The sequence below is a fragment of the Trichosurus vulpecula genome, chromosome 1, assembly GCF_011100635.1.
Source record: "Trichosurus vulpecula isolate mTriVul1 chromosome 1, mTriVul1.pri, whole genome shotgun sequence".
NCBI lineage: Eukaryota > Metazoa > Chordata > Mammalia > Diprotodontia > Phalangeridae > Trichosurus > Trichosurus vulpecula.
The window spans coordinates 229,390,139-229,966,854 of NC_050573.1; the positions used below are offsets into that span (position 1 = coordinate 229,390,139).

A 576,716-nucleotide genomic window follows, 5' to 3' on the forward strand; every position below is an offset into this window, starting at 1 on the left:
GAGTTCCAAATTCTCTCCCCTCTTCCCTTCCCACCCACCCTCCCTAAGAAGTCGAGCAATTCAACCTAGGCCACATGTGTATCATTATGTATAACCCTTCCATAATACTCATGTTGTGAAAGACTAACTACATTTTGCTCCTTCCCAACCCATCCCGCTTTATTGAATTTTCTCCCTTGACCCTGTCCCCTTTCCAAAGTGTTTGTTTTTGATTACCTTCACCCCCATCTGCCCTCCCCTCCATCATCCCCCCCTTTTATTTTTTTTTTCTTCCTCCCTCTTCTTTCCTGTGGGGTAGGATACACAACTGAGTATGTATGGTATTCCCTCCTCAGGCCAAATCTGATGAGCGCAAGGTTCACTCATTCCCCCCTCACCTGCCCTCTCCCCTCCTCCCACAGAACTGCTTCCTCTTGCCACCTTTATGTGAGATACTCCACCCCATTCTATCTCTCCCTATCTCCCTCTCTCAGTATGATGCTCTCTCATCCCTTAATTTCATTTTATTTCTTTTAGATATCTTCCCTTCATCTTCAACTCACCCTGTGTCACACATATATATACACATAGATATATACATACATGCACATTCACTTATATATATACATAAACATATATATACATATGCATATTCCCTTCAGCTACCCTAATACTGAGGTCTCATGAATCATCCATGTCCTCTTTCCATGTAGGAATGTAAACAAAACAGTTCAACTTTAATAAGTCCCTTGCAATTTCTGTTTCTTGATTACCTTTTCGTGCTTCTCTTGATTCTTATGTTTGAAAGTCAAATTTTCTATTCAGTTCTGGTCTTTTCACTGAGAAAGCTTGAAAGTCCTCTATTTTATTGAAAATCCATATTTTGCCTTGGAGCATGATACTCAGTTTTGCTGGGTAGGTGATTCTAGGTTTTAATCCTAGCTCCATTGACCTCCGGAATATCGCATTCCAAGCCCTTCGATCTCTTAATGTAGAAGCTGCCAGATCCTGGGTTATTCTGATTGGGTTTCCACAATACTCAAATTGTTTCTTTCTGGCTGCTTGCAGTATTTTCTCCTTGATATGGGAGCTCTGGAATTTGGTGACAATATTCCTAGGAGATTTCTTTTTTGGATCTATTTGAGGAGGCGATCGATGGATTCTTTCAATTTCTATTTTGCCCCGTGGCTCTAGAATATCAGGGCAGTTCTCCTTGATAATTTCTTGAAAGATGATATCTAGGCTCTTTTTTTGATCATGGCTTTCAGGTAGTCCAATTATTTTTAAATTATCTCTCCTGGATCTATTTTCCAGGTCAGTGGTTTTTCCAAGGAGATATTTCACATTGTCTTCCATTTTTTCATTCCTTTGGTTCTGTTTTATAATGTCCTGGTTTCTCATAAAGTCACTAGCTTCCACTTGCTCCAATCTAATTTTTAAAGTAGTATTTTCTTCAGTGGTCTTTTGGACCTCCTTTTCCATTTGGGTAATTCTGCCTTTCAAGGCATTCTTCTCCTCATTGGCTTTTTGGAGCTCTTTTGCCATTTGAGTTAATCTGTTTTTTAAGGTGTTGTTTTCTTCAGTGTATTTTTCAGTATTTTTTTGGGTCTCCTTTAGCAAGTCATTGACCTGTTTTTCATGGTTTTCTCGCATCCTTCTCATTTCTCTTCCCAATTTTTCCTCTACTTCTCTAACTTGCTTTTCCAAATCCTTTTTGAGCTCTTCCATGGCCTGGGACCAGTTCCTGTTTTTCTTGGAGGTTTCTGTTGTAGGCTCTTTGACTTTATTAATTTCTTCTGTCTGTATGTTTTGGTCTTCTTTGTCAGCAAAGAAAGAATGCAGAGTCTGAGACTGAATCTCGGTGCGTTTTCGCTGCCTGGCCATAATCCCAGCCAACTAACTTGACCTTTGAGTTTTTCAGTGGGGTATGACTGCTTGTAGACTACAGAGTTCTATGTTCCACGTTTGGGGGGGAGGTGCCAGCTCTGCCGCACCAGCACTGCTCTTTCCCCAAGGACCCCCAACCCGAACTGGGCTCAGATCTTCGGCAGGCTGTGCACCCCTGCTCTGATCCGCCACTTAATTCCTCCCACCAGGTGGGCCTGGAGCCGGAAGCAGCAGCAGCCGTAGCTGCCCCACCTCCGCTGCCCCCGGGGCTGGAAGCCGAACCGCGAACTCCTTCCACTCCCGCAGCTTTTCCCACTAACCTTCTCCGCAGTCTTTGGTGTTTGTGGGTTGAGAAGTCTCGTAACTGCCGCAGCTTGCTGAATCAGGGCGCTAGGGCCTGCTCCACCCGGCTTCTGGTCTGGATAGTCCAAGTCGCTCAGGCTGGGCTCTGCTCCACTCCGTTCCCAGCTCCCAGCTCCGTGCGGGATAGACCTCACCCAGAGACCATCCAGGCTGTCCTGGGCTGGAGCCCTGCTTCCCTCTGCTGTTCTGTGGGTTCTGCCGTTCTAGAATTGGTTCAGAGCCATTTTTTATAGGTTTTTGGAGGGGCTCGGCAGGGAGCTCAGGCTGGTCCCTGCTTTCCAGCCGCCATCTTGGCTCCGCCCCCTGAAGAAGTTTATTTTATCCTAGAGTCAGGTGGGAACTAAAGATTTTAAAGTAGAGCAATGACGTTGTTAGATCTTTGTTTTAGGAAGATTATTTTAGCAGTTGTATGGAAGATGGATTGGAGGGGGATTCATGGGAAGCACAGAGACCACCTCAGAGGCTACTGTAATAAAACAAAGAGAGAGTTGATGAAGGCCTGAACTAGGGTGATGGCCATGCAAGTGGAAAGAAATAGACAGAAGTGAGATACATTGTAGAGTAGAGGTATCAATTTCCAGATTAAATCAGATCAATATAAAAATCAGATTAAACCAGATTAAAGTGTAATTAGGAAATATTTAACAAAATAAAAATGCCATAGAACATAGATAAGCCAGTGCTTAACATGGTGCCTGGCACGTAGTAGGTACTTAATAAATGTTTATTGATTGATTTTTAATATCAATATGTGGTCTTATAAATCAGTATGTCCCCAGGGATCCTTATGTACAGTTTAGCAGGCCTAATTTCTGTTTGAGTATGACACCACTGTTCTACACCACAGACCCTTCCCTGGAATTTAGATGGGGTGGGATGTGATTAATTGCCAAAAATGGGAAGCTAGGTGGCATAGTAGATAGAGTACTAGGCCTGGAGTCCAGAAGACTCATCTTCCTGAATTCAAATCTACCTTCAAATACTTACTAGCTGTGTGACCCTGGGCAAGTTGCTTAACCCTGTTTGCCTCAATTTCCTCATCTATAAAATGAGCCAGAGAAGGAAATGGCAAACTACTGCAGTATCTTTGCCAAGAAAATCCCAAATAGTGTCACAAAGAGTCAGATATGACTGAAAATGACTGAAGAACAACAGAGACTCAGAAGTAGTTTCTCTGCTCTATTAAAATATCCCTAGGCAAAGTGAACCAAGTAATTATTTCAGATCTAGTAGTTTCACCTAATTGTCTTAGCCTAAGTTCAATTGACTAGACATGATCTCAACAGCCTTAATAATAAGTATCTCCTTTTATTAAATCCATTGCCTCTTTTTCAAATGGGCATAGGTTTAATTGGGAAAATGACCTATAAAAGAGGGGGAATGTGATTTCCTACCCAGCTCTGTTGATGTAGTCACAGAATGTTATCACACATAATGGTATTTTAACGTGTAAATGAAATGCATTTAAATTCTGATCCCTTTGTCAGGTATATACACCTCTCAGACTGAGTCGAGAAGGAACAACTCCATTGCCTTGAAAAAATAAATTAGCCATGTTTCTGGAGGCTTTAAATAGGTGGAGTCTGGGAGCTTAGTCATAGAGTGAAATCACTGGGAGTAGAAGGAGAAGAGGGAATTTCTGTCTCCTCCCTTTAGTTTGTCTTGGTTTCTAGCAGTGGAGCATGAGGCATCTCGTTCTATAATTGGAGGGTCATTAGTCAGAAAGTTCAAGGCAAAATTGAGTTAGCAGAGATACACTGTCCAGACAGATACAGACAGATAGCCATCTAAAGATGGAAGCAGCTTTTATGTGTGTAACCTCTGGCAATGGAGAATCGAGTTGTGGAGAGGAGCAGAACTTAGGAACTGAGCATGAATACTCTATAAAGAGAGAAAGGACTTCCAGGTATTGTAGTACCAGTAGTTGTGATTTGCCTTTGCTCCATGTATATCCTACACATTTGCTTTTCTACCATTTGCACTCTAAGGGAGAGCCCACTCTTCCCATAGCCATTGCATATATTTGTCCTACTCAGGTATATGGGTGGGGGGAGGAGTGGAGAGTGTTTTGTAATTTCTGTTCATTTAAGGAAATACCTTTGCTAGGAATTAGTTGAGTCTAATTGTTAATGGGGAGCACACTAGTGAAAGCTCATGAGCTAGTATGGTAGGAGTTGTTCATTCTTCATTTTTGAAGAGGATTAATGACAGCATGATGTTGGGATCAGGGTATTATATGTTTGGCTGTGATTGATCAGTCCAGTATGAGTTCAGAAGGCTCTACCAAGGTTAGGCATGTCAACCAGACCAGGACAGATCTCTAACCTGTGGGGAGCTGGAGTTGAACAAAGCAGGCCAGAGACAGGAGAGTCAGGAATCAAACAGAAGTTTAACTAATTTTAAGGTTCCTTACAGCTCTAAATCTATTATCCTTATGATCTTATAAATCTTTAAAATTGTTTTTCCCCCACTGGTAGCTGAAGCAAATGAAACCAGAATTGGTAGCAATTAAAAGCTGTTAGACAAGAGTATGAAAGAGACACCTGCTTGGCTCTTTGCTCATGCCTTAACATTGACACTGTTGTCTTATAAAAGTTAACAAAGAAGGATATTCCATCCCACCCTTGTGAAAAATAATTTACTAGTTAATATTTTGTTATAGTTTGGTTGAAAATTTTGGAAAACAAAGGGCCAAAACTGTCTTATTTATAGGTTTCTGGCTATTGATCAAGGAGGAAAAAAATTCTCAGGGAATATTCATTGATATTATTATTAAGTATTAACATTTGGGGAAAAGAATCCTTTTATATCAGAAGATAGATACCTTAAACATATTTACAACTGGAAATGCTTTTCTTAGCAAAATACAAAAGCATCTAATGTGATGGTGTTAAGGTACTAAGAAGAATTTGAAGTCTGATTGCTGACAGAAAGAGAAAGAGAGAGAGAGACAGAGAGAGGAGAGAGGGAAAGAGATTGAAGGAAGGAGAGAGACAAAGACAGAGAAAAAGAGAAACAGAGACAGAGAGTTACAGAGAGAAACCCAGAGAGAGACACACACAGAAAGATAGGGAAGAGTTGGAGAGGGAGAGGGAGAGGAAGAAGAAGGCCTTTAAATCATATGAACTTCTCTGGGCTTCATTTTCTCCGTCTGTAAAATGAGATATTTGGACTGGATGGACTCTAAGTTCCCTTCTGGCTCAAAACACACACAGAACTTGTTATCTGATTAAAATATTTGAAAAAGACACTTGAAAATTGAATAATCTAATGTTCCAGGACCTTTAAAGATGTGAAAAATCATAAAATGTTAGAGCCTAAAGAGATCAGCAAGGATATCTAGTCCACTTCATGCCAGTAGACTAACAGAACATTAAATTCAAGAAAGATTTTGTTTAACCCAATAAATCAAGTCAAGAAGCAATTTATGAAGCACTTATGCTACAGTCCAGGAGCTGGGTATATGAAGAAGGTAAAAACAGTCCCTGCCTTCAAGAAGCTCCCATTCCAGTGGAGGTAGGGGTGGGGAGTGGTGAAACAACATACAAACAACCATGTCTAAGTCTACAATCAAGCAAAGTTTCCCCTCTGGCTGGCCTTATCTCTCCGGGGACTCTATAGTGGCTCTAGACTTAATTGCTTTTGGTTTGATGATCTCCCCATGTGGGAAGCGAACCTGGGCTTGCCTTGGGGTCAAATAAACCACCCCCTGGCATTTAAGAACCTACACAATTGGCTTCCACTTTTCTAGGCTTGTTTTATATCCTTTACTCACTTAGTTCCTCCACCAGGGTTGTTAGCTTTCTCTGTATGCTACATTCCATTTCCCTCCTTCATGACTTTTCATAAGTGGTCCCTCATATCTGTAATGCAGCCACTTACTTCTCCCCTCTCCTTTGTAGAATCTCTAGCTCCCTTCAAAGCAGGACTCAGGTGCCGCCTTTTAAACAGGGTCTTTTATGATCTGTTTAGTTATTAGCATTCATTCTTATAACTATGGATGGATAGGTAGGTTTTGTTTTCATATCCCCTCCACTTCCCAATACTTCCCTCCCCTTCATTCACCTGTAACATCATTACTTATAACAAAAAAAAAATTGAAGAGAAAAATTAAACAGTACAACAAAACTAGCCAGTAGATAACATCAAGTCTAGCAATATATGCAGTGGTCCGCATGCAGAGGCCTCTACCTCTTCTTTGGTGCTAAACTTGGTCACGATACTCACACAACATTCAGTTTCTGTTTTGTGATTACTGTTCTTTCCTTTTCAATCAATCAATCAGTTTGACAGCTGGGTGGAGAATGGATTTAGTAGGGGAGAGACTGGATGCGAGGATACTAATATGGAATTATAACAGGAATACTTGGAATAGTTGAAATTTGGAATTGGAATTGTAACAGTCCAAGCAAGAGACAATACAGGTAACTGAATTAGGGCAGAAACTGCATGAATTGAAAGGGAAGGAAGCAAATAAATAAATGAAGAAGCATCTGTCAAGCGCTTGCTGTACGCCAGAAAATGTGCTAATTTCTGGGGATACAAATACAAAAATAGAGAGTCCTTGTTCTCAAGGAGCTAGCATTCAAACAGGGGAAGATAACATATGAAAAGGAATGGTAGTCAGGGAAGGGAGTATCTAGGAAGACTCAGTTATGGTAAGTTGATCGTCAGGGTTGCCCAATGACATGCTCTTTCCAGAAACAATGAGGCGGAGAAAGCAAGCAGACCACAAGATTTGTATAGCACTTACTATATGCCAAGACACTGCGCTAAGTCCGTTACAACTATCTCATTTGATCCTTACAACAACCCTAGGAGGCAGGTGCTATTAACTGAGGCAAAGAGAGGTGAAGTGATATGTCCAAGGTCACACAGCTAGTAAATGGAGATGGCAAAATGGCCTCAGGGGTGAGGAACCTGTGGCCTCGAGGCCACACAGGGACTTCTAGGTCCTTGGGTGAGGCCTTTTGACTGAGTCCAAATTTTACAGAAGAAACCCTTTTATTAAGGAGATTTGTTCTGTGAAGCTTGGATTCAGTCAAAGGGCTGCACTTGAGGACCTAGAGGACTGCATGCGGCCTCGAGGCCGAAGGTTCCCCACCCCCTGGCCTTGGAAAATACTTGGGACTGGATGGGAATGGTGGATTAAGCGGGTATCTCTACATCCACCTGTCACCAGGGAAGATGGGAAATGTGGCCTGTCGTGGGAGGAACAGCAAGGAGAGTGTAGGGCTGGATCCCAGACTCCCTGGGGTGGGTAATGTGAAACAAGCTTAAAGAAATAGGAAATAGCCAGGTCGTGAAAACCTTTAAATGTCGGAGGACTTGATAACTGATCCTAGAGCGAAGAGGAAATAACTGGAGTTTAGTTATCAGGGAGGTAAGGGGGTTCGATTTGTGTTTTACATTTTAATAACAATGTAGGGGACAGATCAGAGCTAGGACTATAGGCAGAGAGGCCAAATAGGAGGCTTATTGTAGTCATCTAAGCATGAGTAAAAAGGGAAAATAGCCTGATGGACATAGATAGTACCAGTGCTACACCGGTGCTCCTGAGATGTTAAAAGGGGAAGGAAGGCATCTAGTGAAGGGTAGGTTTTCAGTGGAGGACTTATGGAAAGGCACAGATAAGACTTTCATAGGAGGAGAAAGTGTGGAGGGATTACGATTAAGTCCCCACTCTGATAAAACCACAGGTCCATTAAAGTCGAATCATGCTGTGGATGGTAAAATTCTCCCCATTTTACAGATGACAAAATTGTAGCTCAATTTGACTTGCCAAGATCATGTAGTTAAGCTAGTAAGGGCGAAGGCTGGGATTCAGATTCAGGTCTTCTGAGGTTCACATTGCCTCTGATCATCCCAAATGTTCAAACATTACACTTCTAGCATTCAAATATCTTCTAACGTAAAGAGCTTATTTTGTTATTTATAGAATAAGTATTTTAGAAATGACTCAAAACAATCATGCCAGCTGTTTCCCCTAGAAATTCTGAGTAAACATTTGGAGCATATCCAGAATATAATGCTTATTTCCTTTTCTTTTCTATACTCCATGGAATTTTGAGTTAAAAGGACAATCTATTTAAAGTGCACAATCCTTCTTCGACACTTCAAGGATCTGTAATTTCCTCAGCATAGATATTACTTCCACTGAAATAAATACCAAACCACCAATAACATAGCAGTTAATAGTTTGTGAATTGCTGTGGTTGAAAAATGTGTCACTCTGAGGGCAACCTGATGATGAGCCAAGCTGGAGCTAGCATCAGACAGAGATGGCTCTGCCTCAAGCACCAACATGGGATGGGGTATATTTCTTCCCTTCACCCCCACTCCCAGAGATGGAAAACCAGCCACTTGTCCAACTCACTCCCTTGCCTGATCCCCAGGCCATCACCTACCTAAGGGTCCCAAAGCCTTCACACCCTTCTTATTGAGCCCTTCTTACCATCGCCATGTCCTGTCTTTGATTGTGCTGCCTGGTCTAGGGATCCAAACCATTTTGGTATGTCAAAGATCAGAATGGGACATCAGCAGCAAAATGACACATTCTTGATACCAGTGGTACCCTTTCCCCAAATGTAAACTCAACCCTAGTCCTCCTTAGTCCGGATCCTCTTTTACCTTCTCTTTCCGCTTTGCCCTCTATAGCCTTCCTCTATTGTTAACAAATGCTCCTTCATCCTAGACCTCTTCTTCTAACATTTCTTCTATCTTCTGGTATTTACTGAAACCTAGTTTCCTCCTAGATACACCAACATCTCTTTTCACTGTCTCCAAAGATGACAATTATTTTCATGTGCCCTGATACACAGAGCAAGGAGGAGGAATTCAGAGGATCATATATTTAGGGCTAGAATAGACCTTAGAGATCATCAGGCCCAATCCCCTCATTTTACAGATGAAGAAACTGAGGTACAGAGAAATTAACTGTCTTGTCTAGAGTCTCACTATAAGTGCTGGAGGTGGAATTTGAACCGAGGTTTTGCTGACTCCAAGTCCAGTGTTCTATGATGTGATCATCATGCTGTTGGCAGATGACTTGCTTCTCACTTCCACATATAGACCCTTCCTCTCTCACCATCACTGAGTAGTAGCTATGTCTCCTGCTTTAAAGTATACTCCATTCTAACTAGTTCTTTTTTGTTGTCATCTATAGACCCCCAGGTCACTCTCTTCTCTAGTAAGTTTGGTAATAGGTTCACAATCTTCTCTATCCCAAACCCTAACCCATGCAGTGGGTTCTGCATCTTCACTTCTCTTGATAGGTCTCCAAGTTACCTCAACTGTGCATAGGAAAGGATGTACTTTAAGACATACCTTCCACTCACATGTCCAGATGACAGAATTCCTAGTTATGGCTCTGCTACTGAGCCTTTTTTTTTTTTTTGCAGGGGGAAAGGCAGGGCAATTGGGGTTAAGTGACTTGCCCAAGGTCACACAGCTAGTAAGTGTGTCAAGTATCAGAGGTCGCATTTGAAGTCAGGTCCTCCTGACTCCAGACTTAGTGCTCTACTCACTGCACCACCTAGCTGCCCCTACTGAGCCTTTTCAAACAAACCTTGGCTGGTCCTCAGATCTTTTTGAGACAAACTGCTGTCTAACTCACCTCCCCCTTGTCAAGTGGGTTTTTTTGTATAACAAAATGTAAGCCTTTACATTTATAATTACTGACTTCCGTCTTAGGTTTAGCCTGATGTTCTAGCCTTTCAAGATATTTTTTTGGATGCTGACTGTTATTCAGTGTATTAGCTTCATTGTTACAGACGAGGATACTACCTTACTACACAGGTCGACTCCCAAACTTGTGCTTGTTCCACTATTCTATGCTGCCTTTTATGAAGGAACTCCACAATGGTAAGCAGTACAAGTGTGTAGAGGCATTTTGTATAGAGATTTGCAATTCAGACAGATCTTGGGCAAAGACATCAATGGTCAAAGATGGCCATAATGACTAGAGGAAGTTAAGTATCCATGAGTTATTTAAAGGGTAATGCAAAAGAATTTTATTATCAAGTAGGTACCAGTATCTCTATCTCATTCTTTAAAAGAAAAAGAAAGTCCATTTATTTCAAAACCAAGTCAGAACCCTGTTAGAACCCTGTGCTGGGCCAATTAACTCTGCAATTTATTTAGCCTTGTTACTAGCTGGCTTGGATGAAAAACTTTTCCCAGTTTTCTTAGACACTTTAGAGGTGCCAGGCTTCTTTCCCTTGATTTGGGTTGATCCTTGACCATTTCTGACTCCCTAGACATCCTAGATTGGGAGGTAGAAGGCTTGATGCCCACATCTAACTTGCCATTGTTCTGAGAAACTGGCTTTGGTTCATCACTGATCTCCTTAGCTACCCTAGCCCCTCTAGGTTTATTATTTTTTATTTCAAATAATATTTTTTCCAGTTTAACAATTTTAACATTTAAAAAATTTTTGAATTGCAAATTCTCTAGCTCCTTCCAACCTCCTCTCCTTATTTCTTGAGATGGCAAGCAATTTGATATAGGTTATAGATGTGTAATCATGCAGAACATATTTCCGTATTAGTCATATTGTGAAAGAAAACACAGATCAAAATAATTCTTGAAAAAAGATAAAAGAAAAATAGTATGCTTCAATCGGCATTCAGAATCCATCAGTTCTTTCTCCAGAGGTGGATAGCATTTTTCATTAGTCCATTGAAATCATCATGGATCATTGCATTGCTGAGAATAACTAAATTATTCATAGTTGATCATTGTACCATATTGCTGTTACTGTGCACAGTGTTCTCCTGGTTCTGCTCACTTTGCATTAGTTCATGTAAGTCTTTCCAGGTTTTTCTGAAAGCATCCTGCTTGTCATTTCTTATGGCACAACAGTATACCATTACAGTCATATACCACAACTTGTTCAGCCATTCTCCAGTTGATGGGCACCTCCTCAATTTTCAATTCTTTGCCACTACAAAAACAGTTGCTATAAATATATTTTTAAAAAATAGGTTCAATTCCTTTTTTTAAAAGAAATCTTTTTGGGATACAGACCTAGTAGTGATATCACTGATCAAAGGATATGCAGAGATACATAGCCCTTTGGACATAGTTCCAAATTGCTCTCCAGAATGGTTGGATCAGTTCACAACTCCACCAATAGTGCATTAGGATCCCAATTTTCCCATACTTTCTCCAACATTTATCATTTTCCTTTTCTGTTATATTAGCCAATCTGATAGGTGTGAGATAGTACCTCAGATTTGTTTTAATTTGCATTTAGAGCATTTTCATATGACTATAGATAGCTTTGATTTCTTTGTCAGAAAACTACCTGTTTATGTCCTTTGACCATTTATCAACTATGTAATGACTTGTATTCTTGTAAAATTGACTCAGCTCTCCATATACTTGAGAAATGAGGCCTTTATCAGAGACACTTTAAAATTGTTTCCTAGCTTTCTGCTTTCCTTCAAATTTGGCTGCATTGGTGTAATGATAAGCAAAGTGGAACTTTTTGCTGTTTTTTCTTTTGGAGTGCTTCTCAGCACTAAGGCAAGCGCCTTTGAATGAGTCTTTGACTGAATCAAGAGTCTTTGATGACCTGCTTAAGTCACAAGAAAGCCTAAGTCACATGAGTTTGAGTCACATGGTTGTGATGCCCTCTGTAGGCTGACCCTGAAGAAGTGTATATATGTGTATATATATATGTATATATATATATATATGTGTGTGTATATATATATACATACATATATATATATATATATACATACTCTGAGATTAGCATTTTGCTAGGGGGGCTCACTCATTGGAAGAGTGTTCATGTGATTTGGCCAGATAAGATTCTGGGTAGCCATTAAGGAGCACCCCACTGCTTTGAAAACCCAGATGTTGGTGCTTCTGTCTCTGGTAACTATGTTGGTATTGCTATAGACAGTTAGAAACCCTGTCTGCTGATTTGTGTTATTTACTCTGTTTATATAATTTCTGCTTGTATTTTTTCTGAAGTTCAGGGGGCTGACTTTTCCCCCAAACTAAGTGAATGATATATGTATGTTTAATTAAAATGAGATTATAAACCCCTTAAAGTTGCTCTCCCATGTGCTGGTGTTGTTGGCGTTACACCTCCACAGCATCTGCTAGTAACATTGCTGTTATAATTGGTTTTGTTCGTGTAAAAGCTTTTTAGCTTAATATAATCAAAATTATCCATTTTGCATTTCATAATGCTCTCTATATCTTATTTGGCCATAAATTCTTTCCCGATCCATAGATTTGACAGGTGAATTATTCCATGCTGCCCTAATTTGCTCATGTCATCATTCTTTATGTCTAAATCATGTACATATTTTGACCTTATCTTGGTATACTGTGTGAGATGTTGGTTTATACTTAGTTGATGCCAAACTGTTTTCCAGTTTTCCTAGCAGTTTTTTTAAAATAGAGTTCTTGTCCCAAAAGCTTGGATTTTGGAGTTTATCAAACACTAGATTACTATGATCAATTACTACTGAGTCTTGTTTACCTAATCTATTCCATTAACCCACCACTCTTTTTCTTAGCCAGTACCAGAAAGTTTTGATGATTACAACTTTATAATGCAGTTTGAGATCTGGTAAGGCTAAGCCACATTCCTTCACATTTGTTTTCATTAATTCTATTGATATTCTTGATCTTTTGTTCTTCCAGAAGAATTTGTTATTATTTTTTCTAGTACAGTAAATAATTGTATGGTAGTTTGATTGGTATGGCACTGAATAAGTAAATTAATTTAGGTAAAATTGTTATCTTTTTTGTATTGATTCAGCCTATCCATGAGCAACTAATATTTTTCTAGTTGTTTAGATCTGACTTTATTTGTGTGAAAAGTATTTTGTAGTTGTGTTCATATAATTCCTGAGTTTGTCTTGGCAGGTTAGACTCCCAAATATTTTGCATTGTTTACAGTTATTTTATTTTTTTTAAATTTTATCATTTTTATTTAATATTTTAGTTTTCAACATTGATTTCCACAAGATTTTGAGTTACAAATTTTCTCCCCATTTCTACCCTCCCCCCCCATTCCAAGATGGCATACATTCTGATTGCCTTGTGCCCCAGTCAGCCCTCCCTTCTTTCACCCCACTCTCCCCCATCCCCTTTCCCCTTACTTTCTTGTAGGGCAGGATAGATTTCTATGCCCCATTCCCTGTATATCTTGTTTCCCAGCTGTATGCAAAAAACAACTTTTTTTTAATCATCTGCTTTTAAAACTTTGAGTTCCTAATTCTCTCTGTTCTTCCCTCCCCACCCACCCTCCCTAAGAAGGCAAGCAATTCAACATAGATCACACATGTATCATTATGTAAAACACTTCCACAATGCTCATGTTGTGAAAGGCTAACTATATTTCCTTCCATACTATCCTGTCCCCCTTTATTCAGTTTTCTCCCTTGACCCTGTCTCTTTTCAAAAGTGTTTGCTTTTAATTACCTCCTCCCCTATCTGCCCTCCCTTCTATCATTCCCCCCTCTCTTGTCCTCTTCCCCTCTACTTTCCTGTGGGGTAAGATACCCAATTGAGTGTGTATGTTATTCCCTCCTCAAGTTGAATCCAATCAGAGTAAGATTCACTCTTTCCCCCTCACCTGCCCTCTCTTCCCTTCCTACAGAACTGCTTTTTCTTGCCACTTTTATATGAGATAATTGACCCCATTCTATCTCTCCCTTTCTCCTTCTTGCAATATATTTTTCTCTCACCCCTTAAATTTATTTCATTTTTTTAGATATCATCCCTTTATTTTCAACTCATCCTGTGTGCTCTGTCTATATTCCCTTCAAATTCCCTAATACTGAGAAAGGTCTCATGAATTACACACATCATCTTTCCATGTAGGAATGTAAACATAACAGTTCGACTTTAGTAAGTACCTTATGAATTCTCTTTCTTGCTTACCTTTTCATGCTTCTCTTGATTCTTGTACTTGAAAGTCAAATTTTCTATTCAACTCTGGTCTTTTCACTGAGAAAGCTTGAAAGTCCTCTATTTTATTGAAAATCCATATTTTGCCTTGGAGCATGATACTCAGTTTTGCTGGGTAGGTGATTCTTGGTTTTAATTCTAACTCCTTTGACCACCAGAATATCATAGTCCAAGCCCTCAAATCCCTTAATGTAGAAGTTGCTATACATTGTGTTATTCTGATTGTGTTTCAACAATATTCAAATTGTTTCTTTCTGGCTGCTTGCAGTATTTTCTCCTTGACCTGGAAACTCTGGAATTTGGTGACAATATTTCTAGTTTTCTTTTTGGGATCTATTTGAGGAGGTGATCAGTGGATTCTTTCAATTTCTATTTTCCCTCTGGCTCTAGAATATCAGGGCAGTTCTCCTTGATAATTTCTTGAAAAATGATGTCTAGGCTCTTTTTTTGATCATGGCTTTCAGATAATCCAATAATTTTTAAATTATCTCTCCTGGATCTATTCTCCAGGTCAGTGGTTTTTCCAATGAGATATTTCACATTGTCTTCCATTTTTCCATTCCTTTGGTCCTGTTTTATAATATCTTGATTTCTCATCAAGTCACTAGCTTCCACTTGCTCCAATCTAATTTTTAAGGTAGTATTTTCTTCAGTGGTCTTTTGGACCTCCTTTTCCATTTGGGTAATTCTGCCTTTCAAGGCATTCTTCTCCTCATTGGCTTTTTGGAGCTCTTTTGACATTTGGGTTAGTCTGTTCTTTAAGGTGTTATTTTCTTCAGTATTTTTGGGGGGTCTCCTTTAGCAAGTCATTGACTTGTTTTCCATGATTTTCTTTCATCACTCTCATTTCTTTTCCCAGTTTTTCATCTACTTCTCTAACTTGCTTTTCCAAATCCTTTTTGAGCTCTTCCATGGCCTGAGACCAATTCATATTTTTCTTGGAGGCTTTTGATGTAGGCTCTTTGACTTTGTTGACTTCTTCTGGCTGTATGTTTTGGTCTTCTTTGTCACCAAAGAAAGATTCTAGAGTCTGAGTCTGAGTCCTTTTTTGCTGCCTGTTCATGTTCCCAGCCAACTACTTGACCCTTGAGCTTTTTGTCAGGATATGACTGCTTGTAGAGTAGAGAGTATTTTGTCTCAGGCTTTAGGGTCCAAGCCCTGCTGTTTCCAGAGCTATTTCTATTCCACCATCACTGCAAGCTCTGCCACAGCAGTGCTCCTCCTCCTCCAAGAACAGCCAACCAGGATTGCAATACAGATCTAAGCAGGGCACAGCCAGAGAATGTGCCTTTGTGCCCACAAAGTGCTCCTTGCACTCCTATTCTGATCCACTACTAGAATCCTCCCACTGTGTGAGCCAGGGGCTTGGAAAGCAGCTGATGCTGTAGCTCTGGAAGCAGCCTCAGGAGTTTCCTGCTGCTGCCACACCATCACTGCACCACCTCTGCCACACCCAGGGCTGGTGATCTGACTGCTCTGAACTCGATTCCAAAGTTTCCCCCTAACCTGCTCTTTGGCGTTTGTGGTTTGAGAAGTCTGGCAACTGCCACAGCTCACTGTTTCATGGCCCCAAGGCCTGTTCCAGCTGGCTGATTCCAGGTCTGCTCTGTCTCATCATGGCCCATTCCAGGCTGCCCCCTGCTCTCAGCACCATGCGATAGACCCTTCCCGGAGACCATCCAGGCTGTCCTGGGCTGGAGACCTGTTTCCCTCTGCTACTTTGTGTCTTCTGCAGCTCTAGAATTTGTTCATAGCCATTTTTTACAGGTGTTTGGAGGGATTTGGGGGAGAGCTTAAGCAAGTCCCTGCTTTCTAGCAGCCATTTTGGCTCTGCCCCCATCTACAGTTATTTTAAAAGGAATTTCTCTTTCTATCTCTTGTTGCTGGACCTTGTTGATAATACATAGACATACTGGTGATTTATATGGGTTTATTTTCTATCTTGCAACTTGGATGAAATTGTTAATTATTTCAAGTAGTTTTTAAGTTGATTCTCTAGGATTCTCTAAGTATGCCCATCATATCATCTGCAATGGTGATAGTTTTGTTTTCTCATTGTCTATTCTAATTCCTTTAATTCCTTTTTCTTCCCTTATTGCTATGGCCAACATTTCTAGTACAATATTAAATAATAGTAATGATAATGGGCATCCTTGCTTTACTGCTGATCTTCTGGGGAAGGTTTTATTCTCATTATACATAATGCTTACTGATGATTTTAGATAGATATTACTTATCATTTTAAGGAAAGCTCCATTTATTCCTATGCTTTCTAAGTTTTTAATAGGAATGGGTGCTGTATTTTGTCAAAAGTTTTTTCTGCATTGATTGATTTAATCGTACGATTTCTGTTGGTTTTGTCATTGATATACCAACAGTTTTACTAATATTGAACCAGTCATGCATTCCTGGTGTAAATCTCACCTGATCATACTTTATGATTCTTGTCATATATTGCTGTAATCTCCTCACTAGTATTTTATTTAAAAGTATTGCATCAATATTCATTAGGGAAATTGGTCTGTAGTTTTCTTTCTTTATTTTGGCTCTTCTTGGTTTAGGTATCAACATCATATTTGTGTCATAACAGGAATTTGGTAGAACTCCTTCTTCAACTATTTTCCCAAATAGTTTATATAGTATTAGAATTAATTTTTCTTTAAATGTTTGGTAGAATTCACTTGTGAATCCATCTGGTTCTGGGACTTGTTCTTAGGGAGTAATTGATGGCTTTTTCATTTTCTTTTTCTAAGATAGGGATATTTAAGTATTCTATTTCCTCTTCTGTTAATCTGGGATATATATATATATATATATATATATATATATATATATAGATAGATAGATATAGATATAGATATATATTCATTCATTTCACTTAGATTGTTAGATTTCTTGGCACACAATTGGGCAAAATAGCACAACAACTGCTTTAATTTCATCTTCATTTCATTCATCATTAGGTGGTGAATTCACCCTTTTAATTTTTGACATTGGCAATTTGTTTTTCTTCTTTTTAAAAAGTCAAATTAACCAATGTTAATTTATTTTGTTGATTTTTTACAAGCCCCACTCCTAGTTTTATTTATTAGTTCAATGGTTTTCTTACTTTTAGTTGTGTTAATCTCTCCTTTGATTTTCAGAATTTAAAATTTGGTGTTGAACTTTTAATTTGTTCTTTTTCTAATTTTTTAGTTGCATGCTCAATTCTTTGATCTACTCTTTCTCTATTTTATTGATGTAAGTATTTAGAGATATAAAATTTTCCTTAACTACTGCTTTACCTGCATCCCATAAGTTTTGGTATTTTGTCTGTTATTCTCTTTAATGAAATTATTGATTGTTTCTATGATTTGTTCCTTGATTCACTCATTCTTTAGGATTAGATTATTTAGTTTCTAATCAATTTTTAATCTATGCTTCCAAGAACCTTTATTGAATGTAACTTTTATTTCATTATTATCTGAAAAGGATGCATTTAATATTTCTGCTTTTCCACATTTGATTGTGAGGTTTTTCATACCCTAATATATAATCAATTTTTGTGTAGATGCCACGTACCACTGAGAAAAAGGTATATCCCTTTCTCTTCCCATTTAATTTTCTCCAGAGGTGCATCATGTCTAACTTTTCCAAAATTGTACTGTTTTCTTTAACTTCCTTCTTGTTAATTTTTTTGGTTAGATTTATCTATTTCTGAAAGGGGCAAGTTGAAGTCATCCAACACAATGGTTTTACTATCTACTTCCTTTCGTAACTCATTTAATTTTTCCTTTAAGAATTTGCATACCATACCCATTTGGTGCATATATGTTTAGCATTGATATTATTTCATTGTCTATGGTATATTTTAGCAAAATGTTGTTTCCTGGTTTATCTCTTTTAGTTAAATCTATTTTTGCTTTTGCTTCACTTGAGATCTTTGTTGCCATTTTTACTTCAGCTGAACCTCAATAGATTCTGCTCCAACCCTTTATCTTTGTGTGTGTCTCTGTGCTTCATATATGTGTCTTGTAAACAACATATTGTAGGATTCTGGGTGAGTTCATCTTATTCACATTCACAGTTATGATTACTGTTTATTTCCTTCCATAGTGTTTCCCCTAATGCTTATCCTTCTCTCTCTCTCATTTCCCCCTGTCCCTTCTTAAAGGTGATTTGCTTCTGACCCCCCCATCCTCCCTTCTTTTGTCAGCCCCTCCCCCCTTTCTCTTGCTCCTCTCCCATTCTACTTCCTTGTTCAGTAAGATATTCCCTCTTTGAACCAATTCTGATGAGAGTAAGGTTCAAACACTGCCAGCCATCGCCATCCCCTATCTTTTCCTCTACTGAACCTCTTTTATGTGAGATAATTTACCCCATTCTACCTCTTCCTCCCCCCTTCTCCCAGTGCATCTCTTTTTCTCACCTCTTAATTTTATTGCTTTGGATATCATCCTATCATAGTCAGTTCACACCCACATCCTCTGTGTATGTACACTCTAACTGACCTAATAAAGAAAAATTCTTCAGAGTTACAAGTATCATATTCCCCTGTAGGATGTAAACAGTTTAACCTTCTTGAATCCCTTATGATTTCTCCTTCCTATTTACCTTTTTATGTTTCTCTTGAGTCTTGTATTTGAAAGTCAGATTTTCTATTAAGCTCTGGTCCATTCATCAGGAATACTTGAAAGTCCTCTATTTCATTAACTATCCATCTCCCTCCTGAAGGATTACACTCAGTTTTTGCTGGGTAAGTGCTTCTTGGTTGTAATCATAGCTCCTTTGTTCTCTGGAATATCACATTCCAAGCCCTCTGATCCTTTAATATAGAAGCTGCTAAATCTTGTGTTATCCTGACTATAGCTCCGTGGTTTTTAAATTGTTTCTTTCTAACTGCTTACAGCATTTTCTCCTTGACCTTTGAGCTCTAGAATTTAGCTAGGAGTTCACTCTGGGATCTCTTTCAGGAGGTAATTGGTGGATTCTTTCCATTTTTATTTAACCCTGTGGTTCTAGCATATTAGGGCAGTTTTCCTTGATAACCTCTTGAAATATGCTTAAGCTGTTTTCTTGATCATGGCTTTCAGGTAGTCCAATACTTAAATTATTCCTCCTTGATTTGTTTTCGGGTCAGTTGTTTCTTTTCCTCCAATGAGATATTTCACATTTTCTTCTATTTTTTCATTATTTTTATTTTATTTTATTGTTTCTTGATGTCTCATGGAGTCATTAGCTTCCATTTGCTCAATTCCAATTTTTAAGAAATTATTCTCTTCAGTGAGTGTTTGTACCTCTTTTTCAATTTGGCTAATTCTGCTTTTTAAGGAGTTCTTTTCTTCAGTGGATTTTTGTACATGTTTTTCCATTTGGCCAATTCTGTTTTTTAAGTAATTCTCTTCAGTGGATTTTTGTGTCTCTTTTAACATTTGGTCTATTACATTTTTAAGTGTTATTTTCTTTAGTATTTTTTGTGCCTCCTTTTCCAAATACTCTTTCTTACATCACTTTCATTTCTTTTCCCCATTTCTCCTCTGCCTCTCTTACTTGATTTTTAAAATCCAGGGCTTGAGACCAATTCACATTTTTCTTTGAGGCTTTGCATGTGGCTGCTTTGATCTCATTGTCTTCATCTGAGTTTGTGTTTTAATCTTCCTTGTCACTATAGCAACTTTCTATGGTCAGGTTCTTTGCTCATTTTACCAGCACTTTTCTTGACTTTTAACTTTATGATATAGTTGCACTCTGCTTCAGGGGTTGAAGGGGCACTGTCTGAAGCTTCAGATTTTTTTTGTGATGCTGTGTTCTGAACAAATTCTGGGGGTCTACAAGTTTCTATTCTTCTAAGGTGGCATGATCGGAGGATAGGTGTGGTCAATGCCTTCCTGGCTTGTACTCTGTTCTATGAACAGCCACAAGTACTATTTTCTACCATGAAACTGTGACCAGGGTCCCTGCTCCTGCCAGTCCTTCTCCTTATGCTGGGACTGTGACCAGAACTGTTCATGGGCAATGCAACAGAGTCCTGCACTCAGTACCAGCAAAGGGTCTTCTATTATCTCTTGATCAGTTTTCCAACCCACCTCACCTTCTATGGGCTGAGATCTCTGGAAGATGCTGCTGCTTCAGTTGTCCTCAAAGCCCACTGCTGGTTTGCTAGGGCAGGGCCTGTGCTGGTGCAGCTTGTACTGGGCTGAACTCCACTCTCACCTCAGTGAGACAGACTTTTCTTGCCAACCTTTTAAGTTGTCTTCTGCTGGAAAGTTGCTTCATCCCATCCTTTTGGGTTCTGCTGCTCTAAAATTCATTTTAAAATTTTATTTGTTTTTAGTTTCCAACATTTCCTTCTTTAAGACTTTGAGTTCTAAATTTTCTCCCCCTCTCTCTAATCCCCCTTCTCTAAGATGTCATGCAATCTGATATGGGCTATACGTGTACAATCATATTAAACATATTTCCACATTAGTCACATTGTAAAGAAGAATTAGAACCAAAGGGAAAAACCACAAAAAAGAAGAGACCAAAAAAAAGAGAAAATAGTAAGCTTTGATCTGCATTCAGACTCCATAGTTCTTTCTCTGAGTGTGGATAGCATTTTCCATCATGAGTTTTTGGAATTGTCTTAGCTCCTTGTACTGCTGAGAAGAGTTAAGTCTATCAAAATTGGTCATCATATAATGTTACTGTTACTGTGTACAATGTTCTCCTGGTTCTACTCACTTCACTCAGCATCAGTTCATATAAGTCTTTCCAGGTTTGTCTGAAATCAGCCTGCTCATCATTTCTTTGGAACAATAGTATTCCATTTCACTCACATACCACAACTTGTTCAGCCATTCCCCAATTGATGGGCATCCCCTCAATTTCCAATTCTTGCCACCACAAAAAGAGCTGGTATAAATATTTTTGTAGATGTGCATCTTTTCCACATTTTTATGATCTCTTTGGTATACAGACCTAGTAGTGGTATTTCTTGGTCAAAGAGCATGCGCAGTTCTGTAGCCTTTTGGGCATAGTTCCAAATTGCTTTCCAGAATGGTTGGATCAGTTCACACCTCCACCAATAGTGCATTAGTGTTCCAGTTTTCCCATATCTTCTCCAACATTTATCATTTTCCTATTTTGTCATGTTAGCCAATCTGATAGGTGTGATGTGGTATCTCAGAATGTTTTAATTTGCATTTCTCTAATCAACAGTGATTTGGAGCATTTTTAAAAATTTTTTGAGATATTTATTTTTAGTTTATAATACTCGGTTCTACATAGTTTTGAGTTCCAGGTTTTCTTCTCCCCGCCCCCAACGCGGCATGGAATCTGATATATCTTCTATGTATAACATACTAGTCAATTTGTGAAGAAGAATTATGACCAATGGAATGAATCATGAGAAAAAAAACCCAAAACAAAAACAAAAGAGAAAAAAAGGGAAAAAAAAGGCAAGCATAAAGTGTGCCTCAATCTGTATTCAGACTCCATAGTTCTTTCTCTGGATGTAGATAGCATTCTCCATCGTGAGTCCTTTGGAGTTGTCTTTGCACCTTGTGTTGCTGAGAAGAGCAAAGTCTATCAGGGTTAGTCATCACAGAATTCATATATCTGTGGTTGTGTATAATGTTCTCCTGGTTCTACTCCGCTCACTCAGCATTATATCACATAGGTTTTTACAGGTTGTTATGAAGTCTGTATCATTCCCATTTCTTACAGCACAATAGTATTCCATTACTTTCATATACCACAACTTGTTCAGCCATTCCTCAATTGATGGGCATCCCCTTGATTTCCAATTCTTTGCTACTACAAAAAGAGCCACTGTAAATATTTTTGTACATATGAGTCCTTTTCCCACTTGTGTGATCTCTTTGGGATACAACAATAGAAGTGGTATTACTGGGTCAAAGGGTAAGAACATTTTTATAGCCCTTTGGGAATAGTTCCAAATTGCTCTCCAGAATGGCTAGATCAGTTCACAACTCCACCAGCAATGTAACAATGTTCCAATTTTCCCACATCCTCTCCAGCATTTATCATTTTCCTATTTTGTCATTTTAGCCAACGTGACAGGAAAGATGTGGTACCTAAGAGTTGTTTTGATTTGCATTTCTCTAATCAGTAGTGATTTCGAGAATTTTGTCATATGCCTATAGATATCTTTAATTTCTTCCTCTGAAAACTGCCTATTCATATCCTTTGACCATTTCTCAGTTGGGGGATGACTTGTATTCCTATAAATTTGGCTCAGTTCCCTGTATTTTTCAGAGATGAGGTCTTTATCAGAGACACTGGTTGTAAAGATTTTCTCCGAATTTTCTGCTTCCCTCCTAATCTTTGTTGCATTGGCTTTTTTTGTACAAAAACCTTTCAATTTAACATAATCAAAATTATCCATTTTGCATTTTGTAATGCTCTCTATCTCTTGTTGTGTCACGAATTCTTTTCTTTTCCATAAATCTGACAGGTAAACTATTCCCTGCTCTCCCAAATTGTTTATAGTGTCAGCCTTTATTCCTAAATCATGAACCCATTTTGACTTTATGTCAGGATACATTGTAAGATATTGGTCTATGCCCAGTTTCTGCCCTACCATTTTCCAATTTTCCCAGCAATTTTTGTGAAATAGTGAATTCTTAGCCCAGAAGCTGGATTCTTTGGGTTTATCAAAGAGTAGATTGCTGTAGTTACTCTAGAACTCTTGTTTTTCCAAATGAATTTTGTTATTATTTTGTCCAGCTCTGTAAAATAATTTTTTGGTAGTTCAATTGGTATCGCACTGAATAGATAGATTAATTTAGGTAAAATTGTCATTTTTATTATATTAGCTTGGCCTAACCATGAGCAACTGATATTTTTCCATTTATTTAGGTTTGACTTTATTCGTGTGAAAAGTGTTTCATAATTATGTTCATATAGGCCCTGGGTTTGTCTTGGCAGATAGACTTCCAAATATTTTATAGTGTCTACAGTAACTTTGAATGGAATTTCTCTTTCTATCTCTTGCTGTTGGGCTTTGTTAGTAATGTATAGGAATGCTGAGGATTTATGTGGGTTTATTTTATATCCTGAAACTTTGCTAAAGTTGTTTATTATTTCAAGTAGTTTTTTTACTTGATTCTCTAGGATTCCCTAAGTAAATCATCATATCATCTGCAAAAAGTGATAATTTAGTTTCTTCCTTGCATATTCTAATTCCTTCAATTTCTTTTTCTTCTCTTATTACTACAGCTAACGTTTCTAGTACCAAATTGAATAGTAGGGGTAATAATGGACATCCTTGTTTCACCCCTGATCTTTCTGGGAATGCATCTAGTTTATCCCCATTACAAATAATGCTTGGTGATGGTTTTAGGTAGATGCTGTTTATAATTTTAAGGAAGGCTCCATTTATTAATAAGAATGGGTGTTGTATTTTGTCAAAGGCTTTTTCTGCATCTATTGAGATGATAATATGGTTTCTGCTAGTTTTGTTGTTGATGTGATTAAATATACTGATAGATTTCCTAATATTGAACCAGCCTTGCATTCCTGGAATAAATCTTACCTCATCATAGTGTATTATTCTCATGATAAGTTGCTGCAATCTTTTTGCTAATATTTTATTTAAAATTTTTGCATCAATATTCATTAGGGAAATTGGTGTATAATTTTCTTTCTCTGTTTTCACTCTTCCTAGTTTGGGTATTAGTACCATATTTGTGTCACAAAAAGAATTTAGTAGGACTCCTTCTTCACCTGTTTTCCCAAATAGTTTATAAAGTATAGGAATTAATTGTTCTTTAAATGTTTTATAAAATTCACATGCAAAACCATCTGGCCCTGGAGACTTTTTCCTAGGGAGTTCATTGATGGCTTGCTCAATTTCTTTTTCTGAGATGGGGTTATTTTGAAATTTTACTTACTCTTCTGTTAACGTGGGCAATTTATGTTTTTGTAGATATTTATCCATATTCCTAAGGTTGTCAAATTTATGGGCATACAATTGGGCAAATTAATTGCTAATTATTGTTTTGATTTCCTCTTCATTAGAGGTGAATTCACCCTTTTCTTTTTTGATAGTGGTAATTTGATTTTCTTCTTTCTTTTTTTAAATCAAATTGACCAAAGGTTTATCAAATTTATTGGTTTTCTCATAAAACCAGCTCTTTGTTTTATTTATTAATTCAATAGTTTTCTTGGTTTCAATTTTATTGATTTCTCCTTTGATTTTCAGTATTTCTAATTTGATATTTAATTGGGGATTTTCAATTTGTTCTTTTTCTAGCTTTTTCAGTTGCTTGCCCAATTCATTGATCTCCTTTTTCTCTATTTTATTCATGTAAGCATTTAGAGATATAAAACTTCCCCTAATAACTGCTTTTGCTACATCCCATAAGTTTTGGTATGTTGTCTCATTATTGTCATTCTTTTGAATGAAGTTACTAATTGTTTCTCTGATTTGTTCTTTGGCCCACTCACTCTTTAGAATTAGATTATTTATTTTCCAATTAATTTTTAGCTTATTTTTCCATGGTTCTCTATTAGAAATAATTTTTATTGCATCATGATCTGAAAAGGATGCTTTGACTACTTCTGCCTTTCTGCTCTGGATTGTGAGGTTTTTATGCAGCACATGGTCAATTTTTCAGTATGTACCATGTACCACTGAGAAAAAAGTATATTCCTTTTTATCCCCATTCAGTTTTCTGCAGAGATCTATCATATCTGCCTTTTCTAAAATTCTGTTCACCTCCTTAACTTCTTTCTTATTTATTTTGAGGTTGGAGTTATCAAGTTCAGAGAGGGGGAGGTTGAGGTCTCCATTATTATGGTTTGGCTGTCTATTTCTTCCTGTAACTCCCTTAACCTCCTCTAAGAATTTGCATGCCATACCACTTGGTGCATATATGTTAAACAATGATGTTACTTCATTGTTTATGGTGCCTTTTAGCAGGATGTAGTGTCCTTCCTTAGCTCTTTTAATTAGATCTATCTTTGCTTTTGCTTTGTCTAAGATTGGGATTGCTACACCTGCTTTTTTTACTTTAGCTGAAGTGCAATATATTTTATTCCAGTCTTTTACCTTTACCCTGTGTGTATCCCCCTATTTCAAATGTGTTTCTAGGATTATGGCTTTTAATCCATTTTGCTATCTGCTTCTGTTTTATGGGAGAGTTCATCCCATTTACATTCACAGTTATGATTTCTGTCTGTGTCTTTTTCTGCATCCTATTTCCCCACCATTTATGCTTTTATTTCTTCCTTTTCCCTTCCACTCCTCAACAAAGTTTTGCTTTTGACTGCTGCTTTCCTCAGTTTACCCTCCCTCTTGATTCCCCTCCCTTATCTTACCATTTTCCACTTGCTACTTCTTCTCTCCCTTCTGACCAACCCCCTCCTTTTCCCCCCTTTTCCTTCCTACTGCCTGTAGGACAAGTTAGATTTCTTTACTTATCAGGGTATGTTATTCCCTTCTTGAACCAGATCCAATGACAGTAAAGCTCAAATACTGCTCTTCTCCCTTCCTTCTTTCCATCTAGTATAATGTGTTTTTGTGCCTCTTCATTTGATGTAATTTACCCTTTTCTACTACCTCCTTACCTCTTCTCCCATAACCCTCCCTTTACATCTCTTAATTATGTTTTTTATCCTTATATCAGTTATTTTATACAGACATCCACAGTCTATGTGTATTCCTTTCAATTGTCATAATAGCTGTACTATTCTCAAGATTGACATATATATATATATCAATCATATGTAAGATGATATAATCCTATACAAAGATGTAAATAATTTGCCCTTCTTGATTAATAAGGCTTGTGGGGAGTTTTCTCCCTGTTTACCTTTTTGTGTCTCTCTTGAGTTTTATTTTTGGAGATCAAATTTTCCATTGAGTCTGGCCTTTTCATCAGGAAAGCCTGGAATTCCCTTATTTTGTTGAATATCAATCTCCTTGCCTGAAAAATTATGCTTTTTTTTTTTGCTTGGTAGTTGATCCTTGTTTATAGTCCCAGCTCCTTTGCCCTTTGGAATATCATATTCCAATTTCTCCTGTTATTTAATGTAGAAGCTGAAAGATCTTGCGTGATCCTTACTATAGCTCCATGATATTTGAATTGTTTCCTTTTGGCTGCTTGCAGTATTTTCTCTTTGACTTTATAATTCTGAAATTTGGCTGTAATATTTCTTGATGTTTCCAATTTGGGATCTCTTTTGGGTGTGATTGGTGGGTTCTTTCAACGACTATTTTACCCTCTGGTTCTAGGACCTCTAGGTACTTGTCTTTGATAATTTCCTCAAAGATACTGTCAAGGCTCTTTTTTTCCTCGTGAATTTCCGGTAGACAAATAATTCTTAGATTGTCTTTCCTGGATCTATTTTCCAGGTCAGTTGTTCTTCCCATCAGATATTTCACATTTTTTTTCTATTTTTTCATTCTTTACATTTTGTTTTACTACTTCTTGATGCCTCATAGAGTCATTAGCTTCCACTTGCTCAATTCTAATTTTTAATGAGTTGCTGTCTTCATTTTCCTTTTGAGTCTCCTTTTCCAATTGGTTGATTTTACCTCTCAGGGTGTCATTTTCTCTATTTAGATTCTGAATCTCTATAGCCATTTTGCCAATCTTATTCTTTAAGGACTTGATTTCGTAAGTGCTTTTTTTTTCCCATTTTTTCTTTTACTCCCTAATTTGGTTTTTAAAATCCTCCTTTAGCTCTTCCAGTAATGCTTTTTGGGCTTGAGACTAGTTCTCATTCCCTTTTGAGGCATCAGTTGTGGCTATAGTGTCATTGCTATCCTCTTCCAAATTGGTATTTTGATCATGCCTGTCTCCATGAAAAGAAACAATGGTCCTTGGTTTTTTTGTGTTCTTCTTCATGTTGTTTAGCTTTTTCCTGGCTTTCCAGTGAATTTCTGCTTTTGAGGCTCAGGGCTCTCTGTCCCAGGTTTCTTGTTCTGGAATTGTGAGTCTAGTTACTGGCTTTGTGTATTATAACCTTCAGTTTTCTGAGGTGTGGGAGAGGGGTCTGGCTGCCTGAAGTCTCCTCTTCCCCTGGGGCTTCTCTCCAGCACTGTTGCTCTTCAGCAATGGTCTCAGCCATTTGTTGTTTGTGCTGATGTCTGCCACTTCCTCTGGGGGTGCAAGGGAACGTCTGGGCTGCTGGTGTTGTCCCCTGCTGGCTCTGCCCCTCTGGGACTCAGGAACTCCCACTGCTTGGCCACTGAAGCCCCACTTCTGTCTCCTCTATTCCAGCATTTTTTCCCAAGGAATTCTCTGGGTCGAGGCAGGGGGGCGGGCAGGGAGGGAGGAGGGATTAGAGCCATTTACCTGGCCATTATGTCTCCCAGAAGTTCAAAAATATGCCTTTCATACCTTTGGGCTGCAAGCCTCAGGAGTTGATGTCTCATGGGCCTGTGGCACTGCGCTTCTACCTCTCCTTGCTTCCACAGACTCCCGCTGGGGGGCCTGGTGATCTCCTGCAGGTTTGGGGCACCCAGCTTTCTCCCAGCCTGTCTTGCTGGTTGGTTTCAGCATCTGCTTCTGCTTTGGTGCTGTCTGGAGCAGCTCCACACGCCAAGCACTCTCCCAGCCTACAGATTTGTTCTGTTGGCCTTTTGGACTCTCCTGGCTTGGCTGGAGCATTTTTTTATATGACTATAGATAGCTTTAATTTCTTCATCTGAAAACTGCCTGTTCATATCCATTTGACCATCTATCCATTGACCCTGACTTGTATTCCTATAAATTTGACTCAGTTCTCTATATATTTTAGAATTGAGGCCTTCATCAGAGATACTGGCTGGAAAAATTGTTTCCCAGCTTTCTTTTTCCCTTCTAATCTTGGTTGCATTGGTTTTGTTTGTGCAAAAACTTTTTAATTTAATGTAATCAAAATTATCCATTTTGTGTTTCATAATGTTCTCTATCTCTTGTTTGGTCATAAAGTCTTCCATTTTCCATAGATCTGGCAGGTAAACTATTCCTTACTCTCCTAATTTATTTATAGTCTCATCCTTTCTGTCTAAATCATGTATCCATTTTGACCTTATCTTGGCATACAGTATAAGATTTTGTTCAATGCCTAGTTTCTGCCATACTATTTTCCAGTTTTCCCAACAGTTTTTGTTAAATGATGAGTTCTTATCCCATAATCTGGAGTTTTTGGGTTTGTCAAACAGTAGATTATTATAGGCATTGACTACTGTGTCTTGTGTAGCTAATCTATTCCCCTGATCCACCACTCTTTTTCTTAGCCAGTACCATGTAGTTTTGATGATTGCTGCTTTACAAAACAGTTTTAGATCTGGTAATGGCTAGGCCACCTTCCCTTGCATTTCTAAAGTTCATTTTGAAACATCATTTGAAGGTTGCTTGGAAAAGAATTTGGGAGAGCTCAAGTGAGTCTTTACTCTGCCATCTTGGCTCCACCTCCACCCCTTTAGCTTTAGATGTGGCAATTGCCCCTTTGGGTTTTGCTTAGATGCCAGGTGGTCCTTTTGCTTTATGGCTTTGGGAGGTTCTTCAGGGCTGCCTGAAGTTTGGTTTTTCTCTGCTTTATGTTTACTTTCTTAGGTGAAATGGGGGCTTTTTTCTTGCCTTTGGGAATTTTGGCCTTTGGTTTCAATCCTGTGGCTTTGGCTCTCACCTCTTCTACACCTTTTTTGGCTCTAATACCTTTTGATTTTGAGTCCCCCTTAGTCATCCCCATTTTGTTAGCTTTCCTAGCATGCTCAGTAAGTTTCCTCTTTGGTTGAAGCCTCCACAGGAATCTTCTTAGTTGCAGGAACTTTCCAGAGCAAACAGTGTTACAAATGCCAAGCGCTGGGACATAGTGCTCACGTAGAGGGGGAAAAGGCAGAAAGAAGAGGTTCTGGAATACATCTTGCTAGACTCTTTGCTAGATTCCTAGGTTGTCATATCAGAGGCTTGAATCATCTTTGATCATGAGCCAAGGTAGTGGGGGAGTTTGGAAAGAACATCAGGTTCATATAAAATCGACTCCAGAGCAGATGTTTGAGGTCACATAAAACCTAGTTAAGCGTGAAACTCCAGCAAAACTCCCAGCTCTCTGAGCCTTGTTGGGAAGTCAAGTGCTAAGAGCTCAGCATTGGGGAAGGTCCAAGAGAAGCTCTTGGGAAGAGTAAGGAGTTTCATACATCTTGGATAGTTGGTCGTAATGGCAGGAAATAGATTTTCCAGCACAAGAGCAGCAAATAGAGTCATAACATTTTAGAATTGGAAGTAACCTTTTGTGAGAGTATTTTTTCTTTTTTTTCTTTTTCTTTTCTTTTTTTTGTATTTTATTTCTTTTTTTGTATTTTATTTTTTATTTAATTTATTTAATATATTTAATTTTCAGCATTGATTTTCACAAGAGTTTGAATTATGAATTTTCTCCCCATTTCTCCCCTCCCCACCACTCCAAGATGGCATATATTCTGGTTGCCCCAATCCCCAGTCAGCCCTCCCTTCTGTCACCCCACTCCCCTCCCATCCCCTTTTCCCTTCCTTTCTTGTAAGGCAAGATAAATTTCTACGCCCCATTGCCTGTGTATCTTATTTTCTAGTTGCATGCAAAAAAAATTTTATTTTGTTTTTGAACATTTGTTTTTAAAACTTTGAGTTCCAAATTCTCTCCCCTCTTCCCTTCCAACCACCCTCCCTAAGAAGGCAAGCAACTCAACGTAGGCCACATGCGTATCATTATGTAAAACCCTTCCACAATACTTATGTTGTGAAAGACTAACTATATTTTGCTCCTTCCTAACCTATTCCCCTTTATTGAATTTTCTCCCTTGGCCCTGTCCCTTTTCAAAAGTGTTTGTTTTTGATTACCTCCTCCCCCATCCACCCTCCCTTCTATCATCCCCCCTTTTTATCTTCTTCCTCCTTCTTTCCTGTGGGGTAAGATACCCAATTGAGTGTGTATGTTATTCCCTCCTCAAGTCAAATCTGATGAGAGCAAGATTCACTCATTCCCCCTCTCCTGCCTCTTCTTCCCTTTCTACAGAACTGCTTTTTCTTGCCACTTTTATGTGAGATCATTTACCCCATTCTATCTCTCCCTTTCTCACTCTCTCAATATATTCCTCTCTCATCCCTTAATTTGATTTTTTTTTAGATATCATCCCTTCATATTCAACTCACCCTGTGCCCTCTGTCTACATATATATACACACACATATATACATACATACACTCACATACACACATATATGTATATATATGTATATGTATGTGTATATATAAATATATATACATATATATGTATGTATGTATATATATGCATATTCCCTTCAGCTACCCTAATACTGAGGTCTCATGAATCATACACATCATCTTTCCATGTAGGAATGTAAACAAAACAGTTCAACTTTAGTAAGTCCCTTGCAATTTCTTTTTCTTGTTCTTTTTCTTGATTACCTTTTCATGCTTCTCTTGATTCTTGTGTTTGAAAGTCAAACTTTCTATTCAGCTCTGGTCTTTTCACTGAGAAAGCTTGAAAGTCCTCTATTTTATTGAAAGTCCATATTTTGCCTTGGATCATGATACTCAGTTTTGCTGGGTAGGTGATTCTTGGTTTTAATCCTAGCTCCACTGACCTCTGGAATATCGCATTCCAAGCCCTTCGATCTCTTAATGTAGAAGCTGCCAGATCTTGGGTTATTCTGATTGGGTTTCCACAATACTCAAATTGTTTCTTTCTGGCTACTTGCAGTATTTTCTCCTTAATCTGGGAGCTCTGGAATTTGGCGACAATATTCCTGGGAGATTTCTTTTTGGGATCTACTTGAGGAGGCGATCGATGGATTCTTTCAATTTCTATTTTGCCCTGTGGCTCTAGAATATCAGGGCAGTTCTCCTTGATAATTTCTTGAAAGATGATATCTAGGCTCTTTTTTTGATCATGGCTTTCAGGTAGTCCAATAATTTTTAAATTATCTCTCCTGGACCTCCTTTTCCATTTGGCTAATTCTGCCTTTCAAGGCATTCTTCTCCTCATTGGCTTTTTGGAGCTCTTTTGACATTTGAGTTAGTCTATTTTTTAAGGTGTTGTTTTCTTCAGTGTATTTTTCAGTATTTTTTTGGGTCTCCTTTAGCAAGTCATTGACTTGTTTTTCATGGTTTTCTCTCATCCTTCTCATTTCTCTTCCCAATTTTTCCTCTACTTCTCTAACTTGCTTTTCCAACTCCTTTTTGAGCTCTTCCATGGCCTGGGACCAGTTCATGTTTTTCTTGGAGGCTTTTGGTGTAGGCTCTTGCACTTTGTTGACTTCTTTAGGCTGTATGTTTTGGTCGTCTTTGTCACCAAAGAAAGAATCCAAAGTCTGAGACTGAATCTGGGTGTGTTTTCGCTGCCTGGCCATATTCCCAACCAACTAACTTGACCCTTGAGTTTTTCAGTGGGGTATGACTGCTTGTAGACTAAAGAGTTCTATGTTCCACGTTTTGGGGGGATGTTCCAGCTCTGCCACACCAGCACTGCTCCTTCCCCAAGAACCCCCAACCCAGACTGGGCTTAGATCTTCAGCAGGCTGTGCACTCCTGCTCTGATCCACCACTTAATTCCTCCCACCAGGTGGGCCTGGGGCCAGAAGCAACAACAGCTGTAGCTGCCCCACCTCCGCTGCCCCTGGGGCTGGTAGCTGAACTGCGAACTCCTTCCACTCCCGCAGCTTTTCCCACTAACCTTCTCCGCTGTCTTTGGTGTTTGTGGGTTGAGAAGTCTGGTAACTGCCGCAGCTCACCAATTCAGGGCGCTAGGGCACTTTCCACCCAGCTTCTGGTCTGGTTGGTCCGCGCAGCTTACTCTGGGCTCGGCTGGGCTCGGCTCCCTACTGCTCCCCTCTGCTCCCAGCTCTGTGTGGGATAGACCTTACCCAGAGACCATCAAGGCTGTCCTGGGCCGGAGCCCTACTTCCCTCTGCTGTTTTGTGGGTTCTGCCTTTCTAGAATTGGTTCAGAGCCATTTTTTATAGGTTTTTGGAGGGACTCGGCAGGGAGCTCACGCTAGTCCCTGCTTTCCAGCTGCCATCTTGGCTCTGCCCCCATTTGTTTGGTTTTTTAAAAAATATTTATTCATTTTAAAAATGAATAGCATCTTATTTTTCTCCAATTACATGTAAAGACAATTTTCAACATTCATTTAAAAAAAAAAGATTCGAGTTCTAAATTTTTCTCCTTCCCTCTCCTTCCTCCTCCCCAAGATGGCAAGCAATCTTATATAGGTCATACATGTGCAATAATGTAAAACATATTTTCACATTAGTCATGTTGTGAAAGAAGAAACAGAAGAAAAGGAAAAAAAACATGGAAGAAAATCCCAAAAAGTGAAAATAGTATGCTTTGATCTACATTCAGACGCCATTGGTTCTTTAAATGTGGATAGCATTTCCATCATGAGTCTTTTGGAGTTGTCTTGGATCATTGTATCGCTGAGGAGAGCTAAGTCAATCACAGTTGATCACCACACAGTGTTACTATGTACAGTGTTCTCCTGGTTCTGCTCACTTCACTTACTGTTATTTCCCCACGTATAAGACGCACCCTTTTCCGAAAAATTTGGGGACTAAAAACTAGGTGCATCTTATACAGTGGTTGTAGATTTTTTTACTTCATTTCCCATTTTTTTGCATTTGTTACTGGTATAATTAGGTTACGTTTTGCCACGGTTCTGCCCAGAAATGGCTTAGAAAAGATTTTCCTACAGTACTGAATTCAAGTTAAAAGTGATCCAGTTTGCAAAAGTGAATGGAAATCGTGCTCATGCACGTAAGTTTGGTCCTCATCCAACTGAGAAAACAATCTGAGACTGGCTATGGGAAGAAGAAACCCTACTGAAAAAGCCATGGCAAAAGGCCATGAGAGGCAAGTCAGCAAAATGGCCTGATTTAGAGAGGGAATTGAAGATATGGATTGATGAGCAAAGGGCAGTTGGAATTCCTGTGTCCACAAAGACAGTTCAGCATGAGGCAAGAAGAACCGCTGACGAAAAAGAAGTTACTGATTTCAAAGGACACAACCAGTACTTCAGGTTCATGGAATGGAATGGACTAAGGAATGTGTACACACACCAGACTTGCCTAAAAGATGCCTGAAAGCTATGAGCAGAAGGTCCTTGAATTTCATCATATTATTGTATGAATTTTATGATGTATAAAACTTGAATTCAATAACTTTATGTAATACATTTTTTTTTCAAATTTCGGGCCCCAAAATTAAGGTGCACCTTATACATGGGGAAATACGGTAGCATCAGTTCATGTAAGTCTTTCCTGGTTTTTCTGAAATCAGCCTGCTCATCATTTCTTATAGCACAACAGTATTCCATTACATTCACATACTGCAACTTGTTCATTCATTCACTAATAGATGATCATCCCTTCAATTTCCAGGTCTTTGCTACCCCAAGAACAGCTGCTACAAATATTTTTGTACATGTGGGTCTTTTTCTCTTTTTAATGATCTCTTTGGGATACAGACCTGGTAGCGGTATTGCTGGATCAAAGGGTATGAGCAGTTTATAGCCCTTTGGGCATAGTTCCAAATTGCTTTCCAGAATGGTTGGGTCAATTCACAATTCCACTGACAATTCATTGGTGTCCCAATTTCCCCACATCTTCTCCAACATTTATCATTTCCCTATTCTGTCATATTATCCAGTCTGATAGGTGTGAGGTGTCATCTCAGAGTTGTTTTGATTTGCATTTCTCTAATCAATAGTGATTTAGAGAATTTTTTCATATGTTTATACATAGCTTTGATTTCCTCATCTGAAAACTGCCTATTCATAACCTTTGTCCATTTATCAATTGGAGAATGACTTGTATTCTTATAAATTTGACCCAGTTCTCTATATATTTGAGAAATGAATCCTTTATCAGAGATATTTGCTGTAAAAATTTACCCTCAGCTTTCTGCTTTCCTTCTTCTAATCTTGGTTGCATTGGTTTTGTTTATGCAAAAGCTTTTTAATTTAATTAATTTTAATTTAATTTAATTTATCCATTTTGCGTTTCACAATGCTCTCTTTCTCTTGGTTGTTCATAAATTCTTCCCTTCACCATAAATCTGACAGGTAAACTAATCCTTGCTCTTTTAATTTGCTTATTGTATTATGACTAAATGGTATTATGGTATTCTGTTATCCACCTATTAGAAGTAGTACAGATATGTGGGGGTATAAGTCTTTGAAAAGAAGAGTCTTTTAAAATGTCATTTGGTAGAATATTACAAAATTGTATTATCATGAAAGAATTTGGAGTCCAATCTACAGTGAATCAGTACATCAGAATGGATTAGGTCTATTTACTACAAAGTGCCCCCCCTTTTAAAAAAATACCTGGCATATTCCCTTGGCACTTGTAGAGGGGTGGCATTATTTGTAGTTCTAGAGTCTATTTTTACTTCGACCTGTGTTTGGTCTAAATGAAGCCCTAACATAAAAAACAAACAAACATTAATCCCATTTTATTCATCCGATCCATTCCATTCCTTCTCACTTTCAATACGTTCTATTCTATCTCTCCACCCATCCATCATCCCACACATTCTATCCCATCCATCCATCCCTTCCTATTCACTTCATTCACCCAACCATCTTGTCCTACCCTATATGTGCTTGCTGAATGTCCAATTGGTCTATTCTTTGGATCTGGTTCCTTGTAGAAATCACTGATATTAGTTTCAGATTTTCAAAAGTTACACATACATTCTAGATATTAGAGCTCTTCTCTTTCACTCCTTTTAGTTGGATTTTCTTTTATTTTCTTCCCTAGGAAACCACAGAAAAGGGAAAAAGAAAAAAAAGTCAGTTACTTTGTCTATGTATGGTTGTGAGGTGTTTAGTGTTGACTAAGAAAAAAACGCTATTGGCCATCACAGAAAGCTTCACTAACCGCACCTTTACTTTTCCTCCCATGCAAGTTAGTTGCTGTTCCTTTTTAAAATGTGGACTTCTGTGCATATTAAACACCTGCACCTCTTGAGTTTTGTTTAAGATTCCTAATCAGCAAAGGGAATTTGTTTCTAGTGCTCAGATTCATTTCTGGAGCCTCAGAGCCTAATCCTTCAGGGATTTGGCCACATTAATACTGTCTGGCTGCCTGCCATCTGCTTGGCGTATTTGCTTCAGAGGCTGTGCTCCCCAGGAAATACAGAATAGGTCTTTGTACAGCTTTCTATGTCAGTGTGAAAAGGTCCCTTCAAAGGGATCTGTGGGTGCCTATTCAGAGCAACACACAAAGGGAGGAGTTGTAAACATCCTGATATATAATGTTTGTCTTATTAACAAATCAACAATTATCTTTAAAAATGATTGCATTCTGGTGCATCCTTCTCCCTGACCCTCGAGAGGGTTCTAATATTGCCAAATGTACAAAAGTATCTAAATACTTTCGGCACAGTAACACAACAGACAGCATCTGGGGAATTGCAGGTCAAGAATGAAATGGGAGTGATTTTATCTGGGACAAGAGGAAGCAACAGAGCAATAGAAGCAATGAGGTTTCCCAAACTTTAAATGGAGCCTGGCTGCCAGGCTCTAGCCGTTTTGCCTGCCTTCCTTTCTTTTATTCTCTAGATGAAAATGAGAGATAATCTTTAGGGGTGTGTGTGTGTGTGTGTGTGTGTGTGTGTGTGTGTGTGTCCTTTTTTCAACCCTTCTGAGATTTTTAAGACCAAAATGGAACATACAAGAGGAAGTCCACCCTATTTCGTGGCTACTTCTGACAGACTTAATAAACTGGACATCCACAAAGGCAGCACCTTAGGTGAGTATCAATTATGTTGTACCCTGTGAATTCCTCCACAAAGGCAACATGCAGAAAGGAATCATTGGGTGGTAGGAATGACAGATTCACATTTCTCAATATTTTAGATCATCTATATTTATCTCACAGGGCTAGCATGAGAAAAGCACCTTGTAAATATTTTTTTTGGGAGGGAGAAAGGCAGGGCAATTGGGGTTAAGTGACAGTGTAAGTGTGTCAAGTGTCTGAGGCCGGATTTGAACTCAGGTCCTCCTGACTCCAGGGCCAGTGCTCTACTCACTGTGCCATCTAAGTTCCCCTGTAAATAATTTTTAAGACATTTTATATCGATTATTGTTGTTCATCCTTTGTTTTCAAAGAGGACCAAGGGCATCATGGGGTGATGTCTTGACTTGCAGGTAAATTGGATTTAAGTGAGGCAGAGTTGTACAAAGTCATCAACCTCACTCTCTCTTCCAGAGACAAAAGTCAAGATGACTGGCCATGGCTTGGGATGCAGTGGATGACCTTGGATGACTGACCAAGCTCCAAGCATTCCCTAGCACCTGCTTCAGCCACTTTCCTGGCTGTTGGAACTCTATATTAATAGGCAAGGGTGGATAGGAAGCCTTGGAGTAAGAAAGACCAGGGTTCAGGTCTTGCCTCTGATCTATATTAGATTCTGGGCAAGTCTTGGGTTCTCAGTGCCCCCAGGCAACTCTCTAAGGCTCTGAGATGCAGACAGAACTACAGTTCTAGCCATTCCCCTACACTGCAAAGGACTATATTAATGACTGACCTCACAAGTCCAGGTATTGGGGTATAGTGGTTATAGAGGGCCTGCCTCAGGGTCAGAAAGACCCAGTTCAAGTTCTGGCTGTATGACCTTGGTTGTTTAACCTTTCTGTGGCCTCAGACAGCTCTCTTAGACTACAGACCAGAGGAGCAGCTAATCTGTATCTGTGGAGGGAGTTTCCTCACCAGGAGTTCCCTATGACGATAAAATCATAGGCTCAGCCTAGGTGGCAAAATTATTATAAATCATGGACAATGTGTATTGCACCTGAAAACTTGTAACCTCATTCCCCCAAAAGGTGAACAGTGATCTTTGAAGTTATATCAACAATAAATTAATTTATTAAGTGCCTACTATGTGCCAGGCTCTTTACTAAATGTAAATTTTCCATTGGATATAGTGTTTTCACATAGTCATTGATTTTAACATCTTTATTAACTACAGTTATCCCTAATTGAAATTATTTTACATTTTCTTGCTATGAATTTTAGAAGACTTGAGTCTAAGACTAAGTCTTAAAGACTTAGTCTTAAGACTAAGTCTAAAACAAGCAACAAAAGTTTTTAATCTGCCATATTAGTTTGCAGCTAAACCTTGGTTTGCAGTTTATTTTGTTTGATTTGATTTGCAGAATATTTTTAAAGAAATATTATTAGTTTCAAATGATGGTATCAATGAGCAATTCTGTTTTCCTGGTTTAATGAAGAGAAAACAATAATCTATAATTATCAAATGTTTTAAAAACTGTTTTTCAAATAGTTTAAACATTCTACTGAAATCTTGAACACAATGAATGAGAAGTCAATGTTTTTCCTTGTAATGAAAAGGAAATTTTAGGCTAGTCTGGGTTGGGCTGAATTACTGTCAATTTCAAAGTTAATAGACTTCATTAATAATGCTTTCTTATAGGGCAGCTAGGTGGCACAGTGGATAGAATAACTGGCCCTAGAGTCAGGAGGACCTGAGTTAAAATCTCAACACAGACACTTACTAGCCGCATGATCCTAAGAGTCACTTAACCTAATTGCCTCTCTCTCTCTCTCTCTCTCTCTCTCTCTCTCTCTCTCTCTCTCTCTCTCTCTATATATATATATATATATATATATATACATATATATATACATATATATATGTATATATATATATATATATATATATATATACATCATGCTTTCTTATGTTTAAAATAAAATGATCATTGGGGTATTCATAAAGCCTTTGTTCTTGCCCTATGAAGACATAGAAAAGTTCTTCCACAGTTACATATGTTAACCAAGGATTCTTCTCAGAAGCCTCTCAAGTTCCCCAAAGTGATTAGGTGGTTATAAGAACAAGTAGGTAGTGATCATCTTATTCATGTTCGTATCTCCTCTTGTGCCTAACCCAGTGACATATATAATAGGAACTCAATAAACACCTATTGGAAGCAAGGTAGAGATGGAGGACATGAGGAAAGAAGGATACAGGAAGAGAAGGAAGAAGGGAGAGAGAAAGGAAAGAAGAGAAGAGGAAGAAATGAAGGAAGAGGGGAAGGAAAGAAGAAAAAAAGCAAGGGAGGGAGGAAGAAAAGGAAAGGAGGAAGAGAGAGAGAGAGGAAGAAACAAAGCAACGGATGAAGAGAAAAAGGAAGTATAACATTGATTACCATGGCCCTTATCCCAGCCTATGGGGTGCGTTGGTAACTAAGGTGGGACCTTTTTACTGTTTTAGAATGCTAAATTAATTGTCTTTGAGCCTTACTAGGTGCAAAGCCCCAGGCCCAAACCTCTATCTACTAGGTGCTATGTCTACGTGGGCATGAAGCCCTCAGGGCCCTAAGGGGAGTTGCTAAGACCAGAGCCAATAGTAGGCACCTAAGTTCTGGTCACTCAGATGACAGTTTGATGACGTCCACAGACTGAATAAAAAGAGAGAACAGAGCTATTTGCTAGAGGCTTTCACTCCTGGAGGGGTGTTGGCGTGGTACTCTGGGCAGCTACTCTAAGAGCCTCCTGGTTCACCCAGATGTTGATGGTTTCTTGGTAACTATGAATTGTATTTGGTCTGTTTATAATGCATGTTTGTAATTTGTTTGTATTTGCTCTGAAGGTCAAGCTGCTGGCTTTTCCCCCTGAACTAAATGAATGATATTTGTATGTTTGATTAAATTGAGATTGTTAACCCCTTAACGTTGCTTTCCTTAGTAAAGCAGATCAAAAGAAACTGGGCTTGCAGCGTTCTTATTGTTGGGCTTGTGTTGGTCTTTCACCCCCACAGCAGCTGCTAGCTGAATTGTTGCGACAGGAGGCCACTTTGGTGAGATTTCACTCTTCCCCCTCTCTAAGTTCTCTTATGCCCTTAAGGGGGTTGGAGATGTCTAGGCTCTCTGCAAATGGCACCAGGCTCCACAAATTGTGTTCCCTCCCAAGTGCAGGGGGTGGTCCCTGCATTCTATTTCCATTTAGCCACTAATAGTCAGATTCACTTTACAAAGGAATACTTACTTCAGAAGATATGATCACACATATAAAAACTTACTCCCTCATCTTGTGGGAGACATAATCCCCTTCTTCCAATATCACTTCAGTCTTTGGGGAGGAGAAGGGGATTAGGTTCATAGTTCAGCTCAATTCCTATACGACACACTGCCTCAGTTCCAAGTTCAATTCTCCCTTGGGCTCGTGTCCCAGGCACCCTGGCTTCTAAGAGCTTCCATGCTGAGCTGGCTAGCTATACCACCTTACCTGCAGTCCTGGCTCCAAGGTTGCCCTGTCTCACGTTCTAGTGCACATCACCTCCATTGACTGAGGAGCACAAATGATGCAGAACAGAAACAAATACCCCTGGGCCCATTTCTGTGAAGGGGGTTGGTAAAAGAGAGAGGAAGCAAGGGAAGGGAAGTCTTTCCCTTCTCACTGGTCGAGTCTGTGGTGCTCATACTATGGGTGAATTGTGATCTTCCGTGTCTGGATGCAGCTGCTGAGAGTTGCCAAGCAGAAAGTGCTCAGCCTTGCCAATTTAAAAGACTCAGGCAGCCAATCAAATGAAGCTATCTGTGTGGCAGGGGACATAGAGGCCTTCATGGCAGGTAATCCGGACGCATCCCAAAGGCCCAGACATGCCCATATTTAAGTAAGGAAAGAATAAAGGGAAGGAGCAAAGGAGGGGGAGGAGGAAGAGAGGGAAGGAAAGAGAGGGGTAAGAAGGAACACCCTCATCCCTGAAGGCCCAAAGCTTTGCAGAGGATCCCTGAAGATCAAGTCATGGCACCAACTACAGGGCTAGAAATGCCCTCCCCATAAAATTACCTTCTATTTTCATGAGTGATAATTTATTCTTCATTCTGAAATTAATATAAGGAACTAGTTAAAAAGGACTAAAAACCAATATCTCAAGAGAATTTTTTGGAGGGTGGAAGAATCCAGACACAATCATCAACCTAAGGAGCAAAACTCCACATTGAATTTCAGTAGAAAAAGTCACCTAAATGAGAAACAAGCCATGCGAAAATATGGAACATGTCCTTGGACTTCCTCCAAAAGTGAAGAATAAATGGTAAGATCCTCATTAAATAGAAGGAACAATAAGCACAATTGCCTAGACTTTGAACAGAGGGAACTACAAATAAATACACTTCCCTTTTGGGTTCCCCAGTGATGAATTATATTGGATCTGAATATTTTCACCCTCTTTTGGCTGCCAAAAAGTGTCATGGAAAGAAGGAAGGAAAGAAATCTATTAAAAATAATTACTAAATTTCTAAAGTGAAGAAGAGTTTCAAGTAATATATAATTACTATAAGATAAAAAATGTAGAAATAATAAGTAATTATTTGTGTAAAAGACTTATTTGAGCATCTGGAAGGAGCTATATGAGGACATAATGGTAACATTCTAATAATAAATCTCTTGCAAAAATACTCTTTACTAACCATTACTGTTGTTGTTATTATTATTAACCTTTTATTAAAACTCTAAAAAAATTTCCCTTCAGAAATTTTAACATACACTTGCGATTTAAACCACTCTCCAAAACAGATGAGAAATATTACCTGAGTACTTACTCAATTAATATTTGTAGAAATATTAAGTACATAGAAAAAATAATTGAAATTCACTGTGTAGGCCTCCAACTGAAGTACAGGTGCAAAAAACCCATTTAACAAGTAGACAGACAATAAAGGATTATGAAGGGCATAAAGAACTTGATACAAAGCATCTACGAATTCATATGTAGAGTGAGTACCCCCTACAATGTGTAGTGAAGCACCACATGTTTTGATGTAGGATGTGGGTGTCATTGTATGGCTTGAAGGGCCGAATAGACATCCCTAAAAGATTTCAGAAAAACCTGGAAAGATTTACATGAATTGATGCTGAGTGAAGTGGGCAGAACCAGGAGAACATTGTACACAGTAACAGCAACTTTGTGTGATGATCAACTATGAAAGATTTAGTTCTTCTCAGCAATACAATTCCAAAAGATTCAAGATGGAAAATGCTATCCACATCCAGAGAAAGAACTATGGGTCTGAATGCAGATCAAAGCATACTATTTTTTTCCTTGTGGTTTTGTTTTAATTGTTTTGTTTTAATTCTTCTTTTACAACATGACTAATGTGGAAATATGTTTAGTATGATTGTACACATATGGCCTATATCAGATTGCATGCTGTCTTGGAAAGAGGGGTAAAAATTTAGAACTCAAAATCTTATAAAAGTGAATATTGAAAACAAAAAACTAATCAATGACAAAAAAATAGACATCTCCAGCTTCTTCTTCCCTGACTCTTCTCCAAAGGAGATAATTCCTGTCAGGAGGGGAAGCAAGAAGTTGGGGCTGGAGGTTATCACTGCTCTCCAAAGAGAGAGAGGTGGTACCAGCCTAGATATCTATCTGGTCTCTTAAATATTATTAGTTTAGGGGATATGATTGGGTTCAAGTTAAGTTCTGATTGCTTTGTAATTATTATTGTGGGATAGGGGACCCCAAACTCTATATCCAAGACTTGATCCCTTTCCCAGCTAATACCAGTTCCACAATGAATACACATAGTGAGTAGCAATGAAACCCCTTTATCCAAATCATAGCAAAACAGAAATTAAAGAAGGTATACACAGGAGAACATATGCCAGACAATATAGAGTGCAGGAAATCTCTCCCATTGGGAATAAGATAACTCTGCTCAACCAAGAGTTTCTAGATCTCTTCCAGAGGGAAGTTCCCTGAAGTTTCTAGAGTAGCAAGTTAGGATAGGAACATAATGGAGACTGCCAGTCCAGCAATCTGAATTGGAGTTGGACTCTTCCATCCCTCCCAGAACTGGAATCCAGTAGTGCCAGAAGTGACTGTGCTTGAAGAGTCCCCAAGAACACTGAGGAAGGCTGGAGCTCTCCTCCTGTCCCCAGTTTGGTCCTGCCTCTCAAGCATGGCAGGACATTCATCTCCACCAATAGAGAGTCCCATACCAGTAAGTTTTGGGATAGGGGTTGCACTGATGTTAGAATAAATTGTTCTCCTGGTTCTGCTCAGTTCATTTTGCATCAGTTCACATAAGTTTTCCCAGATAATTCTGCAACTGTCTCATTTCTTAGAGCACAATAGGATTCTATTTATTCACAGCCATGCACAGCTAAGAAATAGTTTTCTATTCCCATTCAATATTCTCCAGAAGGCTATCATATCTAACTTTTCTAAAATTCTATCCATCTCCTTAATTTCTTTATTGTTCATTTTATGGTTAGATTTATGTATGTCTGAGAGGGATAAATTGAGGTCTCCCACTCTTATAGTTTTGTGATTTCCTCCTGTAACTCATTTAATTTTTCCTTCAAGAATTTAGATACTATTTGGAGCACATAGATTCACTATCAATATTAATTCATGGTCTATGGTACCTTTTAGCAAAATGTAATTTCCATGATTATCTTTTTTAATTAGGTCAACTTTTGCTTTTGCTTTGCCTGAGATAATAATTGCTACCCCTGCCTTTTTTTTAACTTCAGTTAAAGCATTATGGATTCTGCTTCAGCCCCTTATTTTAACTGTATGTGTCTTTGCGTTTCAAGTGTGTCTCTTGTAAACAACATACTGCTAGAGTCCATTCTATTTTATGGGCGAGTTCATCCCATTCACATTCACAGTTATGATTGCTAACTGTGAATTTTCCTACAACTGATCATCTCCTACTTATGCTTTTCTTTTAACTTGCCCCCTCCTCAGATGTCTATTTTGCTTCTGATCACTGCCTCCTTTAATCTACCCTTCCTATTATCACCTCCCCTCCTCTTTTTTAAGCCTTTTTCCTTCCTTTCCTGTTGGGTAAGATGAATTTCTATTGCCAGTACTGTGTGTGTGTGTGTGTGTGTGTGTGTGTGTGTGTATGTATGTATGTATGTGTGTATGCGCGTATTCTTCCTTCCTTGCACCAGTTCAGATGAGAGTGGGGTTCAAGCGTTGCCCTCCCCCTATCCTATTTTCCCCTCCATTGTTAAAAAAACAAACCATGGGTAGATGCCATAAAGTAGGTGGCAATGCCCCAAATGACCTCTTCCCTCCTTATCAAGGGGAATGCTAACCTTGCCTTTCATACAACACAAAAAGACACCTTTCAAACATTGTGCTTTGTAGCTGAAAGAAGAGAATCCAGTGTGGATCAGACCCTTTCTCCAATGGAGCTGCTATAGTCCTCTCTGTCCTCTGCAGAAGAGGATACTGGCTGCCCCAGATAGAGCCTGGCTGTTTTCCGCTCCATTAAACATCTTCTGTCTTGTTTCTTGATCACAAAGGCCAAGATCAGATACACTGCCTTCTGGCTGGACTGCTTTTCCCAAATTTCCTGCAGCTATCCTCTCCCATTCTCTCTTGGCAACCTCAATAAAAGGAGCCTCTCCCTCAGAGAGTTAATTCCTCAATAAAAGCTTATAGTTGGAACTATTTTTACATTTTACAGATGAGGAAACTGAGTCTCAGAGAGGTTAACTTGCTCACAGTCACACAAGTAATAAGTGGTTTAACAAAGCTTAGGAGGTTCTCTGTCTCATTCTGGATGCATGCTCATGGTAAACAGCTTATCCATATCTATTTTTTATGTAAAGACAACAAATAGCACCCTTAGTAACCTTCAACAAGGCATCATCAATGACCAGTACTGAATGACCTTTCTCTCTTTTTCCTCCCTTCCTCCCCCCACCCTCCTCCTCAAGAGAGTTTAGATCTTCTACAGTAAGGATCTTAAACATATGTAGTGTTATCTCTATCTTCTAGTGATTTCCTCACACTGCTCTTTGCTGGATGTCATATAATGTATTACATCTACGCTCTGCTTCGGGTATTGTACTGTTTCTTTATTGTATGGCCAAGGGCTTTGAGCCACCATATCCAAGTAGGCAACCAACAGAAGCCTAAAGAGTACCCCTGGCTAAGATTGGGTCTATTAAAAAATTGGTTTTCGAGGGGGGCGGAGCCAAGATGGCAGCTGGAAAGCAGGGATTTGCAGGAGCTCACCCCCAGGTCCCTCCAAACACCTATAAAAAATGGCTCTGAACAAATTCTAGAACTGCAGAACCCACGAAATAGCAGAGGGAAGCAAGGCTCCAGCCCAGGGCAGCTTGGATGGTCACTGGGTAACATCTGTCCCACGGAACTGGGAGCAGAGTGGAGCAGAGCCCAGCATGGGCTATGCCCGGACCAACCAGACTGGGAGCCAGGTGGGACAGGCCCTAGAGCCCTGAATCAGTGAGCTGTGGCAGTTGCCAGACTTCTCAACCCACAAACACCAAAGACAACAGAGAAGTTTAGTGGGAAAAACTGTGGGGGACAGAGTGAAAGGAGTTCGCAGTTCAGCCACTGCTCCGGGGGCAGCAGAGGTGATGCAACTCTGAGGCTGCTTACAGAGCTACAGCTGCAGTTGCTTCTGGCCCCAGGCCCATCTAATGGGAGGAATTAAGTGGCAGATCTGAGCAGGAGTGCAGAGCCAGCTTAGATCTGAGTCCAGTCCAGGTTGGCAGTTCTTGGGGGAGGAGTAGTGCTGGTGTGGCAGAGATTGCTGTGTAGAAATAGCTCTGAAAACAACAGCACAGCCCCTCAAGCTTGGGACAAAGTACTCTTTACTCTACAAGCAGTCATACCCCGATGAAAAACTCAAGGGTCAAGTAAGTTGGCTGGAAATATGGCCAGGCAGCAAAAATGGACTCAGATTCAGACTCAGACTTTGGAATCTTTCTTTGGTGACAAAGAAGACCAAAACATACAGCCAGAAGAAGTCAACAAAGTCAAAGAGCTTACATCAAAAGCCTCCAAGAAAAACATGAACTGGTCTCAGGCCATGGAAGAGCTCAAAAAGGATTTGGAAAAGCAAGTTAGAGAAGTAGAGGAAAAATTGGGAAGGGAAATGAGAGTGATGCAAGAAAACCATGAAAAAAAAGTCAATGACTTGCTAAAGGTGACCCAACAAAAGACTGAAGAAAACAACACCCTAAAAAATAGATTAACTCAAATGGCAAAAGAGCTCCAAAAAGCCAATGAGGAGAATGCCTTGAAAGGCAGAATTACCCAAATGGAAAAGGAGGTCCAAAAGACCACTAAAGAAAATACCACCTTAAAAATTAGATTGGAGCAAGTGGAAGCTAGTGACTTGATGAGAAATCAAGATATTATAAAACAGAACCAAAGGAATGAAAAAATGGAAGACAATGTGAAATATCTCATCGGAAAAACCAATGGCTTGGAAAATAGATCCAGGAGAGATAATTTAAAAATTATTGGACTACCTGAAAGCCATGATCAAAAAAAGAGCCTAGATATCATCTTTCAAGGAATTATCAAGGAGAACTGCCCTGATATTCTAGAGCCAGAGGGTAAAATAGAAATTGAAAGAATCCATAGATAGCCTCCTCAAAAAGATCCCCAAAAGAAAACTCCTTAGGGATATTGTCACCAAATTCCAGAGCTCCCAGATCAAGTAGAAAATACTGCAAGCAGCCAGAAAGAAACAATTTGAGTATTGTGGAAACCCAATCAGGATAACACAAGATCTAGCAGCTTCTATATTAAGGGATTTAAGGGCTTGGAATATGATATTCTGGAGGTCAATGAAGCTAGGATTAAAACTAAGAATCACCTACCCAGCAAAACTGAGTATCATGCTCCAAGGCAAAATATGGACTTTCAATAAAAAAGAGGACTTTCAAGCTTTCTCAGTGAAAAGACCAGAACTGAATAGAAAATCTGACTTTCAAACACAAGAATCAAGAGAAGCATGAAAAGGTAAACAGGATAGGGAAATCAAAAGGGACTTACTAAAGTTGAACTGTTTTGTTTACATTCCTACATGGAAAGACGATGTGTATGATTCATGAGACCTCAGTATTAGGGTAGCTGAAGGGAATACACACACACACACACACACACACACACACGTGTGTGTGTGTGTGTGTGTGTGTGTGTGTGTGTGTGTGTAGACAGAGGGAACAGGGTGAGTTGAATATGAAAGGATGATATCTAAAAAAATAAAATCAAATTAAGGGATCAGAGAGGAATATATTGAGAGTGGGAGAAAGGGAGAGATAGAATGGGGTAAATGATCTCACATAAAAGTGGCAAGAAAAAGCAATTCTGTAGGAAGGAAAGAGGGGGCAGGTGAGGGGGAATGAGTGAATCTTGCTGTCATTGGATTTGACCTGAGGAGGGAATAACATACACACTCAATTGGGTATCTTACCCTACAGGAAAAGAAGGAAGAAGGCGATAAAAAAGGGGGGACGATAGAAGGGAGGGCGGATGGGGGAGGAGGTAATCAAAAACAAACACTTTTGAAAAGAGACAGGGTCAAGGCAGAAAATTGAATAAAGGGGGATAGGATAGGAAGGAGCAAAATAGTTAGTCTTTCATAACATGAGTATTGTGGAAGGGATTTGCATGATGATACACATGCGGCCTATGTTGAATTGCTTGCCTTCTTTGGGAGGGTGGGTGGGAAGGGAAGAGGGGATAACTCAAAGTTTTAAAAACAGATGTTCAAAAAAAAGCTTTTGCATGCAACTAGGAAATGAGATATACAGGAAATGGGGCATAGAAATTTATCTTGCTCTACAAGAAAGGAAGGGAAAAGGGGGTGGGGGGGATTGGGGTGACAGAAGGGAGGGCTGACTGGGGAATGGGGCAACCAGAATATGTGCCATCTTGGAGTGGGGGAGAGGGTAGAAATGGGGAGAAAATTTGTAATTCAAACTCTTGTGAAAATGCTGAAAATTAAAAATATTAAATAAAGTAAAAAAATAAAAAAAAATTGGTTTTCACATCACTTACATTTCCTTGTCCTTGCAAGAGAGTCACTTCATATAAAACAAAATAAAGAGGGTAAAAAAATTCACTAAAACAAATGAATATATTGAAAAAGTCTGCTATTACATAATATTCTATATCCACAGTCCTCTACCCCTATAAAGAAGTGTGTATAGTATGGAAGAGGGGGGAAGAAATGCCTTCTTCTGTGTCTTTGGGTCCATATTTAGTAGATACAATCTTACAGCATTCAATTTCAATTTTCTGAAGTTACTTTTTCCACTTACATTGTTGTAATCATTGTATATATTGTTTTCCCAGTTATGCTCACTCCCCGTTGTATTAGTTCAAATACTTCTTTTCATGCTTCACTGTATTCATCATAACGTGCCAAAATTTTTTAGTGGTTCCCCAATCACTGGGCATCTGCTGTTTCCAGTTTTTTTTGCTACTACAACAGGTGCTGCAATACATATTTTGGTTTCTGTTCCCTTCATCATTGACTCTTGAGTATATTCTTTCAACTAACTTAATCCTTATGTACAATCAAGGTTCTTGTCCCAAGACAATAATTTGACTTGGGGCTAAACAGCTCTTTCTTCTGTTAAAAATCCTGTCAATCTCTGCCTCCAAAATTCATTTCTGGGACTAGGCCAGTGAAACCTCATAGGAGCTATGTGGAGATTGGGGAAGCAAGAAGGCCTCATTTCCATGATACTGACTGGCATGCAGATGACTAGGTTAGCAGGCAGAGTCATGGACCTACACTCTGTTCCACAGGTGTCTAGTAGTGACCTTCCCAAAGGGAGATACTCCATCCAGCAATTTAAGAGTTTGAAAAAAGCCTCATAGCCCTTCCCCTGCAAAGAAGAGGGAAGAAGGAAGAACAATTAGTTTGACAGAGTTTGAGACACAACTGAAGGAATGGAGAAACTCTCCAGACAGAAAGATACAGAAAGGCAGTCACTGAGGGGTGAAGTGGCTTTGAGGAATGGGACCCTTGGCTGCAGAAAAGAGAGCCAGCTATGGACTGCTGAGAAAATAGCCTTAGCTCTACAGTGCAGCCATGAAGAGCGAACTCTGGGAATCCAGATGCTCAATCTCCTGAGAAGAGACCCTGGATCCAAGGGAGCAGCAGGAGGACAGCATGATGAGAAAAAGGATTTCCAGCCCTTGTAGTACCGAAGTTGTCAGTTTGCCATCGCCACATGTATATTCTACAATAAGCCTCACTACCATCATACTCCCGAGTTAGAGTCCTGTGGACATTGTGTACATTTGTGGGTGAGTGTGCTCCAGATTTATATAGGGAATAATTTTATAGCTAGTATGTTTACTATATAAATACCTTTTCTTTTTTATGAATGACTTTTTAAAGAGCTAATTGTGTTTATTGGAACGTTGTTAATGGGAAGCACCCTCAGGACTGCAGCCCTACAAGTGTACCCCTAGAGCCGGAGACAGCAGCCACTCTTCATGCACACCCCTAAATGGAAATCTAAAAATGGTACATAGGCCAGAAGGGGTGTTATACCTATGCAATTGTTGCCTGGCATTGGTGGAAATACAAACAAAACATTCACTTCAAGTTACTGCAAGATTCTCTTTATTTGTTAGAAGATCCTCAGTTTTTTGTTCTCATGAATAACTCATGACAGTCTTCTATGACAAAGTACCTTTTGGTTATGGATGTAAGCTGTAGGCTAAGTTGAACCTGAGTGGCAGGGACCTGGGTGAAGCTTTAATTATAGCAGGTGTCCACAAGGTTAACATGCTTAGCTGTCTTAGATCTGGAATTATTATATTTCTCATAAATTCCTTATTCACACACAAAATTCCTTCAGTTATTTCTCTGTGGTCCTAAGTAGAAATCTAGCTTCTAGTCACTTTTCACTTCTTATTTTCTCTTTTCTTCCCTGATGATTAGATTTCAGACACTCACTTCTATCTTGGGGCTTTCCTGTGCTTTAGAGTTCATCTGATTCAATCCCTTCATTCCTCAGAAAAGGAAACTGGGCTTGTTTCCTCATCTGCAAAATGAAGTAGACTAGATACACTCTGAGATCTTTTCTGGTTCTAAACCTAAGATCCTATGAGGCCCAGAGAGGAAAAATTTCTTGCTCAAGGCAACATAGCTAGAAATAAGAAGAATTGGAATTTGCTACTGTAGAACCTGGCACATAGTAAGTACTTAATAAATGCCTGTTGACTAACTGTTGAAACAAAGATCTTTTGATTCCTTTACTCTTCAGTCTCTTCTCCTACCCCCATATATCTAGCCTATAACCAAGTGTTTACCTCTTCAATATCTCCCAAACCTACTTTCACTGACATGGTCACCACCTTAACCCAGGCTCTCACTATCTCTCACCAAGATTATACGTAATAACTTCGAACTGAGCATCTTTTCTTCCATTCTTCCACCCATTCACACATTGTTGCCAGAGTAAACCTTCTCATGTACTGCTTTGCTCAAATCACTCCTTCGCTCACCTTCAGTAACTCTCCATTGCCTTCTGAACTGCATACAAGCACTTCATCTTTGCATTCAAGATTCTTTCCGAATAGAGGACAAATTCCTTATCTCCTTTTTAAACTATAGTATCCAGAAATGAACACAATACTCTAGACGAAGTCTAATAGGGGCAGAATACAGAGGGGCTATCATTTCTTTAGTATTGGAAGCTATGCCCTGCCTTGATGAAGCCAGAGATCACATTAGCTTTTTTGTTTATTCATAAAATAATTAAATTAAATTAATAAAATTCATAAAAAAAGCAATCTCAGGATGTTTATTGGACAAAAGTGTTGGTTAATTTTATTTAGATTTTATACAAAAGTACATATTTTAATGTGTTTATGCTTCTATTTTGCAAAGATAGGACTCTGATTAACCATTCATACTCTGCGATGTGTTCATTTTTCAGTATATTACCACATCTAAAATAAATAATTTTGTATTATCTTAATCTTTAGGAACACAGATGATCTATATGTAAACTTGGGCAAACAGGGCAAAAGCCCGATTAAATTCGATTTCTCATAAATAAATGTTGACTATTGTGAAAAATAACAAAGGACTTTGACTTCCAGGAGAATTGAGTTGAATAAGTAAAAAAAGTTCTTGGGAAAAATTATGTTAGGGACATGTTAATTTTTAAAAGGATAATTTTTGAGAAAGTTAGATTTATCACATTAACACAAAAGTTAGAAAGGACCACAGAAGCCATCTTGTTATACCTGAATATGAAACAGAAACCTCTACAGCATACTGGATAAGTGGTCCTCCAGCTTCAGCTAAAAGACATCTAGTGATGGGGAACACACTACTTGCCCAGACAGTCCACTGCACTTTCAGTTCTGACAGGGAGTTTTTCTTCAAACTAAGCCTAACTCTGCTTCTCTGAAACTTGTGTCTGTTATATTAAGAAGAACAAGTTGAAACCCTCTGCTACATGTTAGCCTCCCAGATAGCTGAATAAAGCTTTTCTTACACTCCACCCAGTAATTCTTTTAGACTAAATGTCAAAACTGGGAGCCCTGTCACCATGCAATTTTTCCTCTTTTGGACACTCCAGTTTATGAATGTCCTTTCCAAATATGGCAGGAAAAACTGAACTTGATACTCTAGATGTAGTTTATCCAGAGTAGAATGTACTCTATCACATCCCTCTTTTCGAATATCATTCTTCTAATGTTGTGTAAGACCACATTTCCTTTCTTTTTTTTTACTATTATATCACACTGAATTTTCCATTTTGCTGAATCTTATCAAAAACTCCTCCAGAGATTTCAGTTACATTTATTTCTTTTCATTCCTTCATGGATTTTTTTTCCAGCTCCACTTCAAATCTCCTAATGTTACCAAAATTTTTTTGGGAGTGGTGGTGCAGGGGAGGACTTGCTTTTAGTTCTTAAAATTTCTTGACAGTATGGCCTAGTGACCAGAGAGCTCCCCTTGGAATCAATCAGAAAGACCTGGGTTCAAGTTCTGCCCCTGACATACTGTCTTTGGCAAGTCACTTCCCCTTTCATGTTCTAGGCAATTCTCTAAGACTCTCAGTTGCAGAGAAGGTGCAGCCCTCCATTGGTAGAGGGATTTTCTCATTGAAGAGCTCCCTATATCAGTGAAATCACAGGTCTTAAACCTACCCCTATTCCCAGATCTCTTTAGGACTTCTTGTACTTCTCCTGGGTTTCAGGTCTTCCTTTGCTTTTCTTACTCTCTAATAATGAAACTGCATACTGCAGACCTGACTCAAGAAGCACTGGGAAAATGTTTACCCTTTCCCCAGCCCATTCCCTCTAACACTGTTCTCTGCCACCCATTCCACTATGGTAGTCAATAGCTTTCCCTTAGGATAGGACATGTCCTACCTGAAAATGCCCCTGGATCAAGGGTACTGGCAGAGTAGGTCTCAAAGGTCTTCCATATTTGAATACCAGGTTGCCTATAGAAAATTATTTCAAAAAGTAAAATAGCCACTACCTCCTAAAAAAGAATGTCATTACACTTGACATACTTACTACCTGTGTGACCCTGGGCAAGTCACTTAACCCCAATTGCCCTGACTTGCACCCTCCAAAAAAAGGGGGTCAGCAGCAAAGCAAGTAATGAAAAGGAGGACAAAACTTGGAAATCCAGCTTACGCAGTTCCACCAACCCATTAATGTCCAAATAAAGTGAGTTTATTGAAGAACTTACCAAAAGATGAAGGAAAACTATTAGCCAAACAAAAATATCACAAAAAAAGTTTTGTTTGGTGTGCAATGTTAGGATTAACAAAAACCAGAACTCCAATATATTACAACATTTTAATTAAAATACATTTACAGGGATAAAAAAGGCAAAATACATACATTTTATGATGCTAATAGACTGCATGAATACATAATACACAGTTGGGAGAAGAGAATGAATTAAACTTCTTAAAAGCAAGAACTTTTTCATAGTCAATTCTATTAATGTCTGAATTCTTTCCTCTTCTTTTGCTTCCTTCTCACACTGATATTAGCTCTGCTCTTAAATAGCCATTAAATGAGTTATGATCCTAACATATGAGCTATTTTAGTTTCCTTAAACTTTAGAAGTCATAAATCTAAGTGATTTTATCTTTGATTCATGACATACCTTATAAACATGTACTGGAATTACTTTGGCTCCTTAAATGAAGACTATAGTTTCAATTAAAAGCACAGTGCTCGAATCAAGCAAATGAGAGAAAAAACTATCCTAAAAGAAAATGTATGGTAGTATGAAATCCCCTCATTTTAATAAAACTCACTTAAATCGACAGATTTTATTTCTAGATTATTTAGCTATCAAAAACTAGCAGCAAATAACAACATTTTTAAAATATAAAAAACAGAAACTGTGATCTATCAAAACTTCTTCACTAAACAAGAATTTGGTGCTCAAGATCATAGTAGTGTCCAAGTGTCAGAGAGGATAAGCAGTACCTTCAGAATTAATAACAGGCTTTATGTTATTTCTACCTATATTTTAAAGTCAAATTTAAAATACCTATTATCCAAAATCAGAAAATAAACCATGAGATAAACAGCAGACAGGTTTATATACTCATATTTATTCCACCCACCAAAATAAAATTTAAAAAAATTTATCACAAAAAAGAATAATTCAAAGAATAGCTGTTAATGGGCAAATAGAGGAAAAAAAGAATTCCATCAATTTAAATTGATTTATGGTGTAGGAAATCACCATCACAATGTAGAGAATTGAAAAAGAGCAATGTGGAATAAGTCAGAAAAATGAAAATAAAAAAGTTATTTACACACAAACATGTTTTATCAAGTATTTAAAATGAGGAATGTCAATTAAAGAACATATATGTGCTAAGGGAAATTAATGCTGATGACATTAAGCATATAGCCAACAAACAAAAAGGAATTTCTCCATATATATGTGTTTACTCTGAAGAAGAAAGAAGTTGAAAGACAGCAAATGGCCAAAAATTTCCTTAAATTTTTTCTTGTCTGCAGTAAAACAGACCCTCAGGCTGCAGGTATTAGTTGTGAATGGTGAAAACCTATTTAATTAAATTAGACCTTTTTTTCAATTATATCTTTTTAAAAGATGTTGATTCCTATCGTGTTTTACTCTTAAATATATTTAGGTCACAATTACAAGCTTCTATTGTTTTAACAAAAAGTCCAGATGAAATGATGAATACAAAATGAAGGGGAAGAGTTTTGCTACCTAAAAAATAAAAGTTCATGTCCTAAAATAAACTCTATAAAATAGAAAAGGTTATCTTAAATCACTGCTTATTTCAGAGTCCACTTGGATTGGATGATGTGTTTGGTGTCAGTAGAAAATACTATTTAAGGCATCAAGGTTTTTAATTTTGTGATACTTGATCAGAAAAATGCACACAAACTCAAGACAACTTAAGTTTAAGCAAATGACTATTGCAAAATCTAAGATGAATATGTCTATATGAGAAGATGTACAGAAGATATGTATTCCTGAATATCTAAATGTTAAATAAATAAAATCATATTTTAGATGCAATAAGGGAACTTCCTACCAAAGGGAAGCTGTGATTATACATTTTGAAAAGCTGAGAGTCTTGTTTGCCTTATGAATTATTTACCTTATTTATTTATTTTGAAGGTTCAGACTTCCTGTAAGTGTGGGTGGGCACTTTTTATGTAAATAATGTTCTGGCTTTTTATCAGAATATTACATAAAGAATAACAAAAAGACTCTGGAATGTACTTGGAGTTTTGGTTTGTTTCCTTCTGTGAGAATCCTTTTTAAAACTTTTATAAATTGTTGAGAAAAAAGACAGTCACAAAACCTCAAAGTTGGTGATTACGCTGTTATATTTACTGGTAACTGTTACACTCTGACAGTTAATCAAGTTTTTCACCCCCTAGATAACAATGCTTATTCAATAACAATATAAACTAGAATCAGATAAAAAAAGATTAAATAGAAGATTCTGAAGCAATGACATTATTTTAAGTAATCTGATCTCAACTTTCCTGTATCATATCCCTCAACCTTCTTTCCCAAACATGCTCAAGCCTAAATTCCCTTTTGATACAATTTTTTTGTTTTATCTTAAGCTCTATTCTTTCCATTACCCTGATTCTGCTCACTCACATTCCAAATGGGAACCATATATTCTACTATCCTGTTTGTGGTCTTGTTTCCATCTTCCAAGAAGCCTCCAACTTTTACCTGTTTACTTCCTCCCCAGACTCCATTCCCGGTTCAAATCTGGCCTTAGACATACACTAGCTGGGTGACCTCGGGCAAGTCATTTAACCTGTTTGCTTCAGTTTCTTTGACTGTAAAACAGGGATAAAAATAGCACCTACCTCCCTGGGTTGTTGTGAGGATCAAATGAGATTAATATTTGTAAAGCATACAGTGCTCAGCTTGTGGGAGGCATTATATAAATGCGTATTCCATTTTCCGTTCTCTTGACTCAAACTGTTCTTTTGCTATCTCAATTAGGTTACAACAGATTATATATCTCCTAGCCTGGCATTCACCCCCCAGCCCCAGTCCTAGGACCTCTTATACAAACTGGCCTCACAAGTCACATACAGGAACTGGGTTTTAATTAAGTGTTTATTGAAATCCACCAATGTTTTTCAGCATGTTCTCAATAATATTCTTACTTCATCTTATCTTTATATTATAAAAGGTTTATCAGTTTAGTTTTTATGCAAACCTTCATATAAATGTAAGTTTAAATAATTCCTGTGCTTCAAACAGACTACAAGTGAAAAATAAAGGGAAGAGATAGAATTTGTAATGCACATAAATATAAAAACTCAGCATTCTGTGAATGGTGCAATTCTAATGTTTTAAAAGAAAATTTTGAATATGGGAAGTAACTGTCAAAGTAAACCAACCTTACTCTAGGATCTGTCTGCTAACATTTTCAAAACAAAAGGTTAAGGGATACTGGCAGAAACAGGCATCCACCATCTTTGACATGAAGATGAGATGTCCCAGTGAATTTTTCAATTATATTTCTTCCATAAAATGACCAAGATTTTAGATACATTCTAAGGCAAAAATTCATTGACAATTAACAATAAGCCAATCAAGGTGGATGATTATGCTCAATGATTTCCTAAAATTAAAAAGAAGCTTAAAACATGATAGGAAAATCAATTATTACTCAATTTTTAAAGTGACAAATATTTAAAATTCTTTATATCTTCTTCCCAAATTACTTGCATTTTGATAAAACACGTATACTTCACCAGCTGATGTCTTTCCTTCCGTCTCTTTCTCTTTAATGAAGATGACTTTGGTCTGTATTTTATTATTATAGGACTCCTTTTCTTTCTTCAAAACATGCAGTTCATACATTTGACAGTTTTACTGCCATAGTCGATACATTCTGGTCCAATACATTCACAACAGGCGTTATGGAACCAGCGATATTTAGATGCTCCCATGGATTCACAAGAAATCTTACACTGATGTATTGACATACAGTCATCAAAATATACCACAGTACACATGTGTTCTGGAAACAAAAAAGATACAGGATATGAGAGGGAGAAAGAAAAATGAAAAAAAAGCAATGCTTTGTGTAATAGTTATATTTAACATTCATTTATCTTAATTCTTCCATTCAAGCTCCATGGATCTACTACAGGAGGAAGTCAAGTGTCTCCAATGCAGCACAAGTCTAAGAAGGCTTTCTTATTTACAACTTAATTCCAATCCCAGCCTTTGATCACTGAACGCTGGAAAAGGTAGAATTATTTTAACAGGCAAATAACACTTCATATTATTATGAAAATAGTTTTGATTTCACAGACCCTTTCAGGAGAAAAGGTCTTAGGGATCTCCCAGGGGTCTGTTGAGAACACTTCTGAGAACTGCAGGTATAGACAGAGGATCCAGTATGAACATTAACTGCCCAAGAGTCCTCACTGATCTAAAAGGTTCTCCTTTGGTAATGGAAACTATCTCTGATAAAGTTGGGAATGTATGTATAAATAAAATTAAATCTTCTAAAAAATGCTGCTTGAACCATTAATATTGACTTTCAATTCATTTTTTAAAAAATAATTTTTATTGATATTTCCTGTTCTTTTTTTACATTATCATTGTCGTCTCTTCTCCCATCCCAGCCCTTTCTGCTCCACCCCTGAGAGCCTTCCAACCTAACAAATAGTATTTTTTAGAGAGGAAAATAAATCAACTGATCAACACATTGAAAAAGTCCAAAAACACATGCAAGTTTTCATGCCTGTGGACTTCCCACCTCCATGAAGGGGTAGATTGAGGGTGAAAATTGACCTTCAATTCTACATTTTGAAATGTTACTTTTCCAAAGATACACTACTTGTCAAAGCTAAACATTAGGTAAGGGAAATATAACCCAATTAGTTGATGTCTCTATACCTTTAATATGTCTACTGTAATACTGCTTTGTGTCTTCAATAAACAAATATTTATTGAATTCCTACTATTCTTGATTGACTGAATAATTAATATTACTCTAGAATTCAGGCTCCCTGAGGACAATCCTATTTTGTTTTTATTTTGTATCCCAGCACATTTGCCTGTTTATATAAATATTGTTGAGCCCTACACATACGTTTTACTCTTTTAAAAATTTTTTGCTTCATTTTTAGAATTTTGAGTTCTCAAATCTCTTCCTCCCTCAAGTCCCTCTTCTACTCACTGAGAAGGCAAGCAAAACGAAACACATGAAATCATGTAAAACATATTTCCATATTAGCCATGTTGCCAAAAAAGGGAAGAAAAATAAAGTAAAAAATAATATGCTTTAATCTGCACTTAAAATCCATTAGTTCTCTCTCTGGAGGTGAATAGTATTTTTCATCATGAGTCCTTTGCAAATGTCTTGGATCACCGCATTAAGTCTTTCACAGTTGATCATCATTGTGGTATTCTGTGCACAATGTTCGGCTGACTTCACTTTGCATCAGTTCATATAAATCTTCTCAAGTTTTTCTGAAATCATTCCCATTGTCATTTCTTGTAGTAAAATAATATTCCAGACTTCCAGGAGCCAAGATGGCAGAGCAAGCAGTAAGTTGCTCTCACTCTTCCTTACTGACCTTGAAAAACCCAGAAAATACCACCCCAGAAAAAATCCTGGAACAGTGGAGCCAGCAGAAAAATGGGGTGCAGAAGTTTTTTAGCTTGTGAGGCTAGGGGGATTAGTGAGAAAGGTCCCTCTTGATGTGGCTGAAGGGGACCAGTACAGGATGGGAGGTATCCCAGCAAGCTAGCAGCAAGCTCACCTCAGCAAACCAGCAGGAGATCCTGAGTCTCAGGGTAGTGGAGCAGGCAAGCTCTGGCACCAGGTCCCCCATGTGACTTTGCACAGATGGGGGAACCAGCAGACACTTGCATGGGGAACCTGTATACACCAGTGCAGAGAACTTATGTGGTGGACGGGTGTCCACTAGTGGCTGAGCCTGCCTGTGCTCTAGTGCAGCCCCCAGCAAAGAGGTGATCTCTAGTGGCCTGACCACCCCCATCCCCATACTTCAACCCATGAGCTTCAGTGTAACCGGAGGAAACACAGTAAAACCCCATGTGGCATCTGCATACACCAGCCAACACCACCAACTCTAGCTCAGCACTAGGTAAGCTACAGCCTCTAGCTGCCAGAACCTCAGGCCCCAGCACCCAATGCCAATAACCAGGCCCTAGCCCCCAGCACAAGAAAGCAGAGATCAACATTAAAATCCAGGAAAAAGGCAAGCACAATGAGCAAGAAGCAACACAGAATGGGGCAGCTAAGTGGCGCAGTGAGTAGAGCACCAGCCCTGAACCCAAGTTCAAATTCAGCCTCAAACATTTGACACAATTACTAGCTGTGTGACCTTGGGCAAGTCACTTAACCCCAATTGCCCTGCCTTCCCCCCTTCAAAAAAAAAGCAGCACAGAAAATCAAAGACCATAGATTCTTATTATGGGGACAGGGAAATTCAAAACACAAACTCAGAAGAGGACAGCATTGTCACTATACACACATCTGAAACCTCAAAGGGGAATATAAATTGGTCTCAAGCCCAAAAAGTCTTCTTGGAAGAGCTCAAGAAGGATTTTAAAAGTCAAATTAGAGAAGCAGAAGAAAAACTGAACAACTCCTTTAAAAATACAATTGACAAAATGGAAAAAAAAGTATACTGAAGAAAACAACTCCTTAAAAAGTAAATTCGCCAAATGGAAAAGGAAGTACAAAAGCTAACTGAAGAAAACAATTTGTTAAATTAGCATTGGGCAAGTGGAAGCTAATGACTCTATGAGACATCAACAATCAGTCAAACAAAATTAAAAGAATGAAAAAATAGAAGAAAATGTAAAATACCTCATTGTAAAAACAAGTGAACTGGAAAACAAGTGCAGATTAAAACATCAACAATCAGTCAAAAAAATCAAAAGAATGAAAAAATAGAAGAAAATGTAAAATACCTCATTGTAAAAACAAGTGACCAGGAGAAATAATTTAAGAATTATTGGTCTACTTGAAAGCCATGATGGAAAAAAGAGCCTGGACAGCATTTTCCAAGAAATTATCAAGGAAAACTTCCCTGAGGTCCTAGAACCAGAGAGTAAAACAGTCATTGAAAGAATCCACTGATCACCACCTAAAAGAGACCCCAAATTGAAAATGCCAAGGAATATTATAGCCAAATTCCAGAATAATCAGGTCAAGGAGAAAATACTGTAAGCAGCCAGAAAGAAACAATTCAAATATTGTGAAACTACAGTCAGGAACACGCAGAAACTTGCAGCTTCCACATTAAAAAAATCAGAGGGTTTGGAATATGATATTTCATAACGCAAATGAGCTTGGATTATAACCAAAGATCAACTACCCAGCAAAAGTGAGCATAATGTTTCAGGCAAGGAGATGGACATTCAATGAAATAAGGGACTTCCAGACCTTCCTGATGGAAAGACCAGAGATCAATGGGAAATTTGATCATTAAATACAAGACTTAAGAGAGGCATAAAAAGGTAAACAGGAAAGGAAAAAAAACAACCATGTTATTCAATAAGGGCAAACTGTTTATATCCCTATATGGGAAGATGATACTTGTAAATCTTGAGAATTGTATCTTTATTATGCCATTTAAAAGAGATATACGTAGACAGAGGCTGTGGGTATAAATTAACTGATGTGATAAAAAACAAACCTAATTAAGGGGTGAAAAGGGATTGTAATGGGAGAAGAGGAAAGGAGGAGGCAGAAAAGGGTAAATTGTTATTGTTTTCCTCATTTTTCCAGCCCATTTCTTGACTTTGAACTTTACATTAAGAGTTGTACTCCTTATCTCTGGGGGCTAGGGAGTGAGGGTACCACTGTCCAAAGATCCAAGGTTTTTTGCCCTACTGTTTTGCAGCTAGTTCTAGAGGGTCTCTTAAATTTCTGGTGTTTCCAAGGTGGTATGATCTGGGAAGAGGTATGGTGACTGCTCTCCTAGTCTGTGCTCTGGTCTTCACCCAGAAAGGGCCCCTGCTCCTTTGCAAATCTAAATCCTAGTCTTCCTTTCTGCTCTAGAACTATGGCCCATGCTCACTCTTCATATCATGAAACTGTGACCAGGACTCCCACTTCCTTGCAACCACAAATACTACTCTCTGCCCTGGAATTGTGAGCCAGACCTCGATAATGGAGTTGCCTAATGGTATTCAGTCTTGCACCAAGTCCCTATTTAGGGGTACCCTGTAATCTCTTTCTGATCAGCTGTCCAATCCCTTTGCCATCTCTGGCCAGTAAGTGCTCCCAAAATTGCTGATGCCACTGTCCCTGAGACCCACATCTGGTATTTTTGCCCCTTGTGCCAGCGCCCAACACCAGTACCATAGATCTTTTCTCCCAACCTCCTATGTTTTTTGGGTTGGACAAACGTCTTATTCTGACTTTTAATTGGCTATGCTGCTCCAGAATTCATTATTACATGTTATTTTAAACTTTTTTGTAGAGGTATACTAGAAGAGTTTGGCTTGAATGCTTCCTCTATTCCTACAACTTGACTAAGATGGATAGAGTCTTAGATAAAACTCTTTAATGTCACATAAAAAAGGGTAGAAAAAAGCTGTTACAATGAAGGGGAAGAGAGGGGAAGTGAAAGGGAATGAGTCAACCTTACTCTCATTGGATTTGGCTTAAGGAGGGAATAACATACACACTCAATTGAGTATCTTACCCTACAGGAAAGTAGGGGGGAAGAAGAAGGGGAGTGATAGAAGGGAGGACAGATTGGGGGAGGGGTAGTCAGAAGCAAACACTTTTGAAAAGGGCCTCTAGGCCCAATGACAGATTATGTCATCTGACCAAGGACCAATGTGACAAAGTTCAAGCTCATTGCTTGCCTCAGCAAGATGAAATTTTTAGTCACGATTCTCAAGGACCATCTACCAAGCCAGAGCAGGATTGTAAACTGTATTGGTAGAAGGAATATCTACAATGGCAAAATCACAGATCTTTGAAGTTCTGAATTAAATCTACTTTGTGCCAGCATATTCACTATGGGAAATAACTGGGATATATAACACAATACCTCTCTGTGTATGAGGGTACAAGATTAATAAATAATACACTAAGATGAACTGTTAAGTGGTATGGTGACATACTATAACAACTCAAGTTGAGAAATCAATGAATGAATGAACAAAAAAAATGATTGAGCACTTACAAATAATACACTAAGATGAACTGTTAAGTGGTATGGTGACATACTATAACAACTCAAGTTGAGAAATCAATGAATGAATGAACAAAAAAAAGATTGAGCACTTACAAAGTGCTAGGGATAGCGAGAGCAAAGTTGAGATTGTTCCTCCTCTCAAGAAGTTCACATTTTAGTTGGAGCAGATAACACATAAAAAAGGAAGCTTAGCTGGATAGGGTACAGAAAGTCTCAGAAATCCTACAGGGCTGGCTCAGGGGTCTTTAGGTTGCATTTGTACATCAGATGACAGTGCCCAAGTGTATGAAGGATGAAGAGACAGGGCAAACAGTAAGGCTTAGAGGACCTTAAGACACAGTTGCAGGCAAGTTGGGAAGTCCTGGTGGTCCTCCATATCACTGGAAAGAAAAGACTGACGACTCCCATCTCATCCAAGAAAGGCACTGAGGGTCAGGAATGGCTAAATGCAAACTGGCTGGATTTTTGTTGAGCCCTGAAAAACTCAACTCTTACTTCATAAGGAAAATTACCTTTGCTGTGCAAAGGACAGAAGAAAAATGGTTAAAAAGGAACTGGTTCACCAGATGATTCAGGAGAAAAGATCACTTACCTGAGAGACAGAGACACACAGAGAGAAGTAAAGGGAAAAGACCAGACTACAGAGCCATAAAGTTAGTCAGGAATTTAGAATTTATGTATGTCACATGTATAGTCATTTTAGTTTTGTGATGACGAAGTGATGTGATTAAAGTAGTGTTTCTGGAAAATTATCTGAAAATTATATGTAGGATATACTGAAGCAAAGAGAGTAGAGGCAGAGAGACTACTTAGGAAGCTAGGGTAGCTCCCTGACAGTAAGGGCCAGGTCATATTTTATTTTTATATCTCCTCAATAGCCAGTACACTGCAAATATTTAATAGATAACTGCTGAATGAAGATGGCGGGAACCTGGACTAGAGAGGTAGTAGAATGAGAAAGAAGCTGAGGGACACTTAGAAAGAACTAGGAGCAGTTGGTGAGTGGGGGTGGAAGAGATGACTCAGATTTCTAGACAGGAAATTAGGATATTGATGGTACCATTAACAGATATGAGAAAATGTGCAGAAAAGTTGGCCTTCCAAAATAAACTGCTATAGTGTAAGGTCCACAGCAATTTACCGCACTTTATAAAGTACCATGCGTACAGAAACACCTGGTTAATGTTTAATGAAAGGAGAAGCCAGCTATGTATGGTCGTCATGTAGCCCTGATTTTCTCAGGTTTAGCATTTTCTTCATCAGCATTTCAGTACCAAGCACTACATCCAGGAAGATGGATATATGAATGTAGGCACTGTCTAAAGCCTCCTTTAGAGGTGCTTGTGGTAATTCTGTTTCCAAAAGCATAAATGACCTTGTAGTTGAGTTGGTAGATTTGATTTTCTACTTCTAACAAAGTCTTAACTTCTACCTAAAGTATGTATTCCTTTTTCTGGAAATGTTGCATAGGCTGAGGGCACGATGTACATAAGGTTTGAATATTACACTGACTTTCCAATATGTAAAGGAAAATGACATTTAATCATTGTTAGTATTACCACAGATAAAATGTTACTCATTGCAGTGGCAAGACAGGTTGCATATGCCAGGAGACTACTGTGGACCTGAGAATTCTCAGGGAAAAGAAATCCCATCTGATTAACGCATTTTTAAGGAAAAATATGTTACTTATTTGGAAAAGGGGAGATTTGTCTGATAAAGAAAATAAATGTACTATAACATTTTGATTCACCTATTTGAATTCCACTGAATGAGAAAGAAATTTTGCTAAAAGATCTAATAAATCTAGTAGTTCATATTGTTGTAAAGTAAAATGGATGTTAGTGAAGGGCAAAACATAGCTAAGGCTAGAAATGGAAAAATTATATTATTTATATATAATTTCACATTTTGAGAAATAATTATACTATTTTTCCATGAGGCTAACAGTGAATTGCACTCCAATGAGGAAATTAAATTCAAAATATTTATTTCTTCTTCATATATAATGATGAAACTATATTCTTTGCAAAGGACTCCTAGGTATGCTTTAAGGTCCCTGCCAGGTCTATAAATCTACTAAAGGTGGTGCCACTTTTTGAAGTGCTAGTTACATTAGTGGTAAAGTCAACTACACACTGACTAGGGGCAATTAGGTGGTGCAAGGGATGGAGTGCTGGGCTTGAAGACAAGATCTGAGTTCAAATGTGACCTCAGACATTTACTAGGTGTGTGACCCTGGGTAAATCACTTAACTGCAGTTTGCCTCAGTTTCCTCATCTGTAAAATGGGGATAATAATAGCATCTGCCTGCCAGAGTTGTGAGGATCAGAGGAGGTAATAATTGTAAAGTATTTAGCATAATGCCTAGCACATAATAAGTGCTACATAAATGTTTGCTATTATTATTATTATCTTAGTTCTTTGTTGACTAATCTATAGAGAGCGAGCTTGCTGGGATGAGGATTTATTCTTTGGTGAGGGAATTTAGAACAAAATACAGATCTCCTACCTTCTTATAAAGCACCTTTCATCACAATATTATGTTTTAACAAAGAGGTTGCTTCATCATGAAATAATCCTTTAAGTGTCCAAGGACCATGTTTACAGAAAACAAGCAATTATTCAAGAACTTTCAATTCTCAAAACAGAAGGATGAGTATTCAATCTCTCCCTCAACTTTATTCCTAATGGTAACCTGCATGCATGCTTTGTAAATGGGGTAAAAAGCAAGAGATTTAAGTAACCTTTTTAATTGTAAAGAAAACACTTAGCTCATTACCTTTGTCATTGGAATATGGTGTATGGACATTGTTGCTAGGAACAGACACGTTCTGGTGGTGTGGTTGGTTCACAGTTTCTAAAAATGAAACCAGATTCTCATGATGGGAAAGTTCTTCACCAACAGGGAATGAAACAATGTTCCAGTTCAGCTGGGTGCCTCCTTCTGTTAGAGCACGAAAGAGAGATGGGATTGGTTCATGAAGTTCTTCTACAGTGCTCTTTGAGGTGGGAGGTGTATCACTGTAATTTCGAGGATTGCACATACCTAAGAAGAAGAAAACAGTAAGTAATTTGTTGAACTTTTTTTAAACTATAGAATATCAAGAACTTTTAAAGTATCATATTTAATTTCCAAAGTTCAACATTTGAATATCTTTCAATGTTATACTTTACAAAGTTAAATGATACTTCATATTTCAACAATTGACTAGATTCCTTGCTTAATAGCTTCCTAAAATCTAGGCTCCTTGAGAGAGACTTTTACTACAAGGCTGAAACTGTCTCACTGACCAGTTCCTTGCACATAGTTAGGTGTCCAATAAATGTTCATTGAACTGAATAAGCTTCAGGGCAAATGTACTGCTCTTCATCAATTATCTAATTAAAACTACTAAAAGGTAAGACAAATTTGATTTACATATTTCCTACACTTAAAGGCATGATGGGGTTGTAAAAGGGTATTAGAGTGGGGGAGGAATGTAGTTTGAATTTTATAGACAGTTCATTAATTCAACATATTTTCATTGACCATCTATTATGTACATATCATCACTATGCAATGTACTGAAGCAAAAAGAAATGAAATTCAAGGTCTTCATAAAGTCTATGCACATTTAAAATTTAATACTCAGACTGAGTATGATAGAAAAGTATGTAAAGTACTTAAAGAAAACTTTAATAAGGTTTAGGCTACCTATGTTGCATAATGTAATGTTGTTTAATATTCTGTATCATGAAAAATGACTATTATATAATCAACTATAAACTTAAATTCCTTAATTGATTCTGTGACTATATTAGGAATTCTACAGCAACATATTATAGATGGGCAACCAGTGGAACTTCATTACAGCAGGGTCTTATGACTTTAAGGTTATGTTTGGCCGTAATCTATTAAGAATGCTGCTTGGGAGTGATCTTTTGTGAGGCATGCCTATTAACTTGTCTTATGGTCAGTAGAATTAAAGTTCACAACAGCCTTAAGAAGAAAATTTACTATTCATTCCAGAATGTTTGGTCACACAAAAGTTCAGTTTCTTATTAATTAAAAGAAAATGAGTTTGTGAATGACAAACTATACTCTGGAGACCCACAATATGGAGATTATGGCAATTTTGCAAGAAGTTAAAAGGTAGTTCAGAACAGAATTAAACACAAAATAGTCTTCTGACAAAAAGGAAGTTTGTTAATTTATAAAACGATGGGGCTGGACCAAATGATCCTCAAGATCCCTTCTGCAAGCCACATAAAATGAGCAAATATATATATATATATATATGCATATATATATACAGAATAAAAGTAGAGTTTATTTATATAATTATGTTTATTAATTACATTTAAAGGTTGATTTATTTTACAAAGAAAGCTACAAGTTGTTGCTTAACTTTAAGGAAGCTATGACTCTATTTTCTTTAATTAAGGCAAAAATCTGACAAGAAAAGAAGAAATTATTATCAGCCTTATGACAAAACAAAATTTTTATGATTTATGGAGTGACTATACCTTCATTGTGTCAAGGACATAGACATGGGACTAATTTTTAAAATCGATTTTTACTGACATCTTTTGTTTTTATATACCATAGATTTCCCCCTGTATCTTCCCTAAATTCCTCTCAAAGAACTCTTAGATCTCTTAGAACAAAGAATTTTTAATTTCATTTTTTTTTTAAGACTAGGTCTCCCTATTTTGTTAAGGCTAGAAGTTAAGGGGCCACTCACAAAACCAATCCCATTCTCAAAGGAACAGAAGCTTGCTGTTTCTGACCAAAGCTAGTTTGTTCCTCCTTGAGCAACCTGATGGCCTTCCCACTTCAGGGGGTGGAAGGGAGTGTGGAGGGCTCATTATATTAATATTGAACTTAGTGCAGGTACCATATCAGCTTAGCTCACTGCAGTTCAGAACTCCCAAATACTTTCACCTCTGGTAATGAGTGAAGGGAGGTGTCTTCTCATATCTCTTCTTTGGGATCAAGCTTGTTCAGTGGTTTTTTTATTTTTTTAAATTCTGCAACATTCCTTTTTGATTGTTTGTAGGTAGTTCTTACAGTTTACATTATTATAGTCATCATTTATGTTTTTTACCTGCCTCTGCTTATTTAGTTTGCCTCAATTCTTGAAAGTCTTTCCATGATTTTCTATATTTTTTACAGTACAGTAACATTCCATTACATTCATGCACCACAATTTTTTAGCCAGTCTCCAATCAATAAGTTTGTACTTTGTTTCTAGTTCTTTACTATCACACACACACAAATCCAACTATAAATATATTGGTGTATATGGAGCCTTTCTTTCTCTTAGTGAAATTCTTGGTTTATATATTTAACCTACTTCATAAAGATATTTAACTGAACTCATTATTTTTTCCCCTGAACTCTCATTCTTCCAAACTTTCCTATTAATGTCAAAGACTCCACCATCCTTTGACAAATTCGATCATTTCTACCTTCACATTTCTTGACTTTGACCTTGTCTCTCTACTTAAACGATTATCAGCTTAGTTCAGGACTACATCATCTCTAGCCTACCTAGATTATTTTAATGCTCTCCTAACTGGTTTCCCTGCCTCAAGTTTCTCATTACTCTTGTCCATCTTACCTACTGTTGCCAAAGTAATTTTCTTCAAGTGTATGTCTTTTCTACTCTAACAAATCTAATGACTTCCTATTACCTTTAGGATAAAATATAAACTCCTCTGTTTAGGTTTTAAAACCCAATAAAACTTGGCCCCAACTTATCTTTACAGTATCAATAGACATTATCTCCCTTTCATACTTTGCCATCCAGCCAAACTGGCCTTCTCTGTTCCTCACACACGATCCTCCATCTCCCATCTTTGTGTCTTTATACAGGCCTGGATTTCATCCCACCTGACTACTGCCTCCAAGGGTCCCTGTTTTTTTTTAACCTGCAGCTCAGGCACCTTCACCTACAATGAAACCTTTCTTGATCCCCCCAGCTGCAAGTAACCTCACTCCTAAACTACCTACCTTAATAATTTATACATATATGCATTTATTAACACAATATTTATGCCAAGCATTTATTTTTATATGTACTTGTTATCTCCTTACTTTGGATATAAGCTCATAGTAAGAAGGGATTATTTAATTTGTTGTATTTGTATCCCTAGTGACTAGCACAGTTCCTAGTACACGGTAGGCACTTAATAAACTTGTGTAGACTCAGTGATAATTCCAAATTGCTTTTACAAGTGGTTGGACTAATTCATAGCTCTATCAACAATGCACTGAAAGAGGCACTAATTTTCAGGAAAAGGTACAAGGGAAGAACAAAGGAGTTTATTTTCTGAGCCATAGCTTGTGGGCAGTTTCTTTTTCTTATGACACATTTCTAAAATCTTAATAGAGTTCTGAAAACCAAAGTTTTATCTGAATTAGGAAACCTTGCTATTATGTTTATGAGGGTATGCAAGTCTAACTGTACTCCTAGACCAAAAAATTATGATAATCTGTATTTTGCAATATTTGAAAATATATTGTTATAGGCTGCTCATTGTTATATGCTGTTCATTTCACACTGTGGTCAAATGGAATGCCATAATTAATGTCGCTTCTACCTCCACATTTTGCCTCTGAATCGAAGAGAATTGTGGTAGCAACAAAATGGCTAAGACAACAATTCTCCCTTCTTAATAGACTTTAATTTTTTTATTTGTAAATCACAATACACTATAAGAAATCTGAAATTTCCAATACTCAGTGAATTCTATCAGACGATATCCTAAATCATCATCGATATCCTAGGGAGTTTCTTAAGGCACAGAGTATAAGAGATCTTCCACAAAGGCTAAAGTTAATAGTTTCCCAAAATTGTCTTTTCTTTTTTTTTTTTTGAGGCAATTGGAGTTAAGTGACTTACCCAGGGTTACACAGCTAGTAAATGTATGAGGTTGAGTTTGAACTCAAGTTCTCCTGACTCCAGGGCCAGTGCTCTATCCATTATTCCACCTAGCTACCCCTATACTAAAAATTTTAAAAGGAGTTCATTTTACCTTGGCCATTTGGTAAGAAATGACTGATTCAGATCCAGGGACTGATAAAGAAACTGACAAAACTCTTCAGTTTTCTGTAACTGGATCCAGAAATCATCTTCATACTGTACAATGCTGCTCATACATCTGCATACCTCAAGATACTCCATTCTTATTCTTTCTGGAGTTTTTTCATTTTGGTAAATTAGGGCTGCCAGGAGTCTTGGTTTTCTGGACATGTTCCATGCAGCCTGTTTCTGTCTTTCCCAAAATGTGATGCCCAAAACTGAACACAGTACTTTCAGGGCAGAGTAAAGTGTATCTATTAAGCTCTTGTTATAGATTCTCTGCGTCTCTTAATGCAGCCAAGTTATAGCATTAACTTCTTTAGTTTCCACATCACATTGTTGACTTGTACTGATTCTTTAGGACTATAATTCAAAATCAGAACTTTTTCTAAATTAAAAAGAAATGCACTAAAAATTATTGAAAGAAAGTTTATCAGAGAGATGCTGCTGCTGCTCCTAATTACAAACAAAGGTCGTCATAAAACGTCTTCCAAGAGGCCACTAGACAAACAGATGTGGTTGTGGTTATGTCCCCAGAGGCAGCACATACCTGACTGAAGCACTTATCCTAAACAACTGAGAAGCAGCATAATAACAGTGAAGCTGACTCCCAATTCTCTATGTGATAAGAGACAGAGGATTTGGGTTCCTACTCTAGAGACTCTGTGGCTACCACTAAGGAGTAGAGTTAATATAAAACCTGAACTGATTTCACAGTAATCTTAATTTTTCAGTTTGGTGCTTTATAATCTCTCCCTTAAAACTGAGGGTTTGAAATTGTTAACAATGGATTTGGATTTCTTTTAGTTTTTACGAGTCTTCATAAGATAGTGTTATACTCAGTCCCTAATAACTCATGTCTTAAAATTATTATCATATATCCAGCTTGAGAATGATGGTTAAGAGAGATATTGAAATTACCTAGGGAGATTTTGATCTAATATAATTCTGCACTGAATCGTTGCAACCCTTGCACAGGACAATTACATTTATACAACAAACATCATAATATAGATAAACTTTAAAATAAATACTTAAACACTTCACTAATATATTTATCATAATATCTGTGGAATGGATGATAAAACAGAATTTCTCTCAACATCTGAAAAAAGCAGTCAGAGACAGATATAGGACAATGGGCTGGGTGTCCTCTCAAAGCCCTTGCCAATCTTTTAGTTCTATAAATTTATATTATCAAAGAAACAGATATCATCAATTAAAGCAGGCAATGAAGCTAAATTTTAAACATATAAATAACACTGTATATGTTATATATAATAATATAAATTTATAATATATTATAATAATAAAAATATAAATAAAATGAATCAAAGAAAGGCTCCTCTTTAGTTTACTGTAGCAAAACCAGATCATACTCAAATGGTTATACTGTGATTCCTAATCTGTTTCTGTGGTAACTAATCAGTGATTGCCTCTTGGAGTTTTGTAAAGTATTAAAAAAGTATAAAAGCAATTAACTATTTTTTTTAGTTACCTAGCAGCAATTTTTGGAGATAAGAAGGTATTACAAAATCAAACAAATGACAAACAAGGAGTGCAGAAGAATTACCATAACATTGTAAACAAATATTTTATTAAAGAAAGCATTACATTAAAGTTAAGGAACAACCATTCCAGTTTTTTTCTTTTTTTCTTTTGAGGGGAGAAGGGAAGGCAATTGGGGTTTAGTGACTTGCCCAAGGTCACATGGCTAGTAAGTGTGTCTAGTGTCTGGGGCTGGATTTGAACTCAGGTCCTCCTGACTCCAGGGCCAGTGCTCCATTCAATGCATCACTTAGCCGCTCCCAGTTTTTTTCTTTTAATAGCATAAAATTCAATAAACACAGCTTAGTTTGAAAGAAAAGTAACTGGCAAAAGTTATGTAATATTTTATATTTTTATTTCACAACTAGATTTTGATGATTCCATAGAACAATGGATTTTTAGCAGCTGCTCTTGATGAAAATATAAATCCTACAGGAAAAAAAGATTTTATTTCCATTATACAAAAAACTAATTACTCTTTGTCCCAGTAGTACAGCTCATCTTATTGCTTACCAGTCTTCCAAATTAAAGCATAAACATTTTAAAAAGGGCTCCAAATAAGCACATATGATTTGAATCTTCTATATCCTTAAGTGCATGTCAGACTCACAACTGCAAACATTTGGATTGACCATATGTCTTAAGCAAAACAGAATACAAAAAAACCCATAAAGAATTAAATACTGGCATACCAAATCTGACACATGTATTCAATCAAATGCAACTTTTATAGCAGGGGCACTGTAAAGGAAACCTGAAATAAATAAAATTGTAATATGCACAAATTTTCTTAAAGAAAGATAACTACAAAATATATGATACTTTATATAAAACTTAGAAGAATCAGCCTCTAAAAAATGGAAATGAATATTTCTAAATATTAAACATGAAAGAATGAGTATAGTGACTTTATATCCGAGTAATTATTGTTCAACTCAATATACATAAAACATATATATTTGTACACACACATACATAGACACAGATTTCTAGAGTACTTCATTCTTTTTTGGAGTGGGTCTTTTGAAAAATTAAATTTTATTTTATTATCATGAAGATCTACTTTTTCTCCTTTCCATATGCCCCATCCTCAGAGAAACAAAATTTCCTGTTACAAACAGGTATTGTTAAGCAAAATCAATTCTTACATTGGCCCATGTTAAAAAAAAAAAGTGCAATCTCCACTCGTGAGTCTGCCAACCCCCTCTATCAGGAAGTGGGTAGCATCATGAATCCTCTGGAATTGTGGTTGGTCATTCTGCTGATTAGAGTTCCTAAGTTTTTCAAAGTTGTTTATCTTTACAATATTGTTATTGATTATATAAATGGTTTTCCTGGTTCTGCTCACTTCACTCTGCATCAGTCCATAACAGGTTTCTCTGAAGCCATACCCTTAATCACTTCTTGGAGCAAAATAATATTCTAACACATTCATATGTCACAACTTGTTCGGCCATTCCTTAACTGATGGGCAAACTCTCAGTTTCCAATTCATTTCCACTACAAAAAGAGTTATTAAAAATAGTTTTGTTTTTTTCTTTTTTTAATTTAATTTAATTTTAGTTTATAACACTCAGTTCCACATGCTTTAGACTTTTAAATTTTCTCCCCCTCTTTCCCCTTTCCCTTCCCCAAGATGGCTTGCAATTTGATATAGGCTCTACATACACATTCATATTAAACATATTTTCTCTTTATTCATGTTGTAAAGAAGAATAAAAATAGTTTTCTACATACAAGTCTTTTTCTTTTGATTTGGTTTGTGGTATGGACCTAGTAGTGATATCACTAGTTTTTTGGGCATAGTTCCAAAGTGCTTTTCAGAATGACCAGACCAATTCATATTTCTACCAACAGTGCATTAATGTACTTGTTTTCCTAGAGCTCTTCCAGTATTTATCATTTTCCTTTTTTGGTCAACTTTGCCCATCTGGTGGGTGAGAGGTGTTACCTCAGAGTTGTCTTAATTTGTATTTCTTTTAATTATTAGTGATCTAGAGCAATTTTTTCTTATGGCTATTTGATAGTTTGTATTTGCTATTCTGAAAGCTGCCCATTCATATTCTTCAAGCATTAATCAATGGGGGAATGGTTCTTATTCTTATACATTTGACTTAGTTTCTTATATATCATAGAAAGAGACCTTTATCAGAGACACCTGCTACAAAGATTCCCCCCCAATCCCCTCCATTTTCTTGCTTTTCTTCTCCTTTCAGCTTCACTGGGTTGGATATGTAAGAACTTAATTTTACATAATCAAAACTGTTCCTTTTACTTTTTGTGAATCTTTCTACCTTTTGTTTGGTTATGAACTCTTTTCCTGTCCATAGATCTGACTGCTAATTTCTTACCTGTTCCTTTAGTTTATGATGTCCCCCTTTATGAATAAGTCATGTGCCTATTTGGATCTTGTCTTGGTATAAGGTGTGAGATGTTGGTCTATACCTATCTTCTGCCAGACTACTTTTTAGTTTTCCCAACAGTTTTTGTTGAATAGTGAGTTCTTGCCCCAATAGCTAGGATATTTGGGTTTATTAAACACTAGGCTACTATGCTCATTTGCTGCAATATATGGTATACTTAATTTGTTCCACTAATCAACCTTTTTTATATTAATTAATTTTTAGTTTTCAACATTCACTTCCACAAGATTCTGGGTTTCAAATTTCCTGCCCTCCCTCTTCTCCAAGACAGCATGCAACATGATATAGGCTCTACTTATGCATTTGTATTAAACGTATTTTCACATTAGTCATGATGTAAAGAAGAATTAGAACTAATGGGAGGAACAAAAAGAAAGAAGAAACAAAACAACAAAAGAAGAGCAAATATTATGCTTCCATCTGCATTCAGACTCCAAAGTTCTTTCTCTGGATGTGGATAGCATTTTCCATCATGAGACTTTTAGGGTTGTCTTAGATCTTTGCATTGCTGAGAAGAGCTAAGTCTATCAAAGTCAGTCACCACACAATGTGGTTGTTATTGTGTACAATGTTCTTCTGGTTCTGCTCACTTCATTCAGCATCAGTTCATATAAATCTTTCCAAGTTTTTCTGAAGTCTGCTTGCTTATCATTTCTTATAGCACAATAGTATTCCATTATATTCATATACCACAACTTGTTCAGCCATTCCCCAATTGATGGACATCCCCTCAATTTCCAGTTCTTTGCCATCACCGAAAGAGCTGCTCTAAATATTTTTGTACATGGGGGTCCTTTTCCTGTTTTTATGATCTCTTTGGAATACAGACCTAGAGATGGTACTGCTGGGCCAAAGGGTATGCACAGTTTTACAGCCCTTTGGGTAGAACTCCAAATTGCTCTCCAGAATGGTTAGATCAGTTTACAACTCCACCAAAAATGCATTAATGTTCTAATTTTCCCACATCTTCTCCAGCATTTATCATTTTCCTATTTTATCATGTTAGCCAATCTGATAGGAGTGATATGATACCTCAGAGTTGTTTTGAGTTGCATTTCTCTAATCAATAGTGATTTAGAGCATTTTTTTTCATATGACTATAGATAGCTTTAATTTTCTTCATCTGAAAACTACCTGTTCAGACCCTGTGACCATTTATCAATTGGGGAATGACTTGTATTCTTTTTTAAAAAATTATTTTTATTTTTAGTTTACAACATTCAGTTCCTCAAGTTTTTGAGGTTCAAATTTTCTCCCCCTTGCTCTCATCCCTTATCCCCACCCAAGATGGCATGCAATCTGATATAGGTTCTATGTATACCTTCACACTAAACATATTTTCACAATAGTCAACTTACAAAGAACTATAACCAATGGAATGAGAAAAAAAGAAACAAAACAGAAGCAAAAAGAAAAACAAGGAAAAAAAAAGAGAGAGCAAATAGTTTGCTTCAATCTGCATTCATTCTGTAATTCTTTCTCAGGATGTGAATCGCTTTTTCCATCATGAGTCTTATGGAGCAATCTTTCTATTTCTTATCCAGATTATCACCTTGCAGCATAGCCTGAGATCTGGTAAAAAGTAGGCATACTTTCTTCCCACTTTTTCCCCGTTTAATCCTTTGATATTCTTGACCTTTTGTTCCTCCTGATGAATTCTGTTACTATTTTTTTAAAATTTTATAAAGTAATTCTTTGGTAGTTTGATGGGTATGGAATTGTATAAATAAATTAATTTAAGCAGCATTGTAATTTTTGTTATGTTGGCTTGGCCTATTCTTGAGGAATTAATACTGCTCCTGTTATTTAGATATGTCTTTATTTGTGCAAAGAGCGTTCTATAATTGTGTTCATATAGTTCCTATGTGTCTTAGTAGGTCGATTGCCAAGAATTTCATACTGACTGTAGTTATTTCAAATGGAATTTCTCTTTCTATCTTTTCCTATGGCATTTTGTTGGTAATGCACAGGAACACTGATGATTAATCTGAGTTTATTTTATATCCTGCAACTCTGCTGAAGTTTTTGAATAATCATTGGTTGATTCTCTGGAATTCTCTAAGTAAATTATACCATTTGCAATAAGTGATAATTTTATTTCCTCTTTTCAATGTTTGAATAAACATTGGAATCTTCAATGTCAGTTTCTTGTCTTATTGTAATAGACTTTCTAGCCCTTTATGGAATAGTAAGGGTGATAACTGATACACTTGCTTTGCTTCTGGTCTTATTGGAAAGATATCTAGTTTACTATCATTTACAAATAATGATGGCTCTTGGTTTTAGATATTATTTTTCATAATATGGAAAGTTCCATTGATTACAATGCTTTCTAATATTTTTAACAAATCTTATCAAAAGTCTTTTCTGCTTTTGTTGATATAATCATATGATTTTTGTTGTTCTTGTTATTAAGCTTGTCAATTTTTTCTTCTTTTTTTAGTTTTCCTGGTATTGAACCAGCCCTGCATTCCTGGTATAAATCCAGTCTGTTGATAGAATATAATCTATAGGATATGCTGCTGTATTCTCCTCACTAATATTTTGTTTACAAATTTTCCACCAATATTCACTATGGATGTTGGCCTATAGTTTTCTTCCTATTTTGACACTCTGGTTTAGGTATCAAGACCATATATGTATCATAGAAGAAATTTTGCAGGTACTCTATTTTTAAAAAAAAACAATTTATATAAGAACTATTTTAAAAATATTTGATAGAAATTGCTTACAAATCCATTTTGTCTTGTTTTTTTTTAATTTGGGAGTTCATTATGGCTTATTCAATTTCTTTTTCTCAGACTGTGTTAACTGGTTCTATTAATCTGAGCATTTTATATTTTTGTAAATGTTCATTCAATTAGATCTTACGTTTTACAGAAGACCTAAGATCATAAAATTGGGCAAAAGTTCCTAATAACTTCTTTTATTCAATCATTGGTTATGACTTTACCTTTTTCATTTTTATACTGGGTATGTTTTTTCCTTTATTAATCAAGTAAACTAATGGTTTATTTATTTATTTAAAACCCAGCTCCTAGTATTGTTTATTAATTCAATGCAGTTTTTGCTTTCAATTTTGTTAATCTCTTCTTTTATTACCAGGATTTCTATTTTTGGGTTTAATTGGGGTTCTAATTTGTTCATTTTCTAGGGTTTAAAAAATTGCCGCATGCCTATTTCATTAATCTACTCTTCCTCTTCTATTGACTAACATGTTTAAGAATATAAAATATCCCCTAAGTACTATTTAGGTTGCATCCCCAAAATTTTGGTATTTTGTCTCATTATTGTTGTTGTTCAGTAGTTTCAGCTGTGTCCAAGTATTCATGACCGCATTTGAGGTTTTCTTGGCAAAGATATTGGAGTGGTTTGCCATTTCCTTCTCCAGCTCATTTTACAGATGAAGAAATGAGGCAAACAGAGTGAAGTGACTTGCCCCGGGTCACATAGCTAATACGTATCAGAGGCCAGATTTGAACTCAGGAAGATGAATCTTCCTAATTCCAGGCCCCCTACTCTATCCACTGCACAACCTAGCTGCCCCATTGTTGTCATTACCTCTAATGAAACAATTGATTATTTTTATCCCATTCAATAATCTCTAGAGGTCTATCATATCTAAGTTTTCTAAGAGTCTATTCAAGTCCTTTATTTTTTTTTAATTTAATTTTTTGTTATATTTATCTAGGTCTGAGTGGGATGAACTAAGGTCCTCTACTCATACCCTTACTGTCTATTTCTCCACTATATATTATTTAGCTTTTCATGTAAGAATTTAGATACCATATTATTTAATGTATAGTAGCTAGGTTGCTCAGTGGATAAGAGTACTGGACCTGGAGTCAGAAAGACTCCGCTTCCTGAGTTCAAATCTGGCCTCAGACACTTACTAGCTGTGTGACCCTGGGAAAGTCACTTAATCTTGTTTACCTAAGTTTCTTTACCTGCAAAATGAGCTGGAGAAGGAAACAGCAAACTACTCCAGTATCTTTGCCAAGAAAACCCCAAATGGGGTCATGAAGAGTCAGGCACAATTGAACAATAACAACAACAGTTATTTGGTGTAAATATGTTTTGTGGTATTAATTATCTATTGAATTAATCCACTGTCCATTAATTCACTGGTACCTTTCAGCAAATGTAGTTTTGTTGTTTGTCTCATTTGATTGAGTTTATTCTTGTCATTGATTTATCTGAAACCATGACTGCCTTTTTTTATTTCAGCTGAAGCGTAATAGATTTTATTTCAGATTGTTATTTTAACTCTATGTGCATCTTTCTGTTTCAAGTGTATTTCTTGTAAACAATGTATTGTTGGAGTCTGATCTCTAATCCACTCTGATATTCTCTTCTGTTTTATGGGTAAGTTCATCCCATTCACATTCAGTTATGAATGTGTACTTCCCTCCATCTTATTCTCTTACACTTTTCCTTCTCTGTTTCCTCTCCCCTCTTTATGAGTTTGTTTTGCTTATGACTAATACCACCCTTCACCTACCCCCCCCCCCATTTTCTTCTTTTCTTTTTCTTCTTTCCCTGTTGGTTCTGTTGAGGAAAATGTATTTCTATGCCTTTCTCTCTGTGTATTCTTCCCTTCTCTGACCAGTTTTGAGGAGACTGAGGTTTGTGTTGCCCATTTAACTCCCACTCCTTTTTCCTTGTTTGTATAGATTTCTATTTGTGCACCCTAATTATGTAACATATATTTCACCTATCCTTCCTCAAGGGCCCTCTCCCCCACTCTAGTTCTCTTCCCTTCCCTTTCCATTCTGTTAAGATTAAAACATAGCAGACCCATTTCCAGGCACCTTGTCTAATTAGACTCTATAGTCCCTGGTGATGATAGATCATCTCTCTATATTTGAATGTAAGCAGTTTATCCTTTTAAAAAATTCTAACGATTGGTTGCTCATATTTACCTTTTATACTTCTGATTCTTTTGTTTATATTTCAAAGTTTCTACTCAACTTTGATCTTTTCATTAGGAATGCTTGAAGTCCTCTAATTCATTGAAGAGAGATTTTTTTTTCTCCTATAGGATTATACTCAATTTTTCTGAGTAAATTATTCTTGGCTATAAGGCTATATCTTTTGTCTTCAGCAATATCACATTACAAGCTTTCTACTTCTTCATAATGGTCACTGCTAAATTCTTGGTGATCCTGATTGTGGCTCCTTGGTTTTTTAATTCTTTCTTCTGATTGCTTGAAGTATGCATTTTTTCTTTGACCTGTACACTCTGAGGCAGCTAGGTGATAGGCTGATAGAGAACCAGGCCTGGAGTCAGGAAGACTTGAGTTCAAATCCAGCCTCAAGCACTTACTAGCTATGCGACCTTGGGCAGGTCATTTAACCCTATTTACATCAGTTTCCTCATTAGTAAAATATGCCAAACCACTCCAGTATCTTTGCCAAGAAAATACCAAACAGGGTCACAAAGAGCTGGACATGACTGAAAATGACTGAACAACAACAAAAATTCTTGGGAGTTTTAATTTGGTGTTTCTTTCAGGAAGTGACCTATGGATTCTACTTCTACTTTGTTCTCCACTACTAATAGATCTGAGCATTTTTGTTTTGGGGTTTTTTTGGATAATTTCTTGAAATTCAAGGCTTCTTTTTTGTGGGGGAGGTCATGGCCTTCAGTTCAATGAATGATTCTTAAATTCTCGTCTCTCTGCTTTCTAGGTTAAAATTTTTTGTTTTTGCTGAGATGTCTTATATTTTTTTCTTGAAGTGTTTCAACTATATTATTTCTTATCACATGGAATCATTAGCTTCTATTTTTTATTCTAATTTTGAAGGATTTTTCCCCTTGGGTAAGATTTTGTACCTTTTTGTTCCAAACTGTTAATTTTCTTTCAAATTCTCCAATTTTTTCCTCTAATGCTGTTTTTTTGGTTTTTAAAATAATTTTCAGGTCTTTTTTAAAAAACTTGCTTCATTTCTTTCAAGACTTCTGGTTGAACTTGTGTTTAAGTTGTGTTTTTCTTTGAATTGTAGATGTTTTGGAGTCATCCTTAGCGTCTCTATCACCAAATAGTTTTTAAGGTAGGATTAATTCATCGTTTGTTTGCTTATTCTTCCAGCTTGTTTCCTGACTGGATTTTACATTAGGGTTAGGCTCTGCATATTTCTGGAGGGAATGTGTAAGTGGAGCTTTTGCTCTCTTGGTCCTGCTGCTGCTCTTTTGGAGTACTGTTATTCTAGGATTTCAGAGATAACTCAGGCTATGGATCTGTAAGTTTTCAGTGCTTCCAAAATGGTCTGACCCAGGATAAGGTATGTTTCCTGACCTCCTGGTCTGAACTTGGCAAATTCCTGACCCAGGTTTGGGGACCGCATACCATTCCTGTGGGCTTGTCTCTGGTTGAACTTTCTAATACATCATTGATGGACTTAGCCAGTTATCAGCCAGCTGGCAAGCTCTGCAGGTTCAGATTGACAGAACTGCAGTCTCCCCTTTCAACTGGGATTCCTGCCTTGGTTATTCTGCTAAAGGCTTTAGATTGAGCTGAAAGCTGTAATTGGGATCCCGCTTAGCTCCTGGGGAAAGAGCCACACAGTTGCTGTTTGGTTTTTAATGTGTTCTTTGTTCTGTACATAGCTAAAGGCTATTGACCTCTTCTGGAATACTCCTGCTAGGTGCAGGTCCTCTCCTTAGTCTGCCCTGGATCTGTGACCCAGACCTAGATAATGACTGACAAAACTGCCATCTGGCATTGGTTCCCATATCCTGCACAAGGTTAGGGCCCTTCTGTCAGTCTGAGACCTCTTCTTGACTGATGAACAGCTTTGGTCCTTCTTCAGTTACCACACAATGGAATGCTCCATGTGGCGTGCTGGTCAGATGCCACCCAGTTTCCAAAGACCTGTCTGTTTTCCAAAGCAGATCTGGATTGGAAACATAACTCACTGTGATTTTTTCCTTTAAATTTCATAATCAGGGTATGGTCCAGTATACTTTCTAGATCTTTGTGGAGAGGTTGTGCTGAGGAGGTAAGCTGTACTTCCTTCTATTCTGCCATCTTGGCTCCACCTTTCTCAATGTTTTACTTTTAATAACATTATGAGATAGGTACTATATTGTCCCCATTTTACAGATGAGGTGAGAGTCTCAGAATAGTTATATAGGAATACAGATTCAGAACTGTAAGGAACTCTGATACCAACTAGTCCAGTTATATTTTACAGACGATACCAAAGTCTACAGAAGTTAAGTGACTTGCCCAAGGTCATACAGGTAGCAAACAACAAACAGAAGGTTCAAACCCAGATCCTTTGATTCCAAAGCCGGTGCTTTTTCCCCTGTACTACACAATCTCAAGGTTAAATCTATCTGGAGTCATCTAACTAGTAGTATATATTAGAGCTCAGGACCTTAAAATAATTCTCTTGATTGTAAGTCCTATATATTCTTCCACACTACCATTCCTTCTCTGATTTCAAATATATGCCAAATGATTTGATAGGCTAAAAGAGATGTCCACACGATTAAAACCTGACATTTTACTTCAAATTTCAAAAGATGTGTGATTTCATTGATTTGAGCACTTCTGCTAATGGTACAGATGGAAACCCATTCCTGTGCTATGTTTGTTCATGTCCTATTGCAAATCCTATAGTGGAGATCTACCCCATGCACTAAAAGCATCTTGGTCTCTTGGCATTAAGTGGGTACCATTGTTATCTCTAGACCTAACTACATGACCAGTCCATATTTTATCTCTTGACCTAACTATACGACTAGTCCACACCCTTTTCTAGTCTCTCTATCTCTCTAATGATAGCTCTTACATCACTTTTTGCATATAATTTGTAATTGGTAATACTTTGACCGTGTTTATGCCACCTGTATCTCTCCATTACCCTCTGGTTGATGGCATCTTGAAGATCATGAAATTCTATGATTCATAGCCATGTACCAGTTGCCATGGACATAGTAGTTTATTTCCTTTAATTCTCAAAACAACCCCGAAAGGTAAAGGCTATTATTATCCCCATTTTATAGATACGGGAACTGTGCCTTCAAGATTAAGTAACTTGCTGAGGGTCACAGAGAATGTCTAAGGCTGTGAACCTAGGTCTTCTTGACTCCAAGTCTAGTACTCTATGCCACTCTAGCTCCACACAGCAGCACTGCAGGAGTGATGATACAAAGATGAGGTCTAGTGGAAGTGCACATTAAGAGTGCTGCACCATTTTCCAAATGCAATAAAAATACCTCTCTTCCATACCCTTCACTGTTCATTACTGTTGCCTGTGCAAGATATAGCTACCAACGGACTAATTCAATGAGCTTTTCACTCAATTGTATTTCATGATTTGGTCAATATGCATTCCTCACTGACCTGGGTTTTCCTGTGTATTTATTTTGAATCACCACAGGTTTTATTGAGGATCTTGATGTAATCAGTACGTATCATTAACAAAGAGGACCATCTAGAGAATCTGTCTACAGGGAGTCATTTTGGACTTTGTTGAATCTTCTAACATGTATAGGTGGAAATATTAGCCCTTTTTAACTGTTCAGAAAACTGAGATACAGAGTAAGTAATGTGCCTGGGGTCACATGGCTAGCAGTGGTAGGGCTACATGAACCTATGTCTTATGATTAAATCTAGTTCTTACTGCAATCATCTTTTTTTAAAATTATATTATGTAATGGAAATGCTTGTTTTATTCTATAAAATAAAATAAAAAAATTTTTAAAAATAACATCTAGCATTTATACGGTGCTTGAAGGTTTGCAATGTGCTTAACAAATATCTCATTTTATCTTCACAGCAACCCTGGGAGGGAGGTGCAATTGTTAGCTGTATTTTACAGATAAAAACACTGAGATAGAGAATGTTTAAATGATTTGCCCAAGATCACATAGCTAGTAAATATCTGAGACCAGATTCGAACTCAGGTCTTCCTGACTCCAAGTCCATCTCTCCATTAACCTGTAGTACCTAGTTGCCTCTATTACATTTTTATCTCATACTATTATTTATCCCAACAATCCTACTCATTTGATAGCAGAAGCATATTGGGAGACACAAATGAGAAGTACAGTGGGGGTAAAAGCATTTTGTAGGAGGCAGGTACACGAACACCAATTAGGCGTGTCCACTGATAGCCTGACAGTAAGAGAGGAGCCAGGAAACAAAAAATAAAAACAACCATGAAGAGTAGCCACAAATACTAAGAAATCATAGAAGTCTATGATCTTTTGCTACAAATATATAATTAATCACTTTGTAGACTCAAATAGTACTGTAACAGATGCTAGTAATGACCTCAAGTCATCAAGAACAAGCTGAACGAAACTGATTAAGCTTTGTTTAAAAAGGCAAGGAAATTTCTACATTTTAAAAAAGATTTATTGTGCATAACAAACCTAATCCTCCTTACACAAGTTCAATATTTAAAGAAAGAAATTCTGGATTCTTTGAGTGTTCAATTCTCCAAGCCATATGACCCTAGTTCTTTGATCCACTGATCCTTAGAAGGTATGGTTTTAAGTTCCCTTGCCATTCTGGTGTTCACACTTTCAATATACCCCAGCTTGTCAAGATTTTTCCAAAAATAAGGTATCCAGAATCTTTTAAAATTAAATGTTTCAATTATCAAGCACATATTTTTAATCCTTTTTACTTCCCTTAAAAAAAAACAAACACCCCTCTGACAAATGAGTATGGTCAAGCAAAACAAATGACCACATTGACCATGGCTAAAAATGTGTCTCTCATTTTGCATATTAATTTTTCACCTCTCTATCAGGAAGTGGGCAGCATTCCTCATCAATGCTCCTCCGGAATCTAGGTTGACCTTTCCCCCCCCCCCATATTCAACTGTCTTAATGGTCTCAAAATTCTGTGACAAATTTTTGGGCAAGTTGCTTCCATTTAGAATTACTGATTTTAAAAATTAATAAATTAAAGCTGCCACAAAACAAATGATCTACAAAAACATTTCTTTCCTCTTGAAGCTTTACAATGGATTGTAATCATTAACTAGTCTTTTACTATTAAATTTAAATGGTCAATTAAGAAAACATTTCAGTGATCATTCTTCCACCACTGATTAAGACTGGGGTGGCAGGTGTTGTACAGAATATTCATTTAGCCTTCTGGGCAGATTTTGTGAACCTGCCAGCTCCAGCAGCATTCCTGTCAATTGCCTTGATGACACCAATTGCAATGGTCTGTTTCTTCATATCACCAACAGCAAAATGACCCTGAGAAGGATAACTAGAGAAGCCCTCCATACACGTGGGCTTGCCTGGAACCATGTCAACCATGGCAGCATCACTAGATTTCAGGAATTTAGGCCCACACTTCTTCAGGCTCAGAGAGTGTCACAACCACGTGACTCAAACTCATGTAGCTTAAACTTTCTTGTGACTTAAGCAGGTCATCAAAGACTCTTGATCGAAATGAAGGCAAGACTCAAAGGCACTCAGCCTTAGTGCTGAGAAGTACTCCAAAACAAAAGACAACAAAAAGTCCCACTTGGTTTGCCATTACACTCTTGAATACTGACTTTACCGGTAGAAAATGATCACCCTAGATTTCTGCCTTTCACAGTCCTCTCTTCCGCTTCTCAAAGAAACCTGGTTTTTATCTGAGGTATTTCATTTCTTGCCACCTTCTCCTAAGTTGACTATTCCTTGCCTTATATGCCCCCAAATATACAGGATTAAGGAGGATCAATCAACATATTCTTTGCTTTCCATTGCTATAAGGCTCTCTATAACCATTATGCCACCAACACTCAGCACCTTCTTCTTTTTTTTCTTTTATTTTTCTTTTTGGCAATCTATTACTAACCTCTCCTTTCTCCCTCTTAAAAACAACAACAACAACAAATCGAGTTTTTTCCTTTGTATTTGTTTTGCTTGACCAAGCTTATTTGTTGGAGGGTTTTTTTTTAAATGGAAGTAAGAAGAATTCAAAATAAATGCTCAATAATTTAAACAATTAAATTTTTCAAAGTGCATCTGTTAGACATCTATCTCTACCACAAATAAAGTAAAAAAAGTTGCAGCATGAAAGTTTTGTGTTAAGTTTTATGGAATAACTTTTATGTATTACTGAATACTAGAAAATATTGTTGAGTGAGATTGTAGACTCTCAACTCAGGAAGCCTTTTAGTTTTATCTATAAAGCAAAGAATATGAACTAAATAATCTTGTAATTGTCTTCCAAGACAAAATATTGTGATATAGACAGTATTAATAAGACAACCAAATGTCAACTTACCAACACAATCACAGCATTCATCCCAAAGAGTCCCCAGACAAAGCATACACTCCTTACAACATGAACAATTTCCTTCACCAGGTCGACACTGACAAAGTTCCTAGTAATAGAACACAGAAGTTAGATTTTTTGAATGTTTAATATTTAAATTACTATATCTTAGACAATAATCTTTTAAGTGAACTAAATAAATCTTCTTTGATATTCTTTAAAAGTGGAAATAGAGTGTTACTTAATTTCATTAAGTAGATAGAGAAACATAAGTATTTCCAATGCCATGTAATAACTACATGTTAGTTTAAAAAATTCTCTTTCCTCAACATCAAGTTTACTTAAGAGGAGACTAAGATGTTTGCATCTGGACTAAAAAATCTTAAGAAGAAATATTTCCGTGTTATATTTCTACTATGAGAAACAGGATTTCATTATCTTACCCATTCCAAAATAATAATAGCACAAAACCAAAATAGAGCCTTCAATTTCCAAAAACCAGTAGTTTGTCTAGAGTTTCACCTTATACCCATTAGATAGGTAAAAGTGACAAAAAGGGAAAATGACATATGTTGGAGGAGCTGTAGGAAAATAGGTACATCCTTGGTGGAGCTGTGAAATGGTCCAGTCATTCTGTAAAGCACTTTGGAACTATGCCCCAAAACTTACTAAACAGTAAGTCTATAAACATTTATTAAGCAACACTAGCATACTATGTGCCAAGCACTGTGCTAAGTACTGGGAATATAAAGAAAGGCATCCCTATTCCCAAGGAGCTCACAGGCTAATGGGTGAGACTATATGCAAACAACTATGTACAAACAAGATATCTAGTCACCATAAATTAGCAATAATGGATAGAGAGAAGGCATTAGCACAAAGAAAGACAGGGAAAGGTTTTTTGTAGACAATGGGATTTGGGGTGGAACTTGAAGGAAGCCAAGGAGACCAAGAGGTGGAGGGTGAGGTGGAACAGAATTCCCAGTATAGAGGATAGCCCATGAAAATGCAGTCAGGTGATACATGAAACATCAAATAGATGATTTAATCCTGGAAGTGAAAAGTAGCTACTAGAGTTTATTGAATGGGAACAGACAGTAGGAGGTGACATGGTCCGATCTAAACTTTAAGATCAATCTGATGACTGAGTGAAGGATGTAGTGGAATAGGGAAGAGAACTGATGCAAGGAGACCAATTAGAAGGCTGTTGCAATAGTCTAGGCCTGAGGTGATGAAGGCTGTGTGCAGCAAAGTAGTGGCAATATCAGAGGACAGACTTTAGGACTTAGAATTGATAGGACTTGGCAATAGACTGGATATGGAGGATGGGAGTGAGAAGTTCAAGAGGATACCTAAGTTGTGAGCCCAGGTAACTGGGAAGATGGCAGTGCCTACTTGACATTAATAGAGAAGTTCAGAAGAGGGGAGAGCTTGAGGGGGAAGACAAAGAGTTTAGTTTTGAACATTCTGAGTTCAAGACATCTATTGGACACTGGGATCCTTATGTTTAAATAGGCAGCTAGAAATGCAAGGCTGGAGGTTAAGAGAGAAATTAGGGATGGACATGTAAGAATCATCACACAGATGATAACTGAATCCATGGGAGCTGATGAGATTACCAAATGAAACAGTATAGAAAATAAAGAGAAAAGGGCCCAGAACAGAGTTTTAGGGAACATCAATGGTTATCAGGCATAAACTGGATGAAGATTCAGCAAAGAAGGCTGAGGAGTGGTCAGAAAGGTAGAAGAACCAAGAGAGTAGTATCACAAAAACCTCGAGAGAGCAAGCGTCAGGGAGGAGAGAGTGGCTGACAGAATCAAGAGCTGCAGAGAGGTCAAGAAGGATGAGAACTGAGAAAAGGTCACGGAGATCTCACAGTTCAGAGATCAAGAGTAACTCTGCAGAGAATAATTTCAGTTGAATGATGGAGTCAGAAACTAGATTGAAGAGAATTAAGAAGAAAGTCAAGAGGAAGAAAGTGGAGGCACTGATTATAGTCTTTTCAAGGAGTTTAGACACACAAATGAGATGAGATAGGCAGTGAGTTCAAGAAGATGCTAGGAGTGGGAAAAGAAAAAGTTTAAGATAAAAGCAAGTTTGTTACCTATGGAACAGATATTCCAAAGAGCACAATGGAAGGGTTGGGTAGCATACTCACCTTTGACATAGCAATACCACTACTAGACCCATAACCAAGAGGTCAACGAAAAAAGAAAAGGAACCTTATGCACAAAAATATTCACAGTAGCTTTTTCTGTAGTGACAAAGAACTGGAAAATGGGTGAACAAGTTACAGTATAAGTAACTGTAATAATGTACAATAGTATATTGGACATAATAAAAAACAGTTTCAGAGAAATCTGGGAAGACTTATATTTATCAATACAATATGAAGTGAACAGAATCAAAATAATTTATACAACATTAAAATTTTTTAAATTAACAAGCATTTATCTTCTCTCCTTTCCACCTCTCCCCAACAGAAAAAAAACCCATAACAAACATGTATAATCAAGCAAAACAAGTTCTCATATTGATCGTGTTAAAACATGTCTCATTCTACATATTTAGTCTTATCACTTCATGTCAGGAGGAAAGTACCTTTCTTCATCACAGATCCTCTGGAATCATGGTTGATCATTCTGTTAATCATTGTTCTTATCTTTCAAAATTGCTCATTTTTACAATGTTATTACATTATAACTTGTTCTCCTGGATTTACTCATATCATTTTGTATCAGTTCATATAGGTATATACAGGTTTTTCTTGAAACTGTCCCCTTCATTTTTTCCTAAGGCACAAGATTATTTGATTACATTCACATACATAATTTGTTCAGCCATTTCCTCAAAGAGAAGCACCTCCTTAGTTTTCAACTATTTGTTTCCAAAGGTAAGAATTGCTATAAATATGCTTGTAACATATATAACCTTTTCTTTCTTTTTTTTTAATAATTTATTTATTTAACATATTTGGTTTTCAGCATTGATTTTCACAACAGTTTGAATTACAAATTTTCTCCCCATTTCTACCCTCCCCCCAACTCCAAGATGGCATATATTCTGGTTGCCCTGTTCCCCAGTCAGCCCTCCCCTCTATCACCCCCCTCCCCTCTCATCCCCTTTTCCCTTCCTTTCTTGTAGGGCAAGATAAATTTCTACGCCCCATTGCCTGTGTATCTTATTTTTTAGTTGCATGCAAAAACTTTTTTTTGTTTTTGAACATGTTTTTAAAACTTTGAGTTCCAATTTCTCTCCCCTCTTCCTTTCCCACCCACCCTCCCTAAGAAGTCGAGCACTTGAACCTAGGCCACGCATGTATCATTCTGTATAACCCTTCCACAATACTCATGTTGTGAAAGGCTAACTACATTTTGCTCCTTCCCAACCCATTCCGCTTTATTGAATTTTCTCCCTTGACCCTGTCCCCTTTCCAAAGTGTTTGTTTTGATTACCTCCACCCCCATCTGCCCTCCCCTCCATCATCCCCCCCCTTTTATTTTTTTTTATCTTCCTCCCTCTTCTTTCCTGTGGGGTAAGATACCCAACTGAGTATGTATGGTATTCCCTCCTCAGGCCGAATCTGATGAGAGCAAGGTTCACTCATTTCCCCCTCACCTGCCCTCTCCCCTCCTCCCACAGAACTGCTTCCTCTTGCCACCTTTATGCGAGATAATCCACCCCATTCTATCTCTCCCTATCTCCCTCTCTCAGTATGTTGCTCTCTCATCCCTTAATTTCATTTTATTTCTTTTACATATCTTCCCTTCATCTTCAACTCACCCTGTGTCTGTTCTCTCTCTTTTACATATATATATGTATATACATATATAAAAGCACACATGTATATACCTACATACACATGCATACATATACACATAGATACACACATACACATTCACTTATATATATACATAAACATATATATATGCATATTCCCTTCAACTACCCTAATACTGAGGTCTCATGAATCATACACATCATCTTTCCATGTAGGAATGTAAACAAAACAGTTCAACTTTAGTAAGTCCCTTGCAATTTCCGTTTCTTGATCACCTTTTCATGCTTCTCTTGATTCTTGTGTTCAAAAGTCAAATTTTCTATTCAGTTCTGGTCTTTTCACTGACAAAGCTTGAAAGTCCTCTATTTTATTGAAAATCCATATTTTGCCTTGGAACATGATACTCAGTTTTGCTGGGTAGGTGATTCTAGGTTTTAATCCTAGCTCCATTGACCTCCGGAATATCGCATTCCAAGCCCTTCGATCTCTCAATGTAGAAGCTGCCAGATCTTGGGTTATTCTGATTGGGTTTCCACAATACTCAAATTGTTTCTTTCTGGCTGCTTGCAGGATTTTCTCCTTGATCTGGGAGCTCTGGAATTTGGCAACAATATTCCTAGGAGATTTCTTTTTGGGATCTATTTGAGGAGGCGATCGATGGATTCTTTCAATTTCTATTTTGCCCTGTGGCTCTAGAATATCAGGGCAGTTCTCCTTGATAATTTCTTGAAAGATGGTATCTAGGCTCTTTTTTTGATCATGGCTTTCAGGTAGTCCAATAATTTTTAAATTATCTCTCCTGGATCTATTTTCTAGGTCAGTGGTTTTTCCAAGGAGATATTTCACATTGTCTTCCATTTTTTCATTCCTTTGGTTCTGTTTTATAATATCCTGATTTCTCATAAAGTCACTAGCTTCCACTTGCTCCAATCTAATTTTTAAAGTAGTATTTTCTTCAGTGGTCTTTTGGACCTCCTTTTCCATTTGGCTAATTCTGCCTTTCAAGGCATTCTTTTCCTCATTGGCTTTTTGGAGCTCTTTTGCCATTTGAGTTAGTCTGTTTTTTAAGGTGTTGTTTTCTTCAGTGTATTTTTCAGTATTTTTTTGGGTCTCCTTTAGCAAGTCATTGACTTGTTTTTCATGGTTTTCTCGCATCCTTCTCATTTCTCTTCCCAATTTTTCCTCTACTTCTCTAACTTGCTTTTCCAACTCCTTTTTGAGTTCTTCCATGGCCTGGGACCAGTTCCTGTTTTTCTTGGAGGTTTCTGTTGTAGGCTCTTTGACTTTATTAACTTCTTCTGTCTGTATGTTTTGGTCTTCTTTGTCAGCAAAGAAAGAATGCAAAGTCTGAGACTGAATCTCGGTGCGTTTTCGCTGCCTGGCCATATTCCCAGCCAACTAACTTGACCCTTGAGTTTTTCAGTGGGGTACGACTGCTTGTAGATTACAGAGTTCTATGTTCCACGTTTGGGGGGGAGGTGCCAGCTCTGCCACCCCAGCACTGCTCCTTCCCCAGCCCCCAACCCGAACTGGGCTTAGATCTTCGGCAGGCTGTGCACCCCTGCTCTGATCCGCCACTTAATTCCTCCCACCAGGTGGGCCTGGAGCCGGAAGTAACAACAGCTGTAGCTGCCCCACCTCTGCTGCCCCCGGGGCTGGAAGCCTAACCGTGAACTCCTTCTACTCCCGCAGCTTTTCCCACTAACCTTCTCTGCAGTCTTTGGTGTTTGTGGGTTGAGAAGTCTCGTAACTGCCGCAGCTCACTGAATCAGGGCGCTAGAGCCCCCTCCGCCCGGCTTCTGGTCTGGATGGTCCACGCTGCTCAGGCTGGGCTCTGCTCCACTCCGTTCCCAGCTCCCAGCTCCCAGCTCCGAGCTCCATGTGGGATAGACCTCACCCAGAGACCATCCAGGCTGTCCTGAGCTGGAGCCCTACTTCCCTCTGCTGTTTTGTGGGTTCAGCCATTCTATAATTGGTTCAGAGCCATTTTTTATAAGTTTTTGGAGGGTCTCCGTACGGAGCTCACATTATTCCCTGCTTACCAGCCGCCATCTTGGCTCCGCCTAACCTTTTCTTTTTTTATTTTTTTTGGGGGGCATAGGCCTAGTAGTGGTATCACTGAGTCAAAGATATGCGCAATTTAGTAACTTTTGGTACATGGTTCTAAATTGCTTTCCAGAATCAAATTCACAGTTCCTCCAACAGTGAATCAACACAGCTATATTGTAAAGACAAACAACTGTGTTCATAGCCATGACCAACCATGATTCCAGAGTAATCATGATGAAGCATGCTTCTCACTGCTTAACAGAAAAATGATCAACTCAAGATGTACAATGAGATATATTTTTATATATGGGCAATTTAAGACTTTGTTTTGCCTGATTATTCATATTAGTTCCAAAGATTTTCTTTATCTTTTTTTTTTCTGTGAGAGAAGCAGAAGAGAATATAAATGTTTATTTTTTTAAATTAAGGAAAAAATTAAAGAAAAAATAATTCAATAAGATATAACATAAAGCTAAAATTCTACTGAACTTTCCTCATTTTAAAAGGAATATGTATTTCATATAAAGGGATATACACATTTCATATTTGAAGAACAAAATGTTAATCTTTTACATTTTGATAGAAGTAATTCTCTTATGACCAAATGCTTTAAATTAATCTCTCACCATCTTCCTTAAATCTCCTGAGTTATACAACTTTTAAGGATTCATAGATATGCTGCTGCTAAAATATTTCATCAATCCTATTTTAGTAAGTAGGCCATAACATATTAGCATATTTAACCCTACTATTATCAAGAAACAAGCTTTCATATTTTAACTTATAGACACAGAAATATGCACTTTCTAATTTCTATGTTTAAAACATTTTAGTTGAGAGGCAGCTCAACTATATAGTAGCTAGAGAGCAAGTCTTGGAACCAGGAAGACCTGATTTCAAGACTCAACTCTGATACATACTGTGTAACGTCATTTCACTTCTCAGTACTCTACAAAACTCTAAGACTCTGAATTGATGAAGGGAGCTTAAATATCAATGATAACTCTATACCAATAAAAATCCAATCCCTACCCTCAGTTATCTCCTTATCCCTATTCCCTAGTTAACTGGGGAGTGGGGGTGGGGAATCATTGAAGTAAGTTTCCCTAATAAAGTTCTGATATTTAAGACATGTAATGAACTGATTCAATATTCAAGGATGGTAGCCATTTTCCAATGTGTGGTTGTGGTTTTGTCCTTCATTCTCAAAGAGGACCATGACATCAGGGAGATGATGACACAACCTGCAATTGACTTTGATTTGAGGGAGGGAGGGAAGGAGGGCTATGTAAGGTCATCAGTGTCACTTTCTCCTCCACAGCCACCTGGATCCAGTGGCCTGATATTGATCAGGACTGAAGATGGCCCAGGATGCAGTGGGAGACTTGGGCCCTTTTCAGCAAAACCCATTCAGTGAAAAGGCCTCTTTTAAGAAGTGAGTCAAGGGATGGCCCCTTTAAATTTAAAAAAAAAATCTAACTGGGAGTAGAAGACCCTCAGTTGCTGGCCAAAAGAGAAATAGTTACTATTTACATTCACTCTGAGCCAGGCCATTTTCCAATAGAGAAATGGCCAAAGCATTGAATGGGCAATTCTTTTTCAAACTCAGTCTCCTATCTTTTTGATTTGTTTTCCACATCAGTTGTCTGTGCTATGAGATACTTTACACTGACTTTTTAAAAAAATAATTCTTGTTGCTTCACTAAATTATTGGCTTCTCTTTGGTCCATTCTAATTTTCAGGCAGTTTTTTGGGGGGGTGGCATGGTTTTGTACTTCTTGTGTCAAACAATTAATTCCTGTTCCATTTCTTTCTTCCACAGCTCAGTCATTCTCATTATGTTTATGAAAAATATTTTAAAGTTCTTTTTCAAATGCTTGCTTTATCTCTTCCATGAATTCTTAAGAGTATAGAGTATTGTGTTATTCCAAGATCTCAGGGGCAAGCTAGGGATCTGCAAGCTTTTAGTGTTTCAAAGCGGTCTGATGCAAGGCAAAGTCTGTTTACTACTGCAGCCCCCCACTCCCCTGCCCACCTTCCATCAGAGCTCTGAAAGTTCTTGGGTCTGTGTAGGAGTACTTCTAGAGTTCTTCTGAACTCTATCCCTATCAATCGAATGGAAAGTTCTGCTGGTTCAGAGTGGCAGAATTGTAGATTTCCCTTTAGTGTGGGATTCCTCCCTCAGTTATTCCTTTGCAGCCTGAGCTGGATGCTTTAATTGAGACACAGTTGTTTGTCTGCAGTCTAAGATACACCACTACTGTTGCTGCTAGCTTCTGAACATCTTCCTACTCAGCCTCCTTACCCCAGAATGCCACACCTATGCGCAGATCCTCTTCTTACTCTGCCCTGGATCTGTGACCCAGAACAGGGTAGCAAGCAACAAACGTGCCAGTTGGCACCTGTCTCTGTCATGATGGTCCAGTATATGTCTGCTGATCTCCTCTGGCACTGGTGCACAGCCTCTCCCTGGGTTTTGCAGACCATATTCCCTGTTCCCAGTGTCTACAAACCTCCTTGTTTCCTATGGTGACCTGGGTTGGATAAATGACTCACTGTGACTTTATCTGGATATCCCCATCAGGTTTGGGTCTGGTGCATTTTCTAGATCTGTGTGTAGGAGTTTATGGAGGGGAACCCATTACAATGCTTCCTATCACTCTGCCACTCTGGCAATCACAAACTACAGAGGCCATTGATGGCATGATCTCAATGCTGATCAGTCCAGGTTGCTCACCATACAATGGAGCTAAATTTAATATGAACACCGTATTGGCTTAAGCCACTGCAAATCAGAACTACAAAGCTCAGCTTCAGCTTCCCTAGTAGCAGGGGTTACAGATGTGCACTATTGGACCTGGTCCAAGTAATTCATAAAGGAAAAAATTCAAGGGACAGCAGCCTATGAAAAAAATGCTAAAATCACTGAAAGTGGAAAAATACAAATTAACACAATGCTGAGGTTTTACCTTACTTCTATCAGATTGGCAATAAATAAAAATGCAATTGTTGGAGAGGCTTCAAGAATACAGAACCTATGAATTGGTTTAGCCATTCTGGAAATAAACTTGTACCTATATCCCCAAAGTTACAAAACTGTGAATTATCTTTTATTCAGTGATATCACTCCTAGGTCTATACCCCAAAGAAATGAAAGAAAGAGGAAAATGAGGTGCTTCACAGGCATCCAATTTGAAATGTCCAGTTGGCAAGTAGACAGTGTCACCACCTTTTGCTTTAGAACCAGTTTCTTTCTTTCCCTGGCCCACTGTGGAAGAAAGCTGTGTTCCACAAAGCTCATGCTCTCCAATGGGATTTTCATAGGAGTGTGACTCACAATGACACAAAAGGCAAAGTGGGGGAAAAAAAAAACAACCTCATTCTTATGCCTACTCCTTTTCATTTCTCATTTAGAACCTGAAGGAAAAGGAAAAGTCTGATATAGGTGCTGAATGTAGGCATCTATAAAAAGAGTAAGATTTATTTATATTTCAAAGGAAATCCAGACACACAATTCTATGCATTTCCTCTCAGTAACTTGGGGATGGGAGTGTGGGTGAGAGATAATGCAGAATGAGCAGGGACAATTTTGGGAACAGTGTCCTCAAACTTAGGGTTAGGACTCAGGGATCAGAAGCAAGCTGTACTGATGGAATCAACTGAGAGAACCTGGAGGAGAGAAAACTTGGTGAAGGGGGAAAGTAGCAGGGGGAGTGGTATGGAAGATGAAAGAAACAGACAGGGCCTAAGTATGTGAAGAGCTGTCATAAAGAAGAGGGTTTAGATTTGTTTTGCTTGGCCCCAAAAGGCAGAAATTGGGCAAACAGGGTAAAAGTTGGAAAGAAGTAAATTTAGGCTAGATGTCAGGAAAAACTTGCTAACAATTAGAGTTATCCTTAAGTGAAATAGGCAACCATGAGAAGCAGTGGGTTGTTGGAAGTTTTCAAACAAAGGCTGGACTGCCATTTGCCAATTATATTAAAGAATAAGTACATGCTCAGGTAAAGATTAAACTAGGTCCTTGACAAATTTGAAATTCCATGATTCTGAACTTGGTGGTGGTGGCAAAGGAAGAGTGGCTATATGGCCTTATAATCTCTCTTCACCATTTTGTAGGGGAAATAGCATTGCATTTATACAGTCAGAAACCTTGGGTTCAAATCCTAGTGTGGCTACTTACTGTGTACTCTTAGGAGTGACTTAACTTTTCTGGATATCAGTATCTTTATATATAAAATGATGGTAATGGACAAGGGCAGCTAAGTGGAGTAGTGGATAGAGTGCGAGACCTGGAGTCAGGAAGACTTAAGTTCAAATTCAGCCTCAGATATCCTGGTCAAGTCCTTAACCTCTATCTGCCTCAATTTCCTAATACGTAAAATGGGTATGATAATAACACCTACCTCCCAGGTTTGTTTTGAGGATTAAATAAGGTAATATTTGTAAAGCATTTTGCAAATCTTAAAGTGATATATAAATGGAAGCTAGCATTATTAGCTATTAGATGATCTCTACAATCAGTTCCAGCTCTAAATCTATGAAGTTCTAAACAAAGAAGTTAAGGACTTGAAAAGTCTTAGTAAGGCTAACTATAATAGATCTCTGGTGAGTATTGAAAGGTAAAAGAAAGGAATATACATACTTCTCAGCTTTATAAAGCCTCTTTACAAAAACTGACCATATTTTAGTGCACAAAACCTCACAAACACAGAAAAGCAGAAATATTAAACACAATCTTTACTGACCACAATGTAATAAAAATATATTAAATAAGAACATTTGAAAGGATTAAACTGGTGTGTTGGTAAGCAAAAATGGGCTCCTTAGCACTTAGTCAACAATCAAGTTTAACTAATTACTTTGAGTTCTTTAACTCTGAGATTTTAATTCTTGAGTGGTAGTTCAAATTTTAAAAATGTGTACAAATTGAACATAGACAGGATCTGTGCATATTATACCAGTCTGAATTTGTGAGGCTGTATATGACATCTTTTACCAGAAGAGTTCCAAGTTTCTTTCCCTTTACCTCCCTGACTCTTCCTCAACAATAAGCATAAGATTCCTCATTCAATATTCTAAATAACACAAAACTAACGAAAACTTAATAACTTTTATTATAAAATCTGATACTTTAAAGTAGTCACAGTTCATTTTACTGCCATGTATCTGTGTCCTGCTCTAAATTTTAATCAAAGGGTGTGCAATAGAACAAGATTCATGCTAACATAAGTTTAAGAGAAACAGCCAATTTGAGAGCTGTCTGAACATGTCTTGATGGTCTAACGTTGAAGGGGATACCTGTACACCCTCTTAATGGATGTGCTGTGCTTTGACATTTCAGTGGGAGTGGAATGATATGTTATGGTAATATGCTTAATGATTTACAATTTAGCGATTATCTACCAAAGTGAAAGGTATCAAGAACAAAGAGGAAATAAGAAACTGATAGCTAATTTATAATATCTTCAGTGTCACATTAGTGAAGACAAAGATGGGAGTTTTAGATGGTAAAAATTACTGCTGAAGACTGCTTGGCTGCCAGGCAACAAAGATAATGTTCCTACTTCTCTTTCCTTACACTTTGCTACACTTAAGCAGGAAGACTTTTTCACCAGAAAACAGAAATTTAGTTACAAAAAGAAAATGTTTCAGTAATTAAATTTAATTATTTCTCATTGCTGTGAGTACCCTTTTCACACCTTCTAATGAAGTATATTTTTCGGTTTTTGACTGGATCTGAGAAGAGCTTCTTGTGGCTCCAAAACTTAGTTTTAAGGGAGGTGTTCAATGGGCTCTGAGAGATTCAGTGATTTGCCTAGGGCCACAGAACCAATATATGTCAGTGGCAGGACTTGAACCCAGTCAATAAACAACCATGGATTCCCTCCAGGATAAAACGTAAAATATTCTGTTTGGCTTTTAAAGCTCATCACCACCCGGCCCCTTCCTGCCTTTCCAATCTTTTTACACTTTATCCTATTCACATACTCCATAATCCAGTGACATTGGCATTCTGCCTGTTATTCACACTTCACAGTCTACCTCCTGGATTCCGTGCCTTTTCATCGCCTGTCCCTCTCCGCCTCCTCACTTCCTTTGAGTCTCAGTTCAAACTTTACCTTCTGCCAGAGATAATTTCCCAAGCCTCCTCAATTCTAATGCTTTTCCTCTGAGATTACCTCCAATTTAGCTTGTACATGTATTGTTTGTACATAGTGTTTGTACACAGCAAGCGGTCTTTTGTGTTAAAACGGGAGCTCCATGAGGGCACAGTGCTTGGGACATAGTAGGTCCTTATTAAATGCTACTTGACTTACTGAGTCTTATGGAATACTCTGTTCAATTCTGGGCATATTGTGAATGGAGAATGACCAGAGGATGGGAACCACGATGTTTAACTCTGAGATTTTGATTCTTGAGTGGTAGTTCACTCTATATCCATTTCACTGCAATACCTCTCATGAAGTAACATGTGAAAACTCATTTAAGAATTATAAGATTCTTTTAAGCCACTGCCCTGCCCTCTCTTCTAATTTATAACCACCAGTGTGAAAGGAAAGCTGCAGCTGCTTTGTATTTTTGTCCATTTCATAGGTCTTCATGGCCAAAAGAACTGGCTAATCTTCTTTCTAGGTAGCATAGTGGATAGTTGAATTCAAGTCCAGCTTCAGACACTTACTAGCTATGTTCCCTTGGGAACGTTCCACTTTAACCCTGTTTGCCTCAGTTGTTCATCTGTAAAACGAGCTAGAGAAAGAAATGGTAAGTCACTCCAATATCTTTGCCAAGGACGCTTCAAGTGGGATCACAAAGAGTTGGATACAACTGAAACCTTCTTTTGTTTAAGAGGAAGTAAGCTACCTAAAACACAGCTAATCCGGACTCTCTTCAATACCTGAGTTTTGCTTAAACAGTTTCCGCTTCAGTTTGAAGCGGGGCCCCCAAATCAAATCCTTTGATCATCACTCATGTCTAACCGATATTCTGAAATACAACTGCAATCATTTTTTTTAAAAGTAAACTTCTCACTAACACAAATGTAGAAATCTTCAAGAAAAATGGCTAAAACATAAAACAATTCTGTACAAAAATGGCAGGACAAAAGGACACGTACAGGCATAGGGAGTGCCTATCCAAAAAAGCCGGTATGAAGATGAAACAGTAGATTTCCATGTGTAATTATGAAGATTTAACATGCATAGCTTATCAAAGAATTCATGGCTAAGTACTCACTTTATATGTCATTGAAAGTAAACTGTCAAGTAAAGTTTGATCATAAACATATTTAGAAAATAAGCTGGGTTGTTTTTTTTTAAATTTTGTGGAGAAAGTAAAACAATAACTAACAGGGATGTCTCTATTAATACGGAAAATAAAAGTCTCCTCTTACTAAAATGCTGCAAATCAGTCAATCAAACATTTAAGCCCTTACTATGTGCAAAGCAAAGAGGGTATAAAGAAAGGCAAAAAGAGTTGTTTCCCTTGTGAAGCTTACATTCTAATGAGGAGACAAAAGGCAAATAACTATATAAGTTAGGTCACATACAAGAATAGACAGAATGTAATCTTAGATGAGAAGACACAAGCAATGAGGGGGTCTAGGAGGAAAGGGAAAGGCCTTTGGGATCTGAGATGAGTTTTGAAGGAAGCCAGGGAAACTAAGAGGCAGAGGGTGTTTTATCTGTAATGTTTGAAACTTGGAAAGAAATTATAAAAACCGGCTTCATTTTAAAAAAAACCCAGCATTTTTACTTCAAGATCAAAAAGAAGTCTTTAACTTTCCATTTTTGTAAAGCCTCAGTTTTCTCATTTATTAAATGAGGAGAGTAACACTTGCGCTACCTATATCAGAGCTGCTGTGGAAAAAAGTACTTTACAAACCATCGTAAGGTGCTATGCTAATGTGAGTTATTGCAAGAATATGAATTATAAGAACATACAGAGGAAAGAGCAGGGAGTAGAAGACAGAATATTGTACTTAAAGACCTAGTTCAAATACAGCCTTAGATACTTATGTGATATAAACCTTAGGCAAGTCTCTTAACTCTTCAGTAAGTCAGTAAGCACCTCCTAGGTGTCAGGCACTGTTTTAAGCCCTGGGAATACAAAGAAAGGTCAAAGACAGTCCCTGCCCTCAAGGAACCCACAATCTAATGAAAACAATTATGTACAAATAAGCTATACAAAGGATAAAAAGCAAATAATCAATGGAAAGAAGGCACTAGAATTAAGAGGTGACTAAAAAAGGCTTTCAGTAGAAGGTAGGATTTTAGCTGGGACCTGAAAGAATCCAGGAGGCAGAACATTCCAGGCAGGGGTTCAGCCAGCAAAAATTCCCAGAGCCAAGAAATGGAGTGTTTTGTCAATGGAATAGAAAGGAAGCTAGTATCACAGTATACATGGCTGGGATAAGGTATATACGAGTGAATAGGCAATGAAGGGCTTTGATCCCTTAAGTGACAGGGAGCCACTGGCATTTACTGAGCAGAGGACTGACATGGTTTGACCTGTGCTTTAGGAAAATCACTTGGGCAGCTGAGGGGAAGATATACTGAATTGGGGAGAGATTTGTGACGGGTATACTCACCAGCAGGCTATTATAATAACCCAGGTATGAGGAGACCAAGGCAGGGTGATGGAAGTATCAGATGAGAAAATGGGGCATAATAGGAACTGCAAAGGTGAAAATAACAGGCCTTGACAACAGGTCAGATTCGTGTGTGGGTGTGAGTCAGAGATAGTAAGGAGTGAGATGGCACTAGGTACAAACCGGGGCGGTGTCGGGGGGGGGGGGGTGTCACGGAACAGACAGACTGGGAGGATGGTGTTGCCCTCAACGGTTAATTGGGAAGTTTGTAAAGGGGAGGGGAGTGAGCTTGAGGGAGAAAGAAAATTAGTTCAGTTTTAGACACACTGAGTTTAAGATATCCACAGGATATTCAGTTTGAGATGTCTAAAAGGCAGTCAGAGATGCAAGACTGGAGGTTAGCAGAGATTACTGATGGATAAATAAATCTGAGAATCATCAGCATAGAAATGATAATTGAATCCATGGGAGCTGATGAGATCACTAAGTGAAATAGTCCAAAGGAAGAAGAAAAGACTCAGGATAGAGCCCTGTGAGGTACTCATGGTTAGCATGTGTTATGTAACTGAATATGCAGCAAAGGAGACTAAAAGGAGTCCATTCCATCACCTGTACTAACAGTTCATGCATGTGGGGATAGCTAAGCAGCTCACATTAAATAAAGTGAGAAATATAGTTACAGATGCTCAGAGTCCCCTTTAGGTTTTAACCTTTAGGCAGAGGTATAGCTCTTTGCTTCCATTTAAATCTGTATTTATCTGTAGCTAACCCCTGGTCTCTACCCGTGTGAGGCAAATCCCCCAGCCCTCCTCAGGCAGTGCCTCACCCCAAAGATGCCTCTGTCTCAGTGGCTCCCTCCTTCCATGGCTGAGTTCTTCCTGCCTTGTCATATGGTTTGGTCCCCAGGCCTGTCAAGCCCACTTCTCTCTCCAGATTTTAACATCCAGCTCCATGAAGGCTGCTTGCCCACTAGAGTGTTAGCTCCTTAAGGACAAGGATTCTCTTCTTTTGCTTGGATTCATATTCCCAGTATGCCTTGATGAACATGAGTCATCTTAGAGAAAGAAAAGACCTTTTCTTGGAACTGTGTGGGATACAAGATTGTTTGTGAAAGCTTCCCATGAATAAATCAAGCAAGGTAATACTCAGATAGTACAAATTTAGTTAGGATGTAGACCTCACTAGGCCTAAGTTTTGTTTTCCTGTAAATCATATGATTTTGGGGAAATCAGGTGGTCTCCCCCTCTCCCCCTCCCCTAGCCTACTCGCATGCCGTCATCTTAACATTGAGATTTCCCTATAAGGTGATTCTGTAGTTTCTGTGCTAGTATTGGATAAACTTATTCTGGGATAGATTGTGAGGCCACCTGTCCCAGCAAAAAGGGACAGGGGTCCAGCCTCTAGGGGTGGAATTTCTTAGAATTGTTTGTACAAGGTTATATATCCCCTTGCTTGCCTTCTCCCCCTTGCCTCTCTGCACTACCATCCCGCCCTGGTAGTGGGAGATGCCCAATTCTCACGAGACTTGATCAAATAAAGCTTCTGTTTTGTTTCTACCTTGGGAAAACCGAGACACCTCTGTTTTTGTTTATTTTGAGCCTGTGGTTTGTCCCACACAGAACTTTCCTCTTTGAAGAGGTGGGGGACATCTGCTGGCTCACCCTTCTCACCCAAGTTCAGTCAGGCCTGCCTCTGCCTCTGTCTCTCTCGCTGCCCCTGTGCTGACATTTCTTTTTTCGCTATTGGAGGCCCTATTCCTTCCTCTCTGCTGCCAGACTCTTGAATCTTTGGGGCTTTCTTAAAATTTAATCTGGAACAAAAATCTGTTTTCTCTCCTTACTCCCCAACTAAAGCAAAACAAAAACAAGACATCTGTAACAAATATGCATTGTCAAGCAAAACAAATCGCCACATTGGCTTTTTCCAAAAATATCTGTCTGAATCTGTACCCCAAATGTCTAACTTCTCTGTCGAGGGAGGGTAACATGCTTCATTGTGGGTCCCCTGAAATTGTGGATTGTCACTGCGCTGATCAGAGTTGTTAAGTCTTTCAAAGTTACTTGTGTTTACAATATTTTTATTGTGCTCCTTGTCCTGTGTACTCCACTCCACATCGGCTCATACGTGTCTTCCTCATTTCTCTGAAACAGTCTCATTCATAGTTTTTTAAACAGCAAAATAATATTCCATTCATATACCATAATTTGTTTAGCCATTCCCAAGCCTGCAATTTCACACAAAAGCCACAGAACATGGACTTCTCAGTCAGTATTTCATTTCATCCTCTAGTTTTCAGGGCCTTTTCACCCACAGCACAAAACCTTTGATTCTTGAATGATTTCCAAGAAGGTGTTTAGGCCTTGTTCACACCTGGTTCATAGCTCTTACTGATTCAATCAAGAAGTCTCAGTTCTTTGTAATTACTAAAGGGGGTATGTGGGCAGGGGTGTGCTGGAGCCAGCTCTAAGTGGCTTGTTATATTTTCAGTGTGAGCATTTATACCTCAAAAACAGGCACACCTACAAACCAAGGCTTACTTTATCATTTTGTTGATTGTCTCGATTTAAGTGTTAATAATGCAGATTAAAATTAAAAGCAGGTCATATCAGAGCATCAGCACACCCTTGTGTTTGGGACACAGGATTGCTCTGAGAATCAAATGAGATAATATATGTAAAGGGTTGTGCAAACCTCAAAGTCCTATATGTATATCGGCTATTATTACTATACACTGCATGATGCTATTCTTTTTTTTTTAATTAATTATTTTTAGTTTACAATATTTGGTTCCACAAGCTTTTGAGTTCCAAATTTTCTCCCCTTCTCTTATCTCTTCTCTCCCCAAGACGGCATGCAATCTGACATAGGCTCTACACATACACTCACATTAAACATATTTTCACATTAGTTATGTTGCAAAGAAGAATTATAACCAATGGAACGAACCACGAGAAAGAAGAAACAAAACAAAACAGAACAAAAAATAGAGAGAGCAAATAGTATGCTTCAAATAGTCTGCCTTCAGACTCCATAATTCTTTCTCTGGCTATAGACAGCATTTTCCATCATGAGCATTGCTGAGAAGAGCCAAGTCTATCAAAGTTAGTCATCGTCCAATGTAGCTGTAACTGTGTACAATGTTCTTCTGGTTCTGCTCCCCTTACTCAATAGTGCTATTCTTAATACATTATAACCAACCCCCACTGTAACATCATGAAATCCTGATCTAATACTGAATCACCCCAGGAAGAAAAATTGGACAAAGTACTTAATTTCAACTGAATGAACTTCCCTAAGTTTATTTTCTAATTTCCATTTTTTGGGCTTGTGCTTCAATTTCTCTAATTGTCAGCCATCTTGTTACCACTATATTATATACTGCACAGCAGAAACATCTTTCCTATGGAACTAGGCTTCAATACCAAAGTTTTACTAAAAACCTTTTCAGAGAATCAATGATTTTAGGCAAGGTGTGTCAGTATACAGATTCTCTGCCTCCATAGTCAGCTGGGGGGGCCAAAACAATACAAAAAGACGTGAGGGAGGGGAGGAGCTTTTTAATCCTTGAATCCCTTCCCTATCTAGTCTACTTTTTCCTCTACCCTCAAAACTTCATTTAATTATTATGAAGCTTTCTTTCACTATGTGAGTCTGGAATCTGCACAGGAATACTGGGAGTTCAATTCAATACGATTTATGTGTATTAAGAGCCTACCATGTACTAAGTATGGTTAAGGACTTGGCCAGCAGAGTGCAAGTTTCAGCAGGACTTAAAAAGCCAGAGGAAAGTCCACATTATAGGCTCAGTAAAAGATGACTAGATGTACCTGGTCTAAGGATCAGCCTAGCTACATTAAAAGGCTCATCACTAAAATTTATGTGCCTGCCTACAAGGATAGAAATTTACATAAATGCTTTAGTAAATGAAGCTGAGCTACTACAGAGCTCTCACTAAAATGGCAAATCAAAATAAATTGTCTATTGTTTCAATAAAAACCTAAGATTGGACAGCCCTGTATTAAGGTAAAAAGTTATGATCTCGAGGGAGTAGCTCTCCATGACTTAATCTGAACTCTTCTCAAGTGAGGATCTAATAGCAGATATTTACAAAAACAACATCTAGTCTTTATCAATTGTCCTGATACATATCATAGTTTGTGGCTCTCAAAGGATCCAAAGGGCTTTAGAAAAGTTATTTTCCTACTGTCGTTCATGACTAGATTGGGTAAAATTAAGTAAATTAATCTTTGATGCTGTCCCATAGTGTCACACCATAGTGCATTAACCCCAAGGGCTAATGAACATCTTAGGAGTTTTGGCTCATTACATCTGGCACTGCCAACAGCTATATTAATCATAAAAATTAAACCCTATTTCAACTTTTGTACAAATTTAAGGAATTGTCTTTTCCAGTAGTCCATACAAAAATTCCACACCCTACTAACTTTGCAAAGTTATTACAGCAAAAGCTCTGATACCTGGCATGATGGACAAATTTGGGTTCGGGTTAGTTACAAGACCTGGTTAGCTGGGAGTCACTCTTTCCTCATTAGTATTCTGAGTGCTTTTACCACCAGTTCCCCCTTCATTTCCTTTCTCTGATCTCAACTCATTCATCACAGTCTTGAACTCTCCTCAGACTACTGTTCTGGCTAGCTACAGCATCAGTGTAGCTACCAGAACAAAAATCTGTGCTGTGGGGAATATGGAATATGCTTGTGGCTCAAGCTGTCTGGTTTGTTGGGTGCCATATGATAGGGATTGTTATTAATATAAAGGCTCATACTACACAAAATTAAGTGGCCATTAAGCTCAAAGTATAACACTAGAGTTTGAATAAAATGCTATTAACTTCGTTCAAGATTCAGCAAGCTTTAGTATTTATTTTATGAACACTTATTTTGGGATTAGAAATTAAAACTCTAAGGAAGAATCTTAGTTATATTATGGAGCTGAATGATATTAAATATTTCCACTTTTTCAACTTCTGCCAAGACTTGACAAGTTTGCTAGTAATGTTATTAAAACAACATTGCTGAGAAAATGTTTATTTGATTTAAAAAAAGAAGACGACTCTTTGAATTCAACAATTTTAAAGCTTTCTAAAATATGCCTTAAGAATATGTTCCTATATACTTTCTTCCACACTAAAGTGGAAAAATATTTAATAAAGTTTATTACCTATTGTACACTACCTGATTTTTACACAAACTATTTTTTAAATACAACTACTTAACATACACATGAACCTCAGTACCTGAACCTCAGTACCTATCAAAGCAAAGAAATCCAGAAGAATACACAATGATGCAACCGAAAACATTCTTAAGTAACTTCACATTGTCATTTAGTCATTGCTAAAGAATATAAATTATCAGCAAATTAGTAGACTATGTTGTCACTTCTACTTATATTCTTTTATTTTATGGAGTAGGTGGGGAAAAATCCAAACAATTAGCCTTTGGGTACAAAAGGATAAACATAAATATAATTATGTTACTCTGCTCAAACAACACTATTATGCTTTACCAACTACCAAAAATAAACACCAGCTAAACAAACGTTAAGTGAAGAACAGAAGTGTCAAGGTAGTAATAACCTACTACTTAATTGACATTGATGGACGTTGAGTGGTGGGTACAGGCACCTTATATAACAAAGGCTTCAGTGAAATTGGTAATGTAGCTAAACATCAATTAACCTGTATATAAATAAAGCCTATATTTACTTGCACCAATGCAGGTTGCAGTTTCTCTGTGACTTACAGGCTGGTCTTTGTGAGCTTCTCACATCCTGAAATCAACTTGCCTCTGAACTTCCCCAAATTTAGCTAGCTAGACTGGTCCTCTGAAAACAAATCATACATTCCCCTACTAAGCCTATACTAAACATATTAAAATATGTTTAAAAGGTATAAAACGTATACATTTCTTTTAGAAACCTAACAAAAAATTTTAAAACAATATAGCCTATAAAGCGAGTAACTCAATGTATTCCTCTCAACTTTTTATCTTTCCATGCCAGTCTATAAACACCATGGTACAAAATTATCTTAAGTAAATGCTTTCTTAAAGAGAAATTATGAATTCCCTTTCCTCAAATAGTTCTGAAGGAGGAGAAAAAGCAGTTATGTTTTTTGTCTTGGACTTTGACCAACTTAATCCAACCCTGTGAATTTTAGGGTAATGCTGAACTACTCTTTTATTTGGTAACATCAACCTTGACTCATTAGCTTTGATCATTTATTCTGAAAGATTTTCAGTCATGTATAAAGTACTGCTAGTCTTAAAGTTAGGTGACCTGAGTTCAAATTCACTGCTGACACTTACCACCTATATGACACTAGGCAAGTCACTTAACCTCCATGTCTCAAGCAATTCCCTAGGCCTTTTCTACTGAGTAAATAGATGAATCTAAGTAAATAGATGAATCCGAATACTGCTGCAGTGTCAGGAGTTCCTACACCAAGAACTGATGTATATGAAACCATATATATGAAAAACAGCTTGCAATTAATTGGCAAAGAAAAGGAAGTGAAGAGGAAAAAAGGGACAAAGATGTAGTTTACAAGACCAATAATGGAAGAGAATCTGACAGCACTTTCCTGAAACCATTTTTATAGGGAGAAAATATAGATTCATTGCTGTGGGTACAAAAATAAAAGTGAACAGCAGGGAAATAACTGAATATTTCTTTTAAAATCCAATTTTATTAACTACATTAATTACATTTATCTCTAGGATAAACCCACAGGATTTCTAAATTGGGTATCTAACAATGCTAAATATTTCTGCTCAACAATTTGAGGTGACCAGTCAATATTTTCTTTATACCTACATTTAAAAAGCAAAATAGTTAATATTTAAATAAGACATCTAAGCCCATTTAAAAATATGATGGCTTGTTTTAGCCAAGGGTCTTCAATGATCCATAAAAACCTTTTTTTCTTAACACAAGTAGAGTACTTTGAGGCTGATCACATGAAATGGGAGAAGAAAGGATCTAGGTTATGAAAGATTTCTAAACAGAAAAAGGAAACTTGACACTTTTACAAACATTCCTTTAAGGAGAAAATCCTTACACAATCCTGTTTATGAGAAAACCTAGTTAAATGATCACAACAAGCCAAAGAATAAGTACATAAAACTAGATAACTAAATTTGGCTTTACATAATGTTTAAATTAATACTACCCTCTCCTTAGAAGCACAAAATAAATATTTATGTGGGGACCACCCTCAAGCATAGCAACTTGTAGGAGTGGCAGTAATGACTGTACAGTCTTATAGCTCTACTGGTAAAAAAATATTTACATAACTATAAGCCCTCAGAGAAATTTTTTTTTGCTTAGTTATGTTGTGAATATACAAGCCTTCACTGTCAGCACAGATATTCTAAAACACTGTAACGCTATTTTTCTTTAACATCTCAAGTAAAATTAAAATATTAGCTGGCCTGTTGCAAAGTATTAGCTGGTTTTCAAAAGAAAAATCTAAATTCTTTATAATGCGGGAGAGCTTAATGTTAACTATGTAACTACTGTTTACCAACAAAAAGAATACTAAGTTGCTGCCTTTATCCACCTTCCCAGGATGTGTTAGCATCATGTATCAGGTTAAGTCCATTTCTGTCCAGTGAGTTCATAGGATCATGGCTTTAGAACTAGAAGGGACCCAAACAGTCCAATCTCCTTATTTTATAAATAAGGAAATGGAGGCCCAGAGAGGTTTAGTGATTTGTTCAAGGTCCCATAGCTCGTAAATATCAAAGCTGGGATTAGATCCCAGGTCATTTGACTCCAAATTCAGGACTCTTTCATCTATATCATACTGACTAGGTCTTACCTATATGGATTTATAGTTCTGCAGAGCCCCTTAGCTTTACATTTTCCATATTTACATAGCTTCAAAAAGAGTTAAGTTAAACATTAGCAAATATTAAAAACATAAACATTCAAAAGAACTTTACTTATTAATACTTTCTCAGAAGCAAAAAAAAATTCAAATAAAGTAAAAATTTTTACACTAATGATGGCGAGAACACGAATAGTCTAAAAAACAGCTTTTTCCTTAATGTATATCCTTGTACTTTCATTTGACCATGGGTAAGACTAATATTCAGAGAATTCACTTTTTACAAAATAAAGAAGGCATAAAGAACAAGGCATAAAGTTGAGAAAAAATTCATTTTTCATCATCTTGAACTCAGCCCATATACTTTCATACTCTCCATCTCAAGTTGGGAACAGAAAGCTAAGTGTTGTATAGGCAAATATGTGGCTCAGTGAATAGAGCTCTGCACTTGGACTCAGTAAGACCTGATTTCAAATCCTGCTTCAAATACTTATTAGCTGTGCAATTCTGGGCAAGTCACAATCTCCTTAAGCCTCAGTTTCCTTGTCTGTAAAACTGGGATAATAATAGCACCTCCTTACAGAGTTGTTATGAGGATCAAATGAAATAATATACAGGTTATATGTATCTATATGATTTTTACATATAACAATCTATAAGACAATGTTATGTATACAATATAATTCTATCTATTGTTATATATGCAATATAATGCTATTTATTGCTATCTACTGTAATGTTATAATATGTATAATATGATATGTTGTATATACAATGTATATATGTATATTACATATATGTAAAAATATATATATATTATCCTCACAACTCTGTACAGAGGTGCTATTATTATCCCCATTACTAAATCAGAGGGGTAGAACCTATAGATTTCTATACTAATGATATGCAAATCGCATACTTTTTTTTTAAATTCGTATTTAAAAGTGATAAATTACAGTTACCTGGAATATACATTTATGTAGAGCACCTTATTCTCCAACAATATTAAATTGTACTGTAATTAGGCAGATTACCTATCTTTGTTGTCAAAATTGAATTTATCATCAAACTGGAAATAAAATTTGCCAATAATTCAGATTATTTTAAAACCAAATAATTAGGCTAAACTTAAGGAACAAGATATGTTTAGTGGAGAGAAAAGAATCATCCACATTGCCCCATAACTGTTAAGCAAATAAAATTTCCCAATAATACACCCAAGTTGTTATGCCTCTGTCTTTCTTCTACCTCAGACATAATTATCACAAATTGCAATGGTAATGGAAAAAGGAATGTCATTTAAAGAAATTAAAGTTGATAGGAAATTAGAACCTGATAAATTATAGATGCAAAGCAATTTAATCTACCTTGAAGTCAAGAAAATCTGCCTCTTATAATAATAGTGCTGACAATATGACAGTAATTTAGTCTCTCAGAGCCACCAGTCAACTTTACAAGACTGGAGTAGTTGCCATCTATAGCCACGGAGAGAGTTTCAATATGAGAATTCCTTATTGGGATGAAATCACAAGTCCAAACAAAAATAAAATGGTTTTTAGAAAGTTCTTTAGAAAATAAATGATGAAGAAACTGAAACGAAGAGCTTATTAACTGCTAAATTGGAAGAGTAATCATTCTGAAATAAAATAATAAAATGAGGATGGGAGTTTAAATCCTTAAAGAAACAATGTACTGGGTCTAGAGTCACAAAATCCCTACTATATCTTTCTGAACTGAAAGGATCTAAGGACCAATGTATATTAACATCTTTCCATTTCCTAGTCAGTTGACTTGTTGGTAGTTTATTAAAATTGAAGTAGAAATCTCTCTGCCTTGCCTTCCCAGATTCCTTACTGAATCATAATGTTTCCTAGTACTGAAAAATTCCCATTCCCTATCCTACCTCTGAAAGGACATTTGCGAAGGGGACAATCAGGTTTCAAGTCAACAGTCTTGAGTATACATATTTCTAAAGTACAAAACTTAAAAACTCAATCAGTTTTGTGGATTCTACCTCTATATTCCATCTTGTATATACACCTTTCTCTCCACTCACCCCTTCGCTATACTGACAACAGGTTCTCATCATCTCTTGCCTAGACTATTGCAATAACCTTAGAATGGACTCCAGGTTTGTGGTCTCTCCTCTTTAATCTACCCTCCACACAGCTACTAAAATAAACTTCCTAAAGCATAAGACTGTCACTCCCTTGCTCAAAAATTTTGAGTAGCTCCTGACTGTATAAAAGATAAACTCCTAAGATTTGCATTTAAAGCCCTCTTTAAATTTTTTCCCCTAGTCTCTGTAAGTACTGGAGGGAGAGCATGTCACAGATTTTGAGAGAGAATGCTGGTACCAAGTGTACCAACATATAAATACTAAATTGTTGTTCAGTCGTATCTGACTCTTTGTGACTCCGTTTGGGGGTTTCTTGTTCGGGTCTTCCTTCAAAATCCAATTTGGAAAGCTTTTCCTTTATACCGTAGTTTAGTGTTCTCTCCATCTTCAAACTATCAGGTATTCACTGTATAGGTAACACTGTATTCCACTAGAATGTAAGCTCCTTGCAATCTAGCATCATTTTTCAATTTGTCTTTGTATGCCCAGCTTCTCCATGAAGCATTTCCTAAGCTCTCTCTCCACTCAATTTTTCCTAAGCCACTTTGCCCATATAGCTTTCCTTTTACTCCTATCCAACCCCATTTTGTGTTATCCTTATTTCTGTACATGCCATATATCCCATGATAAAATGTAAACTCCTTGAAGGCAGGATCAAAGTCATTTTTCATTTATCCACATTTTAGTATAGTGCCTTGAAAATAAATGGAACTTAATAAACCTCTTAAATGGGAAAGCATTGAGGCAAATGAGAAAAATTAAAACAAATATCATAATTCTATCATAACAAACAGGGAGAACAAAGAGTTTTCCTATAGCAAAAATTACAGTCTATTTATTCCATATAAATCATTTTCAATCATACCTGGATGAGGCATTTGCTCACATCACTAGCACAGAGAGCTTTGTTACAACTGAAGGAGAGAGGGATCCATGTTAGGAATATCAGTGTGGCTACAGTAGGCACAAGATACTGTGACTTCATGTTTCCTCAAAGCAGAGAAGGGGTAATCCCCACGAAGCTCTGAAATAAAAGACTTCATTTCAATAGACAGTCATGTACTAGAGTGAAAAATCAGCTCCCGAATTTCAAATACTTTAGAATTATTCCATTGAATATAATTTTCAATGAAAGTTGATTAAAAGCTCAGAAAAAAATAAAAGCTTTATATTATAATACAATATAAGGCATCCACAGAAAGTTGTTACAATTCAATATTTCCCAACCTAAGTAACTTAGAGTATATCAAACGGGTAAAGTTTATTTAAGGTCAGCTCTTCAACTTCACTAATTGTGCTTGAAAAATGTATCACCCCTTACCCAATCTGGGGATAATGAGCTTCTTCAAACTTATCTAGGCTGGACCATCAAGTCCATTAATAGGCCCATATGGGAGTACAAATAAGAGAGTACTCATTTTCATCAATCCTCTAAAAGTCCTACTCTGCTTACTCATTATGGTATTAAACGGATCACATGTTTTCCTAAATCAGCATAGCATAAGCTCTGAGAGGTCTTACATCCATGAAAGGCTTTGAGCAGGGATCCTGTGAAATAGGTTACCATCTGAGGATCTGCCTTGCTAAATTTGGAGAGGATGTAGCCATGCCGGTTACAGGATGATGAATTTTTCCACCACAGCAATTCTGGAAGTTGATCAACTAAGGCATAAGAGGGTTGTGGGCTGTGTTGATGTAAGGTATACCCTACTACACCAACAAAAACCCAGCTTCTCAAATACTTAAGCATTCAAGTCCATAGCACATACAAAATAAAATGTTTTTCAATAACAGTATTATCAATGAGTTTTTTAAATGTAGAACACACTTATGGTGATTTATAATCATTTCATATTCTCTTATAAAATGGATCTGAATCAACACAACAAAGAGAATTTACAATTACTTAACTTCTACGAGCTTCAGTTTCCTCATCTATAAAATGTGGACATTTATATTTACCCTACAAACTTTCCAGGGCCATTGTTAGTACCAAATGAAATAATATGTATGAAGTGCTTTAAATGTACTAGCTCTCACAAGCTCTCTCTCTCCGTAACCTATTATTACCTACACATGCTCAAGTGAATAACAGGGTGAGGGGAGAGTTCAAAACACTAATTGCAGGAATTCATTATAGATAAAGTACCATTATGAATTCTTTAAAGCCACAATAGGGCTAAAACGATAAGAAACCAGAAAAAAGATGAACTCCCCCAAATTCCACAAATATAGTTAGATGTAAAAAAAAAAAAAGAAAAGAAAGCCAATGTAACTTCTTGAATTTATTGATACAAACACTTAGGTGTGTGTATGTGTATATATGTGAGTACATTTTTAAAAATTTTGAGTAGTTACGTTTCAAATTTAAAAGGGATAGTTAAGTTTGAAATTTCTGTAATTACATTTGCTATTTTATTTTAAGCATTAAAATTTTGCAAACCAACAGCAGTGAGAAATGAAGACTCTTACATTAATGGTGGTAAGTCTGACTCAAAATTTAGAAAGAGAAAGCCCTGTTGATTATTACTAGAACCACAAAACATTCCCCAAAGGACGTTAGTCACCCAACTTTGTAACTTGTTAAACTACTCTGACCAAATGGGATAATTTCTGGAGCCACTGGCATGTACTTGTGGAGCCAGAATCAGCCATTTAAAATTTTGGTGTTTTTTTTTTCCCACTAGTTTTTCATCTTATTGACACTACAAATTAAAGAGTATTTGGTATGAGGTTATTTTTTTCAAAGCTTTAACAAATTTAGCTTATTAAAGAATCTCTTTATTCTCTAAGGAGAGGAAAAATTTCAAGTGAAGGCCAACACAAAATCAGTGACAGCTTTTGAAAATCCAATTCTGCCTCACTTAAATGCTTATTTCCTAATACCTAAAATAACTTAAGTAAACATCTCTCTCCCAAACTTTTCATTCATCATACATCCCCAATTTCTACTAAACCAAAACTTTGGACTAACTTTGGTCCTCAAGGGAAATGTCAATTAATAGACCTAAACACCGAAGATAACCTTTGCATTTCGGAAGTACTTCAGAAACCATTATTCCACTCAAAGCTAAGTCAAGTTCCACTGTTTCTGCTTTCAGGTGGAGACACCGAGGCACAGAGCAGCCGAGACACTCGCCCGGGGTGGAAGCCTAGCCTTAAAAAAGATTTTTTCCCACTTGGATCAGCGCAGGGGCGGGGTTAGGAGGCTGGGGGAGGGAGGCAGATGGGGAAGAAGAGCACGGACTTATCTTTCAATCAACAAACATTTTTAAAGGATGGGCCGGCTCGGGGCTGAATTTCTTTCATTTGTTTGGGGAAAGGGAAGGGGAGGACGGGAGAAAGAAACGGGGAAGGGGGAGGAAGGGTGAAGGATGAGGGCAGGAGGGGGAAGGAGGGAAGAAAGAGGGAGAAAGGAGAAAGAAAGGAGGGGGAAGGAGAGGAGGAAAGAGGGAGAAAGGAGGGGGAAGGAGATGAAGAAGGGGGAAGGTAAGGAGGGACAGAGGGAGAAGAGAAGGGGAGAAAGGGGAGATGAAGGAGAGAGAAAAGGGTAGGCAGGGAGGGGGAAAAAGAGCGAGTGAGGAGGGAAGTAAAGGAGGGGGAGAGGAGGGTAGGAAGGGAGGGAGGGTGTGGGGGGGCAGGACTCGCAGCTATTTGGGTTAGGACAGAGAAGGATGCCCACGAGAAAGGATAAAAGGAGGACGGGCCAAAGGCAACCAACCGCCCCACTCCCCGCAACTGTTGCTACTCAACAAGCATTTAAAGGCGTCCTGCCTCTGAATCGACCCCGGGCCCAGGCCAAGCTGGAACCCTGCTTGCCCCTCCCCACCCGCGGCCGCCGCCCGCCCCGGAGAGGCCCTGCCCGTCCCGGCCGCTCCCCGAAGCCCCGAGCTCCCCTCACCGTGAGGCGCGGCGCGGCTGGGCCGCCCTCCCTGCCCTCGGTCCCTTTTCCCCACTCGGAGCCCGGCGAGCCGGGAACTTGGCCTTGGGGGAGCAGCGCGTGCAGATGCCCGGGCCCAGCCTCCGCCACCGCCCCCTGGTTCTCCCGGGCACCGCCCCCCCTCCGCGCCCCCCCTCCCAGCCCCGCGCTGCGCAGAGCGGGGCCGCCCCGCCTCGGGCACCTTAAAGAGACAGAGCCCTTCTCCTCTCCTCGCCTCTCTCCCGCGAGGCAGTTCGGGCTCCCCGCACCCCCGCCCCAAGCGCCTCTATCCTGCCCACCTTCTCTCTGGCTCCTGCCCCCCTTCTCTCTGGCTCTTGCTCCCTTCTTTTCCCTCTCCTGCCCCCTTTCTCTCCCTTTCTTGCCCCTCTCCTCTCCCTCTCTTGCTCCCTTCCTCTCCCTCTCCTGCCCCCCTTCTTTCTGGCTCCTGCTCCCCTCCTCTCCCTCTCCTGCCCCCCTTCTCTCTGGCTCCTGACCCCCACCCCCTTCTCACTCGGTCTCCTGTCCCAGTACTGTCTGCTTCCTGTCCTCTTGCTCCCCTTCCTGCCCCCCTCTTTTCTTCTCCTGCCCCTCATCCCTCTTGTTCCTTCTCCTGCCAACCCCCTAGTCCTTTCACTCCCTCTCCTGCATGCCTCTTCTCTTGCTCCCTTTCCTTCCCTTCCCTCCTCCCTCACCCCCAATCTTCTTACTCTCTCTAGAAACCCTACCGCCCCCGCACCCCCTTCTTGCTCCTTTCCTCTCTCTACAACCCCTAGCCTCTCCCTCCGTCCAGAGTTCTAGGGCACGCACATCACTCGGCATGCTCATGGCCCACCCTCTCTGCTTCTTACTCTTCTACTTACCCCTTTATATCCATTGCCTCCCCCACTCCTGTCTTTCTTACCACGCCCCCAACTTTTTTTTTAGAGGGGAGAAGGCAGAGTTAAGTGATTTGCCCAAGGTCATACAACTGGTAAATCTTTTTGAAGTATATGCCTTCCAGGGGACGGACTTGCGCGCGCGCTCACACACACAATTTCTGCAACCTATCTCCTGTATCCGATTATGAACCCCTCTCTCCAAGCAGGTGACAACTTTCCCAACAGAATGAGCGGATGAGAACCATTTGTTCTAATGGTAGGAAGGGGGCCAAAGTAGGCACAGTGAAGTGCTTAGAGTTTGGTCGGACATTGAAGACGCCAAGGTCATCCATTACATCTCCGGCCATCGACAATTGTCTTGACTTCCGTCTCCATTTAGTCCAATCCCTTCATTTTACAGATTAGTAAAATTGAGGCACAGAAAAGTCTAACTTGCCCAAGTTCACACTGTTAGTAAGTGTTTGGGGCAGTACGAGAAGAAAGGACTTCCTGACTCTAGGGTTACTGCACCATCCATTACACCACACTGCCTTTCCTGAGCCTATTGATCTGAAGAACAGGATGCTTCTATTAGCAGCCCAGCCTGAGCGGTCAACTGACCTATCTTTCCTGACCATTTCTTGACTTCACTGCTTTAGTTTCCTAATTAATTAATTATAATTAATAGTGATAAGCTCCTTGAAGGAACGAACTGGATTTCAATAAGTCAATAAGTAACTATTGAATACTATATACATATATTTTCTCTTAAGAAAAAAACCTTTTATTTGATCCTATCATGCTACACAGTTATGGTCCCTTTCGCAGCCAAACTCTTAGAAAAGAGCTGTCTATAGTAGTTGTTTCCATTTCCCTATCTGCTAGTCACTTCTCAGCCTCTTGCAATCTGGTTTCTGTGCTTGCCGCTCAAACGAAGGTACAAATCACATCTCTGATGCTTACTACCTGTGTGACCTTGGACAAGTCACTTGACCTTCATTTTCCATCTGTAAAATGGACCAGATGTCTTCTGAGGTACCTTTCAATGTTAGGTCTATGAAATTCCTCTCTAAAGTCACCAAGGATCTCTTTATTGCTGACTTCGGAACTGTTTCCTTGTGGATAATCTCTCTGCCTTGGGTTTTCTTGACACAGCTCTGTTGTGATCATCTTATTTTTTCAGATTTATGCTTGATGTTGAACTCAAGTTCATCATGCATGTCCCTGCCCACTCTTCGTGTGTATACCCCAGGGCTAAGTCTCAGCTCTTCTCTTTTGGTGATTTCATTAGAGCTCATGGGTTCTGACTCCATTCAGATGATTCTCAAACCTATATATTCAGTCCTCATCTCCTGAGTCTTAGTCCTCTATCTCCAACTGCCCATGGAGCATATATGTATATATAGATATACATGTACATATATATAGACAAGCATATGGATATGTGTATAGATACATATGACTTGTCTAGGTGTATATGTTCCTAGACATATATTATCCACCTCCTAAACATATTATCCTAAGCATATATTATTCACAAGACATGTCTAAATGTCTATGTTCCTACAGAGAATACATATATGTACATGTATACACATATAACCACATGACTTGTCTAAACATGTGTGTGCATATATATGTATAGCTACATATGATATGTATCTATGCATGTGTGTATACACACATATTACATGACATTTAAATGTCTAACTAAAGTTCTTATCTGGAAGAAATAGATATCTTTGGAATCTGTCCCACTGTTCCCCAAGGGACAGAAAGAAAAGTCACTTCTCTGGTTTCTCTTAGGGAGGTATGGTACCCCTTAGTCTGCACTTACCAGATAAGCTCTTTGGATAGCAAATAAACCATTTATTTAAGCAAAACAGTAAATAAGAAATTGGAGTTCTGCAGATTAGAATATACCATAAAATACACAGAAGGGAATGTGCTTTTTTTTTTTTTTTTTTTTTTTTTTGCTAGGAGCAAGATAAGATCTCAGCTCAAGCCAAGACAGAGGCCTCAATATCACCCAAAGGGAAATTCTTTCTTCAAAGTCTTTCAGGAGAGAAACTGGAAAGCAGGCACACTGCAAGGAGCTGGCTTTCCCTTCATGTCCGCAGTTTCCAAAGTCTTGCTTTCTTTCTTCTCTGAAGTCTCTCTCACTACATGTGTCTCTGTCAGAAGCTCTGGCACTAACTCTTCCCCTCATACAGATATGAAGTGTTGCCTGGCATCCTCTCAACCAATTAGATGACATATCTCCCTCCATGACCCTCTTGGGTAGGAGTTAAAATTACATTAGTGTAATAATAAGTACTATCGCTGGGTCCAAAGGGGTGTGGGGTGATAGTCCTTTCCCTTTCTACAAAGGTGCCCCTTTCATCATTCAAACTATGTTCAGTCCTGAAGGAGCCTGGCCCCTATCGAGGAGTCATGTTTTTGTTTTTTGTTTTTGTCCATATTCTCTGGTTCTAACCCTTGAACCCTGGGGAAATTATTCAAAGCTAAGGTTTAGTTCATATTTGGTCTCACCAGTGCGGGGTTGGGGATGGGAAAAATAGAAAAGCACTCAATGTATAATGAAGATCAGGAACAGGACAATTATTTATTTTCTCTATATAAAAGAAATGCTAAACCCAAAAGACTCACAAGCATGCACTGACATGACTTGGGCAAGCAGCAGTAATAACTTAAAACTACTTGTTCTACTTACCCAGGAGGTTGACATTTAAAGCATACAGCAGAAAGTGTTTTCCAGGATTGCTGAATTGGCATTTATTTCACCTTCATTTTGGTTTTGAACTGTCCAAAGGAATTACTCCAGGTCCATGGTTTCTGAAAAGCCAGGATAAGAGTGGTGCTCATTCTCCTGAGGGTCCTCTTCTCCAACAAGCACTTGAATAGTGACCAGGGGCTTCCATCAAATTGTTGCTGGCACTGACTGGGGACCCAGAATCTCCAACCTCTCCAAACACAAGGTTGATTCAGTCACCTATACTCAGGAAAGAAATGAAGCAAAAGGGACAGCCCTGGTCCCAGGCTCAGGCTTAGGTTCACCTATGTAACCCACATGCTTTAGCTACCAGGTACCCACAGCTGCCGTAGTCCTGGGTGGTAGGAAATGGTCCTCCCCTTGTCTTCCCAAGAAAATCCCTAACCTAGTGAGAGATCTAGGGGGCAAGGGCATTTTATGATTTACAAGTGGGCTACTTCCTGACTTAGTGGCCAATCCTCTCTGACCTTAAGTCATTGAGGGACCAAGGGCCCACCCCAATTTTGATGTGTCATCTCCAGATGACAAACCTTTAGCATTGAGACATGTTTCCCCAGAAGTGGACAAATTGGACAGTGTTCAGGCTCAGCATTCCATAGGATGTGTTCAAGCAAGAGCAGACCAGGGAGAAACTTTTTAAAACTGTAATTTCATTTTATTTTCAGTTTTGAATTCTCTCCCTCTTTCCTCTCCTTCCCTACCTATTGAGAAGTCAAGAAAAACAAAACCCGTTACAAATATGTATAGCCATGCAAAATAAATTCTTTCATTAACCATATCCAAAAAAAGAATAAAAAAAAGAAAATATATTTCAGTCTATACTCTGAGCCTATCATCTCTCTATTTGGAGATGGAGAGCATGTTTTATCATTAGTCCTTTGAAATAGCTGTTTATTGTTTTGATCAGTTCCTAAAGTTTTCAAGGCTGCTTATCTTTATAACATTGTCATTATATAAAATGTTTGCCTGGTTCTACTTCCTTCACTTTGCATCTACTCACACAAATATTTCCAGGTTTTCTGAAACTTTCCTTCATCATTTCTTATAGTATAGTAGTATTCTATTACATTCATATATCACAATGTGATTGAGTTATAATGGGCATCCCCTTAGTTTCGACTTTGCCACCACAAAAATAGCTGCTTTTTTTTTGTACATATGAGACCAGGTAGAATATTTAAGCATTTGCATTTAACTTTTTAGATTTACATACCCTCTGAGAACTCAGCATCATGACCATACCATGAAACAGAATCACAGCAGAACTTTTGTTTAGGGAAAATACTATAGAGTTCAGAATCAAACTGATGAAAAATACTTGTTTTCCAGACCAAGATATGCATTTTTATGGGAGGCCCCTTGAATTAGTTCATTAGCATATTAAGGACAGGCACTGAAGATAGACGATGAATTGGATCTGGAACTGGTTAAGGGAATGCGCTAGATTGCATTTGAGAAACTGTGTAGCCCTTTCAAGCTACTTCCCCACACAAAATCCATATTTTTAATATCGATTTTCTTCTAGTAAGAGTTTTTAACTGTTCTTTGCTTTGTGTATGTATTTGATACAACAATATATTGTCTTCCCTATAATAAGCTTCTTGGGGACAGGGAGTGTTTCAATTTTGTCATTGTGTCCTCAGCCTTAGTACAATGCTTGGAAAATATAAGTCCTTTCTACATACTTGATTTATTAACTGATGGTGAGGCTATGGCAGCAAATCATAGAAGACCATCATCTTTAAAGATTTTCACTTTCTCCACTCTGTCTTACATATCACTGCTAAACAATTCTGCCTGAACACTGCTTTTATCATGCTACTCTTTCATCTAATAAGCTAAAATATTTCCCTATTGCCAGATCTATCAAAGTTAAACTTTTCTCTTTGCTGTAGGTCCTGTGTGATCTGACCACGCTGTCAGCTATACAAGTCAGATTTATTTCAATCCCTCTTTCTTCCTTTGCTTTTGTTGTAGCTCGTCTAGGCACACTTGTCTAGACAAGGACAATAGTAACTTTTGCTGAGACTCCAATTAACAATGATTTTTCCTGTGACCAAAAAAAAAAGTTCAGATATTTTAGAATGAGAGTGAAAAGTAAAGCTAGAAAGCGTAATGTGGTCCACGCATAGGGGGTATCAAATAATATCTCCATGTGGAGGATGCTAGGGCAAAAATGGCTTCTCTCCAGGTAGAGGACATTAGAGAGCTGCTTCTAGGAGACTCCATATACATGTAGAGCAGGCAAAGTCATACTTTTTTTTTGAAGGGGGGAAGGCAGGGCAATTGGGGTTAAGTGACTTGCCGAAGGTCACACAACTAGTAAGTGTGTCAGGTGTCTGAGGTCATATTTGAACTCAGGTTCTCCTGACTCCAGGGCCACTGCTCTAGTCACTGTGCCACCTAGCTGCCCCAAAGTCATTGTCTCATTGATTTTCATCAGCTAACTATGTGTTGAAGAGGAGGTTCTTCTTAGTAACACCTTCACTTATGGTGAAGAAAATGGATCCTCAGATGCTGGCAGTTTTGAAAGGTCAGAAAAACAAGTCATAGGAATCTGAGAGTCTGAGTCCAAGCTGGGAGCAAGTGTTTGGACCTTTGGGTTCCCCTACTAGCAGAGATTCAGATGAAGACTCATGCATCAAGAGATACTGCCCCTAGGATGTGAACCAGGTATGGCCAATACTATGTAAGTAGTAACTGAGCTAAGCTGAGCCTTCTTCTCCCATAAAGTCTGAGGTGAGATGGGGAGAGTGTGCCTTAGGTGTTGAGAAAAAGGTTTATATGTTTATTCTTGCTATAATTCTTTGCAAAAGCTAATTTGATATTAGAGTGGTGAAATGGAAATGGAAGTACTAGTCACTAGCCCCCTAACAATGGGAGACATAGCTGATGGCAGTAGAAAAAGTCACCCCCAAATCCTTTAGCATATCTTGGAACCTTGTGGGAAAAATAACCTAGGTGGTCCTGAGACTGCAGAACCAGAGCATGCATGTTTCAAAAGAATCTACCAATTACCTCCTAAAAGAAATCCCACAAGGAAATGTCACAGGAATGTCATACCCAAAATAAAGAGTTTTATGTCAAAGAAAAAAAATACTATAAGCATACAGAAAGAAACAGTTCAGGGACCAAGGAATCACAGTAGGGATCATACGGGACCTGGCAACTTCCACTAAAAATCGGCAGAGCTCTTAGAGGACAATATTCCAATGGGCAAAAGATACAGAATTATGACCAAGAGTAACTTACCCTGAGTATACTGAGATTAATTCTACAGGGGGAAAATGGATTTTTAATGGAATAGAAATCTTTGAAGCATTTCTGATTAAAAAAAAAAGGTAGAGCTGGGCAGGAACTTTGAATCGCTAACAAAAGAGTCAAAAATAATCCAGAAAAGTAAATTTATCTGAGCAAGTGGATAGACGATATGATGATTTGCTAACATTCTAATAGAGAAGAAACAAGTGTTTCTTCAGAACCTTGATGTCTTTGAAAGGGGACTGAAGGCGTCTAATAAGGAAAACAGAGGTTGCAGAGGCGGTTTGGCTGTGTTCTGGGTGATTAAAGAGGGGAACAAGAAAAGGTAGGGTAAGAGGAATATACTAGTATAGAAAGGAGGAAGCAGGGGTGGAATTGGCTATCTCTCGTAATTGAGGTACCTGAGAAGAATAATATACAAACATGGAGGAAAGAGTGAGAAGCAGATAAGATGAACCTCACTCTTAGCTGAAATGGTAATGAAAGGTTGAACGCACACATGTGCTTTCTTTCCCTTTGACTGGAAAGGGTGGACAGTGAACAGCGATGAGCTCCCTTCAGATCCTGCACTTAAGGAAGGTGTCCATCTCATCACTTTCCACTTGGCTGCACTCCTCTGGACTTTACCTACCCCCTCTAGCTGCTTTTTAAAAAGTGTGGTTCCCCCCATTAGATTGTGAGCTCCTTAAGGACAGGAACTGTCTTTTGCCTTTCTCTGTATAATCATTACTTACTTAGCCCAGTGCCTGGCACAGAATGTTTATTGCCTGACTCACACATAAACACAAACTGTGTGACTCTGGGCAAGTCACAACTTCTTTTTGCCTCAGTTTCCTCATCTGTAAAATGGGGACAATAATACCACCTACCTCCCAGGGGTTTTGTGAGGGTCAAGTGAGATAATAATTGTAAAGTGCTTAGTACAGTGCCTGGCACATACTAAGTGCTATAGAAATGTTAGCTATTATCATTATCATGATTATTATTGTTATAAGACTTTGGTACAAGAAATATATTCAATTTAAGAGGAAACAAACAGAGATAGGGAAGGGAGCTTAAAATTTTTTAAAAATTATTTAATATTTTATTTCCCCTCAATTACATGTAAAACAATTTTTTCTTTTTTCAAATTTATTTTTTATTTTTAGTTTACAAGTCAGTTCCATAAGTTTTTGAGTTCCAAAATTTCTCCCCCTTCCTCTCTTCCCCCCTCTCCCCCAAGATAGCACGTAATCCAATATAGGTTCTACATATACCTTCACATTAAATTTATTTTCACAATCGTCAGGTTGTAAAGAAGAATTATAACTAATGGAATGAACCATGAGAAAAAAGAAACAAAACCAAAAAAGAAAAAAAAAAGAGAGAACAAATAGTTTGCCTCAATCTGCATTCAGACTCCATAATTCTTTCTCTGGATGTAGATAGCCTTTTCCATCATGAGTCTTTTGGAGTTGTCTTATAACCTTGCATTGCTGAGAAGAGCCAAATCTATCAAAGTTAGTCATCACAGATACTGTGTCAGTAATTGTGTACTATGTTCTCCTGATTCTACTCCCCTCACTCAGCATCAGATTATGTAAGTCTTTCCAGGTTATTATGAAGTCCATCTGCTCCTCATTTCTTATAGCACAATAGTGTTTTATTACATTCATATACCACAACTTGTTTAGCCATTCCCCAATTGATGCGCATCCCCTTGATTTCCAATTCTTTGCCACTACAAAAGCTGCTATAAATATTTTTGCACATACTGGTCCTTTTCCCACTTGTATGGTCTCTTTGGGATACAGCCTTAGAAGTGATATTTCTGGGTCAAAGGGTATATACATTTTTATAGCCCTTTGGGTATAGTTCCAAATTGCTCTCCAGAATGGTTGGATCAGTTCACAACTCTACCAACATTATAACAGTGTTTCTATTTTCCCACATCTTCTCCAGCATGTCATTTTCCTGTTTTGTCATTTTAGCCAATCTGACAGGATAGATGTGGTACCTAAGAGTTGTTTTGATTTGCATTTCTCTAATCAATAGTGATTTAGAGCATTTTTTCATATGCCTATAGATATCTATAATTTCTTCCTCTGAAAACTGCCTGTTCATATCCTTTGACCATTAACCAACTGGGGAATGGCTTGTATTCTTATAAATTTGACTCAGTTCCCTGCATATTTTAGAGATGAGGCCTTTATCAGAGATACTGATCGTAAAAATTCTTTCCCAATTTTCTGCTTCCCTCCTAATCTCGGTAGCATTGGCTTTGTTTATACAAAAACTTTTCAATTTTTAATTTAATGTAATCAAAATGATCTATTTTGCATTTTGATGGGGATGAATATTAAAAGCAAAACAAACTTCCCTGATCCAGAAGGGGAGATTAAAAGGGGATACAAACCAACTAGGATTTAAGAGGGTGTCCATCAGTTGGGGAATGCCTAAACACACTGTGGACTATGAATATAATGGAATGTTATTGCATAGAAACAAATGACAAAAGAGATGATTTCAGAGGATCCTGAATAGCATGAAAGGACAGAGAGTGAAGTAAGCAGAACCAGGAGAATGATTTATATGAGGACAATAACAATGTAAAGAAAAAAAAACACTCAGAAAAACTTAAAAACTCTTATCAATGCAGTGACTAACCATGTCTTGAGAGGACCTGTGAGGAAGCATTTTAAAAATAAAATGTTTTTCAATTAATAACCATTTCTTTTCTTTCTCTCCCACCTCCCTCCTTTTCCCAACTGGAAAAGAACAAAAAGAAAAACAAAACCCTTATAACACAATCCTTTGGCAAGCATATGCCCACATTGGACATGTCTCAAAAAAGGAGTTTTCATTCTGCATATATAGTCCATTACGTTTAGGTCAGGAGGTGGGTAGCCGGCACTTGATCTGAGGCTTGAAGGAAGTCAGGGATTCTAAGAGGTAGAAGTGAGAAGGGAAAGCACGACACCAGGCATGGGCTACAGCTACAGCTAGTATAAATGCAAAAAGGTCCAGGATAATGTGTCCTGGGGGAGAGACAGCAAGTAAGCCAATGTGGCTGCATCATGGATGGGATTCAAATATGAGAAGACTGGTGAGAAAGGAAGGGGCCAGGACCCTTGAGTCAGGGAGACCAGTTAGGAAGTCAGAAGCCAGGTTGGACAGAGTTTAGAAGGGAGGGAGGGGAGAGGAAGTGAAGGTTACAGATGTAGGTCTTTTTAAGGCATTTAGATGAGAAAAGGAGAGATGCTGGATGACAGCTAGCAGGGATCTACTGAGAGGCTTTTTTGGGGTGTGTTTTTTTAAGGATGGAGAGAGTTGGTTGTATTTGTAATCAGTGGGGAAGGAACTAGTAGATAGGGAGAGACTGAAGATTAGAGAGAGAAAGAGGATGATAGTAGATGTAATCTGCTGGAGAAGATAGGAGGGATTTGGGATCGGGGGATATAGAGTAGTAGTGTGGCTCTGCTATTTATTGTGATATTTTGAGGTATTTAATTTTTTGTAGCTAGAATAACACAAGTAGAGAACCTTCCTCAGCTGGATTTTTAGTGAAGGAAATATTTTACTATTATTATGTTTCTTTTATTATTTTGAATTATATCTAAAGGAAAACTATTAAAAGTCCAAATTTTGGACTTTGTGACATATTTTGTCACAAAATTTCTTGTACTATTCAGTGTTAATTAAATTGAACCTCCACCAGATTGCTCCTCTGAGGCTCCATTGTAGAGTTATGGGGGAAGATGACCCTGTATTCTTTTTTTTTTTTTTTTTGCAGGGGGGAAGGCAGGGCAACTGGGGTTAAGTGACTTGCCCAAGGTTACACAGCTAGTGTGTCACGTGTCTGAGGCTGAATTTGAACTCAGGTCCTCCAGACTCACTGTGCCACCTAGCTGCCCTGACTCTGTATCCTTACAGGCTCTATCAGCAGAATGGCCACATTAGCAGATTGTACGTCTGTTGTCTGAGAACAGGTTTAGCTAAATTTGGACAGGCTCTTAGTCATAAAGGTGTCTACTAGGTGGTGAGTTGTATTACTTTTTGTTAGCATGAAGACTATTTTCTAAGGCATGCAGAGATCGCCAATTGCTTTGGTGAAAAAAAAAATTCATACCAGTGACATCATGGATCCCTGAAGCACTGAAACGAAAATGTGTCTGTGTTTTGTTTTTTGTTTTTTTTTTTTTGCTGGGGACTTTTCTGACCTTTTTTATTGTTGTTCAGTTGTTTCAGACTCTTCACGACCCCATTTGGGGTTTTCTTGGCAAAGATACTGGAGTGCGTTGCCATTTTCTTCTCTGGCTCATTTTACAGATGAGAAAACTGAGGCAAACAGGGTTAAGTGACTTGTCCAGGGTCACAGAGCTAGGAAGTGTCAGATTTGAATTCAGACCTTGCTTCCATCCTTTTACTCTTCCTGGTCTATAACCTCAGAGTTTTCCTTGACTCCTCACTCACCCTTATCTGTCATATTCAATCAGCTGTCATATCTTACCATTTCTACCTACACAATACCTCTTACATCCATTCCCATTGCACTCTATTTACACAGCCACCATTTTACTTGAGGCCCCAATCACCTTCCCTTTAGACTGTTTGCAATGGCCTATCATTGGTCTCCTAGCCTCAAATCTCTACCCATTTTAATCCAGCTTCCATCGAGCTTCTAAAGTAATTTTCCTAAAATTCAGGTCTGACTGTGTCACTTTCATACTCTAGCAGCTCTCTACTGTCTCTAGGATAAAATATGAACTCCTTAGTTTGATTTTCAAAGTCCTTCACACAGCCTGACCTTAATCTCATTATATATAACTCCCCTTCCTACCCTGTGTGTTTTAGACAAAATGGCCTTCTGGCTTTCCCTTATGTTATCTTCCACTCCGTTTCCCATCCCATTGGTTGCTTACCATGCCTGACATGAACACCCTCCTTACTTCTACCTCCTAGAATTTCTTTCTTCCTCAAGACTCAGCTTGAAAACTACCTTTTACATATAAGGATGGGGGCCAATTGAATCTGTCCCAAATAAAGTAACAAACAAGATGCCTTATACCCTGATACCTTTATAAAGAACATTTCTATTTAATCAATCAATTAAAGGCTAGATGTGAAAAGGCCCTTAGTCAACTTGGAAATGCTTCCAGCAATTGGATGAAATCAAATTACTATATAGGAAGCATATTGGGATTGGTCATGACCCATGGGACTTGGATAAAAATAGCAAGCTAGTTAAGGAGTTAGGCATTCCAGATGGGCCACCCTGGAGAAAATAGCCTTGGCCAGGCTCCTGAGAAGAAATTGCTTGGGTGGGAAGTGGAGTGATTTTTGTGTCCTCTTATCCTCCCCTTGACCAGAGGAAAACCCTGTGAACTTCAGAAGCTTGGAAGATTTGAGACTTCCCATTTATGACAGTAGCAGTATCCTGGGAATAGTAAGGGCTGATGGCAATATGTATCAATAACTGAGAGACATACTGAAGACAAGTTAGATGCCCTGTGAGATATAAGGAATGGAACAGAAATGCTAAACTATCCCTAAGAGAAACTTCCTAAGGATCCCACAAAGAGGAGCAAACAACTTCCAGGAGGTGTGAGTCACCCTTTTGCCACGTGTGCCTCCTGAGATTGAACCCACTTTCTCCTGTACTCTATGTAATTGTGGGAGAGTTTTCCCCCGGTTTGGGAGGATGTTTTGTACAACAGTTCTTATTCTATCACCTTAGTAAATACCTGTTTCTAAAATCTAATTTAAAGTCTGTTCGGCTAATTGATATCGATGATGGGGAAGCACACTGATAGGGGCTCATGGTCAATAGCACTAGAAAGACACTCCCAATCCTTCAGTGTTATCCCTCCAACCTTGTGGGGGGTAGGTAGCCACTCTCTGGGGACCTAGCCTACCAGGGCAAATAGTAGTTTGAGATAGTAGCTCCAGTGCCTATACTACATATACCAAACTTTTTATGACTTCTCCTCTCCCAACTACTAGTGTCTTTCCTCACTAACTTGTAATATAGGTATGTATGTGTGTACACATAATGTTTTCCAAGAGAATGGGAGCTCCTTGAAAGCTGGCCCCATTTCATTATTGCCTTTTAATCCCCAATGGCTATTACAGGCACTCCTTGCTAGGTACAAAAACAGGGAACGTCTAAGGAAGACAGGAACTAAGGCTCCTGTTGAAGTTTTGGTGTATTAGCTTTTCCAATGATTCTTTGTCCTCTTTTTAAGCAACAGCCCTCTTGATAAATCCTCATAAATTCAACTATTTCCATACCTCTATTTCTAAACAGTTTAGTTTTCACCGGACAGGTCTCCATTGGCAAAGTAAATATTATTGGTGATTATTTGAAGATGGATCTTGGATAGCATTATTTCAGATGTGATAATTCCCATGTTGCAATGAAATTAATGACCTGGCTTTATGGTGCCTCTTTTTTTGATTTTTGCATGTATGAAGTCAGGAACATGTAAGGTACTAGAAATCTGTGCAATCAGGTGTCACTGTGATAGTTTGGCCTGGTAAAGACTTTTCCTTTGGAACCTTGTTATTTTCACCGGTCTGTAATTCAGATGGCTGAGGGACTGCTCATTTTCTCCTATGCTTACAATTTAAGTAACTGCCACCAGGTTGAGTAGTCGTCCCCAACTTCTAGAATTGACTAGAATTTCTCCAGGAGTGGGTGATTCAAAGAGCACACATCTCACTTTTTTTTCTTTTTCTACAAAAATACAACTCTTTATTAAATAACATGCATAAATCCTAACTCAATCATTATAAACAAAATCATACAAAATTTAGAGCATTATTTAAAGAAACACAACTTTTAAACCACAATTTAACACCTTTTTTCATTTAACTTCAAATGATACAAAATAACTTTTAAATATAACCAGAGTGTTCCCCCAAAGTAAGCAGAAAATAAACTCTTGAATTTTCTTTTAGTTAAAAACTTCCTGGGGTACTATAGCTCTCAGTCTTTAGTATTTGGGAGCTTAAGAGCAATTTTGGTGTGCAAAGCCCTTAACTACTTGTTTATAATTTCTCAGAGATGTGTTTTTATTTTGTGGGTCCTTTCAATTAACATTAATTCACTGCCTACCATAAGAGCTCCCTCCAACAATATAGTTTCTCAGACTCTCCTTTACTTTATAGTCTTTATGATTTACCCATTTAAAGTCACAAAGATAATAAATGTCAGGAAGTGGGATCTGAGACCATATCTTCCTGACCCAAATTTCTGCACACTACTTGCTACATCACACTGCCCCTTGAAAGGAAGTAAAATTCCGGTAGAGAGAATACAGTTTGAAAAGTCTAGAGCTACAGATAAAGATAATTCATGCCTTTTTTTTCTCTTTCACTACCTCTTATCTGAACAAGTAATGACAGTTTTTCCCTTCCTTAAATTGGCTGTCAGACTTGAATGCCTGATCACATACCATTTTTTGTTTCAATTTTTAAACTGTTTCAATTTTTTATGGTATGATATATGATTTTATCACAATTTCCTTTTTGGGGAAAAGGTAAATTAAACATTTTAAATTATGCCTTTCATATAAAAACAATCACTTTAAATTTTTTTTTATAGAATAAACAAATGGCTTTCATGAGCATTGAAGGAGATGGGATTATTCACTAAAAGTCAGCATACCTTCACTAAAAATAATTCATGTCAAAAAACCATCTCATTCTTTACTAAAAACAATTCATGACAAAATAATATCAGTAGGGCTGAAATGGATTAGAGGAACACTATAGTAATAATGCATTTGGATTTTGGCAAGGCATCTGAAAAAAATGTCCCATGATTTCCTTGTGGACAGCCTTGAGAAATATAGACTAAAAGATGATATGGTTCGTGAGCTATTGAAAATCCCTAATGAACATTGAATAATGAATCATTGGAAACCTGGAGTTCTCCAGTTGGGTGCCATAGAGCTCTTTCTTTGGTCCTGTTTCACACAGGATTTTTAACAAATATTTACAGGTATCATAGAATCATAGGTCTAGAGCTGGAAGAGATCTCAGACGAAAATAAGTATAAGTGTGAATTTCTTTACATATTCAATGACTGATGTGAGAGGTATGGCTAATCAATCAAGTAAGAAGCATTTATTAGAAACCAATTATGTGCCAGGCATACAAAAACAAAAATGAGAACATCTGCCCTTGAGAGACTTATATTTTATCTGAAGAGACAACATGTATACACATAAGCATATATATATATACTTGCATATATATATATACTTGCATATATATACATATGATTATATAAAAGACACAGTAACTTGGTGGGAGGCACAAAATAGCTGAAGGGATCGGAAAAAGCTTCATGTAGGAGGTAATTTGAGCTGAGCTTCGAAGGAAACTAGGGACTATAAGATGAAGAAGTGAAGAGGGAGTGCATAGGAGGTGGAATGTTTTTGGTGAAGAACAGCAGTAAGTCCATTTGGACTAGATTATAAGAGTGTGTGAAGGGGATTCATGTTTAATAAACCTAGAAAGGCAGACATCCTGATAACAGCTCATGTGAAGACTACCTCAGGGTTTGAAATTACAGTAAACCAAATGATTCAACAGCGGACGTGGAGGACAAAGGATTATCTAGAACAAGGACATGTAAAAGTAATGGTTCTATGGCATTTTGGCCTGGCCATATTATATCTGGACCATTGTATTCAGTTCTAGTTGCTGCATTTTCAGAGAAGAACTGACAAAATAAAGCATGTTTAGAGGAAGGTAAGCAGATAGTGGGGGAACTGAAAACAAACAATACTTGAAAGATATGAGAAATGTTCATCCTGAAAAGAAGATTTAGGGGGAACATCATGGCTGATTTTCATTATCTGTAAGACTGTCTTGTGAAAGATGCATTGAGTCTGTGTGGATTAAAAGGGCAGAACTAGGACCAGTGGGTTACAGTTAGGTAAGCAGAATCTGATTTAATACAAGGAAGACATTTCTAACAATTAGAGCAGTTCCAAAATGGAATGGATTGCCTTAGGGAGATGGGTACATTGACTTCTCCATCACTGTTCAAGTAGAGGTGGGATAAGTTTTTGTTAGAGATATAAAGGACAGGATTCCTGCACATGACACTAGTCTAAACTACATGACCTCTATATTCTATGGAAGATCTTCGAACATTTCTGGGACTGATGAATTTACAATTCAACAAAACTAGTACTTCAACACCAACTCTGTATTTCTGATCATATAACAAAAAAAGGCCCAAAATTAATCTGAATTCCTAAAGAGAACTAAACCTACCATTTAAAAGTGCCTAGACATTGTGTGTTCCTTTTCTGCTATGCTTACTTTGCAGCGCCAAGTATACTAACTAAAATACAAATTAATGTGTAAAATCCCTAAGTTTAATATATACTTTTGTAATAATGGCAATTTTTTTTTCAGCTCATCTAATGTGATGAACTCAAGTTTGATTAAGTATTTACTATTCCGGAATAGAATTAATTTTATTTTATGAGCTGGTTTAGTTTATATCATGCCATTTCTCACCTATTTGATTTTTCTTTTTTTTCCACCTGAATGCAAAGCATTTACTATTATATTTTAGAATCAACAAAGCATTGTGAAAAACTGTTGAAAATTTCTTCTTCTATGTTTATAATTGCTTTTAGGTACCCTAATTTTCCTCTGAGTTTTTCTTCAAATGTTATGGGTTAACAGTTAAGTTTCTTGGCTGGTTTCAGATCCAAAATATTCCTGAGTCTCACCTATCAAATATTTTAAAGAGAGAACTATTTCTGTGCTTTTTAACAGATATATCACCATTTCTGATTATTAAAAAAAGTACAATCTTACTTGGATTTTAAAATTTTATAAATGACATGTTCAACAACTTGTCAATTAGGAAAAAATAATATTTTCATAAATACTGCAACAGATGTCAGCATATACCTAGGCTTCTTTTACTTATTTTAAACTACCAAATTTGTTAATTAATTTTAAAAGTCTAATTTTATTTTAAAAGTGCAAAGGTTATTAAGCTTAAAACAATTTTAGCAATGTAAAAAAGTTTTTTTTTTACAATGATTTAACATGACCAATACAATTTATTAAACATTATATTTACAGATTCTTCCATAGGTGAATATTAAAATAGACATTTACAATTTAATAATTTTCATTCAAAGGCATTTTGTTGGAAAAAATAGGCTCTACTGTGAGATGATGACATAAGAGCAAAAATTTTTGTGTATGTTTAATTTTAAACAAATCTATTTTTAACATATTAAGTTATAGGCACTACCATAGAAGACTACTATGAAACATGGGCCTGCAAGTGTTACATTGGTTTAGGTATCAGTTATTGAAGAGAGCTGCATTGTGTGAAGCATGCAATATAAGTCACAATCTTTATAGTTATGGTGATGGAATAAGCTAAATTGAACACATGCCTTATTAAAAAGTTTTGCCAATCAGAAAACACTACATACACTTAATTAAGAACTACAACTTTGGTCCAATAAAACATCAGACAAAACAGCTTTACAATGAAAATATCTATTTCTTTGTACAGATTTTGACCATCCATTTTTTGTACAAGGTTTGACCATTAATTACAAGACTATTTACATTTACACAATATGTATAAAATAAGTTATTAAAAATGAAGACAATATTACATCTTTCAAAAAACTGTACAATTAATTTACAAAATATAATAAGGTGAACAAATATTTCTCCGCAATTTTTCTTCCACATTTAGTGCTATTCTGTGGGAGTTAAATTATTGAGTTTAATGATACGAGCTTTAATAAAACCTCTAAAAGATTTAAATATCAATGGGTGTCTCATTTATCTCACTTAGTTTGATAACAACTTCCAGCATTGTTATCAGTATCTCACCTTCTTTAGTATTTTCCACAGTTTGACAACATATTCTAATAACATAGTTAATTTTTACCATTATAAATAACAGTCTTTAGTGGGAAACTGGTTTTTGATCTAAAATCTAAATAATTTGTGCCACATTAGAAAATGACAGTATTTAACAAACTTTAACAGAACTTTGCTAAAGAATTTTGAAAGAATAATACCTGAATTATTGCAAAAGGTCCTATGCCACAGTATTAAGTGCTCTAATAAAATAGTTGCATTTTAGATTATCGCATTTAAACAGTCTCCATAAAAAAAACAAAATCAGGAAAAGATAGTTGTCATATAGGTGTTAATTCAAAATCATCATTAACATCAACAAGAGGAACATAGAACTCCTGAATTTCATAAATGCTGATAGATTTGTAAGTGGCAGGATCAAGTTCCTGGAGCTTAAGCTGCCACTCCAGTCTCTGGACAGCATTTAAAGCTGCTGCTTCATGCTGTTGCCTCATCAAAAGACAAGTCTATTTAAAGGAAGAGAAGATAAGTGCAATTTATAATGAAAGCAAATTGAAGACAAAAAAATCCAAGTTTTTCCATTGACTGTGATGGATATTTATAGACTGGAATATCAAGTTCTTAAATATGTATACTTTCCTGTTTTATAATCTCCCAACTGTTACTTGTTACTTATAATTTCTAGGCAAAACTACAACTTAAATTGATTAACTATATTCATTTTATGGGTTAGAATTACAGAATATATCTCCAAATTGTGAAAGAAAACTTTTTATGATTGCTGTTATTTAAATAAAGGGAAGGGACAGCTAGGCGGCACAGTGAATAAAGCACTGGCCCTGGAGTCAGGAGGACCTGAGTTCAAATTCAGCCACGGACACCTGACACACTTACTAGCTGTGTGACCTTGGGCAAGTCACTTAGCCCCAATTGCCTTGTCTTCCTCCCTCAAAAAAAAAAAAAAGAAAAAAATTTAAATAAAGAGAAATTGCATAAAAAATATGAGCAAATTCTGAAGGTGATCTATATTCTCTATGGGTTAGTACCAATTCTTCAACTCTCCTCCCTCCCTTTTGGATCTTCTATGTCAGGACTATCAGAAGGTGTATGCAACTTGGATGAAAACCCCAACTGGAAAATATTTTGAAGGGTATTCATAAACTACCATACTCCGCAATACCAATAGCCAATGTACTTTCCTGCTTTGGTCAGGATGAAGATTCATGCTTATTCTTGTGAAGACTCCCTTCCCAACTCTTTCTACTATACTTCAAATACATTTATTGTCCATGTTGTTTGAATGGAGCAGACATTCAGTTAAATCTTACTCCTAAATATACATACCTTTAACTTGTCAAACTTATCATCTACATCTTGTAACCAAGACATGAACTGTCTTGCATTAAATCGATCTCTCACAGATGTTTTACTGTCATCAGCCTGAAAGAGAAGAGTGGAAATAGAGTATTACAGAACACAAATTAATCATTATAAATCTTTATCCTCTCCTAATAACTTTTGAATGCTCTATACAAGTCACTACATTATGGAAGGATCCATTTCTCACCTCCCACTTGATCTTGCACTTCTTGCAATCTAGTTTCTGTTTTTACCACAGTTCAAACTACCAGACTTGCAAATAATCAAATCTAATAATTTTCTTCTCTGTCTTTATAGTCAGTAATTTCTCTATAAACATTTGACATGGATGACCCTCTCTTTTTCCTCAATGATCTTTACTATTTCGACTCCTATGACACTCTACTTTTTTGGTTCTCTACCTAAGTATTCCTTCCCTAAGTTCTCTTTTTTCACATACTCCTTTGATGTTGCATTTCCTGAGGTTCTGTTTTTGTCCCTTTTCTCTTTACTTACTTTCTCCTTAGAGATCTCATGCATTAAAGAAAAAAACTCACTCATGTATTTATCCATTTATTTAATAAGCATTTATTTTCTTTCCCCACATCTAGTCCTTTCTCTCCCACCCCCCTCAAAAATAAACAAAGCATCCTTTTGTAATAAATATGCACAGGCAAGCAAAACACATTCTCACACTAGCCAGGTAAAATACACGTCTCATTTTGCATCTTGAGTCCATCGATTTTGTCAGGAGACAATATTCTACATTAATAACATTTTGGAATTGTAGTTGTTCATTGCACTGATCACAGTTCTTAAGTCTTTCAAAGTTGTCTTTACAATTGTTGTTACTGTATCAACCGTTGTTATTGTATAAATTATTCCCTTGGTTCTGTTTAATTTACTCTGCATCAATTCATACAATTTTTCCCATTTACTCTGCAACTATCCCTTTCACCATCTGATGCAATGGTTTTCCACTACATTCACATACTGTAATTTGTTCAGCCTTTTCTCGATTGGCCCCTCCCCCATCTTAGTTTGCAATTCTTTTCCACAAGAGAAGGAAATGCTACAAATATTTTTGCACATATGGGTCTTCCCCCCTTTCCTTTGATCTTTCTGAGGTATAGTTCTAATAATGGTCTCTCTTGAGTGAAAGGAAATTTAGTAACTTTCTGGGCATAGTTCCAAATGCCTTTCCAGAATAGCTGGACTAATTCACCAACAAAGTATTAATGTGCTTATTTCTCCACAGCCCTCCAGCATCTGCTATTTTCCTTTTTCATCAACTTTGCCAATCTAATGGATGTTAGGTGGAAGCTCAGAGTTTCTTTAGAATTTGTATTTCTCTATTAGTAATTTGAAGCATTTTTAAAATGTGGCTATTGATAGATTGGATATCTTCCTTTGAAAACTGTCTATATATATATATATATTCTTTGCTCATTTATCAACTAGGGAATGGCTCTTAATCTTATAAATTTGAATCAGGTTCTTATATACCTTAGAAATGAGACCTTTATTGCTGCAAAGATTTGTTTTTTTCTGTTTGTTTCCTTGCTAATCTTGGCTGCATCCAACCTATACTTTAAAAAGAATATTTTTGTAAATGATGAAAATCCACCTCTTTCTCAAATCTTCCAACTTAAACTTGCCCACTTAAAAACAAAACCCTTGCAGCAAATATGCCTAGTTAAGTAAAACAAATTCCCATATTGGCCATGTAAAAAAATGTGTTTTAGTCTGCATTCTGAGTTTATCACCTCTATCAGGAGGTGGGTACATTTTTCATCATGAGTCTTCTGGAAACACTGTTGATCATTGTCTTGATTTGTATTTCCTTCTCCTCTTTATAAAGAAGTGGGTTAGGAAAAGGGAGTGTTCTCAGACAGTACTCTACGTTTAATGTGTTCTGGTTTTGCTTCCCTGTACTCCATTTTCCCTAGCCTAGTGTCCAATTATAGGTTTTCTTCTTTCTTCCTTCTTTCTCCCTTTTTGAGATGTAGTCTCCATGGTTAGAGTTCATTTTGCTTAGGATGAATCCCTCTCTTAATCCCTAGGATCTACTATCTCTCCCTTTTCTCCTTTGTCTCCTATTTCCTTGCTAAGTGAAATGTATTTCTGTATCCAGAGCTGTTCAGATGAAAATGAGGTTCAAGTCACCCTCCTTTCCTGTTTGTTATGTTTGATTACTCAAATTATACAATCATTTTTCCATCCTTTCTCTGTTTCCCCCCTATCCTAATATACTTTTTTCTCCACTCTTTCCTTTTTTTCAAGATAATCAAGACAACAACAAACTATTTCCAGGCCCTCTGCCTTATTAGATTACCCCTGCTGATAGGTCTCTGCAGTTCATATATCATCTCCCAAATGTAAAAAAGTTTATCTTTGTTTAGTCCCTCATCATTGCTCATTCATATTTACCTTATGTTTTTCTCGTGTCTCATGTTTGGATGTCAAAGTTTCTATGCAGCTCTGGGTTTTTCATCAGGAATGCTTAGAAGTTCTGTATTTCATTACATGTCCATTTTCCCCCTTTAGGATTATACTCAGTTTTTCTGAGTAAATTATTCTTGCTTGTAAGTTTGTATCTTTTCTTTTCTGAAATATCATATTTCAAGCTCTCTATTCCTTTATGGTAGTGGATGAATCTTGTGTAATTCTGACTGTGGCTTCTTGGGACTTGAATACTTTCTTTCTAGCTACCTGAAGTATTTTTCCTTTCACTTGGAAGCTCTGGATTTTAGCTACAATCTTCCTAAGAAATTTTATTCTGGAGTTTCTTTTAGGAAGTGACCTCTTGTGCCAAACTATTAGCTATCTTTCTATAGCTCTCATTTTTTTCCTAACATTTTCCCCTAGTACTCTCATTTCTTTTCCAATGGTTTCCTCTAGCAGTCTCATTTTATTATAAATAATCTTGTAGCTCTTTTAAAAACTCTTGCTTCATCTCTTCCAGTTAATCTAGTTGACCATGTGCTCAAGCTGTGTTTTCATTTATTCATCCAAAAGTATATTGAGAGCTAGGGATGTGTGGCAATGTAGTTGGTTTTACTTTTATTCACTTTTAAGTATTTAAAGTTATTTGTACATTAACCCATCCAAAATTTATGTTCCCAAACTTTACTTAATCTAATATCCCATTTCTGTGGCAATAAGGAAATAAAGTACATTGACCAATCCATTATGCCCAACCCATTAAGGAAATAGCAAAAGAAAAAAAAGAACATAAACAGTCTCTGTCCTTAAATAGTTGGGCAATAAATAAATGAGTACCTGGGAACAGTAAACATTAAAGTTTAGATATGTAAGAACCCCCTGAGGATATGTAAAAGAGGAAACTACCCCCCCCCAGCCAAATTCAGAGCAGTCACAGATATCCTCTATTTCCTACTGATCATGATGACAATTTAAATTGCCTGCTAAGCTGAAGCATTATAGATAAACTAAAGGGACAATTGTTATCCCATGGGCGCTTTCTATCTTGTTGGCTTTAAGGAGTACAAATAGCTTTCTGAGCTCTGAAGGGACAGGGGCTGCCCTTTCCTTCCACTTGCTTCTTGAAGACATTGCTCCATTGGCAATTTTGTGTCTGTGCTAGGGCTATCCACCCCCCCCCCCCAGCCATTTGTATCTTTTTTCTTTTAATAGACAGCCTTGTGGGATCTTGAAAGACAATCGGTATTTTCCTGGGCACCATAACAGGGGGTAACAGTTACCAGAGCAGTTATAGTGGCAATAGCAGTGGTAGCAGACTAGCCAAGCAGAAGTCATCCACACAGAACCCACTTTAAATGCAAAAAAGATAATGTGCAGCCCTATTCCAAACATCCCAATGGCATTCTATGATTGTTGCTTAGCAGTTCCCTTTCTGTATAGCTATAACATTGTCTCCCCTCAGGAATATAAAATGGTAGACGAATTGGAACACTGGGAGCCAAATTATCCAGTTCATGAGACACGCAGCTTTGGAGCAATGAACCCAGGGCAAGCTAAAAGGACAGGGTCTGGCAAAGGTCACCAGCTCCTGTGGTCTCAGCCTTTTAGTGCCTGGTTAGCTGACGTGCATGGGATAGATTCACCTTCTTACTTGAATAACTTAGCTCACATATAGATTTTAAATTCCTTACAACATTGTACATTTGTTCCACTTTTAAAATGTGACAATGCAACATTTTTTTTCTACCCTAGGACTGACAAGCATATAGAGAATGAGTGACAAACCTTTGAAAACAGGTGCTTCAATACTGTTTCTCAATCTCCTCTGGTGGGAAAGCCCTCTTATCTTAGGCATAGCAATAAAAGTGGTTTTAGATGCAGGCTGCTACAGATACTGGGTGTGAGGGATTGTTGAGCTTTAAGTGCACACAAAGCCATTACAACAAACAAGATGAACCGTGTATGGTTTTCAGCTGTTGCAACTATAAGTATTGCCAGTGAGCCACTGCAGTGAGATATAAAGATAATTAGGAGCGAAGTTAGGCTCTAGTTGCAATGCTATCCAACACTGACTGTACATTCATTTGAGAATTTGAACATAAATAGCAGATTATGATGAATAACATTCAACATTTACCCAGTATATAGCTAAATCCAGACATCTAAAGTGAAAATATATAATATTTTGTTATAAATAATCATTCCTGCAAATCATACACACCAAAAAATATTCAAAAAGCCTTGAGGGAGAAGGGGGGCTGCACAAGGATTCTTCCCACCTGAAGTGCTATGTGGTCTTGTGCTATGTTGGCTGAGTGCTGAAAAACACTTTATCTTCTGAGACAAGGATATACTTAGGAATATACTTTTAACATTCCAAAACAAATGTAATACACCTTTAAAGTGAATACTCTTGATAGAATTTTAATTCATTTATCCTTAATTTAGGGCAGTAGGTGGCTCAGTAGATAGTGTCAGGGCTGGACTCAGAAAAGACACATCTGCCTAAATTCAAATCTGGCCTCAGACACTTCCTAGCTGTGTCACCCTTGTCAAGTCACTTAACCCTGTTTGCCTCAGTTTCCTCATCTGTAAAATAAGCTGAAGAAGGAAATGGCAAACCATTCCTGCATCTTTGACAAGAAAACCCCAAAAGGAGTTTGCATGAAGAGTCGGACATGACTGAAAAATGCCTCAACAACAACAACATATGTCTCCTAGTAATTTACATGTGATGTAAGATGCCACTGGTGGGGGAAGAGAGAGAAATTCTTCCCCACCTTGTACTCTTTACTAGGCACAGGGGAAATGTGGATTCTTCCTGCAAAGGTGGCTCTCTCTTGTTGACTGACTCCACAGCTCCATTCTCTCACAACCAGCTCTACCACTTTTTAACCCTCGGTCTCTCCTGTTTACCCACATCAGTGAATGAGAGAAGAAAAGGGTAAATGGTACACGCTTACTATCACTGCCAATTCTCAGCCAAATTTTCTGATCCTTTCCTAGGCAAATGATCACTTAATATCACATACTTTTTTATCTGAATAGGTCACTCAAGGTCTGAAATGGGCAGTCTTAAGAAACTACAAATTTGAACCCTGAAAATCTGAAAGGGTCATCAGCATTCAATCTATCAATCAATATTACTGACTGCTTGTTATGTGCCAGGCACTGTGCTAGGTGCAGAAGGTACCTCTCCTTGTCTCCATTATCTTCTCCTCATATCCTGTAATTTTATCAAACACACCAGGAGACTCACTAACTCCTCAAAACAGAGGAACTGGAAAGTACTTTTGGGATCATTTAGTTCAAACTCCTCATTTTACAAATATGGACAACGAGGCCCAGAGGGGTGGTTTAGCCCCTTCCACAATTTGTTTTACAAAATATAGTCTTTTGCCATGGCATCAGAAGTGTCAGCAATGCCCCACAATATCTGGGTAGAAAACCTTTCTGGAAAATGTTTAGTATTCACCCACACACTGGGTTATATTGCACCAACTAACTATGTGTTGAAAATAGGAAAATGACATGGAAAAAGTGATAAAATGTTAAATGAGAAATAAACAGGAAAAGGAGAAAAGTATGAGTACTACTCTTCTGGGTAGTAAGGCCAAAAAAAAGATCTTGATACAAACCAGCTATTAAAAAAATTACTTTGACTATTGCAAAATTACGAAGAACAAGAATGGCCCCTAAGAAGAGAAATGAGAAGGTACCCCCACTCCTTTGCAGAAGTGAGAGGCCCATGAGTATGGTATATTTTATATATTTTTGATTTTTTTGATATACTGATTGGTTTTGCTGATTTTTTTCTCTTACTATTTCACCTCCTTTAAAAACATTATGTTTTTACATGGGATGGCTCTCTGGGAGGGGAAGAAGAAAGGACACTAGGAGAAAATCTGGCGATGCAGGAAAAATATGTATCAATGAAAATTTACTTCAACAAGTATTAAATTCTCTGGTTATTTAAACTTAATCAAAAAAATTTCCCCAACACTCTTAAATCTACAAACATGACTATGCTATAAAAATGCTGTTTTACACAAGAATGTATTTTCTTTTATTTTTCATTTTACAAGAACAAAACCAAAGGGTCTTAGTAAAGTTAGGATTTAATTATATGAATGCTATATGCCTAAATTATTAGCCAACCAAATTTGAAATCACATCTTTTCTTAATGCTACAGAGTCAAGCCTCAAATGTAAAGAACCCACCTAACTGCGGAAGGCAGAGGCTGGACCGGTCATCTCAATAGCATAGGGAACTTTTAGGGGAGCAAACTTATCCTATCAATACAGCCTGACACCTGATCTGCTACTCAGAAAGATGCCCAGGGCACTGAGAGTTGTTAAGTGACTTGTGTATACACACAGCCAATATGCGACACAGGGAGGATTTGAATTTAAGTCTTCCTGGCTCTGATGCCAGCTCTCAGGAAAAAATTCCTTTTTTTGAGCTTTACATCTTATACTTTGAATCATACCTTGATTTTCAGAAATTTTTATAATTAGCAGATGTAATTTCAGTACAATATTTCTAAAATAAAGCATAAGAAATATTAGTAACTACCAGGGCTCCGTGTAAGCTTCTGAATAGTCTTTTCCCTGAATCTTATCATAAGCCTTCACTCATACGATTCCGATACATTTTTAGGATGAATGGGGGTTGAGAATCAGATAAGGCTAAAAGGAACCTCAAAGTATCATGTAATCCCATCTGCACACATCAAAACTGTTAAGGATGTTTATTCTATCTGAAAGGTCTCTTGAGAGAAAGAGCTTTGTGAAACTAAAGCAGTATATAAATGTGGCTCATTCTTTTAAAAAAAAATCCTTAGAAATAGAGTAGATCTTATAACCTCCTCTAATAGTTTTTTCAAGTACTTTATTTGTCTGATAGTGGCCTTTCTTTATATTTAACAATAATGGCATGTTTTTATAATAAAAAAATTAAAAAAAATTTCTTCTGCTTTACCAAGTCATTTCTGTCTTTATGGTCCTATGCAGATACAGAGAAAAACAAGGTCACTGCTGCACAAACATCCTTCAGGTATTTGAGGAGAGGTAGCATTCTCTCATGCTGTCACCCTTGACTCATCATTATGATAGCATGCATCTAATGCACTGCCAAACCTTGTCACGTCTGCCTTAGCAACATCCTAACTAGTTTACCTGTCCCATCCCTACTCTAATCCATTTTCCACTTAGTTGCTAAGGTTATTTTTTTTTTCTAAATTGTAGGTCTGACCATGTCACCATCCCCATCCCTGCAGAGAGCTTTCCAGTGGCTCCCTATTACATCTAGGATCAAATGAAAAGTCTTCTGGCATTTAAAGTTCCTTTTACCTTTTTTCTTACACTTTACTCCTTTCCATGCACACTGTAATGCCGCTAATCTGGCCGATATCCAGGTCTTTGAGCCTATGTTGCTTCTCTGTGCCTTTGTGCTGGCCATCCCCCATGCCTGGAATACTCTGGCCCCTCATCTCAAACTCTTAGTTTCACTGGCTTCCTTCAAAGTTCAGCTTAAACCAAACCTTCTGTAAAACTTCCTTTCTCATACCCCCAGATACTAATGTCTTCCTCTTTCAGAGTGCCTTCATATAACTTGGTATATATTTTGTATAAACCTAGCTGCTTACATGTTATCTCCCCCACTGGAGTGTGACCTCACTGAGGGAAAGGTACTTTTTTTTTTTTTGCCTTTCTCTAGACTCCCAGTGCTTAGCACAGTGTCGAGAGATGTATGTTGACTGAGTATGGTATAGTAGAAAGTTGGTTTTGGGAAGACCTGGTTTTAAATTCTGATTCTGACACTTAATGGCTGGTTGAGTCTGGGCAGGTCATATGACTTGTCTGCACCTAAGGCAACTAAGACATTTAGGATGGTGGGAATTCACAAACAGGTGAAATCACAGGTCACTGACATATACTTGAGAAAATAACGGTTACTTCTTATTCTTCTCCAGGACAAAAATGCTACAGTTATTTAACTTTTATTCATAGATGCTAATATCCATCTCTTTGAATGAATAAATGGTGACAACCATGACCTCCAGGTCCTTTTTCCCATTACTATGCTCTGTTTTCTGTAATCTCATATTACTATTTTTATTTTTAGTATATATTCTCTTTCTCTTCAGCATACTTAAATTCATCTTATTTTGTAGGACCATATCATCCAGGCCCAACAAATTCCAATATATAATATGGTATTTTTCATTTATACTGATAAATCATACTACAGTTAACAAATGATATTTGCTTAGAATTATAATCCCATTTTAGTCAATACCGATGTTCCAAGAAAGACTTGGCACTTATGACCTTTTTTTTCTTTAAAAGAAATGTCAGGAACTTTAAACTTACTTGCTCAATCTTATCTATAAGAGATAGAGTGAATCTTAGAGGTCCAAGAAACTTACATACAAAAAATGCTTTAGAAAAAGCACCCAAGGGACTAAGAATATATTGTTTATGTTTTTTAAAAATCTGGTTTTAAGAATAAAACTGTATTTAGAGGTCCCATGTGATAGGAATGAAATATTCTTTCAGCTGTACATAAGAGACTAAAATAGCTGGAAACAAGACAGTTCCCCTCCTACCTACAAGAAAAGATGTCTTCTCTCCCTTAAATTTAAGTTTAAGGTTATTTCCATGGACATCCAATAATAGTAAAAACAGTAGATAACACTTATATAAAACCATAGCATCATAGATTTGGAGCTAGAAGGACCTTAAAGATCATTTTGTCCAACTCTTTCAGTTTACAGAAGAAGAAAATGAGGCCCAGAGAGATTAAGTGAAACATTCACCGTAATACAAGGTCACACTAAGCAGCACAGCTGGGACCTGAATCCTTGACTCAAAATACTGGTTCTTTCCAACATAGTATATGCTTTAAGTTTTGCATGAAAAAAAGCTTTACACAATCTCATCACAACAACATCGTTAGGAAAGCACTAAAGGTATTCTCCCCATTTTACAGATGACAGAAGTTAAGGGACTTGTCCATGTCCACGTAGTCAGTGTCAGGGATGAGATATGAATACACATGTCTCCCAACTACAAACCTTGCCCTCTCTCTTACTACATCATAATGCCTCTATTTCAAAAGCTACAGATACCAAAAAACACTGACCATGCCAGAAAACAGCATACCTGAGAATCCAGGGGCACGTTGTACACCTCCGCATCCAGGAGAACAGTGCATGCACTGAAGGGCAGCGTCTGATTCGCTAATGTTCTTGCAGCTCGATAATGAACACGGAGCACTTCTTGTTCATTAGATACAATAAGCTTTTCCTAGTTGAATAAAGGAAAAAAAAACTTTACGTATAAAAAATATTTTTAAAAACCCATATGGTCTACATAGTGACCTTTATTGGACCTACATAGTGATACATGAAGTATCACTTGAAGTTTATTTTATTTTCAGAGATTCAGAACTCGCTTTCTTTTCATTAAGGGTTTAGAAATAGGTTACTGAATTTCTAGAATGAGATTTGACAGAGTTTGAAGATATGTTTTTTTTTCTTTCTTGAGCTGTCCCTTTTTGTATAGGATGATTTTGTAAAAATAAAACATACCTACAAATATCATGCTACCTATTTTTAAAAAAACTAATATTTGTAATTTATAATAGCAGAAAGGGGTGTATGGCTTTTATACACACATACATGTGTGGGTTTTTTTTGCAAGTCTAAGACAACAGTCTCCAATGTGAATTACTAAAGGAAGTTTCCCCACTGAAAACTCCCAGTATCAATGAAATCAGGTTAATTTAATTTAATTAATTTTAAAAATTATTGATACTTTTTAGAGGACAAAAACTGGGATGAAGACAACGAACTTTAAAATGAGATTTTAAAAATGCAACTTTTGACTTAAAATTCGTACTTCATTTGGTCATAAGTTTAATATTTGAATTTGAAAGTTCTTTGTATAAGAAAAGAAAATGGCCACTGCAAAGTATCTCCATCATTGATACAAGTTTTTCTTGAAGAGTAATATATAAAGGAAGATGAAAGAAAGGAAATGTTACATTTTTAAGATCACAGAGGACAGCATTATAAAATAGATACTGTTATAACATACTATAGTAATATACTAAGCAATGCTACACAATATGTCAAATACATTAAAAAGAGTATAAAATTTGGGTCAAATCAAAAATAATTTTCTTGATCTCTGCAAAAGTCTTCAAAGAAAGGCAAATGACCAGAGCATAAACATTTTAAAAAAGCCTACTATAATTTTATGCTATATTTATTCACTAGATATAATTTCTTCTAACATTTCACACTAAAATGTCACATTTATTATGGCTTCTGGACATTATTATTAAGATATGAATAAGATATTTAGTAGTAAATTTTAGGAATTTTAGGAATTAAAGGTGAATACTTAAAACAAAAGGCTTTAAGAAGCTTTCAGAGGTTTTGTAACTTGATACAAATATCCTTTTTTGAATTAAAAGAACTAATATCACAATGGATACTGTGGCTATTATAACCTTCTGGTACATCTCCATGAGGGGCTGCTTGGGTTGGGGTGGGGTAGATTGTCCTCTTGCATGCTTTAGGAAAGATATGCAAGGACTGATGTAACGCTGCACAAAATCATAAAAAGTGTTTTATTATCTGGATCTAAATGCTCATTTTTAGATCAAGAAACTGATAAGTTCATTCGTATACAATAGCTAGCTCTAAACGTGCAAGACCAAATAACTCTCCCAAGGCTTGGGGTCCTAAAAGACTCACTTGGAAGTCAGAGAAGTTGGGGTTTTGCTAATTCAGCAAAGGATCATGACAGAAAGGTGACTGGGACTTCTAGTCACTTATACAATATAAACTTCAGCAAGAACTATGATATGGAAGAAGTTATCTTAAAATAGTTTCAGTAGATCTTTTTAATGAATTATATAAGCAGGTCATTTTCTCAATTGATTACAAAAAAAAAATAATAGAGAGTTGGAGGAAATTGTAGCCCATTATCAAAATACACTGGCCAATTACAGGAAAAATTTAACTTCATCCTTGTATTAAACATTAAACTTTTTTAAATAGTAAGGAGTTAGTACCCTTTCGATACTATGTTGCAAACGCAGTTTCATTCTTACAACTTCTTGCTGCCGAAAAAGCTCTTTAAGTGGATCTGACAGGGATGGAGGTGGTGTAATCTAAAGGAAAAAACGACACACAGCATAATTATAAATTCTATATTTTAAAAAATGTAACATTAAAAATAACAAATCTCTATTAAAATATGCCTTAACACAAGCATAGATTTTTCTATACTATGGGTCAAATCCTAATCAGTGAAACACAACCTTGAAATAATATCACACTTTTTTAGATATTACTTACCTAGTAGAAAAAAAAATAAAACCTCAGTGGTCAAAAAAGTTGCTAAAAACACATCCATTTTATTCATCTATTCAACAAATAGTTATTAAGCATTTATTACTTATTCAAAGCATTGGGCTAGATATTAGATGAGATATAAACATAGGTAAGATTGTGGTCTCTGTTCACAATAAGTAGGAAGATAGATATGTATATAAAAATAACACAAAACAGCATGTGGATGCTTGAAAGATAGGAACGAGGTACCAGGTTGGAGCACCTGGAACAAGATGGAGATGTCATTTCTAGATGGTGGAGAAGAATTCAAAGTACATTTATTAAGCATCTATAATGTACAAGACTTGTACACAATGCTAGGCACTGGGGATACAAAAACCAGACAATCTTTGCCTTCAAAGACCTATCCAAAGGGATATAACACGTATACAAGTAAGTAAATACAAGGAAGAGAGCAATAACAGCTGGGGAATCTTGGAAAGTTTCTTGCAAGAGGTAATATCTGAACTGAAGCCTGAAGAAAGATAAGAATTCTGAGACACACAGATAAGGACAAAATACATTCCAGGCATGTGGGTTGGCTTGTGTAATGCAGAGGCAGGAGACTTACTGAACTGGAGAACAACAGTGAAGTTTGGAGTATAGAGTATGTGAAAGAGGGTAACTTTAATGTCTGTGAAAAGCAGAGCTGGAGCCAGGGTATAGAAAGCCTTACATGCTAGGCTAAGGAGTTTGTATTGTATGCTCAAGGCAAAAGGAAAGCAAGTAAAGGTTTTTAAGCAGCAAAGTGACATGGTCAGAATTGTGCCTTAGGAAGGTTATTTCATATGTTTTGTGGAGGATGGACTGGAGAAGGGAAAGACTGGAAGCAGGGGCCCCAGTAGGAGGCACTTGAAATAATGCAGAGAAGAGGCGATGAGCACTTGAGGTGGGGGTGATGGCCAAGTAAGTGGAGAGAAGAGGATGGATGCAAGATGCTGGGAAGGTAGAATCAAAACCTGGCAACCATGTATGGGGATAGATGAGGGAGAGGAATGAGCCCAGGACAACTTGGAGGCAATGAATTCAGATGACTGTGAAGATGATGCCTTCAACAGAAATAGGTAAGTGGAGGAGGGACAAGTTGAGAGGGAGAGATATTCGGTTTAGTTTTGGACATTTAAGTTTGAGATGCTCATTTGACTTCAAGGTAGATATGCCCAGGAGGCAGTGGGCTATGTGGGACTAGAGCTCAAGAGATCAAGGCTGTTGTTTGTGTACATTTCGGAATCATCTGTAAGGAAAAGATAACTGAAAATACTGAGTTGATGAGATCACCAAGTGAGAGTACAGAGATTCCAAAACAGTCTTGATGGAACTTGGGCGATGGGGGGGGGTGTGTGTAGGAAAAAAAGATGCTACAAGCAGCCTGGTAAAGTACAAAGAGTACTGACTTTGGAGTTGGAAGTCCTGCTCTATCCCTTACAACCTATGAGACCTTGGACAAGCCAGAACCTCTCTGGGCCTCACTTTCCTTTATCTGTCAAATGACAGGCTTGGTCTAGATGGACTCTGAGGACTTATCGAGCTTTCAATCTATGGTCCTAGGCTGAGCCAATAGCAAAAAACCGAGTAAATTATAATGCCTAAGGAGAAATGTCCAGGAGGAAGCACTCAACAATGCTAAGGAGTCAGTCAAAGGAATGAGGCTGAGGAAAGGAAATGAGCAGCTAGAGCCATGTGGCAATTAAAGAGGTCATTGTTAAGCTTGCCTAAAGCAGTCTGAGAAGTGGGGGGAGGGTATTAAAAACTGAGATGGGCTGAGAAATGAATAGAGAGACCACGAAGAAGTGGAGGCAGTGAGAACAAATGACTTTCTCAAAGCCAGGCAATGAAGGGTGATACAGGCTAATAGACTCTGAGGGGACAGGAAGGTAGCGCCAAGCTGTTGTTGTTTGTATTTTTTATAGAGAGGACACACCTGTGAAGGTTAAAAGCAGCAGGAGAGTGACCGAAGAAGTGAAGGAAGGAATCAATGATGGGACAAGCTACTGGACTAGATGGGAGTGATGGAATTAAGAGTACAAATAGAAGGGGCGCTCCTCCTTTGGGCCCTGAAGACAGGAGATAACGGGCCTGACGTTACAGAGTAAGATAGATAACAGGGTTCATGGCAGATGGCCTCAATCAGGGGCCAGGAGTGTCTAGTTAGACTGGATGGGGGGAGGGGTAATGAAAAGACACTTTAGGAAGCTACTGGAATAGTTTAGGGGAGAGTTAATGAAAGTCTGAATTAATGTGATGGCAATGGGAAATACTGAGGAGATGGATGTAGGAGGTATTTTGGAGAGGGAATGAACAGGATTTGGTATGGGTCAAAGGAAAGGGAGAGTCAAAGATGCTCATGAGGTTCTAAACATAAGAGATTAGGAGAACAGTGATGTCTTTAACAGAAATTCAGAAGTAACACAGGTTTTAGAAAAAAAGATTCCTCCAAATTCAATCTGTTATGTTGAGATTTAGCTGCTGGTAAGCTATCCAGAAGAAGGTATCCAGTAGGTATTTAGAAACCTAAATCTGGAGCTCAGGAGAGGAAGCAGAAAAATAAAGTATCAGGGAAAGCCCAAAGAATGAGAAAATATCCAGAAGGCTGGGGTTAATCCACAATTTCAAATGTTACAGAGGAGTCAAAAGATGAGGACTGAGAAAAGGTGATTGTTTTTGGTGAGCAGGAAATCACTGGTGTTCTTTGAGAGGGTAGTTTCAACAGAACGATAAAGATGGAAGTTGTATTTCAAGAGGCAGACGATTGATTCAGCAAGTTTATGTAAGCATACCCTCCTCTAAGAAATTAGTCAATGGAAGGAATTAAAGAATGAAAACTCACTCTCCTAATTCAACATCTTATTTCATTCTTCCTTTAGACACAATTCTAACAAGTGTGGTTGCCTTTTATCTCTCAAACCCATAGTAAATTATTAGAAAGAAATGGCAACTGACAGATACAGTGAGGGAGACAGAAACATTTTAAAGCAGAAAAGAATTCAACAAACATAATGACCCCAACACTGGGGCCATTTAGGATAGTGGCAAATTACTTGATACATTTTACTAGTTCCCTGGGGAAATCATATCACAGTACAATAAAATAACATATTACTAATGATGATCCATAGTTAGTAGCAAGTTAATATCAAGACTTTCTCTTTAAGATGGCAGGGAAGTATACAACAGTTTTTTGGTGGCTTTTCATCAAAATTGATTAAAAATTTAAAGTTTTAGTACTTAATGGGGCAAAATTCATTAATTTGTAAAATTAGCAAGTGAAACACCTTTCCCCCAAAATGCCAGATAAACTGAATTAGAATACCTAATTCCCCTATATGTCATCTATGAGGTGTTACTGTTACTACAGTTTAGCTTGTAAGTAATCATCAACCCCACTCCCCAAGCATAAGATTCTACTATACATAATTTAAAATCAGTATCTTAAAATGTGCTCCAAACCAGTGATAACTGAGTTTCACTTGTATATAAACACAGCTCCAATACAGAATTTTTATAGAATCATAGATTCTACAAGTTGAAAAGCATCTCAGAAATCACCTAGATGACACTACCTGAAGCATGTTCCCTTCTACAATATCTGTTGACAGAGGATAATAGACTCTTTTCACTTGAAGACTTCCAGTGATTAGGAACATCCATGATGCCAGAAGGGACATCTCACTTTTGTATAGCTCTCATTTTTAGGATGTCCTTTCTTACGCTGAACTCAAGTTTAGCTTCCTGAACTTCTCAATAATCTAAGGATGGTTATTCCCTGAGGCAAGCAGAAAAGTCTAATCCTACAAGATAATCCTTCAAATATTACAAGACCATTTCCTATTCTATCCCCCCTCTCAGTCTTCTCTTCTCTGGGCTAATTATTCTCAGTTGCTTCAACAGATCCTGGTATCATCCAGGGACATCTTCCTCTGTATATGCTCCCACTTAACAATTTCCTTCCTAAAATGTGCATTAAAGCAGAACACAGTAATCCAAATGTAGCCTGATTAGGGCAGAATACAACTGGATTATTACCTGCTTTGTTCTGGACATTAGACCTCTATGTTAACGCAGCCTAATGATTTTTTGGGCTACCAGGCAAATTATCTTTAACAAATAATTTTCTTTTTCATAGTCCAAGTGATTTATTATGATAGAAGGGGAAGCTGATTAAGGGAGTGACAAATTTGAAGAAATACCCAATCAACTTTATAAGAAGGTGTGGGTATGCCTCTTGGGACCCTGCTGATAGCAGACACAGATAACTTATGATGACTGCCTAGCTGGGACTGAAGATGTCAGGCTCCTGTCAGATGAGCCACCCTTTTTTTACAGTCTCTAAAAGTGACCAGACCTTGTTCCTCTTTTTCCCTTCTGAGATTTACTTTTATGCTTGCATAAGAGTGAAGTACAGAAGAGCAGTCCTGTATGGGGGAGGGGAGCAGGGAGATGGGAAGGGAAAGGGATGGACAATGATGCGGCGTGTAAACCTGTGCTCATGCAGTTTCTTCTTCCCAAAGCAGTCGATGACAAGTTGTGGAAAAAGCACATGACATGTTTAGTATAGGAGAGATTTTGAATTCCTTAGAAGAGGCAGAGAATTGATTCAGCAGAAATCTAGTCTTCTAGCTAGAGAAGAGAGTGGGAAGTCCTAGTCCTCCTCCTCCTCCTCATGCAAGGTGCTCCAAGGGGATCTTATACCCTGTACAGTATTCTACTTGGAGAATAAAGCCAGTGAATTACTTGGATAGTGTTGGCTTGTTAGGCAGCCGACAGCTTTAAATCTAGACTCAGACATTCACTTGCTGTGTGATCCCGCGCAAGCCCACTTTAACTTCAGTTAAAACTGTTTTCTCAAACATACAATGGGGCTAATAATAGCACCTACTTCGCAATGTTGTTGTGTAAAACACTTAGCACAGCGTCTGGGACACAGTAGACACTTAATAGTTGCTGCCTTCCCTAAAGAATATTTTCTGGTTGGAGACTAAACCATAGGTTTTGGAGGAACTGTGTAGGACTTTGTGGAAAAGGACTTAATTGGAATCTCAAAGGTTTGTCTTGATAATAACCTCATATTTTGTTTCCTTCTAGGAGGAGCTGACAGGCTATTTCACTGCTCTATATATTTCTGTAGCTGGTCATGGTCCAAGTTACTGGCCATACTCTACTTTTGTTTCCCTTTCTGAACACAGGTGACATCCATGGGGCTTATCCAGGATTCTCTCCCTTCTCCTTTACCTGGTCTGCTAAATTTAGCATGTCATGAGCTCAAGACAACTCATCCAGGATCTGAGGGGCTGATTTCCAATCAATCTCAAGTGCTTATCCCCTTTCTGGGAGGTCCTCAACTTTGGGGCTCACTCAGGTTGGTTATATATTACTTATTTTAGATCTAGACTTCTGCCCTATTGTGGCATTAATCTGGACAGCTTGTTGGGAAGCATTATGGGCTTCAAATCCACAGGAAAATGGCTTTCTAGCTCAAGCATTATTCCTTTTGTGCTTCAAGTGCTTTCCTTTTGCGTGCGTACGTGGGGGGTAAGTTTTGGATATTGAAGGTTTGATTTCTGATCAACCCATTCATCTTGAATTTCATTTTGGGTTACTCTAGTACAGAAGGGATTCAATTGAGAAAATTTTTCTCCAGACCTCCATTTGGATTGCCCTATGTGATGCAGAGATCCAATGGAGAAATTTTTATCCAGTCTAGTTTGATTTTTCACCTGAGAGGTAGACTAACTCACAGTCCCAAAACTCTGTTGGGAGAGCCCCACATGCCTTGGCACCTCAAATGGGACTAGGCTTTCCCTCTGAGGAGGGAAGCTTTTTTCTTTTAAGCTGTTTTTTAGCTGTTTTACTTTTAATTTCTATTTTTTTTTCTTAACTGTTTCTGGGAGGGAACAAGCCTTTATAAACACTAAGGCAAGAGGTGACCTATAGGAACATTGTAAAATTTTGCTTGTGGAATTTGAATAATTATGTGATTGGTGGGGGGAGTGTTATCACAAGGTCCAATAGTTCTAGAAAGACTGGACCCCCACAAAAGACTTAATTTTTAGCAATTCTTAGGATCTATGCATCATCAATGTTGTTAGCCTAGCACCGATGTAATGTCGATCAAAATGATAACTGTTGGAGCTTCTCCAAGCTAGCAGACAACTATCCACAAAGCTTCTCCGAATTGGCAAAGAATTAGCCAGAACTAGGGATATATACCACCATGCCTCTAAATTACCCCAATATGATTTGTTAGGAGAACAAATATTTAATTGGTAAAGAATATAATATGGATTTGATTGGAGGAAGACAAGTTCCTGAATCAACCTTATGAAATTACAGGGTCAGGGCCCATCTCAGGGGATATTTTTGGGCATATTCACTGAAGCCTTGATGAAAGAACATAAGGAACTGAAAATACCTTTCTGTGGCTCAGGAAGATAGACTACTGTCTTTTAAAAGTCTTTAAAAGTGAGCTAATAGATCAGCTCCTTCTTTAGTGATTTCCTTTTCTGCTTGCATAAGACAGACTTAAGTGCAGCACAGCACACCTACAGTGTGTGTGTATATGCATGTAAACCTGTGCGCAGGCAGTTTCCTCCTCCCTCCGCAAAGCAGTTAATGGCAACCTGTGACAAAAGCTCATGGCAGACACAGATGTACTTACACATGACCTGACAGTTCATGGACAAATTTTCCTACTCCCCAACCATCTGGTTACTATAGGAGAGATTTCAGATTTCCTTAAGCAGAGTGTTCTAGGAATCTGGACTTCTAGCCAGAGAAAGGAGTCTTATTGGGCAGTATGCCAGGTTTGGTGCTTACCTCCTGAAAGAAAAGCACAATTCATCTAGTCCCTACACAGCATCTTATTTTAGAGAGCAATGCCAGGGAGTTACTTGGATGGTATTGACTTGATGGGAAAAGGATGGCTTATTCAGTCCCCTTACTACAATAAGTGGCTTTTGGGGGGAGGGGCACAGCATAGGGAACTCCTCCTGTGTAGGATTCTGTAGAAAAGGAAGACTCACTGGAATGTCAAAGGAATGACTTGATAGTAATCCTAAATTTAGTTTTCTTCCTTTATGGGAGTGAGGGCAGGGCAGAGAAGATCGACTCTCTTAGTGCTCTATGCTTTGTTTTTATATGAGGGATTCAGTGAATCCTTGCATTGTTTGCATTTGTACCAATATGCATTTGATACCTAAAATGCTTATATGTGAGTTGGGGACCCTTTTAGTCAAATCTAGAGGAAACTCAGACACAAGTTATATTATGTGTACATTTAGAGACTTTCCTAGAATAGAGAGAAAATTACCCTCTTGGTATCAGGCCTTCAAGATCTGATCTAGTCCCATATGAGTTCAGAGCTTTAGGGGAATCTGGGGCTCTGGATTAATACAATTTGCAAACATATTAATTGCATAGCAACTAATTTCTGAGGATAAGAAAATGTTCAATCAATAATGAATATTTTTCTTATATCAGACATATTAAATATATTTTGAATATCAGAAAGCATGTAAAAAATATAATGAAGGCTCTTTGCTGTGCTAAAAAGATCCCAGACACAAAAATAAATAAGCTGGAAATAAAGCAATCCACAATTTGGTTCCAGCCTATCTTTTCAGATAGATTTCACATTTCCCCACTTCATATACTCTCCCTCCTCACCTGAGTCACTTAGAATACTTAGCTTACTTTTAAAACTCAGCACAGGAAGCACCTTCTACTTGAAACCTTTTTTCATTTAGCGTTAGAGCTCCTTTTCTTCTCAAGTTATTTTGCCTTTACTTAAAAGGCATATTTACCTTAACCTCCTAGATGAAATGAGGGATTATCATTTTGGCTTTGTATCCCTAAGGTCCAACAGTGTCTTCCTTTCTCTTGGTAGGTGATTTACAAATCTCTGTAAAGTTAAATAGTCATAAAATCTCAGATACACCTAGGGACTCAAACCTTACTCCCATCGGGAGAGGGCCCCTAAAATATATGTTACCAGTCTATCTGGACTTCTAGATAGACTATTATGCCTTATAATCATTCTGCATGTTTAACTTGACAATCCACTGACACTACAGCAGGGATTGTCATTTTTTCTTTCTCACCAGGATAGTATTTGGCAGATAGTATGAATTCAGTAAATATTTGATGAATTGAATAGAACATAATATTGTCCTTTTAAAATAACAACTCTGTCATCCTTTTGAATATTATGAAATGAAAAGTTAAGTGATATGTTTTTGCTGATGGTTAGAGTGGTTACGCAGAAAGAGAATTAGAACTGGGCTCTAGTCCAAGGCTTGGCCACTTACTAGCCCTGTGACCCTGGGTAGAGTCACTAAATTTCTCTGAGTCTCAATTTCTTCATCTGTAAAATCTGCTTGCCTCATAAGGTGGCTGGCTGTGAAGATCGAATGAAATAAAGTATGTGAAAATGCTTTCTAAACTACTATGCAAATGATGTAGTTTTGTGTCTTAGTTTCTAATACTATGTGGCTCAACTACTTTTATCAAAGTTCTTTATTATGTAACTTCCTATGTCTCATTACTATTTTTCTCTCATATCTTTATTCCCCAAATATTTTTTCTTTACACTTGAATTATATTCTATATTCTTCTCTATTCCAGTGGACTTTAAATGTTGGTTGGGAAACTACAGATCTTGGAGACTGAGGCTAACTCAGCTTATTCATATACTGATACACACACACACACACACACACACACACACACACACACACACACAAAGGCACCCTTGCATGGCGTGTGCACGTGCACACACACACAGAGGCATGTGCATATTAAAATGGTTAATTAGCTAAAAGAAATATCAAGGGCATTAGATGGCCACTAAAACTTTGTGGAATGTGATTCGTGACTGAAATTTTGCTAAGGAAAGGTTTACCATATTCAAAGGGAACAGATTAGGAAAAGGAGTGGTAGAATATTTGCACACGGCAGGTGCTATTATATATATAGAGAAGATATATTTCCTCATGTATGTGAGAAAATTTAACCAAAATGAGTAAGATGCTTTTGAGAAAGGAATTCTGACAGCACAAATTCTGCCAAACACAAGATGTCATAACATACACACGTGTGTGTGTATATTATACAGAGAGAGAGAGAGAAAGAGAGAGAGAGAGAGAGGACTAACGCTGATTTAAAAAAAATACATACAAATGACGTAAGCAAGCTGGTCAGGGTAGGAGTTGGGAAGACACAATAGTGTAAATCAACAGAGAGATGTAATATTGTGTCAAAAATTTCCTACAATCTTCCTTTGGTATTTTATGAACTAAGGAGAAAATGGATGATGAGTTAATTTTTCCTCTGGTGATACAGACGCATTATGACCAGCACAGGGGAGGTGATAGTCCTGCCATACACTCTGCCCTAGATTATATCTGGAGTATTGTCTGATTCTGGTTGCTACAGTTTAGGAGGACACTGATTACCTAGAAATTATCTAGAAGAGAGCAACCAAGGTTGGGGAGAGGATTAGAAAACATGCCATAGAAGCATCTATTTAAGGAACTTGGGGTTTTTAGTGTGAAGAATAAAAAATGTAGAATGGAGAGAGTATAATAGCTGTTTCTGAGTGGTTGAAGGGCTGCCATGCCAGAGTAAATTATACTTGTTCTGTCTGGCCCTTGAGGGCAAAACTAAGAACAATGAGTGGAAATGCAAAAGCACAGATTTTGACTTCACACAATGACAACTTCCTAACAATTTCCACCAAATAGAACAGGATGCCTTAGGAGAAAGTGACTTTTCCATCATTGGAGGACTTCAGTAAGAGCTTCTTTGGAAAGGGGAGATTCCTTTTCAAGTATTGGTTAGATTAGATTAGATGATTTCTGAGGTTCCTTTCAATTCTGATATTCTGATTCCTGAGATAGTATGTTATTACTGTCTTAGTTTTCTGATAACATAGGGTGCTTCCAGTAATTCCAATAGTTATGAAATTTTCGGTATGAATTTTAAATAAACTTAAAATATATTTCAAAAGTGCTTTAGAGAGGGCAGTAGCTATCTCACAAAATCAGATAATGAAAGAATGTCAACTACAAAAAAAAGTTAGGAATCACTCAGGCATCCTACAGATATTACTAATATCTTGTTTAAAATAAAATTTCAACCGTATAGTCTGGACCATTCATAGAAGCAGAAAGATCAACAAGGTCAAAAGACCCCAGGTTTGTTACTAGCTAGCTGTAAGATCTTAGGCAACTCGCTAGTCATTCTGTATTTCAGTTTCTTCATCTATAAAATGCAGAGATTAGATCTTAAATACCTTTTCAGGCTCTAAAATTCTATGATTCAATTAGAATCATTTTTAGAGGCAATTTGTGGTAAGGGAAAAAATGTGCTGGACCTGATGTCAGGAATATACACTTACTAGCTGTGTGACTCTGGTCAAGTCACTTAATTTCTGTATGCCTCAGTTTCCTCATCTGTAAAATGAGAATAATAACAGTACCTTTTTCTCACGGTTGTTGTGAGGATAAAATGAGTTAATTTTTGTAAAATGCTTTGCAAAGTTTAAAGGGCTATACACATCCTAGCTATATTATTAGACTACGTTGTTTATCATACAAAAAGTAACTTTGTTTCCCCATTTTGCAACTTGGCATTCTAACAAAATATTAGGTAGTAAAGACAAAATAAAACTGTGAAAGGAGACTGCTTTTCTAGTGTCACTTTTTTCCACTTTGGGACCTAGTTTCCTGTCAGTAAAATGAAGGGGTGAGATTAGGTGTTTTCTAAGTCCCTTCCAGCTTTAAAATTCAGTAATTCTATGAAATGTTTAAAGTTCTGGGCTTAGGGTCTCTCTAGCAACTCTTGTGGCTGACCTAGAAGTCAGACTTACACTGAAGTGACATTAAGTGTTCTTGCCAGAAAGAGTAAGCTAAAGTAATGGAGGGGAGGTACCAAAGCTTTAAATTGAGGTGAAACTCAGGGTCTCAGATAAAAAATAATTTCTGATAGCCTAGGGTCTGGAAAACCTAATTTAGAAAAAAGAGAAGGAGATATATTAAGATACAACATGTTTCATGTTTTGCATATAAGTGAACCACAAAAATAGTTTTTTAAAAAAGTAAACATGATTTTCAGATACAACAGCAAAGTAACATTACAAGGCTGAATGCATCTTTCTGACATACTTTACCTCAAGTCAAACTTTTATCACAATACTGTCATGATAATTATACTGATATATCTTGCTGAAAGTCAATGGTTCTGCAATTTGTTCCATAGGAAAAAAGTTATAAATTAAATGTTATAAATTAATAATAGTACAGTTTCAAGTGTTTTTTGTGCCCTTCACTACAATGCATTAGTGATGTCACTGAGAAGTGATGTTGCTGAACCAAGTGCTTCAAACACCTTAAAAATCTATATAAATGTCAGCTGGGATTACTGCCATCATCTAAATTATATATCTCCCCACCACTTAGTGCTCTATGTATAGGAGACTTTTGAGAGAGAGAGAGAGAGAGAGAGAGAGAGAGAGAGAGAGAGAGAGAGAGAGAGAGAGCGCGCGCGCGTGTGTGTGTGTGACATTCCTCTAGGTTTAAAAAGGAGGAAGGCAAATTGAAGGAACACCTAGGTGGTTTCATTTTCTGAAACATCAGTCCTTGGCAGCTCAGTTGAACAATATTATCATGCTGACCATAAGGCTAAATAACAAAACCTCAAAACAAGGGATGTGCTCTGAAGGTAGTGATTATACTGTTAGCCAAATGGGAGACCATTAAAAATATATTGAATAAACAGTAGATGGCGCCATAAATCAGCACATTAAAATACCACTCAGGTGTATGTTTTAGCATGGAGAACCCATACAAAGTTTCATCTATAATCACTGAAATACAAAATTTACTTATTTTAGGTAATTTTTTTCCCTTTTCTTTTTAAAAAAATCTTTAGGGGAACAGAAGGTCTCTTGGAATGAAACAAAAATAATTACTTTTACATATTTGGGGATCTTCATAAAATGATTACTATTTTATTTGTTTGCCCTATGATCATATAAACTACAACTTAACTCTTATTTAGAGTTTTCTGAGATGCTCAGGAATTTTAGTTAATAAAAGTAATAAATATAATACTAATACCTTTTCTCCCTCCCCTCCTTTTTTTTTTCTTTACACACCTCTGGAATAAGATTTCAAAATCACTTGATGTCTTGTGTGAAAAGGAAAATACAGTCTTTCTCCTTTAACTTTTCACCAAAAGTTTTCATATAATCTCCTGTGAATGAAATCAACTAATTTTTTTTTAAGCCTTCTGTCTTGGCTAGTGCTCTCAGAAACATCTGTAAACTACACAATGGTGACTAGAAAAGTTGCATTTAGCTTATTTGAAGCAAGCACTGGCTCATTACATAGTAAAAACCCATCTTAGTTATTTGTAATCCAGAAGACATTCCTTTATGAAAAGTTTTTTTTTCCTTTAAACAAAGCACAAATTTGCACACATTATTAGACTGTATCTAAAGAATACCTTGATATATTCAAAGCATATTTTATCAAGTAAAACTGTTACTTACAGTAGGAATACAAATCTTGCTTAAAGGGTTTCCATCCAGGAGGTATGATCCGTTAAATGTCACATATTCATCATAATACTGAGGTGCTTGAGGAATAACACTACACAGTAATTTGCGTTTCTCTTCTATTTTTTTTCTTATGTGCAAGTATTCAAAATACGGATTTGCCCTCTCTGAACTATATGGCTGAATCTCATCTAATTTCAGAGAATCAACAATGGCTGCCAAAGATTGTTGAGTTTTCTCTTTTGCTTGTAGTAAAGAGGGATTCACTTGCACGGGCTGAGGCACACGTGACATTTTCCTTTTCCGTGGATGGTGAACTTGAGCATCATCTTCCTCAGTTAACCTTATTCTTCCTCTAGGAGATGCAGATTCATTATCTTTTTCAGACAATGGCACACAACTAATAGGGATCTGTTTACTCTGACTTGCCATTATATTTGCTCTGTTTCTAGTTATCCTTTGAGGTATCTGGTGATCAGTTTTATCATCTTCGGCAGTTTCTTCTACCTCTAGTTTAACTAACTGACTACATTTTTGTATTTCTGCTTGACCAGACGGTTGTGAATGACTTTCAGGATTTGATAAAGTGCTTTGTTGCGATTCCTCATCTTCTGTGGACAGAAATCCTTTTCTACTTTCACTATAATTTTTTGAACTATCTTGTTCATTTAGGTTTCCTTTAGATATCCCTGCATTTAGTTCACCAAGATCCACATCAGACTTATTAGCTAAACTGATTAAAACTGAACTCTCAAGTTTTTCTTTTTCATGTGAAATAACCTGAGTGTCGTCAGCTGTGCTATCAACTTCATGACTGTTCGAAGTTTTATAAAGTTTGCTAAATGTATAAGGATGTGTATTTATTTGTGAATAGGCATCATTTCCGAGAAAGTCCTTTTCTGATGGTACTATGGGCAGGGCATTAGTCCTTTCATAATTTGGTGATGTATCCTGAATGGTCCTTTCAGCATTCACAGTGACAAAAACATCTGTCTTTTGACCATCGGTTGGAAAAAAAGTATTTTCCAAGTCTTTTTTAAAATTATTATCTGTGTCTGAAATAGAATTATTTTGGACTAGAGCTTTCTGTTGAAAAGTTGCCTCCTGATTACTCATATATGACGAAGACATATGTTTAGGAATACATTCAGCATCTGGGAATGACTGGCCATGGAAAGAGCAGGGTGGCTGAGAAGGCATAAAAGATGCTGAATCTTGAGCACCTGAATTTCCTTGGATTTCAGTTTGGTGTTGAGGTAATAATTCAGAAATATTCTGTTCCTTTAATAATCTGCTGTCAGGATTACACAATCCTTGGATGATTGGATCTTGATCAGGTACTCTATAGCTTGGACAGTTAAAATCATTTGTGCTTAATGACTCTAGTCTTTCAACAGGTATCTCCCAAGATTTATTTTGTTGTGTCATATTAATTAGATTACATGGCTCTACATGCATAGGGTTTTCTCCTACAGGGCTCATTTGAGCAGTACTTTTGTTAACATTTGTATCTGATGAACTATGTTTATTGCTGAAAGATGTAGCAAAACTGGAATGTAAGTTAGACACTTTTGAAAGGTCATTTTCAGGCACATTACAAGAAGACACTTCATGTTTAGGGGAACTGCAAATATGACTTGGCACAGCTAGTAACCTACTTTGACTGTTTTCTTCTGACACTGTTTGAAGTTGTTTTATATGTTCTGAAATGACAGGTGGCATGCTACATCTTCGAACTTCCACGACAGGTCTACACTCATTAATAATAAGCTTAACATCTTCTAAAGAAGATGACCTGAGATGAGATGTTGGAAGCCTGTTTGCATGTGGTAATTTAATCCGCTCTGGCAATTCAGTTACACCGTCCAATTCCCTTTCATGAAGGGCAGGAGATTTGGCAACTGGCAAAAATGGTGACTGTGAAAAGGACATTTGGGAATCAGAACCTTCCAATATAAAGTCAGAATCATATTCAACTATAGGCCTTGGAGTTGTCACTGTAGTATGGCAGGAATCTTCTGAGCTAGCAACTGAAATCATTGATACAGATCTAGAGCTGAGACCTGTTTTTTCACTTTCTGATCGAGGGGATCTGCTTAAATTATTATCTATAATTAAAGATGACTTCCCAACATTTGTTATATTCTTTGTGTCTACAGATTGAGATCTGTTACTTGTAGCATCTTTCAAATGTTTCTCCTTAGTGTAAACATCAGACAACTCTGAACTCCTTGACCTAATTAATTCTTTATTTTTTGATTCTGCTAGAGTATTTTTTGCTTTTTCTTTATCTTTCACCTTACTGAGTTCTAAACAGGAACGGTTCCTCAATCTTTCCTTTTCTTTTTGCTTAATTTTTTCCTTATGTTTTTTATGCCACTGTTCTATTTCTAGGTCTTTAAGGCTTAGCATTCTTTCAAAACTTGTTTGCATTAAATCATCATTCACTAATCTCTTTTCTTTTGGTCGAATATCTTTCTGAGTCGATGATTTAGGTTTAGGCTTATCTACTTCAGATTTGTGCTTGGGTACATTATTTAGTTGTATTTTATCTCTGTGCTTATCTCGTTCTTTATACCTGTCTATATCTTTATCCTTTTTATCTTTTTCTTTTCCATCAGGAGTTTTCAACGGTTCATCTTTTGTTTTTTCTTTAAGAGATGAAAGTTTTTCATGCAGTGTCTTACTACTTTCTGTGGAAGTTGACCTTCTCTCTTCCTGTACATGCTTAGAAGCAGCTAAAGATAAACTTTCTTTATCTCTAGATTTTTCCCTTTTCTCAACCTCCCTTTCTTTTGTCCTGCTTTTTTCAAGTTTAATATAGTCACTATCTTTATCTGATAGCTTACCTTTTTTCTCTATGAAGTGTTTTTCTTTGCTTTCACCTAGATGCCTCTCTTTTTCAGTTTTTTCTTTATCATGTTTTTTATCCATCTTATCTCTACTTTTTTCTCTGTCATCAGCTTTTTTAACTGCAGCAACATTTTTTATCTTCTCACTTTCTTTATGGTATTTTTCTACCTGTTGTGAATTTCCTCTGTCCTTTTCTTTTGTTTTTTCTAAGCATTCATTCAAATCTAATTTGTCTCTCTCTGGCTTATGATCATGTTTTATCTTCTTTTCTTTTTCAGTATTTTTTCTGTCATTCCTTTCCAAGTCTTTTTCTTTAATCTGAAGACGTTTCTCAGGCCTGTCCTTATTTTCTTTCATATTCTTTTCTTGCTTGTCAATTTCTGTCTCCTTTTCTATTAAATGCAATCCCACTGATTCTTCTTTAACACTTATACTCAAAGGAAGTAATTCTGTTTCTTTAACTGTTGGTATATTCTCCCTTTCTTCTTTTAACTCTTTGATTTTTTCTTCCCTAAAGGATTTCTCACTTTCCTTTTTGCCTTTTTCTCGTTCCTCTTTAAAACTTCTTTCTTTTGGTATGTGTTTTTCCTTGCTTGATTTGTCATCTTTTGTGTTTTTTTCCAACTTAGATTTTTTTTCAGATGGCAGGAATTCATGTTCCACATTTAAAAAGATATCTTCAGTTTCATCACTTTTAAAAAAATTCTCTTTCCAAAATTCTCTATCAAATTCAACACTTCTTTGAACTGCTTTATTTCCATCCTTATTTTTGTATTTTTCTTTTTCACCATCTGGCTCTTTTTTGTGCTTTTCTTTTTCTCTGTCTTTATGTTTTAATTTATGTTTCTTTAATGTTTTTCCTTCTTTATCAATCTTTTTTGGTGTGTAGTCTGAATTATCAAAAGATAGACTATGATCTTCATCTTTAATTTTTGGAATAGACTTCTCACCAAATTCTAAGTGGAAATCTTTCTGATGATGTTTACTTTTTTCTTTATGTTTACAATATTTTCCACTAGAAGTTTCCAACAGGAATTCTGAATCTGCATTGTTTTCATGTCTAACAAGGTCGGATTGTAAGGATGTTTCAGAACTACCTGGTGATAAGCATGTTTTGGTGTTTTCTTGTTTTAGTAGCATTGACTGTTTTTCACTTAGACCACAGAGATGTTTAGGAGATTTACTAGTAGTAATATGAAATAAATGTAATGAAGTATCATCTTTTGGAGTAAAAGACTTTCTAAAATTTTCTTCCTCTCTAGTTTTGTCTAGAGAATCTAATACAGGATTACATACCAAGTTTGTTACCCTAGAATTTTCTTTTCCTTCTTTTTCTTGCTTCAACTCTTGATTTTCTTTATTTTTGTTCTGATTTTTTAACTTTCTTTTAACCTTTCCTTTCTGTTTATGTTCATTTCCAACTAAATATTCCTTTTTGGATCTTAAATCAGAAGTTGAAGTTTCAGGGACAGAACATGAAGTAGAAACAACTTTTTTGTCCTGAAGAATCTCCTCATCTGAACTTTCAGAACTTGAATACAGAACTCTAGATGGTTTCTGTTTTTTACTTTTAAATAGTTTGGGATAGACTTTTTCTTGCTTTACAAATAAATTCTTTTCTATTTCAGATTCATTTTCTTTCCGTAGTTCTTTCCTAAGAATGTGTCTGTCATCAATCATTTTATTTATTTCTTCATCATCATCATCTTTGAATTCATATTCATCAAGAGCAGATGGAAGAGGGGCTTTACTAGGTATTAACTGTTTACTTTCACTGACTAATGAGTCTTTCTCTGCTTCAGAATCAATATTTTCATCAACACTAGAAGGATTTACAGATGGAGCCTCTTCAGAATCTAAAGTAAGAAAAGAAAGTCTGTCAGTCAACAAAATGACAATTTTCAGAAAAATCAGGATGACACAAAAATACATAGTATGCAAACAACACATTTCAAATTAAGTTTAATTTAAAAAATCACTTGAGGTTTATGTATGAATTATGGAAACAGCAGCACGATGAAGTTTTGATATTTTTGGGGTCCATGTTATAAAGTTGCTTAGTAGGAAGTCCTTGTGTTACTTCTAAAGCCTCTTGATGATTGTTTACAGTAAAGAGCCCATATATCATCATGAAGTGTTGCTTTATAAAGTTTTTTAATACTTAATAAAGAAATACTTTTCAGTATTTCTATAAAGAACTATGTGAGTGTATCAAAGACCAATAACTTAAAAGGTGGAAGATATTTTTAATTAGAAAAATAAATACCAATTTAGAAAAATTAAATTCAATAAAATGAAAAGAAATGCAACCCAAAAGGTTATATTAGAAAATTAGCAAAATAAATGATATTTTATTCATCCATCAATCCATTGATCTATCCATCTGTGTGTTGAGATACATACTTTGTTCTTCAATTTCCTAATTTCTAATTCATATACATGTAGTACTAAATCTACTTCTGGGGAGTCAATACTTAAAAGATCTCTGATTTTATTTGTCACAATTTATAGATGAGACAGCATGTGGGTTCAGAAAATTTAGTCCCTTAGAACCAAATAAAAGAAAAATAGGGGTCTTTTGGGAGCCTGTCTAGGTCCTAGAAGTGATTTTTGAGAACCTATACTCCCAAGAGTTAGAAATTCCAAAGTCTATGCTTTAGCGGCATAACTTTTGAGGACCAAGGGTCATTAGTGGTGTCATAGTGGTATTCTTTAGGATTACTGTATAAAATACTTAGTTCAATTCTCCCATATTTCAAAGGATATGGAAATTCAGTTATGTGAAATTACAAAAATGTACGTATCTGTCTACATATACATACCTTTTGACTTCTTAAGCCAAAAGACCCTTCCCTTAGCTACCAATCTCCTATGTATGTTATCTCCCCTTTTTTAGAATATAATCCCCTTGTGGCCTGGTATAGCACAGGACTTAACACACAGTAAATCTTAAGGCTTTTACATTCATTCATTCATTCATTCATACACATGCACACTTAGATGCATAAATGGAAGAATAAGATAACTCCTGCCAACGAGAAACTTTTTTTTAAAATAATTTTTTGAGCTTTGTCAACAATAAGAGATATTTTGGGGAAAATACCATTGTTCTTTATCAAGGTACTAATGTTACAGTGACTACCCCATCTCCAATTAGTCTTAAACTTGAGTTGAGAACTCAAAGAGTAGAGGGCAAATGGCAATACTAGATAAAATAAGGTTCTGAATCCCTAGTTTAAAAGGAAGAGGTATTCTACCTTTAACACACTGAAGTATAAGGGAATCTCCTCTTCGGTCCAGGTCTCTGTTCTACTCAATCTTCCTTCCCATCCCACAACTAACACTCTTCCTTTCCCAGATCATATGCAGTGTTTGGCTGGCCCTGGCTCTATACTCTAGGTCAGTGGTTGTAATTTTTAAAAGCCCGTTTCCCTCATGCATTTTGTTAAGTAGAAATGGATAGGTTAGGATATGTATTACAGATTTTATTAAGTTATCTTTCCCTCTAAGAACACCCCTTTTCTAAAATTCCCACTTTCTGTTGAGGGTACCACTATTCTAATAGGCTCCCAGTTTCTCTTTTTTATCTTTGATGCCTTACTCACCTAAATGTTCTCTCTTCAAAATTACCAAAGATCTCAATGGTCAAATTTTCTCAATCTTTATCCTTCATGACCCCTCTTGCCACATCTGACATTGCTCTTTTTCCGGATATTTACTTTCTTATTCCCTTGTTTGTTGAAAATGATAAATATTCTGATCCATTAAACAATCTAAAGGAATAGTTTTACTTATTAATAATATAAAAATGAAACCCTGATTAGTTTGGGAGAACAAGTGATTGATATCAGGGAAGATGGGGATTAATTAGCTGAATTCCAACAAAAAATTCTGCAAAACTGATGGATGAGATTGCGAAATAGACATCGGGATTTAGTTAGTACAGTCATGGATGCACTCCTTTTACTGTAGGTTCTTAACCTTGCTTGTGTCACAGACTTCTTGGGTATAGTTTGACGCAACTTATGACTCTCCTCTCAGAATGCTTTTAAATGCATAAAATACATAAGATTACAAAGGAAATCACTTAGTGAAACATAGTTATCAATATATTTATATATATGTATGTTTATATGTATATATGTATATATTTATATATATGTATATTTACATATATATGCATATATATGTGTACACATATACACAAACATCCAAGTTCATGGACCTCAGGTACTGCAATCTAGAACTACATAGCCTTGTGAAATATCTTTTCAGGCTATGAGAAACATTAAAACCAAGTGTTGATATAAACTGAACTTACAGACAGTTCTTTGAATTATTTTATCACCAAGTGTCAAATCAACATTTTAAAAAATAGTGAAGCATATTCAATCACATCACTCACTAAAATATTATTACTAATATTTTTAGTGAAAACAAAAAGGTTTTGTATCATTAATAAAATAATAATTTCAAAATATTTAATCTTCCTCTCATCCCTTTTTACTTCAAATTTTGTGCTTTATAACGGTCATAATTATTAGCGCAGTATATTTATGTAATTCTGAATAAGTCAATATACATATATTGAAGTAAATTCTCAAACTTTTGGGTTTTGCTTATGGGGTGGTGATACATTGCAGGCCATAGCTTTCAGGCTCTAAATGTGAAGAAAGGAAAAAAGATTTCTAAAAGATCCTCTAGCTTGGATGGTATGGAATTAATAATGAGGAGGGAATACCTCATCAGCACTTAGGAAAAGTTGGGTATGCTGATTTTATATTGCTGAGTTCCCTTTTCCTTTCTGAATTTTCAATTAGCTTAGCCAGGAACCAAAATACACTCCTGAGTGCCACCCTACTTCTTGCCTGGTAGGGAACTGATGGTGCAGTAAAGGTATGACTATAACTATATAACTAAAAAAAAAGAAAGAAATTCCCCTCTTCTAATGAGTCAAGATTCATTTAGATGAAAAAAGACTATCTTCAGGTTAAAGTGATTTCCATTGGTGATTCACAACTTAGCATGAACTGTATTTCCTACAACCTAGTGAACATTTAGAACAATGAAAGAAATTTTGAGTAGGGTGGAGTAAGGGGAAAAGAGAGATGATTTTGTAGTTTGAGACATTTTATGGCAACCAATAGGAGCACTGAGAATGGTCTCTAGTGGCATGAAGACCTAATAGGTTGCACATACCTAGTTAGACATATAGCAAATTGAAGATGATTCTATGTCTACATATCACTATTATACCATGACATCTGAGGCACAGTACGGATGGCCTTTTCCCCTTAGCTTAATTTTATTTTTTCCTATGTATTTGGGGCAAGTTACTAATAACTTTAGGGAATAATAAACCAGAATTTGAGTCCCAGCTAAACTCTTACATTTCCTTAAAGCTCTTAATGCTAAACTAGTGCCTTCCTTCCTTCTGTTGACCATCTCCAATTTATTCTGTCTGCATTTTATTTGTACATAGTTGTTGGCATGTTATTGGGTCCATTAAGACTGTCAGCTCTGTAAGAATAGGAACTATTTTTTTTTCTGCCATTCTTTGGGTGCTTGGACAGTGCTTGGAACATAGCAGGCACTTAATAAATATTTGATGATTTGATTTAATCCTTTTAAGTACGTTCTTCCACTTCAGTCAAATGGTTTGGACTGAAATTTCCTGGATACTATTTCATTCAAGTTTTACAAGCACCCAATGAAGGTTATGAAATATATACATATGGATAAAGAATAGCTCACATATATGGACAGCTGGATGGCCTAGTAGAGTGCTGGGTCTGTCATGTTAGCCAATCTGATAGGTGTGAGATAGTATCTCAGTTTTTTAAATTTGCATTTCTCTAATTATTAGTGATTTTAAAGCATTTTTTCATGTGACTACTGATAGCTTTGATTTCTTTTTCTAAAAACTGCCTGTTCATATTTTTTGACCATCTATCAATTGGGGAATGGCTCTGATTTTTTATAAATTTGGCTCAGTTGCAAAGCCCTTGTTACTTACCTTTATATACTGTGTACCTAATTTATTCCACCAATCAACCACTCTATTTCTTAGCCACTACCAGACTGTTTCAATAGTTATCACTTTGTAATACAGTTTGAAATACAGTACTGTTAGGCTGCCTTCCTTCACATTGTTTTTTTTTAACTGATTCTGCTGATATACTTGACCTTTTGTTTTCCAGATGAATTTTGTTATTATTTTTTCTAGTTCTATAAAATAATTCTTTGGTAGTTTGATTGGTATGACACTGAATAAGTAAATTAATTTAGGTAAAATTTTCATTTTTATTATTGGCTCAGCCTACCCATGAACAATTAATATTTCTCCAATTGTTCAGATCTGTCTTTATTTGTGTGAAAAGTGTTTTGTTCATATAGTTCATGGACATGTCTTAGCAGGCAGACTTTCAAGTATTTTATAGTGTCTGCAGTTATTTTAAATGGAATTTCACTTTCTATCTCTTCCTGCTGGGTTTTGCTGGTATTATATTGCAGTACTGATGATTCGTGAGGGCTTATTTTATATTCTTCAACTCTGCTAAAGTTCAACTAATTTTTTAGTTGATCCTCTAGGATTTTCTAAGTCTACCACCATCATTGTTGCTGTTCAATCTTTTCACTTGTGTCTGACTCTTCATGATCCATTTGGAGTTTTCTTGGCAAAGATACCAGGAGAGGTTTGCCATTTCCTTCTCCAGTTCATATTACAGATGAGGAAACAGAGGCAAACAGGGTTAAGTGATTTGCCCAGGATCGTATAGCTAATGTCTGACACTAAAGCTGAACTCAGTTCTTCCTAACTGCAGGCCTGGCTCTCTACCCACCATGCCATCTTGCTGCCCTATCTAGCATCATATTATCTGTAAAAAGTGTTAGTTTGTTTCTTCATTATCTATTCTTATTTCTTCAATTTCTTTTTCTTGTCTTATAGTTATAGCTAGTATTTTCTAGTACAATATTGGATGATGATAGTGATAATCCTCATGAGCTTTTTAAACCTTTAAAGTTCCTTGGCCATAGTAGTGTGCTGGTACTTTCAAAAACATTTTAATATTCACAAATCAACGTAAATATACAGAGAAATTTTTAGAGTAATCATTATTAACAAAGAACCCTTAAGATTCTCAAGATTCAATTTTTCAGTGGTGATAAATCCCTCCCCTCTGTTGAAATTTGGACACTCTAGAATAGAAGAGTCAAAAAGACGGACCTCAACACTTGCAAGTGCAGCCTGAACCAAGTTAAAATATAACTGTGAAATATTTAACAAAATAAATAAAAATACAATAAAACACCGATAATTTAAAAACCAAGTGAATATGTGGCCTGTAGGGATCCTTGTGTATGGATTGGTGGCCCTGTTTCTATTTGAGTTTAATACTGCTGCTCTAAAACACATTATAACCATATGTCTATAAATGCATGTATATGTGTACACATAGTACCTTTTCTTGTGCTTTTTTAATGCTTCTTTTGTTTCAAGAGCTACTTTAAGAAATCTTATGATAATGCCTCCTTCCTTCTGCTTATAATTAACATACTAACATCAGATGCCAAGTCTGAACTACCAACACACCTAATATATTTTTGTCTGAGAAAGAAAATGTAACTAACTCTCAATTACTCAGAGATTAAACAATTCAATTCAACAAACATTAAGATGACTGCCACATATAAGGAACTATCCTATGTACTCAGGATACAAACATAAGATTCTACTTTAGGATTTTTCAAACCATTCATTCTTTTTCTTCCTATGTCCCATTTTGGGGTCCATTAAATAAAAAAACCAGAAAACTATTTATTAATGCTTATACCATAGGGAAGACAAGAGAAATAAGAAGAAATAAAATCAAAAATTTTTTTCTCCAGGTGAAGTTTCAATGAGGAAGAATTTGAAACTACCTTTTAAAATAAAGCTTGGGGGTTATGAATGAATTTTAGTGATCTATGCTATCCTTGTTCTTCATTATTATAGATAATTATAGGTTGGCTAAAATATAATTTTTATAATTTGAATGTCACAGCAGAATCCCACATAGCTTCAAATGTCATGTATACAAACTAAATAAAATATACTGTTGGTAAGTGCATGTGATAGAAAAAATGGGGCTAAAAAAAGATTACTTGTGTACTAAAGGCAGGGATTTAATTTTATTCCTTTGAGCATGATGAAAATCTAGTAAAATCTTTTATTTTTGAATCCCATCTAATCATTTTTCTAATATTCAGGCAGAATATATTAACCAAATGGAAATTAAAATGTATGAAATGATTTTCAAGTTATCTTCTTTGATAATATATAACACAATGGGATACATTAATATTCTGTGAGAATGATGCTTCAGAATGTCTTTTTTGTGGGAGATGTTAAGTGATAACAATATGAAAAAAATTTTGAAGGTATAATGTCTAGTAGGGTAAATTTATAAGAAAGATTAATTTAGGTTAAACATCTTTTGTAAATAGTTTAATTCATGGTTCTATACACACACACACACACACACACACATATATATGTGTGTATATATATATATATATACACACATATATATGTGTGTGTATATATATATATATATATATATATATATATATATATATATATATATATACATAATTTCATTTCATCCCCATAACAAGCTTGTAAGATAAGTTGGGGCAGCATTGTTATTATTCTTAATATACAAATAACAAAACAAGCAGAAAAATTACTAGCTTAAAGTCACACTGCTAATTAGAGACAGTCAAATATCCTGACATTCTAATGTGGTACTATGTCTATGAAATTTTTGTCAGTGACTTGGTGCTGAGGCAGTGAGGAAGAGAGTTCATATTTCCTGGATAGATTCTAGACTAGAGATAATGAGTGAAAAATAGCTTTCAACATAGTTTGAAAATAAAAAAAGTAGCATAAATCAATGATCTTGTGATTTAACTGAATATGTTCAACTATCAGATAAATAAATCTACTAACCACCCCATTCTTTTTCCATTAAAAGGAGAAAATTCTGCTGGGATATTAGTCAAAGTGGTGTGACTTATTCTTTTTTCCCATTCTCTCAAATCCTGTTTAGTGGTTCCATTTTTAAGGTTGCCACAAGTTGTTTAGCTTGAATTTTTCCAATAATTTGTTCAATTCTATATTTTCTCTTTTATCTTCCTGTTATGTTCGTTCAAGTCTGAGAGAGGAACAACAAAGTCTTATACCATTAATGTGTCACTATTTATACTTAATAATATTAATGGTATTTTAGTATTTTAAAGAAATACTATCACTAACAGAAATTTTCTCACGAAACACTTTCTGAGTAGTAGACAATGTCTGAGTTTTGCTTTCTTATTCAATGTCATTCTTTTATGTTATTAGATTGATCAATATATCCACACTTAAAGTTATAAGAGTTACTTCATTTGTTTTTCTAGTAGTTTTTTGTTCTCCTTCCTCTTTTAAGGCAGTACTTTGTCCCTGTGATTGGTTTTGCTTAATCTACTTTGATGCAATCCAATTTCTGCAGGCTCTCTTCCCTCTAACATTAACTGAATATCAAAAACACATAAATATACTTAATAAATGACAAACCTTTAGTGTGAAGATATTTTAATTTTACCTATTTTCCTCCCAAATATTTTGCTCCCTCTTTATCCTGAAAAAATACATATCTCATTACTGAATCTATCAACACAGTTTAAGCAATGTTTTCCATAACCAAATCAGTGTGGAAAATGTTAAATCTTATCTATTCTCTTACCTGCTCTACTTCTTCGATGAAGCCTTCTCCAGTATCTCCAGTTGAAAGGCCCCTTTCCTTTCTCAAATTTTCCCAGTCTACTTTTCTGATCCTCTTTTTGTCTCCATCATATCTTATCTTGTGTCATACTTACTACTAGAGATGCCATTCTACATTGACCGACGTCAAATCATTACTGAGCACGCTTTAAGCCCTGCCTTTTAACTAGTTCTAAATCCATCTAGTTATACCATTACTTAGCACATACGTCCCCACCTTTTTCAAAAGAATAGCAGAAAAAAAATGTGATCAAATGTTTTGCTAAAATCCTGGCAAACTTCTGGGTATGGTGATGCATGACTATAACCCTGCTACTGGGGAGTCCGGGAATTCTGAGCGGCTGTAGGGATAAGCCCATCAACTGTCAGAACCAAGTCTGGCACCAGTGTGAGGATTCCCTGAGAAAAGAGGGCCCAAGGCTTCTTAGCATGTGGTGAATTAGCCCAGGTCAGAAACAGAACCTGTCAAGGCTTCTGTGCTAATAAGTGGTAGGATCATGCCAGGGAGCAGCCATGGCACTTTCAACATCAGTAAGATAGGGAGACCTTGTTCCTTTTCTCTCAAAAAAGTCCACATAAGAGGTGATGAAAGTTTGGATTAGAGTGCTGGCCAAGTCAAATGAAAGAAGGGGAAGAATGGGAGAAGAGATATCTATAGGTAGGCAAGACTCAGAAACTAACTGGATTTAGAGGTGAAAGGGAAGAGTCGGGGATGATTCCAAGGTTGCAAACATGAGTAGCTGGAAGAATGGCAACAAAAGCAGAGAAGTTAGAAAGAGGAATAAATTACGTCTATCCTACTGTCTATGCGCTTTGTATTTTCTTCAGCTATTGGCTGAAGTTAGGGACTATGTCCCAATAGTCAAGATGGGCTATATCTAGAACTACATTTTCATATTTGTTTTATTAACAAAAGCTATGATTTATGTTGAGCTTTGGAATTTTCAAAGTGCTGCAGATATAGTATCTCATTTGATCCTTTGCTATTACTTTTCTCATTTTACAGAGAAGGAAACTGAGACTGACAGAGGTTAAGTGACTTGCCCAGAGTCATGTGACTAGTAAGTATCTGAAGTAGTATTTCAACTCAGGTCTTCCTAAAACCAACTATTACCCAGCAGTCTTTAAGGGAATTGGCCAGGAAGACAATGCTTAAATTTGGGAATCTCTCAAAATATTGCCTATTTCTATCAAATTGCTATTTCCTTTTTTCTCTCTTTGTTCCTTTTCATCTTAATATGTGACTCAAAGAATCCCAGTAATCCCTTTGCCCTTTCCTACTATCATTACTATTAGCATAACATGTTTACAGAAAAAAAAATCCTTTCTTGATTGTAATTTTTTTCTTATAATGAGAAGGAAAATATTTATGATTCTATTTTAAAATTTAAATGACTTGGGGAAGCTAGGTGGCACAGCGGATAGAGCACCAGCCCTGGAGTCAGGAGGACCCGAGTTCAATCCGGCCTCAGACACCTGACACATTTACTAGCTGTGTGACCTTGGGCAAGTCACTTAACCCTAATTGCCCTGCCTTCCCCTCTGCAAAAACAAACCAAAAAACCAGCAACATAAAATTTAAAAGATTTAATTTCCAACAAGCATGTTTTAAAGAATAAAACCTGACTATCATAGGATCATAGTTTCTTTTCCCTAATGGGAAATGATCTTTTTTTATCTTTCATGTTCTTTTTTATGTCTATTCTATATCACAGTTTTCATATGATCATTTCAAAATGCTGCATATTTGTGTATATCACATTTCTCCTGACTAGACTGTAAGCCCCATTAAGGTAAGGAGTGTCTTAATTTTCTATCTCTCCAAACCACATTGTTTTACACAGAATAGTAGTTTAGGAGATGGCGTTTGAGTGGTTGAATGAATAATACTCTGAACTCTTTAGAAAAAAGGTACGAGGCTGTCACAAAATACCCAAGCAAAAATTTTTTAATTATTACTCTATTAAAAATTACATGGTTTTCAAAGGCTTTTTAAAAATTCAACAATTACAAAAAAAAAAAACAAACTACGAGCAGCTTAAATAAAGCCAAGATTGGGAAGGAGACATATCAAAGAATCATCATACAATTTCAGAACTGGAAGAAACCTCACAGATAATTTAATCCAAACAATAAAAGTATGAAGATCATCTCTACATCATTCTCAACAAATATTCATCCGGACTTGACTTTACACTTCCAGAGGCAGCTCATTCTACTTTTGCATAGTTCTAACTGGAAGATTTTCTTTACACTAAGTCCAAAATCTGCTTCTGTGCAATTCCCCCCATTTCTCCTAGTTCTGTCCTGGGGGGCCAAAAAGAAGTCAGTCAACAAGGATTTATAATGTGATCTCTGCCAGGCTCTGTTCTAAGGGCTGGGGATTCAAAGGCAAAAACGATCCCTGTTTTTAAGGAGCTTACATTCTAATTACTCTAATGTTTTTCTTCCACATGACAGCTATTACGTTCTGCATAAGTTTTCTCTTTTTCCAGGATAAATAATTCCTATTCTTTAATGAATCCCAGATGTCTTGTTCTTAAGGCCATTTACCACCCTAACTGTCTTTGTTTGAGTGTTTTCTGATTTATCAAAGTCCTTCCTAAAATAGGGAACCCAGAAGAAAACAAAACTCAAGATGTGGTTTGACCAGGATAGAGTTAAGTACAGTAAAATTATTTCCTTCTTCCTTCTGGACACTCTGCCACTATTAATGCAGCCAGAGACCATATAAGTTGTTATAGTTTTGTTTTCTTGATGATGATATCACACTGAGAATTATACTGGCTTGTAAGTCTACTAAGTAGACTATTGGCTCCAGATCGTTTTCAAATGAAGTGCGTTCTAGCCATGTCTCTAGCATCTTGCATTTGTAAAGGTTGATTTATTTACTTAGACTTAACTGTAGGTTTCAAAGGGCTTACAGTAGATAGAGTACCAGACCTGGAGTCAAGAAGACTCATCTTTCTGAGTTCAGATCTGACCTCAAATACTTACTAGTACTGTGAACCTGGGTAAGTCACTTAACCCTGTTTGTCTCAGTTTTCTCATCTGTAAAATGAGCTGGAGAAGGAAATGGCAAACCATTCCAATGTCTCTGCCAAGAAAAGCCCAAACGCAGTCATAAAGAGTTGAAAAACAACTGAACAACCACAATAACAAAGGTTTCAAAATCCTCAGCAAATTTTATCCTTATTCTGAGATGTCTGGAAAATTAAAACAAATAATGGAGGCCTTGTGAATAAATGAGTCAGAGTAGGATCTATGAATTAAAACAAATAATGGAGGCCTTGTGAATAAATGAGTCAGAGTAGGATCTATGAAATTTTTCATTTAAGGGAAAAGCATTCTGTTTAGTAATACTTAATTTGAAACTTACATACTTAAAAAAAAAACAAAATTAAAAAAAAAAACAACTTATGCACTCTGAAGAAGCATTAGACCTGGCATGTAAAGCCAGATAAAGCATTTATATAAACTGTCTACTTATAAACACTTAATTCATGACTGACACACAAACTGGGATAAGTTGTAGGGAAGTAGAGTCTAGAATCTTTATCCTTGTTTCCTGTAAGGTGAAATGAAGTTGGGTCCTAATTCACAATATTCAGGGAGGGATTGATCTACAGATCCCTCTTCTTATGCTAAGGTAGTATATCTTCTCTTATATATGAGAATTATTATAAATTAATTATATATTAAATTATTGCTGCCCAGAAATCTTTTTCCCTGCCACCGCTTTCCCCCAACCTTACCTACTCTCAGATATACGCTGCTTTCAAAAACAAAAATGTACAAAAACAGAAAGACTTGCCAGTACCTCAGATCCTATGACCAGAGAAGCTGATAAATTATGGAAATGTGTTCCAGGGTTGCTGAGCCAAAACCAAGAATTCATTTTTCTCTAGAAACAATGCTATATATGGTGTTTAAGTATAATCGAAATAGTACTATTAATGTAGCAGACTAGCCCTGGGTACCTCCCATGGAGCTGCACTTGTATTCTGGCCCTTTGCTTGAAGAGTATGTGCCATTTTGAGGGGACATAATTCCTCTTTATTGGTGATTCCTGTTACTGGGAAGGTTACATCAAAGATGACTAGTGATTCATACAGGAAGACGTGCCCACACTATGGTATATGTAAAACCGCAGATAACCATCATGGGTTCTTTAAAAGTACCAGAGGGTAGAGCTGTTTAGAATGGTGTTGGATCTCTTCTCCCAATGACCCTAGTCTGACCCCATCTGTCCAGATCCCACTAGGATCTCTCTCTCCCAACTGTAGAGGCTGTTGTATTGGGGACAGATATGGACACTCACACTCCCTCCATTAGAGGGAGTCACCAACTATAATCTTGCTGGTAAGATGAAGGAGGACCCTAGGGACCACCATGCCTTTTACATATAGGCGCTTAATTCCTATAGGTGTTGTTTCCCCAAAGAGAACTTAAGCTCTTTGAGAGAAGGTACAATCTCTTCTATTTATCTGACAAGACTTTAGTTCCACATCTGAAACACAGTAAGTACTTAAATGCAAATTCCATATAAGAGCTGAGGAGGAAATGCTCCACCTCCCCTGGGATGCATTTGGTGTTCTCTTTCCCTTGGATTTCCAGCAAAGGGAGAGGAGGAGCTCCCCACCCCCACCCCAGGAAATAGAACAACGCCTAGCTACCAAGCACGTCCTTAAGAAGTTTCTGTGTTATCTAGAAAGGTTCTTGTCCTTCAGCAGGGCCCATGTGTAGTTTCATGGAAGTGCCCCAGTTCTCTTGCCACTATGTCATTAAAAATGTCAGGAACATTATGGATAAATAAACTTTTGTGGGCTGGCTTGGGAAGCTACCCACCATTTGGAGCATCACTGAAAATAGCCAACTTATAAAAAATAATCTGTATATTTGAGAAAGATTACCTTAGGGAATATTAGCTTAACTGTGAGCAGTGAAAGTAAGAGGAAAGGCAGACAGGCCCAGGTTTAGAAGTACAAGATATGTAAGATCTTCCAGAGAGGAATGAAAGTGTGTGGGGAAGAGGAGGAAGAGAATTCCCCAAGGCCATCCTGTGGGTCCCTATTAGGAGCTTTCCCCGGGGGATAAGAAGAGGCTAGGAGGGGGTGAAGGAGTCTGAGGAGGCAATAGAACTTTTGCAAGTTACCTCTTTGTAAGTAGGAAGATGAATTACAGAGTCCTAGTAGTTGGAAAGTATCTCAGAGGTCATCTAGTCCAACCAATACCCAACTAATGACTCATCCTTGAAAAGTCCTCATCTAACTATTTAAACACCTCTGGTGACAATAAACTCACATTAAGTCTGTATTCGCTTCCATTTTTGAAGTTTTAATTCAAAGAGTTTTCAATCTGGAGCCAGGACCTCAGAAACAGTACCTAGTCTGAACTCATCATTACTCAGATGAGGAAAAGGAAGCTTAGAGGAGTTAAATAACTTGTCTATGATCATATAGCTACTGTCAGAAATGGAATTTGAACGTAGGTCTTTCTAACTTCAAGCTAACGCTATATCTACTGTCTGCCTCTCTTAATTGTTAGGAAATTTTTTCTTGAGTAAAAGTTTGCTTTGTACTTTTACTCCCTGGGTTCCTGAGCGACAAAGAGAATAATTCTAACCTTTTTTCATGAAATAACCTTTTGACTACTTGAAGACAGAATCAGAGATTCCTGTAAACCTTTTCTTTTCCATGTTAAACATTCTCACTTCCTTAACAGATCTTTGAACGGAATGGTTTTGAGTTTTTACACACTGTGTTCACACTTCTCTAAATGTGCTCCAGCTTGTAAATGTCTCATATAAAATGTGGCAACCTAGAACTGGATCCACTACTTCAAATGTAGTCTGACTAGGGAAGATTTCCATGGGAATATCACTTTCCTTACTGGGTACACCACACTTCTATCAATTCTGCCTAAAATGCTATTAGCTTCTTTTGCTGTCATGTCATACCACTCATTCATTTTGAACTTAGCTCATAGTCCATTAGAATTCTTATGCCTTCTTCACAAGAACTATTTTTCTAGCCATGTATCCCCCAAACTGTATTTGTGAATTTGGTTTGGAAGAAGGAAAGTGCAGCTATCTTCTTTGGGAGAGAAGTGATAAGACCTATACTATACTACAGATATACTTCAACAACTTATACACATTGAGAAAAAGTGCACATTAAGCTAATTAGGGGAATTATTTGCTAACATTACTCAAACAAGGTCAACAAATTTTATGGGTCATGAACTAATCCATAATGCTACCTTAAACATCCAGCCAATGAGATGATCTAACATGCATTCTTGTGGAACTAACCTGTAAAGCTCTCATCGTCATCGGACAGAGGCACTTCTCTTTTCAGAAGTAGTTCTAATTCTTCCGTCTCTGCTACATCCACTGGTCGTGCCCCATGTTTGTTGGCTTGAAATGCATTTCCACCATGTCGAAGAAGTAGCTTGACAATCTGCAACATTAAGCAATTTAAATTCTTTAAATTCTATAAATGTAATTGAATTCAACCCTCATTTATTAAGCACCTATTATGTGCAGAGCAGAGCACTGTATTAGGTGCTAAAGGCAATAAAAGTAAGGTATCAATTCCTGACTTCATGATAGCTGTGACACAGATGAACATTAACTAGTGTTTTCCATTGTTTAAATTTTAGAATCAATACAAACAGGATTTACAGATGAATTATAGCTAAAATATTTTAAAAAATTAAACGGATTAGAAGATTCACAATGAATTCAACAATGAAATGTTTTCATGTGGTTGACCCAGGATTATTAGGGAAAACAGGAAAAAAAAAAGGATCATTAAACTATGGATCATCATCTTATAAAACTAGATTGATAGATTATTCAAAAAATTCTAATAAATTGACATATGTAAAATAATTTACTTATAGATGACATACATGATCTAACTGCATATGGCTGAAATATCTATCTCAGGGTCTTAACAAGTTTCTTTAAGTGGAACCATTACTGCTACTGAACCATAAACATCTAGTCATTCAGGAAAAAATATTAACTGGAAAGACTCAGGCCTGTAATATCTCAATTTGCATAATGGAATTAGAAAGACCTGAGTTCAAATCCAGTCTCAGACACTTGCTAATTGTATGTAGAGAAGAAAGACAGAAGAGAAAGAAAAGTGACAAACAGCTTTTTAATCGCACATAGCCTATAATTCCAGGCATGTATTTTTTGGGGGAGACAGCACAGGGGTGTCCACACCTTAATTTTATCAATGTAGGGAGCTTCTGGTGGGAAACACCTTCAGTAACGAGTCTGCAGTTTACAGTTGAAAGGTTAAGTGGGGAAAGGAATAAACATTTATAAACTGCTGACTATGTGTAAGGTACTATGCTAAGCAGTATTTTACAAATATCTCATGTGGTTAAGTAACAGGTAATGTGTTATCAATGGTGGGCCTTAAAACCACGTGTCCCTGACCTCACGACTACATTTCCATGTGTCTATGTTGTTCTTCAGTTGTTTTCAGCTGCGTCAAACTCTTTGTGATCCCATTTGGGGTTTTCTTGGCAAAGATATTGGAGGGATTTGCCATTTCCTTTTCCAGCTCATTTTTTGCAGATTAGAAAACTAAGGCAAATAGGGTTAAGTGACTTGCCCATGGTCACCTGACTAGTAAGTGTCTGAGGTCAGATTCGAACTCAGGAAGATGAATCTTCCTGACTCTAGGCCCAGCATTCCAACCACTGTGCTACATAGCTGCCCTCCCCTATATCTATAGTCGGCAGAAATTATTAGCTTTTCTTGCTTCTAAAAATGGCATAATCAGTTTTCTATTTCCCTACTGGAAGGGAACCAGAAAGTCTTTTGAAAATCTGTGCATGCAAGCCTATAGGGCATATTCTGAGAGTATAAAAATATGACATCCTCCATAAAATTTCCATTCCAGTGCCTTACTATGGAATGGAAATGACCTTGTGTTCTCTGAGGCCTCATGAGTGGAACAAAAGCTACAGAAGTTCTTAGTAAGCAGGAAAGGGTTTAAACATGGTCCTGGTGATAAAAGAGGTTTAAGGAATAGACCAGTTAAATTTGGAGAGGCTCTATACATATTGGTGAGGTTTTTGGCCAAAACAATTTTCCTGTCTTCATTTATATTTTGTTTGTGCCTTAGAATGTGATCAATTTTTATAAATGCTTGAAGAATATTTAAATAAGGAAATTCCCTAATATTTTCAGTTCTCATATGGCTTTCAAATCTATTTTTTTCCAGTGTTCTATGCAAGCCTGTGAATTCGTATTTTTCTTTATCTGCCCTGCTGTACTCAGTGTGATGGTGAAGGCACTTTCTTTTAATGTTATTCTGTCCGTAATCTTTTTGGCAACTTGTTTAAATTTTCCTTTAAAAATTTAATTGCATGTGTTTATTGATCTATTTTCCGTGTAAACTGTTAGGAATGATAAAGTTTCCATGTTTCTCTCTCAGTGACTTCTGATTTGAATTTAACATTGTGTAATATCTTAACTATAGCTCCTGATTTTCTGAAGTGAACTAATACATAATAAGTTTTATTCCAAATAGTAATTTTAAAATCTGAAAATGTCTTCCTGTTTTAAGTTTGCTTCCTGTAAGAAACCTGTTTTTTCCTGTCATATTATTATCTATTTTGTCAACCTCTTCTGTTTTACAGGGCAATTCAATAAATTTATGTTTAAAGTATTAATTGTTTGTAATAGTAATTAAGGTGGGATTTTTTGCTGTTGACCTTTAATGATTCTGGCCTTTGTTTCAATGGGGCAGATAAAGTGGAATGTTTTTGCATTTCTCAGCACTGAGACAATTGGGAGTCACTGATTTGTATCTGATGTGATATTGGGGGTGGGGAACTTTTCCACACCCAGCCTGGATGAGGTCTGGCCTGAACAGGATACATAAGTACAGAAGTTAGCTCTCAGCCACAGCAGGAGTGGCACACGACTCTGGGCCAGCCACTGTGATGAGCTCCCTGGAAGAAGACTCAGATGTTGATGACCACAAATTGTATTTGGTCTGTAATTCAGGGTGCTGGTTTTTTCCCCTGAACTAAGTAAATGATATTTGTATGCTGGATTAAAGTAAGATTGTTAACACCTTAATGTTGCTCTCCTAAGTAAAGCAGATGAAAAGGAGCTGGGCTTGCAGCGTTACTTGAGCTGGTTGTTGTTGGCTTTACACAACCTCACAGCAGCTGCTAGCCGGATTGTTGAAACATTGTTAAATTTATTTTTTCCTTTATCATACTCTAATATATTACTTGTCACTATCAGTAAGGAGGCTTACATAACTTAGTTAATTATAACTGGATCAATGTGAAGGGCACCAGATATAGAATGAGAAGAGCTGGGTTCAGATCACAGCTGTGTCTCCTAGGAGTTGTCTTTTTGGGATCTTTTTGAGGAGGCGATCTGTGGATTCTTTCAATTTCTATTTTACCCTCTGTCTCTAGAATATCACGGCAGTTCTCCTTAATAATTTCTTGGAAGATGATATCTAGGCTCTTTTTTTGATCATGACTTTCAGGCAGTTCAATAATTTTTAAATTATCTCTCCTGGATCTATTTTCCAGGTCAGTGGTTTTACCAATGAGAGATTTCACATTGTCTTCCATTTTTTCATTCTTTTGGTCCTGTTTTATAATATCTTGATTTCTCATAAAGTCACTAGCTTCCACTTACTCCAATCTAATTTTTAAGATAGTATTTTCTTCAGTAGTCTTTTAGACCTCCTTTTCCATTTGGGTAATTCTGCCTTTTAAGGCATTCTTCTCCTCATTGGCTTTTTGAAGTTCTTTTGCCATTTGAGTTAGTCTATTTTTTAAGGTGTTGTTTTCTTCATTTTTTTTTGGGTCTCCTTTAGCAAGTCATTGACTTATTTTTCACGGTTTTCTTGCATCATTCTCATTTTTCTTCCCAATTTTTCCTCTACTTCTCTTTCTTTTCCAAATCCTTTTTGAGCTCTTCTATGGCCTGAGACCAGTTCATGTTTTTCTTGGAGGCTTTTGATGCAGGCTCTTTGACTTTGTGGACTTCTTCTGGCTGTATGTTTTGGTCTTCTTTGTCACCAAAGAAAGATTCCAAAGTCTGAGACTGAATCTGAGTGCGTTTTCGCTGCCTGGCCACGTTCCCAGCCAACTTACTTGACCCTTGAGTTTTTCATGGGAGTATGACCGCTTGTAAAGAGTACTTTGTTCCAAGCTTGAGGGGATGCGCTGTTGTTTGCAGAGCTATTTCTATACAGCCAGCTCTGCCACACCAGCACTCCTCCTCCCCCAAGGACCACCAACCTGGACCTGACTCAGATCTTAAGCAGGCTCTGCACTCCTGCTCTGATCCACTACTTAATTCCTCCCACCAGGTGGGCCTGGGGCTGGAAGCAATACACCTCATCCAGCGACCATCCAGGCTGTCCTGGGCTGGAGCCCTGCTTCCCTCTGCTATTTTGTGGGTTCTGCAGTTCTAGAATTTATTCAGAGCCATTTTTATAGGTTTTTGGAGGTACCTGGCAGGGAGCTCATGCAAGTCCCTGCTTTCTAGCCACCATCGTGGCTTCACCCCCAACAAGACTGATTTTAAAAAGGGAAAGTAGAAGTATTGGGGTGATAACCAGAAGCAAAACACACCATACAACTTCTTAGGGTCAACTATGAAATGGAAAAAGAAAAGGAAAAAGGCAAAACCAGTGATTCACATATGGCCCTTAAAGTGATATATGGTGGGAGGACTGGGATTGGATTGGTTCTAAGCAACATAAATTACAGAAACTTAGCTGTCACACCCTAACTCACACCCTCATAGAGTCAAACCGGAGGGGGCAACATGTACACAAGTAAGTACAAGACAATTTTGAAGAGAAGGCACCAACAGCTGGGGCGGGAGAATCAGGAGTTAGGGTTAATGCAGAAGGTATACTTAAGCTGGTCTAGATATTAAATCTAGATATTCTAAGAGATGAAGGTGAGTTGAAAGGAGATTCCCTTCATAGTGGACAGTGTATGCAAATGCACAGAACTGGAAGAGGTAGTGCTATGTGTTTCTGAAAGGCAATTTTCAATAAAGCTGGAAAGTTAGGTTGGGGTCAGTTTGTGAAGGGCTTTAAAATGGCAAACAAACAAACTTCTACTTGATCCATAGTAAAGGAAAATTATTGGAGATTACTGAGCAAAGGAGTCACATGGTTAGATCTGTACTTTGGGGAAGTCACTTTGGCAGTTGTGTGGAGAAAGGAATGGAGGGGAGAGAGAATTGAGGCAGGAAGACCAAACAGAATGCTACTGCAATAGTTCTGGCAGGAGGTGATGGTACACTGCACTAGTAAGAACTATGAGAGTGGTGAGAAAGAGATGGATACAAGGGATGTTGAGAAGGCAGAAACAAGATTTAGCAACTGACTGGATATGTGGGGTGAGAGTGAGGAATCAAAGATGACACTGAAGCTGCAAACCTCAGTGACTGGAAGGACAATGGTCCCTCAATGCAAAACAAAAAAAAAAGTTTAAAATTTCTAATAGGCAGTTGGTAAAGACTAGGAGAATAACTATATCTAGATATACAGATCAGGAGTCATCTGCATTGAAATACTAAACCTGTTTGAGGTGATGAGGTTATTGAGAAGGTATGAGGAGAGAAGAGGGCACAGGAAAGAGCCTTGGGGAACACCCACAGTTTAGGGGATATGATATGGAGGATCCATGGCAAGAGTGAGAGAGAACAAATTTTTAGCCCTTATTCTTTCATTGGTATCTTTGTCATGACACGTTAACAAGGAGATTGCCCTCAGCAAAAGAGACTGAGAAGCAAAAGTGAGAAAGGGAAGAAAAGAACCAAGAGAACAGTCAGGAAAACAGAAAGAAAGGAGAAATTATACTGGAGAAGAAAGTCAGCAACTTCAGATGCTGCAGACAGGTCAAACAGGATGAGGAATGATTTGAAAAAATTAGCAGTTAGAGATCTCTGTTAACTTTGGGGAAAGCAGTTTCAGTTGAGTGAGGTTGGTGGGTTTTTGTCTAAAACTAAAAGGCAGCCTTATTTGTAACAGAGTAACACAACAAGCTTTCTCAACAATACTGGGGGTAAAGCAAAGGGTCCTATTATCTCCACTGTTGCTTGATACAACACTAGAAATGCTCACTACAGCAATTAGACGGAAAAAAAAGAAGGGAAGAAAGATTGACAAAAAGATTTTCAGATAACATAATAAATTAGAGAAACTGAGATTCAGGGAAAAAAATAAAGCAATAGCTTCATTAAAGTATCATAATATAAAATGCACCTAAATAACTGAAAAATTTTCTAAATGTTACTAATAAACCTAGAAGTAAAAGATAGAAAGAAACACATTTCAAGATTGCTACATAAAGCACAAAATATTGTTTAAACCTACCAAGACACATGTAAGACCTATGCAATTACAAAATGATCTTTACAGAAATAAAAGACAAAAAATTAGAGAGTCATTCATTTTTCATAGTTGCATCATACCATTATATTTAAAGAGATGATACTACTCAAATTAGTTTACAGGTTTAATGCAATGCCAGACACACAAGGAGTTACTTTACAGTATTAGATAAGATAACCACAAAATTAATTTGTCGGAATAAAAAGTCTAGAACATCTCAATGGACATAATAAAAAAAAAGAAACGAAACAGGCTAGCATTGACATTTCAAACTAAGTTATAAAACAGACTTCAAAACTATATAGTTCTGGTTAAAAGAAACACAGAAAGGTAGAACACATTTGGTAAGCAAAGGAGTGAATCAAGAGAACACAGCAGTTAGGTTCTTGATAAACCCACACAAGCTACTAGTGGAAGGACTTCCTATCAATATTCAATAAGAATTACTATGAAAACTATAACAAATCTGGAAGGAGAAAAGTTTAGATTAGCCTTTTAAGTCAAATATGATAAGCTCCAGATGGACATTCCAATAATCCAATGGATCTGTTATCTCATGGATGTGGATAATCTGATAATGCAGATAACAACTCATCAATGCTTGGCAATGCTATGTAACTCTTGGCCTCTTTCTCTCAAAAGTTTTCTATAGTGAGGTACAACCGGTGTGCTGTGGAATTTCCTTCTTGACTCATCATGACAAAGATACCAATGAAACACTAAAGGCTAAAAATTTGTTATCTCTCATTCTTGCCATGGATTCTCTTTGGATGGATCATCTTTCCAAATTAAAAAAAAAGCAGTTATTTTACTTTGAACTTAACACTAAATAAAATTAGCATTTCCATTAACATAACAGAAAAAAAGAATTATATATGATACTACAACTCTATCAAGTACATTTTGCTCTTCTTTTTAAAGTATATAATAAATTCAACATGTAACTTTCAAAGATGACTTGCTTATCTTTGATACTTTGATACAGGTGGCATGCTTCATCACTGGTTCCCCTGTAGACTTGGTTAGGAATTATTGACCATAGTTCCTAAGTTTTTCAAAGGTGTTTTCCTTTACAATGTTTTTGTATAAACTCTTCTCCTTATTCTGCTATATTCACTCTATATGAGTTTACACAAGTCTTCCTAGGTTTCTTTTTTTGGTCATTTCTCCTAGTGCAACAGTATTTTATTATATCCACATGCCATAATTTGTTCAGCCATTCACCAAGTGCTGCCCATTTAAAAAAACATATATTTATTTAATTACAACCTTTACATCACTTCTTTATAATTTCTGGATTTTCATTTTCATATATTGCAGTAGCCTGTTCATGTTCATGAATCTCTCCATTGCCTTTCGGATGATCTTCAATTCTTAGAAGAGTGTAGTATTTGGTTACTCTCAAACATAAAACACCAGAATATTGATATTAAAAAGACAGACCTTTGTTTAAAGGAGAAGTTTGGGGTTCCTAAAATAACTGAAATTTCTATTTGTTTTATAAAAAAATTTTCATAGATGTCTTTTGTTTTTTACTTTACTATAGCTTTCACCAGCATTCCTTTCCTTTATCCTGTTCCTCCTAGGGAGCCACCCCTTAGAGTAAATAGTATTTTTAAAGGCAAAAAAAAGGGAAACGAAAAAAATCAGTAAACCAATAAATACACTGGAAAAGTCCAAAACACATGTGCAATGTGCAACACCCACAGTCCTATAATCTCCTGGAAGAGGTGGGTTGGAAGGACCCTCTCATATCTCTTCTTTCAAGCCATATTTGTTCTTTACAATTTTGCAACATTCACTTTTGATTTTTCTTTTATGTGTAGTTGTTCTTTCCATCTACATTATTGTAGTTGTATATGTTGTTTTCTTGGTTCTGCTTACTTCACTCTGCATCAGGTCAAGTACGTCTTTTCCATTCTTCTCTGTATTCATTTCTTATAAGATGGCAATATTCCATTAGATTCATGTAGTAGTGATACACACACACACACACACACACACATTTTATCTTTTGTAATAGGGAGTTCTTTCCTAATTTAAATTTTCCATCTTTTTTTTTAAAAAAATTGCATTACTGAGTTCCATTGTTTCTGATTCTGCCTTGTCTAGTCTATTTCATAAATCTACTTATTTAATCAGTACCAGATGGTTTTTGATGACTATTGCTTTATAATATAGTTTAAGGCATAGAAGTGCTATTCTTCATTTGTCTCTATCTCTTTTCATCATTTTCCTTGATATTCTAAATCTTTTCTTTTTCCAAAGTAATTGTTATTATTCTATCAAATTCTGTAAGGAATCCTTTTGACAATTTGATTAGTATAGCATTAAAGTGCAAATTAAATTTGGTACTATTGTCATTTTATTATTTTAGCCCAGCCCAGCCATGGGCACTGAATATTTCTCCAGCTATTTAAGTTGTTCTTTATTTCTTTAAGGAGTATTTTGTAATTGAATCTATACAAATCTTTTCCGTGCTTTAGTAGATTGATTCCCAGATACCTGATGTATTTTTGGAAGTAATTTGGAAGGAGAACTGCCCTTTTTAAAAAAAAACTCTGAGAGGTGCTGTTATCTCCATTTTACAGATGAGGAAACTGAGGCAGGAAGTGACTTGCTCCAAATCACACAGGTACTAAGTTTTTGGGACCAAATTTGAACTTAGGTCTTCCTGACTCCAGGCTGAGTATTTTATCCACCGAGTCAACTAATTGTGTCAGCAGCTCATGATGCCATGCTCTTTCCAAAATACACAGCATTGAACAGACAGTTAAATGCAATCAAGTCCCATCACTTTTCCCTTCTCCATTTCTGAAATCAATTCCTTATCCACATTCAACGTATGTGTTAAATGAGTGATCTGATATACTATCTCAATGGATTGGCATGGCAATCTAAGAAAACGGCCTAGTTTGGCCAGAAAGGCATTTTTCATAGATTTAGTTTTTCCTGTATGACTTATGTTGCTCTCTTTTTAGTTACTATTAATCTCATTGAGAAAGGATCCCAGGGCCTCATCAGGTGTTGAATCATTTCCCTTTGTTTTGTAGTATTTATAGATTCCTGAACTCTTTTACTATATCTGGAGGTCATATTTCCTTTTGCTCTTAATGTTTTCTTTGTTTATCTGGTTACGTTCAAGGTCTTTGAAATTTATTCTTCTTACGATCTTTAGTGATTTCAGTATTTTTCCCCTTATCTTCCCCTATTGCTCAATTTCTGACTCTCCCTTTCTCCTCTCCCATATCCTGTCATGGCAGTTTCCTTGGTGGCTGGAGCTCAGGGTCTCATCTTCCTTCCTCCCATGTTGGGCAATTCATAGTTCAATCTTAGTCTTTGCTTCAAGTGACTTTTAGGCGGGGACAGAAGTGGCCCCAGCTAAATTCTGGACTCTTTTCCTCAGGCTCAGTGGAATATCACACAGCCCCCACCTCACTGGTATCCTGCCCCTCTCTGTTCCCTCTATTCCTCAGTTCTCTGGCCCAGTGGCAGAGAGTGCTACCATACTTGTTGCAGCCTGAACAAATTTCTGCCATCTGGAGATTGGATTTCTGCAGAACTGGGAAGAGAGGGGGATTTTGGTGGAGAGTTGAGCTCTGTTACATGCACAGGCATGCATCCTGTTTCATTCCCTCTGTTCCTCCACTCTCCTGCAAAGCTGTGTTGTGGCACAGCTACCATGCCAGATAGTGTAGCTTCAGCAAATTTCAGAACTGGGAGAGGTGGGAGGGCCTGGGGATCTGGAGTTGAATTCTGTTGCAAGCCCATGGGTCTAGTTGTGCAGCCTTGCTGCCAAGAGTGTGGTAGAGAGTATGGGAGGGGATGCTGAGTGTTTGTTTAAGGTTAGGGAACACTGGCCTTCATTACTGTTAGTTCATCAGGTTTTTACCTCATTTGGGTTCTTGGTGTCCTACACTGTGGAGACAACTGAAACTACTTTATCTCTGGTGTACAATTCCTGTTCTGGAGAGGTTTAAGAAGTCTTGAGAATTGGAGAAAACATCTAGCCTTCCATTCTTGTTTGAACTCTTTAATTTCTAAAGGCATTCCAAGCCTACTGTCCTTTGCGTGTTTAATTTTGGGTGCAGCTCACTGTCCAACTTCAATGTCTATCCAAGATACATGCAGTTGTACAGGCTGTCTATTCAATGGCAAATCCCTGTCTGGATAATAGGTATTCTTCATCTACTTGTTTTTTCCTTTAAGGATAGTCATATCAAACTCTATATAGTGATCATGGATTTCATTTATAAGGATTTGTAAAGGGACTCGATCCAATCAGTACAATGTTATAAATAAACCTAAGTATTTGAAAGATCTCACCAGCTATATGGACTTCCTTTTTCACTTGGATTCTATATTGGCTGTTCTCTAAGATAATAGGCAAAACACCTTTGGCTACATCTGTCCCTGTTTATACCTCATTTAATATTAATGATCAGCAGATGGTCATCTGACAAAGTTATCTCTTGTTAAATCTTTGAAGAGATTCTGAGTAACATGGCATATGAATGGTGTAACTTTTTAAAAAGAGAGCTATAAAGGTGTATTTTGTTCTACTGCATCAAATGATTTCTTTATAGGCAACAATAAGCATGGTAGACCCTGTATTCTCTAACCCTTGAATTAACTGTATGATAGTAAAGATAAAATCTGCCACGGATACTCTTTGGAAAAACTGGTTTCCTTCTTATCAAGGGGTGTGTGTGTGTGTGTGTGTGTGTGTGTGTGTGTGTGTGTAGATTATCATCATAAATATTTCATTTTGATAGCAAAGTATGCAAATGGACTTAATTATTGCTGTTCTTCCTATTAAAATGCAACCTTCTTGAGGCACAAACTGTCTCACTTTTTCTATTTTCATCCCCATTGCTTAGCAAAATGTTTGACTTATAATCAATACTTAATACATGATTTTTTTATTCATTCATTCAGTCATTCTTTCAGTTGCCTTATTTTCATAACAACAAAAAGTCCCAGGCTTTTAGTCACACTTTTGGTATCTTTTCTTCTTTTAGATACCTTGAGAAGTGATCTCTCAGTACTCTTAAAACTGTGTTACTTCTATACATACTAGATATACATCACTTGTTTTCCCCAACTTTGTTCTCTTCAGTGCTATTTCTACTTCCTTTATAAGAATACCTGGGAATATGATCTTAGTGTCCAAATGTGATGGTTCCCATTTCCTGGACTAATTTTCCCAAGGTCAGCAAACTCTCAGACCCTCTTACTTTCCTTATCATTGTAAATGGAATACTCAAATTACCAAAGAACTGATCCTCCTCCATCCCCAGCTGTCTGGTCTCTCACTCCTGTGCACTCCAACTTTACCCAATCGGCACCCCTCTCCCATCTAGAGTGCCCCTCCAGATATGCCTGCCAGGTCTTCTGGACTATCTGTCATGGTATAAAATAGTTCATTATAAAATTCTTTGCAGAGCCTACCCATTTTCTATTTGTTGTTCTCTTTCTAGTTTCATAGTTACATGTCCTTCGGAGGACTCTGCTTATTTAGTTGTATCTTTTACCAAACTTTTTAATATGGTGTTTTTTAAAAATTAAGTTTTTATGGATATCTTTTGTTTTTACATCACCTTCATTTCTGATTATATGCCTTTCCCATCCTCTATTTAAGGAAGCCATACCATGTTAGGAAAAAAAACCAGGAAAAAGAAAAAGAAAGGGAGAAAACAAGAATTCAACAAAACCCATATCAAATGAGTCTGATAGTATATGCAATGTTCCACCCCACATCTTCCCACCTCTAGAAAGAAGGGACGAGAGGAATTTTCTCATCTGTCCTTTAGAGTCAAGCTTTCTTCAAAACACATTTTTTCCTCCATTGTTTCTGGCTGTGTTACGAGGCAATACTTCTCATAACCTTTGATTGTTTTTTTCCAAAACATTTACACACTTGTTTATATTTTAAATTGATGTTGTCCTGGCTGCCACGTCTCTTCACTTGGCAAGAAGGTAAAATATTGTTTAGTTATACAGTCAGAACTCCATCAAGGCTGGTGAGTTGAAGGTGGAGCTGCCAGTTTTCTGCTACTATGCTAAGCTTCCTGATGCTCTGAGGGCCACAATGAGCCAAGGTTCTGCTAGAAGCAGACAGAGTTTAGCCAATACCAACTTCTGCCACCCCTCTCCTTAATGTTTCTGATTGAATACACTGTACTTCCTACCTGTTTCACTAGATTTTTGCACCCCTGGGAGACATTCTACCACCAGGCTTGCCCTAGACAGTTTCAGGACACTGTAGCCTCCTACTCATGCCTATCACAAGGTAGGCTTTCAGATGCCTCCTGGGACATAACAACACAACAGGTTGGGCAGCTAAAGTCTTACTGACACCAAGAGGGTCAATCTAGAAATTCCAATTCTTTATCTCTATCAGCAGACTTCACTGTTATCTTACCTGGATTCAGTAGCTAGCATACTCCCACTTCCTTTTTTTTTTCCTCATTCCTGTGGATACCCAGCTACAGAAGAACAATCTCTCATTTCCATTCACCTCAACTTTACCCCTCTGACACTCCAGGTCTGCTTGTCCTTTTCACTGCACCCTCTAGTAATCTGTTTCATAAATAACAAGCTTTCTGTCATTTTATTCCATTTCATCTCTTGCTTCTTCCATCTTATGGCACTCTCTGAGTCCCGGCTCCCTCCAGATGACACTGAATATCTGGACACCCTTTTCAGGCCTGGCTGCACTTCAACTCATACCTGTGATTCGTGCATCATGTTAGAGGTGTCAGAATATTTCTTGTTCCCCATTGCTACTTCTAGACTCTCCTTTTCTTACCATCACTCCACAACCTCTCCTCCTTTGAGGATCATGCAGCCCATTCTTATCAACCAATTCCGACTCTGGCAACTATTACCTACAGAACCCCTGGAGATTCTCCCTCCTTTATCAATGAATTCAGGGCTTGGCTCAGTCTTTTCCACCCCAAATCTTGCTCTTATACTAGGAGACTTAAACATATATGTTGATAATCCCTTAAGTACCCTAACTTCACATTTCTATAGTCTTCTCAAATCCCATGATCTATTCCTCCACTTCAGCTTACTTCCACAAAGAGATGGTAATACCTTTGATCTTGGCATCACCTACAAGTGTTCCACCTCCATGTAGTATGAAATCCCTCTATACTTGGTGATCACATTGGTGATCACATCAGCTTCCATGGGTTTAATTATTATATCTATGAAGATGACTCTAAGGTTTCCCATCTTAGCCTCTCTCCTGAGGTCCAGTCCTGCATTACCAACAGCCAATGGGATACAGATATCTTACAGTATAGGCACCTCAAACTCAACAGGTCCACATTAAAACTCATTATCCTTCTCCTCCCAATCACCCTTCTTCCAAATTTCCCCATAGCTGTGAAGGGAACCACTACTACGCTTTTCATCACTTAGGTTTGGAATCTTGGTGTTCTCCTGGACTCTTCTTCTTGTTTACCACCTGTATCCAATCAATTGCCAAATATTTTAAGTTCTTTCTCTATGATAGCTCTTTTATATGTTCCCTTCTACTTGCACACCTCCTCTCCTAAGTTCATGCTTTTATCACTTTTTCAGTTGTTTAGTCATGTCTGACTCTTCATGACTCCATTTGGGATTTTCTTGGCAAAGATATCAGAGTGCTTTTGCCATTTCTTTCTCTAGCTCATTTTACAGATGAGGAAACTGAGGCAAACAGGGTTAAGTAACTTGCTGAGGGTCACACAGCTAGTCAGTGTCAGAGGCCAGATTCCAATGCAGAAAGTTAAGTCTTTCTGACTTTGGACCCAGCACTCTATCCACTGAGACACTTAGCTGGCCCCTTACCATTGCTTGCCTCAATTATTGCATGAGCCTTCTGACTGGACTTCTTATCTCAAGTCTCTCCCTATTCCATGCCATCCTCCACAACAGAGGTATCAAACTCCCTGCAGAACTGGAGTTTTTTCCAAGTGAGGCCAGAACTAGATTAAAATGTAATTAGGAAATCTTTTTAACAAAATGAAAATAGAAAAAGCATGTGGTTTTCTAAGTCAATATAAGGTAAGCAGATACTCATTTCTATTTGAGTCTGACATCGTTGCTCCAAACAATTGCCAAACAGATTTTCCTGAAGCATAGGTCTGATCATGTCGCTCCCATACTTAAACGCCAATGTCCCCCTATTAGCTCTAGGACAAAATATGAACTCCTCTATTTGGCATTTAAACTTTTTAAAATACCCAGTGCCTTTCTACCTTTCCAGTCTTCTTACATAATACTACTTTCCATGTACTCTGTAGTCTATGTATACTGGCCTATTTGTTCTTCCTTACACATAATGATTGATCTCCTGTCTCTGTGCGTTTCCTCTAACAAGTCAGTGATCTAACTGCATAGAGACATTATCTTCATACTGTATGGTAACATGTAATTTTCTGGATATTAAAATACACTCAATTCCATTTGGGGAGAATGTATACATAGCATCTTCTAACTCTTTTCCTGAAGGAAGTTTGTTATGTACGGGATTTTAATTTCTGTGTAGTCAAAAGGTCATTGGCCTCTCTCATCCCTGACTCCTGAACCATATTTTCCAGCACATTGTTCACTGTCTTCACTTACGTAGTTAGGACTATTCTACTTGGTAATTGCCTACTGATATATCTCTGAGAGAAGAGACTTCTCAGGAAATGAAGTGCTGAACAAAACCTCTGCGTGAATGTTACCATGGTGTAATGACTAGTGTCCCAAATTGTCCATATCCTCTCTAGCATTTGTCATTTTCCTTTTCTGTGATGTTAGCAAATCCAATACACGTGAAATGGTACTTCAGAGTTGTTTTAATTTGCATTTTTCTAATCAGTAGTTATTTAGTGTATTTTTTCATGTGACCATTGATTTCTTCTTTTGAAAACTGCTTGTTCATATCCTTTGACCATTTATTAACTGGGAAATGGCTTTTATTTTTATTAATTTGGCTCAGTTCCCCAGATATCTGAGAAATGAGGCCTTTATCAGAGAAACCTGATGTAAAATATTTCCCCCCAGTTTTCTGTTTTCCATCTGGCTGCCTTAGTTTTTTCTGTGCAAAAGTTTTTTAATTTTACATAATCAAAATTATCCATTTTACTTTCTGTGATCCTCTCTATCTTGTTTGGTCATAGACTCTTCCTTTATCCATAGATCTGCTAGGTATATTTTTCCATGCTCCCCTATAATACTCTTGATGTCTAAATAATGTATCTATTTTTACCTCATCTTGGTATATGATGTGAGATGTTGATCTATGCCCAGTTTCTTCCAAACTACTTCCTGGTTTTCCCATAAATTTTTGTCAAATGGTAGCTTTTTACCTCCAAAGTTTGGATCTTTGGGCTTATCAAACACTAGATTACTATGGTCACTTACTATTATGTATTGTGTACCAATCTATGCCAATGACTGACCATTCTATTTATTAGCCAGTGCCAGATTGTTTTGATTACTGAATGCTGCCCTATTCTAAAGAATTTTAATTCTCTAGTTTAGAAATATATGTCAATATTACCAGAATTTGTTTTTAAAGAAATTAAATATATATGACCAACAAAATCCAGCAAGAAGACTACATGAATATAACTATAAAACACTCTTTGCAGAAATAAAAACAGACCTAAATAATTGGACAAACATTAATTTCTCAAAGGCAGGTTAAATCAATACGATAAAAATTACAATCTAAATGATTATCTAAACTAAATTACTTGTTCAATGCTATACCACTCACACTCCCAAAAGAATATGTTATATAGAGCTAGAAAAAAGAATAATGAAATTCACATGGAGGCATAAAAGTTCAATAATCTTAAGAGAAAAAAGTGGGAAGGATGGGGTTTCAAAAGTACGAGATTTCAAACTATATTTCAAGTCAATAATCATTAAATAATTTGGTACTGGTTAAAAAAAAGGCTGATCAGTGGAGCTGATCTGTTATACTACATACAAAAGTTAACAAAGTATCATAGAGTTTGATAAACCTAAAGATGTGGCTCATCTGATTGGTTCCAATTCTTCTTTACAACATGACTAATATGAAAATGTTTAATTTGAATGTGTATGGAGAACCTGTATCAGGTTGCATGCCATCTTGGAGAGGGGGGAGGGGAGAGAGGCACAGAAAATTTAAAACTCAAAAGCTTGTGGAACTGAATGCTGAAAACTAAAAATAAATAAATAAATTTTAAAAAAGAATAAAGTGAGATAAATTTTGGAAAAAAAACCCTAAAGGTGATAGCTTTGGGGAGAAATTCTTACTATCTGACAAAAACTATTGGGAAAACTTGATGCCAGTCTGGCAGAAATTAAAGCTAGATCAGTACTTCACACACAGACACATCAAAGTAAGTTCCAAATTGACATGACCTAGACATAAAAGTTTACATCATAAACAAATTAAAGGAGTAAGGAAGAAATAACCTTTTGGATTTATAGAGAAGGGAAGAATTCATGACTAATCTAGTGATAGGATCACACAAGATAACATGGAACATTTTGATCGCTACAAATTTAAGTTTTTGCACAAATAAATTTAACATAAGAAACACTTGAAGGTAAACGGGAAAAATTATTTCCACAAAGTTTCTCTGATAAAGTTATCATTTCCAAGACATAAAAGGAAATAATAGAAGTTTCTAAGACTATTCCTCAATAGAAAAATGGTCAAAGGATAAATGAATTTTCAAAGGAAAAAATTCCAGCTATCAACAATTATGTGAGAAAATGCTCCAAATAACTTATAACTCAGAGAAAGAAACGAAAATTAAAGTAACTCTGAGATTCTACCTCACGTTTATGAGATTGGCAAAAATAATTAAAGAGGAGAATGATAAATACTGGAGGGACTATGGGAAAACAGGTAAATTTAGAACATTGTTGGTAGAGCTGTGAATTGGTCCAGTCATTCTGAAAAGCAATTTGGAACTATTCCTAAAAATTTACCAAATTTTGCATAATCTTTGACCCAGCTACGCTACTGCTAGACCTATAGCCCAAAGAAGCCAAAGAAAGAAGAAAAGGATCTATGTATACAAAAATATTTATTTAGAGCAAGTCTTTTCATGTTAGTAAAAAACTGGAAACTAAGATGATGTCCTATTGAGTGATGGCTAAGCAAATGGTGGCATGACAGAATAGTATTATGTCATAAGAAATGATGAAATGGACAATTTCGGAAAAAACTGGGAAGAACTTTATGAACTGATGAAAAGCAGAGTTATGCAATGATAACAACATGATAAAGTAACTTTGAAAGATGTTAGCACTCTATCAATACAATGATAAACTGGGAGTCCAAGAGGGAAGATAAAACACAAAAACACACCACTTGCCCCACCAGAGAGGTGACAAATTTGAAATGTAGAATGAGACATACATTTTCAGACACGACTGATGGAAGAATCTGTTTTGCCATACCTATTTAGGTATGGATTGAGAGATTTGGTTTTTTTAGTTTCGTTTATTTTTTATTTTTTAAATTTGTTCAATGGGAGGTAGGGTGGAAGGGAAATGAAGAAAGGACAGTATCATAAAAAAAACACTTGTTTCTTAAAAAATAAAATAATAAACTATTAAAAACCCAAAAGCATTATAAAAGGGGAGTGGGAGAGGAAGGACTTAATAGCACAAAAATATGCATACCTGTTCTACTTATAATAGAACACAGCCCCATCTCCACTTCCCACCCTGCAACAAAACTGGAAACAACCTCTATGTCCAACAACTGGAGAAGAGGAGAATAAGTTATCATAAGTCATGATGCAATGGAATAATATAGTGCCCTAGAAACAGTAAGTATATATTGGTTCTGGAGTCAGAAGGCCTGGGTTCCAATATGTAGACTGTTTTGAACACTGCACTGTTTCACATTTATTATAGAATATTATATTATCACCTATCTTTAAGATCATAGTGAAAATTTACCATACTAAATATGTATACATACAATGAAGAGTAACTCATAATACCATATTCAGTATTTTGCTATTAAATATACATGAAGTACTAAAAAAAAAAAGAAATCCTTTCTTAAATTTTAGACACACAAGTATTTTGAGGGTTTTCTATGTCACTTTTCAAAGAGGAAAATCTCTCTAGAAAATGGGGAATGACATACACTTTTACTTTCTCTTTTACGTAGGAATCTTATCTACTAGATAGAGCTTTAGGATCTGGGCATTAAATTCTTTGGAAGTCTAGAATTTATGGTATTTATGATACTTATGAAAATCCAATCACCAACGCAAATGGGCCTTAATTATTTTATGGTATTACTAGGGCTCTGAAAACACTAAAACAAAAATACAGAAAAATTGTAAATTGTCAGACTGAATAATTACTTTAGAAAGAGGATATGCCTATTTAAAAAAGTACATGAAGAGGAATAAAGCAACCAATATAGGAGTAGCAAGAATGATTTTCTGAGCTAAATATAATTCTTGGAATTTTGGGTTAACTACTGTCTATTATACTTACATCTCTGTGCCCACTACTAGCTGAATCATGGAGTGGTGTATCATCATCTAATCCTTGTGTGTTAACATCTGCTCCAGCTGCTATGAGGATCTTAGCAACATCATAGTATCCAACATTACAGGCTTCATGTAGTGGTGTCCAACCTAAAGTTTGAATATTAAATTAACATTAAGCCGCTATGTATGAAACTAATACAAAATTGATGAACACAAGCATATAATAACATATGATGCTTTAACATTTGCAAAACACTATGCATATATTATTATAACCCTGTGAGGCAGGTGCTCTTATTATCTCCATTTTTACAGGAAACTGAAGCTCATTGAAGTTAAAAGACTTACTTATAGTTTTTAAGTGTTTGAGATGAGATTTAAGTTCAGGTCTTCCTGACTTGAAATTCTGCACTCTATATACCATACTACCTTGATGCCTGCACACATATATCATACATCTATGTATATATGTGTGTATGTTATAGTATATGTGTATACAAGTGTATACACATACACATACCCCATACTGCATGTACCTACTTTTTTCTGTGTTTTCTTAATCAGCATAACCAAGAAAAAGGTGACATAGAAAAAGCTAATTGAAAACACTATCACATGTAAACATTATTTCATGTAAAACTTTAGAAATAGTCATTTAAATTATCATAGTCTGTTTATTTCGTAGGCTAAAAGGTTTTTCTTTTTTTTTTAACTATGAAATGCCAATTAATCAAAAACAAAATCCTTGACCATTGTAAACAGTGCAAGAGAAAAAAAATAACCAGCTTAAAGTAAATAAACTGAGAGGATACTTGCAAGAAGAGTGAAATGAAGCAGAAAGGTAGGTTAAAATCTCTTTCATTTAAATTTTATTATATATTTAGCTTGAGCTGTCTTTGGAACACATATTTCTTTTAAGCAAGACCAGTTCTGCTTGGAAGAAATGACAATGAACCAAGTTAATTTTTTACATTGAGGGGTAGTGTTACATAGTGGATAAAAAGGTAGCCTGAAGCTAGGAGAACCTGGTTTCAAATCCCAATGGACAAGGTATGACCAGGGAAAGACGTTGAAGTCCTAAGGGAGCCCTAGGCCCTTCTCTGAGCCTAGCCAATCTCCATCACTGCACTCAATTTCCTCACTGGGAGTTCTTTATATCATAGGTGCAGTCAAAAAAAATTAATTTAGATTTAGGCAGGGCTGATATTTATCTTGCTCTATGTGAAGGCTTTGTTAAGAAGTTACCATGTATAAGTGAAATGTCAGGAGGATTACCAAACCTACTTAAACTCCCACCTTCCCCTAATCCAAGTAATTTAAAATGCAAAGAATCCTGCTACAAATAAGTTTTATCCTAGTTATTAAAAAAGGTCTACCTGAACCTATTTTGTCTGTCATTACCTTAAATTATCATTTTAAATGAAAAATACCTTTCTTTGAAAATAGAGTTGATTCTCTCTTAAACAGAATAGACAGGTTTCATAACTCTTTAAAAATTGCTGCGTATATGAGAAACCAAAATACACACCACTAATTCATGTGAACAATTTCAAATAAAATATTTTTTTTTTAACATCAAGGTGTTCACATTTTATGACAGGGGCAGGAGCTTATTTATCTTACATAGAGAAGTGAAAAAAAATACATACACACATATATAAACACACACACAAGCTATCTCTGGTGAGGAGAGGAGTTTAGGAATGGCAAGGATATTAGCCATTTGGGAGGATCAGGGCAGGCCTCTTACAGAAAGGGCGCTTGGACCGAGTCTTGAAGGAAGCTAGGAATTCTAATAGAGGTAAGGAGAAGGGAATTCTAGGTACAGGGATAAGTCTGTGCAAAAGACAGGTCAGTCAATCAATAAACATTTATTAAGAGCCTACTATGTGCCATGTGCTGGGGATACAAAGAAAGACCAATGACAGTCCCTGTTCTCAAGAAACTCACAATCTAATGAGGAAGAAGATGGTATGATGTATGTTGGGAACAGTAAGTAGGTCAGTTTGGCTGGAATATAAAGTTTGTGAAGATATGCAATAAATATGACTACAGTCATATTTTGAAGAATTTAAAATACAAAGCAATGGAGGAATTTGTCTTTTATCCTAGAGGTCCAAGACTCTGTATACACAGGCACATGCAAATATGTGTGTGTATGTGCATGTATATATATAAATATACATATATAAACACATGTACATATGTATGTATATATATTTGAATTCTTCCTAGTAAAATGTAAGTTTCTTGAGCACAGGAACTGTTTCAGTTTTGTCTTTTATCTCCAGTGCCTAACACAGTACTTGGCACACAGGAGTATAATAATTACTTATTTAATGGAACTGTCCCATATAGGGTTGCGACCTACAGTTTAAGAAGTGCTAAAAGGGTTTCAAGTGAGAAAAGTTTAAGAAGACCTGGATAGATTATGGAATGCTATGTATGTAGTGTGTTCATTTGAGGTTTGCTGTAGGAACATGAAAGTGCACATATACAAGTGCCTATTTGCATCCTAGGTAGAGAAGTGTTCCTCTTCTACTACTCTTTCCTAACAAAGAGCAATAGGCAAAATCTAAGCCAAGGGAGATGACACCCGGAATTAGTTTTTCTCAATGCCCATCTGGGGCAAACCCTTGTCCTTTCTTGTCTTTCCTACCCCCTCCATGATCGCTTTTGATCCTACCTAGCATGGCAACTAACCCTGTGCACTGTTCTGCCCAATTCCTGGGGTTCCAACTCCTTAGTTCAAAAGAACAAATTATGGAGCCTGGAAAGGGATTTGTAACACCATGATATGATGGGAAAGTATCAGGCTAGGATTAGGAGACCTAAGTTCTAGTCTTGGTTCTGCCCCTTAACTGGATGCATGATGCAAAGTAAATCACTAAATTGGTCCTTTTAGATATGTAAAAATTTTTTCACCTGTGAAATGAGGAGATTAAACTAAAGACTCTTCCAGGTATGGAATGCCTTGTTTCTGTAATTCTATTTTAAGTTCTAGGGAAGACAATGGTTGAGGCAGGTGGCAAGTGAGGAATAAGGCAAGACAGCAGAGGCAGGGAATTTTTTGCAGAATGAAAGACAGTTTCATCCTCCCAAGGGTGACAGAGCAGAGGCTAGGGTAAGGAGAAACTATATATTCCTAAGTAGCTTAGGGCTCCACAGTCTCTTCTTCTTCCTTCAGGATCTCTTAAAGTCATGGTTCTATTCTGGCCAGCTCTGGAATTAAATGATCTGAGAGGCAAGAAATGTCTGGAAAGGGATGGGAGGATAGAAGTGGAAAATCCTGAAAGTCAGCAATTTTACATTCTAATTATACATTTGCCACAAATTGGCTGTGTGTAGGTTACCTCCCTTCTCTGCTTATCAGTTTCCGTAATTTTAAAATCAGAGGGTTGGACTAGATTCTGAATATCCAGTATTTAGCAATTAGGTCCAGTATAGTCCACCTGACATTGACATATAGCCCTGAGGATTTTATGAAGACTTTTTTCAAACTTGAATTAAATAAAACACGTGAATTGGACTTACCCACCTCCCTCTTACCATTTATGCAAGCTTGACTACCATAATATATCTGTTAGCTGTTTTGGTAATTAGTAATTATAATTGTAAAAAAAAAATCCCCCCCCCAAATCCACAAATATATGGATTTCTGACCACTCATGGGCTAACCAGCGAAAATTTTTGGGTGCTCCTATCCCACTTAACTTCTAGGGTACTGTACATTTTGTAGGTTCTATGTTTCTATATTTTTGTTTTGATACATTTTCATTCTATAAAAATACTTTTAAAAATTAGTTATTTTGAACTTAACCCCCCCAAAATGAACATTTCTACATACAAAGTACAATGTAAAAAGGATTGCATATGAAACTGTGAATGTCTCTATTCTATATAGCTTGCTTTAAAATAAATATGTAATCACTTCAATATCTTCCTTTCAAAGCTGTCCAACTTTGTCTGTGCTTCCTTCTGTTCTCTTCTATGCATTAAACATTTTTTTCAGTGCCCAGCTTTTTCTTGGGAGGCATCACTACTACTAGTTCCTCTGTCTCTCCCCAAAATTCCCTCTATTAAAAAAGAAAACCTTTAACAAACAAGCATAATCAAACAAAAAAACAAAACCAACTACAAAGTGGTCATTCTGTATCTTTATGCATCATCTCTGTCAGAAGGTAACATTCATTCATCACAGGTTCCATGGAGTTATAACTGTTGCTCTGCCTAGAGTTCTTATGTATTTCAACATCATTTTGCTTTAAAACATTGTGATGTTATCTAAATTGTTCTGATTCTATAGCAGTTCATACAAGTCTTCCCAGTTTTTTCTAAAATCATCTTTCATCATTTCTTACATTGCAATAAAACTTCATTACCTTCACATACCATAACTTGTTCAGCCATTGACCAGCTGATGAGTACTCCCTTAGTTTCAAGTTCTTAACTTTCTAGGTCTCTTTAGTCACCTACGTTTTCACTTCAAAGTTTCTTCCCAGTTCTGGTCTTTAATCAGGAATGCTTAACAGTCCTCAAATCTCTTATAGACTGATTTTTTTTCTTGTCAGATTATACTCATCTTTGCATGGTAATTTATTATTGGTTGTAAGCCTATAAATTTGCCTACTGGAATATTGTATTCCACAATCTCCTGTTTTTTGTAGGTCTTATTTGTTCCTGACTATGGTTCCTTGTTATTTAAACTCTTTCTCTCAAATGGCTTAAAACTTTTCCCTTTGGGGTTTCTAGAGGCACTAGGTAGATTCTTTCTATGTTTACTTTGTTTCAAGTTCTAATAGATGTATGCAAATTTTTTTCTTGAAATAATATCTTCTTAATCTATTTTCCAGATCAGCTGTGTCTAATAGCATATACCTTACATTTTCTTGTAGCTTTTTTTAGTTACTGACTTCTTTTTGGTTTATCCAATTTTTCTGTGAATCCATTAGTTCAGTAAGATTTACCACTCTCCTTCCAATTCTTTACAACAGAATATTTTACTTCATTTTTTATCTCTTGCTTTATTTCTTCCAAGTATTCATGTACAGTCCTTGGGAAAAATTCATTTTTTTCCCTTTGAATCTATCTCTGCTTGTAGTTATAGAAAAATACTATTCATCTAGGTTACATTTTTGAGAATTACTAGATCCATAATTTTTATAACAATTGTTGTCTTCTATTTATTCATCTTAGCACCGTTAGTTCCTGAATTGGGGCTTTGTGTAAGAGCCAAGCTCTACTTCTTTCTATGCTTTTGGGTATGCAGTTGCTACTGGGCTTCTTTGTTTCCGAGGGCCACACTGTGGGATTTTTTGACCACTTTGGGGCTTTCTTGTGAGAGTTCTCACTGCCTCTGAACATAGGCTCCTGTACGATCAGATATCTGTTTGTGCAAAGATTTTTTAAAATTTTTATTTTTGTGCCAAGATATCTTTGCCTGTATTAGTGTTGGCTTTTTTTTTGAAGGGCCCCTTTCTGTGGGTTTCTGGCTGCCATTTTTTTTTTTGCAGTTCAGGGGGAAAAGAGGTGAAATCAAATACTATGGTTTCTTTTTTTTTTTTTTTTTTGCAAGGCAATCAGGGTTAAGTGACTTACCTAGGGTCACACAGTTAGTGTGTCAGGACACCGCTCCTCCTGACTTTAGGGCTGGTACTCTATCCACTTCACCACCTACCTGCCCCTGTATTACAGTTTCTCACTGGATGTCTTGATCACTATTTGTTTTGCTGCTATGTTTAGATTTTTGCTGAAATAATTGCCTTCCTGTCTCTGTTCAGACAGACACCTTATCCAGAAGTCTTTGCAATGGATTTTTTAAAATTAAAAATTAAGAAAACAAGTAACTGTTGGCACATACGGCAGTATAGATAGAAACTGTTAGTATTTACTCAGGTACAGCTATATTAATTTTGAATTGCCAACCTACCTGCAAAATCTTTCACGTTCACATTTGCCCCTAAACTTATTAACTCTTTGACTTGTTTCACATCTCCTCGAATAGCTGCCATATGCAAAGGTGTCTCTCCACGCTCATTTCTTTTATTAACTTTGTCCTTTTGTCGAGAAGAGGAACTGGGAGTCTTCTTTTGTGCTGCTGGGGTTGTCTGTGAAGGATGATTTGGGGTGGAATCTGTAAGTGAAAAGAAAGTCAAAACTTTTCAAAACTGGAACTTCATTGAGATTTGTTTTGCTTTGGGATATTAGAAGAATTCGACAAACGTCAGTGAAACCCTGATAGGAGTGAACAATGTGTGCATAATTTTGTTATTCTATAATGAGAACGGTGAGTACTGATTCATAATTCACACTTCAGACTTAACTTCTTTAAAAGTTGGTTTAACTATACCCTAAAAGATTTTACCTTAGGGCTATCAAATTCCATCTGATCTGATTTAAAGAAATGCTACAAAATAAACAGTACAAATACTACAAAATAAATACTATAAAATAACTGAGGTATAAAACTTAAAGATATTACATCAAATTACCAAGCATAATAAGAGGAGTTAATAAAGCTATTAGCTCCTTCTGGCCTTGTACCTTCAACAAGAGTATTAAGATTCTCCTTTAAGAAACGTATATACCAGCTGATGTAGCTGTGTATCAGCCATAAGGAGTTTGCAGTATGTTACCATGATGGCATAAAATGAATTATTGAGGATTTGTATAACCATAAAAGGAGTTAGACTGGTCGCGAAAGGAGAATGAAAAGACAACGACAAATGGACAAACTAACTGATATATTCATAACCCTGAGGCAATATACAAATAGAAGGGAAGACCATAATGAGGTTGTGTGCATCTTTTGCGATAGGTTCATGAGAAAAAGGTATATAAACTGCACAGGAAGAGAAGACACAAAGGAGTTGCACTCTGTGTCACAACATGATGAGACATTGGAGTAGACATTTAGTAGAGCTAAGGATTTAAACACGTTTAAAGAACTCTTTAGAAGAATAATCAAAATATCTATGAAGAAAACTGTTTGCTATGTACCTCTTTAAAGCAAATCTCTTTGTGTGTTTTAATAGGTATAGAAAAAATGCTGTCAAGAAATAAAACTGAACAATATTCCTGCTATTCATAAATTTGCTAACTTACACAAATATCATATAATACTTATCATGCCAAATGCAAAGAAACTGAAATAACTTTAAGCAAAATAGAAATAGAACTTAAGCCTGCAAGTTTATCTGTGAACAGGAAATTAGATATTTTTAAAGCTTTTTACTGAAATGCTTGAATAGATCTATGATCTCATGATTATAGGTATTCCCATCAACTGTATGGATTGCAACCCATCCATGCTTGCCAGCCCTTTGTTCTTTGCCCAGGTTCTCCCACCATTCTAGTTTATAGAGTATCCTATCCAACCTATTAGATATTAAAATTCCTTCAGGGGTATGTCAGTAAGGCAAGACTCATGACCTTGAGGATGACCATGAACATGCCTGTATGGTTTGGAATCGCAAAGTATAAGAAATTCTCTAAGCAGAAGGCAGAGCAAGTATAACATTTATTTAGGCATGGGAGAATCCAATCCCAGGACCAGTTAATTCCAATTCCATACCGTAGCAATTATATTCCAAAACCAGTAAGCCCACCTCAATGAAGCAACAAGGAAATTATTAACAAATTATAGCAAGGAGCCAAGCCATCCTGCAACCTCCCCCCCACACACACACCCAGGGCCTTCCTGTAAACAATCACTCAGGAATCCTAACTTTCTGCTCAGCACTCTCTACTGTAGCTCTGTTGATTCCGAGTTCCTGGATCTTCACAACTCTCTCTTGCTCTGTACTCTCCACTCTGCAATCTTTCTCGATGCTGGCTCTCCTTCAGTGTCTGCTGCCTCAATGTCCTCTTAATGTCTGGTTCTGAATCCTGCCACCCTCAGTTCTGCTGCTCCCTGTTCTGCTGCTTTCAGTTCTGGGCTCTCTTTTTATAGTCCTACCTGGCATCTGTTGACTAGAACTCAGTGCACATACCATTGGCTCTGGTCTTAACAACTCCCCTTAGGGCCCTGAGGGCTTCATGCCCACATCAGTTTAACTAGCAGAAGGGTGCGGGCCTGGGGTTTCACACCTAGTTAGTGAAAGGGTATGGGCCTGCCTCTAATCAGGCCTCCCTGCGTTGGCCACACCAGAGGCCTATTCAATGGGTGGGAAAGATCTTTCACTTACTGACTGGCCTTACAAGAGGATGTTTGATATTAACAGGATACCAATGAAGTGTGAGGACTGTTCATCAGCTATGTCTTCGTCATCATGTTATTGTTCTTTTTATATTCAAATATTTCCCTTACGGAACCCTTCATATTGCTTCTCCTTAATAACTATAATTTTTATGGTATGATCTTTAATATAAGGTCACATAACCATTTTGAATTTATTGTGCAATATGGCATAAGATGTTGTTCTAAGCTTAATTTCTGCCAGATTGCTTTCCAGGTTTCCCAGCAGTTATGGATATAGAGGAAATTCTTTCATAAGTAATTTAGGTTTTTAGGTTTATTGTCTAGTCTATTTCATTGATCTTTTCTACTTTTAAACACTACTGCACTATATAGTTTGAGGTCTGAAGGTGCTATTTCCCTTTCTCCCTACCTCTAGTTTCCTTGATGGTCTACATGTTTTATTTCACCAAATGAATTTTATTATATATCATGTACTATGAAGTATCCATTTTATAGTTTGATATAGTGTTAAACCTTTAACTTTGGTAGTATTGCCATTTTTATATTGGTATGCTTAGCCATGAGCGTTGATTATTCCTTCAATTTAAGTTGTTATTTAAGAAGCACTTTAAAATTGAATCTAGCCTGCCACTTTGCTGAAGCTATTGTCTCAATTTGTATCTTTGCTGATTCCCTAGGATTTTCTAAGTAAACCATCATCTCCTTCATAACTGTAATGTACTACTACCTGTTCATACTCTTATGCCTTTTCATTGATCCTTAATATTGGTGATCTCAATTTCAATTCTGTGGAAACTATAGTACACTTCATGATTCACTGTCTTACAATACTGGAAGAATATTCGTATTAAAACATGTTTACATAGAAGCTGTCTGCAATTTCCAAAGGCTAAACCTAGCCCACTCTCCTCCTATTCAACTGGGAGACTAGCTCATTGTCCATTTGCAGTGCTTCGCCTATACATACACAAGTGTAACATACACATACATACATAGATGGACAAATTCTATAGGTTGTCCATTCCACTGTATGTTACAGCCTAACAAAAAAGGCATTCTTCATCCATTTAATTTTTCTTGTGTGGATGTCAGGCCAAGCTTTTTGAGTGATTATGGGTATTATCCAGAAGATTCTCCATTATTCTGGGGGGGGGGTTGATGCAACTGATACAAGGCTATTCATAAACACAACTGGAGGGAATTACTATTTATAGAAAATCCCTCTTCAACTTGGATGCTGTTCTGGACCTCCTCCATAATAGGGGCAAATAGCAAGAATGTTTCCATTTTGTGACTCATTTGATATTAAGGATCAGATGTCTGAAGAAGGTAATCTCTGTTCAATTGTTGTTTGATCTCTGTTGTATTATTTTGATATGAATAGGATCATTTTGTTGGAGGAAGCATTTTAGGTAGTTTTGTTCTACTGTATCAAAAGCTTTTTTAGAGCAAGCAAAAAATAAGCACAGTATGATCTTGTAATCTGTACAATTTTCAGTCAATTCTGTGATGTAAAAAATTTGTTGTTCAGTTATTTCCAGTCATCTCCAACTCTTGGTGACCCATCAGGGTTCTTTTTGGCAGAGATAGTGGAGTGGGCTGCCATTTCCTTCTCCAGCTCATTTTACAGAAGGTGAAACTGAGGTAAACCCGGTTAAGTGAGTTGTCCAGGGTCACACAGTTAGTACGTGTCTGAGGCTGGATTTAACCATAGGGAGATGTGTCTTCCTAACTCCAGGACCAGCACTTGTGAAAAATCTACCTTTTTTGCTTCCAATGTTCTCATCGAAAATGCCCCCAATATTGGTGTACATTAATTTCAAATATTTTATACGTCTGGTAAAGCAGACATCTAGACCACTAGTTATCTCAGCTGCCTTTTTTTTGTGTGTGGAAAAGTTTACAATTTAACTCTTAAATCTGACCCAAGAATGAATATACACTAAGAATATGTAAATTGCTAATGATATGGAATAGGAAATTAGCAAACTATGGTTAGTGGGCCAAATCTAGCCTGCCACCTATTTCTGCAGGCCATCCAGCAAGGTAATAAAATTAAATTTTATTCTATTTAAAAATCATTCTTAGGTCACAGACTGTGGTAGTGCTGGATTTGACCCTCAGGACATAGTTTGCTAACCTTTGATATAGAATATATATAACCATAACTTTTACTTGAAAATATGTATACTCTTGCAATTATATATTCTTTTTGCAATTCACATTTTTAAAATATAATTACAGAATCTCAGCCTTAGAAAGGAATGCAGAGAACATCTAATTCCATACCTAAAAAAAGACTCTCCTCTACAACATATCTAATAATGTTAGGGATAAGCTCTGTGTACTTGTGGAGAAAAGTGTTCACACTGAGCTTCTGTCCTGTTGGGTCCTAGTGCTACTTTCTGACGGTACTGAATGTTGTGTTACTTTAGGAACTAGAGATAGGAATATGCAAGCTGATCCCCTGCAAAGGGAACTGCAAGTTTTCAGTGCTACCAAAGTGGTCTGGTTCAGTGGAAAGTCTGACCATTGCCCTCCTGGTTTAAACTCTGCAATTCCCTGACTGGAGTTTGGGTCTGAGAAATACATCTATGCAATCATCCTTGATTGGAATTCCAGTACACTGCTGCTAGGCTCAGCCGCTATCAGCCAGTTGGAAAGCTCTGCTGGTTTAGAGTGACAGCCCTACAGGCTCTCCTTTGGTCTGGATTTCACATCCTGGTTATTTCACCACAGGCTTCTTGCTGGGCTAAGGGCTGGATCTGAGATTTGGCTTCACTCTTAGAATCAAAGCTGGACAGCTGCTGCTTGCTTGGGCACTTCTCCATTTAGTACCCAGTCTAGGACCTGTGATTACTCCTTCAATCTGCAATACTACCTCTCGGTTGAGGGCCCCTCCTAAGTATGCCCAGAATTTGGGTTATTTGGAACTGGGTAGTGACTGCTAGAGCTATTCCTCTCTCTTGCATAAGAGCAAGCCTGTCTGAGAGTCTGGAACCTCTTCTTGCCGTGATATAAAACTTCAGCCCTCTTTCATTCCCTGTATTGGAATATTTTGCCTGGTTATTACTGGCCCTGTCCCTAATGCCTGCAGACCTCCCTATCTCCTTTTGCTAAACTGTGCAAGAAAAATGACTCACAATGCTTATTCTGGGATTTCCCACTCAGAACTCAGTTGAATGCATTTTTGTGGAATTTTATAAAAGAGTTCAGCTTTACTTTTTCCTGCTACTCTGGCATCTTGGCTCCTTCCTTCCACGCTCATTTTTTTCAATTCATCCTCATGTGATAAAGATTTCTAGGACCTTTTCATTTTGGTTGTTTGCCAGCTTATCATTGTTTGTGGTGTCCAGAACTTAAAAGGTCTGCAATCTGGGACAAAGTAGAGTAGGCTCATCTCTCTACTGCTGGGAGTTATGCTTTTCTAAATGTAAAAACCATATTATCTTTCTTGGTTGTCATATCACGATGATGATTCATATTGAGCTTGGTTTTTTTTCAGAGAAACTGTCTAGATACTCTGCTGTTATCTTATACTTGTAGGAAGCTAGGTGGCACAATGGGTAGAGCACTGGGCCTGGAGTCAAGGAGAGCTGAGTTCAAATCCAGCTTCAGACACTTACTGGCTATGTGAGCAAGTTAACTTAACTTCTGCCTCATTTTCACTTCATCTTTTTGAACCACAGCTAAGATATTACTTCATTCCTATTAAATTTACTTTTATGATTTACCAATTTCATGGGCCACATTGTTATCTTGCCTTGTAATGCTCATGATAAAAATAAACAAAAACACCACAATGAAGATAACTGCAGTGTATTGAACACATGCCAACTTCTTGACTTCTCTGCTACATTTGACACTGTTGACCATCCTTTCCTCCTGGAGATACTTTCCTCTCTGGGTTTGTTTCCTACCTGTCTGACCTCTTTAATCTTCTTTGCTAGCTCATTATCTACATCACAGCTACTAAGGATACTTCTCAAATATCTATTCCAGAATTTCTTTTCTTCTTTCTCTTTATTCTTTCTTAGTAATCTCATCAGCTCATTAGATGGTTTAACGATTATGTCTGCAGACAACTTCCAGATCTATATATCCAACTTCATTCTCTTTCCTAAACTCAGTCTGGTCTGCTGGACATTTCAAACTGGATGTCCCAGAGATTATCTTGAACTCAACATATCCAAAATTGAAATGATCTTTCTTTCAAACTCTCTCCTCATCCAAACTTCTCTATTTTTTGTTTTGTTCTTCATTTCCTCCCAAACTTCCGTATTTCTCTCTAAAGCACCACCATTCTTCTAGTCTCCCAGGTTCATAGCCTCAGTATTATTTATCTTAGACTTTAGAATCTTCTTAAGACAATTAAAATGGAAGTGATTGAGTTTCCTGGCATGGCGCTGGTATACTGTCCTGGTTTCATAAGCATACAACGATGAGGTCAATAGACCTTCAGTTTGGTAGGCAGTCTAATAACTCTTCTCTCCCACACTTTCCTTCAGGGCCTCCTAAACAATGAGTTGGCTATGGCAACGCATGCATCAACCTCATCATCTATGTGTACATCTCTGGAAATATACTGCCAAGGTAGGTGAACTTATGCACAGCATTCAATAATTCTCCATTTGTTGTAACTGATGATTCCACATATGGATGGTGTGATGCTGGCTGATGGAGAACCTGTGTTTTTTTGGTGTTGTTAGGCCAAAATTAGCACAAGCAGAACAAAATTGATCCACATTTTGCTGTATCTTAGCTTTCTAGGTTGTACTGAGTGAATAATCATATGAGAACAAAAAATCATGCACCAACTCTCTCTCTACTTTGGTCTTGGCTTGTAGCCTTTTCAAATTCAATAACTTATCATCGATGTGGTAGCTGACCCAATTCAAAAGCCACTGACCATATATCTCAGGTTAAAGTTAATTCCTCTCTAGTCAAATTTCCAACTGAAGAAGTTGTTTTGAATGCCATTAGGCTCCCCTCACATGACAAAGTGCCTGGTGCTGATTCTATACCAGCTGAGATTTAGAAGGTGGGGGTTTGGTGCTCATACAAAAGCTGAATGAAATTTTCTAAGTTACATAGCAAGAGGAAGTTATCCCCTAGGAGTTCAAGGATGCCTCCACTATCCATCTCTATAAAGGGAAAGGAAATAAATTGTCCTGTCACAATCACAAGGGGGTCTCTCTCTTAGTCAATGCTGGCAAGATTCTTGTCAGATTCCTTCTTAATAGGCTGATCCTTCACCTGGAAGATGGTCATCTATCTACCCAAGAACCTGTGTGGCTTCAGAAAGGGTTGAGCGATAGATAACATGCTGTTTATTGCCCAACAACTCTAAGAGAAATGCCAGAATAAGAACAGAGGTCTGTACACAATGTCCGTCCATCTGACCAAGGTCTTTAATACTGTCAGTAGTGAGGGCTTGTGGAAAATTATGTCAACATTTGGTTGCCCAGAGAAGTTCATCAGTATTCTATGTCAATTTCATGACAGGATGCTTGCCTGGGTTCTGGATAACAGACAATGCTCTTGTACTTTTCCAGTCACCAATGGAGTGAAGCAAGGTTGTCTGCTTGCTCCCATGCTTTTTAGCATGGTGTTTTCCACAATGTTATCTTGTGCATTTATCTGGATGACAAAGGCAACCAGGGTTAACTGTGACATGACTCTGAAGCAATCTATCAATGATGCTCAAATTGCTAAATCCCTGGCCTTTCCTCAGTCTTTATCCTTCTTGACCTCTTTGTAGCAGCTCACACTGTTGACCATCCCCTCCTTCTCAATACTTTTTTCTCCCTGGATTTTTATACTACTACTTACTTGTGGACATCTTCATATGTAGATTTCCTTTGCAGCCTCTTCAGGTTTTTATTGAAACAATAGACAATATATTTTAGTGAGAGCTCTGCAGTAGCTTGGCTTAATTTACTAAAGCATTTGCATAAATTTCTATGCTTGTAGGCAGATTGCATAAATTGCACTGCGGCCACATTTTGGGCAGCCCTGAGCTATATCCTTTTCTTTATGTCTGGGTATACTCCAGGGCTCTGTCTTGGATGTCCTCTCTTCCTCTTTCTTTACATCTTTACACTGTTACATCAGTTTCCAAGCATTCAATTTCATCTCCATATAGATGACTCCTAAGTATTCATATCTAGTCCCAATCTTTCTTCTGCTCTCCAGTCCTATCTTGAACTGCCTGCGTGACATCTCCTCCTGGGTCACAAAGCTGGAATGTGTCAGTGGAAGAACTTGAATTACAGTCTGCTGGGTACCAAATCCAGGTCGCTGTCCATGATATCACACTGCTTCTTGGACATTCATACAATGCTTTAAAGCTTTCAATAAACTTATATATACAATATCTCATTTAAGCCACACAATAACATTGTGAATAAGGTATGATAGCTGTTATTGTCCCCAATTACAGATGGGAAAGCAGGGGCTTCAAGAGGGTGACTGGCTTATGGCTGCATATCTAGAAAGTGCTTGAGACAGTATTGTAACCCAGGTCTTTCCAACCCCATGTTCAGATCATTATTGCCCAAGCTATGCTGTTTCTCAGAAAACATAAGAAGACTGAGGGGAAGGTCTCGAGCATAGAGCGAACTGTCTGTGGAAGAGTTTATGAAAGAACCCAGACAAAAATTACACAGGAAGAACGGGCATGCGTGGATTGTATAATCTCTACCACTGGAAGGACATATTCACAGTGCATCCACGGAAGTGCTGACATAAAATTAAGCTGTCATCTGATTTTATTGAATGATGATTAATTTGTAAGTATACTCATACTGTTAGAAATAACAGTAAACAGGACTCCTAAGAATGGCATATGATGATTTGATTGCAAGGTTTAAAGTACAAAAAATATTGGTATAGTGTATTATTAAGGAATTTATAGAAAAAATGAATTATGTTTATTTCTTAAGATAGCATTAGTAGAAACCAATGAACTGAAGGATGGAAATGTTCAAATTTAGAAATGATTTTATGAGAACTTTTTAAAAATTGAGGTATTTGTAGGAAAAGTTACACAGAACTTTCATGTACCATTGAAAGAAAATCAATGAAATTTTCTGATTCTACTACTACTGATAGTACATTAATATAAAAGTAAAACCTCTTAGAATCCTTAGAAGTTGTTTACTTTTAAAAAATATAAAAACATAAGTACAAAATTAAAAAATAATATAAATAAATATACACACGAATTTCAAAATGCTAAAAGCAATTGCAGGAAAAGGTTCATACGTTTAAAGTTTTTATTTTAATGTGTAAACTTTGGATTAAGTGTTACTGAGGAAAGCCAAAAGAATAATTTATAGGAATTTAAAGTCATCACCTGGACTGTTGTCTCTTGCTGTCATTTGCATCACAAGGGCCATCTGTTTGCGTTCAGATAACGGGTAACCAAAAAGAATGCTAACAGGTGTTGATTTCTTATTTCCAGACTCCTTTTTGGTTTTCTTCTTCTCTGGGCCTTCTTTCTCTGGAAATATTAATACATATGTATGGTTATAAAATAGTTAAGTATTCAAAGAAAAAAAGTAGTAGACTTTTAAAAAATATTGAAGCTATTAAAGTTTAAAACTGCACTGAGATTTTTGGAACATCCTGCACATATGCATAAGAAATGCAAACCTCTGCTTGAACTTGAGGAAGCACCTTTTTTATATATGAGTTCAAAGTACACTTTAATAGAGAACTCCCTTATTAGAGAATAAAAGTATCTTTTGAGCTGAATGCTTCTTAAAGATTTTTAACTTTGTTCAGAGTTCAAAGACAGAATATATCAGCTAAATTACTAATTTCGAGAACATTTTGCATGTTAATGATTTATTCTATTGAAATTTAACAGCCTCAAATAACAGCTTCTTTCTCTATTTCCTAATTTTGCATAGTTTACTGTTCCTTGCTTTTGATAATCTACAATCTTTCCCCTTAACTGTTGTCCTATCATGCCCCCCACATATTTTTCTTTGAATTTCTTTTTGATAACCCTAAAATTTTACAATTATTATGGTTGATCTAATAAAGGTCCTCCATGTTTTCAGAAACCAAGGATTCAAGACATTTTAGACAGGTTCTCACCATGAAGAATAACTACAGCAAGTCCCAGGGTGTTCTAAGAATGCAATTATCAATTGATGGCTTAGTATAGATTATGTAATGTCTTAGATAAAGGTTTCAGATCCTTTTTCAAGATTCAAAGTGGCCAAGTGGTACTCTCTAGCTAATATTCATGGAAGTCCAAGAATATTTCCAAGAAACTTGATCCGAATAGTAATAAACACATGGGGCTGCTCAAAGATTTTTTTTTTTGTGGGGGGGGGGGAGTTCTCTTGGAAATTCTAGGTTCTACAAGGCTTTTAGAACCAAGTCTTGGAAGTGTCTAGCTTTCTGAATCAAGAGCCACTGGGGCATTGGAGACAGTCAGAGGGTCCATCTAGTGGGGGGAAAAACTCCAAATGCAAAACAGGGAAAGAGTTTGGAAATGTATACTAGTTAATACTACCCTTCTTTTGAGGAAGTGTGGGCAACAGTTTTCTATCCTCTGGGGATACCCACTTGCTGATAATGCCTCAAAATACTGACTCCTCCTTGACTAGGTTGACCTTATCTTCTATGCCCTATAATTAAGATTTTTCTCCCCAAAGGAGGCCAAGAGGCAACATAATTCAAATATGAAATATGAACCTTTTTGTACTTCAGTAGCAAAAGAGAAGGTTTTGATAACTTCTAGACTTGAAGGGTTATGGATCCAAGAAATAGATCTAGAAGCCTGCTAGCTATGTACCCTGAGGTTGGTTCAGACCTTCCATGAAAAGATGTCAGTAAGCCACTTTGCCAGGGAAAAGGGACTTTGTGTGGGATTAGAAGGGAAAGGAAGAAGAAATATGATCTATAAGAAAGAGTACTAGATTTGGTGACAGAGTTCCTGGGTGCAAATCCTGGTTCTATCATTTACTAGTTATAACTAAGTACTCTAGGGAGCCTATCATCTGTCCTAAAAATATTTTTCTGTTCACAGGATACCCATGGTAAAGGAGCTGTTATAAGCCTAGCAGATTTTGAGGCTCTAAAGGAATTTTGGTTCCTTTAAGAACAGGGCAGTATATCAATATCAGAGTAGGCTTGTCCCACCACCCAAGAAAAAGCTGTTAAAACAATATGTTCACCTTGTACAATCAGTCTTCCATTTCTGTTTCCTTCACATCTTTATCATGAACCATACTGTGACTCTCCCTGTAATCTGCTTTGACCATACTTTACCTGATCTCTTTTCCTGTAACTCTGCCTATATCCTGACTCATATCAGACAAATCTGGCATTTCACCATTATCTAGTGACTAGATCTAAACTAGACTTGGATCCTACTTCTGTTTATTCGAAAATGTACTGTATTTGCACCTGTACTCATCCTTATCTCTAAAGTCACAGGAGCTAATTTTATATATACATGGGAGATATACATATATATGTGTATATATATGGAATTACTTCATCCTCATTAGTCTTAGTTCCATAAGTATTCAAATATTATAACTTTATTTTTATGTCAGTGAGTACTTAGTTTGATGTTACTGATCAGTGAGATACTTTTCTAGACTAAGTTAAACATTAAAGGATCACATTAATTCTTCCAATGTACAATTTAGTAGATTAGAGTACTATGAAATGGAACTCTAATAGCCTAGAAAAATTGGTGGGTCTCCCAGATCCCAGAACAGTTAGCTAAGGGACAGTGGTCCAAACTCATTAATCATTTAAATGTATCTTAATGTAATTTTCTTCAAAAAATATTCCTTATTTATTAAGATTCAATTACCATAAATCTGTACAAATTAAATATATTTTCAATTTCTGTTCAATGTTTCCCATTTCTTCTGGTATTTCTAAAATCCTTGTACTATTTAAAAATAGTATAAATGATAAATATTCTCAGTATATTATTTCCTATTTATCTGTACACAGCCTATTAGAATGTTTGTTTTCTCTCTCATTAGACTGTGAATTTCTTTAAGTCAGGAACTGTCTTTTGCCTCTTTGTATCCCCAGTGCATAGCATTGTGCCTGGCATACAGTAAGTGCTTAAAAAACGATTAGTGATTATTTATCCTAATTTTGACATCATTAACAAAACTACTCTGAAAAATACTAAATAAATCATTTTGCAATCATGACATCAGATAACTTTCTTTGAGTCTAAAACATTTTTATTTTCCAATAATTTTGTCAATGCCTTTGTCACTTATCTACTATTAATGAACATAAATAATATGTGCCTTTATAATAAGTTTCAATGCTATTGAACTTAAATCTAAGGAAATGTAATTATTATATCATTAAAATAATCAAAATTAGTTATGTAAAGTATCAGCATGTTACCAACCATTTATGTTTTGTTTGAAGTGAAATCTAGTAAGTAGAGATTTTTAAAAAAGGTTTAATATTTCCTTTAAAGGCCTTCTATCATATCAATACTTTTTGCCTTTATTTTTTCATTTTCAAAATGACACATATTTGCTTGATTAATGAAATTTCTTTTGTAAAATGTTTTTAACATAAAAATATAGATTTTGGAAAATATCTATTTTGGAAAATAGAACACAATTTAATGGAAATGCAGCACATATTCAAGCACAAATTCAAATTTGCATGAATGATCTTTAGGGTCCTGCTTGGCTTCAATATTCTGTATTTTATTAAAGTATCATGAATACATATAAAGTAGAAGACTACATAGCAAGAGAAAAAATATTCATAGCATTCACTTGAATTCTGTTTTTCCTTCATTTGGTTATTGGCCTTTACAATTTATCTGATTTAATATTTCTGGGAGGTAATGCATTCCTATTAGCACATAGCAGGGTCTGGTGATGGTGGTAAAAAAATATATAAAAAGTGTCTAGATAACATGTTAAGAAGCATCTAATGATAATAATGATAACTAACACATATAGTACTTACTATGTACCAAGCACTGTGTTAGTGCTTTACAATTATTACCTTGTTTGGTCCTCACAACAAACCTGAAAAATAAGTATAATTATTATCCCCATTTTACAGATGAGGAAATTGAGGACAAGAGAGGTTAAGCAACTTGCCCATAGTCACACAGCTAATTAGTGTCTGAGGCAAGATTTAACCTCAGGACTTCCTGATTCCAGGCCTGGTGCTTTATCCATTGAGTTAACTAACTGCCTCAAAATTATCATAACAATTTGTAAATTCAGTATTATAATATCTCTGTCATTACTACTAGATGCAAGAAGACCACTAAAATACTACATCCTAAAATATGCTTTTTCAACTTTGTAGTACTCCAAAGTAATAATATTTCCCTTCATGATTTTCAACTCAAAAGCTATCATACTCTCCTACAGAGGAGAAAAAAATTAGATTCAGAACAAGTACTGAAACATGCAGGTACCAATAAGTCAGGCATGTATAAAAATGTAACATCTACCCTCAATGCTGCAATTAATACATTTTCAGAATATCAATCTAGGCACACTGATGAATGGGTAGTTTATCATGAAATGCCAAATAACTTAAAGCATTTTCCTCCTGACTTTTCAGTAGTCTTTAAGACTTTAAAAAATCCAAAAGATTCATTTGACTCTTCAAAGACAACTACAAAGAAATGAACTTTGTAGCTCTTTCAATATCTTTTTATAGTCTCAGATGCAGCTTCAGATGCAGCTTGCAGATTCCAAGAATCCCAGTCTTGGATTGCTGAGGCTCTCCCACCCCCAAGTCCTTCTTACCAATTCTCATCTACCCTTTCTTCCCCCACTCCAAAAAAGAAAACCCCAGTACAATGTTCTACCATAGTCAAGTAGGGGATTTTAAAGGACAGAAGTTTTCTTTGGAACACATTCAAAGCCAGGATCAGAGGTAGGCAGGCTGGGTAGCTGTCTAGAGTAGAAGAGACAGTTTTAAATATTACTTCTTAGCCACTGAAATCTCAGTCCTTATTAGCAAGCACAGAGTGGTGGTCCTGATGCAATCACTTATGTGGACTTTGGAGCAAGAAGAGATATAGATTCTATGACTCTTTCTAGTCTGTGCCTTTTTGATTGGCTGCTGAGTCATCGGTGTGTATAAAAAACCGCAGGTAGGAAGGGAAATAGAGAGGGGAAATAAAGCTTTTTTTTTGCCTGGTTGTGTTATTAAAGTGAAGAGAACAAGCTACTATGGACTTCTGGGAGGAAGAAGGCCCTTAAATTTCTCTCACCCAGGACTAAGCCATGCTTTACATAGCTTCCTGTTGACCAGATTGGCACACGTGGATGCAGCTTGTCTATCTCCAATACTTCTTTTTCAATTAAGGCACAGAATAAGAATAGACACAAGGACAGAAGAGTAGGGCATGGTTCAAAGCCTTGGCCCTAGGTGAGAGAAGACCAAGGTCCTTCCTTCACTCACAGCAGCTTATTTGCCTCACTTCACAGTCGGGCAGGAAGAAGACCTGCCTTTTGCAGGAGTCTTTTATATACAAATACCCAGTTCTGGCTCAGCAACCAATCAAAAATACACAGAGTAAGTAGACCAAAAACAATGACAAAACCTATACGTGCTCCAAAATCCATGTTGGGGAGTTCATCAGGCCAAACATTCTGTGTATACTCATGAGAGCTGGGCTTATTGGCCAGTCCCCTACTCTCTTAATAAGTACATAAACTTTTAATGCCTGAAAATGTTGTTTTCTATTGAAATAGATAGTTATTTTACATACAGAGAAGGTTCAAAACTTCAACATGCCCTCCTTATATTTCTTGCCTCCTTCTACCTTGCTCGCCCTCCCTATCTGTGACCTAGTGATACTGGTCTCCTTGCTATTCCTTGATCATGAAACTCCATCTCTTCACTCTGACTGTATCTCATGCCTAAAATGTTCTCCCTCCTCATTTGTACCTCTTGAGTTCTGTGGCTTCAAGTCCAGGATAAAATGCAGTCTTCTACAGGAAGCCTTTCCCAATGCTCTGTAATCCCAATGCCTTTCCTATTGATTATTTCAATTAATCCTTTGTAAAAGCCTGTTTGTACATTGCTGTTTACATGTTGTCTCCCTCATAGAGTGAGCTCCTTGCAGGCAGGGCCTCTCCTGTGCCTTTCTTTTTTTTAATCTCTATTACTCAGCACAGTGTCAAGCATATAGTAGGTGCTTAATAGATGTTTATTAACTGTTATTTTTCAAACATGTATATGTAGGTGGGCAGATACCAGTTTACAAATTAATAATCTCGAGGAGAAAACTATATTGGCTCCTATTCTGGGATAGCTATCAAATATGTTCCTGTTATATTAGAAATTATAGGGCATACATGACTAAGTCCAAATGCATATGTGACTTCAGTGACAAATCCTAAATTAAAATATTCAGGATAATGCTGTACAGATTAAGTTGGTTTTTCAGGGGTTGTTGCTGACTGTTTACTTACTCCTTTATAATAATAGGAGGTTAATTTCAATTTTTTTTCATTAGCCACTTTGTGCTGTAAAATATGGCACTTGAGTTCTTAGGGATTAAGTATACTAGGACATTATATAAAAAATGTTTTTATCTCAGATAGGAAAGCTAAAAAAAAAGGTACTCAAAAGATCAATCTTTATGTATTTAAGAATACATTTAAAGTTTATCTTTAAAAATATTATAGTACCCCTGCATTATTTTGTAGTCTTTTATCATAAGCTATGGTAAAATATTTTCTGCACTTGCATGAAATATGGCTATGACAGAAGAAGAGAGGTTCCAACATACTTTATAAAGGACATTTCTCTAGTCTGTTATTTTGTTTTCCTTTAAAACTGTGGCAAACATATAAGGTGCTTAGGTAATATGACTGGAGGACTCTAATTACAAATAAGAAAGGACTCTAATTACCTTTTTGAAACTGAGATAGATGAAGGCAAGTTACAGCTGACTTAGCAGAGTTAATGACTGAAGAAAAGAGCAATGAAAAGGTCAAATTTATCAGGACTTATCTGCCCTCTATTTGTAACTATCCTACAGAAAATACACTTTATCCTACATAATAAATCCACCATACTGCTTTTGAAGATTTATGATAAGAAGGAAAGCTAGAGTCATTTATCATGTGTATGGTATCTGGAATATGCTTCCATGCTACCTGTGAAAGTATGCAAATTTCTGGTTAATGAAAGCTTGAAAATTTTAGAACATTCAAGTTTGCTTTAGAAAGGTATTGTTATTCATAAGGTTTCACTACTTTAATTAAATACTTTAATTAAAGATCCCTTCATCTTTGTTAGTAATGTCTTGTTTTGAATTAAGAAGTTTGTAGTAACAATTATTAATAGTAAATACGACAAAAACCACTGGCTGAAGGAGGAACACCTGATTATCTAATTACCTGAATATGTCCTGTAAGAAGATATTAGTCTCTCCCCCCAATTTTCACTTGTATGTCCTGGATCTGAATCTATAGAATGAGAAGAGACAGAAGAAAAGAAAAAAGCACGGCGGGAAATGAAGTATATGACAAACTGACATTTTTTTTTAAGAAAAAGAAGTCCATCTAGTCAAAGAGTTATTTTTTAAAAAATTAAGATAAATCAAAAGGAATTCACCCAACATATTCCTAAAACACACTTGAAATAGGTCTGGAAATAGCTAATAATCTTAAGATTTCCTCAACTGGACTTTCTTTTAAACCGAAAAAAGGAATCGATTGATTGAAATGAGATATTATCTACTGAGTGACGAAACAAAAGGCAGATGCTCATTTAAAAATGAGCTATTTATTTACATTTATATTTGTGAGCAAGAAAGCTGATTAAGAGCAGTGGTAAGCAAAGTCAATACTCAAAGTCACTGCATTTCTACCACTGAAGTATACAAGAAATAATAAGAGATTACTGCTCTTCTGATTGAAGTATGCTCTTAGAAAACTCTAAGAATGTAACTGAGTTACTTCTGTTCTAGGTGCTAAAAAATGCTTTGAATGTGATGGTATAATTACACTGATTTCTACCTAAGACTTCTCTGAATGACTTTGATCTAAGCCAGATCAGGGACCACTAGTTAAGATCTAGAATTTAAAACCACCCAGAAACAATCAACCAGCAGGTGCGAAATGGAAATCAGATAAAGATGACTTTGGGCATATAGACAATGATGTGAACTTGTAATCACAAATGACATCCTCACTTTAAATGTTTTAACATGCTTTAAGGATGTTATTAAGAATGTTAGAAAGCATTATCAATTAATTCAAGTTTCATGCCTTATTATATGAGTGAGAAAAGAGAATGTATGTGGTAAACAGCAATTTGGAAAAACATATAATCCCTAATTGTTACTTTAAATTCTGAAGAGAGGTCTAGAAGTTGAGTGATAGAAATATTTTTAAGTTTAGAGAGGAAAATCATAGAAATAACTAGTGTTTGTTAGTTAATAGTTCTGGTGCTTCAAAATTGGAAATACACAACGTTAGGTAACACAAAAAATGTTTTAACACAGATACACTATGAAAGTTCATGTTAAATGCTTTTTAACATCCGGCCTTCAACAATATATTTAAAAACATTTCAAGACAATTATTTGCTTATGGAATTTTGATTTGCGCATTTAAATCACTTTTCCTTTTTAAAAATATCAATTTAAGGAAAACTATATAACATTTTATCAGATTGAATGCGGTAAAGGCAAAATTAATATAAAAGTCTAACAAATACAGAATATTTCATTTAATTCTAAGATAAGTGAATGAGAAAACAAGTGAACAAGAAACAGTAAAACCAGTAAATTTAGTGAACTATTAAACTGCTGAATAGACAATTAACATAAATTATGTAAAACTGTCCTTTTAATAGGAAGTTGATGGTATTAAATGTACTGCAGAGTCTATCACATAATCTTTTGTTTTCTTAGAAGCCATGCATTATCTAATGCCTAGCATCTAAAGGTCTATGTCAAATATCTTTAGCACCAAATAAAGGATAATAGTTCTATATGCCTCAATAGTCTCCCAACATATAGATGATATACTATCACTGATGTTTATAGCAATGATTCTGAATCATATAAAAAAAGATAATAGGTTCAAAATATTCTATTTAAGAGAAAAGGAAAAACAAACATGCAAAATTGCTGGATTATTCTTGGTAAGTATGTAAGAATTAACTTTTAGTTCTTTGGAAAATTCATTCAACTAGATTATCTTTATCTCTGAAAATGCCAGATAAATGAGGTTTTACTGTAATGAATAAAATGTTATCCTGACAAAGGCAGCTTGTATACCAGAAAAACAATAGAAAAGTAAAAGACATATATGTCAAGTCAAGTTAATAAGTATTTATTAAGCATTTAATATATGCCTGGCACTGTGCAAAGCACTGATAATAGCAATCAATAAATGTTTGCTCTATCTATGTATCTACCTACCTGTCTTTCTGTCTGTCTATCTATCTTCTATCTATTGTTTTGTAAAAGGAAACCTCAATTTAAAAAACTGACAAGGCACTAAGCCCTTTTCATGAGTTTAAACCTGAAAATAAATACTTAGAAAATTAGGAAAACTTTGGGGGAAAGCATTAAAAATTAGTGACAATCTAAAAAGCTGAAACAAGCCAGATTAAAAGAATAACTAAGTAATGTGTCAAATAATCAGGGGCAATCAATTTGCCAACATATACTTAGAAAATAAATAAAAATGCAAGTAGGAAGTGAAACATTTCAATAGCTACTATTAGTGGTGGCTACTTCCTAGCAACATAGTATTAGAACTTGTGTATTTTCATGGGTAAGTAGCTTGGCAGGTAACCAATAACAATGAGGTGAAGTCTACCCTGTTAGCGGTAACTTTATATTTATTTTTAATGACAAAAGTAGATGCATTTTCCTTAAATATATGAGCCATATTATTATGAGACATTCATGCCATTTCCACATTTGTAACAGAATGTGAAATAAAAAAAAATCAGATGTTGCAAAGGCTTTAACACCTTTGCCCACATTTGGTTCCCCATTTAGCAACCTTTCATTGGAAAACTATATTGTATACATATCCCTTTCCTTCTTCCTCTTGGTCTTTAAAGCTCTTCTTTAGTCTCGCTCAGTTTTGTGCTGTGATCTTTTATAAAGGTGATCAAATGCTCCATAAATCTCTTCTCATTTTCAAATTAACGGTTTTTTTTATCAGTGTGAGGGGCAAAGTAGATGGTAGGAAATCTTTCTGTTTTGTTGTGGTCATTGGTCACATCATTGGCAGTGGCATCTACTTCAACTATAACCAGGTTTTTCTTATGCTTGTACTTCCCCCCAATTTGTACACAGGCTTTTTCTGCTTACATGGCACACAGAATCCAATGAGGACATTTGTCATGGGGTCCATCAAAATGGAGTCAAACATGTTACCCATCACAATCTTTATAGGCTCTTTGTTGGTTTTCGTCATAGACTGGGATTTGATGATTGATTTTAGTTTTCCTTTTCAGAACGCCAACACAAAGTCCCTGAGTACATTTTAATGAAATTCCTCTGGTTCCATAGCATACTTCTTGCCATCCTCAGCTAGGATAGCTGCATTGAAATCTTTGCCACTGTTGCTAAGTCTCAAGTCCTTCACTTCAGAAGAGTAGTTATTCTCATCTGCAATAGCAAATATGCATTCAGGGAAGCCCTTATCAACTTCTAAGACCTTGTTCCTCCAAAACTGAGTAGTAACTGTATAGTCAAAACTGAAAACCACAGTATAACAGACAAGCATGAAAGTATGTTTAGTATATGTATTGGCATCACTGGGAGTTCTTCAATGGCCATCTAATGGCATAACATACTTCACCACATTATCATCCTTCAGTGGATTCCTGAATGTCTAAAACATTGATTCTTTTGTTCATATTTAGAGTGAAATTTTTTTCTGGCTGCATCACATTCAACTTTCTAGGAGACACTTTTAAGAATTTTACAACTACATTGTTGAAAGTATGATGGAATTTGTAGTCTTCCCTCATGTTGTTAGTGGTATCCTGACATAACTGGTAAGCTTGGTCATCAGCACCTTTGAAGATGTCAATGATAATGACATCACTTCCATCCTTCAGGAATTACTAAACTTGTAAAACCATGTCCTTGTCAGTCACAAAGGTATCAAAGTTGTCATCACTCAGGACCAGGACCTCATTGAATTCCTTCACTCTGGAATCATCTTCATCTTAGTCATCCATCTTCCTCCTCCTCTTCCTTTTCATCAATGCCATCATCTGTAGTAAAAGAATACCCACTTTATAGGCACTCTCCAACATCAGCAGCTGGGCCAGTCCCAGGAGGAAGATCAACGGGCAGGGTTGGGGACCCTCATTGGGGCAACTGTTGCCAACCAGCCCACGTGTGGTTACTTTGTTTGGCTGCTCCTCTTCTAGCTCTCTCCTCCAGCTCTCTCTTCCAGGTTCTGCAGGTTCTAGCTTTGACACATGCTTAGGCATGCCCTAATCTCTCCCTTTTGCTCAACTGTAATTTTTTTTAAAATAACTGCTGTCAATAACAGATTGTGGACATGGGAGAATTGATGACCATGAAGGAGCAATAAATTATTCCTTCAAAAGAAAGCAGTTTGAATTGGAGCTAGTTAATAAAGGGTCAACTTTTTTTTAACAGTGGTAAAAGGAAACTTAAGTGAAATCATCTTAAGAATAAAAAAGAGATACTAGAAGTGGGTTAAGCAGCCGAGAAATACTTTTCTGGTTAGAAAAACGACAAATGGTTTTATACACACCATTGGCATCATTCATAACTAACTGTGCTCTCCTTTTGGCTTCAGGACATGAAACAGAGTCAAGAAAAGTCGCAGAGGAGCCAAAGGAAATAGTAAAGCCTAGCCCTAATACAATGAACAGGTTCAATAGATTGGTTGAGACTATGATCAGCCAATCAACAAGTATTTAACAAAGGTACATAATGTACCAGGCACTATGCTAAGTCCTAGGGAAACAAACACAGTGAAGGAAGGGAATCTCCTGGCAAATAAGAAAAGCAAACAAGGGCTTTTGATGGCATTCTGCCCTGAAACTTAGAGCACTGGAGTCAAGACACCACACCCAGAGAACTTTCAACTCAAAAGGCTCTGATGAAATTAAAAGTGCTCTTTGTAAGCCTGGAGAAAAATCAGAGTTGAATTTAGGGGCAACTGGTAATAATTAAGAGGAAGGTACCAAATAATATTAAGAATCACTATATCTAATTGTTTGTTTTCTAACTTGATCTTTAGGACAATATTCTTCACTTGGATTTGTTTTAATAAAAATTTATTTTTCTTGTTTTTCTTTTTTAAAGAATAATAACAGAAAAGCCTTCTAAGGTCTGTGTTAATGACATCAGTGAAAAGTTTGGCTACTTGAATCATAAGGCCCTAAAAAAAACCAACATTCCCAAATGGAGGCAAATTGCAGTGGAACGAATTTATAGATTTTAGTGTCTTTCGCCCTTAAACCTATGAAGTATCAGTAAATGTCATAACCCCAGTACAAACGTTCAATTTAACAAGTAGGATAAGTTATTACAGGTAGTCATGAATTAATACTAAAGCTATGAAATACCATATGTAAAATTTTTAGATGTGACAAATAGTTGTAATTCATATATTCATATCAAAGAAAGTTTCTAATGCAATTTCAGAGGGAGACTGGTAGTTTCTAGAGCTAAGAATGACTAGATGGAAAGCTTGTGATTAATGGAATTATATCACCCAAGAAAGTTTCTAATAGAATGCTACAGGGAGATAGTATCCATGGTACTGTTCTGTTCCACATTTTCATCAATGGCTTGAATGAAAGCAGAAATTGTGTATTTCCCAAATTTGCAGAAGACACAAACCTAGGCGGGCTAGCTAACATAGTGCATGACAGAATTAGGATTCAAAAGGATATTAGCAGAATAGAACAATCAGACTGTGTAAATAAAATTAAATTTTATAGATATGAAGTTTGTTTAAAAAAAAAGCTGTACAGTTGCAATAATGGGAAGACAGCTAGAAAGCAGCCATTATGAAAAAGACAGAGATGTTTTAGGGCTCAATATCATTTAAAATATGATTTAGCAGCCAAAAAAAGCTTGTCATCTTAGGTTATATTAAAAGAATCCTAATACCTATACCAAGGGAGAGAATAGTTCTGTTATTTAATCACACCTGGAGTATTATGATCATTCCAAGCTGGTGAAGAAACTGAGAAGAGACTAGGAATATTTAGTCTGAAGAAGCAAAATTGTTTCCTCCACCTTACCTCAACACAATAGCAATCTTCAAATATTTAAAGGGCTTCAAAAATGTGCATACCCTTTGAACCAGCAATACCACTCCTAGGACTATATCCCAAAGAGATCACACAAGTGAGAAAGGGACCTGTATGTACAAAAATATTTATAGCTGCTCTTTTTGTGGTGGCAAAGAACTGGAAATCAAGGGGATGCCCATCAATTGGGGAACGGCTGAACAAGTTGTGGTATATGAATGTAATGGAATACTACTGTGCTATAAGAAATGAGGACGATATGGACTTCATAATAACTTGGAAAGGTTATTATGATCTGATGCTGAGTGAGAGGAGCAGAACCAGAAGAACATTATACACAACCACAGACATATTGATTCTGTGATGACTAGCTTTGATAGACTTGGCTCTCCTCAGCAATACAAGGCTCAAAGACAGCTACAAAAGGACTCATGATGGAAAAAGCTAGCTACATTCAGAGAAAGAACTGTGGAGTCTGAATGCAGATTGAGGCAAACTATTTGCTTTTTTTTCCACCCTTTTTTTTTTGGTTTTGTTTCTTCTCTCATGATTCATTCCACTGGTCATAATTCTTCTTTGCAACTTGACTATTGTGTAAATAAGTTTTATGCGAAGGTTTATATAGAATCTATATCAGACTGCATGCCATCTTGGGGGGGGGAAGGGAAGGGAAGAAAACTTGAAACTCAAGAACATGTAAAACTAAGTGTTATAAACTAAAAATAAAAAATCTAATTAAAAAAGCTATTTGAAGGGCTTGTTTCCAAAGGGTAGAAGCAAAATTAGGGGGCAGAAGTCATAGGGAGACAGATTTTGGCTCAGTACAAGGAAAAAGCTTACAAGTAATCAGAATTATTCCAGAGTGCAGTGAAATGTATGTGTGCGTACTCTGAAATTTTTGGGTTTTATGATTATCGATACTTTGTAAAACTAAAGGTTAATCCTCTAACATAAGCAACACTAATAGCTAAAAAGTAACATTTTGCTCTATATCTGCAAAACTAAGTTTTTTGCAATAAAAAACAAAGGAATTATTTTAAAAGTTCAGTTTCTGGAAAAATGAGATAAATATGTAATTACTTTGAAAAGTATAAAGTACTTTTAAGATGGTATTTTTTATTATCAGCAAGCCATTTAGCATCTTTGGATAACATTTTTCTATAAAACTGTCAGTTTTGAAAACAGTAAAATGAGAGGATTGGACTAGGTGGCTTTTAAGGTCCTAGATCTAAGTTTTTAAACTTTACTTTTTAGTCTCTTTATGTTAATAGACTACTTTTATAGGCTTTGGAAATTCAAGCTAGAATATTAAATGGCTTTTGTCGGCTGACTTTTGTTATTACTGTTTACCTTACTCTACCTCTCAATATTGATAGCGTTCAATTCATTTTTATCCTTCAAAAGAACTACTAAAACTTTTGGCATTAGGTGGTGACTGTATCTTTGGAGGAATAATGCATGAACTAACACAAACTGGCTTGTAAATTAACTGGAAATTCTGACTAACTGGAACCCAGTAAAATTATGAAGTGAGCAAAGTTCATCTTTGGCATGTTCCACTGTCATTTTTAGTACTCTCCGTTTCCAAGGCATTTTGAGATTTCATATTATCATGGCTTCTTAGATCACATAAAAGAAAGATGTTAAAGTTAAATATTCATTGTTCATGCTATACCTCTACAGGTACTTTTGATCCTCTACCCCTCCTATCTTCTCTAGGAGATTGTCCCTTCAATCATTCCTCCCTCAAATCTTCAATTAAAAAACAAGCATGCATTAAATGGCTACTATGTATCAGTAACTATTTTAAGTGCTAAGGATACAAAAATAATGAAACAATCCCTACTTGCAATGAGCTTACATTCTAACTGAGAGACAAACAAGTACATATAAAAATATATATAGTATGAATATAAAATTAATGTAAATATATACAAAGGACTTAAATATAATACAGAGTTTTAGAGGGAGGATACTAGCAATTGAAGGTGGAGGGAAAATCAGGAAAAGTTTATACAGAGGATGATTACTGAACTACATCTTAAACAGGGAGAGATTGTATGAAGCAGAGGTAAGGACGAGTGTATTCCATGCATAGGGACTGGCACGAAGATGGAAGACAGAGAATCTTACGTGAGGAATAGAAAGAAGGTTGGTTTGGCTGTAAAACAATGCAGGAGGAGTTAAATTAATTTCCCATGACCTACTACCTCAACTACTCAGAAGTGGTCACACCCCTGATATTGGCATCACCCACAAGAGTTCCATTCCTACCTTCATGAACTCTGAAATTCCTTTATCTGATCATAATCTGTTGTCATTCTTCCTTTCCCACTGCCTTATAAGCTTTTTAACCCTATTCTTCTTACAATGACCTCCAGCTCCTCCACCCCCTCGGTTCTCACCTAGACTACCACTCAAGCACTGTCTCCACTCTTTGCCCTTTTCTTTATCAACCCCTTGATAGACTAGTTCAACTCCAAAAAATCCTATACTTTCCAGTTGCTTGTTCCTTATCCTATCATTGATCATGCTTTGCTAAGCCTCAATCTTGGATTACTCCCATAGTCTGCTCCCATTCATGAATGCTGAAGAAAATTGAAGAAAATCACAAAACCATGCTGACTGGGTCCACTACAAATTTATATTACATAATTTCAACTGGATTTTCATTGTAGCAAGGAAGTCCTTTTATATGTCCCTAACTAATTCACCATCCCACTCATTCATATCCAATCACTTGCCAAGTCCTGTAAATTCTCCCTTTTACAAAAAAACATCTCTCCTATATATGCTCTCTTTTCTCTTCTGACACTACCCCCACCCTGGTAGAGGCCATCATCACTTAATGCCTGGACTATTCCAATAGCTTGCTGGCTGGTCTCTCTGCCTCAAATCTCTCCCAACTCCAGTCCATTTTCCATTCAAGCTATCAAAATGATCTTCCTAAAGTACAAGTCTGAACATGTGTTTCCCTTATTTAGCAAACTGTGGTAGCTCCTGATTGCCTCAAGGTCAACTATAAAATCTTCCATTTGGCTTTTAAAGCCCTTTATAATTGGACCCTTTTCTACCTGTCATGTCTTCTTATACTGGATAAGGGAAGCTAGGTGACACAGTGGACAGAGGAAGGAAGACTTGAGTTCAAATTCAGCCTCAGACACTTACTAGCTGTGTGATCCAAGGCAAGGCACTTAACCGCTATCTGCCTCAGTTTCCTCATCTGTAAGAAGGAGATAATAATAGCACCAGTCTCCCATCTTACTGCATCTTACTCTCTCTCCAGATATGTTTCAGTCTAATGACTCTGGCCTTGCACAAGATGCTCCATCTCCCTACTCAGGCTGCTCTCCATGACTAGAATTTTCTCCCTTGTCTATACTTCCTGTTTCCCCTGGCTTCCTTGAAGTCTCAGCTAAACTCCAACCTTTTGCAAGTAGCCTTTCCCAGTTCCTCTTAAAGCTATTATCTCCAAATTATCACACATATATATATATATGTATATATATATATATATATCTTGTTTGTACAGTTATTTATGTGTCTTATTTGTACATAGTTGTTTAAATGTTGTTTTGCTCATAATGATAATACAACTCAGATCTTGCTGACCCCATGCCCAACATTCTATCCACTGTGCCACCTAGCTGCCCTAAGTGCAGGGACTGTTTTTTGCTTTTTTTGTATTCCAAATCCTCAGCATAGTCCCTACAGGGACACAGCAGGCACTTGATAAATGCTCGTTGACTTGACTTGACTCTATCCACTGCACCAAAATGCCTGTCACATGTAAGACAGAGGTAGCTAGATAGTGCAGCGGATAGAGTACTAGACCAGTAGCCAGGAAGACCTGAGTTAAATTTGGCTTCAGGTACTTAACTAGCTGTGTAATGCTGGGCAAGTCACTTAATCTCTATATGATTCAGTTTCTTCATCTGTGAAATGGGGATAAATAAATACCTCCCAAGGCATTATAAGAATAAAATATTTGTAGAGCGCTTTTCAAACCTTAAAGCACTATATAAATGCTAGCTGTTATACAGAATATAAACAAATTAAGTAACAGGTATCCTTGGAGGGAAAAGCACTGGTACTGGGGTGGGGGCCAGGAAAGGCATTGTGCAAAGTCTGTCCTTAGGTTGAGTCTGGAAGGAAATCTGGGATTTCAGAAGGCAGAGGTGTGGTGGGAGAAAGCATTCCAGGTATGGAAGATATCTAGCAACTGCAAAGTCATGGACAATTGTTACACAGTAATCAGGATTATTAGCCATGTAACTCACAAAATATTCAACTACTCAAATGGATCTGAGATTGCCTCACTTGGGGAGTTTCCTCTAATTCAGATTCCAATCTGTCCATGCCTGTCCATCCTGTGTGACTCTCGTCCAGGTCCTCCCATAACTTCTGCATGGGAGACTCACCCAATGAGCTGTAGGCCTTTCTTGCTTGTAACAAAGAGTAAAAAAGAAATGAGGGGAAAAAAGAAGCTAGTTCAACAAAATTACCCAAGACATCAACTGAGTGTGACAGTATGTGTACCACACCCCTACTCCTACAAAGAAAGGCGGGAGGTGCATTTTCTCATCCACTGGGGTCAAGGCTGGTCATTATGATTATGCAGTGGCTTTTTTTTTGTTCTTTCCATTTATATTGTTGTATTATTTTATACTATTTTTCTTATTCTAATGCCTTCTCTCTGTATCAGTTCATAGAAGTTTTCCCAAACTTCAATAAATTCTTCATATTCTTAGTTTCTTGTGGAGCAATAATATTCCATTACAGTGATATACCACAGTTTGTTTAGCTTTCTCCAAACTGTAGGCATCTATTTTGTTTCCAGTTTTCTGCTTCATTAAAAAAGTTGCTATAAATATTTTGTCATTGATAGAAATATTCTGTCTTAGATCTCCTTGGACTTTATGGCTTACGGTTGGATTTTTTGGTCAAAGCATATGAATATTTTAGTCACTTAAAAAATCATAATTCCAAATTGTTTTCCAGGTGGTCCTAACAATTCATGACTTTGTCAGCAGCTAGTCAGACTGCCTTTCTATAGCCTCTCCAAAACTGATTATTCCTATCTTTTGCTATCTTTACAGATTTGCTGTGTATGAGATGAAACCTTGGTTGTTTTGATTTGTATCTCTCTCATTAGTGATTTGAAGCAATTTTTTCACATTATTGCTAATAGTTTGCAATTCATCTCTTGAGAACTATTTGTTCACATCTTTGTCCCAATTATTTGTTGGGGAATGGCTCTTGGTCTTGTATTTGTATATTTGTATGAATTGTTAGAGATTTCTTAAATAGGTCTATAAGTAGTTTTGTAGTTTTAGCTTTTTTGATTACTGCTAAGATTCTTTGGAAAATTTGTCTTTTGGAGTGAATTCACTGTTTTGATGCAACTTATGGCTGCTCAATCTAAATTAAGTTTTCTTATCTGACATGCTGAGGAAATAAAGCCAAGGTATCATACATGTAAGTAGTTACCTAAATTGAGCCTTTCGAGATGGGGGCTCAAACCCCTAAAAAAAATCTCCCTATCCAGGCACCCTAGGTATGTGTTATCTGATTATTAGATAGAGATATGTTACTTTATGTTAATCATTCTTTGCTTTCTTCCTGCTGTTTTAATGTTTTCCCCTTGATGTGGGTCCTTAGCATCATAATGTGATTCAATTACTAAGCATTTATCAAGTGCTGTGGAAAGAAATTCTATATTCTGTGTTTTAGGTACAAGTCTTCCCAAAAATAAAAATTTTTTGTTTTGCATTAATTTGAATTATTCTAAATCCAAGCATTTTTCTCTTTAGAAAAATGTTCAAATTGACAGTTTCCTCATGTCCTTGGATGGATCTCTCTAATAACATATGTCACTCTGAAAACAAGGATTATTTAATAATCGAGATTGAGCAGTGGTTCAGAGTTTAGGTAACTGTTCAGTTGACAATTTTCTTCATCAAACAACAGCCCCTTAAGTTTTGGCGGTCCCTTAAAGAATCATTTTCCTGAAACTGTTCAACCCCTCTTTGGCCACTCCCTGTGGGGTTTCCCCTTTCCAGATGGTCAACAGTGAATAAAAGAGAGACTTCCATTAATTGATGTATTAAAAGAGATTTTTTCCTTCTCTTAGAAGGATCATAACCCTAATCAAAGTACAGAAAGTGAATACAGTTTTTTAGGAGGATCATCCAAGGGCCTCTTTCCCAATCCAGTCCCCACCCTAACTGATGCAAGAAGTAATCCTTCCTAGGCTAATTTAGAGAGAAGAAAGCAGGATGTTGTTTCAAAAATGATAAAGACTAGGGGCAGCTGGGTGGCACAGTGAGGAGAGCATTGGCCCTGGAGTCAGGAGGACCTGAGTTCAAATCTGGTCTCAGACACTTGACACATGTACTAGCTGTGTGACCTTGGGCAAGGCACTTAACCCCAACCGCCTTGCCCAAAAAACCAAAGAAGTGATAAAGACTGATTGGTAGTAGTTTCTCTTTCAGATTAACTAAGCCTTCAAATTTACAATAATTTTTAAATTCTTTTTTTAATATTTCTAAAAACGGAAGGGTGGAAGAGGACGTTGTCGACTTCTACAATACCTATTGTGTGACAGGCTAGGTGCTAGGTGCTCTGATCACAAAGACAAAAGTAAAACAGCCCCTGCCCTTGGGTATCTTACATTCTTATTAGGGAAGATAATGTGTACACATATAAATCAATTCAAGTCAACAAGCAGTATTAAGCACTTACTACATATCACATATTGTGTCATGAGCAGGAAATATGAAGATAGTAAAAAGCAGTCCCTCTCCTCAATTAGGTTACATTTTAATGAGGAAGACAAAATATGAACTGTACTTACAAAGTACATACTGAGTAAATTAGAGGGCATCTCTGAAGGACAGGCACTAGTAGGTGCAGTAAGCACACTTTGGGAAATGCCTCATGTAGAAGTAAGGGTTTGAGCTGAGTCTTGAAGGAAGCCAGGGAAAAAGAAGGTGGAGACAAAGAGCGAGAGAATTCCAGGCTTGTGGGATAGCCAGTGAAAAAGCATGGAGTTAAGAGATGGAGTATCACAAGCAAGAGACAGCAAGGAGGTTGGTGTTTCTGGATCATAGAATCTGTGGAGAGGAGTAAGGTGGATTTTACGTTTGATTGTAGGGGTAATAGGGAACCACTGGATTTTATCAAGTAGAGGGGAATGACATTGTCAGACAGATGATTTCAGAAGATAACCTTGGCAAATAATTGGAGGATGAACAAGACTAGAGAGAAACTTGAGGTAGAGAGACAAATTAGAAGGTAATGGTCCAGGTGTGGCAGCAGTGTCAGAGGAGGGAAGGGGATGAACACGTATACAACACATGTTGCAAAAGTAGAAATGACAAGATTTAGCAATCAATTGGATGGAGGAAAGGTGAGAAAAGGAACAAATACAAAATGGCATTTTGGGTTTTTTGGGCATTTTTGTTTGGCATTCAGAGTCTTTGGCATTCTTGGAATTTTAAATATTTAAAATGATTTTCATAACCTAGTCTTCTCCTTTTTCAATATATATTCCACAACATATATTCTTCAATTCAGTGACACTGGCCTCCTGGCTGTTCCATGAATAAGACACTGCATCTCTCAATTCTAGAAATTCTCTGTGGCTATACCTCATGCCTGGAAAGCTTTTGCTCCTCCACTCTACATACAGACCTGCCAGGCTTTCTTTAAGTCCCAACTAAAATCCCACCTTCTAAAGGAAGCCTTGCCTAATCCCTCTTAATTCCAGTTTCCCCCTCTTTTAATTATTTCCTAATTATCTTGTCTCCCCCATTAGACTGTGAGCTCCTTGAGGGTAGGGACTGTCTTTTGCCTCATTTTTTGTCTCTAGTATTTAGCACATTGCCAAGCACAGAGAAGGCACTTAACAAATATTTATAGATTGATGGTGGGGGCAAGTGCTACCACGGGAAGTTTAAGTGGGATACTGACTCAAATAAGGAGTTATAAAAGGATTGTCTTGCCACAATGAAGGTTCAGTTAAGATTATGTAACATAAATATTCAGTGGACCCCAGGCTTTGTGATTTTCTCCAGCTTTGTTCAGCAGGACGTGAATAGGAGCAAACACAGTGTTTGGTGGCAGTAATCCACGACTGGGTCTTGGCAAGGCATGACTGATTACAGGATAAAAGAAGCAAGCAAATGGTGAGTATACAATTTTGTAGAGTTGGATTGCTCACCAAGGGTTTGATATAGGGAAGGAAAGAGAGTGAAGACAATGCTAGTGAAAGGTGGAGGAACTGAAGGTTATGGTAAGAACAGATTATAAAGCAGAGGGAAAGGTGGAATGATAACAGATTATGATCAGATAAAGGAATTTCAGAGTTCATGTAGGTAGAAATATAACTTTTGTGGGTTATGCCAATATCAAGGGCATGACCATCTCTATGTGTAGCTGAAGTGGAATAAATGATATAGAGCTAGCCTTGGAGCTGGGAATTATGGATTCAAATCCTCCCTCTGACGTATATGTGGCTGTGTTAGCCTTAGCACATCACCTAAGCTCTAAGTGCTCTAGGCCAGAGGATAATGAACTCCCTGGGAACCAGATTAAAATGTAACTTTAAAATGTTTAATAAAAATAAAAATATAACAATGTTAATCTGTGGTTTTCAAAGTCAGTATGTTTCAATTTGAGTCTGATATTCTCTAGGCAACTAAGACTATAAATTGCATAGAAGGTATACATTAATAGAGGAAGTTTTCTCATCTGAAAATATACTAAAGAAATCATAAGTTGAGTCCCTCCATCTATGTCTCATATGTATTATATTTGTGCATGTTTTCTCCTCCATTTGAATGTAAGTTCTTTAAAAACAGAAACTACTTTGCTTTTGTCTATATTCAATGCTTAGCACAGTGTTTGGAATGAAGTAGAAGCTTAATAATATTTGTTGATTGACCTGAGTTCATATGAATATATAAAGTAGTTTCAGTCCTCCTATTATGATGCATCAAAACACATTAGCTTTGCTTAAATAAATACACAAGATGCTAAAGGATACCATTAAAATTGGGTAGTTATTTTATAGAATATACTTTAAAAGGTTATTAGTTTACATGTATTTAATAAAAAATCATCAATCATAAACTACAATATAAATACAAGTACCCTAGTGAAGCCTGTTAGTATCTACCCTTTCTATTAAAATTTCTACTAGATGCTTTGGCAGCAACAAATATACTGATAAAGTCTAAGTGTACTTTGAGGAGTATGTGAAAAACAAGAAATGATCAAGATTGATTGAGACCAATTAATAAAAATTTATTTTTATAATGTATGTTTTATAATTTACTCTTTATGTTTCAGCTCAGAAAGGTATAGTTTTATATAAAGTTAATAAAACTATTTAAAAATGGAGTTAAGTTGCCTGGGCAAAGTTTTGTATTGCTTGTGCTAAACTGTTTATTCCTTTTCTAATTCTTTCTTCCATAGTTCTGATTTCTTTTCTAATTTTTTCTTTAGGTGCTATTATTAAGGTACTTAATTAGTCTTAAAAAAAACTTTTAATTCTTAAAAAGAAAAAAAAAAGAAAAAACAACAGTTGGCTTTATCTCTTCTGGGAACTCTAATTGAGTTTCCTTCCAAGCTGTGTTTTCCTTTGAGGAATTGCTTATAGATGTTTTGAATCATTTTCTTCTGCGTTTAGTTCTTGAGTGTCTCTGCCACCCATTACAGCTCATTATGGAGGGATTCATTTTTTTGTTTGCTTATTCTTCCTGACTCCTTCCTAACTTCAGACTTGATGTTTGGGCTGGGCTCTGTATACTTTTGGAGAGAAGGTCTGGGCTGGTCCTTTTGCTGCTTTTTTGAAGTATTGAGTGCTGTATCATTCCAGCCTTGCAGGGATAGATCAGGATTGGGACTCTTAAGTTTTCAGCATTGACAAAGTGGTCTGGTCCAGGGCAGAGTCTGAATTCTGTTCCCTTGGTCTCAGCTCTGTGAATTCCTGACCTGGGTTTGGGTCTCTACAAAAATAAACAGCTGCAATTCAGCCCCTAACAGCCAGCTGGAAAGTTCTGTTGGTTCACAGTGGCAGACCCTCTTTGGTCGGGGATTTCTACCTTGGTTGTTTCTCTGCATGCTGAGCTAGATGCTTTAATTGAGAACTAGCTCTCTGCCTGGAGTCTGAGCCTCATCAACGCTGGCTTCTGAGCTTCCTCCTTTCTTAGAATGTAGGGCTCCTCTCTCTTAACATTTGGGACTGCCTATCCCTATCACAGGGCACTTAGCTCTGGATCACAGTTCATTTATCTCCAGTGTAAATTAATTACTTAAATTTGCTTATTTATTTCCTGCTGTGGGATTTTTCTAATATTTTATTAGCAACTATGTTATTTTGTGATTTATCAAAATATTAACAAAATTAGACAAGTTTAAATTATTTTTAAAAAAATTTTTGGTCTGGAAAAAATGTTTTCCCCCCAATTAAAAAAATCACCAACAATTTGAAAGAAAGGACATGAGAATTTCACTTAATCTAACGGCTTAAGGAGGTCTATAGAAGGTTTGGTTTCTTGTTTGGTTTTATTTTGCTCTTGGACACTTTTCAGGTCTGACAGAGTAGTAATTATCATTCTCATGAGAGAACAGAACATGAGTAATGAAATCAATGGTGAAAATGACTAAGCTATACAAAAGGATTCTTGGGTAAATATGAGAAAGAGCAGGTGCAAAATATGTAATTTTGTGGCAATTTTTTGGGGTAGAAAATATATAGTTGGGGGGGGCAGAGCCAAGATGGAGACTGGAAAGCAGGGACTTGCTTAAGCTCTCCCCCAAATCCCTCCAAACACCTGTAAAAAATGTCTCTGAACAAATTCTAGAGCTGCCGAACCCACAAAATAGCAGAGAGAAACAGGTCTCCAGCCCAGGAGAGCCTGGATGGTTGCTGGGAAGGATCTATTGCATGGTGCTGGGAACTGAGCACAGCCCAGCGTGGGCTGCGCCAGGACAGAATAGCCCGGGAGTCAGCCAGCTGAAACAGGCTTTAGGGAGATGAATCACTGAGCTGTGGCAGTTACCAGACTTCTCAACCCACAAACACCAAAGAGCAGGTTAGAGGGAAACCATGGAATCGAGTTCAGAGCAGTCTGATCACCAGCACTGGGGGTGGCAGAGGTGATGTGGCAGCATCAGGCAACTCCTGAGGCTGCTTCCAGAACTCCAGTGTCAGCTGCTTTCCGAATCCCTGGCTCACACAGTGGGAGGAATCTAGCAGTGCATCAGAGCAGGAGTGCAAGGAGCACTTTGTGGCAGGCAGGTTCTCTTGCTGTGCCCTGCTTGGATCTGCATTGCAGTCCTGGTTGGTATTTCTTGGGGGAGGAGGAGCACTGCTGTGAGAAAGCCTGGGGTGATGGTGGAGTAGAAGTAGCTCTGAAAACAGCAGTGCTTGGACCCCACAGTTCGGGACAAAGTACCCTCTACTCTACAAGCTGTCATACACTGACAAAAAGCTCAAGCATCAAGTAGTTGGCTGGGAACATCACCAGGCAGCGAAAACAAACTCAGACTCAAACTCAAACTCTAGATTCCTTTTTTGGTGACAAAGAAGATCAAAACATACAGCCAGAAAAAGTCAACAAAAGCCTACATCAAAAGTCTCCAAGAAAAATATGAATTGGTCTCAGGCCATGGAAGAGCTCAAAAAGGATTTGGAAAAAGCAAGTAAGAGAAGTAGAGAAAAATTGGGAAGAGAAATGAGAGTGATGAAAGAAAATCATGAAAAACAAGTCAACAACTTGCTAAAAGAGACACAAAAAAATACTGAAGAAAGTAACACCTTAAAGAATAACCCAAATGTCAAAAAAGCTCCAAAAAGTCAATGAGGAAAAGAATGCCTTGAAAGGCAGAATTAGCCAAATGGAAAAGGAGGTCCAAAACACCACTGAAGAAAATACCACCTTAAAAATTAGATTGGAGGAAGTGGAAGCTAGTGACTTGATGAGAAATCAAGATATTATAAACAGAACCAAGGGAATGAAAAAATGGAAGACAATGTGAAATACCTCATTGGAAAAACCACTGACCTGGAAAATAGATCCAGGAGAGATAATTTAAAAATTCTTGGACTACCTGAAAGCCATGATCAAAAAAAGAGCCTAGATATCATCTTTCAAGGAATTATCAAGGAGAACTGCCCTGATATTCTAGAGCCAGAGGGTAAAATAGAAATTGAAAGAATCCACCAATCACCTCCTGAAAAAGATTCCAAAAAGAAAACTCCTAGGAATATTGTTGCCAAATTCCAGAGCTCCCAGATCAAGGAGAAAATACTGCAAGCAGCCAGAAATAAACAATTTGAGTATTGTGGAAACACAATCAGGATAACACAAGATGTAGCAGCTTCTACGTTAAGGGATCAAAGGGCTTGGAATATGATATTCAGGACGTCAAAGCAGATAGGATTAAAACCAAGAATCACCTACCCAGCAAAACTGAGTATAATGCTCCATGGCAAATATGGATTTTCAATAAAATAAGAGGACTTTCGTGCTTTCTTAATGAAAAGACCAGAGCGGAATAGAAAATCTGACATTCAAATACAAGAATCAAGAGAAGCATGAAAAAGTAATCAAGAAAGAGAATTCATAAGGGACTTACTAAAGTTGAACTGTTTTGTTTACATTCCTAAATGGAAAGATGATGTGTGTAATTCATGTGACCTTTCTCAGTATTAGGGTAGTTGAAGGGAATATACAAATATATAGACAGAGGGCACAGGATGAGATGAATATGAAGGGATGATATCTAAAAAAATGAAATAAATTTAAGGGGTGAGAGAATATATTGGGGTAAATTCTCTCACATAAAAGTGGCAAGAAAAAGCATTTCTGTTGGAAGAGAAGAGAGGGCAGGTGAGGGGGAAAGAGTGAATCTTACTCTCATCAGATTTGACTTGAGGAGGGAATAACAGACACACTCATATGGGTATCTTACTCTACAGGAAAAGTAAGGGGAAGGGGATAAAAAAAAGGGGGGATGACAGAAGGGAGGGCAGATGGGGGAGGAGGTAATCAAAAGCAAACACTTTTGAAAAGGGACAGGGTCAAGGGAGAAAACTGAATAAAGGGGGACAGGATAGTATGGAAGGAAATATAGTTAGCCTTTCACAACATGAGTATTGTGGAAGTGTCTTACATAATGATACAGGTGTGATCTATGCTGAATTGCTTGCCTTCCTAGGGAGGGTGGGTGGGAAGGGAAGAGGGGAGAATATTTGGAACTCAAAGTCTTAAAAGCAGATGCTCAAAAAAAAAAGTTGTTTTTTGCATGCAGCCAGGAAACAAGATATATAGAGAATGGGGCATAGAAATCTATCCTGCCCTACAAGAAAGTAAGGGGAAAGAGGATGGGTGTGGGAGTCGGGTGACAGAAGGGAGGGCTGACTGGGGAATGAGGCAATCAGAATATATGCCATCATGGAGTGGGGAGGCGGGGGAGTACAAATGGGGAAAAAATTTGTAACTCAAAATCTTGGGGAAATCAATGTTGAAAACCAAAATATTAAATAAAAATGATAAAATTTTTAAAAAAAGAAAATATATAGTCAATAGTACTCAAGGGACTTCTCTGAACCCCCTTGCCTTTTTTTCCTTCTCTTTATCATCTAGTGGTAATTATAGCAGAAAAAATGTTACTCTTCAACAGATTTAGTGTGACTTCATTGATGTCTGTATGAGCTCTAATGGTGCAGACTGATATCCATCCAAACCTTATCATCCTGTGTGATTCTTGTCTATTATCCTTCCATTTACAATCCAAAGAGGGTCTTGGTGCCTTCTGGTTGTGCTGCCTTCAGAAGAGACCTCTATGTATGCCTGCTGGGGTCTAGTTGCTCTTATCAGCTTTATTTGCTTTAACGCCATTTCTACTTCCTTGTGCACTGGGATGTCCCAGTGTGATTGCTCCAGTGTCACTGATGGGGAAAGTAGCTTATTAAAGAAATGCTGACAGATAAATCGCATTTTTCATTTGTTTACTGCCCTCTCATTTTCATCTTTGAGTGTCTTCAAGGTGATCCAGTTTAATCAGGTCTCACAGTAAGCTTTTTGGAAACTTGCTTTACGGATAACATTTCTCATCTTAGGGGCATTCATTTTTTTAAAATATTGGGCTAGAGCAGTTTTAATTGTGTCCCTGGCTATACTAATTTTTATTTCTTTTCTTCTAATTTGGTACTGATTTTGACCTTCATTCTAACAAGTTGATGGTCTGAGACATAATTTAAAAATGACTCCCACATCCAAAACCAGTTGTGTCCTGTCAAAATATAGTCAATTTCATTTTGTTAGTGATGTCATTTTGTGTTTATCAATTCTAACACCTCCTGATTCTATTGCTGATGACAATTTTCATGATCTATAGGCTGTAAGTAGGCTTCTATATAATCTATATGTTTTTGGTCTCCTTCATTTTTTGATCCTAAACCATATTTCCAAAACATGTTTTATCATTCTTTACTATGTTTCACCTTTGGATTACAGTCCTTGGGTACTAAGTATGTTAACTTAGATTTGAAGGTCTTAATGAACTCTTCATAAAACTTCCCTACCTTTTCATCCTTTGTAACAGATGCTGGCACATAAACTGCAATTATGTTCAGGTTGGTCTTTTTTGCTTATGTGCATTATAATAAATACTTCAATGTGAGATGACTATGGATCTTTAAAACTGTGTGATTGTTAGCATACTTTGCCCCCCTTTCCAGTACCTTGTTACTACAGAAGCAGAAGGAAGTCTTACATGACTCAGATCCATTTTGTATTTTATCTTGGTTAAAGAATTCATCACCTAATGGCCAGCCTCCTGATAATTTCTCTGTATTCTTCTAAGACTCACTTCTTCATTCCATCACTAGAACCATACCCAAAGCTTTTTTCCTCCTTTAAATTTTTGTTGCATTTGTGTTCCAAGCTGTTTCCCTCCGTTCCAAACCTGCACTAGAGAAGATCGACATTTGACACAGATATGTGTGTGTGTGTGTGTGTGTGTGTGTGTGTGTATGTATATGTGAAACTATATATACATAGTTCCATATATCAGTTCTTTCTCTGGAGATAGATAGCATCTGCCTTCATTGGTCCTTTGTAGTTGATCTGAACATTCATATTACTCCAAATAGCTAAGTAATTCACAGTTACTCTTGGAACAACATTGCTGTTTCTGTACACAATGTTCTCTTGGTTCTCCTCATTTCACTCATTATTTCATGCAAGTCTTTCTCTGTTTTCCTAATCAACCTGCAAATTCTTTCTTAAAGCACAGCAGTATTCCATCGCAATCATATACCACAACTTGTTTAGCCATTCCCCAATTGATGGGTATCTCCTCAATTTCCAATTCTTTGCTGCCAAAAAGAGAGTGGCTGTAAATATTCTAGAACAGATAGGTTCTCTTCCTTTTTCCCTGATCAAATGAATATCTAATAGTGGTATTGCTGGTTCAAAGGGTATACACAGTTTTATAACTCTCTAGCAATAATTACAGATTGCTCCCCAGAACAGTTGGATCAGTTCACATTTCCAGTAACAGCGTATTAGCATCCCAATTTTTGCACATCCTCTCTAACATTAGTCATTTTCCCCTTCTATCATTTTAGCCAATCTGACAGGTGTGAGATAGTATCTCAAAGTTGTTTTAGTTTGTATTTCTTAAATTAATAATAATTATTAGTATTTTTCATATGACTATATATAGTTTTGATTTCTTCCTCCAAAAACCGTCTTTTCATATCCTTTGACCATTTATCAATGGGAGAATGACTCATATTCTTATAAATTTGACAATACATTTGTGGTATGAGGCCTTTATCCAAGAAACTGTTTATAAACCCCAAGCCTTTCCAGAACTTATGTTCTACCTAAAGAACCTTCTAAAACCCAGAGTCACCAACATTTGATGATCAAATACTGGAGTAAAGTTCTTAAATGAAAATGAATTTCAAGTGACCTTGTCTTTACTTCTCAGCAGTTATAATTAAGATTTTCAGTCTTTATCTCATGGAAGCAAAACAGAGTGTTTCCTATTGATTTTTTTAAAAGATTAATCAAAGCAATTCCTTTGAAGTTCAAAAACTTTCCTGTGATAAAACACAAACTCAGCTTGCCATTAGAGGACATCTACAAACTGGCCACAACCTAGTTTGCCACCTTTATTTTACACTCAGACTCTTCACAGACTCTAAGTTCTAGTTAAAAGGGGGCTATGAGAGGTTCACTATCACGCTGCACTTTCAGACCTCCATAGATTTGTGCAAGCTGTCCTCCATGACTGAAAAGCATTCCTTCCTCATCAGTGCCTGTTGAAATCTTTCTCTTCCTTGGAGGCTTAGCTCAGGTGCCATCTCTTCTATGGAGTTTTCCCCGAACCTCAGCTGAAAGTGACTTCTCCCTCCTCAAATATTCTTATGGCACTTTGGAATTCTCATTTGTCCCAAGACACTGTACCTTTTGACCTACTTATGTGCGTGTACATGTTATACTTCCCCTACTAGATCATAAGGTACTTGAGGAGACTTTTTGCCCCCATCTTTGTATGCACAGCATTCAACAGTGTCTTTTTTATTTTACATTTTTTTTTGCAGGGGGGAAGGCAGGGCAATTGGGGTTAAGTGACTTGCCCAAGGTCACACAGCTAGTACATGTGTCAAGTGTCTGAGGCCAGATCTGAACTCAGGTCCTCCTGACTCCAGGGCCGGTGCTCTATTTATTGTGCCACCTAGCTGCCCCTCAATAGTGTCTTATACAGAACTGATGCTTAATAAAGGTTTGCTGAAATGTACTACAGATTAAGGACTTGGCCTTTATCCTTCTTCACATAAACAGTACTTAGCATATCATCCTCTATATGGCTGGCTGGCACTCAATATATATTTGTTGTTGAAGATTAAGAAATTTTTTTTTAAAAAGGATCAGAAGTTTTCTAAGCTTTAAAAATCACTAAAATCCAAAAGAAAGCCTTGGCCATAGTTGGAGAAAGGCTGGGGGAGTCAAAGAGGAGGGGTCTATGCAGGAGTTCCTGCTGGCATTGCCTCAACCTACTCTTTCCAAACATTATGACCAACATTAGCATGCATGTAACTCTTCATCACAGGTTCTCCAAATGATGGGTATTATAGATGCTAGGGATTTTCCTAGTTTCTCTAGTAACACTGCCTTTTTAGATTCAAAGAAGAACATTAGGAACTAAATATTGTAAACAGAAGAGGTGCTACAAGTTTCAATATTTAATCCTTAATATTTACACTGAAGATAAACTTCATAGTCTTTGATGAGACATGTGATCATTTTTCAACATAGACTATAAAAATTCCGGCACACAAAATTTTATTAAAGTATTTAAGAGGAAACAGTGACTTGAAATAAATTTTTTGATTTCTTACAATCTGTGAAAACTCTCCAAAGTTCTTTAAAGTAAAAAGAATAATTAACTCCAAATAAGCAAAGTAATAGGAATATACAAAGATGCTAAAACTATACAAAATGGTTTTTGAATAGAAATATTGGAAATGAGGATTTCAAGTTTCCATAGAAGATATTTTGTCACAGACACAAATTTAAAGATCAAAATACAACTGGAATGACATAAAGCAGTAAATAATGTTTGTACATGGAGACATATTCCAAAGAAAAACCCTCATCAATAATTTACCTAAAGGATAAAATAACTCGGATGAGATAAAGTATCAGGTAATCATATGCTAGAATATGGGTCTACTATTCAATCTTATATTAAATTATGTAATTTTGGACAAGTTTTTTAATCTCAGTGGGCCTCAGTTTCCTAATCTATAAAATAAGGAGAAGGGTTTATTTATCTCTAGTCTTAAAGTCCTGTGAGCCTGTGAACAATTAGTTTGGTGATCTAAACAACAATTTTAGGAGAATAATTGATTATTTAATTTCTGCTCCACTCTGAATCATACTTAGGAATGAATGATATCACTAAATGCATGTAATTTATTGTACTTTGTCATACATAAGGTGTCTTAGAAATAGGATAGAGCCAACATCACTGTCCACAATGAGTCTCTGGGATCTAATATGTTCTTATCTAAAAATCCCTAAAGCTTTTTAGTCTGGAGCTTCAAAAATATATCAGCGGATTCTAAACAACTGTTTCTCAAAGTATGTCTTTAGAAAACATTAAATTCTCTTATCAGTCTACTATCTCACTAAACAGTGAGACCAATAAAAATATACATACATACATATTATATATATATATATACATATGTAATATATATGAAATAAACATTACATTCTAGGAAGGTAAGTAAAGAATTATTTGAAATATAAATAAATTCCTGGGAAATACCATATGTAGTTTTGAATGGAACCATATCTAGGTGATAAGAAAATAGCATCACTTCAGCCAGCCCCAATTTGACACTATGAAAAACTGATACATGCTTCACTCTTATTTATTGGGAACATATGATTACAGAAAAGGGGTAGGGAGAAAAGAGCTATGGGTTGAAGAAAGAATCATAATAAGACAGTGATTGAGATTGCTTTATCAGAAAAGAAAGTTTCAAAAAACATTCTACCTGTGTCTGAATCTCGATCTTCATTTCTTGATGGACTAACGCTAAATGGAAGTTTACGCTTCATAGATGATTTCTCTTTCACCTCTTTCCCCACATCATTCCTATCAACTTTTGGAGTTTTGCTGTAGGATGAAATCTTTTCTTTACTCTATTAGGGGAAAAAAAAACACAAGTGTGAACAATGTTATGTAAGTGTAAACACAATGATAGTTTTTAAAAGGCAATAAAATAGGAGTAAAATAGCTCAAATACTTTAGTATAAGTTTGGGGAAAATTAAGACTCAATCAGTAATTTTTGTGTAGAATTATACAGACATTGAAATATATTAGGGAGATTTCTGCATCTCCAATATTCGAGCAATCTTGGTGGGGGTGGGGTGGGGTGGGGAAGAGAATAAGCACAAACATTGGAAACTGGTACATAATTGATCTAAGTATCAACAACCCTAGGCCTTAAATAAAGGAAACAAAGATACAGCTCCAAACTAGTGCCTAGCACACAGTTTGTAATAAGGGAAAACTCTCAAGTGAAGTGACCAAGTGTCCTAAGTCAAGGTTCACTGCCACATAGTCAGTTAAGAAGCTGTTACAAAACCTAAAGGCAGAATGGTATCATTGAAGAACTGTTTATTTGGAGTCAGAAAACCAGGGTTTGAATTCTGTCACTGCTATGCAATTCTATAAGCCTCAGTTTCCTCATGTGTAAAAGCTGATTTTGACCTTTTCATCTACTGTACTACTACCTGATTATAACATCCCATGTTTAAAAGGGGCAATGAATGAAAGAAAAAACATTTATATTAGGTACTTACTAGGTGTCAAACATTATGCTAAGCCCTGGGTATACAAATGCAAAAGCAAATAAAGTCCCCTACACTAACAGAGGGAGAAGATAACACATCCAGGGAAGCAGTGGTCAGGGTTTGGTCCTGAAAGTAACAGGGATATTAGCAGAAATGATCTGATCATGGTTCTAGAACTGGAGAGGTGGGGAGAGAAGGCAAAGTAGTTGTGGAAGATAGCCAGGCAGTAGGAAGTGAGGTATGGCATAATCAGCAATTAGGATATTGAGGCCTTAAAGGGGAAATTCTGAAGATAAACACGTTAAAATTTTCAAGGGCATGGTTTCTGGTCCACATGGCAAGGTAGTAATAAAGTTAGCAAGTACCAATTGATAAATGGTCAAAGGATATAAATAAGCAGTTTTCAGGGGAAGAAATCAAAGCTTTAATACTGAAAAAAAATGCTCTAAATCATTTATCATTAGAGAAATGTAAATTTTTAAAACTCTGAGGTGCTACCTCACAGCCATCAGATTGGCTAAGATGACAAAAAAGGGAGATGACAAATGCTAGAGGGGATGTGAGAAAATAGGGGCACTAATGCGCTGCTGATGGAACTGTCAACTGGTCTAAGCACTTTGGAACTGTGTCCAAAAAAAGCTATTAACTGTACATACCTTTTCACCCAGCAAAGCTATTTCTAGGTCTATTCCTCAAAGAGATCAAAGAAAAAGGAAAAGGTGCCATGTATATGAATATACTTATAGATGCCTTTTTTTGCGGTAGCAAAGAATTGGAAACTGAGGGGCTGTCCATCAATATGAATGTGATGGAACACTTGTACTGTAAGAAATGATGAAAGGGACAGTTTCAGAAAAACTTGAATGAACTGATAAAAGTTAAATGAGTAGAGCCGGGAGAACAATTTGCACAGTAACAGCACTATTGTAAATAAAATAAACTCTGAAAGACTTGGTAACTCTGATTAATATAATGACCAACAATTCCAAAGGACTCATGATATGCTTTCCATGTCCAGAAATAGAACTGCAAGATTCAGAGTGCAGACTAAAGCACATTTTATTCTATCTTTTTCTTGAGACATGGCTAATGTGGAAATTTGTTTCACATGTCTATACATATTTGTAATGGTTTTTATTTTTCTTGTCTTTTTAATGACTGGGGAAAGTGGAGGGGAGGAGAGAGAATTTAGAATGGAAAATAAAATAAAACTGAATTTAAAAAACTCCAGCATAGTCAGCAAGCAGTCATATCCAGTCTTCTCCTTAAGTCCTCAAAAAAAGGACAATAGGCAGTCTACTCTGTTTTTCTATAGCTCTAAGTTTTTCATTTCATTAAGACAAGATTTGCTTTCATAATTTCTATCCTTTGTAAACAGTTCTGCTCTTTGGGACCAAGCTAAACAAGTATAATCCCTTTTCCAAGTAAGGGCCCATATCAAACACTTAAAGATATTTATGATGTCTTTTCTAAGTCTTCCCTTCTCTAATTTAGACAACATGCTATATTTCATATTACTGATCTAGTTTATCTGCACGGGTTCCCATAACTGGTGCAAATTTGACATTGAAATAAAAATTGAAGGCTATGTGTACAAATAACTGGTTAAGAAAAGAATGGTGGGAAAACAATAGATTAAGTTGAATTTTTGCTCTAAAGAAAAATATTTATGTTCTAGAGACAGCTATCATATAAGAATAAAAATGAATGAACAGTATTGGTTTGGGATGAAAAGATAGAGTAAATTACCTATATAAGCACCTAAACAATACCTCAATCCAAGGTATTTTCCACGGTAAATACAAGAATATAAAAAAAATGAAACTAGTTCCTTATTATTGTGCTAATTTACTACAGTAAATATAGTGCTACATGATACTATAGATAACAGAGAAGGCTGTAGTAAGTCATGGAATATTAACATCTCTGAAGATATGAAATTGAAGATCACCCAAAGGGCAATGGTTAGAGGCATTGGTGGGCATGAGCAGATTGCGGCACTATAAACAACAAATTCCCCTAGGGAGTCCAAAACTCCCAAGTACAGCTGAAACTGATTAAATTGTGATTTGGAAATGTTTAACAACATAAAAATACAATTCAACACGGATAATGTTAATTTGTGGTTTTCTAAGTTACTATGTGGGCCAGGAGGGATCTTATGCTATTTGAATTTAGACACCACCAATATGGATGCTGTCAAAGAAATCTACAAGTGAAAAAGATAGGATACCTGAAGTAAATAAGGATATTCAAGAGAAAGTGATGACCACCGCCCAAAAAGCCATCCTGGGGTGAACTTGGGATCGTATTAACAAAGTCATAAATCATTAGCAGGCATGGATAGGTTGGAATACGTATTGTTGGAGGTTACATACATACTCATGAGATCACAGAACTATATAAATTTGACTGGGAATGGATAAACTAAAACATTTAACCACAGTGGCTTGAATTCTACACTACTGCTATAAATCTAAGCCAGCTGTACACAATTACAGGATCTCAGAGGTGGGAGGGATAACAAAGGCAATCTAGTCCATCAGATTGTGAACTCCTTGAGGGCAAGGACAAGCTTTTGTCTCTTTTTGTATCCCCAATGCTTAGCACAGTGCCTAATAAATGTTTACTGACTAGTCCAATCCAAATAAAAACACTCTCTATAACATGCTCAACAAGGCAACATGTAGCCTGAACCACTGATTGGATTTCTTCCTTTGTATATTTTATTAATCTCATATTTGAATAGAACCCCAGTGATCACTCAGTTCAATCTATACCGGAATAAAAATCTGCTCTGCCATATATCCAGGATCCAGCCTTTGTATGAAGACCTCTAGTGAGAGAAACTCTCAAATTCTCTAGAAATCCAAAAGTTCTAAACTATCCCCCTGAGTTCTGGTCTCACATCACTAACTCTCAATTTGCCATCAATCAACAAGCATTAATTAAATATTTACTAAATTCCAGGCCATGTGCTAAGTGCTGGGGGTACAAAGAAAAGGGAAAACAGTACTTGTTCTCAAGGAGCTTGTATTTTAATGGAAGAGATAGACTGTATATAAGTAGGTTTAAATGTGTATAAATAAGATAAAGAATAGATGGAATAGATTTTTGTTTCCCTTAAAGGGGAAATCACTGGAAGCTAACAGAATTAAGAAAGGTTTTCTGCAAAAGACAGAGTATAAACTTGCAGGTATACCAAACTCAACATGTTAAAAATAAAATTCACAATTCCCACTATACCTGCACCTAGTCCAAAGTTCTCTCCACTAACAAGGCCACTGTCCTGGTTCATATCCTTATTATTTCCTTCCTTGATTGTTACAATAGCCCTTTATTTGTTCTCCCTCTTTCCACTCTTTCACTGCTCCAATCCATTCTTCGCACTGCTAAAAAGGGAATCTTCCTAAAGCATATAGGTCTATTATTATTCTGGTAAAGAATTTTAGTGAATCCCTGTCTCTATGGTAAAATATAAACACAGCAGCTTGGCATTTAAAGGCCTTCATAATCTGGGTCTAGCTACCTTTCTAGATCTATTTCATATTACTTCTCTTCACACTCTCTGCGTCTCAACAAAATTGACCTACTTATTGTTGCCCCAATTTGGCAACTTCCATCTTCCTGACCTTATTAATCATCTCTATACAGATGACTCCCAAAGCTAGACAGCCATCCCTAGTTTCTCTCCTGAGCTCAGGTTATGTACCTCCAATTACCTATTGGATATTTCAAACTAGAAACTATATACATCTCAAATTCAACATGTTCAAAACTGAATTCGGTTCCTCCCAAAACCCAGCCTCCTTCCAAACTCCCTTCTTTCTGTGTAGAGTACCATTATCCTTCTGTCAACCAGGTCCACAACCTTGGCATTATTCTTCACTCCTTACTCTCTTCCTTCTTACACTATGTTTTTCTCTACCTCTTTACAAAGATTTTTAATATAAAAAGTTTATCCAAAGCAAATTTTACTGTTATCGTCTGATTAACAAATTTAAACAGTCGATGATAAAAAGTTTTTGCAGTCAAATCATTGATTTGTTTATATTTACTACAGTGAAATCTCTGTCTTAAAAACATTTAATTATCAGCTATTATCTCTTAATTCCAGAAAAAGCACAAACTACTGAGGAAAAAAAGGTAGTTCAGATGTTTTGCCTGAGGGGTGATGTCTACTTGTGGTATGAAGGGTAGAGCAGAAAGACGTTTTTCTTTTGGCAGTGCACTATAGTATAAGTGAGGTAAGAAAGGGAAAAGGGAGTTAAATTAGAAAAGAAAACTTTCTAATTCCTACTGTGATAGGGTTTCTTCTTATTGAAGAATGCTGATTCAAAATCATATATATCATATTTAAATATATTTGGCATATTTAAATATTAAATATTATTTAAATAATATTCAAGCATATTTAAACATGGGAAGAAAGTGACATTCTAGGACCAATTATAAATGATTATATAAGAATTTGAATTAGTCACATTACTAAAAGACAGACTATCTATGGCTCTACTTTCTTTTCTCTTACAATTTAGCTTTTGACCTCCTCACTGAACTCTTTCTCTTGAGTTACTAATGAACTCCTGCCAAATCCAACAGACTTTTTTCTGGTCCTTACCTTTCTTGACCTCTCTTCAGTATTCTCTCCTCCCTGTGTCTTTATGACACTGATCTTCTCCATCTTCTTCCTGTCTGGCTGCTTCTTCTGAAGATCCTTTGCTGGATCATCATTCCTGTCCCATCCCTAACTGTAAATATAACTCAAGGCCCTGTCATGGGTCCTTTTCTTTTCTCTTTGTTTTACGGCCTTGCCTGATACGAATAATCTGAGCTTCACTGAGTTTTCAAGAAAGTGTGAATACTTTTTACACATGCATGTGAGCATAGTTCCAAATTGCTCTCCAGAATGCCTGAATCAGTTCACAACTCCACCAACAATGTAACAATGTTCCAATGGAAACAAACATTTATTAAGTGCCTACTATGCTCCAGGCACTGTGTTAAGTGTTTTACAAAAATTATCTCATTTAAACTTTGCAACAATCCTGGGATGTAGGTGCTATTACTATCTCCATTTTACAGATGAAGAAACTGAGGCAGATAGTGTTAAATGGCCCATGGTCATACAGCTAATAAGTGCCTGAGGTTAGATTTGAACTCAGGCCTTTCTGACTCCAGCTCCACCACTCTATCCACTGTATCCTTTAGCTGCAAATATTTATATTCCCTCGATGTTTCTACAGGGGGAGATAACACACATAGAAGGGTACATAAAACAGGCTGTGATTTTTTTGGGGGGAAAAAAGCACTAGAAGCTAAAGGGTATCAGGAAAGATATCATGTCGAAAGTGACACTTGAACTGGATCTTGAAAGAAACCAAGGATACTAAGAGAGAAGGGAGCACATTCCAGGCATGAGAGACAGTGCACAGGCAGACAGGAAGTGGAGCACTGTACATGAGGACCTGTAAGAGGGCCAGCTAGACCTGATCCTAGAGTGAGTGAAGTGAAATAACCCCCGATAAAGGTGAAAAGGTAAGTTGGGGTTAGGCTGCAAAGGATTTTAAGAGCCAAACATTAGAGTTGTTTTATTTGATCTCAGAAATAACAGAAAACCATTGCAGTTAATTGAGAAGGGAAGTGACATGTTCAAACCTGTGTTTTAGGAAAATCACTTTGCCAGCTGTGTGAAGAATGGATCACAGTGGAGCAGAGAGGCCACTGAGAAGCCTTTTGTCAAAGTCCAGGCAAGAGGTGATGAGAGGCCTGAAGTAGGGTGGTTGTGTGAAAAGAAAGAGTGCAACACAGGAGATACTGCAGAGGTGGAGAGGTTCAGAAGAGAGTGAGGGAGGAAGGAGAAAGACAATGAATGTGACTTCAGACATGTTACTTTGAGATGCCTATGGGACATCTAGTTTTAAATATCTAATAGGGAGTTGGAGATGTACAACTAGAGCTCAGGAGAAAGACCCAGGGGTGGGATGTGTGTGTAATTTTGGAAGTATCTGCATAAAGATGATACCTAAATCTACAGAAGCTAATGAGGTCACAAAGGGAGAATATAGAGAGATAAGAGAAGGTGGCCTAGGACACAGTTTTGGGTTATGCCCCAGATGGCTAGTGAGTGTGATATGGATGACTCAAAGATCTCAAATTTAACACATCTAAAACAGGATTCATTATTCATTGTCTCCCTTCCCTGCCCCCTGCACTGTTCCCCTTATGCCTCTTCCAAACCTCCCTATTTCCATGAAGGGTACTATTATCCTTCTAGTCATCTCAGTTTATAACCTTTGAGTTTAACTCCTCATTCCTCACCCCACATATACAATCAGTTGCCAATTCTACCACCTAGTTCAGTCTTATATCACCTCTCACTTATATTACCACAATAGCCTACTTGATCTCCCAGTTTCTGATATTTCTCTTTCCTCTCCAGTCTGCCTTCCACATCTGTCAAAGTGATATTCCTAAAGCACAGGTCTGCACTCGCTTGCTCAAGAAGCTCCAATGGCTCTCTATTGCCTCTAGGATGATGGTATCACAAGTGGGAGGCTGGGGGTCCATTGAGGACCATGATCTGACCTATGAGGGTTGTGTAAACAATCAATTAAAAGATGAGAAGATTGGGGGCAGCTAGGTGGCACAGTAAGTAGAGCACTGGCCCTGGAGTCAGGAGGACCTGAGTTCAAATCCATCCTCAGACACTTGACACACTTACTAGCTGTGTGACGTTGGGCAAGTCACTTAATCCCAATTGCCCTGCCTTCCCCCCTGCAAAAACAAACAAACAAAAAAAAAGATGAGAAGATGAGCTGCATCTCACTCTCCCAACAACAAAGAATTATGGGGCTTATATCCAACATAACCATATCTACTCATCCTCCAATACTCTCCTACTCAGTCCCTTTTCTCCTTCTTCCTTTCAGAGAAGAAAATTAGGGTCCCAGGGTAATTATAACCTAACCACTACCCAGGCACCCAGTGCCACTGGAATATTCCTCTTCTTCTCCAGTATACCCACACTTGTCCTCCTGATTATGTCATGGTTGAGGCAGGTTGACCTTTGAGGGCAGACTACATATGCCCTAGGGTAGTGACTGATGAGTAAGAACCCCACCTCCTCCTCCCTTTTCATTTTGGGTCAGACAGTGAGTTGCACAGAATGAGGAAGTTTTCACTTATCAACTGTGATCTGTATCATGGTTCTCATTACATTTTCTTCTTCCACTCCAAGTAATATTTATCAAATATTGTTTTATGATTACCTTTTAAAATGCTAATTTTCCTGTGTTTTATAATGTACATAATAATTAGTACACATGTATATGACTTATAAATACATAAATTTGGCTTGTATTTTTATTTTTAATAGGAATAATCAAAAAACTGTAAAGACCACTGCTCTCAGATGAAATACAAACTCCTGTGACATTTATAACACTTTGCAACTTGCTTCCAGCCTACATTTCTAGGCTTATTACTATTACTTCCCTTCAAGCACTCTTCAGACTAGTGACTATACCTTTGCTCAGGTTGTTCCCCTTCTCTCTTTACATCTTTTAGAATATCAGTCTCCCTTCAAAGCTCAGCTCAAGTGCCACTTCCTGGAAGAGACCTTCCCTGATACTCCCAACTACTGGTCCTTCGCCTCTGAAATTACCTACTATTTACTTTGTAAACCTTTTGTATACACTTATATGGATTTGTGTTGCTTTTCCCAATAGAGTACAAGCTCCATAAGGGTAGGGACAATTTCATTTTTGTCTCTGTATGCTCAGCACCTAGCACAGTTCCTTGCACATAGTAAACACTTAATAAATGCCTGTTGATTTACTGAACAGTATAGTGGATGGTGCTCTTTGGAATTAGAAAGACTTCAGGTAGACTCTCAGACACCATACTGTGTAAATCACTTCATCTCTCTGAGCCTCAGTTTCCTCATCTTTAAACAGGGATTCTTCACAGAGGAATCAAATAAGAAATGTATGTAAAACACTTTATATACCTTGAAGTGCTATATAAATGAACTATCACATCAGTATCACTCCTCTGTTAGTACAGATAATTTATAAATAATTATATTCACATTTTCTCATTTATTTTATTTTCTTGTTATTTGAAAGACAAAGCAGGATTAGAATTATATCTTGACTATGTGGAGGCCTAGTGTGAACCGGAATACTATCCTGGCCTCTTTGCACTAGTGAGTGGTATTATCAAAGAGTTCTGCAAACAATTAACTTTCTTGAAACAAACACAGCTGTGTTTACCTAAATATACAGTTCATTTCAAATACACACATTCATGATCTAAAGAGTGCTGTGCCTTTGAACTTTGTTAAAATGGTAGCAGAAAAAAAAAAAACTAACATAGCCAAAACAAATCTCTTCTAATGGACTTATTCTCAATAAGGACTCTGCTCTAAAAGGAATACATGTACCATTTTATGCTATCCAAAACCAAAACTAAATGTTTCAAGATTACATATAGGAAAAAGATAATCAGAAAAGAGAAAGCAAAAATGTTGGTGAAATTAAGATTGCATGTCAGAATATGCCTGAAAGAACAGTGTTTCTCCACACACTTCATTTCAGATAGGTGTCATGGGTAACCAATTACTTGAGAGATTCAGTAATTGCAGACACTCTACAGGATGGAGGTCCTGGGCAAGTCTTCACAGAAGGCTAGCTACAATGAGACAGCCTTGAGGAATGGGGTCAGAGATGATTTTTATTTATACTGATTTCTGGGCAGTGACTACTGGTTTGGATGAGTGGTCTGAAGCTTGGAGGAAATGGAATTAGATAACTAAAGAGTTTCTACTTTGGGCTCAGGAACAATGGAAGAATTTTGCTGTACAGTTGCTTGTATGATGTTATATGTCCTCTGCTGAACTGAATAATCAGTTTGATGCTTTCACAAAAATAGCAAAGATTAGCGATTGGAGCCATCACCAGTCTTGTCATGGGGCCATGATGTTGTATTGTGGTCCCCATAACAAAGGAAGATGAAGATACTTCCGCTCCATGCTCATCATAGCATCTGCCTTCAAAAGATCAGTATATTATGTTCCCATGTGGTTCTTGACCTGTTCCAACTGGAAAAGTGATTATATTGTCCCTCTTCCTCCATTAAAAGGCAAGAGTTTTGCCCTCATTGCAGTTTATGGCTAATTCAAAAAATAGGACTGTAGTGCCAATTATATCTCGTGCTGATGCCACTGGCATCGTAATGAAAGTTACCATTATTGCTTTTACAAAACACAACGTTCTTCCATATTGGAGAAAGTAGGTATTGCAATGGATAGAGCACTGGAAAAGTAAGGAAAACAAGTTCAAATCTGGCTTCAAATATTTACTAGCTGTGTGACTCTTGCAAGTCACTTAACCTCTGTTTGACTCAGGTTCTTCATCTGTAAAATGGGGATAATAATAGCACCTACTTTCCGGGGTTGTTGTAAGGTGATAATTGTAAAGTGCTTAGCACAGTACCTGGCACATAATAAGCACTATATAGATGTTAGCTATATTTTTAAGGGCCCTCTTACACCACTACTGAACTCAGATCAGGGTACTCATTTTACTTCAAAGAAGATCTAAGACTCAGACTTTTGCCATCAGGTTAACTGGATTTTCCACCGTTCATATCATCCCCACGCAGCTTGGTATCATGGAATGCTAAAATGGACTTTTAAGACAACAGCTTACATCCATGATTATCAGGGCTGGATGTCCTTTTCCAGAGGATATGTCTCTGATAAACCAGTGCCACTTCAGAGCTTCATGAAGACACGTTATTATATCTTACTTTTGGATCCTACAATAGAGAACAGAGGCCTATCTGAATGGGCGTTACCTTGCTCAAAGTGAGAACCTGAAAAGTCATTAGCCTGAAAGGGCCAGGGTCTCCTGCTGCATCCTAGGCCATATCCTGGTGAATATCAGGCCACTGGACTCAGATGGCTGTAGAGGAGAAAATGAGGCTGGTGGCCTTGCACAGCCCTACCTCACTCAAATCAAAGTCAACTGCAAGTCATGTCATCATTTCCCTGATGTCATGATCCTCTTCGAGAATGAAGGACAAACACAACAAACCACTTCAGGAAGAAGAGGAGATCTCCATTCCAATGTAGTTTTTAAGAAGACTTTCCTGATCATGATGAATTACTGTTGGATATAGTCCCAGTTGACTCTTTCTAGTCCTTCCTATTTTATCATCTATGCCCAGGCCTTGAGGTTTTTGTCCCCTCAGAGAGCTCTATATAACTCAGGACAACAGTTCAAGTTCCCTTTAAGTTAAGCAGGTTTCTTTTTGCCTGGGATAGTTTGGACAGCTCCTCCCTATGAAGGATTTGGGAAATTAAGTGAGGGAATTGCTAAGAGAGGTTTTACATTTTTTTTTTTACACAATAAGGGAAAGATGAAGTTATCCTTCTTTAAGTAAACAGAGGAGTTTACCTGGGAAAAAGGAGGCATTTTAGCTTAATTTTGAGCCACTGGATGAAAGTGAAGAAGAATATTTATCTAATTCCCATAAAAGAAACATAACAATACATCAGTATATGCCTCTAAAGGGATCAAAATTTTGTGATGTCCTCCTGAAGAAGTTCATAGAGAGGAGGAGATTTTGGCTAGTGGGCTAGGAAATGTTGACAGAATGGCAGTATGAGGTAAGACCCTTTTCAATGAAGCAACCAGGTAGGGTGGGGCCCAGGCTGAGGTAGGGGGAACAACAGGAAGACTAGAAGCAAACAGATCTGAATGCAGAACCCTAGGATTCTATTTCTCTAGTCCTGATCCATTGTTGTACTAAGGATCTTGTCAAGCCTGTGATTGTATCCATACTGAGTAGGGCTGAATAGCCCACCTCTAAAAATTCTTTGTTTAGCTGGACCATCAGAAGTTCCTAACCAGTGACATTCCAGAGACACTGACACGGCTACCAAGTTTATTGGGGCTAAGGTTGCCACTTTTTTGGGTGGTTGGCTGACAGGCAGGAATTGAGACAACATTTGGCAATTTGATTGTCAATGATGCCAGCAGCCTTCCCACCCTAGAGATACTTCTACCCTGAGGCATCCTCTCAGGATTGGTGAGCCTCTGGCCCATAAGGAACCTCTGTGGGCCTATAGCCCATAAAGCCAGAGGTAGTGAACAAGGAAGGTAGCAAGCATGGTTGTAACGAAGAGGAAGTAACTTCACTCCTGGCTTAACTCATTTTCTGGACTTCTCTAACGTCTTTCTAGCACCCTTGACCTTGCAAGGGTACCCTTTCCCTGCCTGCCCAGTTTCCCACTATGTGTTATCATCTCCTAAGTAGCATGTACCCCTTGAGGGTAGGAACTGTGTTGTTTGCTTGCATTTGTAATCCCAAATTAGCATAGTGCCTGAAACACCCCGAGTACCTAATAAATGCTCACTAGTTCAACTGATCTTTCTGTCTTGGGACAGACTAAAAGCCCTGAGACATGTTACATGCAAGAAGCCTATGACTTCTTAGCTATTTTGGTGATAACAATCAAGGTATGGTCATTCATTCAGTGAAATGGATGTTCCTGGAAATGTTCCTGTTGTTGCTCCTGGCTAACATGATTGTTTTATCCTAAGAAGACTTGAATTGTTCTTGACATCATTTTCCCACTGTTCTAAAATGTGTCTTTTCTGTTATTTTCATTATTTGCATTAAGCACCGCTGCCAGGGCTGTTTTAAGATTATTTTATTAATGGAAGATCACCTAGAACGTTTTAGGGACTTAGCAACCCCAAGGGATGGGATTATGGTAGGTGTGATGCTTGTTTTATCTAAGTGGGTCATGCTCTCTGAGGGGGCAGGGAGACTATTTTGCTTCCTTAATTCCCTCAAGAAAAACTGATGTCAGAAACTTTATTTTGCCCCAATTGCTACATTCAAGGGACTGCTTTCCTGGCTGCTTGTGGCGTTGATTCTCCAGGAAGAGCTAAGTACTGTTGTTTTTAACTCCAGAACCTTTTAAATTGAGTCTTTTATTTACTACTTTAGTAAAGTTTGTTTTAAATGTACTTTAGGCTCTACAAAATGCTTATTGAATTTTAAACCTTAAATCTGTTTGAGTCTTGGATGACAATAAAATTAATAAAAAGTAATTTCAAGAAAGAGGAGTGCTAGCAACTGAAAGACGAAGAAGGGCTTTAAGCAGAAAGTAGCACCTGATTGTATTATACTTTGATAGGCATTATACAAAGCAGAGGGGAGGAAAGAGTCCATTTCAGAAGTGGCGAAGTTCCCTACACAAAAACAGAGAATGTTCAATTTCAATGTCATATTTGAGGGATAATTATCAGAACAAATTAACTGGGATGGGGAGTGCATAAATAAGCAGTGTACAGGTGAAAGAACACTGCATTTGGAGTTAGGGACATGGGTTTGGATGCAGATGTTGTTGACTATTAATTTCTATGACCTTGATAAGTCATTTGACATCTCTGGATGTCAACTTTTTCGTCTATAACATGAAAGGGTTGGAAGAGACAACCTGTAAGGTCCCTTGCAAGCGCGTAAAAGAAAAAATAAGATTGGAAAGGTAGAGGTAGACAGATGATATTTTAGTCCAGAGAAAATATGGAATCACTGAAGATTTTTATCTGAATGTTTTCCTGCCTAACACTATTCCTTGACACCTTCTTTCTCAAGACACTTAATTTTACTTAATCAGTGCTCCTTTTCCTCTACCTCATGCTCCTATTTTACCTTTACCTATTCTTCTTTCATCATTATTACCTATATATCACCTTCACTACAATGCTGGTTTTAATCTAGCTCAGTCCCACCTAGGTAATCCCCTCAGTCCATATCTCACACCTACCACCACTCTACTCTGTGGAGTCATTTCATATTGGCAAATTTCCTTACATCCTCCATATTTTCCTTAGCTTTAGGACAAAAGTAATATTACTCTCAGCTTGGTGGCTAAGGATGGGATCAGAAAAGGTTTCATGAAGGGAGGTAGTACTATATATAAATATTGAAAGAAAATTAAAATTTCAACAGGCAGAACTGGCAGAAGCAGCATTTGTGGTGGAGAAAACACCCTGTGGTTTTTCATTGAATAGAGGTGGAAAACAAGGATATGTCCTTTTTTTTTTTAAATTTTAAGTCTAAATTAGTAGCAGAATTTAGTACATTTAAGGGGAAGATGGGAGGTAAGATTGTAAAGACAATATATGACTGTTGTAGAAGGCTTTTGATGCCAGGAGTTGATACTTAATTTGGCAGGCAATATAGAAAGCTATTAAAAATTCCTGATTAGGGTAGCTGCTCATCCTTTCTTGTTATCCTGCCTTCTCTTGTCTTCTTGCCTTTGCTCAAGCAATCACCCAAGTTAGGAATGGATTTTCCTCCATTTCTGCTGAAGTTCCTCTCTTTATTCATGCCCTTGTAGCTGTGTTGTAGAAGAATGATCCAACAAGAGCAGTGTGCAGGACTAATTTGGAAGAGAAAAGGACTCTAAGTAGGATGACAATGCTTAGAAGGCAATACTGCAAAAGTCTATTTGAGAGGTAATCCTTAGACCCTGAATTCAGGGGGTAGCAGGCAGCATGGAATATACAATGTTACTCCTCCTTCATTTTTCCTGCTTCTGTGCCTTTTGTTCATGCTGTTTCTATGGCTAGAAAGCCCCTCCCTCCATCTAATGTATTCTTACTCATCTTTTGGAGTGCATGCTACCTCCTACTGATCTACCAATCAGTAGGATACTTCTCTCAGAAGTCGCATAATACTAGGTTTATATCTCATATGCAAATAATTACAACACATAAAGTAGATATGTCATGCTTACTCCTACTAGACTATAATGCTGAAGAAGGCAGGGGTTATGTCTTATTTAAATTTTGTATTTCACCTACCACACAGTAAGTACTTTATAAATATTTGCTGAGTTGAATGAAGAGAAGGGAATGGATACAAGAGATTATGGAAGTAGAATCTTTAAGACTCAACAATTAAATGGACATGGTGGGTAGGCAGGTGGCAAGTCAATATGACTTCAAGATTTTCAGTAGGGCTATTAACCAAAGTTAGGAGGCAGACCAAATTTGGGGAGAGAAGAAAATGAGATCAGCTTTGAAAATGGTGAATATCTAGGTAGCAAAAAACATGGGACTGGAGGTAGGGGGAGGGATGGAGTGGTAACTATAAACTATAGTGGTAACTATAGCAGTTAGGGACTAGTAAAATGAAAGTGTTAGGTAAGACTACCTTTAAGGATCCTAACAGCTCTAACATTTTTTGATTCAACTCTAAAGAGACGTGATTCAAAACGGTTGCCTAGGAAGAGGTGGGAAGAAAAAATTTGGGAGAATATTAACCATGAAGGGGAAAGAAAGAAGAGCCTGCAGTAAGGACTGAGAAAGAGTACTAATATAAAATCAAGAAGATACAGTGTTTTGTCATGGAAGTCAAACTATGTTTATAAGGTCCTTGAATGTAGAGACCATGCCTCTTTTTTATTATTCTAACTACTTCAGTGCCTACCTAGCACGGTACTGCGCATTTACTAAGTATTTAATATAGCTTCACCTTGGATGTCCAGTGGGCATCTGAAATTCAACACATTTCAAACTTGACTAATTTTTCCCTCTATGCCTGACCCTTCTTTTAATCTTTCAATTCTTGCAAATGACATTAACCCTTACCTAAGCTATAATAACCTAATTGGTCTTCTAGTTTGTCACTTCTCCAGGCCATTCAGCAAAGTTACCTAAGTTATCTCCTTCATACACTGCTGTGATCATATAAATCCTCTACTCAAAAACTCATGAGTGGCTTCTTTGTTTAATAATCACTAAACATAAACTACTAACTCCAACAGTTAAAGTTCTGGAGTATTTTACCATCCCCAGTTGTCATCCTATCCTCTCGTGTCGTCTTCTTTTTTTAAATTTATTTTTTTATATTTAGTTTACAATAGTCAGTTCCACAAGTTTTTGAGTTCCAAATTTTCTCCTCCTCATTCCTCTCCTCCCTTCTTCCCCCAAGACAGTATGTAATTCAATATAGGTTCTACATATACCTTCTCATTAAACTTATTTATGCAACAGTCAAGTTGTAAAGAAGAATTATAACCAATTTTTTCTCTGGATGTGCATAGCTGTTTCCATCATGAGTTTTTTGGAGCTGTCTTTAAACCTTGTATTGCTAAGAAGAGCCAAGTCTATATCAAAGTTAGTCCTTACAGATATCATGTGTCTGTAACTGTGTATAATGTTCTCCTGGTTCTGCTCCCCTCACTCAGCATCAGATCACGTAAGACAAGTCTTTCCAGGTTATAATGAAGCCCGTCTGCTCCTCATTTCTTATAGCACAATAGTATTCCATTACATTCATATACCACAATTTGTTTGGCCATTCCCCAATTGATGGGCATCCCCTTGATTTCCAATTCTTTGCCATCACAAAAAGAGCTGCTATATATATTTTTGTACATATGGGTGGGTCCCTTTCCCACTTGTGTGATCTCTTTTGGATACAGCCCTAGAAGTGGTATTGCTAGGTCAAAGGGCACGCACATTTTTATAGCCGTTTGGGCCTAGTTCCAAATTACTCTCCAGAATGCCTGGATCAGTTCACAACTCCACCAACAATGTAACAGTGTTCCTATTTTCCCACATCTTCTCCAGCATTTATCATTTTCCTGTTTTGTCATTTTAGCCAATCTGACAGGAGAGATGTGGTACCGAAGAGTTGTTTTGATTTGCATTTCTCTAATCAATTGTGATTTAGAGCATTTTTTTATACGACTACTTTCTTCCTCTGAAAACTGCCTGTTCATATCCTTTGACCATTTCCCAATTGGGGAATGACTTATATTTCTATAAATTTGACTCAGTTCCCTGTATTATTTTAGAGACAAGGCTTTTATCAGAGACACTGGTTGTAAAGATTTTCTCCCCATTTTCTGCTTCCCTCCTAATCTTTGTTGCATTGGCTTTGTTTGTACAAATACTTTTCTATTTAACGTAATCAAAATACTATATTTTGCATTTTGTAATGCTCTCTATCTCTTGTTTGGTCATAAACTTTTCCCTTCTCCATAAATCTGACAGGTAAATTATTCCTTGCTTTCCCAAACTGCTTATAGTATCAGCCTTTATATCTAAATCATGAACCCATTTTGACTTTATTTTGGTATATGGTTTAAGATATTGGTCTATGCCCAGTTTCTGCCATACTATTTTCCAGTTTTCCCAGAAGTTTTGGTGAAATGGTCAATTCTTAACCCAGAAGCTGGACTCTTTCAGTTTATCAAAGAGTAGATTGTTATAATCATTGACTACTGCATCTTGTGTATCTAACCTATTATTCCACTGATCCACCACCCTATTTCTTAGCCAGTACCAAGCAGTTTTGATGATTGCTGCTTTATAATACAGTTTAATATCTGGTATGGCTAGGCCCCCTTCCCTAGCATTTCTTCTCATTAACTCCCTTGATATTCTGGCCCTTCTGTTCTTCCAGATGAATTTTGTTATTATTTTATCCAGCTCAGTAAAATAATTTTTTGGTAGTTTGATTGGTATGGCACTGAATAAGCAAATTAATTTAGGTAAAATTGTCATTTTTATTATATTAGCTCAGCCTAACCACGAGCAACTGATGTTTTTCCACTTATTTAGATCTGATTTTATTTGTATGAAAAGTGTTTTGTAATTGTGTTCCTATAGGTCCTGGGTTTGTCTTGGCAGGTAGACTCCCAAATATTTTATGGTATCTATGGTAACTTTAAATGGAATTTTTCTTTCTATCTCTTACTGTGGAGCTTTGTTAGTAACATACAGGAATGCTGAGGATTTATGTGGGTCCTCTTGTGTCTTCTTGCTTTGCTCAAGCAATTACTCATGTCAGGAATGGATTTCCCTATGTCTCAAAGTTCATTGCTTCATTCAAGATCCAACTCAGATCTCATCTCCTCCAAGAAACCTTTCCTGACTTCCTTCTTCCCTTGCCCAGGTAAAATCGATCTCTTTGTCCTCAAATTTCTTGTGGTACTCTGCCAGAACCTTTTTTTTTTTTTGCACTTTTTACTCTTCTCTTTGTTAGTTATTTGTTTTCTTATCTTTTCCAAAATAATATTAAAAGCCCTGGAAGAAGGTAGGTGTGTATAATTTTTATCTTTGTATTTCTACCACTATATGTCTTTCAAATATAAACTCAACAAGTGCTTTCTGGACTAAACTTTTGAAATGCATTAATTGCTGATTGAAGAGAGGATTACCAACAGTGTCCATCTGTTTATACCACCCTTCAGAAATCTTAATTGCTCTAGATCTGTCTTCCAGGACTCACTTTTACTTTCTTAGATATTTTTAAGCACATAGTTCATTCTCCTTTCCACATCATTCCTTTAGTAATTTTATTTCTGCTGATAGCCACATGACATAGTGATTTTATAGTCTGTCACTCTCCATGGTCCCCATTCTACCAGTATGGTCAAAACCTGAACTTAGTGCTCAACAAAGCATAGGTCAACCTGCAAAATCAAAGGACTGTGTGCTCCCTCTTTCCAATCACAATCACCTTATTTTTAAAACCTTTCTCATTTCCCTACACATATAAACTTATGTTTTGCCTCATCAAGGCCTACAGATTATGTATTTTAAAAAAAACCCTACTAATTCCCCTACCCTGATAACTGGGGAAATATATTTAGCTCTTTTTTTTCCCCAGACAATGCTATCCTAAAACCAAAGACTTCTTCAACCCCTGACCTTTGATCATACCAACACCCAACTCCGGATTACTCTCATTTATTTTCTTTATTCCTATTCTTAGACCATAAAATGCTGCTAGACATAATCAAGGAACTAGGTTAATCTGTCATATTGTAAATTCATGCTGTATGTTTTCAAATGGTCTCTTCATGCTGTTTATAATCCTTTTACTTAGTCTCTGTTGATCCCTAAGTCTAATTCCCTATCTACCACCTGCCTCAAACCCCCAAATTCCAGTGACCTTGTCTTAGGAAACAATATGTTTTCTTATCACTGTGCTTCACATTAATAAAACTTTCATCACAACATCCCTGTGAAACATGTAGTTACGTACTGGTTTTACCTATTTTACAATGGTCAACTGATTTGTCCAGGGTCTCATAGCTAGTAAATGTCAGATGTAGGAATTTAACCCAGGTCTCCTGAGTCCAGAGGTCTCTCCATCACATCATACTACTTTATCTGGATGCTCTCTAAACTAACCAAGGACAACCTCCTTTCTATGCATCAAAATCCTAACCATCTTTGAAGGTTCAACTTACATCTCATCACCCCTATAAAGCATGGTGCGGTAGAAAGAGAACTGAATTCACAGTCAGAAGTTTTAGGGTAAAATCCCAGCTGTGTTATGACCTGAGTGACACTACACCTATCATTTAACTTCCCTGGGGCTGTTTCCTCATCTGTAAAATGAGTAGGTTAGACTAGATAATTTCTAAGGTCCCTTTCTAGAGATAAATCTTATAATTCTCTGATTCTAAGTTTTCTGTGACTATTCCAGACCCCAATAGTTCTTCCTCTCCAATACCTGTCAAAAGCACACTTTGTCACCCACATACTACACTGTGGTGTACCGTAAATATATGTAGAAAAAGTACTGGCTCCATTTACAATGGGAGGCTGGATCCCAAAAGGTCAATTACTTTGCATTGTACTACTCAGCTACTTAGTATTAAAGGGGAAATTTTGGTATTGGGTAGCCCTGAGAGCAAAAGTCTAAAGCAAGTCAAGTACAGTCTTAGCATATCTGACTCAAGTAATTCCACGAACAATAAAACTCCAGGTGATCAGGATAGTTTTACTTCAGGACTCTCAAATACAGACTTTAGTACAAACAAAAACCTCAAAATAAAACTTGCTTCTGGAAAATAGAAGGGGAATAGAAGAGGGACAGGGCACCTACTATTATGAAGACAAAATGAAATATTTGAAAAGTATTCTGCAAACTTTAAAGTTCCACGTAAATGTTAGTTATTATTATTTCTGAGAAAATGGGATCACACTTGTTGCCTACTACTTGATGCAGGTCCTTTAAAAGTAGGGATAAATCCCCAGAGTATGAGAAAAGAAAGAGAAAAGAGGTAAAATTAACATCAGACAATTTTGCAATAGTAGCTCTGGTAGTTTTCAGGGAGAAAAGTGAAATTTTGACTTATCTATGAATTCTATTTATCCATATATTTTCCATCTACTGAAATTTTAAATTATTTATGGATTTAATTTATGTAATCCCTATATTCCGATAACATAATTAAAGCTGGCTATAACTTTACCATTCTTATTCCCATATCTTAATTACTATCTCTAAATCTACTACTTTTGATTTTATAATTGGTTATACTTCAAAAATATCAAAATGGCCATATGGTTCTTCTCTGTTCCCAAATAATTAATCCATTTTAAGCAGAATAATTTTTACCTTTCTTCCAGATGGTTTTTCTACCATGTTGCCGTCACTGTCAGAATTTTCACTCTGAACTGGTTTTGTGGACCCAGATTTGGGCATTTTATAGCTGTTCAGCTAGCTGAGTCCTGTATCAGTCTTCTCATCATGTGTCTGTAAAGGATGGGATAAATTAGGGCTACTGGGATTGATATCCAAATGAAACCCACTCATAAAGTTATTTTATATGTTTAAATATTTTGTTCCTACATAGAATCATAAGAGGTCATACCCAGTCCCACATCTACCCCCCAAAACCATGGATCTTGTCTACAACATTCCCAAAGTAGGCATTCAACATCGACAAATACGGTCTTTTAACTATCTTACTTCTCACTAAATTCCTCCATGCTTTGTACTGGCTGTCCCCTCTGTCTGAAATGTATTCTTCCTTACTTCTGCTTCTCAGAATCCCAAGTTTCCTTCAAGATTAGCTCAAGCACAGTCTTCTACATGTTAGCATTTCCTGATGTTCCTGATAATTCTGATTAGTAAATACTAATGGCATTCCTCCAAAATTACCTTGGATCTATTTAGTCTATTTCTACATATGCAGGTTGTCTCCACCAGATAGACAGTATAATCCTCCTGAGGATGGGTACAATTTCGTTTTTTACTTTGTATTCCAGCACTCAGCACAACTCTTAACATACAGGCACTTAACGAATGCTCACTGACTGTGTCTCCACTAAAATCTCAAAAGTAAGCCACAGTGGGTCTGAGACCACAATTTCTGTAGGCACCATAGAATGTGATTCATTTGGGTGTTCTGAAGGCTTGCTTACTCTAGCCATCTTTGCCATCCACCTTGCTGCTGTTCCCTTGGGACTTCTTGGGGCCATGCTGGCTTTATTGGTGAATTATCTACTGCAACCTCAAACGGCAAACTTTATATAACTTGCACCAGACTCAAGACCATGTTGCTCTTCCCTCTACTGTCAATCTTTTGCTTGGAGAATACTAAATCAATACTACTACCATTGCTTCTGGGAAGAATTTGCTAATTGGCTCCTCCATGGTTCTACTCAACATTCCTGTGACTTTCCAAGCTAGAACACCCTTCCTGGAAACAATTCCCTTAGGTTCTGTCTCTCCCTAGAAGCTCCTGGAGGGCAGGGGCTGTCTCATTTTTATTTTACATTTGTATCCCCAGAGCTTAGCACACTGCTTTGCATGTAATAAGTTTTTAATAAATGTTTTTCATTCAGCTGGATTCTGCCCTCATCATATTACAGAATTTTGGAGTTGGAAAAGACAGAAATGACTAGTCTAGTTTATACCTGGAAAAAATTCCTTCTACAACACACCCAATAAATGATCATTCAGTCTCTGCTGAAGATATCCAATGATGCGGATCCCACTACCTCCCTCAAAGAAGCTCATTTCACATAGATACCTCTTATTACTAGGAATTTTTTCCTTATATCAAGACTAAACTTGCCTCTTTGACTTCTATTTAATGTTCTCAACAGCCAAGAAGAACAAGCCTAATCTCTCTACCAAGTGAAGGTTATTCAAATACTTGAGGTAACTATCACATTTCCCTTACGTCTTTTCTTCTCCATGCTGAATATTCCCTGGTTGGGCATAATAGATATTGAAATAGTAGAAGTGAAAAGAATTGCCCATTCCTGATTGAATAAATGCAGTGAGGAAGAGCTAGAAGTCAGTAACACCAAGGTAAAAACCTGGGTGCCTGGCAAAAGGGTGGTGCTCTTGACAGAAATATGGAAGTCTGAAAGAGGGATGGTTGGGGCGGGTTGGTGGAAAATAATGATTTCAGTGTTGGAACATGTTAAGTTTAAGAAGTCCACAGGATACCTGGTTCAAAAGCTACTAAGTAGTTGGAGATACGTAAACAAGGCTCAGGAGATAAACTAGGACTGGATAAACACACACGTGTGTTATACATATGTATGCTATCTGTATAAAAATGGTAATTGAACTCCTAAAAGATGATGAAATTACTAAATCGGAGAGAGTACAGAGAATAAAAGAGGGTACAAAACAGAGCCTTGGGGTTCATACCCACAACCAGGGGGCATGACACAGATGATGAACATGTGGTTATTTCACTGGTGGTTTGCATGCTATTAATAAGTTAAAAGAGCTTATAGTTCAGGGAAAACCTCAAAAAGAATAGATTAACCACAAGGACTGGAAGAATTGATGGAAGAATTGATAGAAGAACTGAAAAATCTGATAAAAATTAAATCTGAACACATGGAATTGGAATCAACAGTTTGGAGCAAAAAGTAGGCTCCTTACCTGAATATGTGATACCCTAAAAACTGAAATGAAGCACAAAGCACTGTTATAAAATACAGCCAATTTGCAAAAAAGGAAAAGGAAAGACAATTGAAGAATCACTGGGCTCCCTGAAAACAATGATGATACAGAAACCTTGGATTCCACATTTCAAGAAAACTATTGGAGCTAAAGGGCCGCGTAAAAATAGAAAGAATCCACTGATGGCTTTCTGAAAGATATCCTGAATAAAAACTCCTAGGACTATCAAAACCTGAGCGGCCAGATCACAGAAAAAATACTGCAAGCATATAAGAATAAAGACAGCAAATATCAAGGAATCACATACATGATCACACAAGATTTGGCAGCAATTTCATAAAACAAAGACAATCTTGCAAAATGACAAGCAAAAGGCAAACAAGAATAACTTATTCTACAAAAATGAATATAACTTACAGGTAGGAAAGTGGACCATTGGGGGAGGGGGGAGAAGAGAAGTCATTTAAGTGCTCATTTTGAGGAAACCATAGTTATGTAGAGTCTTTAACACTCAAACAAAGCAGATTAGAAAAACCTAGAAAGGAATCCACTTTTAAGAATTGTGAAAGGATTAAATGATAATTAAGTATTTACATTCCAAGAAGGAGAAAGGGGAACTCTGTCCCTTGAAAAGTTCACTATTAAGAACAAGAAAGGGAGCTAAGGGGGGGCGGAGCCAAGATGGCGACTGGAAAGCAGGGACTGGCATGACCTCCGTGCCGAATTCCTCCAAAAACCTATAGAAAATGGCTCTGAACCAATTCTAGAACGGCTGAACCCACAAAACAGCAGAGGGAAGCAGGGCTCCAGCCCAGGACAGCCTTGATGGTCTCTGAGTAAGGTCTATTCCACACAGAGCTGGGAGCAGAGAGGAGCCGTGGGGAGCCAAGCCCAGCCGAGCCCAGCGTGAGCTGTGGGGACCAACCAGACCAGAAGCTGGGCGGAAAGTGCCCTAGCGCCCTGAATCAGTGAGCTGCGGCAGTTACCAGACTTCTCAACCCACAGACACCAAAGACAGCGGAGAAGGTTAGTGGGAAAAGCTGCAGGAGTGGAAGGAGTTCGCAGTTCAGCTACCAGCCCCGGGGGCAGCAGAGGTGGGGCAGCTACAGCTGTTGTTGCTTCCAGCACCAGGCCCACCTGGTGGGAGGAACTAAGTGGCAGATCAGAGCAGGAGTGCACAGCCTGCTGAGGATCTAAGCCCAGTCCGGGCTGGGGGTTCTTGGGGAAGGAGCAATGCTGGTGTGGCAGAGCTGGCACATCCCCCCCAAACGTGGAACATAGAACTCTTTAGTCTACAAGCAGTCATACCCTGCTGAAAAACTCAAGGGTCAAGTTAGTTGGTTGGGAATATGGCCAGGCAGCGAAAACACACCCAGATTCAGTCTCAGACTTTGCATTCTTTCTTTGGTGACAAAGAAGACCAAAACATGCAGCCTAAAGAAGTCAACAAAGTCAAAGAGCCTACACCAAAAGCCTCCAAGAAAAACATGAACTGGTCCCAGGCTATGGAAGAGCTCAAAAAGGATTTGGAAAAGCAAGTTAGAGAAGTAGAGGAAAAATTGGGAAGAGAAATGAGAAGGATGCGAGAAAACCATGAAAAACAAGTCAATGACTTGCTAAAGGAGACCCAAAAAAATACTGAAAAATACACTGAAGAAAACAACACCTTAAAAAATAGACTAACTCAAATGTCAAAAGAGCTCCAAAAAGCCAATGAGGAGAAGAATGCCTTCAAAGACAGAATTAGCCAAATGCAAAAGGAGGTCCAAAAGACCACTGAAGAAAATACTACTTTAAAAATTAGATTGGAGCAAGTGGAGGCTAGTGACTTGATGAGAAATCAAGACGTTATAAAACAGAACCAAAGGAATGAAAAAATGGAAAGCAATGTGAAATATCTCCTTGGAAAAACCACTGACCTGGAAAATAGATCCAGGAGAGATAATTTAAAAATTATTGGACTACCTGAAAGCCATGATCAAAAAAAGAGCCTAGATACCATCTTTCAAGAAATTATCAAGGAGAACTGCCCTGATATTCTAGAGCCACAGGGCAAAATAGAAATTGAAAGAATCCACCAATCACCTCCTGAAAAAGATTCCAAAAAGAAAACTCCTAGGAATATTGTCGCCAAATTCCAGAGCTCCCAGATCAAGGAGAAAATACTGCAAGCAGCCAGAAAGAAACAATTGGAGTATTGTGGAAACCCAATCAGAATAATCCAAGATCTGGCAACTTCTACATTAAGAGATCGAAGGGCTTGGAATACGATATTCCGGAGGTCAATGGAGCTAGGATTCAAACCAAGAATCACCTACCCAGCAAAACTGAGTATCATGCTCCAAGGCAAAATATGGATTTTTAATAAAATAGAGGACTTTCAAGCTTTCTCAGTGAAAAGACCAGAAATGAATAGAAAATTTGACTTTCAAACACAAGAATCAAGAGAAGCATGAAAAGGTAATCAAGAAAAAGAACAAGAAAAAGAAATTGCAAGGAACTTACTAAAGTTGAACTGTTTTGTTTACATTCCTACATGGAAGGATGATGTGTATGATTCATGAGACCTCAGTATTAGGGTAGCTGAAGGGAATATGCATATATGTATATATGTTTATGTGTGTGTATATATATATGTATGTGTGTGTGAATGTGTTTGTATGTATATATCTATGTGTGTGTGTGTGTGTGTGTGTGTGTGTATATATATATATATATATATGTGTGTATAGAGAGAGAGAGAGAGAGAAAGAGAGAGAGAGCAAGCAGGACACAGGGTGAGTTGAAGATGAAGGGAAGATATCTAAAAGAAAAAGAAATCAAATTAAGGGATGAGAGAGGAACATATTGGGAGAGGGAGATAGGGAGAAAGAGAATGGGGTGGATTATCTCGCATAAAGGTGGCAAGAGGAAGCAGTTCTGTGGGAGCAGGGGAGAGGGCAGGTGAGGGGGGAATGAGTGAATCTTGCTCTCATCAGATTGGGCCTGAGGAGAGAATACCATACATACCCAATTGGGTATCTTACCCCACAGGAAAGAAGAGGGAAGAAGATAAAAAAAGGGGGGGATGATGGAGGGGAGGGCAGATGGGGGTAGAGATAAACAAAAACAAACACTTTGGAAAGGGGACAGGGTCAAGGGAGAAAATTCAATAAAGAGGGATGGGTTGGGAAGGAGCAAAATATAGTTAGTCTTTCACAACATGAGTATTGTGGATGGGTTATACATAATGATACACATGTGGCCTATGTTGAATTGCTTGACTTCTTGGGGAGGGTGGGTGGGAAGGGAGGAGGGGGGAGAATTTGGAACTCAAAGTTTTTAAAAACAGACGTTCAAAAACAAAAAAAAAGTTTTTTGCATGCAACTAGAAAATAAGATACACAGGCAATGGGGAGTAGAAATTTAGCTTTCCCTACAAGAGGGGAAGGGAAAAGGGGATGGGAGGGGAGTGGGGTGACAGAAGGGAGGGCTGACCGGGGAACAGGGCAACCAGAATATATGCCATCTTGGAGTGGGGGGGGGGTAGAAATGGGGAGAAAATTTGTAATTCAAACTCTTGTGAAAACCAATGTTGAAAACTAAATATGTTAAATAAATAAATTAAATTTAAAAAAAAAAGGGAGCTAAGATAAACTGAGGGACTCAATGAAGTTTAATTATGTTCTTCAATAGAGTAAAGAAAAAGGAGGAATAGAGAAATACATAAATGAAGAAATACAGGGAAGAAACGAGGAAGAAGGAACTTACAATAGAGGTATAGCAGAATTGTAATATATAAACAGTGAGGCATGGGTAGAGCAGCAAACATTTTATGAGCTACATTCTTACATGAAATCAGGAGAAAGTTAGTTGGATACATACATGTATGCATATGTTTATATGCAATGGAGATATTAAGATCTTTAGAGAAATATGTAAGATGACAGAGATAGAAGAGGGAAAGTGAAAACCAAATGAAATTCATATAAGAGAAGAAAGAGCAAGACCCAGCAACTTATATAATCAGATAAGATACAAGTAAAAAAAAATACAGTATCTTATACTGTATATCACAGTAAAACCCAAATACATAGACATATGACCTAACAGAGGACAAAGTAAAGTGTTATCATTCACAACCAGGGCAAAAAGAGGAGAATTTTTACCTAATCAAGGGATAAAGATAATGATAAAAGACAAAATGGAACAATTCTGATTACATGAAATTAATGCCTCTGTTTGTTTGTTTGTTTGTTTTTTGTAGGGGAGAAGGGAAGGCAATTGGGGTTAAGTGACTTGCCCAAGGTCACATAGCTAAGTGCCTAAGGTCGCATTTGAACTCAGGTCCTCCTGACTCCAGGGCCAGTGCTCTACTCACTGCGCCACCTAGCTGCCCCCAAATTAAAGCTTCTGAATAAGGAAAACAAATGCAGTTAGAATCAAAAGGGAGATAATTTGGAAAAAATTCACAATAGATTCTGCTGATAAAGAGAAATTTAAGATATATAAAGCAATGATACAAATATGTATGAGAATCATTTCTCAACAGTTAAGTAGTCAAAGGACATGAACAGGCAATTCTAGTTCTCTAAGGAAGAAAAGTAAGCAATCAACAACGCTATGAAAAAGTATACTATATTACTTAATATTGAAAGAAATGGAAATAAAAGAACTCTGGACTTCCACCTCACTCATCAAACTGGCAAAGATGACAAAAGAAGAAAACAAATTCTTGGAGGAATTATGGGAAGACAAGCACATTAGTGTACTAATGGAGTAGTTGTGAATTGGTTCAACCATTCTAAAAAACATTATACCAAAATGTCACTACACTCTTCATAGCCTTTGACCTCATGATACTACTATTGGGCACATACCCTAAAGAAGTCAGAGGCAGAAAGGATTTATATATACAAGAATATTTACAGTAGAGCTAGTTGCTGGAAAGGACTGAAAACAAAATAGGTGCCAATCAGTTGAACAAATCATGGTATATGAATGAAATGAAGTTTTACTGAACCATTAAGATTCAGGTGGGGGGGGCGGAGCCAGGATGGCCCATGAAAACAGCATCCTACCGGAGTTCTCTCACAATTTCTGTAAGACACCTCTAAAAAAGTCATTCTGAGTAGATTTGAGAGAGTTAGAAGCCCCTAGCAGTCTGAGTGGGGCAAATTTCCAAGCCAGGAGAGTCCGAAAGGTTGATGGGACGGATCTGTAGGCTGGGAGAGTACTCGGCGCCCGGAGCTGTAGGAGACAGCACCAAAGCAGAAGCAGCTGCAAGCTGGGTGCCCTAAACCGGTGGAGATCCCCAGGCCTCCTGACACAAGACGGGAGTCCGTTGAAGCCACGAGAGGCAGAAGCGCAACGCCTCCGGCCGTGAGACATCTACTCCTCAGGCTTGCAGCCCAAAGGCTTAAAACATGCCTTCTTGAACTTCCAGGACACAAATGGCCAGGTAAAGGGCTCTAATCCCTCCCTCTCTGACCCAGAGAATTCCTTGGGAAAAACACTGGGATAGAGGAGACAGAAGTGGGGCTTCAGTGGCCAAGCAGTAGGAGTTTCTGAGTCCCAGAGGGGCAGAGCCAGCAGGGATCAACACCAGGAGCCCAGATGTTCCTTTGTACAGCCAGAGGAAGTGGCAGACACCAGCACAGACAACGAACAGCTGAAACCATTGCTGAAGAGCAACAGTGCTGGAGAGCAGCTCCAGGGGAAAAGGAGACTTCAGGCAGCCAGACCCCTGCCCCACACCTCAGGAAACTGAAGGCCATAATACACAAAGCCAGTAACTGGACTCACAATCCCCAGAACAAGAAACTTAGGACAGAGATCCCTGAGCCCCAAAAGCAGAAATCCACTGTAAAGCCAGGAAAAAGCTAACCAACATGAAGATGAACACAAAAAAACCAAGGACCGCTGACTCCTTTTATGGAAACAGGGATGATCAAAATACGAATTCGGAAGAGGATAGCATTGACACTATACCCACATCTGATACCTCAACAGGGAATGTGAACTGGTCTCAAACCTAAAAAGAATTACTGGAAGAGCTAAAGGAGGATTTTATAAAACAAATTAGGGAGGTAAAAGAAAAAACAGAAAAAATGAAAAAAAAACCCACTGATGAAATCAAGTCTTTAAGAAATAAGATTGGTGAAATGGCTACAGAGATTCAGAATCTAAATACAGAAAATGACACCCTGAAAGGTAAAATCAACCAACTGGAAAAGGAGACTCAAAAGCAAAATGAAGACAGCAATTCATTAGAAATTAGAATTGAGCAAGTGGAAGCTAATGATTCTATGAGGCATCAAGAAGTAGTAAAACAAAATGTAAAGAATGAAAAAAATAGAAGAAAATGTGAAATATCTGACTGGAAAAACAACTGACCTGGAAAATAGACCCAGGAGAGACAATTTAAGAATTATTGGTCTACTGGAAATCCATGAGGAAAAAAAGAGCCTTGACAGTGTCCTAGAAGAAATTATCAAAGACAACTGCTCAGAGATCCTAGAACGACAGGGTAAAATAGTCATTGAAAGAATCCACCGATCACCCCCTGAGATACCAAATTGAAAATTCCAAGAAATATTATAGCCAAATTTCATAACTACAAAGTGAAAGAGAAAATACTGCAAGCAGCCAAAAAGAAACAATTCAAATATCGTGGAACCATAATCAGGATCATGCAGGATCTTTCAGCTTCTACATTAAATGACAGGAGAAATTGGAATGTGATATTCCAAAGGGCAAAGGGACAACAACCAAGGATCAACTACCCAGCAAAACTGAGCATAATTTTTCAGGCAAGGAGATGACATTCAATGACATAAGGGAATTCCAGACTTTCCTGATGAAAAGGCCAGAATTCAATGGAAAATTTGATCTTCAAATACAAAACTCAAGAGAGACATAAAAAAGTAAAAGGGGGGAAAACCCCCCCACAAACCTTATTAATCAAAAAGGGCAAATTATTTACATCTTTATATAATATCATATCATCTTATGTATGTTTTTATATATATACACACACACACACACACACACACATGTATATGTTAATCTTGAGAATAGTACAACTATTATGACAATTGAAAGGGATATACATAGACTGTGGATGTCTATATAAAATAACTGATATAAGGATAAAAAAGCACAATTAAGAGATGTAAAGGGAGGGTTCTGGGAGAAGAGGTAAGGCGGTAGTAGAAATGGATAAATTACATCAAATGAAGATGCACAAAAACAAACTATACTAGAAGGAAAGAAGGGAGGGAGAAGAGCAGTATTTGAGCTTTACTCTCATTAGATGAGATTCAAGAAGGGAATAACATACCTTGATAAGTATAGAAATCTAACTTGTCCTATAGGCAGTAGGAGGAGAAAAGGGAAAAAAAAGGGAGGGGGTGGTCAGAAGGGAGGGAAGAAGTAGCAAGTGGAAAACAGTAAGATAAGGGAGGGGAATCAAGAGGGAGGGTAAACTGAGGAAGGCGGCAATCAAAAGCAAAACTCTGTTGAGGAGTGGAAGGGGAAAGGGAGAAACAAAAGCATAAATGGGGAAATATGATAAAGAAAAAGACACAGATAGTAATTATAACTGTGAACATGAATGGGATGAACTCTCCCAAAAAACAGAAGCAGATAGCAGAATGGATTAAAAACCATAATCCTACAATATGCTGTTTACAAGAAACACATTGGAAACAGGGGGATACACTCAGGGTAAAGGTAAAAGGCTGAAGTAAAATATATTGCACTTCAGCTAAAGTAAAAAAAAAAGCAGGGGTAGCAATCCTAATATCAGACATAGCAAAAGTAAACATAGATCTAAGTAAAAGAGATAAGGAAGGACACTACATCCTGCTAAAACGCACCATAAACGATGAAGCAATATCATTCTTTAATATATATGCACCAAGTGGTATGGCATGAAAATTCTTAGAGGAGAGGTTAAGGGAGTTACAGGAAGAAATAGACAGCCAAACTATAATGATGGGAGACCTCAACCTCCCCCTCTCTAAACTTGATAAATCTAACCTCAAAATAAACAAGAAAGAAGTTAAGGAGGTGAATAGAATTTTAGAAAAGGCAGATAGAATAGACCTCCAGAAAAAAATGAATGGGGGTAAAAAGGAATATACTTTTTTCTCAGTGGTACATGGCACATACTCAAAAATTGACCATGTACTAGGGCATAAAAACTTCACAATCCAGTGCAGAAAGGCAGAAGTAGTCAAAGCATCCTTTTTAGATCATGATGCAATAAAAATTATTTGCAATAGAGAACCATGGAAAAATAAGCTAAAAATTAATTGGAAACTAAATAATCTAATCCTAAAGAATGAGTGGGCCAAAGAACAAATCATGGAAACAATTAGTAACTTCATTCAAGAGAATGACAATAATGAGACAACATACCAAAACTCATGGAATACAGCAAAAGCAGTTCTTAGGGGAAGTTTTATATCTCTAAATGCTCACATGAATAAAATAGAGAAAAAGGAGATCACTGAATTGGTCATGCAACTGAAAAAGCTAGAAAAAGAAGAAATTGAAAATCCCCAATTAAATACCAAATTAGAGATACTGAAAATCAAAGGAGAGATTAATAAAACTGAAATCAAGAAAACTATTGAACTGATAAATAAAACAAAGAGGTGGTTTTATGAAAAAAACAATTAAATTGATAAACCTTTGGTCAATTTGGTTAAAAAAAAAAGAAGAAAATCAAATTACCAGTATCAAAAATGAAAAGGGTGAATTCACCTCTAATGAAGAGGAAATCAAAACAATAATTAGGAATTATTTTGCCCAATTGTATGCCCATAAATTTGACAACCTTAGGGATATGGATGAATATCTACAAAAACATAAATTGCCCACTTTAACAGAAGAGTAAGTAAAATTTCAAAATAACCCCATCTCAGAAAAAGAAATTGAGCAATTGAACTCCCTAGGAATAAATCTCCAGGGCCAGATGGTTTTACATGTGACTTCTATCAAACATTTAAAGAACAATTAATTCCTATACTTTATAGACTATTTGGGAAAATAGGCGAAGAAGGAGTTGTACCAAATTCTTTTTATGACACAAATATAGTACTAATACCCAAACCAGGTAGAGTCAAAACAGAGAAAGAAAATTATACACCAACTTCCCTAATGAATATTAATGCAAAAATTTTAAATAAAATACTAGCAAAAAGACTGCAGCAACTTATCATCAGAATAATACACTACAACCAAGTAGGATTTACTCCAGGAATGCAAGGCTGGTTCAATATTAGGAAAATTATCAGCATAATTGATCATATCAACAACAAAACTAGCAGAAACCATATGATCATCTCAAGAGATGCAGAAAAAGCCTTTGACAAAATACAACACCCATTCCTTTTAAAAACACTAGAAAGCATACAAATAAATGGAGCCTTCCTTAAAATTATAAATAGCATCTACCTAAAACCTTCAACAAGCATTATTTGTAATGGGGATAAGCTAGATGCATTCCCAATAAGATCGGGGTGAAACAAGAATGTCCATTATCACCCCTACTATTCAATTTGGTATTAGAAACGTTAGCTGTAGCAATAAGAGAAGAAAAAGAAATTGAAGGAATTAGAATAGGCAAAGAAGAAACTAAATTATCACTTTTTGCAGATGATATGATGATTTGCTTAGAGAATCCTAGAGAATCAAGTAAAAAACTACTTGAAATAATAAATAACTTTAGCAAAGTTGCAGGATATAAAATAAACCCACATAAATCCTCAGCATTCCTATACATTACTAACAAAGCCCAACAGCAAGAGATAGAGAAATTCCATTCAAAGTTATTATAGACACTATAAAATATTTGGGAGTCTATCTGCCAAGAGAAACCCAGGGCTTATATAAACATAATTATGAAACACTTTTCACGTGAATAAAGTCAGACCTAAATAAATGGAAAAATATCAGTTGCTCATGGTTAGGCAGAGCTAATATAACAAAAAATGACAATTTTACCTAAATTAATTTATCTATTCAGTGCCATACCAATCGAACTACCAAAAAACTATTTTACAGAGCTGAATAAAATAATAACAAAAGTTATCTGGAAGGACAAGAGGTCTAGAATATCTAGGGAATTAATGAAAAGAAATGCTGGGAAGGTGGCCTAGCCATACCAGTTATTAAACTGTACTATAAAGTATCAATAATGAAAACTAACTGGTACTGGCTAATAAACAGTTGTGGATCAGTGGGATAGGATAGGTACACACACACAAGATGCAGTAGTCAACGACTATAGCAATCTACTCTTTGATAAACCCAAAGAATCCAGCTTCTGGGCCAAAAATTCACTATTTCACAAAAACTGCTAGGAAAATTGGAAAACGGTAGGGCAGAAACTGGGCATAGACCAATGTCTTACACCATACACCAAAATAAAGTCAAAATGGGTTCATGATTTAGGAATAAAGGTTGATACTATGACGAATTTGGAAGAGCAAGGAATAGTTTAAATATCAGATTTATGGAAAAGAAAAGAATTCATGATACAACAAGAGATAGAGAGAACATTACAAAATGCAAAATAGATAATTTTGATTATGTTAAATTGAAAAGTATTTGTATAAAAAAAGTCAATGGAACAAAGATCAGGAGGGAAGCAGAAAATTGGGAGAAAATCTTCACAACTAGTGTCTCTGATAAAGGCCTCATTTCTAAAATATACCGGGAACTGAGCCAAATTTATATGAATACAAGTCATTCCCCAATTGAGAAATGGTCAAAGGATATGAACAGGCAGTTTTCAGAAGAAGAAATTAAAGATATCTACAGGCATATGAAAAAATGCTCGAAATCACTACTGATTAAAGAAATGCAAATCAAAACAACTCTTCAGTACCACATCTCTCCTGTCACATTGGCTAAAATGACAAAATAGGAAAATGATAAATGTTGGAGAGGATGTGGGAAAATTGGAACATTGCTATACTGCTGGTGGAGTTGTGAACTGATCCAGCCACTCTGGAGAGCAATTTGGAACTATGCCCAAAGGGCTATAAAAATGTGCGTGCCCTTTGACCCAGCAATACCCCTTCTAGGGTTGTATCACAAAGAGATCACACAGGTGGGAAAAGGACCCATATGTACAAAAATATTTATAGCAGTTCTTTTGTAGTAGCAAACAGTCGGAAATCAAGGGGATGCCCATCAATTGGGAAATGGCTGAACAAGTTGTGGTATATGAAGGTAATGGAATACTACTGTGCTATAAGAAATGGGGATGATACGGACTTCATCATAACCTGGAAAAACCTACATGATATAATGCTGAGCGAGCAGAACAGAACCAGGAGAACATTACATAAAACTACAGATGCATGGATTCTGTGATGACTAACCCTGAAAGACTTGGCTCTTCTCAGCAATACAAGGTGCAAAGACAACTCCAAAGGACTCATGATGGAGAGTGCTATCTACATCCAGAGAAAGAACTATGGAGTTGGAATGCAGATTGAGGCACATTTTATGCTCGCCTTTTTTTTCCTTTGTTTTTTTTCCATTCTGTTTCTTCTTTCTCATGATTTCATTCCATCGCACATAATTCCTCTTTACATGACTATTGTGTAAATAAGTTCAATGTTAAGTTATATGTAGAAGATATATCAGATTCCATGCTGTCTTGGGGGGGGGGGCAGGGAGAAAATCTGGAACTCAAAATTATGTAGAACTGAGTGTTGTAAACTAAAAATAAAAAATCTCAAAAAGAACGATTCAGTCAGAAGTCTTGTACTAACTGATGCAGAATGAAATGAGCAGAACCAAATAACAATTTATTTGATGATCAAAATAATGGGAGGAGAAAGTAACTTGAAAGGCCTTTGAACTCTGAAGTGACAACCAATCATAATCAGTAAGTCAACAAGCATTTATTAAGTGCTTACTATGTGCCAGGCACTGTGCTAAGCACTGGTAATACAAAGAAAGGCAAAATAATCATCTTTGCCTTGACATTCTACTCGGGGAAATAACGTATACATAAATATGTAAATATAAGATACATACAGTGTAAATGGAAGGTAATTTCATAAGGAAAACACTATCAGTGGAGTTAGGGGAGTGGGAAAGGCTTCCCTCAGAAGGAGAGATGTGAGGAAAGTCTTGATGGAAGCCAGAGAAACTAAAAGTCTGAAGTGAGGGGGAAGACAATACCAGGCATGTGGTTTAGCCAGGACAAAAGCACAGTCAGGAGATGGAGTGCTTGGCTAATTGTTATAAGGGAAGACTTCTGCTTCGGGAAGGTGGGTTGGTGGACAATGAGTGATAGTCTATAAATATTTATTAAGCACCAGAAAAAGAACATATATATAGCAGTTTAAAAGCTGCATAGAAGGAAAGGAGGTGATGTAGAGAAGGGGTCAAAAAAGTAATTTGTGACAAACTAGTTGGGTTTAAACATGTATTTAAAAAAGAAAACACTATGTAATAGAAGTTCTTAGATTCTTGTACAGTCTTCTCTAGTCTTCATGTATTAAGATCATTAGACCACAGAAAGAGACTGTGATTTGTTATTTCTGAATTCACAATAGAAAAAGAACAAGTGGCTATTTCTCTGTTCCTTGCACTCATAAACAGGAATAATGAAAATTCCAACCACTTTTATCTTCATCATGTCCATTAAATTCAGCCTCATATACCACAGCGCCAAACTTTAGACGGCCTTATCATTCAGAAATGAACTGCCATATTTTTCTTTTTTAAAACAAATTTTATTAAGATCTTTTGTTTTGCACATCACCAAAATTTCTCCCAGTACTCTTCCCTTACCACTTCCCAGAGAGTCACCCCATACATCAAATAATATTTTAAAAGAAAAAAAAATAAGAAAAAGAAGGGGGAAAGAAATGAGCAAAACCAATCAATACATCAAATCCATTTCAAATGTATGCAATGTTCCCCACCCATGGACTCCCCCCAACTGTGGCAAAGAAGTTGGGTCAAAGTGTCTTCTCACACCTCTTCTTTTGGGTCATACTTTTCTTTGTAATTTTGCAACATTTGATTTTGAAATTTTGTGGTTGCTGATGCTTCCATTTACATTGATGTCAATGTGAATATTGTTTTCTTGGCTCTGGTTACATTATGCTACACTGGATTATTTCAGTGTTCTCTGTAGTCATCATATTTGTTATTGCTTACAGCTTAGTCTCTCACATTGATATACCACAATTTATTTAACCGTTTCCTAATTGATGGGCCTCTATACTTTGTTTCTACTTCTTTACTACAGCAAAAAGTGTGGCTATAAATATTTTGGTGTATGTGGAGACTTTTTTCTTATTAATGGCCTCTTGAAATCTCTGGGTCAAAGGATATAGGCATTTTAGTCAATTCATCTACATTATTCCCAACTGCTTTCCAAAAAGGTTGTGCTGATGCGCAGCTCCACTAACAATGTAATGTTGTGCCTATCTTCCCACAGCTCCTCCAACATTATTTCCCCATGTCTTGTCATCTTGCCAATTTTCTGGGTGTGAAGTAAAACCTCTGGGTTGTTCTGATTTGCGTTGCTCTTATTCTTAGTGACTTGGAACATTCTTTCATATTAATAGCTTTCAGTTCTTTAGAGAAAAAATTGGTTATATCTTTGGCCAATTATGTATCAGGAATGGGTTTTGGTCTTTACGTATACTTAACATATATACATGTATGTGTGTATGTATGCATAATTGATTAGTTGTCTGTACTTCTTGAATACCAAACCCTTATCTAAAAAATCTGATACAAAAAAAATTTTCTTTCATTTGGCCATTCTTATCCTAGGTAGGTACAATAATTTTCATTTTACAGAATATCAAGTTTTTTAGTTTCTTAAATCAAAGTTATTGATTCTAACTTTTGTAACTGCCTCTATTTCTTCCTTTGTTAAGAATACATGCACTACTCACTGCTGTAAAAGGTATATGATCTGCTTCTCTTCCATTTTTAAAAGTGAATTTATTATGGGATATGGTTTAAGATGTTAATCTAAGCTTAATTTCTACCACACTGTTTTCCAGTTTTGACAGCAATTTTTATCAAAAGGAGATGATTTCCTAAGCTATTTATATTTTCCAATTTATTGAATGCTTGGTTACTAAGCTTATTCTCCATCATTTTCTCTACCACTGACCTGCTTTTAACCAGTAACAAATTATTTTGAAGTCTGTTGCTTTATAATACAGTTTAATATCTAGAAGTGCTATTCCTCCTTCATCCCTACCTCTATTAGTTATTTCTGTTGATATTCTAGGTCTTTTGTTTCTGTAAGTGATTTCTATTAATATTTAATTATTTTCTGTAAAGTATCCCTTTGATAAATTGATACAGCATTAAAAAGTGTAAATTAACTCTGGTAGCATTGTTATTTTTATTACATTAACAAATCCCATCAACTAACACTGAATATTCTTCCAGATATTTAAGCTGTTCTTTGTTTCTCTAATATTTTATAACCGCATCTATGTAAGTATTTTGTGTGTTTTGGTAGACTGATATCCAAATACTTTATGCATTTTTCAGGGTTTTTTGGAATGGAATTGCCCCCTCCTTGTATTACTTCTTATATTCTGTTACTACTACAAAGAAATGCTATTTATTTTTGTGAATTTACTTTGTATCTTGCAACTCTGACAAAGGTATATTATTCTCAATTAATACCTTGACTGGTTCTCTAGGATTTTCTATGTAAACCATCAGGGTCATTAACAAACAGGTATATTTTAAATCTCTTCTTTGTTTACCTTTGTGCCTTTTAATTGCCTTTTAAAATTTTTATTATTATTGCTAACACTTCTAGAACTACGTAAAAATATTGGGGAGAACATAGAAATATTACTTGATAATAGAACGTTTTTGTTTCTGATTGTTTGGTTAATTACTGATCTCTTCCCTCCCCATGATTGTTTTCCTTTTCATTTGCCATAAAATCTCTTCTCTGGGTCCATTCCTATCCCCTCCTGCCCCTTTCTGGATAATAGTTGCTTCCAGAAACTCTAATTGCCCTTCTCCTCAGGTGGGACTCTATCCATGGAAGAATTACATTCTCAGAGGTAATAGCCTTTCTGAACACCAAAGTCCTACAAATAATATTCACTATAAAGTCCACATCTCTCATTACAGAATATTTCTTCCCACCTCCAGAGGAAGCTCCTTCAATGAGATCCCCCTCCTACTCCTGAACTGAAATATCTTTCTTTTCCCCCCTTGTTTCAATCCTTCCCTTTGCCCCCTCACCCTTTCTCCAGCAAGACATCTTCTTCTGGAATGACTATAGAAGTTGCTTTTCTTCATTGCTTACTACTGACTTGATACTTGATCAAGTATCTTGATACTTGATACTACTGATTGATACTTGATCATATATATTCCCCTCTATATTCTTTTCTATTTATGTACCCTTTTGTTCTGCACTTTAGTCCCACAAAAACAAAAACAATGATCCACCTATAAGCATGGTATGGTAAGGTTTAGTCCATCACGTATCAGGCTCTCTTCCTATGGTATACTCTAATAAAAGAGCAATCATTTTCAGATCTCCACAGATATACCAAGAATACTTTTCATACTTTTCACGGGAAGATTCATGTCCTGAACATTTTTGTGCTCTTTTGCAAAAGAATCTATTATTTTAAAATAGAATCAAAAAGTTTAGCTTTTTTGTTTAGTGAACTAAGATGACAAAGTCATTTAGAATAGATTGCTTTTACTACCATATATCAAATACTGCTGCTGTTTTGTGATTAGGATAGCAAAGACAGAAAAAATATCAGTGTCTTTAAAAAAAAAGCCAACTCGAGGGAAAGATTTCAAGAAAGAAAAATATGCTGAGCTAACCACTGGTTGGTCCTCAGAAATTTTTTTACCATAATTGTACATTAATTGGTGAATTTTACATAATTGCATATTACACTGGTTTAGTTAAAATTGTTGTCAATATGATGGATTGAAATGGTGGAGGTTTTTTTTTTAATTAGAAAAATAAATGTCTGAGTAAGTGAGGTTAAAATCAAAATGGGATATCTGAGGATCCTCAAAGAGGGGAAGTGATGAAAAACGAAAATTTTGAAACACAACTGAATAGAACTTCATGGAAATCATTTTTAAAATGACCAAACACTTTTGGGTAAACTAAAAGGCAAAAGATTGCCAAGAAATTGTCAATGATCTTCTTAAAGCCTGCAAAGTTATGAGAAGAGTAAATGGTTGAAAAAAGTATTTATTTATTGTTTACTATATGCCCAAGCACCATGTTAAGCAATGGGTACAAGTAGAAAAATCAATACAGTCTCTGCTCTCAAGGAGTTTGCTCTAATTGGAGGAGGTAACACATGAAATAGAATTCAACTGCTGAAGAGAGATGGAAAAGCTCAGCAGTCCTAAATTAAAGCTACAGGGTAGATTGTAAGGCACAGGGATCTAAAGAACACACGCAGAACAGATGTTAACGACTGGTGGTCCCTTCATCACATCAGAAAATTGAGAGTTGATGACTTATCTCACCCAAGCAGTATCAAGTGGTTATATCTTTCTTTTTGACCTGCTACCCCAAAAGAGCAGGACTAGGGTAGGAAAGGTTTGGAGGAGGGAGAAAAGGCCAAGAGGAAGGGTTTCCTGGATGATGGATTTTTTTAATTAATGCTCCATGGGCAGCTAGGTGGTACAGTGGATAGAGCACTGGGCTTGGAATCAGGAAGATGCGTTGTACAGACAGAAGGCATCCCACAGATAGATTGAAAATTCTGTGTGATATGCTCTGTCTGTAATACTGCTTTAAAAACACCAAAGAAAATTAGCATCAATGAGATTATTTATTAGTGATGGAATTGAAAAATTTAATATGCATACCATGCAAATTATTATTTTACTTTTTCGTTTGTGAAAATTAAAACCCACAGGTGAGCCGCATAAAATCACACTGTGGGCCGTACTTTGGCAGCCCTGCATTATGTCACCAAGCTGTCCATTTCTTAGATCCTTGGACTTCTTCCCAAAAAATCCAGATGCTATCAGTACTGGGAACATTTCATTCAAGAAATCTCAACAACGGAAAAGTGATACCAGGACAAGCGAGAGTCCAAGCACACTACTGTCAGATGCTGAGAAGGGATGTTATAAAGGCTAAATGCAATAGGAAATCAATGGTACCTAAAGTTTAAGCGGGCTAAATGAACAAAATTTTGTTAAGCAAAAAAAAAATTTTTTTTTGGTTAAACTGGTTTCAAATAAAACAGTGGTGAGGAAAATCTAAAGCTATATTTGAAATCAGTACAAAACTCCTAAAAATCCTTTTTATGATTATGGAAAGAAAAAAAATTATGCTGTTCAATGTTATCAAATATTTCATTAAAATATGTAATGGCAGGATCAGCCCTATACAGAAATTACCTACATGATATAATTAGGAAAGTGGCCAAAAAGGTTCACATGACCAAAAACATCAACTTGATCTGCTTGCCAAACCCCTTAAATTTTCACCTGTTATTCCTTAAAGGAATCTAGAAACTGACACTTTTTTTAACTGAATGAAGGTATTATAATTCATGGTTAGGGTATTATATCAGTGAGCTAATATAAAAGCACAAATTGGCACTAACACGTGACACTTAGCACAGAGCAGCAGTGGGTATAAACAGAAAGGGCAGATAACATATGTGTGCAGAATATAGAAGTTAAATTGGACTACTTTTTCAGAATATGAAGGGATGCAAAGGTGGGTCCCAAAGCAGATATGGGACAGCAAAGAAAACATTGGGGAATATGGGTGGAGATGAGGTTCTCAATAATTAAAAAAAGGATGGTGGGCCTCAAAAAATTAGGCAGAAAAGTGCTATTGACAAACTACGTACTTCACAATTTTGCTCAGGCCAGACCTATCTGATAATAAAAATAGATACGTATAGTGACTTCAACACAGAACTAGAGGATGTACCATATTGGCTACTACGTATTATGCCAAGACTAATTCTGGAAGTTCGTTATCAAATGCAGATTGAGAAATAGATTATAATTTTGCATCAAGGAATATTTTAGAAAACAAAAACTACCTGACCAATGAAATACTTATATAAATGACAGGCATTCTGAAATTTGATCACAGACTGAGCCCCCAGAGCTCTCAACCAGTCCTTCAATTTGGGTTGCCCAGAGCAAAGCACTGGAAAAATGACTAAACAGAAAAAGATGAAGAGCTATTATAAGTCCAAATAGGCCTAAGTAAGAAACCTAGAAGAATGATTCTAAAGCTTCTACAAATAAAGCCTCAAAGAAAATAACAGCTTGTCCACAAAGATCAATTAGAATTCTTAGAAAAAAATGAGGTCAGTTTAAAAAAATGACATTCTAAACACAATGAGGGATATGGAGGAGAGAAGGGGAAAAGAAATGAGCTATATGGGCAGCTAAGTGGTGCAATGGATAGAGTGCTGGGCCTGGAGCCAAGTAGACTCATCTTCAAGAGTTCAAATCTGGCCTCAGAAACTTCCTAGCTGTGTAATTCTAGAGAAGTCACTTAACCCTGTTTGCCTCAGCTCCTCATCTATAAAATAAGCTGGAGAAGGAAAGGGTAAACCACTCCAGTATCTTTGCAAAGAAAACCCTACATGGGGTCATGAAGAGTTGGACGTGAAACACAAAACAAGAGGTACTAAAACTTCTCCAACAGACTCCTTGAAAATCAGAAAATAGAATTTAATGACTCTATACAAAAACAGATAATAAAATAAAGTCAAAAGATTGAAAAAATGGAAGAAAATATAGGGTATTTCATATGAAAAACAACAGATATGGAAAACACACCAAAGAGAAATAATTTTAAAATCACTGGACTACCTTTTCGCGGATATCATATTTTAAGAAATCATGAAAGACAACTGTCCAGATCTCTTAGAATGAAGCAGAGGTCAAAATGAAATTAAAAAGAATCTACTGATTACCTTCTGAGACTCCAAAATGGACATTTCTAGGAATGGCACAGCCAAAATGCAAAACTTCCAGATCAAAGAAAAAATACTGCAAACAGTAAGAAAGAAAGAGTTCAAATTCTGAGCCAGGATCTTATTGATGTCTCCCTCATCATATTAACAACAGTAACAATGGCTGACATTTATATGGTGCCTACTATGTGCCAGGTACTATGCTAAATACTTTAGAAATATCTCACTTGATTCTCACAACAACCCTGAGAAATGGGTGCTATTATTATCCCCATTTTACATTTGAGAAAACTGAGGCAGAATGAATTTAAGTGAATTGCCCCAGTTCATACAGCTAGTAAAATATCTGAGCTCAGATTTGAACTGAGGTCTTCCAGACTCTAAGCCCAGCACTTTATCCACTGTGCCACCTAGCTGCCTCAATTATAGCACGAGCTCCTTGAGAGCTGACTGATTTTGCCTGTTTTTTTTTCTTTTGTATTCCCAGCACCTAGACCACTGTTTGACACATAGTATGAGCTAAGTAAATGCCTGTTAACTTGACATAGCAAAAAAAGAAAATGACAAATGCTGGAGGGACTAGGGGAAAACAAACACATTGATCTATTATTGGTGGAGCTGTGAATTCTGCAAAGCATTTTGGAACTACACTCCAAAAGTTAAAGACTATTCATACCCTTTGACACAGCAAAACCAATCACTACTAGGTCTATACCCCAAAGAGATCAAAGAAAGAGACAAAGGATCTACATGTAAAAAAAAATATTTGAGGCAACTTTGTGGTAGCAGAAAACTAGAAACTGTTAGTTTTCAGTTAGAGTACTTGCCAATGGGATAGGCAGTTAGGTGACCCAGTGGATGAAGTACTGGGACTGAAATCACGAAGACTCATCTTCCTGAGTTCAAAAGTGGCCTCAGACACTTACTAGCTGTGACCCTGGGCAAGTCACTTAACCCTGTTTGCCTCAGTTCCTCACCTATAAAATCAGCTGGAGAAAGGAATTGCAAACCACTCCAGTATCTTTGCCAAGAGTACCCAAAATGGGGACATGAAGAGTCAGACATGACTGACACAACTGAAACAGCAGCAACAACACCACCACCACCCATCAGTGGGAAATGGTTAAATAACTTATGGTAGAGGAATTTAATGAAACATTATTATGCTAAAAGAAATGAGGAAAGAGTTTCAGAGACCTGAGACAGAGTGAATTGAACAGGACAGGAGAAAAAATTAATACTATAACACTGTAAAAATGAACAATTTTGAAAGACTTAAGAACTATAATCAATGCAATGATCAATTATAACCAGAAAACCATTAAGAACGTTAGCCACCTTCTGAGAGATGGGGAAATACATATGCAGAAGGAGATGCATATTTTTGAACATCATCAAAATGGTTTTCTGTTTTGCTTGACTATGCATGTTTGTTACACTGATCTGAAGTTTTTTCTTTTTGTCAAAGGGAGGAAATAAATGCTTGATAATTAGAAAAAAATAAAATGTAATTAAAAATAAAGTATATTATAGTAATGTGATTTGCAGTCACTTCTCCTCATGAATTTATTTTAACCTTGTTATAATACTCTCTGAAAGTATGAACAGGTTAACATTTATGTGCCCTATTTTAAGAAAACTGGCAAGAATATCAAGGGAGATTATTTGAACTATAAAAGATCAATTCCAACATTACGTTATTGTAGTTAGTCTCTCTGCTTTATTTCTTATTTTAATATGCATGAGAGGCAGTACTATGTAACGGATAGTGAGCTGGCTTTTGAATCAGGACATGAGTTCAAGCTCTGCTCTTAGGCAACTCTCTAAGATTCTAAGTTGCAGAAGAGGTGTTGACCAGCATTGTTAGAATCCTTATTACCACTGAAATCACACCCAGTACCTATCCCTATTCCTCTGTGAAAATACATGATAAACTGCAGAGTTTATTTCTTTTCATACTGCATAGGTGGTACAGAAAGCTTTACTATAAATCCAAGGGATATCGGGAATAAAAAAGGCTGGAAACTCTGGCTCTAAAATATTTGGAAAATGATGAGCAGAGCAATTTAAAATGTTAGAAGTTCTTGCTAAAGCCTGATCTATGATATACGAAAATAAATTATAATTTCAGAGATACTTTAAACCAAGGATTCCCAAAGGATCCACAGCAGCCTACCAGTTCCATTGTGAAAATACAGCCTCAAGTGCACTACTTTAAGATATTGCAAATGCTGGTTTAAAACAGCCACAGCCCTTCCTGATTCCCCCCAAGCTGTTTGTGTTGTCCTTGAAATTACTAAGTACTCATTTATATAGGTACATGTAATCTTCCCCTTTAGAAAGTAAGCTCCTCAAGCGAAGAGAATGTTTCTCTTTTTTCTTTAGACCCCCAGTGCTAACCAGTACCTAGTAGATGCTTAATAAATGCTTGACTGATACACTAATCACAGAGACAATGTCCTTTCTAACTAGAAGACGCAAGACTGTTGTTGGCATTTCAAAAGACTTTGAACTAGAATAATAAGTGGTTAGAACATGCTAACCTCAAAACGTCAGTGACCAATACTCTTTTTCAACCATGGCTTGCCAGCAGGATTTCTTTATCATCATCCCCCATATCCTATCTTTAAAGTTCACATGGCCTCAATTCAGCCCCTGACCACCTAAACCTTGAAACCTGAGGTAAAGAACAAAGTTGTTCTTCAATATAAAAAAAAAAGCTGGAGATTTTAAACCAGTAAAAATGAGAAAATTTCCTTTGGATTCACTTCAACTTTACTGAGTGAAGTGAGACACACAAGTATAATATACATGCATATGTATACAGTGTGTAGTATATAGTATATGTAGTCTAAGTCACTTGTTGGTTCTCATAATTTGCTAAGAGCTAAAGGATAGCAGATTTCTAATTTACTTTTTTTCATTCTAAATACTTCTTAGATAAATTGAGCCACATTGGATAATTATTAAGCCTGATTTTAGTTAATTTTAAAGTACTCTACAAAATCTCTATACACACAAATATAAAAATATTTCCACAACCTCTTGAAATACGGGTCATGACTTGTTTATTTCTAATTGTTTTTTTCTTCCATTTAAAAGAACCACGCAATTAAAACCACTAGTTGCATTCATTTTTTACTTTTCCATAATTAAAAAAATTTGTCTCTTTTTCTTCTCTTTGATAAAACCAAAAATATTTATTCTTTACTTCACTTGGTGATTTCATCAGCTCTCATGGATTTAATTACCATCACTATGCTGATGATTCTCAAATTTACCTATCCTGCCTCAAACTCTCTGCTGACCTCCAATCTCCCATTTCAGACATCTCAAACTGGATGTACAGTAGATATTTTAAATTTAGTATGTTCAAAATAGAACTCAGTATTTTCTCCCATAAAAATTCCCCTTTTCCTACCTTCCCTATTACCATAAAGGGCAACACCATCTTTCTAGTTCCTCAGGCCCCCAATCGAGGAGTTATCCTGGACTCCTTACTCTCTCTTCACCCCCCTATATCCAGTCTATCACCAAGTTCTGTTGGTTTTACCTTTGCAACATCTCTCAAATATGCTCCCTTTTCTCCTCTGACACTGCCACTACTCTAGTGCAAGCCTTCATCACCTCACACCTTGATTACTACAATAGCCTACTGACAAGTGTGCCAGTCTCAAGTGTCAACCCACTCCAATCCATCCTTCATCCAGCCATTAAAGTGATTTTCCCAAAGCTCAGATACAACCCATGTCACCCCCATATTCAATAAACTACAGTGGCTCCCTACTGCCTTCAGAAGTAAATACAAAATACTCTGTTTGGCATTCAAAGTCCTTTATAACCCAGACCCTCCTACCTTTTCAAGTCTTCTTATATCTCACTCTCTGACACAACTCTTTGATTCAGGGACACTGGTCTCATCTCTTTGCTCCTGGCATTTTCTCTGGCTGTTGCCCAGGCCTGGAACACTCTCCATCCTCCACACTTACAGACCTCCCTAACTTCAAGTTCAAACTAAAATCCCCTCTTTTACTGGAAGCTTTCTCCAAACCCTCTTAATTCTAGTGCCCTCCCTCTGTGAATTATTTCTTATTGGTCTTGTATATAGCTTGCTTTGCATATATTTGTTTGCATGTTATCTCCCCCTTTAGATGGGGAGCTCCATGAGGGCAGAGACTGTCTTTTGTTCCTTTTTGTATCCTCATTGCTTAGCACAGTGCTTGATACATACTAAATGCATAATGAATATTTATTGACTGATTAACACAATTTACATTACAGGACACTCATCAAATTTATTGCTTTTTCTTGTGTATATTTTTCTCGTGCAGAAATCATAAAGTCTCTCAATTACCTATCTTCACTATTAAATCATTTTAATTTTCCAGTTTATGTAATATCCTTTAAAACCGAAGTTTTCTATTCATACTGTGACATATATTGTTACCTACTTGATTGTTACCTACCTCTGATTAACAATCAAAATGCTCTATGACTGCTATGTGACAAGTCACTGACAAAGAGAAAAAAAAATTAACCATAGCTATTCTTCAATAAGCTGTTTAATCATCATTCATTTAACCTTACACAGGCAAAACTTCTCTGGCTTTCTAGAAGAAAGTCATGTGGTAGAGGGGATACCTGAACTGAACTGGTTAAGACATGGAGGTTGCAAGATACCTTGCTCAATAAATTATGCATTCTATTCGTCTCATATTTAGTATAACAAAACAGATTGCCAAGATGCCCTGAAACATGTGATTTAAAAGTAGTTATTAAACTTGGGTCATTCTTTTTTGAATAGGGCAAAGAGGATAACTTTCTTAATAAAATCTGAAAATACAATCCACAGCATGAGTATTGTCTCTTTTCATCTTAATGATCCAAATGACATTAGCTATATGAGTAAAGTGCCTGGGGGAAAAATGGGTTAGTAAAGTCTGGGCAATGGAGTTTAAAAAAAAATAACAGCATACAAATGGCTATTCAAAAATATTACCAGATTCAGATAAATTAGGATTTGCTATGGAGTTGAAGATAAATTAATAAACAAAAATGAAAACCTACATAAATGTCTTTTGATAAGATGAAATAAAAATCCCTCTGCCTGGCACTTGAGACCCTAAATTTCCAGCCTTACTTCACATTATTTCCCTTTACACAATTCACCTGCTGGCCAAAACAGACAGCTGGCTGTTCTTCGAGCTTGTCTATCATTTTCCTGCCTCCAAGCTCTTGCATAGGCTATCCCTCATGCATGATATGAACTCCCCACATCTTTGCTTTCAAGGCAGAGCTCAAGTACTATTTCCTCCAAAGCTACATTCTCTTATCTAGCCTGCTCCTACATTCCCTCCAACATTTGTCATTTTTCTTTTCTGTTATGTTAGCCAATCTGATAGGTATGAGTTGGTACCTCAGAGTTGTTTTAATTTGCATTTCTCTAATCAATAGTGATTTAGAACATTTTTTCATGATTATAGATAACTTTCATTTCTTTTTCTGAAACCTGTCCATATCCTTTGACCAGTAGTTCGCATTCTTTAGTAGAATGATCTCTGCAACTTAGTTATGTGGACTAGGGTTTCCCTTTCAAGTATTATCTCTTGGATTTGTTCTTTGTTATTATTATATTAAAATGCTGTTGATTTTGCAGGGTATATTTTGAAAACTGCAACTTTGCTGAATCCCTAGGATTCTAAGGATTTTCTAAGTAAACCATCGTGTTATAAAAACAAAAAGGAATAGTTTTAACTCCTCTTTACCTTTCTTTCCACCTTTAATTTTTTTTCACCTGTTTTACTGCTATGGTTAGAATTTCCAGAACTGTATTAAATAATAGTGGAAAAAATGGGAGTCCTTTGTTTCCTCCTGCATTTATTAGGAAAGCTTCTAGTATATGCCCTTTGCATATGATTATTGCTTTTGGTTTTAGATAGATATATTTGATACCAAAAAAATTCCTTTATGTCTATACTTTATAGTACATATATATATATAGCACATATATATAGTATATTATTTGTTTTTTAAGCATAAATGAGTATTCTACCATGTCAAAGGATATTCCTATTTCTCTTGAGATAATCATGTGGTTTTTGATGTTTTTATTTTAATATGATTAATTATGTTGATTTTTTCCCCTCATGTTAAACCATCCTTGCAACCCTAGTATAAATTCAACTTGGTCATATTGAATGATTTCTTGGATGAATCACTGTGGTCTCTTGGACAAAACTTTATTTAAATTTTTTTTTTGCATTTTTCCTTAAAGGCTTTAATTTCAAAGACACGATGGAAAATTTTTTTACAGAGACACATGGAAACTTTAGACATGATCACAGTTTTGATAGGCAGACAAACTAACCAGATAGCTAGCTGTACTATCAAGGCTGCCTTAGTACCATCATGGTACCTTCTCAACAGTTGCCTAGGTAACAGATAAGCTAAGTGTGTTTAAGCTGATGAGTTTTGGAGGCGACATGCTGCAGAGACGTATGAAACGGGTAACTAGTACTCTTCCTCTTCATTTTCTCCTTCAACAGGATCCACACCAACCTCTTCATAATCTTTCTCCAGGGCAGCCATATCCTCCCATGCTTCAGAGAACTCTCCTTCCTCCATGCCCTCCCCCACATACCAATGGAACAAAGGCATGCTTGGCATATACTAGATCAAATTTGTGGTCCACGCAAGCCTGGGCCTCAGCGATGGCTGTGTTGTTGCTTAACATGCACACAGTCCATTGTACCTTTGCCAGGTCACCACCAGGAACCACAGTGGAAGGCTGTACTTGATGCCAACCTTGAAGCCAGTTGGGCACCAATCCACAAACTGGATGCTATGCTTTGTCTTGATGGTGGCAATAGCAGTATTGACATCTTTGGGAACCACATCACCATGGTAGAGCAGACAGCAAGCCATGTATTTACTGTGGTGAGGGTCACATTTTATCATCTGGTTGGCGGGGTCAAAGCAAGCATTGGTGATCTCTGCTACAGAAAGTTGCTCAAGGTAGGCTTTCTCAGTAGAGATGACTGGGGCATATGTGGCCAGAGGGAAATGGATACAGAGATAGGGCACCAGGTTGGTCTGGAATTCTGTCAGGTCAACATTCAGGGCACCATCAAATCAGAGAGAGGCAGTGATGGAGGACACAATTTGGCTAATAAGGTGATTCAGATTAGTGTAGGTTGTGCATTCAATGTCAAGGTTTCTGCAACAGATATCACAGACGGCCTCCTTGTCTACCAGGAGGGCACAATCAGACTGCTCCAGGGTGGTGTGAGTGGTCAGAATGGAGTTGTAGGGCTCCACTATAGCTGCAGAAACCTGAGGGGCTGGGTAAATGGAGAATGCCAGCTTGGACTTCTTGCCATAATCAACAGACAGACGTTCCATCAGCAGAGAGGTGAAATCTGAGCCAGTGCCACCACCAAAGCTGTGAAAAACCAAGGAGCTTGAAGACCTGTGCACTGGTCTGCCAGCTTCTGAACCCTGTCTAGAACCAGGTCAATGATGTCCTTGCCAATGGTGTAGTGCTCATGAGCATAATTATTGGCAGCATCTTCCTTGCCAGTCATCACTTAGTTGTTCAGGATGGAAGAGGTGATGGTAGGTGACAGTATGAACTTCATCGATGACAGTTGGTTCCAGATCTACAAACACTGTTCTGGGGACATATCGGCCAGCTCTTGTTTCACTGAAGAAGGTGCTGAAGGAGTCATCTCCTCTCCCAATGGTCTTGTCACTTGGCATCTACCCATCACGCTGCATACCATGCTCCAGTCAGTACAACTCCCAGCAGGCAGTGCCAATCTGGACACCAGCTTGGCCAACGTGGATAGAGATACACTCATGCATGGTGGTTAATGGGTGACTAAGACGGCAGGAGCAGGGACACCCAGGTTCTCATTACAGCCCTCAACAAGCTAAGAGTTGAGGTAAGTAACACACTCCAAAATTTCTGAATCAATATTCATTAATGACATTGATGAACAGTTTTCCTTTTCTGTTTTATCCCTCAATGGTTTAGGTATTAGAACTATATTTGCTTCATAAAAGGAATCTAAATTTTCTTGCTCAACTTTTGAGAATAATTTGGTACTAATAGTTTTTTAAAAGTCTGATAAGGTTCTACTCTGAATTCATCAGGACTAGGAGGTAATTAGCTCTGGTAGTTCTCTATATTTCTGATATTAAATTACTGAAGACCTTTTTTGTTAGTTTTGATATTTTATATTTTGAAGTTATTTGTCAATATTTTTTGTGTTCTGAATTTTGTTAGCACATAAATGTGTATAATAGATTCTGATAATTCTTTTATTTCTTCTGGTCAAGTTGTGATTTTACCTTGCTCATCTATTCCATTTTTAATCACACTGGCAATGATTTACTTTAAAAGTCTTTTCAAAAAACCAGATTCTAGTTTCATATGTTATTTCTGTAGTTTTTTGTTTCCAATTTATTGTTTCCTCTGCTAATTAAAAAAACCCAAAACTTCTATTTTTTTAATCTGCAAAAATTTTGTCTTCTCTTTCTTCTACCATCCACTCCCTGCCACTAAGAAATGAAATATAGACAAAACCCATTACAAAAATGTATAGTCAAGGGGCAGCTAGGTGGCACAGTGAGTAGAGCACCAGCCCCGGAGTCAGGAGGACCTGAGTTCAAACTTGACCTCAGACACTTGACACACTTACTAGCTGTGTGACTGCAGGCAAGTCACTTAACTCCAACTGCCCTGCTTTCCCTCCTCCAAAAAAAAAAAAGTGTAGTCAAGCAAATTTCCACATTAACTATAAAAAAAATAAATATATGTCTCAGTCTGTACTCTGAGTCCATCACCTGTTGATCAGCAGGTGAGTAGCATGTTTTATCATTAATACTCTGAAATTATAGTTGGTGATTTACACTAACCAGAGTTCCTAATTTTTTTTCAAAAATGTATGTCTTTACTATATTATCATTGTGTAACTTGTTCTGGTTCTGTTCATTCCACTCTGTGTCAGTTTATACAAGTCTTTCCAGGTTTCTCTGAAATCATCAGCTTAATTATTTCTTACAACACAACAGTATTCCATCACCTATACCATAACTTGTTCAGTCACTTCCAAATTTATGGGCTCCCCCTAAAATTCTCATTCTTTACCACCTCAAAAAGCTATAAATTGTTTTGTTTAGAACTAATCCCTCCCTTATTCTACCCTTCTTTAATCCTCCCATCTCCCCTTTCCTATCTGTCTGTTAAGTGAAATGTATTTCTGCACCCAACTCTATATTCATTCCTCCTTTGGTTCAGATGAGAGCAAGGTTCAAATGTCACCTGCTGCCTCCCCCCTCTTCTATATAAATGCTGACTTGTTCAACGTGATTATGTGAGATAATTTCCCTTAATGTTCCTTCCCTCCTCCCCAACCTTCAGCATGTACTCCCCTTTCCCTCTTTCCATTCTTTTCTTGAAATCAAGATATAACAGAATCATTCCTAAGCCTTCTGTCGAATTAGACTCCCTCTATGACACCTATAGGGTTCAGTAAATCATCTCTCCATTTTAGAATGTAGGCAGTTTATTTTTGTTTAATCCCTTATTGTTGTTCATTCATGTTTACCTTTTATGTTTCTCTTAACCCCTGTGTTTAAACTCCATCTATACATGTCTGGTATTTTCATTGAGAATGCTTGGTATTCTCTATTTCATTAAAAGTCCAATTTTCCCCTTCAAGATTATATTTAGTTTTTCTGGGTAAATTATTCTTGATAGTAAACATATCTTTTGCCTTCTGGAATACTGTATTCCAAGCTTTCTGCTCTCTTATGGTGCTAATTGTAATTTATGTGTGATCCTGATTGTGGCTCCTCAGTACTTGAATTCTTTCTGTCTGTGTGTAGGATTTTGTTTTATTTTATTTGTTGATCTGGAAGTTCTGGATTTCAGCTATAATGTTCCCGGGAGGTTTCAATTTGGAGTTTCTTTTGGGAGGTGACTGAGGGGATTGTTTCCATTTCTTCTTTGCCCCCTGGTTTTAAGAGACCGGGATAAAAATTTTTTTTTTTTTAAGATGGTGTTTAGGCTCTTATTTTGGTCATGGCATTCAGGTAGTTCAGTGACTAAATTTCTTTTTTCTCCTTGATTTATTTTCCAGGTTAGTTATTTTTGCTCTGAGATACTTGATATTTTCTTCTATTTTTCAGTCTTTGTTTTAGTGTCTTGATATCTAAAGGAATCACTAGCTTCTATCTGTTCCATTCTAATTTTCAGCGGGGCTTGTTTGGTCAAGGTTTTGTGTACCTCTTGTGCCAAACTGTTAATTCTTTTATAATTCTTTCTTCAATAACTCTCATTTCTTTCCTTATTTTTTCCTCTAGCACTCTTTTATTTATACAAAACATCTTTATCTCTTTTAAAATTTATTGCTTCATCTCTTCTGAAATTCCAGTTGAACTTGTGTCCATGGTGTCTTTTTCGTTGAGGTTTTGCTTGTAGATGTTTTGGAGTCATTCTCATCTTCTGGGTTTGTGTATGGAGCATCCCTGTCACAATGACAGCCTTTTATGGTGGGATTCTTTTTTTGTTTGCTCCTTCTTCTAGCCTACTTTCTTATTTTGGACTTAATGTCAAGGCTGGACTCTATGCACTTCTGACAGGAAAGTCTACATTGGTCTTGCTTCTGCTATCTTATGGTTTTAAGTGTTATGTTATTCCAAGATCTCAAGGATAGCTCAATTGAGGACTTGCAAGCTTTCAGTGCTTCCAAAGTAGTCTAATCCAGGGTAAAGTATGATTTCTCTCCCTTTGGTCTATACTCTGCAAGTTCTTGATCTAGGTTTGGGCCTGAGCAATAGTAGACTCCTGCTAGACTCAGCACTATCAATCATTTGGGAAGCCCTGCTGGTTCTGAGTGAGAGAACTGAAGGTTCCCTTTTGGTTTGGGATTCCTGCCCTGGTTATCCCTCTGCAGGTTTCAGACTGGGCTAGAAGCTGAAAGTGAGATCATCTGCTCCTGGAAGCTGAGCCATATTGTTACTGCTTGCTTCTGAATCTGCTCCTCTCTCAGTACATAGCCCAGGGCCTAAGGCTCTGGGGCACAGGTTCTCCTCCTCCATCCACCCTGGATTTGTAACTGGTAATTAGGTAGTGGGTGACAAAGTTGTCAGTTGGCATCTGTCCCCATCAATGTGCTCCAGTATGGGTCTGAGACCTCAGTCTGTCCTGGGACACAGTATCTCCCTAGATGCTAGGATGCTCCAGGTGTGGTACTCCCAAAACATATCCCCATTCTCAGTGTCTGTATATCTCTCTTTATCTCCCTCTGCTGATTTGGGCTGTAAAAATGTCTCATGAATTTTTCTTGGATTTCTGTAGCATAATTAGGTGAGTATTCTCGATCTGTTTGGAGGACTGTTGGGGACAAAGCTTGCCCCACTGCTTCTGGCTACTGTGCCATCTCGGCTCCACTCTCCTCTGATCATTTTTAATTTTTTGTTTTAGGTTTGTTGGCTGGATATCTAATCTTTAAAAATGCATATTCAGTCCTTAAAGCCTCTCTTTTTCTATTTTGTTAAGGTATGTTTGTAGGAATTAAAATTTTCCCTAAAACACTGCTTTAGACCTGCATACCACATATTTTCATATGTTGTTTCATCACTGCAATTTTCCTTCACTTAGTTATTCTATGATTTGTTCTTTGATCCACTCATCTTCCAGAATTTCACTGTTAAGTCTTCATTTGGGTCTAAACCTTTTGTTTGTTAGGTCTCTGTTTGCTAAGTTTCATGTGGTGTTGAGAAATAAATCCTTTAGGAAACCTCACTAGAAGACAAGATAAATCTTTCAGCTCTAATTTCTCCTGCAGTTTTTTCTATTCCATATTTTCTCTTTTGTTTTTATTTCTCTTAGATTTGTCAAAGACTGAGAGAGGGACAACGAAATTTCCTGGCACTATTTACTACATTTTCTTCTAATTTGGTTAATTTTTCCTTTATGAATTTATATGCTAAGGTATTTGAAGAATATGATATAGTTTGTCTTTTGTTCCTTTCAGCATACTAGTTTGCTTGTTTATTTCTTTTTATGTTTTGAATTTCTGTTTTTATTTTGTCTGACAGCCTGACTGCAATTTTTTCTTCTTTGAATTCACCTGATGCATAGTAAATTTTGTTCCAGCTCCTCATTTTTATTTTATATTGTTATTGTTGTTGTTCAGTTGTCTGTCATGTTCACCTCTTCCTGACCCCATTTGGGGTTTTCTTGGCAAAGATATACTGGGGTGGTTTTCCACTTCCTTCCAGAGTGGTTTACCATTTCCTTCTGCAACTCATTTTACAGATGAGGACACTGAGGTAAACAAGGTTAAGTGACTTGCCCAGGGTCACACAGCTAGTATGTATCTGAGGCCCAATTTGAACTCAAGTCTTCCCGATTCCAGGCCCAGCACTGTATCTACTGCACCACCTAGCTGCCCTTATTTTGTATGTCTTTGCTTTTTAGGTGCGTGTCTGTTATTTAAGAAAAAGATTGTTGGGGTTTTTTTTCTGATTTAATTCTGATTTAATCTATTGCTCTTTGTTTTATCAGACTGTTTAAATCCATTTACATTTAAAGTTATGGGAGTAAGATTTATATTTTGTTACACGTTTACCTCCAATTTTGTTCTTCTTCCTGAGGATTTTTCTTTTCTTCTAATGAAAAGACAGGACTTTTATCTTTAGTTGTTTTTGCTTAATATATTTTAAGGCAACTTGATACCCCAAATCTCTTTCCCTCACCCTCAAGCCTTACCTCCTCCTCTTTGTTACTCTTTTCCCTAGTTTTGAATTTAACTAACTGTTCTTTTTTCTTTCTTCCTTTTATCTAGTTATTTTTTCCTCTTTTTTTTCCTCTTAGTTAAGTTAATCACCTTGACTCTACTTCCATTCTTGTTTTGTCAATTTCAAGAATTTCACTTTCTGCGCTTTTTTCTGAAAAGGATTTTTTCCCCTCATTCTCTTCATTATTTCACTTCCTTTTCTATCTATCCTAGACTTTTATTCTTTGATCCATGAAACTTTTACTTATTTTTTTCTTTAGTCCCTATATGCCCAATTGAATTAAAACTTCTAAGGTACTTATTTTGGGTTCCCTCTTCTAAATAGCATGTTATATGCCTTGACCCATACCCTCTCTCCTTTTTCTATTGTTCCTTACTCCTAGAAATACCAGTTCTTGCAGGTAATAAAACAGAATTATTGTCAGTGAATTACTGTCCCAGAGACATTTTCCTATGTCACTGATTATGTAGCTTAATAATAATAACCAACATTTCTGAATGCTTACTATGTGCCAGGCACTGTACAATTATTATCTCATTTAATTTTCAAAACAACCTTGAGAAGAAGGTGCTATTATTATCCCCATTTTACCGAGAAGAAAATTGAAGCAAACAGAGGGCAAGTGATATGCCCAGGGTCACACAGCTAGTAAGTGTCTGAGGCTGCATTTTAACTGAGCTCTTCCAGATGCCAGATATCCACTGTGTCACCTAGCTGACAGTTAATTAATACTCCTGGTCTTCCCCATGAAAATACCCCCACCCCCATCTGCCAGAAAAATCTCTTTTCTGAGTCTGTGCCCTCCCACTCTTCTAGGTGTCAGTTGCCCCCATTAGCTGATTCTCCTTCTCCTGAACCAAGATATGTGGTCGTTCTAAGCACCAAATACCTGCAGATTACCCATAGTAAGGTCTCCATGTCCATATGGAGTTTCTTTCTACTATGGGAGCATTTGTCAGAGGGACCCCCTCCCATCAATGAAATAAGATTTTTCCCTTTCTTTCCACCATTTCAATCCCTCACTTTGCTTCCTCACCCATTTTTCTGTAGATCTGCTGCTTCTTGAAGGACTACAGGCGTTACTTTTCCTTAATTATTCTCCTCTATTTTTTGCCTCTCCTTTCCCCTTTTATGTTGTCTCCCATTCTAGCATTTAGTCTCACAAAAAACAGATTCTCTCTACTAGATGGGATGTGGTTAGGCTTAGTCCATATTATTTCAAGTCTATTTCTCCTTCACCGGTTACTATATCTGTTTATGTTTCCTGTATATTAGTTGTCCAGGGTGTTTGAAAAGTAAATAATTTGTTCAAGTCTAGTTTTCTTTGTGGGAATACCTTGAGCACCTCTTGTTTTATTGAACATTCATCTCTTCCAAGAATAGTTAGCTCAGGTTTAGAAGGTACGTTACCTTAGATGGCATTTTGAATTCCTATGCTCTTTGGAACACATTATTTCATTCCTTCCTGTGGTTTCTGGCAGGTTCAGAATAGTCCTGTATAATTCAAATTTCCTTTACTAGACATTCAAAGGTTTTTCTCCTGATCACTTGCAGAATTAGAGGTTTGTCAGTAAAATTATTAAATTTAACACTGTATATCTTACAGTATTTTTTTTTTAATTCCCGGAACTATTCTAGAAAAGTGAATGAACAAGTTATACCCTTCAACCCAGTGATATCAGTAGTAGGCATATATTGCAAGAAGGTTAATAACAGAGGGGAGGGAGTATCTAGAAAATTATTTATAGCAGTCCTTTTTATAGTGCAAAGAACTAGAAGCAAAGTAGCTGCCCACTGATTGGGGAGTGGCTGAACAAATAATGGTATAGCAACATAAATACTGAAGTACAGGAATATTATAATTATTATTAGAAAATTATCAAAATGAAGAACACAGGAAACTTGAGGATTGCATAAGTTGACATAGAGAAAAACCAGCAAAACCAAGAAAATAACTTACATAATGACCAAAATAATGTAAAGAAAAATAATTCTCAAACCTATAGAACCACGGTCAATACATGGTTCTAGAACAGAAGTTGGCAAACTATTGCTTTTGGACCAAATATGGCCCAAGTGTTTTTGTATGGTCTGAGCTAAGAATTGTTTTTATATTTTAAAATACAGTTTGTATTTTAAAATGTAAAAACAATTCCCAGTTCATAGAGTACAAAAAGAGGCAGCTGGCCAGATTTGGCACCTGAGCCATAGTTTGCCTACCTCTGCTCTAGAAGAATGTTTCTAAAGAATCACTTTCTCCTCTCTAAAGAGATATGGTGACCTATTCATAGGAAAGGAGGCACAGTTGTCAGATATGGCCAATGTGTTCATTTGTTTTGCTCAACTATACTTTGTTAAAAGGGAAGATTCTCTTGGAGGGATGTACAACAGTGACTTTTTTTTTTAAGGAGTACTGGTAAATTTTTTTGATTAAAAAAGAAAGCAAATATTTTATCTATAATAGTTTTTCTGGCATCCTACTCGCATTAAACAATGCTTCATTTTCTTTAGGTGTTCTGATACTTGAGATTTAAACAATCAGTCAGTCATATCAACTATATCATAATCCCAGGCATTTAATATAATTTAATAAAAATAAATTAGATCTGGAAAAGGCCCTAGAGACTAATTATTCATCCTCTTATTATATGGTTTTTTATTTACATGCTAACGTCAAAAGTGTTAATGTCTTTTAAACTATGATAGATCAAAAAATGTCTGCAGGCTAGACATTAGACTTAACATTCTAAATTCATTAGAACTTTCTGAAGAATTTAACTCTTTCTGCAATCCAAAATATCATATATAAACTGATGAGAAATACCCAGATGTGATGCCACAATGAGTCTCATCTTGGGGGTCTGGATGAGAAGGACAAATCAGGGCAGGAAAGGCATGAAACAGGAGTCTTACTAAGCTGAGATTAGTGGATGTGCACCTCAGATATCATAGGTCTAGAAATGGAAGGGTAAATATAATGAGGACCAAGTGAGTAACAGCCCTAGGCAGAAAAGCAGAGTCCACAGAAGCTACAAAGACAAAGAAAAGTAAATAGATAGCACTGAGACAACCCAAACAAATATTTAGTATCTGCTGTGTTCAAGGGTACTGTTCTAGGTGCTAGGGATAAAAAGGAAAATTGAAAAATAGTTTTGACCTCAAGGAGCTTAGGTTATTCTAAGAGGCAGATATGAGGAGGGAATAATTTCAGGCACCAGGGAATGGAATGCTGAGTTTGAGAAAACCAAGTAGGTCATCACTATGGGCAGACCTCAGTCTGTGAAGGAGAGCAATGGGACACAGATATGAAAAGGAAAGTAGAACCCAATTCGAATGACCTGAAATGCCATGCTTAGGAGTATGAATTTTCTTCTAAAAGGCAAAAGGTAACACTAAAGATTCTTGAACAGTACAGAGACATTCATACACTTGTACTTTAGGAAGATTATTTTGACAGTTTTTGAAGAAAAGGAAAGACCCAGATATGTCTGTAGGCACCAAAAACAGTGCCAATAGAGACTGAAAATAAGGAAAAAGATTGAGGTTGATTGAAAGAGGAAGTTTTTATTAGACAGAAGGAAATGGAACCAGGGGCACAGTTAGATGGTTTGGCTCTGGTAAAGATAAGGACTACTGGGGCAAAGAAGGCCAGAATAAGACATGATACTGAGGGGTTTTGAAATGTAAAAAAGGGAAGAAATCTCTTGACATGTAGTGTCTTGGTGAGGTGGGGGGTCAGAGGACAAGTGTGTAGAGAAGAGAACACTTAGAAGATATATTTTGGGGAGAACAGAGAAGAAATTAGGGAAGGATAAAAGAACTGCCATGCAGCAAAGAGTTCAGTTGAAATCAGATGATATACTTGTAGTGAATCTAATCCACATGGTCCTGTGATTTCCACCACTGTTGTACAGAAGAATTCAATTAAGTGTTGAGAAGACAGATAATAGTTGTCACTTAGGATTGGGATCTGGCAAGAGGTGAGTGGAAATAACATAAAGGATTCAAGAGGACAATATTATAGTTGAACTGATTAAATACAGGGTGTTCCTAAAGTCTGGACACATAGGCAAAAATGCCTATTTCCAAGAAATGAAATGAATGAAATGTTCAACATTTTAATTGGAATATTAACAAATAACATCTTCAATATGATTTCCATCATTTGTGATGCAAAGGTTGATGCGCTTTATGTGAACTCAATGCAACTACATTGCCATCAATTTTAGCACATTTACTATGTGTTCAATCGTGTGCTGCATCCGTGATTTTCATTGAGTACACCTTCTCCTTTAGCATACCCCAGAAAAAGAAGCCAAGGGACCTAAGGTCTGCTAATATTCCAAATATTACAAAATGCGCATTATTGCCTATGTGTCCTGACTTTAGGGATACCCTGTATAACGGGATCAAAACTGTAAAGGGAGGAAAGTGAAGTCTGTATAGGGAGCGATGAATCAGGGAAGAGTAAAGTGACTAGACGTCAGAGTGACGACTACGAAAAGGTTCAGAAAAAGGGAAGAAACATAAAGATATAAGATCATCACCCAAGAGAAAAAGGAGGCAAACAGATAATCAGAGGCAGGGTGAAGCAAGTAAGGCACCAAAAACACCACTAGTGAATGGTGTCCTACATCATAGGATATGTTCTCTCTGCTTTACCTCAAACTCAACATGTCTAAAACATAACATTATCTTTCACCACAAATACTCCACTTTTAAACTTCCCCATTACTGGGGAGGGCACATTCACATGTCCAGTCATCCTGCTTTACAACTTTAGTATCATTCTTGACTCCTCTCTCTCACTCCACATATCCATTCAGATATTAAACCTTATGATTTTTCTCTCTGCATCTTTTACATTTGATCCTTTATCTTCATTCATACAGCCACCATCCTAATTCAGTCCCTCATCTATTCTCAGCTGAAATATTACAAAAACCTTTTAAATAGATTCTCTGCCTCAAGTCTCTCCCCACTTCCATCAACTTTCTACAAAACTGCCAAACTAATTTTCTGACAATGTCATGTCACCTACTACTCAAATGCCAATAGTTTTCTATAACCTCTAGGATCAAATATAAATTTCTGTTTGGCTTCAATCAACAAGCATTTATTAGGTCCCTATTCTGTGCCAGCCACTGTGCTGAGTGGTAGAGAAACAAATACAATGAATAAAGCAATATCCACTTGCTAGGAGTATATACTTAAACTGGGGAGACAATAAGCATACATGTAAATATGTACAGAATAAATTAAAAATAATAATAAATACAAATACAAGGTTATTAAATTCAAGGTAATTTTAATAGAGTTCCTATTAGCTGAAGGAAATAGGAAAGGTTTCATATAGAAGATGATGCTCAAATTGTGCCTTGAATACAGGCATTTCATGAGGTAAAGAAGAAAAGCGTGGGAAAAAGTTGGTTCGAAAGTACAGCAACAGGTGATGTGTAGTATGTGACATAAAAAGAGAATGCCAATTTGGCTGGACAGAATTGTGCAGGAGCAAAAATAATGTATGAGACTGGAAAGACAAGCTGGGCAAGGTTGTGAAGGGCTTTTAAAGTTAAACAGATGAATTTATACTTCATGCTACAGAGAATGAGAAACCACACAGGAGCTTATTGAATAAGGGAATGACATGGTTGGATCTGTGCTTAAAGAAAAACATTTCGGCAGTAGTGTGAAGGATGGATTTGAATGGGGTGATACTTGAAGGGAGAAGACAAATACAGAGGCTACTGTGATTTTCCAGGCTAGAGGATGATGTTTTAAAGGGATAGCAAAGTCTAGTAAAGACTTTTTAAAGTTTGAGGACAGTTGGGCATTTTTGAAGGCCCAATGGAGAAAGAAGCAGATGGGATCAAGGGTACTTGTACAGGAGCTGGTATTGGCAAGAAGGGCCACCTCCCTGTCAAAGACTGAGGGAAAGGAGGAGAGAGTGGGAGATGATGTCAAGAGGTTCTGAGATGAAGAGAAAGGGAAAAGAGAGACTTCAAATCAAATGGCCTATTTGTTATTTAAAGCTCTTTACAATATGGCCCTTTCCTAAACATATTTCCAGTGTTCTTTTATACGTTACTCCCTTCCATGTATACTTGCTGTTCCTATCACACAATCTCTTATCTCTGTTCTCAATGTATTTTGCACCATGGCCCTCCATTCCTGGAATGCCTTCTATTCACTTTAGAGTCTTAAGGGCCCTGGCATCCTTTAAGACTCAGTTCAACGCTGTACACTGTAACAGCAACATTGTGCGATAACCAATTTTGATAGACTTAGCTCTTCTCAGCAATACAATGATCTAAGACAATTCCAAACGATTCATGACGGAAAATGGTATACACATCCAAAGAAAGAACTATGGAGTTTGAATGCAGATCGAAGCATGCAATTTTCTCTCTCTCTTTTTTCCTTCTTTCTCATGGTTTTTCCCTATTGTTCTGATTCTTCTTTTACAACATGACTAATGTGGAAATGTTTAATATGATTGTACATGTACATAACTTATATCAGATTGCAAGCTGTCTTGGGGAGGGGAGAAAAAAGGGAGAGGGAAAATTTAGAACTCACAATCTTACAAAAGTGAAGGTTGAAAATTAAAATAAATAAATTAAAAAAAAAAAACAACAGTTCAAGGGCCACCTCCTACAGGAGTTCCTTCTGGCTGCTAGTGCTATCTACTCAGTATTTATCTTGTAATTACTTTTAGATTTACTTATGTGTTGCTGCTCCCATGAGAATATAAGCTCCACAAGGGCAAGAACTTTTTGGGTTTTTTTCCTCTCTATCCTTAGGACTTAGAAGAGTGTTTAGAACACAGTAAATGCTTAATGACAGATAGATTATTCTTTTTTCTCAATATAGATAACTCTGGGCTCTAAAGTTTGAATGACTAGAAAGAAGTCAGAAGCCTTACTACATAAAACAGAGGCAGAGACATTAGTCTTACCCCACAATTAGCATGTTATTAAGCAAGGTTAATTTGTACCTTAATCTATGACTAAGTATAGTTACGCCCCAAACTCCAGAGGTAAAAGCTTTATGAAATCCACCTTTGTGGATCTTAGAAATAGCATATAGGGGGGCGGAGCCAAGATGGCAGCTGGAAAGCAGGGACTAGCATGAACTCACCGCCAAGTCCCTCCAAAAACCTATAAAAAATGGCTCTGAGCCAATTCTAGAACTGCAGAACCCAAAAAATAGCAAAGGGAAGCAGGGCTCCAGCCAAGGACAGCCTGGATGGTTGCTGGGTGAGGTCTTTTGCACATGGACTAGGAGCGGAGCAGAGGGGAGCAGAGCCCAGCGTGGGCCACGTGGACCAACCAGACCAGGAGCCCGGCGGAGCAGGCCCTAGCTCCCTGAATCAGTGAGCTGCAGCAGTTACCAGACTTCTCAACCCACAAACAACAAAGACAACAGAGAAGGTTAGTGGGAAAAGCTGCTGGGGACAGGGGGATAGAGTTCCTGGTTCAGCCACCACCCCGGGGGGAAGTGGAGGTGGGGCAGCTATAGAACTACGGCAGCAGTTGCTTCCAGCCCCAGGCCCACCTGGTGGGAGGAATTAAGTGGCAGATCAGAGCACAAGTGCAGAGCCTGCTGAAGATCTGAGTCCAGTCCAGGTTGGAGGTTCTTGGGGGAGGAGGAGCACTGGTGTGGCAGAGCTGGCTATAATAGCTCTGAAATCAACAGCGCAATCCCCCAAGCTTGGAACAGAGTACTCTTTACTCTACAAGCAGTCATACCCTGCTGAAAAACTCAAGGGTCAAGTAAACTGGCTGGAAACATGGCCAGGCAGCGAAAACACACCCAGATTCAGTCTCAGACTTTGGATTCTTACTTTGGTGACAAAGAAGACAAAAACATACAGCCAGAAGAAGTCAACAAAGTCAAAGAGCCTACAACAAAAGCCTCCAAGAAAAACATGAACTGGTCTCAGGCCATGGAAGAGCTCAAAAAGATTTGGAAAAGCAAGTTAGAGAAGTAGAGGAAAAATTGGGAAGAGAAATGAGAAGGATGCGAGAAAACCATGAAAAACAAGTCAATGACTTGCTAAAGGAGACCCCAAAGAATACTGAAAAATATACTGAAGAAAACAACACCTTAAAAAATAGACTAACTCAAATGTCAAAAGAGCTCCAAAAAGCCAATGAGGAGAAGAATGCCTTCAAAGACAGAATTAGCCAAATGCAAAAGGAGGTCCAAAAGACCACTGAAGAAAATACTACTTTAAAAATTAGATTGGAGCAAGTGGAAGCTAGTGACTTTATGAGAAATCAGGATATTATAAAACAGAACCAAAGGAATGAAAAAATGGAAGACAATGTGAAATATCTCCTTGGAAAAACCACTGACCTGGAAAATAGATCCAGGAGAGATAATTTAAAAATTATTGGACTACCTGAAAGCCATGATCAAAAAAAGAGCCTAGATATCATCTTTCAAGAAATTATCAAGGAGAACTGCCCAGATATTCTAGAATCAGAGGGTAAAATAGAAATTGAAAGAATCCACAGATCACGTCCTCAAACAGATCCCAAAAAGAAATCTCCTAGGAATATTGTCGCCAAATTCCAGAGCTCCCAGATCAAGGAGAAAATACTGCAAGCAGCCAGAAAGAAACAATTGGAGTATTGTGGAAACCCAATCAGAATGACCCAAGATCTGGCAGCTTCTACATTAAGAGATCGAAGGGCTTGGAATACGATATTCTGGAGGTCAATGGAGCTGGGATTCAAACCAAGAATCACCTACCCAGCAAAACTGAGTATCATGCTCCAAGGCAAAATACGGACTTTCAATAAAACAGAGGACTTTCAAGCTTTCTCAGTGAAAAGACCAGAGCTCAATAGAAAATTTGACTTTCAAACACAAAAATCAAGAGAAGCATGAAAAGGTAATCAAGAAAAACAACAAGGAAAAGAAATCGCAAGGGACTTACTAAAGTTGAACTGTTTTGTTTACATTCCTACATGGAAAGATGATGTGTATGATTCATGAGACCTCAGTATTAGGGTAGCTGAAGGGAATATGCATATACACACATATATATATATATATGTGTGTGTGTATGTGTATGTGTGTATGTATGTATATATGTATGTGTGTGTGTATATATATATATATATATACACACAGAGAGAGAGAGAGAGAGAGAGAGAGAGAGAGAGAGAGAGAGAGAGAGAGAGAGGGCACAGGGTGAGTTGAAGATGAAGGGATGATATATAAAAGAAATAAAATCAAATTAAAGCATGAGAGAGGAATATATGAGAGAGGGAGAAAGGGAGAGATAGAATGGGGTAAATTATCTCGCACAAAAGTGGCAAGAAAAAGTGGTTCTGTAGGAAGAGAAGAGAAGGCAGGTGAGGGGGAATGAGTGAATCTTGCTCTCATCAGATTTGACCTGAGGAGGGAATACCATACACACTCAATTGGGTATCTTACACCACAGGAAAGAAGGAGGAAGAAGATAAAAAAGGGGGGATGATAGAAGGGAGGGCAGATAGGGGGAGGAGGTAATCAAAAACGAACACTTTTGAAAAGGGACAGGGTCAAGGGAGAAAATTGGATAAAGTTGGGATAGGATAGGAAGGAGGCAAAATATAGTTAGTCTTTCACAACATGAGTATTGTGGAAGGGTTATACATAACGATATGCATGTGGCCTATGTTGAATTGCTTGACTTCTTAGGGAGGGTGGGTGGGAAGGGAGGAGGGGAGAGAATTTGGAACTCAAAGTTTTAAAAACAGATTTTCAAAAACAAAAAAAAAAGTTTTTGCACATAACTAGAAAATAAGATATATAGGCAATGGCGCATAGAAATTTATCTTGCCCTACAAGAAAGGAAGGGAAAGGGAGATGGGAGGGGAGTGGGGTGACAGAAGGGAGGGCTGACTGCGGAACAGGGCAACCAGAATGTACACCATTTTGGAGTGGGGGGAAGGGTAGAAATGGGGAGGAAAATTTGTAATTCAAACTCTTGTGAAAAATCAATGATGAAAACTAAATATATTAAATAAATTAAACTTAAAATAATAAAAAAAAGAAATAGCATATAATGCAGTAAATGTGCCTGTGTCGTGTAATACAGCAGCGAACATTAACAGGCTTTCAACTTTTATTCTTACTTTTCTCAGAATGACCAATCAGAAATGGAGATAATCATGATGGGCTGCGAGGCTAAACAGAATTCTCTGACTATTCATAAGTCACCCTCAATGTTCCAATTTCTCTCCATTGGTTTTTAGCAGCACCAAATGAGAATGAGGCATTAACAAAAGCATTCTGTTAAGTAATACAACTAGAAACACTTTTTGCATGGTTATTTGGAAATCTTCACACTTTATTCTTATCTCAACAATCAGGCAAACACACAAAAAATGACAAAAACAATTACCTAAAAGCAGGGTCACAGTAGTAAATATCAGTTGGTTGTAACCAGACTTAATTCCTTAGTTTGTTTAGCACTGGTCAAATCAGTACAGAAATATCTAAAAAGGAAAAGTAAAATACTATGAATACAATGATAAAGTAAAAACAAAATAAAACAGAAATTATAACAATAGCAATAATTTTTTTCTTTTTAAAATGTTTCATTAAAAATGTAGCACCGAAAATCACAACTAATCCTGCTTAGTAGCTATTTATATTAGTTAATGAGTTTTTAATTTTAAATGCATCATAATGCTATTTTAATCATTTTCTCCAAGTTCCCATCAGTGCTCTTTCATATTTTTATTCTCATTTACTTTTTCCTCATCGGCCGTTGATATATACACCATTCTTCTAGTACAATTTTCTTTCATTTTTCATTATTTCTTACTTTCCAGATTTGTTTTCCTTATACCTTCCCGTATTAATTGTATTAAAGAATTTGATTACATTAATGTACAATAATTAAATCTTGTCCTTACTACTGAACTTTAAGATTGCTTATAGTTCTCTGCAATCACATGATAAAAATCAAAATGAGAGCTAACATTTATGTAGAGCTCATTAAGTGCCAGGCACTGTGCTAAGCATTTTATAATTATTATCTCATTTGGGAGGGGTGCTAGCATTATCCTCTTTTACAGTTGAGGAAACTGAGGCAGACAGAGTTTAAGTGACTTCCCCAGGGTGTGTTTGAGGCTGGATTTGAACTCGTCTTCCTGACTCCAGGTATAGCACTCTATACACTGTGCCACCTAGCTGTCCCTAAATACATATTATACAAATATCAAGATCAAACTATCAACATCATAAAATATGTAGATAACAAATCAATAGATCTTTTAAAAGTCTTTTACAAATTCCACAGTAATAAAATCCTAAAAGGAATAGGTGAGGAGAGACTTTTCCTGAACAAAATTAAAACTGCATTAAGAGCCAACACAATACGAAATGGAGAAGAATTAGAAGCATTTCTACTAAGAATAGGTAACAAAGATAAGAATGCACAGTCTAACCCTTTTTATTTAACATGGTTTTAGATTTAACTAGCCATCACAGTAAGATAAGAAAAGGTATTAGAGGATTTTACATAGAAAATTTTTAAAAATCAAAATATCGTTTATTATGACATGATGAGTATATATCTAAATTCTTAAAGGAAAAGTTAAGTGAGTTATAGGGAGAAATACAGAGTAAAACTATAATCATGGGGAACCTCAATTTATCTCCTCTCAGACCTAGATAACTAACCAAAAAAAAAAAATGAAGGACTTGAATAGAATTTTAGAAAAGCTAAATATGACAGACCTCTGGAAAATATTGAATAGAAATAAAAATGAGCATATTTGTTTCTCAGCTGTGCATGGTGCCTTCACAAAAACTAACTGTATTTAGGGCATCAAATTTCACAAACATATGTAGAAGCAAATGAATCATTTTTCTAACTACAATGCAAAGATTAAAAGTTAAATGGCAACTAAATAATTTAATCCTAAAGAATGGGTGCATCAAAGAACAAATAATATTAAAAATAATTTCATTAAAGATGCTGATAACAAGAGACAATGTATCAAAATTGTGGGGATGTATGTAGGTGGCGGCTGGAAAGCAGGGACTAGCATGAACTCACCGCCAAGTCCCTCCAAAAACCTATAAAAAATGGCTCTGAACAAATTCTAGAGCTGCAGAACCCACAGAATAGCAGAGAGAAGCAGGGCTCCAGCCCAGGACAGCCTGGATGGTTGCTGGGTAAGGTCTATCGCATGGGGCTGGGAGTGGAGCGGAGCAGAGTTCAGCGTGGGCTGCGCCTGGACCAACCAGACCAGGAGCCTGGTGGAACAGGCCCTAGTGCCCTGATTCAGTGAGCTGTGGCAGTTTTCACACTTCTCAACCCACAAACACCAAAGACAACAGAGAAGGGTTAGTGGGAAAAACTGCGGGGGACAGAGTGAAAGGAGTTCTTGTTTGGCCACTGTCCCGGGAGCAGCAGAGGTGGTGCAGCTACACAACTACAGCTGCAGTTACTTCAGGCCCCAGAGCCACCTGGTGGGAGAAGTTAAGTGGTGGATCAGAGCAGGAGTGCAGAGCCTGCTTAAGAGCTGAGTCAGGTCCAGGTTGGTGGTCCTTGGGGGAGGAGGAGCACTGGTGTGGCACAGCTTGCTGTGTAGAAATAGCTCTGAAAACAACAGCGCAACCCCTTAAGCTTGGGACAAAGTACTCTCTACTCTACAAGCAGTCATACCCCCAAGGGTCAAGTAGTTGGCTGGGAACATGGCCAGGCAGCGAAAATGCACTCAGATTCAGTCTCAGACTTTGGAATCTTTCTTTGGTGACAAAGAAGACCAAAACATACAGCCAGAAGAAGTCAACAAAGTCAAAGAGCCTACATCAAAAGCCTCCAAGAAAAACATGAACTCGTCTCAGGCCGTGGAAGAGCTCAAAACGGATTTGGAAAGCCAAGTTAGAGAAGGAGAGGAAAAATTTGGAAGAGAAATGAGAGTGATGCAAGAAAACCATGAAAAACAAGTCAACAACTTCCTAAAGGAGACCCCCCAAAAATACTGAAGAAAACAACACCTTAAAAAAATAGACTAACCCAAATGTCAAAAAAGCTCCAAAAAGCCAATGAGAAGAATTCCTTGAAAGGCAGAATGGAAAAGGAGGTCCAAAAGACCACTGAAGAAAATACTACCTTGAAAATTCGAATGGAGCAAGTGGAAGTTAGTGACTTGATGAGAAATCAAGGTATTATAAAATAAAATCAAAAGAATGAAAAAAATAGAAGACAATGTGAAATATCTCATTGGAAAGACCACTGACCTGGTGAATGGATCCAGGAGAGATAATTTAAAAATTATTGGACTACCTGAAAGCCATAATCAAAAAAAGAGCCTAAACATCATCTTTCAAAAAATTATCAAGGAAAACTGCCCTGATAGTCTAGAATCAGAGGGTAAAACAGAAATTGAAAGAATACACTGATAGCCTCTTGAAAAAGATCCTAAAAAGAAAACTCCAAGGAATATTGTAGCCAAATTCCAGAGTTCCCAGGTCAAGGAGAAAACATTGCAAGCAGCCAGAAACAAACAATTTGAGTACTGTGGAAACACAGTCATGATAACACAAGATCTAGCAGCTTCTACATTAAGGGATCAAAGGGCTTGGAATATAATATTCAGGAGGTCAAAGGAGCTAGGATTAAAACCAAGAATCACCTACCCAGCAAAACTGAGTATAATGCTCCAAGGCAAATATGGACTTTCAATAAAATAGAGGACTTCCAAGTTTTCTCAGTGAAAAGACTCTGGTCACAGTAGTAAATAGAAAAATAGAAAATAGAAAATTTGACTTTCAAACACAAGAATCAAGAGAAGCATGAAAAGGTAAACAAGAAAGAGAAATCATAAGGGACTTACTAAAGTTGAACTATTTTATTTACATTCCTAGATGGAAAGATGATATGTGTAATCCATGAGACCTTTCTCAGTATTAGGGTAGTTGAAGGGAATATACATATATATAGACAGAGGGTACAGGGTGAGTTGAATATGAAGGGATGATATCTAAAAAAATAAAATCAAATTAAGGGATGAGAAAGGAATATATTGAGAGAGGGAGAAAGGGAGAGATAGAATGGGGTAAATTATCTCACATAAAAGTGGCAAGAAAAAGCAGTTCTGTTGGGAGGGAAGAGGGGGAAGGTGAGGGAGAACGAGTGAATCTTGCAGACATCAGATTTGACCTGAGGACGGAATACCATACACACTCAATTGGGTATCTTACCCCACAGGAAAGAAGGAGGAAGAAGATAAAAAAGGAGGGATGCTAGAAGGGAGGGCAGATGGGGGAGGAGGTAATCAAAAGCAAACACTTTTGAAAAGGGACAGGGTCAAGGAAGAAAATTGGATAAAGTTGGGATAGGATAGGAAGGAGGCAAAATACAGTTAGTCTTTCACAACATGAGTATTGTGGAAGGCTTTTGTATAATGTTACACATGTGGCCTATGTTGAATTGCTTGCCTTCTTAGGGTGGGTGGGTGGGGAACGAAGAGGGGAGAAAATTTGGAACTAAAAGTTTTAAAAGCAGACGTTCAAAAAAAAAGTGTTTGCATGCAACTAGGAAATAAGATATATAGGCAATGGGGCACAGACATCTATCTTGCCCTACAAGAAAGTAAGGGAAAAGGGGATTGGGGCAGGGTGACAGAAGGGAGGGTTGACTGCGGAACAGGGCAATCAGAATATATGCCATGTTGGAGTTGGGGGGAGGGTAGAAATGGGGAGAAAATTTGTAATTCAAACCCTTGTGACAATTAATGCTGAAAACTAAAAATATTAAATAAATAAATAATGATTAAAAAAAAATTGTGGGGATGTGGCCAAAGCAGTACTTAATGGAAAATATGCATCTCTAAGCAATTTCTTCAATAAAGGGGGAAGAGCAAATCAACTAAAAGGGACATGCTACTTAAAAACTAGAAAAATCAACGAATTAAAAACCGCAATAAACACCAAAACAGAAATCCTGAAAATGAAAGCAGATTAACAAAACTGAAAGCAAAAAAAAAAACAAAATTGAATAAGTAAAACCAGGGGCTGCTGAGGGGCAAGGGGGCACAAAGAGTAGATAAGCCATTAGCTAACTTGATTTAAAAGTGAAAAAAAAAGAAAAAAACCAACCTGTCAATATCGAAAATGAAAAAAGGAGAATTCACAGTCAATAAAGAAACAAAAGAAAGCAATTTTGCCAAACTATATGCCAATTAAAATGGCAATCGAAATTAAAGGGATGAATATTTATAAAACTATAAATTGCTCAGCTTAACAGAACACAAACACCTAGTTAAATAACTATCTTAGGAAAACGAAATCAAAAAAGTCATAAGTGAACTCATGAGCAAATTCTACCAAATATTTAAATAACAATTAATTCTAATAACAGATAAATTGTTGGAAAAAATGAGAAAAGAAGTCCTCCTAAATTCCTTTTATAATACAAATATGATTTTGATACCTAAACCAGGAAGAGTAAAAATAGAGGGGGAAAAAAAATAAAAACTATAGACCAATCACCCTAATGAATATTGATGCAAAAAAGTTTAAATAAACCAATAGCAAGCAAATAAAATTTCGGCATCACACCACAAAGATTTTTAAACACTATTACCAGAACTGCTATTAGAAAAACTGTAAACATAATGGACGGTATTAATAATAAAACTAACAAAAATCATATGATTATAGCAAAGTTGAAAAAGCTTTTTGACAAGATACAACACCCATTCCTTGTTAAAAGGAAAAAAAAAACAAACCACAGGAATAAACAGCTTTCTATCTAAATCCAAGAGCCAGTGTTATATACAATGGAGATAAGCTAGAGCCCTTTCCAATGTAAGATGGGGAGAGGGGGAGTGTAGAAGGGAGAAAGGGGGTTAAAGCAAAAATGTCCAATATCAACCATTACTATTCAATATAGTGCTAGAAATGCTAGCTGTATCAATAAGACAAGAAAAAGAAATTGAAGAAATGAGAGGCAAAGAAGAAACAAAATGATCACTTTCTGCAGATATGATGGTTTATTTAGAGAACCCTATAGCATCAACTAAAGAACTGAAAAAAAGATCAACTTTAGCAAAACTGCAGAACACAAATCCACACAAATCATCAGCATTTCTGTATTATTACCAACAAAATCTGGCAGGAAGAAAGAGAAAGAGAAATTCCATTTAAAATAATTATAGATAGCATAAAATGGTGGATAGGGAGTCCACTTGCCAGAACAACAGAAATTATATGAGCAGAATTACAAAATACTCATTATGAAAATAAAAACAACTAAGTAAGTGGAGAAATATTAATTGTTCATGGATATGCTGAGCCAATATGATAAAAATGACAATACTATTTACATTAATTTACATATTCAGTGCCATATCAAAAAAATTGGGAAAAAAATAACAAAATTCATTTGGAAGAACAAAATGTCAAGAATATCAAGGGAATTAAGTTTTAAAAGCACAAAAGAAAGGAGGCTAACACTTTTTCTAACAGCAATAGGTAATCTCTATTAAATTTCATTTTTTTTTGGATACTGATACTTCTAATCAATGTGTTAGTTGTCCCTCCCAGATCTGTATCATCTTCAAATGTGACAAGTATATTACCTGTGCTTTTACACAAATCATTCGTTAAAATGTTGTTAAGAACAACATCAAGGAAAAATCCATGAGAGGGACTCCATTAGAAACTCTCTATTCAAATTGACATTAAAACATTAATCGCCACCTTTGGGTCTAGTTAAATAATTTCAAATCCCCCCTAACTTGGGCATTCTTAACCTGAGGTATACTGGCAACCATGGAAATATTTCAAGGGGTCCATGAACCTGGATGAGAAACAAAAATCACATCTTTACTTCTATATAATTAGTTTCCTTTGTATACCTATTATTTTTTTCTGAGGAAGGGTTCATAGCCTTCAACAGACTACAAAATAGTTTCATGGTACAAAAAATTTAAAGAACCCCTACCCTAACTAAAATGTCTTTTCTAGCCCACACTTTCCTACTTTATCCACGAGGATTGGATGAAGGTTTTGTTTAAATGTCTATGTTGTAATCTAGGAATACCTATGGTATTCTGCTCTGCTTCCAGGCCAGTAAACAGGGTCTGGTTTTTTTTACCTCTTCCTTATCTTTTAAAATTTTTATTGCATTATGAAATGCAAAACAGATGATTTTGATTACATTAAATTGAAAAATTTTTGCACCAAGCCAATGCAACCAAGATTACAAGGGAAGCACAAAGCTGGGAAACAATTTTTATAACCAGTGTCTCAGTTAAAGGCTACATTTCTAAATATATAGAGAGAACTGAGTCAAATTTATAAGAATACAAGTCATTCCCCAATTGATAAATGGTCAAAGGATATGAACAGGCAGTTTTCAGATGAAGAAACTAAAACTATATATGATCATACGAAAAAATGCTATAAATCACTATTGATTAGAGAAATGCAAATCAAAACAACTCTGAAGTACCACATCACACCTATCAGATTGGCTAACACAGCAAAACAGGAAAATGATAAATGTTGGAGAAGATGTGGGAAAATTGGAACACTAATGCATTGCTGGTGGAGTTGTGAACTGATCCAACCATTCTGGAGAGCAATTTGGAACTATACCTAAAGGGCTATAAAACTGTGCATACCCACATCATATCTAGCAATACCACTCCTAGGTCTGTATCCCAAAGGGATCATAAAAATGGGTAAAGGACCCAAATGTAAAATATTTAGAGCAGCTCTTTTTGTGGAGGCCAAGAATTGGGAATTGAGAGGATGTACATCAATTGGGGAATGGCTGAACAAGCTGTGGTATATAAATGTAATGGACTACTACTGTTCTATAAGAAATGATGGGCAGGTAGACTTCAGAAAAACCTGGAAATACTTATATGAACTGATGCTGAGTAAAGTGAGCAGAACCAGGAGAACATTGTACATAGTAGCAGTCACGACTTTATGCATTGGTAACTAAGGTGGGACTTTCTCACTGTTTTGGAATGATAAATTAATTAAGTCTCTTTGATTGAGTCTTATTAGGTGCTAAACCCCAGGTCCACACCCTTTTACTACTAGGTACAAAGCCCCAGGCTGGTTAGCAAACTATTCCCTAGTTTGAGAGAGGCAGGGAAGCCCCCAGGGCCCTAAGGGGAGTTGCTAAGACCAGAGCCATTAGTAAGAGCCTAAGTTCTGGTCACTCAGATGATGTTTGATGATGGCTAAAGAGTGTATAAAAAGAGAGAACAGAGCTATTTGCTAGAGGCTCTCACTCCTGGAGGAGTGTTGGCACAGGACTCTGGGCAGCTGCTCTAAGAGCCTCCCGGCTTACCCAGATTTTGATGGTTTCTTGGTAACTATGAATTGTATTTGGTCTGTTTATAATGTGTATTTGTAATTCGTTTGTATTTGCTCTGAAGTTCAGCGTGCTGGCTTTTCCCCCTGAACTAAGTGAATGATATTTGTATGTTGCATTGAAATAAGATTGTTAACCCCTTAACGTTGCTTTCCTTGGTAAAGCAGATCAAAAGAACCTGTGCTGGCAGTGTTCTTGTTGTTGGGCTTATGTTGGTCTTTCGCCCTCCCACAACAGCTACTAGCCGAATTGTTACAACAAGTTCATAGACTTGGCTCTTCTCAGCAATGCAAGGATCGAAGACAACTCCAAAAGACTCATGATGGATGCTGTCCACATCCAGAGAAAGAACTATGGAGTCTGAATGCAGATTGAAGCATTCTATTTTCTCTCTCTTTTTTTGTTGTTGTTTCATTTCTTCACTCTTGTGGTTCCTCTCATTGGTTATAATTCTTCTTTATAACATGAATAATGTTAAAATATGTTTAATATGAATATACATGTAGAGTTTATATCAGATTGCACACCATCTGGGAAGGAGAGAGGGGCAGAAAATTTAAAACTCAAAAGCTTATGGAAGTGAATGCTGAAAACTAAAAATACATTAATTTTTTAAAAATTGGTAAAATTTTTTAAAATGTTGTTGTATTAAATTTGAGTCAGTACTCTAACGTGGTAAGATCTTTCTAGATCTTGATTCTGTTGCCTATATCACTCCCAGGTTTGCATAATGCACAAAAGAGGTACCCATGCTATCTATGCCTCCTCATTCATGTCATAGATAAAAAATGTTGAGGAGAAAAGCACCTAAGACATACTCCCTGGGGCACATCTTCACCACTAACATCACTTCAGGTTTACTTTAGTACTTAAATGAAAGTAACCCCATCAATGTGGATATTCCCTCCAGGAGTACAGACTATAACCCATCTGTGTTCTCATACTATGTGACCCTTTATCAAGCTCTCTCATAAATCCTCTACAGGGGTTTACTTAACATCTTAGGGACAAATCTATATATTTAAATCTGTGGATCAAAACCTATTTATTGAGTATGGATACTAATGGGATACATGGATATTACAGCAATTAGGGTGGGACTTTTTTTTACTATCTTCTCTTTTAGAATACTAAAGTAATCAAGTGTCTTTGATTAGTCTCACTAGGTGCAAAGCCCCAGGCCCACACCCTTTTGCTGATTAGGTATGAAGCCTTCGGGGCCCTAAGAAGGGTACATAAACTCAGAAGTTAGCGTTTTGTCTGGGGCTCTCAATCACTGGAAGAGTGTTGATGTGAAGGCTCTGGGTAGCTACTGGAGCTCCCCAGCTTTGAAGAAAACCCAGATGTTGGTGCTTCTCTTTTCGGTAACTATGTATGTGATGTCTTGATCAGACAAAGCCTGTCTATTTGAATTGTATTATTTGATCTGTTGATATTTTCTGTTTGTAATTTCTATTTGTATTTGCTCTGAAGTTCAGGGTACTGGCTTTTCCTCCTGCACTAAGTGAATGATATACGTATGTTTAATTAAACTAAGATTGTTAACCCCTTAAAGTTGCTATCCTTAGAAAAGCAGATCAAAGAATTTGCGCTGGTAGCTCTTGTTGCTGGTCTTAATGGGGTTTCGACTGTGGGAGCCCCCTTGAATTCTCCTTGAATCTTCCCACTTGATGAGGCTTTTGCCTGAGGCCATAAGCCTTTCATTATTGCTAGACCAAAATCTCTAGGTTACTCTTAACCTAGCCTAGCACTCCATTGTCTGGCTGATTTCCTGTAGGGAGTTAGTGCCGACCCGGGGCTGCTCGGACCCTAGCACTTGGCCTATTTCCTGGGTAATACCAGACAGGCTTAGTAGGAGTTGGAATGGTAGGCGCCTGGAGGAAAGACTTCCGTCCCTATCAGCCCCTCTAACAGCACCCCACTTGCTCTGATAGCCATCCTTTCTCATGCAGGCAGAGTCCATCCACCAAGGACTCACAAGCCCAGTAGGAGGAACACAGTTGGCCACTACCTAATGCTCTTGAACCAGTGCCTAACACAAACATGCTTTAATTAATGGGAACTTCTTGGATACTTTACAAGGGCATCCTGCCCCGTGCCTCACATAGCTCATACAGTCTGATACCAGTTTGTATCCTGTTCCCAGCCTTCCCTGTCACTGTAGAATAGCACCCCCTGTTCTGTTCCCATACTCTATGGAAACCACCTTACCACAGCCCTAGTTTTCTCATACGTTTGTAGGCAACATAGTTTACAACAATCCAGATTCTTCCCACCAGATATCGATCTTCCCATGCTCTCATCCCCTTACCCCTTGAACACCTGCTTCTGCTTATGTAGTGCAAAAACCTATAAATATGGATAATGGCTTCTGATAAATCGGAGTTATAACCATCATTGCTCCCGCCTCGTCATTGCGTACTGAGATAGGGCAACTTGCTGGTCAAGACCCTAGCAATTTCCAACCTTGATCCTTTCAAAATGTCTAAGCCCAAATCTGTTACCTTCAAACTAGCCTAGCTCTCCACTGTCTGTTTTATCTCCAGGTAACCTTCAGCTACTTCCCACCTTTAATCCCATTCTTTTGGTTCCTGGAGTCTGACCTCACCCCAGTGCCATCAAGCTCCTCCTCAGACTCCTCCTCAAGGCCCTCCCTAAACCCCTCCTGCCATAACCCCTGGACCACCCTAAATCCCTCCCACAATCTCTCTGTATATAAATTTCATCTTGCCTCCATGAAGGTGCTCAGATTCAATCTACCTCAGATTGAATCTAGCCCGCTTGTGAAAACAAGTGTCACAAATGGTGAGATTTCTTAAGACTACCCATCATGGTAAATCTATGAGAAGGCTTGAGTCCAATTCATTCGAGCAGGACCCGGTGTGTTGGTATTTTGGGGTGTCGAGCACCCCTAAAACACATGGTTCCCTGACCTCATCAGTCTTGTTGGGTCTTACACCCCTATAGCAGCTGCAAGCCACATTGTTGTTAAAATGGACAGTCCATTGTTTGTTCTTCAGTACTGATACATGATCAGCCCACTTCCTTTTTTGGTTATACATCTCTCTGCTGATGTCCTTTATACTGCTTCTCTTGTATGATTATTTTTTGGTCTGGGCAATAAACTGCATCTAAGGATCAAGTACTATACTAAGAAGAGTTTCTGAGTACAGAGAAGGTCTTCATCAGTGGACTGCTTGAATTCTTCATGGGTCATGGCAACCCATGAAAGAAACAAAAAACAAAATGGCTCTATGTTGACAGATTCATTAATCATTACTTGTATCTGATCGTTTGACCAGTTCCAGATCCTTTTAACTGTATGCTATCCTACGGCCCACATTTTCTATCTTGTCAGAGAAGATAATATAAGACTATCAAATCCCTAGCTGAAATCCAAGCATACTACACATCTACACCTATATTAATATTTCCTAATGATATTCTTTTGATCAATTTAGTAACTGTATCAGAAGAGAAAATCTGGTTTAAAATCTTTCTCTGTAGTACTTTTAATTAATATAAAGTATGGTATAATGGAAATAGAGATGGCCTAAGGGGAAATAAAAAATGGTTCAAGTCCTAACTCTAACATATACTGAATGTGTGCCTTGGGCAAGGGCAGGTCCCTTCCAACTCTGAAATCATATGATTTTGTGAAGTTGTGTTCCTTTAGCTTCCTAAATTATGAGAGTATGTTGAATTAAAATTTTTTTTAAAAAAGCTTCAAGGATTTTTCTACAAAAACTTCTGTCATCAGACTTTTACCTTACAAAAACATGGCAACTTTTATAGTTGACTTCATAGCATACTAGAGCAAGGCAGAACTTTAATTACAAATGAAATGTCTACAATAATTGTCTTTTTTTTTCCTTCAGGTCTTTGACCTTCATATATGAAGATGAAATAGGGAGTTGATTTTCTTACATTGTAAGGGCAATGCCTTTTTTCCTTAGCCCTTTATAGTTACTATCCTTTCCCCATACCAATATCTGTGCCTGGTTAAGTAGCCACAGACCAAAAGGGAAGAGAACAGAAGGGAGTAAACAATTATTAAAGAGTCTAGTATGTGCTAGGCACTGTGCTAAGTATTTTACAAATATTATCTCATCCAATCCTCACAACAATCCTGTGAGGTAGGTGCTACTATTATTCCCATTTTAAAGTTAAAAAAAAAAAACTGAGACACAGCTTAAGTGACTTGCCCAGGGTTACAGCTACTAAGTGTCTGGAGTAAAACTTGAACTCAGGTATTCCTGATTCTAGGTTATCTATCTACTGGGCTGCCTAGATGCCAACAAAACAAAGATAACTAGCTTAAATAAGCATTGGTTCAGGTCTGCCAAAAGGACGAAAATGTGAGTAGTTTGTGCAATATTCTAGTATACTTAAATGATTTTTCTTAAAGTAAAGTTTAGTAAAAATTAGTAAATTTTTAAAGAATTAAGTAAAAATTGGAATTAATTCCTAATTATTCTAAGAAATATTAAGTAGTCTGGAAAATCTTTTCATGTATGAAATAATACTTCTGTTTATTTAATTCTTTTATTATCATCTTTTACCTGTAACACAGCAGGCAATGTCTTTAAAAAACCAACCCAGTTTGAGGAACCAAGGACAAAATCAATACTACAATACAGCAAATACAAAAAAGCTAATATGATTTTAGGCTGCATTTAGAGAGGCAAAGCACTCAAATCTAAGAACATGTTAGTCCTTACAGCAGAAGTCTGTCCTGGTCAGACCACAGAGAGAGAATTTTGTTCTTTTCTGGAAGCCACAGTTCAGAAAAGAGATTAATAAAATGAAGAGAGTCCAAAGGAGGGAAAGCAGGATGGTTAAAAGTCCATGCCATATCTAGATTGGTTGAAGGAATTGGTGACATTTAGTCTAGAGAAAATAGAGAGTATATTGGCGGCTGTCTCTAATTACTTGAAGGGCCGTCATGTGAAAGAAAAATTATCCTTTTTTGGCCTGACTCTGGGGGGTGAAAATTTAGGCTTGACATTAGGAGAAACTTCCTGCCAATTATAGCTACCAAAAAAAAAAACTGCTTCAAAAGTCAGCGGGTTACTATTTTCAGAGGAAATCTTCAAGCCAAAGGCTGAATTGATAACCATTTGTCAAGGATGTTATCAAGGCAATTCTTGCACAGAAAGGAGTTGATAAATGAACAAATGAATGGAAAAAAAAAGAGTAAGTGCTTATTTAGTGCTTACTCTGTGCCAGGCATTGTGCTAAGTATTGAGGATACAAAGATAGGCAAAAATAGTCCCAACCCTCAAAGAGTTCAAACACTAATGAGGGAGACAATATATAAACAGCTAGTCACATAAAATATGTGTATGTGTATGTATACATTCAAATAGACATCAATGGTTAAATGGGAAGTAATTTCAGAGAGAAAGCACTAGCAGCTGAGGGAATGTAGGGATGGGGGTGTGAGAAGTGGTTGCTCAGGAAAATCTTAGAGGAGGGATTTGAGTGGGGACTTCAGGGAAACCAGTTCCTTCCAATTCCGATTCTTGTGGTTCTGATATTCTCACTTTTTGTATTTGCCTATAGTTTAAAAACATTACATAAAACAAGGACTCTTAGAACAACAGTTCTTCTATGTTCTACTGATACTCAGTTGGACTCATGGTGACAAATTATAGACTTAGAACATGAAGGAAACTTATAGGTCATCTAGTCCAATCTCTTCATTTTATGGATTAAGAAGGCGAAACCCAGAGAGTTTTAGATTCTCAAAGTCACACAGTAAGTAGCAGAGCTGGTATTTGACTTCTGGACTCCAAATTCAGCACTCTTTCAAATGTACTATGCTACCTCATTCGAACAATGGCTAACTGTAACTAAGGTAATTTTACCTATTTATTAAAAGAATTCATCTCTCATGACTATGAATTTAAGAAGCTTATCATAGAAAGTCTACTTGAAAAATCTTTTTTTCCCAACTGAATAAATACCTGTTAAGCTCTTAACCTGTGCAAAGTTCAGGTAAGACAATCCCTTATCCTTCCAGAGTTCCTACCCTGAAAGGAAGAATGTATTTCAGGGTTAAAAAAAAAAAACAAAAACAAAAACCAGGGAACTGGATGCCTCAAAAACGGGAAATGAGATATGCACAGTTTTATAGCCCTTTAAGTAAAGTTCCAAATTGCTCTCCAGAATGGTTGGATCAGTTCACAACTCCACCAACACAGTATCATGGTATTTTTAACCAAATTTATAATTTCACTGATGTAGGATACTCTTGAGCAGACATCCTCTACCAACAAGGATCAACAATTCTGCAACTTACTGTGCTGTAAATCTGAGAGCATGGAAAGTTTAAATGGCATCCCCAGGGTCACAAAGACAGTATGTATTAGGGGCAGAATTTGAGTCCAGGTCTTCTTGACTCTGAGGCAGTTCTTTCTGCACTATGTGTCCTGCCTTCGAAAAGTTTAAAGCTAAAAGAAACCTTACGGATTATATATTCCAAACTCATTTTACAGATGAGAAAATGATGACCCAGTTAGGCCACATGATAAATTGGAACAAATACTGAACCTACAGTCACCTAGAGGATGACGAATGCCCTCCCCTCTCCACCCAGCGCACCTGGCTTGGCATCTCAGTGACAACACTGGCAGTGTGATACTGGGCAAATCCCTTCATTTTTCTCTGCTTCAGTGTACTCACTGTGAAAATGGAATTCTGCTACTTGTATTACCTACTCTTAATGGGTGCTGAAATAAAGTGCAACAATCAATAAACATTTATTAAGCACTTACTTTGTGCCAGGCTCTAGGGATATAAAAAAAATAAAAAATTAAACAACTTTGATCTCAAGGAGTTTATATTTTATTAGGAGAGACAACAGAAACATACATATACATAAAGATAAAATAAATACAAGTTAATCAGGGAGAGTAAAGCATGGGAATGAGGAGAGGTAAAGAAAGGTTTACAACACAGCGGGCTGCTTGAGCTGAATCTTGAAAGGAAGAGGGGGATTTTATGAGATGCAGATAAGGAGAAAGTTCATTTCCAGAGCTGTCAGATTGGCCAATGAGAAGGCACAATGATGGGAGATGGAGTGTCCTCGGTCAGGAACAGAAAATTGGACAGTATTGCTGGACTATATAGGGTAAAAAAGGGAATAATGTGTAAATAAGTCTGTTAAGAGAGATTGAGGGAAGAAGGCAGTTAGGTGGCACAATGGATAGAGTCCAGGAGTCAGGAGGACCTGAGCTCAAATTTGGCCCCAGACACTTACTGGCTGTGTGACCCTGGGCAAGTCACTTAACCCCAATTGCCCTTGAAAAAAATTGGAACCTGATTCTTAATGGCTCTGAAAGCAAAAAGAGCTCATATTTGAATACAGAGGCAAAAGTGAACCATTGGAGTTTACTGAGTTGGGGAGTCACATAGTTCTGTGCTTCAGGACAATTATTTTCTCTGCTGTGTGGGGGATGAAGAAACTTGAGTCAAGGAGACCAATTAGGAGTACAATGAAATAGTACAGGTAAGAGATGATAAAGTCTTGACCTAAGATAGCAGCTGTGTGAGCAGAAGAGTCAGATGAGAGAAACATCCAGGAGTAGAAACAACAAAATGTAGTAACTGATTGGATATGTGGGGTTGAGGAAGAATAAAAAGTCAAAGATAACTCCAAGGTTACAAACCTGGGAGACTGGAAGAATGGTGCCTTAGGCAGAAATAGGTAAGTTTGGAAGAGGGGTAGGTTTTGGGAAAAAGATAGTGAGTTCTGTTTTGGCTATGTTGAGCTTAACATTTCTCTGAAAATGTTCAGTTTAAAATGTCCAATAGACAGTGATGAAGGACTGATGCTCAGAGGACAGATTAACACCAGAGATACAGAGATCTGGGAGTCATCTGCATAGAGATAATAATTAAACCCACAGGAATGCACAAAGTTACCCAACAAGAGTATAGAGAAAAAAGATAAAGCAGCCTATGACAGAGCCTTGGGGAAACCCCACAATTATATATGAATGATGAGCAGATTAAAAATTGCTTTTTTCATCTTTTGTCACCTTGTCAATTTGTGAGGTCATCCAGCTGGTCTTTCTGAGTAGATGTTAGACCAAACTCCTTTGACCGGTTATGGATTTCATCCAGAAGGCGCCCAAATATTCTAGGGCTTGACGAAACCCGCAGAACTTCATTTACAAAGAGGAGAATCTGAAGAACCTCACCAAGCACATGCCTTCATCAACTTGAAATATGTACCATATCACCTTCATAACAGTGGTGAACATCTATATCAAACATATTTATCTGTCTTATTCCTTGCCTAATATAATTTTGACATACCCATGGGAGGTACCTTTTAAGATGAGAGTCTTTAAATAAACATTTTACTCTACTAAAGTATATTATGTAGGTAGAATTAACATAATTCAATATCTCTACCCTTTAGTTAATCGATTTAACTTTACACTATTTTTGACCCTAGAATCATTTCTCCCATTGTAGAGCATTAAAAATCTCACAATTTCTCTTCTCTTTCCCCACGTACCACCCTGCTTCAGGTTCTCAAAATGCCAATTTTCTATTAAAAGACTAGCCACCTAGTTCTTCCTGTACTAATCCACTCTTCAAACAACTTATAGAATATTCTTCCTCAAAGACCGTTTTCATTATATAATTCACCCTGAGAATATCCATAACTTTCTATTGTCACTACTGAATTCAACATTTATTAAGCAGCTACAATGGGCAAGGACAGACCAGTGCTATTTTTAGTAATATACCACATACTAAGCTAACCTTAACAATCAAGGCCTTCCATTAACATTAGTTCTCAATATTCTACCACACTGATAGCCAGGCCAATCTAGTAAGCAGGCAATCAAGCAACAAGTATTAAGTACCTATATACCAGGCACTGGGGATACAAGTTTATAAACAGAAATAATCCTTGTTCTCAAGGAGCCTATCTTCTATCCTTGCAGTTTCTTACACAGGAGATTGTTCTTGGAAATTTCTGTTAAAGGACGGAAGTTTTCTCCATAATTAAGTGTAGTCTCATTTGAAAGACACTGGGATTTCTTTATTCCTTTTCTAATCAAGGTACTTGCTAATTAAAGAATTTTCATCAATATTCCCTCTAATTAATGCTTTGAGCAAATGATGCAACATGAGCATAAAACTATTAAAGACTGAGTACATGATTAAATAAAAACTACACAATCAATATGGAGAGTAAGATGGATAAAGACTGAACCTGTGATTTTAGTGGTATATAAAACTCCCAAGTGAGGATTCTCCCTCTACCAAAACAGAATGGCACAAGAGTCATAGGGAGTTACCTGGCCAAAAGCACTGTGCCTTGAGTATATGACTCCACATGAGCATAAAACTATTAAGGTTGAGTACATGATCAAATAAAAGCTACACAATCAATAAGGATAAAGACTGAACCTGTGATTTTATTGGCATAAAACACTCCCAGGTGACGAATCTCCCTCTACCAAAACAGACTGGCATATTCTCTGTAACTCAAGAGTCACAGGGAGTTACCTAGCCTAGAGCACTGTAAGGTTAACATGACTAGACAGGGTCACATAGCTAGGTGTTGTTATAAGTCAGCCTCGAATCCATGTCAATGAGTTCAAATCTATGCCATGAGTTCAAATATAAATTCAGACACACATTAACTATGTTGCCCTGAGCTAGTCACTTAGCTTATTTGCCTCAGTTTCCTCAGCTTTAAAATGGAAATAAGCACTTATCTTCCAGGGTTGTAATGATCAACTGAGATAATATTTGTATATTACTTAGCACAGTGTTTGGCACATAGTAAGCCCTGTATAAATGCTAGCTATTGCTTTTACTCTGATTATTTGTTGGGGGTGGTGAAAGAGAGGGAATAATTAAAGACTTCATGGAGGAAGGAAGTGAGCCTTTGAGAAAGAGACAAAAGCCTGAGATAAGCAAGGAGTGAATTTCAGACATGAGGGATGGCTTGTGTGAATCAATCAATCAATAAACATTTATTGAGCATCTACATGCCAGGAACTGGGCTAGGCAAAGAGGATACAAAAGAAGAGAGACAGTTCAACGTGCCCTTAGGGATCCCTTCTATGGGTGGGTTGGGGAGGATGCAAACTAAGAGAATGCTCATCAAATTATGGTATATAAGTATAACTGAATAAGACTGTGCTCCAAGAAATGAGGAAAGGGACAGATTCAGCAAAACCTAGAAAGACCTGTATAAGCTGATACAAAACAAAGTTAGCAGAATCAGGAGAACAACTTTTATAATATTTTAAAGTCAACTTTAAATAAGTTAAGAATTCTAATCAATGGAGGAAAGGAAGGGAATAAGCATTTATATAACACCTACTGTGTACCAGGCACTATGCTAATAAGCACTTTACAAATATTAACTTATTTAATCAACACAATGACCAATTAAGATTCCAAGGGCCCAATAATGAGGAATGCTACTCACCACCTAACAGAGAGGTTGATAATTGCAAGATGTTGAATGAGATGTGGCCATGATCGATGTAGGAATTTGTTTTGCTTGATTTAAATGTTTGTCGAAAAGGTCTTTGCTTTAAGATAAAATACAAACTTCTTTGGGGTGGATGGGAGAGAAAACTTGTTAAATGAAAACAATTTTTAAAAGTTTTTAAAGTTAGGCTGGCACTAGATTGTGAAAGGCTTTGAATGCTGAGCAGTTGATTTTTGTATTATTCTAAATGTAATGAGGAGCCACTAAATTTGGTAGCTTTATTGGGAGAGAATGGATTTGGGGGAGATTAATTAGGAGGCTACTGAAACATTCCAGATAAGAAGTGTTGAGAGCCTGACCTTAAGTGGTCATGGCAGGAGTGGAGAGAAGGGTCAGTTGAGAAAAATACTGAAGACAGGGAATCAAAAAGATTTAGCAACTCACTGGCTATCGGAGGAGAGGGAGAGCTAAAAAGCTGAGGATGACTTCTAGGTTACAAATCTGGGTGCCTGCTTAGGAACATAGTGCATTTCATAGAACTAGGGAGGTTAGGGAGAGGGATAAGATTAGGAACAAAGTTAATGAATTCCATTTTGGATGTGATGAGTTTGAGATGTCTATGGGTCATCCAAGTAGAGATGGCCCAGAGGTAACTGGAGAAGTAGAACTGGGGCTCAGGACATAGATGAAGACTGGATATGTAGACATGGGAGCCATCTGCATGGAGAGGCAGGAAATAGCACACTGAGTTTGGGGAACAGCTAAGGCCCCAGAGTAATAGCATAGAAAGATGAAAAAAGAATACTGAGAAATAAGGCTGGAAACGTTAGTCTGGAGCCAGATTATAAGAGGCTTTAAATGCCAGGGTAAGAAGTTTGTATTTTATCTTAAAAGCAATGGGACAGACCAATGCCCTAGGAAGAAAGAAATAAGCTAATTAAAATAGCCTAATTGAATGGCAAAGAAAAGCTGAACTATAAGCAGTGGCAATGTGTGTGAAGACAAGGTAACAGATGTTAGTGATGTTGTGCAAATAAAATTATCAGGACTTGACAACTGACTGGACCTGATCCATGAGGGAGGGGGAAGAGTCAAAGATGATTCCAAGGTTATTAACTTAAGGTGATTACGATGGTGGTCTCATTCAGAAAACTATGAAGTTTGGTAAAGGGACAGGGAACATGATGACTTAAATTTTAGACATATAAGTGAGATGTCAGCCAGATAGCTGAGCAGAGATACAGAAGTGGAGTTGGAGATAGTAGTCTGACAAGCGTTTATTAAACAACTACTATGTGCCAGGCCCTGTGCTAAGATACAAAGAAAGGGAAATGATAGTCCTTGACCTTAAGGAGCTCACAATCTAATAGGGGAGACAATATGTAAACTATTATGTAAAACAAGCTGTATAAAGGATAAATAGGAAATAATCAACAAAGGAAAGGTACTGCAATTAAGAAAGATTTGGGAAAGGATCCCTGTAGAAGAACATGAGAACTTGACATATATATTTTGAAGTCATCTACATGGAAATGACAACTATATACAAAGAAGTGGATGATTTCACTATGGGAGAGAGCATATATGCCTCTGAACTAAACACTTTGAGGAAACCTATGTAAAGGGGTGTAATGGCAAGTAAAGTGAGACTTTTCACTGCTTTTTGCCTTTGTTTGAATCAAGCGCCTCTGACTGAATCAAGAGTCTTTGATGACCTGCTTAAGTCACATGAGTCTGTGTGACACCCTCTGTGAGCTGACCCTGAAGAAGTGTACATATATTTTGAGGTTAGCATTTTGCTTTGGGGGCTCACTCACTGGAAGAGTGTTCATGTGATTTGGCCAGATGAGACTCTGGGTAGCCATTAAGAGCCCACCCCCCACCCCCTCTTTGAAAACCTAGATGTTGGTGCTTCTCTCTCTCTTTGGTAATTATGTATGTATTGCTATGGACAGACAGAAGCCCTGTCTGCTGATTTGTGTTATTTGCTCTGTTTATATAATTTCTACTTGTAATTTCTGTTTGTGTTTTCTCTGAAGTTCAGGGTGCTGACTTTTCCCCCTGAACTAAGTGAATGATATATGTATGTTTAATTAAAATGAGACTGTAAACCCCTTAAAGTTGCTTTCCTTAGAAAAGCAAATCAAAGAACCTGTGTTAGCAGCCCTCCTGTTTGCTGGTGTTGTTGGTCTTAACACCTCCACAGCAGCTGCTAGTAGCATTGTTGTTACAAGGGAGTAGGAAACAAATAATGATCCAGCACAAATCAATCAGATAGGGTAGACACTAGGAAGGAGCAATGTCCTGCTAGCCAAGGAAAGGAAGAGTGTTTCAGGGAGATGGAGATGGTTAACTACATCAAAAGCTGTAGAATGGTCTAAATTTTATTCCAATAGTCATGGTTTCCCATAACCAAGGATCCCTACACTTCCGTCCCTGCTCTCCTGACCTCACCATAACCACCACCTGAATGATCCTTAAATAGTATATTCAGCTGTTATCTGCTCCTATATCAAGTATGCTAAATGAAAGAAAGCTAGGAACTGAGGAGCCTGGCCTGAGATTATGTATCTAGCCTGCATGGAAAGTAACTGCATGATTACCAAGCTGAAGTTGAGGTACGGGAAGATACATGCCCAAAGTATTAGCAAGTTAGAGCAAAAGGGCTCTGAAGTACAGGCATCTAAGACTCTCAGAACAGAGGGAGGGGCCCTAGCATGTCTAGACAGAGAAAATACAGAAAGGTAGGTGGCCAAGGAGAGGCTCAAAAGGAAGAAATTATGTTTAATAAACAGCTGGTTCCAAGTCTTGGGGACTAGAAAAAAATTTGTGATAACATTAAAGGTTCCTTCACCCCCCAGTACCTGCAGAAATAGATTCCTAGTAGCTTTGCAGCTTGTCCTTCCCATAGGAAACAGGGCACACACATCTAGTAGGAATCAGAACAGTTCAAAGATACTATGATTTTATTGGATTAGGGAGAGTCCTCTTCCTGAAATTACCTCCCCAAGTGACTGCTGATATAGGAAAATTCTTTTGATGAGAAATAAAGCTTTTCAACCAAATATCTAGTAAAGGTGATAAAGACATTAACATTACTCAGATCAGTTTACTAACAAGAATAACTAATTATCAATCAATCACCATTCATTAGGCTCCTATTAGATGCCAGGCACTGTGTATAGTATAGTACAGTATAGTATAGTATAAAAATAAAACAGTCCCTAACTTCAAAGAACTTATTACTTGGGGGAAGCAATATGTAGATATATAAACATATATATAAATTAAAAAATAATGGGAGAGAGGTACTATCAGCTAGGAGATCAAAAAGGGTCTCATGTAAAAGGTAACACTTGCTCTGGACTTTGAAAGAAACTAGGGATTTAAAGAGGTAGAAATGACGAAGGAATGCCAGGTGCTGGGAAGCCTGTGCAAAGGAGACGGAGCAAGAAGACTAATTTGCCTACATGTCAAAGTACGAGAATGGAAGTAACCCATAATAAAGCCAAAGAATACACAACGAAACCTGGTTATGATGGGCTTTAACAGCCAACGGGGGGTATAGTAGAAGCATACTAGAAGTAAGAGGAAACCATTAGAGTTTACTGAGCAGAGAAAATGACATGGTCAGACATCAATTTGAGGAATATGACTTTGGCAACTGTGTGGAAGATGGAATGGAGAAGAAAGGCAAGGAGAACAACTAGGAGGATATTACAATAGTCTAAAGCAGAATCTTTTGAGTGGAAAGAAGGGGATATATGTTGTGGAAATAGAAGAAACTATAAAAGAGGAGGGTGGTAATTGAGTCAATCATGCCACTCCACTTAAACTAATAAGATTCTACACTCTGGTATCTTTGTCAGGTGAAAAAAAAAGCTCAACTCAATCAAAAGCATTACACTAATGTATATTCTATGGGTCTTCTATAAGTTACAAGCCAATTTAGACATAATACTTATACATAACATATAATATTTATATACATATATGTTTCGTGTCTAACAATTTAGAGTGGAGAAGTTCCAGTCAAACCCCTGAGAAGGAATTACTTGGGGGGAGAGGGAAGGAGTAGAGCCTCTGTCTCTCCAACCGTTCCCCCCCCCCAACTTTGTGAATTTTGGAGGGTCAGATAATTTGGACTTCTCATTGGCACTCTGATGGCATCTCTGGGGACAGCAGCACCTGGAGGTAGTGTGTGCATTGGGAGAGAACAAACTAAATAAACAGCTATCCAGAAGCTCCAGGACCCGACAAAGGGGGCCAACAGGAAGCTAATTCATCACTAACAGAACATCTCAAGGCCTCTAGCAAAAGGACTTCTAAGAGCTGTGGCTTCCTCTTCTTACCACATGTGCTCTAATCTAGAACCCAATTTCCCAGGACTGTATATTCTTGAGAGAGCTAGCACTACAGACTTTTGAGGGGATGCGTTATAGCAACGCTTCTTACTATACTATCTTCAGTCTGTCAATAAAGCATTTATTAAGCACCTAATAAAATACCCTTTAAAAAAGCTAGTTAAGTCTGGCTAGCCAATTGATATCAACAGATAATCAAAAGGAGAAGCATGCTGGTGAAGGCTTGTACCTGTAGAATTAGAAAACCACCCCTTAGCTCCTCAAGGACCCTTGGAACTCTAACGGGAGAAGTAACCATCCTCTGGGTACCTATCCATCCAGGGAAATGGGAGTTGGGAAAGTAGTTCTAGAAAATGTGCTACACAGCAAAATCTGACAACTGACTGAATATGTGGAATGAATGAGAGTGAGAAGTTGAAGAAGACTCTAAGGTTATAAACCTGGGTAACCTGGATAGGGATGATAATTAAATCCAAGATAGCTGATAAGATCACCAAGTGAGAGACTGTAGTGAGACAAAGGAGAGGAGAGCTCCCAGCCTTTGAATGGCACAGAGACAGGTGGTAGGAAATATGTATGATGATCTAGCAAAGGACCATGAGAGGAAAAGACAGGTAGGAGGAGAACCAAAAGACAATGATGTCATGATACCAGAGAAGAAAAAATATCCAGCAAGAGAGTCTATAACTTTGGAGGGAGCTGTTTCAGTTGAATGATGAGGTGAGAAACCAGTATGCAAATGGTTGAGAAATACAGCAGAGGAGAGGAAGTAGAGGCAACACACAGTGGAGAGCTTTTCCTAGGAATCTGGCTATAAAAGGAAGAAGAGATGAAGGACCACAGCATGAAAAATATATGGTAATATTTTATAAGGTCCAAAGTCTCACTTAACAGGGGCGGAACAGCCACCAGTGGAGGGAGGACAAAGGTCAAGGAAAGTATGAATGGAGGAAACCAGAGACTTCACAGTTTTGCTGAGAGCCAGTTATGTTTACTTTCAAAGTGAGAGAGCAAACAGAAAGGGTTGTGTTCAGCTGTAGCTTGGTGTTCGCATTTATAAGTGTCTATAAAAGAAGAAACCTATGCAACAGTGATAATGAATTTCTGATGATAGAAGAATCACTATTTGTGAGTGCCTTATGAAAAAAACATCAACGGGCTGGAATCACCTTAATTAAAAATTAAAACAAAACAAAACAAAAAATAATGCCTTTTACTTGAGAATATTATTCTCATTTCCAGTTACTTCGAAAGCAGTTTTAACTATTTAAGCAGGATATTTCCATTGCATGAAATATGTAATAAACATTTTTATATAAATAAATATATTTTAAGGCTTTTCTAACAACTGGCTGAGGGAGGCAGTACAAATATTATGGTATAATACCTATTTTACAGATGAGGAAACCAAGGCACAGAATGGTTAAAAGACTTGATATTTAACTTGTATAAAACTAGTAAGTGTACATGTCTGGATTTGAATCCAGATGCCTTGATTACAATGTTCCACTAGGAACACTTGATCATATTACTATTTAGTGTAACTTAATTTTCCTTGGAATGGTGGCATGGCTGAGGGACACAACCTTATAGAGTAGGAACTATGCCTCTAATATACTTGAAGCTGCCTGCCTTAATGCAAAGAACTCTGGATTTGGAATCAGAGTACCTGATTCCAAATCCAGGCATGTACACTTATTAGTACTGTACAAGTTAAATATCAAGTCATTTAACCACTCCATGCCTCAGTTCCCTCATCTGTAAAATGGGATTATATTTGTACTACCTACTTCATGAAGTTGGTACAAAAGCACTGCACGTGCTATAAATATCTATAAATATTTACTCTATATTAAATTTCCTATAAATGGTTATCCTCTTCATTTACAAAAGTGTGAAAAATACTTCAGACAGCTTAATATTCTCTCTAAAACAGGTATATTAGCCACAATTTCGGAAAGAGGTCTTTTATAAGGACTCAAATGCTTACAGTTTTACAGTCATTATTTGAGAGATAACACTATGGTAGAAAAAAACAGGAAAGGGTCAGCTAGGTGGTGCGGTGCGTAGAGCACCAGCCCTGGAGTCAGGAGGACCTGAGTTCAAATCCGGCCTCAAACACCTGACACACTTACTAGCTGTGTGACCTTGTGCAAGTCACTTAACCTCAACTGCCCTGCCAAACAAACAAAAAGCCAAAAAGAAAGAACAGGCAAGTTGGAGTCAAAGACCTGGAGTTAAGCCCTGCATGACCTTGGGCAAGTCATAACTTCTTTGAATATGTTTTCTCATCTGTAAAACAAGACTTGTTTGCAAAGAATTTTGCAAAAAGAAAAATAGCACATAATATGAGCTCTTACTATTAATCATTAAATTTAAGAATGTTCTTAAAGTATACTTCTACCCTACTAATTCAAATTCTCATCAAGAAGATAATTTATAGAATGTAAAGCAAATTATATGAACATTTGTTTTGGAAGGAAGATGAAATAATGAATATTACACAAGTATGCATGTCCCATCCTGTTACCCTTGGGAAGGTTTTAGCCTCAGTACTTAATTCGTGGTAACATTTAATCAGATCAGTTGATAATCTTAAGTAACCACAGCTATTCTCAGGAAATGGAGGAAGCCACCTAAGGTTCTCTCTTTTCCAAATACAAGCCAAATAGCAGCCAAAACCAGGATCAATAAAATTTTGAAATCTGAAAAAACTGCAGGTATTCTCTAAATAGAAAGCTCCACACATACCTCTCCTCCCCATCCTCATTCCCCACATCACCAACAGGTTTACAAAGTATATGCAGTATATCCAAAAGCTTTCCCCAAACTTCTAGTACAAATAAAAACTGACAGCCAGATGTGTGACATTAATATGTTGAAACTCCTTACTGCTTTGAATCAGTATTGACCAAAATGCCAAAGGATCTGTCGAGAGGCACACAAAAAATATTTTCCTTCTAGTCTAACAGAAGTTATCAAAAACAAGGAAATGCTTAATAACATACAACTTGAAGAGAAACAACTTGGTACAATTTAAAAGAACACTGTATATGGAGTCAGGACCTAGGTTCAAATCCCAGCACTTACTAGCAAACTTTTATAAATCACTTTAGCTTCTGTAAACTTCAGTTGCTTTATTTGTAAAACAGAAGGGTTGAACTAGATGACTTCTAAGGTTTCTTTTACAGCTCTAAATGGAAGATCCCATGAACTTTCAGCTCTTCTATCTCAGAGGCACCTAGATGGTGCAGTGGGTGCATATCGAACACTGGGCCTAGAATTAGGAAGACAGGCTTCAGAGGCTTACTAAGCTCACTTAACCTCTGTTGGCCCCAGTGTGCTCAACTGTAAAATGGAGATAAAGATAGCACCTACCTCAGAAGGCTGTTATGACATATAAATGAGATATTTGTAAAAGACAGTATCTGGCAAATACTAGGTGCTTATTAAATGTTTATTCTCTCCTTTCTGCTTCCTCAATTTGGAAGATTTCAGTGTTTGGAGATAATTTTTGAGACTTTCATAAACTTTAAGAATGAGAATCTAAACTTAGACTTTGTTTTCCCTTAACTCTAACCTCCTCAAACTCCCTATTTCTAGCACCAGGCATTTTGATTACTCCTAAATAATCTTTTTCAGGGGCCCTTGGACCACGAACCCACTTCTGAAAAATAAATTATTTCAAAGAATGGTCTTTTGAAATACTAATATTTACAACATTAATCCTGGAATGAATAATTTTTGTTATGCTAATTATAATAATTAGTTCGATAACAGAACATTTATTAAACACCCAGTATACACAAGTTATTGGGCCAAATGCTGAGGATAAAAAGCAAAACCAAAACTATACCCTGCTTTGAAGAAGTTTATATTGTACTTGGAGGGTAGAGGGGTGGAGAGATATAAGATATACAGAGATAAGTAAATACAAAGCATATACAAAGTGGTACAAAGTAATTTCAAGAGAAATTGTTGACTAAGGAATCAGGAAAGGGGAACCTGATCTGTTTTAGAAGTTAGGGATTCTCTAAGGCAGAGCTGAGGGGGCACTGCATTCCTGACACAGAGCCACTTGGGCAAAGACCCAGAGGCAGAAGATAGAATGTCATGTAATCAGAAAGGTGGGAACAAATTTAACTGCACTGGGGTGTTTGTGAAAGACAGAAATATGAATTAATCCTGGAAAGATAGGAGGCCACCAGATTGTGGAGGGCTTTATATGCTAGGCTCGGGCTTATATATTTTTTCATGGTTAGGCCTATGTTTTGAGAATATCAGTTTGGTGGCTTTATGGAGGCTGGATGGGAGGACAAGTTGGGGAGACCAATCTCAAATAAGGCAGAGGCTGTGTGAAGGAAGAAACATTGGAGAAGAAGGTTTGATAAGACTTGTCAATTTACTGGATATGAATGTTAAGGGAAAGGGAAGAGTCAAGGAAGATTCCAAGCAGTTATCTCCTTACTGGCAGCTTATCAAAAGTTATGCCAATTATCCTGTTAATTCTGGTAAAAGTCTCCACCCCCACCCCCACCCCCACCCCAATAGTGGTAACTGGAAGAAAGGGGAATAGGTAATTCACAAACCAGTATGGTAGTTGGTGGGGGGGAGAGGAGGGATGGTGGAGAAAAGAAGGGATTTTTAAATTTTAAAAAAAATTTTAAATTTTTAAATTTTAAAAATAAAGCCCTTCAACAAGCATTTTAAATCCAACTTAAAACTTGTTTTCCTAATCTTCAAAATAAAATGTATTGGAAAATTGCTATCTCAGAAACTTGTAATACTGTACTGTACTCATCATTAATTTATTTTCAATTCATCAAACACTTATTATATTGAAGGTACTGACCTAGGCACTGGAGATACAAAATTTAAAAAATACAAATACAGTTCCTGGACTCCAGAAGCTTAAAACCAAATAATTCAAGGATCCTAGAAGGCTGTAGAAGCTTTTCCATGGATCTATCCCTAGTGGACATTTCAAAACAGATACTGGCAATGCCTTCCCTACGAAAAAAAAAACCAAACAACTTCACAAAAGTACCTTTTATATTCCACTAAATAAGCCACTCTCCTTACTTACTTTAAGAATACTTCCAGGAAATCCACAAAGTACTTCAATTGTCTTCCACTTATTCTCATTTAAAGAAAAATAAAAACACTACCTAGGAAAGTATGAAGATTGTACCCATGTTGTGAGTAGATGATTTACCAATTAGAAGCTATGTTCAATCAACTGCAAGTACTGTAACAGAAAATCCATAGGTTAAACTATGAAAGTTTATAGAAAATGCTAATACATTTTCCCTAAAGAAGAGTGTTCTAGCTCACTCTAGGCCAGGGAAGCTTTACACAAGATAACATGGAGCAGCGAACAGAGTACTAGCACTGGTGTCAGGGAGACATGGATTCAAATCCTGCCTCTTATGCACACCAGCTGTGACCAAACCAAATTCTAAAATTCTAAGTACCCAAGTCAACTCAAACTATAAATTGCAAATGATTGGCCAATTTGCATTAGTGATGTGGCAGAAGCTTCCATACTAGGAGCACATACTATGAGAACTCCCTCCACTAATGAAATCACAGATCTGGACCTACCCCTCTGCCTCCTCCCACCCCCAAAGTTTCGCATACAGAAAATCTTATTCAGAAGACTGAAAGCATATAGTCTAACCCACTCATTTTAGAAATGAGGAAACAGGTGGAGAGAGGTTAAATGACTTGACTAAGTACGCAAAAGTCAAAAGCAGCAGAGGTGGCACAGGCTTTTAATGGACTACTATGAGAAAGGTCAAGCTCACTAAGAAGCTATATAGTCTACTTGGCAGAAATAAAACTCAAAAGGCAAGAATAATTAAAAAACATTCCTGCATATTAGTTTAAAAAGAACAAGCCTTGTGTAATATGAATTTAATGGAATATTGTGCAGTCAAAAAGGCTTCAGTGAAAGCATTCAAAGATGAATTCAACGAAACATGTATAAAATTTGTACAAAAAAATGAAATGAGTAGAACCAAAAGAACAATATACACAATAACCACAACAACATAAATGGAAAAATAACTAACAGGAAGCTAAACTGAGTAACTGAAAAACTAATTAAGATCCCAGAGGACAGATAATGAAACATACCTCCCTCCTCAGGGCAAAAAGGCTAGGCACTACTAGGGCAGAATGTTATAAGAGGCTTCTGAAACTTTTTCCACTCTCGACCCCTTCAGCACTTCTTTCACTGTGGCACATAGACTATCAAATGCAGGTGGCTGGTATTTTTTTTTCTTTATTATGAGAAAAAGTTCAAGGGTGGGGGGCTTTTAAGAATTCCAGAAATGACTGTGATATAATATAAACACAAAAGGCATAAGACTTTTTTAAAAAGAGCCTCTTTTCCATAATTGTTTCTTCTCATCCCTTAGAATTAAAAAATGCGCTGAAAATAAAATGTTCATCACGTTTCCACCAGCTACCACCTATCAAACCTGCTTCAGAGAAACAATAAAAAAGTAACTTTTTCAGTAATATTTTTAGAAAAAGAAAGCAGTGGAATCATCTTTGTTATAGAGATCAAAATCCCTTCTTTAAAATTCTCACACTGACTCCCAATTCAAACATAAGCTTTTTTCTTCTGATGTTATGAACTTAATATCAGAGACGAAGCCCCATGTGAATTTTTTATTCTTTACTTCATTCCCCCATAGTTTCATACTGTGCTATAAACTCTTTTTTTCTTACTTCCCACAATACTTATCCCTCTTCAACAACTTTGCTGCTTCTATCAAAAGCACCCAAAAGACAATCTATGATGGGCTAAGTAGTGTTTTAAAGGTATGTTACTTCTTGTTCTAATTTCTCTTCTAGGAAGACCGTATGTTCTTCTTCTTAATGCCATATTTACATCTGATCTGTTCTCAAGATAAGCCTTTTAATAGTAATTGTGCAGACTTTAAAAGTCCAATTAGTTCTTGTGTCAACTATAATATTTAAAATGCTCTAAATGAGCATTAAAACACCACCAACAACAACCACTTAGGAACAGAACTACTACACCCTTTTCCCTATCTCATTTTGTTTTTAAGCTAGTTGGCGCCAAGAAAGCATATGTTCTGCCAGTGCTGAGCTAATCTCTAGGAAAGCCTTTGCATGATGATTCAAGAAACTGGAAGATCTCCTGCACTGACCTATATGCTTAAAAATGTATCCAAATATTTGTTGTCCACAAAGTTCACAACTTATTAAAATTATTTCCCAGATTTCTCTCTCCCTCCATTTTTTAAACTACACTATTTAAAACTGAAAATACCCAGAAAACTGCACCTCTTACACGGAGTAATTATGAGATGGAAAATCCCGGAGCTCCTGGAACCACTAAAGAGCCTCGGGTACATTATGCCGGAGTTCTCAATTTAACCATAACGTCTTGGCAAAATCACAATCCCAGTTATACAGCTTAAAACATCTTCCCTACGATTTCAACGGTGACACACAACTTCCGTCTTAAACAGTTGTGCAGTGTTGTTACTAAACCAGCTGTCAGCTGCGCTCTGGTGGCTTCCCGGTACATCGGTCTGGGTCGGCAAAGCGCTCTGGGATCCTCTAGCATGAGTCACACAACATTCTCCCTCAAAATGAGATCTAAGAACGTGACAGGAGGCGAGTGTTTAAGATCACCGCACAGAGGGACAAAAGGAAAGCAACTGAAAAGGACCGATTGCACAATGCCCACACACGTATCCGGCACTTAAAAACAAGGTGGCCGCTCTGCCCATGGTTCTCTCGAAAAATCCATGCGAGAAGCAGTAATTTCCCCTTCTTTCTTCATTCACTGCCTCTCTCTACAACCTCTAATTCTCCCCCTCCCACCTCGTTTCGGAAGCTACACCAGGTGAACTGACAAGCCGAAGCCCCCACTGCTCCCCCTCCTCCCGCCCCCCGCCAAGCTGTCTACAAACACCGACGGGCGAGAGCGCGCGCGCGCGCCCGGGCGCCTCCCTTCACGCCTTGGCACCCACAGGCGGCGCCCTCTTTGGAACCGCAGAAACGCATACACACACTCAGGCGCGCGCGCACCCACACACGCGGAGGCGCGCGCGCGAGCACGCTCGCTCCCTCCCCAGCCCCCGCCATGTTACGGAAGGCAGCAGCACCGGGAAACCTCCCGAGACAGGAGGACCGGGGAGCCAGGAGGAAATCCCTCCCAGCCTAGCAGCCACCACCCCGCGGCCCCTCTCCCCCCGCCCCCTGCCCCGTCCACTTCCCCACCCACCGTCCAGGACCCTCCCAGCACCGCCCCCCACCCCTAGCGCCCGCACAGTGACAGCCACCAGTGCCCGGGCGGCTTCACACACGGGCAGGCTGCTCAGCCCTTCGCCGCCGGTGGCTTGTGGAGGGCGTTGGGAAAAGATCGGCGGGGGGGAAAGGGAGATCAGGGCTAGGCAAGCCAGGGTGTAGTCGGGAGCAGGAGGGCTGTTAACGGTCTGCCTGTCACTGCCCTGCCCACCACCGCCTCAGCTCGGCCCCCATCCCCGCACCGGGGAGGACGCGCTCAGCCCAGGGTTGGGATGGACCCGCTGCCGCGGCTGGGAAAGATGGGTGAGGGAAAGGGGGCGCGTCCTTTACCTGTGTGGGAGAAGTGGGGGACGAGCGGTGAAGCAGGATTGCGGGGTCTCCTCTCGGGCGCCGGGGAAATAGCTCGCAGTCGAGCTCCTCCTTCCTCCTCTGCTTCTCCGTCCCCGCCACGCCCCCCCTCCCCTTACCCACCCCTATCCCGGTTCTTGTTCCGTGTCCGAGGGGTTTAACCCCGGAGCTGGAGGCTCAGCGTCGCCGCTGTCCCGGTCGCCGTCACCGCCACAACCGCCACTAACACCACTGCCGGGGTCGGATTTGAAAACATCTCCTGTCTTCGCCCGTCCCTCACCACAGCCTCCTCGCTCCCAGGATCAGCCCGGCCCCGCGATTGGCTGCGGCTCTGGCACGTGACTCACCAGCAGGCACGGGACACGCGGCGTGACAACCCCGCCTCCCGGCTGCCCCGCCCCCGCTCTCCCTCCCCCTCCACTACTCTCTTATCCCCTTCCCCTTCATCTGTGCAGATAACGAGAAACTTATACTGGCCGTGGGGGGCTGGGACGGGGGAGGAGAGGGAGTCGGGATATACCAAGTGTGGAACCCCGGTCGGGGGTCGGAGCTTTAACCCTTCCCTTTGTGCTTATGCTGCTCGCTGGGGAAGCGAGTGGTGCCTCCCCCGTCCACCCCGGGGCATCCCCCGGCTTTCCTCACCCCCTCCCTCTCTTCCTCCTGCCTCCCCCTGTCATTCTACTCAAGGTGGGAGGGGGCGATCAAAGGGAGGAGGCTGCAGCGCAGGCGCCGCTGACGCTGCGGCGCCAACGGCCTCCGTTCTAGCTTTGTGTGGCGACCGTGGCTGCGGCTGCGACTGGAAACTTCTGGAAGTAGCGGCGGCGAGCTTCTTTACGGGGTATAAGTGTATGTTATATTTCTAGCGGGGGTGTTTGTTGCGTGCCCGAACTCCGGGCAAAATTGCTTAAGTGACTGTCGGGAAGATGCGGGCTTTCTGCACTATTAAATGCTCGGCCTTCGGTCGGCTGGCTTCAGGCTGGGGTGGGAGGGGTGAGGTGGGGGCCGATTGCGCAGTGAGTATTTCCACACCCGGCAGTGCGCCTGCGCTGGCCTTTACTGCCGAATGAATTGGCCCAGGCTAGTGCCGAGGGGCGGAGGAGGCAGCGTTTGCTCCCAAAGAATGGGAACTGTCGGCCCTGCTTCGCTTGTAATGTGAAAATGCGCCTGCGCCGTGCCTTGGCCAATAGGAGGTGGAGAGAAGGGAGATCAGGAACCCCATTATGTAGGAACGGGTACTCACGGTGGAGTCGGGTGGGGTTTGAACGATTAGGATGGCTTCGAAGACCGCAGTTCCCCCAAAGTAACCTTTTGTTACTGATTGGGGAAGGACGATTTAAATACACCTTTTGTAAATGCACTCTTTGGGTTATTTAGAAGCGAGATAGGTGCCACATTCAGATTTGTCCCGGAGGTGAATGTGTCGAGGAAAACTTACTCTAGCAAGGTCAACACATCGATTTGGTGGTTTAAGTGTGAGTTTAAAGCATTTAGTGAGATGTAAAGGCCTTATACACCGCTTGACCCCGTCAGCGGGCTCTTACTCTTGCCTTTGTTGTTGATTGTAGTACCACTCCTGGCACTTAGTGTGTGCTAACCTTGCAACATTTTTTTTTTCAAATTAAGGAAAGGACACAGACCCTAATTTATGCTTTGTATTCCCAATGAACATAACATAAGTGTCAAACTGATGAGGATGAGAATAATCGGATTTGTGTAGGTATGAAATTCATCACAAATATAGATGATATAGAAAGTACTGGTTTGCAGAACTATTTTCTCATGTCTCCCCTATGCCAATCCAAACTGCAAGATGTGTGGCACAGGAGAAATGCGTTTAATTTTCCACCCTCCTTTAGCATTTCTGTAAGCATCCTCATAGCAATTTGGAGGATGAGCTTTGATGATCTAGTGGCCCAAGGGTGGGTAAACTTCCGGCCTCGAGGCCACATGTGGCCCTGTAGGTGCTAAAATTCGGGCCTCTAAGTGCAACTTTTACCTAACAAATCCTTTTAAGGGGATTTCTAATGTGAAGTTTAGATTCAGTCAAAGGGCTGCACAGGAGGACCTTAAAGGCCACTTGTGGCCTCAAGGCAGGAGGTTCCTCTGAATCTAGTCTGACCCGGTTAGAGTTCAGACTGCTCAACACCTTAAGAATGAGCTGTCACCCCTTACAGCTTTGTTATTTACTGATGAGTGTACAGGATTCATCCCCTCAATAGAATGTAAATTCCTTGAGGACAGGGGCTACCTTTGTGTTAGTCTTAGTCTAAGTGTCTTCAGGATGTAGAAGTTTGTCTAGCACTGCTGTTAAGTACGTAATAAATGCTTGATGAATTGGATTAAAAATCATGATCAAAGGGAGATAATTCAATGTAGATTTGTTTATCACTTTTGTTATTGTTGTGATTACAATAATAATTTCCACAGCAGTAGTACACTATAGAGAATTTGATGGTATTTTTTTAGTTGAGCTGTAAAATTGCCAGTGTGTAAACCAAAAGTAGAAAATCAGGTTGTACATCTTAGTTGACAGCCTGAAGCTCCCATCTCTTTGCTACTGGTTTAGGCTGTGTTGTATGCACACACAGAGTACCTATATCAACTAAAAAAAATAAATTTACCTGTTCATATTTCTGGTTTAAAGAAATAGTTTAGACATACTGAGATGAAAAATGAAGTTGTGCAGAATATCTGTGGATTTAATTTATTTATGCTATCTTTAAATTTCGTAAGTGTTGAAGTTAATATATAGTGCTTTAAGGTTTACAAAGCTCTACATATATTCTCATTTGATACAATATCCCTGTAAAGTAGGTACTATTCTATTTTAGAAATGAGTACACTGAGGCTTAGAAGTAACTTGCCTGAGGGTCACACAAGCCAGGAAGTGTAGGTGGCCTAGATCTTGTCTTGACAAAACATCCAAGCACAATATGTTTTAAGAGGATGCCCTAGGCATTATATGATACATACCTCAGTAAATGGATCCAATGTACAACTTGCACAGAAACAGTAGTAAGGAAAATACTGAAATTAACGATCAGTTGAGGTTTGCATTAAGCTAATCATGACCTTAGTAAATGGAAGCAATGGAGACTCACCATTTAGTCAGTGCAAACTCTAGTTTTATTCTTCATTGTGAAACTGAGGTTACAAACCAAGCAAAGAAATTAAAGCCAGACCTAGATAATAAAAAGTATGGTCAAATTCAACAAAACATTAAGTACCTGCTCTTTGAAGAGCATGATGCTAGGCCCTGGAAGACAGTTTTGCTAAGATAGTTGATAGAAACATGTCTTCTGGAAGTAAGCCTGATAAAAAAAACTTATTCCCTATTTGTACACTGAAGTAATTGATGACAGAGAGCAGTGCCTTTCTTTGGTCAAAACTTGTTCAGGAGTAAAGACATTATTAAAAAATTCATTATGTGTGCTAAAAATTAATATGTGGGGTTATTAAAAACCTGATATACCAAATCCCTGCTCTACTTCAGGTTCTTGTAATTTGTAACTCGGAATTTTCAAGACACTTTATTGAACCTAAAGTTATCCTCTAATGGGAAACTCAATTGAGTTTAAGGTTTCTACCATACTATGTACTTATGTGTAGTTTGAGTTTGTGCCCTTTTCTTTTGGTTTAAATGCCATAAAAAAGACAATCACCAATAAATACAAGGAGGATAGAAACTGGACCTGTGAGTTAATTGGTACTGGGTGATACCTCTGCCCAGAACACTGAGATGTTAAGTGACTTGCCCAGGATTAACCAGCCAGTGTGTCAGAAGCAGGATGTGAAATCGGAGTTGGAATCAGAAGGACCCAGAATTTCTAATAAGGATTCTAATCCTGTTTCTGACATTTAGTCCTGTATGATTATGGATAAGTCAGGTAACCTCTAAATGTCAGTTCCTTCATCTGTAAAACGAGGGTAATAATAACTGCTTCTCTAAATTGCTAAGCGATCTGCAAACCTTAAAGTACAATGTTAGGAGTTTGCTACTAAATGGATTTAACTACATAGTCGAAATGTGGTCAGAGTATATACTAGCATAAGGAAGAATTCTATGTAGCAATTATTTTTGCATCCTTGGGAGTAGTCACTATAGTAGTAACAAGAAATTTCACACAGGTAGAATTGAAAACTTTCTGGCTCTTGTAATATTCATAGAATAAATGATTATTTTTGATAAGATGCTTTTTTTGGTTTTTCTCCTCATAATGGTAACTGTCTGTGACAACTACTAGAAGGTACTAATGGAGATAAGAAAAAAGCTGAACTCTTTAAAGGACTAATCAATTTGCTGTTAAGCAATAAATTGCCCTTTAGCTCTCCCACTAAAACAAGCAAAAGATTTAAGGGCAGGAAGTGCATGATGACTCCCTAGTGGTTTCACAGCATCTTTCTTACCTAGACTAATTTGCCATGAATTCACTGGGGAACAGTTCTCATTACTAGCTGAGCAGTTCAGAAATGTGATTTCTTGCAATGATTTCATGTTTTTTTTTGAAAAACAGTAGTTTATTAATTGAATTTACTCATACTAGTTTGTCTCAACAAGCATTTATTTAGTGCCAAATGTATGGCAGGCACTACATTGCTGGGCACTGGGAATAATACAAAGACCAAAGGAAAGCAGTTCTCGCTTGCAAAGGAGCTTACATTTTAAATAAGTATATACAAAATAAATAAAAGAAATTTTTAAATTGGTGTCCTGGCTTGGCAATGTAAAAATGCAAAATTCAAGTGTTACTCATACATATGCTGTGATAAAATGTGCAAATTGGGAGTTTTTGTAGATATGGAGCACAGATTGTACTCTGAACATACTGTAAAAGCAGGAATTTTGCATATTTTACACGAAGTCTAAGCTATCTGCAACTTTAATTTGAAGCAAAATTATCATCATATATATTAACATCTTTAGCATGTTTTCTCAACTAAAACCCTATGAAGCCTTATCATGTAGGTAACACCTTAGGTTCCCGAAGGCTATGTAAGCAAAGAATAAACTCAGATAGGTTCTAACAAACTTTAAAACTCTGAGTATGGGCCTCATGGGAATCTATGTCTCTAGAACAGTCTAGCTTAATTCAGGGAGGCTCAAAGACAAACTGACTTGTAGGGTAACTCTACAAGACTATCTACTAAATTATTTAAGGGTTATTTGCCATCTGCATTGGTGGAAGACAAAATTATAGATCTTTACAGCAACTAAGGCATTGTGACATTTACCTAAAATGCTTTCCATTCCATTCCCTTAACACATTATATATAGAGAATGATGCCTAGTGGGCTTTAGATCACTTTGTTTCAAGGTCTCTGCTACATCTCTTTCACTTTTCTAAAGTTAAAAATTAACAGTTTAGTATATTAAGCATTAAGTAGACATTACTAATAAAAAAGTCCAGCCATACCCAGCTATGCCTTTATGTTTCAGAATTTTACAGATAAGATAAAAAAGGATATAGAAGGCTTTAGTAGAGAACAGAGTATTTCTAAAATAATATTTTTAAACTTCATTCAGGAATGGAGAACATAGTTGATATTTGGGGCTATCGATATTTGCTAGCAAAAAGTTCAGTATTTCTGAATTGTCTTTATGACAAGTGATTTTGAGGAATCCCTAAATAAATGTAATAGATATTTGCCTATGTATGCCAAGGTAAAAGCTGATAATAGTTTGGGTTTTTTATTTGAATACAAAAGAATGTCTGACTTGTTAGTAATCGTTCTGAGTCAAAATAGCCAAAGATAACATCAATGTGTCTATACATGATGGAAGCTTTTCTTTTTAAAATGATGGTTCTGAAAACAAGATAATTTCCTTATCCCACTACCCAAAGCATTCCTGGAGTACCATTTGGAAAATATGGTGATATACTTATGGGAACATACACATCTTTGGCATAGTGCCTGGCACATAGAAGTTCTATATAAAAGTTAGCTGTCTTCATTAGTATTATTATTATTATTGGCCTTATATTTATTTTGAAAGGATGCTGACATAAGATTTAGAGAACATTTATGGTAATGCAATTATAATAGCAACAGAAAATTCAAATACAGTTTAAAAACTGAATTGTCATAAGATACTTTTTCATGTCAAATGTGAACTGATTATGTTGCTGAAATGGATATAGCTGGAAAAGTGTTTATACCTACAACATAATAATGTCTTGTTAGCCATGGCATGGAAAATGTTTCAAGAGGATGTTTTGTAGTTTTTACATGGTATTTACAACTGTAAAGGCTATATCACCACCTGGGTAAACACAAACCAGAATATACAATATTAAACATTTGCATAGATGGGGAGATTAATTTATTTTAAATGTATGGAGAAATATTTTAACAGGTTTGTTTGGGGTTTTTAAACAAAGTCATACAAATTACTTAGAGGCCTGACTGCACACCAAAACCAGGTCCTTTGGGTGGCTCAGTCAAAGATGTAAGACCGCCAGCTGGCTCACAAGAGAAACGTCCACTCCTTAAAGGGAAAAAAAAAAATCATTCATGAGATTTTACTAATATCCCTAAAGAATTTAAACAGTCTCAGCTAAGCTATTAAGCATAAAAGTAGGTGAGAAATAACTTTTTTTTTCCAAGTTCAAAACCTAAGAATAAAATAACAAATCTTTATTGTTCAGTCATTTCAAAGTGAAATCACAGACTAAATTCCTAAGGGTTCTCTCATCTTAAAACTGGTTTGATTTAAATAAAACTGTCATTCATTCCTTTTTCACTCCTGAAAGATATAGTGACAGATGCATGGAAATTTACCACAATTCTACAAGAAAAAAGATGGTAAAAATAGATTAAAAACAGGTGCAAACAACAAATTATTATTCAAGCAAATGAATGACAGTGGCATGGATAACTAAAAGCCATTTTTTGAAATTCAGTTTTCAAAAACTAGACAGAACATCACGCATGCTCTTAACTACTCATCTGACCCCGAACAAAAAGTCTAACTTCATTGTGCCTTAGGTGGTTGTACTTATTCACCTCTAAAGTTTCTTTCAATTCTAAATCTATGAACTTAGTACCTTTATTTTGGAGTTTCATTTAAATTGAGATGTCACAGTGAACAAAAGGAAGATACAGTTCTGCAAGTGGTTCGTCCTTTGTATTTGAAGACTACCAATGACATCAGAAGGTGATATCTTGATTTGCAAGTGAATTGGATTTAAGTGAGGAAGAGTTGCACAGAAGTCCAGTGGCAAGACAAAAGTCAGGGCGACTGGCCACTGCCCAGGATGCAGTGGATAACTTGGCATGATGTCTGACCAAGCTCTACGTGCTCCACAGCACGTGCTTTAACCGGATTTATGGCTGTTGGAACAAATTGTTTTCATCTGCCCATTCTGCTGAGGAAGTCTCCACATCTGGGGTAGACATTGCTCTAATTCACTGACTGGTTTGAGGCCTGTCAGTTACCCTCAACCTGATTTAGTCTGTCTGCCTAGACAGTATTGCATATAATTCTCTTTATAATGACTATATTTGGAAACACAAGTACTGGATTCTTAGTGGCTTTGAGAATATTTTCTGGGTTGCTTGAAAATAATGCCTCTGGGTCATGAGGAGCAAAGTCAAAGCATACTTGTAATTTGCACTTTTTGATAAGAGGATATGTTGGTGTTAGGATTATCTAAAAATATCCTTTGGATGAAAAGTACAGCTACTGGAGCAAGCAAGGTGACTAGCACAAAAGTAAAAAAGGCCTGCAGATTCTAAAGCAACAAATTAAAAATTATTTGATGTATCACGTACTAGGGATTAGGCCCTGAGGATACAAATACAAAGAATGAAACAATTCCTGCTCTCAATGAGCTTATTATTTTGATGAAGATCTATCTATAGAAACAAGGTTAGAGTAGAGGTAACCACCTGTCTTACTCTTATTTTCAACTCTCCTGCCCCTAAAAATCATCTTGCCAGTCTCAACACTGTATCATATATCCTATTTACAGATACCAGCTCAAGATCTACCTATTTTCATCTCTCCTATTCTCTGACTGATAATTTATCCTGCCTTTGCTCAGAAAATGGTCATGGATAGTGGCTCATTCAGTTCCTAACCTATTTCTAACTTTCCTCCCTCCTTGATTTACTAAATCATACACTGTCACTATCTGTGCAGGTCTCAGCTTTTTATAAACTAGCTCTCTTAAATGATACTTTCACAGGGGAAGGCAAGGCTGGTATCTAATTTTAGTACTTTGGTTTTCTAAAATAATTGCTGTTGATTTTATGCCTTTATTCCGCTTGGGCAAAGAGTAACCTTTTCAGATACGGATTTTATCAGTTCCTTAGTGTAACATGTTTGTTAACAGGATCTGAATCTCAATCCATTATACAGCAGAAAAGAACTGAAGTTCCAGGTGGATAATAAAAATGAAAATTGACTTACTGTTTCTTGATTTCTTCAGTTCATGCTAGGATTTTTCCACATTAAAATGCTGCATGAAATTGATTATTTCCCTAATGTGCATGCTTAAAATGCCATCTACTTCCCAAACTTTTTCTTCACAGTCCATTTCCAAAAGTAAATGAATAATTCATCTCCCACTGATACTTCACCCTTACTTTTACATATCCAAACGCTCAAATTTGGCTTTTGGGGGACCAGAAAATAATAGAAAAATAGTGTTTCACATACAAGTCCCTTAATTGCCGATCCTTTGATACTACTGTAGTATCACTAATTTTATTTTTAATATAAAAAATTATAAAAGGTGATGTGTGTAGGGTCTTAGTTCTGTTCTGTTATCCTCCTTTTCTTACCTCACAAGACTGTCAAACCATATAACTTCATTAGACTCAATGAGGAAAAATTTAAATGAGATTTTAAAAAATCTACTCCCTAATCCATATCTAATAATCTTATAAAAGCTCTAATGACAGTAAGCACTTTGAGGTTTTAGAATACTACTCAGTATAAAAAATATGACCAATCTCAGAATTAACTTAGCAAAGTACTCTGAACATAACAGGGGCTCAAATATTTGATTTAATGTAAAAGTATTTACCCAAAACAAAATGGAAGTCCTACTTTTATATTCTATTGTGAATTTATTAATTTATAAATAAATACTAAACCAAAAGATCATAGATTTAGAGCTAGAAGAGATCTTTTAGGTCATCTAATCCAACTCTCATTTTATAGATAAGGGAACTGAAGCCCAGGAAGTTTCCAAGATCTTATTAGGTAGCAAGTATCAGAGGCAAGATCTGAACCCACTTCTGACTTGAGAGTCAGTGAGTACTTTCTGCTTCCTAAGACACTGTCTCCCCTATGACGACAAGAGGGGTGGCAGTTTTCCATCCACAATGGAAACTCCAAACGTTTGTGAATGTTAGTCAATTCAGAGGTGGTCATGGACTAAAAGAATACATTTTCACCAAACTTGATTTGTCTTCACTTATTTCTTGATTACCACAGAATTAAAAAAAACATCTGGGGCAGCTAGGTAGCACAGTGAGTAGAGCACTGGCCATGGAGTCAGGAGGACCTGAGTTCAAATATGGCCTCAGATACTTCACACACTTACTAGCTGTGTGACCTTGGGCAAGTCACCTAGCTGCAATTGCCCTGCCTCCCCTGCCCCTCCGAAAAAAGACAAATAAATTAACACCCAAGCTACTGAATTTTGCTATTTAGTATTGCTAAAAGATTTGGTAGGAATTGAAGTTTGTAGATTTGTGTGCCTGGATTTCATTTATCTTCACGTCATTACCATAATCAATAAATAACTGAAAAAGCACTTGGTGATATTGTCAAACAATCACTGAATGGGATATATACTATAGAAAAATTCAGAAATGACTAATGTAAAAACAAAAGACAGCAAAAAACTTGAATTTTTACTATTCTCTTGTTTTTATATTCATTTCCAAATCCCAATTCTTGTAACAAAAAGGAGAAAAATAACAAGCATTTCAATATTAAACAACACACCAACATAGCTAACAGGATATTTAAGTGCCCCACACCTTTGCACAGGATTATTAGAAAGGGAGGTGAATTTTACCGTCTCTTTAGAGAAAAATTTGGTCATTGTAATTGTGAAAGGAATTGAAAAGATGCCCCAATTTTATAAGGTTTAAAAAAATTTGGACAGATGTTGAGATATTCTTAATTTATATATTCCAATTAAATTTCAAAAACAGAGATCATTAGTGGGAACTATTACTAAACAATATGCTAAATGAAACAATCTCTGTCTTATAAATAATGGTCTCCCAAATAGAAATGCAAGAAGGCATGGCTAACATTATTTTGTAAAGTCTCCATTTTAAGTCTGAGGCTCAGATCCACTCTTGGTCAACAAGATCTAAGGTACTACTTATTGACCTCCATCTAGTGTCTCCAAAGGCATTGTATACAAATGCAATTAACACAAAGGTTAACAGATAAAAAAGAATGAAGATACTAAATTACTGTATTTAGTCCCTTATTTTTAGGCTTAAGGAATAATGAAAATATGATAGCATAATTTGTAGTACAATTTGGTAGTTGAAGATTTCCATAGCAGTTTATTATAGTGAAAGGAAACATAGGGAGGATCACAACAACATGAAAAAATCTCGAGAAACATTATTCAAAAGGGGGAATAAGTAAAGAAACGAATATGCCTAAACAAGGAGACATCTGAGATGATGTTTTAAAATGACATCTACAAAAAAATGAAAGAAATCACACTTATCATCAAGGATAAATACAGATGTAGAACAAATTTATTAGCTTTATCAGCTTCTTCTAGACTCTGGAAAAATAACAATGCTCATTTTAAAAGCTATATTCATAACAGTAAGAAAAGGAAATGGGTCAGGCCCACAGTTTGAGCCAGATAGTATAACATTAACAGATGAAAAGGGAATCATACTCAGGAACTTTGCATCAAGGAGAATGGTTTTAAAATTCAAAAACAAAAGAAGGAAACAAAGCCCAAAAAGGGTGAAGTAGTAGTAATGAGAGCACATTGCCAAGTCTCCAGATTTAGATAAATATCACAAAGTACTGAATTTAGATGTGATCCAATGAAAAGATTTAACTTTGGAAAATCAAGGAGAAGAGGAAAAGTGCCAAAGGACCACAGAGATAGGTAAATAGTGTCTCAGTTTTCAAATAAATAAAAAAGATAAGATGCAAGAGTATACAGGGAAGTACAAATGTTGCTGACCCTTGGCATTAAGAAAAGCTTAAAAATTTAAAAACCAATGGAGCTGGTAGATTTCAGAAAAACCTGGAAAGACTTACATGAATTGATAAAGTGAAATGAGCAGAACCAAGAGAACATATGACAGTAACAGCAACATTGTGTGACGATCAACTATGAATGAAAGAACAGATGGAATCTGAATGCAAATCAAAGCATCCTATTTTCATTTTTTTTCCATATTTTTTCCTTTTGGTGTTTTTTCTTTCACAACGTGACTAATACAGAAATACGTTTTACATGATTGCACATATATAACCTACGTCAAATTGTTTACCACCATTTAGGAAGAGGGGAGGGGGAAGGAGAAAAATTTGGAAACCAGTATTTTATGAATCATTTCTTTTTTCCTAAGAACATGCCACATGTAAGTAAAGTTTCTTCTTTTGGTGATGCTACTAGACATGACAGACACAGGATATATCTTGATTTTTAGCAAGGCATTTGGTGGTCTCATGGTATGCCTTTGGACAAGATAAAGAAATCCAGACTACATAACTTAGTGGATTAATAGATAGCCCTTTGAGCAACAAAACTTGAAGAACATTGATGAATGAACTGTCAACCCAAAGGAAAATTTTCTAGTAGCATTCCACAGGGCTATGTAATTGGTAAGATCTATCTCATTCACCAGTTTTACAGGACAAGAAAAACACTCATCAAAAACGATGAGACAAAGCTGGGATAGATGATACATTAGTTGGTAGAATCTGAAGTCAAAAAGAGCTAGGAAAATAGCCGAAGTGCACAGAAACTTGACAGTAGAAGTATAAAGTGGAAGACTGGTTTAATGGCACTTCCACAGGGGAGAAAAAATGAGAATTCTAGTAGATCCCAAGTTCAGCACGAGCTAACAGTTTAAAGTAGCTGATAAAAAAAATAGAAGTTCAGAAGTATAGTGTATTCAGCTCAAGGGATATAATAAATAACATAGTTATGCAGAGCAATGTAGAATTCATAATTTGTGGATCTGAGGCCATATTTGGAGCATTATGATATTCTAAAAACCCATAAAAGAGTGGTGACGAAGTACTACTGCTAGAAGGTGTGATAATCTTGGTACATGAGGAACAATCTAGAGGTGCTTAGCCTAGGAAAGAAAAGACAAGACTCAAGGGGGAAACATGACAGATGTTTGGAGTGCTTCCATGTAGAAAGAAACAGGTTAAATATTTTGCATTGCTTCTAAGTGGCAGAGCAGGAATTAGGTAGGAGACAGAAGATAATAAGGAAGCACATTTTGGATCATAATAACCCATAATAGTGAGTTTTCTATCATTGTTTTCAAGAAGAGGTTTAATCTGATAGAGATGTTAACTGTAGTAAAGATTTCTGCTTTAGGGAGAAAGTTGGACTAAATGACCTCTAAAGTCACTTCCAACACCTGTAAAGTGAAGGAACAAATGTTTCCTTTAAAGACATGTAAACATTTAAATTTGTGTTATATAAGTAAAAACATACCTTGGTCCAGGTTTTGGAACATTGCCAGCTTTCAGCTCATCAATTATCTCTTCAATATCCTTGGGCGTCAAATCTTCCTATGAACAAAATAGAAAAGATTTAAATCATTTTACATTGTTGAACATGCGATTGTTATATACTACATAAGCCAGGGGTGGGGAACCTGCAGCCTCGAGGCCACTTGTGGCCTTCTAGGTCCTTTTGACTGAGAAAGGGGATTTGTTCTATAAAGTTTGGATTCAGTCAAAAGGCCACACTTAAGGACCTAGAGGGACAGACATGGCCTTGAAGCTGCAGGTCTTCCCACCCTGCCCCCTGCACCTTTTTTTAAATACTTTTTTTGGACAGATGACAGTGAAAGGTATTTTCTTTTGAGGTAGCAGAGAACACTTCATTGACTCAGATCTAGTGTACCCGACGGGGCAGGTAGGCAGCACAGTGTGAGAAAACTAGAGGGAGAGAGTCAAGAGAACACTTTGATCCTGTTTCTTCCTCTTCTACAACTTTAGGGTGATTGTAGGGATCCAAGTGTGGCCTATTACATGCCATTATCAGAGGTATCATATTTGAAATGGAGACACTGCCCAAACTCAAATTATTTAAAGTATCTACAATTATGAACTTAAAGACTCTTGGCAGTTCCAAGAGTTTAACTACCAAGCATGTCCATTTCAGGAACATTTTCTTCATTTTTATCATTTTTTTTCCCTAGACTGGACCTATAATTTCACTGTTACAGACCAGAGGTCGTTACCACACTTCCTAGTGCAGCCTGAACCAGAAAAAATGTAATTGGGAAATATTTAACAAAACAAATTACAATAAAACATAGGTAACATTACATTTAAGAACTAAGTCGACATAAGGACAGCAGGGATTCTTATTTGACATCAATGGTATAGATAACTCCTAATAAGAAAACTCCCACTACAACTGTAGATGGTCTCCTGCTCAGTGTAATCTTAAAAGACTGCTAGGAGCATTGAAAGATTAAGTGACTTTGTCAGCTTAATGTCCAGTATGTCTTAAGGGTGGGACTTAAATCAAGGCTTTGCTGACTCTTAAATGAGCTCTTTATCCAGTATGGCATGCTGCCTCTCTAGCCTGCTAGCAGAAAGGTAAACAACTATTTGGGTGGAATAAACTTCAAAAATTAAAAAAATTCAGACAAAAAATTGCAAATTGCAAATTGCAAAAAAAAAAAAAAGAAATATGATACTGATACCTAAACCAGGAAAAGTAAAAACAGAGAAAGAAAATTATAGGCCAATTTCATTAATGAATATGGATGCAAAATCCTCAAGAAAGTACTAGTAAAAAGATTACAACAATATATAACAAAGATTATACATTATGACCAAATGGGATTCATACCAGGAAGACAGGGATGGTTTAATATAAGGAAAACTATTAACATAATTGATTGATTATATTAACAATAAAGTAATAAGACTCACATAGTATCAATAGATAACAGAAAAAGCATTGGATAAAGTACAACACTCCTTTCTATTAAAAACATTTGAAAATATAGGCATAAATGGACTTTTCCTTAAATTGACAAGAAGCATTTACCTAAAACCAGTTAGCAGGCATTATTTATAATGGAGATAAGCTAGATGCCTTCTCAGTAAGATCAGGTGTGAAACAAGGGTGCCCACTGTCACCAATATTCTATTGGAAATCCTAGCAATAGCAGTGAGAGAAGAAAAAGAAATGGAAGGAGTTAGAATAGGGAATAAGGTAACAAAACTATCTCTTTTTTGCAGATATATGATGATATAATCATCAATATTACTCTAAACCTCCTTTACTGAAATGTGTTTTCTATTTCTTCTCTCTTTTCTGGCCAAACATCCCCCAAAATTCTCTTCTGGGGTAATAACAATGCTGCTAGGAGCTGCTGTGGAGGTGTAAAGCCAGTAACACCAGCACACAGGAGGGCTGCTAACACAGATTCTTTGATCTGCTTTTCTAAGGAAAGCAACTTTAAGGGGTTTACAATCTCACTTTAATTAAACATATCTATCTATGTATCTAATTCACTTAGTTCAGGGGGAAAAGTCAGCACCCTGAACTTAGGAGAAAACACAAACAGAAATTATATAAACAGAGCAAATAACACAAATCAACAAACAGGGCTTCTATCTGTCCATAGCAATACATACATAATTACCAGAGAGAGAAGCACCAACATTTGGGTTTTCAAAGGGCGGGGGGAATCCTCAATGGCTACGCGGAGTCTCATCTGGCCACATCACACGAACACTCTTCCAGTGAGTGAGCCTCCAAAGCCAAACGCCAACCTCAGAGTGTATATACACTTCTTCAAGGTCAGCCCACATAGGGTGTCACAACCATGTGACTCAAACTCATGTGACCTAGGATTTCTTGTGACTTAAGCAGGCCATCAAAAGACTTGATTAATCCAAGACTCTGATTCAAACAAAGGCAAGTCTCAATCAAAGGCACTTGGTTACCCTAGTGCTGAGAACTAGAATTCCAAAAGAAAAATGAGCAAACAAAAAGTCCCACTTTGCTTGCCATTACAGTTTATCAACAGCTCTCATAGGTTCACAGTTACAATCTGTACAAAGATGATTCCCAGAATCTGTTGTCCCAGATCTCTTTCCTGAATTCCAATCTCACTACCAACAACCTAATGGACATCTCTAACTTGAAGACACATAGGCATTGTTAACTCAACATATCCAAAACAGAACTGATAAAAATTCTTCTCTAAATCCATTCCTTTAAATTTCTCAATTTCTTTTGATGGCTATACTATTCTTTCAGTCACTCATTTTCAAAACCTTGCAGTCATTCTTGATTCTTTCACTTTTCCTTAACCCCCATATCTAATCTTGTTACAAAGTCTGTGTGACCCTACATAAGTCAGTTAACTAATCTGGGCCTCAAGCTTCCTTACCTCTAAAATGGGGGGGAGGCAGGGGAGGGCCTAATCAAGTCAATCAAAACCTCAGTACCTATGGTACTCAAAACCCTAGTACCTATAAGATAAAAGACAGAAGCCTCAGCCTAGCATTAGAATTCCTTGACAATCTGGCTCCCATCTACTTTTCTAGTCATACTACTCCCCTTTACAAATTCTCCTTTCCCAGTCAAGTTGGTCTGCTAGCTGCTCTCTGAAATGTGACATTAATCTCCTTCCTCTGTTCATTTGCGCAGGTGATATCCTAAGTCTAGAATACATTACCCTTCTTATACATCTCCACCTCAAACAATCCTTGGGTTTCTTTAAAGTATGGCTCAGGTGCTACTTCTGCACAAGGCCGTTACTCACCATCCTGAACTATCTCCTGCTTGTAATTACTTTCCATTACTTCAGTACATGCTATTCCCGCCTGCCCTCCCATCCAGTAGAATGCAGGCACCTCTTTAGGTTTTCCTGACACTTCTTTCTCCTCATTTATCTACCTTTCTGGCCATTCCTTGTTGCCTTTTGCTGTATGTCCTTTGAAGTCTTGTCCATTTACCCTTGGATGTCCCTCAAGGCTCTGTCCTGAACATTTTTCCTTCTTTACTATCTATCTCAGTTTAGACGATCATCAGCTTCCATGGGTTCAATTATATCTACACAGATGATTCCTAGAGCAATATATCTAGCACTAGTCTTACCTGAGGCACTAGTTCCACATCACTAAATGTCTTTTGGACATTGGCATCTCAAACTCTGTCTAAAATCTCTTCCCCCAAAACTTCCCCCACTTCCCAGATGTCCTATTACTCTTGAAGACACTACTGTTCTCCAGTTTGCAGCCCTGAAGTCATCCTTGATTCCTCATTTACACTTGAAATATCCAATCTATTGCCAAATCTTGCCATTTCTACTTTCACAATCTCTCTTACACAGCCCATTCTTTCTATTCATAAAGCTACAACCCTAGTACAGGCAGGCCCTGATTATGTCTCACCTGGATGATTGAAATAACCTTTTAATTTGGGGGTTCTTAACTATTTTTCTATCATGGACCCCTTTTGCAGCATAATGAATTATGGAATCCTTATAATTATATGTTTAAATGCCTAAGATACACAGGATCACAAATGAAATGAATTTTATTGAAATAGTTATCAAAATATTTTAAAACACAAGTTCAAGGGGCTCAGGTTAAGAACTGTTCTAATTCGTCTCCCTGCCTCAAGTATATCCTAGCTACAATCCATCTTCCATTCAGTCCCCAAAGTGATTTCGTGAAATCTTAAGTCTGACCATGTCACCCACCCACCCATCCTACTCAAACTCTAGTGGCTCTCTACTGACATGAACTAGCATTTACATGGCACTTTGCAGTTTGCAAACTACCAACATTATGAATATGAATTTCCACAACAGTGAAATCACACATCCTTGTAGTCCTGAAGTGATGTATGGAAGTACCAAAGCAGAATTTGATATAAGCTATGTCAGAAAGACCTTCACCACAGAAAAAGAAACAAATCCTATCAGATATATGTCTAAAAAAGGAGTTATGATCACTAGGACACAGCAATTATGTTGAATAAAAAGCTAAGACAATGAAATCTTTCAAATATTACAAATGAAATATTTTTTCTAACCTATTCCATGATAAATTTGCCTGGGTAAATCTGTTTTAATAAAAGCCTAATCCTCACATGAAAAAGAAAATTTTTCTATGAAAATGCAACTTTATAACATAATATGGCAGAAGACTAAGGATTATTTTTGTCTTTTTTTAATCACCAATAACTCTATTGATTTTTGCCCAATGACTAAAATGGTAACATTCCCAACAGGAAGAAAACATCATTAATGTGAACTGACATATGCTAAGAATATGAAAACTTTTCACAAATGACATCTTTAATTATTTCAAGTGTTTGCATGGGTATGGAAAAAAAACTCATGTCTACTAAAAGTTCCTAATATGATCATGTGTCCTTTTTAAAGATGAACCCAGAAGAGGAGGTAATAACTAACCATTTCTCTTGACTAGACAAAATAGGGAAAAAACAGGAAAACTCCACTTATTTAAAAGCATTTCAAGATACTATCTCACATAATTCTAAATTTAATGAAAGTGAAATACTCACATAGTAATTATCATTTATTTGAACCATTGGTGCATTTACACAAGCACCTAAACATTCCACTTCTATTAGTGTGAAAAGCTTGTCAGGTGTAGTTTCTCCAACCTTAATACCTAAAAAAAGAAATAATTACTACTAAAGTCATATTTTAACATATAAATCTACCTTCTGGGATTTGGCCAGTTTTAAATATTGAACGCAGAGCATTTCAAAACATTATAAGTCTTAAAAATAAAAGGATAAATTTTAATAGCCAGTAATATCAAGGAGTTTTTTTTAAGTAATTTTTTATAACTGTTTATTGTACACAAAGTCCTCAAATCTATCTTTGCTAGTTTATTGTCAGTTAAGCAAAAAACAACAAAATTTTTAGTACGTAACTGTGGTTGAGAAATTTAATGTTACAACCTGAGTGACTGAGAACCAGACTGTCTGGATTCTGGTCTAGCTGTTTCACCTGGGGTAATCACTAATTAAATTCAATTCAGCAAACATTTATTAAGCACCCGCCATACACAAGGTACTATGTTGCTGCAACACTGAGGCAAGGAAAGTAAAAAAACCTCCAGTCACTGTACTCAAGGAGCTTACTTTTAATAGGTGGCTTAAGATAGGAATAGAAATGAATATGATGCAAGTGTAGAATATTATATGGATAAAGGAAACAGTCTAGACAAGAGCACTATGACCATTTTCAGCTGAGGGGCAGGTTTTGATGAAGATCAGGGAAGGCTTTATGAAGGGGGAACCTAAACTGGATCTTGCAGGAAGAAAAGGATTTCAACAGATGGAATTCTATTTATAACTTCAGCAGGAAAACAGAGGACAGAAATGGAGCTAAAAGGAGAAGCAGACATAATTAGTAAGGCTGAAGAATGAATTTAGGAAGTGGAAATTTGGGGAGATTCAAGAAGGATCAAAGTCAGAAGGGCAGAAGGAAAATTTTGAAGAACTTAAGAGTAGAGGAAGAGGAGAATTGGAGATGTTAGTAAGACATGACATAAGAAGGAACTATGTAAGGAGAATTTTTCTGGAGCCTTTGCCAAGAGAGCTACCAGGAAGACAAACAGAGGCTGAGGACCTTATTTCCAAAAAGCATGAAAAGCAAAGAGAAGTTTCTGCACATAATGTGTAATGTTTGTCTTTCTGCCATGGCCCTAACTGGGGCCTAGGTTCAAAGTGCAGGCTGATGTTTCTCCTAGAAGAGAAAGTATAAGGGCTCAAAGAACACCTTTCACCACTCTGTAGGTTATCAAGGAGAATCAATATTTTTAATGTCTTCATTATGAAAAAAAAAAACTGAAGACAGAGAGGGTCTTCTGACACATTAGGTATTTAATGAAGAAAAGAACGTGACACAAAGGAAAAAGGGAAGGACCACTGCACATTTGGAGCTTTAGAGACTATGAAACGCTTCCTAAAGAGGGGAGACCTAAACCTTTTGAGATGGAAACATCTTATCCTCCAAAGAATGGTGATATGAACCTACAGTTAGGAGATCATATACAGTTTTGGGGTCAGAGAAACAAGAGACAAGTAGTAGTGGGCTGGTGACTGACTCCCCACTCAGGAACAGTGAGGCGCAGCTATTTGTCAATTTAACAACAATAAAAAAGTCCTCTGTCCTTCCATGACATGTGACCAGGATCAATTAGAAATACTCTCAGGACTTGTCACACTGGAAGACTATTATTCACTTCTGATAATTCATGGAGGCACAAAATGATTCTGCCAGCAAGAACCTAGAAAGCATGACCAAAGATTGAGAAGTCCTGGGCAAAAAACTGAAGTTTCAGGAACACTGCTAAAGATATTTTCATTATTGTACAAAAATTTCAGGAGAGGCATATTTGGGGAAATAAAGCTCTGATTAAGAAGATGGTGTCCGATAATGGGATTTGAATTTCTAGACCCTGCTTAAAACACAGAAATAACTGGCCCATGGCCAGAGACGGGTGTGCCACACAAGGTCTGTTAAAAATGTATTTAACTGGAGTCTTGGGGATGTCATTTAAATGGATTAAATAAAATGAAAAGCAAAAGAAAAAAAGAGCCAATATATATTCACTAAGCTAGATACAGAAGGGGAAGCTAATATATAGCGTGAATAGCAGTAGAAACGAATGCAACATTCACAGGAGGAAAAAATCCAATAGAGGAGCCAGTACTAATAATGCCCACGGCTCAGATATAGATATAAAGTATAACTAATGAGATGAACTAGAGATTCAAGGAGTTAAATTTGACTTCCTAAGCATCACTGAAACTTGGTGGAATGAGAACCATGACTGCAATAGGGCAAGTATATACCTTATTCAAAAGGAGCAAGATTAAGTGTTCGGTGGCTGATTAGCATTATATGTTAAGAAAATATAAATGTGAGGAAGTACAGACACAAAGTAGGAAAAGCATGGTGGAGAACATTTGGGTGAAGACTGACATAAGTGTATGGAAGGGGGCTTGATGGAAGGGGAAAAAGTCCCAGTAATTAGAGCTTTACAAATATAAAGTGGGCTCCCTCAGAAGGTACTGAATTCTCACTGGGATGTTATGGGCTCTCAAGTCCTTTCAAACAGTGACATTCTTTGAGGTGTGGGGGGAATGTGAGCAAGGGGAATGGCCAGTGTGTATACAAAGATGCTGAAGAATGCAATCACTTGCAAAGTGCACAAAGGGAAATAATGTGGGGAAAAAATAGTTTAAAAGTTATGTCGATTATCTTAAATGAAATGTAAAGTGATTTTTGATTAGGGGAGAGGTATGGTCAAATCTGGGTAGTTACATAAGGCTGTTTCTGCAATTCTGTGAAGAACCTAGGTGAGAAATAATGAGGATGGTGGTGGTTTGCACAGAGGAAGGAATGGATGTGGAAGAAATAAAATCAAACTTTGACAACCAACCAGATGTAGTATAAGAAAAGAATTTTTCTGAGCATCAGTTTCTTCGTCCATAGACGGGCCTAAGACAGAGACTTGGGTGACACTTAGAATGGGTGTGACACGGATAATGATTAAGTAAATAAGACTGAGGAGTCAGGTAGGAGGCATAACCAGGAGAGCAAATTTGTAAGTTACAAATGAATTTATGTGCTGGTCACTTTATAGAGCATGTGCCATTGCCGTAACATTTCTCTCACTGAAGCATTCCGATGCCTATTGAAATACACGTATTTCATTTGTTCAATGATTCCTTGGGTAATGCTACAGAAAACATGATAAAATAGTGCTTTATGGAATGTTTAGAAGGGGAAAGGTTTTGAGGCTGAGAAGAGGGCAAAAATAGGGCTGAGATGAAGGAAGAGAAGTACATTAAGAAGGTAACTTAGTGGAAATAGGGTCCTGGTAGAATACTCTAGTGTTCCTATGGAATCTGTATTCTTGGGTTTAATTGTTTTAGTTTCAATTTTTATACTTTAGTTGCACAAAAATATAATGTACATTTTTATAACAAATTAAGTTGATTACCAAAGAAGAAATCAGGTTCTGTGTGAAACCCCCTCCAAAACAAGTTTTTTTTTTCTTTTTTTTAATGGTGTAAATAAAATCTGACCCATACCAAGCTTTTTCTGAATGGCCTCCAGTATGCTGTCAGAATCTCGAAGCATACAAGGTGTAGTGGTGCAGACTTGAATATGATACTTTCCAACTGGCTTTCGATTATACATTGTATAAAAAGTTGCTACTTCATATACTCTCATTGGAGGTACTTGTAAAATTTCAGCAACCTAAAACATAAAATCATTTTAAGAAAAATAACAAAATATTTATTGAGCATAAATTAGTGCTTTGAGGGTATGTCCAAAAGTCCTTAGTTTTAGAGCTGGCTTAGTTTTAAAGAAACCAAAAATTTTGGAAAGGACAAGTTAGGACTAATGTTGACAAATAAGGAAAAAATCATTCCCTTCAATTGTTAATGAACTAGAAAAAATTTTTCCAATAGACCCAACTATGCCCCAAAGTGGGATTCATAGTTTCATTTCTCAATTTTTAAATCACTGTTTACTCTTAAGACTGTATTTTTCATGCTTAAGGTTTGGCTCATTCTCTTTGACCCCTCTGCAGCATGAGAGCAGCAAGGTGATACAATGGATAGAGCAGTGAATCAGGAAGACCTGAGTTCAAATTTGACCTCACCATTTAATGGCTATCCTTTCAGTGCTAGTTATTGACCACCTTTATCCTCACAAATATTGTCTTGGTTCTCCTTCCTACCTGACTCCTAAATTTCATTCACTGAATCATTTTCTATTCATCGTATTTGTGTCCCCCAAGTCTCTGTCTTAGGCCTTTTTTTCTAGATACACTCATATCACTTGATCTTGGCTCCTGTGTGTGCAATTATCTCTATGAACAGTCTTAGATCTCAAAATCAACATGTCCAAAACAGAACTCATCTTTTTCCCAAATCCTATCCCTCTTTTAAACTTCTATTGCTGTTGTTGGTACCACCACTATTTCAGTTAGTCAAGTTTGCAATCTCACTGTCATCCTCCTATCACTCTCATTCACTTCACACATCTAATCAGTTGCCAAATCTTATATCAGCTTCCACCTGTTTACTTTTCTCTACTCACACCTTAATTTAGGCCCTCACATCTCACCTGAACCTCTACTATAGCCTAGTAAGTCTCCCTAATTCAAGTCTCTCCCCACTCCTCACAATGAATCCATACATCACACAGCTGCCAAACATTTTTCTGAAAGACAGATCTGATCACGCCACCCCATTGTTCAAACTGGAGTGGCTCCCTAGTACTTCTTATATCAAATTTAAACTCCGTTATTTGGCTTTTAAAGCTCCTCACAACCTGGTTCCTCCTACAAACTATTCCCTTCCATACAACGCCCAAGCATTTTATACCCTATTATCATGGTGGAGCTCTACCAAGACACTTGAAGGTGAAAATGATGAGCTTTCCAATATTAAAGATACTGAAAGAAATATACTCAAATAGAGATTCCTTGATCTTGAATTATATATGATAAGACAGCTTTATTGATCAAACATGTGTGTGTGTGTGTGTGTGTGTACATCTGATTCAGAAGTTACCACTCTGGACATAGTTAAAAGTGTATGAGGATTAGTTATGGAAGTGAACCCAAAGCAAAAAAGCATTAATAATCTCACTTTTGAAGCTCTCCTGGACCTCTTATTAAAATATGCTTTCAAATGCTGACTTACTTTCTCTTTAGCAATAAAAACAAAGTTCCTTTTTTTTTTTTTGCAGTAGCATCTCTTCTATGTCTACCTTCATGTTTACATATTTCTGGATCAGTTCTCAAATTAAAATCACCAATAATTAAGTGGTGATACAATTAGAAACCTTGATTCAAAATAAGACAAGGTAATATTTTTACTTTTCTTTCATAGTCAGATATAATTTTATTATTTATTTTTATGTTGTTATGTCCAGTTTTTACTGCTGCTCTTCAGCTGCATCCAAATCTTTGGATACTAGAGTGGTTTACCTTCCTTCTCCAGTCCATTTTACAGATAAGGAAACTGAGGCAAACAGGGTGAAGTGAGTTGCCCAGAGTCACACAGCTAGTAAGCGCCTCAGGCCAGATTTGAACTCAGGTAGATTCCTCTTTCTGACTCCAGGGCCTAGCACTCTATCTAGTGTCTGCTACCTAGCTGCTCTCTAGTTACTTATATTTAAGTACATTTCTTTCTTCAAAGAACTATTATCACATGAATATAGTTTATAGCTTCTGTGGAACCTTGGTTTACATAACAATCTTATCACTACATTATGTAACTTTTCTCCCATTATATAATTGCAATACAAATATTATCACCACTATTCCCCTTCCCATCAGTACAAAAAGCTGCATCTTTCTAAGGCTCCTAACATTTTCTATGAGACCAGTGTAAATACAAATAAAACTGTCCAACGGGAAACATCTAAACTATAAAAGAAATTTGAATTCCTACAATCTGACACTAACTTTTATATCACATAAGAATTTTTCATAAAAGCTACTACTTAAATCCTACTAGTCATTATAAAATAAAGCAATAAAATTGTATTAGATACCTTGTTCATAGCAGATATGGGCAACCATCCATTCTGCCTTTGGGCTAAGTCCAGTACTGGAAGCACAGCTGCTGCTTTATGTCCCTCTGGGTAATTCTTTACAATTGCTTCTATCCTCTGTATAAAAAAAAAAAGCACCTGTCATATCCAAATGAGTCAATGTTTTCTATATTAAACATCATGTAATTTATTCATACCTTGTAGTTTTCTGGTGTGAAATCAAATGGAGTATCTGGGTTATTTTCAGGAGTATCTCTGTGCTATATAAAAAGAAAAAAATAATTTAAAGCAAATTGCTTAAAATGTAATTTTCCCAAGAGTATTTCATGGTTTTTAAAGTCCTTGTAGAAGCAACAATATTTTAAAAATCAGCTTTTACACACCAACTGATGGTATGTTCTTCAATACCCCTTCCATTCACCAATGCATCTTTCAAATGCTCCATACCCTAGTTAATGAATTGCCATGGACCAAAAAAAAAAAAATCCCCTAACTTGTCAGGCTTCTACTTATGAGCCTTTTAAAACTTAGCTAGGATAGTCTTTGGACAATAAGGCCCATACTCAAAGCAAGCCAGCCTTCCTAACATTGCAGAATTTACCAGACCTTGTGTTCCACTGGCATAACCCCTGAGAACCTAGGGTTATCTCCTCATTAAAGTATCTAAATAGGACTTTCATAGAGATCATTATTATCCTTAAATTGGACATTTCTTTAAATCCACACAACACTCCAGTAGGTACTTACCTCCTTCTTACTTTACAAAGTTCTTATTCCCCTACTAGACTAAGCTCCATGAAGGCAAGAATTGTGTCTTACTCTATAATAATTTTCCCCAGCACATAGCACATCAAGCATATCTCTATACTCTAAACAACTCTATATTCAACAAATGATTGTTGAATTAATGTTTTTGAACACAATGTAATTTACTATATTTGAATATGATAGCTAATCTTCTGGTGTTAGTGTATTTCCATTAGTTGGTACAGCAATGATAATGGCAAATTGTGCATTTGATTAGGATGAAAGGGATTCCTTATGAAGAATGACTGAAAAATTAGGGCTCAATTCTAGAAATATGGAGATGAGTATGATTTTATCAGTCTATAAAATTGTAATTGATATAGGTAGGTTAAACATGGATTTCTTCCTCCTCCCCCTCAAATTCTGGAAACATACGAACATTCCCTTGAAATTTTGAGACTTCATCTTAGGATAAATAAAAGAAACCATCTTATAGAGACTAGTAATGAAATAGAGTCTTCAAAATATTTAAATATTATAAAGCATATCTAGTATTAACATGAAATTATCCTGAATATAATTTAATTTCTTAATGAAGCAACAAGCATTTTCATAGCACTTTACTATGTGTGGAAAACTGCTAAGCCTTCAGAACATGAATACAAAACAACATTAAAAAAACAAACAAACCAGTCCTTGCCCTAATCAGAAAGTACATCAGAATCTGATGGTGTGCTTTGGGATTACTACAATAAGCATCAATAATCACTGTATCCTTGATATGTAAAAATGTCCCTTGAGACATCAATTAGTACTTGCTACATTAATTTGCAGTAATGATGAATAAATTTATGAAAGTATGCAAAGAAGTGATAAAAGGCTTAAATATAAATAGGTGCAGAATTCTTTTAGATTAATTCATATATAGTAGAGGTTTGTAATCAATGATTAAGGAAACCTAGGGATTTTTTGGAATAGATTCTTAACTTTTTAAAAGTAGATGCCATGGAAAGCTATCATGTGCTCCCACAAAAAAAAAAAAATCCCTTTTCCCTCTTTTGTGCTACAATTACAAACAGAACACTGGGCTTGACCAGTGAATCATAAAATGTTAAGAGCCAGATGGTATCTCAGACATGTCTAGTCTTCAGTCATCCTGATCTTGCCTCTGGACCCAGATGGCTTCGGAGGAGAAAGTGAAGGAGAAGGTGACTATGCATAGCCTTCCCTCACACAAATCTAATACACTTGCGAGGCATGGTATCATCTTCCTGATGTCATGGTCCTCTTTGAGAACGAAGGACAAACAACATGTGGAATTTAAATGCCAATACTGACTTTTCTCAATCTATTTCATCTTTTTTTCAATTCTTTGACTAAAGCAGTTAAGTAACCACATACTCAAAACTTGTCTGGAAATTGCTATAATGAGAATCCTTATCATTTAAATATGCTAGCATATAATGACAGTATTTAAAAATGAATTTTAAAATGCAATGCTTAAACATTTGGGTATTTAATTAGGTATTAAATTCTAGGATCATACTCTTTCTAATCTGGGCCTGGGAAAAGTGTTTACATTTGTTAACAATTTATACACTTTTTTTTTGGCAAGGCAATCAGGGTTAAGTGACTTGCCCAGGGTCACACAGATGCACAGCTAGTGTGTGTCAAGTATCTGAGGCTGGATTTGAACTCAGGTTCTCCTGACTCCAGGGCCAGTGCTCTTTCCACTAGCTGCCCCTACAATTTATAAACTCTTTAGGGGAAGTGAAAGTATATCTTTTCTCCCTATATACTAACCACAAACAGAAATTAGTTTAATTAGTTTAACACTAACTGGTTTTATTCTTTCTCTCCAAAAAGAACATAGTGAATCCACTTCAATAAGGTCCAAGAAATTGCTTATCAACAGGAAACCATTCTCACATTGAGATTAGCATTTAAACAGAACTACCATCCTATATATGTATTTGGTGAATATAATGACCTAATAATTCCCTCAAGATATCAACTTTCAAAGATTTCAAACTTTCAAGGAAGGAAGCACTTATTAAGTACCTAATATGTGCCAGGCATTATGATAAACACTTCACAAATATTAGCTCATCTGTAATATTAATCAGCCAGTTTTTATTTTCATGGAAATAACTTGGGGGGGCAATACATGGAAATTTGTTGAAGTAAAGCTCTGAAATACTTTTCATCTATTAACAGTCCAAAGATCATAAAAATGCACTGATTTTAACAACCTCTAGATTAAACATAATAAATTGTATATATAAATAAATAAGACACTTACAGATCCTTAAATAAAGGCCCTTGCTCGGGGAAAGAATTATTTTCTTTTTGAATACTAAAATTTATCAATATAATATTCATAATAAATAGGAATATCTTGGGGAGGGGTACCAATTACGATGTAAAGACAAAAGACGTCTTTGTTATAAAACATGTCTATCCCTGGGAACCAAATCCAACAAATCACATGACCACTGGACTAGAGACATTCTTATGCTAATAAAAACTAAAGCCAGGAGTCTTAGAAAATAGTCCAACTAGGACCGTTCTAGTGAGCAGTGGTCCTTTAGGCAGTATCTTACTGGCAGTAAGGAGGATAAATGGTCAGTGTAAACCAACGTACTGTGTCTAAAAACCTTGGGAGTAATTAATGAACGCTGTTGGTTTCACCCAATATTTTCAGATGTTTGCCTTTCCATTTCTAAGAAATAATCTAGAAAATGACTTACCACAAATAAGGCTCCTCCAGCTCCACTTTGCACAGCTGTTTTGTGTAAGCATCTCATTTGTCTCCCCTACAAATAAAATTAGGTTTAGTAAATTACATGCCTTGGGCACAATTTTACTTTTCCCAGACCCAGATTAGAAAGAGTATAATCATAGAATTTTCGAGCTGATTGCTGAATTCAAACCTTAGCAATGATATAGTCTAATTCCTCATTTATCAAACATTTGTCTTTTTCCACTACAATTTGTCATGTGGAGTGTCAATGTACCATTGATGTAACTTCCCTTTATGATCATCTTGAATGCCAATTTCTCCCAATTAAATAATGAAGCTTGGATCACTGTAAACATGTCTTCATTTCATAATAAAATAGATATTATTTTGCAAGTGTCAACTATACTACCCTTCAAATCAATTAAGTAACTCAGGTTTAGAAACAGTACCTATGAATTAGTTACTGCACTAACTGATGTTTGACAAGAAGATTTGTTTTGGAAGATATCAGATTGATTATCTTTTACTTCATTCCCCTAGGGCACAAGCAGCAAAGCTATTGTTATTCCTACAGCTGGTGAGAAGTAAAAGCCTCCTAGCAACAAAGATTCTTAATTGCAATAATCTGCAAAGACTAACTAGAAAACTACAGCTTCACAGATACAGCCACAAAAAGATTGTATTGTGTCAATTCAAATTCAGTGAGCATCAGTCGGGTTTCAACCTAACCGAGAAGGATTGTGCAACTAAGGAGGATAAACAGGATGCAGAGAGGAGGTAAGGATTAACAATTACCGAGAAAAAAGGATTTTCCCCAGGTCCATAAGCTTTCGGCAAGGAGAAAATAGAAAGTCGTAGGGTTGGTGGTTAGATAGAACTGGTTTTATTTAAATACAGGATAACTGAAAAGATGAAGGGATACAGTGGAAGACAAGAAGATAGATTGTATCTCTTTAGTATTAACTTGTCTTCAATAGTCTTTGCATTACACACATACCAACGTATCTGTGTTTTCTCTTCCCACCAAATTTGTCATTAACAGAATCTGGAGTCAAACAGAATGACAGTGTAGGGTATGGAGGTGAAAGTACAATAAATACCTAAAAATTATTTCAACACTACTAAAAACTCAGTCTTTTAAATCTCATTGTAAATGTAACTACCACCTGCAATAGGACTACTTACTCTTTATATACAATAATCAATTTGTTTAACAAACATTTAGTTAAATCCTATCAATACAGGGAGGCAAGCTAGGTGTCACAGTAGTAGATAGAGTGCCAGGCTTCAAGTCAGGAAGACTCATTTTATTGAGTCCAAATTTGGCCTCAGACACTTACTAGCTGTGTGACGCTGGGCAACACACTTCACCCTGTTTGCCTCAGTTTCCTCATTTGTAAAACGAGCTAGAAAAAGAAATGGCAAACCACTCAAGTATCTCTGCCAAGAAAACCCCAAATGGGTCATGAAGAGTTAGTCACAACTGAAATGAAAGAACAACAACAGATCAATGCAGGGTCCTATGCTAGGCCCTGGAGGGAAGACACAGCTTTGAACAGAAAGGTGAAAACCTTACACAAGTAGTGGACTCCCTAAAAAGCAGAATGGAGAAAAAAGAACTCGAGGACTCCATAAGGCAAGGCCTCCCTTTGACAAGCTTAGCTGTGTGACCCTGGTTAAAGTTACAACTAAGAAAAAAATTCAAACAATTGCAAGCATTTAGAAGAAAAAAATTTTCCTTGCTCAAAAAGCTATAGTGGTTCCTTTCCATTTATCTGATCTTTATACACTCTACAATCCACCCAAACCTGTTTTCCCGACACAATTTCTCATACCCTACCACCTGGCCTTTGTTGCATGTATGTGTGCATACATGTATGTATGCATGTTATGTACATAATATGTATGTGTCTCCCAGGTCTGGAATGCTCTTCTTTGTCTTTTGGAATCCTGGGCTCTCTTAAAGGCTCAGCTCAAGGGTCACCTCTTAACATGAGAAGCTTTTTCAGATCATCCCAGGTGTTAGTGTGGGCTTTTAAAAATGTTACTTTATATTTACTTCTTGTGTAAACACATAGTTCCCCCCACCCCCACCCCAAGAGACCATTTTATTTTTGGCCATGCATCCTCTGCTACCTAAACACAATGCCTTCCTTATTGTAGCCACTTAGTAAATGTAAAAGTAAATGCAAAAGGTTTTTTAAACTTGGGACTGTTATTTAAGATCCATTCTGACACAAGTTTTTCATATTTACAGAAAGAACAGACCATTGAAATCTTCCTGCAGTTGCACATTCTTGTGTAGGATGTTTTACAACCACAAGGATCTTAAATTCTTCAGGCTAAGGCATAATCTATTGGATAATTGCTACTTCCTTATGAAGTTTACTCATGTTACCACTGACATAGAAAGAGATTCTAGGTGTTGGTGTATCATCAGATCTCCCCCATTAGACTGTGAGCTCTTCCAGGGTAGGGACTGTCTTTTTCTGTATCACCAGCACTTAGCACAGTGCTTGGCATGTAGTAGGTGCCTAATATTTATTGACTGAGATCACAGATCCAGTGAAGTAGTAAAGTATACTTCCTGCTTTTCAGATAGCTGAGGTTGCTAGATGAGAGATTTCTAGATAGTGAATTATTATCATACCTATATTAACATACACAACATATTCTCCGACATCCTAGAATCCGAAGTTCTCTTCCTTACTATGCAGCTGAGTTCCAAAGCCCCTGCCGTACACAGCCCCATGATTTTCTCCATTACCCTTTAACATGAAGCTCCTGGATTAACTTCCTCTCTCCCCTGAGAACAAGAGAAGCTAACATAGTCTACTTGGAATAATTAGTAACTAGTGTCAAGAGAAAGGGATAAAGACAGATGTGCCCTATCTGCTGAGAGGAAGCTCTGTATACTTTTCATCATGGTTTTCATCATGATCATGCAAAGAGCACTAGCTCTGGATTAAGAGGACTTAGGTTTTTTCTAATCCCCACTCTGAAGCTTACTGTGTAACCACAGACAAGTCACTGAAACTAGGCCTCAGTTTTCTCAACTGTAGAATGAGAAGGCTGGCCTAGATCTGTTAACTCCCCCATTAGACTGTGAGCTCTTCCAGGGTAGGGACTGTCTTTTTCTGTATCACCAGCACTTAGCACAGTGCTTGGCATGCAGTAGGTGCCTAATATTTATTGACTGAGATCACAGATCCAGTGAAGTAGTAAAGTATACTTCCTGCTTTTCAGATAGCTGAGGTTGCTAGATGAGAGATTTCTAGATAGTGAATGCCAGACCAAGGTCATTCCTGACTCCAAGATAGGAAAACATTCTGCCTCCCAAATCTGATATTCTGATTGCTTCAATGTTCCTGAAGAAAAACATAAAACTAAAAAAAAAACTATTACGAGAGAAATTAAAAGTTGCAAGGGATAAAAAGACAGGTTAGATAGACAAGAATAGGTTGGCCTTTCCTAAACTACGCTGTTCCTGACAGGGCAGAGTACCTGTCTACTGTTTTATATCATCCCTGATGCTGCTCTTCCGTTAATGCACACAATCAAGAATGTATACTAAATAGAATCCATCATTTCCAGTACATGGCTGGCTCTGGAGTTATATGGTTTGCTCACTGGTACTACATCTGATCAGTTTGACACATCTGAATATATTTCAGTTTACCAAGACTGACATCAGCTTTCTTTAAAAATTTTATTGGGGGGGGCAGAGCCAAGATGGCGGCTGGAAAGCAGGGACTAGCATGAGCTCTCTGCCAAGTCCCTCCAAAAACCTATTAAAAAAAATGGCTCTAAACCAATTCTAGAACTGCAGAACCCACAAAATAGCAGAGGGAAGCAGGGCTCCAGCCCAGGACAGCCTGGATGGTCTCTGGGTAAGGTCTATCCCTCACAGAGTTGGGAGCAGAGTGGAGCAGAGCCCAGCGTGAGCGGACCAACCAGACCAGGAGGCAGGCGGAGCGTGCCCTAGCGCCCTGAATCAGTGACCTGCAGCAGTTACCAGACTTCTCAACCCACAAACACCAAAGACAACAGAGAAGGTTAGTGGGAAAAGCTGCTGGGGACAGGGTGATAGAGTTTCTGGTTCAGCCACCGCCCTGGGGGGGGGGGGGGTAGGAGGGGGGTGGCAATGGAGGTGGGGCAGCTACAGAACTACAGCTGCAGTTGCTTCCAGCCCCAGGCCCACCTGGTGGGAGGAATTAAGTGGCAGATCAGAGCAGGAGCGTAAAGCCTGCTGAAGATCTAAGTCCAGTCTGGGTTGGGGGTTCTTGGGGAAGGAGGAGTGCTGGTGTGGCAGAGCTGGCTGTAATAGCTCTGAAATCAACAGTGCATCCCCCCAAGCTTGGAACATAGTACTCTTTACTCTACAAGAGCTCATACCCCCATGAAAAACTCAAGGGTCAAGTAAATTGGCTGGGAACATGGCCAGGCAGCGAAAACGCACCCAGATGCAGTCTCAGACTTTGGAATCTTTCTTTGGCGACAAAGAAGACCAAAACATACAGCCAGAAGAAGTCAACAAAGTCAAAGAGCCTACAACAAAAGCCTCCAAGAAAAACATGAACTGGTCTCAAGCCATGGAAGAGCTCAAAAAGGATTTGGAAAAGCAAGGAAGAGAAGTAGAGGAAAAATTGGGAAGAGAAATGAGCAGGAAGCGAGAAAACCATGAAAAACAAGTCAATGACTTGCTAAAGGAGACCCCAAAAAATACTGAAAAATATACTGAAGAAAATAACACCATAAAAAATAGACTAACTCAAATGGCAAAAGAGCTCCAAAAAGCCAATGAGGAGAAGAATGCCTTGAAAGGCAGAATTAGCCAAATAAACAAGGAGGTCTAAAACACCAATGAAGAAAATACTACCTTAAAAATTAGATTGGAGCAAGTGGAAGCTAGTGACTTTATAAGAAATCAGGATATTATAAAACAGAACCAAAGGAATGAAAAAATGGAAGACAATGTGAAATATCTCATTGGAAGAACCACTGACCTGGAAAATAGATCCAGGAGAGATAATTTAAAAATTATTGGACTACCTGAAAGCCATGATCAAAAAAAGAGCCTAGATATCATCTTTCAAGAAATTATCAAGGAGAACTGCCCTGATATTCTAGAGCCACAGGGCAAAACATTCCTACATGGAAAGATGATGTGTATGATTCATGAGACCTCAGTATTAGGGTAGCTGAAGGGAATATGCATATATATATATATATATGTGTGTGTGTGTATGTATATATATGTGTATGTGTGTATGTATATATATATATATATACATATATATATGGAGAGAGAGGGGGGGGGCACAGGGTGAATTGAAGATGAAGGGATGATATCTAAAAGAAATAAAACCAAATTAAGGGATGAGAGAGACAGAAAGGGAGAAGATAGAATGGGGTAAATTATCTCGCATAAAAGTGGCAAGAAAAAGCAGTTCTGTTGGGAGGGAAGAGGGGGCAGGTGAGGGGGAATGAGTGAATCTTGCTCTCATCAGATTTGACCTGAGGAGGGAATACCATACACACTCAATTGGGTATCTTACCCCATAGGAAAGAAGATAAAAAAGGGGGGATGATAGAAGGGAGGGCAGATGGGGGAGGAGGTAATCAAAAACAAACACTTTCAAAAAGGGACAGGGTCAAGGGAGAAAATTGGATACGGGGGATAGGTTAGGAAGGAACAAAATATAGTTAGTCTTTCACAAGAGTATTGTGGAAGGGTTATATATAATGATACGCATGTGGCCTATGTTGAAATTGCTTGACTTCTTAGGGAGGGTGGGTGGGAAGGGAAGAGGGGAGAGATTTGGAACTCAAAAGTTTTAAAAACAGATATTCAAAAACAAAAAAAAAAGTTTTTGCATGCAACTAGAAAATAAGATACACAGGCAATGGGGTGTAGAAATTTATCTTGCCCTACAAGAAAGTAAGGGAAAAGGAGATGGGAGGGGAGTGGGGTGACAGAAGGGAGGGCTGACTGGGGAACAGGGCAACCAGAATATACACCGTCTTGGAGTGGGGGGGGGATAGAAATGGGGAGAAAATTCGTAATTCACACTCTTGTGAAAATCAATGTTGAAAACTAAATATATTAAATAAATTAAATTAAAAGAAAAAAAAAAGAATGAGGTAGGACTATACTTTCTTGACCAAATGACAAGGGTTTTCTGAGTGAAAGAAGCAAATAGGAGATGATCTATACATGTTTTCTACAATGTTTTAGATATGGCCCTCATCAATACATGAACAATATATTTCAAAGCTTGTCATCCAAGCATTAGCCATAGAGACAACACCCAAAAGGTAAGTCAGGAACTGACTGGAGAATTTTTCAATTGGCAAATCTGAAATTAAAGCAACTATGGTTGAAGACATGGATACTCCTTCAGCCACATCAGATATGTGACATTTTGAAATGCTGGAACTATAGATGTACCACAGATGTATGCTCTATTTGAAAAAAAAAAAACCAAAAACCTCTTTGTGACAAATGCATGACAAAAAAATTTGCAAAATGCAATTCCTAAATAAGTCATTACAACAAAAGGTGTTTGATAATAAATATTTTCTTCCTACTATCTGTACAAAATCATCTTAATTACAAATAATTACAAGATAATATAATTTTACTTAGAAATAAAATTTCTCATACTACCTCTAAAAAAAAAATGTATTCACTGGGCAGCAAGGTAGTACACTGGATAGAGCACCAGATCTAGAGTCAGCTGACCTGAGTTTCAATGTGGCTTCAGGCACTTACTAGCTGTGTGACCTGGGCAAGTCACTGTTTACCTCAGTTCCTTTATCTGTAAAATAAACTGGAGAAAGAAATGGCAAAACCACATTAGTACTTGATGAAGAAAATTCCAAATGGGGTCTGGAAGAGTCAGACTCAACTGAAACTACCAAACAACTGAAATTAACTTTTTAGCAATTTTGCAAATTAGCAAACCTAATTCCACTGTTGGAGCCAAAGGGAAATTTTATCAATGATGAACAACAATGCTTCAAATTATCTGATTCTGACAATACAATGAAGTTCCAGCCCATATACTTATGAAAAGCTACTGTGTAATAACTGAGACTCTCAATTTCATGCATTGTCTGCTCTACTTCGTACATCGAAAAGGACATTTTTGGGTTTTTGGTGTTTACATTCAGAATTAAAAAAAGTTTAACATCTTTTAAAAAGCTTTTGCCTGACTGTAAAAAAAAAATATTACACGATTATGACTTGATATGCTATTATAAAGTACACTGATACAAAAACTAACAAAATCAGTACCTTTTAATTCGCAAAACTGTTATTAAGTGGGTACACAACTGCCTTATAATTTTATATTTGGCATCTAAAGCAGTTCACCTATATCACCACGTTTATTCTCAAAACCACTTTAGATTAGCAAGGAACAAATCATTTTAACCATCATTGAACTAAAGGAAAAAGAGAGATCCTAGGCATTTGAATTAGCATGGTTTGATGGATAATCTCATTTCTATCTCACATGGGTAAAAGAATGGTTCTAATACCAATTAGAGGTAGGTAGTAGGACTTTGGTAGAAAAAAAGGCCTAGTCAACCTGGGCTGACTCCAAGTATATAAAGTTTTTTCCACTAGACTATGAAATGTTTACAACTCACTCAGTAAGTTCCAAATGAGAGAAATATAAATGTTTACAGAAAATCCAAATAATTTTCCTAGTAAGAACATATCCTGATATAAAGCAGAAGTAATAATGTAGGTTCCAATTCCAGCTTACTCACTTTAATAACCAGACTGCCTCAAAAGGAACTAAGAAAATTTTAGGGTTCTCTACAGTATAGTTTGTAGCAGTATGTTCTTTAGAGAGTATATTATTTCTTCTCAGGACTGATATTCCCTCGCAGAAAGACTAAGCTCCAGAAATGGACAAAATCAAAGACTTTAAAGTAAACCATTCTGAGTTAATATTTTCTACTCCCTTGCTTAGAAAATCTATCTACACATTGCCTTCATTCCTCTCACTAACTCCATACTTATGATTATAGACTTAGACCTGGATGAGACCTTTAAAATCAGCTAGTCGAATCTTTCTACAAATGAGAAAATGAGACCTGAAAAGATTAAGTGACTTGCATAAAGTCACACAGGTATCAAATGGCTAAGCTGAGATTTGAATTCCAATCCTGACTCCAAATCCATCATTGTTTCCACTATGCTATGGCACACTACTGACTATTGAACTTGCAGTCTACTAAATCCCCTAGATATTTTTTTTTTAAATGAAAAGCTTGCTATCCTCCCCCTGCTTCTTTTGGAAACCTAATTTTTTAAATAACCAAAATGGTAGTATAACATTAAATTTCATCTTATCTTCAGCTCAATATCCTATCTAGAAAGACATGATCTTGTCAATCATTCAATCTGCACTTTACCCATCCTAGCTTTGTGTCATTTGAAAATCTGATAAATATGCCATAAAAAGCCTATCCCCAGACCTGATAAAAATGTTCCAATAGCACAGAACCAAAAATAAATCCCTGGGGCACTCTCTTAAAGACCGCCTTCTAAGTTGACCATTAATGACTATTAACCATTAATGACTACTTTGGGCTTTGACCACTACGCAGAGGCACAAGAGTAAAAACTAGAAAATAGCTGCTTAGGTATTATTTTTAACTTCTTGATCTACACTTTTCCATTCATTTCTTAGTAATCCTCACCATTCCTCCAAGTGTCACAACATTTATATTTTATATAGGCAACTCTTGGTTTTCAATTTTTTTAATTAAGATTTTTTATTTTTAGTTTACAACGCTAAGTTCTGCATATTTTTGAGTTCCAGATTTTCTTCCCCTCCCTCCCCTCTCCCCTCCCCCCCAAAATGGCATGGAAAGTGATATATCTTCTACATATACCTTCACATTATACCTATTTACACAATAATTCCATTATGACCAATGGAATGCATCATGAGAAAGAAGAAACAAAATCAAAAAGAAAGAGGAAAAAAAAAAGAGGGCAAATAGTTTGCCTCAATCTGCATTCAGACTCCATAGTTCTTTCTCTGGAAGTAGATAGCTCTTTCCATCATGAGTCCTTTGGAGTTGTCTTTGAACCTTGTATTGTTGAGAAGAGTCAAGACTATCGAAGTTAGTCATCACAGAATCAATATATCTGTGGTTGTGTACATTTTTAATGGCAGTGATAGCTGTATTTTCATTACAATTTATTTTTTAAAATCCTACCATAAAAGACCTGTGATTTCATCCAAGTATGTACTCCTTCCACCAATACAAGATGTAATCTTTTTGTGGTTTTATACAGGGTTCCATAAATTATTGATGTTAAAAAATTATTAATCACCTCGTTGCCAATCTTTTTTGTGATGAATATTTTTAAATTTTTTTAGGCTGGTTTTTTGTGAGGATCATATTAGAAGCCTTTTCATTTTAGTGAGATCTGCCAAAACTTGCAAAGCCATTTTAGAACCCAGAACCACAGTAGAATTTTACTGGAAAAGCTTTTTAAACTTTTAATAATTACCATGGACTAAAAAATTAATGGTAAAACTCAAAAGAAAAATTTTATAACTCGTCAGGGGTATAAAATGAAAAATATTTACATAAAACCACTATATATTCCAGTCCTGAGCCCTAATAACCAGGATATCAAAACTATAAAAATCCACCCATCACCACCTGAAAGAGATTTTACAAGGAAAACCAACAGGTCAAATTCTGAAACCTCAAAATATTATGAGCAACAACAACAAAAAACCAACAAACAACAATTTAAATATCGTGGTGCCACAATTAGAATCACACAAGACCTTGCAGCGGCTACACTAAAAGACCACAGGTCTTGGAACACTATATATCCAAGAACAAAAGAACTGGGGTTGCGGGCAAAAGCATCATTCCCAGAAAAGTTAAGCATAATCCCGAATGGAAAAAAAAAAATTTAATGAATTGTCGGACTTTCAGGATCTCATTAAAAAAAAAACCAACCCTGAACTTAACAGAAGATGTGACATATGTAAGATACATATCAAAAACTAATTACAAGGGACTCAGTAAGGACAGGCTGTTTACCTTTTACACAAGGGATTATAAAACATATATCTAAGATTCTTATTAGTAACTGGGTAGTTCATAAAAAAGACTGGGGTAGACCTGAGTATGACAGGATTTTTAATTAGCAACAGGTAAAAAGAGTAATAATTTTATACAAATGATGCCCGAGAGGAAGAACTGACACAGAGGAATTAGATGGGGGAGGAAGACTGGTAGTTCTGGAATCCTACTTTCATTGGGAATGGGTTCAAGAGGGTAGAAGGGTATAAAAGTCTTCTAAATTCAGAGAGAAATAAAAGGATAAGGGATAGGGAGGGGCAAGAGGATAAGGTAGGAATTTCTAGAGGGGAGGAGGAGGGACTAAGATGGGGGGTGTGGTAACAGAAGGGTGTTTAATTAATGGGAATGGGAAGATAAGGGAGGGATCCTGGGGGAGTGGGGTAGGTTAACAGGAGGGCAAGGTATGGGCTAGAAGTAAAGTAGAGGAGTCAGGAGGGCAAGGAAATAAAAGATACATGCAAACATAAAATACAGGTCAAAGTAGGGATAGTAGTCATGATCTCAGGCAAAGCTAAAGCTAGAATGGATTTAATCATAAGAGAAAAATAGGGAAACTGAACTATATGGCAGCCATATTAATTGATATTGTTTTAGACTACTTAAAATAGCTAGACAGTATAAGGATGGAGTATTGCTGTGGTGTAGGAAGTGATGAGCTGGTAGACTTAGAAAAATATGGAAAGACTCAGACTTATGAAGGAATAGGTAATCCACCCTCAGAGTAACAAAGGACAAATTAGTATGTTCTCACATACGTGTGTGTGTGTGTGTGTGTGTGTGTATCCACACTCAATTGTACCTTCTTGGGGAGGAAGGGGCAAGGAAGAACAAAGTAAAAAGTGCACAGAAGAGAACAAAAAAAACTTACAAGGAAAGAAAAGAACAGCTCTGAACACAACACATAGTATTTATTATATAGGCTTTCTTGAAATGGAAATTTATTGCTGTATATTTTGAATCCTCTCAAGTTCTGCTGGGTACATGTTTTAATATTTAATTTAATATTTAAGTTCATAATATATTTATTTTTCTTATTGTATATTTAAGCTTAAAATAATTTAATTAAAAAAACTAAACAAAACAAATGACATTTCATGTCCAAGTCTTTGTTCTGGTTGTCCCTAAACTGAAATGGATTCCCTTCTCCCTTCTGCCTGTTGGAATCCCTGGCTTTCCTTCAAGCCTCAGTTTTTGAAACGTCACCTGGTCCCCCCTTAACTGCTGAGGAACCCCCTCCCAAAGCTACCTAATATTCATTTTTGTATAGGTTCTGTATAAATTTATGTGTACACATTTTCTCTTCCCATTCGAATGTAAGTTTCTTGAGGAATTTTTTCACTTTTATCTCTTTATCCCTGGCACTTAAGAGTAGTACTTTAAACCTAGTAAGCATATAATAAAGACTTACTGAAAGATAGATCTTTGAACCAATTGTAACTTACTTTCTTTATTTATATATTTTATCTACAAAGTCAAGGAACTCCTCTTTTAGGTAATGAATGACCCCCATAAATAATCCCACCCTTTATTCATAGAAGGTCAGAAATAAGGGTACAAAATGGAACTTATCGCTGCACTGTATCCTCAATAAAACTATTATCACATTGCACTTTACAGGCTAAATACTCCATTTGCTTCTTTAGGATACACTGCACCCAAATCTTTGCCTCAAATATGTACAGCATATGGCTTTTCAGAATCACATTCAAAATGCTAATACAATACTACAATAAATGGCATTGGATCAGTGATCCAACAGTAATCTATCTGGGACTGTTATCAAGGGATGCTTGGGGCACTTCCTCAAAACCTAAAAGGTTAAAAAATATGCCATGAATATCACTATCGTTATCCATAAATTTATCTCAATGTTCTCTACATAAAGTAGCATTTCCTTTTATTTGGTCTATGATAATCACCTTCAAGCATCATGAGTTATCTTCTAAACTGTTTTTACTTAGTCCATACTTTTTAATGATTTCATACTTTGATCTCCATCAATTTTTGTTTTCCCATAATTTGAGCCCTAATCTCTTTATTTCTTATTTAATTTTATTTATTTTATTTCTCCTTTTCTAGCTTCATAATATTTTAAGGTGCAGTAAGAACTGTGTGTAATATTTTAGGCACAGTACACTTCACTTTACTGAGAAAACAGAAATCATTCACTGTAACCTCTCCTATTCTACATCTCAAAACCCTTTGACATCATCCCCCATTCTCTCTTCCTCTACTCCAGTTTCTAACAGAGGTTGCTGTTCCTTTTGCCAAAGTCAACTCTTATTTAAATCCTAGACCCTATCCCCATTCTATCTATTCCTCACATCATCCCTACATGGGTCATAGGATCATAGACCTAGAGCTAGAAGGGACCTCAGAAGTCATGAGACCAATCCCCTGAATTTTACAGATGAGGAAACTAAGATTCAGAGAGGTTAAGTGATTTGCCTGTGGTCACACAGCTAACAATTGTCAGAAGCAGGGTTTGAATCAAAGTCTTCCTTACTCCAGGTCCATTGCTCTATTCACACCACGCTGCCTCTTGAGTTTTTGTGTTGGACCTCCCTCTATTCAGTCAAACATGTAGAAAATGCTATGGCCTCCATTCCCTTTACTCTCACTCTTATCTCAACCTTGCAGTTGGACATCTGACCTCATCAACTCAGCTGAAACTGCTCTCTTCAGAGTCAGGAATGATTCTTTCCTTAACTGTCCTAATAGCATTTCTCAGTCTTTATTCTTCTTGCTTGTATTCAGCATCTGACATTACTAACTACCTCCTGCCCCTTGAAATTGTGTAACATTCTGGATCTCTTCTCTTCCCTGGTGCTTCTTCTCAGCCTCCTTTGCTGGATCATCACCCACAGCCCACCACCTAACTGGTTAGATCCTCTTCTCCATATCCATCGTTTCAGAGTGATCTCATCAGCTCCCATGGACTCAATTATCTTTATGTAGATTCCTCCCTGAGGTATTTATTCAGTCCTACTCTCCCTTCAGAGCTCTAATCCCACATTAGCAATTGTCTAGTAGATATTTATAACTGCATAAGCAGCTAAAACTCAGTATGTCCAAAACAGAATTCATTATCTTTCCCTCAAAACCCACCCTTTTCTGTAATTTCTCTATTTCTGTCAATCACACCACCATCTTTCTAATCAAGTCAATAAACATTTACTGAGCACCTATCATGTGCACTGGGATATGAAGAAAGGCAATACAGTCACTGGTTTCAAGGAGCTCAGTTTTAATAAGGCATACAACAAACAATAATGTACGAGCAACATATACACTGGACAAAATGGAAATAATCACAGAGAGAAGCATTAAACACTAGCATTAAGGGGGATCAGAAAAAGCTTTCTGTAGAAAATGAAGTCAGAGAAGCCAGTAGATGAAGTGGGGAGAGAAAGAATTCCAGACTTGGGGGACAACTAGTGAAAATGTCCTAAGTCACTGTAGTCAATGACTATAGAAATCTGTTTGATAAACCCAAAGACTCTAGCTCCTGGGATAAGAACTCACTGTTTAACAAAACCTGCTGGGAAAACTGGAAAGTAACATGGCAGAAACTAGGCACAGACCAACATCTTACACTGTATACCAAGATAAAGTCAAAATGGGTACATGATTTAGATATAAAGGTTGATACTATAAACAAATGAGGCAAGCAAAGAGTAGTTTATCTGTCAGATTTATGGAGAATGGAAGAATTTATGACCTAATAAGAGACAGAGAACATCAAGAAATGCAAAATGGATAGTTTTGATTACAGTAAATTTAAAAGTTTTTGCACAAAGCCAAAGCAACCAAGATTAGAAGGGAAGCAGAAAGCTGGGAAACAATTTTTACAACCAGTGTCTCTGATATAGGCCTTATTTCTAAAATATATAGAGAACTGAGTCAAATTTATAAGACTACAAGTCACTTCCCAATTGATAAATGGTCAAAGGATATGAACAGGCAGTTTTCAGATGAAATTAAAGCTATCTATAGCCATATGAAAAAATGCTCTAAATCACTATTGAGTAGAGAAATGCAAATGAAAATAACTACTCTGAGGTACCACATCACACCTATTAGATTGGTTAACATGACAAAATAGGAAAATGATAAATGTTGGAGAAGATGTGGGAAAACTGAACACTAACGCATTGTTGGTGGAGATGTGAACTGATCTAACCATTCTGGAGAGCAATTTGGAACTATGCCCAAAGGACTATACAACTGTGCATACCCATATCATACCTAGCAATACCACTCCTAGCACTGTATCCCAAAGAGACCATAAAAATGGGAAAAGGATACACATGTACAAAAATATTTATAGCGGCTCTTTTTTGTGGTGGTCCAGAATTAGAAATTAAAGAGATGCCCATCAATTGCGGAGTGGCTGAACAAGTTGTGGTATATGAATGTAATGGAATACTAGTGTCCTATAAGAAATGATGAGCAGATAAACTTCAGAAAAAACTGGATTTATATGAACTGATGCTGAGTGAAGTTAGCTGAACCAGGAGAACATTGTACTTAGTAACAGCAACATTATGCAATGACTAACTGATAGACTTAGCTCTTCTCAGCAACACCAAGCATCTAAGACAACTCCGAAAGACTCATGATGTAAAATGCTACCCCCATCCAGAAAAAGAACTATGGAGTCTGAATACACAAACATACTATTTGTTCTCTTTTTTTGTTTGTTTCTTCTCTCTCGTGGTTCCTCCCCTTGGTTCTAATTCTTCTTTATAACATGACTAATGTTAAAATATGTTTAATATGAATGTATATGTATAGCCTGTATTAGATTACATGCCATCTTGGGGTGGGGGGAGGAGAAGGAGGGAGGGAAAATTTGGAACTAAAAATCTCATGGAAGTGAATGTTGAAAACTAAAAATAAACTTTTTTTTAAAAGAAAATGTCCTAAGTCAGGAGACAGAATGCTATTGAGGAAAAGCAAGGAAGGTGGAAAGATAGGAAGGGCTCTGAAGGTCAAACATGATTTTATATTTGATCCTGAAGGTGACAGGGAACCATTGGAATTTATGGAATAGGCAGTGATCTGGTCAGATCTTTGTTTTAGGATGATCAATTTGACAGCTGAGTGGAATAGAGACTGGAATGAGAAGAGATATGAGGTAGGGAGACTAACCAGTAGGTTATTTCAATAGTCCAGGTGTGACATGAGAACAACCTGGACCAGAATGGTGGCAGTGTCAGAGGAGAGAAGGCAGCATATGTGAGAGAGATTACAGAAGTAGAAACAATAAGACTTGGATATGAAGGATGACAGTACTAAGAAGTCAGAGATGACACCTATTGAATCTGATGTCTGTCTATAAGACATTCAGTTAGAACCAACAGGCAATTGGAGATGTGAGAATGAAGGTAAGGAGAGAAATTAGGATTAGCTAGGTAGATCTGAGACTTAATGGCATAGAAAGGCTAACTGAATCCATAAGAATTGATTAGATCACCAAGAAAAGTAGTATAGAGAGAGTCCTGGGACAGAGGCTTGGCCACCCATGGTTAGGATGCATGACTTGGAATAAGAATACACTGCAGAGAAGCTGGTTATATAGGACAACAGTAGAGAACAGTGTCACATAAACCCATAGAGGAGGGAATATAAAGAGGGTAAATTGAGAAAAGGCTATCTAGAGTTGGCAATTAAGAATTCCTGGTAACTTTGGACAGAAAGGTTTCAGTCCAATGATGAGGTCAGAAGTCTGAATACCAAGAGGAGAGTCAGAGGAAAATAAGAGTCTGAAAATAACTGGCCTTCTCAAAGAGGTTAGCCATGCAAGGGAAGAAAACTATAGGATTTGACTTCATCACCTCTTGCTTAGACTACTGCAAGTCTCCTAACTGATTTTCCTGCCTCTAGCCCTCCCTTCTCTAATAATAATAAAAATAATATGCTAATATATTCTTTAAGGTTTGCAAAGCACATGATACATATTTTCTCATTTGATTCTCAAAATAATGCTGAGGTAGGTGCTATTATCCATTTTACAGATGAGGAAACTGAAGCTAAAAGGGGTTAAATGACTTGCCCAGAGTACCTTTCAGACTTCAAGTCTGACACTCCACCCCATCATGCTACCTCGCCAATTCATTTTCCACTCACCTCTCTGTAGTATTCCTAAAGCATAAATCTGACCAAGCTATTCCCTGCTCAAAATCTGCTACAAGTTAATAAAATATAAACTCCTCTGTTATGAATTTAAATCCTTTCACCACCTGACTCCAGGCTGGCTTTTCAGGCTTATTACAGAGTACTTCCCTTCTCACACTCTAATTTCCAGTCAAATAGCTCTCATTGTTCCTCATATATGCCATTTCTTTCCTGTCTACAGGCCTCTGAGCAGAGCAATGCACTACCTATTTATGCTTTTTTTTTTAATTGATAGCTTCTTTCAAAGCTTAACTCAAGAGCAAACCTCTACATGAAACCTTTCCCAGCTGTTAGGGCACCCTCTCCTTGAAATTATTTTGTATACATTTTGTATTTGCTTAGATGTGTATATTTGTGTACCTTTCCCCAAGTATAATGTAAGCTCCTTGTTTTGTGTCTTTCATCCCTAATGTGGGACACAGTGCTTGACAACAGTACTTATTAAATGTTAATATTATGGTTTTATTTCCAATACCCTCCTGATAATTACTGAACACATAAATACCTAAGGTAAGGAAAGAAAATAGTCCAACACAACAGCTTTTTCTTTTATAACTACAGGGTATAGTGGAAAGAACTATGGACTGACCATATCTCCTGTATCTAACCACCTTAAAGAGATCCTAAGCGTTTGAGCTGGAAGGGACCCTATACATCATTCAATCACAACTCTTCATTTTATAGCTACAAACTAAATCAAAATAAACCCATCAGCGGTCAAAGATTAAGTAACAGCAAATTGAGAATTTAAAACCAGGTTCTGATTCTAAATACAGGCATTTTCAGATCCCTTTTATAAAAGGAGAGATGTTACTACATGAACCCATGGGGCTACTGTTAACATTGAAAACTGAAGAGCTTTAGAACCATAAAGTCCATGTTGTCCTCTCTTGCTCTAACAATTATTCATAATTACTCCACATCTATAAAACAGAAGCCTGAAATTCTTCTAACTACTGTCTGTTATCCTTCAATATCTCCTTTTGCCTCATCCCTCCTAAACCTAAGTTTCAAACTCACTGTGACCTTCTGTTCTTCTACACCCTCCCACCCCAACCATCCATCATCCCTGTTCTGATTTCCCTTCTCTCCTCCCTCCTAGTCTTGACTGATGGTTGTCCAACTCAGCTATTAGCTATTCTATGAATCCCTTGCCCTCTCATCCTAACTCCTGCTATGCCCACTTCTATCCCTTTCTCATCCTCACTACCACACACTTCTCCACTCTCCTTATCCATTGGCCTCTACTCTGCCACCTATATAAACATACACAGATCTCCAACACTTGATCCTGCTAGTTCATCAAATTACTGTGCTATATTGCTTCTCCCTTTCCCAGCTGAACTTCTAGAAAGGATTGTCTGGACTCTGACTTCACACACGTTCTCTCTAAGCACTCTTCTTTTCACCTATACTTCAGAATCTTTGGCTTCCTTTAAGGTTCAGTGTAGATGCCATCTCCTACCTACACAAAGCCTTGACTGATCCCCCTCCACTTTTTAAAATACACTCTTCTTGTATTTATCTGCCTGTAAATGGTATCCCTTTCAGAACATAAGCTCTTTTAGGGCAGGGCATTTCAGTTTTTCTATTTGTATTCCTGGCACCTAGTACAGTGCTTTCCTTGTAGATAGTGGGTGCTTCAAAAATGTTTTGTCAAATTGAATAAAATGGTAAATATAGATACATGAAAAGCTGAAATTAGTATGGTTGGCATCTTCAGGGAACTGATGACGATTTATGGTTCCCTTGCCTAGGCTGCAAATTTTAGCTCAAAGTCCAACATCTATGAGCATAATTCTTATTTTCCCCTAGACTCATTACTCTGCCCTCCTCTTTACTTAAGCTCATGTGCTACTTTTCTGCCCACTCACACAGCTGTATGAGATAATTCTGTTGTGCTCCCATAAGCTATGCATCATTTCTCTAACTGGAAGAGCTTAATATCATCTACAAATATGGAGATTTCATATTTCCACCTCCACCCTGCAAGATCATTTATAAAATGTCAAAGCTGCTCCCAAAACTGATCCCCAGAGATCCTAACATTTCTTCACTCACATGTTTCTTTATCCTAGTCTTTGTCTTCTGTTTTTTAAGCCAGTTTGCAGTTCATAACAAATATCCACCCACTCCAATTCCATAACTCAATTTTGTTTTGTTTAGGAACCACTGGAATTACATAAACGGGTTCTCTTTTGCCCACATACTGACTCCCTCAAATAACTATAACAGATTAGTGATTTAAAAGTTTACAAAATATATACTGTCCTTCAACCCTGCAAGTTAACACTTTTCCTCTAACTCATTATTATTAGAGAATTAAGTGTTTGAAGGAACCATAGGTTCGATCTGATAAATTAACAGTATGTTAAGTTACATAGAACATTAGAGGTCATCTAGTACAAACTGAATCATGAATTCTTTCTACATCATTCCTAACAAAAGCAAGGAGTATGAACACTTCCAGTGACAAGGAACTCAGTATATTTCAAGAAACTGCCTATTTCAGTTTCAGAAAGCTCCGATTATTATTCTTTACACTCAAGTTAAATCCATCTTCCTGTAACTTCTAACCACTGACTGAATCCTTCTTTTAGAACCGTATTAGTCTAGCATGTCTATCTTCCAGATGACAATCCTTCAAAAACAACACAAATGATCCAAGGCACAAGAGACTGTCCCCTTACCCACGACAAACCCAGTTCTATGGCTCAGTTATAGGTACGTAGAGTTAATACTGGCCTAAGAACGATATTTAACAATGGAACCCGTGTTCTCCTGATTCTTTGGCATTTGCAAACGGCCAGGTGACAAGGGAGGATTCCACTATCTCCAAGGATATAGTAAATCAAAAAATTCCCCACCAGACACCACCTCTAGTTCTCGTCATATTTGTGACCTATGGTTCTCGCCAATCCTTCTGCAAGACAGAGTGAACCCCCAGTCAGTCGCGCAAGTATTTTACAGAAATAGGACACAAGGTCACCCATGCTCTGCAGTACGAGAAGATGCACGCCTAGGACGCCCCCTATGGGGACGGAGGACTGGAAGGGCGCGGGCCGCACGCCCCTGAGCCTCCACCGGGGAGGGATGGTCTCTCGGGGAGACGTTTGGTTGTCAACGTTAGATGCAGCCCGGAAATATAGGACTAGAGAGGCAGCTCCTGCCTCCTAGTCCTCCCTGACCACACGGAAGGAAGCCAGTTCCTTGGGGCGCCTCCACGACTGCCCCGAGCTAAAGGCCGCCCGCCTGCGGCCGGCGCTCCCCCCGCGCCCACGGCGGCGGCCACCCCCGGGAGCAAAGCAAGGCCGCGGCGTCCTTGCTGGGCTCGCAGGCCCGCCCAGCGCGAGGGAAGTTCCAGCGCCCAAACTGAAGAGAGGGTAGAGGTCGGGCGGCGGCTGTGCAAGAATCCACCCCGAGCCTCCTTACCCAGTGGGCGACGAGACCGGCGGCCCCCGCCCGGAGTGACGAGGAGAGGAACATGGCGGCTCAGATTCTCCGGCTTCCCCGAGCTGAATCCGAAGTCCGCGAGCACGAGCCCGGAACGCACAGCGTGCGCGCTCCCGACACCTATCCCCGACCACCGAACGGAGGGGCTCGGGCGCGTCGCCGCCGTAGGCGCTCCCGACGCCGCGAGAGGACGAGCGCCCCGGGTGGGGTCTGTGGCGGGCGGGCTGTGCACTGCGGGGAGGGGTCGAGAGAGGTGGGCTCAAGGTCACTGAAGGTCAGAGGCACCGAGTGAAAATGGGCTCCAAGGGCAGTGCAGGTCCCTTTCTCTCTGCGGTCCCGCCGACGGACCCAGTGGAGAGCTCTCTGTGGAGCCCTGAGTCTAGGAGCAGAGGACCGTGGGTCTAATTTCCTGAAATCTGATAAGTTAAATGAAAGCTCCACTTGGTGCATCTCAAAATACGTATAAATCTTAATTTGAAAAAAGGTTTCATTATGGCTTGAAGGACTGACACATAAAAACTCAATCGAATCTAAAAATCTGGAAACAAAAATGGAGACAATCCCTGCCTTCAGAGAGCTTAACTGGAAATCAGTTTCCCTTTCAAACAGACTGAGGTCGTTTGCTTTGCTCTTTGGCTTTTGGGAGCGAAGCTGCTTGTGTTGACTCGAAGAGTTCTGATTTCGGAGGGAATGGCAACACTAACTTTTCATTTCTTGGATTCTTCCTTAGATAAGAGAAAATGGCAGTTTGATAACCAGTGAATAGGTAGAAATGAATGGAGTACCCATTAGCTGACGTGCGATAATCGCCTGAAGGCAAGGCTAGGATTTCAAAATAGCGAGAAACTGCAATACCAGGTTCGTTCTGCTGTGAAACAGACCCTTCGTTTCACCGTAGGCCACCAGGAAGGGAAAAAACAGAAGTGCCTTTAGAGGCACTGGCAGGAGGCAGCGAGGCGGCTTGGTGGATAGAGTGCTGGGTCTGCGGTCAGAAGACCTGGGTTCAAATGTGACGTGGGACACTTACTAGCTGTGTGACCCTGGGGAAGTCACTTAACCTTTATTTGCCTTAATCCGATGAAGACGGAAATGGCAAACCACTCCAGTGTCTTTGCTAAGAAAAGACAGTATTATCCACACGAAGATGGCACAACAATTGGCCTACAGAAAATCCTAGAAGCTGAGCTAGCACTGGGGAATTTGAAAGATTATTTTGGAAAGTTTGTGTAGCATTCAGCCAGGGATTGGACAGTTGATTTTTTTATGCACTTCTCATTTACTGTGGTATAGGAATTCTGAATTTTTGTATTTTCATTTTTCTTGTAAGTAAATGCTAGAAAAGGAATTCTGGGGGTTTGGAGTCTGTTGCAGATGGGTATTAAAAGGAAAAGGGAATGGGTGCTAGAGGGAGTAAGCATCCAACTTTTTCTTTTTTTTGGAAGAAAAGGAAGATTAGAGATCCAATGAAGGAGATTTCTGAACCCAGGGAGCCAAGCTCAGGGAACAAGAAGGTCAGAAAACAATGCCATGAGCTAGATTTTAGAAATAAGATATAAAAATTAGGAAAGACAAAAGCTGAGGTACCAAAGATTAGGTCCCACTTGGACTTGATCTGAGAAAAAACTGATGTTATCAGCAACTTCCAATCAGTGAGTCTTAATTCTGCCTTCTGAGGCCTTCAAGGATAAACCTAATCTCTCTTCTCCGTTAAAAACAAAAAAACCAAAAAACCCTGTAATTATTTGTGAAGTCCTGGTGAAGCACCAACACCCATTGAAGCAAAAAGCCTGTTTCTCTCTTTTCGTGGTCTAAGACTGGCTGGCTCACTCGCCCAACCTCATACTGGCAGGTCAGGCTGATTCCTTAGAGGGTCAGTCACACAGCTATAGATCAATCAGTCAATAAATCAGTAAACAGATATTTATTAAGGAAACTAGGGAATATGGTAGATAGAGTGCTGGACTTGAAGTCATGAAGACTAAAGTTCAAATTTGGCCTCAGACATTTAAGTAGCTATGTAACCCTGGGCAAGTCACCTACCTTCCATCTGCCTCAGTTTTCTTATCTGCAAAATGAGAACGATAACTTCTTTTATATAGCATAAACATAACCCCCTTCCAGACTTCTTGTGGAGATAATATTTTTAAAACACTTTGCAAACCTCAAAGTGCTGTATAAATTCTAGTTATCATCATCATTATTTGCCCTAAATGTGCCAAGAACTGTGCTTTATATTCAGGCTACAAGTACAGAGTGGGAAACAATCTCTAAATGTAAGGAACTTATATTCTGATGAGGGAGACAAGTACATACATAGCTATATGTATATATGTACATATATACACATATAAACATATATAGTATAAAGTGAAAAAAATACAAATGTACACATAGTTAAAAACTAGGTAGATTGGGAGGGAAGGTACTATCCTTAAGGTGGGATCTTTTGTGCCTTCAGGTAACCACAAAATCATATCAGTACAGCCAGGGGCTGTGGGACCTTCCTCAAGGGAGGCTCCTAGGCCAATCAAGTCTTTGTTGCCTTTTAGGAAAAATCTGGCCCAACTCATGCTGCAGAGGGGAAATATTGGTCCTTTCACAGATCAGGTTGTATAGGATTTTTAAAGTTAGACAGAGGAGTTTATATTTTATCCTAAAGGCAATAGAAAGCCATTGTCATTGAGTTAGTAGAGGAATCACATACTTTGGGAACAATGTAGGGGATTGACTAAAGTGGTGAGAGACTTAAGGTAGACAGACCCATCAGTAGGCTATCAAAATAATCTAAGCAAAAGGTGATGAACCCAGAACTAAAGTGGAGGTAAAAGTATAACATCAAACAGTAGCGGCCTACCCATCAACCTAGATCACACTCTCCCATCAATACATACAATGTCATTGGAAGCAGGGGAGGGAGAAGAGTAGCCACAGACTTTAAAAAACCTAGAAATGTGGCACATGAGGAAGGACACTCCTGTAGCTGAGATAACTCATGACTCTGGACTGCAGGCCTGGATATTTGGTGTCTTTAGGGAACAGTGCTTTTCTACATTTCACATTTGGTCAAGACTGCTCCTGTACTAATTCTGCTCTCCTGCTAGATGAAACTTCTCTGCCACTCTCAGAATAATTGTTAAGCCTGAGAACTATAGAACTTCTCATGTCTGCTCCTTTGGCTAGAAGGAGTGAAATATGTAACACTTTTTTGGTGAAAGGCTTCTATTCCTTTTAAGTCTGGGATCTAAGTTATAGACTTTGAGGGGATTTTCCCACTTAAGCCATAGAAGGCAATAAAGTCAGTCAGTAAACATTTTTTTAAGTACTAACTATGTACCAGGCACCATGCTAAGTTCTAGGGATACAAAAATATGTACAAACAAGCTATGTACAGGATAAATAGGAAATAATTAAGAGAGAGAAGGTACTAGAATTAAAAGAGGTTGGGAAAATCTTCTTGTAGAGGGTGAGGTTTTAGTTGAGACTTGAAAGAAGCTAGTGAAGTCAGGAGGAAGGGAAGGAGGAAGGTGCGCATTCCAGGCATCTCAGAGAGCCTAAGAGAACTTCCGGAGCCTAGAGATGGAGTGTCTTGTTTGTGGAGCAGCCAGGAGACCAGTGTCACTAGATCAAGGAATATGTGTTGGAGAGTCAAGTATAAGAAGACTGGAAATGTAGGAGGGGACTAGGTTATGAAGGATTTTGAATGCCAAACTGAGCATTTTACATTTGATCTGGAAGGCTACTGGAGTATATTGGGGAGGTGGGCAGGTGGAGGGAAGAATGACATAATGAGACCAGCACATAGAAAAATCCCGTTAGTGGCTGAACAAAAGATAACTTGGATTGGGGAGAGACTTGAGGCAGATAGCCCCCTCCAGCAGGCTCTTGCAACAGTCCCAACACCAAGTGATAAAGGCTTGCATCAGGGTCATGGCAGTATCAGAGGAGTAAAGTAAAAATTAAAAAAGTAAAAAATTAGAGAAATGATGCAAAGGTAAGATAAACAGACCTGAGCAACAGGTAAGATATGAAGGGGAGAAACAGTGAGGAATCCAGGATGACTCCTGGGTGTGAGCCTATGGGACTAGGAGGATGGTGTTGCCTTTGACAGTAAGAGAGACGTTTGAAAGGGAGAAAAGTTTAGGGGAAAAGATAGTAAGTTCCGGTCTGGACATGTTTAGTTACAATGTCTACTGTAAGGGCTCAGTTGAGGTTGTTTTAACACAAATTTGTAGTGGACCCAGTCAGAACAGTTGGAGGATTTTCTTTCAGTCAATAAAACATTCACTTTAAGAAAGAGGTAGTACTTTGCATTTGAATACAATGCGATACAATAATATGCTATAACATATACCATATTATATAACATAAGTCTCTTCTTCAATCTATATAACACCAGTTTCTTCAATAAATGTGATGACATTGTTTCAAGTCCCCTCACTATTCTGAGGTTTCCTTCCCTTGGGTATACTTCAGTTTATCAATGCCCTTCCAAAAATGCAGGGGCCAACACAAACAATTCTGTATAGTCTAACCACATTATATTTCTGTCATTAATGCTTTTATGTGACTCTCACATCATTGCTATCATTGCAATGTGAGTCAACAGCATAATGTAGAGTGTAATCAGGAGGAGGGTAACAAGGAAGATGTAGGGCCTTGACATCATACCACATGAGGATTGATTGAAAGAACTGGAGATGTTTATCAGGAAGGAGAGAAGAGAGAGGTGGGAGTGGGGCAGGGGTGTTGTATCTTCAAGTATTCATAGGCTGTCATGTGGAACAAGGATAAGATTTGTTCTGCTTTGCCACAGAGGGAAGAAATAGCTATAATGGGTAGAAATTCTAGAGAGACATATTTAGACTTGATGTGGAAAAACCCTTCAAAATAATTAGAACTCTCCACAAGTGAGATGGGCTGCCTTGAGAGGTAGTAGGTTCCCCCTGATTGAGGGACTTAAGGAAAGGGTAGATGACCACTTGTCAGGTATGATGTAGAGGAGATTCAAGTACTGAGTTGTACTCAAAGGCCTTTGAATTCTTTTCCAACTCACATTCTGTGAGGTTTCAGTGAACTAACACTCCTAAGTTGTTTTATTTTTTGCTTTATTTTTTGTAATAGTCTGCTATCTACTTTTATGGTTGATTTTTTTTTTAATATAAGCACAGGATTTTACTTTTATCCCTATTAAAAGGCTCTGTCCTGGGTCCTATTCTCTTTTCTTTCCATACTCTCACTTGGTAGAGCCTTTTTTTTATTATGGAGAACTTACACAGGGCAAGCATTCACATGGTCAGAAGAAGTGATACAGGGACACTCTCAAGGTCTCTCTTAAGAACTTTGAAATTAATTGTGACATGGGAGACACTGGCACAGGACTGCTCAGCATGGTGTACCCACATCAGAGAAGGTGCTGTGCTCTATGAGCAAAGCAGGAAATGTTTAAAAGGAAACGTAGAGTATCCACCCCAAATATTCACATCTGACTATTTGTGCCCGACTTGTGGTAGAGCATTCCGAGCTCCTATTGGTCTGATCAGCCACAGTTGGACACATTGGAACTTGACTCCAGCATAGTGATTTTGGTCCTCTTTGAGAACAATGGACAACAACCAACCAACTTGGTGGAGCTCCCATGTTTTTTTCTATATGCAGATGACTTCTATATCTATATATCCAGCCCTACTTAATTTCCTGAACTCTTTTTGGGATCCCCAACTGCCTACTAAAGATTTCAGATTGGGATATTATGCAGCATCTTAATCTCAACAAATCCAAAGCAGAACTTGTTATCTTCCCCCTTCACCCCAAACCCAATTCTCTTCTGAACTTTCTTCTTACCGTCAAAGGCATTACTATCCTCTCAGACTCCCAGGTTCTCAACATCAGTCTCATTCTCTGTTCTTCATTATTTCTTCACATATCCAATCAGTTGTCAAATCTCTACAGCATCTCTTGGATATGCCCTTTTCTCTCCTTATAAACACATATGTTTGACCTTTAAAGCTCTTAACAACTTTTCTTCTTATCTTTCTTGTTTTAAACATTCTCCTCTACAATTCAGCCATACTAGTCTATGTACTATTACACACACACACACACACACACACACACACACAATTTCATTTCCAGTCTCTATACATTTGTACTGGCTGTCTGTCCCTCATGCCTAGAAATCCTTACCTCCAAGTCTTAGTGTAATACAACTTCTAATTAAGCCCAGGGACATCTTGCTACATGCTTTCTGATTTGTGCTGCATGTATGGAGGGAGAGGTGGCTGAATGCTGACTGCATTACTACACACTAGATCCTAACTGTGGCTCCTCAGTACTTGGATTCTTTCTTTTTGGCTGTGTGTAGTATTTTTGTTTTGACCTGGAAGCTCTGGATTTTGGCTATGATATTCCTGGGTGTTTTCATCTTTTTTTCCAGGAGGCAATTAGTAGATTCTTTCTAGTTCTACTTTGCTCTCTAGTTCTAAGGGATATGTACAGTTTTCTTTAAGGATTTCTTGAAATAGGATGTTGAGGGTCTTTTTTTTTTGGCCATGGCATTCAGATAGTCCAGTTGATGGAATTCTAATAAAGCTACCCCCAGCTCCAATATTTTAACTTCCTTATGAGCCTCATTGAACAGCAGGCACGTCCTGATTTGACTACACGATTTAGCTTCAACCATACCACTACCCCCAGACTCAATCATAAGCTTCACTGAACAGCAGGCCCACTGCCCACAGGCTCAAAACAGCCACTGCCCCTACCTAGGCCCTGTCCCCCCAACTCAATATCCTAACTTCCTCATATATGCCTCACTGCTTCACTAAAACAGCAGGCGTGCCTGTGAACTCATGCCCCAACAGGTATGTCCATGTGGTGGAATCCTAGCCACTGCCTCTAGCTAGCCACTACCCCCTGATGAGTTCCTCAGAGCCTCACGGAAACAACAGGTGTGTCCATGCACTCAACCACAACCACATCCATCTAATCTCAGACAGGACCACAATAGCCAGCCAGTCAGAAAGCAGCACCACCAGGATGCCTGAGCAGGATGTGGACCCCAAAACAAAAGAAGGGACTTTCCCTAAGTGGGCACCTGTAACAGCAAAAGTTCTCATTTAGGTGAACTTACAACATATAACATTATTATCATTTATTAATGCTCCCCTCCCCCAAGTTTGGACTTTTCTATATGCATTATGGGTAATCACATGCACAGGAGGCTGGCACCCCTCCCTTATTACCTAATCCCTTGATAAACCCCTCCTGCCTTTTTAATATTCACAGTTTCTGTTGTGTAATCAGCATTTGTAAACTTGCCTGTCTCTTACTGAAGTTGCAGGTTCTCTTGGAACCCAGACCTCTTCCTGAGTGGTGTTACTCTCAATAAATGCCTTTTCTTGGATTGGAGATGGTCTAAGTCTGAAATTCTTTAAGATGACCCCCACAATACAACATGAAACTACAACATAATGATTCTTAAATTTTTTTCTTCCTTGATTTGTTTTCTAGGTCATATGAGATATCTTACATTTTCTTCTATTGTTTGTCTTTTGACTTTGTTTCAATATTATTGTCTCATGGAGTCATTGGCTTCTATTTTGGTCCATTATAATTTTCAGGGGGGTTGTTGCTTGGGCAAGGTTTTGTGCCTTTTTTGTTAAGTTGTTAAAAATCCCTCTCCAATTTTTCCATAGCACTCATTTCTCTTTTATTTTCTCCTCAAGTATTCTTGTTTCATGCCGCCAGCGGCTGTGGTGCCAAAATGGCCAGAGATGGCCAAATGCCACAGAGAGTGAAAAGAAAAACACGGGCCAGGTGGAAGAGTAAAGAACAGCTCCGTTTATTTAACTGAGGGACAGGGCTTATATACGTTTTAGGCAAGCAGAATCAACAAATCCACGTGCAAGGCATTTGCACAATGCATGACTTCCTCAGGCTTTTGTTCCCCTTTTGCTGTAAACAATATTGTGTTAATAGCCCACAGGTGGTATTTAGCACATGTGTGCCCTTGAGGTTTTTGAGAGAGCACGTGTGTACTGAGGAGGCTTGAAGAGCCTTCACCCTGAGCAGCATGTGCATGCTGAGGGAGGGATGGAGAGCCCACATGCTGAGTTATCAGCCCAAGGGCAAGAACAGACTTCTGGCCTGTATCTTATCCCAGAATGGGCTTTCTCAGAGCTGGCTCTCTACAATTTCATTTATTAAAAAATACTTAAAAGCTCTTTTTAAAACTTACTCTTATCTCTTCCAAAAATTCTAGTTGAGTTTGTGTCTAAGTTGCATTTTTTTTCTTGAGGCTTTGCTTGTGGATTTTTTGGAGTCATTTTCTTCTTCTGGACTTATGTCTTAAGCATCCCTGTCACTATAATAGCTTTTTAATGGTAAGATTCTTTTTTCCCCTCTCACTTTGCTACCCTATCTAGACTTTAGGTCTGAACAACAGTAGACTGCTGCTGGCCTCAGCCTTATCAGTCAGTAAGGAAGCTCTGCTGGTTCAGTGAGAGAACTTCAGGCCTCTCCTTGGTCTGGAATTCCTCTGCAGGCTGTGGACTGGGCTAGAAGCTTGAAATGAGACCAAGTTCTGCTCTGGGAGGCTGGGGGGGAGTATTCTGGGGGGGAAGGTGGGAGGTGGGGTTGGAGAGGAGGGGGTCTAAGCCACACTGCTGCAGCTACTTGCTTATGAACTTGTCCCTCTCTCAGTATACTTCCTAGGACCTACAACTACCTCTTACTTTGGAATGCGACCCCTGGACACAAATTCCCTCCTCAGTTGGTCCCAGGTCTGTGACCCAGCAAAAGTTGTCAGTGGGCACCTGTTCCCATTGCAAATCCTTAGTATAGATCTGGGAGCTCACCAGCCCTGGTGCATAGGCTTGCCCTGAGGGCTGCAATGCTCGGCAGCTGTCCCTGACCAGACCCTGTCCTCAGTGTCTGCACAACTTTATTTCCATCTCCTGCCTGGCCTGGAAAAATGGCTCACTGTAACATTTGCTTCAATTCTCCATCAAGATTTCATCTGCATGGCGGGGTGGGGAGGGGAGGAGGGAGAGCCAAGATGGAGGCTGGAAAACAGGGACTTGCTTAAGGTTTCCCCCAAATCCCTCCAAACACCTGTAAAAATGACTCAGAACAAATTCTAGAGCTGCTGAACCCATGAAATAGCAGAGGGAAACAGGTCTCCAGCCCAGGAGAGCCTGGATGGTCTCTGGGAAGGGTCTATCACACAGTGCTGGGAGTGAAGCACAGCCCAGTGTGGGCCATGCCAGGACAGACCAGACAGCGAGTCAGCTGGCTGGAACAGTCCTTAGGGCCATGAATCATTGAGCTGTGGCAGTTACCAGACTTCTCAACCCACAAACACCAAAGAGCAGGTTAGCGGAAAACTGCAGGATCCAGGTGAGAGCAGTCCGACCCCATCCCTGGGGGTGGTGGAGGTGGTGCAGCAGTGGCATGGCAGCAGCAGGAAGTTCCTGAGGCTGCCTCCAGAGCTCCAGCATCAGCTGCTTCCTGAGTCCCTGGCTCACACAGTGGGAGGAATCTAGCAGCGTATCAGAGTGGGAGTGCAAGGAGCACTTTGTGAGCATAGAGGCCGATTCTCTTGCTGTGCCCTGCTTGAATCTGGATTGCAGTCCTAGTTGGTGGTTCTTGGGGGAGGAGGAGCGCTGCTGTGAGAGAGCCTGGGGTGATGGTGGAGCAGAAGTAGCTCTGAAAACAACAGTGCCTGGACCCTAAAGCTTGGGACAAAGTATTCTCTACTCTGCAAGCTGACAAAAAGCTCAAGGGTCAAGTAGTTGGCTGGGAACATGAACAGGCAATGAAAAGGAACTCAGACTCAAACTCAGACTCAAACTCAAACTCTAGATTCCTTTTCTGGTAACAAAGAAGATCAAATCATACAGCCAGAAGAAGTCAACAAAGTCAAAGAACTTACATCAAAAGCCTCCAAGAAAAATATGACTTGGTCTCAGGCCATGGAAGAGCTCAAAAAGGATTTGGAAAAGCAAGTTAGAGAAGTAGAGGAAAAATTGGGATTAGAAATGAGAAGGATGAGAGAAAACCATGAAAAATAAGTCAACGACTTGCTAAAGGAGACCCCAAAAATACTGAAGAAAGTAACACCTTAAAGAATAGACTAACCCAAATGGCAAAAGAGCTCCAAAAAGCCAATGAGGAGATGAATGCTGTGAAAGGCAGAATTAGCCAAAAGACCACTGAAGAAAATACCACCTTAAAAATTAGATTGGAGTAAGTGGAAGCTAGTGACTTTATGAGAAATCAAAATATTATAAAACAGAACCAAAGGAATGAAAAAATGGAATACAATATGAAATATCTCATTGGGAAAATCACTGACTTGGAGAATAGATCCAGGAAATAATTTAAAAATTATTAGACTACCTGAAAGCCATGATCGAAAAAAGAGCCTAGACATCATCTTTCAAGAAATTATCAAGATTTCATCTGCACATTTTCTAGATTTTAAGGGTTTTCTTTGGTGAGGAAGTTCACTGTACTTATTCCTGCTACTCTACCATCTTGGCTCTGCCTCCAAAGTAATACAGTTTTTAAAAAATATATATTTATTTATTTTTAGTTTACAACATTCAGTTCCTCAAGTTTTTGAGTTTCAAATTTTCTCCCCATCCCACGACATGTAATCCAATATAGGTTCTGCATGCACCTTCACACTAAACATATTTTCACAATAGTCAGGTTGTAAAGGATTATAACCAATGGAATGAACCACGAGAAAGAAGACACAAAACAGAAACAAAAAAAGAGAGCAAATAGTTTGCTTCAATCTGCAAGTAATACAGTTTTAAAGGCATTGAAGGATCTATTTTCAAGGTATCTCATCTAGGTAAAGATTATAAAAGAAATGAGAAGATCATGTTTAGTACTTTTTCTAAATAAGAAAAGAAAAGATATATGAGAGGTGTCAGTTGTTCAGTTGTTTTGCGGTTGTGTCTGACTCTTCATGACTTCATTTGGGGTTTTCTTGGCAGAGATACTGGAATGATTTGCCATTTCCTTCTCCAGCTAATTTTACAGATGAGGAAACTGAGGCAAACTGGGTTAAGTGACATGCCTAGGGTCACACAGCTAGTAAGTGTCTGAGGCCAGATTTGAATTCAGGAAGAAGAGTCTTCCTGACTTCAGGCCTAGCACTCTATCCACTGTGCTCCTTATAGCCCCTAACACATCTGCAACTACCGATACACATGTCTAATTTTTCATATTTGTGTTATTTTTTGTAAGAATAATCTAAACACATTTGGAGGGTATTCTTGATGAAAACATAAGTGGGGAATAGACGGGCTTTCATGTACAATTTTCATTAATCGCATCTTCACAGTGAAATAACTGGTTGAAAGATACAACCATATTCCCACTAGATTTAAATATTATATAATTTGAAAATTTGTTATTTATCTAATACCTTTCAATAACTGGATTGTTGCATAAAGCCAAGTATATCTACTTATATATTTCAAACTATATATATAAATATATATATATATATATATATATATATATATATATATATATATATATACGTATCAGCATCTAGGATATGGATTAAAAGTAGTTATTGAGGTAAGGCTGTAAACTTTGAAGTAAGAGCCTCAAAGAAGTGATGAATATGGATTATTAAAGAAGAGGTGAAAGAGCCAGATTACACTATTCAGTGTATTAGGGGGAGAAGTGAAATGACCTCATCATCTTCCTCCTCAAGGAACATGTTCAGTCAGCCAGTCAACAAACATTGATTAAGTGTTTACTATATATGCTAAACTCTGTGCTAAGGCTGGAAATTCAAATAAAAGCAAAAGAAAGACAATTCCTATCCTCAAAGAGCTTATATCCTAATGAGGAGGACTATATATAAAAGAAAACTGTGAAGAGGGTGGGGAGGAGAAAGAGGTACTCAGCTTGGGGGTTGGAGCACAGTGGAGTTCTGATAGGAAATGAAGAGATGGCTAACCTGGGTGTCCTCCTTAAATAGAAGTTCTGAGCCCTCCACCTTCCCATTAGAAGGAGGCCCCCCCCCTCCCCACGGCAGACTATATGGGTACTTCTGAGGTGTGAGTTCTAGGGCTAAAGTGATTTTACCAGTTGAAAAGTTTGGTGGGGGTGCGGTGAGAAGTCCAGAGGAATGTAGAGAGGTGGGAGAACAGTGTAAAAAGTTCCATTTGGAAATATGCCTCTCCCTTTATTACCTTCTGAGAAGAGTGATTGTAAAACCAAAGGCCTGTACATAGTAGGGGCTCAATAAATATTGGTTGATGGTGATGGTATTATTTTTAGGGCACGTAGGGAGATACGACACCACGGTAGAGGAGGATAAGGAAGGAAGAGAATTTCTAAGTGAATTTTGGAGTAAGTAGAGTTAGACAGGAAGTCACTTTTTGGGATAGCTACAAGTGAGACATGCTTTGGAATTATAGAATTTGAAAATTGCAGTGGATCTTAGATATTATCTTACATTTAAACATGAAAAGAACCCAGAGGCCTACATAGAGATATTAGGTGGTTTGCTCAAGATATAATGTATTGTCATCTACACTGATTGTTAAATTGTTAAATATTCATTAAATACATTGTTAAATATTCATATGCTGTATAATGATACATTGTTATATTCTATTATAGCACTAACTGAATGGCAAGTCACCCTGGTGCATCTTGATAATATAAAAACAATGTCTCAGCTTCTGCCTACTGCTTATTTGTAGCTTATTTATCTTGTCAAAATTAAAACTACTATCTAAGAACACATTAGAATTTTCTATAGCTTCAAAGCTTTTTTTTTTAAAAGGGCTTTCAGGAAATAAAACAAACTTTTCATTATTTAGGGGACCTACTATGTTTTGCTTGTAGCTCTTGGGAACCGCACTGTGGTCCTCATGGAGGACGTTCTCTCTCTGCCTTCTAAAAGTACTGTTCTTAGCAACCCCTCAATCACAGAAGTCATCTAAAGCAGGGCAACCCACTGTCCTGAGACCTGAAAAATATAGCATAACAGGATAGCTAAACGAACTAAGAGGAGAAAATACATCCCTTTCCTTCACAAGAACCAGGACTTCAGGAGAGCCATAAATGCCGAGGCACAAGACAATCAAGATGTGTTTTGTGTTAGTAGCTGACTCTGGGATAATGCAGCAGCTAACACAAGATGTCATTCTATTGCATCATACATTAGAGAAATTACGTTATCTCTGGTCACTCACAGTATGTGCCAGATCAAGAATCATCATTAAGCTGTGTAGTTTAAGGAGCCCCAAAGAAACAGTGAATATGAATTTATATGGATTCTTAGAGAAGAAGTGAATGAGCCAGGTAACAATATTCACCAGTCTCATAACCTAGTTTGTACTAATGTATTAGTGGGAGGAGAGTCAAATGAGCTCATCGTCTTCCTCCTTCTCAAGTAACATGTTTAGTCAGCAAGACAGTCAGCCAACAATCATTTATTAAGCATTTACTATATATGCTAGGCTCTGTGCTAATACTGGAAAGGGGATCATAAAATGAGCACATTTTATTATGATGTCATAAGGGGTTGTGCCTTCAAAAAATTCTAATCTTGATTTAGGGGTTTCGGATCTCCAGTCACAGCTATAGCCAGTTTCATGCCATCCTAAAATGTTGAAAACTCATGAAGAGCAATGGGGACAGCATCTGTTTATTCTCATTGAAACAGTCTGGTTTAGCAGGTGGCATTTATTTGTAAATATTTATCTGGCCTAAACATCATATGTTTTTGTTATGGTCACAGAATGGCTTTAATAAATCTGTTATTTCCATAGCATTTCCCAGAAAAACCAAAAACACATTTGTGAAGTGGTGTGGTGTTTTAGTTGTCATTTTTAGTACAAGACAACCAAAGAAAACAAGAATTGGAATATGTGGGCCAATATCATATGAAATCAGTTCCCAGGCTTGGATCTTTGTCTTTAAGGCTCAGAATGGAATAAGCTGACGTATCAGCAATTTGCTATTCATCTGTACTTTTCCTCATCAAAAACATCATTCAGCACAAAATTGGCTTTCTCAGGAATGGGGAAAAGATCCTCACTTATGAGACTTGGGACTGATTTCTTAGAAGTCATTCTTCCTTTGTGGTCAGTGTTTTCTCTGGGATTGTTGGTGAGGCGCCAAATGCTTTCTTTAGCTAAAGTTTTCGATTTCGTCAGGCTTTCCAAAACTTATACTTCAGCATGACATGGTGGAAAGCATTATATTTGAAATCTGGGGATCTGTATTCAAATCCCAGGCCTGACACTGAGTTGTTTTGTGACCTTGGGCAAGACAGCTTATCTGGACCTTATCTGGAAAACTAAGGAAAGGACTGCATCATCTCTAGTTCCTTTTCAACTTTTAATCTATGATCCTGTTCCCATTTGCCATGCAACTGCATTAATTTTAATTTTTAATAACTCTCTAATGCCAGGAATCTGTTGTCCTCTGATCCTGAACTTTCCTGAAGCCCTGATCGCCAAAGCAGAACAAGACTTTCTAGTAGTAGAGATCTGAAAGAGCCTTCCTTCCTTCTTTCCTTCTTTCCTTCCTTCCTTCCTTCCTTCCTTCCTTCCTTCCTTCCTTCCTTCCTTCCTTCCTTCCTTCCTTCCTTCCTTCCTTTTCGTCCTTTTTTCTTCCTTCTTTTTTCCTTCATTCCTTCTTTCTTTCTTCCTTCCTTCCTTTCTTTCTTTCTTTCTTTTTCTTTCTTTCTTTCTTTCTTTCTTCCTTTCTTTCTTTCCTTCTTTCTTTCTGAAGTGATCATATACACAGACTCCTGCACATGAAGATAACCCTTCAGTATTTTAATGTTTGTTGTTGTTAGTGTTATTCAGGTTTTTATTTCTCTCTGGATGCATGCAAAGAGAAACCTAATTTATGAGTGAAGAACATTTTGTTGCAATACCCAATATAGAATACAAAGAAAGAAATGTAAGGAAAATAAACCCCATATATACCCATTATTGTCTGTGTTACTCACTGAGGACTCATGATCTCTTGTATTAGTAATTATCTTCATTTTTGTGTGTGTGTCCCTGTAAAGGCAATCAGTGAATGGGAAGATCCTGCCCATTTGAGTGGGCTTTGGGGGTGGGGCTCTCAGAGTCCTGGGGGAAGTGGCTAGGACTGGAGCCAATGGTAGGCACCTGAGTTCTGGTCCATGTGATGACATGAAGCCTGTGGTGGGAGGAGCTTCTTGAACGGTTGGAGCAGAGCTAAGAGGCAGTTGGTGAGAGCAGTTAAGAGCTGAAGGAGAGAGGAAGCAGTCAGCTAGCTGGAACACAGCTTAGAGATTGTGGTGGAAGTGCTGGAAGTGGTGGCGACAGCGGCAGGCACTACAAAAAACCTGACCCTCATGGAGACCAGAGAGTGCTGAGCAGGGGTTTGAGGCCAGTGGGTGGTCTTCTTGTTGGAGCGCCCTGGCATTGGGGGGGAAGCACCAGTATGGCTTGGCTTGCTGCCACAATGTTTTTCTGTGGCCTCCTGGTAACTATTGTGAGATGGGCATACTGGTTTTGGACAGTTCTTGCCAGAATGTCGAATTGGGGACACTGGCACTGGTCCGTGGGTCTGCTACTTCTGAGTTTCAATAAATGCTTTAACTCCTCTGCCTTTTACTTAGAGAATTCCTTATATCCTGTGATTCTGGACCATTCAGGTATATTCATAGTTATCTTTGAAGTCATGAATTCTGCCTTAATGATATAGTCCCTTATCTTTTCAATTAGATTGTAAGCTCCTTAAAGACATAGACCATGTTTCATACCTTGTATTCCCCACAACTCCAGGCACAGTACATGCAGTGGCTGCTTGATGATTGCCTGTGGAATGAACAAATGGATGAATCTTTACTCCTAAACTAGCAGGATATAACCATTTGCATTTGTCATTTCAAAGGGCAGCCTCCTGTTAAGATAATTATCATTACTTCAGAGGTATTGTAAGATTTAGCAGCACCACACATACAGCAAGAGTCTGTAAAATGGCACCCAGCTGACCTCTGAGTCTATTGGTGCAGGCAACACCAAAATCTGACAGAGAAGTTCTTTAAAAGCCTCAGTCCCTGACTACTTATCAAGGAAGCTTGTCAAATCTAGTTAAGGGAACAAGAATGCTCTCTTAATACTGTTTATTTTGGATTGGCAAAGTCCATTAGAGATCCTCTGTTTTGCTACAACATTGCTTTCCGAGATCCATGATAGACCAGTACCAAATTCTTGATCATGTACTTTAGTCAACTTTCAAAGGCTGTTACTGTATTTTTGTGTTCACTTGTTAACCATGTGATTTTAGCTTAAACTTTTGCCAATAAAGTATTCAAAATTTCAGCTACAGCCTTCACCTAACACAATCCCTGACACATAGGAGGCTTTTAGTAAATGCTTGGCCAGCTAGGTGGTGCGGTGGATAGAGCACCAGCTCTGGAGTCAGGAGGACCTAAGTTCAAATTCAGCCTCAGACACTTACTAGCTGTGTGACCCTAGGAAATTTACTTAACCCTGTTTGTCTCAGTTTTCTCATCTATATAATAAGCTGAAGAAGGAAATGGCAAGCCACTCCAGTATCTTTGCCAAGAAAAGCCCAAATGTGGTCACAAAGAATTGGATACAATTAATTAAAAAAATGCTTGTTGGTTATTTGATTGGTTGATGCTCTTTATTTATTTCACTGTCACTTTCCATCAATGTCCCCCTCTTTCCCTCCACCAAGAGAATCCTCTTTTGAAACAGACATATAGTCAAGCAAAGGGAATTGACACATTGGCCATGTCTGTCAATGTATGCCACATTCCACACCTATACTCCACCATCTTTTTTTTATTTATAGTTTTTTAGTAAGATTTTTTATTTTTAGTTTACAACACTCAGTTCTGCATGATTTTGAGTTCTAGATTTTCTTCGCCCCCCCCTCCCTGAGATGGCATGGAATCCGATATACCTTCCGATATAAACTTCACATTAAATTTATTTACACAATAGTCAAGTTGTAAAGAAAAATTATGTCCAATGGAATAAATCATGAGAAAGAAGAAACAAAACCAAAAAAAATAAAAAAACCCAAAAACAATAACAAAAGAGGAGAAAAAAACAAAAGAAAAAGAAAAAAAGGAGAGCAAATAGTTTGCCTCAACCTGCATTCAGACTCCATAGTTCTTTCTCTGGATGTAGATAGCTCTCTCCATCATGAGTCCTTTGGAGTTGTCTTTGCACCTTGTATTGCTGAGAAGAGCCAAGTCTATCAAGGTTAGTCATCTCAGAATCAATATATCTGTGGTTGTGTATAGTGTTCTCCTGATTCTGCTCTGCTCACTCAGCATTATATCATGTAGGTTTTTCCAGGTTATTATGAAGTCCGTATCTTCCCCATTTCTTATAGCACAATAGTATTCCATTACATTCATATACCACAACTTGTTTAGCCATTCCCCAATTGATGGGCATTCCCTTGATTTCCAATTCTTTGCTAGCACAAAAAGAGCCGCAATGAATATCTTTGTACAGATGGGTCCCTTTCTCATTTGTGTGATCTCTTTGGGTTATAGCCCCAGAAGTGGTAATGCTGGGTCAAAGGATATGCACATTTTTATAACCCTTTGGGTATAGTTCCAAATTGTTCTCCAGAATGCCTGGATCAGTTCACAACTCCACCAGCAATGTGTTCCAATTTTCCCATATCCTCTCCAGCATTTATCATTTTCCTGTTTTGTCATTTTAGCCGATCTGACCGCAGAGATGTGGTGTCTGAGAGTTGTTTTGGTTTGCATTTCTCTAATCAGTAGTGATTTAGAGCATTTTTTTAGTATGCCTATAGATATTTTTAATTTCTTCCTCTGAAAACTGCCTGTTCATATCCTTTGACCATTTCTCAATTGGGGAATGACTTGTATTCCTATAAATTTGGCTCAGTTCCCTGTATATTTTAGAGATAAGGTCTTTATCAGAGACACTAGTTGTAAAGATTTTCTCCCAATTTTCTGCTTCCCTCCTAATCTTTGTTGCATTGGCTTTTTTTATACAAAAACTTTTCAATTTAACATAATCAAAATTATCCATTTTGCATTTTGTAATGCTCTCTATCTCTTGTTCCACCATCTTTATATTAAAAGGCACACCACATGCTTCAGAGTCAGACCTCTGATTTGCACTGCATTGTTTTCCTTTACCTTACTGTGGTCATCATGTAAACTGTTGTTCTAGATGTGCTTATTTTGATGTTTCTCAGTTCATGGATCTTCTCACATTTCTTTGAATTCTTCATATATGTCAGAAAACTGTGCATATGATTTTGGAAGCAAATATTTATTAACTTAATATGTGCCCATTGGGTGTCAACTGTGGGTAATGTGCTAGGCAATACTGTATACAAAGAAGAATAGGACATAGTTCCTGGTCATTATGGAGCTCCCAGACAAATAGAGAGCATAAGAAATTTGTGCACATAATTACAATACAAGATATAATTTTACAGTACAGTAAGAAACATACTAAGAGTTGTGTTAGTTCACAAGAGAGATTATTTAGGAATATATGCATAGAACTTGATGATGAAGGAAAAGCTGATCCAAACAGGTCATAATTTTTTGCTTTTCTGATAAAGTAGGTATATAGTTTAAAAATCCTAACATGGCAGGTTAAGTATTAAACCTGCCCAATTTTGGCTCCACTCTTTGGGGCCCTTGAAGATTATTTCTTCTTTTGAGAACAATTTAAAAGTAGGTCACAAGATGGCTCAAACCCCTAAGCCTAATCTCCTCAGCTCCTGTGAAACTACTAAAACAATAGCTGCCTTGTTTTCCCTTTGACCTCTTATTATGGGTCATTTCCACCCACACAGCTAGCTCTGGTCACTAGTCACATAAATGTTGAAAGTCTTGAAAAATTCCAGTGATAACAGGACCTTGTTTGGGGACACATGCAGGTATCAATCATTTTTGCCAAGGTAGTTTTGTGAGATTTTATACTTGGATTGGTAATATAATGCTCTAGTTTAATTTTAATTAATTTTATTTGGTAATACATTGCTTTAATTTTATTTGAACTTGATGCCTCCGATTTAAAGTACTTTTAAACTAGAGGATTTTCTGTGCTGTAACAGTGAAGGGAGAGCATAAAGACTCACTTGACTTGGTAAATAGGCCAGCAAAAAGAGGAGAGGCACTCAATTCCAAGAGCTCTGTTTGCGGGGTCAGGAAGTTTCTAAGCCTGATCTGGACAAGGCTGAAAAAAAAAATTCTGGTCCTGAGCTCAGTTATCATCTTAAAATCTTTCCTGCACTTCTAATTTTGGACTTGGTCCATAATTTTTTCCTCTCCCCTTAGGGGTACCATATGGTGTCTATGTGGTACAGTGGATAGAGAGCTGAGCCCGAAATCAGGAAGACCTGAATTCAAATATGGCCCCACACACTTGCAAGCTGTATGCATCTAGACAAGTCATTTTACCTCTGTTTGCCTTAGTTTTCTCATCTGTAAAATGGGAATGATAATAATAGCACTTACTTCACAGGGTTATTGTGAGGATCAAATAAATGGCATAATATTTTAAAAAGTGTTTAGGACAGTAACAAAAGGTAGGCACTGTATAAATACTACCCTTATTTTCTCTATATCTTATAATGGAATTTAATAAGGAAAAACAGGGTCACTTCATAAAAAATTTACTTTGGAGTAAGTTTTGCCAGAATTCAAAATAAGACATAGCTGTATGAATCCAGAAAAATTTCTGGCCTCTGTCAAGAGAAGGCCATTGTGGTATATTCTGTTGCTGCAGAGAAATCATTAGACAAGCAGACCCTGCACATGAAGTTCACCCTTCAGTATTTCAACATTTGTTATGGTTAATGTGATTCAGGCTTTTATTTTTCTCTGGATGCATGCAAAGATAAACTTAATTTGTGAGTGAAGAATGTTTTGTTGCAGTACCCAATGTAGGATGCAGTGAATGAGAGCAGTATTTTAAATCTGTCACACAGAATCTGAGTCCTTATTTTCCAGCCTCCAGGATGCCAGCCCTTAATTTCATGTTTCTGGGTACACTTTAGTGTATCCTGAATACTGATTAAGTTTGCTCAGCTTTCATGTGCACACCCTATAATACAGTTGGAACAAATTTTTAAAATATGTTTGATTTTTATTTCTATTAGATCTTTCTTTTTTTTTATTATGAAATGGCTCTAAATCTTTTTTTTTCTTTTAAAGAATTGGAGTACCCAGAATAATAACTCACATTTACATAGTATTTGAAAGTTACAGGGTTTTTATCACAGTAACCCTGCCAAATAGGTAGTTCAAATATTATTATGTCCCTTTTACAGAAGCAGAAGCTGAGGCACAGTCCAGATGCTTTTATTAAGTACCAGGCTTTGTTCCAGGTACTGGTGATACAAATACAAAAGCAAGATGACCCCTACCTTCCAGGAGGTTATAGTCTCCTGAAGGAATGCAATGTGCTCACATACAAGTAAATAGAGGATATATACAAAATAAGTACAAAATTATTTCAGGGGCTAAGGGGCAGGCACTAACAACAGAGGGAATCAAGGACAGCTTCCTGAAGGAAGAAGCATTTAAACTAAGCCTTGAAGGAAACTAAAGTTTCCAAGAGGTAGAAGCAAGGAAGGAAAGCAAGAAGAAGGGAAGCCTGTGCTAAAGCCTGGCAGGGAAGTCAGAGTGGAATAGAACAAGCAGCTCAGGAAGTTTCCAATGACTTTCCCATGGTTCTATAGCTAGGAAGGTTGAAATTGCCATAGTAAGGTCAAGGAAAGCCAATTCTTACCTAAGGCCATGTGAACCTATTGCGAGAGTCCCTAAGCTCTGGTTATACAGGATCTGGGTCTGGTTTATTTTCATAACTCTTTGGTTTATTATGTCCCCCCCCCCGGCCCGCCTCGAGTTTATTCTTTTTTTTTTCTTTAACGTGTGCACTTTTATTTGAACTGGTCTTAAGTCAGTGTACAGGTAAAGCTCCTCCCCTCCCGCAAGTACTGGCACCAATATCAAAAAACTCGCAGGTAGATTGTAAAGTCTTCATTCACATCTATGTTGGGGGCAGGGAGGGAATTTAGGGGGTCATTCTTTATGGCTGACAGTTAAAAAAAAGGGAACAAGTATTAAGGCGGAAGATACAAAAAGTTTTTTTTAAAGGATTACATAATTTACATGTAAAGCAATACTAGTACCTTCCCCTTCCCCGTTCCCCATCTGGATTTATGTTATGTAGCTCCTTTGCTCTAGCAGAGGATAGCTTTCACAGAGGCTTGTAACTCTGTAACAATGCATTATACAATATTTGGAATGACTGTTAAAAAAAAACCAAAGAAACAAATGTACAATCAGAGTTGGGGATGTTTGCCTCCAACATACCTAGACTGCTCATCACCTTCACCATTCCAGTTTTTAAATCCTGAGTCAAGCACCAAAACAAACAAACAAACAAAAAAACCCAAAAAACCCAAAAAATAAAGCCATGCCAACCTCATCTCTTTTTTGGGGGCAATTATCATGTCACACCCTTTGACAAAAAAGAAAAAACAATAAAAAAAACCACAAACAGTCCATTAGAAGCATTTGCGGTGGACAATGGAGGGCCCAGATTCATCATACTCCTGCTTGCTGATCCACATCTGCTGGAAGGCGGAAAGAGAGGCCAGGAAGGAGCCTCCAATCCAGACAGAGTATTTGTGCTCAGGTGGGGCAATGATCTTGATTTTCATTGTGCTGGGAGCTAGGGCTGTAATCTCCTTCTGTATCCTGTCAGCAATGCCTCCGTACATGGTAGTACCACCAGACAATATGGTATTGGCATACAAATCCTTACAGATGTCAACATCACACTTTATGATTGAGTTGAAGGTAGTTTCGTGGATTCCACAGGATTCCATACCTAAGAAAGATGGTTGGAAGAGAGCTTCTGGTCATTGGCATCTCGTTGCCAATGGTGATAACCTGACCATCTGGGAGCTCATAGCTCCTTTCCAGAGAAGAGCTAGATGCAGCAGAGGCCATCTCCTGCTTAAAGTCTAGGGTGACGTAACACAGCTTCTCCTTGATGTCACCCACAATTTCCCTCTCAGCTGTGGTAGTGACACTGTATCCTCTCTCAGTCAGGATCTTCATGAAGTAGTCCGTCAGATCATGGCCAGCCAGATCCAGACGGAGGATGGTGTGGGGAAGGGCATAACCTTCATAGATGGGCACAGTGTGGGTCACGCCATCACCAGAGTCCCTCACAATACCAGTGGTATGACCAGAGGCATACAGAGACAGCACAACTTGGATGGTAACCTACGTGACTGGGGTGTTGAAGGTCTCAAACATAATCTGAGTCATCTTTTCTCTGTTGGCTTTGGGGTTCAAGGGGGCTTCTGTGAGCAGCACAGGGTGTTCTTCAGGGGCCACACGGAGCTCATTGTAGAAAGTATGATGCCAGATCTTCTCCATGTCATCCCAGTTGGTGACAATACCATGTTCAATGGGGTACTTCAGGGTCAGAATACCTCTCTTGCTCTGGGCCTCATCCCCCACATAGCTGTCTTTCTGGCCCATACCCACCATCACACCCTTATGTCTGGGGCTGCCCAACAATGGAAGGGAAGACAGCCCGAGGGGCGTCGTCTCTTGCAAAGCTAGCTTTGCACATTCCAGAGCCATTGTCAACAGCAAGAGCAGCAATATCATCATCCATGGTGAACTTTGAAGTGGCAAGTTTAAACCCTTGAGAGAGAGGAGGTGGTGCTACACCTGGAGGCAGCGGGGAGGCAAGTGCACGCTGGGTGGAAGAGCTCACAGGTTCCGAGTTTATTCTTAAACATTCAAATGATATACGATCTCGTCAATTTAGATGCTCCTTCTAGTGGTACAGATCATGACATATTCATGCTTAGCCATCCTTCTTTCTGTTTGTTTGCCATAGGGAGTCTAACCAACATGCTGAAGCCCTTCTTCACTTTTGCCTGCCATCTATCTCAAGGATACCACCGGAGCACTCTGGCTGTCCACCTATCATTGCTTATTCTTGGTATATGACTAGTCTATCCTATAGTCCTGTCATACATTTCCCTGATGATATATTTTATTTCTGTTCTTTGAAGTTTTTCACTGGGCAATCCACCCAGAGGTTACTCTGGGAAAATCTCCAAATATGTCTCATGTCTGGGCCTCCACTGATGTGGATAAAAGGGTCTGCCAGATCCCATATAAGCACCCACATTAACAATGTATGTTTGTTTATCTATCTGGATAGGTGGATATTTATATCTGTATCTCTATATATTGATATCTTTCTACCTATTTATACGAGACCACATTTATTCCACCCCCACAGAAAATGTAAAAAAAACCCCAAACCAACATGTAAAAAGATTCACAATAGCCCATAAATAATTTAGTAAAACAAATAAAGGACTTACAGTAGCTTATAAACAATGAATGTAATTGTCCTTCCTCTTTGGTGAGTCCCACTTTGCACAACATTCTAAATTCTTCCATCTACCCTGGGGTATGTACTTTTCTTGGAAAGTAAACAGCTCTGGGGATGCCAGTGGAACAACTCCTTCCTTCCCTTTATATTTTCTGGGGTCTCCCTTCTATGATGAGGTATGGAATTCCCCGGACCCATACTGCCACCCTGTGGATTGGACTCACCTCTAAAGGAAAACACACTTGTAACTGCTAGACACTAGAATGCAAAGTCTAGGTTTCTTTTTCTTCATATTATGGCTTTTCTTTTTTGCCTTTACTGGAACTTCCAGGTTCACATGCACGATTGCTTCTGGAACTCTTCTCTTGGATAATGTGGTTCCTGTCTCCAACAGTAACCACGTTTGAGGCTAAGAGGTAAGGCCAGAAACTATCTCACCAGAAACTTGTAACCAGTGCCCGGCACAGAGTAGTTGCTTAATCTTGGGGAAGAGCCAAGGGAATGAATCCATACCCTTCATAGGAGATGCTCTCACAAATTTATAAGCTTATCAAATTGATCCCTCTAAAGCAGAATAGCAATTAGGATTTTAATATCAACAAGTCTGTTGTTAGCAGCATTGTGATTGGGTCTATTACATTTCTATAATCTCAATTTACTTTTGTGTAATTTAGATATATTTTGCCAGAATTCTTCACACATTACCAGTTTTAATGTTTAAATCACAGCGTTTTTCAGCTATGCATTTAATAACCAGCAACTAAACATTTATTCTAGGCACTGTGCTAAGCACTGGGTTTTGAAAACACTGGTCATTCCCAGAACTCAAACTCAAACTGGAGGCAGTTAGGTTATACAATAGATAGAACACTGGATCTGGAGTCAGAAAGACCTGTGTTCAAATTTGGCCTTCAACTCTTGCTAGTTGCGTGACCTTGGGCAAGTCACTTAACTTCTTTCTTACAGTCTGGTAAAGTAAAATATGTAAGTTTATTGGCAGCAGGGTCTATTCCTCCTTTTGACTTTGTAGTACCAGTAGCTAGTACAGCTTCTTGGATTCATCAGGTATTTATATGCTTATTGAAGTTATTAATTTTGATTAATTTATAAATTTGCAAATAATTTAGAAATTATTAATTTTTTTTTATTTCGCGGTGCCACCTAGCTGCCTGTAGGTATTAATTGTTTTCTTTTTTTTTACTCTTTCTAGCCAAAGGCTTGATTCTAAAGTAAGTTCATAGTAGGACTGACTTCTAAATCAAGTCTATTGTCAAACAGGATAGTAGAAGAACCAGACCAAGAGTAAAAAGAACTGGCACCTCATCCCCCAGGCCTGTCTCTTAAGAAACTGTTGATTTTTTAACAACTTACATTTTCTCTCTAAGCCTCACTTTCCTAATCTGTAAAATGAAGGTGAGAGTTAGGGTTAGAAGGGCTGGTTTCTCAGTCCCTTTCTAATTTAGGGTCTCCGATCCAATCAAGAGGAGTCAGTGTGCTACGGATTTCCAGCTCTCAGCTACTGGCAGGCTTGTGTAAACAGATCAAGGAGAATCAGAATTATTGAGTCATATGCAATTCAGCTCGACACATTACCCTTGAGCCAGTGCTTAGATCTTCTCCTTCCTCCCTCTCCCCCCTCTCCCCATCCTTGCCCCTTAGTTTGCCTGGGTTCAAAATGAAGTTCAGCGCACCTAAGGATCCTACTATTTTAGCAAACCTTTTAGAAAAAAAAGCATATCATTGAAAAGGGTGCTAAATTAAATGATATGCGGAAAGGTATATTATTGTGAGCCTTAGAAAGAGCTTCAAGGTTTCTTTAACATCCACAAATGTTCTGGCCTATAGTTTTCTATTTTATTTAAAAGACACTGGTTTTCAAATAACTCAGTCCTGCTACTACAATGCTTTCTATCTAACCTCCATTATTAAACAGGCACAGGACATGGCTGAGCTCATGCTTTTGTGAGCAGAATTCACTCACGTTGTATACACACCCACATTATAATTTAAAAAAAAAAAGAAAGAAAGAAAAACCACAATGCAGCATATTCTTTTAACCTCAATGTTTGTCTCATGGTCCAAGTTCTGCTGATGTGGCAACATCAGCGCACATGGCAGGGCTGGATGTAGTTCTCTGTTCCAATTTGCAGGTTTGCAGACTAGACTTTTGCACTTGGGGACATGTTCTTATTTCACTTGTAGGATTTGGTTCCTTTGCTAGATTTTAAACTCCTTGAGGGGAGGGTCCAAGTCTTCTTTTTTCTTTACCTACTTGTATGTGTAAAGCATTTAGCACATTTCTAGGCACAGTGCTTAATAAATGCTTTCCCCCCAGCAATGGATTGTCATTATGCATAGTATAGTCTTCTGCATAAAGCAGATGGAGAATACATGAGTGAATGATTCTCTAGTCTATCCTTTATGTAACTTGTTTGTACATAGCTGTTTGCATGTTGTCTCCCCCATCAGACTGAGCTCCTCAAGGGCAGAAATTATCTTTTACCTTTCTTTGTATCCCTAGCGCTTAGCAAAGTGCCTGGCACGGAGTAGGAGCTTAGTAAATGTTTATTTACTGACTGAAAAATAATGTCTCCATCCTCTCTGCCAAAGAGCTCAGGCAAGTAAATTCATGTATATTCATTGAAAAGAAACAAGCAAACAAACAAACAACACAACCACAATAAGAGTTTTTGACTCAAAGCTTCCAAAGCTGGCAATGTTTTCTGGGTCTTAATTTTGCCCTATTAACAATTTTGGGTTTCTCCTGGGTGTACAATTGAGTCTTGTCCAATCAGAGACTACAGATCCAGTTTTGAGCTCTCATCTTACATCTGGTAATTTGCCATTCTCAGTCTAGTCTCTCAGATTCTACTTTGAACTTGGCCTCAGACGCTCTGACTTTGAAGATCCGTGATTTCATTGGTGCTTCCCCTACTTGTGCAGACTGAATCACTTCCAGTCCTTAGTATATGATTTAACAAGTTGCTGACCAAAAAAATTAGTCACCCAGTGACCAATTCTCTGATGATGAGCTTCTTTTAATATAGCAAGGTCATTCCTTGGATAAATGATAAACTCTACAATGCATTGCTGGGAGAGGGAGAGGGGGAGGGGGAGAAAGGGAACAAGAATTTATTAAGCACCTGGAAATGTGGTGAGTTCTTTACAAATACTGTCTCATTTGATCCTCACAATAATCCTATGAGGTAGGTGCTACTATTATCCCTATTTTATAATTGAGGAAACTGAGGCAGACAGAGGTTAAGTGACTTGCTCAAGGTTATGCAGCTGTAAGTGTAGGAGACGCTTTGCCCTCAGGTCCTCCAGACTCTAGTCCAGCCGCCATTAATATCTAGAAAAAACTTACCACTGCCCCTCTAAATTGGCTGGTATCTCTGTGTGCCTTGGGGAAGGAGGAAAGGAAGGAAAGATACACTAGGATAGTAGCTACAGAAGCCCATTTCATCAAGAATTCTAATAGAGCAGAGGACATAGAGTTAGAACATCTGGGTTCATATTCTTGCTTTAAAATTTACTAGCTTGGGGCAGCTGGGTGGCGCAGCGAGTAGAGCACCGGCCCTGGAGTTGGGAAGATCTGAGTTCAAATGCCACCTCAGACACTTGACACACTTAACTAGCTGTGTGACCTTGGGCGAGTCACTTAACCCCAATTGCCCTGCATTCCCCCTTCCAAAAAAAAAAATAAATAAACTTTTCTAGCTGTGTGGCACTGGGCAACTTCAATCTCTTTCACTTCAGTTTCTTCATCTATAAAATGGAAATCTACCTGGCACTTCACAGGTTTGTTGTAGAGCTCAAAGGAACCATTATGAAAATATTTCATAAGACGGGAAAAAAGGCCAGACCCCCAAAAATAAAAATTTAAAAAGTCAGGAAACAAGCAAGAATTTTAATTTAAAAAACAAAAAGCAAATCACCAGTCAAACTAGCCTGCCTATTGTTCCCGTACATGGCATTGTTTGCTGTGTCTATGTCTTTGCACGGGCTGTCTCCCGTGCCTAAAATGCCCTTCCTTTTTACCTCTCTTTCAAAGCTCACTTGGAGTGCCATGTCCAAAAGGAAGGCCATCCATATCCCCTCAGTTGCTAGTGCCATCTCTTGGTAATTATGTGTTTTGTATTTAATTTCTGTGTATGTGTTATTTCCCCCAATAGAACATAAGCTCCTTGAAGACAGAGATTATTTTAAATTGGGTAAAAATATTGTAGGTTGGTATAAATGCCCTTAAACTGATATAATTTTAAAAATGCACCCATAAGGCTGACTTAAACGGTGAGTTGTTGTATCTAATAACTATCTATATATCTAAATGAGATGATTCTGCTTTATCTACACAGTGGGAAATAGTATGGTAGAGCAGAAAAAACTGTGGCCTAAGAATCACAAAAACCTAGGTTCAAGTCTTGGTTCTCTGATGAACTAACAAATCATTTAATCTCTCTGGGCTTCCATTTCCTCATCTGAAAAATTATGGGGTGTGTGTATGTGTGTGTGTTAACTAGAAGAGCTTTTAAGGTTCTTCTGGTTCTAACACACTAAGTATCAATGACTCTCTTTTGAAAATAAGGAAGCAGCCACAAGGAAGCTGTGGTTTGGGTGAAATCATTCATCACTAGGAGAGCAGGATTAGAAATGAGAAATTCACATTTCCAGTTCTGTGTTTAATCCATTGGATAATACTGCCCTATTCAACAAAAGGATTTATTAAGATAGGTTTACAAAGGTCACTTGCAGGACTAGATTTCGATTTCTCTGAGAGAATGTAGGTGGAGCTACATGAATGGTTGCTGAACTGGATTTGTTGAAAGATTTGATGCCTTTTAATGCTGCTGCAAATCCACATCTATCTCTCCAGACCCATAAAACCCAAGAGTTCTGATTTCTACTGATTTATTCGTGTGATATGGCTGAACAGAACTTGTTTCAATTTAATCCAATAAACATTGATGGGGCAGTTACTATGTGCAGGGCACTGTGTTAGGTCCTGGGGAGACAAAGAATGAACTAAATATTCCCTGCCTTCATGGAACTTATCCTGAGGGGTGGGGTGGGGTTGGGGGGTGGAATACAACTATGTACAAAAGTAATTACAAAGTATACATAAAATAATGGGGCAGCTAGGTGGCACAGTGTAAAAAGTGCCAGGCCTGAGTCAAGAGGACTCATCTTCCTGAGTTCAAATTTGGCCTCAGACACTTCCTATCTGTGTGACCCCTGGCAAGTCACTTAACCTTGTTTGCCTCAGTGTCTTTGTCTGCAAAATAAGTAGAAGGAAATGGTAAGCCACTCCACTATCTTGGCCAAGAAAACCCCAAATGGGGTCACAAAGAGTCAGATGCAACTGAAAGCGACTGAACAACAATAAAAACATAAAGTAATAGGAAATAATTTTGAGAAGAGAAAGTTGGGGCTGGGAGAGTGAGGAGTGATTAGGAAAAGTTTTTGTGTATCTGAGTTGTATCTTGAAAGAAGCTAGAGATTCTATGAGGTAGAGCTGAGGAAGCAGTGCAGGATGACCTACTTGTACGCAGGAATGAAGGTATAAGATATAGTGTCATATACAACCATAATAAGTGTGCTCTCCTCTCCCTTCCAGATCCAAGCAGGTTACATCTCTCCCCTTGGGATGCTAGAATACCAGGAGAGGTTTGCAGGTATCTCATTCCTCTGCCATAAGCTCGAGCCTCCACTAGCTGTTCCTTCCTGCCCCTGCTGGTGAGCCAGTGATTATCATCCTCTGTTTCATTTAACCACTTAATACCGAGTAGCTTTTACAAAAGGATATTTACTTCATAGATATAATAAGAACCAATCCCCCCCAATACCACTTCAGTTTCTGTATCTATTCAGTCTCAGTATCTATCCAGATATTAGGCTCAAATTTTAGCTCAATTCCTACATAGAATTGGCCCCTCCAAGTCCATGTACACAGTTGGCATTGCTTGCAGATGAATCCTTCTATTGTGCTGGGGTCCTAAAGGTTACTCCCAAAGGCTTTGCTGTTTGATTTTCCATGCAGCCATGCTGTGCTGATCACAAAACCCAGCCAGGATTCTGACTCCTGAGTTTCCATAGCTTACAGGCCCAGTCCAGATCAGGACTCTACTCTCTGCACTTAGAAAAGAATGAACAAACAGGCCAAAGGTACCCCCATTTTTGAGGATGTCATATGAACTCAGAGTGGAAGAAAGGCTCTCCTACCCTTTACAGCATAATGTCTGATTGGATACTGTGAGTCATATCCCTCCTCCAAACACAATTGCCATGAAGATAAGGCTGAAGCTGACTTAGGCCCTTTGGATGATGCTAAAAAGTTCCACAGTAGGTCAACCGGAACCAGTTATTTAATATACGTGTGTCCTCCAGTCTCTCCAAGGCACTTCCCTTGCATGCCATCAAGATTTTCCCTAGTGTTCTTGTATTGGTAATTAAGGTGGGACTTTTTTTTTTTTTTTTTTTTTACTGTTTTTTCTTTTAGAATGCTAAAGTAATCAAGTACCTTTGATTAAGTCTTGTTAGGTGCTAAGCCCCAGGCCCACACCCTTTTGCTGATTAGGTATGAAGCCCTTGGGGCCCTAAGAAGGGTATATAAACTCAGAGGTTAACATTTTGTTGGGGCTCTCACTCATTGGAAGAGTGTTGGTGTGGAGACTCTGGGTAGCTGTTAAGGAGGCCCTCCTCCCCCTGCCCCAGGCTTTGAAGAAACCCAGATGTTGGTGCTTCTCTGGTAACTATGTATTGCTGTAGATAGACTGGTTTGTGTTATCTGTTTTGTTTATATAATGTATGTTTGTAATTTCTGTATTTGCTCTGAAGTTCAGGGTGCTGGCTTTTCCCTCTAAACTGAATGAATGATATATGTATGTTTGATTAAAGTGAGATTGATAACCCCTTTTCCTTAGAAAATCAGATCAAAGAATCTGTGCTGGCAGCCCTTCTGTGTGCTGGTGTTATTGGTCTTAGCCACAGCAGCTGCTAGCAACATTGTTGTTACAGTTCTCCATATCTTACAGATACATCATCTTGGCAAGTTGCTGGGGTTAGCTTGCTGATATGCCAGACTTACATTACATGAACTAGCAGGCCAGTTTGACCTGAAAAGAAAGTGTATGAAGAGGAGTAATAAGAAGGAATACTGGAAAGGTAGGTAGGAGCCAAATGGTGGAGGTTTTTAAATGGTAGACCAAGAATTTTGTATTTTATTCTAAAGATAAGTGAGCCACTGAAGATATGAGAGAGAGAGAGAGAGAGAGAGAGAGAGAGAGAGAGAGAGAGAGAAATGAAGAGAAGAGAGAGAGAGAGAACTTGTAAGACTGGAAACATGATGGCACCATTAATAGAAATCAAGAAGTTCATAGAAGAGGCAGGTTTAGGAAATATGAGTTCTCTTTTGGTTATTTGAGGTGAAGATGTCCAATAGGCAGCATATAAGATGGGGCTGGATCTAAACTCTTTAGGAAAGAAATTAAAGCAGGATATATAGATTTGAGAATCATCTACATAGAAAGGAAATTATTGAGCCGATGACAGATAATGAGATCACCAAGGGAGAAAATACAGAGAGAAGAGAACAGAACACAGAGCCTGTAGCAGGCTTTCAATATGGAGCCTCACTGTGTAGGTTCCGGGGAGATGGAGTTTGAAGAAAGAGTTATCTTCTTCCCACTCTGAAAGACAATCACAGACTCTCATGGGAATAGTGTTCTTTTTTTAAAAATAATATTTTATTTTTTCCAATTTCCTGTAAAGATAGTTTTTAACATTCATTTTTTATAATATTTTGAGCTCCAAATGTTTCTCCATCCCACCTCCCCAAGACAGCAAGCAGTTTGATATAGGTTATAGGTGTGCAATTATGTTTAACATTTCATGCTATTAGTAATGTTGTGAAAGAAGAATCAGAACAAAAGGAAAAAAAACACAAGAAAGAAAAAACAAAAAAAGTGAAAATGGTATGCTTTGATCTGCATTCAGACTCTTTCTCTGGATGGAGATAGCATTTTCCATCATGAGTCTTTTGGAATTGTCTTAGATCATTGCATTGCTGAGAAAAGCTTAGTCTATCATAGTTGATTATTGCACAATGTTGCTTTTACTGTGTCCAATGTTGTCCTGGTTCTACTCACTTCACTCAGCCTCAGTTCATGTAAGTTCAGGTTTTTCTGAAATCTGCCTGCTCATGGAAATAGACAGGGGTTTTTAAACTAAGGCTGTGGTGTCAGCAGAGGAAGAGGTATAGGGGTGGAGAGCAGAGCGCTTGGGTGGCTAACATCTTTGTCTGCTGGGGCAGACAGGTTAGCTATATCCAATGAATAGGGAGTGTTAGATTCTTGGTGAACTCTCTTCTGGCTGGGAACCAGGCTAGAAGTCACTTTCTCTTTTCCCTGATACTTATCTGTCTGAGAGGACTGATTTATAATCTGGAGTTTTCTGTTCTTATAAGGTGTTTATTTGCTTTCACAAGTTGTACTTTTAAAAGCCCACTATATTCAGATAAAATCTGACCTATTTTAACATCTTTTGATTCATGCATGTTGCAATTGCAAACAAGTGCTGCAGGAGTGTTTGGTTTTTGTAAGCAAAAAAAAAAAATTACAAAAAGGACCAAAGTTTAAGCCATGTTCCAAAAGTGCCAGGCTGTGGAGCCAAATTGAGAGGGAATCTTATGATTTTGATGAACTGATTTTGAATTAACATCTTAAAAGGCAGAACTAAATGGAATCTAGGGTTTTCCTTCTGCTCCTCAGGTTAAAATGAATCACAGCCACCATTTTGCTGACCTGGCTAAGTCTGGACTATCTGGTCACATGACATCATTCACTCTTCCTTCACCCATGTATACACAGAGAAAGCTCCTAGAAGGGATGGGAGTCCTGGGGAATGACTAAAGAGTAGGAATTGCCTGGTGTGATGAGAAAAGCTGTGACTGCTCCTGGCTGGCAGCACCTACTTTTCAAATGTGGGGGCCAGAGGAGGGAGTACTTTTTCTCTTCTGGATTAACCCTTAACTTCATATCTAGACATTTACAAATGTTACAAGGGGATGCCTATACTTGGAGGGCGGGAGGACCATGACGAGACAGTACATAGTCTGAAAAGGAGCGATCACACAGGTAAAAGATGATTCGAAAGAGCAGTGTCACAGAAAATAAGGGAGAACAAAGTGTCTAGGAAGAAGGGGAGGTCAATAGTGTCAAAAGAAGCACAGATTGAGAAGCGTGAGGACTAAAAAAAAGTGATTTTTTATAGCAGTTAAGATATTATTGGTAATTCAGTTTCTATTGAGGGGTGGATTTATGATCCAGATGGCAAGGGATTGAGGAGTGGGAGGTTAGAAAATGGAGGCAAGGAGTATAGACAATTCTACCTTGGAGTTCGTGAAACAGAGAAAGAGATAAAAGTGATAATCTGATGAAATGGATGAATCAAATGAAGGAGCTTTAAAAGGATTAGGGAGACCTCTTGAGCATATTTTTAGCTATTGAGGAAAAGTCAATGGATAAGAAAAGATTTAAGATGGGGGTGGAAGATGGGGAGGAAACAAGATTCAAGAAGAAACAGGAAGCAATAAGATGAAGAAATCCATTGGAGGTTCTAATGGTGTTGTGTGTTTGTCCTTCATTCTCCAAGAGGACCATGACATCAGAGAAATGATGACATGGCTTGCCGTTGACTTTGATTGAGTGAAGGAGGGCTGTGCAAGTTTATCAGCCTCACCTTCTCCTCCAGAGCCATCTGGGTCCAGTGGTCTGATATTCACCAGGATGACAGGAGATGGCCCAGGATGCCATGGGAGACTCTCATCCTTTCAGGCTAAGGCCTTTTCATGTACTCACTTAAAGCGAGGTAATGCCCATTCAGTGAATAGGCCTCTTTAAGAAGCTAATCAAGGGATGGCCCCTTTAATCAAAACTCCAAAACTCCAAAAAAAAAAAAAATCAAACTGGGAGGGGAAGATTCTCAGGGTTCCTGACCAAAAGAGAAACAGTTACTATTTAGTATTTACATTCACTCTGTGCTAAGAGGGCAGGGACCTATTGTCCGAACTATGAGCTCCAGAGTGAAATGGTGGCATTAGCTTTGGCTGAGAGAAGGCCTATCTTGTTATCAGAGACTGGAGCAAGGCTGAGATAATGGAGAATATTGAATAGAGTTTTTGAGTGTAGCATGGCGGAAATAAGGAAACTTGAAACGGGTGACAGAGAAGGTGAAAAGGCTGTTTTGGAGAGCATGACAGAGTCAGTTGAGAAAGATGAAAAGGATTGCTGTGCTTTAGTGAGGGCCAAGTTGAAATTATATAACAACATAAATTTATAATGAACCTCATGAGTCTGGGAGAACTAAGAGTAGTGAAGGGGCTAATATACAGTGTAGATAAAACACAAATTTAGGAGGGGTGAAGCAGAAGGAGAAATGAAGATAGGCAGGAAGTTGTGATCAGAGAAAGGAATTTCGTGGTTTTAGATCATGAACATGGAAGAGTCAAGGACATGACTATTCCTGTATATAGTCAGGAAAAATAGATGCTAGAGATCATAGGAGCTTAGGAGGGTGATAAATTGGGAACCCAGGGTGTTGATAGGAGACACTGACATGTATGTTGTGGTATCTAAATATGAGGAAAGAGGGTGAGTTGAGGACTATGTGAGACAGGTGCTAAGCTCTTTGAGAAAAGAGGGAAAATAAACTGGAGGTGGGTTGATAATGACAACTCGGATCTGTATTGACAATGATGGATTGAGTGAAGTTCAAAGTAGATTCAAAGATTGCTGAGTGATAGTGGCAAAGGAATTTTGGAGGTGGAAGTGAGATGCAAGGTGCTGCCTACTTCTCCTCTTAGCCCAGTCTTTTTGGCTATGAAAGCAGTACTAGAGAGGGTGGCCAGGGATGCAGTACCTCCTGGAGAGAGCCAGGTTTCTGTTATGCCAACAAGTCCTCATTCTCATCAAAAGTATCAACCAGCAAATATTTCTACAATTTTGTAAGTGAGGGAGAGTTAGGTCCTACAAGCTGGAAAGGTATGGGCTGAGCAAAGAAATGCAAGTCTATTGTCCAAGGAAGAGAATCACTTAGATTTGGAAGGAATATTAGGAGTCATCCTACCTAGGCTTAAACAAAATAGAGATGATAATGCCTGTACTATTTACTCCAAGAGCTGTTGTGAGGATCACATGAGGTAGAATATATGAATGGGGGTGTCATGTGCAATAAGATTGGAGAGGTAGGTTAGAGCCACATAATTATTAATTTTAGATAACATTTTATGTATTTGGGTCATGCTTACTCTCTGTATATTATACCTTTATACCTATATAATGGTGAATGGATTTTGGGCTCTTCATAAGTATTTTTAGACTTCTCTGTGTAAAATGTAGCAAAACAATTAGTGACAATATGTTTAATGTGAAAGACAGTGAAATAAATGCTACATGGTTTGGTTTTATCCTTTTCTTTGTTGGCAAATGATTAGAGTTTAATAAATGCTTCTTGATTGATTGATACTTAAAATGAAGCTATAGTAGTTAGATGTTCACTTGTCAGATCTATGGAGAAGGGAAGAATTTATGACCAAAAAGGAGGTAGAGAACATTATGAAATGCAAAATGGATAATTTTGATTACATTAAATTAAAAAGGTTTTGCACAAACAAAGCCAATGCAACCAAGATTAGAAGGGAAATGGAAAGCTGGGAAACAATTTTTACAGCCAAGGTGTCTGACAAAGGCCTCATTTCTCAAATATATAGAGAACTGAGTCAAATTTATAAGAATACAAGTCATTCCTTAAATGGTAAATGGTCAAGTATATAAACAGGCAGTTTTCAGATGAAGAAATTAAAGCTATCTATAGTCATATAAAATGCTCTAAATCACTATTGATTAGAGAAATGCAAATTAAAACAACTCTGAGGGACCACCTCACATGTATCAGATTGGCTAATATGACAAAAAAGGAAACTGCTAAATATTGGAGAAGATGTGGGAAAATTGAACACTAATACATTGTTGGTGGAGTTGTAAACCGATCCATCTGTTCTGGGGAGCAATTTGGAACTATGCCCTTACATGAATTGATGCTGAGTGAAGTAAGCAGAACCAGGAGAACATTTTATGCAGTAACAGCAACATTGTGCAATGACCAGCTTTGATAGACTTAGCTCTTCTTAGCAATGCAATGATCTAAGACAATTCCAAGGGACTAATGATGAAAAGTGTTGTCCACATCCAGAGAAAGAATTTTGGAATCTGAATGCAGATTGAAGGATACTATTTTCTCCAGTGTGTGTGTGTGTGTTCTTTTTTCTTTCTCATAGTTGTTCAGATTCTTCTTTCACAACTTGACTAATGTGGAAATATTTATTATTGTATTATTACTATGATACTATGTTATTATAATATTATTACTAATATGGAAATATTAAATATTGATATGTTTGTACACTTACAGCCTATATCAGATTGCATGCCGTCTTGGGTAGTGGGGAGGTAAGGGAGGGAGAAAAATATTTGGAACTCAAACTCTTGTAAAAGTGAATGTTGGAAACTATCTTTGCTTGTAATTGGAAAAAAAATACCAATAAGCTAGGGAAGGGCAGCGGGCGAAGAAGTTAGTTCTAGTTTTGACACACAAACTGACTCAATTAAATAAAGGAAGAGAACAACTAGAACTAACTTCTATGGTTTCATTTATTGAGTGATCTACATTGTTGCAGAGGCAAGCAGGTGACAGCAGACAGAGCACTGGGTCTGGAGTTACAAAGACCCGAGTTCAATATGGTCCCAGACATTTACAAGCTGTGTGGCCCTGGGCAAGTCACTTAAATCTCTGTTTAAAGTTTCATCAATTTTAAAATGGGAATAATAATGCCACCTACTTCCTAGGGTTGTTGTAAGGATAAAAATGAGATGACATTATAAAGTGATTAGCTCAGTGCCTGGCACATGGGGTGCTTAATAAATGCTTATTTACTTATTTCCTTCTTTCCTCTCTCCTTCCTGACCTCTGTCTTTCTGAATACCTGGTTTCCTTCAGACGCCAGTGCCTACTCCCCTGGCAATCAATATCTACATCCATTAAAGCACAGATTCCTTGGCAAACTATAATATTTTGTAATTTTGGATTTTGGTCATTGCTTCATAGTTCACAGAAAACTCTTCTGGTTGGTCCCTGGTGGCAGGGGCCACTTCAAAGATGTTGGTGACTGAAAATCAGAGGAGACAGACTCTTGTTGGAGGAGCTAGCTTCAACTAGTGAGGAGTGAAAGGCTTCCATCTTTTCTACCCCTTTGCTTTTAGTGGACTTCAAACTGGAGTGCAATAAGAGTTTTGAGATAGAAAAGAAAGTATTTTTGCCTACTTAATCACAATACCTGCAGAAAGAAAAATGTCAACCTAGAGGGGAAGCACATGGTGGAGTCGGCGGAGGCGGGGGGGCGGTGGTAGGGGTGTAGGGTGTATGTGCCTTATGGTTGCCCAAGTAAGCTTGAGCCTGGAGTTCTTGGGCTTCTCAGGTCCTGACTTCTCTCTTCTTTCCTTTTGTTTCCTTTTTTGAGCATAGGTCAGAGTATGATTCTGAGAATGGATGATTCCAGCCTTGGTGGTTACCTTCTGGGTAATCGTGACTTCAAGACTACCAGGTTTTGTCAGACACCTGATGCCCAGGAGGAGATTTCCTTAAAACGGAGAATCCTGTAGCTGAAAGATTAAAGCCCCGGGAGGAGGAGACAGGAAATCTGGATGTTGTCAATGCTCCATGATAATTGATGTGAGTTGTTTACAGTGAAGGTCTGAAGTAAGTGGAATATATTTGTTGAGCAGTCAGTTGCACAAAGCCTCTTCTTCTTCCAAGGTGGGGGGTATGATGGGTGTAATGGCCTCTATGAGTGTTTCATGTTTCCTGGATTTGTTCATGTGCACCTGTGAGATATTATGAAGTTTCTGTGATGGAGGAAATAACAGCTTCCTCATACTTGATTGACTTATTGTATACTGAGCATCTTTGTAGGATGGACCATGTTATTCATTTATGGGGAAACCCTAGACACAAATTGTACCTAGAGAGTTCTCTGTAGGTTTACTCCATACTGGGAGCATTACAAATTCAAGGCCCCCATGACTGAACTTGATCTGTGTGAACCCATATTCCCCGCCCCCCTGCCTTTTTTGGGGGTTAGAATGAAGGGAAGGAGAGCTGGACCCTAGGCCATAAGGTACACTGTTATGTAATAGTAGGGGAAGGGGTTCAATAAAAATATTGAATGAGCCTTGTGTATTCCAGAAACCTGGTTTGGTATAAAATCCACTGAATTTGGAGTCAGAGAATATGGGTTTAAATCCTGGCTTTGGTGTTTATACTTGTATGACCTTGGGCAAGTCATTTGATCACTCTGGGCCTTAGTTTCCTTATCTGTAAAATGAGGGAGTTGTACTAGGTGCCCTCTAGGTCTATGAAATTTCCTTCCCCCCGCCAAAGTCCATGATTTCCCTTTACTAATACAAATCATGGATCTTCTACATTTTAGTTGACAGTTTCATGAATTGTTACGCCCAAAATAGTTCACCATCTGGAGGCTAACCCCCACTGAGGAGTCTCTTTACAATTGGACTGCTCCTGGGATAATAGGCACATAGCCTTCCAATGGCTCCATTCTCAGAACCCTTCTGACTGGTGGTTGCTGTCAGACCTTGTGCTATACTGCCATAGTCTTTGATAATCCAGTTACCCACAGCCCGGGAAGAAGCACCAGAGTTGAATTTGGTTGTTGTGTCTGACAGAAATCATTCTGGCTATTTTGTATTTAATATTTTATGTTTGAATATTTCACAATATTATTTAATAAAATTATCTTCTTCCAAATATGTGATTTTAGATTTCACTGTATTCTTATTCTTATTATATTATGTCTTTATAATGTATTCCCCAACAAAGCAATATCCATATACATATACACACATATATATTCAGTTTCATAAAGAAAATTAGATTCAATACACATAAATTTTCATTGAAGAAAACTTCAAGAATTAATTTTCTAAGTGGGACACACAATCCTTTTTTTGTTTTGATGGTGAGGTGGTGACAGTTTTTTAGAGTTGAAAGAAACCTCAGAGACTGTCTAGTCCAACCAGTTTTGTTATAGTTTAATTACACATGTAGCTTGTACAAGCATTGACAAGCAGAAACTAGCTTGTTCAAACTGTTTGTTTCAGTTCCGTGGGTATTAACATTTGTACAAAAGAATAGTATTTCTTCAGCCTTTAGAGAGAAATAGCCACTCTCTTACATAATGGGATTTGGAGTATTTCTTAGATCTCTCTATACCACCTTTAAGGGACTTCACATAGAAAAAGTCTTCATGGAGGGAGTGGGAGCTTGAACTGGGCCCTTGAAGAATGAGTTTTATTAAAGAAATTTACATATATATATTTGAAGAGTGAGTTACATTTCTCTAAGTGGAAAGGAAAAGAGAAGGCACACCTATTGAGGAAAACAATGGGAACAGAGAAAAGGTAGGAAAAAACAAGAGTGGGCTTCTAGTGTTTGGGGGACTTAAGTAAATGGGTCCAATTGGAATGGAGGATTTAATTGGAGGCCAATGGAGAAATATTATTCTAGACTGTATATAGGTGAAGGTATATCTCACTTTATGAAACAATATTTTTACTGAAAATGATTTAGTCCTGGATGGGATCTTAGAGTTCATTTAATCTACTTCCCTCCCACCCTCCTTCTTCATTTTATAAATGATGAAACTGTCCCAGAGGAACCAAGTGAATGTCCCAAGAGGAATGAAGGGTATGACCCACTAGAAAGAGCTTGAGCTAGGCAATAGGATATTCATAATTTAATTCTTATTTCATCATTAACTAGCTATGTGACTTTAGGGCAAATTACTGACCCTCTCTTGGTCTGTTTCCTAGCTTATAAAATGAGTCTTAGAATATTACCTACCGTATTTCCCCATGTATAAGATGCACCTTAATTTTGGGGCCCAAAATTTGAAAAAAAAATGTATTACATAAAGCTATTGAACTCAAGTTTTATTCATCTGCTCATAGCTTTCAGGCATCTTTTGGGCAAGTCTGATGTGTGTACGCATGCTGAGTCCATTCTGTTTCATGAACCTGAAGTACCAATTGTGTCCTCCTTTGAAATGAATAACTTCTTTTTCATCAGCAATTCTTCTTGCCTCATGCTGAACCATCTTTGTGGACACAGGAATTCCAATTGCCCTTTGCTCTTCAATCCATATCTTTAGTTCCCTCTCTAAATCAGGCCATTTTGCTGACTTGCCTCTCATGGCCTTCTTCTGCTGTGGCGTTTTCAGTAGGGTTTCTTCTTCCCATAGCCAGGCTCAGATTGTTTTCTCAGTTGGAGGAGGACCAAACTTAGGTTCAGCAGCATGATTTCCATTCACTTTTGCAAACTGGATCACTTTTAACTTGAATTCAGCACTGTATGAAAATCTTTTCTGAGCCATTTCTGGGCAGAACATGGCAAAACGTAACCTAATATACTGGTAACAAATGTGAACAGAGCACAAAGACAACAAGCACGAAAAAGTGGGAAACACAAGTAAAAAAATCTACAACCACTGTATAAGATACACCCAGTTTTTGGACCCCAAATTTTTGGGAAAAGGGTGTGTCTTATACGTGGGGAAATATGGTACCTTATAAGAATTGTTTAAGACTAAAATGGCACAATAGAGACTAAAATGGCACAATTTGTAAATAATCATCTAAAAACAAGGAATTGTGATTATGAATAAATGCTATTTCATTTAAAAAAATTTCCTCTAAATGTACTTCAGTTGACATCATATTATAAATAACTAAGCTTTTTTGTGTATGGTTTGGGGGTTGTGTGATAAATTCTTTATTTACCAGTTATCAAGTCCTACAGGGAAAATGGTTTTCCCCAAGGCTCCCTCTTGAACCGGACAGCCTGGCTTAATGTGAGTATGATGAAATGAACCAGGTCAACAATTTTGTAGCTATTAGAATTACATTACAGATGTGGAAACAGTTAATGGGAGAGAATAAGGCAAAATTGCCCACAGTTGTTTTTTTTTTTTTAATGGTATACAGTGGGAAAGGGAGTCGTGGGCTAAATGGTTCATGTTTCTTTTGTGGTTCTGAATAAACACAGGCTGCCATCACAAGGGCTTGGGCTTCTTAGAGCAGTACTTCATCCGCGCTGCTACCAGGAAACAGCCAGAGAGATTTTCTCGTTTGAAATGTCAGTCTGTCAGCAAGTATGTAGCCGAAATCCAGGAATGTACCAGGAATGGATAGGCACAAACATGCCTGGAGCATCATATAACCTTTCAGACTGAAATTATCTGAGTAACTGGGAGTAACCTTTGATTTCTAAGACATTTTGGAGCATTCAAACGTCAAGCTCACTGGAGACAGTGAGAGGAAGGGCTGTTCTTGCTCTCTACTGCCATCTAGTGGACGTTGGGACTACTTGAACCTTTGTGTGTCTCAGGATGTCCTTTTTGTGTACCTGTTTTCCTTTCGCCCTATTTCTTTTGGAATCCGAGAATTTGTGAGCCTGGTGAGAATCCTAACCTTAGTGATGAACTTAAAGGCAGAAGTTTCTATCGTGTAGAAGTGGCATTTGTATGCTTCTCTGTTTAAGAACTAAAAATATGTAAAAGATATTGCTGGAGATGTTTCTATTAGATATTCAAGTTAACTAATGCTCTCTCTCTCTCTCTCTCTCTCTCTCTCTCTCTCTCTCTCTCTCTCTCTCTCTCTCTCTCTCTCCATCCCTCCTTTCTCTCTCTCTCCTCTTTCTCTCTCTTCTACCTCTCTCTTTCCCCTCCCTCCCACTTTCTCCCTCCTCTTTCTCATTCTTTCTCTCTCTTCTCTACTTCCCTCCTATCTCTTTCTTTACCTCCCTCTCTCTCTCTATGCTCTTCTCCCTCCCTCTTTTCTTCCTCTTCTTTCTCTCTTTTCCTATCTCTCTTTTTCCTTCCCTCTCTCTCTCCTTCTACCTTCCCCTGATAACAGTAAAGCCTTGTTAAGCTCTTATAGATTTATTCAAAATGTTTTAGTGTATAATTTGAAGTAAAATTATTTCATAGCCAACAACTTATCTGGTTGTTTTAAAATGTGAAACAAAATACTAGAGCAAACAAATGATAGGAACCCAGATTTAGAACTGGAAAGGCCCTTAGAAATCATCCAGTCCAACCCCCTCACTGTACACATGAGGAAACAGAAGCCTTGAGAAATGTAGTGACTCGCCCAAGATCACATGGGTTGTAAGTAGAAGAACTAGGCTAGTATTGGCACCCAGACCCAAACATGACGCCAAATTCTTCCTTCTTTCTACTATAACATATTTCAGGCTTATAAACAACACTTGCTTAATGTGAGCTCTTACCCTGTTTCCAATTATTGCGTCGAATTTTCCAAGACTAACATGTTATCTAAAATGCCATGATGTTATGGCAACGTGCCCTAAGTAGCAAACAAAATAGAATGACATATAAGTAAATGGGAAGTATATGGCCAATGTGCTAAGCTGTTCTTTCCTTATGAAGGGATCATGGATTTCCTTATCCATAAAAAGTCTCTGAGGCCGTTTTCAGCTCTATTAGTATATAATTTTTCTGGCATTCTTTAAAATGTTTCTAATGATCCATTTATACTTTGGATATCACTGTAGAGAGCTCTAAAATGGTTTAGAAGTTGTAATTAAACAAAACGTTTCTTTCCTTTTTCTCCCTATCTTTCTCCCCTCCTTTCTTCCTAAAATGGTGAGCAATTTGATATAGGTTATATATGTGTAACTGTGTAAAACATATTTTTGTATTAGTCATGTTGTAAAAGAAGAAACAGACCAAAAGGAAAAAAATGAAAAAAATTAAGAGAGTGAAAATAGTGTGCTTTGATCTACACCCAGAGTCCATCAGTTCTTACTTTTAAAAAATTATTTATTTAGTTTTGTTTGTTTTTAGTTTTCAACATTCACTTCTATAAGATTTTGAATTCTAAATTTTCACCCCCTCCCTCTGCACCCTGCCCTTCTCAAGCCAGTGTGGATCTGATACAGGCTATACATATGCAATCATATTAAACATATTTCCACATGTTGTAAAGAAGAATTAGAACCAAAAGAAAAACCATAGAAAGAAGAAACAAAAAAAGAGAGAGAAAGTAATATGCTTTGATCTGCATTCAGACTCCATAGTTCTTTCTCTGGATGTGGATAGCATTTTACATTATGAGTTCTTTGTAATTGGTTTGGATAATTGAATTGCTGAGAAGAGCTAAGTCATTCATAATTAATCATGACACAATGTTGCTGTTACTGTGTAAAATGTTCTCCTGGTTCTGCTCATTTCACTTTGTATCAGTTCATATATGTCTTTCCAGGTGTTCTGAAATCAGTTTGGTCATCATTTCTTATTGCACAATAGTATTCCATTATGTTCATATACCACAACTTGTCCAGCCATTCCCCAATTGATGGGCATCCCCTCAATTTCCAATTCTTGGCCACCACAAAAAGAGCTGCTATAAATATTTTCGTTCATGTAGATTCTTTTCCCTTTTTTATGATCTGTTTGGGAGACAGACCTAGTAGTGGTATTGCTAGATCAAAGGGTATACACAGTTTGGTTGTCCTTTGGGTATAGTTCCAGATTGCACTCCAGACACAATTCCATCAACCATGTACTAGTATTAGCATTTTATCACATTGTATCCAACATTTGTAATTTTCATTTTCTGTCATATTATCCAATCTGAGAGTTGTGAGGTGGTACCTCAGAGTTGTTTTAATTTACATTTCTTTCATCAAAAGTGATTTAGAGCATTTCTTCATATGACTATAGATAACTTTGATTTCTTCCTCTGAAAACTGCCTGTTCATATCCTTTGACCATTTATCAATTGGGGAATGATTTATATTCTTATAAATTTGACTCAGTTCTCTATATATTTGAGAAACAAAGCCTTTATCCAAGATACTTGCTGAAAACATTGTTTCCCAGCTTTCTGCTTTCCTTCTAATCTTGGTCGCCTTAGTTTTGTTTGTGCAAAACCTTTTTAATTTAATATAATCAAAATGATCTATTTTACATTTTGTAATGCTCTGTATCTTTGTTTGGTCATAAATTCTTCCCTTCTCCATAGATCTGATAGATAAGCTATTCCTTGCTCTCCTAATTTGCTTATGGTATCACCCTTTACGTCTAAATCATGTTCCCATTTTGACCTTATCTTGGTATATAGTGTAAGATATCTAGTTTCTGCCATATTGTTTTCCAGTTTTCCCAGCAGTTTTTGTCAAATTATGAGTTCTTATCCTATTGTCAGAGATCTTTGGGTTTATCAAACACTGAGTTACTATCGTCATTTACTACTGTGTCTACTAATCTGTTCCACTGACGTACCACTCTATTTCTTAGCTGGTACGAGATAGTGTAGATGATTACCACTTTATAATAGAGTTTGAGATATGATATTGCTAGGCCACCTTCCTTTGCATTTTTTCATTAATTACTTTGATATTCTTGAAAAAAATATGAAAAGCTTCATGAATTTGCATGTCATCCTGGTGTAGGGGCCATGCTAATCTTCTCTGTATTATTCCAATCTTAGCATATGTGCTGCTGAAACAATCACTTCTTTTCTCTTACTGTACCTATCAAGTCCATCTGAGAGCCCACCTGTACTTTCAGATGCATTTTGTCCATGCCTCTGCCTGTGATTTGCCACACATTCTCAGCTGTGTGGTTTCTCCCACTCCTTCAACTTTTTGAATAAAATGAATTAATATCTGTAAAGTGCATTGTAAACCTTAAAGTGCTACATAAATGCTTGTTATTATTATTATTACTTCTTGGAGAATAGGGACCCTCTGAGACTTCTCTTTCTGGAAGTGTGATATCACTTTGGGTGTTTTTCCATTGGATAACTTACGGGATAACAGAATCCACTGGAGTGAAGTAAGCTTGGCAAAAAATAGGCAACACATGGTTTGTGTGACCTACCACTAGGCCTCCCACCCTTCTTTTTTCTCCTCTTTCCACATTTTCTTGCTTACTCTCTCTGCTCCCTGCCTCACCAAGTACCCATTACTTTTCACCTGTCTTGTACCCAGGAACTAAGGTGTTGGAGACTTGTTCTCTTTGCTGCTGTTCTGACTTTGGACTTTACATTTGATGGGAAATAAGAGGGAATATTTAATCTCCAGAAATTAATCCTAAGTGGCATAAATCCAAGTACTCTGGTGATTGAAGTATGGGAGATGTTTTCAGGTTGAGGAATTTTTATGGTGCTATGGAAAGAGGATCTGAGTTTGAATCCTGACTCTGTCACTTATTAACTGTGTGACCTTGAACAACTCATCACTTAAGCTTTTTGGATCTCAGCTTGCTCATTTGTAAAATGAGAGGGGTAGGCTAGAGGACTTCTGAGGCCCCTCCCATCCTTAGACTTATCATTCCGTGATCTTACTGGTGCCCCATAAGTCACACTGTGCATATCATTGCCTGCGGGTTACATTAAACCTGTGTTTGAGCAGCCGCAATAACTCATATCAAAGTGGCATATTGTCAGTGGTTGCTGCAATATGGTCCTAAAGCAGCTAGTTTATTGATCGGCTCATGAATTTCTAGTTTAATACTGTTTCAAGTCGATTAACAACAGACTGGAGACACAGAAGACAACTTTGACTTTACAAATCAGAGCACAGCCATTAAAAACATCTTGTCATCCACACACTTGGAATCTTTGTCTTGTTGATCCTCCTGCCTTGGTGCATATAGCAGCGCCTGAGACATCATATACAAAAAAGAAATGAGGTGTCAAGGAAGAAAGGCTATGCCTGAGGTGATGAGAGAGAACAGCAATGGGAAAGAACAGAGGGTAGGAGAAGAACAAAGGAGGAAAAATGAAAGGTGAGATGGAGAGAATAAAATGAGAGGGCATTTGGTGGTCTAAGTATCTAGTACTGTTTGCTGTTCAGTTGTGTCCCACTCTTCGTGACCTGATTGGGGGTTTTCTTCACAAAGATACTGGAGTGATTTGCCATTTCCTACTTTAGCTCGTTTCACAGTTGAGGAAGCTAAGGCAAATAGGGTTAAGTGACTTGTCTAGGGTCATATGGCTAGTGAGTATTTGAGGCCAGTATTGAACTCAAGTCTTCTTGACTCTAGGTCCCTTGCTGTATCCATTGTGCCACCTAGCTGGTAGTAAAGTTATCTCAGTGTTTTGTCCAATTAATAACAGCTAACATTTAAATGTCTTCAATTTTACAAAATGTTATTTCACTGAGCCTCATAAATAAGTACTCTCTGAGAGGCACAGCAGGCATGAGCCTTATTCTATTGGTATGATACCAAAGCAGAGAGGTTAAGTGACTTGCCTTTATTACCCAGCTAGTAAATGTTAGAGGTGAGATTTGAACCCAGGTCTCTCCTGATAACAAGTGTAGCACTCTTTCCACTACATCATGAGGCTTCTGCAGCTGATTTGGGGCATGGATTTTGGAAAAAGGGAAGCTTAAAAAAAAAAGCAAAGCTGGATGAATGAAATGAATGAAACAGTTGATGAAAAAAGATCAAGACAATTTAATAGCCAGGACTTTGAGACACAAAGATTAAGAAGCAAGATGACGTTTGACTAAAAATAGCTGAAGGGCCCAGGTTCAGGATTAGTTATTCAGACAAAGCTGATGACAAGTTTATTGACAGAGGAGTGAAAAGCACATTGGGGCAACAGCAACATTTTAAACTAAGATGGGAAAAAAAGAAATTCTGTGATTTTTGAAACAAAAAAAATCCTAGAACATGGACCTCACTTGTGACACAGGGTAGGAAGACTGGGCAGTGTCACCTGAAGGGAGGATTCAACTTTACTAGCTATAGAAACAGCCAGTTTCCTATTTACTTTCAAGGAAGTGAGGTTAGGTGAGGCCCATCTCATGGCATATTCAGCTTCTTTACCATTGAAAGACACTCCCCCTTACCTCCTCTCCAGGCCTCCTTCTCTAGGAGAGCAGCCTGGGCAGCCAGTGATGGTTATCAAACACCCTCAGTGGGCAGTACACTGTACTAGTAGAGGATTACAGAGCCCCCAGAGGAACTGGAAGAACAATGGAGGATGAGCTAGCCTATTTTAGTAAATATTTACTTTTATTTTTAGCTTCAAGTTCAAAGATACATGATTTCATCAATTCAGAGTCCCTTTATACTTTTGTAGACAATTTTGTGAGTTGTTATGGAAGAATAAAACTGTAAGGCCAATCTGTAAGTGAAATATCTTTCCTGTCCATTGAATAGGCTACTGGTGGGGCCAACAAAGGGAGACCTGATTAGAGGCAGGCCCACACCCTATCACTAGCTAGGTATGGGGTCCCATGCCCCAAGCCTTTTTGCTAAGTAGACTCTGAGCCCTCAGGGCCCTGAACAGGGTATAAAAGCTCTGAGGTTGGTGTTTTGCCTTTTTGGGGCATACTCATTGGAAGAGTATTGGTGATTGGGCTAGACAAGACTCTGGGTAGCTGTTAGAGCACCCCTCACCCCTTTTGAAAACCCAGATATTGGTGCCTCTCTCTGGTAACTATGTAATCCTTTGGTTAGACAGATAGAGGTCTGTCTGTTGATTTCTGTGTGTTATTTGCTCTGTTTATATAATGTATGCTTGTAATTTCTGTTTGTATTCTCTCTGAAGTTCAGGATGCTGGCTTTTCCCCCTGAATTAAGTGAATGATATATGTATATTAAATTAAAGTAAGATTGTTACTCCTTAAAGTTGTTTTCCTTAGAAAGCCAGATCAAAGAACGTGTGCTAGCAGCCCTTCTATGTGCTCTTGTTGTTGGTCTTTCACCCCCACAACAGCTGCTAGCAATGTTGTTGTTACAAAAAAAACTCATCACCTTTGTAACCAACCCTCTGGTGATGGTGCTCAGTGACTTAATTGGAGTACTCTTTAGACCGCACACCTATAGTTTATTGCTAGTCCTATACTCAAAGGCTTTATCATGGTAGAAGTAGCAAGCACTTAGGCTCCATTGATATAACTGTAAGGCATTGGAGGAGGGACATAAATTAAGGACATGTGATTGCATCAGTGATGGAACTTTCTACCCTAATACAGATTGCAAGCCAGCTATTATTTGTAGTTGTAGAGAGTTTCCCAAGACCCAGAGAAGTTAAAGGAGATATGCCCAAGTTCAAATAGCGAGTAAGTAGCAAAGACAGTATTTGAACTGAGGCCTTCCTGACTCCAATCTAAGATTCTGCCACACGTTGCCTTTCTTGTGGAGGAAATAATGCTCTTCAAAAAAGAAAAATGTACTCATTATAAGAACCATAGGAAAAATAAAACATAGAAAGCGAACCCTGTATGCAAATTTAACATTATCTACTATATGCAGAATGAACTCATTTTTTGACTTCTTTAAGCTGTTTAGGAACAAAGATATTTCTGTGTTGAAATTAGTTATATAAAAAGGAGGGATGGGATGAAATGAATTTCTGGAAATTTTCAACACAACTTACATACTATTCATTTCAAATACAGCCAGAAAGTATTTATTACATACCAAGCATTATACTAAATTTTGGGAATGCAAACATAAGCAAAGAGAAAGCCAGCTCCTGCCCACAAAGAGCTTTCATTCATTGTATAAAACAGTGTATAAGACAATGTATAAAAGAAAATTGAAAAGCAGGGGGTAGGGCAGAGGAGAGAGGAGCGAAGGAGAGGAGGGAATATGGTAGGGAAAGAAGTCAGGAGAGTCTGGAGTGGGGCCTGGATTCCTTGGGCCCTTCCTTAAAATGGAGGTTCTGTGAGGAGCTGATGAATGAGAGGAAGGAGCCCACGGAGACAGGTTATTGGTGAAAGGTGGTGAAGGCATTTTCTAGGGTTTGAAGGCTACTGGGATAATGGTAGAGAAAGAAATTTGGAAAGTGAGAAGTAGTGCCTAAATAGTAATGAAGGAGTGAGTAATATTGCCTTAGATTTTGACATCACAACATAGATTCAATTCTTACCCTTAGTTAATATGAATGATTTCTACCAATCTCACTCTAGTTCCTCCAACTCACATGGATAACTAACCTAAATAAGTCCAGGTTGAGAAGACTGAGAAGAGAGAAATGTGAATAATTTTTTACTGTGGTTGCATATAGATACAAGGCTAGAGAATGCTTCTTGTCATTAATAAGAATAAAAGTATCTAAGTTCAGGTACTCTCCATTCTTGCAATATTTCTTTGACCTATGTTGCTCTCCTTGGGTTCAAATCCTGGCTCTGTCAATTATAGAGGTATGCAATAGTTTTTGCATATAATTTTGATTTGGTTTTATTTTGCAGTGTGCGTGCTTCTGTCCTGGGCTGACTCAGAATATCTTGAAACTGGGTTGAACTGGTTTTCCCCACCAATAGTTAGTTCTCTGTGAATTGAATCTGGATTTTGTGGCTTACACACATTTTGGTACTCACTTTTGTGTTTATTAATTCTATGGTAATTTATAAGAATGGATATTTCTCCTAGGACATGCCAATATTGTAGCTTTTAAAGATCACACTTTAATGGCTGTTAGAGATATTGCAGCAGCTGTTGGCTTGGAGAAATCAAGTGTTTCAAGGATAATTCAATCCCACAATGAAACAGAATTAGTTACACTGAAGGACAAAGGAAAGTGAGGTTGAAAACAGAAAATACCATGAAGAACTGACAAACTATTGCTATACAACAGCCTAATTAATCCTAAGAAAACAAGCAGAGTCCTTCAGAGGGACTGGAAGCTGGAGATGTTGGTCCTGATTTCTCTATAGTGTGCTGTTCTTAAAGTTAGAACAATGAGAAGACCAATTAAAAAAACCACTGCTAAGCACGGCTAAGAAGAAAATGTTCTTGTCAAGGGCAAGCCAATACAAACTAGAATACTGAATATGGGGAAAATTTTACTGATAAAATTCACCTTTTCATTCAAATACATAACAAAACCATTGTCAGTAGTCTTGGTGAGCCTGTAAGCTCTTGATTGGATTGTAAAAGAGCCACCAAAAATGGTTTAGAGATTTTTTTTAATTTCCAATGAGCCTGGAAGTCTTGTTCCCACTGAGGGAATAAGGAACCTAAATAAATATATTGATACACCAAGAAGCAGAATTTTCTAGAATTACCAAATGGAAATGGAATATTGCAATCCAACCTTGTACCATGCCACTTGTCACAAATGACTAAGTTTTCCAATATAGGAAAGTAAACATGCTTTAATGGCTTGGGGCTTTGCCTGATTTAAACCCTACCAGAAACTAATGGATTATAATCAAAGTTAGACTTGGAAAACATGGACTATTTGTCAAAGTAATATCAAGAATTGATTAATAATCACATTACATATAATTGTAAATTAATAATTTTCAATGAGATGTGTGTTTTCATGATAAAGAATTAAAGAATATTTGTCAAAAGCTTATGAATTCAATGCCAAATCATGTAAAATAAAGTGATTGCAGCACAAGGACATGTTGCATTTTAAAAGTTTTTTTTAAGATGTAAAAAGTTCTAAGGGTTATTATATAAGGAAATAATTTTAATTTTCTTACTTTGATCCAAGTAATTCATATATGAAATACTATTGGTGTGACTCTGGACAAGTCAATTAACTAATCCTATGTGATTTTCTTTACATGTAAATCAAGTGGAAGGACTATATGATCCCCGAGGTCCCTTTTACCTCTAAAACTATAATCCTAAATCAGAAGAAGAAAACAAGCATTTATTAATTACCTACTATATGCCAGGTGCTGTGCAAAGTGCAGACCTATTGTTGGCCCCATTTTATAATTAAGGGAATTGAGGCAAACAGAAGTTAAGTGACTTGCCTAGGGACACAAAGCTAGTAAGTTTTTTTTTTGTTTAATTTGTTTAATTTGCATTATCAACATTTAATACAACACTTTCAACAAATTTGGATAATCAAAATAATCGATTAACCCTCACTTTATAGTTTTTGTCAATTTCAGAGGTATAAAGGTTCATGCTGAAAACATTAACAATAGGCTCTCAAGAAATGGTTCAAACTGGTTCCAGCACATTCCTGGGCATCTCACTACCAACTCAAAACTCAACATGTCCAAAAAGGAATTAATTATCTTTCTCCCAAATGCTTTCCCTTTACTGAGTTTTCCTATTGATGGTCTCATCAGTCTCCCAGTTTCCCAGACTTGAAACTTAAGTCATCTTTGAGTTTGTCTTCTCTGTAAACCTGACTATCCAACAAGCTGCCAATTCATATTCATTTTACTCCTATAGTCTCTCTCCCATTTGTCTCCTTGTATACATTCATACCACCAACATGGTTGTTTTCATTCTTGCCTAGATAATTGTAACCGTCTTCTAATTGGTGTCCCTGCTTTCAGTCTTTTTCCACTCTAGTCTCTTCCATCCAGCTCTCAAGTTAATCTTCCTAATGCATGTCTTACTATGAACTTCCATGATCAAAAACTTTTATTGGCTTCCTAATCCCTACCTAAAAAAATGGAAATTCTTCAATCTGACATTTAAGACCCTTAATAGTCCACCTCTAACACACCTTTCCAGGCATCTGATCGTATTCAACTTCTCGTGTATAGTGTTCTAAGAAAACAGCAACAGACCTCTGTCTTTTTCCTGAACTAGTAAGTTTCTGAGACTGCATTTGAACTCAGGTTTTTCTGCCTCCAGGTCTAGTGCTTTATCTACTGTGTCACCTAGCTGTAGAAAGCTACTCAATGATGAACAAGAACTGCAGAATGCCTATGTACTACTTATATTTTATAGAGTGCTTCTTGAGTCTGTGAGCAAAACCAAAGGTTGTGATCCTTTTCTCCCTCAAACAAATTTATCCCCTGTGCCATACTGACCAACAGGATTTTATATTACTCAACTACTCTATACATTTACATACAAAAACACAAGGTGCAAAATCCCAAATTGAAATGTGGATCAGCAATGAATGATGCTTACCAACTGAGATTCTAAATATTTCCTTTCTCTTTTGCTACTGTGTCAGACAAAAGGAAATCTTTTAATTATGAAGTCTCTGAATCAGCATTCTTTCAATACAGTGGGTGAATTAATGGAAGTTTCTCCATAATTAAAAAAAAATGATGAGCACTGATCCAAACACTCAGTGTTACTATGGAAGTGATTTTGTGGGTAATCAAAATCTGCCTCAGTCTAAAGATAGAGAGATAATTACTTTCTTCCTGGGGGAATGGTCATGAGAAGGAGAGAAACACTTTAGGTATTGTTACTCGGAAGCAGTGTCAGGGCTGGGAAAAGGAAGGAATCCTTTTTTATGTGCTGTGGTCAGGATTGTCTTGAAAATATAAGGCAGCATTTACCCTAGGTACTGTTACCTCAATCACAGAGTTTCTGTAACTTGTAGACCTATTTTACGACATCAACAGATCCTAAGAAAATCATAGGATCTTAGAGTTGCAAGAAATCTCTAAGGTTATCTGATTCAACCGATGCATGAATAAGAATCCACTCTAAGCTGAACACCACCTTGCTTCAATAGATACTCACCAAATCTCAAGGCCCCTGACCATCCGAATTACTCTCCTCTGACTAGTTCTCAGGTTGGCAGTTTCCTTACCCAGAAATGTCTTACCTAGAACTGAACACACATTCCGTATGTAGTTTGGCCAAGTCATAGTAAAATGGGACTATTATCCCCTAGTCCTATACACTATATGTTTGCATAGCCCCCTTCCCCCCCAACTTATCCTTGAAGGTTAAATTACCCAAGAAGAAAGTATCTCATGTTAAAGGTACTCTGTGTGATCTTTCCTAAAACTATAGCTTATAAGCCCCCCACCAGTATTCACTTTTAATAGTCAGACAGGTGGTATAATTAGTTCAAATCACCCAGGAGACTAGGTGGTGCATTGGATAGAACTATGGGCCTAGAGGCAGTGAAACCTGAATTCAAATCTGCCCTCGGACACTTATTAGCTAGGTGACTCTGGGCAAGTCACTTAATCTCAGTTTGCCTCAGTTTCCTCAACTATAAAATGGGGATAATGATAGCACCTACCTTATAGAGTTGCTATAAGGATTAAATATAAAGTGCTTAGCACAGTGCCTGGCACATAGTAGGTGCTATATAAATGCTTATTTCCTCCTCAATTCCAACTTCAAAAGTCATTTAGACCCCTTATTCTGTAGATGAGGCAACTCAGGCATAGTGAGGTTAAATGACTTGTCCAGAGTTATACAAGTAGTAAATAGTAGAAATTGGACTTGAACCCAGGTCCTCTGACTCCATGCTGGCTCTCTGGGTTCCCTAAGCTCAACATTCTGGGCCTGTTTTCTGTTGGGCATATGGTGTCCTCTACCAGGCAAGTGGCTTCCCTGCAAGACACCATTATGAGGGGGCATGACAGATAGCAAAGTAGAGTGGAATCTTCTCTCAATCTTGTTGCACTCTGGGAAAGATACAAGGGAAAGGGCAAAGAACAATCTTACAAGAGGTGTTTTATTCATTCATATCTGTATCTCTTCTAAATTGCCCAGGACGACCGTCTTCTCAGAGCTTGCTCATGCTTATTTTTAGGGCCACCAGGGACCAGCTAATTCTTTAGCCACTATAATTCCATCTAGTCGATTGAGTACTACCTGTATTTTCTGTATTACCCACCTGTAATTCTATCAGGTGGACCGGGAGAATTCCAGTGATTTGACATCCCCACTTACTACCCCCCCCCCCCCACTCCATCATGCTTTTCTTAAAAGCACCGGGTGCTTTAGAGAAACTGGGGAAACAGGTTGATCGGTTTATAGGTACTATGTGCGTGCCAGTTCACCAGGCTATATAGGCATTCTAGCCCAGCAGATAACAAGCACGTGAGACAGAATTTGAGGTAAAAAGAGTTATAGTCTTGTTAGATCTGATAGGTATTTCCTTCTGTAAATCAAAGTCCTACTAGCAATTTTAGATTTCTCTTTGTCTCTATAAGAATGAAGAAATATATTGCCCTGAATTGTTCCAGGCTAGGACTGACCATAGGCTATTTTTATGCTAAAAAGAAGGGAACTAGGTCACTATTTTTTTATGGTGCCAATTTAAATAGATTTTATTCTCCAGGACAAGAATCGCATTTCCACTTGTTTACAGTACTGATAAAGTGCAACGTTGTTCACTTCTCTTCCTCTGCACACATTCAAGTATTCAGAATGCCCAGATTTACACAGTAGCTTAAATGTTACTTTTAAACTGCTAGTGCTTTGGCTACAAATTTGAGTCGTTCAATTTTTGGAAAGCTGCGTGGAATGCTCTTTCTTCTGGTGTGTCTAGTCGACCTCTTCAATGGTGGGTCCAGAAGAAGCACCTCCAGATGGGGCTGCTCCACTCCCTGGGAACCCACCAGGCATGCCTCCTGGCACGCCCCCTGCACTCTGGTCCAGCTTAGTAATGATGGGGTTGCAGACCTTCTCCAATTCTTTCTGCTGATGCTCAAATTCTTCCTTCTCAGCAGTCTGGTTCTTATTCAGCCAGTTGATTATTTCACTACATTTGTCAAGGATCTTCTGTTTGTCTTCATCCCCAGTCTTGCCTTGCAGTTTCTCATCCTCTATGGTGGCCTTCATGTTCAAAGTGTAAGATTCAAGAGAATTCTTGGAAGATACCTTGTCTCTCTGTTTCTTACCCTCAGCCTTGTATTTCTCAGCCTCCTGGACCATGCGCTCAATGTCTTCTTTGCTCAGACATCCTTTGGCATTGGTGATGGTGATCTTGTTCTCCTTGTCTGTGCTCTTACCCACAGCAGAAACATTGAGGATGCCGTTTGCATCAATGTCAAATGTTACTTCAATCTGAGGAACACTTCTGGGTGCTGGAGGGATTCCTGTGAGCTCAAATTTGCCAAGCAGGTTGTTATCCTTTGTCATTGCTCTCTCACCTTCATAAACCAGAATAAGTGCACCAGGCTGGTTGTCTGAATAGGTGGTAAAGGTCTGTGTCTGCTTGTGTGGGGATGGTGGTATTACGTTTGATCAGAATGGTCATAACTCCACCAGCAGTTTCAATTCCAAGGGAAAGAGGAGTGACATCCAACAGCAGCAAGTCCTGTACATTCTCAGATTTATCTCCAGACAAAATGGCAGCCTGGACAGCTGCACCATAAGCAACAGCCTCATCAGGATTGATACTCTTGTTGAGTTCTTTGCCATTGAAGAAATCTTGCAGAAGCTTCTGGATTTTGGGGATTCCAGTAGAACCACCCACTAGGACGATGTCATGAATCTGTGATTTATCTAGCTTGGCATCTCTTAAGGCCTTTTCCACAGGGTCCAGCGTACCACGGAAGAGATCAGCATTCAGCTCTTCGAAACAGACTCGGGTGATTGATGTATAGAAGTCGATACCTTCATAAAGGGAGTTAATCTCAATACTGGCCTGGCTACTGGAAGAGAGGGTATGCTTAGCACGTTCACAAGTGGTGCAAAGATGGTGAACAGCCCTCTTGTTCTCACCGATGTCCTTCTTGCGTTTTTGCTTGAACTCGGCAATGAGATGGTTGACCATTCTGTTGTCGAAGTCCTCTCTACCCAAGTGGATGTCCCCAGCTGTGCACTTGACCTCAAAGATGCCATCTTCAATGGTAAGAATGGAGACATCGAAAGTACAACCTCCAAGGTCAAAGATCAACACATTTCTCTCGCCACCAACCCTTTTGTCCAAGCCATAAGCAATAGCAGCAGTTGGCTCATTGATGATTTGGAGCGCATTGAGACCAGCTATGGTTCCAGCATCTTTGGTGGCCTGGCATTGGGAATCGTTGAAATAGGCTGGTACTGTGACCATGGCATTTGTGACAGTCTTCCCAAGGTAAGCTTCAGCAATTTCTTTCAATTTGGTCAAATCCATAGAAGATACTTCTTCTGGATAGAAACTTTTGGTCTCCCCTTTGTACTCCACTTGGACCTTAGGTCTGCCTGCGTCATTCACCACTGTGAAAGGGCAATGCTCCGTGTCTGACTATACAACTGCATCATCAAATCTGCGACCAATCAGATGTTTGGCATCAAAAACTGTGTTGGTGGGATTCATTGCAACTTTATTCTTTGCAGCATCACCAATTAAATGTTCAGTGTCGGTGAAGGTGATGTAGCTTGGGGTGGTCCTGTTTCCTTGGTCATTAGCAATGATCTCCACTTTCCCGTGTTGGAAGACTCCCACACAGGAGTAAGTGGTACCAAGAGCAATGCCAATTGTGGGTGCCTTCGACATGGTTGCTGGGGAGTTGGGGGTCGTAGCTGACCGCAGTGGAAGAAGAAGGGCTGCTGCTGCCCTGAGTAGCACTAGGTCACTATTTAATTGGATGTAAGGAACTCACAATAAACTTGCTAATTTGTTCAGAATTCTGTCTTTTTCACTGAAGTTTATTGCAGGAGACAATATTAAATAACAACTGAAAGAGTGGTTGTCTCTCTTCGGCCTGATTTGGATCTTTGGTTTGTTTGTTTGTTTTTTGAGAATAAAAGTTCATGTACAAATTTTGGACTGCAATGTTATAATGTTAACTCAAATTGAGTTTGCCATCCATTAAAACTCCCCAATTTTTTTTCAGGACTGTTATCTAGCCATCTTGTATTTCTGAAGTTACTTTATCAATCTAAGTGTAAAGTGTTATATTTATTCCTATTAGGTTTCATTGTATTAGATTGTGGAAATCTTTTTGTGACCTGGCATGGAGCAATTAGCTCACCTTCCCACTTTTGAATTATCTGCGGATTTGTGAAGTATGCTGTCTAGATCACTGAGAAAAATGTTAGGCAGATTAACAGGATCTGCACTATAGTCTCCTAATTTGTCATCAACCTATTAATGACTATTATTTGATATGAATTCAGTTCTAAATTGCCCTAATTGTCTGTCATTTACCTATCAATCAGTTGACTCATCAGTCACCAAGAATTTATTTAGGAACTACTTAGTATTGTAGGCACAACTACTGAAGAGAGACAGTCCCAGCCTTCAAAGAGCTTATAATTCTTCTGCATTTACAGATGGGGCAGCCAGGTGGCACAGTGGAGGGAGTGCTAGACTTGGACTTGGAAGATTCATCTTCCTGAGTTCAAATCCAGCCTCAGATGCTTAATAGCTGTGTGACCCTGAGCAAACCACTTAACCCTGTTTGCCTCAGTTTTGTCATCTTGAAAAGGACAATAGCAAACCACTCCAGTATCTTTGCCAAGAAGAACAATTTACAGATTTCCAAATTACAATTTCTAAACATTCAAAAAAACATTAAAAGTGATTTTAGAGAGGGGAGGGAGGTACTAACATCTGGGGGGATCAGGAAAGGCTTTTTCAAAGACATTGCATATTGAGGAAGCACTTGGGGTTATCCTTGAAGGAAACTAGGGGTTTAAGAGGCAGAGGTGAGGTGTTTCAGGCATGGGGGAAAGAAGCAAGAACCCATGTATGGGTTGTGTGGAGTATAGGGCATATTAAGAATAATGTGTAATCAGCCTGGAAAGACAGGCCGATTAGATTTTGAAAGGCTATAAATGTCAAATAGAGGAATGTTTATTTTATTCTAAAGACAATTGGCAGCCACTGAAGTTTTCTGAGCATGGGAATCATATAGTCAGATCTATACTTTAGGATTTAAAATTTTAAAAAAAATTTTTAAAATTTATTTTGTTAACTATTTTTAATTACATTTTTCTTTTACTATGAGTTTTTATTTTTATTTTAATAGTATTTTATTTTTTCCAATTACATGTAAAGATGTAACATTCATTTTTATATAAGATTTTGAGTTTCAAATTTTTTTCCCTTCCTCTCTCCCCCTCCCCTTCCCCAAGATAGCAAGCAATCTGATGTAGGCTATCCATGTACAATCATATTAAACATATTTACACATTAGTCATGTTGTGAAAGAAGAATCAGAACAAAAGGGAAAAACCATAAGAAAGAAAAAACAAAAAAAGGGAAAACAGTATGCTTCAATCCGCATTCAAACTCCATAGTTCTTTCTCTGGATGTGGGTAGTATATTCTAACAACAGTCTTTTAGAATTGTCTCAGATCATAGTATCGCTGAGTTGATCATCACACAATGTTGCTGTTACTGTGTACAATGTTCTCCTGGTTCTGCTCACTTCAGTCAGCATCAGTTCATGCAAGTCTTTCCAGGTTTTTCTGAAATCTGCCTGCTCATCATTTCTTATAGAACAATAGTATTCTATTACATTCATATACCACAACTTGTTCAGCCATTCCCTAATTGATGGTCATCCCACCAGTTTCCAGTTGTTGGCCACCACAAAAAGAGCTGCTACACATATTTTTGTACATGTTGGTCCTTTCCCTTTTTTATTATCTCTTTGGGATACAGACCTAGGAGTGATATTGCTGGATCAAAGGGTATTCACAGTATACTTTAAGATTATTAATTTAGAAGCTGAATGGGGAGGATGGATGGGAGAAGGAAGATACTAGGATATTTGCTCACTTCTCACCTTTCAAGTGAAAGGAGAGAGCTAGACCGGATAACAGCTAGGGCTCCTTCTGGCTTTAAGTCTAGGCCTGTTTTCTCACATATAAAATGAGATTGAATCAGATCATTTCTAAGGTGCCTTCCAGGGCTGTGAATGACTAAATTCTATCAAAATGAGTCCATTCCCTTCTTAACATTTTAACTAAAAAGAGGTTTTACCACAATATATTTCAGTTTTCCTCTCTTCTTGAGCATGATGGCAGAGGAAGACCCTCCCTTCCAGACAGTCTCAGCTCCTATACTCCTTGACACAGAACACACTAAAGATTCTTGTCCAGATTCCTGTCCATCCACAGCTGCTTGGTCAAAGAGGGTACTTACCACCTTTGAATTACAGATCTGGAAAAGATATGAGGGCCAAACCTTTGTGTTCTTACCACAAAAGCAGAAGTTAAATCTAAAGAAGTGTCCAGGATCTGAGAACCTCCGAGGTCCTTATCTGTATTAAGGTTGTGAGAGGGATTTAATGGTCCAGATTTTAGATATCACTTTGTGATCTATCATCAGAAAAAAGATGTCTTTGGCTTTCTGGTGATATAGACAATCGTTTTGGGGTTTGGCCACAGAGAAACCCTCAGAACTCTGTGGGCATTTGAGAGCTGGATCTGGAAAGTATTTTTAAAGTGTTATCTGAGTCTGTGACCACAAGATGGCAGTGTTCTCTCTTCATCTTTCCATTTCTAGACCAGGTAGAGTGCAGAACCCCTTTTATTCTGCTCCATTTTCTCCCAGTATTCGACAGAAAACAAAAACAGTGGGTAAAACTGCTACATGGGTGAGTAAATAAAACACATCCCTAAATTCTTTAGAATGATTCTGGGATGTGGCAAAATCTCTTTTTAGTTGAAATGTTAAGAAGGGAATGGACTCATTTTGATAGAATTTAGTCATTCACAGCCCTGGAAGGCACCTTAGAAATGATCTGATTCAATCTCATTTTATATATGAGAAAACAGGCCTAGACAAAGCCAGAAGGAACCCTAGCTGTTATCCCGTCTAGCTCTCTCCTTTCACAGATGAAGAAACTGAGCTCCAAACAATGACTTACCTAATTCAGAACAGGTGGTAAGGTAACAGGCAGAGCTGGGATTTGAACCCAAGGCCTTTGATTCCAAATCCATTGCCTTTCCTACAGCATCATGCTGTAAGCAGCAACGCCAAACCCAGGCCTTCCCCGTAAGCAGTGTTTCCAGTAAGCCAATTGAAATCATTGACTATTTTTATTTCTATAAATTTCAAACACTGACATGAAAAAAATTTCTAGCAAATTCTAAAAAGACAGTGCATGGGAAACTAGGGAAGGCCTTAGAAGACACTGTCAAAGGTGTAGCTATTACTGGCTTCATGACACAGTCATCAAGGCCTGGCCCTTCAGCATATTTTATGCATAAGCACCTTAGACAGCTTATGGTAAATCCAATGCATAACACTTTTCCCCTGGCATACCAAAAATGCCACAAGGAAGCATAAATGCAGACAACCTCCACCCTACCCCCAGACTCCGTAGAGCTTCACTATGGCTTACTTATTCTCCTTCTTGTCAATACACACAACACAGAAGCTACAGCATAAAGGACAGTTTAAGGATGATCAGCTCAGAAGCTTGTGGTCTCCTCGTTTTCACATATAACAGACAGACTCAAGAGAGGCTGATGTTTTTGTTAGGGACTTTGGCAGTAGTAGCGGCTTTCTTGCTGTCCTGGCTCAATTGTCCTGCCTTTATGATAGTGGTAGCAAGTATGTAAAAATCAAATAAATGGCAATAGATCACTGATTGGATGTCTAGACAGTCCAAGCCTGAGCAGACTTGGTCAACTGAGCAGAAATGCCATTCAATTTAGTAAATAACTATAGTAAGTATGAATATTTCACTTTTTGGCCTGCATTCTCCAGAATAGCTAATATGCTTTCTTCAGATTTGTCAGATCTATGCTCAGTCAGGCAACAAGCATTTACAAACCTCTTCCTATGTGCCAAGCACTAGCTAAGCATTAGGGTTCCAAAGAAAAGCAAAAACACAGATCCTGCTGAATTTCAAGGAGCTAACATTCTAATGAAGGAGACAACATGCAAAAATCTATTTATATATATGATAGATACAGAATCTGTCTCTACCATTTGAGGCATCTGACCTATCATCTCATTGCTAGTGTTATCAGCGGTCGGCGAAGGGGCTTTTTTTTCTGCATTACCCTTTCTTCTTCTAGGCTAGATCACCTTAATTGGTATGGCAATGCTGTATATTGCTTCAGTTCATTTCACCCAAACCCCTTGATTAATTAAAAATGGATCTGGCATATCTGGTACATAATTTGGACCTAAAACACTGGCTCCCTTTATTAATAGCTATAACAATTCCATGTCTTAGGTGTTAAAACACCTCTACCTCTCCTGAATCTCTAAAGTTTCATCTGGCTAATATGAGATGATTCTCTCATGAAAAGGCAAATATTTTATTCGGCACTGTTGTTGTTTGTCCAATAGAAGAAAAGTAAGGGTAGAATGTGATTCTATAAATGGTCTGTACCTTGGTCTTTGAACATGTTTAATCCTGCCAGCTGTTATCTCTAAGCCGCAGAACTGTTTCCCCTTCATCCGTCATTGCCAAAATCTAAAGTCTCTTCATGAGGATTGATTTAGACTCAATGCCATTGTTCCAGAACAAAACTCCCAGGGACAGATCAAGGAGAATATTTGGAGCTAATTTGGTTCTTTTCAAGTTCAAAATGTTTTTCTTCCTTTTAAATGGACTCTACACATACTGTGCAATCAATTCTGTCATACTCTTCAGTTGGCTTCAAGGTAAGAGGGATAGGAATATGTTAATATTTGTTATTGGGTACATGGAAAAAAACCCTTTATCTATGTGAAAAAATTATCCTTGCTACACTGCCAAGTCCTGGCATTTGATTAAGTTATTAATATTTGATTGTGTTTCATGTTCTGTAGTACTTTCCAAAATGTTCATATATCATTCATAAATTGATTTTCCTTGTCCATTTGGCAATTTGAGGTAGGATCATTTCAGGTTTCCATGAAAACTTTATGAATTGCAAACAGAGTAGCAGGTTTCCATGCAAATAGGTCAGTAATTCTCAAATTTTCTAAACCAAAAAACATTCTTTTGTAGGTGATGTCTAGGTACCACTTAACCCTTCTTTTACTGATTGCCTCACCCCTCCAAACATAGGACCCTTGCGATGTGTTGAACACTGTTGTTGTAAGGGCATAAAATTGGGAAATAAGTGTGATTAGAGGGGGCAGAATCCTGGATTTACAAGTATAGGGGAAGATGGAAATGGAGAAGACAAGAGATGAGAGTTTCACGTTCGATGTCCTTCTGGAAAGTGCTCTTGGACTTCCTCTCCCCTTCTCTGTTTTTTAAATTCTCTCTCCTCTTTCCTTGTGATTGCAGGAAGTCACAGTGTAGCGTTAAGACAAATTCAATCATATCTCTCCTTAGCCAGGTTGGCTGTGGTTGTGGCAAGAGCCGCAAGTCAAGTCTACAAGCATTTATTCAACACTTCCTATGTGCCAGGCACTATACTCAATGCTGAAGATACAAAGGAAAGCAAAAACAGCCATTGCTTTCAAGGAACCTTTTGGTGGGGTTGATGACTACCATTATAAAACAAGACATGTGCTTCCCTTTATTACTCTATTTTTTTCCCATCCTGATTGGAACACTAAAGCATCTCACTCTTGTTTTTTTGGAGCAGATCATTTAGACTATATTCAACAAATATTTGAGCACCTATTATTTCCAAGGCATAATGGGAGATATAAGGAAGTAGATATCATGGTCACTGTCTTCAAGGTTATAATAACTATCACATTTACATAAGCTTTATGGTGTGAAAAGAGTTTTACGTATATTGTTTCTTCTGAGCCTTATACCAATCCTTTGAGGTAAGGTACTACAGGTATTATTATATTTTACAGATGAGTAAACTGAGTCTCAAAGAGATTAAGTAACTATTGCTAGTAAACATCAGAAATGAAATATTAACCCAGGTCCTTCTGACTCTAAGTTTAATATACTATCTACTGCTATATAATATAATCTTGGATAGATAAAGCATATATAAATTTAAAATTGCAATGCAAAGTCGTATATCATTAAGCACCAAATGAATGATACAAAAGGAGCCTAGAAGAATAAGTAGGATTGAAACTGGAATAGGGAAATATCCTAGACTAGAAAAATGTCATGAACAAGGACAAGGATATAGGGTATGTGTGAGGTATATTTAGGGGATACCTGTTTGGCTAGAGAATAGAATCTGGGTGGGAAGAGGCCATATGATTGTAGGTTCATATACTTAAGGGTTGGAAGGAACCTTAGAGGCCACTGAGTCCATCCCCTCCCTCTGTCATTTCACAGTTGAGGAAACTGAAGCTGGAAGTGAATTGTCCAGGGTCGCACAGCTAGAAAGTATCTGAGGCAAATTTTGAACTCAGATCTTCCTGATTCCAATGTAATCGCTTTATCCACTTTGCCTAGAATTAGTGGTAGAAATGGAAAGGAAAGGAAAGCTGAACTTTACATGACAATAACCTGAACCTTACATTTTGGGACAACATATTTCAAAGAGTTCACAGAAAAGATAGGACTAAAATTTTTTAGAAGTCAGCTAAGGAGGCATCTTAGGTGCTCAAGAATGAAACTCTGAAGATAGGAAGAGAAAGTCTAGTGAAGAGAAGAAGGGAAAACTATCTAAAGAGATAAACATAGATAATCAGGGAGCTTATCAATGCTTTAGGTTTTAAACGTATGTGTACAGAAGACAGAAGCAAAGGCAGATAATGGCAGACAAATAGAAAAACATGGAATAGACTTGTAGGAGGGGTGTTAGAAACAACAAACCCTAGAACGAGCCATGGCTGGCAAGGAAAGTTACGGAAAGGGGAATACATCACATTGGGGAAAAGAATATGAACGAAGGGCTAGTTCAGGAAATAGAGTGTGATGATATTTTTGTTCTCCATTCATTTTCCAAAAGTCCAGTGACATCACGGGGTGATATCCTGACTTGTGCATGAATCAGATTTAAGTGAGGCAGAGTTGCAGTCATCAGTCTCACTCTTTCTTCCAGAATCATCAAACTCCAGTGGCAAGACAAGAGCTAAGAAGACTGGTGATGGCCCGTGATGTGGCGGATGACCTTGGTGATGTTGGTACTTGACCAGGCTTTAAGCACTCCACAGTGCCTGCTTCAGCCACCTTCGTGGCCTTGGAACAAATTGTTCTCATTTGCCCATTCCACCAGGGGAAGTCTTCATGTGCTTGGGGTAGACACCTCGCTAAGTCACCAGAGGGTCTGAGGACTGTCAGTTACCCTCAATCTGGTTTACCCCATCTGCTGATACGGTTTTACTAGGGTGCGGCTGTTGTGCATGCTGCAGCTTCTTGGAGCCACAGGTAAGAGTTGAGTGGCAGGTGGACACCAAAGGTGGATGAGCAGCCCTGAAAGCGACTTTGCAAGCCCTCACACCAGATATGCTAGTCCTCCCTGAACATTCCGTGTACCCCATATATCCTAGAGTGTGACGATAATAGCTAACAGATAGAAGACAAGGCTGCTCAACTCATTTTGCATCTGTTTGCTGCAAATGGGATGGTCTTTGGACAGAAAGTGTAGAACAAAACTATCTAATAGGGAATGGAAAACTAAGATAAAATATAATAAGATAATTTCTACATCCTCTTGGTGAGCTCAAGTCACCAGGCCCAAATGAACTATAATCCTGGTACTGAAAGAATTGGCAGATGTGATGGCAGAGCATCAAAAAATCATGAACAGAAGAGGGTCCACAGATCTGGAAGAGGGCAAATATCATCCCAATTTTTAAAAAAAGCAAGAGAACAGAATCTTAAAACTGGAGGTCAATGAACTCAACTTGAATCCCTAGTAAAATTCTAAAATATATTATTAAAGGGATGTCTATTGAACATTTACAAGAGGAAGCAGCAACCACAACGAGCCAACATGCCTTCAAGAAGGTAATGTAATTTCCTTTTATGATGGCTATTTTATAGATAGATCGAGAATGCTATAGTTACAGTTCACCACAGCATTTGACAAATTCCCTTGTTCTGTCCTTGTGAAAGAGTTAGAGAGATGTTGATCATGGAATTGAGTTCAAGTCTTACTTCAGACACTTGCTGGCTTTGCAACCCTGGGCAAGTCACTTAACCTCTCTAGGCCTCTGTTTGCTCTTCTGTAAAATGGGGATAATAACAACATCTTCTACCTTCCAGGATTGTTCTGAGGATCAAATGAGACAACACAGATAACGTGCTTTGCAAACCTTCAAGTGCTTGCTATATAAATACTAGCTATTGTTAATATTAGCTATTTTATTAAATAGTCTAAGTCTGCTTTGCTTGACTTGTAGTTCTGCTCAGCTTTTATGTTGAGACTTGTCCACAAATAATAAAAGTCAGCAGTGGATTTTAGACCCAGATTTTCTTCATTCCAAGTCCTATAGTCTAACTGCTATACTGTTGTGCCTCTGACATATGTGTGAGTGTGATATAGCAACCAAAAAAGCTAATGAATCAATCAGCTGGCATTTACTTATTGCCTACGATAGGCCCCAGGCACTTTGGTAGGCTTTGGTGACTCAGTCCCCAAAGATGCCTCCCTAAAAATTTTTAGTCCTATCTTTTCTGTGAACTCTTTGAAATATTCTTTGAAATATGTTGTCTCGAAATGTAAGGTTCATGTCAAATTATCTTCGGCTTTCCTTTCCTTTCCTTCTCTACCACGAATTCTAGGCAAAGTGGATAAACTGATGTCAGATATAACAGTTTGTGACTCCTTAATTTAATTAATGTAAGTTAAGTAACATACATTCTACTGGGAAAGATAACATGTACGTAGATTAATATGTACAAAACCAATACACAATAGATATAAGATGCGCATCTTAGGGGGCAGTAACAGTGGGTGGGGGCCGGAAAGGTTTCATGTAGAAAGTGATGCCTAAGGCAGAATTTTGAAGGAAACAAAGGATTATATTCCAAGAATGGAGGATGGCCAGAATGAAGGCGCAGAGATAGTACGTGGAGGGTTGGGCAATATTATCTTAGGCTGAATTTGGATAGGTATATTGTCCAAGACTAGGATGGTGATCCAGATGTAGCTTGATCAGGACAGAGTACAATGAGATTATTGGGCTAAATTTGGGTACCACATTTTAGAAAGCACATCTAAAGTGAGGGAGACCTCTGAAATGGGCAAGCAGGATGATGAAGGGTCTCAACATCCCATATAAAGGTTGATTGAAGGAATTGGGGGTATGTGAAGAACCATCATATAGAATAGGAGACTGGACTTGCTTGGCTTGGCCACATTGGTTAGAATTGGGAACAAGTGGTTTAAAGTACAGAGAAAAAGATTTTAGCTTGAGGTGAGGGGAACACTTCTTAACAAGAGAGCTAGCCAAAGGTGTTTCCCTTGATTACAAGTCTTCAAGTGAAGGATGGATGAGTATTTGTTGGGAGTATCACAGAGGAGGATCTTATTGCAGGTCCAGACTGGTTAGACTGTATTTATAACAACAAAACATGCTTTCATATGCTATTTTTGTGGGCCTCTCCTATCATTCCTGTTATCTACAGATCACAGCTCGTTATTATATCTTCAATCTTTGTTAATCTTATCTATATCTTTCCACAAATCCTTCATAGAAGAGTTATCCAGCATGCTTGGATCCAGCATGATTGAAAAAGAGAAATCTCAGATACCAGTGTAGCCCTTGAGTTGACTATTTGTTTCACCCTTCCCTCAATATATGACTTTCCACCTCCTTTACACTCATAAATGTCCTTGATGACTGATATATGAATGCCACATCTGGAGACCAAGACCTTGGTAATAGGTCACAGCCTACTTTTATCAAAGCATAAATTAGTTAAGTCGGTTATGAAATAAAGTTAGTTAATTCACTTATGTAACAGATAGATAAACCAAATCATGACAAATGGAGCAAGGGAAAAAAACCCCAATAAATCCTAAACAGAAAGCAATATAATGTAGTTAAAGGAATTTTGGATTGGAAATACCAAGGCCTGATCTCCAGATCTGGCTTTGACATTAACTAGCTGGGTGAATCACAGCCCCTCTATTCCTTAGCTCCCTCTTTTATAAAAATTAAGTGATTGGGCTTAATTAGGTTATCCTTAATGCCCATTCAGCTCTAAAGTCCCATGATTTTAAGTCCCCAAAACAGATGCTGCATTTCTTCTTATGCCGTAGCCTACTTATGCACATTGTATGCCTTTTCATTGCCCTATGAGTCAATCACAATTATGCTGATGGATAACTCTGCTTTTGGCCTTCTCTGAGCCCATTAAGTCTTAGTGTTTAAATACCATATTAATGCCATTTTGCTACGTACTAAGTTACCAAGAGTCATAGTGTTTTGGCTTCATCTAATCTGATTCTTTTGGGCTTATTAGTCTTCTTTATTTTAAGAGCAGAATCTTTTCAAATTTGCTAAACAACACAACCTTCTGGAAAGACCACCCTGGAGGAATAACTTCCCTTCAGGGAAAACTTCTGAGCTACTCATCTGTCTTTTATAGTGGAGGCTCATTCACTCAACAAACATTAAGCACCTACTGTATTGCTAAGCTCTGGGAAAGGTACAAATGGCACTCTCCCTTAGCTGGTTCTGATTTGTCTTTTAGTTCTTTCAAAATTAGCCTGTTAGCAATTTCTGCTACCTTTAAAGCTGGAATAACTTATGCCCATTTAAATGGTATAGCACCTATCCCTACATATTTAAAGGGTTTCCTCTAGTCTATGATAAGTCTTTCTTGTTATCAGAATTCTCTGGCAGCTACATCTTGACCAGATGAAAAGTGAGGTACAGAGAAGAATGTAAATGTCCTAGGGGATGAGGATCTGGACTTTGAGTCCTACTTGTCTATATCATCATCCTCTAAGGGCTACAGAGAGACTCCCTTGAGGAGAGTCCTGATTTCAGTAATATTTGAATAGATTTGTGCATTTTTTTCAGGTGGGTACCTCCTTTGTCATTGCAGATCCTATCCATTCCACCTCGTCCTTTATTCTTCCCATAAATCCTACAAAAAGGATGTCAGAGTGTTGGAGGTCTTCTGGGTATTTTAGCATTTTGTAGGTACCAGTGTAACACTTTTAGTGTCTGTCACACTTTTTTCTCACAATATTAGTCATTTATCTATTTTTCCCATTATACATGAATGATATCTTACACATAAGCCATTATCAGTAATGTGCGATAGCCTATTTATGCCCTTTATTTGTTCCTTTATTGCTTTTTGGATCAATTTTGATTCTTTGGAGATTATAGTATATGATTTGTAATGACCACTGAGAATTTTGGGGTGAAAATGTGGATACAGAGAAGAAAGAAGAGAAAAAAGAGGAGAGGAGAGTGGAGGAGAGGAAAGGAGAGAGGGAGAAGAGGAGGAGAGGAAGACAGAGAGAGAGAGAGAGAGAGAGAGAGAGAGAGAGAGAGAGAGAGAGAACAAATACAACTTGACATCATTAAAAGTACTTTCAATGTTCTCAAATGAAATTCAGTCCACTCCCTCCTGTTTGATTCTGGGCATAACTTATATATCTGCATTGCCTGTTCAAGATGTATATACTGGTAGACAAATTTAACTGACTGATTATCTAATTGCATTCCATTACATAGGTAAGAAGGATTCTTCATCCACTTGTTTTTTTCTGTAAGTATTATCTGACCAGGGTAACTTCCATGTTGCATCAAAACATTATAATAGGGCTTTTGTTGAAGAACTATGACGTGTATCTTAAATAACTATTAGAGAGCTCAGTTAGGGAGAGAGCATTTTCATTAAGTATAGCGGAGTGGTAGAGATAACAGTTACAGAGATGATCAGAAAAAGGCAGCAACCAGTTTGAGATTTTAAGGTGGAACTATGATACTGAGGTTCATGATGTGAATGTGCTAGCTATTGGTTATTTCCCCATGTTTCTCCTCTCCCTTGCTACCAGACTTATAGAAAGGATAGTCCATACTCACTACTTCCACTTCTTTGCCACCGATTTACTCCTCAAGCCCTGATAAATGGGCTTCCACCCCCATCATTCTACTAAAGAAGTTCTCTCCAAGGTTACTAATCACTTTCTTCACCTTAAGTCAATGGACTGGTCTTAGATCTTAATCCTCCTTTACTTTTCTGTGGTATTTGATACTGTGGGCCACCTCTACTTTCACTGATGATCTTTTTTTCTCTTGGCTTCTGTGACCCTGTCTCTCATATTTTCTGACTTCTGGCTGCTCCTTTGTCACTTTTGCTGGCTCCTCATCCTTCTTCAACCCTTAAATATGAAGGTATAGCCCTCACTGGCTCTTCTCTCTCAATATTCTCCCTCTTGATAATCTCATCCTTTCCCATTACTTCAATTATGCTTTTATGCAGATACCCCTCAAATCCATATCTTTAACTTCTCTTTCCAAATGCCTGCTAGAGAGCTCTACCCAGATGCCAGGATCTTACACTCAGTATATCACACAAATTCACTTCATATTTCTCCCAAAACATGACCCACCTCCTAATTTCTATAGTTCTTTTGGTGATACCATCATTCTTCCATTCATACAGGATGGTAATTTCAGAATGGTTATTGGCTCTTCCCTTTTTCTTATACCTGGATTTAATCAGTTGCAAAGTCCCATCCGTTCTACCTTGATAATATCTTTCACATCTGCACCCTGCTCCCCACTCCCATTCCAGGCCTTCATTTCTTTTCATCATAATCTCCTTTTAACTGATCTTCCTCACTCTAGTCTATGCCTTCTCTATTTAATGCTTTATGTTGTTGCCTGAGCAATTTGTTACAGTTCTGATCTCGTCATTCCTCTACTAAAAGCCCTTCTGTAGTTGTCCATTGCCTATAAAATAACACATAAGATCTGGATCACAGCAGTTGAGACCCTTCACAATTTACCTCCAAAATTCCTTTACAGTCTTATCTTCTATCAAGTGCTCTATGTTCTAGTCATACTGGATTGTACTCTGTTTCCCATTTTGTCCATTCTTCCCTGCCTCTGCCTTTGCTCATGCACTCCCCCATGTCTGGATTTCCACGCTGTCTCTTCATTTCTACCCTTTTGAAATTCCTCCTTTTCTTCTAGGCCCAACTTTAGTGCCATCACCTCCACGAAGCTTTACTTGACTTGCCTCTCCAACTTCTCTCTAGGTGATTACTGCTTCCTCGAATTCCTTATAACGATTTGCTTTGCATGGATTATCTCCACTGTGCTGTTCTCTTTCTCATCTCCCTTACGTCAAACTTATTTTTGCATGTTTCCTTCCCTGCCCCCACTAGATTGCAAATTCTTTGAGACCAGTACCTGTGTCATATCTATCCACCACCTCATTTAGCATTTTGCACACAGCAGGTACTTACTAATTGTTTGGTGAATTGAATTGGTCTCTGTGGAGGGGAGCTGGACGTAAGCAGAGGCAAAGATACACAGGATGTATCTGTGAAGCCGGGTGTCAGACAGGACACCAGCATGAAGAAGCACCAGGAGAAGAGAGTGAGGTGACCAGTTTAGAAGTGAGGAGACACCTCTGGGCTTTGAGTGGAATAAACAAAAAAGGCAAATAACTAGAGAGGTAAGAAGTCTCCCCTAGCTGCGGGGCAAGATTGATATTGTATTTGTGCGGTCATTGGGGATAGTTGAGACGAAGTGCCTGGTGAAAATGGTGGAACTTAATTCTAAGCTCTGACATGTTTCAAAATTAAGCTGGTTTAACACCTTCAGGTAACTGCCTAGGATTGTTCTTCAACCCATCTGGCATCTTTGAAGCCCTTCATGGCCACGTTGATGGTGCCCTAAGGGAAGATATGCAGATCTTGGGAGTGGCAAAGCTGTAACTAAGGAAATAGGCTGTGAGCACTGCCTCCTGGGCCACAGATCACTTTAATTAGGTACTGGCTATACCATCCCTGACATACGATTTAGTGTTGGAAAGACGACAGGAGGAATAGGACATTTGCTCATTTATTTAGTAACCATTTATTGAACAAAGCACTGTGCAAGGCACTGGGGTACTTAATGCTTGTTGGTGGGAACACAGATGAATAGCTCATGTTTATATGTGATAAAGGCAGCTAGGTAGTTCAGTAGATAGAGAGCTGGACCTGGAGTCAGGAAGACTTGAGTTCAAATGCAATCTCAGAGACTTACTAGCCATATGTCCCTGGGCAAGTCATGTCCTGGTTGCCTCAGTTTCCTCACTGTAAAATGAGCTGGAGATGGAAATGGCAAACCACTCCAGTATCTTTGCCAAGGAGAACCTAAATGGGGTCACGAAGAGTTGGACAGGACTGAAATGACTGAACAATAAATATTTGTTGAGGGGAAAGGGGAAGGGAATAAGCATTTACATAGCACCTACGAGTTGGCAGGTACTATGTAAAGAAGTTTTTTACAACTATCATTGGGGTATTCAAGGAAGACTGGCACTTCTCATGTGAAGGCTTGCCAAGCCCTTTTCAGGGCTACTTATCCACCTTTGGTGTCCACTTGCCACCCAACTCTCACCTGTGGCTCCAAGACGCTGTGGCATGTACAGTGATCACACCCCGGTAAACCATCTTGGCAGATGGGCTAAACCAGGTTGAGGGCAACCAATAGGCCTTAAACTGGTCAGTGAGTTAGGGAGGCGTCTACTCCAAGCATGTAAAGACTTTTGTGGTGGAATGGGCACACGAGAACAATCTGTTCCAATGGCCGCGAAGGTGGCCGAGGCAGGCATTGTGGATTGTGTAGAGCTTGGTCAGACATGGAAGACACCAAAGTCATCCACTGCACCCTGGGCTTTTGCCAGTCATCTTAACTTTTGTTTTGCCACTGGACTTTGATGACTCTGTAAGAGAGAGTGAACCTGATGACTTTGTGCAGCTCTGCCTCATTTTAATCCAATTCACGCATGAGTCAAGATGTCACCCCATGATGTCACTGGTTCCTCTTTGAAAACAAAGGACAACACAAATATCGTCTCGTTTGATCCTCACAACAACTCTGAGAGGTAGGTCCTGTTACTATTTCTACTTTACAATTGAGGAAACTGAGGCAAACCAAGGTTAAATGATTTGCTCAAGGTCAGACAGCGTCTGAAACTGGGTTTGAACTCAGATCTTCCTGATTCCAGACCCAGTGCTCTATCTACTGTATCACCAGCTGCCTCTATGTTTAAACTTTAATGTTTGCAAAACACTTTCTTCACAACAGCTTTGTGAGGCGAATAGTCTATTATTTTTCAGATGATGAGAACTGAGGCTCAGAGAGTTTAAGTTCCTAATGCATGGTCACACAACTGGTAAGTATCAGAGCTGGGACTTGAACTTAGGTTTTCTGATTCCAAAACCAGTGTTTTTTTCCCTACATTGTCCTGTCTTTTTAATAGGATATGCTTCTTGCTATAAAGTCCAGTGTCCTTTCCCAGTCACCAATACAGTGAAGCAGGGCTGTGTGCATGCTCCCATACATGATGTTTTCAGTAATGTAGTCAAATGCCTTCAATGAGGGTGAACACAGCATCAAGGTCAGCGACTGTACTCATGGTAAATTATTTAACTCAAAAGGGCTACAAGCCAAGACTAAAGTAAAGGGAGAATTGGTGCATGGTTTTTTGTTCGCAGATGATTGCGCATTCAATGCAGCCTCTGAGGCTGAGATGCAGTAAAATACAGATCTATTCTCTGTTGCTTGTGCTAATTTTGGCCTGACAATTAATACCAAGAAGACAGAGGTTCTCCACTAGCCAGTGCCACACTATCCATATGTAAAACCATTAGTTACAGCAAATAGAGAAATTTTGAATGCTGTAGATAAGTTCACTTACTTTGGCAATATACTTTCCAGGGATGTACACATAGATGATGAGGTTGATGCTCGCATTGCCAGAGCTAGCTCAGTGTTTGGGAGGCTCCAAAGAAAAGTATGGGGGAGAAGAGGTATTAGGTTGTCTACCAGACTGAAAGTCTGCAGAGATGTTGTGCTGATCTCATTGGTGTATGCCTGTGAAACCTGGACAGTATACCAGTTCCATGCCAGGAAACTGAATTGTTTCCATTTGAATTATCTTAGGAAGATTCAGAAGATCACCTGGAAAGATAAGATACAGGACATTGAGGCCCTTTCTCGAGCTGAACTGCCAAGCATTAAACTCCTACTGTAGAGATCAGAAGTTCCAATGGCCTAGACATGATATTCAAATGGCAAGCGTATATTTGCTTAAATGATGACTTTATGGAGAACTCATGAGGCAAGAACTCACATGGAGGTCAGATACAAGGACACTCTCAAGGTCTCTCTGAAGAACTCTGGAATTGATCATGAGACACGTGAGACACTGGCACAGCATGGTCCAGCATGGTATGCCCACATCAAAGAAGGATATATGCTCTATGAGCAAAGCAGAATTGGAATAGCTCAAAAGAAATGTGAGATGCACAAATTTAGAGCCATCTCCACTTCAAATGTTTATATGGACTATTTGTGCTTGAACTGTGGTAGAGCCTTCTAAGCTCAGATTGGTCTGATCAGCCATAGTTGGACACACTGTACCTTGACTCCAACATAGTGATGCCATTTTGGTCCTCTTAGAGCAGCCAACCTGTCTTTTTAGTAAGATATGGTCCCTGATCTAAAGTCCAACAGGAGGGATGAATAATGGGCTCAAATATTAAAATGCAAAGGAATTTGTGAGGAATGCGATAAGAAAGGTACAAATCAAATTCTACAGAATTTAGAAGAGGGAGAGATCCATCTTGGAGTGATCATAGAAGTGGTATTTAAGCTGGGCTTTGAGAGATAGGTAGGATTTGGCAAATGGAGCTGGAAGGAGAGGGCATTCCAGGTGAAGGGAACAGAATGCGTGAAGTCACAAAGGTGCAAAAAACGCCTTTGGAGAAGAACAATTAGTCCAGTTTGGCTGCAGCACAGGGTAAATGCTGGCATGGCGAGGCTTCGGTGTCTCTGGTCCAAGCTCTGTGGTTGACTGTCTCCAGTCTGTGCACGGCTGGGGGCTTCTGCCTCCTTGTCTTCCCCACTGTGGTTTACAGCCTGTTCACCTGAAGCCATGCTGCTTTTCCTGGCAGGATCTCTCTTCTAGTGCTCCACTTGTGGCTTTTCATTGTCGTCATCATCAACAGGCATTTATTAAGTGGTTACCAAGTGCCAGCCACTGTGCTAAGTGCAAAGTATACAAAGAAAGATAAAAATAGCCCATGCTCTCATGGACCTCACATTCAAATGTGTAAGACAACATGTAAACAACTAGGTACATAAAATAGATATTCAGAGTGGAGGGAAGGTAAATTCAGAGGGGAAGGCTCTAGCAGCTGTGCATACCCAGAAAGGCTTCTTATAGAAGCTATGCAGTGCTGCAGTACTTATATACTTATCTTGTGTTATCCCTGTTATATATTGTTGTGTAAAGTTCTGTTGACATCAGTTATCCCAGAATTCCCGTTGCCCTATGTGATGGATAAGAAAGATCTTGGGGCTGAATTTAGTAGCAATTTAGATTTGAAGGTCTTTCCCACACATTAATAGGTCATGTGACCTGATTATGTCACAGGAAGCCCAAGTTACATGTGGTGGGAGCTTCCTGACAGGAAAAGGAAGTTATGTCATAGGAAATGGAGAGAGAGAGAGAGAAAGAGCAGTTATGACCGCTAATGGCCGCTAATGGCCACCGTCATGATAGTTAGAACTGAACAGGCTGTGACTTAGCTGTACTGTGAGTTCATTTTTGGGAAGACCCCAGCAGGGGGCTGGAGAGGTTTTGGGACTGAGAGGTTCCAGGTTGTGATATCATGTTTTGGGTTCCTTGCTGTTATGATGAAGTGGGTTAACTGGCTGTGGGAGCTGAACATTTGGTTATGGGATACGGTTCTTTGGTGTCTGAATAAATGTCGTACTTCTTCTACCTTCTTTATGGAGAGTCTCTCATACTTTGTGATACAGAACTACGTAGGCATTTTGACAATTATCATCTACGTTGTAATTATTGCCTTACTGATCCATTATTTGGGATGAAGGCACATAATGATATTTCTCTTTGGATATCTTGGTCATTATTCAATCTATTGCCTTTCTTAGGTCAGTGTTGAAATATATATGAGAGAGCTTAGCCTTTCTAAGAACTTTCATACTGCCATCTTAACTGGAGCTTCCTCCCCATTTCACCCCTATTCCTTCTCATTTCATGGTATTAATTACTTTTTTGTTTTAGAAGAAGTAGGGCATTTCAAAAAGTACTAAATGTTACTATATGCCTTTTCAAAATTTTTTATTGATAAAATGTCTTCTCTATCTTGTCCTTAAAAGGTACCAGTATTGTTGGAAAGAAGTAGCAAACAAGCTTTGAGGAGGTAAGACCCTTCCTCATTTGTAAAATGAGGATTAGATTAGATTGGAGGCTCTTAACCTGGGGTGCACAGACCCCTAAATATGTGGACAGGTTTCATGAAGTCCATGATCTTGAAGAGAGGGGAATTGCATCTTTATTTTCACTAATTTCTAATTAAAATTTAGCATTCACTTCAATTATGAATGCAGGTAACAAACCACGGTGGGCAGCTAGGTGGCACAGTGCATAGAGCTCTGGGTCTGGAATCAGGACGACTCATCTTTGTGAGTTCACATATGGCCTCAGACCCTTATTAGTTGTATGACCCTGGGCAAGTTACTTAACCCTGTTTGTCTCAGTTCCTCATCTGTAAAACGAGCTGGAGAATAAAATGGCAAATCACTTAAATATCTTTGTCGAGAAACTCCAAACGGGGTCATGAAGAATCGGACGCAACTGAACAACAACAAAACAAGCCACAGTAGTATTAGGCTTCCCTTTGGCAAAAGGAATCCATGGCACAAAAAAGGTTAAGAACTCTTGGACTAGGTGGTTTCTAAGGTCCCTTAGAGGGGGTGTGTGTTAATATTCTGTTTTATACTCCAGGATTTTTTCTAGCACTGAGAGCCCATGTTCCAGGTTCTAAGCTTTTACATTTTCTGTTTTCTGACAATCCTTGTGTTAAGGGAATTCTGATGTAGTGGAAAGACTACTCAATCTGGAATCAGAAAACTTGAGTTTAAATACTGACTGCCACTTACTAGTTATATGACTATGAGAAATCACTTCCTCTCTCTAAGCTTCAGTTCCCCATCTATAAAATGGGGATAATATTGTCTGCATCACTTTCCCACCTCACAGGTTTGCTGTGAGGATCAAGTGAGAAAATGGATTCAAATAGTCTTTTTTTTTCCTTTTTCTTTTGGAGGAGGGATGACAGGGCAATTGGGGTTAAGTGACTTGCCCAAGGTCACACAGCTAGTGTGTCACGTGTCTGAGGCTGGATTTGAACTCAAGTCCTCCTGACTCGAGGGCTGGTGCTCTACTTACTGCAACACCTAGCTGCTATTCTTTATAGACTTTAAAGCACAGTATAAATGTAAACTGTTATTTTTTTTCTTTTTTCATCCTTGCCCAAATCCTCCCCACCACACTTCTCTTCATATTCAGATACACAATTTTCCACACAAGTATATTTTAAAAACATGTACAGTACCATTCGTCAGCCCTTTGATCTGATTGATTCATTTATAACAAACATCAATGGGACAAAAGCAAATATCTTTATCTGGCATTCAAATGATATTATTTGTTGACACATCTTCCCTCCACACAAGCTCAACAGGAGAGAAGCTGGGTGTTTGGTGTGAAATCTTCAAAAATGAGTTTTCACTTAAACTCAGGGAGAACTCACCAGTTTTAAGTTCTGAGAGCTCTGTCTATAGCATTAGAAGCCACATCTTTGGGTAAGATGTTTTGAAGTTTGAGAGATGTCATCCTAACAGTTGCAGAGTGAGAAATGATCTCTCAGATGTTTAGTTCTTTTCTTCCTTTTTACTACGTAGGGGATAAAATCTCCTATACTGTTCTGTTGCAGGCAGATTTAAATAAGAAAAATTCTCTTGAGTAGATAGACCTTGTTCCTATGATGCAGACCATTCTGGATCATATGAATGTGTTGGATTGGCTATTAGAGATGCTAAATTATTAGTCCCATCCTAAAATTTTCTTTTTCATCAGTCATTTAAGAAGTTGGTTCACATTTGGAAAACATGTAGGCAGACATGTTAGTGAGCTTCATGCTCAAACCAACTTGAATTTTGTGGAAACGTTGGAGTCAATTCTGCCTGGCATCTGCTGTTTCTGGAGAGTAATGTGGGCAGCAGCAGGAGCTATCTGGCTGTAGCTAATTTAGAGGAAATTGGAAAGTGGGCCAGCATCTACAAGCCAACAATAAAAATATGCACATAACTGAAGAAAGCTAAATGCAACAAACTGTGGAAACTCTGTGGAATACAGACTCTCTGTGTTATCCCCATATCAGACTCTGAAGCTGACCCCTCACCATGGCTCTTAGCTGTCCCTGTTTGACTCTGATTTTGATTCTGGTACTGACTGTGCTATTATTCCAAACACTGCCTTACATTTATGACAGCTCAGCTTTGTCTCCACAGTTAACATCTCTGAATTATGTATGACCTCTCTGACACTTGTAGCTAGCCCCTCTCTGAGTAGGACCCTTGTGGTCATGTCCTTTCCTCCTCTTGCACCACAAGCATTGACACCGGTTCTAGCTCACCCTGTGAATATGTGACTTTGACAAGTCTTGTCTTAATCATAATGTGCCCTTGCTAGGAACTGCCTTTCCTCTGCCACAATTCTGGCTAGGATAATGTTGTTTCCAGGGTTAAAAAGGGCAGGAATTTTCTTTTCAATCTTTTTAAAAAAAATCTTTTGTGCCATTCCTCATACTTTCTTTTTTTTAATTATTTTTCTGAGAGGGGGAAGACAGGGCAATTGGGGTTAAGTGACTTGCCCAAGGTCACACAGTTAGTAAGTGTATCAAGTGTCTGAGGTCAAATTGGAACTCAGGTCCTCCTGATTCCAGGGCTGGTGCTCTACTCACTGCGCCGCCTAGCTGCCCCTTTCTTTTCAATCTTGTGTGTAGTATATTATGAATATGGTAGAGTCTCTCTGTAGCTGTAACTCTTTCAATCAGTTTTTCATAATTCTGAAATCACACCTTCACCTCTTTTTCTTCAGCTAGCAGTACATAGCTGCTTGTCTTGACAAGCATCCGGTCAGGTCCACCTGTGCTAGGCCACATCCTGCCTTAGTATAGAGGATATATTAGAGAACCTCAGTTAGAGAACATTCACTTTACAATTACCCTCTTGCTGAAGTCTTTGACTCATCTTACTATATTCTAGCCACACTGGCCAAATGGCTATTTCTAGTATAAAATGTTACATCTCCTATCTCTGAGCTTTTGTAAAGGGTATCCACACTATGGAAAATGTGCTCCCTACACACCTCCTCTTTGAGATCCTTCAAAGCTCAGGAACTATGTGAGGTCTTTTGTGGCTCCCCCAATTTCTAGAGTGACTTGAAATTACTTTGTATTTACTTTGCATGTATCTTATAATCATGTATATGTGTAATTTTGTTTCCCTGAATAGTATGTAAGCTTCTTGAGGGCAGGGACTGTTCCATTTTTTTGTCTCTGTGTCCCTATTTCTAAGCACAGTGTTGGGAGATAGCAGGTGATTAATAAAAAATGCTTGTTGAATGGATGAATGATTACCTAGAGTCTGGATCCATACTCTTCATGACCTCTGAAACCAGTCTGAGTCTTCAGAATCTGTCTTTCCTTCTAGTTTGTTTCTGACCTAGGGTCCTGTGTACTCTGCAGTCTTGCCCCCAATTACTTGGCTCTCTCACCTCTAAGTTGTAACTTGCAACAATTGTAGATATCGCAATTCCCAGCTTGCCTGCTGGGGTGGCTCCCATGGCTTTCATGATCATGGCCCCTGCCTGACAGTCCTAACCTTGTTGCTGATCATACTACTGTTGCTTCACCTGCATGTGCCCCCAAATAGTTACAGTGCATGAGACATGACAGGCTTCCTTCCTTCTCATGCTCTTCACATTTGTAAGATTGCTTCCTATTCATCTTCTGACAGGTAAGAGCTTCCTCTACCTCCTTCTTGCATTCTCTGGTTCCATGTATGGCTTTTGGTAAGGTTTTGGCGAGTACTTGCTATGTAATTTTGGGCAAGTCATTTAACCTTTCTATTTCCCATCATCCATAAAATGAAGATATTGGATTAAATGACCTCTAAGTTTCCTTTCAGTTGCTACCATTTTTGGAGTCTTTAACCACCAGGAGGTGCTGCTGGCCAGTTGCCTGATCCTGTTCAGTAATATAGACAAAATATATTCATACTCAATGATTATGCATTCTGCCAAAGACCAGAGGTCGCTTTGAGCTATATCCAAGCTCTCTCTGGCTCTTTCCTCTGGCTCTATTCCTTTCACTGGTGACAGTACTAGAAGGGTTTAGGGTATGTAGATTTATCCAATAAGATACTTGGCTTATAGTGCTTCCACTCACTGAAAAGCTCTATTCCCACATTTGCTTCATTTCAATAGAGTCTATTTTTATAAGGATAGCATAATTGTATATAGTTCTTTAATCATAGTGATAGGCAAAGAAATAAAAACAAATATATCACATAACTACGCAGGGCATCTGCTTTCAGCCTTCAAATCATCCTAAGCTCAGCGAGCCTAGGAGTCAGGCCTCCACCCCAAGGAGTTGAAAGAAGCTATTTTGATGCTTAAATTTGAACGTTTGGATAAAGTGGGAAGGGAAATACATTAGCTGTTAATGAGGTCATCTGACTAGACATACTTCCAACTTCTTGTTGCCACATTTATTCACTGCCTGTGCCTGAGCCTGCTCATGCCCAAAGGATGAAGATTCACTATTAATATTTTATTAGAACAAGAGGTGAAAAGGCAAGCTGGTTTCAAATCCCTAGTCATCTTTTCTCTGTTCATTCCCCTTGAATGAAAAAGCCTCATCTGTCATCCATGTATTCCATTGTGTTCCTTTGTGGCCAACCCTGACACCACTCCCTCTTAAGCTCTTTCTGTCACAAGAAGAAGCTTTTGTGGGTCAGGCTGGCAGACAGGACCTTTCGGTGGGAATGAAAATATAGTCACAGCCCTTCTACAAGTCTATGATAGCATTACTGCAGAGAAATACTTGCTGATTACCTTATTCCACTCCTGACATCCTTAAGCCAGTCCTTCTGAGGCTGGGCCCAGGACAAACCATGTGTCTGTGGCTTCATGACCAAATTGGCATAAGTTTGTTCAAGCAGTTCTTCTAAAAATGGGCTCATTGTTTGACTTTGAGGTGTGCAAATCATTTTTTTTTGCTGAAAAATTAGCATAACTGGGGCAATGCCCATATAGATGAGACTAGGGAATCTGCTTCTAGAAAGGCAGAATGACTGCAATGGAACAACACTACTCTCTGTACATTGTGTAAACAGTTCTAGTCTGTTAATGATGTAGTGAGGAGATGGACTGCTGATTGGCAGTGTAGCAAGAACCGGGGTATATTCAAAAGACACACTAACCAGCTAGGGCATCTTTCCACTCTGACTCTTTCTGGCCTAGCTGGGATCAGAGAAATAGGATAAGATGTTGAGGGCTTTTTTGGTTGGGGAAGACCCTTGGGCCCACTCTCACCTGTAGCTAGCGTAATCCTTGGCTCAAAGAGCCAACTGTATGGGCTACTCATTGGTGGAGACTGATTACTCAATGTTCCATGCCTTTGTGAGGATGGATTTGGTGAGAGGAGAAAAGGAGAGAGATCCAGGCTCTTCTGGCTTCCAGTGTTGTGATATAAGGCATGAAAATCCAACCTCTCTTCAGATCATGAGGAGAAAAAGACTCTGGGAAGAAGCCAACATGTAGAGAGGCTGGCAAGCATTGTCATATCTCTTTCCGTGGCTTGCTACACTAGAGACTTCTGAGAATTTCCTCTTTGATGAGATCTGAGATTCTCTTTCTTGGTTGAACTGAGTTATCTTGCTCCTAAAGGTCTGGTATATGTTCTTCTGTGTATATTTTCTCTGATTTCTGTTTTGCTCTTGACTTGGATAAATGGGCTAATTTGTTATTTTCTGTGTGTTCACTGTGGAACTGGCATTTGTTGGGAAGAGAGTGAAGCCTTGGATATATAGATTTGGGCTTTCCCATTAAGGGATGGCAATCTGTAGTTTAGCTTGAACCTAAAAATTACTTCCCTTAGACTAATAATATTTCAGAGAGCAGATAGATATAGTTCTAGCTTGGTACCCCCTCTCTCTAAGGAGGGAGTATCTCTTGGCCCCAACCTCCTACTTCCCCTCCTGGCAGGAATCAAAGTTTTTTTGAAGAAGGGTTGGGGGAGCATATTCTATAGAAATCTAGAATATTCTAGATATCTGTTCTTGCCTCCCAGCACAATACAACTAGCTACAAACATGCGGATGCACATAATCTACAGAACCCCACACATATACAGCCCTACACCAACATAATGCCAAGATCATATAACCTCATTGTTGTTTCTGTCATTTCTATTCTTTCGTTCTTTTCGGTGAAACAAACCAGAGAAGGTTACCACCCTGTGAGCTTTGAAAGGTCAGAAGAGTGACCCTTTGGAAGTTTAGGAGTCCCTGATGAGATTAACTGGAAGCTAGATGGAGGAGAGGAGCAAAGTCCTGAGCAACTTGCCCAATGCAACGTAACAGTATCAGAGGAGCAGAGAACCTATTGGCCGTGCTACAGATGGAAGTGAACTTGGTGGATGTAGGAGCTGTGTTAAGTTTGAGGCCACTCTCCCTAGAGAAGGAGGTGGTATAAAAGAGAGTGAGCCACTAGGTGTTGGAGGGAAATGTTTTACTTCTGTTTTTGCTATATCTTTGAAGTGAATATCCTTTTGTAAAAGCTAATGAATACTAATTGACTAAATGGAACTAGGACACCAGCCTTGGGCAGCTACTAGTGGAGGAACATTCCAATATGGGGCTGAAGCTGATGTCATAAGAGAAAGCCACCCACTGCTTTTCAGGGATACATTTAGATTATTGAGGGGGAGATGCAGCATTTTCACTCTGGCAGAGCGAGTCCAGAGTCTCACTACATAAGGAAAGAGAGGAAGAAAGTCTTCACGTAGACTATCAGGAGGAGGCTTGCAGAGAATGAGATAAGGGGTGAAGAATTTTAATTTCACTCTAGCTCTTCAGCTTAACCTCTAGCATTGAACTGGACGTTCATGATAAAACACTCTCCTCTCCATGGGTAAAATAGTAGAACTCAATTGTCTTTTTTACCTTCCAAAATGCAAGTGTTAGGAAGAAGAAGACAGAGAGAAGCAGGAATGAAGGCACTAAGATTTACTGAGATTGAAGTTGATATTTCAGAAACATATTGGAGGACATTTTAAATCAGACAAACACAGATGAGGGCAGAATAATAATGCAGCTGCTGCCCTCCATGCTAAGCAGTGTGACTGCAATGATGTTAGAGATCCTGTTGCTATGGTAACAGCAGCAGCAGCCCTCCGCAACAGACATCACCCAAAAGGACACTCCTCTTCATATGTGCGTATATAATAAAATCACAGTTATCTAGGCATATTTATATGTATTCATATATATGTAATGTATAATAAGATTTTTAAAAATAAGGTATTCAAAACTGGCTTCTCCATTTTGGTGTGTAATGAAGCCAAAAAAACCCTTTCCCTGATTTTCTTTAATAAACTAATATGAGAAAGATATTTTTATATGAAATTTTGCAATTTGTTTAAAATTTTGAAGAGTATTTCATATGACTTGTAGCTAATAATTAGGTAAACGTGATTTTATGAATTTTACCACAATTACTGAAAAATCCCATCGTTCAGATAAGGATATAATTAGATTTTTTTTGCTCTTCAGCCAAAAGAATCTAGCTTATTTACATGTGTTAATTACTATTTCTCCCCAGAATTAGCTAAATTTCTGTTTAGTAGTTTTTTTTAACATTGGATTGGTTAACAATCTGGGACAAAAGAAATACACATCACTTTTTTTGACACTAGTCTTTGCCAGATGACTATCTGTCTGCATGGTGTGAAGGGGGTTGGTGTTCAGGAGTGGGTTGTATTAAGTGATCTCTTATGTACTTTTCAACACTGGCATTTTGTGATTCTGAGTTTGAGAACTGACTGACATGCTAGGATTTGTAGTACAAAGTGATATGTATTCCCTTGCAGTTCTGAGAAAGATTCTGGACAACTATAATCTTTGCGCTCAAAGGTGGACTTCAGTCATGCCCAGGAAGTCTTAGAAAGACATAAACAATTTGTGAGAGATAGAGAGACTGACAGGAATGAGCAGGGATTGCAAGAGCCTAGTTGCAATGCAAACAGTGGTCAGATGGAGTTTCAGGCTTCTATGGGACTTCATGAGTTGGGTGGGAAATAATCAACAGAAAAGAGGTAGCAATTAAAAGGAAAAACTAAAAAGGAGAAACTGAAAGGCCTGAACTGTGGCAGACAAGAGATTGAGGCAGGTCAATGAGTCCTGCAGGCATCTCAGAACACTCTTAGTTACATTCAACTCTTCAAGGACTGAGGGAAGTTCTCTCCAAAAGGGCTGATTTCCCCCCAACTTTCCCTGTGCCTGTGCAGTAAGAGATACTGTAATATACTTTGCTGTCTTCTTTTACCTAAATGTTTCCTGTATCCTGACCCTAAATATGAAAAGGCCAGGGTTAGCTAGAGATATATAACATTAAATTACAGCAAAGAACCAAACCTGTCTCCATGTTGGGATTTTTCCTAAATGGAGGCTTCAAATTATTGTGATCACATGAATAAGTTTTCTTCTGATATATGCTTCATAAAATAGAGAAAGGAAACATGTAGATCTGAGGTCATCGAATTTTCTGTATATCAATGACAACAGCAACAATAATTATTATTAATAATAATGACAGCTAGCATTCATATAGCACTTGAAGATTTGCAAAATGCTTTACATGCATTGTCTCAGAGTGAGATAATTGTTGCAATTAGGGTGTGGCTGATTAAGTCTCCAGAGGGAAAGGGAATAGGAAGCAGAAGGTGATATCTGGAGAAAAATTATGCTGTAAAACATCCTCCTGGGAGGAGATAGGAAAGAAGAGGGAAGGATTCAGTCCTGCTCCTATCCGGTATGGAAGAGGGAGCAAAATAATGACCAACTCTATCCTCTACTGTGACAATCACCGGTATTGTGCTGGGATTTTACATCAATATTGTTTTATAATTAATTCTTTCATTGCTAAATAGAAACACACATCACTGGGATCTTACATCAATGCTGTTATAAAATTAATTCATTAATTGCTAAATATAAACATACCTAAATCTTTCCCATCATATACAACAAACAAAAACCACTTCGCTTGACCCTTCCATCCCCTCAAACTATCATTCCTCTCTTCCTTTCAGATGCAGCTCAAACATTACCTTCCATATGGAGTTTTTCTGATCATCCTAATTACTCCCTCTCCAAGTATCTTATATTTATGAACTATTTTGAATTTATAATTATATATATTCACACATATAAGCATACACATACAAGACAACACACTTGTGTTGTCTGTTCTTATAGTATACAAGCTTCTTGAGAATAGGAATTTTTCTTTCTTTTTTTCTCTTTATGCAACTAATACCTTCATACTATTTTAAATTTTTTTCTATTTTTAAAAATCTGTATCCATAGCATCTAGCAGAGCACCTGGCACATAGTAGGCACTTAATAAACACTTGTAGATTGAGTGATTAGCCATTGTTTTGCCCATTTAGTAAACAGAATTACGCATAAACTTGTTCTTTGTTGTTTTTCCAACAGGGGGAGCCTTGAATACATAGAAGTTTTTCAAGAGTCACATGACTGTTCATTCCCAAAATAGAGTCCCAGTTTCTGCTTCTCATGGAAGGGACGTCCATAAAGAATAATCATTTTGGCTTTTTAAATCAGCATACTTTTTGAAGGGAAAGAATACATTTTGAGGCCCAGAATTTTTTTTTGCTAATGGAACTATTACCAAGTGCTTGATCATGTGAAATGAAAAATGGATGTTGATCTTATGCTTTGTTCTTCATGGTGGGACTCTAAAATGATGAAACTATTCTGACTCACGGGCAAGTTGGAAGCTTGTCCTGTCTGGACAAATCTAATGCTATGTCTATGCTATAATTTAAAATGTGAACAACAGATGATAGAGTGTTTGATTATAGCACATAGAAATGGAGTATGTCTGACGTCTCTTAAAATAGGGGTTTGTAACATTTTTTTTGTGTCATGGACCACTTTGGTATTCTGAAGACAACTTTCTAAATAATGTTCTGTTGCCCACACTCATAAGTGAAAGAAATATTAAATTTCATTTGTATGTTATTGAAAATAAAAGATATATATTTTTCCCCATTCAAATTCATGGCCCTCCTGAAAGCTATTCATGGTTAAGGACTGATTAGGAACTCCTGACTTAGAGAAACTTTCAATTACAGTGATTGCAGAAAGAACAATGTTCATGAGATTGTAAGATGTGAAATCACAGCACCTATGACACATAGTGGCAAAGCAGAGGCAAAACAGATGTTCATTGTTATTGTTAGCATTGCTATCATCAGAGTCATTTCAAACTCCTGGTCTTTATGCTGTATTGCAATAAAGTATCAGCTTAGAGTGCCCATTAGTTTGGCATTGTCAATCCCTATTTAGGCATTGTTTAATTAAGAAGATAGGAATGGAAGACAGTTAGGTGGCACAGTGAATATAGAGCATTGTCCCTGGAGTCAGGAGGACCTGAACTCCAGTCTGGTCTGTGTGACCTTGGGCAAGTCACTTAACCCTGATTGCCTCAAAAAACAACACATTCATTGTTTTGTTTTTTCCTTCTAGATTTGGGACATAAAGATTAATATGCAACTCAAATCAACATATATTTAAAGGAGAAATACTTCAAAACGTAATAATAAATGATTTTGTTTGAGTGGATTGTGCCTCCATTGACACAAGGGAAAATGCTGTCTTAGTAGATGATTGTTTTGAGCTGATGTGGCCAAACAACTCATCACTCAGTGGCCAATATGATGATAAGCCTTTCCCAATTTAGCTAGGGTGGGTCACAGATGGCAGACACACAGAATATCACTAGAATCATCTTTGGAGAGATTTCAGCTTTGTAGAATCTGCCAAAGCTTGCTCCCTGCTGGCATATATAGCTTTCAAGATCCCAGGGTGATTTCCACACTTGATGACTTTTCCTATTCAACAGCTCTTTAGTCTTGTGATTCCCCAGATCAGAACTCCCTTTCCTGGCCTCTACTTTCCTTTATCTACATATTCTTCTATTCTCTCTTACTTTTTGTTTTTGTATTCAAAATGCTTGGCACAGAGCCTGGCACATGGTAATCAGTTAATAAATGTTTTTTCATTAATTTCACTTATTACTATGCAATATTATTATTATCATTAAGTACCTATTGTTTTTATTTCACTAAGCTAGGCACTTCCTTCAATACTTCACATATTTTTGTTGTGGGTGCTTCTTCCATACAGACTGCAATTCCTCTACAATTTAGTGGATAGGCTTTGAGAGTACCTGAAAAATTGGTGATCCTGAAGCCAATCAGGTAATGGGCCTCTCTGAGCTTAGCTAGGCTAGTTAATTCAATTCAGTTTAATTCAACAAGCATTTATTCAGTGTAGGAATTAATGTTCTGGGCAGTAGAGATACAAAGGCAAAAGGAAATAGTTTCTGCCCTCAAGGAGCTTATATTCCAGCAGGAAGATATGAGAAGAGATACAAGGTGGTGCATTTTTTTTTTTGCAGAGATGGATGGAAGACATTGTAGAATGTATGACTTATTCAATGTACCTGCTAATGTTGCTGAACTTTCCTCCTTTTTATTCTTTGTTGTAAGGAATGGCTATTGGGGTTGGGATATATTGGGAACTGCAGATGATATAAAAACAAAAGAAATAAAAATAAATTTATTTTAAAAGTTTAAAAAACCTGGAAAATACCTCAAACATTCTTCCCCCCACAAAATAAACTTCTAGAATAGTTATAGAGCTATCAGCCATTTGTGATTTAATGTGAATCATTTTAATACATTTCTTTCCTTGTAGCATCTACCTGAGATCAAGGACCCTGAGAAGATGAGGGCTTTGACTGAAGCAAAAGTAAGTAAGTAAAGTTGGAGGATAGGGCACTTTGGTGGGCAAGTAAGGCAAGTTAATTTCTACCTCCTTATCGTAGGTGGAGGATCTAACTGGAACTAGAGAAGTCATCAGTTTTCCAAAGATATCTTCTCCCTGAATGTAATGGTTATGTTGGAAATGCTACTGAACAACAATTGGCTACAATAATGACAAAAAAATTGAGGCGATAAGTACAGGCAAAGAAGAAACAATATTGTTACTTTTTATAGATGATATGATGGTCTACTTAGAGGACCATAGAGGTTAAACTAAAATGAATTGAAATCATAGCTTTAGCAAAGTAGCAGGATAGAAAACAAACCCACATAACTCATCAGGCTCTGTGTTTGTTGCCAACAGAACTCAGAAAGAAAAGATAAGAAGAGAAATTCCATTTAAAAAACTACAGAATGTATATATATTTGGGAACCCACATAGCAAGACATATAGGAATGACATAGATGCAAATACAAAACATTCTTTGAAGAAATAAAGACAAAATTAAAAAATTGAGAGACAGTAATTGTTCATGGCTGGGTCATGTCAGTATAATAAAAATGACAATACTGCCTAAATAATTTACCTATTTAATGCCACAACGGTCAAACTACCAAAAAGTTACTTGTGGAACTAGAAAAGACTAATAACAAATCTCATCTGGAGAAACAAAAGGTCAAGGATCTCAAAGGAAATGAAATAAAGAAGTGAATTTAGAAAGCCTAGCACTAGTAGATCTCAAAGCAGTATACTACAAAGCAGTAATTATCAAAATTATTTGGTACTGGTTAAAAAAAGTAGAAAAATTGATGATTGGAAGAGATTAGGCATATAAGACACATAAATAAATAAATACATTGGCATGTTGTTTGATAAACTTAAGGACCCCAACTACTAACATAAAGACTCATTATTCAACAAAAACTGAGGAAAAACTGGAAAATAGGCTGGCAGAAATTAAATTTAAATAAACATCTTATGTCACAAGCTTTAGAGTGCAAACATGACCTAGATCTAATAAATCACATCATAAATAAATTAGAGTAGCAGAATAGGAGATACTCTTTGCAACTATGGATAGGGGAAAAGGTCTTGACCAAACAAGGTACAGAGAAGATTATAAGAAGTGAAATGGCCAATTTTGATTCTATAAAATTGAGAAGCTTTTGTGCAAACAGAATCAGTGCAATTGAGTGTTAATTGAGAAAAATGTTTGTAACAAGATTTTCTAATAAAAGCCTGCTATGCAAGATATATAGAAAAAAGGCTCAAATACAAGGTCTCCTGTATTTAAACTTTAATAGTCTAAAACTGAGATAATACTTTTGTAATATCTTGTATATTAGGAACAAGAGTCATTCCTCAACAATTAAATGATCAAAGGATATAAACAGGCAATTCTCTCTTTTTTTTGAGGGGGAAGGCAGGGCAATTGGGGTTAAGTGACTTGCTCAAGGTCACACAGCTAGTAAGTGTATGAAGTGTCTGAGTCCACATTTGAACTCAGGTCCTCCTGACTCCAGGGTCAGTGCTCTATTCACTGTGCCACTTAGCTGCCCCGAAAGGCAATTCTCAAAAGAAAAAAGACAAGCTAACAGCAATCATATGAAAGATATTCCAAATCACTAGTAATAAGAGAAATACAAATTAGAATAACACTGAAGTTCCTTCACACACTTCACACACACATCAGATTAACAAAGATGACAAAAAAGGAAAAGGGCAATTGTTGGTGGGAATTTGGGAGGACAGGAACACTCATCCTTAGGTGGAGCTATGAACTGGTTTAGCCATTCTGAGAAACAATTTGGAACTACATCTCTAGTCACTAAATGTTGCATACTATTTGACCCAGAAGTACAACTATTTGGTCTATGCCCCAGGGAAATCAAAGGAAGCAGAAAAGGATCCATGTGTTTAAGACTATTCATAGAGGTGCTTTTTTCCTAGCAAAACCCTGGAAATTAAGGAGAGGGACTCATCGATTGGAGAATGACAACAAATTATGATCTATGAATATAATGGAATATTACTATACCATAAGAAATGATGAAAGGGAAGGGTTCAGAAGAAACTGGAAAGACTTATATGAACTAATGCAGAATGCAGTGACTAGTACTAGAGCAATACATACAATGACTAAAACACTGGAAGCAAGAGCAACTTTGAAAGACTTGAGAACTCTGGCCAGGGCAATGTAGTACAACCACAACTCCAGAAGACAGATGATGAAGCAAGCTTTCCACCTCCTGACCGAGAGATGATGGACTGGAAGTGCAGATTGAGACATACATTTTCATACATGATCAATGTGTGAATTTATGTTGCTTTATTATGCTATTCTTTATAAAAGAGATATACATAATCTGTTGACAGCCTAGAGACTGAGACTTAATTCTACCTAGTCCCTTATTCCAACTATGAGAATATAGTACTGCCCTGTTTATAGTGCATTTGCTACTCTATAAAATGAGTGTCCTAGAGTAGATGATGAAACATGCCTTCTCTCTCTCAGTAGACACCTGAGCAGTAGGAACTATAGGTATGAAATGTTGCATACACTGCCAGATACAGTTAGTTTTTATCTATCTATCTATCCACCCATTTTTATTTTTTACAAAGGAGGGTTCAAAGATTCACTTTGGTGTGTGTTGCGGGAAGAGGGAGATCAGGAAATGACTATGGCACAAAAAACAAAAAACAAAAAGCATCAATATAACTTAAGAAAAATAAGTGAATCTCTTTGACAGCAAGAAGCAAGGACTTAACTGAAACTTGGAATTGCTCTGTAGAAAAGAGGCGGCAGGAAACCAAATAAATTGCCAAAAGTATTCATTACTTTTTTTTTTGCAGGGTAGAAGGCAGGGCAATTGGGGTTAAGTGACTTGCCCCGCTAGTAAGTGTGTCAAGTGTCTGAGGCCGCATTTGAACTCAGGTCTTCCTGACTCCAGGGCTGGGTTCTACTTACTGCGCCACCTAGCTGCCCCCATTCATTACTTTATAACATCAGTTATATTGGAAACTAGGAAAAAAAGTGGTCACTACATTACTAAATGACATAGGAAACTGCAATTCAGAGTTATACTTTGCAGTGGTAACTTCTCAGCAAAAAGAGTAAGAGAGATTCAAGTGATTTTACATAAAATTGAATCGGCTAGACCTGTAGCCCATTGGTATGACTATATAGTGTTGTCTCGAGGCAGAGGTGACAGAGAAATGATGATAACAATACCATCAAGTCATCTTACATTTTTTTTTCTCTGAAGCATTTGTAGTTGTTCAAGTTCACTTCAGCCTCATAAGAACCCTGGGAAGCAGATTGGACAGGTACTATGATCCTTATTTTATGAAGGAGGAAATTAAATTCAACAAATATTTAGTAAGTACCTACTATGCTCAGGAGATTGAGGATACAAAAAAGAAAAATAAAGGTCCTTGCTTCTAAGGAGCTTACATTCTCCTGGGATGAAATACAAGAGTGAAAGCTCTGTGAGAATAGGGATTATTTCATTTTTTTAGCCATAGTGCTTTACATATCATAGGTACTTAATAAACACTTGGAACACTCTGTCCTTCACTCTGACTATTGACCTCCCTAGCTTCCTTTAAGTCGCCACTAAAATCCCAACTTCTACAGGAAACCTTCTTGAACCCCTCTTAATTCCAGTGCCTTTCCTCTTTTAATTATTTCTTATTTATCCTGTAGGTAGCTAGCTTTGTATATATTTGCATGTCGTCTCCTCCATTACATTACTTGCATTAGATTGTAAGGTCCTTGAAGGCAGGGACTGTCTTTTGCCTCTTTTTGTTATCTCCAGAGGCATTTAATAAATCTTTATTGATTAATTGACTTGTTGATTGATTAAAGAAACATATACACAGATAAGTCACACAAAATACAGAGAATAATTCTGGGAAGTGGAGGAGAGCACTCCCAGCTGGGAATATCAGGAAGGACCTCATGTAAGAGATGGTAGTTAAGATGAGTCTAAAAGGGAACTAGGGATTACAAACAGTGGAAACGAGCAAGGACAATTTTCTAAGCATGGAGCATAGTTTGTGCTGAATAGGAAGGTAGAAGATGAAATGTCCTCTGTGGTCAATTTCAAGCAGACTGGTTTGGCTGGTATGTAAAGCAGTTTAGGGGAGACACATGAAATCAGGCTAGAAATATAGGAAGGAGACAAACTGTGAAGGCCTTTAAATTCCTCCCCTCACACCCCCTCCACCCCCACCCCGAAATGGAATCCAGACTATTTAAGTGAACTTTTGAAAGCTGAACAATTAGTTAGGGGCAAAGCCAGGACTATGGAACTATTACCCAGGTCTTTTGCCTGATAGGTTGGTGTTCTTTCTACTCGGTTTATAAGTTGCAGCTCCATCATAATGAGATAATGACAAATCAGATAGGTAAACCTTTCCACGGGGTACGGATGTGTACCTAGATTATGTGTAAGGCAGAAAGAATTTTGGAGAAAGTACTCTTTCCGAAAATGCATGTTCTTTTGTGACAGATACAGCCAAGTGTGTAATGTTCAAGCATAGATTTTCTAGGTTAATACTCTATTCGAACAATTGAACTAAATACCCGTTTTCCCTTGGAGGGAACTATAAGTTGCAATCACATCCAATGTCAAGCAAAGGTCTATAAACAAGCAGAAAGAAGCACCATTCCTGACTCATTAGGAAATGTATCTGTTTCACCGCATCTCACTGCATTGTTTTGCAATATTAAGGAGCTACGCAATTGCCATGATCCATGAGGATGCACAGATCAAGAACTATATGAGGGACAAGGATATGTATTTGTATTTGAATTTTGCCTCAAGAAGCATCAACCAAGTGGGATGGTTTCAAAATAATTTTAAATATTTTTTCTACAGAAAAGCAATTCTTTACACATTCACTCGGCTTCTGTCTTGCATGATAGGCTACAATCCTCTCTTGTAGCACTGTTCCCATGGCAACAGAACATAGGTGCCATCTTTTAAGTGTGTGGCATTTTTTTTTCTTCTGAACTCCCAGCACATCTATGTTTGTTCGCCTTTTTTGGATGCAGTTATTTACACCAAATGGAGATGGTCAATAACAATCATTCAGACTAAAAGGAGTGGAAATTGACAGGCACAAACTACATAGTACTCAGTGTCCTAACTTACATACCACAATGTGTCCTTGGCTTTTTAATCCACTTTGCATGGAAAATCTCAGCCCTGAATTGCAAGCAGGGAAAAACTCAATATACAACATGCATAATTAATTCTCTACAGGAGTTGAATCTGAAAGTGCAGGCACTGGAGACGGTAATCATGCTACAGAGTTATGTACTGCAGTCTCCTAGATATGTCATTTTTCCCTATTGGGGATTTTTTTTATTTTTTAATCTCTGATTCACATTGTTTCACAAGGAAAAAATTTGCTTATGAGCTCTGTCCCTCTGCTTGGATCTCTGTGGGTTTTGCATATTTTGACTTTAAGATATTTTGTTCAATCTAAATGTTAAAGCACTCACACATGAAAGAGCTGTTCTGAGATCAGCTCTAGCAGCATCCCTCATCATGCTCAGCAAGGCTTGAGTCCTTTCAAGGGTGTGGGCAAGGAATAAAAAGGCTTATTCCCCCATACCACGATGGAAACTTGTCCAGATCTTTTCCTAGGTATTCTCGATATTACCCATTTCCTAGGTATTCTTTGCCTGTAACAAAATCTGAATTGTGTTCCTTAACTTTTCAAATTCAACCCTACCCAGCCCCATCGACCCCTTGAAAAGGGTTGGAGAAGCTTTCTCCAGTCAAAAGTCATTGGCTCTTCAGGCAGAGGGGGTAAATTAAGGGACACATAAATTTAAAAAAATTGAATTTAGAGGTTTTTTTTTTTTAAGAAAAAACATAAGATCTGCTCATCTGCATGTAAACTTACCACAGGAAACAATTCAATAAATGCAATAATATAAACATACTTCACTTGTTATAGTCAGTTCAATGAAATTCACTAAACATTTCTGCAGTGGGACTGGCCAGTGTGGGGCTCAGTCCTTGGAGCAGGTGCAGTGTTCTCTGTTTACTGCATAGCCACATGGAGGCTCAGAAACCTACTTCCCAGATATTTGTGGATGATGGGTAACGCAGGAACCCTGACCCTAATTTGCACAAACACAATAGTCTTTAACTAATTCCTATTACATTCTACAGAACTTTCCCAGTCTCTTTATTTCTTTTTTTCTGCATGTATATACCTCTTTATGAGAGGCAGTTTGTTGTAATGGTTAGAAAGTTGACCTCAGAGGAGGATGACCTGGATTCTGACATATACTGGCTATATGACCCTGGCCAAGTCACCTAATCACTCACTGCTGTGGACAACTCTCTAAGCATTTTACACTCATTCTACAGTTCTATCCATGTAAATTCCAACTTACTGAATGGTGATGGTAAACCCTTTAATTAGATGTATAGTTGGAAGTGGAAATGTATACAAAAGGCAAGAACAGATGAAAGTTCTCTCTTCTCTGGTGGCTTTCAAGTGAGGGGGAAGAATTACTGCGAGTCTCCAGGTAGAGAATGAGGAAGCAGTGCTGGCTGCCTTATCTCCCTACCCAGCTACCATGTAGCTCTGAATACACGGCACTGCTCTTCTGTCTCTATTGTGTTTCTTTCCTGATCTTAGGGGAATGGATATCAGAGATGGGATGATAGAGGTTATGACCTTGTGAGCTTTAAAAACTTGGAAGAGTCATTGGAGATCCAGCAACTGGCGTCCACAGCAGACTTTGCTGGCATCCCAGTCCGATGAGAAGGCAGTTCTCAGGAGTTATCTCTTTGCCCCAGCCCAGGAATGAATTGACCCAGCTGGTGAGACACCATGTCCAACTAGCAAAGGGGCAATTCATTAATCAGCTATATTGAATCTACTTTGTTAAAATGTGAACTTGATTGGGGAAATGTTCTTAGCACCGATTTAAGTTTGCACCTGCTCCTTCTGGGTTCTGAGGTGGTTGATGAGTGGACTCTCAGTTTCAGAAGTTTTTTAATTTGGGTTCTTGCAACATTTTCTCAATAAATATCCATTTGTAAAAGCAAATGACATTAATTGTTAATTGCTGATATCAAAGAGATAACTTGTTAATATTGGTTCAGTAAGTAATGATTGAATGATATTGGGAAGCTATTAATAATTGAGGGGAAATATGCCATATAGGAGTTTGTGAGCTCTAGTATTGAAAGATATCCCATAACCTCTGAAGATCTCTTATGCCCTCCAGGAGAGAAAGAGCAGCTCTGCCCTGGGCACTCAAACTGACACTAAGAGTTGGAGTTGGGTGGTATGTGTGTGTGCGTGTGTGTGTGTGTGTATGTGTGTGTGTGTGTGTGTATGTGTAAACTTTTGTAAAGCAAGTACTACATGTGAGGTACTCTGTTAGGTACTAGGGATATAGCAAGAAAAATGAAACAGTCCCTGACCTTATAGGAGCTTACATTTCTACTAAGGCAGCAATTCTCCCCACTCCCTGAGGATCCATGAGACCCTTTCAGGGAGTCCCTGAAGTCAAAGCTATAACAACAAAACAACAACAACAATAATAATATGTAATTTGCCTGTTAAAATGCTCCTCCCAGTTCTGACTACATTCTTTGTGAAGCCATATTTTCCTCATATACGTCAACCAAAGCAACATATTGCAACAGATTGAATAAGAAGCAGATATGAGAACCCAGCTGTCTCTATTAAGCCAGCTATTAAAGAGAATTATAAAAATATGTGTAACATTGCTATTCTAATTTTTTTCTTTTAGAAAATACAGTCCCTTTTCATAAAAAATATGTTATTTATGTTAATATATAATGGATTTATTATTGTTATTTTAAATGAATCAGTATTTTAAAAATTCATCCATTTTAACTTCTAATATGGCAAATATGGTTAGACATAACTCATATAAACAAAAGCTCTTTGGGGACCTCAATAATTTTTAAGAGTATGGACAACCAAAGACCAAAAAGTTTGAGAACCATTGTATTAAGGGGTAAAACATGAAGCAGCATAGTGCAATGGGACGAATAATGGATCTGGAATTTAAAGACCTGGGTTCAAGTCCCAGATCTCCCACTTAATCCCTCTATTTCCTTGGCCAAATCACTTAATCTCTTCTGTAAATATGAAGGGGTTGGGCTAGATGATCTCTAAGGTTCCTTCCAGCTCTAAATCTATGATCTTTAGTACAAAGATAAATAAATATAGTGTAATTTCAAGGCAAGACCACTAACTGGAATGATCAGGAAAAGCTTATCTGGACTAGACCTTGTAGTTGTATAAGGATGGGATGTAGATAAGGAGGGAATATATTTTAAACATAGAAGACCCTATGCATGACTGAAAAGAGGCAAAAGTCAATAAAGGGAAAGAGATAGAGGGTGGTGTAGGGGGGGAGAGGCAGCAATAAGAGGGTAGACATGATTTTATTGGTATAGCGAACTCTCTGGTGAGGAAAACTCCTTCTTCTAAACCTGGTTTGTACTTCATCCATAGCTTATTGTCCTCCATTTTGTGAAGGAGCTCAGGACACTTAACCTTCATCCCTCTTGTGGCTCTTTTCCTGATATTCTGGACTTTGTCACTTTCCTTAGCTTCCATCTTATCCTGGAAGATCTCTTTGCTATGCCAGCCACCTCCCATTGGTAAATTCCTTCTAGCACCTCCATTTTGTGGAGGGACTCGGACTGGACAATCTTCATTCCCTCCCAGGTGTGGTTTTAACTTCCTGGCTTTCAACACCATGGCCCCATGTAAATACCTGACCCTAATTCCACTTTCTACTCTAAGGGACCCTGATTCCTGGTTTCTTTTTGGCTCCTTTTTATATATTGTCTTTTTTCATTAGAATGTAAGCTTCTTGAGGGCACAAACTTTTTTTTGGCTTCTATTTGTATCCATAGCCTTTAGCTCAGTGCCTGGAACATAGTATAAGCTTCGTAAATGCTTGTGGTCTTGCCTTACTGCCTAGAGAGCAGTCTGGAGCATGAGAGGTTAAGTGACTGGCCCAGGGTCATATAGCCAGGGTGTATCAAAAGTAGACCCTGAATCTAGGTTGGCACAGTGGATACAGCACTCAGCTTAGAATTAGGAGGACTCATCTTCCTGAGTTCAAGTTCAACCTCAGATACTTACTAGCTGTGTGACCCTGGGCAAGTCATTTAAGCTTTTTTTGCCTCAGTTTCTCATCTGTAAAATGAATTGTAGAAGGAAATGTCAAACCACTCCACTATCTTTGCCAAGAAAATCCCAAAATGGGGGCACCAAGAGTCAGACACAACTGAAACAAATGAACAATAACAAAGAACATCCTCCTCTGAGGCCAGCTTTCTAACCATTACAACAAATTACCTCTCATAAAGAGGTACGTGCATATGGAAAAAGAGAAACAAAGAGCTATAGATAATGTAATGACATTCTCGTCTTTTAGAAATTCAGCCAATAAGCAGATCTAGCCTATTAGATGGCGATTCCATCATCAATGCGATACAACCATTTATTTTAATATCATTACTTACCCCTCCACCCACCGTACTCCAGAAGAAGGAGCCTATCCTTGCCCCAGTTGCTAGGTCAGAAAAAGCATAGAGCAGGCCAGAACAAAAGAGTGAAGTATACTGAGGTCTCTAGGTATCCCCAGCACCGCAAAGAAAGTGAGCAGTTCTTGTCCCAGTCAGAATGGAGATGAGCCAGAACATAAATACTCCTTGACTACAATTTCACAGATATAAAATCAGCTTTAGAAATCACTACTCCTCTCAGTCACTACAGAAATTTTCCTTTTTCCATTTTGCCCACTCACTTAGAAAAAGCATGTCTTTTTTTTTCCTGGCAAGATCATTTTCAAGTTGGTACTTGTCTGTCTTCTCAACATCAAACTGGCATTTTGCCTATTTAGCAATTAAAAGTCTATCCTAAGCACTAAGAGGGAGGGAACAATGAAGTTTTAAAATATAGGTGAGGCTCCTTTCCCCACCCTGCTACGCAGATTATAAGATCCTGGGTTTAGAGCTAGAAGGGGCCTTCAGGATCATTTTGTCAACTCCCCTCACCTTACTGGTGAGACAGAGGCCCAGAGACATTAAATGATTATTCCAAGGTCACAGATAGCAAATAACAGATCCAAGATTTCAAGGCAGGTCTTCTGACTCCAAAAGCAGAACTCATTCTATAGCATCACACCAGCCTGTTGCTACAAGAACAGTATGTATTCAATGAATATTTTGCTTCATCCCAAATGAAAGTTGGACTAAAGCTTAGGTTTTCCAGGGAAAACAAACCTTTGAGGCATGTTTCTTCATACTAACAAAAAAAAATAAAATCTGGCTTTATTCAAAAGGTCATTATATCAATTCTAGAGGGCAGCTCTATTGGATTTGAACTCAGAGGACCTGGGTTTAATCTTAGTTATTCCATTTACTATTAGCATGACCACTTGGACAAGTTATTTAACTTCTTTGGGCCCTAGTTTCCCCATCTGTACATGAAGAAATTGGATTAAGTAACCCCTAAAATTCTTTTCAGCTCATAATTTATAGTCCTATGCTCCCAAATTTCTTTCAAGGAGCTAATTCTGAATTTACTCCTACCTCTAACTTCAAGTGGTAGACATTTCTGATACCTTATTCTGTGTTAATTTTTTGTTTGTTTCCTGACCCATCTCCTACATGTATTTGGGGATTGATGTTTGAACTTGTGATTTCATGGAGAGCTTCCGGCATGGAAACTCCTTCCACTGATGCAGACTAACAATTTGTAAGGTAAAGCCTTAGAAATTGTGTGACTTCTCAGTATCAGAAATAGTTAGGAAAACAACAATGAACCAGTCACGCTTGGAATGAATAGAGACAGACATAATACAACTGGGTTCAATTCAAAAAGCGCTTATTAAGTATTTGCTACCTTTAAGGGTCTATGCTAGGCATTGAAGATTCAAAGACAAAATGAAAATACAGTTTCTGCCTTAAAGGAGGTTTGATTCTACTAAGAGGGTAACAACACTTACCCAGAGAAGTAAATACCATATGAACTGGAGAGAGACAACTCAAACAAGGCTCTCTGTAGGAAGCGCCATCTGAAATGAACCTTGAAGGAAGCTAAGGATTCCTTGAAGTGAAGGTGAGGCAGCAATGAATTCAACAGATATGAGCCGGTAAAGTCGAAGAGGAAGGACGTGGAATGCTAAGCTTAGGGAACCGCAATTAATCCAATTTGGCTAGAATCTGGAGTGAATAAAGAAGGGTGATATAAAATAAGTAACATGAAATAATATAAAAAAGGCTGAGCTAGACTGAGAAGCGCTTTAAATACCAAGCTAAAAAGTTTGGACTTTGACTTAAAGATAATAGGGAGCCATGAAAACTTTTTGACAAAGGGACTGGCCTGGCCAGACCCGTGCTTTAGGAAGATAATTTTGTTAATTGTGTGGAAGAGGGATTGGAGAAAGGAGACTTGAATCAAGGAGTCCAAAAAGGCAATCTTGACCATGAAATGGCTTGTGATCTAAAAGTTTGTGTCTAGGACAGGCCTGCACAACATGGGGCGCTCGGGCTGCTTGTAGCCCACCAAAGGATTTCAGCAGCCCGCTAAAAATGTAGAGGCTGCAAAAGAAAGGAAAAATGTACCGAGTAATTTGTGCCCTGATTAACCCACCTTCCACTAGTCACTATTGTGCTGGTCACGTAACTTGGTGGGTGGGTTGCCACTGTTCACTATCTCCTGTTTGTCACGTGACCCATGGCAACCAGCCATAGGCATTCTGTCTCTAGTCTGTTTAATCCAGAGTGGACAAATAGATAGTTGTTTACTTACATGAGAGACAAAATATTGTGCCTTGTTTGCTGAGAAGTAATAGCCATTCTGAAAAAATACAATATTTGTCACCATTTGTTTCACAACACACAGGAGGCTCTGGAGATTTTGGACTTCAGCCTCCAACAGGTTCACTCTTTTTTTTTTTTGAGGGGGGAAGGCAGGGCAATTGGGGTTAAGTGACTTGCTCAAGGTCACATAGCTAGTAAGTATGTCAAGTGTCTGAGGCTGGATTTGAACTAAGGTCCTCCATGACTCCAGGGCCGGTGCCCTACTCACTGTACCACCTAGCTGCCCCTAACAGGTTCACTCTTGATCTGGTCAGACAGGAAGGAGAGGAAGACAGCTTTGGAGGAGTTAATAATCTTACTTTAGTCTAGTCTTTTCAAAAGGGTTGCTGATAATGGGGGCACTAACTCCTACAACATTCCCTAATCACCCTTCTTGCCGGGATGGCACAAAGGGGGGGGCAGCTACCCCTATGTCAGCTTGTGCACTCCCCAAAATCCCCTCAAACCTCAATGGGGGCCGGTTCAGGCAGGTACATGTTTTCCTCTGTGCATTACTCAAATCCCAAATGGGTTCCCCCATGGCTTCCCCTGTGGATTCCCCACTCACTTACCAGTGCCCACTTGCTTTATAGGGCAACAGACAAAGAAGGCATCTGGCCAACGTTAAGCTCACAAGTTAACTTTAGAAATATCATCATTTGGTGAAAGCATAGTAAACACCGCATTAGGTCACCCCATATCTCATGGCGCAGCCTCAGTAGGACTGTCTATCACTATGATTCTAGGAATTACTATCTAGCATCCTTGGGGCTATTCTGGGACTTGAATCTAACACCTGGAAACTAGACATGGCCATGGCTGCGGATCCTGGGAAACTAAACTCTAAGAAGGATAACTAAATCCTCCTTACTTACACTATTTCAAATCAAAACATCTTCACTTAAGCAAATTGAACACCAATGAAAAATAAATTAAAGCATCCAAATTGTGGAAGAATCTTAGTGGGGAACAAGAGTTTTTCAAGAAAGTAAACTCAGAAAATGAGGTGGCTACTAAGATTAGTTTTCAGGTTTCTAAAGAAATTGATTTCAAACATGATTCCAGAGTACAATAAACTGTTGACAAGAAGTATAATATGTCCCATTAACTGAATGTAAACAGTAAGAAAACCTGAAAAATGTATTAAAACTTGTCAAAGTAATTTTTTAACTTTAATTTGATTTCAAGATAAATAAATAAATAAATAAATAAAGTGTAATTGATATTAATTGAAATTTCCCTTTTTAAAATGTGGCTTACTTGCAAAATAGTTTAATCATTGACTATACCTTTATTTGGAAAGTGAGCTGTTAAAAACCTATCTGCTGCTGGGGGTGGAGGGGGAGGGTAGGCGGCGGGCAACTAGTCACACAGTGAGTAGAGCACCAGCCCTGGAGTCAGGAGGACCTGAGTTCAAATAGGCCTTAGACACTTGACATACTTACTAGCTGTGTGACCTTGGGCAAGTCACTTAACCCCAACTGCTTTACCTTCCCCCCCCCCAACAACAACAACAACAACAAAACCCCAAAATAACCCTATCTGCAGCCCAAAGAAGTTTAGCCTATTTTAATTTTGGCCCCTACCTATTGCCAAGTTGTGTAGGTATGTTCTAAATCGTATTTTTTCCCCCACAATTACACGTCAAGAAAATTTTTAGCATTCATTTTTACAAGATTTTGAGTCCCAAATTTTTTCTCCCTTCCTCTGTCCCTTCTCCTTTTCTGGAAATGGTAGGCAGTTTGAAATAGTTTATATATATATACCACCATGTAAAATATTCCATATTCATACAAATATGGAAGAAGAAACAGATCAAAAGGAAAAAAATGGGAAAGAATAAAGTGAAAAAAATGGGAAAGAATAAAGTGAAAAAATATGCTTCGATCTACATCAGTTCTTTATCTGGATATAAATAGCATTTTCCTTCATGTGTCCTTTTCATTTGTCTTAGATCACTGTGTTCCTGAGAAGAGCTGAGTCATTCATAGTTGATCATCACATGATGTAGCTGATACTATGTACGACATTTTGTTGGTTCTGCTTATTTAATTTTGCACCAATTTGTGCAAGTATTTCCAGGTTTTTCTGTAATCTGCCTACTCATCATTTCTTATTGCTTAATAGTATTCCATTACATTCATATACTACAGCTTGTTCAGCCATTCCCCAGTTGATGAGTATCCCCTCAATTTCCAATATTTTGCCGCCATGAATAGGGCTGCTATAAATATTTTTACACATGTACATCCTTTCTCTTTTTTATGATCTCCTTGGGATACAGACCTAATAGTGGTATTGCTGGATCAAAGGGTATGCACAGTTTGGTTCCTCTTTGGGCATAGTTCCAAATTGCTCTCCAGAATGGTTGGATTAGTCCTCAACTCCACTAATAGTGCCTTAGTGTCCCAATTTTCCTACATCCTCTCCAATCTTTATCATTTTCCTTTTTTGTCAAATTAGCCAATCTGATTGGTGTGAGGTGGTATTTCAGAGTCGTTTTAATTTGCATTTTTCTAATAAAAAGTGATTTAGAACATTTCTTCATATGCTTATAGATAGCTTTGATTTCTTCATCTGAAAACTGCCATATTGTTTTACCATTTGTCAATTAGGGAATGGCTTGTATTCTCATAAATTTGACTCAGTTCTCTATATATTTGAGAAATGAGGCCTTTATCACAGACACTTGCTGTAAAGATTGCTTTCCAGCTTTCTTCTTTTCTTCTAATCTTTGTTGCATTGGTTTTGTTTGTACAAAGGACTTTCAATTTAGTATGATCAAAATGATCTATTCTGCATTTCATAATGCTCTCTATGTCTTGTTTGGTCATGAATTCTTCCCCTCCCCATAGATCTGACAGTTAGACTATTCCTTGTTTTTCTAATTTGATTGCTTCATTGTCTATGGTATCCTTTAGCAAGATGTAGTTTCCTTCCATATCTCTTTTAATTAAGTCTATTTTTGCTTTTATTTTTTCTAAGATCAGGTTAGCCACCCCTGCTTTTTTTTTTTTTTTTTACTTCAGCTGAAGCATAATAGATTCTGCTCCAGCCTGTTACTTTTACTCATGCTCTGCTTCAAACGTGTTTCTTATAAGCAACACATTGTAGGATTCTGTTTTTGATCCATTCTGCTATCAACTCTGTTTTATGAGAAAGTTCATCCCATCCCATTCACAGTTATTATTATGACCTGTGTATTTCCTTCCATCCTATTCTTCTTCCTGTTTGTCCTCTCTTTCCTTTCACTCTTTCCCGCCTCACCAGTGTTTTGCTTCTGTCTACCACCTCCCTTGAGCTGCCCTCCCTTCTGTCAGTCTTCCTCCCCCACCTTCCCTACTTTTACTTAATCTCCTCCCCTCCTACTCTCCTGTAGGGTAAGACAGATTTCTATGATCATGTGTGTATTATTCCTCTTTGAGCCAATACTGATAAGAGTAAGGTTCAAGTAATGCCCATTGTTGTCCCCCCACCCCTGCATCTTCCCCTCCACTGTAATAGATCTTTCTCACTTCTTCACATGTGTACTCATTGTACTCCTCTTTCTCATCCTTTACTTTTTTAACAGTATTCTCTCAAATTTGCCTTATACTCACATCCTTTGTCTATGCATATTCCTTCTATCTGTACTATTAGTGATCTAATTTTTAAGAGTTACAAGAATCATTTTCCTGTGCAGGGATATAAACAGTTTAGCTCTATTGAATCCCTTATGCTTTATTTTCCCTTTTTACATGTTTATGCTTCTCTCGGTTCTTGATATTGGAGATCAATTTTTGTTCTGGTCTTCTCCTTACGAAGGCTAGAAATTCTTCTATTTCATCGAATGACCATTTTCCCCTAGATGTACTGTGTTTAATTTTGCTGGGTAAGTGATTTTTTGTTGTAATTCTAGCTCCTTTGTCTCTCAGAATGTCATGTTCCATGACCTCTGATCCTTTAATGTTGCAGATATCAAATCCTGTGTGATACTGATTGTAACTCCCCAATATTTGAATTGTTTCTTTCTGGCCCCTTGCAGTACTTTTTTCCTTGACCTGTTCTGAATTTTGGCTATAATGTTCCTTGGGGTTTTTATTTTAGGATCTCTTTCCTGAGATGATTGGTGGATTCTTTCAATGTCTATTTTGTCCTCTGGTTCTAGAGTATAAGGACAGTTTTCCTTGATAATTTCTTGAAAGATGCTGTCCCAGGTCCTCTTTTTGATTACTGCTTTCAGGTAGTCCAATGATTCTGAAATTCTCTCTCCTGGATCTATTTTCCAGGTCAGTTGTTTCTCCCACAAGGTATTTTACATTTTCTTCTATTTTTCATTCTTTTGAATTTGATTGATTCATGATGTCTTCCAGAGTCATTAACTTCTACTTGACCATGCTTTCTTTTCCATTTGTCCAGTTGTACTTTTTAAGTAATGGCTTTCTTCAGTGGCTTTTTATACCTCCTTTTCCATTTGGCCAATTCTACTTTTTAAACAGTTTTCCAAGCTGTTGAGTCTTTTTTTCATAATTCTCTTGCATCACTCTCATTTCTTTTCCCATTTTTTCTTCTACCTCTGTGTAGTAGCAATTTAGATTTGAAGATCTTTCCCACCCATTAATAGGTCATGTGACCTGCTTCTGTCACAGGAAGCCTAAGACACATGTGGTAGGAGGAGCTTCCTGACAGGAAAAAGGAAGTTATGTCACAGGAAATGGAGAGAGAGAGAGAGAGAGAGAGAGAGAGAGAGAGAGAGAGAGAGAGAGAGAGAGAAAGAGAGAGAGTGCAGTTATGGCTGCTAATGGCTGTTGTGATAATTAGAGCTGAAGAGACTGACTTAGCTGTACTGTGGGTTTGTTTTTGGGGAAACCCTAGTGGGGGGTCAGAGAGGTTTTGGGATGGTGAGGCTCTATGTTGTGATGTTGCGTTTTGGGTTCCTTGCTGTTATGATAAAGTGGGCTGACTGGCTGTGGGAGCTGAACATTTGGTTATGGGATATGATTCTCTGGTGTCTGGATAAATGTTGTACTTCTTTGACCTTCTATGTGGAGAGTCTCTCATACTTTGCGATACAGAACTACATAGGCATTTTGACAGTTATCATCTACATTGTTATTATTGCCTTACTCATACACTCTGTTATATGATTTTAAAGTTCTTTTTTGAGTTCTTCTATGGTTTCTTTCTGGGCTTGAGACCACTTCCCATTTTTCTTTGGGGTTTTGCCTGTAGGTGTTTTGACATTGTTGTCTTCTTCTGAGTTTGTGTCTTGGAGTCTTCCCTGTCATCATAATAACTTTCTATGGTAGGTTTTTTTTGGTTGTTTTTTGCTTATATTTTTTGGGGGCCTTTTTCCTTTCAAGTTTAATCTCTGCTCCCAGGGTAGAAGGGGCTCTGTCTTAGTCTTCTTGTGCCAATGGCTGTAGGTCCTGGCTGTTTATACTGATGTTGCCCTGACGCCCACAGGGGACCCTCATGTCTGGTGCTGTGTTGAGGGGGTGGAGTGGGGGATGCTAGTGATGCTGGAGGCTGTAGCTGTCTGGCAGCTTACCTGGTGTTGAGCTGGGGTCCCAGTGGTGGTGTCTGGTGTGTCCTGAGGCCATCCTTGGGGCTACACTGAAGCACATGGATGTTTAGCCCCTGGAGGATGCCTGCCTCACCCTCCCTCCTGAGTTGTGCCAAATTGAAGAGTCTTTCTCAGTAACCCAATGACAATGTAAAAGAGTTTCCTAAAGAATGCCATAATATTATAAGGCATTGGCTGCTTGATGAAGACAGCATTCTAGAGAATGGATGACAGGATCAGTCATGCCTCTTAGGTCTTTAAAAAGCAAGTTGACCTGACTCTGCAGACAGTGAGCTCAAACATCATCTTAAAGAGTCAGCTCTGTGAGAAAGACTGGACCCTAGAGGAAGTTCAGAGCTCTTGCTTGTTGGTTAAGAGTTTAACTGATTTTGGGAGGAAGTCTATTTTACTTCTTTTACTACTTGTTAAAAGTTCAGATTGTTGTCTATACCATTCCTGAACTCTGTGAGAAGCCCCACTCTGGGTATGGGGCCACTCATCCTCATATAAAAACCATCTCTAAGCCTGTGAGATCTGTGAGCAATAGGGGCCAGGCAGTCCAAAAAGACCAACCATAAACTCAGCCACCTGAATCATGGCCTCTAAAAGCAGATCAAATGCGAGAGATGACTGTTTATAGTCAGAAGCTAGGCTTTTTTCTCTCTAAAAGGAACGGGAGTTGGTCCTCACATTGCCCTGTCTATAGCTAGAATTTATAGAACTATATTAAATAATAGTGGAGATTATTGATATCCTTGCTTTATCACTGATCTTATCAGGAAGGCCTCTAGCATTTTTCCATTTCTTATAATCCTGCCTTTTACATTGATACTCTTATCATATTAAGGAAAGGTCATTTTTTTCCTACACTTTTCAATGCTGTCAGCAGCAATAAATGTATTTGTGATACTAGCACCTATCATAGTGCCTGGCACATAGTAAGTATGTAATAAATACTTGTTGATTGATACTAGGTAAAGAAAGAAGCCTACATGCAAAATAAATCATATAACAAACAGGCTATATGAAGGATAATTAAGAAATAATTAACAGAGAGGAAGTGCTAGAATTAAGATGAGCTGGAAAAGCCTTCCAGTAGGTGGGATTTTAGCTATAAATATGCAAAGTCACAGGTTCAACATTAATTGTGCTCATATTGAAACTGGGCAGAGGGAGATATTATATTACTCTCTGGTGTTCCATCTAGGAGTCCCACTGAAGTAAGAACAGAACCAGAATAATGTGAGCCCCAGTTCCATTTCAGACACATGACATCTGGCTGAAATGAATCATTTTTAGCAGCCTAGAAGCAATATGCATAGGACTTTTTTCAGTGTTTGCTCTCTTTAATTCTTTGTGTTGGTGAAGGTCAACTTGGGAGACTAGTTCCTCACATACGCCTGCAAAATGACTTCTTTGTTAGGGGGTATTAAGGCAATATATTATGCCTTGTGTTTGGATTTAAGTTCATTATGGTTACGGAGAAGCAAAAGTGCTCCCAAAAGATAAAATCTGCCAGGATGTGTTGCTTTCTGATAATTCCTTGGATAGGACTGATCCTCCACATGTTATCAAAGCTGGAATATTGAGCTCACTGCCACAAGAGGAATGACATTTCCCTCTCTGGTCACAACCCTAGCAAAACAAAACTTTATTATCAAAGCTAAGCTGACTGCTTTCTGCTGTTTGCTGATATTCTCCCAGGGCTGTGCTATTTTCTAGATATTTCCACAGATTCAAAGCAAGTGCTGTAAACATGGAACAGGATTTAAGCCGTGCTTGTTGTCCTTTTCTATAAAGACAGGGGTACAGAGGGCATTCTAAGGAAGCAGCAAAAGTAAATAGTAAGCTTTGTTGTTGTGATGGAGGATTTACCAACAGCAGCAGCAAGAGAGTTTCCTAAGACTTATGTGGTACCCTTCTTTCATGAAGCTTTAAATGCTTTTATATTTATTATCTCATTTCAGCAGCTGTACCTTGCTTTTAGCATTAGAAGTATTCCTGAAAAGTTATGTGAAAATGGATTTTTTTTGTTGGTAATTTGAATCTTGTTTTCCCAGTTGACTTACATTATAATTCCAGAGATGTTTTATTTTCAGTTTGGTCTGCTCTGAAGATCATGGGTATGCAAATTCAGGAGGGTCTTGTTAGTCTGGGCCATAAGACCTGTGACTTGAATGGTATAGGTCAGGGAGGTGATTTTTTAAAATTTAGGGTGGTATGGGTCAAGATTCTGCTTGTAGAATCTGCATCAGGAGATCGGCCAGAAAAGACAGACAAGGTAAGGTGAGAAGGTAAGCAATTTCTATAGGAGATAAAACATGGAAACATCTGGATTGGTTGAGGGTGGTGCCAAGATATTAAACAGTAAAGTAGGGAATGGTCAGTTAACCTGAGGAGGCAGATAGGAAAGTGTTATAGAGCGGAAAGAATGCTAGGTTTGAAATAAGGAGACCTGAGTTCAAATACCGCCTCTGACACTGACTAGTTATGTGACCAGGAGAAGTCACTGTATCATATCTGAGCCTTAATTTCCTATAGAGTAAAATGAGGTTTAATAACACTTGCATTAACTACCTCATAGGGTTGCTGTAGAATAACAGCTGATTTTGGAGGTTCTCTGTAAATTTTAAAACTCTATATCAATATGAGCTTATTTTTTATTCATTCGTTGGTTGGATGGATGGTGTCTTCTTTACATTTTTGTTCTTAAATGACCTTGGGAAGAATTTGCCTATTTGTATCTTCTATCATACTTCCTTTAGAATGGCTTTATACTCTACTGCTTCTCTTTTCTTTATGAGATGATACTGCTCATAGTTGCCTACCATCCTCCTCCATAAGATTTTACAAATGAATTTATGTTTTCATTTATTGTTGCTTTTGGCCACCATTTTTCTCTGCTTGACAAGTGAATCAAATGTTTGTGCTTTCTGAGCTCTTTTGTTTTTTGTTTTTTCATTGCTGCAATAGATTTGCATTGGTTACACCATATAAAATAATTAATATCAATGCTGTCCATTTCTCATTTTCTCATTTCTCATTTCTCATAAATAATTCAGGATTGAGTAGTTTCGGTTACATGCTATATTTCTTTCTCCTTATTCTTTTAAAATTCTGTTCTTTTGACACATCAGTGATGTGACTATACCTACACGGCTATTTCATGGATAACTCCCACATCAATAATGAGTTTCTTTCCTCACCTATTAATATATATATATATATATATAATTTTTCATTTTTATGATGTTTGGTATACACCATATCTAGTGCCTAATCATTCTTTTCTTGAAGAATATGTTTATGCTATAAAGGTATGACGTTTTTGTATAGTCTATTAGTCTTTGTTTCCTCTCATTCCTACCTCCTGAACCATATCTTCCCATAAATTTCTTCCCATCTTCACTTTATCCCATCTTTGTATTGAATTTACTGAGTATCAGAATGTATGTGATTTAATTTAGAGGGTCTTGTCAAATGCTCTGTAGGATTTATCTATCCTTTCATCCTCAGCCACTAATGTTGGTGCATACACATAAGTTGTGATTATTTGTGTAGTGGTCTTTTTGCAGCTATTTATCCTATGACAAGACAGGATGACCAGATATCTTATGATATAATGTTTTCTTTTACCTTTCAGCATGCAATAAAACTGACTCTGTTAAATGCTTTCTTGGCCTCTCTAGTGAGTGCCTGTAAGTCAACCTTCCATTTAGTTGCAACTTCTTTATTCCTTCTCATTTCATTTATGGCAAGAATATCAAAATTGATGAGTCACTTTCTTAAGGTGTATGTTGACTCACTGGTCATTAGATAAGGATCTTACATTTAGAGTACCAATAGCCAAATAAAAATTTATAGATAGTTTAAAAACTGCTACAAATTTGAAAAAAAAGGATCATCTCTTCCTCTTTCTGACACTCTGGTAGTGTCATTGTAAAACCAGATGGTGGGGGGGTGGCGGGGCGGTGCTGTCTTAAAGGACTTAAAACCATTTTGCATTTTTCTTTCACGGATTGCAATGACCAGAAAAAAAAATCACAGAGTGGTCAACTTATTGATGAAGTACCTTTCCTTTCTTAGTTAGATCAATATTTAGGAGGTAGACTTGGTTGGTTACTTGTATCATTCTTTTTTTTAAATTTTATTTTTCAGATCAGCATAAATCTGCCTTTTCTCCCTCTCCTCTCTCCCATTGGAAATGAAAGAAAAACAAAAATACTTTTATACATGCGTATAGTCAAGTGAAACAAATTTCTACGTTGCTATGTAGAAAAATATACCTCACTTGGCACTCTGAATCTTTCATTTTTCTTTGAGATGAGTAGCATATTTTACCATTAGTCCTCCAGAATTATGGTTGGTCATTATGCTGATTAGAGTATCTAATTCTTTCAAAGTTGTGTGTTTTTTACTGTGTTGTCACTGTATAAATTGTTTTCTTGGTTCTGTTTATTTTTCTCTACATCTGTTCATGCAAATCTTTCTAGGTTTCATGAAACCATCCCCTCTATCATTTCTTACTTCACAACAATATCCCATCGCATTCATATACCATAACTTGTTCAACCACTTCCCAATTTATTGACTGTGTCTCAGATTCCCATCTTTTGCCACCTCAAAAAAGAACTGAAAATATTTTTGTACATACTTAGAGTTTGGTTTGCTTAGGACTAACACTTCCCTCAATCTGCCCTCCCTCCAATTCTTTCTAATTCCTTCTCTCCTTTCTTTCCTGTTTCCCTGTTGAATGAGATGTATTTCTGCTCCCAGATCTGTGTGTATGTATATTCTTATTTCATTTGACTATTTCAAATGAGAGTGAGATTCAAGTGTCAGCCACTCCTCACCCCCACCCCCACCCCCATCCCTTCAACCTTGTTTGTACAGATGTCTATTTGCATACCCTGATTATTTGAGACAATTTTCCCTAACCATCCTTTTGTTTCCTGCCCCCTTAGTATTTTCCTTTTCTCCTCATTTTCCACTCTTTTTTTAATATTATCAAGACATAACAGAACTATTCCCAGGCTTTGTCTAATTATATTCCCTCTATGACCCCTGATGATGATAGGGCTCAGAAGGGACGCATTTATCATCTTCCCATATAGAATGTAAACAGTTTGTCCTTGTTTAGTTCTTTACAATTGTTCATTCATGTTAATCTTTATATGTTTTTCTTGACTTTTGTGTTTTTACTTCAAAGATCCTATACAGTTCTGGCCTTTTCATCAGGAATATTTAAAAGTCCTTTGTTTCATAAAAGGTTCATTTTCTCCCCTGTAGAATTATGCTTAGTTTTGCTGGGTAAGTTATTCTTGGTTGTAAATCTATACTCTTTGCCTTCTGGAATGCCATATTCCAAGGTCTTCACTTCTTGGAGATGGTGGCAGCTATATCCTGTGTGATCCTGACTGTGGCTCCTTATTACTTGAAATCTTTTTTTTTTTTTTTTTTTTTACTGTTTGCAGTATTTTCTTTTAAACTGGAAGTGCTGGATTTTGGCTTTACTATTCCTGGAAGTTTTTGTTTTGGAGTTGCTTTCATAAAGTGACCAGTGTATTCTCTTTATTTCTACTTTGTCCTCTGGTTCTAAGAGATCTGAGCAGTTTTAAGATTTATTGATTTCTTTAATCATGACATTCAGGTAGACTAATGATTCTTACATATTTTCCCCTCCTCAATCTATTTTCTAGGCTAGTTGTTTTTTTATGAGACATCTTATACTTTCTTCTATTTTTTCTACTTTTGACATTATTTTAATATTTTCTGTTGTCTCGTGGAATCATTGACTTCTATTTGGTCCGTTCTAATTTTCAGGGAGTTTGTTACTTGAGCAAAGGTTTGTACCTCTTGGACCAAGCTGTTAATTCCTTTTCCAATTCTTTAGTCCACAACACTCATATCTTTTCCATCTTTTTTTTTTCTAGCTATCTCATTTCATTGATAAAAACATCTCTCTGTCTGTGTCTCTCTCTCTCTCTCTCTCTCTCTCTCTCTCTCTCTCTCTCTCCCTTTCTCTCTCTCTCTCCTCTTGCTTCATATCTTTCAGGAATTTGAGTTGAATTTGTACCCAAGCTGTGTTTTCGTTTGAAGTTTTGCTTATAGATGTTTTAGAGTAATCTTCTCCTGTGTTTGTGTTTTGAGTACCCTGTCTCCACGATATATTTTTATGATGGCATTCTTTTTTTGTTTGCTCATTGTTCAAGCCTACTTCCTCACTTCTGACTTAATTTTAGGGCTAGGTTCTGTGTGCTTCTGAAGGAAAGGTCTGGGTTGGTCCTCCTGCTGATTTCTTGGGGTATTGTTGTGCTGTTCCAGGATATCAGGGACAGCTCAGTCTAGGGACTTGCAAGCTTTTAGCACTCCCAAAGTGGTCTGAGTCATAGCAAAATCGTAATGCTGCCTGTGGTCTTGTCTTTATAAGTTCCTGACCTGAGTTTGGGTCTGAACAATAGTACTCTCAGGCAGCCGGAAAGCTTAGCTGATTCAGTGACAAAATTGCAGGCTCCTCTTTATTTCAGAATTCCTATCCTGGCTATTCCTCTGTAGGCTTTAGACTGGGCTAGAATCTAAAACTGAGACCCTGCTTTTCTACTGAGATTTGCTTCTGAACTTGTTCATCTCTCAGTATTCCACCAAGGGCCTTTCACTATTCCTTATCCTGGTACACCACCTCTGGGCACAGGTTTCCTTCTCAGTTCAACCTGAATCTGTGACCTGGGTCTGAGTAGTAGGTGACAGAGCTGTTGATTGGCAATTTTTCCATTATGATGCTCCATAATGTGTCTGATGTATCTGGGGGTATCCCAGTATGGATCTGGGACTTCCTCTTGCCTAGGTGTACAGCCTCTTCCTGTGCTGAAGTATTTTGTACAGCCCACTCCTGGCCAGAACCCATCCTCAGTGTCTGTAGACCTATCTGTCTGTCTCCCTATATTGATAAAGGCTGGAAAAGTGACTTATTGTGAACTTTTCTTGGATTTCTCCGCCAGCATTTGGTCTCATGCATTTTCTAATCTTTTTGGAGAATTTGGGAGCAATTTTGGCAGGGAGCTCCCTGTTCCATTTCTTGCTACTTCACCATGGTGGCTCCTTCTCTTTCTAGGACCACTCTTGAAGCCTTTTCAGCGTAGTAGAGCTTGCCAGAACTTATATTTTGCTGGCATAGCCTTTGAGAACCCAGGGTCAACTCCATATCATGATGAGGCACCAAACGAGGACTTTGTGGGTGGCATAAGGATATTGTCTTTGAAATGTATGGTGAGAAAAGGTGCTAGATCAAGGAGAATGAGGGAAAATGGATTAATAGCTCTAGTCTTCTGATATCCACTAAGTATAAAAAAAGATCTAGGGGAAGGTCTCTGAAATTCCCTGTGAGAAAACAGACAAGATAGCTCCCATAATCCTGCACTTTGGGTATATGGTGCCCTCTCCCTACTTCCAGGTTCTTAAAACCTGTTTGAGCTCACTATCTATTCAAATTTCTACTCTAAGTCCCCCCTTTCCTTCTATGAACAACTTCCATGTGACTTGATATTAATTGTATGACATATGTCATACTGGTGAAAAGGTCAGTTAGTCAGTCGATCAATCAACAAGATTTCATAAGCATTTGCTATGTGCCAGGCTGGCAGCTAGATGGCAAAGTGGATAGAGTGCCAGAACTGGGGTCAGGAAGACTCATCTTCCTGAATTCAAATCTGGCCTCAGATACTACCTCTGTGACCCTGGGCCTAGTAGCTATGTGACCCTGGACAAGTCACTTAAACCCATTTGTCTCAGTTTTATTGTCTGGCAGCTAGATGGCAAAATGGATAGGGTGCCAGAACTGGAGTCAGTTTTCTCATCTGTCAAATGAGCTATAGAAGGGAATGGCAAAACACTCTAGTATCTTTGCCAAGAAAATCCCAAATGGGGTCATGAAGAGTCATACACAACTGAGAAACAACTGAACAACCCCAATAATGTGCCAGGCGCTAAGCCAAGTGCTGGCAATCCAAATACAAGTAGTCAGAGAGTTCCTACCCTCAAGGAGCTTCAATTTTAATGGGGGAAGATAACGTGTAATAGGAAGCTGGAAGGGAGGGGAGAGAGAAGGAGAAAAGGTGCTAAACAGAGGTTTGGTGAGAAAGTTCAGAGTATAATCTGGGGGGACATATCTAGCCTGGGTACCCTTCCTAGATAGAGTTTCTGGGAGAAGCCATTGAATCAGAGAGATGGACTCCAGGGTTTGATGGTACTTACAATGTGTAAATTCCAGGGCTGGAAATAGGCTTCAAGATGAAAAAAAAGGGTAAATAGTAGGAAAATACATTAAGCAGTGAACACCCCCAACATTAACCTGGAAAGCTTCCCCCTAGGCTCCTGGGTACAAATACAGTTCTGTTCTGCTCTCCTTGCCTTTTTGCATATTGGGAAAAGGATTCACCCAATTTACAGTGAGTTTCACCATCTCCCCCAACTCAGTGCCAGAGAGAGGGGATAGCTCAGTTACTCATGGGAGGTGGTAGGAGCTCTTGCTACAGATATTGATTAACCCTGGGCATCTCTACAGGAACTGCAAATGTAGCTACACTGGAAAGTAATTAAAGCTGAGTGGGAGGCCTCTTGAAAGGGAAAACCTGTTGTCACTTCTACCAGGGCCCTGCTAGCACTGGCATGATTTAGACAACATTATGGTTTAAGCCTCCTGTGATTGCTTTTACCAGAAACACAGCCTCCATTTTCTTTTTTCTCTCTTCCTGGTTCTGACGTCCCTTTCCCTTGTATCTTGGGAAAGGCTCTGTGTCTTCAGCCTTGTCCGGACACCAATATCATTTTTCCTTATCTCTCCATCTCTCTTAGAGGCTAGCTACTGGCTTTTCCCAGCAATCTAGGCAAATCACTTAATATATGTTTCCTGCAAAACAGGGATAATAACAGCACCAAAACCCCCAGGGTAGTTGTGAGAATCAGTTGAGACAATAACTGTACAATGCCAGGTACAAAGTAAACTCTATATAAATGTTAACTATCTTTATTATCTTTTTAAAACCTTCTATACTCAGAGACATCTCCGCATTCCATGGCCCAAAGTAGTATTGAGAAAGAACTCTTCTTTAATTAACACTTATAGATCACAATCACATATTTTAGTACTTCTACAGGACCGTGATAATACTGGTAAGTATTCCCTACACTGGTGCAGATTACCATCATCTCTGTCTTCTCAACCTATGTATGTTGTCCATGTTTTCTCATTAAAGGACCTATGCCTCTAAAGAGCCTCCCCCACAAAAGACTGCCATGTTCTTCTAAGTGTTTACAACAAGAGAGACTCTCACACTCCTGTCCCAGGAAACCACGACCATGGAACTAGTACTGGAGGAATAACAATGATAAATATTAGTGGGGAGAGGGAATAAACATTTATTCAGCTCCTACCAAGCCTTAAACCCAATTCACTCTGGAGCTCATAGATTGGATAATAGATAGTTCCCTGCCCTAGCACAGAGTAAATGTAAACACCAAATAGTAATTGTTTCTCTTTTGAGGGTCTTCCTCTCCCAGTTTTATTTATTTATGTTTTGAGTTTTGATTAAAGGGGCCATCTTTTGATTAACTTCTTAAAAAGGCCTATTCACTGAATGGGCATTACCTCACTTTAAGTGAGTACATGAAAAGACCTTAGCCTGAAAGGGCCAGGGTCTCCCATTGCATCCTGGGCCATCTCCAGTCCTCCTGGTGAATATCAGGCCACTGGACCCAGATGGCTCTGGAAGAGAAAGTGAGACTGGTGACCTTGCACAGCCCTCCCTCACTCAAATCAAAGTCAACTACAAGTCATGTCATCATTTCCCTGGTGTCATGGTCCTCTTCGAGAATGAAGGACAAATGCAACAACCATATACCGTACCTTCTGCTAAGTGCTTCACAAGTATCATTTCATTGGATCCTTACAACATTATCTCTTTAAAATCTTCTGTACTCAGAGACATCTCCACATTCCATGGTCATCGTTTCCTCACAATGATCCTGGGAGATAGGTGGCATTCTTATACTCATTTTATAGTAGAGGAAACTAAAGCGAAGCAAATTTAAGTGACTTGCCCAGCGTTATTCAGCTATTAAGTGTCTGAGGTTGGATTTGAACTCAGGTCTTCCTGACTCCACACCCAGCGCTCTATCTACTGTGCCACCTATCAGATAGTGGCTAGCAGTACCTCCTCATCGTTAAACTAATGTCAGATAGGGATCTGAACTCAGGTCTTCTCAATTCTAAGTCCAGCACTCTATCCATATAACCACATCAACATAAAATGCTAACTTATTGATAGCACTAGGTTTACTGACAATGGAATATAGCTGGGTTCCAATTCTACAGATGAAGTCCAGGGACCCCACCAACATAATAATAAGGTAATAGCTAGCATTTATGTAGTGCTTTAATGTTTGCAAAGCACTTTACAAATATTATGTCATTTTATCCTCACAAAAACCCTGGGAAGTAGGGGCTAATAAAAGCCCTATTTTGTAGCTGGGGTAGATAAAAGTTAAATGATATCCAGAGTAACACAGCTAGTAAGTGTCTGTGACTGGATTTGAACTGAGATCTATCCTGACTCCAGCTACCTAGCTACTTCTAGTCATCTTGTTTGGGAAATAGCAGGTATGTACAATAGATTAGTGTTGTGTTATTGTCTTGTGGCAGATCAGCCTATCTTTTCAGGGTTCTCAGTGGGAAAGGAGGGAAATGAAAAGCCAAGTGGGGCTCTGAGAAGCCTGTCTAGCTTGGCTGTGGAGGTCTATGCTTTTTCTCCCCATATCCCCCTTATTCTTGTGTGTGGTTCTGAACTGCACCTCTGAGGAAAGCAATCAGGAGCTGTGCGACATTTCTGAGTTTCTCCCAGGGATCTTTTACGGTCTATAGTTTAGCTCAGTGATGCTTAGGGGCCACGATACAGAGTGTACGTAAGAAGACCTCAGCAGTGACGACATAGTCTACATACTTCCCCCGGGAGCTCCATAGCTAATCATCCATGACTAAGCTTCATCCCTCCTCCCTAGCAGAGGGGATCATTGTGACACTTCTTTTCGGGGCGTCACTTTCCTGGCAAATAGCTGCTGTTCAATCCCTTATGTAAGATGTCTTGCATCATAGCTATTCATCAAGTGAAAATGGTTTCAGAACGTTGGCCAAATGTTCCAAGATGTGCTTAAGAGCGTGCCATTTGGAATGGAGTGTGTCTGCCTTGTGCATGAGCCTATTTCCTATGTTTTCTTCTAACCACAAAAATGGAACTTTGAGAATAAAAATGGAAAGATATTCCTTTAGAACACACATCTGAACATGAGAAGGCACTGGTGTCTGCAGTTAGCTGTAAACAAAGAGAGATGGGGGTGGGGAAGATAGGGTAGGGTATAGCCTCTGGTGAATAACCAATCAAAGCAGTGGCAGCTTCTACGTACTGCAGCAAAGAGAGGGTGGTACTGCAGTCTTATTTACACTGTGCTCAACTGGAGTTAGAATTTAAACAGGAGGCCAGGGGAAAATGGAGATTTCTTGTTTTTGTCTTCTGAAAACATGATCCTGCACAGGGCTTTAAGTATGAAACATAGCTGTGATTTGATTACAGGAACTCAGCAATTGATTGCTGCTGCCACCGCCACCGCCACCTCCACTGCTGCTGCTGACATTGCACCACATCCATTAGTCTGTAGTTATATTCATTTCCTTCCTCTCTCAGGTTTGAGTTGAAATAATAGAGCAGCTTACTCATGGGAGTCTTTGGTATGACTTTCAACGAGATCCTGATTCATGGAGTGGTGAATGGCCCTACGTGGCAGAAATCCATAGGGCCCCAGAAGCCAGGGACACAGTAAAGATCAGTGACAAATGGAGTTGGGCTTCATTTTGTTTAGTGAGCCAGATTGATTGATTAAAGCACAGGGCAAGAACTCTGTGTGGACCACTTAGTTTCACTCTCTCCCCCGTCACAGACAGCCGCTCTAGCCCCTAAATGAGATACACAGCTTTGCAAGTTTTTAAAGTACTGTGCATATATAGAGAAACAAAACTAAAATCCCCAGCTCATCTTGTAAATACATATCATTTGTCACAAGAGAGACCTATTGAGAGTATATGGAGGTCTAGCTCTTTAAAATTTAAAGCTCTAGGGCTTAGCACAGTGCTTGAATATAGTAAATTATTTAAAAAATTCTATTTCATTCGTTCATTCATCCATCAACACAACTCTATTACTCCTGGAAAAATAATTCAAGGCTCATGCCCGAGCCATGGCTTGGTAGTGCCATCTCTACATATAAAATAAAGGACTACTCATATCACCAAAGTGACTTTTGGTGCTATTTTCTCCCAAATATCCTATTAAAATCCATTAGATTTTGGATGTGGAATATATTCGGGATCTTATCTGCTAGCTTTGTCCTCCATAAAGTTGTAGTCTGATATTTCACTGTGGCATGCCAACCCTGAGTTCTTGAAAGTTATGCTAGCTACTTCAAGTGTGATCTTGGCATTAGACCAAATCTGCTTTTTGAGGACCATCTCAGCTAAGTGTGAACAGGTTCATGATGGTAGTAGGTAGTAATTTAAATTGTTGTTTTTGGTTGCTGTTTAGTCATTTTTTCACTTGTGCTCGACTTGTAGATGAATTGTTTAGCCATAGAAACCTATGAAATGAAGAAAAATACAAAATAGCCCTTAGGCCTATGTTGCTGCTTTCTGATTCTACAGTGACTAGAAAAGTGATAGAAAAGAGGACAGAGGGAGCTAAGAATCCTTTAGTTTTTAGATCATCTATAAATATCTACTACTCTTAGGATTTTAAATGTGAGTTTCTTATCTAGTGACAAAGCAGAAACTCCATTAAGGGAAATGAATAAAATAAATATTGAAATTCTTTCTATAAATACAACCAGAAGATGAAAGGAAGTTGCAGCTATGTGGAAGATAGCTCACATTGGTTTTTTTTAATGTGTCCCAAAACAAGGGAAAATATTTCATGGGAAATTTGATCATCTCCTCTGGTAGCATTCATGCTGAGTATTTGTTAATAGACCATTATGAAAATAATTACATGCAGCAACATCTATTGCTGAGGATGGGTAGATAGAAAAATTTTATGAAAAAACTTAATACCCTCCAAATTAAATTAGCCTATGCTTTACTATTTGGTGACTTTAATGCAAAGATGGGCAAAGGAAAAGATGGCAAAAATATGTATATAAGGCTCAAGAATAAGAAATTAGAGGCAAATCCTCATAGACTCATTTATTCATAGATTCAGATGTCGTGAATACTTCTTTGAGAAGAGAGTAAAAAATTACTGAACATGGAAAACATTGAATAACCTCATAAAAATTAAATTCTTATGTTATAAGAGATAGGAAATTGCTGGTTACCAATGTGGGAGTAATTTCTGAATTAGCACTCTATGTGCAGTCAGACAATTGACTTGTTAGATCAAAGATAAAAATGCAAACCAAATTAAAAGAAAGAATAACAATGAGAAACATTGCAACTAAGCTAACTTCAGCTTTACTGATTTATAAGCTTTTGATACCAAAAAAAGAAACAGAATAGAAAAGAGATCAACTCAGACTATCACTATTTCTAAAGGAAGTTTAATGTATGCAAATCATTTTCTAAAAGGAGACAAAAAAGCCTAGAAAGAGCAACAGTTAGCAAACATTTGATTTCCTTACCAAGTAGAGAGAAAGGACAGTCAGGGATGACATTGGTTTATAATGTAAACTTATTAAGAATATTTTATGGGAGAAGGTGGTAGATGACAGTGTGTTAGAGTCAAAGGCACATAAATTTGGAGTCAAAGGACCTGTGTTCAGATTCCAGCTTTGCCATTTATTGTTTGTGTGAATTTTGGCCAGTCACTTTACATTTCCAGGTCTGAGTTTCCTGTTCTGTAAAATGAGATAGTTGGGTTCAGTGATATCTGAGGTCTTTTCTAGCTCTAAATTTATAGTTTTATGATCCTAAGATTATGAGAAGTATTGTCACACAAAACAGTAGAAAAAGAGGAACAGCGGAGGAAAAAATAAGATTACAGACAGATCAAAAGAGACCCAATCCAGATCCTCACATAATGGATATCTATGAAACTCAAAGGAGAATAACAGAGAGATGAAAAATTGAAAATATCTTTCAAGATGTCTGCAACATTGGAGATCAAAATTAAAAAAATGTTAAAATTATTTTTATGTACAATTGGGAAAAATAAAATATTTTTAAAAAAAGATGTCTATAACAAATTATTCTCTGTGACAATGATGGTTAAGCCACTAAATCTGGACTCTAGCATCTCCAGTATTCTGTATAAAGAAACAGAAATGGCACTAAAGAAAAATACAGGAAGAATAGCTATAGTTTGTTATTGCATCGTCATTTCTTACTCTTCATGATCCTTTTTGGGGTTTTCTTGGCAAAGATCCTAGAGTGGTTTGCCATTTCCTTCTCCAGCTCATTTTACAGATGATGAAACTGAGGCAAAGGGGATTAAGTAACTTGCCCAGGGTCACATAGCTAGTAAGTGTCTGAGGTCAAATTTGAACCCAGGTCTTCCTGACTCCAGGTCCAGCACTCCATCCACCATGCCACCTAGCTGCCCCAGCCGTGGTAGACCAATTATATACATAGAAGAGGTCCATTCTGGAGATGAAATAATTTTGAGGGAGTCAAAGTTTCAGTTTTTAAGATATTGGAAAGAGGTAAGGATATCAAACATTTGAAAAAAATCAAGGATATTATTGGGAATTAAAAAAGAAAGCATTTAAGAAAAACCACTAATTCCTGACTTGAATACTTATTTTCTCATCTCTACAAAAATCTTTGTAGGATTAATTTATACATTTTGAAAGCCTTTTTGATGAAGGTAGTAAAAAGGAACAGGCAGGCTTTTCTACAAGTAGATTACGTCTTTGCAGTCACACAATTGCCTGAAAGGTAACACATAAGATCCTAATGAGCTTATATTTGCTGAATATAAAGAGGCACTTGATTTAGTAGAACAGAATGCTCCCTTTAAAGGTTCTTCTCTAACAAGTATCTCCCATATCTACTCCAAAATTATACTAGATTCCTTGAAAGAACTTTGTTCCATGACAATTTGATTATTTATATCAAGCACAGAATAAAACAGGAAGGCATATATTTGCTCAAAGTGTTTTTCACTGTTATGGAGGATGTCCAGATGGAAGAGATGATTATATATGATGAATTCCTTCAAATATTCCTATTTTCACAACTTTTTGAAGATTGCAACATACCCTAGAGTCGTGTATAGTCTGTTAAATGAGATCCATAAGCATTAAAAATAGTTTGGCCTAACCATCTACACAGATAAAACCAAGTGGATGAAGAAGCTGATGGCTCAGATTGCTATATTCCATTGGGTAGAGATCCCATAGAACTCGCTCATGAATACATAGGACAATTGCTTTCATATCCTGGACAGACATTCCAGATAAATAGTGAACTGGACCCAGATAAAGAGGAGGAGAGCAGGATGGACTGCACTTAGGAAGTTGTTCTGTGCTTCTAATGACCCCTACTTCTCCTTGAAACAAAGGCCCATCTTAAAAAAAAAATTGATACTTTTTTCTTTTCTATTACCTAAATTCCCCCTTACATTCCTCTTTTCCTTGTCTCCCTCTCAGAGAGCCATCCCTTATGACAAAGAATAAAAAAATATAGACCTAGTTTAAATATCCTCTGTCACAGAGACTTTGGATAGTGCTTTACTCTATCTTTAAAGAAAAAGAATAAAATCTCAGGGAGTTACTGTTTAACTATTATCCTAAAGAGAATTAGCTGTCATAGTGAGCTAGAAAAGTACAGAAAACAAGGACTAAGAGAATTTCTTTCCTGAGAAACTGAGACTGGAGACATTTTGAAAGAATTGATTTTATTTTTTACCACATGAAGAGGTGACAGGAAGATCGTAGATTTACAGCAGGAAGGGATCTTCGAAGCCATTTAGTGCAATCCCTTATTTTACATATGAAGAAACTGAGGATCAGAAAGGCAAATGATTTGCTCAGGTTCACACAGGTCCTAAGTGTCAGAGACAGGATTTGACCTGGGTCTTCCTGACTTCAAGTCCTTCACTCTGTCTAATATGTCATAGTACCTCTGTATTCTAAAGGGAAAGTCCTGAAGATATCCTGAAAAAAATCTTGAGAAACTTTGACTATCAGTCTTAGAGAGCTAAATGATATTATTCTTCCAGTATTTACAAAGACAGCAGTTGCAGTTTGTAGTTAGAGGTAACTTTCACTATGATTTTCTCCCTCCATGATGCATTGTTAACAAATTTAAACATATCTTTACATTATTTGATACGCTATGAATAAATTATTTATCCAACAAAATTGTTATTAATTTGAACCTATGAGACTAGGATGTTTGGGAGAGGGGACAAAAGGAGAGGGAAGAGAGAAAACATATGGGAAAAGAGGTTTCTCTAATTTACTTATAAACCAGGGAGGAGGCTTAGGGACTGATTAAGTAATAAGAGAGATTGTAACCCTCTATTAATTTACAAGGAAATATCAATGGGTATTCTGATTGCCTTAGTATTGAGGTAGAAAATTAATCAAGAAATGAACCAGGAGTAGTTAGAGAAGGGAAAATGTTGATATGATTATCAATTAATGAATGCACAGTGTGTACCCAACCCTTTGTCCCCAATAGGTTACATGTGGGAAAGCTATTTCTAAACCTGCTACAAAGAGAAAAAAATAGTTTAGCAAAATTTAAAAAAAAGTATCAACCAGGTCCAATATTATAAGCAGGGTTTTATGCCAACAGTTCTTCCACACTCTGCAAAAAAGGGAACGAGATGTACATACATATCTTTTATTTGGGGCTGTTTGGTTGTTATAATTTTATAGCATTCAGTTTCATTTATTTGGCTGTAATATTTTCTTTCGTTTATGATATTGTAGCCATTGTATGTCTATTATTTTTCTGGTTATGTTTACTTCTCTCTGCATCAGTTCATATAGCTCTTTTAATGCTTCTCTGAATTTGTAGTATTTAATGTTTCATACACTACAGTAGTATTCAATTTATGTGCTATAACTAGTTTAGCTGTTCCCCAGTTGATAGGGATATATTTTATTTCCAGTTCTTTCTGTAAATATTTCCAGTTCTGCTATAAATATTTTGGTATAGATGGATCCTTTCTTTGTTATATAGACTCAGCAATAGGGCCTCTAGGTCTAAATAGTTGGACCAATGAAAAGATCCACAAATAGTGCATTAGTATAAAAAACCCATATCTTTTTAATGCTGATATTTTCCTGGAGATGTTATATAGCTTCGAATTATAGAATAGTAGTCTCTGAAGAATTAAACTTTTAAGTTACCGAAGGACAATGGGCACAAGTAGACTGTGGGATCTAATCAATATAGAAACGAACGATAAAAGTGGCATGAACGATATTGTCAAAGAATTGTATTATTAGAAAAGGTGATGGGATGGTTATATAGCAAGAGTGATGGATGAGCAACCTGTGTGTTGAAAGCTGATTATAGAAGAGAAGGCAGATTTTAGTTTCCTTCACAGATAGATCATTATTATTTCCTGTGACTGTCAACATGCTCATGGGAACAGCAACTATTATTATAACAATAACTCACATTTCTATTGTATTTTAATGTTTGCACAATACTATCTTCATGATAACCCAGATGAGAAAACTGATGCCCCACGAGGTTAAGTGACTTAGGTAATACTTTACATTTATTATTTCATTTGATCCTCACAGCAATCCTGGGAAGTAGATGCTATTACTGTCTCCTTTTTACAGATGAGGAAACTGAGGCAAAAAGAAGTTAAATGACTTGCTCAAGATCTTAGAGATAGTTAAGTGAAAAATCTGAAAAATGAGTATCAGAGAAAGGCACAAAGTCCAGTAGAGCACTGCACACAGCATGTCAGAGAAACTCTTTCCCATACTGAGCTAGGAAAAAAAAACAGTACCTATACATCAAAAAGCAAAATTTATAGTATTTAAGAAATGTTTTAGATTTGAAAGTTATTATTTTTAACATTTAAAGATATGCATTACATTTTTTAGCAATACCCAGATGAGAAAAATCTGGTTTTTGTGGCATACCATGAAAATCCCAAAGGCTGAGGGTACTTTTCACCATCTCTTGACAGTTCTTTGAAGAGGAGCAAGGTAGAAATCAAGTGGATGGTAGAAATGGTGACAGGCAGGTAGGCAGTGTGATCCCATGGAAAGCGCATGAGCTCTGGAGTTGGAAGACCTGGGTTCATATTCTGCCCTTGCCTTACTACCTTTGTGATTTGAGCAAATCACTTTGCCTCCCTCAGAAACAATTTCCTCCTCCATAAAATGTGGAAATTGGACTAAGTGACCTCTGAGGTCCCTCCCAGCTCTGGATCTCTGATCTTCTGATCCCCTGAATTCAAGAGCTGATCTTGGCATCTGCCACAGCTTGCCTCTGCCTAGCTTCAGAGGCTGACATAGAGCGCATCTGAGAAAGGTCAGGACAGAACAAGAGCAGTGTGGAAAGGTCAGTTCTAGGGAATTTGTTTGAAAGTTACATGCAAACCCATGTTTAGGGGTGCAGGTTTCCCCAGGATTTTCTCGTCAATGTGGACTACATTGGTATAAGATTCAGGGAGAAGGAAGAAATTAACATTCTTAAAAAAGTAATTAATTAAAAATAATAATAGCTAAAATTTATACCACCCTCTAAAACTTGAAAGAGTGTTTTATATCTGTTGCTTCAATGGTGAGCTTTCCTCTTTCTCCAACTCACATGCTCAGGCAATAGGCAAAGCTCAGAGGAGCTCAAAGGTCGAAGAGAATTCTGGTAAATATCGTTAGGTCAAAAACACTAGAGCTGAAAATTCCCTTTAAGAAGAGCATTATTTTAGGCAGTGTTGGGAGGTCTAGTAGGAAAGGAAAAAAACCTCCACCCTCACCTTGAAGTTGTTTCAGAATCAAATGGAGATTCCTTATCTCCAAACAAGTATTTAGACCCATCATTGTGATTGGGCTCTGGAGAAAAAATGATGCCAAGTTGGGAAAGTGGGTTGGAGTATTAATAACTGTACTGGTCTAAATAAAAGAAGTGACTCAGTGACTTACCAAATGCTATGGAGTGGGTGCTGGGTACTACGGAGTTTATGTGAGGCACAGGGAAGGGAGATATGGTAGCTTTGGAGAAACCAGTATACAGTCATTTCTATTTCTGAGCTCCTTTGCTCTGTCAGTCTTAGCTAAGTAAAGGAAAGTTACAATGCACCAAGAAATATCATTATGTATGGCCAAAATCAATGGAGAAATAAGGCAGAAAAAGTAACTCTGGGGATGTGCTTCTTGGGGAGTTTGGGAGGAGAAACAGCTTATTTAAGAAATCCCAGACTGTTGGCCTTTGTCAACAAGATGACATGTTGACAAGATACTGTGCAGAATATGAAAGCAAATTGAAGGAGGGAGGCTTATACTGATGGTAAAGTGCTGTAGGCCACTGAAAATACACAGCACCATGTCTGTTAGGGAAGAGAATGTGTCCCAACAATGCACTTGGTTGTCATCAAACTCATCACTGGAGACAGAAATAACAAAGTATAGGGATGAATTTTGGGATGACAGAAAATAGAGGTGAGAATATAAAAATATTATTAAATATTAAGATAATGCTGAGATAGAAAACACAACATATTCATTTTGAAGTTGACTCAGATGGAAGAGTAGAAATTTGATAAGGAGGTCAGAACTGTGCTACAACCATACTTGCGCTTGAATAGAGAACAGAAGAGATGAGAAGGGGAAAGGAATTTCCAGGAAGATCAGTATTAGGACAAGGAAGACCTCAGTTCCTAGAAGAAGCTTGGTGACAGGTCACATGAATTTATGCCCCTAGAAGACCCCAGCTTTGCTCAACTCCTGGCCTGGCTTTTCCTCAGGTTAGTTCACTCTTCTTGGTGACTGATTGCCTTTTCTCCATCCCCTTCATGCTTTTTCCCCATAAGTGACCAAATCAAGTTGACCTTTTAATAATAATGATAATGATGATGGCTAGCATTTCTATAGCGCTTACTATGTGCCAGGCACTGTGCTGGGCATTTTACAATTATTATCTCATTTGATCCTCACAGCAACCCTGGGAGGTAGGCGTGGTTATCCCTACTTTACAGATGAGGAAACTGAAGCAAACAAGTTAGGTGACTTGCCCAGGTTCACACAGCTAGTATCAGAAGCCAGATTGAAACTCAGGTCTGTCTTAACTCAAGGTTCGTTGTTCTATCTGTAGTGCCACCTAGCTTCCCAGAGTAACACAATTTCAAGGGGTTCCCTTGCCCTAGTTTATTTTTAAAATTAGATTTTATTATTTTTTTCTATCAGCAAAACCCTCTAACCCTAATATATTCCTTTTTCCATGCCTCTTGATTTTTCTTTTAACATTTTTAAGATGTAATAGAACCATCCACATGCTTTCTGTCTAATTATATTCCCTCTATGATCCCTAATGACAATAGGTTTCAGAAGGGACACACGTATCATCTTTCCATATTAGAATGGAGTCCAGAATTGTTTATGTATTAACAGATTATAGATCTTTTAGGAGGAATTGTTTTTGTTGGGGAGAGGTGAGCTTGCTGTACTTCTTCCTGCTACTCCACCATCTTGGCTTTGCCTCCTCTGCCCCAGTTTTTCACCACTTTGCCGGTCTGAAATTCCTTTAATAGGAGCAAAGGGTTTTCACATTTCACATTTTCCTTAATGTTAGAAGATCTGGGTTTGAAACTGTTTTCTACCACTTACTAGCTATGTGACTTTGGGGTCTAGGAAACCTAGTAATGGTGAGGAATGGGATCCCCACATCAAAGGTCAATGAAAATAGAGCACCAGCTGTGGAGTCAGGAGGATCTGAGTTCAAATCCAGCCTTAGACACTTGACACTTACTAGCTGTGTGACCCTGGGCAAGTCACTTAACTCTGCCTTGCCAAAAAAAAGGTCAATGAAGTAGGTCCAGAGAGAGACACTGAGAGGTTCTAGCCTAAGGAAGCAACTGTAATAAAAGTAATTAATACTGACAGAGTTCCTACCAGAAGGAGACTTTGGCTGTTTCCACATAGCCTCCTGAAATCCTCACATGCCCTACTCAACCCTTCTGCATTAAACACAAAGCCTCCAACCCTGCCTCTGATACCTAGATGGAATTTAATATTTTCTAGATTTAGTTTACAAGCTTAGCACTCGATAGAATATTTCATCCTTCTAGAACAATTGTTTGCAACTAGAGAAGGCTACGGTAGGTGGTGGGTGATACTGTAGGAATTGTAAGAGATGCTGTGTGATTTGGTGGAAGGAGCACTATTGGCCTTGGGGTTGGAAGAACTGAGTATGAATTACAGCTTGGGTGTTTACTGGCTGCATGGCCCTAGTGGGTAAGTCTCTGAGTCCCAAGTTTTTCACCTATAGAACAGGAACAACAATACATAAGGTGATTCTCATGGCACTGACGAAGGATAAGCATGACTTTACATGACAGTGGCATATTGCTATAAAACTATCCCGGGCAAAATGGCATTCCAAAAGTCCTTAGAGTATATGTAGGATACTGCTCCTTTCACATGGGAACAGTTTGATTGACGAATGGGGCAGAAAGAGACCATCTGTATAAGGAAAAAGGATGAAATCAACTTGGGAAGAAACAGTGTCTCTTTGTTAGAAGACTGCTTAGAGAAGTAGTCCTCAGATGAATGTCCTGAGAGGATCCTGGGAGGCAGAGAAGTGACTGAGGTAATTATGGCTTTAGGGCATCCGGGTCTATTGATTAATTTGCATATGACTTTTTTTTTTTTCTACAATTTTACTAGGAAGACTGCATATAAGGATTGGTTGACTCTATGGAAACTTACTGGCCCCACATTAGAAACTGGTTGAGAGAGAGGGGAAGAGAAGAATAAAAGTAAAAAAGAGAGAGGAGTGGGAGAGGAAAGAGGGAGAAAGAGACGGAGAAGCTGTTGGCCATGATGACTCAGTAATTTGTACTGTGTGGTAAAGTATCTGCAGTGCCACATCTCCATGGATATACTAAAGAAGAGATCCCTGTCCCTCAGGCTTCCTCAGCCAATTGGTTTTGAAGTGCAAGGTCAACTCTCTGAGGTGTGGAGAGGTTGAAGAGGTGTGGGCAGAGTGCCCTTCCTCCCATCCAGCCACAATTCATGAGTTCATGGATTCCTAGGCAAGTCTGTCACCAACCTCACAGAGTTGCATTGAGGAAAGTGCTTTGTAATGTAAGTTCCTTGAGAACAGGTGTGTTTATGTTCTTTGTATTTCTATCCGTAGTGCCTACCACAGTGCCTGACAAAGAATATGTGCTTAAAAAATGCTTGTTGAATGAATGATCAATTTTTATGCACATGCATGTGCGTGCATGCGAGCGTGCGTGCGCGCGGGCGCGTGCACACACACACACACACACACACACAACTGAGGCTTCCTGTTATTGTGGAATCTTTGATCCATGAGCTGTGCTGAGAAATGTGAAAGCTTCAGAGTCTTTGAGATTCCTGGTTCTACTCTGAACTTAATTGGGAGCAAAAGAGGACAGGAAAACCTATTAAAGAATCTAATTAATGAATGACTAGGTAATGAGTTCTATCCCATTCCATGTGTTTCTGGAGACAACTCTGGAATAAACTGTTTTTGGTTCTGACCTGACCGGCTTCTCTTTAACAGCATTGCTTTAGTAACTGAAGAGTAGATAGAGAGAGCTTATTTACAGTTCCTCAACTCCTCTTTCTGTTTGTTTCTCCTTAAAAGGGCAGACATATCCTTAATTAAGCCCATGGATCCCTCCCACTCTCCTGTCCTGCTCACAACTGACCAGCAGCCAGATTCCAGAGATCTGCAGTGCAGTAATGATGACAGTAGCATCTGGCCTGCAGAATCAATTGCTGGGTCCACCAGTGTCTTCTGGTCCCACATCTGAACTAGCTCCTTAAAGCACTTTCCAATCTGGAGTTTGCTGACTGGCCACTTGCCTGAACTGGAGCATGAAAGCTCTGAGTCTAAATGCCAAATCCAATTGCTTTCAGGTTGTAGTGATGGTGCCAATTCAAATCAAAGAGTAATTCCTGGCTTTCCATACATCATTTGTATTCTTTAGAGGGTAGAGGTGTAACTATGCATTTTCTGCCCAAATGAAATTACCCTTCCCACAATGTCTACTGTAATGCCATGCACATGGTAGATACTTCATAATTTTTATTGATTTAATTTAGTTTTCTCCCTTGTCCAAATGCACAACTTTTATTCATGGTTATTCTATGTGTATATCATGCCTGAAACATATAGTACGAGTTATTGCATTAACCTTCTGTTTATTCTCTACTCAAATATACATGTTTTTCTCCCCTCACAAATAAACTTGGATAATCCAAAGGCTGAAAGTGAGCTTGATTTATAATGGTGAAAAGAATTCTACTTAAATCTAGCTTAGACCCTAATATTTCCCACATTTAATTAATCCACATTTATCCCAAATTTTGTTGTTGTTGTTCAGCTGTATCTGGCTGTTCTTGACCCCGTTTGGAGTTTTCTTGGCGGAGATACTGGAGTGGTTTACCTTTTCCTTTGCCAGCTCATTTTACAGATGAAGAAGCTAAAGAAATATGGTTAAGTGACTTGCCCAGGGTCACACAGCTAGTAAGTCTCTGAGGCTAGATTTGAACTCAGATCTTCCTGACTCCAGGCCTGGTGCTCTATCAACTGTACCATCGAGCTGCCTTCTTAACCCAGAGGAAGTGATACTGATTGACTGAGAGGAGGACTCTAAAGTTTAGTTCGAAAATATTTTAAAGGTTTTTAAAATGTTAAAAATATGGTTACTGAGAAGCCTCCTTGGTTAAACTTAAGACCAGCTGAAGCCTGGGTTTTCTTTTTTGTTAGTGGGGTGAGAACTTCTGCAAATGGACAGTGAGTTGGACCCAGAGTTTATTAGGAGGGAGAGACTGGGCTGGATCACAGTTAGGAAACCTCTGAGTGCTCTCAATGATCCTGAGCATGCTCAGTGTTGAAAAGTCCATCCCTTCAACTCCACTATCCTCCCAATGATGCTATATTACTGTGAATCATAGAATAATACTGTCATGCTGTCCTGAAAGACAATGTTAAGATGCATAGAGAATTTAAGTAGGTGGAAGTCTTTTATCAATGATAATAATTATAACAATTGGCATTTAAATAGCACTTTAAAGTTTGCAAAGTCCTTTATATGCACCATCTAATGTGATTCTCACAACAGTCAGGTGAGGTAGATACTGTTAGGGTGATCGCCATCGTACTGTTGAGGAAACTGAGGCACAGAGAGTTTAAACAATCTGCCCACCATCACATAGATATTAAATGTCAGAGGCAGGATTTGAATCCAGCCTCTCAACGATGGCAAGGAACAGTATAAAAAATCCCTTCAAGGACATGTATGATGAGAAAAAGAGGTGGGCCAGTGGAAGCTTGGGGTTTTAAAAGAAACAGAGGAAGACCTCTAGCATACTAACTAGATTCTCTATGAAGGATATATGGACACAGAGGAGAATTGCACAGGATGGAAAAACAGAGAGAAATTTCTGTTTGCCCCAGTAGTCAAAATACCCACACCAATGAGAGCCCTGGTCCATACAAGTGTCTGAATCAAGTGGCAGGTTCACGCCATAGTGCTAGGCTTGGATCCAGGAGTCCTGGATCCTCCATTTACTGCCTGAGTGACCTTAAGCGTCAGTTCCTTCATCTGTGAAATGAGGAGTAGGTAAGAATGAATAGTAAACCTAGTAGACCTGGAATTTGAACCCAGCTAAATTCTTAGATCCTACGAGCACAGGTCTTCCAATTCCAAATCCTTTATACTCTTCTGGGTAACTTTACTTCCTTTCCTTTCTAGATTTAGGGGGAAATGTGCAACTTCTTTTTCCTCATCAGGAATTGTTTAAACACAGGACATATTCTGAAGTGATTATAGTGATTAGAAGAGAACCAAAATGGATTCCATCATGACTAACTTGAAATTAGCAGGGGAGCTTCAAAGTACAGGGAGTCCATTTTCTCATTAGAACAATTCCACTAGAAATGCTGAAAATAGATCTCACAAATCCAATAACCCTTTAAAATTGTTGCTTCGTTATGTTGTTGTCATTATCATGTATCTGCTACAAAGGATCTATTATGAGCATCCCACTTGGAAGCAGCTTTTCCATCTTCTCAGATAATTGCTGAAGTCAGTCCAGAGCTACCCTGGAGACATTGTTGAAGGTCAGCTGAAACAGAAGAGGAAATGTGAACAGGAGGGTGCTGCTTCATTAGTAGACGACTGTAATTGCCTTCCTAGTGACTGCTTAACCAGACCATTTCATTACTAGTTCTGGGCCTTTCCTATCATTCAGGGGCCTTCTCCATTGCTACCTATGTGACACAGGGCTAATCATTTCACCTTTCTAGGCCTCAGTTTCCTCATCTGTTACATGATATATTTGGACTAAATGAAGGGACTAGATCCCTTCCAGTCCAACATGTGATAGAACCAGCTTGTACCAGCTCATGAGACACAATTATTACATTTTCAGCATGAACTTTTTTACCTCAGAAATCAACAAAAACTACAAATCTGGGCTTGTTTTATTATTTTTTTTGTTGATTGTCTTAAGAAGGAGATAGAGAGAATGTTAATAATGCAGATTAAACTTAAAAATATGTTGCATATACATCCTCCCCCCAAAAACCAGTTGTGAAACATCTACCAGGATATCCCTTCTTATGACTCTAGGTCCTGTTTTCTTCATGGAATTTAGTTTCCTCATCTGTAAGATGAGGGGCTTAGTTTAGATGACCAATAAGGTCGATTTCAGCTCTAAAACCTGTGGCCATGGAAACAAGGACAAATAGAATATATCCTACGGCCTAAATTTAAAAAATTGTTTTTGAAAATAATCGGATCTTTCTATCCAGAAGAAAAACTATTGCCCAAAGACAATCTTTCCACCTTTTGGAATATTCATATCAGTAGACTAAAAATGAATCTGGTGAACTGGCATGCAAATATGGACAGTGGTTTTTAATAGTGTCTTTTATTCTTAGCCTTTCTCCTTTGTCCTCAACTCTTCTTTTGAAATAAATGGGGGAAGTGGCTGCCCTGCTGTACATTGGATTCAGTCATTACACAGAGCTGTCCATTTGTATAGGCCCCCATCATGGTGCTGTGCACCCAAGAGATTTAATGAATGCCTTTGATGATTAGTAACAATGACAGACATCCTCGTTCTGTCTCAGAGCAGCCATGTAACCTTGACTAAAATTACTTAGCCTCTCTGGGCCTGTTTGTGCATCTTTTCAAAAGTCTCATGGAAATCCTGAGTCTGTTACATACATCCCAGTCAAAGGGGAGGGCTACAGAACAAAGAACCAAGAAAGAACAAACCAAAATAAATATATTCCATAGAAATCTACACATTTGCCATATTAAAAGGTGCTCATTAAACAGACTCTAAGCTTTGAGTCTTAGGACATCTGGGTTCTAGCCATGGTTTTGAGGCTGATTGTGGTGAAATTAATTAAAATTAATTTTGAAGTTAATAAAATAGTGCCTACAATTGTCTTGCCTTCTCAATGGTTGAGGGAGGGGCTGGAGGAAGGGAGGGAATTTAAAACTCAAAATAAAAAAAAGAATGTTTAAAAATAATAAAATTAAAAAATAAAATAGGTAATAGGATTTTGAGCCGAGCTAGATTGGGCCTCAGCTATTATCTTGTCCTATTTCCTCATTTTAGAGATGAGGAAACTGAAGCCCAGGGAGATGAAGTGATTTACTTAGGGTTACATAAGTGGAGAAGCAGCCAGGATCACTCTTAATACAAAACCACTACTTTTTATACTAAGTCACTTTGTGTCTACCTTGTAAGAAAAAATAATGCCTGCTTCTCTTGATATATGTGAAAGTGTTTTTAGGCAGCCAGGATGGAGAGACTGCAGCACAATGGTAACCCCCATCCCTCTTTTTACAATCCTGATTCTAGGAGCGAACAGTTTCATGACATTCTTCTTGTTTGCTTTTACTTTGTAAGGTAATTCAGCAGAGGAGGGGCAAAGACACAAGATAAGGAAGAAGATCAAGTAAAGAGAGCTGGCTTCCTGTAGTGAAACATCTCCAATGCATACTTCTCAAAAATGCATATGCAGCAAAGCAGGGTTTTTCACAGGATCACAATATTAGGGCTTAACGAAACTTCAAAGATCAATGAGGCCAACGTCCTCATTGTACAAGTCAGTAAAATGAAGCTCCAAAAGGATACATGGAAGATGTAAGCAACCCTTGAACCCAGATCTTCTGATTCCTACTCCAATCCTTTTCCCTCTGTACTGGTCTGTCCACTTGGTGTCTTCTTGAGACAAACAATCGAAAAACTTTTTATTGATGCATTTTGTCTTTTTATCAGTCAGTTTTGGAGGAAAAAAAATAAATAGCCCCTTCCCAGATTGAGCTTTTCTTTATAATGAAAAATAACAAGTAAACAGAAATGTTTGATGCTGTGATGACAGCTGACAATGTTTATAGCAGTCTATCCTAGTAGTTCCCCACCTCTCTGCTATGAAGGAGAAAGGCTGCTTCACTCTGTTCTGGGGACCTTTGGTGGTTTTCCAGTTACTCAACTCTAAACTCCTTGGGACCATATTTCTTCACCTTGTCTACCATCTTTCTTCCTGAAGCTATTACCAGAAATGGGATCTCCATAGACCATCCTGGAGAGGAGCTGAACCACCTACTTCCAAACTTCCTAAGACTGTACTTCTTTACCTAGGCTGCCATTTTTTTTGTCTTGCTGGGGTGCAATCACCACTCTCTCCATTATTCCTTCTCATCCCCCTAACTTTTGCTCTGGGAATTGTAATCAAATTAGATCTGCCGTTGTTTTTGAAATCAACTGCTTAATTGTGCCACTCACTACCACTGTTTATAAATGGCTACTCCCCGTGACCTCCTAGACCAAAACACCCATTCTTGGCCACCATTCTAGTATCTTTGTTGTTTCCCCCTGTGTCAGTAGGCAAAATGGCCTTTGTTTTCTTTGAGTAACTCAGTTTATTTCATTAAGCCTTACTAGGTGCTGGGCCGTTGGGGCCCAAGGTAGGGCTAACTCCAGGGAGGGCCTAGTTTATATGTCTGGGACAGCAGAGGCTTTTAGACCAGGTGGGTTTAAGTCTGCCTCTTTGTGACAATTCATGGAGCTGGCTAAGGGGAGGTGTTAACTCCAGAGCCATGCCCTATTGGGTGTTAACCTAATCTACATGGATGGGAGCCTCCCAAGGTCCTAAGGGGAGGGGTCAACTCAAGAACCAATCGACTCTGGTCATTCAGGTGATGCTTGATGATGTCAAAAACTCTATAAGAGGAGAGAAGACAACTTGAAGATCCCTTTTTGGTTGGAGCAGCAGTGGTGGTGAGTGTGACTCTGGGCCAGCCCTTGTTCTGAGCTGCCAGGCTGAACCTAGATGTTGGTAACTATGAATTGTATTGGGTCTGTCTGTTGATATTTGTAATTTGTTTGTGTTTTATGCTGAAGTTCAAGGTGCTGGTTTTTTCCCCTGAAGTAAGTGAATGAATCTGTATTTGGTCTGTCTGTTGATGCTTGTAATTGGCTTGTATTTGTTCTAAAGTTCAGGCTGCTGGCTTTTTCCCCTGAACTAACTGAGTGCTGTCTGTATGCTCCCCTGAACTAACTGAATGCTGTCTGTATGCTGGATTAAAGTAAGCTTGTCAACCCCTTCACCTTGCTTTCCTTGGTTAAGCAGATCAAAAGAACCTGTGCTTTCCCGGCGTGCCAGCTGCTTTCTGGGTGCTGGCTGCTTTCTGGGTGCTGGCTGTGGGTGGATCTCACACCCCCACAGAAGCTGCTAGCCGGATTGTTAAAACACCCCCATTACAATGCAAGCTCCTTGAAGTCAAGGACTTCCTTGCTTTAATATTTGTATTCCTAGCACTTCTGACAGTAGCTTTTAATATAGAAAGCGATTAATAAACACTTTTGCATTTGTTCATTCACTCACTCAGAGTTTGACTTCCATTTAATGGTCTTTTACTTTACATATTAATAGTTGTGTATTTATTTTTCATTCTGATTATTTCACTGCATCAGTTCACACAAAACTTTCCACATTTCTCTGTTTATGTCAATGGAATATATCTCTTTGATATCAGATGTTTATTAGTGATGTTTGAGAGACAAACACATTTTCCCACTTTATAATTGCTTTTCTTATTCTTTATTTATCAATAAATGTTTAAGTGCTACTATATGTCTGACACTTTAATTCATAAAAACTTGTGTTTATTTCTTGTTTAGATGGGAAAATAATTACATATTTATTTCTATATAATTGGTTATTTTTATGCTCCTGTATATTTTATTTTATGCATTTAAAAAAATTCTGAGAAGAGTCCATGGATTTTACCAGACTGCTCAAAGGTCCATGACACACACACAATTTAAGAACCCCAATCTATCCATTTGTCTTTTTTTAGAGGTGGAAAAAGTGTCATATTAACATGACTATGGCTTGTATTAGGGACAGATAGGTGGCTCAGTGGATAGAGTGCTGGGCCTGGAGTCAGGAAGAATCATCTTCTTGAGTTCAAATCTGACTGCAGACACTTATTAGCTGTGTGACCCTGGGCAAGTCACTTAACCCTCTTTGCCTCAGTTTCCTCATTTGTAAAATGAGCTGGAGAAGGAAATGGCAAACCACTCCAGTGTCTTTGCCAAGAACACTCCAAAAGGAGTCATGAAGAGTTGGATATGACTGAAATGACTGAGCAGTAACAACAACAAAGCATTTGGATTAGCCCCTCTAACTGAACATTTCTGAGATCATTCTTTAACTTTAGACAGAATTCACTTATAAATTTTCACTTAAACCAAGAACTCTACCCCTACAGTCTCTTTCCCACAACCTCAGTTTTAGGAAGTAAGTACACCAGCCATGCTCACTTCAAATGCGACTTAGTCCAGGAATCCCTAAACTAGTTCTCCATCCTACCCTACCTTTTCAGATCCCTTGATCATCCCCACTCTCTTGCTTATCTCCTATCTCTCCCTATCTATTGGCTACTCCCCTACTGTCTACAAATATGACCATGTCTCATCTATCATCAAAAAATGCTCACTTGATACATCCATCTCTGCTAGCTATCATTCTATATCTCCTCTTAAAAAACGTTTATTTATTTTAAACATTCTTTTAAAAAAATTTGAGTTCCAAATTATATCCCTCCTCTCCCTCCTGTATCCACTGAGAAGGCGAGCAATATGATATCCATTATACATGTGAAATCATGCAAAACATATTTCTACGTTAGCCATTTTTTAAAAGCAAGAAAAACAAAGAAAGTGAGAAAATTACATTTCAATTTATATTCAGAGTTCATCAGTTTTCTCTCTGGAGGTGGATTGCATTTTTCATCATGAGTTCCTTCGAGTTGTTTGTATAGCTAAGAGGAGCTAAGTCTTTCACAGTTGATCATCATTACAATATTGCTGTTACTGTATACACTGTTCTGCTCATTTCACTTTGCATCAGTTCATATAGGTCTTCCCATGTTTTTCTGAAACCACTCACCTCATCATTTCTTATAGCACAATAGACTCCATCACAATCATATGCCACAGCTTGTTCAGCCATTCCTCAATTGGTAGACATCCCCCAAAAGAGCTGCTATAAGTATTTTTGTACATGTGGGGTCTTTTTCTTTAACTTTCATCTCTTTAGGGTACAGATATAGTAGTGGTATTGCTGAGTCAAAGGGCATGTGGGCGTAGTTCTAAATTGTTCTCCAGAATTGTTGGACCAGTTCATTACTACACCAACAATTTATTAGTGTACCTATTTTCCCCTCATTCCCTTCATCATTTATCATTTCTGATAGGTGTGAAGTAGTACCTCAGAGTTGTTTTTCAACTATCTAATTTCTCTAATCAACAATGACATAGAGCACTTTTTCTTATGACTATAGATAGCTTTGATTTCTTCTTCTGAAAACTTCCTGTTCATATCCTTTGGCTATTTATTAATTGGGGAATGGCTCTTATTTTTATAAATTCGACTCTGTTCCCTATATATTTGAGAAATGAGGCCTTTATCAGAGAAACTTGCTGTAAATTTTTTATATTACTTCTTTGTCTAATGGTATCTGTTGTTCGGTCATTTTTAGTTGTGTCTGACTCTTCCTGGCTCCATTTGGGATTTTCTTAGCAAAAATACTAGAGTGGTTTGCCATGTCTTTCTCCAGCTCATTTTATAGATGAAGAAACTGAGGTAAGCAAGGTTAAGTGACTTGACCAGGGTCACACAGCTACTAGATACTGTCTTCCTGACCCCAGGTCTGGCACTCTATCCACTGCACCTCCTGGCTGCCCTTTGTCAATGACACCTTTTATCAAAATGTGGTTTCCCTGATTATCTCTGGTACTATGACCAGGTCCTTTGCTCTCCTGTGCTAGTGCTCTCTGTGCCTTGGAAATGTGCCCAGGGTCCCTTGTGACTGACTACAAGTGATCCTCTCCACCCTGGATGTGTGACATAGAACTGAGTATGGGCAATAGAGTTGCCAATCAGAGCCAGCTGTACCCAGTGCCAACAAGGATCCCCTGTAACCTCTTTCTGACTAGTTGTCAGACCCTCTTATTGTCTCTGGGATGAAAGTTCCTGAAGCTGCTCCTGCTGCTGCTGCTGTTGTACCTGCCTTCAAGGCCCGCAGCCGGTGCTGCCACTGTGTGTGCTCCAGGCTCCCTCCCCCCCACCCTGGTGTCACAGACCTCTCCTGCTGACCTCCTAAGTTGTCTTAGGCTGGAAAAATGTCTCACTCTGACCTTTTGTTTTCTCTGCCACTCCAAAATTCAAAAAGGCATTATTTTAAAGTTGTTAGGGAATATTGGAAGAGTTTGTCTGGGTTACACTCTCTATTCCACCATCTTGGCTGTGCTCCTTATCATCTTATATCTCTCACTTTTTCCAGCTAAACTCCTTAAGAAGGCTGTCTACAATTCATGCCTGTACCTCTTTTCCTCTTACTCCTTTCTTAACTCTCTGCAGTCTGGTTTTTGACTTCATCATTGAACTGAAACTTCTGTTTCCAAAGTAACCGATGATCTATTTGTCAAATCCAGTGTTTTTTTTCTCAATTTCTATTCATCTTGTCCTCTTTGCAGCCTCTGACACTGTTGATTACTTCTCTTTTGGGTACACTCTTTTCTTTAGATTTCCATGACGTTATTCTGTCCTGCCTTTCTCCTTACTTGTCTGAGCACTTTTAGTCTCCTCTGCTGGCTCTTCTTCTGGATCATGCCTGTTAACCATGGGAGTCTTTGATGGTTCTGTCCTGAGCATTTCTCTGTCTGTCTGTCTGTCTGTCTGTCTCTGTCTCTCTCTTTCTGTCTCTGTCTCTATCTCTCTGTCTATCTTTCTTTCTGTTTCTGTCAGTCTGTTTGTCTGTTTCTCTCTGTCTCTCTTTCTGTTTCTGTCTGTCTCTGTCTCTGTCTGTCTCTTTCTCCTCTATTTAATTTAATGATCTTATCAGCTCCAGTGTTTTCAACTATCATCTCTGCAGGTAGTTCTCAGATTTATTTATCCTGCCCTAGCTTCATCTCCAATTTCCTATTGGACATGTTGTACTGGATGTCCAGGAGACATCTTAAAGTCAACATGTCAAAACTGAGATCATTCTTCCCTTCCTCCCCCAAGTCTTCTCCTTTCTAACTTCCCTATCACTGTCCAGACACCACCATTCTCTCAGTCATCCTGGCTCACAACCTGCATGTCATCCTTCATTCCTCCCTCTCACTCCTCCCCACCTCATGTCTAATCAGTTGTCCAGTCCTGCTGTTTCTACATCAGTACCATCTCTTGTATAAGATCCATTTCTCCCTGACATTGAGAGCATCCTGCTGCATGTAAGGTGCAGGCCTTCCTCACCTCACACTTGAGCTGTTCCAAAGCCTTCTGGTTTATCTACCAGCCTCAAATTTCTCCCCCTCCAATTTGACTCACCTGTCAAATCGATCAAGTCTGATCATGTCACCCCACCCCCTCAATTAACCTCAATTGGGTTAATACCCAATTCAATAAATTCTAGCAGCTTATATGCCAAAGCATATAAAGAATTAAAATGGAAATTAAGGTAAGAGTTCAACAAACCAAGAAACTTTTTGAATGTCTATGATAGTCCTTTTTGGAACACTGTTTCTTATTGTATCTGTATAGGACATACAGGGTGTCCTAAAAGTCTTATTGGGCTACTAGGTGGTGTAGCGGATAGAGTGCTAGGCCTAAAATCAGGGAAGACTCATCTTTGTGCCTTCAAATCCAGGCTCAGACACTAGCTGTGTGACTCTGGGCAAGTCATTTAGCCCTGTTAAGTTCAATTTCCTCATCTATGAAATGAGCTGGAGAAGGAAATGGCAAACCACTCCAATATCTCTGCCAAGAAAACCCCAAGTGGGATCATGAATAATCAGAAACAACTTAACAACAAAAGTCATTGCATTTTAAGCTATTAATGCTTAAAACTCTTTTAGAGTTTTAATAGCAGTTTAAAACATCTAGTAGACATTTTGGAAACTGGAATTTTGGAATATCTTAAAGTCTCTGATATTCTTTTTCCCCTGATATTCTTTTGATGAGAAATTTGAACTTTTTTCCTGGCCTTTCAGCAGTATGAATCCGATCTGCTGAAAGTATTTAACATTTAAGGGTGTACACTCAAGTCATGACTCAGCAGCAAAAAATCACACTCTGATACAATGCTGAAAAGTCAGAGAATATGATATAGTCATGAGGAACGTCGATAACTAGTGAAAATATGTGTGGAGAATTTTCAGCCTCTCGAGAGTATGGTAATTATCACTACAAAGTATTTAATTGGGGCTCCCAGAAGCAGGAGGTTGCTGGTGATTTTAAAGTTGGCCAGTTGGTATTTTGCTGAGGTAAAGTACAGATTTCACATTAGTCTGAAGAGCAGTGAGTGGTGTCAGACTCATTATGCTAATGTGGCCCCTGCCAGTATCCAGGAGCCTCCATTTCTAACTCTTCATGTATAAATTTTCTGTTGCTCTATGGCAAATTCAGTTAGTCATCTCTGCAGTACATTCAGCAAACACATACTGTGCTAATATTTCTATGGTAAAGTGGGTTCTGTCTTGAGCTGTGGGAATGATAGAGATGGGGCAGTTTTCTCACTGGAGAATAATATGTATCTATGCCTACGTGTTGTTTAGTTGTGTCTGACTTTTTGTGATCCCATTTGGGTTGGTTTTTGTTTTTGCAAAGATATTGGAGTGGCTTGTCATTTCCTTTTCCAGTTCATTTTGCAGATGAGGGAAGTGAGGCGAACAGGGTCAAGTGACATAGACGTTAAGTGTCTGAGGCCAGATTTGAACTCAGGAAGATGAGTCTGCCGATTCCAAATCCAGTGCTCTATTCACTGCACCACCCAGCTCTCTTGTAAGAGAATAATAGCTAGTAGTAATAACTAACATTTATATAGTTATTTATATAGTGATATAGCACTTTACATATATTACCTCATATCCTCACACATCCCTGTAGGTTATTGTACTATTATCCCCATTTTACAGAGGAAGAATCTGATGTGAAGTGATTTGCTCAGTGCTACAGTTTATAAGTGTCTGAGGCAGGATTCAAGCTCAGGTCATCCTGACTCAAGTCTGTTATTCTTGCCATAGGGTCAGTTACCTTGCAGGCCCAGGTCCTTTCCTGGTATCTGAAGTGTTCCCAGTCTCCTAAGGAGATAACCCTCTAGTCCTTATCTTTAGAGATTAGTAGTCAATCACTAAGCATTTATTAAGTGCTTACTATGTACCAGGCACTATGCTAAGGACTGAAGATACAAAGAAAGGCAAAAGACAGTCCTTGCCCTCAAGGAGCTCAAATCAAGTAACAGAGAATGAGGACTCTGTCTTGATTCTTAAAGTGAAGCAAGGCACCAAGACTGGCTTTTTGAGTAGGCAGGGGAGGCTGGTATAATCCTAGTGAGACCCAGAAAGGGAATCCTAGGATATTAACCCCACCACCTGCCATTTTCATCATTATAGTTTCACTCTATGGAATCCTAAAACACTGTGTTTGCTGGACTCTACCATTAAAGTCCAAATCCCTCTGTGAGGGAGGGCCCACAAATTAAAGCCCCCCTTGTCACATAATATTTTAGTCATCAATCCAACTCTTAGCAAGGCTGAGCAGGAACGATTGTTGATGCCAGCCTAGGGAGGGAGAGAGAGTGAAAGAGGGAAGAAAGTGACATTGATAGAGGAGATGTGGATGGGGTGGGGTGTGGGGGGTGCTAAAACAAAATTTTGCCTTGGGCCATCCCTGCAAAGCCCCCTCAGAGTCTTCCCAAGTTATGAAGGCAATGGCATTGAACCACAGGTTTTTAGTCACATACATCTGGGGACCTGCTCTCTTGAGCTAAGAGGATCCTGCAATGCAGATACAGATGAGTACTGTTGCACTGCTCAGCTGCAGATTTTGTCAACGTAGTTACTATGAATTTATTTCTTTTATAGCTCAGATCTGAGCTATAAAGAATAATTTATTGAAAAAAACCCACTAGCTCTGTCCAATGCCTTGGGCCCTGTGTACTGAACAGCAGTAAACCATAGCTAGTAAAACTGGAAACTGAGCCTAAAATGGAAAAAAAAGAGATTTAGCTTCTGAGGAATTATTTCTTCTTACTAATTAGTTAACTGAAGAGGATGGTAAGAAGAGGGAATTCTAGAATTATTTTTGTAGGTTATGGAATTTTTTATCCCTGTGTAAAAATGCCAACTGTTTGCCCCTTCTCTAAGCTCCCCCCCAAAGGATGGATTAGACCTAGGGATAAAGCAGGACTGTTTTATCTCTGTTCTCCTCCTTGCCTCTATAATGAGGGCTACCTGGTCAATGACTGGACCCTGTGGAGACGGAAATGGAGCCCCAAACAAAGATGAGATCCGGACATGTAGGAAGATGGGTCATTTATTTTTAGCCGTCTAAGTATTGTTTGCACACTTTGAGGTTCTAAACTCCCAAATATACTCAATTCCCCCAGCTTGTTCAACTATACAGATAGTACTAGTGGGAATCCCAAGGATCTGTCCTTGACCCTTTTTCCTTTATTCCCTTGGTAACATTTACTCCATCTTCAACTAACACTTTTCTGCAGGCGGCTCCCAAATTTATATTTAGTCCCGACCTTCGGACTAATTGGAAATGAACTTGATTTTGTAGTAGCACTGTCTTCTAGACATCTCTACCTGGATAGCCTGTTTACAATTACAATTCAATCTATTCCAAACAAATCATATTTCTCCCAAACCTATTTATCCTTCAAATGTTCTTTTTGTCCTTCAAGTCACCCATATTTGTAGCTCATAGTAATGATGTCATCATAATAATCAACATAATCACATATGGAATCGTATATGATTCTTCATTCTCATTCAACATCTAAATTTGTTGTCAAGGTTAGATGCAATGTTTCAAGTCTAGACACAATGTTTCTCACAACCATTTTCTTCTCTCTGCTCACATAGTCTCTCTACTAGTTAAGGACTATCAACCCTCATCTGAACTAGATAGCTTTGAATGGTCTCCCTCTTGCAGTCTCTTCCCTCTCCACTCCTCCTACAACACAGCTGCTAAAATGATATTCCTGAAAAAGCTCTGAATACATCACTCGTCTACTCAGAAATCTTTAATGTCTTCTTATTGCCACTTATAGTTGGATTACTTTGACTATTGATGTCTGTCAGTCAGTGAACAAAGATTCATCAAGTGACCACTGAGTCAGGCACTGTACCAAGTTTTGGGATTCAAAGAAAAGCAAAAAACAAACAGACAAAAACATTTCATATTTTCTAGGAGCTCACAGTCTAATATAAGCAACTCTGTAGAAACAAAAAAATTTATATGTATAAATTTTATTTGCGGAGATAATCAACAAAGGAAGATACTACTATTAAATGGAAACAGGAAAGTTTTCCTGTAGAAGGTGAGATTATAGTTGGGACTTGAAGGAAGCCAGGGTAGTTAGGAGGCAGAGATGAGAGTGAAGAACGTTCCAGGCATGGGAGGACAGCTAGTGAAAATGCCCAAAGTGGAGAGATAGAATGTCTTGTGCAAAGAACAGCAAGGAGACCAGTGTCATTGAATGGAAGACTATCTATTGTGGGGAGTAAGGTGTAAAAAGCCTGGAAACATAGGAAGGGGCTAGGTTATGAAAAGTTTTGAATGCCAAATAGATGATTTTGTATTTGTTCCTAGAGATGATACGGAGTCACTGGAGTCTATTAAGTAGAGGGATGATATATTCAGAACCTGTGCTTTAGAAAGATCAATCTGACAGGTGAGTGGTGGATGAACTCTGAAGAGGTTTATGGCAGGCAGACCAACCAGTTGTTTATTTCAACAGTCCAGGAATAATGAAGACTAGGAATGTCAGAGGAGAGAAAGGGGTTTATATGACAGATATTACAAAGGATTTGACAGCTGATTGGATATGGGAGGGAGGGTAAGAGAAAAACAGAGGAGTTGAGCCCTATACCGAGCTTTTGAGGACAGAGAGGATAGTGGCATCTTTGTCTTTTTTTTTTTGAGGGGGGAAGGCAGGGCAACTGGGTTTAAGTGACTTGCCCAAGGTCACACAGCTAGAAAGTGTGTCAAGTGTCTGAGGTCAGTTTTGAACTCAGGTCCTCCTGACTCCAGGGCCATTGCTCTACTCATTGCGCCTCCTAGCTGCCCCAATGGTGGCATATTTGACAAAAATAGGGGAGTTAGAAAGGGGGAAAGGGTTTGGGGAAAAGATAATGAGTTCCATTTTGAACATATTGAGTTTAAAACGTCCGTTGGACATCCAGTTCAAGATATCTAAAAGGCAGTTGGAGATCAGAGATTGGAGGTCAGGAGAGAGGGTAAGGATGGGCAAGTAGATCTGAGAATCTGAGAAGTGTATTATCTTATACTATAGAGATGATAATCGAATTCATGTGAACTGATGAGATCACAAGCAAAGTAATATAGAGCAGGGCTTAAACTTTTTCCATTCAGGACCCCTTCAGTGCTTTGAGGGGGAAGAAAAGGGGCTCTAGGACAGAGCCTTGGGGGACACCCATGGCTAGTGGATATAACCAGGATGAAGATCCAGGAAAGGACAATGAATAGGAGGTCAAACAGGTAAAAGGAGAATCAGGAGAGAGTGGTATTATGAAAACTTAAAGAGAAGAGAGTCAGTATCAAGAGAAGAGGGTGATTGATAGTGTCAGGGGCTTCAGTGAGGTCAACAGGATGAGGTTGAGAAAAGGCTGTTATATTTGGTAATTAAGAGATCGCTGGCCACTTTTAGAGAGCAGTTCCAGTTGAATGAGGAAGCTGGAAGCCAGATTGCAGAGAATATGAGAGGAGAGGAAACGGGAAGCATCAAGGATAGATGGCCTTTTCAAGGAGGTTAGCCACAAAAGAGAGGAGAGATATGAGACAAAAGCTACTAAGGATCGATGGATCAAGTGGGGGTTTATGAGGATGGGGGAGAAAGGGACGTGTTTGTAGAGGCAGCTCGGTTATGCAGTGGATAGAGTGCTGGATCTTGAGTTTAAATTCAGCAAAAGACACTAACTGTGTAACCCTGGACAAATCACTTAACTGCTGTCTGCCTCAGTTTCTTCATCTGTAAAATGAGGATAATAACAGCACCACACTAATCCATCTTTTACATGCCTGCTAGAAAAATCCTTTTGTTATTATATTTACTATTTTTATTATTTTATATTTTATGTATTTATTTTATATTATATTTATTATTTATATTGTCTGATCATGTTACTTCTGTGCTCTAAAATCTTTATTATTTTCCTCTCATGTACTGAGTAAATGATAAACTCTTTCATAAATCATTCAAGGTTCTTCTCAACCTACCTCCACCAACTTTTTCAGCTTAATTTCAACTCACTGACCTCAACATTGTGCTCCATCCGAATTGGATTGCCCTTTTTTCTTCACTCTTCTACCTCTGTGTCTCTGATCATACTTTTTCCTTATACTTAGAATGTTCTCTCTTGGCTTTTTGAATTCTTCCCATTTTTGAAAATCCAACTCAAATGCCTTCCTCCACGATGTTTTCCCTAATTCCCCTGATCAGTAGTGAACTTCCCCATAATGCTTCTTGAATGAATAAATGGATTAATGCCTTTTACCTTCAAAACAGGAAAGGTATGAACTGGTGATTATTTTGGCAGATGAGATTTCTGTTTGCAAGGGCCTAAGACCGCAGAGGACTGTACGAGTAGGCACTCTAACATGCTTGTCACCTTCATTTGCAGGCCTCAAAAAACGTGAGGAGATGGATTTTTCAAGAGAGCGAGAGAAACCAGCATTTAAGAGATGTGCTATTAGTTGTTACCGTCAGAACAAGGAATAGAATCCAGTATTCTGGGTTTCAAGTCTCCTTACTTGGCCATCAATCTGAGCTCCCCTCGAATGCTGCAAAGCTTTCTCAAGAGTATCTTTAAATGTCTGCCGTAGCTAAACGATTTAAACTCTCTAGTGCTCCTTCCTCCCCTCTCCCCTTAATTTCTTTATTTTTGAGAGGCTCTAAATAGGGCAGACCTGCAGGATAAAACAAGTAGAGGGAACATTAAAAATAGCACTTCACAATTAGTGGGAGCCAAACATACTGGAACACAGAAATAATTTTGATGGCCCAAAGCAAGACTGTAATGCAAAATATACTCCCTAAGTGCTGAGGTAATAATTAGCAATCTAGAAAAAATATTAGGAAAGACATTGTGGGTACATTTGGAGGACTCTGAAGGATGAGTACATTCTTCCAACATCATAGAATCTGTGAGAATTAATAGATGATAAAACAGAACCTAGACAACTAAGGAATGAATGCTAGGTAGAGGTAGAGGAAACAAGTGAGCATTTATTAAGCATCTACAACATGCCAGGCAATGTGCTAAGTATTTACAAATTTTATCTCATCTTCACAACAATTCTGGGAGGTAGGTAGTAATATTATCCTTATTTTATAGTTGAGGAAACTGAGGTAGACTGAGGTTAAGCGACTTGCTTATGTAACATAGCTGGTAAATGTCTGAACGCAGATTTGTACACAGGTCTCCCTGCCTCTGGGCCCAACACTTTATCCTTGGTGCTGCCTCTTTGGGGAGTATGGGAAGTCAGGAATTCTTTATTGAATCTCCAGTGAAAGATAGGCTTGAAATTTTATGATGGTGGCTAAGAATTTGAAATTGAGAGTATGCCCATCAATTAGGAATGGCTGAACAAGTTATGGTATGATTGTAATGGAATGTTATTGTGCTGTAAGAAATAACAAGCAGGATGATTTCAGAAACACTTGGAAAAATTACGAGAACTGATACAAAGTGAAGTAAGGAGAATCAGGAGAACACTGTACAAAGTAACAGCAGTATTATATGAGGAAGAACTATGAATGGCTTAGCTTTCTCAGCAATACAATGATCCAAGACAATCCCAAAGAACTTATGATGAAAAATGCTGTCTGCCTCCAGAGAAAGAACTAATGTTGTCTGAATGAAGACTGAAACATTCTTTTTTTCTCCCTTCCTTCTTTCCTTCCTTCCTTCCTTCATTTCTTTCTTGCTGGCTTTCTTGATTTCTTTCTTTCACTCTCTCTTTCTTTCTTTCTCTCTTCTTTCTTTCCTTCTTGTGCAATGTTTTGAATAATTGAATATGCATAACCCATATCAGACTGTTTATCTGGGGGGGGGAGGGAGGAGAGTGAGGGATAGAATTTGGAACTCAAAATGTTAAAAAAGAGAGAATGTTATAATTGTTCTTAAATGTAATGGGGGAAAAATAAAATATTATTTAAAAATAAAAGAAATGTTATGATCAGTGGAGATTGGAGGTTGTTATTTTTGCTAATTTATAGAAACCTAGAGCAGGAAGGCACCTAAGAAGGCATCTCATTGAACCCTAGGGGTCCCATTTTCAATATTCCAGTAATTCCAGTTCTAATATTCCAGTTTCCCACTCCTGACTGAACGCCTACCATGAAGGGGAAGTAATTATGTTCAAGGCAACTCATTCTGTTTTTGCACAATTTAAATTGTTAGTGGCACTTTCTCCTATCCATTTTTCCATGTTCTGCTCTCTGCTATCACATTCTCTCCAAGTCTCCACTCACAAACTTTTCTCTATGTTAAGTACTCCTATTTCCTCCAAAAGTTCCTCATGGATTATGGTTTCAAGTCCCTTCCTCATCCTAGTTGTCACTTTCTGGACCTGAGCCAACTTTTCAATATCCCTCATAAAGCATGGCATCCAGAACTGCGTGCAATTCAGTTGTGGTCTGATTCCGCTGGTAAAAGCTTAGTTTTGTCTAAGCATGTGAACTACAACCACCTGTGGTCTTTGGGAAGCGATCAGAGGGCAGAAAGAACACAGCTGGGATCAGATTATAGCCCAAGTCTCATTACACTGGGCTACAACCCAAGTAGGCAGCTGGCTTTCCTGCCATAGAGATTAGAACAAGAGTTCTGAAGCAGCTGGGCAGGTGATCTATGTCAGGGATCCCCTACACTGGCATGGCAAATTATTACTGTATCCTGGCCAGTACATAGAAACAACATTCTGGCCATGGTAAGAGTTCCTCAAATGTTTGCTGTCGGTTTCTCCTTTGACAACGACTGGGTTCCATATGCTATTTACATGCTGAATATTGAGCTTTCTTCTTGCTTTACATTCGAGCTCATTGCCTCTTTGCTTTCACTCATCTCTTGGATCTTAATCTTTCTATCTGCTTACCCCTAAATCTGCCAGCTGCTCCAGTTTCTGTCCTTCCCTCCCTATCAGTCCCTATGTCTTTCTAGTAGATGTCCTTTCCCTTTTTAACTTTTCCACACTTGATCTTGACTACTCATGTTTAGCTGAGTCCAAAATCACATGTATGAGAGATCCTTATGGATCCTTTTCCACTTTGTGAAACCCTGACTTGGAACTAAAATAGGAGTTATTTCATATTATGATTAAGAACATAAAGTTTATCTTAGAAGCCTGGCATCATGGAAATAACTCTGGATTTGGGGTCATGGATCTGGGTTTGCATACTGCTTCGGTTATTTAATAGCTGTGTGATTTTGGACAAACTACATAACCTCTCTGGGCTTTAGTTTCCTCACCTAAAAATGAGGAAATTGTACCAGATGATCTTTATCATCCTTTCCAATTCTAAATCCTATAAATTGATCAAACATCTCTTGGTGTTTTCCCTTGTAGGCCTCCCTCTGAAAGCAGTATACCTTTAAAATAATGACTATAACTGTTAAGGAAAGCACAGAATACATGAGCACTAGAGAGGCAGCAAGGTGTTTTTGAGGAGAAAATGCTGGACTTGGAGTTAGGAAGACATGAGTTCAAATCCAACTTCTGACACTTAATAGTTATATGACCATGGGCAAGTCACTTGACCTTTCTGAGCTTCCTTATCTGTAAAATGTGGCTAATAAAACTTACGTAAGGGTGTGTGTGTTGCCCATGTGGTTTTTTGTGGACTCATGAGTCTGTCTAGATATGGCTCACAGACAGGCATAAATAGATATCTCCAAGGGAAACTTCGATTCTCCCAGCAATGGAAACAGGAAATTGTGACCAGGAAGTTAGTCACTCTATAGTCCTCAGAAAAAAAGGTATTGGGCTAGAATTTTATCTGTTTGTCCCACTAAATATTGTTAACCTAAGGGAAATAATTTTTAGGTTCAAGCTGAGTTCTTGACCCCTTTCTTTAATGGGGAAGGTGTACCCCAAGATAGGTATCTAAGGCTTGACACCTTTCCTTTTAAATGCCAGTTCCTAAAAGAACACATGTAGTAAATAACAAATAAATTTACTTACTGAAGCTGGTAGCAAATAGAAATCAGATACGGTATACAGACGGGAATATACCAGACAACACACAGAATAAGTAAGCTCTCTTGTTAGGAATGAGGTAGTTCAACCAAGATTTAAAGTCCTAAATTTACCCAAGAGAAAATTCCCCCAAATCTCTACTGTAATACAATTAAATATTGGCTGCTCTACGTATTAGCTTCTTACCAGAGTCTTTCTCTCTCTTCATGGACCTGAAGAGAAACTAGAACCACGTGCCAAGACCTCTCTTCTCTCTGTTAAGCTCTCACCAATGCCACTCCTCATGTAGGCAAGGAATATTGAGTAATCAATCTGTACTAATAAGGAATGTCCCACGTAAATAAATTTTGAGCCATGGATTACTCCATTGTACCTATTCCATGGGGTCAAAGGATCATAGATTTAGAGCTGAAAGAGGTCTTAGAAGTCATCAAGTATAATTTCCTCATTTTACAGAAGAAACTTGAGGCCCAGAAAGGCTAAGTATTTTTCTGGGGGTTATATATGTAACATGACTTTGGTACATACCCAAGTCACATAATATGGAGGCACCCATGTGGGAGATGCCAGAGACCTGCTTCTGGAGAAGATATTTTACATTCTCCTACTACGTGGGTAGGCGTAGCCTCTTTCCATTGGCTGTGTAGATGGTTCTGTCTTTAATAGGTTCTGTCTTTAAAACTCCCAGACTGGGATGATATCTCTCTTTTTCTGGCAGCATCCAGGAAGATGATGGTCCTGTTCACTTGCAGCATGGGCACCATGAACTAAGTTGAGTGGGAGGAAGGACTACCTCCCCCTTGCCCCTTTAGGGTGTCTGGCTCTGAGAATTGGGCTTGAGGTTTTGCTGCATTTTGTTTGTCCTTTTTCAGTTCTAGGCTGAGGCCTAGAACTACAGGATTCCAGGTCAAATTTTGCTGCTAGACCAAGGGAAGCTCAGAGAAGCTGGGGTGCCAGGACAAAAATCCAGGTTGGGAGGGGGTACTAACTTGGACCTTTGCTATATAGGAATTGAGTTAAGCTGTGAACCTAATTCCCTTTTCTCTCCACAGACTGACATGGTGTAAAAGGGGATTATGCCCCTACCAGGTGTTGGGGCAGGAGTGTTTGTATGCTTTCTAACTTTTTAAATATTGCTTTGTGAAAGCTTAAGTGGTTAAATAGAACTGGGGGGGGGCAGAGGATCCCTAAAATTGAGAAAAACATCATATATGGTGGCTTGAGCCAATGGCAGAGACTAGGCACTCCCAAACTCCCTTGAGGGTACCAGAGAACCCTGGGGGAGGGGTGACATGTAACATACCTGACTTTCAGTCCAGAGCAGTCACTTTTATATGTGGGAAGTGTCAGAAGTAAGATTCAAATCTAAGACTTCAGACTCCAAAGGCTGTGCTTTTTCCCATTGTATCATGATGATTCCTAGGCTGGCAAGATGATAAAATGAGATAATGTAGATAAAGCATTGTGGAAATGTTGGTTATGATCACTAACTGTGAGAGAGGGTTGTAGATCATTTAGTGATAAAGCCGCATTTGTGTACATGCATATATTTCTATATGTTTACACAGGTAATGTAGATAAATCATTTTGCAAACCTAAGGGGGTATGTAAAAGTTATTATTATTACACGGTAGATTATTTAACTTCTCTCTGGGTCTCTGTTTCCTCATCTCTAAAATAGGGGTGGGGAAGGAGGTTGGTTTAGATGAACTCTAAGATCCTATTCAGCTCTAGAATCCTATGATTCTATTTCCTACATCCATAGCTACGTGGTGCAGTAGAACAAGTGGGTCTTAAAGTCAGGTTTTTTTAGTTGCTGTTGTTATTAAGTCATTTTCCAGTCGTGTCCGACTCTTCGTGACCCCTTTTGGTGTTTTCTTGGCAAAGATACTGGACTGGTTTGCCATTTCCTTCTGTAGCTCATTTTACGGGTAAGAAAACTGAGGTCAACAAGGTTGGGTGACTTGCCCAAGGTCATACGGCTAGGAAGTGTCTCAAGGCGATGAGTTTTCCTGACTCCAAGCCTGGCACTCTATCTGCTGTGCCACCTAGTGGACCTCTGGAGCCAGAGGACATCAGGTAAAATCCGGGCTCTGGTATTCATTTCCATACTTTGGACAAATCACTTCAACAGGACAGTCTTATTCTCTATAAAATAAAGGAGTTGGATTCACATTCCTTTGAAGATCATTCTTGCTCTAAGTCTGGAATTTGGAGATTGAATCCATAACACAAAAGTGAATCATTTACAGAGCTCTCCTCCCTCCCCCAAATTGAGCTAGATGCTGCTAAATCATGCTCAATGGTGGTTCCGTTCTGATGTGATATGTTTCAGATCTGTAATAGTTTATAAAACATTTGTAGCTAGCTGAAGGAGAAGGTGCTGGGGTTTGGACGAGTATTGTATTGTTAGAATTCTGAAAGTGTCTTTGCTTTTATCTCAATAGGTCTCCATATTCAAGAACTGTTTATGTTACAGTTGGGGCATGCATGCAGCAATATTGGAAAGCAAGAAGGACCCTAGGCAGCTATTGAAGACAACCATGAAATATGTGACTATCTAACTTCCCTGGTCATCGACAATTCATCTGAGAAAAAAAGTGTCCTCTGCTTGAACTGCAAAAGGACAAAATACTGCTACATATGTAAGAAAAAGTAAATTATGGAGCCAACATGTAAGGAATTACTCAAATTTTCAAGCTGGGAAAATAACTGAGGAATTTACAGCATTCATATCAGTCATAAGGATAACTTTATTTGGCTATTAGAAGACTATGCAGGAAAGTTTAAGTTTTAAAAAATAAACAATAATGAACATTAATGGAGAAATTATGTTAATATTTCTATAACACTTTTAGGCTTACAAATTTCTTTTTCTTCACAACAACCCTATTCATAGGATCATAGGTTCGTAATGAACTCTTTCTCTTATAGTAAAGAAGTGGAAATTAAAGGTTTCACAATAATTGGGAAATGACTAAACAAATCATGATCTATGAATGAATATATTTGTATGCGTATGTATATATATAAATATACACATGCATGGACATATACATATGTGTATGTATATAGATACATACACATATGTATATGTACTGTGCAATATAACTGTTCTATATGAAATGATGAAAAGGATAGACTCAGAAAAACCTAGGAAGACTTATTTGGACTGAAGGCAGAATAAAATGAGCAGAACTAGAACAGCTAATGCAATAAGAACAGGGCTGTGAAGAAAAGCAACACTGAAAAACTTGAAAACTCTGATCAATGCAATGAGCAATTGCGACTCCAGAAAATAATGATAAAGCATGCACAGAACTTTTCTAGTCCAGTCCTTTCAGGTTACAGATGAGCAAATTGAGTGAAATGATTATATAATTTTATAGAGGTTAAAAGTCAGAGAGGTTAAGTGACTGACCCTTGTTCACACAACGAGTAAGGGTGAGAGCTAAAATTAGGTCTCTTGACTCTAAATTCAGTGTACAATTTTAGGTAATTCAGGTCAATTCAATTTTAGGTAAAGCTTAATTAAGTTCAGTTCCATTTTACATAATTAAAACTATTTCATCTCCTCTGACCCATTCTATCCCTTGCTTGGTCAAGAACTCTTCTCCCATCCATAGCTGTAAAAAGTATATTCTTCTCTGCTGGGTTCTCTTGGTAATAGAAATACTGATGATATTTGTGGATTTATTTTAAATCCAGCTGGTTATTGTCTCAATCCTTTAAAGTTAATTCTCTAGGGTGAAGTATAGCAACATATTATAAAAAGCAGCATTTTTCTTTCTTATTTGCACGTCATTAATTCTTTTTTTTTAAATTTATTTATTTAACATATTTAGTTTTCAGCATTGATTTTCCCAAGAGTTTGAATTACAAATTTTCTCCCCATTTCTACCCTCCCCCCCACTCCAAGATGGCGTATATTCTGGTTGCCCTGTTCCCCAGTCAGCCCTCCCATCTGTCACCCCACTCCCCTCCCATCCCCTTTTCCCTTCCTTTCTTGTAGGGCAAGATAAATTTCTACGCCCCATTGCCTGTGTATCTTATTTTCTAGTTGCATGCAAAAACTTTTTTTTTTGAACCTCTGTTTTTAAAACTTTGAGTTCCAAATTCTCTCCCCTCTTCCCTTCCCACCCACCCTCCCTAAGAAGTCAAACAATTCAACATAGGCCACATGTGTATCATTATGTATAACCCTTCCACAATACTCATGTTGTGAAAGACTATATTTTGCTCCTTCCCAGCCCACCCCCTTTATTGAATTTTCTCCCTTGACCCTGTCCAACTTTCCAAAGTGTTTGTTTTTGATTACCTCCACCCCCATCTGCGCTCCCCTCCATCATCCCCTGCCTTTTTTAAATCTTCTTCCCTCTTCTTTCCTGTGGGGTAAGATGCCCAATTGAGTATGTATGGTATTCTCTCCTCAGGCCAAATTTGATGAGAGTAAGATTCACTCATTCCGCCTTCACCTGCCCTCTCCCCTCCTCCCACAGAACTGCTTCCTCTTGCCACCTTTGTGTGAGATAATCCACCCCATTCTATCTCTCCCTCTCTCAATATATTCCTCTCTTACCCCTTAATTTGATTTTATTTCTTTTAGATATCTTCCCTTCATCTTCAACTCACAGTGTGTCCGCTCTCTCTCTCTTTATATATATATATATACACATGCATATATACATACATACACATTCACACACACACACACACACACACACACACACACACATATATATATATGTATATGTGCATATTCCCTTCAGCTACCCTAATGCTGAGGTCTCATGAATCATACACATCATCTTTCCATGTAGGAATGTAAACAAAACAGTTCAACTTTAGTAAGTCCCTTGGAATTTCCGTTTCTTGATTACCTTTTCATGCGTCTCTTGATTCTTCTGTTTGAAAGTCAAATTTTCTATTCAGCTCTGGTCTTTTCGCTGAGAAAGCATGAAAGTCCTCTATTTTATTGAAAATCCATATTTTGCCTTGGAGCATGATACTCAGTTTTGCTGGGTAGGTGATTCTAGGTTTTAATCCTAGCTCCATTGACCTCTGGCATATTGTATTCCAAGCCCTTCGATCTCTTAATGTAGAAGCTGCCAGATCTTGGGTTATTCTGATTGTGTTTCCACAATACTCAAATTGTTTCTTTCTGGCTGCTTGCAGTATTTTCTCCTTGACCTGGGAGCTCTGGAATTTGGCGACAATATTCCTAGGAGATTTCTTTTTGGGATCTATTTGAGGAGGCGATCGATGGATTCTTTCAATTTCTATTTTGCCCTGTGGCTCTAGAATATCAGGTCAGTTCTCCTTGATAATTTCTTGAAAGATGATATCTAGGCTCTTTTTTTGATTATGGCTTTCAGGTAGTCCAATAATTTTTAAATTATCTCTCCTGGATCTGTTTTCCAGGTCAGTGGTTTTTCCAATGAGATATTTCACATTGTCTTCCATTTTTTCATTCCTTTGGTTCTTTTTTATAATATCTTGATTTCTCATAAAGTCACTAGCTTCCACTTGCTCCAATCTAATTTTTAAGGTAGTATTTTCTTCAGTGGTCCATTGGACCTCCTTTTCCATTTAGCTAATTCTGCCTTTCAAGGCATTCTTCTCCTCATTGGCTTTTTGGAGCTCTTTTTGCCATTTGAGTTAGTCTATTTTTTAAGGTGTTGTTTTCTTCAGTGTATTTTTCAGTGTTTTTTTGGGTCTCCTTTAGCAAGTCATTGACTTGTTTTTCATGGTTTTCTTGCATCCTTCTCATTTCTCTTCCCAATTTTTCCTCTACTTCTCTAACTTGCTTTTCCAAATCCTTTTTGAGCTCTTCCATAGCCTGGGACCAGTTCATGTTTTTCTTGGAGGCTGTTGGTGTAGGCTCTTGCACTTTATTGACTTCTTTAGGCTGTATGTTTTGGTCTTCTTTGTCAGCAAAGAAAGAATGCAAAGTCTGAGACTGAATCTGGGTGTGTTTTCGCTGCCTGGCCATATTCCCAACCAACTAACTTGACCCTTGAGTTTTTCAGCGGGGTATGACTGCTTGTAGACTAAAGAGTTCTATGTTCCATGTTTTGGGGGGATGCGCTAGCTCTGGCACACCAGCACTGCTCCTTCCCCAAGAACCCCCAACCCGGACTGGGCTTAGATCTTCAGCAGGCTGTACACTCCTGCTCTGATCCACCACTTAATTCCTCCCACCAGGTGGACCTGGGGCCGGAAGCAACTGCAGCTGTAGCTGCCCTACCTCCGCTGCCCGGGGGCGGTGGCCGAACCTCAAACTCCTTCCACTAACCTTCTCCGCAGTCTTTGGTGTTTGTGGGTTGAGAAATCTGGTAACTGCCGCAGATCACTGACTCAGGGCGCTAGGGCCCGCTCCGCCCGGCTCCTGGTCTGGTTGGTCTGCGCCGCTCCGCTCCCAGCTCCCAGCTCCCAGCTCCCAGCTCTGTGTGGGATAGACCTCACCCAGAGACCATCCAGGCTGTCCTGGGCTGGAGCCCTGCTTCCCTCTGCTGTTTTGTGGGTTCTGCCACACATCATTATTTCTTAAGTTCCTTTTCAAAAAATTATTGATATAGCTAGATTTTCTAGAACTATATCAAATAATAGTGGTGATAGTGGGCATCTTTGCTTCATACCCTAAAAAGACTTCTAGCATTTTTTTTCATTTTAGGGAACTCTGGCTTTTGATTTTAGATAGATGCTATTTACCATATTAAGGAAAGGTCTTTCTATCCCTTTGCTTTTTGGTGCTTTTAGTATAAAAAAAGTGTTGTATTTTTTCAGAAATTTTGCTGCATCTATTGTTATAATTTTGTGATTTTGATTTTTGTTATCAATAATGTTTATGTTTCTCTAATGTTACACCTTGCATTTCTAGCAAAACTCCAATCTAGTAACAATATATGTGGTCGAAGATGGCGGCTGGTAAGCAGGAACTAATGTGAGCTCCTTACCGAGTCCCTCCAAAAACCTATGAAAAATGGCTCTGAACCAATCTTAGAACAGCAGAACCCACAAAAAAGCAGAGGGAAGCAGGGCTCCAGCCCAGGACAGCCTGGATGGTCTCTGGGTGAGGTCTATCCCACACGGAGCTGGGAGCTGGGAGCTGGGAGCTGGGAGCTGGGAACTGAGTGGAGCAGAGCCCAGCCTGAACGGCGTGGACCATCCAGACCAGAAGCCAGGCGGAGGGGGCCCTAGCACCCTGGATCAGTGAGCTGTGGCAGTTACCAGACTCCTTAACCCACAAACACCAAAGACTGCGGAGAAGGTTAGTGGGAAAAGCTGCGGGAGTAGAAGGAGTTCATGGTTCGGCTTCCAGCCCCGGGGGCAGCGGAGGGGGGGCAGCTACAGCTGTTGTTACTTCCGGCTCCAGGCTCACCTGGTGGGAGGAATTAAGTGGCGGATCAGAGCAGGAGTGTACAGCCTGCTGAAGATCTAAGCCCAGTCCGGGTTGGGGGCTGGGGAAGGAGTAGTGCTGGTGTGCCAGAGCTGGCACCTCACCCCCAAACATGGAACATAGAACTCTGTAGTCTACAAGCAGTCATACCCCACTGAAAAACTCAAAGATCAAGTTAGTTGGTTGGGAATATGGCCAGGCAGCAAAAACGCACCGAGATTCAGTCTCAGACTTTGCATTCTTTCTTTGCTGACAAAGAAGACCAAAACATACAGCCTAAAGAAGTCAATAAAGTGCAAGAGCCTACACCAACAGCCTCCAAGAAAAACATGAACTGGTCCCAGGCTATGGAAGAGCTCAAAAAGGATTTGGAAAAGCAAGTTAGAGAAGTAGAGGAAAAATTGGGAAGAGAAATGAGAAGGATGCAAGAAAACCATGAAAAACAAGTCAATGACTTGCTAAAGGAGACCCAAAAAAATACTGAAAAATACACTGAAGAAAACAACACCTTAAAAAACAGACTAACTCAAATGGCAAAAGAGCTCCAAAAAGCCAATGAGGAGAAGAATGCCTTGAAAGGCAGAATTAGCCAAATAGAAAAGGAGGTCCAAAAGACCACTGAAGAAAATACTACTTTAAAAATTAGATTGGAGCAAGTGGAAGCTAGTGATTTTATGAGAAATCAAGATATTATAAAAAAGAACCAAAGGAATGAAAAAGTGGAAGGCAATGTGAAATATCTCATTGGAAAAACCACTGACCTGGAAAACAGATCCAGGAAAGAGAATTTAAAAATTATTGGCCTACCTGAAAGCCATGATCAAAAAAAGAGCCTAGATATCATCTTTCAAGAAATTATCAAAGAGAACTGCCCTGATATTCTAGAGCCACAGGGCAAAATAGAAATTGAAAGAATCCATCGATCGCCTCCTCAAATAGATCCCAAAAAGAAATCTCCTAGGAATATTGTCGCCAAATTCCAGAGCTCCCAGATCAAGGAGGAAATACTGCAAGCAGCCATAAAGAAACAATTTGAGTATTGTGGAAACCCAATCAGAATAACCCAAGATCTGGCAACCCAAGAGATCGAAGGGCTTGGAATACGAACAATATATGTGGTAATTTTATATGTTTTGTGGCTTTTTTGCTAATATCTTATTCTATATTTTTGCATTAATATTCATTAGAGATATGGGTTTATAGCTTCCTTTCTTTGTTATGTATCTCCATGGTTTGTGTAGGAAGGATTTTTTTTTTCATAGAAAGAGCTTAACAGGATCCTTTTTCTATTTTTGCAAAGAGTTTACATTATATATTTCTTTTAGTATTTGTGAGAATTCACTTGTAAATCCATCTGGTTCTAAGTTTTTTTTTGGTAGTTCATTTATGGCTTGCTCAATTTTTTTTTCTGAGACTAGGTTATTTAAATTCTCTATTTTGTATTCTATTAACCTTGACATTTTGTATTTTGTAATTAGTTATACATTTCATTTATCTGATCACTTTTCTTGGCATATAATTTAACAAAATAATTTCTGATAGTTTCTGTTATTTCCTCTTCATTTGTTAAAAATTCTCTTTTTCATTTTTCAAAATATGAGTGATTTGGTTTTTCTCTTCCTTCTTTGATCACAATAGGTAATGATTTATCTATTCCATTAGATTTTTCCTAAAAAGAACTCCTGGTTTTATTTATCAGTTTTTTTTTTGCTTTCCATTTTGCTAATCTCTTATTTAATTTTCAAACTTTTTTGGGGTTAGTTGGTTTGTTTCTTTTCTAGGTTTTTTTTTCAGCTGCTCGCGCAATTCATTTTTTTTTGTTTTATTCTGCTGATAAAAGTATTTAGAGGTGTATATTTTCCCTTAAGTATTGCTTTTGGGATAAACCAAAATTTTTTAGGTTGGTACATTAGTGTCATTTTCTTTGATGAGATTACTTATTATTTCTAAGATTTGCTGTTTGACTCCATTTTTTGGGACTAAATTTGTTCTCCATTTAAATTTGAACTCTTTCTTCAAAGGACTTTATTCATATTAATACCAATTGTGTTACATTCAGTAAAGGATATGTTTAATATTCCTGCTTTTCTGCGTTTCTATATAAGAGTTTTTATGTTGTTGCACATGGTCTATTTTTTGTAAAAGTGCCATGCCCAGTTGAGAAATATTTATATTTCTTTCCATTCCCATACAGTAACTACCACAGACCTATCATATACAGCTTTTAAAAATTTCTCTTCAAGGTCGAAGGGGTGTATAAAGGGTGTATAAAAGGGTGTTTAGATTTAGGGGAATGGGAGGACAAGGGAGGGATTGCTGGAGTGGGGGTAGGTTAATAGGAGGGCAAGATAGAAGGTAGAAGTAAAGTAGAGTTGTTAGGAGAGATAGGAAAAAAGAGATATGCACGAACATAAAAACAGGATTAGGAGTAGAATAAGAAAAGTATATGTGTATATGTATGTATATTTGTGTGTATATGTATACATGTATGTATATATCAATACATAAATATATATCCATGCTCAATTGTAGCATTGGGGTGGTGGGTAGGGGAGAGGAAGGGGGAAAAAGGAACAAAGTAAAAAATATTCAGCAGAGAACAATATATAGGCTTTCTAGAAATGATAAGTTTTTGATATATATTCTGAATCCTCTCATGTTCTGTTGTGCACATTACATGTTTTTTCTTTTTTCTTTCATATTTAAATTTATAACGTTTCTTTTGATTTTCTTATTATACATTTAAGTTTTAGTGTTTGTTCAAAATAAAAAAATTAACCACTAAAATTTCTATTCAGATCTCTAACTTTTTTCTCATTTATCTTTTTGTTAATTTGTCTTAAAGGGGTACATTGAGGTTTTTAACTATTATAGTATTGCCATCTATTTCTCCCTGTAATTTAAATTTTCCTTTAAGTACTTACATATATATCATTGGATGCTGATATATTAACTATTGGTATTATTTCATTGTCTGTGTTACCTTTAAGCATAGCTTAGTTTCCCTGTTTATTTTAACCATATTTATTTCTAATATTGCCTTTTTGAGATCAGGTTCGCTACCTTTGCCTTTTTGAGTTTTCCTAAAGCATAATAAATTTTGTTCTAGCTTCTCATTTTAACTCTGTGAGTTTTTATGTTTCAAGTACCTTTTTTGGTAAATAATCTATTTTGGTAAAATAATCTATTTCTAATTTCTAATCTGTTCTGCTATCCTTCTTCATCCATTCACATTAATGGTTATGTTTGTTAATTATATATTTTCCCCATCATATTAACTTATACTTTCCCCTCTCTTTGCCCCCCCCACGTTGTCCCTCTTTTTATGAAGAAGTGGATAAAGAAATAGAAAAAATGCAGTTAACACTACTGAGTTGTGATTCATAGGATTAAAGGTTTAAAACTAGAAGAAAACTTATCGATCATCTAGTCCAAACCCCTCATTTTATAGATAAGGAAACTGACATTGATAGAGATAAAGTCAATTGCCCAAAATCACACATGTAATAAATAACAGGAGTTGTGCTCAACTCTGGTCCCTGAAACTAAATCCAGTGCTCTTTCCCTGAACCACACTTGCCATTATCTTCTCCACTACCCTTCCTCTCTTTCCCTTTCTCAGAACCCAATCAATGGTTCTTATACTTTCTTTCTTTTCTTTAATTCTCCATTTTATTCCACCCTCTAAAGTTGAAACTTGTTTTAGTTTTGATTGTTCCCTTCCTGACTCTTAAACTCTCTTACTACCCTCTCCCTGAGCCCATCTGTTTTCATTGAGTTTAAGTCATTTCAATGCTAAATTCTCTGTATGTGTCTCTCTGTGTATTATTCAATCCTGTTCTGTCTGGTTCAGGTTAGTGTGAGGATCATGAGAAGCCTGATTACTCCCAACCTTTACTGAATGTTTCTATCCTCTTCTCATGAACTCAAATTATGAAAAATTATCAATTCCTTCCCCTCTTTCTTTCTCCTGAGACAGCTAGGTGGCATGGTGAATAGACACTATTCCTGGAATCAGGAAAACCTGAATTCAAATCTGGCTTCAGACACTTAAGTAGCTGTGGGACTCTGGGCCAGTCACTAAAACCTTTATTTGCCCCAGTCTCTTCGTCTGTAAAATGAGAATTATAATAGCACTTACCTCCTAGGGTTGTTGTGAGGATCAGATGAAATAATATTTGTAAAGCACTTAGCACAGTGCCTGTCACCTGATAAAAGTTTGCTTGCTTCTTTCCTTCCTTATTTCTTCTCTAATGTATTCATTTTCTCTCACTTTTCTTTCCCCTCTTAGCATGATACAAACATAGCAAAAACACCCCAACCTTATATTTGCCTTATTTAACTGCCTCCATGACCTTTGAAGACAATAGAATTCTAAAGGGACATTTGTTTCTTCTTTTCCCTTTTGAATGTGAATACTTCAACATCATTTAGCTCCTTCTAATTGCTCAAATGTATTTTTCCTTTCTAGTTTTCTTTTGATTTCTATTTTTGTATTTCAAAATTTCTATTCTGTTCTGGTCTTGTCATCAGAAGAAAATCCTTTGTATTATTACAGACCTTTGTATTATTACAGAAAATCCTTTGTATTGTATTACCCTGCCCGCTTATAGAATTGTACACCATCTTCTAGTCAAGTTATTCTTGGTTTTGAGCCTTTATTGTTTGCTATTTGAAATATTATATTCCAAAATTTTTTCTACTTCTAAGTAGTTGCTGCCAAATCTTATGTGATTGTTTTCTTGGTAGTTGAATTCTTTTTTTCCTTCTGGCTATTTGCAGATCTTTTTAAACCTAGAAGCTCTGGATTTTGGCTATGGCATTTTCATAAGTTTTCAATTTGAAGTTTCAGGAGGTTATGGATAGATTCTATTGCTCTCTGATTCTAACAGATCTAGGCCATTTTCATTTATGATTTCTTGAGCTATGTTGTTTAGATTTTTGTTTGATCATGGATTTTGGGAAGTCTAATAATTCTTAAATTATCTCTATTCAACCTGTTTTCCAAGTCAGTTACATATAATAGATATCTTAATTTTCTTATTTTTTTCAATTTTTTGATTTTGTTCTCATATTTCTCCTTGTCTCCTGGAATCAATGACTTCTGTTTGCTTCATTCTAATTTTTGTGGAGCCCATTGCTTGAGCAGAATTTTCTACCTTCTATTTTAAGATGTTTTATTCTTGCAATGATTTCCTCCACTGATCCTATTTTATGATTAATTTCTTTTGGGTACCTTGTAGAACTTGAGGCCAAGCCATTTTTTTTCCTTCTTTGAGGCTATGCTTATATTTGTTGTGGAGTTCTCTTTTTTTCACATTTACCTTTTATATATTTCCTGACTCAGAATTTTTTTTCGTTGTGTTCAATGTCTTCTTCTGTTTACTCATAACTCTAACATAGAACTTTAAGCCATGGCCTGGATACTTCTTTTCTGGCAATCTTACATGAGGGTGGTCATGCCCTTTTTTGTCCTGACCTTTATTTCCAGAGCTTCTTTCCGATTTCCTCTACCCATTGTGTGTCTGGGTTCAGGTTCTAAGACACAAAAACATAATTGAAATAATTCTTCCCCTCAAGGGAGGCTGTTGTGAGGAAAGTGCTTTGCAAAGAGGATCTTCAGTCCCTCTTAGAAAATCCCTGTTCAGAGTGTTCTGTACCCCAGAGCATCCCAGTTAGCAAACTAGCAAGCTGCTAGCCTATTTACCTGAGCTTATGCTGGCTTCCCTGATGAGATCAGTCTCCCAATACCTGCAGACTTGTGTGTATCTTTTTCTACAGCCTTAGACTGGATGAAGACCCTTACTGGTGTTTCTCTTTGGATTTCTTGATCATTATGTAATCTAATTCCCTTTCCAGATCTTTGCTGGAGTATATGTGGTAGAAATGGCTTACTTTATTACCTCTGCTCTTTTAACCAGAGGTCCACCTGTATAATCTTTCAAAGAACTCTGATGGCCACTCACAAAGCATATCTTCTAGTTCTTTCTGAATCTTGAGGAGTTATTTGTTCGGGCCATGTTATCACTGAAGGAAGCTAGATGCTCTCCTTTTGTCTTCTCATTTATCTTGGGTTCAGCTCCATGTTAAGCATTTAGTTTTATTCTTTATGTTTGACTTTGATTTGTCTTTCACCTCAGAAATCTATTTCCATTTCAGAAGATGAGCTACTCAGACACCATTATGGACCATTAGCACCACCTGGGGAATCATTGTATTTCTTCATCATTAAAGTGTCTTGAGAAATGCTTACTGGAATTTCATACTTTGCATATTTGTTTTTTTTCCCTTACTTTAGAGGACTCAAGTAAATCTTAAAGTGCCTCATTCACAGAGAGACACATTTGTAAACAGTGGACAAATCTCTTTCCTGTTAACAACAATCCACAGTTGAATAGCACTTAAAGATTTACAAAATACTTTCCTCACAACAATCTTATGAGGTGGGTAGTGCAAATACCATTGTCCCTATTTTATAGATGAGGACATTGAGGCTCAGAGAACTTAAGTGACTTGTCAGTGGTTGCACTAAATGGTCATAGTAAATGGTAGAACCAGAACTCAAACTTGAGTCTTTCTCTTGTAAATAATATATTGTTAGATTATAGTTTCTGATCCATTCTGCTATCCACTTCCATTTTATGGGTGAGCTTATCCCATTCACATTCATAGTTATGATTACTAACTGTATTTTCTTCCATCTTATTTTCTTCTGTTTGTCCCTCTCCCTCTCTCTCTCTCTCTCTCTCTCTCTCTCTCTCTCTCTCTCTCTCTCTTTCTCTCTCTCTCCTGTCCCTCCAATAAGACTATTCCTGACCTCAAGAAACTTTCAATCTATTGTGTGTGTGTAGAACATGACATATACAAATACTTAAAATTCAAATTAGAATATGATAAGTGCATTGCAGAAGTGTAAACAATATTGTCTAAGAGATTAGAAAAGGGCAAGATTACTTCTAGCTGTTGAAACTATGAAAGACTCTGTGGAGGAGATGGCATTTGATCTGGTTTTTCTTTTCTTTTTTTTTGAGGGGGGAAGGCAGGGCAATTGGGGTTAAGTGACTTGCCCACGGTCACAAAGCTAGAGGCCGGATTTGAACTCAGGTCCTCCTGACTCCAGGGATGGTGCTCTACTCACTGTACCACCTAGTTACCCCTTGATCTGGTTTTTCAAAAATGAGTAGCTACTACAGTATTTGGCTGCACTGAGTGATATAAAGTCTGCAAGAAGAGCCAGCCTTAGTCATGGTATTCTTCCCTGGTTAGATTCCATCTGGAATATTGAGTTCAGTTCTGGACACTACATTTTAGGAAAGACATGACAAGTTGGAAGGCATCCAGGATGTGCTACCAGTGTGATGAAAGTACTAGAGACCATACCATAGAGAACTGATTGAAGAAAATCAGGATGAGCATCCTGGTGAACTGTGTGAGCTATCTTTAAGTATTGAATGGGCTGTCATGTGAAATCAGAATCAAAGAATCCTGGAGTTAGAAAATGCCTCAGAGGCCATCTAGTCTGACACATACTTGAAGACAAATTCCTTTATGATAGATCTGACAAGCCGTCATATAGCCTGAAGTCCTCAAATGAGGAGAATATCTAAGACCTCCCAAGGAAGCCCACCCCACTTTCAGATAGCTCTGATTATTGGGATGTCTCCTTATATGGAGCCAGAATCTCTCTCTCTCTCCCCCCCCCCCTCTCTCTCTCTCACACACACACACACACACACACACACACACACACACACACACACACGTTTACCCACTACTCCTGGTTCTGCCATTTGGGGTCAGATCTAATCAATCCCTTTTATGCATGTCGTCTCCAAGTCTAATGTTCCACACAGCAGGTCTTTAAATATTTAAAGGCAGTTATTATGACCCTCATCTTTTCTTCTTTAATCTAAAACATGTATAGTTTTTTCAAGTGATTCTTGTATGACATGGTCTCTAGTCTCTTCTTCTCATTGATCCTTTCTGGATGCACTCCAGAGAAAGTGTGCCAGGTTGACAAGAATAGTCTGATTGATACCAGTGCAGAAATGCCCACCAAAGGGCAGTAGCAGCCCACCAAAGGGGCAGTAGCAGAAGAATCTGATCACTGGAGCAGGGAAACTGTTAAATTTTTTCTGTGATTCATTCATCCCAATCCCTCAGTTTCTCCTATTTAATGTAAGAGAGTTGATTTTTTTTAACTATATGTGTGATTATTACTCTAAACAGAAACCAGACCCTTATTTGAGTGGAAGGATGGAAATACCATTCCATATGGAATGACAGATTATAGTTGGTATGGCTAAGTGGTCTAAGGCATCAGTCACAGACATGTACTTTCTCTGTCTATCGGGATATCCTGGTCTCTACATGGAGTATGTGTTCAGAAATCATTTCTGATAAGCTTTTCCCCCTAGTACTTAGCATAGTGCCTGGCACATAGCAGGCAATGAATAAGTGTGAGTTGACTGACTGGCTGGAAAATACTACTAGAGATGGTGTCAGAAGGTCTATATTAAGTCCTTGATTATTCACTCTTCTTCTATGAGCCTCAGTCTCTTTTCCTAGAAAATGGAGACGATAAGAGTTACACTACCTACCCCATAGGGTTGTTTACTAATTAATTAATGCAACAAGCATTTATTGATTACTTATTAGCACAAGCACTGTGCTGTGTTCTAGGATACAAAAACATAACTGAAGCAATTTCTCCCCTCAAGGAGCTTACATTCTAGTAGGCTGTTGTGAAGAAAGTGCTTTGCAAACCTTAAAGCATCGTAGAAATGTGAGTTGTTATACTTGGATCACTCTTTAAAGTAGGACCTACCTTCATACTGAGGGCTTATGACAGACACTAATGGAAGGCTAGAATTCCCAGGCCTAGTATATCAACATTATTAGCGAAATTTGATTGTGAGCTCCCAGGACTTATTTCCTTCCTCCTTTCTTTCATGACATCATTGGTATGGGGAACTCCAGGTGAGGAAATTACCTCCACCAATACAGATTGACAAGTGTTCTCCAACATGGTCTTTGAGAGTTTCTTAGGGCGCTGAAAGGTGGTTTGCTTAGGTGTCACAAAGACAGTCTGCGGCAGGAGGGCTTTGAACCCAAATTATTCTGATAGCTTTTTAATTTTAGTGCCTTCCTTCTGATACTACCCCCAATTTATCTTGCATAGATCCTATTTGCACATAATTGTTTGCATGTTATCTCCCTCAGACTGAGCTCCTTGAGAGCAGGGACTATTTTTAAAATAGTAACCACAGTGGTTAGCACAGTGCCTGGCACATAGCAGATGCTTAATTGTTTGACTGACTAGCTGACCAACACCAGCCTTCCAAGCCATGCTGCCTCTGAGTTAAAAGCTTTTCAAAGCTCTCCTTTCTCTGGGAAAGATGAGAAACATAAAACTCTGTGATAATATTCTCAAGTCTCTTTGCTGAGTTATAGGAGGTAGGAAACCTGGCTTATTTCTTATTCCATCCAACGCATTAAGTATATTTGGTTTCACTGCAGAAAAGGATTAAATTGAATCTTGAGGATGCATTACATTTAATCTTTCAGATCTGACCCTGAGTCAGGGCTCCAAAGACTATATCTATTTTTCAACTTATCTCTGGTGACAGACTATGGAATTGTGAGGTGGGACTAGGTGGGCTTTTAGAAATTACCCTTCCGAGAGTGTTGCCCGTTACAAATACTAGGACCACTCCCCTGAGCAGGATGATTTTTTTAGTAAGTTAATTTAATTATTTTTAGTTTCAACATTCACTTCCATAAGTTTTAAATGTTCTCCCCCTCCCTCCCCTCCCCTTTCCCAAGATGGCATGCAATCCGATATAGGCTCTACATATACATTCCTATTAAATGTATTTTCACATTAGTCATGTTATGTAGAAGAATTAGAATGAATGGGAGTAACCATGAGAAAGAAAAACATAAAGGCAGGATGATTTTTGCCCAGGTTTTTCTATAATTTCACTCCTGTCTAGTGTCAAGAAGAATAAAACCAAAACAATGGTGATACCAAGACCCGCCTCAATACGCCACCGGTTTGTAAAGGGGAAGAAAGTGGATAAGGATCCAAAGGGAGTAGTCAATGAAGGTTGTCTAAGTGCAAGCTGTAGAGGTCGTGACTAGTTTTCCAAGTCATTTGTTGACATCAGTTTGCATTTAGACATAAAGAAATGTGATCTCCCTTTCTCTTCACTCAGAGATATTCACTGAGCAAACACCATCTTCCAGTTAATTTCCATTTCCTTTCTAAAATTAAAATCTTTACCCAGATGGGCACATTGGCACCATCACCTCTGCTTTCAATGTGCTCCCTATAGTTGGTGTTCTCTTTAGGGGAGCCTGTTCTTTCTTATGGAGAAGGGATATTGGACAGTAACCTGACAGGGTCAGAGCTAATAAACAGGATCCTTCTATATGAACTGGAATCCTTTGAATATGGAGCATACATGTTCACAATGGGGAGGCTCCTGACAAATAACAGGCTGCAAATGATTTCACAGATATATTCCACTACTCAACATATATTTGCTATCTAATCCTTTATGCAAGACTCTGTTCTAATAGCTCTTTAGCATTCTCACTGTTTCTTTTTTGTAAGGGTTAATGTATATAAACTGCCATCTCTGAAGTGTATCACAGGAGAAAATCCCAAGGCAGGAGGTCAGGTTTCCCTCTGAACCAACCCAATAATAGATGGCTTGTATTACTGAGAAATCAATCAATCAATAAACATTTATTAAGTATAGAAAGGAGTGGAATAAAATATTGGATGTTGGGTCAGGAAGACCCAGATTCAAATCTCTTTGACAATTCTTGTCTATAAGACAATTAATATACATATATATATGTATATATATACATATATATATATGTATGCGCACACACACACACACACACACACACACACACACACACACATATATATATATATATATATATATATATATATATATATATACACATATACACACACAATTTAGAGTTGTAAAGGATCTGAGGGGTCATATAGTCCAGTCATTTTATACATGAGGAAATGGAAACCTCAGGAGATCAAATGATTTGCCCAAAGTATAGCGGAGAGGGGGCTTGAATCCAGTTCTTTTCTTCCTGTGTGTCTAGCCCAGTGTAATGCTTGTTGCTTGCTTGTTCAGTGGAGCTAAATCCAGTGCCCTCTTCACTCTACCACACATCCCTAAATCTTGATGAACCCTCAAGTTTGGCAGTCAGGGTGCAGGGTTGGAAAGATCCTTAGGTATCAGGACCACTGGGCTCTGATGGTGTAGCACCAATGCGATACTCACAGCAGGTGTGGCTGCTATGAATATGCTGGCATAGTTCTGAATTGCAAGATATAACGGACTCTCTTCATTGGAGGCAGAACCAAAACATTTATTCAAACACCAGAAAGCCAGATCCCAACACCAGAAAGCCAAATCCATCATAGCAACAAAGAAATCTATACACATTAGCAATGCAGGGGGTACTGACACCCCCAAGCCTTCCCTCTGTCAGGGCCTCCCCACAAACAAGGGCAAAAACACTCCCTCTCTCACTCAGGTTAGCTGCTGCTATGAGTGTCTCTCTCTCCCAGCTCTGACTGCTGTGTCTCACTTCCTCTCAGTTCTGCTTCACCCCTTCCTGTTCCACCCATTAGGCAAGTTCCTCCTACTACAGGCTTATGTGACTCAGGCTTCTATGAGACTCAAGCAGGTCACATGGACCTATTAATGGATGAGAAGATCTTCAAATTGTATTACCATTACAGAGGGGTCTTTCAGCTTCCTTCTCTGCAAAGTAAAGGATTTGGGTTTGATGGTCTCTAAACCATTTTCTGATCCTACGATTTGAAGATGTCTCCACCTTCCTAATCCAATGGAGACATTGTTTGGATCTGGCATCTGGACATGTTATTACCCCTTCAGTCGTTTTCCTTCTGCATGCCTCATAGAATCTTTGTAGAAAGAATTATTTTAGTAAAACTATGCTTTGTGAGTCATAAAGAGGGATATTCAACCTCAAGGTGTTTCTTTTAGAAGACTAAATCCTTACCCTCTTAAAAATACTTTAAAAAATCTCAGAAGTATCCCTAAATTCTTGGAATAAACAACAATGAAACAGAAACAAAGAAAATAAGATGTAGGAAGAAGTTGTTCCCTCTATTCTCCGGGAGACTGATGTCTCAAGAGGTTTGGATGCCCTGAAATCTATTTTGCTACCTGGTTCCAAGTTTCTTAGAAGTTCCTTAGGCTCACCTTTGCTAAATTATTATTAATTGGCTTCAGACTCCCATCCTCATGGCTGTCTACTCAGGCAGCTTATTTAAGATAAAAAAATACATAGCATGTTCCTCCCTGAAAATTAATTTTAAATTCTATTCCATTTGTATTTCAGGTGAACCAGTAAACTCATTGCTCCTAGGGCTGTGGGCCTTTATACACTGAAAAGACATAAACTTCGCAATGGTGGAATTCTCCCTAGTCCCACTAGGGAGATACCTGCACAATCATTTAAAAACCCACAATAAACTCATTTTGCTACTTTATGAATCTATCATCTCTTTGGTGTAAGCACTCTCCCTCTTGATGCAGCTCAAAATTCCATGAGATCATGTATGTAAAGCATTTTGAAAGCCTTAAAGAGCTACATAAATGTAAGGTATAATAATTATAACAATTGTTACTATTATTATTTTCACCCTTACTGTTCCTGTCCACATCTTTCTATAAATCTCCATAGACTATTTCAGGGATGGGGAACCTGTAGTCTTGAGGCCACATGTGGCCTTCTAGGTCCTTGGGTGTGGCCTTTTGACTGAGTCCACGTTTTACAGAACAAATCCTTTTATTAAGAGGATTTGTTCTGTGAAGTTTGGATTCAGTCAAAGGGCTGCACTTGAGGACCTAGAAGGCCACATGAGGCCTCGAGGCTACAGGTTCCCCACCCCTGGACTATTTGAAGGGCTCTCCTGTGGAAGATGGGTTGGATTTGTTCTGTGTGGCTTCCCTCTCCCATACTCTGTGATCCAGCCATACTGGCCTCTTCTCTGTTCCTCACACACAAAACTTAATTTCCCATCTCTGAGCCTTTGCACTGGCTGTTCCTCATATCTGGAATTCACTCCCTCTTTACCTCTGTCTCGTGCATTCTCTTCCTTGAAGATCCAGCTACACTGTCTTAGCATCCTCTTTATGAAGCAATTCTTCATCCTTCCAATTGCTAATGTCTTCCCTGCCAAGTTATCTTTTACTTAACACTTTTTATATATTTCTATTTATTACCTTTAAGTTTATGCAGTATATATTTTTATATGCACTTGTCTTCTCCCTTAGAACATAAGTGCACTGCAAGTAGGAATCGTTTCATTTTTTTTGCATTTGTATCCCCAACCCCTAGCATGGTGCTTCCCACGTAGAAGTTGTGTAATAAATACTTATTGAGTGATTGATTAATGAAGACAGAGCTGGACATCAGTGGGTGAAAATTATAGAGAAGTGGATTATGGTTCACTGTAAGGTTGAAATTCTTAAAAATTAGAGCTGTCTGGAAATGAAATGTAAGACCTAATGATGTAGTAAGATCCCTGTCAATGGTGGTGTTCAAGCATTAGGAAAAAATGATATTGTTTTGACTTAAAATAAACCTTATTCAATTTATTATTTCCTGGCACGAAAGCAAAGTCCCTTAGAGGAAAAGTCATTTACAATGAATATCACTTTAGGCCCAGGAATAGAGAATAATGGAGACTTTTCTTTCTTTTTAAGTAAAATTTGGAGACAATGTTAACATGATCACAATTTCTCCCCTGTGTATTGCTGCCTGTAGATTGTGGACAAATGCCATTCCTTGCAGTTGCAAAATGCATTTCTAGATTAAAAGTCATTCTAATAGATTGCTAAGTAGGTAGTAACATGCAAATGACTAGATTCAAGCCACTAAATACTGAGTGCTCCACAGACCTGGCATATGTACACATAGTACATTAGTGTCACTGTAAATGTCATCGCCTTATTGAAAAGCCTGAAAATGAAAAACGTTACATGCAGATCAATTAAGAATGCAGGACAAGGGACCTAAGAACTGCAGCCATATATTCTATTAAGTTGTTTTACAGTGGCCTTTGTGTAGTCCCTTGGTGCTCTACCCTGTCCTAATTTGGAGGGGCACAACAGAATACACTCTGCAGCAGTCTGGCTTCCATTAATAATCAAGCAAGACTTCTTTAACTTGTGGCATTCTTCCTCTTCTCCCTTCTGTGACTTCCTCCCTAAAATTAAATGCCTGAAGCTGACCACTCTGATGAAGACAAAGTAAAGTAGGCTCTTACCTCCCTCATTCTATTTACTTATTTTATTTCTGTTTACATTATTTACTTTTGTTAATACATGACAATGACATGATTGAGAAATATGTCTAGACAGATGTTCAAATGAAAAGGATCTAAGTGTTTAGTTGAAAGAAAGCTCAAAACTCTTCACATTTCTTGAGTATCAGGAAGCAGGGCTATGTCATATTGTATACTCGAATAAGAAACAATTAGAGAAGCTTTTGCAAAATTTAAGGATATCCACCCTCCTTACCCTTAATGAGATCCTATTTGTAAAGCACTTAGCACAGTGCCTGGCACACAGTAGGCACTTAATGAATGTTTGTTCCCTGCTTTTCTACCTCCCCTTTTACCCTCTAATTTTCAAGGGGCTTTCTCAGCATACGATTGTAGAAAGAACACTGACTTTGGCTCAGATCAGATTAAGAAAAGAAAATGCTTGAGAATTGTAGGGAACCTTGAATAGCCCTTCCCCAACTTGGCGGGGGGTGGGGGTGGGCAGCAGCCATAGCAGGGCCCCACTGGTATAGGCTCCAGCCTCAGATGTGCCTGCAGCTGTGTGTGTATGCGGAGGTGGGTCAGGTTCCATGGTCAGCATTCCCTGAGCCCTATCACCAGGAACTACCATCAATGGGAAAGGTCCCAGCTCCAGCCACCCCAGCCCCTAGGCAGTGTCTTCTTCTGCACCTCCCAAAGCCCAGTCAGTGTCTCCAGGGCAGGTACAGACTTCAGCAGGTCCCACCCAGCTGCACCTGGGAGAGTTTGGGTGCCCCTGGCAGCGCCTAGCATGGCAGTACGAAGTGGGGAAGCCACCTAGTCTCTGCCCTTGGTGAGCCCACTCTTCTTTGTTCTAGTTGCAGAAATGTATTTGCTATGTAATTTATGGCAAGTTATTTTATCTGTTTGCTCCAGTTTTCTGATTTGTAAAGAAAAAAAATAGTGGTTGTTGTGAGATCAAAATGACATAATGATTATAAAGTGCTTAACACAGTGACGGGCTTGTGCTAAGCACTACATTATTATTATTTCTCTAATTTAATGTAATTGTTCCATATCTGATAACTTTAAAGTGGTTTTAAAATGCTAAAGGTAATAAGATCAATGATTTCTGTATGTGATAATTTGGAAATGCAATTGATATCATCTGAAGTTTATTGTTTGTGTTATTATTGTATTGCTAAATTCTCTTATATTGTAAAATTTGAGAGACCACTATAGGACAGAAATGCTGTTAGATAAAGCACTTTTTAACATGGATTTTGTTGCATATGAATTGGGCTTTTAAAAGGATGTGAAAGAAATTAGATATTTGAAAACAAATGGGGTATATTTAATTATAAACAGGCAATAATAATAACACTGATATTTATTATAATAGCAATTTTCATTTGAAAATCTTCACTATTATGAAAGTGTATAGGGTGGTTTAAAGATGTAGCTTCAACATATTAATGATGAGTCAGCAATTAGGTATTTGCTGTATGTCTGAAGCCCAAGAATATGGGTAGTTTTAATTTATAAGGAAAGGCTAAATGAAATGTTAACTATAAGGGAACCATCAGGAAAGATATTTAAGTCCTAGGTTGTGGTTAGTGAAATTTTGCTATTTAAGGTAAAATTCTACCGAATGTTTTGAACTTTGATTACAGGGATAATTGCCTGAATTGTTATGAAGCCAATAGTAGAAAATGGCATGTGCTGCAGTCTGGGAACTGCTAAATGTGAATGTCTGCACCAGGGAAAAATTTTGGGGATGACTGCGGCATAACCTATGTAGGATCCTTCTGACTTTATTGTCCCATTGGGCTGTTTCCTTTCTGAGAAGGAAAATTCCTGGTTGGTTAATCCTGAGCCTTGATTTTAACACCTTGTGACTACACGATTGGCTGTCAGATATAACTCATGCCCGGAATCAAACAGAGCCAAGTAAGTTTTCCCCTCTGTAATGATATATAACACTGTTATAACTATATCCTTCTTTTTCCTTTTATAGCAAATTTCTATAATGAAAAAGTTCTGCAAGTACAATACTAAATCTATTAAATAATAGATTGATACTGGAACACCTCTCAGTTACTATACTAGGATGCAAGTATGAATATCTTACAATTTTAACCTATCTTTGTGGTCAAACAATTATATATGGATAACATATTCATAAGGGGGAATGATTAGACAAGGTAATAAGACAAAGATGTAAGGTGATAGTTTTCTAATTAAATGGAATAGTAAATTTTGAGAAAAGCAACAGGATTATAGTGTTTTTTCTTAAAAACTGTATACAGATGTATACAATTGGCTCCCAAAACTTATCTATCATGGAAATTCAAGCTTTGAACATGTTTTGGTAAAAAGTTCTCAAAATTAGATTTTACACATAAATTGTATGGATAATGGTAAAGAAAGTAAAATTATTTCCCCATTATTAAAGTATCTGTCTGATAATTTTAAAAGGCAGAAGAGCTCATTTTATGGTTGGGTTCTTAAATTAGAAAAAAAAGATTCTTATATCAGGTATAGGATTTAGGTAAGGATAGAAACAGCAAATGGTATATAAACAGAAATTCTCTGAAGTTTCAAAATTGGAGAACCAAATTAAAGTGATTGTAAGAAATTATACTAAGTCAGTATTGTCTAGGAACCTCTGATTTGGAACCAGAGAAGCATAACTTCCTTTAGAGCTGTCCTGAGAATAAAATCTATTGTCCAATAAAAGCTATCTTGGGACCAGATAACTACATGAGACTCAAAAAGTGCTAATTAAATAGACATTGAGAATGGGTTACTGGGATACAAGGAGACTTGATATTGATAATGACTATATTGCTTTGCATGGTTTATGTTTAAGTTTTCCTGGTTACCTTGATGACATGTAGATCTCCCTTCTTAAAACTAGTCCGTTATTAGCCCTCTAAGTAGTTTGATCTGTACCTTACAATGTAACCATGCAATTATGGGAATTGTGAGAAAAACTTTATTGCATTGTTTGAAGCTAACCCTGTGTTGCTGGGAAACTGGACCATCTGTATGTGCCTTTAACCAAGGACCTATGTTACACTGACCAAAAAGTTGGATCTAAGGATTGATACAAGGAGTTTTCTCTCAATTGTCAACCTATATGTCTGCTAAGGGCCCCTACCGGGGCCTTCTGACCACTCCCGCAATTGCCAAACTTGTGTGTATGGAATCCTGGATCATCTGATGATGGCTTCCATTCCAAGTGGACACCTGAACCCATTGGAGGCCTTGCCCTTCGGCTTCATAAGGGCATGACATCTGAGGCAGATCGCTCCCCCAAGAATCCAGACCAAGCCTGTGAGAAGAAGGGCTCCCTCCCCACTTGAGACTCCCCCTTTCCAGATTCTTACATGCCATACGTCATTTGCCCATATCTCTTGGCTGTTCTAGCTTTGGTTTGCTTTGGATGTTAATGAGTCCCAACAGATACAGGATAGTATAAATACATTTTGCATTCCTGCCACCCAGCTGAGGGAGCAGGCCACGGGGACCCAGTGGTGTGACATGTTCAGCTTCCTTTTCCCCAGAGTGGGTGGTTTAATCAGAACCCTCCTTTTTTTCTGTTACTGGGGTACTTACTGTCCTTGCTTTTATCCTACTTAGGGCCCAAATGGAGTTGGCTTTGGCATTGTTGGCTTTGGCCCACAAATGCTCCGCTACCTTGGTGCGTGAAATAATGCTGTCTGTGGTCATTCCCCCTTGATCTGCAGGACCCACCTTGGACACAGGACATTGTGGAAGTAGGGTGGCCCCTGGTCAATCAAGAAAGGGCTGCTAGAACTCCCCTTCCCACTCTCTGAGGAAGAGTAAGGTTTTCCTCATACCTTCCTTTGGTCTACAGATGGTGCCTTCAGAGCCCCTTTGACCAAAAGGAGGGAATGTGAGACCTGCTTGAGCTCCTCTTCACCTAAAGAAGGCCCAAACCTGGATTGGCCAATCAGAGATCCCTTCTGGACTGATCTACCAATAATCCTTTGCGATGCTCTCTGAATGAATACAAATTCGGCTGGCTGTGTTAGCAATCACAAGGCAGGATTAAGCTTGCACAGATATCCTAGGTTAGGGGCACTTCCTTGCTTCACTGCGTTATAATCTGTGCAACCTAACCCCAAAGCGAGCTCAGGTCTGAATGCAGCTCTGCATGCCTGCCTGCCGGCTTGAGAGAAATAAAACATGCATACAACCTAAAAAAAAAAAGATTGCTGGCTTTGGAGCTAGAGGATCTGATTTCAAACCCCACCTTTAATGCTTAATACATGTGAGACCTTGGCCCAGTTAATTAACCTTGGTCTTAAGGATCTGTGTTTGGCCCTGAACTATTTAACATTTTTTCATCAATGGCTTAGATAAAGGCATAAATGGCAGGTTCATCAAATCTGAAGATGAACAAAGCTGGAAGGGATAACTAACACAATTAAATGACTAAGTGACAACTCATATTGATTCTCCAGTTTAAAAATTTTGCTATTTGTCTCATCAATTTCTCAATCTTCTTGAGTTTAATTAGAACACATCTTTCATTACCACTGAAGGAATTAAGGAGATTAGGATAGCAAGTGGTTAATTGTGGGAATTGGCTGAACCACACTGACTCCATCTTGTGACTGAATTCTGGTCCAGTCTAGTTTCTGTCTTGTGAGAAAACTTTATTCAGTTGTGGGAATTGGGAGAAAACCTTATTGCATTGTTTGAATCCAGCCCCACATGTCTGGGAAACTGGACTACCTCTCCCTGCTACTTAGAGACCCTTAACCAAGGACCTAGTTCATATTGACCAGAAACTCAGTCAAATCCAAAGATTGATCGGTTTTCTCACAATTGTACATCTCAAGCAACCCATATGTATCATCTGAAAATCAGCCCCATACTAGTCAATCAGTTATCATTTCCATGTTCCTTTGAATGTTTACAGGTACTTGGGGAGTGGGACACCTCCTTTTCTGAATTCAGGGAGTTATACCTGTTTGCCCTCCCCTCCCAACTTGGAAAGTCCCTAATCTTTCATCTAATTAGAAATCAGATTACCTAATTTTGTTTTGTTTCCTTTTAATTAAATGGTCTTATTTGGTGCATTATTTTTAATGTATAAAAATTTATCTCCCCCTGTATTAGGGGTCCAGGCCTAAGCTGAGGAAGTCTGGTCCCAGTTTGTTGGGAATTTACCATGCATTGCTTAATAAATCAATGTGCTCAGAAGATTGAACCTTTGTTTTCCTGTCATTTCATTTTTCACTGACCACATGCTTTCAAATTATAGAATCAGCTGGTTCAACTCCTCAAAGTACTAGGCACTTGTCATTTCTTATGATAATTCTGTTTGTATTAGGTGGTCAGTTGTTAAATAGTCTATCTTTGAAGTTAAAGACCTTCACCCCAGGTGCAGAAACAGTCACATAGAAGAGATCACCACGGTGTCCTTGCTTGGTTCCCTTGGACATGATGGAATAGAAGGAAGTGAGAAGACCAAATTCCAGACCAGTGTGATCTGTGAGGGATTTATTAATTACAGCCTGCTATATTTTTAGCAAATGTCCTCTGGTATGGATCAATTACTGTTGTAATTGTTCATTTGCTTCAATTATGTCTGACTCTTTGTGACCCCATGTAGGATTTTCTTGGCAAAGATACTGGAATGATTTGCCATTTCTTTCTCCAGCTCATTTTACAGAGGAGGAAACTGAGGTAAACAGAGTTTAGTGACTTGCCCAAGTTCACACAGCTAGGAAGTGTCTGAGGCTGGATTTGAACTCAGGTCTTTATGACTCAAGGCCCAGTGCTCTATCCACTGTGCCACCCAGCTGCCCCTGGATCAATTGCTAGAAGAGTGTTATTTGTTCAGCACCCATTCTGCTCTGTGATAAAATTCAGGATACACCTATGCCCAGCTGAATTCTCCCAGCGTTGGAATGACTACTCATCAGCCCTCACGGTTCTAATCATTGCTTCTGGGATCCAGTCTGATTGTAGTACAGAGTATATGCCCAGCAGTAAGGGAGGAAGGGGGCAGCTGAGTGGCATAGTGAATTGAGTGCTGGGATTTGCATTTTAAGATGAAGAAGCTAAGTCTCAGGGAGGTTAAGGGACTTATCTGAGACTTATCACACAGACAAGTGGCAGAGCTGGGGCTTGAACCTAGGTCTTTCCAAGTGTTACTTTGTTGTCGCCGATAAGAGGTAGTTGCCTATGTATGTTTGTGTATAATTTTTTGTGTCTGTTATGCAGGGTATGAAGAATGACCTGTGCCGTGGTTTCTGTTCAGTACCCACTGTAAGTATAGATAGAGAAAACAAAACAACTAATGCTCACTATTAAACAGAAAGTAAAGACAATGAAAGGCAGTGAGGCAGCATAGTGGACACAGCACTAGACCTGGTGTCAGGAAGACTTGAGATCAAATATGACCTCAGGCATTACTAGCTGTGTGACCTTGGGCAAGTCACTTAACCCTGTTTGCCTCAGTTTCCTCATTTGTAAAATGAACTGGAGAAAGAAATGGCAAATCACTCCAGTATCTTTGCCAAGAAAATCCTAAATGGGGTTACAGAGAGTCAGACATGACTGAAAATGATTGAACAACAATATAAGATAATGAAACTGTGTTCTTTCTGTATCTGGGAAATCAAAATATGACCTAAAGTGTGTGACTGTTTCTGAACTGAGGGTGGAGATCTTTGACTTCAAAGATATACTATTTAACAACTGACCACCTAATACAAATAGAATTATCATAAGAAATGACAAATGCCTAGGACTTCAAGGAGTTGAACCAGTTGATTCTATAATTTGAAAATAAGACCTGAAGGGTGAACTTAAGCAAAAGTCAAGCAATTATGAGACTAAACACTGAATCTGGAGTCACAGGTCTTTTGTTCTAAGCTTGGTTCTTCTCCTTAACTAAAAAACCTCCTTAATCTCCTTAAATAAATCCTTTTGACCCGTGTCATCTTGGGCAAATCATTTAACCTGCCTGGTTGGAATAGATGATCTCTACGGTACCTTCTAGCTCTAAGTACCATGAACCCATAAGCAGCCATTTACTTACATGTTTGGCTGTTGTTGTTATTCAGTCATGTCTGACTCTTTTTTATACAGTATAGTGAAAAGAGTCAGAGGACCTGGGTTCAAGTTTCACCTTTGACCTTAGTATTTTCACAACTTGGGCAAATCCCTTGAATTCTCTGGGTCTTTTTCCTCATATGTGAAGTGAAAAGCCTGAACTGAATAATCTCTGAAGTCTCGTCGATCTATAATCCACTGGTCTGGCTTTTGAGAATCTCATTTACCTAGACACCTTGAGAGGCCTTTAGTGGAGGCAGGTAATTATGATAGTAACTAATATTTATATAGCGATTACTATGTGTCATGCACTATGCTCAATGCTTTACATCTACCATCTCATTTGATTCCCCACAACAACTCTGGGAAGTGCGTGCTATCGTTATCCCCATTTTATGCTTGAGGAAACTGAGGCAGACAGAAGTTAAGTGACTTTCCCAGGGTCACACAGCTAGTAAATGTCTGAGGCCAATTTTGAACACAGGACTTCCTGATGCCAGGCCCAGTGCTGTGTACACTGAGCCACCCAGCCGCCCACCTGTGACACTGTACGATGCTCCATCAGCAAACCATAACTAAACAAAACACTCTAGGTTGAGGATGTTTCCGCTGCTATGAAAACTTCACTTCTGTCATCAATGATCATTCCTTTCCCTTATGAGTTAGCCTGTGTTGCAGACTTCCAGAGCCTCTGTGACTTGCCATTTTAATCTGTCTCGTCTTATCCTCACTTTCGTGGGCTCTTCCATAGCCTCTGTGATGTAATCCCATCAAAATGAAGCATGTACCAGTTCTACAGGCCATTTTAATGAGTAGCTTTCCACTGAAATGAGCTCAAGGGAAAAGGCTGGATGATACCCAGAGAGTGTCCTAAGAACATTTCAGAGCTGGTTTTGCCAGTTCAATGCTCCAGGCTATGGCTGGCCCTGTTTCTTGTGGTAACCTCAGCTGGAGCTTGCCTTTACTGAGTGCCTTCTTAATGGTAGGAACTCTTCCGTCTTCTGAGCTGTTAATACCATCATTTTCCCTACAGTTAAAAGGGAAGATTGCTGCCTGACCTTCAATTTAGTCAAAAGGGAAGATTGCTGCCTGACCTGCGATTGCCGTCTAGACCTTATTTTCTCCAAAAACAAGATCAGCTAGTGATTGTAAATGAATTTAAGTGAATCATGCAGTGAGCTGGTGCAGTAGATAGAGTGCTGCACTTGGAATCAGCAGAACCTGAAAACAAATTCTGCCTCAGCTCCTCACTAGCTGTGTAACCCTAGGCAGGTTACCTAACCTCTCTGTGCTTTAGTTTTCTCATTTGTTAAAATAATAGGACCTCACCTCATAGAGTTGTAACAATCAAATTGGGTGGCATATTTAAAGTGCTTTGTAAACTTTATAAATGGTAGCTATCATTATTGTGCTATGTAAAAGAAAGCCATATTTGCTCAGATTCCATCCAGGGTGATTGGGTGGGAGGAGCTGCCAGCTGGGGTGCTCTTTCCTTCCCTTTTCCTCTTCCTTCTGACTCCTTGGGGCTGGGTAAGATGAGTAACATGGCTACTCACACTGCTTGGATGAGCTAGGAGGTCTCAACCACAATCCTTCCAGAAAAATGGAGGACCATCAGTGTTTATGATCTGCCTTGCCACTGTCCTAAGGTCCTCTGGCCCCTACCATCTGCTCTGTCACTGTAACCTCCAGACCTCATGGATACTGCCATCTGACTTGCCAAAGCATCCTAAGGTCCCTTGGGCCTTGACATTTGCCCTGATACAGCAGCCTTGGGACTTGTGGGCCTTTTCATTTGCCCTATAGCAGAACTTTTTTATAAGTGTTGTCTATTCTAATTAGAGTGTGAGTTCTTTGAGAGCAGTTACTGTCGTGTTTTTTTCTCTGTGTGCCTCCAATGTCTAACACAATAGTCAACAGATAATAAGAGCTTAATAAACATTTTTCATTTTTTTCACTCATCATATATAGGTTTATACTGAAATTAGTATACTGGATTATAAACTGAGATACATATGTAACAATATAGAACCTTCTCCAAGCCCTGGGCTGCTCTGTCACAAGATGCTGCTAACCCCAGATTTACTTGTGTGAACTGAGTTTAATCCTCATGGATCCTGGTCCATAAAAGAGGAGTCAAACTCTTTTTCTCCAACTCTCTGGCTCTTTATGTTCTACCCCCACCCCCCCATTCCTGGAGCCCTGGGGAAAATCACTTAAAACTCAAGTTTGGCTAATATTTAATCTCCCTAACAGAGGGAGTAAAAAGATACTTGATCTACAATGTAGATCAGGTATAGGAAAGCCATTTATTTCCCATGATGCAAAAGAAATGTTTAAAACACAAAAGACTGCTTAGTATGCATTGACAGAGACTTAAATATGAAGCAATAACTTAAAACTCCTATTACTCTCTTGTAAGAGGCTGATACATAAAACACCCAATTATGAGACATTTTGTTAGACTGGTGGATTGGCATTTCACCCTCACCTTGGCTCTGCACTTTTTGTCCAAACCATTTTGTCCAAACAAATTTTCCAAACTATTCACTCAAGAGGTAGATGATGAGTAGAAATTCGTGGAAAAGGAATCAGTATGAGCCAACACAAAGGTGGGGAATGATAAACCATGTTCAAGAAGCTATGCATAATCCAGGTTGGCTGGAATATAAAACATCGGAGAGTGTAGTATATAATGAAAAAGCTGGAAAAGCGTGAAGTTCCTGAATGCTAGGCCACGTGTTTTGATATTTATTCAGAAGGTAATAGGGAGCTAGTGAAGGATTTTGAGGAGTGGAGTAACATAAACATTACTGTGCAGAAGTGCCTAGCATGGATTGGAGGGAGAATAGAAGCTTACTAGGAGGCTATTACAATAAAGTAAATGGGAGGTAATAAGGGGCTTGAACTCATCTGATGTCAGTGAGAGTGTGAAGGAAGGGTCAGAAGTGAGAGATACTACGGAGGTCCAATTAATAGAATGTGATGAATGATTGGGTTTGCAGGATGTTGAAGAGGGAGAAGTCAAATATAAAACCCCAGTTATGATTGGGAGAATAATGGTGACAAAATTAGGGATATGGGGAAGGAGAATGAGATTCTGGGGAAAAAATAGTGAATTAAGTTTTAAAATTGTGGAGCTTGAGGTTTGGTAGATATCCAAGTGGGAAACATCCAGTTTGTTGTTGTACAGTCGTTTCAGTCACATCTGACTCTCTGTGACCCCATTTGGGGTTTCCTTGGCAGAGATACTGGAGTGATTTGCCATTTCCTTCTTCAGCTCATTTTACAGATGAGGAAACCAAGGCAAGCAAGGTTAAGTGACTTACCCAGGGTCACACAGCTATGAAGTGTCTGAGGCCAGATTTGAACTCAGGAAGAGGAATCTTCCTGCATCCAGGTCTGGCATTCTATCCATTGTTCTACCTATATGCCCCCAAATGTCTGGTAGGCAGTTAGAAATGCTACTCTGGAGTTGGGGAGAGGAGGGAAAGCTGGATATATTACCATGGGAGTTATCCATGTAGAGGTAAAAGTTGAAACTTACTACACTCAATGAAATCCCCAAGGGAGGGTAGAGAGAAATAAAGAAGAGGACCAAGAACAGAGGTTTGGGGAATAAATCAGGAGGCGATAGGAAGAGGAAGTCAGACTAGGAGACACAGGAGAAGCAGAGGAGAAATTTACTAACAATGACAAATGCTGTGGAGAGGTCAAGGAGGATGAAGACAAAGAAAAAACCTTGGATTTAGTGATTAGGAGGTCACTGGTGACTTATCTCCTAAGCTGGACAAAGCTGGGCTCTAAAAATACTCTGCATGTCTATAATTTGCCTCTGTATGTGGTTTGGTCCCTAAGATCCCTCATGTGATAACTGAATTATTTCTTGTATTCCTAATCTCTGAATATGATGTTATGAAAGATAAGGAAGGGGGTAGAGCTGCATTCCAAAGGTTTTGGATTTCCCTTTGGGAAAACCTGCATCACCCTGGTTGCCTTAGCAACGTCTATCTTAAATCATGAGTCTCAAAACTGAACACATACTCCAGATGAGGTCTGACAAAGCCAGAGTACAAGAGGACTATCACCTCCCTATCCCTAAAGCCCTGTATCTCTTTATGTAGCCAAGATGCCATTCCCTTTGTTGGTTACCACATCACACCACTGACTCGTAAGGGACCTACAGTCCTTTAAAATCCCCATATCATTTTTTTTAACAATAGCTACTGTCTATCCATGGCTCCCCCATCTTGTATTGGTGAAGTTGATTTTTTGTAACCAAGTGTAAGACTTTACATATATCTCTATTGAATTTCATCTTGGTAAATTTAGCCTAGTGCTCTAGCTTGCTGAAATATTTTTGGATACTGACTCTGTCATGCAGTATGTTAATTATCCCTCCCAGCTTTGCAAATTTGAAGTACACACCATCTATTCCTTCCATCCAAGTCATTGATAAAAATACAAAACAAACACGTCTCCATTAGACGTCTCGTTAAATCATTAACAACTACTCTTTGAATCCTGACATCCAACCAGCTCTGAATCTTTATCGTTGTATCATCTAGTTCCATCTTCTCCACAAGAATAGGATGTTGCTAAAATTCAGGTGAGCTGTATCCACTGCATCCCTGTCATTTGCTGGGTTAATCATGTCAAAAAAGGAAATGAGATCTTCCATGATCTGTTCTTAAAGAATCCATCATTGCTTCACTTTTTAGATGTTCATTTACCATTTCTTTAGAATTTCTCCAGGGACTGGAGTTAAACTCACAGGCCTATAGTTTGCAGTCTGTCCTCTTTCATTTTTTTTTTAAATGGGGACAGCATTTGCCCTTTTCCAACCTTGTGGTACCTCTCTTGTTCTCCATGATCTTTCAATGAGCAGTCAGAAGAGCTGAGCTTTAGTCTGGAGTCTATTAGCAACAACAAGCTATTAAATATCTTTGTGTCTGTTCTTCTCATCTGTAAGATGGGGATGATATTGCTTGTGTTGCTGTGAGGAAAGAAACTTGAGATTGCTATGAAAAATTTGAATGGTTATTACTGTTAATTCATTGTGTGGTCTTGAACAAGTCATTAACCTTTCTGGGCTTGAGTTTTCTCATCTGATTAGATTATTTCTTCTCTCTCTAAAATTCTATGATTCTTCCTTTTTAATGTGATCTCTAAGGCTAGTAGGTTGCTGAGAAATTTCGGGGTATTAAATGGGAATGGTGAAGTAATAGAATCAATCACGCAGTGAGCATTTATTAAGTTCCAGGTAGGGTACTATGTAAATGCAGGTAGGTGGCACACTGGATAGAGTGCTGGGCCTGGAGTCAGGAAGACTCATCTCCCTGAGCTGAAATCTAGCTTCAGACATTTACCAGCTATGTGATGCCGGGCAAGTCACTTAACCCTGTTTGCTTCAGTTTCTCATCTGTAAAATGACCCGGGGAAGGAAATAGCAAACTACTCCAGTATCTCTGCCAAGAAGACCCCAAATGGGGTCATGATGAGTAGCACATGACTGAAAATGACTGGACAACAACAAAAAGGACCATAAAGCCTTTCCATCTGATTTGCAGTTGAAACTTTCTGTAGGTGTGGTCTCCCCCTATTAAAACATGAGCACCTTGAGAACAGCTAGTATTTCTGTTTTTTCTCCTATTTTTATCACTAGCATATTGCCCAGTGCTTTGTCAATAGTAAGTGGTTAATAAATACGCTTTCATTCGTCTGATGATCCATCCTTTCCCATTTGAGGGTCAGGAAGCAACAGGCCCAGACAGGATTTCTGGGGCTGAATGTCAGTGTGAGAAGTCCTCATACTCTTAAGGGGATAAGTATCTCTGGGAGTTTACATAAAGTTTTGGAACTAATGGTCCCTCAATCAAGGATTTTTATTCTATTTTCCTGCTTTTAATAAAGATTTTGTTTTTGACTGAACCTGTGACTTCATTGGCACAGGCAACTCACTCTGCCATCATAGCCCGATTCTTACTATACAAATCATGGTCTTAAAGAATTTTCTAGGGGCACTGAGAGGTTGTCTTATACAGTGCTACACATGCAATATGTAATGGGGGGGGGGGGGCTTGAACATAGGTCTTCTTGACTCTGAGGACAATTCTCTATCCACTAAGCCAGAGGTATCAAATTCAAATAAGTGGCCTTCAGCCGTACTGAAACCTGCAACACTCCCAATCCAGACCAACCAGATTAAAATGTAATTGGAAAATATTTGACAAAATAAATGAAAATACAATAGAGTAAAGACAATGCTAATTTGTGGTTTTCTAAGTCAACAGAGGACTACAGAGATCCTTACATATAATCTAGTAGCCCCCATTTCTATGTGAGTTTGACACCATTCTATCACTCCAAAAGGAGTCCCTAATTCTGGAATTGTTGTTCTTCCTTTTTTGGGGGGCAACCAGGATTAGGTGACTTACTCAGGGCCACACAGCTAGTAAGCATCTGAGGTCAGATTTGAACTCAGGTCCTCCCGACTCCAGGGCTAGTGCTCTATCCACTGCACCACTTAGCTGTGCCTTTTCCTTAGGTTTTCAAAGAGGAACAATGATATCACAGGGTGACGTCTTGACTTGTGCATTGTGAATGGTATGCCAATAAGCAGGAAATCAATCTGGAGGTACTATGTCTATGTTTTCCTAGGTTTTTGGGTAGGGCCTATGAGCCAGAAGAGTGAGGGAAAGTGTACCTGGGCTTTGAGTCACGAGATTGTTTCTCACACAAAGATTCTACAAAGGTCTAACACCAGGAACACATTAACTAAACTTCATCCTCAGATTATCCTCTTCCTGCCATGCCATGGCAGGGGGGCATATACTTGGCTGCCCATGGGAGTTAGGACAAATGCCTTGGAAGGGGAATATTCCTAGTAGCTCTGCTGACTCCAGACTCACTTCAAGGAAGCTCAAAAGCTATTACATAGCAGCATTTTGTGCTCAGTCCTTTTGAATCTTAATTTCCAACTGTTCTCTATGGACCTTTCATCATATTATCTTGTTTCAGTTTAAAAGTAATAAGCTTGGGAACATTCTGTAAAAATCATTGCATTCTGTCAACCTAGTGAAGAGATGGTCTGGGAAAACATGGTTTAAGGAGCCCAGTTTGCCACATTTAATCTTTTGACATTATCTTAATCTAATAAAGGTTAGAAGGATGAACAAAATATCTGGGGACATCATGTTCTTGGGAAAATGTAAGAAATTTGAGAAGCTAGAGGGAGGAATAGGAAGTACTGGAACCCATAAGAGAAAGTAATAGACGTTCTTTTGTCTTCAGCTCTTTGGTTTAAACATGACAGAGAGTATACAGAAGGCCCTGGATACTAGGAGGAGGTTGCTTTAACAGGGAGCTATTGACAGATTTTTAGCAGTAGGGGAATGATTTCATACATATTACAGGAGCAATAAATGTCATGGAAGCTAGGCTAGACTTTTAAGCTTACTTAAATAGGAGACTAAGGGCATTAATATAACTTCTTCATGATTCAAGCACAAAGGCCAACCCATGAGGAGGCATAAGTGACTTTCTCTAAGACTTGACCGGCAGGACAGAATGGCTAACCAAGAGGCAGAGGAGCTATATTCAGCCGAATCAACGCTATATCCTTTCCATACTATGGTTAAGAAACCCTTTAGATAACTGCTCGATGGTCAGTGAGTGTTTCATTTCAATTCAAACTTGAAATACAGTTATCAGCCAACAACAGCACTCGTAAGACCAGTATGGCAGCAGTGTATAAGAGAGATTGGGGAGGATAAAACAAGACAGAATAAGTCTTGATGTTCTGAAGAAGCAACTGAAAAAGGGCTTCTCTTACAGGGATCTGTGTTTGCTTTGCGGGTCCCCTGAGAGGGAATCACTGAAGCAGGGGCTATGAGTGCTTTGCATAAGTTGGTGTAGTAGATGGAACACTGACCTCAGAGTCAAGAAAATCTGGGTATAATTGTTTCATCAGACACTTACTAGACTGTGTGACCTTGAGCAAATCATTTAACCTTTCTGTGCCTCAGTTTCCACATCTGTAAAATATGGGGGTTGAACTCAATGACTTATAGATTCCTTCCAGCTCTAAATCTACGATATAATTCTGCCTGCTTCCTTCTTCTAGTTAAAAAAAAATCAATAAGCACTAAATGAGGCTTGCTATGTGAAAAGCACCAGGCCACACATTTTGGAGGACAACGAAAAAAATATGTAAAGTAGAAGTCCTTCTCTTCTTGTGGGTTTAAGCCACTCTAGTGACCCTAAGTCGAATCCTTCCCTTCCCTCAACCTTCACCCTACCCTGAGGCATGACATAGAATGAAATCAATCTAGGGCAGCCCCAGAAGTGATTTAGGATCCTAGAATGAAGATTTTAGGAGGTCATGCCAGACCACAGTTGACTGTTGTTTTCTACACTATTGTGGTAAGTGTATAAATTATTTGCCTTATTTTGCTCGCCTCATTCTGCATCAGTTCACTTATTTTTTCCAAGTTCTTGGAATCAGCCATCCAAATCAACAAGCATTCATTGAGCGCCTCCTAGCATGGTACTAGTACTGGAAATACAAAGACAAAAACAAAATTGTCCCTGCCCTGCGGGGCAGGACATCCTTTGTATCTGTCATTTGTGATGGCACAGTAATACTCAGTCGCATGCATGTGCCACAATTTGCTCAGCCAAGCCACAGTAGGTGGGCAGGTTCATACTGGACAGGAATGGACGATAGGGGCCCGGTTGGTATCAGACCGCCCTCTGATGCTCTCTGATGGGTTTAGATTTGGATGAAAAATGGCTCAAGCATGACCTACCCAAACTTTTGCCCCTCTGAGTTTAGTGTATTGAGGAATACTGCTTTAAAACAGCTTTTACTGTCCTGCTCATCAAGATGTTACAAAACTTTTAGCAAAGAAAATATGCCAACATGCCTAAGTTATCCATTACGCCTATGGTCTAATTATTAAACAATAATCTTCCTCCTTCCAGAATCAAGTGGCAGAACAGGCCTCATCTACTTGGGCTCTCCCTTCCTAAGAGTTACAGATGCAGGGACCCAGGACAGGAGGTAGGGAAGGGTAGGCCCTAGGAGAAAGAAACTATAAGAATTTTTAGTCAGGGGGACCACTTGAGTTCTGCTGTTTCTTACTTAGGACTGGCCTTTCAGAAAATTATGAAGTTCCCAAAGTTTCTGTTCTGAATCCCTAGTCTACCTTTTCTTTTTCCATAAGACCTCCTTCTCATGTGAGAGTGTGGTAAAGTGGAAAGCTGGGGCATCTGGGTGTCACAGTGGATAGAGTCAGGAAGACCTGAGCTTTAATCTGGCCTCAGATACTTACTAGCTGCACCACCCTAGGCAAGTCATTTCTCCCTGTATTCCTCAGTTTCCTCAACTGTGAAATTAGCTAGAGAAGGAAATGGCAAACCACGCCAGCATCTTTGCCAAGAAAACCCCAATTGGGGTCACAGAGAGTCGGACACAACTGAAATGACTGAACAACATAGGGGAAAGCATGCTGGATTGGGAGGCAGATTAAGACTTGAATTCATGGGCAGCTAGATGGCACAGTGAGTAAAGCACTGGCCGTAGAATCAGGAGTACCTGAGTTCAAATCCAGCCTCAGACACTTGACACATTTGCTAGCTGTATGACCTTGGGCAAGTCACTTAACCCCAATTGCCCTGCCTCCCCTCCTCCAAAAAAAAAAGAAAAGAAAAAAAAGACTTGAATTCAAATGCCACCCCTGGCATTCACTAGCTGTGGGACCATGAGCAAGTCACTCGACTTCTCTGATCCTCTGCTTCCTTATCTGTGAAAGAGGCAGGATAATAATACCTGTAGTACACACCTCATAAGGTGGTTGTGAGTGTCAAATGAGATACTATACTTTTAGCACCTGTTCCCTATTCCTATTCATGTGTTTTCAGTTGCATACTCCAGGTTCAAGGTATGTTATGGCCCAAATGTTCTCCAAACTGTGACTTATGAGTCCTCACTGACATTTTTACTTTTACTAAGTCAGAGGACATATTATGATCACCATAAAGACATTTTATTAAATACTATATTAATTACAGAAACAACAGAATTTCTCCCCTATCCACTCTACCCTACCAACCTTAAGCTCATTCTCCCACGGATACACAACCCCTCGGTGAGAGGAATGGACCTGCATAGGGCAGGTGGGTACACATGGCAAGAGCAGCCATTTCGGTAAAAGTGCATAAACAAAGAATATATGAATAGGTCATATGGAGAGAGGGGCAGATTCTGCTTCCAACCCTGCAAGGCTGCCATTGTCTTCCAGTGATATCCTCAAGCTGGTCCCTTCTAGATTTGCCACACATCAGTTGTTGCTCTCCACCGATCACCACTGGATATTCATTCTCTCTTTGGGGGGGGGCGATGAAGGGAAAGGCAATCAGGGTTAAATGACTTGCCCAGGGTCACATAGCTAGTGTCTGAGGACAGATCTGAACTCAGGTCCTTTCTAACTCCAGGGCTGGTACTCTAGCCACTGCGCCACCTAGCTGCCCCTGGTTATTCATTCTCAGGTACCACATCTCTGTTCCATTTAGTCTTCAACTATTCAGCTATCTTCAGGGTTTCCTAATACTCATGAGGGAGTAGGGACTAGGTGACAGAAATGTGGCCATGTTTGACCATTATTGACCCACCTGTATATCAGGAAGCTCCTGTGTATTAAAAAGCTAGCTTGGCCAGCTAAGTTTGGAGTAATGAATGCAAAGTTTCAAACTTTGTCTAATCCATGTATTCAAGATTAGCAAATTTTCCCGATGACAATGCCTTTGTGGTCAATAAAGGAGGTGGAAGTCTGGCCTATCCATTGATGGGCTGCCTCTAAAATCCCCCTCCCACTCAGATCCTGATAGAGATATAAAGACAAAGACTCAGGAGATCTGGGCTTTTGATTGGGGTACTTATCCCACAATATGTCCAAACTACTGACTCTTTGTGGCCTGTAGGACTGAAGGGCTGGAGAGCCAGATATCTGCGTGCCAGTGAGTGATAAACTGCCTGATGTGTGATACTTTGTGTGCTTATGAATACTGCATATTAAGCCTATCCCATGTAAGAAAGTTCAGAGGTCTGGTGAGTAGCTCTAACAAGCTCTAGCTCTACCATCCACTGGGGAGAACTGTAGTTAATAAGTCTTTCCCCTGCAGCGGACAGGTATAGTTCTTTTAGCCTGCCCCTCTGTGTCTCAACTATAGTCCCTAGCTGAGGTGCTATCATCAGGACCACTTGCTACTCTGTCTTCCATCTACTCAGGGTGCTATGATTGGTAAGCCTCTTCCCTGCAAAGGAGAGCTGTAGATCTCTTCAGTCAGCTCTCTCAGTCAATGGTTATGAAGCTTTTTTCCCCCAGTTCTCCTTAGTTAGTCATGTTAGCCAATAACTAAGAATCTTTTTCTCTCAGCCAGGCTGTAATAGAAGTTAATAGAGATTCAAGCTTTAAGATCAAATCTATTATTTGAATTTTTCTTAGAACTTTTCAGTTTGATTCTTCTCTGAACTCTAATCTAAACTCTCCTGTTACTATTCTCTCCTCTGGCTTTCTCAGTTCAGCTGTCATCTAAGTTATGGTCAGAAAACCATTTTAGTTCTTATGTCTTATCATATTCCTTCTTGTTAGGCAGATATTTTTAGGGTTCTGCTTCCTTGAATAGAAAAGTTGCTGAGTGGTACTTTAGAGAAGGAACTGCTTTTAGCCACTCATCACCATAATCCTCTGTTCTATTCAAATAGCAATAACTAGGCTGGCTAGAAAAGGGTAAAATGGCTGGTGATTCTTGTCCTGTAGCAATCCATCACAGCTTGTGTGTCTATGAAGCACCACATCAATACCAATAGCTGTTGTCTTCTCAGAGCCTTTAGGTCCCATGCCCTGTTGACTTCTTCCCATCCCCAACTCTCCACTAAGAAAAGCTCTCAGGAAAGCTTCTATACTGGTAATTTATATGAAAAAGGATCTGTGATTATGTCAGAGAGGAAGCTTTTAGATGTAGGGGCTTGGACTTTGTTATCTTCTTCAGAGTGTGTATTTTGATCTTCCTTGTCACCATAATAACTTTCTATAGTCAGAGTTTTTTCCACTGTTTGCTTATTTTCCTAGCCTATTACTGGACTTTTAACTGTTTGTTAAAGTAGAATTCTGCTTCCAGGGTGGAGGGCAAACTGTCCCAAGCTTCAGGGGTTTTATGTAGCTGTTTTCAGAGATACTTCTTGGAACCTGTAAGTGTTTACTTCTTCCAAGGTGATATGATCTAAGGAGAGGTATTTACTCTTCTCCTGGCCTGTGTTCTGGTCTGTGAGCAACCACAGGCACTCTTTTCTGCCCTGGAACTGTGAGGAAGGTCCCCACTCCAATGCTGCTGCAAGCTCCGGCTATGCTAGTGCTCCTTCTTGCCCTGGAACTGCTACCCAGGCCTGGGACCCAGATACGAGTGTGGGCAAAGCAACAGAGTCCTGCCTCAGTGCTAGCAAAGAGACTCCTATAATCTTCTGACCAGTTGTTTGACCCCCTTACAGTTTGTAGGCTGGAGGCCTAGGAAGCAGCTGCTGTCACTGCTGATTCAGTCACTCCCAAGCCTGCTCCCAGCTAGCTGGGGCCAGGCTGTGCTGGTGAGGTCTGTGTTGGACCGCACTCCACCGCTACCCTGGTGGACAGACCCTTCCTGCCGACTTTCTAAGTTGTCCCTGGTGTCTGTGGGCAGAGAGTTCCAGAAGCCACCACAGCTGCCAGCAATTCAGTTGCCTTGAGGCCTGCTCCAGGCTCTCTGGGTTCCTCTCTGTGTTTGCACTGGACTGCATTCCTCTGGTACAATAGACCTTTCTTGCCAACCTTGTCAGTAGTCTTGGGCTGGAAATTTGTTTCACTCTTTTTATGAGTTCTGCCGCTCTAGAATTTGTTTAGAGTCATATTTAAAGGTATTTAAAGGTAAAGGAGAGGTCAGGTGAGTACCTGCCTTTACTCCACCATCTTGGCTCCATCTGCAGAGAGGAAACTTTTGATGCTGGAATTCCCTCTAACAAAGCAGATCGAGGTTCTGTCTAAGGAGTTAAGTAACAGAGAGTTGTGAGAGGTAAAATGATCTAACGGACTTGTAACCCATTGTGGTATGTAGGTGGCATCAGAGGATAGAGCACTACTCCTGCAGTCAGGAAGAGCTGAGGTCAAATCTGGCTTTGTGACCCTGGGCAGGTAACTTAATCCCAGCCTCCCTGAGTTTCCTCATTTATAAAATGGGGATAGTGATAGCACTGCCTCACAAGATTGTTATGAGGATTATAACACAAATGAGATAATTCCTGTAATTTTCTTAGTATGATTCCCCTCCCTCCTTATCCCAGGTCCCACAGCCAAGCAAGTGTCAGAAAAGTGGGATTTGAATTCAGATATTCCTGACTCAAACCCAGATTTCTATCTGCTAAGCTGACAGACTATATTTTATTGGTATTTTATACTTTAATATAAATTTAAAGCAGCCTTAAAGCCCTTCAAAACTTGGCACCTTCTTTCTATTTTTTTATACCTTGCTCCCCATGACATACTCTGATATCCAGTTACATTGCCCTCTGTGCTGTTCCTTGTACATGACCTTCCTTCTCTTAGCTCTGAGCATTTTCCCTGGATGCCTCTCATGCCTGAAACTCTCTTCCTCCTCACGTTCACCCTCTGCCTTCCTTGGTTTCTTTCTAGTCTTAGCTGAAGTCTCACTTTTAAGAAAGTCATTGTCAATTCTATTTTTTGGCTAGTGCTTTCCCTCTGAGATTATCTCCAATTTCACCTGTGTGTATCTTGTTTGTACAATGTTGTTTGAATATTGTCACCTTTCCTTGGACTGTGAGCTCTTTGAGAACAAGGACTGTTTGTTTTGTTTTTTGTTTTAGTCGTTTTGTTTGTTTTTTACCCTTCTTTGTATCCCCAGAGCTTAGCGTAGTACCTGGCACATAGAAAGTACTTAATAAAGGCAAGTCATCTTGACTTTTCTCTGTTAGGGATATTTGCCTTCTAGGCCTTATCTCTAATTGTGGGAATGAAAGAGTTTCCTCCTGCTGAAGGAATTTGAGGTATCAGTAACTAGCAGAAGAGAGGACATATTCAGGATCCTGGAGAGGTGATGGAGAAAGCTTCCAGGTAATGCTAAAGACATGATACATTGCAGCCAGCTTCTCCCTCTGATTACCATTGAATTAAGGTCAGTCGTATAAGCACTGGGCCTGGAGTCAGGAAGACTTGAGTTCAAATCTGGCCTCAGACACTTATTAGCTGTATGACCCTAGGAAAGTCACGTAATCCTGTTTGCCTCAGTTTCCTCATCTGTAAAAATGAGCTAGAGAAGGAAATGACAAACCACTCCAGTCTCTTTGCCAAGAACACCCTAAATGAGGTCAGAGAGTCAGATACAACCGAAACAACAGAACAACAACAAACACGCACTATTCCTCTTCTGCACCCTTGGAATGGGTATTTACTGGGGCAGGTCTTGGTTCTGATAGGTATTTTAGCATTTGTATCTTAGAAGTTGATACTTTTCTATAATAACCAGTGCCAGTAGTCATAAATCCTACATACTTCCATAGACTTAGAATAGAAATTATTGTTGTTCTGCCCTCATTAAGAAGCAGAGACACTGATGCACCAAGTATTTTTATTGCTGGATTTAATGATGTTTCCTGGAGCTGTGTATGGGTTGTTAAGGTGGAGGCAAGCAAGGCTGGAGGGAGAAGGGAACGACTGATGGTGAATCTGAGGGCCGAGGTGCATGACCTGTCAGTGCTGGTGGAGGCTCCATTTCTCTTATAGAGTTTACCTTTATTTTTCATTTTGCTGGATGCATCTCCCAGAATGAGACTTTCAAAATCAAACACAGAAAGCAGGAGCATTCCATAAATAAGCCTGTATTGATCTAGTTGTCAAAGTGAGAAACATGTTGATGAGAGCTGTCCCTTGTTTGTGATTGTTAGTGTTTTCTCTGTACATATCTTTAAAGATTAAACAAATGTTACTAGTTTTATCATCGATTTTTTAGAATAACATTAGGTTGTGTGGATTCTAGAAGCATCCAAATCCATAAAACAAAGTATGGAAACAAAACTGTATTTGTAGTTAGCCTGACCAAATGTCTTTATAAATTTTTTTTAAAAAAAGCATAACTAGTCTCATCTTTGGCTATCTTTCTATAGGGAAGAGAATGAGCCATCTGCCAATAAAATGCTGCAGTGGGAATGGCTGAATTGAGGGGCAGAATAAAAAATTCATTGTAATTAGTGGCAGTTCCAAAATAGAAACTTTGACATAACTCTGCCTGTTGTTATGGTGATATTCCTGAAAACACCCCCTCCCTTCTAAAGGCCCTGGGTGATTTCTGTGGCCTTCCATCTGGCTTCTTCTTTCTTGTTGAGCTTGGTGAAATTAAGTTGACTGCTCATTTGTCACCTCCTGGGATGTGTGTGTGTGTGTGTGTGTGTGTGTGTGTGTGTGTGTGTGTATATGTATGTATGTGTGGTGGATGGGGGTGTGTGTGTGTGTTAGGGAGGATGGAAGGGATTGGGAGTGGGGGTTGGAGGCTGTCCCCTGTACTGTTTAAAAAGGGCTTGGCAAGCAGATGGCACATCAGTTCAGATTAATAGACAGATGTGGTCCAGGACCAAAAAAAATTCTAGTTGGGAGATAGCGTCTGGGAGATGATGAATTAGAGTAGGGTTAGTTGATGAACAGGTTCTCAGTCTTCTGCTAGAAGGGAGGGAAAGCAATTTCTACTCCTTCAGTTTTCCCAGAGGAATTTAGACTTTTAGGATTGATGGTTATTCACCCCAGATCTCTGCCCTCAATCCTTTTAATTTTATTTATCTAGCATTTTATATTCATGAGCTAGACTAGAAAGCCCTTGTTGCCTCCTTTGAAACATCTCAGTACGTGAAGCCAGGACTGTGTTTAAAATGACTTGTATTTTTCTTGGGCATTGCTTCTGTCTTTATTTCAGGGCTATGTGGTAAAGATGGTGGATTAGAAAGGCAATCCCAGTTAGGCGGAGGAGGAATTCTGAGCTCCGAATTTAATGGGGATAAATATAAAGCCTTATGCTTTGGTTAAAAAAAAATCAACTGTACAAGTACATATTGAGAGGGAAGAAGGAAGGAAGGAGGGAAAAAAAGAAAAAAGGAAAGAAGGAAGAAAGAAAGAAGGAAAAAGGAAAGAAGGAAGAAGGAAGTAGAGAAGGAAGCTGAAAGGAACAAAGAGAGCCATAAAGGAAATAAACATTTATTGAACACCTACTATGCACCAAGTGCTAAGCACTTTACAAATATTATCACATTTGAGAGGTGAGGCTGGATAGTAGTTCATCTAGAAAAGATTCAGGTTAGAAGTGAAGTGGGTTTCAATGATTGGGTGATGACCGAACAAACTGTGTTTTGAAATGCTACAGTGCAGTAAGAAATGACTGAGGATTTTGCTATGATTGAATAAACTGGCACACAGTAAAATAGGCAGAACCAGAAGAATAATAAACATAGTAACTATAATAATGTAAAAAAACAAGCAAACCCCCAAACACTGGAAGGGAGCTGAGCTCTGAGCAACTGTAATAACCAACCTCAGTCCTCAAGAGGAGATAAGGGAACATACGCTCCTGCTTCTAGCAGGGAGACTGGGTAATATCAAGGGACGATGTTGCATACATTGTCAGATGCTGTTGTTTTGGCTTAAGAGTTTTTCTTTCTTACAAAGGAGGGCAAAAAAAACCAAAAACAAACCAGAGAGCATCAATAAGACATCAAAAAACAAACAAATGAAAAATATCTAGGGATTTTAGAGGATTTATGAGGATTTTGATCCTCATATTTAGAGGACTCAACATGAGATAATATTATGATATAGTGTAGTGGAAAGAATAATGATGGCTTTGGAGTTCCAAAGACCTGGATTTGAATCCTGTCACATCCTACCTTGTGGGATCTTGGGAAAATTCTTTTTCCTGTTTTCTCACCTATAAAATGAAGGGTAAGGTTGGTCTAGAAGACTGTGAATGTCCATTGTAGCTCTAGATCTTCCCAGTGCCCTATCTCAGGGTGCCAGAAGCACCCCCCAGGTCATATACATTTAGTAATTTCCTCACCAGGAAGCTTCCCCACTAAGGAATTTTAGATGGGATTTGTGGGGTATATAATGTCTATGTTTTGTTTCCATTCCCTTGCCAGACTTTCTTTTTGCTCTGTTATGGCCAACCTGCTTGACTATGACTTTCCCAGGGAACCACTTTCCCAGGCCTCTGTATGGGGACTTATTCCAAATTAGTGTGCCTTGGCTGGCTGATAGACAATACTCTTAATAAGTAAGCCAGATCTTTACATAGGCTTTTTGCTATATCAGTGACATTAAGGATCTCTGATTTCCTCAGCATGAGAATTCAGACACCAAAACAAGTGAAACCTGCTTGTAACTTCCCATTTGAGTGCCTGAGGATCAGAGCGGTTAAGGGTCTTAAGCATGGTCACACAATAAGTGTCAGAAGTAGCATTTTACATCTGTGACCCAGATCCAACATTCTATGCAATACACCTCATGGCCTCTCCAATCTTGTTATGAATTACCAGAAGGGAAACAGTCATCTTAAACTTTGAGACTGCCACACAATTGGTGCCCTCTGTAGCTTTTTGTGATTTTAATAGCAGAACCTTTTGGGTTTGGGCTGCCAATAATCTTTTCACTTTTCCTACCAGTTGTATTATTGTCTAAGAACCAGATTCCTCCACAAATCTTTTGCCTATAATTCCAAGGACATATTTCCCCAAAGGATGTTTTAAGTCAGTGGCTGACTAGGTTTAGTAACCTCTACAGAGGCTGGGCATATTCCTTTGGTGTTAAATCATTAGGGGTAGCAATCACTTTGTGGGATATAGATGAAGGAGCATTGTACTGAAAATTAGAAGACACTGACTTGCCATGTGTATTGACCTTGGACAAGTCACTCTACTGCTTTTCCCTCAGTCTTCCTACTTGCAAAATAAAGGTTGTTTAATTTTTTTTTAATTTGGCGATATCTAAAGTCTTTTCCAACTCTAATCATTTTGGAACTCTTTGTGTACTAAGGGCTCTCATAGAAGTAAAAGGGATGATTGCTGCCATCTAGAAGCTTCTGGTCTTGTGGATATAAGACAGATAAATATGAAATAATTAACGTGTGACAGGAGGCAGTGTGTTTTTTGAACACTGGTTTTAGAATCAGAAAACCAGGCATTGGTTCCTTCAAATAATACCTGTATGATTTTAGGTAAGTCACTTAATCTCTTTGGGTCTCCATTTTTGCTCCTGAAAAGTGAGGGAGTTTGTTAGATGACCTCTGAAACTTTGAGGTGTCTTTCAGTTCTAAATCCCATGCATTTATGAATTCTAATCCAGCATAGAGGGTAAGCAAGTATGTGGTAAAGGGCAGAATACGTTATGCGAAGACAGAACTAACAGCCATGGCTAGGAGTTTCAAACAAGCAAATTTAGGCTTCAGTGAGGAAAAGCCTCCTGACATAATTTAGAGCAATGGAAAAGGGGAATGGGCTGCCTTGGGAGGTAGTGGGTTGTCCTTCACTGGAGGGCTTCAAACTGAGGCTGCCGAGCCACCACAGTGGGGAGTTATACACA

General features: G+C 38.0%; 3 protein-coding genes, 1 non-coding gene and 5 pseudogenes across 4 annotated transcripts; all 9 read right to left on the reverse strand.

Moving 5' to 3' along the window:
- Window positions 1-43,147: 43,147 nt before the first annotated feature.
- LOC118835111 lies at window positions 43,148-43,247 on the reverse strand (annotated as a pseudogene).
- Window positions 43,248-51,735: 8,488 nt separating this feature from the next.
- Window positions 51,736-111,366, reverse strand: TWSG1 (twisted gastrulation BMP signaling modulator 1). The gene is made up of 5 exons (XM_036741482.1): window positions 111,209-111,366; window positions 108,173-108,331; window positions 82,926-83,025; window positions 63,415-63,681; window positions 51,736-55,453 (listed from the first exon to the last, which is right to left on the reverse strand). The coding sequence occupies exons 2-5, from the start codon at window positions 108,290-108,292 to the stop codon at window positions 55,272-55,274; spliced, it is 669 nt and encodes a 222-aa protein (XP_036597377.1). The 5' UTR covers window positions 108,293-108,331; window positions 111,209-111,366; the 3' UTR covers window positions 51,736-55,271.
- A 17,262-nt stretch (window positions 111,367-128,628) lies between these two features.
- ANKRD12 (ankyrin repeat domain 12) lies at window positions 128,629-335,889 on the reverse strand. Its single transcript, XM_036735930.1, has 14 exons — window positions 335,534-335,889; window positions 304,121-304,214; window positions 259,646-259,783; window positions 239,391-239,538; window positions 214,918-214,986; window positions 207,879-208,025; window positions 198,251-198,454; window positions 192,326-192,468; window positions 173,719-173,866; window positions 154,742-159,456; window positions 141,873-141,971; window positions 139,952-140,095; window positions 130,325-130,420; window positions 128,629-129,486 (listed from the first exon to the last, which is right to left on the reverse strand). Exons 3-14 carry the CDS (start codon window positions 259,730-259,732, stop codon window positions 129,301-129,303), a joined length of 6,186 nt encoding a protein of 2,061 aa, XP_036591825.1. The 5' UTR covers window positions 259,733-259,783; window positions 304,121-304,214; window positions 335,534-335,889; the 3' UTR covers window positions 128,629-129,300.
- On the reverse strand, window positions 217,598-218,614 carry LOC118855503 (annotated as a pseudogene).
- On the reverse strand, window positions 287,419-288,771 carry LOC118829012 (annotated as a pseudogene).
- A 2,770-nt stretch (window positions 335,890-338,659) lies between the features above and the next one.
- Window positions 338,660-382,782, reverse strand: NDUFV2 (NADH:ubiquinone oxidoreductase core subunit V2). Its single transcript, XM_036754065.1, has 8 exons — window positions 382,578-382,782; window positions 362,842-362,907; window positions 359,542-359,604; window positions 359,345-359,461; window positions 356,863-357,031; window positions 353,311-353,420; window positions 348,235-348,311; window positions 338,660-342,038 (listed from the first exon to the last, which is right to left on the reverse strand). The coding sequence occupies exons 1-8, from the start codon at window positions 382,629-382,631 to the stop codon at window positions 341,945-341,947; spliced, it is 750 nt and encodes a 249-aa protein (XP_036609960.1). The 5' UTR covers window positions 382,632-382,782; the 3' UTR covers window positions 338,660-341,944.
- Window positions 382,783-404,174: 21,392 nt separating this feature from the next.
- On the reverse strand, window positions 404,175-405,307 carry LOC118851813 (annotated as a pseudogene).
- A 21,288-nt stretch (window positions 405,308-426,595) lies between these two features.
- Window positions 426,596-426,702, reverse strand: LOC118835005. Its single transcript, XR_005009373.1, has one exon. It is a non-coding gene; the product is annotated as a U6 spliceosomal RNA (small nuclear RNA).
- Window positions 426,703-436,379: 9,677 nt separating this feature from the next.
- LOC118833514 lies at window positions 436,380-438,318 on the reverse strand (annotated as a pseudogene).
- Window positions 438,319-576,716: the final 138,398 nt, after the last annotated feature.

What these genes read in the sequence shown, in the direction of transcription:
- ANKRD12 (XM_036735930.1), bottom strand. Translation starts at nt 259,732, where the DNA reads ATGCCCAAATCTGGGTCCACAAAACCAGTTCAGAGTGAAAATTCTGAC. An exon ending in TGACGATGAGAGCTTTACAG is followed by an intron (nt 159,457 to 173,718) that starts GTTAGTTCCACA and finishes TTCTTACTTTAG; the next exon opens with ATTCTGAAGAGGCTCCATCT. An exon ending in ATAAGTTTGACAAGTTAAAG is followed by an intron (nt 129,487 to 130,324) that starts GTATGTATATTT and finishes TCCTTTAAATAG; the next exon opens with ACTTGTCTTTTGATGAGGCA.
- TWSG1 (XM_036741482.1), bottom strand. Translation starts at nt 108,292, where the DNA reads ATGAAGTCACAGTATCTTGTGCCTACTGTAGCCACACTGATATTCCTA. An exon ending in TGAATGCTGTGATTGTGTTG is followed by an intron (nt 63,682 to 82,925) that starts GTAAGTTGACAT and finishes TCTTCTTCTTAG; the next exon opens with GTATGTGCAATCCTCGAAAT. An exon ending in ACCATATTCCAATGACAAAG is followed by an intron (nt 55,454 to 63,414) that starts GTAATGAGCTAA and finishes TTTTGTTTCCAG; the next exon opens with AACACATGTGTACTGTGGTA.
- NDUFV2 (XM_036754065.1), bottom strand. Translation starts at nt 382,631, where the DNA reads ATGTTCCTCTCCTCGTCACTCCGGGCGGGGGCCGCCGGTCTCGTCGCC. An exon ending in CCATATCTGCTATGAACAAG is followed by an intron (nt 357,032 to 359,344) that starts GTATCTAATACA and finishes TTTATGTTTTAG; the next exon opens with GTTGCTGAAATTTTACAAGT. An exon ending in AAATAAATGATAATTACTAT is followed by an intron (nt 348,312 to 353,310) that starts GTGAGTATTTCA and finishes TTTTGTTCATAG; the next exon opens with GAAGATTTGACGCCCAAGGA.